Source organism: Vipera berus, assembly GCF_964194415.1.
Source record: "Vipera berus genome assembly, chromosome: 3".
Classification (NCBI taxonomy): domain Eukaryota; kingdom Metazoa; phylum Chordata; class Lepidosauria; order Squamata; family Viperidae; genus Vipera; species Vipera berus.
Genome location: NC_138204.1, coordinates 150247529 through 150777729, shown reverse-complemented (window position 1 = coordinate 150777729; position 530201 = coordinate 150247529). Strand labels below are relative to the sequence as shown.

General features: G+C 39.7%; 12 protein-coding genes and 2 long non-coding RNA genes across 24 annotated transcripts in view; 8 read left to right on the top strand and 6 right to left on the bottom strand.

Moving 5' to 3' along the window:
* Nucleotides 1-323, bottom strand: part of RNF144B (ring finger protein 144B) — a 58680-nt gene extending 58357 nt beyond the window's left edge. Inside the window, exon 1 of the mRNA XM_081322987.1 lies at nucleotides 28-323. The gene's annotated coding sequence lies outside the window, so the exon portion shown is untranslated. The remainder of the gene's footprint in view (nucleotides 1-27) is intronic.
* Nucleotides 324-17316: 16993 nt separating this feature from the next.
* DEK (DEK proto-oncogene) lies at nucleotides 17317-35030 on the top strand. 2 transcript variants are annotated; one of them, XM_081325798.1, is made up of 11 exons: nucleotides 17317-18340; nucleotides 21327-21469; nucleotides 25704-25805; nucleotides 26209-26318; nucleotides 28441-28535; nucleotides 29520-29640; nucleotides 30442-30627; nucleotides 31060-31195; nucleotides 31786-31934; nucleotides 33020-33088; nucleotides 33502-35030. In XM_081325798.1, the coding sequence occupies exons 1-11, from the start codon at nucleotides 18336-18338 to the stop codon at nucleotides 33511-33513; spliced, it is 1128 nt and encodes a 375-aa protein (XP_081181924.1). In that variant the 5' UTR covers nucleotides 17317-18335; the 3' UTR covers nucleotides 33514-35030. The 2 variants fall into 2 exon arrangements, with proteins under 2 accessions (XP_081181924.1, XP_081181925.1); XM_081325799.1 differs by having other exon boundaries at nucleotides 17318-17722.
* Nucleotides 35031-43454: 8424 nt separating this feature from the next.
* On the bottom strand, nucleotides 43455-73752 carry KDM1B (lysine demethylase 1B). 2 transcript variants are annotated; one of them, XM_081325952.1, is made up of 21 exons: nucleotides 73696-73752; nucleotides 70045-70138; nucleotides 68387-68511; nucleotides 67413-67502; nucleotides 65591-65702; nucleotides 64746-64862; nucleotides 63888-63926; nucleotides 61673-61877; nucleotides 61271-61449; nucleotides 60359-60535; nucleotides 58855-58929; nucleotides 57492-57629; nucleotides 56391-56562; nucleotides 55400-55527; nucleotides 54619-54750; nucleotides 54032-54106; nucleotides 52194-52310; nucleotides 50024-50149; nucleotides 49563-49685; nucleotides 48653-48805; nucleotides 43455-47112 (listed from the first exon to the last, which is right to left on the bottom strand). In XM_081325952.1, exons 2-21 carry the CDS (start codon nucleotides 70132-70134, stop codon nucleotides 47029-47031), a joined length of 2457 nt encoding a protein of 818 aa, XP_081182078.1. In that variant the 5' UTR covers nucleotides 70135-70138; nucleotides 73696-73752; the 3' UTR covers nucleotides 43455-47028. The 2 variants fall into 2 exon arrangements, with proteins under 2 accessions (XP_081182078.1, XP_081182079.1); XM_081325953.1 differs by having other exon boundaries at nucleotides 50024-50137.
* An 84-nt stretch (nucleotides 73753-73836) lies between these two features.
* TPMT (thiopurine S-methyltransferase) lies at nucleotides 73837-88708 on the top strand. 3 transcript variants are annotated; one of them, XM_081322568.1, is made up of 9 exons: nucleotides 73837-73979; nucleotides 76311-76462; nucleotides 78490-78582; nucleotides 80657-80789; nucleotides 81519-81571; nucleotides 82958-83032; nucleotides 84732-84817; nucleotides 85646-85690; nucleotides 88414-88708. In XM_081322568.1, exons 2-9 carry the CDS (start codon nucleotides 76323-76325, stop codon nucleotides 88533-88535), a joined length of 747 nt encoding a protein of 248 aa, XP_081178694.1. In that variant the 5' UTR covers nucleotides 73837-73979; nucleotides 76311-76322; the 3' UTR covers nucleotides 88536-88708. The 3 variants fall into 3 exon arrangements, with proteins under 3 accessions (XP_081178694.1, XP_081178696.1, XP_081178695.1); XM_081322570.1 differs by having other exon boundaries at nucleotides 73873-73979; nucleotides 76280-76462; XM_081322569.1 differs by lacking the exon at nucleotides 73837-73979 and having other exon boundaries at nucleotides 75378-76462.
* A 4883-nt stretch (nucleotides 88709-93591) lies between these two features.
* Nucleotides 93592-94794, top strand: NHLRC1 (NHL repeat containing E3 ubiquitin protein ligase 1; the record flags this gene model as incomplete). Its single annotated transcript, XM_081322567.1, has 1 exon — nucleotides 93592-94794. One exon carries the CDS (start codon nucleotides 93592-93594, stop codon nucleotides 94792-94794), a length of 1203 nt encoding a protein of 400 aa, XP_081178693.1.
* Nucleotides 94795-103497: 8703 nt separating this feature from the next.
* On the top strand, nucleotides 103498-183778 carry KIF13A (kinesin family member 13A). 5 transcript variants are annotated; one of them, XM_081326161.1, is made up of 40 exons: nucleotides 103498-104053; nucleotides 104661-104754; nucleotides 120848-120860; nucleotides 122512-122572; nucleotides 125085-125177; nucleotides 126092-126272; nucleotides 127103-127190; nucleotides 128246-128380; nucleotides 130564-130676; nucleotides 133199-133310; nucleotides 134034-134246; nucleotides 134636-134746; nucleotides 137852-137986; nucleotides 139201-139331; nucleotides 141961-142047; nucleotides 143252-143421; nucleotides 143907-144117; nucleotides 145523-145685; nucleotides 146710-146850; nucleotides 148091-148240; nucleotides 149635-149799; nucleotides 152584-152757; nucleotides 155136-155287; nucleotides 155382-155514; nucleotides 155613-155759; nucleotides 158574-158615; nucleotides 160439-160538; nucleotides 161346-161472; nucleotides 163800-163855; nucleotides 164606-164730; nucleotides 165819-165995; nucleotides 167478-167570; nucleotides 167717-167869; nucleotides 168619-168696; nucleotides 169633-169677; nucleotides 170333-170444; nucleotides 172111-172247; nucleotides 172706-172810; nucleotides 178840-179872; nucleotides 182314-183778. In XM_081326161.1, the coding sequence occupies exons 1-40, from the start codon at nucleotides 103999-104001 to the stop codon at nucleotides 182589-182591; spliced, it is 5889 nt and encodes a 1962-aa protein (XP_081182287.1). In that variant the 5' UTR covers nucleotides 103498-103998; the 3' UTR covers nucleotides 182592-183778. The 5 variants fall into 5 exon arrangements, with proteins under 5 accessions (XP_081182287.1, XP_081182286.1, XP_081182288.1 ...); XM_081326160.1 differs by having other exon boundaries at nucleotides 178837-179872; XM_081326162.1 differs by lacking the exon at nucleotides 158574-158615 and having other exon boundaries at nucleotides 178837-179872.
* Nucleotides 183779-187040: 3262 nt separating this feature from the next.
* Nucleotides 187041-199883, top strand: SIRT5 (sirtuin 5). Of its 2 annotated transcripts, none has more exons than XM_081324645.1 (9): nucleotides 187041-187413; nucleotides 189635-189763; nucleotides 191066-191199; nucleotides 193713-193938; nucleotides 194251-194338; nucleotides 195240-195293; nucleotides 196826-196943; nucleotides 198668-198783; nucleotides 199173-199883. In XM_081324645.1, the coding sequence occupies exons 2-9, from the start codon at nucleotides 189649-189651 to the stop codon at nucleotides 199234-199236; spliced, it is 915 nt and encodes a 304-aa protein (XP_081180771.1). In that variant the 5' UTR covers nucleotides 187041-187413; nucleotides 189635-189648; the 3' UTR covers nucleotides 199237-199883. The 2 variants fall into 2 exon arrangements, with proteins under 2 accessions (XP_081180771.1, XP_081180770.1); XM_081324644.1 differs by having other exon boundaries at nucleotides 189632-189763.
* Nucleotides 199884-202128: 2245 nt separating this feature from the next.
* Nucleotides 202129-208796, bottom strand: LOC308666113. The gene is made up of 3 exons (XR_014026030.1): nucleotides 208752-208796; nucleotides 206748-206791; nucleotides 202129-202506 (listed from the first exon to the last, which is right to left on the bottom strand). It is a non-coding gene; the product is annotated as an uncharacterized lncRNA (long non-coding RNA).
* Nucleotides 202955-210293, top strand: NOL7 (nucleolar protein 7). Its single transcript, XM_081324646.1, has 8 exons — nucleotides 202955-203840; nucleotides 205172-205232; nucleotides 206057-206112; nucleotides 206941-206966; nucleotides 207557-207632; nucleotides 208602-208723; nucleotides 208809-208886; nucleotides 210081-210293. The coding sequence occupies exons 1-8, from the start codon at nucleotides 203665-203667 to the stop codon at nucleotides 210146-210148; spliced, it is 663 nt and encodes a 220-aa protein (XP_081180772.1). The 5' UTR covers nucleotides 202955-203664; the 3' UTR covers nucleotides 210149-210293.
* A 2995-nt stretch (nucleotides 210294-213288) lies between these two features.
* Nucleotides 213289-257617, bottom strand: RANBP9 (RAN binding protein 9). 2 transcript variants are annotated; one of them, XM_081322327.1, is made up of 14 exons: nucleotides 256998-257617; nucleotides 250989-251100; nucleotides 235164-235216; nucleotides 232033-232200; nucleotides 226017-226039; nucleotides 224660-224844; nucleotides 222741-222853; nucleotides 221545-221653; nucleotides 220820-221010; nucleotides 219698-219845; nucleotides 218523-218644; nucleotides 216700-216851; nucleotides 214843-214954; nucleotides 213289-214112 (listed from the first exon to the last, which is right to left on the bottom strand). In XM_081322327.1, the coding sequence occupies exons 1-14, from the start codon at nucleotides 257431-257433 to the stop codon at nucleotides 213982-213984; spliced, it is 2055 nt and encodes a 684-aa protein (XP_081178453.1). In that variant the 5' UTR covers nucleotides 257434-257617; the 3' UTR covers nucleotides 213289-213981. The 2 variants fall into 2 exon arrangements, with proteins under 2 accessions (XP_081178453.1, XP_081178454.1); XM_081322328.1 differs by having other exon boundaries at nucleotides 218571-218644.
* Nucleotides 257569-280222, top strand: LOC308664812. Its single transcript, XR_014025751.1, has 4 exons — nucleotides 257569-257650; nucleotides 275732-275784; nucleotides 277406-277458; nucleotides 280186-280222. It is a non-coding gene; the product is annotated as an uncharacterized lncRNA (long non-coding RNA).
* On the bottom strand, nucleotides 274219-294763 carry MCUR1 (mitochondrial calcium uniporter regulator 1). The gene is made up of 9 exons (XM_081322329.1): nucleotides 294298-294763; nucleotides 288549-288647; nucleotides 286895-286998; nucleotides 285681-285782; nucleotides 285027-285068; nucleotides 281079-281150; nucleotides 280305-280358; nucleotides 277898-278012; nucleotides 274219-277046 (listed from the first exon to the last, which is right to left on the bottom strand). Exons 1-9 carry the CDS (start codon nucleotides 294644-294646, stop codon nucleotides 276991-276993), a joined length of 993 nt encoding a protein of 330 aa, XP_081178455.1. The 5' UTR covers nucleotides 294647-294763; the 3' UTR covers nucleotides 274219-276990.
* A 31103-nt stretch (nucleotides 294764-325866) lies between these two features.
* Nucleotides 325867-326607, bottom strand: RNF182 (ring finger protein 182; the record flags this gene model as incomplete). The annotated part of the gene is made up of 1 exon (XM_081322566.1): nucleotides 325867-326607. The coding sequence occupies one exon, from the start codon at nucleotides 326605-326607 to the stop codon at nucleotides 325867-325869; it is 741 nt and encodes a 246-aa protein (XP_081178692.1).
* A 39872-nt stretch (nucleotides 326608-366479) lies between these two features.
* Nucleotides 366480-382153, top strand: CD83 (CD83 molecule; the record flags this gene model as incomplete). The annotated part of the gene is made up of 5 exons (XM_081325386.1): nucleotides 366480-366522; nucleotides 366680-366810; nucleotides 378659-378872; nucleotides 378970-379076; nucleotides 382091-382153. The coding sequence occupies 5 exons, from the start codon at nucleotides 366480-366482 to the stop codon at nucleotides 382151-382153; spliced, it is 558 nt and encodes a 185-aa protein (XP_081181512.1).
* Nucleotides 382154-530201: the final 148048 nt, after the last annotated feature.

Below are 530201 nucleotides of genomic sequence, written 5' to 3'. Positions count from 1 at the left end.
AAAGAAATGCAGATCTTTCTGACATACCTGACAAACGGAGAGGAGAATTCCCTCTTCATTGCTGGACTTTTCAACAGCTTCACTCACATTTCAGTAGTTCCAAGACATGTCACAGCCAGCAAGAGCTCAGAGCCTGGAACATAAAAACAATTTCCCCCTTTCCGTCTTTCTTCCTTGCTGCATGGGAAAGCTTTACACGTTATAGGCTTGCAAGTGGACTCATCTCCCTCCCTCCCGTCACTACGAGAAATAATCTCCTCCCTGCTATTAGAAGCATGTTATCATTATCTCTTAAAGCACATGTCACCACACATATGCAAGAGCTGTGTGAAAGCTGTACTTATTTATACAGGAAGCGCGAGCCACAGCACTTCCTAGTTCCCAAGTCCCATTTCAACTGCAGGTGATTATTTTTAACCCTCCCAGAGGCTGGCTGATGCCTAACTTGCTTTTTTAAAAAAAAATTATTTAATTAAGAACAAACTCTTCCTGAATTCTAACTGGGTAGTCCAGGAAAGCTATAAAAACATTCTGTTCGGGCTGTAATTAAAGAGCTGGATCACAATTGATTTCAGAGCACACACATACACACACACAAAGACAAAAGCATCATAAGCTTTTGATTAGAGCTGCTGCTTTTTATTTCCTCCAGACTTCTTGGTCTTTAACTGTTGTGAGAGAAGCAGAAACACAACAAAGGGTACCATAAGGGCTGCATCCGCTGAATTTCTTTACGTTATACATATTTATTAATGGGACAGCCAATGTATGTGTGTGTTATGCTGTTCAGAATTCAGTCTTCTGTTGTCTCTCACAGCACCTCAAAGTTTAGGCACTGTAGAGAAACTTCACTGAATGTAATTGTTATGTACTGGGCTTGTGGTAATACACCATGTGCATTGCTGGAGCAGCCAACGGCTCTCCAGCAACCCAGACTGGCCGTCTCTGGTTCTGCAATTGGCTAGCCCCAGGCGGCAAGAGTGGGTTCAAACCCATTGGCTGCCGCCTAGGGGCTAGCTAGACTATATATTGTGGCTGGTTGCAGCCTAACTTTCAGTACAGTTCCAGCAAGAATAAAAGTATGAGTTATCCTGTACTCAGCCTCGTGTCATCATTCCTGCACCCAAGAGCCCACAACTTAACAGTAATACACAAAAGCAACATTAGATTGGTAAGGTGGTTAAGATGCTGAACTAGAAACTGGGAGACTCTGAGTTTGAGTTCTCCCTTAGGCATGAAATCTGGCTGGATGATTTTGGACAAGGCACCCTCTCTCAGGCCAACTCACCTCATAGAGCTGTTTTTGTGGGGAAAATAGGGCCCAGACATATTATATTATGTCTCCTTGAGTTCTACAAATTAAAGGATAGAAATATGATGACAGATATACAGACAGGCAGGCAGGCAGACAGACAGACATGCTATCTCTCCACTCCTCTTTGAATCAGCATGAAATTTGTCCTGCCTTGGAAGTCTGAAGAAGTGTCAAAAGCTACCTTAAACTTTTCCAGCAGTTTACCAGTGATTGTTGTTAAATTAGTTTCAGAGCAGGAAAAAAAAACAAAGCATATGCTAAAAGAGAAATTGGAGCATAGATGACTGCACTAAGATGGAGTGCGTGTTCTAAGTCACTTATAACTGGATTTCTGCAATAAGTCATTAAAAAATCTGAGATATTCTTTTTCTAGTTATGAGTCTGATGTTCCTTACTGGGAAAACTATCCATTTACCAACACTGAGTGTCTTTCAGATCTTCATTGCAGTGTAACACGACCACCTAGAATTACTACACATCAGACTTCAATAGATAGTATCATTTTTGGCATGCAAACTCCAACGCATCTATTTATATAAATACGGACCATGCAAATCTGCAAAATGTTATATAATATATTATTGGTATATATAAACAGCCCAACTTTTTAATTTTATGCAGCCGAATTCTATTATTGTTTCTTAATAATAGGCTACTGTGTTTATTGGACCTTCTTCCTGAATACACATGTAGTAGTATTGTAGAGTAATTGTTATTTAATCACAGGTTACAACAAAACAAAATGTTAAATGCTTCCCATACCATGTTCGCTAGATCTGAGCTACTTCTATAGAGTTATAACAGCACCTAGCAAAATGTGTAAGACCTTTTACACTGAACTTGTAGGTGAGTGTTTTTTCTCTTTTGTTTTACAACTAAGATTGGTGTAAAATTAGCAAAGAATGTATTTATATTTTTCTATCTGACAGGAAATCATGAAAAATCAGATTTTCCAAGTAGAGAGAGAACTTTAACTAGGTACAATGACAACTCTGTAGCTTCTTTGTAGAGTCAGTTGAATGCATGGGAAGAAGGAAGCAGGATTGCTTTTTCCTTTTCATGAGTTCAGGTTGACCACAGAAATGGTGTATCATTTTCTGATATATTCTCTGTTTATTATAGTCTTACAACTTTAACTGTAATAACATAAAAATATTAAAAACTGCATATTCTTTGCTTGGACAATTCAAATACAAAATCTTACTTTTCAGATAGTCCAGAGAGACAAAACGCTATTTCAGAAACGATCCAAGAATATCCAGATTCTAGTCCAGGGTTCAGTAGGGTAAGCTAAGAAATCCAAAACATATACTAACAGAGTTACAAGGAGTCAGGGAATTGAATGTTTATTGCCATAAAGAACCAATCAAGACAGTTTTCTTTATATAGCCCTTGTAACAAGCTGAATCACACTTCCGTCAGGTGGTGGATGGCTTCATTTCCTTGTTCTTTCTCCCTTTGTCCTCAAAGTGCTTTTTTCCAAAATGCAACTGGACTGTCTTGGCTTTTTCTTTGAAAATGTTTCACTTCTCATCCAAGAAGCTTCTTCAATTCAGTTCAGTTCCTCAGAACTGAAGAAGCTTCTTGGAAGAGAAGCAAAACATTTTCAAAGAAAAAAGCCAGGAAAGTCCGGTTTTTCCAGTTTGGAAAAAGCACCTTGGGACAACCATGAACTACAGTAAATGACTCCTTCTTCATTTGCAATTGGTGATGTGTTTGGGGTCTTGCATAGCTCAGGTTCTGGATCAGGTGACTCTGCTTGCCCCTGCATCTCCTCAGTTGTCCTCTCTTCAACTGATTTCTGTGATGTGTGCTAAAATTTGGAGTCTCTTTAACTTCTGAATCTGAGGACTCAAAATGATCCTAGATATAGCTTGCCTAGGTAGGATTTTTAGCCAATCAATCCTAGGCAAATGGATCACCCCACCCCACCCCCACCCCGCTCTGGGACTCTGAAAAGAGCCACTATTAGATTCAAGTTCCTTTTGGAAGATTAAGGCACATTGGAAGATGAAGAGTCATTGCGGACAAGCAATGTTGAATTCATCTTTAAGTGAGATGGTTCCAGCAGAGTTTGTCTCTTCCTCAACAAGCCACTGTTGGATCCAACAATGAGTTGAATAATTTCTAATCAAGCTTCCCTTTCTGGAAAAGGTTGTTGAGAAGGTAATCAGGCTGCAGGCTAAGAGGGCCCTAGAAGAAGATGATTCTTTGGATCCCGTCCAGCTGCGTTTGAGTCCTAATCACAGTACTGAACTGGCGTTAATCACACTTAGTGACATCCTACAGCAGGGTCAGCTGTGCATCCATTCTGGCCCTCCTTAATTTCTCAACAGCATGATATACCATCACTCATGGCATTCTTCTAGTTCTACATAAGGAGTTGGGAGTGGGAAGCACCATGTTAAGATTGCTCTCCTTTCTCCAGGACCTGTTCCAGTTGTTGGTAGGAGGGAGAGATCGAGCCTTATTTTGGTTTGGGATTTGCACTGCCCCAAATTCAATCCCGTCTCTTGTTCAAAGAGCAGGTGGCAGCCATGGCTAGGTGGGAGATGAGGGAATGATGTGGGAATGACCTTATGAGACAGAAGAGAGAGCTACAGATGGGACAACCAGAATGTAAAAGATGTCTCAGCCCACTGAAGAGTGTGTGTTTTTACTCTATTTCCACAGAGTATAAGCAAAAGTGGGAAGAAATTCAGTCTTGCAAGATTCGGTTAATGTAACATACAACAAAGATAGTATTCATGGTTGTGCTTCTTTTTTGGACTACTTTGTGGGACTAACAGAAATCTTGCCCCCCTTCCCAGGAGTCTTACTCATGGTGACTCATGCCTTGGTCACCTTGCACCTAGACTCCTACAAAGCAATTTACATGGACTACCCTTGAACACTATTTGGAAATCTCAGCTGGTCCTGAATGCAATGACTCAAATGGTTACAGATGCATCTTGTTATGACTATTTAACTCTATTACTATGCATTGAGCACCAATTGTCAGTGGTTTTCTGAGTTGCTGCTGGCCACAGTACCCATGTGGAAGTGCCTATATCTGATTAACTCTGTCTAAAACTACCGGACAGGATTGAGAAGGACTGGGTGCCATCTTTAAGATAGTATTACCTTATGGGAGCTGGGAGGTGTAGCTTCTTGATTACTCTTTAAATCCATGCTCTTTAGGTCCTTATGGCTTTGACTGCCTTTTGAATGGCTTTGAAGAACTGAGAGACATCATTTTGATTTGATTTGTTTCATTGCTTTCTGTTTTTGGTGGCAAAGTGGTAAGACGATATAAATCAAAAGAAGCTACAAGGCCAGTTTTATTCTGAAATGGTTAGAATTGACTTTGAGAATACTGGGCATGTTTTGAGAAGGATCCAGATAAACTGGAATAGGTTCAGAGAAAGCCAATAGGGTGATTAGGGAATTAAAAGGAAATTGAACAAATGGGGATGTTTAGCTTTGAGAAGAGAATAATGGAGTATATTTCTCATTATTCAAACAACTAAATGAGATCCCACAGAATGATCAACACTTGCTTTTTTTCAATAGGAATTCTCTCATTTCCAGAGTGCAGGACATGGAATAATGCATTTCAATTATAGGAAGGCAGATTCCTATAGGACACGGGTGTCAAACTCGCCACGTCACGTTACATGTCGCGACGTATCGCAACTCTTTTTACATTGCCGGCAAAGGGGTGGGAGCGGCTTCAGTATGATGAAACCAGCCCGCGGGCTGGCAGTTTGACACCCCTGCTATAGGGCAATTATCCAGAATGGGATAGGCTTCCTTACCCTGGATATGCTTAAGCAGAGGCTATATAATTATCTGTCATGGCAGTTTTTAATTTAGATTCTTGCCCCAAGCAATAGAATAGACTAGGGAACTCCAAACATGGCAACTTTAAGACTTGTGGACTTCCACTTCCAGAATTCCCCAGCCAGTGTGTTTATTACAGTCAAAGACCAGAGCAGCACAAATTTAAACTGTAAAGAAAATATGATGCAACAAAATTAGACTAATAATTGTGGAAGGTCCTCCACTGATTCATTCTATCTGACACCAACCCTTGATTTAAAAAGCCCTGATCTCTTTTACAGATAAAATGAAATTGTAGAAACAATTAGTAGAGAGATTCTAAGTGTAGTGTTTGGACTTGACTTAAATTTGTGCAAATATTACAGTGCTTTTTATTGTAATGACAGTGCAAGCATATTGCTTCTTCTAAAGCTCCAGGGCTACTCAGAATGAGATCCCTGTCATTGATCAGAGAAGCAGGTGAAGGTCCCTTTATCAGGTAGATTGCTATTGATGTGGAAAACGTGAAGCTTAGGATTCTGTGAATGAAGATTTATCGCCTGTTTTTCTAAGCAACGATTTCCACTTTTTTCAGTACAGTGCCATGGTTTTTTTTTCACTGTAATCTATCGGTGCTGTCTAGGCCAGATGATGACTGATATTTACTCCAATGATGTAATTGTTTCAAAAGTGAGCAGAGAATTGACAAAGAACGCAACTTGAATCAAAGTAAAGTGGTGGCATCACAAAACCAAAGGAAAGACCCGCATTATTTTAGTGCTAGTGAAAATAGAATTCTACCAACCACTCCAATTTTGTATCTACTATACAATTTAGGATAACAATTTAGGAATGAAGTAGTCAGAAAGCGGTTGTGAAATTCCATATTCCAAAGGCATTAATTTTATTAGCCTTTGTCCCTGCCCTGAATTAGAAAGAGCTGCATTTGGTGCTATAGTATCCAGTAGTAGAATAAAGGTCTTTAAAAAAACAACAACCCTGTATACTGAATGTTCAATATGTTTTAAAATGAGTATGTATATGTTGTGGGTTCATCAAATCATAGAGGTGGAAATGTCCATTGAGTCTATTCCAGGGGTCTCCAAACTAAGTATAACTTTTGGATGGAATGGGACAATTCGCCCCAGCCAATTCACCCCAGCTGACTTGCCATGGACAACTCACCACAGGACAACTCGCCGTGGTACAATTCAATGTGGGATAACTCAAGGCAGAGACAAGTAGAATTGCAGCTCACCCCAGCCTCAAGGACTTCTAACTTGAGAAGGTTCAAACCTAAATCAAGACAAGGTCACTGCAATTCAATTGTCCCTCTCTTCAGCTATCCTGCATTGAATTGTCCCGTGGCAAGTTGTCCCATGGTAAGTTGGCTGGGGCAAGTTGTCCTAGACTCACTTTTGGATGATTTGACTTTAATGTATTATGTGAATGTTTGTAAGTACTGTTTTATGGCTTAGAGTGATCCATCAAGTTATACCTTAGCCAACAAGCCAAGTTTAGTGGCTTATCATAATGAGGACAGAGGCAGCAACTTTAATAGCTCATCCCCTATGAGAACACAATCCTTCATCTGCAGAATGCATGTGGATTGCCATGTTTTGAAGGGTTAGTACCTGCATATCCCTACACGGAAGCAGGTTGTTCAATTGCAGAATGTACCCATTCCTAATGATGCAATGTTACAGTCCACAGTTCTACAACCTGAACATCATGGTCTATGTGAGAGAAAGACACTGAGAAAAACTTTTAATCCTTTCAACCCACACAGCTCTTATTTATTCATTTACTTGTTAAATTTATTCACCTCCCATCTCACTGTTGCACAACTCTGGGCAACTTACAATCTGATAAAACTATAATATAAAAATTAAAAAGGTAAATGTAAAGAGTTCCCCCTTCCAGTCGTGCTGAGTTTAGAGGATGGTGCTCATCTCCATTTCTTAGCTGAGGGAGCCAGCATTGTCCAAAGACATTTCTGTGGTCATGACTCTATGCTGAGGTGCAAGAAACACTGTTACCTTCCCACAGAAGTGGTACCTATTTATCTACTAGCATTTGCCTGCTTTCAGACTGGTAGGTGGGGAGGAGCTGGGGCAGATAACGGAAGCTCGCCCCATTGTGCAGCACTCAGGTCTCAAAATCAGGCCGTCAGCTTTTCAGCAGATAAGCTCAGGATCTTTAACTGCTGAGATATCGCACTCTCTTATAAAAATTAAAACAGTAAAGCGATAAACCAAAATATCAAAATGAACAAGAAATAGCCAAGATAGCTGGAAGGAGGGTTACATAATAGAGCAGAGGTGAGATTTTCTAGTTAATCCAGTAACCACTACCAGGATAACACTCCCATACCTGGGCCACAAGGGACGCGGTGGCTCAGTGGGTTAGGACGCTGAGCTTGTCGATCAGAAGGTCGGCAGTTTGGCGGGTCGAATCCCGAGTGCCGCGTTACAGAGTGAGCGCCTGTTACTCGTCCCAGCTTCTGCCAACCTAGCAGTTTGAAAGCACATAAAAATGCAAGTAAAAAAATAGGGACCACTACGGTGGGAAGGTAACAGCATTCCATGCGCCTTTGGCGTCTAGTCATGCCGGCCACATGACCACAGAGACATCCTTGGACAAACGCTGGCTCTTTGGCTTTGAAACGGAGTTGAGCACCAGCCCCTAGAGTTGGAAACGACTAGCACGCATGTGCGGGGGAACCTTTACCTTTACCTTTTTACCTGGGCCACAAGCCAACTGGCAGACTCAGGAAGGATGGGGGTATGATGTTCCAGAGGGCAGGTGCCATGGCAGGAAAGGCTTTTCTTGGACACTGTTGGCTGAAATTGCTTGGCCAATGGGGTCCACAGCATGCTCCTTCTGCCAGTGCAAGTGGGATGTCAAATCCCATTGGGATGAGACGGTTCTTCTGGTAATTTGGACCCATGCTATAAAGCACAGGTCGGCAACCCGCGGCTCCTGCAGCTCCCAGCCGCCCGGTGCGTGCGCACCTCATCGAACGGGCAGTGGTGCGCGCGCACCTCTCCAAATGGAGACTGGCACCGCCCGTTTGGAGAGGTGCGCGCGCACCTCTCCGAATGGGCGGAGGTGCGCGCGCACCTCCCCAAACCTTTGAAGAGGTGCGCGCGCAGCTCCGCACAAACAGGCAGCGGCACCGCTCTTTGGGAAAGCTGCCGCGGCACGTTTGCAGGCTGCCAAAAGCGGCAGCCCTGTAAACAGGCCGCGGCAGCTTTCCCAACAAGCGGCGCCGCTGCCCATTCCGAGAGGTGCGCGCGCACCTCTCCGAACAAGTGGAGGTGCGCGCGCACCTCCCCAAACCTTTGGAGAGGTGCGCGCGCACCTCCGCGCGAACGGGCAGCGGCGCCGCTCTTTGAGAAAGCTGCTGCGGCACGTTTGCAGGCTGCCGAAAGCGGCAGCTCTGCAAACGGGCCGCTGCAGCTTTCCCAACAAGCGGTGCCGCTGCCCATTCCGAGAGGTGTGCGCGCACCTCCCCAAACCTTTGGAGAGGTGCGCGCGCACCTCCACGTGAACGGGCAGCGGCACCGCTCTTTGGGAAAGCTGTCGCGGCACGTTTGCAGGCTGCCGAAGGCAGTAGCTCTGCAAACGGGCCGTCGGCGTCGCGCAACCGGGAACCGGTTCCATCACACATAAAAAAAATGGCAACCGCGCGCGTCCGCACATGTGCAAGAAAAACCCATTTTGCACATGCGCAAAATGTTTTTTGCGCATGCGCATGCATGGACGGACGCACGCGGCTCCCACTTTTTTTTATGTGTGATGGAACCGGTTCCCAGTGGCTCTTTTCCTTTTTCAGGTTGCCGACCCCTGCTATAAAGTAATAACTAACACCTTGAATTGGAGTCTATATTTATTTATAGAATTCTGTTTCTAGAATTTATACTTTTCTATTTGACCACATTGAAGCCAGAGCATATTTTCCTGTTTTTTTAATTTATTATTTTCATTGAATAAATACATCATAGGGCCAGTTTATACAAGTGTTTGGAATTAAACAGGCTACTTTGCTGTGCTAATAAAGCGAAGGGGATGCAGATATTATTCTCTTAGGAAAGTCTGAGTAAATATTGTTGAAACCAAAACACGAAGAAATTGAGTAATCAGTGGTGGTTTATTTATTTATTTATTATGGGACTTATATGCCGCCCTATCTCCCAGAGGACTCAGGTTACTGGATTGCTTCTACCAAGCACGAGTCAGAAGGAGCATAAAATGAGAAAGCTTGTGGTTACCTAGGAAATAACATACAAAAACCGGAGTCAACAATTAACAGTACATGCACCAAGCAATGGCTTTGTGCATTTTTGATACCAGTAACTCTTAGCAGTCACCAAAACACAGCCACAGGAATTAGTAAATCATGATTCATGGCTTAAGTGCAGGGACAGGCAATTTTGGATGGTGCAAGAGTCTTCTATCACTCTTCTACCACTCTTCTGTCAACAGAGTTTGCTGTGATTTTGCTTGTTATAATCATCAGTTCTTGAAAGTTACAGATAATGTTTATGTTTCTGGTGAAGAACAAGGAGATGCATAGCCCACCTTTCTTTCAAGAACTGAGGATATTTCTCAAAGCACTTCCTCCTTATTTTTCCCACTTCAACAGCCAGTATCAGCAGATTGAATGTGCCTAGCCCAAAGTTACCCTGTGAGCGTCATGACTTGAAACTGGATTTCCCCAGTGCAAACTGTAAACTGCTACTTGCTACCATGCCATTAGTAAAGCTGGATGTAATTGAATAATTTTAGCTGAAAGAAGGGAGTGGGGGGGAGGACTACTCAGACAGGTTTTACAAAGTAGCCTGCCAGAAAAGAACAAGATTAAACACATTCCTACCTATGCCAAAACAAATATTTGAAAATGAGCACAGGTGAAATTGCCTTTGAAGTAGCTCTTTTCTTTTTTCCTATCTCAAGAACAAATGTGATATTCCAGGAAAAAAGGGGGAGAAGGGATTTTTTTAAGCAGGCAAGTAGAAAAGACTGTCATCCAAATCGCACATTTTGACATAGGTAAAATTTTGATTTAAACTTGTTTTCATTCTCTCTGGACTACTTCACATAATGTTATGTTTTGTTTCGTTTTGATTCAGTTGAATGTTCCCACCCAATTATGTTTATTCAGTAAATAATTGTAGCCTAAACACAATAGATTAATCCAGCCAAACTTCCTCATACTAGAACTAGCAGGATCTCCAATTTATTAAAAAAAAGAATCGCAGAAATAAAAGAAAGTATCACAGAAATAGGGGAAAAAATCATTCTGATCCTGCTGATACCCTAAGTTAGGCGTCTCTGCAAAACTAGCCTGCTAATCAGATGAGTCTTTTTGATAATTTGATTAAAGATTATAATTACAACAGTAAAAACTAATGCAAATTGAAAAATATAGAATAAAAAGAAAGAGAAAAATAGTGAAAGAAAAGAAAATAAGAATATAGTAAAGAAAAAGAAAAGAAATATATGAAGGACTTGCCATCTTCACTACAAGTAGAAATAATTTTAGTAACTTATGGCCTTCTCTTTAAATCCAACAAATTGTTTCTTCCATATTTCATCTCTAATCTATAAACAAACCCATAAAACATAATTTCAGTTCTGATGTCAGCAAAAGTCCAACAAGTATTACCAGAAATAACAACATATCTATTTTAATCTTGATCAAATAAACCAACTTTGTATTCCTTTCTTTTACTACTAACAATCTTATTTTTTATTGCTTCTAAAATACTAACAGAAAAATGAATAAAAACAAAAATAATTATAATACAGATACATGCATTCTTAAAAAGAGAAAAACAATACATTAAAAACTGCTTTAAAAAGCGAAGAAAGAAAAAATGCAACAGAAAAAAATACACCGTTGTAACATTTACAATGTTATGCAAGTTTCTTGAAACCTTAGCAAGCCTCTTTTGTAAATCCAATATAGGAAAATTATCTAGGTGACTCTCTTGGTCTATTGTTTGCATGTCTCTTTTAATTTAATAATGAGGTATGTCAGTTTATTTTGTATGTCCAATGTAACATTTTTTCCCCATGTTATATTTGTAGCCTGTCATTTGTACATCTTTCAACTCAGTCTCAGGTAGAACATGATCCTCTTTCATAACATCTTTTAGACATAGTGTCTCCAGAGCACAAGTAACTGATCTCCTGTACTCTCCTTATCCAGAGAGGTTCCAAATGCTACTTATAAAAAAATGTTTCCAAATTATTGTTAATATTGTGGTGATTGTTAACTCCGTGTTTATTATATCTACTCAAAGAGTGCTAGTTACTGGAGGAATTTGGATAACACTGCGAAACATACAGTACCAAAACAATCAACCAAAACTATTCTTTGGGAAAGAAAGAGTTTTCAGGAATAATTATTCTAGGCTGAGTACAACTCACACATTTGGGAAGTACAAGTTTAGAGAAGTCTGTGTTAATCCTTGCATAGATGTAATGTTTCCAAAGCTTTCCTCACAACTTTACAGGTAGTCTTTGTTTAGTAATCACAACTGGGACTGGCAACTCGGTTGTTAAGCCAAGTAACTTGCTAAGTGAATACATGAATGTGCTTATGATCTTATATCAGCTTTCCTTAACAGATCTATGAAGGTAGTATATGTGAAGATTGATCATAAAGTTATCTTTTCACCACTGTTGTAACTGCAGGCAGCCACTAAAAGAGGACTACCTGTACTTTAGTGGATATCAATATTTATTGCTGTTGATCCAATAGTAAACATTCAGCTTGATGAAAAATATAAAGATATAAATGCTACTGTCTTTTACATTTTTACCAGACATTGGAGGACATCTTTTATAGATCATATTGCCAACCGGTAATAATAATTTCCTTTTCAGCATTGTTCTGCAATTAGGTCCACAATGCGGTTCATGTTCTTTGACTTCTCTATTAGATTACCAATGTGTCTGAAAAACAGGGCCTGTTGAAGACATTGGGATGCCTCCAGTGAAAATGAACTCTATAAGTGGACTGATGACTAACCCTTTTTTCACAGTTGGGATGGGATAACATCTGTCACTGAACTTGAAGAAAACAGAATAGCTGAGTGTGCAAGACAGATGCTGCACTCAGCTTTCTCTTTCCACAGTTGCTGCCATCTCCCAGCATCTGAGCCTGAGGCAATTGCCTCAAACTGCCAAATGACAGAGTCATCCCTCCTGAGGATGGAAAAGCATCAAACAAATTACTTGGGAATCAAGCTGTACACTCAAAATTACAGAGAAGCTACAAACAATATGTCTTAACTTCATTCTCTTTCTCACGTTTCTGCCTATGAGATTATAAGATTAATGAATGCATTCTATTTTTATGCATCCATCATCTAGGACATGAAAGACGGGGGTGGGGAGGGATCTCAGCTTGATATAAAAATAATAGATCACAATGCATTTGTAGGATTGGTTTACCTCTGCTTATTTTCTTATGAGCTCCCAAAGAGGGAGAAAATGACCACAAGGTATTCACAAAGGAAAACATAAAGTAACATATGATAAATTTGTTCACAGAAAATTCATTATTTAGCATGGAATCACAGCAGAATATAACTATCAGGTCCTCAGATCCTAAACACATACTAAGGATCATCATTGCCCTCCCATTAGGTACTTTAGATCTCTGTCTATAGCAGAGTCTCCACGTGGAAGACAAATCTGATCCAATAGGAATGCCATTTGTGTCGCTAACACAATATGATCCACTGACTATTCTCATCCCCGAAATCATCATTTGTAGATGGCTCAACAGGAAGAGAAAGAAAGCTGCCCTCAAGTTCCAGTGCTTCAGATGTCCTAGAAAGACGCCATGGTCAGGATTGTTCCTCAAGTGTCTTCCGATACCAAAAAAAAGAGATTGTTGCCTCTTCAGATTCAGGACCAATGGAAGACTGAGGAATCACGGGAACCGTTAAGGAAGAACTGCAGGAGAATGTTTCCTGAGAAGCAGAAACAACTGGCAGCCATTCTTTCTGGTCCTAAAAAATGGAATTTTCTCGGACTGCAAAAGCTGAGGTAGGCACTGTCCCAGCTGATTAATCAAGTAGCATCTGGGAAAAGATGGCTAGCCTGGTTGATTTAAGCAAGCTCATTGTACATTCTCACTGTTGCTTGGATATAAAATCCTTTCTTATCATGGCTGAACATATCCCACATCAAGGAGACATTGATGGCTTCCCTTAACCATGAGTCCAATAACCCCTTGGCCAATTTAATTAGCCTGCAGGAGCAAGCATATGAATGTTTTAAAAGAAAGGAGAAGGGGGAGGGGAGGAGAAGAAGAAGGAGAGGGAGGAGGAAAAGGAGAAGAAGAAAAAACAACAACTAACCTGTGAGCAAAGCTGCAGTATAAGAAACAAACAAATATAGCACAAAAATACTGGATTAACCAGTTCAGGAGAGTTGTATTTTCCCCATATGTTTATTTAACAACAGATTATAGATCATCAAGTTATGATGATTCATTCAGCAATTAAAGTTCTAATGGCACCAAATGAAAACATTTATATTCGGTCCTTGAAGTTCCAACTGTAGCAGTTTCCCCCTAGTCACGTGAACAATATTTGGGAGCTTGGCAACCAACTCACTTATGACCAGTTGCAGCATCCTGCACTCATGTGGCTATCATTTGCAGCCTTCCCTGCCAGCTTCCCACAAGCAAAGTCAATAGGAAGCTAGCAGGGGAGGTGGCTCAGGTAAGTCTCCTTCACCCCACCTTGGCCTTTCTTCTCCCTTCACTTGTGCATATGCACCACCCCGTCCTTTCCCCCTTTATTTGCACACGCACTCCCCCATGCCCACATATAACCCATGCTCTCTTTCCCAGGCCAACTTACATTCACACGCACTCTGCATCCCTTTCTAGGTTTCCCTATACTCGCATGCTCCCCCACATGCTTTTTCCTGGTTCTCTTTGAACATGCCATGTTCCCACCCCTTTCCAGGCCTTCCCACCGCACACACCCCCTCCTTCCCTGGCCTCCCTGCATTCCTATCGGCTGCACCACATTGCAGCAGCCCTCTCACTCAACTCACATGTGGCCTGGGATGGCCCTCTTAGGGTCTCCCCCACACCCTGAGACACTGCCACAACTCCTTACCTGTTGCACCCACGCTTCCCGCTTAATGACCCACATATCTCAGGTGACAAATGCCACCACTAACCAATGTGGTCCCATGACATTATGCTTTATGACCCCATTGTTTAGCAATGGTCCCATTGCCATCATAACTCAAGGACTACCTGTATTGTATTTTTGAGTTTTTTTAAACCTGATTATTGTAACAGAGAGAAAAGTAAGGAAATTGAAACAATGGGTTTTGTGTTGTATGAAGCTTTTATTATATAGCGATATTTTACAAGTTTAGCTCAAGTCTTATAAAAACTTTTCCTAACACTGCTTAAATATGCAGAGAAGTGGATCCTGAAAATTTGTTTTAATTAAACCTGAGGATAAGAAAAACCATTGTTGCACTTTGATGCAAAGCTCCCTCTAGCGTTCATATGATTCCATTTAGACTATTCATAAACACTAAACCAATGTCAAAAATTAATCCAATGCCTCTTTCTGTCATTATAGGTGGTCCTCGTTTAACAATCACTCATTTGGTGACCAATTAAACTTACAATAACACTGAACGAGTGGCAGTTTTGAATGGACCTTATACTTACGGATGGCACGGCATACCTTTGTCACGAGATCACAAACCAGATCTCATCACACAGATCATGATTATGATGTTATAGCACCCCACTGCAATTTGTGATTTTCCCTGCTAGCTTCCCACAAGCAAAGTCAGTGGGGAAAGTTGATAGGTTGAAAGTCATTGTCAGGTAAGATCCTTGCTAAGCAACCTGCATGGTCCTTGCTTAATGACAGCAACTAGGATTCGCTGGACTGCTGTGGCAGAGCAACAATCACATGGCTTTTCAACTTACGACTTCATACTTAACAACAAAGTTCCTAGTCCCAATTACTCCCAGTAAGTAAGGAAGATCTATACAATTAAGCACAATTCATGGCTTGGATATGTCCCTGCAGTTTTCATGGTCAGGTTTCTTGACCATTTCAGAAGTGGTTTGCCGTTGCTTATTTCCTAGGCTGAGAAAAAGTGATTGCCCAAAAATCATCCAGTTGGCTTCATGCTTAAAGCAGAACTAGAACTCAAATTGTGCAGCCTGGTGCCTTAACCACTACATCAAACTGGCTCTCATATGTATATTAGTTACTGCCATTTCCAACTGCAGTAATGGGTAATTTTAACAATATTGATAAACAGCAAACATTTTAACAATATTGATAAACAGCAATTAATCACCTCAGTCATAGGTTTGTGCAAAACCCATCACCTGTTCAATTTCCAGGCTGTGCCAATTTGATTATTCTGAATGTGATCCAGCAGTTTCTTGGAAATTAATTTCCATTTCTGATTCAGAAAATCAAATACCAAAATGTATTATAGTAGTAGGGGCTTTTTCGAGGAATATCCATTACAACTGCCAATAGATATTAAGAGACATCACAAGGTATACAGATGAAGGTATGTACTATACATTGCATCTTAACTGCAAATGACAGTTCAAATCTGGCTACAATCTTGTGTCCAGACCAGAATGTATATGTTTGAATGTAATAGGTAAAAAGGTAAAGGTTCCCCCGCACATACGTGCTAGTCGTTTCCGACTCTAGGGGCTCATCCCCGTTTCAAAGCCAAAGAGCCAGCGTTTGTCCGAGGACATCTCCATGGTCATGTGGCCGGCATGACTAGACGCCAAAGGCGCACAGAACACTGTTACCAACCCACCGTAGTGGTCCCTATTTTTCTACTTGCATTTTTACGTGCTTTCGAACTGCTAGGTTGGCAGAAGCTGGGACGAGTAACAGGCGCTCACTCTGTTACGCGGCACTCGGGATTCGACCCGCCAAACTGCCGACCTTCTGATCGACAAGTTCAGCGTCCTAACCCACTGAGCCACCGCGTCCCTTTTTGAATGTAATAATCTTGCCATAAATTAACAGCACCAGAAAATCCTGTCCACAAATTTCCTTGGTTTGAGATTGACCACCTTAATGAGATCCCAACATACTTTTGTTCTGAAATTCTCAACACTCCTTGAGTCTAACATTCTATTGGAATTAAGCAAATACAACATGCTTTTTTTTGACATGCAAGTTACTGAGCGTATAAAAGTAAATTGTCAGGAAATCCAAGAGCAAATTATGTTGTACTTTCATGAAGGTGGTCCGTTTTGATACGATATCTGAATACGCTACGCTCATATTTAGATCTGGATAAAAGAAATAGTAGACACCACTGCCTTTTGAAACAAGCTCCCCTTTAAGGTGCAGTTGGCCCCAACCTTGATAGGCTTTTGGCCAGGATGCTTACCTGTTCTAACGGGGAGTACTTGCTACATCCAGCCTTGGGGATAAGCTTTGTTGTGGCTTATTTTAGTTCAATATGGCACCCAAAATAATAAATTTTGAGCTGGGCAGCTTTCCACATCATTTAAACAGAATATCTCTAAGCCAAAACGTGTCTCATTTGCTTGGTGTCTAGTATAAATTCAGGCAATTAGACTTTATTCAATAAAGGTTCCCCGCACATGCGTACTAGTCGTTTCCAACTCTAGGGGCCGGTGCTCATCTCCGTTTCAAAGCCGAAGAGCCAGCGCTTGTCCGAAGACGTCTCCGTGGTCATGTGGCCAGCATGACTAGACGCCAAAGGCGCACAGAACGCTGTTACCTTCCCACCGTAGGGGTCCCAATTTTTCTACTTGCATTTTTACATGCTTTCGAGCTGCTAGGTTGGCAGAAGCTGGGACGAGTAACAGGCGCTCACTCTGTTACGCGGCACTCGGGAGACCCACCAAACTGCGACCTCCTGATCAACAAGCTCAGCTCTTAACCCACTGAGCCACCGCGTCCCTATTTATTCAATAAACTGTGATCCAAAAACCAGGGCATATATTGAATAAAGATTCTACTTTCGGGTAAACAATCACATACTCCCCCACTGAGTTTAAAGGGGGGGTGGGGAAGCTGAGCTCTCAGAAAGGAGCTCAGCCCTCCTTCATTCTCTGGATTTGGAAGGGAATGTAACTTCCACCTTGCAACTGAGAAACAAAAACAAAACACGCGGGCAATTGCAGGTGTTCTCGCACGGCTCCGCCTTCTCTGTCAGGCAGCGTTCCGATTCTGCGCATGCTCCGCCTGCTTTCCTCGAAATGAATGTCTTTTGACTTGTTCTCAACGCTCCTGCCCATCATTTCCTAACCCCGCCTCATTCGGGCTACCTCTTGAGCATCTATTGGCCGGCACTTTCCCGCTTCCTTCTTCCCCTTTGACAACCCGCCATTTTGAAAACGTTGTTGATTTTCTGCGAGGAAGCGAGCAACGCCAATATCAACCCCCCCACGCACACACACACACAAACCCCTCTTCCGTTAACCGCGGGTCGTGCCTCCCGAAAGCGTTTCGTTTTGTCGCCGTCCGGGGCCGCCTCCGTCCCTGCTGTGGGCCCATTTCCTCAGAGGTGTCAGTCGGCGACGAGGTGGGTGTTTCGGTGTTGTTTGGGATAACGGCCGAAAAGAAGATTCTTGCGACAGGCCCGACCGGAGGGACGGTGCTAGTGTCCGAAGCCCGGCCGGGACCCTACCGCGGTGCCCCATAGAACCGTCAGGAAAGGGGAAGAGTCCCTCAGCGCCTCTCTTCCCTACTCCCCTCAGAGTGGACTTCAATTCCGGCCGGCGCCAGGCCTGACTTTTTCCGCGGCTCGGAACTGTTTCCCGCCGGAATCCCGTTTCCTGTCAGGAGTGCTCGCCAGCTGCCCGGGGCTCTGTGCTCTGACCTCCGAGGCTACAGGAGCCTATGGTCTTTAAGCAAGCAGTAGTACTAAAATGGAATAGATCTCGGTAGAGGAAGGCACCTTCCTGATCCGTTCGCCTCTTGGGGACGCCGTGGAAACAGCCGTGTAATTCCTCGGCCGCAATATTGTATTATTATTATTATTCTCCTCCTCCTCCTTCGTGTAATTCCTTGGCTTCGATGCTCTTCCTCTTCTCCACGTCCGTGTAATTCCTTACCTGCAAAATCTCCTGCTTTAAAGCTCAGGCGAGCAGACTTAATACTCTCTTATCTCCTATTTTCCCCACGACAGCAACCCCATGAGGTAGGTTGGGGTGAGAAAAAGGATCTGGCCCAAAGTCACCCAACTGACTTTCACAACTTACTGGGGTTTGCAATTCTGAGGGGGGGGGAAGGTGGGTGGGTGTTGATTTCCCACTGGTAGCCCCTTGATTATTATTATTGTTGTCGTTATTAAATTTATTTGCAGCCTATCTCACCTTGGTACTACTCCCTCCAAGTATTATCCATCTCCCAACTATCAGTGAATTTGTTTCCAAATAGCTAGCTGCTAATGTTAAAGCATTGAAGCTGAAAAGGTACAATGCAGCTCAGAAACAGTTAAACTCCTTTTTGTGTTATTTAAAAAATATATTTTTTCTATGAGCTGACAATCTGCAAGTATCAATACTGCATCAAAAAACAACCAATTGTATTTTAGTCTGACATTCTGTGAAAAATGTACTGGTATGTTTACTTTATGGCATGGTATGGAGTATTACACAAGAGCAGATGATTGGTTATTTCCATTAAATAATCCAGTTGGTAAGCATGTTGTACAAATTCATCTGTTGCACGTTGCCCCATTAATTGCATGAAGTGGCCTTTTAAAATTGTTTATATCTGCAAATTTAGCAAGAATTGCCTACTTCAGTGAAGAAAACATATAAATGTGAAAATCAGACACAGAATGACATACTGAAGTTTATTAGCATTATAAGGAACACTCCCATGTCCTTATTTAACCAGCTTGGTTTCCAAACATTTTGCTTCTCAAAAGTTCTGAATATTGTAAACAAACTACATTATTTAATGCAAAGCTTTACTAACTTAGACAATTTTAAAAGGAGAAGTACAACATAAGGGTCTCATCATTGTAAAGCAGTATCCAACTTGATTCAATTTTTGGTAAATGCACTTGGAGGATTCTACTCGGATTCTACTCTAGCTTTCCTGCTTGGTGCCCATATGTATTCAGTTGATTATGGTCTAATTTGATCTTTATTATGTTCTTATGGACTTGGTCAAAACGAACAAGGATTTTAAGTCTTGGTTACTATCTATACATCTGAATTTTTTTGATACTGATTGTACACATATTAGGCAAGAATTGACTAAATTTAGTATAAGTGTTTATTTGGAATTCTGTCTGTCCCTGTATAAAACTTACCAAGCAGATATACCCCAAATACCTATTTAAAATATGTGTTGAATAATATATTGAGTGATCCATTGCCATTTTTTTATATAGATGAGACAAAGGTCTATCTGGTTCAGAATTATGTGCAAAACTGCACTACAAAACAGTTTTGACTTGCTTTAGAAAGCAAAAATTTCCTAATTTAATTTTCTGGAAGTAAATAACAGTTTTAGTGATAGTTTTCTAATTTTGATTAATTTCCTTTCATGTGTGGGAGTCATATTGTCCAATTCTACTTAAGTAACTGGAAATCTCTAGAATCAGGATATAATAATTTGAAATTGTATACTATAAAATTATGGAAAGCATTATTTTGAATGCATCTTTCTATTCTTTAGTGTATTTAATACAGAATATATTTTACATAATTTGCAAAACAGCTTACTTTAGAGCAAGATTTAAGTTTTTGGATTCCGTGGCAAATTTGGGTGCTTCCATCTTCCCATATGTGAGAATATATGCATGCAGTGCCCTAGCCATTTAAGATATTGCTCATATCTTGTTTGTTTGTCAACTGCATGACCCTTTTAGGCTTAGATGTTTAAAGTCCATACATGAAAGGACTTACCACTGAGACCTGAATCGCATATGGTCCTATTTCCTCTTAGGTTCTAACATATACATTGTTAACAAAACTGCTAAGTTTATAGACGAGGCAGTTCAGCTAAGAATTATATTGAATAAATCAGGGTATCATGTAGAGATCAATGTATTTCAATTAAACTCAATGTTCTTTATTAGCCGGGTGATTGGACACACAAGGAATTTGTCTCCAGTGCATAAGCTCTCAGTGTACATATAAACGACAAACAATAAAGTAATATAAGATACCAATAATAGAAGATAAAAATTGATTATTTTTAGCATACCTGTGAGATGGGGAACAAGTAAATTTAATATATAATAATAATGTATTATATTTTCTTTTACCCCTTTTATCCTGAAAATACATGTTGCATTTTACCTTTGATGTTATAAAACTATTCAATAGATTATCCATTTGTTTTATTTACCAGTAGTTTGTCTTTATCCGCATGTTTATCTTGTAGATAAATCATATAGCTAATAATGTTGAATTTATAGCAAAATACGCACATGAGATTTGGGGCTGTATTTAATAGTTTATATAACAAATCCCTATCTACTCTTAAGAACTGCTTCTTGTGCTGTAAGAAAATTTGAAAGACAGTAACAGCTTATATAATGGTAAAGCAGGACGTTTTAATCATTGTTTGTGGAACAAATATAAGTGGCCTAATAAGCATATAACATTAAATGTAATGAGTAGATTCACATATTAAAGTAAAGGTAAAGGTTCCCCCGCACATGTGTGCTGTCGTTTCCAACTCTAGGGGCCGGTGCTCATCTCCATTTCAAAGCCAAAGAGCCAGCGCTTGTCCGAGGACGTCTCCGTGGTCATGTGGCCGGCATGACTAGACGCCAAAGGCGCATGGAACGTCATTACCTTCCCACCGTAGTGGTCCCTATTTTTCTACTTGCATTTTTACGTGCTTTCGAACTGCTAGGTTGGCAGAAGCTGGGACGAGTAACAGGCGCTCACTCTGTTACGCGGCACTCGGGATTCGACCCGCTAAACTTCCGACCTTCTGTTCGACAAGCTCAGCGTCCTAACCCACTGAGCCACCGCGTCCCTTTGATTCACATATTATTCTAAGCCAAAAATAAATTAATTATGACTATGTACATTGTATGAATCTTTGTGTTAGAAGGTGCAACACTGCTGCTGTGTGTTAAACGTCTCAGTACTAGTAGTAGTAATAATAAAGTGCTTCATAATAAATTGATATTTTCCCCTATATCTTCTATGCAGAAAAAAAGCAGATATGTCTTCTGTTTCTGAAAAAGGTGATTTACTTTCTACTGAACAAACAGAAAAAAGAGAACCACGAACTGAAGACAAAGCTGAAAATAGTGAGGATGATGAAGAGGAGGAAGAAGAGGAAGAGGAAAAAGGTAAACTGAGATACAAACTACTGTATAGACAGCAAACTATTTTCAGATTCTGTCCTCTTCTGGCTCCTTGTCACTTTCAGGTAGAAACTCCCCAGAATGCAATTTATTGTAGATTGTGGAGAACAGTGAAAAAATCTTTTATATTTACTTTCTGTTCATTGTACATTAAGATGAGGAACTTCAAATTGTAAGATGTGACCCTCAATAATCACATTAAAAGGTGGGGATCATGTTCATTCTTCGAAGAAACTGTCACTTTGTCCCAGCTGAGTGGAAGCATGGTTTGGCATTGATAAAGCTACAGGTAGTCCTCAACATACGACCACAATTGAGCCCAGAATTTATGTTGCTAAATGAGAAATTTGCTAAGTGAACTTTGCCTCATTTTACTTGCCAAATTTGTTAATTACTGCAGTTGTTAAATTAGCTAACATGGTTGTTAGCTAATTTAACAACTGTTAGTGAATCTGGCTTTCCCGTTGACTTTGCTTGTCAGAAGGTCACAAAAGATGATCATATGACCCGTGGACCCTGCAATCTGCACAGACAATCTTTTCAGACAGGGAATAGAAAAGAGAAACAGTAACAGTAAGTCTCATGAACCTCACCAGATTTGTCTGAAGGGAATGCACTTCCCAATGTGAAAGATATCAGAATATCATTTCTGTTTACATAAGAAGAACAAAAATACACTTCTGGTACAAGCAGTGTCGTTTCACTGTTGGTGCCTGTAGATCTGCCATAGGACCAAGAAAAAAATGCTATTCTGTTTCCCACAGGCCTTTCCTGTTGCTAAGTTACTACCCTACTTCAACAGGTACTGGCATGCCTGGTGCTTATATTGCCCAGGAGTGAAGACAGGCTATCTTTGAAGAAATGTGCTGAGGAAAGTTCTGTACTATCGGTGCCAATGCACCTATGCAAGATTCACCAAGTCACTGATCTCAGGTCAGGCACAAGGCCTGGCTCTGATTGCTGCCTTAAGATTGCTTGCCTGTGTGGGACTGATGGCTAAGATAGTGGAGGAGGTTGTCTCGCTGACTTAGATTCCTCCAAAGGAGCTTCTGGGATTAAGTACCAAAAAGATTCCCTCTGAAATAGACAAAAGAAGCTGCCTGTATTGGCTGCACCATACTAGAGGTAAACCTTGACTTTCAATCACAATTAAGCCCAATTTTTTCCGTTGCTAAGCAAGGCAGTGGTTAAGTGAGTCATGCCCTATTTTATTACCTTTTTTGACTCAGTTATATGAATCACTGCAGTTGTTAAGTAAATCGTGGTCACAAGAAATCTGGCTTGGGAAGGTCACAGATGGTGATCACATGACCCCAGGACAATGCAACCATCAGAAATGCATGCCAGCTGCAAAGTGCCTAAATTTTATCACATAACCATGGAGATGTTGCAGTAGTCTTGTGAGAACTGGTCATAAGTCACTTTTTTAGTTTTGTTGTAACATCAGTCACCAAATGAATGATTCTAAGCTGACTACTTGTAAATAATAAATGAATGTATACAACTCCACTCCCTGAATAAAATTGTCAGACTACACTTTGACAGGGCTCCCATTGTCTGGGCTTATGCAGGCATAGCATGAACCATGTCACTTTGTTATGACAGTTCTATTTATGGAAAGGACTTGTCACACAAATGTATTTAATTTAGCAGGTCATGGCACCAAAAGGTTTAAGCTTTGCATTAAGTCTAATACGTTTAGTTCTTTTATTTGAACTATTTGTGTAAACGCTTAGTTGAATGTCAAGCAATATTTGATAACATGTTGGGAGGTAATATTTTCATTTCCAGTGATTTAATTTAAAATATTTCTATTAATTATATTCATTCATCATGCTTAAGAGAAATGAAGCATAACTATATATAATGTATTGAAAAAATATTTTGTTGCTATTTGCTTTATGTCTTCCGCTATCTAAAAAAAGCTTTTGAATGTATAGTATTTCATATTTGTGTATAGTGTTCCAAACTGTTCAATAAGAGGCAGTATTTTTAACCTATGCTTTACCACTTTCAAGCATCAGAACATATGGAAATCAGCATTTGATGTTAAACTACAATAATTATTTTCTATGTGTATAATGCCAATAGTGAGTCATGCAGAGAAATGTGTTAATTTTCATTTATTTATGGCATGGTTCACTGGTTGACATGAGATTCATTATACTCGATGGATTCATTCTATGGTGTAGAATGCAAACAGATAGCCAGAGGACCTGTTACTTGGTTAACATAACATCATAAATTATGCTGTATTTTCATGATCCTTAAATTTCAAAGTGTATTGAAAGTGCTTGATAGGAGATAACGCATAAAATTCCACTGAATCATCAACTTAATTTGTTCTACTGTAGGTTTGAAAGGAGATCACTGTCATCTACCACTACCTTCCCCACCTCATATACACTGACAGTAGTCAAATTTCCTACACCTATCTCCATCTATCTGGGTCCCCTACCTCTGGTGATCTTAGAAAAAGGTGTGTGAGGTCTATTTCATAGACAAAAGATCAGAAAAGCCCCAGGCCCCAACAAAGTAACTTGTTTCAAAGCTTATGCTGAATAACTCATCCTCATCTTCACCCTGATTTCTAATAAATCATTGGAGATGTGTTAGGTCCTTTCTTGCTTCAAACTCTCTACCATTATCCCATTTCCTAAGAAATCCTCCATCAGGGAGCTGAATGACTTTAGGCCGATTGTTCTGACATCTGTAGTTATGAAGATCTTTGAGAGGTTAGTGCTGGCCCACCTGAAAGTCATCAAGGATCCACTGTTAGACCCCTTGCAGTTTGCCTACTGAGCAAATAGGATGACAAATAATGCTGTCAATATGGCATTGCATTACCTTGCAACATATTGAATCCCCTAGGACCTGTGCAGAGGTCCCTTTTGTAGACTTCAGCTTGGCAGTCAATACCATCATTCCAAAAAAAATTTTTTTACTCTAAACTGATTCAGCTCACTGTGCTTGTCCATACTTGTAAATGGATTATTAGCTTTTTGACAAATAGGAAGCAACAGGTGAAGCTAGGGAAAATTACATCTAGTACTCGGGCAATTAGCACAGGAGCCCCTCGGGGCTGTGTGCTCTCTCTGTTGCTCTTCTCTCTACAGTATATACCAGTGACTGCATCTCTAGGAATCCCTCTGTTAAAGTACTGAAGTTTGCAGACGATACAATTGTTGTTCGAGACAGTGATAAATCTGTATATAGAAGGAGGTTGAACAACTGGCTGTATGGTGCAGCCAGAACAATCTGGAGATGCTTATAACTGTAGAAATGAAAATGGATTTTAGGAGGAGCCCTTCTATTATACCACCTCTTACTATATTCAATAGCACAGTATCAGAAATAGAGACACTCAAATTTTTGGGTTCTATAATCTCCCAGGACTTGAAATAATCCCTAACATTGGAACCATAATTAAAAATGCAGAACAAAGAATGTTCTTCCTGCATCAGCTCAGGAGGTTCAGATTGCCCCAGGAGCAGTTGATACACTTTGTACTGTACAGTTTGTACGTCTATAACTGGTTTGGTAGAGCAACCAAACAGGACAGGTACAGACTCCAAAGGATAGTTAGGACTGCAGAAAGAACAATTGCAACTGCACTATCTTCCATAGAAGACCTGTATATTGCACAGGTCAGGAGGGCTGAGAAGATATTTACAGACTTCTTATATTCTGAATATAAACTCTGTCAACTCCTCCCCTTAGGATGGCGCTATAGGGCATTGCCAAAACAACTAGACACAGGGACAGGTTTTTTCCCCTCATGCAGTCTGCTGAACACCTAATTCTCGCAGTGCTATCTAATGTCTATGTATATTTGCCCATGTAGTGTGGCTGTAGCATTATTTATCCTTATTATCTTCATTACTGCTCCCTCTTATTGGGATGATGATGATGATTTCTGTTGCTTTGCATGTACACTTAGTGTTCTGAACCAGAGACAAATTCCTTGTGTGTCTAATCACACTTTGTCAAACAAACCTATTTGTTCTGTTCTGTTCTATTCTATTCTATTCTGTGGATCAGTTGCTAAATTATTTGAGCTTCAGTACATCTGGCTCTTAATTTGCCAGTATTTTATATCAGAATGCTTTTTCAAGTGACACATACACTCTTAAGCCCACACATTACTTTATTTTTGTTTATTCTGTGCAGTAATTTCAACTACTTTCCTGACTGCATGAAAATATCAATTGTCTTTCAGAAAAGAGCCTCATTGTTGAAGGAAAGCGAGAGAAGAAGAAAGTAGAAAGATTGACAATGCAGGTGTCATCATTACAGAAGGAACCTTTTACAATTACACCAGGCAAGCTATTTATTTTGCCTATTATGCTTTTCTTTGTTTGAAGTCAAACAAGCATTAATTAAAGAGAAAACCTTTGTGTATATAGTACGGAAGATCACATTTGTAATTTTCTAAACTATACTATGTTTAGATATTTGGAACATTTTTAATGTTTGTTTTGAAGCTGTATTGCGATAAATCCTGATGAACTTTTAAGAGACTGTTCCCAAATATTATTACAAGGTTTTATTGCACGTCAGCATACAAGATTACTTCACTGATTGTTTTTAGTAAATGTAGGAACCTTAGTTGTTGAATTTTAACTATTCTTTATCCTTTATATGGTGTTGGGCTTTGGTTAAAGGAAATAACGTATTGGCTAAAAAGTGTAACTTTGATTATTATAACATGTTTGCCTTTTCAGGAAAAGGTCAAAAACTTTGTGAAATTGAAAGAATACAATACTTTTTAAGCAAGAAGAAAACTGATGAACTTCGAAATTTGCACAAACTTCTTTACAACAGGCCAGGCACAGTAAGAAATCTCATCACATGCTTTTCATTTAAACTGTTTTAAGTTTATATATGATGATTATATGAAATCACACCATTTCCTAGATTGAGCACATTTATATGCTGCATATTATCATCAGTGGAAGCCTATACCAGTTTGCAATATAATCCAGTAAATTCCAGTCACATCCAAAATTGAAAATACAATAAATAATGCAAACAAAATAACAAAACCATAAATAGTTAAAACTATTAGAAATTGGCTCATAAAAGCATGGCATCGGTCTTAAAAGCAGATTGAAAACAAGTCTTCTACAGGGGAGATGCTAAGCTATAAAAGTAAATTCCTCAGACACCACAGTAAAGGCAGATTAAGTGGAGGGAATTCCAAGAGTATTGGACGCATTACCATAAAGGCCCTAGTCCGGATAAATACCAGGTGAGCCTCTTTCTGGTGAGGCACATATTTTATTTATGCTTCTTAGAATTACATTGTTTATCTTTTGGTTACCAGTAATCCTTGTCTTACAATAGGTCATTCAACAACCATTCAGAGTTATGATGGACTTCAAAAAAGCTACTTATGACCCATTCTCAAAGTTACAACTAATGCACCTACACCCCCATGTTTATGTGATCACATTTTGGGTGCTTGGAAACTGGTTCACATACATGACTGGTTGCAGAGTTGTCCAGTTGTGTGACCGTGATTTTCAATATTTTCCAGCAGAAAATGGCACAAAAAAAATCCCATTGGATGTGCTGGATTCTCTTATTGACCACATGATTTGCTTAATGACTGCAGTTACCAGCTTTACAACCATTGTAAAAATGGTCATAAAATTAACTCCAATTACGTGTGCTTCAACCTATGACTGCAATAACTTAGACTGAAATTGTGGGCTTCATTGTGATAAGTCAAGGACCATCTGTATTTGATCCCAGTTTCCTTTCATTTCCAAAACAAATAGTAATTGCGAAAAAATTGCTATTCAAAAAAAGTAAGTGTTCATACCTATTGGCAATGTAAAATTGGCTACAGGTTTCCTTGAATCCTTATCTCTAGGCTTTCAAATAGATATTTTTCTATTTATAAAAATATTTTTCTGTTAAAGTGTCACGTTGATAAATATGTGATCTGCTAGTGCTGGTTCAAAGTTCAATTCAGTTTTTGTAACAAATCCCAAATGTTTATTATTACGGTTTGTCACACAGCCAGATGTTTTTGTCCACCTATCGACTCTTTCCCAAGGATAGGCAGATGTTGTTTGATATTAAAGGTTAGAGGTATTGTGACAAGATGTAAGCTGTTCTGCCTTTTGCAATTGGCTGATGGTGATTTTGTCAATGCTGATGCTGTTCTGTTCAAGTGATCCAGATTTTTGGTACTGCCTCCAAGGTGCCTATTCTGTTAATATATTTGCTTTCTTTTGCCACAGTCATGTTATTTCTATTTGCAGATGTTTGTATTCTGTTATTTTCTCCAGTTCTTTATTTCCTATTCTACATTATCCAGACATTTTTGTCTTTCTTATCAACAATGGTTATGTCTGCCAGAATACTTTAACTTTTTTATTTTCTATTACATTGTTTCTTTTATTGTTCTAACAATTCTTGTTTGCAGGCAAATGGTAATTCTTGGAGATCTTCCAATGCATCATTGTTGCTACTTTGTCATGTCCATTTGTGGTTCAGTCTGTGTGATCTTGCAACAACTAACTGGGTGGCTCACCATTTCTTCATCTTTACAGAGGCAGCATTTGCTATCTGTTGCTTTTTTCAGTTCTGTCTCTGTGTTCATTTCAGGCTACTGCTAAGCTTGTAAGCCGCCCTGAGTCTTCGGAGAAGGGCGGGATATAAATGGAATTAAAATTAAAAAAAAAATAAAAATAAATAAAAATTTGTTCTTAAGGTTTGGTCTTGTGCAGCCAGAATTAGCTCCTCTTAGTCGGCAGAATCCATTATGATTGTATATCAAGGACTATATAGTTTCATTGTTATATATTTAGAATTTAGTCAAAGCTGACATGACAGTTTTACTGTCTGATTTTAAGGCTATACATTTGTAGTTTGATATTTTGACAATTAGATAAAATAAAGAACATTACAATATTATTTTATACTGATCGACTATTCTTTTTTAGGTTGCTTCATTGAAAAAGAATGTAGGACAGTTCAGTGGCTTTCCATTTGAAAAAGGAAGTGATCAATACAAGAAAAAGGAAGAAATGCTGAAAAAGTGAGACTTTAACATGTTTAAACAATATAATCTATGTTCAAAATATTTGGAGCCAAATGTGCATTCCCAGGACAAAATTCAATTAGTAACATCCCTGTACTAATATTTCAAATCATATCTGTGAATATAATGTAATACAATTTGACATTATTCTCTAACATAGCTTATGTTTAAAAACTTAAAACTTAATCATTACCTTAAATTATACTAAAACATTACATTGTTGCTGATACTGTTTACAGCAGTGTAGCTTTGAGAATAGGTTTTTACATCTGTACATTTAGTTGCCTTTGTACTAGCTTTGGAAATTTTAGCTTAGGAATTTAGCAATATCAACATATTTTTATTTAAGGATTTGCTGAAAGACCTACTTTTATTTTGGAAGAAATATTAGAGATCCTCTACTGTCAAATTTTAATGTTTTCTCTAGTTATTTGTATTAACTGTAAGGTCTTCCATAGTTTTCAAGTTGTATTGGTATTTATGTTTAAGAAAACTTTTTGTGCAATTTTACTTCATGTATAGAGCATGTAACAGAACAATTAATATTTGAATTTTCACTAATTTTAAGAATACTTGATTAATGTGAGTGATTTGGATATGTTGTATGGGGGCTAAAAGAGAAGCATAAAATATATTAACCTAGTTGTCTATTTGTAAAATGATGGTTGGTAACACTGATAAGGAGTGTTGATTAAAGTTTGAAAGGGCCCGGAGGCCTCTGCATTTTAAATATATTGGACTACCAAGGATTGTGTGTGCCTAGTGCATAAGTGTACGTGTGCTTGCGTGCGCGCACACACACACACACACACATACATACATACATACATATATATATATATATATATATATATATATATATATATATATATATATATATATCACATTTTTATGTTATCTATATTTAATACATTGTCTATTTGTATTACGTATTTAGTAAATACTTATAAAACATGTTTAATAAAGTGTGTTTCTCTACAGATACAGAAATGCAATGCTAAAAAGCATATGTGAAGTTCTTGATTTGGAAAGATCAGGAGTTAACAGTGAACTGGTAGCAAGAATCTTAAATTTCCTAATGCATCCAAAACCTTCAGGCAAGGTGAGAGCTATTCATAAATCATTGTTTTAATCTAAACTAAAATGGGGCTTAAGACATAATTTGAACATATTAATATTGTTCCCTATAACAGAAAAGACAGGATTTGTGCTTGGTTTTTTACAGCTGTTCCTCCTGAGCCTTGCTGTTAGCACAAAATTACACTAATGCTTTACTTTACACAAGCTGGTCCCCTCACAGCCAACTCTTTCCCAGTGTTTATCACACAGCACCTCTGTAATTACCAGGCAATGCTGCAAGGTCTTGGCAGTCGGCCAGCAGCTCCAAAGCCCAGATGCAGGCAGACACGTTACAAATCCCAAAATGCCAACAAATTGTTCACCACACCTTTCCTGCGCAGCCACACCCCTTTTATACTCTGTAGGGTGTGGCCCTATGTCTCCCGGCCACGCCTCTTGGGGTGTTGCAATAGTTGCTACTGCTGTTGATGACGTATCCTACGTCTTTCTCTTGCATCCAATAGGGGCTCCTCGCTGCTGCCGGCCTCTGCTTGCTGTTCTGTTTCCTCCTCTATTTGGCTGAGGTCAACCACAGTTCTTGCTGACTCACCAGGGGAGTCGGCCCCTCCGGCACGTTGCTCGTGTCAGCTTCCTCCTCCTCCATATCATCCTCCAAGGCCGGGGTCACAACATAAACTTATAATCCTCTAAAACTACTTTCCCCATAAAAATTTTAAAATAGGAACAATCATCAAAGTTAAGTTGCAGTATTTCCTATAGTATGTATAGATTATAAAACTACTTTGGTTTTTTTAAAAAATACTTCATTTTCAATATTTAATAGCCATTGCCAAAATCCAAGAAAACATCCAAAAAAGGCGGTAAAAAAGAACGTAGTAGCTCTGGAACAGCACGGAAAGCCAAACTCACCAAATGTCCTGAAATCCTGACAGATGAATCTAGTAGTGAGGACGATGAAAAGAAAAGGAAAGATGAATCATCTGAGGAAGATAAAGAAAGTGAGGAAGAGGTAAAAACCTTGGTACAAATAATATGTGCTAAAGAAGAATTATACTCTCGTCTGTAAATTAAGTTAAATGGCAACAGCATGGGATCATTTAGTTACAGATAGTCCCAAAATGCCTTAAATTTATCACATTTAAGATATTTTAATGTTATAAATGATTCTTAAAAGAGTTGCTGAATAATGGTAGTTATAAATGGCAGTTTATAATGTTATAACATTGTTTTAAGGACTAAACTATCTGTATCAGATGTCTAGGTACAACTCTGCTTGTTCTATAATGTATTTTTTTGCATACTAAAAAAAAGAAACACCTGTTTTAATAAGCCACAGATATTGGACAGGTAAAGCATATAGAGAGAGTTTAAATGGGTTACATTTTTATTTTAAAAACTGATATTGAAATAAATTTTACTATGCTTTCTACCTACCTCACAGCGACCTAAAAAAACAACAAAGAAAGAAAAACCCAAACAAAAAGTAGCTTCAAAAAGCAAAAAGGGTTCAAGAAATGCTAATGTTAAGAAAGCAGATAGCAGTACAACCAAGAAGAGCCAAAATTCTTCCAAAAAAGGTCAGTCCACCATTCATAAAATCTAAGTAGTTATAAGCTGACAAAAAACTAATTTCAAATTAGGTATATTTTTCAAGGAGCAAGGCCACTTTAGTTTCTCAAAATATTTTGTACTATTTCATGGCTTTTAATCTTCACTTTGGCTGTTGGGACCAAAAGGAAACGTCCTGGTAGGCCAGTTGGAAACACTGAACTCAGTTTTTATTAAACATCTTCAGTCATATGGTTTAGAGCTATTGCATGGAAACTAGAGCAATTTTGAATTTGTTCCTATCAGGTTAAGAGGAATTGTTTTTCAGAGAAATCAACCGTATTAAAGATCAATCATGATCTTGATTATCCTTTCCCATCTGTAGTGGGTGAAAAGAACCCAGAGATGACTGATTGAGAAATAGTAAAGTTGGAGGGTATGAGAACAGGAGAAAAGAAATCTAAAGATATCTTTTACTCTTTGATTGTTTCTCATTGAAAAATTCCAGTACGTAAAGTTTTCCTTAGTAGTGAACTAATTTGCAATTTCATTCAAAGATAAATTTGACTGGTGGGAAGAAAAAAGTTATCTGCATTTTAACAAAATATTTTTCATTTAGAAAGTGAATCTGAGAATAGTTCAGATGACGAGCCTTTAATTAAAAAATTGAAAAAGCCACCCACAGATGAAGACTTGAAAGAAACTGTGAAGAAACTACTTGCTGATGCAAATTTGGAGGAAGTTACTATGAAACAAATTTGTAAAGAGGTATATATTTGACATTTATTTTGTATACTATTTACTGTATATATTTAGACTTCAGGACTAAGAATAAAGATCCATATACTGTATTTCTGTACTTTTGCCTTTGCAGCAGGGATATAGTCTCTCCATTGCCCTCCCTTTAATGCTTAAAATCATACAGTACACAGTACAAAAGAGAATGCAGCATACATAATAAAAAGGCCTGTATTTGTGTTTTGTCTACTTGGCCATCAACAACACATGAATTCTATAGAAAAAAGTAGGGTTCTGTGGTGAGAAATACTGGTAGGCCCATGGTCATTAATGACAAACAGAACAGAACAGAATTCTGAATATGAGCCTTCTAATTTGACACTTTCGGTATTGATTTGTATATTTTCTCTTTCATAGCTCTTCTGTAATATATGTTGAAGTTTTTTAAATATAGCATCCAAAATAAATATATTTTTAATGAGATCTCAAGCAGTATAGACAGAAGTCTTCCTTTATTCTGCCTCTGCTGAAATTAGCTTCTGTGGTAGATTGGACAGAGGAGTAATTGGTCCAATTTCTGGCAACAGTGTCATGTGTTAACACACACACCTGCTCCTTTTTGTCTTCCTCTGTTTGATGGGCTCCTTTGGTTTGTGCTGTCTCAGGATCAGCTATACTAGGACAGAAGCATAAGGAGTCTAGCAGCACAGCATTTAAAAGATAAATATCTAGGTCATATGAGCCCCGCCTTTACAAGTTATAGGGAACATTAATCCATTCTTAAATGTCTTTGTCAAACCAAACAAGAGTAAACCTTCAGGGTAAATATTTAGCTCAGTTTTCTCTTTTCCATATATGAAGATGAGCTAGAAAAGATTAACTCTGGAATGGAGTGCAGGTCAGTACTAGTTTCCCTGTTTTGTAGTAATGGTTGGGGATATGAATACCTTTTATTTTTCTTGTGTAATTTCCTTAGTGCAAATAGTTGACAGAATAATTTTAATAAGGAAAATACTGAAGGAAATAGTTCTTAAAAGAAAATCCTCCTCTTTTCCCATCATAAGTAGGTTCATTCCATTTTACTGATTACACTTATTCTAAATTGATCATTACAGGTATATAAAAACTATCCCAGTTACGACTTATCTGAGAGAAAAGAATTCATCAAAAAGACAGTGAAAGAGGTAAATACTTGATCAATGAGATATCATATATTAGATTTCAATTCTGATATATGCCTTACTTCACTGAGATAGGCTTGGTAAATAAATATATTTAAATTTTAGAAATCTTAAAAACTGAGTGGTAAACGTTTAACTGTGAAACTCAGTTACTGAAACCAGGCCCAAATTTTATTCATCTCTGTGCTTAATTGCATCTTGGTAATTTTGCTTTAATGTTTGTTTAATCACTTATTAATCTTATGCTATAGATATATAATAATAATAATATAGCAAAAATGTTAATATTTACTTGAAAATCCTGTTGATTTTCTGGGAACTTTCTCTAAAGTAAGATATTAAAATTTCAGCCTGAGCAAAGTGTTCATGGAAAGATGAATTTATATAGAAGATGAAATATTTTCTTTTCTTTTTAGCTCATTTCATGATCTAATGGGAAGAAAATGAAGGCTACAGTCTTGTTCTTCTGGATTTAAATATTTTACAAATACCAGCAAAATGTAAACTTTATTATTTTTGTTCTGATTTTTGTTTTGCTCTTTTGGTATTAGTCGGAGATGACTATTGGCTTAATGTTCTGAGTGTTGATGGGATTTACCAACTTTTTAAAAATTGAGTTTAATATAATTCCTAAATTTTGCATGATAATAGATGTCCCCTACTTTAACTTTGTACATTATGATATTTCTTTGTAAAAGTAGTCATAGCTATTGTAAGTCTTAGTATAAAATGTAGAGATTTTTTTTAAAGAACAAAGCTGTTGTATTAATGTATACACATGCAGAGACTGTTAAATACTGCAGTATTGGGCATTACATTTATTTTGAATAAACCCCCATTTCTATCAGGAGCTAGTCACATGCCCTGACTAGGAGTGCTGCTGTTTTACTCTCTTGCATGTGTATACAACTGAAGATTGTAAAGCATGATCAATCACAAATACATATTATTTTTGTACTTTTAAAAGCTTTTGTATATAAGCTTCAGATTTCTTTGTTTAAAACCCAGTTAAGAGGGAAAAATGTGTTTTAGATGATTTATGACCAGTATCAGTGTTTATGAATCAAGTTGTGATTAAGTAGGAAATATAATCACCATACAAAAGATAACTCATTTGTTTTTGGAAGCAATTTAATTGCACTCATTTTTCAGTCTTTAATTGAGTGCAGAGGATTATACTTCTAAAGCAGACATGTCAAACTCGCGACGTCACGTGACGTCGCGCAACATATCAGGACTGTTTTGCCATTGCCAGCAATGGGGTGGGCGTGGCTTCCAGATGACACGTCTGGCCCACGGGCCAGGAGTTTGACACCCCTGCTCTAAAGGCTTAATGCAATATCCTATATTGTTAATTCACCAAAAACAAGATTTTCATTTCTAAAATGTTTTTCCCAAGGTGGGTAGTAATAAAAATCTCAATATTTCAGAGTAGAATATTGACCATTTATCTGGTGTTAGTTGAACAGTTTAGTATTCTTGCAAAACTGCATCCTTGTTTTGAACTCTCAGAATCTGTAATTGGCAGCATGCATACTTAAATACATTAATCTTAAGTGGCTCCTGCTTAGTATGATACTCTAAATTAAAATCTCAACTCTACAAATAATTGTTCATGAAATTTTTATTTGATTCCGAAATGAAGCACCTGTTCACAAAAATCCTTAACGAGTCAGATGATCATGTGTTAAAAGTTCTAGCAAATGCCAAATAAATGTGTCATAAAGTGAAATCAAGTATAACTAATTTCTCCATGACTGTATTGATTAAAATGATTGCAGGTTTTAAATAATATATTAATATGTAGTTAGGGAATCATAGATCTATATTCCAAAATATTGTTAATTGATTGACCTCTATCATTTTTACCACTTTCTTTGCATGCAGTCATTTTTATTAAGCTGAGTGTAACAGTTTTTTATTCAATAAATGTCTTTAAGGAAAATGTACACTGATATTTTAATACATGTACAGTAAAACCTGATACAGAATCAAAGGTGCTTGTGTGTGTCTAGAGAAAATATTCCTTGTTTATGTTAAATGAAGCAAAATTTCAAGATAAGAAACCTTACTTTTGTATGAGTATACATTTCCCTAAGCAATAATTATTGTAAAGAATAAAAAATGTAATGATTAATTCTCCAAATATTTCTAAGGAACTGTGAGCTGCCACAGGAAATCATTAGACTCTTATTCTATTTCTCAGTTATGTCCTTTACTTGTTGGTAGCTTTTAACTACATTTATTTAAACTAGTTATGCAAATAAACCCCATCTATCATGTATAGGATTAATCAAAATTATGACTTCAAATAGATTTATAATCTTGGCTTTTAAGTATGTCATTCTAAGGAAAACAAAAATCCTACTTTCTTTGTTTGGTCAGTAAAGAATTATAAATGTTCAGTTTGGAGTTGCAAGTAAATTATACTTAAATAAAAAAAACAAATGAAAGCTACCCTACCCTTATGGTTATGCCAGTATGCCTAAGTACTACTATATCCAACTCTTTTCAAGCTCTCCCTAGTCTTTAGTCTTCTATTTTTATGAATTAATGCATGTTTTTAAAAAAATATCTAAGAAGCTGACTGCCTTATTATATTATTTCTTTTTTTAAAACAGTCTAAGCATAGAAGAGGTACAAAGTCATATATGTTATATACATAGACTGTACAGGTAAATCCTTAACTTGCAACCATTCATTTGGTGACCATTCAAAATTACAACAGGATTGAAAAAAGTGACTTATTACTTTTTTCACACTTATGAATGCTGCAGCACCCCCATGGTCATGTGGCCAAAATTCAGACGATTGGCAACTGGCATGTATTTATGACGATTGCAGTGTCCTAGGGGTCATGTGATCACTTTAGCAACCATCTAACAAGCAAGGTCAATGGGGGAACAAGATTCACTTAACAACCATTTCATTAATTTCAGTGAGTCACGAAAGTTCGTAAAATGGGAAAATTACTTGACAATTGTCTTGCTTTAGCAACAGAAATTTTGGATACAATTGTGGTTGTAAGCCAGGGGTCTTCAAACTTGGTCCTTTTATAACTTATGGAATTCTGGGATTTGAAGTCCATTGTCGAGCCCTTCGGGTTCGACAAACTCGCCGGGAGGGGGATTCGGCTCGCAGCCCTCGGCAACAGCAGCGGCCACGCCCACGCTTGTCAGCTGTCCGGCGGGCGAGCTGCCGGTTGCCGCCGAAAGCCCAGCCGCCCCCAAAGCCCCCAGCTGACCGGCGGGCGAGCAGCCGGTCGAAGGCCCAGCCGCTCCCATCACCAGCTGGCCGGGGGGGAGGCAGCCGCGCGCCGCCGAAGGCCCAGCCGCTCCCAAGCTCCTCAGCTGACCGGCGGGCGAGCAGCCGTGCGACGCCGAGAGTCCAGCCGCGCCCACACCCTCCAGCTGTCCGGCGGGCGAGCGCCGGACCCACGGGCGTGCCGCTATCTGAAAGGAGGCTGAGGGCGGTCGTGAGTGGCTGCAGGATGGCTACGCCGGGGCAGCCAGCAGGGAGACGGCCCGCGCCGGCACAGTCAGCTGCCAGACGGGCAGGCACTGAGGGGCGGCCAGGGATGCCCGCTGATACTCGTGCAGCTCGGTCAGCTGCGCGACGGTCCAGGATAGCCACGGACGGCCGCGGAAGCAGCGTAGCACTTTCTGGAGCTGACGACGGCCTGGCGGTTGTGACTATGGGCGATGGCCTTACGGACCCGGTGGCTGTTACTGCAGACACGCCGGCAGCGACGCAGGGTGCTGAACAGCTGCACCCGGACCTTGGGGGTTGCCAGGGGGTCATGGGGGTGGCGCGGGGAGATGCATTGGTGGAGGGGAGCACGCTCAGGTTGTTAGGAGGGGGGTGGGCTTGTACTTACCTTCACGCTGGGAAGCACGGTGCCGGTGGAGGGAGCTGGGCGTGGGTTGAAGGAGTAGGGGGGTGGAGTATTTACGCAGGCCAGGCGGATGCTGGTCTGCACGGGGGAGGGGTGGAGTCTAGGGGTGGGGCTGCTACCTAGTTACAGATTCAGAATAAAAGGTGCGTTGAGAGCGTGTGGCTCTCAACGCTGACTTTGTTAAGGTATAGAGGTCCTGCTATTAAAGGTACTCTTTCCAGTCATCCGTACTTCGTCGTGGTTTTTCCTGCGGGCTTGTCAATCCGGCGAAGACGAGGAGTTGACAGTAAGTCAGCGTTGAATTAGCACAGCGCTCCTCCTGTTGGGCTTTGATTTCTGCCTGCCTCCATGGCTGAAGGGACCCAGGGTGGGGTGCCTGTGGCAGGAGAGGAGGGGCCCGCTGGGGTTGCTGTGCCTCCTGAGGGGGGGGACTTGGCAGAGGTCCCACCTGTGGTTCGGCCTAAGGTCCGGGACCTTGGACCAGCGCCAAAGGAAGCTGAGGCCTCGGAACCAGCTGCTCAGGAGAAGCCTGGGGATTGGTGGCTCAGCCCTGTTTTGAGTCGGCCAGCGGCTGGACAGGAACAACCGTCCAGAGGGAAGGGGTCCCTCTGGGAGTGGAGAGAGCGTCGTGCCACCGACGAAGGAGGAGAGGAGTGGAGCTACACCACGGCCCCTGGCAGCTACACGATGGACATCCTGAGGGACCATTTTGGAGAACCTCGGCCGTGGACCCCCAGTGACAGCGACCTGGAGACCGGTAGATGGGCACAAACCAGGGCCGACCAGGAGCGCAGAAGCCAAACCCGGTTCCGCTTGGCGAGTCCCCGCTTCCGGGCCCCGCAGGCTCCTGGTACCCCGCAGGTCCCGGGCCTTCCGCCGCCGGGACCGGCGGCTGCTCCTGACTTGGGGCCCCCAGGACCTGGTAGAACAAGACCGGGGGGTGCTGTACCCGCAGGAATACTGGGTTGGCAACAACCAGGGGTTGCACAGGGGCTGGGAGGCCCGGCAGGTCCTTGGGGAGGGCCTGCGGGCTGGGGCCCACCACCGTTGCCTGTAACCTTTGATGGCAACCCCGATCGTTTGGCCCTGTTTCTTGGACAAGCCATCCACCATCTGGACCAGTATGGTCCTTTGTATACATCCCAGTGGGGGATGGTGATGGCCGTCACTACGGCATTGCAAGGGGAGGCGGCGGCTTGGGTGGCGAACCTCTACGGCGACCGTGCCCGTGAATTGGGGGACGTCGGCCTTTTCCTCGAAGCTCTGCGGATACGCTTCGAGGATGTGACACGCACGCATCGAGCGGAGGCTGAGATCGTTGGCCTGCGGCAGAACGGCCGTCCAGCAACAGTTTATGTGCAAGTCTTCCGTGAAGTGGCCGGCAGGCTCAGTTCCTGGCCAGAAAGGATGCTGGTTCACCAATTCCGGGCCGGTCTGGATGATCACCTCCTCCGGGCTTGTATCGTCCGTGGAATTCCTTCCAGGCTTCAAGACTGGCTGCGGGTCGCGGTTGAGCTGGATGTGGCCTTACGGAGTTGTCAACGTCGTGTACGGTCTGTAGGAGACTCCTGTCAGGTCCCGCCAAGGGCACAGGGCCAGGTGCAGAAGCCGTCGCCTTCGTCGCTGGGTCCTACTACCCAGCCCCCGCGATCCGTTTTGCGGTGCTTCAGGTGCGATCAACCAGGGCACCGCGTGGCCGCCTGCCCAATACCTGCGTCCCGGGTGGTCGCGGCAGCAACCCCGGCAAGGGGCACAACCCCCGGGCGCTTTGCAGAGCGTTCCCGGGCCTCTCGGCAGGCCGTGGAGTTAACACCAGGAGGAGACGGCCAAACGGAAGGGGACAGTGGCATCGATGTAGACGTGGAGTTGTACGGGCATGGGGAGAGACCAGAGGAGGACCCCATGGTAAGTGCCTCGGTTAGCCCATTTGCAGTCCCGGTTACGTTAACAAACCCCGCCACGGGGGAGGTGGTGGTGGTTAAGGCTTTGATTGATTCGGGCAGCACGAGGTGTCTAATCAGCCGGAAGGTGGTGGCTAAACTGGGTGTTAGGGTGGTACGGCTAAGGAATCCAATACGGTTCCAGCAGGTGGATGGGTCCCTTCTGGGGGGGGTACCTATCACCCATGTCACAGAACTTGTGCGGCTGGATATGGGGGAGCACTGGGAACGGTTACGGTTCATCGTGGTGCCCTCCATGACGGAGGAGGTGATTCTGGGGCTAACGTGGCTGGATAGGTGGGGCCCGACCATCTGGTGGGAGGGGGGTTGTCGACACCTCCGCCTAGGGGTTGGGCCACAGCCCCCTGATCATGAGCAGCCAAGGCCGTCTGGCCCGCCAGGGAAGCTGGAGGAGAAGTGCAGGGCTGGGGCAGAAGTACACGTACCACCAGAGTACGCCGAATTCCTCGAAGTGTTCAGCGAGCAGGAATGCGACCTCCTGCCTCCCCATCGACCGACGGACTGCGCGATCGAGCTGGAGCCGGGGGTCAAACTTCCCAAGCCCCGGATGTATGCCATGACCCCACGGGAGATGACAGAACTCCGGAACTACATTGACAAGAACCTCGCACGGGGGTTCATACAACCAGCTCGCTCGCGGATGGCAGCACCAGTTCTTTTCAGGGAAAAGAAGGATGGGGGCCTGCGTCTTTGTGTGGACTACCGGGGGGTCAACGCAGTGTGTGTTGAACATTTGTACCCGCTACCCCTAATGAAAGACATGTTGTCCCACTTGGCTAAGGGGAGGGTGTTTACCCGCTTGGACTTACGCGAAGCCTATTATCGGGTGCGAATCAAGAGAGGCGACGAGTGGAAAACAGCGTTCAACTGCCCGTTGGGCAGCTACCAATTTCGCGTAATGCCTTTCGGTCTCCAGGGGGCCCCCGCCGTTTTCATGCAACTAATAAATCAAGTGTTGCATGAGCATTTATACAGGGGGGTGTCGTGTATCTGGACGACATCCTTATTTATACGGAGACCATGGACCAACACGTTGCCCTTGTGCGCCAAGTTCTGCGGAAACTCCTAGAAGCACGATTGTACGTGAAATTGTCAAAATGTGAATTTCACGCGTCTCGACTGGACTACTTAGGCTATCGGGTCTCGGCAGCCGGGATTGCAATGGATCCAAAGAAAGTGGAGGCTATACTGCAGTGGCAAGCCCCGGGGACCAGACGGCAGCTGCAGAGCTTCCTGGGGTTTGCCAATTTCTACCGCCAATTTATACCATCATTTGCTGCAGTGGCTCTTCCATTAACAGACTTGCTAAAAACCAAGAAGTTGGCGGTGAAACCACGGCCTGGGATGCGGGTATCGTGGACCGTAGACTGTCAACAGGCCTTCGAGTCCTTAAAAGGTCTGTTCACCCGAGAGCCCATACTCCTGCACCCTGACCCAGCAGCGCCATACGTCGTGCAAGTAGATGCTAGCGACGTGGCAGTTGGAGCTGTCCTTTTGCAGCACAACAGTAAAGGTGCGTTGCAACCCTGTGCTTACGCGTCTAAAAAGCTATCAACCACCGAACGCGCCTGGGCTATCTGGGAGAAGGAGGCCTACGCCGTTCGGTGGGCGTTGGAGACGTGGCGGCATCTTCTAGAGGGGGCAGAAAAGCCCTTCGAAGCATGGACGGACCATAGGAATCTAGAAGCCCTGCAATCCCCACGTAAGTTGGCCCCTAAGCATGTACGGTGGGCCTTGTACTTCAGGCGGTTTAGGTTTACCCTGAAATACGTCCCAGGGGGGAAGAATTTCCTGGCGGATGCCCTCTCTCGGCTTCCGCAGTATGACAACCAGCGGGAGGAGGTGGTGCAAGCTCTTATCCCTCCTCTCGGCCCAGAGAAGGTACAGGCAGTACAGAACGGGGTTGCGGATGAACTGGTACCGCAGCTGAAAAAGGCCCTGGAGGGAGATGGCTGGTTACGGCAGCACTCGCGGCTCCTAACACGACGGGACGACCTGGCCTGGTATGGGAGTAAGATATACGTGCCAGAAACCCTGCGAAACACTGTGCTTTATAGGTGTCATGATGCCAAGCAGGCCGGCCACCTCGGGTTCCTGAAAACACTGCACCTCGCTAGGCGTCAGTTCTGGTGGCCCGGGATGAGGCGGCAGGTCAAAGAGTATGTCCAGCGCTGCCGCACCTGTGCCATGGCGAAAACCCAGCCCGGAAAGCCGGCAGGGCTGTTACAGACGGTGGCGGACCCCTACCGGCCATGGCAGGACATCGGGATGGATTTCATCGTAGACCTACCAGAGAGTCGGGGATACACCGTCATCTGGACCATAGTTGACCTGTTTTCCAAGCAGGTCCATTTTGTTCCGTTAAGGGGCTTACCCTCGGCCCGGCGTCTGGCCTGGCTTTTTATAACCCACGTGTACCGTTTACACGGGGCGCCTAGACGTATTATCTCGGACCGAGGGGTACAATTTACCGCCAGGTTCTGGCGTGAATTTCTCCAGTTCATCGGGTCATCCCAGGGACTAAGCTCGGGGTATCATCCCTGCACAAACGGCGCGGCAGAACGAGCCAACGCGGCGGTGGAGCAATACCTACGCAGCTATGTCTCGTACCAGCAGGCAGACTGGGCTGACCTATTGGCGTTTGCAGAAATCGCCCACAACAACGCTGTGCACAGCAGTACTGGTCTCCCACCGTATACAGTGGTGTCTGGCTACGATTTCCCTCCTGTTCCCGAGTGTGACCAGGGGTCGGCCTCCTCTTGTCAACCCCAGGAGTGGATGCTACAAGTCAGAAAAGCATGGGCGGCGACCAAACAGGCTCTAAACAAGCAAGCCAGTATTGTAAAAGCCCAAGCGGATAAGAAGCGCCAACCGTTCTACACCCCAGGGGTTGGGGACTGGGTGTACTTATCCACAAAATACCTGAGATTACAAATACCTAGTAAAAAGCTGGGCCCTAAGTACATAGGCCCCTTCCAGGTAACCCACATCGTCAATCCGGTCACGGTGCGCCTTCGGCTGCCTAAATTTCTAGGCAAAGTGCATCCCGTGTTCCACGGCAGCTTACTGAAACCAGCCCCTGTTCCTGTTCGGGGGGAGCCAGTCGGGCCGGGGCCTGTGGGTAATGGGCAATATGAGGTACAAGAAGTCTTAGACTCCAGGATGCGGAGAGGGCGACTGCAATACCTGGTGCTGTGGAAAGGATACCCAATAACTGAGGCATCCTGGGTGGCGGAGTCAAACGTTCAGGCCCCTAGATTGGTTAAGGCGTTCCACCAGAAGCACCCTGGTAAACCCTCGGGAGGGGGTCGGGGGGGATCTGCTGCTCTCCTTAGTGCTTGTCTGACTTCTCTACCTTGCCTTTCAGGAGGAGCCTTGGTAGGAGGGGCCGACTGTCGAGCCCTTCGGGTTCGACAAACTCGCCGGGAGGGGGATTCGGCTCGCAGCCCTCGGCAACAGCAGCGGCCACGCCCACGCTCGTCAGCTGTCCGGCGGGCGAGCTGCCGGTTGCCGCCGAAAGCCCAGCCGCCCCCAAAGCCCCCAGCTGACCGGCGGGCGAGCAGCCGGTCGAAGGCCCAGCCGCTCCCATCACCAGCTGGCCGGGGGGGAGGCAGCCGCGCGCCGCCGAAGGCCCAGCCGCTCCCAAGCTCCTCAGCTGACCGGCGGGCGAGCAGCCGTGCGACGCCGAGAGTCCAGCCGCGCCCACACCCTCCAGCTGTCCGGCGGGCGAGCGCCGGACCCACGGGCGTGCCGCTATCTGAAAGGAGGCTGAGGGCGGTCGTGAGTGGCTGCAGGATGGCTACGCCGGGGCAGCCAGCAGGGAGACGGCCCGCGCCGGCACAGTCAGCTGCCAGACGGGCAGGCACTGAGGGGCGGCCAGGGATGCCCGCTGATACTCGTGCAGCTCGGTCAGCTGCGCGACGGTCCAGGATAGCCACGGACGGCCGCGGAAGCAGCGTAGCACTTTCTGGAGCTGACGACGGCCTGGCGGTTGTGACTATGGGCGATGGCCTTACGGACCCGGTGGCTGTTACTGCAGACACGCCGGCAGCGACGCAGGGTGCTGAACAGCTGCACCCGGACCTTGGGGGTTGCCAGGGGGTCATGGGGGTGGCGCGGGGAGATGCATTGGTGGAGGGGAGCACGCTCAGGTTGTTAGGAGGGGGGTGGGCTTGTACTTACCTTCACGCTGGGAAGCACGGTGCCGGTGGAGGGAGCTGGGCGTGGGTTGAAGGAGTAGGGGGGTGGAGTATTTACGCAGGCCAGGCGGATGCTGGTCTGCACGGGGGAGGGGTGGAGTCTAGGGGTGGGGCTGCTACCTAGTTACAGATTCAGAATAAAAGGTGCGTTGAGAGCGTGTGGCTCTCAACGCTGACTTTGTTAAGGTATAGAGGTCCTGCTATTAAAGGTACTCTTTCCAGTCATCCGTACTTCGTCGTGGTTTTTCCTGCGGGCTTGTCAATCCGGCGAAGACGAGGAGTTGACATCCATGAGTCATAAAAGGGACGAGTTTGAAGACCCCTGTTGTAAGTCAAAGACTACCTGTATTATAAACAGATGAGATTTTTTTTCAGTTACTATATTGCTATTAAGTCACTTTACATATCATGATCAATAGTAAATACTTCAAAGTGTTTTACAAGACGTAAGTTGCTATATGTAAGTAAATGAGCAAGTTTCAAAATGAACATCACAATTAAAATCTGGGATTTTTTCCTGAACATTTTAGCTCATTTAAATAAATGTCAAAAAATAATGTTCATATCTAATCTTTATTGTAAAAACAATTTATAAAGTGATTCAATATTTAAAATAGGATTTCCACATTGAAAATGGTAAAATACCTACAGATGCCTATTCCTCATTATGTAAATACTCCACATTATATCATTTGGATTTAAGACATGTTTCCCTTATTGCCTAATACAATTTGTTGTTAAAAATTTCACATAAAAGGATTAAAAAGTACCAAAGACAATAAGTTTAGGTAAACAAAACAGTTAAACTGCTTTAGATAAACATTCACACAATCTGAGCATTTTAGATGACAGAAAATGTCCACAAATCATGTTTATTTTGTTTTTCTTTATATACATGTTTTCGTTATTATAGTCTGGCTATTTAATTTAGTAAAATATACAATATTAAAATTGTCGCTATTTTAAAACAGTAATTATTTTCCAGTCTGTATAAATCCAGTTACTCTTCAGATCTTCATAGAATCACAGTGTTAGAAAGGAGCCTGAAGGCCTAGTCCAGGGCTTTTCAACCTTTCCACCCATTCTACCACTTTTAGGATAAGGCAATATCCGAGTACCACCAGTCGCCTAGCAAGGTGTCAAAAACGTGACCAAAAAAAGGGAAAAAATGATAAAGTACAGGTAGTCCTCGACTTACAACAATTCGCTTAGTGACTGTCTGAAGTTACAACGGCAGTGAAAAAAGTGACTTATGACCATTTTTCACACTTATGACTGTTGCAGCATCCCCAGGGTCATGTGATTTACATTCTGATGCTTGGCAACTGATTCATACTTACAATGGTCAGTGTCCCAGGGTCATGTGATCACCTGTTGCAACTTTTGGACAAGCGAAGTCAGTGGCCGGGTGTGTCTGGCCAGCTCATTACTCAGGTTGTGGGGCGTCTGTGGGGGAGATCCATGGGTCTCTGGTGGAGGGGGTGGGACTGGGGTGGGCACCTTCCCCCCCTCATTGTCCCTTCCTTCCCCTTCAATTGTTCCTCTCTCCCTCTCATCTTCCTTCCTGCCTTCCTTCCCTCTTTGTCACTTCCTTTCCTCCCTCCCTCTGTGCCCAGGAAGGGACAAGGGGAAGGGGACAGGCCGCCAGCACCAATGGCTTGAAAGGCCACTGTAAATTGCTGGACAAGAGCCGCAGAGCATTAAGAGCAGACTGGTGGGAAGGTATTTGTAATGAGGGAGAAAAACAGGCATCCCCTGAAGATCAGCAAATGGCCCTCTTCACACACCCGTGGACTCCAGGGGAGGAGACACTGCGAGCAGCATGAGAGTCCATGTTATCTGTGTTACGCCGCCCAGACCCCAGCCTGGTTTCGGCAGGCAACCGGGCGGTCTCGCCGCATGGAGCAGCCTGGCAAGGCGAACTGGTGACATGCCGAACCTACCTGTGCATGCAGAGGCGAGCGCATGCGCCTGGCGTCCTGGGTGACTGTTTTGCCATGCAGGCTGACTGCATTCTCAGTGCTTCCTTTTCACCTGCACAGGCAGGTTTAGTATGTTGCCGGTTCACCTCGCCAGGCCGCTCCATGCAGTGAGAAGACCGTGCGGCTGCCTGCCAAATCCAGGCTGGGGTCTGGGCGGCGTAGCGCAGGTAACATGGATTCTCGCAGCATCCCCTCCCCAGGAGTCCATGTGTTTGTGAAGAGGGCGAGGGCCATTTGCTGATCTCCTTCAGGGGATGCCTGTTTTTCTCCCTCCCTCATTGCAAATAACTTCCCGCCACTCTGATCGTAACGCTGTGCAGCTCTTCTCCAGCAATTTACAGTGGCCTTTCAAGCCATTGGCACTGGCAGAACAGCCACCAGCCGCACTGGCAGCCTGTCCCCTTCCCCTTGTCCCTTCCTGGGCACGGAGGGAGGGAAGGGAGGGAGGAAGGCTGGCCCAGCCTCTCCAAATGAGGAGAGCACACCACTACCTGCCGAAATTGGGCAGGCTGGGGGGGGCGCCTGGAGGGCCTGGCGCAGGTAATGTGGACTCTCATGCCGCGACCCTTCCCCAGCTGTATTTCTTACCTGTTTTTTTGCTGCCACCTGTGTCTGCGCGCAGCCTGTTTTTTGTCTTCTCTCTCGCCCCTCCTCCTTTTCCCTTCGGTGCAGCTCTAGCTGACTCTTCCTCCACCTCCCAAGGGTGCATCTTTTTTTCCCCCTCCCTCTCCCACCCAACCTGCCACCTTTTATATCCTTTCCTTTCTCCACCCCCTCCTCCTTTCTCTTCCGGGTGTGCTGGAAGTGCCGATCCCGGGGCCTTTGCCTCGTCCCAAGCAGCCCTGCAGCTCCTGAAGGCTCAGTCGCGGCAAATCCTGCACTGCGCCGCTTTGGCTCTTTCCCTCCCCTGCTATCCTGGGCTGGACTGGGGAGGGCCGCATACCACCTGCCACGTGCCAAGGTACCACAGGTGGTACACGTACCATCGGTTGAAAAGTCCTGTTCTAGTCCAACCCCCTGCCCATGGCACGAGTCCTTATACCACCTTGGACGAATGATTGAGCAATCTTTTCTTGAAAATATCCAGCAATGGAGGAGTCACAATTCCAGGAGGCAATCCTTTCCATTATATATTTAGAAAATATTTTTAAATACGTTTACAGGATGTTTTTGAAAAATGAAGAGATATTTATGTTGACAATTTATGCTGAAATTGTCACTGTACAACATGTTATTACATCATCTTAAATTTGTTTTCTTCTGGAAGATGTCACATCATTTAACTTTCCAAAAACTCCAATTTTAAGCCAAAAAAAGTTTTCAGAGTTGTCTACTTCCATTATACTTCCTTAATTAGAGTTCTAATTACCTAAACTGTAACTGGACAGAAAGGAAATGTCCACATAGTATTTTTGCTAGTCCATTTACATGATCAGCAAATACCGAGCTTCACACATTTCTTTTTATGTCATTTTTTGCAGGTCAGTAATGAATGTTATGATTGTTTATGCATAATATGTAATTGAACGGTACCAAAGGCCTCCATGTTTATATTTATAACTATTTCTTAAAAGGGTTTTTTTTTCACCCTAGACATGATTGGAGAAACCTACTATCCTTTTGAAGAAACATTCAACTTATGAGCTATTTGACAGCCCATCTACCACTATTTAAGGTTCATTACAGTTCTACCTTTCCTAATACAGGTGAAAAAATAAGGGATGGATAAGCTTGTCTAGCTGCCAGCAGTGCTCACAAGCAATGATACTGTAACAAGCTTTTCTGATAAAAACTGAAGTGCATCTTCAAGGCATAAACAGTAAAGTAGCTTAAAACTGTCTTTTGTCTTCACAAATTTGAGCACCATGTGGAGTTAGAATTTGTTTTAAAATGTAAACTCTAGTATTCAAAATGCTGATATTTTGCTTGCTTCTCGAACACCGCTCAAGTAGGCTCCTGTAACTGTCTGCGGAAAGTGCCGATTTGTGGCCTGTTTAAAACAAAAAAAGTTTCAGAATATATATTTTGAGAGAAATATAATTAACGACAGAATTCTTAAAATACATGATATGCCATCCCCAAAGAAAAAGTTTTCCTCACAAAAGATCCACTTAATCTACAGTTGGAGATGTTTTATAGAAATTTATGCAACTTCTTTATCACCTTCTGAGCAACTTCTATAAAAGTAGATCTACAACATTTCAACTAAACAATTGGGGGGGAAACCTACCAATATGCTGTAGGTGTTACAAATCTTTAAAAAAAAAATCTCTAGGAGGAAAGTAATCAAAACAGCCTTCAACCTCCTGAAAATAATTAGGGAGGTAACAGGGAAGTTCATCCCTGAAGGAAATACATTAAAGAAGGACTTTATGGCAAACATAAATAAGTACCCATGGCTTAGACCAGGGGGAGGCAACCTCGGCTCTTTTATGACTCATGGACTCCAACTCCCAGAATTCCTGAGTCAGGAATTCTGGGAGTTGAAGTCCATGAGTCATAAAAGAGCCAAGGTTGCCTACCCCTGGCTTAGACTATTACAGGTAATTTTCAGCTTATGTCCATTTGTTCAATGATTATTCAAAGTTACTGCAACACTTTAAAAAAAGGACATATCACTGGTTCTGAAGTGCCAGCCATCTCAGCATCCCTGCAATCAGACAACTGTGGTCCCAAGCACTCGGGTGCCCAGCTCAAAGCATGACATTGCAGAAAGCCATGGTCACATGATCACCATTTGCAATCCTTCCACAAATGAACTCAATGGGGAAGGCGGGTTACAAGTCACTCCAGTTTCTTCTCCCACCCATAGCACTTGCACCCACACACTCGTAGCCTCTACTGGCCCTTCCAGGCTCTGCCATGGCCTCCCATGACTCACATATGGCCTCCCCCCAGGCTCCCCAATCCTGCAGCATCCACATGCTCCCAACCTCTTCTTCTATCTTAAGGTTACAACTGGGTCTGCCTGAGATTGCTGTCACTAAGCAATGCAGTCACGTATCATCTTATTTATTACATTTATAGGCTGCCCATCTCACCATCCAACCAACTCTGGTTGTCTTCGAGTATGACAAAAATATGAATATAAAAATGATTTAAAATAGGAGTTAAATACAGACTAAAAACCAGGGACTCGAGCAGTGCAGAGGTGATACCTTTGTCGCTGCAACAACAACCTGCAGCCTAGAGTGTACCTTTTGGGGGCCCAGTCAACCAGAGCTAGGTTTTAAGACTCTTCTGGAAGACCAGAAGGGTGGGGGCTGATCTCACCTCAGGGAGCAAGGTGTTGCAAAAGGTGGGGGCCACAGGAGAAAAGGCTCTTCTAGACATTGCAGTTTTATGACTGCATGGCTTAGCAACAATAATTCCAGTCTCAATTGTCCGATAATAATAAATTCAGAAAATCAGAAATCCTACTACTACCTGCAATGCCTATTCAAAGCATGAATATTTTTAGTCTTTTCAAACTTAGTTCTGATTTGAACAAGGCTGTATTTTTAAAAAAATGTACGTAATTGAGATTTCACCTCTCCAGCAAAGAAGAGTTTTCCCTGTATGTCTTCAGCAAGTATATCATATGCTTCACCACTGCCCCCTGTCTTTACAAAACTATATGCCATTTGGATCCAAGGATCTTTGCTCCATCTTGTAATGAAATATTTGACCGGATCTGGCACTTCCTGAATTACAAAGATAAGCTAAATTAATGGTAATAAAATGAAACCATTTATGTCCAAATCTGGACACTTGTTTAAAACATATATTGAATGTTTAAACATCTTGTTAAAACATAAAAATGCACAATTGTACTGTGAATAACTAAACAAAGCAGACTTCATTAATCATGTGCTCTAAGGTGATTCTTAATTATAACATAGTGAATTCAGTCAGTCACTCACTCACTCCTTCAGTCATTTCCTGCAAATTTCAGTTTCTTAAGCATCCATGATAGTGCTAGGCACAACATCTCAAATTAAGTTTCAGTTTCTCCAGACAGGCTAATACAGACTAATGTCTAAATACTATACTAGTTGGTGCAGAAGAATAATGAAATAAATAGATCGATAGCCTGATTTAGAGATGCATGACATGAGGAAGAAAGATTGGAAAGTTCAGAAGCAAAGCAAAAAGACCATTTGGATATGGTACACTTGCTGTCCTAAGACATCAGAAAAATATATTTTATTATGCTAAAATGACAAAATATGTGCATTAGGTGAAATGCTCTTTTCCCTAGCATGCTAAAAACATACACAACCTTTAAACCGTGAAGTTGTGTACAAGTGGGACAAAACAAATTTAACACCAAACATTTTTAGAAAATAACAGATCATATGATAAATCCATCTGTCCCTAATTTTAAAAAAAAAGTCCTGGGAAGTCTCTGCTTTCCATCTGTCTGAAATGGATGTCGTTGTGTCTGAGAAAGAAACCAACCTGTTCCTTAAACAATTCCCGAAGCACGGTCATGCACTGTTGCAGTACTTCCTTGTCATCTAAATTCCTTATTGTTCCCACAGCATCTCCAGTAATTACAGACATTAGAACACTGCATTTACGCTGAAAACAAGAAAGGAAGGATCATCTATTGTTTCCTCTACTGGTGCTCTCTTTAACAACTTATAAATGAATGCTGGCCAGCCCATAAAACTGAACTACTTAACACATGTGCCAGTGCAGAATAATTGTAGTACCATTTTAAAAATTCTTGCCTTGCAACAAGCACATTCATTTTAGATAATAAAAATCAAAACTGTCAAATGTTCTTGGCATTAAATGTACTGTAAAGTAGTGAGATTTTATATTTAAAAAATGTCGATTTACATTAAAACAGAGAGGAAAGGTATTCTGAAGGTAATCATTTTTCCAAATCTGAAGAATAGGAAGATACTAGGTACCTGTGGATCCACATCATAGAACACACTGAAGAGTCCACGTTTGTTTGAATTAGGTGGAATATGGCCAAAGTAATCGGCTCCTTGAATTTTGCTCTCCCAGAATCTGTAAGGAAACTGTAGTGCAATCTAAACAAAAAAGCAGTATTTACCTTTTTGCTCACTTGGCTGTCATCCTATATAAGTTTAATATATAGCAGGAGGGAGTAAAATCCCTCTCTTTCTGTAAACATAGTTCCCGTTATAGGGCATAGTATCAAGCCATTACATTTAAAGGTTTTTCTCTCAACCAAACTAACATCACTAAGTAAATATAGTTTGAACAGTACATATTTTATAACTGAGTATCTTATACGTTTTAGGAATGTATACACAAAAGTGAATTAATCTTAGCTTAGCTCCAACTTATACCAAACTAATGATGTCAAAAAATCTCAAGATAAGACTGATTTTGAAAAATAAAGGGGTATCCTCCTACTCTGGGTTTATTTTTATGAATACATATACAGTATGTGGGATCCATTTTTGCTGGAATAAGCTTGTCCAGCCAGATCACATAAAGAGCATAACTTCAAAGAAAGTTAAGATGGAGGCCATAGGAACTCAAGATTACCGTATATACTTGAGTATAAGCCGAATTTTTCAGCCCACTTTTTGGGGTGAAAAATTCCACTTCGGCTTATACTCCAGTCAACAAAAAAACTTACCGAGGACTTGTGCGCGGCCGAGGCTTTGGTGCTTCCGGGATCGCGCACACCTCTCCCAAGCCACCGCCGTCCGCAGACCTGCCGAAGTTTGGGGAGGTTTGGGGAGGTGCGCGCGCACCTCCCCAAACCTCCCCAAACGTCAGCAGGTCTCCGGACCTCCGTGCCCTGCCTGCCTGCTTCTTTCCGCTGCGGAAAGAAGCAGGCAGGCAGGGCGCGGAGGTCTGCTTCTTTCCGCTGCGGAAAGAAGCAGGCAAGCAGGGCGCGGAGGTCTGCTTCTTTCCGCAGCGGAAAGAAGCAGACCTCCGCGCCCTGCTTGCCTGCTTCTTTCCGCTGCGGAAAGCAGACCTCCGTGCCCTGCCTGCCTGCTTCTTTCCGCTGCGGAAAGAAGCAGACCTCCGCGCCCTGCTTGCCTGCTTCTTTCCGCTGCGGAAAGAAGCAGACCTCCGTGCCCTGCCTGCCTGCTTCTTTCCGCTGCGGAAAGAAGCAGACCTCCACGCCCTGCTTGCCTGCTTCTTTCCGCTGCGGAAAGAAGCAGACCTCCGTGCCCTGCCTGCCTGCTTCTTTCCACTGCGGAAAGAAGCAGACCTCCGCGCCCTGCCTGCCTGCTTCTTTCCGCTGCGGAAAGAAGCAGACCTCCGCGCCCTGCCTGCCTGCTTCTTTCCGCTGCGGAAAGAAGCAGACCTCCGTGCCCTGCCTGCCTGCTTCTTTCCGCTGCGGAAAGAAGCAGGCAGGCAGGGCACGGGGGTCCGGAGACCTGCCGACGTTTGGGGAGGTTTGGGGAGGTGCGCGCGCACCTCCCCAAACCTCCCCAAACTTCGGCAGGTCTCCGGACGGCGGCGGCTTGGGAGAGGTGCGCGCGATCCTGGAAGCACCGAAGCAAGTCCTCGGTAAGCTCCGGGCGGTCACTTGCTTCGCGTCTCCTGAGGGAAGGGGGGGCGACTGGAGCGGGCGTGTTTCCTCGCCTGCTGGGCACCGCGATTTGCCCGGGGAACGCGCGGGCCCCGAATGGCAGCGTGGAGCGAGGAAGCGGACAGCCAGGGCTTCCCCGAGAGCCGCGGTCACACAGGGTATTCCTGTGTATTCAGGCTTGCAAAATGGCGGATCGAGCCTCTGCTGGTGGCAGAGGCTTGCAGAGCGCGGATCCAGCCTCCGCCGGCGGCGGAGGCTTGCAGAACGGCGGATCGGCTTATACTCGAGTCAACAACTTTTTCCAGTTTTTGGGGGTGAAATTGGGGGTCTCGGCTTATACTCGAGTCAGCTTATACTCAAGTATATACGGTAGTTTTAGGACCCTTTGCCAGAAATATTAATACATGTATATGGACCTATATCAGTATTCAAATAATAATTTCTCTATAGCATAGACTTGGAAGGCCTTCACTGGCCTCTACATATTTCTATTGGAAAATGTTCCCTGCAAATATTTGCTCTTTGTATTATAATTTTATAAAAAAACAAACTCTTACCTTCTCAATGACTCCAGCTCCTAAACTGTTGATAGCTTTCATTTTCCTATCTGATAAAGCTGGTTTGAACTGAATTGCTGGTTTTTGAAGAATAGTTAAAGGTACAGCAACTAGAACCTTTTGAGAGAAAAATAGCCCTAATTATATTATAATAGAATGCTAAAGGTCTCATAGTTCCAAATTTTCTAATTTACACATCTGCTGGGCTAATGTTGAAATAATAATATAATAAATATTCAGAATTTCCTACCTTGAAATGTTTTTTCCCATGTTTTAAATTAATAGTGTAATTGGCTACTAATGAATCCTTCTCGTAGTTACACATTATTCTATCTCAAAATTTTCAGTATAGATAAAAATTAAAAAGTCTAGTTTAAGCAACATATTTGATTAAAAATCTAGAAAGATACAATTTTATAATTCAAGTAGGAGTTGAAATGCGTTAACAATATTCTTTAAAATAGCTGCTTTGGTTTTTGTTTTTAATTTGCAGGATTGGGGAAATGGCACAGAAGGATTTGTAAGGAAATACATGTGAAACTGAAACTGACTAGAAGTAAACCAATTAATCTATCCCTACATTACATTAAAATAATTTAACCCAGTATATTCAATAGATTTGTAAAACACAGGGAAAAATCATTTAGCCAACTTTAAAAAACTACTTTAAAGAAAAACTTTCAGTGACTTTTTTCCAGCAATAAATTTGATCAAAGGAACAATGCCATGATAATGCAGAAAAAGATGTTAAAGTAGGAAACCACCTATCTAAGACAATAAATACTGTCTTCCTCTTTTAAAACAATTCAGAGACACAATCCATCAAGTGAATGTTTGTTTTTCTCTCTTTCAACTCCTAGTAATTCAAGGACACAAGCAAGCATTTCAACTGCCTTTCCCTCTCCAAAACCAAATAACATTCAATCTTCCCTCTCCTGATAGAGCAGAACCCGAAAACAGATCCAAAAGAGGAAGTCAAATTGATATTATTTACTTCTGAATTATTCTCTGTGTAATTTTCATGCAATGTCTCCTATTGCCCTGTGATCTTCCCTAACCTTTGCATCCACAGATTTTGGTACTTGGATTGCAACAGTTTGCTCACTGGAAATTGAAGTCCACAGACATCACACTAGGGAAGCTATCCTATATTCTTAAAGCTGAACTCTTTTTTAATTTGGAAGTAAGTGAGCAGAACTGCTTTGAAAGAGACTCAGTGAATGGATGACCAAGGCAGAACATCTGAGAACTTCTCAGTGCCACTGAGGCCATGCATTTACCATATCTGAAACTGCACAATCTCAAATGCCCTAACACTACTTGACAATCCCAAGAGGTGTTTCTAAATGCCACACAAAGATTAGAAAGAGGATGCAGGATTCAGCTAACAAATTAGAGTCATGAAAATAAAAGGGAGTGCGCCATCGAATGGGTTGGCCTACCAATATGGGTTTTCCCACTTTACATTTGTGAGGGCAGATTGCAGGATTTTGAAAAACAATAGATATTAAGAATTGTAGTGCATATTTTGTTTCCTGACAAAACATTTCTCAAAAGCACAGATCACAAATAAGAGGCACACAATATTTGCTCTAAAAAAAAAGATTAAAGAACATTCATTAATTGCATATAATTCCCTTGCTCCTCCACCCAGGAGGGAATGAATCAAAACTGTCAGCTCCACCACCCAGTATGAAAATCTCATGACATCAAACATGCCATCTTCAGCTGTCAAAGGCAAAAGTACAATAATAACAAAATAAGAGTGTTCTCCAATGCTGAAAAACATAGGTCAGTCTCTCTGTTCTAGACTTCAACCCCAAAGAATGAGGGATCACCTTTTTTGCTGTCCACAGAGTTCTATCCGTTGTGGTCACTTTTACCTCTTCTCCTGAGTAATCAATACTACAGACCTTTTAAGAATGAAAGGGAGATTGTAAAATATTTATACAGCATCAAGACTCCTCGGCAACCTCTGAAAACCCCACAAAACATGCCCCATTCTTACACAATTTCCAGGCCCTCCCATGCAACTTCTGGAGTATCCAGAGGCTGCACGGACACTCATTCATTCTTACACAGCCTCCGCAAGCTCCATAATTCCAAGAATGGGGTGTGTTTTCGAGAACAGTTGTAGAGTGTTGATGAACACTGACTTCCCACCCAAAACATCATCGTGCATCACCTTTGATACACATTATAGGTTCGCCAATTACTGCAATAGACTATTAAAAGGTCTAGCATACATTTAAAATAGGCTCTATGAAGAGCTATTTATATTTCTTCCAAAATGTGTATTAAATTGAGCATCCATACAAGCAGTTTGGAAAGTTCAAGTAGCTTGTGTATATACAATTCAAACCAGTGAGATGAAATACTCTATGACAAAGCAAGAAAAATGATTCTTCCAAGTTTTGATACTTACTGGAACATTTAACCGAATATCCAGGCCTTCGGCTAATTTTTCCATTATAGCTGAGTATCCTGAACTCAACAAGGTATGATCACCAGCAAACTGAGCAAAAAATTCATTATGATCCCAAGACCGTGCAGAAACCTATGTAGCAAGACAATTCTTCATTCAGTTGCAACTCAACTCTTTGGAAGGTGATACAGACTAGCATATTTTCTTTTCCCACATACATAAAGAAATCTCCTCACTGTCCTATATGTGAAAGGCTAATAGTGTTAGGCTGCAGCTATATCATCCTTTCTTGCAAGCCTAGGACTTAGCACATTTAACACTGCAAGTCAGCTAACTTCTTCCAGCTTTATCTGAGCATGAGATTTTTTTAAAAAATACCTTCCAACAAACAATACTGTTCTCTAAAGCATTTTTAACCTTTTCACCCACAGTGGCTCCCAAGTAACTTATATGTCGCCAATGAAGGGCAGTTTTATCCCTTTTTTTGCAAGGGATGAAACTTTCACCTGCCAGAATTTTGTAGTCATGTAAAATGAATTCTATTGCCTACTAAGCTCTGAGTGGCTAGTTCATTAACTTGCCCCATCCAATCATTTCATAATTTTCTTTCAGACTGTTCAGTTAGAATCAGTCCCGTATTAATTAAAGCCAGGAGACATTTATAATTTGGAGCATGTCTGCTTAATAAGAAAATAGGGATCTGGATTCATTGTTATGACAATTGGCAATACATATTTTAACCATATTGTTCTGTCATTGTAAGAAAATTATTTCCACTCACTTCATGGAGGTTACTGCCACAGGCATATTCTAAATTGCTAACATGGAACTGTAGCACTTTTTCCTCTAGTTCATTGAACTGGATACCGGATTCCTGAATAAAAACTTTATAGATTTCCTGAATTTTATCTGCAAATGGTTTAACAGTTCAATAGTTAGTAAAAGTATTCTTTATCTCAGCTTCCCATTTTTTCAGCAACTATTTAGCACATGTACTTAAATAAAATCCTACACACATACATACTCACTCTCTACAGGCATAATGTAATAAATTTGAACACTTAATTACAGACATTTCAGTAAGAATTCAATTCACTAACCTGACATTTATACCAGAATTAAAAAATCTCTGGTCTTATCTAGTGACCACTTTATGGTAGCATTTTACTTGCAGATGGACAGGTCAATGACAGAGACAACTACCTCTACCAATATATACTCATGTATTAATCTGGTCAATGTAAGGCCATAGCAGACCTAATAAATACAAAACCTTGCTTATTTTCAAGTTCAAGATACTTGTTACCATTCTCCCAGATCGCGTATAAAGGTGCAATTCTGCACTTTCAAATGTTGTATATCTTCCTAGCAATGCAATAATTCAGTGAAACCTATTAACAACTGTATTGGTTGAGTTTCAGCTGTTCACACATGCAAATGATGAATAAAATAAGTTTGAAGAAGAGACCATTTTTACTTTTATTTTCTCCTCAGTGAGCAACACATGACCAAGCTTGTATTCTGGGCATTAAAAATGTTTTGTTTTTTCCCCCTCTTTTTCCCCCTTAGTAAAAACCTGGCGAACTGTCCTTATTCAATAAACCAATTCAATAAACCAGATACATCTAGCTAGGATTCAAATTGGCCCAATTCAGTGATTGTGTGAACATATAAATTAGACAAACTAACACACAAACAAATACATCTGTGGATGCAATATTCTGCTGCCAATGTTGCACTTTTTTTTTTACTCTTTCATGATTCTTTCTTACCTCCAAGAGGAATATCTTGATGTTGACTTTTATCTTTTCTCCAATCTGCCACAACATCAAGGATAGAATTGAAATGAAAATCCATGCGCTTATCTATTGCAGGATCTGTTATCCTTCCACCTTCTTGGATCAAGTCACACTTCTCTCCAATTTTGTGCATTTTAATGCCCAACTTTAGAAAAAGAAATTTTAAAAGTGTAAGCGTGTGAGTAATTCAAACTTCAGTGCTAATCAAACATCCATTGTTATAATTAATACACAACAATCCCAACCAACAGCTATTGCAACAAAATATTTATCAGTGTTTTAAAGACACGTTACCAGATTGGTATCAAAACAGGTAGCAAACAAAAACAAAGGAAACTTGAAATCTTGAGAGCTTTCTACTTTCTGAATCAATTATTTAATTTATCATAAAATATTTATAAGCCTAGTTCCAATGTGTCATGAAGGATAGGCATTCTAAATAGCAAGGATTATTAACTGAAAAAGGTCTGTCGTTTACTGCAAGAGTGACATAATCCATTATAAATTTAAATCCATGATGCAGGAAGAAACTTTGGATGCAGAAGAGCCATGGTGTCGCAGTGGTTAGAATGCCATATTGCAGGCTGATTCAGCTCACTGCCAGGAATTCGATCCTGACTGTCTCAAGGTTGACTCAACCTTCCAACTGTCAGTAAAATGAGGATCCAGATTATTGGGGGCAAAATGCTGACTCTGTAAACTGCTTAGAGAGGGCTGTAAAGCACTAGCAAGAGGTATATAAGTCTAAGTGCTATTGCTATCTGTAGCTTAATAGCACCAGCTAAAATGTTAAAATATGATTTATTTGCTCTTAAGAATTGTATTTAACTCCTCATATCCTATTCCTCCATACAAACCTTCAGACAAATCCTTGCTCTTTTCCATATGACAAAACTAAAGAAACATTTCCCAAACTTCCCAAAAAACCTACAATTAGAATGCCTTCAGGTCAAGCCCTTCAGTGGAACACAAAAGTCCTTGTAAAATGTATCCAAAATCACATGTACATTTACAGGGATCAATATATACTAAGCTTGTTATCTGCAATGTGTCATCTTCAAAAGTGCAACCCACTTGCTCACACATTAGTGCTATAGGATTGTTGATACAGCCATTCACAATCTGAGCTCCTTTTCCCACAATGATCCCCTTGAAAGTCTTATCGTCCCATACTCGTCCGCCAATTCTATCCTTTGCTTCAAGCACAAGGACCTGTAATATACAAACAAGGTAATGGAAGTGGTAAGAAATACTTCAATATCAATGGGTTTTTTTTCAGCAGTTAGTATAATATCCCAGAGTCATCAAGAGGGTAGAAGAGCATTATCTAATTATGTGGGTTGTTTAGCAAGCTTTTGATATAATTACAAAAGTGAGGTGAGACGTAAATAGTTGGACCATGGTGGCGAAGTGGTTAGAATGCAGTATTGGTTACCGGTTGCCCTCTGGGTGAGATTCAAGGTGCTGGTCCTTACCTATAAAGCCCTACATGGCTTAGGCCCGGGATATCTGCAGGACCGTCTGCTGCCAGGAACGATTTCCCATCGCCCTGTGCACTCGCACAGAGAGGGCCTCCTCAGGGTGCCGTCGGCCAGACAATGTCGGCTAGCAACCCCCAGGGGGAGGGCCTTCTCTGTTGGGGCACCTACTTTGTGGAATCAGCTCCCCTGGGAGCTCCGGATGGCCCCAGACCTTCGGTCCTTTCGTCGTGACCTTAAGACATATCTTTTCCAACAGGCCAACCTGAACTGATGATAATGGGGTTTTAATTATGATTTTAAATGTTTTTATTGGTTTTAGTGGGACTTCGACATAATTTAATTCTTTTTAAATATTTGTATTTATTGTATTTTATTGTTGTTAGCCGCCCTGAGTCCTTCGGGAGATAGGGCGGCATACAAGTCTCATTATAAATAAATTATAAATAAATTTCAGGCTAATTCTGCCAACTGCCAGGAGTTTGATTCTGACCGGCTCAAGGTTGACTCAATCCTCCATCTTTCCGAGGTCAGTAAAATGAGGACCCAGATTGTTGGAAGCAATATGCTGACTTTGTAAACCATTTAGAGAGGGCACTATGAAGCGGGATATAAAGTGCTATTGCTAAATATAGGCTCTTGAAGTGTTAAGCAGAGACATACTCATATGAAGTTCTTCTTAAAGAAGGAAACTGTAAGAAGACAGCTGAATCTATCATATCCAAATGCTAGGTAAACTCTACATTACATAATGAAACCACACCATAATAACTTCAAAGTCATCTTATTCTTTAGTCTATGCAACTAGATACTAACTCTAGTCCCCACTGTGCAATGGAGTAATTCACTAAAATACTTTCTGGATCATAAAGGTTTGTGTTCAAATGATTGGAATATAATAAAATTATACCAGAAGAAAACAGTATTACAATGTCTTGATTTATATGATCAGGTCTTACTTTAATTCCAAAATTTTGAAGTTGTCTTGCAGCTGCTAAACCTGCTGGACCAGCTCCAACCACTATTACAGATTTCTGCAAAGAAGAAAAAAAGGACTATTACAAATACGATTTATCTAAACCTAGTCAAATAGTCCTTACAAGATTTGCATAAACTATAGAGATAATATTCACACTGAAGAGATCTACTGTCAACTAGAGAATACAGGTAGTCCTCAACTTATAACAGTTCATTTAGTGACCTTTTGACCTTACAATGGCACTGGTAAAAGTGACTTATGACCATTTTTCCATGCTTATGACCGTTGCAGCATCCCCATGGTCACCTGATCAAAATTCAGACACTTGAAAACTGATTCATATTTATGACGGTTGCAAATTCCAGGGTCATGTGATCACCTTTTGCAACCTTCTGACAAGCAAAATCAATGGGGAAGCCAGATTCAATTAATAACCGTGTTACTAACTTAACAACTGCAGTGATTCGCTTAACAACTGTGGCAAAGAAAGGTCATAAAATGCGGCAAAACTCACTTACAAAAACTATCCATATGGTGTAGTAACAACAACTTGCACCTAAACATCGGCAAGACGAAAGAGATGGTGTTAGACTTCCGGAGAAAAAAGGAAGAACCTGCCCCACTTTACATCAGGGAGGACTGTGTAGAGAGTTTCCTCCTTTAAATTTCTGGGAGTCTACCTCTGTGAAGATCTGACCTGGAAAGTTAACACAACCCAGGTGGCTAGAAAGGCCCAACAGAGGCTTCACTTTCTTAGGATCTTGCGGAAGAACAGGGTAGAACAATGGCTAATGACCCTCTTTTACCGGTCTACTATAGAGAGCGTCCTCTCGTATGGTATTGTGGTTTGGTATGCTGGTCTGACAGCCGCGGACAGGAAAGTATTACAGAGGGTAGTGAGCACAGCACAAGACATTGTGGGCTGTCCCCTGACACCACTGGATGACATCGCCAGGGCTCGTTGCCTTGGAAGAGTGAGGAAGATTCTCAGGGATGACTCACACCCTGGACGGTATCTCTTTACTCTCCTATCATCCGGTAGGAGATATAGGAACATAGCCAGCCGTACCAACAGGCTGAAAAATAGCTTTTATCCGTGGGCTGTTAGGCTTTTAAATGGGACATAATCTTATGCAGAATTGACTTGGGAGACCGGTGTGTGGTGTAGTTGGTTCACATGGTGTGGTGGGATGGAGGGTTTGTTGTCACTGTGTGTTGGGGGGAGAGAGCACGGGGGGAGGCTCAGCTAATCTCAATGTACACATGTTGTACTTTGACAATAAAGGTTTATTATTATTATTATTATTAACTGTCTCACTTAGCAACAGAAATGTTGGGCTCAATTGTGGTTGTAAATCGAGGACTACCTGAACTAAGAACATCCCAGAAACATATTTTTTTACTTTGAAATTCTTTATTAGAATGTTTTTGTACAGAATATTCTGTAACCAACTTAATGATATACTAAATCTTAAAAGACCTACATTGTGGTAGTCTTTGGGAAGTAGTGCTTGGTCTTGGTTAACTGACAAAACTCCTGTATTAATCAGACCTTTCCTGGTCATAAAATGAAGAATTCTTTCTGTCTCCCGAACACAGCGAATGCGTACTAGTCCTCGAACAATTATGTGATGAGTACATTTCTGAGGCATTAGAGGTTCCTGTAGATTTAGGAAAGAAAATCAAAGCCCAAACAAGAAAAAAAGAGTCATGAAACAAATCCAACTCAAGCCATGCAGCAAACTGTCTTGCAACCAAAGAATATTGGCTTATAGTCATCTACACTTCTGAAAAATAATGACTAAGAATCTTATGACACATTCAGCAGTTTTGCTGCATAATAATGACATCACCAACTAGATGGGACCAAAGTTTCCTGACTCTTGGAGCAGAAAGGATGACCTATAAAGCAGGGGAAATTAGCCTGATTCTGGATGTTTTCAAGAAATGAAATCAATTCCTTAAGATTGTGCATGACTTAAAGCACCATTTTTTCTCTTCTTACAATCCCCATTTCTCTTCCCCACGAAACAAAATTTTGGCCCAACCTAAACTGGAGATACACTGAAAGCTTTCTTGCTGTTCATAAGCCATGGGTTGCGCATCTATGAGATAGACCAGGGGTAGGCAACCTTGGCTCTTTTATGACTTGTGGACTTCAACTCCCAGAATTCCTGGCTCAGGAATTCTGGGAGTTGAAGTCGAGTCATAAAAGAGCCAAGGTTGCCTGCCCCTGTTCTAGACATTAAGAGTTGAGTCCATGATGAGGTTGCCAGCCTTCTACCTCTTCTGATTTAATATGGTTTATTCCTAACTTCATTTCATATTTCATATTTCATGTAAGCGTTATTGAACTGTTATTACTTGATAATCTTTTGAGAATGCGTAAAACGTACTTTGCAGTTTGTGTACCACAAGGCCAGAATGAGATTCCGCAGTGCTAGGTACATGGTAGGGTCCCGGGAATATTCTGGAAACTCATAGAGTTCATCTAATTCCATGACATCTGGCCTTACACATAAGGCTTTACCGCATTCGTTGGGCTGATAGAAAGGCTGGAAGTATTTGTTCATCCCTGAAACACAAGAAAGAATCGATCATCCAGCAAAGCCAGTTCACAACGACAGCATCAAAAAAACCAGGATCAAGTGCAATGGAAAGCACACAATGGCAATGTTGACTGATCACTGGGAAAATAAATCTGCTTGAACTTACAGCTGACAATGCCTACTCTCAGTCATAATTCAATTCTAAACACAGAGTATTTAACGGAGGACAGAAAAGAAATTCTGGCTTACCGGCTATGGAAGGTGGAGTCTTTAAGTTCTCCATTTTTATCACACTGGATTCACTAACCGATCGGTGAGTACTGGTACAAGAGGGACTCATACCCACACAGTCTGGGTAGTATGCAGAGAGTAGTGGAGCAGCCACACTGTCCTTCAACAGGGGAGGAAGGATAAGCATGGAATACCACCACTGATCTGAAACTTCAGCAACTCTCTAGAAAGAAGCATTAGAGCAAAAGTCAAGAAGAAAAATCTTAGCAACAGCTCCAGTTTTTCCCCCATCCCCAGTATTATTTCTCAATCCTGACTGAACTTCACATTAGAAGATAAATTGCAGGTATGTATGTTTGTGTATATGATTGTATGTACGTATGTTACCATCAATGTGTGAAGTTAGGCATTTTATAGTATGCCTAGGAAATCTATAGAATGCCAAAAGTGGGATATCAAAGTATGATATGTTTACTATTTCACACATTTCCTGGGCATTCTATCCAATGTCAAAAGGCAAACTGGCAAAATATAAAATACTCCCACTACAATCCCTTTCCTTGTTGCAACAAGTATGTCAATACCAGTTTTTCTCTCTCATTTTTTCCCAGTAAGAAAGCCCTGTATTTTATTTTGCATTTCTTCTTTCATTCTCATATATATCTTTTCAATACAGGGTTAGGGTTAGAGTCAAAGTTAGAGTTTCATTATTCTCTTTTCACACTTTGCCTAAATAGTTCTTGTCATTCTACATAATACCCAGGTATTATAAAGAATGCCTAGGGAAAGTATATATATTAAAATTAAATTAAAATAATGCAGACATTTCATACTTTGCCTAAAAATGTCATACATTCTACAGATTTCCTAGAGATTCTATACAATGCCAGCTTTTCACACATAGCCATTAACATGCATGCATGTGTACATACGTAGATACATCTGCCAATTCTCTCAGTGCAAGGAAACTCTCTAAACATGTCTTAAGGTGTACAGATTATTCATTCAGGATGGTTAGAACTAGTTGAGCTAGTTAACATTGTTGTTGTTAGTTGCGAAGTCGTGTCCGACCCATCGCGACCCTATGGACAATGTTCCTCCAGGCCTTCCTGTCCTCTACCATCTTCTGGAGTCCATTTAAGCTCACGCCTACTGCTTCAGTGACTCCATCCAGCCACCTCATTCTCTGTCGTCCCCTTCTTCTATTGCCCTCAATCTTTCCCAGCATTAGGCTCTTCTCCAGTGAGTCCTTCCTTCTCATTAGGTGGCCAAAGTATTTGAGTTTTAGCTTCAGGATCTGGCCTTCTAAAGAGCAGTCAGGGTTGATCTCCTCTAGGACTGACTGGTTTGATCGCCTTGCAGTCCAAGGGACTCGCAGGAGTCTTCTCCAGCACCAGAGTTCAAAGGCCTCAATTCTTTGGCGCTCAGCCTTTCTTATGGTCCAACTTTCACTGCCATACATTGCAACTGTGAAGACCATAGCCTTGACTATACGCACTTTTGTTGACAGGGTGATGTCTCTGTTTTTTAGTGTGCTGTCTAGATTTGCCATGGCTTTCCTCCCGAGGAGCAAGCGTCTTTTAATTTCTTGACTACAGTCCCCATCTGCAGTGATCTTGGAGCCCAGGAAAATAAAATCTGTCACTACCTCCATTTCTTCCCCATCTATTTGCCAGGAATTGAGAGGGCCGGATGCCATGATCTTGGTTTTCTTAATGTTTAGTTTCAACCCAACTTTTGCACTCTCCTTCTTCACTCGCAACAAAAGACTCTTCAGTTCCTCTTCACTTTCTGCCATTAGAGTGGTATCATCTGCATATCTTAGGTTGTTGATATTTCTTCCAGCAATCATAATTCCAACTTTTGATTCATCTAGCCCTGCCTTTCTCATGATGTGCTCTGCATATAAGTTAAATAGGCAAGGCGACAGTATACAGCCTTGCCGGACTCCTTTCCCAATTTTGAACCAATCAGTGGTTCCGTCATCATCAATATGAAAAGTACTAAGAGCTAAGACTTTGTTGGGAAGGTAGAAGTGTTCCACTTTGATCTTTCTAAAACAAAAGTAACATGCAGACATGCAGACATAGAACAAAAATACTAACCGCATCACTTTATTCAATAGCATTCCCAAAAAGTGATCAGTTCTAAAAGTCTGACCACATCATGTATTCATGGCTAAGCCTGCAACTTCTATTAATCCATCAATTTTAATATCACAGGCATTGCTTACCAGATCCTCAGGCATGGTGCACTGGTCTGAACCTTCCACCTGGAATAAATATAAGTAGCCTGAGTTTTTCCAGCTGGAACAAAATGCCCCCTTTGACCAGTACTGTAAATGAAGCAGCTTCTAGACTTGGATAATGTCCTATGACTGAAGCAATGGTATATTGCAGGTGTCCAACATCACACAACATTGCACTTGACACTGAAAGCTAAGGATCTGTAGGGTTTTTTTTTTCCTAAGACACAGGAAGCATTTTCTTCTGAAGGACAGTAGTTTTAAAGAGAAAAAATTTGCCTTTCACAAGCAAGAAATAGATCAACAATTATGCTCAAAAACAACTGCTGTGCCACAGATGCTCCCTGGAACAAGTGCCAAAACAACTTCTTACAATGGCCTTAATAGTGAGTGTTGTTAAAAACTTACAAGACTTTGGCATCCCAAGATTTACAAGATTTCCAAAAGGAACAGTAAAATCGCTGTTTTTTCTTTTGTAAAATTAAATTAATTTCTGATTTAACCTGTGAACCCCCACTAAAAGATAAGTCATGTGCCTGTAAGTAACACATTGTTGATCCCCCAGAGACTCTCACAAGAAATCTGACCCTACAAAAAAGAATTGGGAATTACTGCTTCAGTGCAAACTACACGAGCTGCTCCTGCAAAGTAACTGGTATGAATGGTTAGCAAGCATGAAGAGATGCACCACTGCAACTGTTTATGGAGCCAATGAGCATCACTATCAACGTATAGTACAATGACATCTATATACAGGCAAGCTCACAGAAGCACAGTATAAGCTGGGGTAGAAGTAGAAATAACCAAGCCACCAGCCTATTCTGTGCAAATGGATGTTGAAGGTACCTTAGTAGAACTGTTCAGTTTCATGCCACAGCGATATGCTTTGGCTATTTGTGAGGTAAGTTGAATTTCCTTTGTCAATTGACGCCACTTCCCACACTCCACCTTTGTGCACTGAACCTACGGGGTTAATAAGTGACATTTTAAGAATTATGAATAAAGGCAATGAAATTGGTTCAAAATAACCTGAATTACATTTAGCCAATTTATTTCAGAAATATTGCTGGAAACTACTTGAAGCTTCAACAAGAGAACAATAAAAAGCAGGCACAATATATCCAGGAGCAGATCTCATGCTTTTTATGAAGAGGTCTTGGAGTCAGGCCCTAAGTAAGGGCTGAATAAATTCCCTGCTGGAAACTCTTATAGCTTGTATAAGCAATACTTAGTGGGATAAAGTTGACATAAATAATCTTATTATACATGTTGCTCACCTTTCTTCTGAGAGCTCAAGGCAATGTGGAGCACACATCTTTCTAAACATTTTTTTTTTGCAGAATGTTATGTTATACAATGGCTAAATTCTAAGATACTCTAGAATTATCTGCAGTGACACCAAATAAATGTAAGCAGACAGTTTATATCCAATCCCTAATATATGTTCTAATTAATTTAATGAGTTACCTATTTTGATTTTTCATTATAAACTCAAAATCTACAGCATAGCACTTGTATCAGAAAGGGTTACTGAGAATTTATTAGATGTCATCAAGTTTTTCTTTACACCTTGCAACCACATGGAATAAGAAAACTGAAAATGTGCCCGATTATTTTTCAGAAAGATTATAAACAAATCTTCCTGAACAAGATTCAGAACAAACAAACATCATTATAAACAAAAGTGTTACCCAGTAAGGAAGCTGTTGATCAGCCATAAAAGCTTTAGGACTGGGTTCACTTTTTCCATTACTGGTCCAGATCCTTTTCCACGCGGTGTATTTTTCATAACCATCTTTATGACTAACAAAAGTAGAAAAAGTAAATGATAAGGAATAAGCAGACTAAGGTTTTTGTAGGTTATCTAAATGGAAAATATTAAGGGGGAAAAGACAGTCATTGAAATAATAGGACTGTAGACAGTAGAGTTTTCCAATAAGCAGGCAGGAAAAAAAAAATCCAAATCAAGACAAATTTCTGGTGAGTTCACAGAAATATATATTTAATTTTCTTGGTAATAATACAAAAAACACTTCGCTATTGCTGCCTTCTGGAATTTTTTTTTATTGACTCTCCATTCTAGACAATAACTGGGGGGGGGGTCTCCCAGCCAAACATTAACCAGGCCTGCCTCCTGCTTAGCTTGTGAGCCCAAACAAGGCCACTCAGGTATTTCTACTTGCTGAGGCAATACTAAACAGACAAGTATACTAACAAATATTTCATGGTAATACTATGTTGGTTAATCCAGGGGTGGCTTTGAAATATATCCCCTGCAATCATGCATATCTAAATCTACACAATGATTCCACTATTTGATTTGTTTCTTGCAACTAAATCTTGGGTTGTATCCAATTTCAACCATCAGCCAGCAGAACTGGACTTCCTAATAGATCAGATTCTTCCCTCTGTAACTGGGGTCCATATGACCCTAACCTGCTTGGGAGGGAAAGGAAGGGAACAAAAGATTCCTGTGGTACAAACCGAAGCACCATGGAAAACATCTATTATGGAACTCTGCTTTTTTAAAATTCTTAAATTCTTTCACTTTAAAGCAGACGACTTATCTCCAAATTCTTCCAATTCAAGGAGAGACTTTACAGTCTCTCACAAGTGCTACGGTAGTTGCAAGTATTTGTTATATAGGGCAAGGTTGCAAATGAAACTGAGCTCTATTAAAGGGAGCTGGGAGCAGGAGCTGCTCCCACTTCCCATGTGTATTCAATACATACTTAGCAACAGAGAGGCAAAAAGGACCAAATTCTAAAATATGTTTTGCCTTTTACTATGACTGCTTTGGACATAGTTTTGAAAGAGAATATCTATTAATATTAATAGATAATAATAATAATAATATGCTAAGCTTGTAAGCCGCCCTGAGTCTTCGGAGAAGGGCGGGATATAAATGGAATTAAAAATAAAAAAATAAAAATCTTAGTATTGCATCTTCTAATACAAGATGCTCAGGTTGTCCAGGTCACACTGAAACAGTACCTGCTAAACAGCCAAAATTTCTGATAAGTGGCAGATTGCCCAATAATTTAACATTCCCACATGATGAAAGATACTAACATCCTTGCATTAAATTCCTAAACTTGTAGGATGGAGATTGGTATGTTCTCATAGTAGTTATGGCTCTCTTGAGATTTTAAGCATTTTCTTTTTTAATGGGGGTGGGCAAAATCTGGACCTGAATATATTATCAACCTGGTTCTAGAAAGAAACAAAACACCTGGTTCACAATCATTAACATGTTTTGATTGATATAACTATCTAAGAGTTGTACAAATGTAGCAGTTATCTCTTTATAAAAAATCAAAACCAAATGGGCAAAGCACAGAACTGTGCATAATAAATAATCCTAAAAATTGCTTACCTGGGAATAGATTCCACTAAGCTCAGTGTGGTACACAAGATTATGTTGTAAGTCTTATCAATTTTCTTGCTAATGACTACAGGATTTGTGCTACCAAATGAAGTCATTTCAGAGTATAAACTCTTAAATAAGATTACCTTCTGTAGTAATGATCAAAACATTCATTACAGAAATGTTCCCCGCAGGACAGATGATACCACCTTGATGTGTAGCCATTTTTAGCACATCTACAACAGAAAATATTTAAAAACTCTGTTTACCAAAATGATATGCTTTGCTCTACAGTTTCAGATTGCTTTTCACATTGACCATCAATGAAGCACTTCTACCTATTCATACTTGAAATAAAAGTCATGAACAGGAGTTGTATAACACACGTGTATGGCAGATTTGAAACTATTTCCTGTACAGGTAATCCTTGTCTTACAATCTGGAAGGATACCCATTTATCATCAATTACAAAACAATTTGAAGTACTCCTTTACATTTTGTCAGATATACAGACAGAGCTATGTTTGTCAAACTGTTGTGTAATGAATGACAAATGACAGATTGCTTTGAGATTTGGACTGCATGTTTATTTGCTTTATTTCCCCCTTTGATTTCTGGGCAATAGCAGTGTAATAACCTACACTTTACAGTCTAGTTTTAGTGTTACAGAGCAGGTAAGCTTCGTTTTTCCCCCCCTCTCTTTTCTCTCTTGCTTTCCTTGGCATATAATAATAAAATGAATAGAAAAATAAAATGAAAATTCCTGAATTAAAAATGAGGACATTTTATTATGTTTGTTGTTACTGTTGTTGTTATTTAAATTTATATCCAGCCTAACTTCCAGAGACTTTACAATTGTTAAACCATTTAGAACCAAAGAACAAGTCCTAAATAAGATCAATAAAATCTTATCAACAAAAGTTTCTTGGCTATCTTGGCAAAATACTACTCCCTCCCCATCTTTGCAGTTAAGACTCAGTAACTAGGAACTTTATAATATTTTATTTATATCACTTACATTTTATACATTTTTTTTAATAAAGTAAGCCACCCAGTTACCCCACAGTAAGATGGACGGCCAATAAATTTTACAAATAAAACTAAATAAATAAATCCAAACCTTTCAGCAGCGCTAGCAAAGCAGACTGGACATGTTGCAGTACACCCTGCTTTTTCACATTTCCGATATTTCTTCTCTGATATTTCTTCATCCTCCTCAGCTGCCTCTGCTGCCTTTTTCCTCACCTGATAGGTACACAGAGAACTTTGTGACTAAAGAAGCTTGTGCGGTTACCCAATCTGTTTTCCAGCACGTGCTTGACAAAGCCTGAATTTCTGCTGCACCTCTATTTGCAACCATCTGAATTCATATGGAAATGCTGCATGAGTAGCTGGGCACAGAAGAAATATTTTTCTTTAAAAAAACTGTGTAAGACTTGGTAATGTTGTGTATACAGCATGTCTTACTTTGAGTAAAGCAATAACAAAGAGCAGCCTAATAATCCAAAGATTGTAACTAGTTCTTAGAGGGATAAGGAGCCAAGCCCCCAAAAGCAGCATTCCAGATGTCCCTTCAGAGACTGATGACTGCAAAGCATATAAATCCTTCTATTCTCCACCGGTCAGAACTGAAGAGGTTTCTTGGATGGGAAGCAAAATATTTTCAAAGGGGGAAAAAAAAGTCCAGTTGCCTTTTGAAAAGCATCTTTGGGACAACCATGACACGGATGATTGAGAATCTCCATAGACAGTATTCCAGATAGGAAACAGCCCAGTCTGCAATTATAACGTTATTTATTTTAATGGTGGGGGGATGGAGGCTAGATATCTTTTTATGCTCTAAATTGCTTCAATATTCCAATTGAAAAGAAGCTTAATTTTAAAAAGCACCACACAACAGGGACACTAAGATTCAAATGCTTAGGTTCCAATGCACAGACACACTTTGAAGAGATAACTTTAATAGGACTCTCAGGTACTTAAAACTCTTTTCAAACATTCAAGCCATCACAGAATCCAATATTTCCTCTTTCCGCTATGTGTTCAAAATGGACAGTAATTAATTTATGTGTGTGTGTATGTATAAGTGTGTATATGTATGTGTGTGTGTAGATAGATAGATAGATAGATAGATAGATAGATAGATAGATAGATAGATAGATAGATAGATAGATAGATAGATAGATAGATAGATGTAGGTATAGGTATGTATGTAGGGGTATATAGGTATATGTGTGTGCATATATATATAGGTATAGGTATATAGGTATAGATATATATATAGGTATAAGTATGTGTGTGATATATATGTGTGTTATGTACGGGTATGGATAGATATATAATTTTGAGAGTAGGCAACAGAATTTCATTTTTAATGTGTGCCAGTGTGCTCACAGTAAAAAATGACAATAAAGGTTATCTTATCTATCTTATTATATCTAATGCAAGGGTGGAGATGAAATAGTTTCTCTTGCCTTCCCCCCATCCATAATTGTTGTCTGGCCTTCTGCCCTCTGTTTATTTGGGAGATACTGGTCAGCAGCGAAGGATTGCTTTCCATACACGTTGCTATCCATGCAATGTACAACCTTATGAACTCAGTGTTCTGAATCTACTACAAGCCTTCACTCTTCCAACAGCTGACTAGCAGGAGAGCCAGGCAACAGGTACATAGACAAACTGAGGGGGGGGGGGGAAAGATGCATCGGAAATGCAAATGTATGCTCAAGATTTAACTGATTATTATTTCATTTATATATTTAGAAAAACATACAGTACCTGTCTTCCTGAACTTCTCAACGGAAGGTTGTCAAGTGCTTGATCTAAAGCTGTGGCCTTTTTCTTCGTTCGGACTCTTCCACCTGACATGGTACTGAAGGGTTTAAAAAGAGAAAGAGACGGGATATTAAGCAGTTTCCTTAATGGAGAGTTTGAAGTGCCCTGCTGTGCTCCGTAGATAAAAGGCCATATTTGATCTTACTTAATGAGTACCATTCCAATAAATTGATCTGTCAACTGAACTAGGAAGTAGGAAACTAAATAATTTATATATAGGACCACAGCACACAAAATAAGGAGTAATCGTAACAAAGCTCCTCATTCCCCCCCTCAAAAGAATGTAACATCCATGGATTGCCTAGATTCTGAAGGAAATCTCTGTTGGTTTGTAAAGGTCTTGGCAAAAAAAGAGAAGAATGGTTTTTGAAGAAAATGAAAGCAGCTCCTTTATGGTCAAAGGTTGGATCCACAAAAACATATCTAAAATTGTTGGAAAAATATGTAAAAGGTTCCTCTGCTGAATTTGTTTTCATCTGCCCAACCTGCAATTCCCAGGAGATGATGATGATGATAACTTTATTGTCACTTTGAATGTACACCAATCGGCATACATCAAAATGAAATTTCGTTGCATACAGCTCTCAAAGGGTCACCACCTCCAATATACAGTATACTCCTTGTTCGTGGCCCACTCAAATTTCACATTGTTCATTTTAGTCTCTAGGGAGTGAACGATGGCAATCAGGACAGATGGAAATGGGGCTCCATGTGGATTAGCCCTCAAATTCGCTTGTATTCTGACAACCTCGCCTTCTTTCCTTTTTCTGATCCTGACTCTTCTTTTCCTTAAAGAGGCCTTGCTAGAGATCCTTCTAGTAGCTCCCTATCTTTGTAAACCAAAACAGAAGCCCAGAGATACTGCTTCTATGCTTCTGGGATGGTGTTTTGGATCCCCTTCTCAACTAAAATTCAACCAGTCCCTGCTTTATTAGTTTAGAATGTATTAAAGGCAGAATTATTTAAGAAGGCCTCAGAATTATGAATGTTGTCATCTGTTTATTTATCTGTTTATATTTTTATTGCTTTTTTGGGCTTTTTATTGCGTTGTGTTGTGATTTTAATGTTACTTTGTGGTTGTTTATTTTAGACCTAGGTAGGAAAATACTTCCACCCAAGCAATCGCAAGAAGAAATCCTGGTATGGCAACTTTTCATCCAGATCTTCCCATCAGGATAATCTGAGATACACCTAGGCTGATAAAATAACCCTCAGAAAGGGTGGGTAATTTTACAGAGACTCCAAGCACAGCGTGGGTTTGTTAAAAACACATCATGCCAGACAAACCTTACTGTCTTCTTTCATAAAGTGACTAAATTACTGGATCAGGGAAATGCTGTGGACAGAGCGTATTGGGGTTTCAACAAGGCATTTGACAAAGTAGATCACAGTCTACTTCTTTTTAAGATAGAACAATGTGAGATAGACAGCACCACCACCAAATAGATGTGTAGTTGACTGACTAACTGCACTCAGCATGTAGTCCTCAATGGAGCTACATTTATATGGAGAGAAGCAAGCAATTTGTTGTTAGCTGCGAAGTCGTGTCCGACCCATCGCGACCCTATGGACAATGTTCCTCCAGGCCTTCCTGTCCTCTACCATCTTCTGGAGTCCAGTTAAGCTCACGCCTACTGCTTCAGTGACTCCATCCAGCCACCTCATTCTCTGTCGTCCCCTTCTTCTCTTGCCCTCATTCTTTCCCAGCATTAGGCTCTTCTCCAGTGAGTCCTTCCTTCTCATTAGGTGGGGTTCCTCAAAGTTCTCTCTTGCTAGATAAGGGGATTAGAAGGAGACAGACAACACCAAGCTGGAGGGAATTCCCAATACTTTGGAAGATAGAGTCAAGATTCAGAAGAATCTCAACAGACTGGAGCACTGGGTTCTATCCAACAGTTCAGTTCAGTGATGCCCCATTTTATGACCTTTCTTGCCAAGTTAGTAACACGGTTGTTAACTGAATCTGGCTTTCCCATTGTCTTTGCTTGCCAGAAGGTCACAAAAAGGGTATCACACGACCCCAAGACACTGTCAGTTGCCAAGCATTTAAATTTTGATCACATGACCATGGAGATGCTGCAAGGGTCATAAGTGTGAAAAACGGTCATAAATCACTTTTTTCTACGCCACTGTTATTTCAAAAGATCACTAAATGAACTGTTATAAATAAGAAAATGTTGTAAATAATTGCACGAGAAAGAAGAAAATTATGGTTCTCGGAAGTTTCATAATACAAAGGGCAGCTTTCTGTTTACCCAGAAATCCAAGAACCCAATTTTCAGATGATGTGAGTCAAATCAATCTGTAATAATACAAAAGCGAAACAAAAAGCATTGTAAAACCGAACAAAAAGCGGCACAAGCAGCCCGGAATCCTCTTTCTTTGTGGAAGTCTCGATTCCTCCCAATTCCTCTTTTCTGCAAGGAGGAGAAATGTCACATCCATTTCAGATCATAACCAAAAAAAAAACAACAAAAAAAGCTTTAGTCAATCATCTGCCTTGATAAATTCTAAGGGAATCCCCTCTTAGAATCCCTTCAATTCAACACTTCAGTGTCTCCAAGGAGACAAAAACCCTGCCTGGAAATCTTACCCTCTGACGATCTTTGTAGAGGTTTTATATATATATATATATATATATATATATATATATATATATATATATATATATATATATATATATATATATATATATATATATATATATATATATATATATATATATATATATATATATATATATATATATATATATATATATATATATATATATATATATATATATATATATATATATATATATATATATATATATATATATATATATATATATATATATATATATATTTTTTTTTTTTTTGAGGAGATCAACCCTGACTGCTCTTTAGAAGGCCAGATCCTGAAGCTAAAACTCAAATACTTTGGCCACCTAATGAGAAGGAAGGACTCACTGGAGAAGAGCCTAATGCTGGGAAAGATTGAGGGCAATAGAAGAAGGGGACGACAGAGAATGAGGTGGCTGGATGGAGTCACTGAAGCAGTAGGCGTGAGCTTAGATGGACTCCAGAAGATGGTAGAGGATAGGAAGGCCTGGAGGAACATTGTCCATAGGGTCGCGATGGGTCGGACACGACTTCGCAACTAACAACAACAATACTTTTTTTTTAAAAAAAATTCCACCTTGCCCCTTTTGCTGAAAAGGCGCTCTGCCCATGGCTCGGAGACGAGATGCAGTGTGTGTGTGCGGGGGTGGGGCAGGGGGTGTTAACAAGAAAGACTGCTGCGCCCCGGCACTGAAATTCCTCTCCAGGGCCAAGTCCCCGGCTGGCTTGCCTTTCAAAATTCAGCCTCTAGAAAGCAAGAAGTAACCCCTTCTGGCGCAAATGTCCCCGATCCGCGGAGGCGCGCATTTTTGCAACAGAGGATTCCTCGGGGAAAGGCACGCAGCGTGGGAGGGGGGAGGAAGAGGAGGAGAAGAGACCGTGGGTCGAAGAAAGGCAAAAAAAAACCTCCGGCCCACCTTAACGTTTACCACCCCCACCACCCCCAAGAGGGAACGGGCGCAAGAAGACCCCCCCCCGGACCCACGCTTACCCTCGGCCAGTCCTCCCCCCCGCTGGTCGACCCAGCACCAGCTACACCGCAGCCGCTTCCGCTGGCCTGAGCGCGGGGCGTGTTGGGCGAGGGGAGGAGACAATGTTGCGAGCCTCTCGCTTCCTCTTTTCTCCGCACGCGCGCGCGCGCGCGCGCGCGGGGAGCCCGAGAATAACAGCCGCGCGCAGTCCAGCCGCCGCGACTCCGCAAGGAGCGAGGAGTCGAGAGCTTCGCCTGTTGTTGCCGCCGCCGCCGCCTCGTCCCCGCCGTTACTCTTCGCTCAGGTGGCTGGTTTGCCGTTTGTTTTTGTCGGTTTCAGGTCCGAGGGAGGGGGTTCTTGGCGCTCTCTGAGCTTGGTGGTTTCCCTGCGGACGTTTCGTGGCCAAACTGGGTAACATCATCAGAGTGACTAGGAGGGCAGGCTGTCAAATCCAAACCAAGCAGCAATAGCCATTTATTTCTGTTTAGCTTTAGAGCCCCGGTTTCTTTCCATTGTAGGAACACCAGGATAGTGTGCAGGATAGACCAGAGGTCCCCAACTTTTTGGGCACCGGGGACCAGCTCCATGGAGAGAGATTTTGTAGGAACACCAGGATAGTGTGCAGGATAGACCAGAGGTCCCCAACTTTTTGGGCACCGGGGACCGGTTCCATGGAGAGAGATTTTGTAGGAACACCAGGATAGTGTGCAGGATAGACCAGAGGTCCCCAACTTTTTGGGCACCGGGGACCGGTTCTATGGAGAGAGATTTTGTAGGAACACCAGGATAGTGTGCAGGATAGACCAGAGGTCCCCAACTTTTGGGGCACCGGGGACCTGTTCCATGGAGAGAGATTTTTTTTTCCCGTGGACCGGAGTGCGTGGTTTTGTGTGCTGGGGCTTTGCTTGTTTGTGCGGACCGGTTGCTGGCATGCCGCAGCCCAGTACTGGTCCTCGGACTGGGGGTTGGAGACCCCTGGGATAGACCGTGGAAATTCTCAATTGTCTGATGGTGCTTTTCAAAGAGGCAACCGGACTTTTCTTGGTTGTTGTTTTTTTTCCTTGAAAACATATCGCTTCTCATCCAAGTTCTGAACTGAAGAACCAAAGAAGCTTTTTGGATGAAAAATGAAATATTTTCAAGGAAAAAAAGACAGTCCAGTTGCCTTTTGGAAAGGTACGTTTGGGAGCCAGGATAGTTGATGTAAAATGTATGATGATAGTAAAATCAATGCAGTACACAATCAAAATTAAAAACTCATGTGTTTTCATCTTAATGTGTGGCTGCATCTGATTGATCTTGGCTGAAGTTCAACAGGGTCAGTATTTGAATGGGCAACCACCAAAAGATTTTAGTAAAGGAAAGCAATAGCAAACAGCTTCCCTAATTTGCCAAAAAAACTATATCGAAGTTTCAATGGAGTCTTCAGGAATTCAGATCCACTCAAGTAAGTTTATGCTGGCTTGAATTGATTTAAATCCAGAGACTGCAAGTTTACTCACTTTAAGCACTCGGTTTTACTTTTGAGTAGAAAGAGATACAACTGCAGTAACGTTACAACCTAAATGCGGCTTGCAGTTTTAAAACTTTTTAGAAATGGTTAATGGGCCAATAAAACATCTAACAGCAGAAAAACAACAATCTGAAGATCGGAGGGTACATCCAGCATATTTTAAATTTGCTGGGGGGGAAAAGCAGCATTTTAAAAGAAGTTTAACATCTCCAAAACTAAAGAAAAGAGATCTCTAGGAATGTTTTAAATAATGGGCAGAATCACACAGGCAGAGATGGTTTTTCAGATATTCTGCTCTGCAAAAACCATTGAAGGCCTGCCAAGGTTTTGAAACGAGCCCAGCGAACCTTCGCCACATTGTTCTATCTGAACTTTCTGAATATTCTAAAAGAGCAATCCTGCATCAGCTGGGACGTTAAATTAGAAAAACACCCAGGAAAGTAGTGGCTGACATCAATCTCCTTAATGTTGGTTGGGAAAATGCATCTTTAATATATTGGAAGTAAGAAACTACCCAAGAAAATAATTGAAAATTGGGCATTTAGGTATGGTGGAAATGTACTTTAAAAAAAATAATCAGGAAATTGTGACAGAGTTAGTGAATTACTTGAAGCTTTCACTATTAAAATGAGCAAGGAGAATCATTTTGAATCAGTTTAGATTTTTGGATACTGTGGAATTTGTTGTGGGTTTGGTAGCATTTTTTGTAACACATTTGGGATTAGGCACATTTGGGATACTGAGGTCTTTCTAACATGATTGCAACTCAAGAGAATATTATCCTGCCGTTTGTCCTTTCCCTGTTGCATAGACATTCATTAACATAACCGTAAAGCATGCTCTTTCTTCCCTTCCTCTCTCACACACATTACTTTCATTTATTCAGGAAGTCAGCAGTCCTGTACATTATTGGATCTATGCTGTGAAATGAACGAGGAGGAAAGCCATCTTTGAATAGCTATTTCTGCAAATAACAGCTCTCTACGTAGTCGCACTATGTTATTTTAAAAATGATTTTAGTCTGAGGATGCAGAACCCATTATCTTAAGAATGTAGACAAAGTTTTTTAAAGGAATGTTAATAATTCACAGATAGTTTTTGAATGTCTCACGGTGTACAAAGGTTGTCTAGACCATGGAAAATTCCTCCAGCTCCTCTAGAAATGAAGATTGTGATGATCCAAAGTTTCAATGGGATCGAGTGATGACTGGAAAAGAATGGCTAAACTGTTGGGAAACAAACAATATTGGATTTCATAAAAAAGAAGAACATCAGTAAGTATTCTGCTAGCCAAGGAATCCTCATGAGTTTCAAGCTGATGGTCACTTAAAAAAAACATTGCCACTTTGCAAAATGTCTTAAGAGCAGCCAGGGCCATTTGCAACATAGCTGCCAAGGGGCATATGACCTCTTTCGAAATGCCTGTTCATACTTTACCATCTTTGCTTTTGACTGAGCTGCAGTCAACAATTAGGTTTATTGAACCCTTTTGGGCTTAGAGATATTCTTGAAATAAAAGTGATACCGCAGCTTGTATTTTACTTTAGGATGTTCGCTTCTGTTTATTACATTTTTATACAGTGGTACCACAGTGTTCATCGTTCATTGGTTCTGGGAGGTGCAATGAGTACTAAAAACTATGAATACCAAACAATTTTCCCCATAAGGAATAATATAGTGAGTCACAAGGCAGCCAACACCAACAAGTTCTAGCTTGAGTACCCAACAAATGATGAGTACCAGGACAAGAATTTCACTTTAAAATGCATTGAGTATCAAATTCAATGAATTTCAAAGCAGTTGAATACCAAAGTACCACTGTATACAGTATAGAAGAGTCTAGAGACATTCCTGAACTACACCTTGGTATAAGGTACTAGTGCCATATAACGATGTGTTTTAGGGCAGATTTTTTTTTCCTTTTTCCATCTCTTCCCTCCGTATCACAAAAGACTTATTTACACTCATAGCCATGGAAATATATTTTGAGGACTATTAATTCAGGAGAATTAATTTTGCTTTGCAGAGTCATAGTTTACTTATAGAAAGAGGTATTATAATTATAATTATAATTAATAATAATAATCTATAGTTAGACTCACAACCTAAGATTTGTGGAAATAATTCAAATACTAACCAAGGACCTAAGAATTCTTAAGGTAGCATCTAAGAATGTAGACAGTTCCAAGCAGGTTAGTGTTTTTATGTGTTCAGGTCTGATAAATTCAATATTTCCAGATGTCAAGGAAATCCTTTAGGTATTGCTCCAAGGATTCCAATCATGATTGGTATAACAGTGGATTTCTTTTCCCCTAAGTCAGGGGTGTCAAACTGCCGGCCCATGGGCCAGATGCTTCATGCCAAAACAGTGTCCACCCAATTGCCGGCAATGGAAAAAAAGTCATGATATGTCGCGTCACGTGATGTTGTGAGTTTGACACCCCTGCCCTAAGCATTCAACTTTGATCTGCAAGTTCTGATATATTTTGGGTTTTTTTCCCGTTGTTTTTCCTCAATCCTAGCATCGTCCGGAATAGCAACATCAATGAACCAGACTATCTTCTTTTCAACAGCTGTTATATCAAGGCTGTTATGAACAAGATGCCTACTTGTTTGGATCTTAAAATCCCATAAGATCTTAACCTGCTCATTTTCCAAACCTTCTGAACTTGATGGTCCCAATAATTTTAACATATTCCAGTCCACACCTCTGGCAAAAGTTCCCAATGAATAATTCTGGCAATTCAAACACGATGCTGCTTATAGTCTGTGAAATTTGGCTTCAGCCCACTGATCAAATGGTCAATGCATTCATACTTTTTACTACAAAGCTGACATTTGCTATTGTTTGTTACATATTGAATTTACCCCTTCGTGCAATTAGTTGGCTAAGCTTGTTCTTGAGCTGGTAAAATAAAGCCTTCAGTTTCTTTAACACTCTCAATCTTAACTAACTTCATGTGGGTTTTTAATATGTTTTTTTCTTCTATATCCTTCAAATATTGACCATACATTTGCTTGTTCTTCTAATTAACCAATTGCATTTGGGTTGGTTGTTTTTTTTCCTATATTCAGCCTTTACTTTTGTTTTCAAGAGCTTTCCTCGGTTGACTGCCTTCAGTAAGAATCCTTAGCTTTTCTTAATGTAGTCTTTCAGGCCATGCTAAAGAAAACTCAGTATTTAAATTGGTATTTTCCAAATTATTAACTGATTATATAAGAACCTGAGTGTGAAGATCAGTTATTTTATGTTCTTTTTTTAAAAAAAATAACATTTTCTTTTCTTTCCCCCCCCCTCCAGACTCCTGAAGAAACACCTGGATATTTTTGTCAACGACAGGAAGGAATTAAGAATATTTTTTCCACTTTGTGGGAAAGCTGTTGAAATGAAATGGTAAATGAATCATCAGATCATTTCAGTTTTATCTAGATTTTGTTATACTACTTCAGGAGTATAAACAAATAACAACTAATAAAACATGGGGGAGGGAGATTGGGTACTTTTGCTGAGACCTTCATGTATTTTCAGTTGTGTGATATTTTCCTTCACTAGGCAAACTTAATCCCTGTACAACTCCACTGCTTTGAAACTCATCGAATTTGGCACTCAGTGCATTCTGACATGAACATTTTGTTCTAGTACCCATCGTTCGTTTAATACTCAATGCACAAACTAGGACATGTTGTTGTCAGCTGCCTTGTGACTCACTACATTATTTCTTATGGGAAAAATTTGTTTGGTGCTCCTCGTTTTTGGTATTCATCGTGCCTCCTGGAACCAATTAATGATGAGTACCAAGGTGCCATTATATTTTAAAATCTGCATCAGTCATTCTTCTCAAGCCAAGAAATAAGGCAGCTTTCTTCAACCTGCCATTGTCCAGAGCTTTGGGCTGTAGCATCCATCATCCACAAACTTAACAGGCCAGCTGGGACACATGGAGCTGGAATCCAAAACATCTGAAGGCTGTCTGGTTGTGAATATGGATTAGGATTGAAATAATTTAATCTTAAATCCAATTTAAAATGTCTTCCTTTATAACGTAATCAAGTTATTGAGATAGGCCATTGTCTGTTAAAACAAGCAAAAGCTGTGCGGAGACTCTAACAGTCAGTTAGAACCCTTACAGATAGCCAGAGATGTTAGCTGAGAGTAATAGAGCATCAATAGAGAATTGTGATTAGAAGAGTTTGAGGTTGAAAAACATGTGACTGTCCATATATTGATTAACCATACAAGAAGTCCTTGACTTACAGCCATTCATTTTAGTGATGACCTAAGTTACAACGGCACTGGAAAAAGTGACTTATGACCGTCTTTCACACTTAACGACCTTTGCAGCATCCCCCATGGTCACATGATCAAAATTCATCTGCTTGGCAACTAGCATGCCGTGTCCCAGGGGATCATGTGATCACCTTTTTGCAACCTTCTGAAAAGCAAAATCAATGAGGAAGCCAGATTCACTTAACAACCATATTACTAACTTCACAACCGCAGTGACTCACATAACTATGTCAGGAAAAGTTGTAAAAGGGATCAAAATTCACTTAGCAACTGTCCTACTTGGCAATGGAAATTTTAGACTCAGTTATAGTTGTGAGTCAAGGACTATCTGTAGCCCCTAAGCCTAATAGCTCAACAACATTTTGGAGGGGCAATAACTCCCTGCGCCTAGAATAATCAATAAAATATGAAAATTTTGTTTCAATAAAATCACCATCTGTTGGGACGCACATACATTTTAATGTATTATAGAAGTAAAGTCTATGTTATTCACAACACCGCCAGCATCAAAATGGATTTTTCTACATTTGTTTGTTCGATAGTCATGAAAGGAATTAATGTAATTTGGGCTGTGCCTCATTTTGTACAGAATGGGGAGAGAGGAATGTCATTCATTACATCAGTACACTGATAGTTTATGATGCTGTGTTTTGTCAAATGTTCCCAGTTTTATCAAGGATCCGCCATCTGAGCGAATTTAATCAATGTGGAAATAAACTTTTAAAATGTAAATTAACAATGTTGGCCAGTTTTATATTTAAGGCAAATGCTCTACTCCTCCACACATCTACAGCTTGATATTCCAATTTTATTACGTCACTATTGGGGGAAAAAGGGGAGGAAAGCATCTTATGCTTTTAACTTAATGGGGAAAAAATCCCCATGATATTTAGCAAGTTAAAAAGTCTTACAAAAAACTAGAGAAGCAAAGTAGAACAAACCATTCAGTGCTGCTTCTTACCATTCCATTGCATTGTGCTTCGGTTTCTTCAGTCCAAAGTTTTACGGTATTTGCTTTTTTTTTTAAATACAACTTTCTACAGATAATGTTCTGATTGTTACAGTATGCAGTTGCCCACTAAAACCAAGAGGACTTTGATCTATCTTCTTTTATTGTAAAAAAAAAAAACACCCTCAATAACATATGAGTAAACATGGCATATTTTATTGTTCTGTATAGGTTAGCTGAGATGGGACACCATGTATTTGGTGTGGAAATTAGTGAAATTGCATTGAAGGACTTTTTCACAGAACAAAATCTTTCATTTTCAGAAGAAATAGTTCCAGAAATCCCTGGAGCTAAATTACTGAAAGTATGTATTGAACCCTATATTTTCTTTGTAGAAATGTAGTTTATTGGTGTAGCTAAGCCTAAAAGTTTATCAGTGGCTGAAGAGAGATATATCCCTGGTTTATGGATTTAAAATATAGATCCTTGCAAACCATGAATTAAAATAATCACAATGAGGACTGGGCATCATTAAATTACATTTAATGAAATAATATTTATTATTCCAAAGGTAGTATAGTAAGTATTTCATAGCAGTAGGGTATTAATAATGAAAGTGAAATTAAAGTCTATAATCATTATTGAAAGTATAGAATTTCTTGATGATAGACAGGAACTCCTTGATGAAAACTGAAAAAAATCATCCCTGTTTCTTCTTTTGAAGTTCCTTTATTTGAGCTGAAATGTAAATAAACACCTGTCATGTTTAAGGCTAGATACTTCACTGATTTTAAGCATTATATAATTTAATTTAATTTTAATTTAATTTATATACAATATTTACATACACACATTTATATATATTAAGTTCATCTTAAGTAAAAATTAAAACATGTTATTGCTTTAATTACGTTAATGCTGAATTATTTTAATGCTTAACTTTGTTTTGTGCCTATAGAAGCAATATAGCATTACCAGTAAGAAAATACAACTAATAATAAAAAAGATAGAATGTTTAGATGATAGAAATGTTAATTACTTTTTTTGTTGCTTTATCTTTTTTTTTTAAAAGTTCATTTATTTTTCATTGTAGTGCACATCTCTGAATATTTCTCTGTATTGTTGCAATATATATGACCTGACCAGGTAAGAAGAAATTAATACTGAGTCTTTCCACACATTTAGCATATTTGATGGCTTTCAACTCCACCTGTAATGCAGCATAGATAACATCTATGGGAAATCTTACTCTGGCTCAGGTGCATGTATGATGGGTAATGAGCTTTTCATGCCTTGAAAATAGACATTGGCTGAGCTCACACATGCTAATATTTGATAAATGGGCTAGATCAGGGATAGGCAAGCTCTGCTCTTTTATGACTCATGGACTTCAACTCCCAGAATTCCTGAGTCAGCTATGCTGACTCAGGAATTCTGGGAGTTGAAGTCCATGAGTCATAAAATCTGAGGTTGCCTACCCTGGGCTAGATTATATATAATACAAAACCAGGGATCAATCATCTTCTTAGGGACTGAGCACTGTGGCATAATCCAGGTAGCCCTTGACTTGCGACTACAATTGAGCCCCAAATTTTTGTTCCTAAGTGAAACATTTGTTAAGTGAATATTGCACCATTTTACAATTTTTCTTGCTACAGCTGTTAAGTGAATCACTGCATAGTTGAGTGAATCACTGCATAGTTGAGTTATTAAGTTAGTAACACGGTTGTTAAGTGAGTCCGGCTTCCCCATTGACTTTGCTTGTAAAACAGTCTCAAAAGGTGATCACATGACCCCGGGACACTGCAACCGTCATAAACATGAGTCAGTTGCCAAACATCTGAATTTTGATGGGGATGCTGCAGTGGTTGTAAGTTTGAAAAACAATCATAAGTCACTTTTTTCAGTGCCATTGTAACTTTCAATGGCCACTAAATGAACTGCTGTAAGTTGAGGACTACGTGTATTGTGTAATTGCACAGGTCTCTGAAATGATTTTAAAATATTTTAAAATGGCCCCAAATTCACTAGTTCATCAAATCACCTGATATTTTGTTCCTTGTATCATAAGGTCTCATGCAAGAATATTGACATTTTATAAGATCTAGTGATCTTAGCAGAGTTTGGGAATTTGTAAGAAAACTTAGTGAGGACTTCCTGGATGACAATTGGGGTTCTCTAAGTGCTGTGGCATTTGTCATGATGCATTTTGGTTCACAAAGGATCCTAAGTCAGAATGAACACATCATATTATAGCCTAGCATTATGTGCAATTGAAGCAATTATTTCATTTTCTGATCCTTGGATCATATTAAGCATATTGCAATAAAATATATTCTCCCTAGTTCTGTAAAACATTCTGCATCTCTAACAAAGCTGTATCTTTAAGCTGTTTCTTGCTTGTGTGGATTTTAAAACCGTTGTCTTCTGCATGTTGGGGTTTTTTTGTATGCAACATTGCTTTTCTGGTATGACTAAAAATAGTACTTACTAAGCATGGTGTGATTTTTTCTCTCCTTTCTCTCCCTGTAGCTCTGTGACTGGTCATTTTGATGGGATTTGGGACAGAGGTTCTCTAGTAGCTGTTAACCCTTCTGAGAGAGAACGGTCAGTAACTGGGAACTGCATTTTATGTTCGTATCAGGAACTACGGTGTTGCTTGTTGAGGCTTTGGGTGCCAAGGAAATTGCTCTTCCTGAGTGATTAACTTGTTCTAGTCATTCTGTACTGGGGATACCTTCCCTGAATAACTTTTGCAAAATTAGATGAAATAATTATTGAGATACATGACATGACACAGTCATTACATTTAAATCACAAGTAAGGCATGGTTAGGCTTGAATGACAGCCCTTGACAGCAGTACTTTCTTTTCTCACAACTCCTGGTGTAACATTGCCCTTATAGGAGATGCAGTGCAGCAAGTTAGTGCAATGGATGAGAGACCCATCAAGACTTTGCTGATGTATATAACTGTTTGCTTCAGGGTTGATTTTACATCCGAACACCTTGGTATCCAAAATAGTTCTCTACAATTCCTTGACACTTTTCTCCATAATTGTTTCATTATCCTTTTAGCTCCTATATTGGGTATTGCTCACATCTGGAGTTTTGGAGTGTTTGGCTTTTTGAATTTAATTCTTAACCACCTTGGATGATGTTACTTACTTCTGGAGATTTTGATTGATTTATCCAAACTGTGATCTGTGCTTTCTCTGGACAGTGCTACTTGTCTTTCATTGCACATAGATCTACTATGACAGACATGTCAAACACAAGGCCCGGGGGCCGGATCCGGCCCGCGAAGTGGTTTCATGTGGCCCGTGAAGCCATCCTGGAAACAGTGAGGGAACGGCCCCCACTGCCTTGGCCCTGGCCCAGAGACCCTCCTTCTGCCAGAGACCCTCAGATCTGTCCCACTCCTGCCCAGGCCCCCATAGGCACCCTTGATACAAACTATGTAGAGCTGGCTACGCCCACCCAGTAGGCCATACGCACTCTAGCCACGCCCACCCAGTAGGCCACGCCCCACCTGGCCACACCCACCTGGCCCCTTGAGGGCAACCGCAATGCTGATGCGGCCCTCAATGAAATTGAGTTTGACACCCCTGTACTATGACATAAGGAGGGGTTTCAAAGCATATATTGTGTGTATGTAAAACCAAACAAAATATGCTGTGTTATAGCACACAAACCCAGCCAGTATAAAGCCTGAATCTGAAAATTTAAGTAACATCCTGCATCTTTTTCCCTCCCCGCGCGTATACACACACACACACACACACACACACACACACACATGGGATCCAGTGTGTTAATGTGCCTCAAGTGTGCCACAATATGTATTAATGTGCCACAACCTACCTTACAGGATTGTTTTGGAGATAAAATGAACACTCTGTATATGTCTCCTTCGGCTCTCAGGAAAAGGAAGCAGCGGCAGCTGCGTTATTTCACACTCCATGCTAAGCCTGGACATACAGTAGTTTTGGCTTAGCCTAATTATAGGAAACAAACCTTTGCAGAAAGTCAGCTATGCTTTAGCATATTGGTTTGTGCTTAAATTGTAAGCCGCCCTGAGTCTTCGGAGAAGAGCGGGATATAAATGGGATTAAAATAAATAAAAATAAAAATTATTAGCAAGACATCTGTCTGCATCAACCCCAATTGTGACTTTAAAAGGTTTAAGAATCATAGCTTATCATTGTTATGTGAATCCAACTTTTCTCATGTTCCACTTTTTCTATTCCTTCTTTGTAATAAAATATCAGTTTTCCCCAGTATGTGTTTCTTGTCCTTTCCTTTTAGCTATGCCCAGTTGATACTATCACTAATGAACAGAATGTGTCGCTGTCTTCTAGTTACTATGTTGTATGATGTAAGGAAACACAAAGGTAAGATATTGGGACTAAAAGCTGGATATTGGGAAAATCTTACAGTGATTTACATCCTTTGCAACTGGAAGTAAGCTCTTAAGATTAATATGGCATTGGTCTGGCATGATTAGAGGGCAGGCACAGCAAGTCTAAATTCCTTTCTAATACTTTCCAATGCTTTTATGGTATTTATTCAACGACATGCATCTTTTTCATGGCTTTAGCTTTTAAACTAGTCAACCATGATAATTTATTTTTAAGAAATCTATTAACAGATACAATTTACTGCAAAATATGATTACAACAGACCAGATCATTAATGCATAAGAATATAATATAATGAATAATCAAAATATTCATGACTCTCTAGGGCAGACATATCAAACATGCGGCCCATGGGCCAGATGCGGCCCGCACAGGCCACACCCACCCCGGCCCCACAAAGGCAAAACAAGTTCTGATATGTCACGATACGACCCACGATGCAATCAGATTTGACACCCCTGCTCTAGAGTATAGCAACAGCAAATCAGGTTTTTTAAATCATCTATTCAGTATTCTAGGAATCTGCCATAATTTTTGTAACATTCAGTTCAGAACTAAAACTGGAGTACAGTTTTAGATGTCAAGAGAAAGCCATTGCACAAGGTTTCTCGAGTGACTTGTCTTTTTCTCCCTCGCATTTCTATTGACATTCACCTACTTTTTGAAATATAAATGGACTGTTACAGACTGAATTGACATTAAACTAAGTAAATCCCTGAATTCTCATTTCTTAAAAGGGAACACTTAGGGCTTTGGCTGGGTTTTCTTTCTGAATTTCTAACTTCATCTTTTCTGTTGTAGGTCCACCGTTCTATGTTTCTGATTCAGACGTGAAAAGTTTATTTGGTGAGTCAGTGAAAAAGAAACTTTAACCTATGCCAAATGTACTTTACAGTGGCACTTGCCTCTTCAGGAAAGAAAATGCTTATTTTCATAGACTAAGACAGACATGTCAAACACAAGGCTGGGGGCCGGATGCGGCCCGCAAAGTGGTTTCATGTGGCCCACGAAGCCATCCTGGAAACAGTGAGGGAACGGCCCCCACTGCCTTGGCCCTGGCCCAGAGACCCTCCTCCTGCCAGAGACCCTCAGATCTGTCCCACTCCTGCCCAGGCCCCCATAGGCACCCTTGATGCGAACCATGTAGAGCTGGCCACGCCCACCCAGTAGGCCATACGCACTCTAGCCACGCCTACCCAGTAGGCCACGCCCACCCTGGCCACACCCACCTGGCCCCTTGAGGGCAACCTCAACACTGATGCGGCCCTCAATGAAATTGAGTTTGACACCCCTGGACTAAGAGGAAGCAGAGCCATGTCAACTGACCCCCAAACCAATAAAGTAATATGGTACTTGGGGAAGGGGGTGCTATTACATCCAAATGCAGAGGATAAATATCAATGACCTCAATCTATTTCTGCCAAATTTTTGTTTGAAAAACAAGAAACTTGAATCTGGACTTCTAGCAAATGGATACCATATCCTTCCAGTTCAAGGTTACTTTCCATGCTGAGTTCTAGTAATTCAATCTAGATTCTTGGATTTATTCTGACCCTTTTTAAATCACCGATGTCATACTATAAATTTAACATTCTTTGTGTTCACCTTTCCTAATTACTTTGGACAAAATCTACTTTGCAGATCTAAGACAGGGACATTTTCTTTTTGCCTCAATCTGTATCCTGTTATCGACTGTGCCAATGGAAATGACTCATTTCTCTGCACTGCTTCAAGCTAGTTTGGATCTAGAGTGACGCCAGTAGAAAGCACTCTTGTTGCCATGGCCTTGTGCTTCCAGAAGGCTGTACAAAGGACAGTAAAGAATGCCACGTATTTCTGCTAGCCTTGTGTTAATATGCCTCATGACATATTGAGCAAAGCTTTGTGAGAACAGCGCTTGGGAAGTTGGAAGTTGGCGTATGGCAGCAAACATGGTACATAAGAGATTAGAACAAAACAGAACAACAGAGTTGGAAGGGACCTTGGAGATCTCCTAGTCCAGGGGTGTCAAACTCAATTTCATTGAGGGCCGCATCAGCATTGCGGTTGCCCTCAGGGGGCCAGGTGGGCGTGGCCAGGGTAGGCGTGGCCTACTGGGTGGGCATGGCTAGAGCGTGGCCAGCTCTACATCGTTCACATCAAGGGTGCCTATGGGGGCCTGGGCAGAAGTGGGACAGATCTGAGGATCTCTGGCAGAAGGAAGGTCTCTGGGCCAGGGCCAAGGCAGCGGGGGCCGTTCCCTCACTGTTTCCAGGATAGCTTTGCGGGCCACATGAAACCACTTCACGGGCCGGATACGGCCCCCAGGCCTTGTGTTTGACATGTCTGTCCTAGTCCAACCCCCTGTTCAAGCAGGAGACCCTATACCAGGGGTAGGCAACCTTGGCTCTTTTATGACTCATGGTCTTCAACTCCCAGAATTCCTGAGCCAGCTGGAGCCAAGGTTGCCTACCCCTGCCCTATACCAATTCAGACAAATAGGTAGCTGTCCAGTCTCTTCTTAAAAACCTCCAGTGATGGAGCACTCACAACATCTGAAGGCAATTCCACTGGTTAATTGAGATGGCACAACTCCTTCTACTAGTGTGTATATTAAAATACTGGGTGAGTCCTTGTTGTGGCATGAATTTTGAGAGACTGGCCAAGGTTTTTTTTTTGCATGCATAGTGTTAAGAGAAGCACAGCATTGTTTTTAAATTCTCATTTCTCATGCAAGACTCTTGTTTTAATTGGAAAATGCATTCCACTTATGGAGGGGCTGTCCCTTGTTGGTAGGCTACCTCTGGGTCCAATTTTTAGCAAGAATAACATCTCAATATAAGTGCACATAATTGTATTCTTACTTTTGCCATTATTTGCTATGGCTGCCTGGCTGCACTCATTGTCTTGGTTGTTTTTTTTTAAGTTCAAAAGCATGCAGAGGAAATAGCTTGACAATCATACACCATATTACAAAACCTATCAACAGCCTCCCCATTAAAGCATCAGATAAGAGTATATTAAAGTGATTAAAACAGATTTTATCATAGCAGTGTATAAACTTAGGGATGCTATTGTTGATGTAAAGGTAAAGGTTCCCCCGCACATGCGTGCTAGTCGTTTCTGACTCTACGGGCAGGTGCTCATCTCCATTTCAAAGCCGAAGAGCCAGCGCTTGTCCGAGGACGTCTCCGTGGTCATGTGGCCGGCATGACTAGACGCCAAAAGCACACGGAATGCTGTTACGTTCCCACCGTAGTGGTCCCCATTTTTCTACTTGCATTTTTACGTGCTTTCGAACTGCTAGGTTGGCAGAAGCTGGGACTAATAACAGGCGCTCACTCTGCTACACGGCACTCAGGATTCGACCCGCCAAACTGCCGACCTTCTGATCAACAAGCTCAGCGTCCTAACCCACTGAGCCACCGCGTCCCTATTGTTGATGAGAGATGTTAAAAAATAAGCACTTTTTTCCTATATAAGGCATTTATAATGTATAACAGAGGAAGGGGAAATAACAATTTACATGAAACCCAAAGGGTAATGATTGTTGTCAAAACCATTGAAAGTTTTTTTCTCTTTCCTTCCAGGAAAAGACTGCGATATTCAATGTCTTGAAAAAGTCTATTGTTTGGAAGAGCGACATAAGAAGTGGGGTATAGATTATTTATGGGAGGTTTTATACTTGGTCACATTGAAAGAACCCAGATGACTCGTAGACCTTCCCTTCAGAGGATGAGGAGAACCACTTGGTTGCCAGACACTGTAATGTTTCTGGACCGAGGATTAATCATTCTTGAAATACTTTCTTATATTATCAATATCTCTGAGAATAATTTTCTTGAAATTTGCCTTTGCAAATAAACCTACGTTGTTAAAATGGAATACCAAGAGTTACATCAGGATTTGTGCTTTCTCCCCACTTTCCTATCTATTGTGTTCATCCTAATAATCAGCATTATGCTGTGCTAAATAAATATGCAATATTGACTTTGCTGGAAAAGGTTACTTGGCTGTAGGATGTCTACTGGAGGCCTTGCGTTGCATGTGTGTTTGCTGCCTTTTGTAGTATTTCTATTTGGTTCACCATCTGATGTAGGGCACACAGCTTCTCTCTTGTATAAGGTAAAGACTTCTGTATAAGGCTGTATAAAGTAAAGACTTCACTCAAGTCAAGCTTAAAATTGGATGACTCCATGGATGTGTATGTGTAGTTTTTATGACAAGGATATGGAAGAGATTCCGCACAGTGGCTTTTCGAGATTTTTCTTTTTTTCAAACACCATTGGGAGATCTTGGTGATCTCTTATGCAAGGATCAGCAAAGGTCAGCTTTGTGCTGGCATCTGCTTTGAGGAAGAAGTACAGCCAGGCAATCTGAGGCAGGAAGAGAATGTGCCAACATGAAATTCCAGAAGTCAGAATGATTGAATTATTAACCAGTTCGTACAGATTGGGGATTTTTTTTTCCTGCATGCAATACTATTGCTGATATATTTTCAAGCAGTGGTAGGCATGCCAAACGTTTGACCTTGTTTAGGAGAATGAGTCATTTCCCATGGTAAGAAATCACCAACTGGGTGAGGGAGAGATAATAATAAATTATTGGCAAGGCTTAGGAGACATTCAACTCCAGTAACTTATGCTGATACCATCCTGCTTGGCTGCTATCACCTGTCAGTTACACCAAGCTGTCTGGAAAAAGAAAGCATAATATATCAGAAGCTGACTCATACTTTATGGGCAATTCTCTTTGTGATGGATACAGTCCACAGCTAAATGTAGGCTTGGTTTTGTTTGCTTACCCGTTGTTTATTTGAAAAAAATATTAGTAATTTATGAAAGATTTCCAGCAAATGAGACCTGCTCACCTGTTTATAATCTGAAAAGCACGATATAAAAATATAAAAGAGATATAAAGAAGAAAACAAATGTGAGCATTGGGAGGTTTGTTAAATATTGTGTCAGAGTTTATTGTAATATAAAATACAAATGAAAATAAGGATTAAAGGGGAAAGAAATGTGAGATGAAAAGAAGAAGGAAAAAAAAGCAGTGACTTCTGACTCTTCACTGCAGTAGACTAGAAAATACAGTTATGACCTTCTCTTTTTACTTTATATTTCTGATAGATATAAGCCAGATTCACTTAACAACTGTGACAAGAAAAGTTGTAAAATGGGGCAGAACTCACTTAACTGTCTAAAGTAGAGGACTACCTATCCTCTATGGTAGTCTCAAATCAGAGTCTCACAGCACCTTTTAAAACATTTTTATTATAAGGCATAAGCTTTTGCCAACACTTGGCACATCTGATGAAGTCAGGTGGAGTTCACAAAACCTTTATGCCTTATAATAAAGTTAGGTTTTTTTTAAAAAAAGTATGCTACTAGACTGGATATGAATATGATCTTTACTCAGTGAAGTCTAAGTGTTAGGAAACATTTGCTCCTCCTGCTTTATTTCAGGAAACAATAATAGAGAAATGACAGAAAATAACATAAAAGTGATGTTCTGATCTTCAGTTAAAAACAAATGCAGTATAAGCCCAAGCCAGTTATAGGCACTTGTGCATGGGGAAGATGTTTCACAGCTGGGGTTCTTCCCTCTTTAGTCAATTTATGGGGCATCTACTGTAGGCAGCTCCTGTAGGCTATGGCCTTTGCCATCTTTTCCATCCACACCCCCCCCCCGCCACACACACATATGTGAAATTAGGAATGGAGACTCGGTTTTGTGTTAAAGTGTCATGAAGGAATTTCACCCAGAGAAGAAGGAAAGGTTTTGTTTATATACTGCCTTCTTATCATTATTGCATCTTTGATTATGGCATTGGGTCATTGGATACATATCGGGTAACTGGTTATAGCAGGGGTCCCCAACACCCATTCTGTGGACTAGTGCCGGGCCAGGCAAAAAGCAAAGTCCCGTTCATGGTATGCAGGCAGCATGCAAAACCACACCCTCTTCGGTCTGTGGGAAAAACTCCACGGAACTGGTCCCTGGTGCCCAAAAGGTTGGGGAGCCGCTGGGTTATAGTACTCTGTTCTGTCCCAATGTGGTCCCCATAAGAGATCCTGGAATGTCAGGTTCAGGGATCTATTGCAGCTTAGGGGTGAATATAGCCAAGTAACAGGAGACGACTACAATGGCAGCTTATGTTACAGGAGTAAGTCCACTACATCCACAACAATCTGCCATACTGAATGGATAGTAAATTGAGCTGCACGTTGCCAAATCTTTCTTGTCCTCTAGAATTAGCCACTGAAAATACCAGAATGGGAAAGCCAGTATTATGCCATCAAGAATAAAAAATAGTTGCCTGTTTTAATCTAAAAAGAGTGCAGTGAGGGATTATTGCTTCCTAACCTGTTTCTCTCTCCCTAAAAAGGCACGATGGGTGCATTCTAAACATGTCCTTACAAAAGAAGACTATTGGACCAATTATTCCGTATATCAGAATATTGATATCATTTGTTCACTGAATTGTCTTTCTACCTGATCTGTTACATAAAGGAATCCAGAGCAGCAGTTTCACTGATCTCCGTCTTTGAGATTTTTTTTTCCTAGAAGTCTTCACTACATGGGGACATGATGGCATTTAATCTTATGTCAGGATTACGATTCAGAATTGACTATGTAGCAGATACCCAGAAGACAGAAATGGCTAGAAGGGTAGAAGATTGGTTGAAAAATTGACATGCTGACCGATATAGGGAAATTTGAACCCACTTATTCTCAGGTGGTTCTGCAGATCCCAAACCATGGAACCAGACTGTCTTTCTAAGTAATGGTATGTGGGAAAGACCTTGGGAAATGGTACGAAGAGATGCTACCTAGGGTACAGTCAGGTAAGAGGGAGCATAGCCTCCAGCTGCATAGTGGGCAGAATAAGAGGGTCAGGAGGGACCCTCCCTACCTTATCAGGCTCTGAAGGTAACAGCAAGAGAATCTAGCCTTGGTGGAGCAGTGGGCTAATGCCTCCTTAAGTAACACCAGCTGCCTGCAATTAGTGCAGGTTCGAGTCCCACCAGGCTCAAGGTTGACTCAGCCTTCCATCCTTCCGAGGTAGGTAAAATGAGGACCCAGATTGTTGGGGGCAATTAAGCTGACTTTGTAATAATGCCGCTTGGGTGTGTGTGTGTGAAAGCCCTAATAAGCAGGCATATACATAGAATGAAGGCTATCGCTAAGCACATTTGATTTGTGCTTTAGATTGTAAGCCGCCCTGAGTCTTCAGAGAAGGGCGGGATATAAATGGGATTAAAATAAATAAGTAAGTAAAAAAATTGGGGTCTCAACCTTGGTAGATTCTATTAATGTAGCATTACAATAAAGTAGAATTGACTTATTTGGTCCCACCTGATCTACCTGCTAAGGTTGATAGCCTCTTCTTGCCCTATCTGCCAAATTAGCAAGACTTGAGAGATTGAAGGTGGCATACCTACTTTTACTCTTTAAGGTACACTGCTTCCTAGCATAAAATGAACACTAGGAAGAGCTAGCCGTCTTTAGGAATTCTAAAATACCTTCCGCATGCCCAACATTTCCTTTATGTTTGCTGTAATTCCTTTGGTAGCTAATTTGTCCCAGTGACTTCCTATAATTCTCTTTTTGATACTGATCTGATCGGTGGCCAGTCAAGTTGTTTTTAAAAACTACTTCCCTTTTTATAAGTTGTGTAACGTAAGGCATCTTGGTATGTGGAACTTTTGTTTTTCTCACTATAGGTACCATACAACTACAATGAACATTAAGCTACTGAAAGCACAGGGACTTACTTTACTATTGTTTTCTTCCAATATATCTCTTCTTCTTTTTATTTCCTAGTCCAGGCTACTGCTCTTGGATTTCCTGGTTGTCCTATGTTACTAATGTTTTTTTTTGGTTTGTTTGTTTTGGGGGGATCAGCCAAGATCAGTGCTTCCACCTAGTCATTCCTGGTTTTTTAGATTTTTATTTATTATTATTTTTTAAAAAAATAGCTACCAAAGTACTTTATAGATAATACATTTAAGGGAAGGATCTTTTTAGCAAAACTATCAATAGAGGTAGTCCTTGCTTAGTGACTGCCTTATTTAGTGACAAATTGCAGTTACAGTACAATGATGATGAAAAAGTAATTTTGCAACCAATGCCCACATTTACAACTTTTGCAGGTCTGTAAAGCAAAAATAAAATTGAAGTAAGATCGTAAGCACAGTCACAGTTTCATATACCCACAGCTTTTGCTTAACAACTGAATTGCAAGTCCCAATTGTCACTAAAAAAAATGACTTATATTGTTAATTCTAATACGCCGAGACTGCCAATCAACTTTCATCCTTCCCTGCTTTATATATTTTAGTGGACTTTAGTCTTACGTGAGTTGTGAATACAATCAGACTTGCTAGTTTTACAACCCCAAACCCACTGGAATGAATTGTGAAAGTTATGTTTATATGGAGTGTATTACAATTGTTGGGATTCATCCTTCAGTGATGCTGGTGCATAGTTCTGTCTGCTTTCTCTCACATTATAATTAATAATAAAAAACGGAATGCATCGATTATTTGCATCCAGATGTTCCTCCCAAAAGAACTTCTGTGAATTTCCTCAAGAGGGCACCAAACATCAATGCAAGATCGCATTATGGCCTTCAGCCATCCCAGCAATCTGCGCAAAGGCCTCTGAGGTAAGAGGGTCTTGTGACCACACCAATGTGACCAGATGGCACGGCACTCCCCCCCCTCCTCAGCAGCACAACAATCAATCCTCTTAGACTCGTACTAATGACTGCCAAAGCTGCTGATCAAACAGAAATCATGACAGAGCTGCTAGATCAGTCTGAGAACAATCTGCTCGAATGCAAAGTGTGCTTTGAAAAATATAGCCTGGAGAAAAAACATCGACCGAAGAACTTACCATGCGGGCATGTGATGTGCCTGGAGTGTGTCATGTCACTGGCCCACCCTCGGAATTTCAGGCTGGAGTGTCCTTTCTGTCGCAGGGCTTGCAAATCTTCAGAGACCAGCGACTGCTTGCCATTGTTGCACCTGATGGAAATCCTGAGTCCTTCAGCCAATCAAACTCCAGTGGCAGGAAGGACAGTGGGGAGAAGGGAGGCTGTGGCTGCCCCTGGATCTCAAGTCTTCACGTTTCATCTTTCTTTCGGAGGCTGGGGAACGCTGATCAACCCCACGGGGCTGGCCGTGTGTCAGAGCTCGAGCTGTTTAGCAGTGGCCCATGATGGCAAGAAAAGAATTAAGCTGTTTAGCTTCAGTGGCAACTGCCTACAGCAGTTTGGAGAAAAAGGGCAATCAGGAAATGACCTCAGGTACCCAACTGACGTCGCGGTCACTTTGGATGGTCACATTGTTGTCACCGATAGCGGGGATCGTTCGGTCAAAGTGTTCGATTGTGATGGCAGGAGCAAGATGGTCATTGCAGAGTCCTTTTCCTTGCCGTGGGGCCTGGACACGACGCCTCAAAATGACATCCTCATGACCGATTCAGAGGCAGGTGCTCTGTACCGCTTGTCGGCTGACTTTAAAAAGGGAGAATTGAAGAGGGTGAAAAAGTTATACTCTAACCTGTGTCACCCAAGGAAAGTGGCTGTTTCGCACATCTCCGGAGCCATCGCAGTCATCGAACATCTGATGGACAAAGGGCCCTGCTACGGCAATACCAGGCTGAAAATCTTCAACAGAGACTTGCAGCTAATCAGTCAGGTGGACAGTTTTGGCCTGAATCTTGTCTTCCCTTCCAAAGTCCATGCCAGTGCGGTGACCTTTAGCAGGGAAGGGCAAGTAATAGTAACTGATGCTTATAACCAAGCCGTTTTCTCTCTTGGAAAACCTGAAGAATTCCCTATGTGTAAACCTTTGATAACTCAGGGTCTTTCCTATCCTTTAGCATTAACTTTCATATCAGACCATTCTCTAGTTGTTTTGGATGGTGGTGATCATTCTTTAAAAATATATACTCTCAGCTAAACACTGTTCTGGGTGGGACTCAGCTCACAATTTCAAGGAAGATTATTCAAAATGCTTAATTCTCCAGCTGGTGGGTTTGAGTGGCTTAGCTGTAGTGGATTTCAGTTCAAACAAGTTGAAACAAACTTAGCTCTACAGCTTTATATCTCCCTCCCTGAATGGAAGTCATGTTAACTTATCTCTGAGTAGAAGCGCACTGCCAAATGACCATCCCTACTAGAGTTACTGTAGTAAAACATATAAAGCCAGATATGACTTACTTTGAAACTGTATATATTCGGTTCTGGATAGGATGAGTTTCTCTTGGGTTATAGATGATAGAAAGCCAGTCTATTTGATCTTTACACCAGAAACTTAGGGTTTCTTAAAACAAAATAAAGGATTCTTTTCCTTTCTGCATTACTAAATAATTCTGATTTGTGTTCGTTTTTCTAACCTGATGCCCTCCAGTTATGTTGAGCATGCCAATCACATTATTTCTAACCAATGTGACTGAGGATTCTGGAAGTTGATATTTCATTTAAATTTGTAAATTTAGAAAGGCTGGTTTATAACCAAGACGGACCCAGGAAACATCAGGGAAAATGATATTTGTCAGTTATTCTGGGAATAGTTGGCTTCAGTAAATACTTTGCAGTGTCACCATGTAAGTAATTTAGAGTGGAACAAAACAGGGCATTGGAGTGACATGTTCACAGCTAGTCAAGGCATGAGGATGACTCACATCTATATCATTATATTAATTTACTTTAAACACCTTGCAGCTAGTTAAACCAGTGCAAACCTGCATGTGGAGAACATTAAGCAGTAAGCAAATGTTAAGATAATTCTGTACTAGCTACAGAATATCTGTCAAGGAAAAGATATAGTTTAAATAAACCATTTCATCAATGTAAGGGGCAAACTACTGTACATATGCAGAGTTACGTTTTACATCATGTATTCTTTTCTTTAATGGGTGTGAATGAAATACATAACACATAATAAATAGTGATATTTTTGATGCATTTCTATGCAGGTAACCAGGGCTTTTTTCCTCATAGAACGCTCAGAACGGAGTTCCGGCACCTTTTTTGAATGGAACCTTGTAGGGTAGGCAAGGCGGGTTGTATGACATGTGTGAGTTCCAGCACCTTTTTCTTTTACAAAAAAAGCACTGCAGGTAACATATATCTAAATGTATTAACTACGTGTGTGTGTGTGTGTGTGTGTGTGTGTGTGTGTGTGTGAGAGAGAGAGAGAGAGAGAGAGAGAGAGAGAGAGAGAGAGAGAGAGAGAGAGTGAGTCTTCAGAACTATAAATTCCATTTAAATTGAAACCTTCCCTCCCAAAATAAACAAGGAAATTCTGGCAATTTTCCTTGAAGCTATTTTTCTGCTCAGTATTATCTACCATGATTGCTTTCATCCAATAAACATCCAGAAAATTAGCTTCAAAGAATAAAATATAGTTGGAAACCCATTATTACTTGGGGCAGGGAGGGGGAGGGGGAATTTAAGCATTTTTACCCCACCATCTTTTCCTTTAAAGGGTAAAGTCTCAAAAAGCATGCTATTTTTTTAAAAAACAAAAACAAGCCCAAAATACACATGGTTGCAGCTAACTTATATTTGACTTAGATTTAAACTTCCTTCAAAATCAGCTAGTTAACTTCATTAATGCACCCATGGAAAAATGGGTGAATAGTTTGCCATTGTTTTCTTTCAGATTTTTTTTTCCAGTTTTCCAGTCTAGTCTACAACTAGATTATTCTCTGTGATCTCCCATCCAATTATCAACTTGACCCAATCCTACTTAGATTTTAAAGTTACACATGGTTAAGCAGGTGCTGCTTCCTGCTTTTTCAGTCTTGGTGTTGTTAGGATTCTAGAATTTACAACAGGGGTCTTCAAACTTGGCCGTTTTATGACTTGTAGACTTCAACTCCCAGAATTCCTCAGTCAGGCATGCTGGCTGAGGAATTCTGGGAGTTGAAGTCCACAAGTCATAAAAGGGCCAAGTTTGAAGATCCCTGATTTACAACATAAGGAATGCAAATGTATTCCTCACAACACAAGACATACAGTTGTTGCTGTTTTCTAAACAAGAACAGGGATGAACGTAAAGAATCTGTGTTAGCAAATTATTTTCCACTCCTGGGGGTTTAGAAAAATGCAGTGCACTCTTCATTGGTTAATCTGGTGGAATTTTTACACTTTACGTAGCATCCTTATATAAATTAAAATTGTTGCATATGAAAAACTCATGAGAGGCTATAAAAACATCGTATTCTTGGAAACCCACATGGAAAAACAATTCTGAGTCAAATGACTGAATTGCATCCAGAGTTCTTCTGAGTGGAAGAATAAGGAAGGCAATATTTGTCATTTCTCCATCTTCTCCTTTATACTCTGGAAGCCTGGGGCATTCCCTTGAATAGAAAAGCACTAAATTAGAACTTATTGCAATTTGGGCCCCATCCTCTACTCTCAAAGCAAACTGCTGTTAAATCTTAGATCCTTTTGCCAATAGAAGAAAGCATTTTGATTCATCGGAAGCTAATTCTGGATCCTTGCCACGATTTGTACAAAATTTACCATCTGGTATGTTGTAGTTAGAACAGGAATGGAATTAGGATAAAAAATAATGTTTACTTTTTTTCCCCTTGGTTTTTGGAGAAAACGTATTTTGGAGAAAACGTATCCTACAGTTACTTCTGGCAAAAAATAAGTTTCATATCAGCACAGACATAATACCATCAGAAAAGTATCTCCATGTTCATTTACAGAAGTAAAGCTTTATAGTATCTTCCAAAACTGACAGGATTAAGAAGTATTTTCAATACTAGTTCCATGTACTGAAAAGTAAAATAAGGTCAACAAATTGACTTCAACAGGCAGAAGTGTGTGTGTGTGTGTGTGTGTATACATATATGTATATATGTATATATATATCCCACATCCACAAAACAAGTACGTATTAAGGTTATTTTTAAAATAACCTATAAATAATCACAGTAGCATTTGATTCATTTAATAGCTGTGGGCCAAAAGAGATGTAGTGACAGTAAATTGAGTTGGATCTCTTGAACGTTGTTTTCATTTCTGCCAGGAAGTCTTTCATTCCAAAAATCTATTCTATAAGCAGGAATAAGTGCAGCCCTGAATCACATTCAGCTTGCCAGCATTCCTATATTGGTGGCTTTCAGAATCCCCCAGAACAGAGGGGAACCAGAAACATTACCCCTTTTTAAAAAATTGTAGGCAGGTAAGAAAAAAATAATCTTAAACACAGAGAAAGCTTAAGATATCCATTGTATGCCACAATATCCCCCACCTACCTTCCCATATTGGGAAAAAAAGTTATACTTTTTGGAATGAGATTCCTAACACAAAAGTTACAGCAAAGCTTTCCTTTTTCATCCGCATGCTCTATAAGGGTCGAGAATCTTTTCCTGTCCAGTTCCTCTGGATTGTGAGTAAAAATGAAGACCAAAATGGGCAAAGCCACCCTTTACTTATTTTATTTCTCTTTCTCCTTCCTTCCTTCTTCCTTCCTTCCTTCCTCCCTTCCCTTCCCTTCCTTTCTGACACCAACACCAATACCCCCTTTAATTTTGGTTTGGTTTGGGTGTTTTGTTTTGTTTTTTGCTGCAAAAGGAGAACATAGAACAACTCTGGAAAGTTAATGTTATTTTCTCAAAGTAATTACAGGTAGTCCTCACTTAACAATCACAATTGGGACCACCAACTCTACTGCAAAGCAATATGATCATTAAGCAAGATGTAACTATGATGGATTTATAACCTTACTTCTACTCAATCATTAAATGAGTCACTTGTGGTTGTTAAGCGAGACATCATGAGTGCAACTTGCAATTTTATTGCCAGATTCTCCATTGACTCTGCTTGTCAGAAGCCAGCTGAGAAGTTCACAAATGGCAATCACGTGACTGTGGGATGCTACAACAGCCATCAACACCCACCTCAGTTGCAATGTGCTTGAAACTTCACCATGTGACTGTGGGGTTGCTGTCACAGTTGTAAGTGCAAGCACTGATCATAAAGTTACTTTTTTAACACCACCATAATTTCAAACAGTTGCTAAACCGGGTAGTCCTTAAGTGAGGACTACCCATATGTTCAATATTCAACTTGGTATAGTATGACATACGGTATACTGACTATATTAAGGTAGCATATATGAGAAAATTGCCTCCCTTTGTCATATTCTTTACAAGATTACATTTCATAATAAAAAATAACCTTCAACTTTGGTGCAGTTCAAATTATTTCAGGGCAACATAACCTAAATCCATCAGCAAACACTGCAGATCTATTTTGTGTTAGAGTGAAAGTATTTGCAGTTTTGTAAACGGAAGGAAAGATAGCCAGTGAAAAGAGAAGAACTTCCATTCTATCCTGTCTCCATCAGTACCCCAAGTTGGACTTGCTCACCTGATTAAGCTAACAGCTCAATGTTATTCTTCTTGTATTTGTAGATTTGATTCTGAACTGACTTGAAATGAGAGTGAAAATCAGACACGTATAGACAACAGGCCATGGAAATGACCCTTACAGAATTCAAACTCAAAAAAAGGGGGCAAGAATGGAGTTCCCTGCCCTCATTCCTCATCTCTCCATTATCCTTTACATTTTAAAGAAACACACTGAATGGTTTTTATGGAGTTGCAAACTGCATATGGGACAAATATTATCTATTGCTTACCTTCAAGGAAAATAATAAAACCCCATAAACATTCTAAAAAACAATAGTACAATATCCAAGCAGCACCATTTCCAGAATTTAGGAAACTGAGAAACGACATATTGGATGACTTCCTACAACATTTTACACTGTGCTAAATTGGAACGTGATAGTTTGTTGTTTTGAACACTGCAAGAACTTAATCTTCCTTTTATCATGTTCTTGTATGAGAAAGGGCAGCACATTAATCCATAATTTTGTTTAGCTGGATATGAATTATATGAGAGCCAGGTTTCGGTTTTAGTATGTTGCGTAAAATCCTCCGTTTAAAAACAGCTATTGCTCAGAAACTGCCATCCTTTAGGAATATTCTCTTTTTCCAGTTCAGGGGCATCACAATCACATGGAATACAATGTAGCGACGTTACACAGAGCAAAACTAAAGTCAGAAAAAATTGCGAACAAAATCCTGCTGAAGCATGATTGCGTACAATGTAATATTGCTATTATAATATGTTTTACCTTAATCTTTTCCCTCTCCGTGGGATCTAGTGAAATAACCATCCATGTTCAAGAAATGAAGATCGTTAGATTTGTGGAACTATCAGATTGTTCACTTAGATGAGGACGAGCAAGGGGAACGGATTCCGACAATTCTTACACAATAAAGAAATCAATCACTGGGCCATTCTACATGCAACATTTGTACTAATCTGGGACAAATGTTGTGCCCTGTGTTCTTTTAACATGGGAGCTTGTTGGCAGTTCTCCAGCTCTGTTGCGATGCAGGAAAACATAGTGAAGAGAGTTTTGCAGTGTTAATGTTGGAGACTTCCACTGGGGAACTCTATCTTATCTCCAAGGTTTTTCTCCCCTCCTTGCTGAAGTCAAAGAACCATAGTGCTCTACCACTCTTTCCCTATATTTTTTTTTTCTTCATTGGAAAATAACATTGAGACAGGATGCTAACGGGACACTTGATTTTATATATTTATAATGCCTTCATCAATGCATCAGATTTGCTCCATTTGGGTCATCAGAATTATGATAGTAATTATATCCCTGGCAATATATTGTAATGAAGAGGTGCTTCTATCTTAACTAAACTTTCCACCAGCCAGCTTCACAGAAAAACATGGTCCTATTATTTACCCCAAAAGATATTTTTAAATTCCCTTTTACTTTTTCCTAAAAGTTGGTCCACCAGTTTTGATTACACCAATTGCTTCTTTCTGCATTTTGTAACAACTTCCTTTGTAAGATATATTTTAGCTAGAACTGCACACGTTCTAACTAATACATTCCAACTGTGGCCAGTCTAGAGATTGTATAAAAGCATTGTTAATACAAGGACTTTTTTATGTTTTGCATAGTTCTATGGAATTGGGTGCCTATCTATTATGTTAGAATTTGTTATTTTTATATAGTACAAATCTACAATGACACACTAATGGGCTTCCCATTTATAGAAAGGCATTTTAGTTTTAAGCAAGACTTAAAACACGCCAATTATCTTGAAATACAAATGCTATGGTTTCTGTTGTGTATATGATTTCAGAAAGTATCTTTGAAAACTATACATTTAAGATATTTGTTCTAAAAACTTTTTCAGATATTGGCCTCTTTAGTCATGAACCCCTGGTGTCAGTTCAGAATCCATGTTCATAACTGAATGATGGGGATCTGTTTCTTGCATACCAGACATTCTTTTGTCATAATGAAGAGTGTATGATTTAGGGAGGGGCAAATAATGGAAGTCTTGTTTTCTCTATAGTTCATGCTAATTTGTGTTGAATATGTCTGAAACTGAAAACGGGTTGCTAAATGTTTTATTTATTTTCCAGTTCCAGAATAGAGAAACGAGAATGAAAAGTGAGGAGAGTAAGAACAATGACCATCCAATTAAACATTAATCATTATGCTTTGCAATAGAAGGAAGTACTGTAACATGATGTCAATCTCAGTATGCTAATTTCTCCCTCACACACTTCTTTTGACTGCCTATCATAAAGCATACCACCATAGGGACATGCATGGAATTGATATAGTATTGATTAAATAATATATAACTTTTTCTATTGTTTGAATCATGTAGTATGCATTTGTTTTAATAAATCACAAAGCCTAGAGTTCCTTCCACACCAAAACACATGGCTTCAAGGGACAAATAGCACTCATCTGTTTTAATGACTGTGTCATTTTTTTTAACTACAATGTACTGAAAAAGCTCTTGTGGTTTGTTTGTTTTTTCATTAAGAAGTAAGCTATAATTGGGAGAGCCAGTTTGGTATAATGGTTAAGGCACCTGGCTGAGTGATCTTGCACCAGTTACTCTCAGACCTAGGAAGGAGGCAATGACAAAACTATTTTTGAAACCTTCCTAAGAAACCTGCAGGACTCGTTCAGGCATTTGCCAGGAGTCAAAAACTGATTCAAAGATTCACACACACTCACAAGCTATAATCAGATAATACATAATCAGCAACAAGTCAAAACACAGCATACGTACATTGGGCAGAACTAGCCTTTGGCCTAGTTCACATCCTGTGCTACGACATGTCACATTGGTGGTGAGGATCAAAACAGAGAATTTGAGGCACTATAGATTTTTATTAGTCATAGATCAAAAAGAAAAAGATTTTTTCCTAAAACATTTAGGGCAAAAGACAGGATAATAATTACTGTAAGGGTTAGGGCTCAGAAAGGGTAGTGTTTATACTCTATAAGACAACTTAACAACCTTTCAGGTGCATGCATGCACTTAGGAAGGGGACAAATCCACATTCTTCTCTCAGTATGTAAGAGTTGAGGCCTAAATCAGAAGTATGCAGGTATTCCTTGACTTAGGACAATTGAGCCCAAAATTTCTGCTGCTAAGCAAGACAATTGAGTTTTGCCCCATTTTATGACCTTTCTTGCCATAATTGTTAAGTAAATCACTGCAGTTGTTAAATTAGTAAAACGGTTGTCAAAACTTTGCTTGTCAGGTCACAAATGGTGACTTTCATGATCACATGACCTCAGGACACTGCAGTCAGTTGCCAAGCTCTGAGTTTTGATCCATGTGACCACAAGGATGCTGCCATGGTCACAAGTGTGTAAAGGGGTCCTAAGTCGCTTTTTTTTTCAGTGCCATTGTTATCTTCGGACAGTCAGCAAACAACAGGAGTTCCTGTATGTCTGCATTCATTCATCCTGGTCAATAGAAAAACCATCTTGTGCCTCAGGACCCCATTCTGCCCTGCTCTAAGCTACTTTACCAGCAAGGAGAAAAGACTTGACAGAAGTTAAGGCACAAAACACTCCTTGTAGGACAAAATAAATAAATAAAAATAAAATAAATCCAGCCCTTCTAGCCGGACGGGGGAAGTTGTTCACAAGAAGCGGCGGACCCAGAGAAGGGAGGGAGACTGGCAAGTGAAGAAGGAGGCGAAAGAAGAAAGCAGAAAAGAGGACAATTTATTTTTGTAAGGTGCCCTTTGTTGCAAACAGGGCGAAAAGGTGGTTCCGTGATCTCAAAAACTCGGGACTAGCGCCGCACCCCGATTTCTTAAGTGATTTATTCAGTCCCGGCGAGTCGTAGCTGAAAAGAAAGAAGGAAAGAGCGCAGCCTGGATCCCGAGCAGACCGGACCCGCGTCCATTTCATTCTTCCACATTCCACGCTTTTCCTTCCCACGGGCAATCGCTCCCGCGCTATTTCACGCTCGTCCCCGTCTCCCAACCGTCCGCCAAGGACACGCCGTCTGCCTTTCACTCGCTGCTCCGTCGGGCGGCGAGAGCTCTCCGTCGCCGCCCATTCCCTCTTTGCAATCTTGACCCCGCCGGCAACCTCCAGGAAGGAGGAGAGGAGCGAGCAGAACCACCCGCCTTCTCCCCACTGACACGCGTCCGATTGCGCTTGCGCCAGCCGCCCTGCCGGCTGGCGGCCTGGGAAAGTTCGCGCATGACTTTTAGCCGCCCTTCGGCAGTTGGCTGGGCCGTCGAGTCCTTTCCCCCCCCCCCCGCCACCCCACACGTCGCTTCTCAGGGGCGAAGTCGCTCGGGTATTTCCGACATCGGCCCTCGCTGCCCCTCCCCCCCCCGGCCCTGGAATCTCCACAGGGGAGAGGGACTAAGGCAGGAGCCGCCGGGCGCCGCCGCCGCCGCGGAAGCTGGAAGATGGCGGTGGCGGGGGAGAGGAGGAGGAGGAGGCGGCGGCAGCAGCAGCAGCAGCAGAGGCGGCGGCGGAGCTTGTCGCGCAGGCGAGGCTGAAGCAAAAAGCGGCTGCCTCGGCGTCTCTGGGAAACTCTTCTTCGAGCGGCTGCTTCTCAAGCTTTGCGCGGCTTCCCCTGACTTCCCCCCCTCCTCCTCCTCCTCGCCCCCCCCCCCCAGGCCGGGATGACCCTCGTCGGCGCCGCGCTCCTCGCGCTGCCGGGGCGGCTGCGGCGGCGGCTCTGAGGCGAGGGGGTCCTGTGAAGGGAGGCTCCAGACCTGCGTTCGCTTCTGCGGGGAGGATTCACCTTCGCTGCCGGGAAAGATGTCGGATACCAAGGTGAAAGTGGCCGTCCGAGTCCGGCCCATGAACAGACGAGGTAATAAATCCGATGGAAGAATAACGAGGGTGGCTCATTTCTCCCTGAGTGACCCGCTTCCTTCGCCCCCTCTCTTCCTCCTCCTCCTCCTCCTCCTCCGCGGGCAGACTGTGTTTGCAGAATGCACTTGTTTGCCAAAGGGTTGGGGAAAGCAAAGGTTCAGAGTTGCAGCTTTTTCGGGGAAGCGGGTGTTGTTGTCCCGACTTCAGCAAAAGTCTTTTGGAACGGCGGGAGGTCGTGGGAAGCGGGGGTGGAGAGAGCGGACCTGCGAAACCGAGCTCGGGTGGCGCGGCTCGTGCGAGCGCGGAGAGCGCCGTATAGCAGAAATCTCGAGTGTCTTGGCTGGGCTTCTTCTCCCCGCGCTCCTTTCATTATTTTGGAGAAGAACAACGCCCATCTCGTTTCCTACGCTTCTTAGTCGTAAATGGGAATGGTGTGCTAGGCGTGAGAAAGAATCAGGGAAAAAAAAAGTTCTGCTGGCTGGCGATGAAGTACGTATCGATCAATCAGTCGGTCGGTCAATCGATCAAGCAAGCAGAATAGAGCTGGGAGGGAAGTATCCTTGGGGGGGAGACAGAGTTCTGAGGTCCCTTGTGTTACATTCTAGAGTTGGAGTTGAATACCAAGTGTATTGTGGAAATGGAAGGGAATCAGACTGTGTTGCATCCTCCGCCTTCAAACAACAAGCAAGGAGAAAGCAGGTAAAGAACAAATCCAAACCTGTGTTCTCAAGTCCAGCATCTTTTGTTATCTGCACATCAGCTGCTTCTGTAATCTGCCTCTGTTCCAAAAAAAGAAAGAAAGAAAGAAAGAAAGAGAAAGAAAGAAAGAGAGGAGAGAGAGAGAGAGAGAGAGAGAGAGAGAGAGAGAGAGAGAGAGAGAGAGAGATGGTTTTGGCCATGATCCTCCTCTGACTCATGCAGGTGCCAAATAGAATAAGGTTAATTAACTTGCACTTGAGTATTGAGCTGCATGAACAAAAAGTTATTAATGCTATCTTAATCTAAGGGATTTGCATTGCAGTAATGTGTTCGTGATGATCTAAAAGAAAGATATTTAGAATTTCAGATAACAATGGGTTCTGTTGGCGCTAAATGCAAAGGTTTAAAAATACATGCAGATAATCTACTGGTTTCTTTATTAATTGTGGTAAGAGTGTATCTGGCATTTATTTATAAATCCCTGAAAAGAGCAATTGGAAATCATCCAAAATAACTTTAAAAATAGATCAGTTTTTTTCCATTCATTTGAGATTCAAAAGGAGGACTTATGCAGCAAACATGCAGAAGGAAAATTTACATTTTCTACTTTTTGATAGTGATCTCCTGGCTATAATACTGGCATGAATCTGTGTCTCTGTGTGTTTTTATTCAGTGGATCTGAGTTACAGCTTTCTTATAAAAAAGGAAAGTTATATTATTTGAGTCTCTTTAAATGAAAGTTACGTGTCTTAATTATGGAGATGAGAGATAAGTGAACTATTTAATGTGTAAGAGATACTTCTGTATAATGTTACAGCTTCTTGTGTTACTTATATTCCAGTGTTTTATATTATATCAAGACAATTGTTTCAAGGAATTAAAGGAAATATTAGGGCTGTGTGAAATTTGGATTCAGAGATTAGATGGTAATTAATTTGACTCTCCTAGTTAAATTAGCTTTCCAAATCAAATCAGAATGCCAAAATTGATGCTTTTACATTTATGTAAATTATTTCAAAGTCTGCATATTCCCAGAAAGTTTTTTTTAAAATTCAAATGGAAATTCAAAACAAATTGACCCAGCTAAGCTCAAATAACTGATTTGGATTGATTTTCTGACTCTCTTTGATTCAACAAGTCAAATTTACTTTCTAAATCAGATTCATTTGAATCGGCTCAAGTTGATTATCTTTTTGAGCAATTGAGACTCTGTCCTCTATATCAGTGCAGTACCAATTGTATAGTTAGTATGGATTACTGTGCTTGACTTACAACATTATACTAGGAATGCAAGTCACTATAATGTAAAGTGTAACATTGACATCTGAATGCATTAAACAGTAGGCGCAGGGGTGTTCAAACTTGGCCGTTTTATGACTTGTGGACTTCAACTCCCAGAATTCCTCAGCCAGCGTGCCTGGCTGAGGAATTCTGGGAGTTGAAGTCCACAAGTCATAAAAGGGCCAAGTTTGAACACCCCTGCAGTAGGGCTTCATATGGATAGTTTGCTTCAATGAAAGATAAAAGAAAGCTCGCTCTGGAATCTTTTTCTTGAAGAAACATGGCTCCTTCACTTTTCAGAACAAATTGAAGTGGCCATATTGCTTTGCTCTCTTCCACAGCATCCTGCAGCTCCTCTGGCACTCATAATTAGCAGGAATCTTCCAAGTCAGCTAGTAAAAGAATTAGAAGAAGTTTCTACACCAGTACAGTACCTTACTGAAACTGTACTAACTTTTACAAGTGCTGGAGGAAATTGCAAAATGATGTGTAATACTTGTTCATACAAGTGTTAGTGGCTCCATGTTACTAATTATGTTTGTAAATAGCTCTCCAGGTAGCTTATACCGTGCTGAAAACGTATGCAGGTAGTCCTCGACTTATGACTGTTCATTTAACAATGGTTCAAAATTATGACAATCTTGGAAAAAGTGACTTATTGTCAGGTGCAAGAAACCAGAATCATTAGTGAATACACCCAGGTAGATATTTTATTGTTGATCACCTATAATTATAAGAATCTTGCCAGAATGACTGTATTCCCTTGGGAATGGTCAGAAAAAGCTTTAGGGATTCTGAGATAGGTCAAGTCTGGAGTTTTCCGCAGTGCAAGGATTCCCCCTCTTAACACATCCCTCCGGTATAGCTGGAGTTTCCACCACAGTAAGGTTTGGACCTCAGTCATTTCTTCCCCCAAACTGATTCCATGCTGGGAATGTCTCTTTATTCCCCCTAGACCTAGAGGGTCCCCCTCTCCTCCACCAGTAATTCCACCATACTTACAATCTGTACTCTATTTACAGCCATTGTATCACCTCTACAATCATGTGATCACAATTCAGGCACCTGACAGCTGGCTTGCATTTACAACCAGTTGCAGTGTCCTATGGTTATGTAATCATGCTTGGCAGCTTTTTTTGTCCATTTCTGGCAAAAAAAAGTTCTTTGGGGAAGCTGGATTGACTTAATAACTGTGTGATTTCCTTAACAACCACAAAAATTGGGCTTGACTCAATCTATGATTACAACAACTTACAATGAAAATTCTGGTGCCAATTCTGGTCATAAGGTGAGAACTATCTGTATAGTGTAGTCTAATAGTTGAAATAAAGATCCACAGTGAAAATATTATGAAACAACGCAATAGGTGAATTAAAAACTTGCTTTACAGCTTTTTCAGAAGAGAGAGCAAGATAGGACTCTTGCAAGAGGTACGGTAATTGTAGAGTCTGCTGTCCACTGATGTGAAATATCTATTCCCTCCTGTCCATTGATAGAGCTTCAAATGGAAGTAAGCTGTGAACCAGATTTTTCCAGAATATCACAACAATATTAGGTCTGGCTGCATTTTGTACCAGCCACAGGTTCCAATTATTTCTGAAAGCACTCCTGTATTTGGCAATAATATACCTGCTTTAGTAACAGCTCCAGGTGTAGTATCACCAAAATCTGATTGGCAATTTTTTGAGCCATAGTATCTTATCAGCCCATGAATAATGACGGTTCCAGAAGTGCTTTCACATCAGACCTGATATTACTAAAAGATTCCTATCTATCCACTGACTTAGTTGCAGTTCTTAATTTGTTATCAAAAACCTAATGAATCTATAGTCCAGTCCCATCTAAAATTAGATATATCCAAAGATAGTAAAAGTAATAAGCTTCAATATGTCCAGTTCTGCTATCCAGATACTATTACTTACTGTTAGTCTTGCTTAGTTGCATGGTTCTTTTGTATTTCACATGTTCTTCCAATAAAGCTTACAATGTGAAAAGACAGGTTGTTTATCAGCTGGCTGTCACTGATTAGGCTTCTATGTCTAGGACAGGGGTAGGCAACCTCGGCTCTTTTATGACTCATGGACTTCAACTCCCAGAATTCCTGTCAGCATATGCTGACTCAGGAATTCTGGGAGTTGAAGTCCATGAGTCATAAAAGAGCCGAGGTTGCGTACCCCTGGTCTAAGAGAAGACTAAACCTGGGTCTTTCCACTCTGAGTTCACCGTGCTGGTGCTTACATAGAATCAAGTTGATAACAACCAAATAAGTCCCATTGTAACATAATTTATATGTCTTTAAGATTTAATAATTTTTCTGTGCTTAAGTCATAATTGTTTTCTATATTCTCCAATGCAGATTGAAATGATTACTATATTTAATGTAGGAATGTACAAAATATTTTGAGTTGAAACACCCAGTATCTAGTTCAAAGTGAGTTATTCAGACCTATCTGAAAATGTTTCAAGCTCAGAAGAGTTATTTCCAAGTTCAAAATAATTGCTTTAAGCTGGAACAGGGCTTCTAAACATTTCTGAGGTGATTGATGCAATGTATTTTGGACATGAAATATTTTGATTTTAAAATATTTTGAATATCTTTAACAATTTGTATTTTTTCATAGATCATATGTTATGCAGATATTTTAAAAACTATATATTTAGATAACACTTTTATTGTACTTTTAATTAACTTTTTTAAAACCACTTTTTCATTAGAAGCATATACATACCATTTATAGTGACTGATGTGGTTATTTATCATACCTTCAAGCTTTAGACCTCAATAGGTAAAAGCTATAACTCTATTGAGTTAGTAGGTCATTGTAAAACCCTCAATTTCATCTTATCTAAGTGGGGTGTCTGGTGAAATGAGACAGATACCAACTGTTTCCTTATCCAACATATTATCAGCCAGATAGAAACTGCTATGCAGGCCCTCTTAATATCACCTGCCAAAGCAGTGGATGGTATAACAGCTGACTGCATCTTTTGCCTTTATTTATAGAAAACTAAAACAAAGTGATTCTGACTTCTCTTAAATAGGTCATCCTGTTCATTTTTTCAGTTTATAAAGTATTAAAATATTGTTAAATAGAAACATTTATCTGTTAACTATGTTGCATTTGTCTCAGATGTTGGCTGAAATACTAATCAGTAGAGTGTTATTCTAAAATTATGAATTATTAAAACCCAGGTCCTAAGATTTCACATCTGTGGCAATATTCTTAAGGTATTAAAATAAGGATCTGATTTTTAAAAAGCTTTCTTTTCTGGTCTTGGCCCCTATTTAGAAATATCCCAGTAGATTTTTTCCCCCAGAATTTGTAGGACTAAATCTCAGTTTAAATAAATTATATCTTCCGATATTATCTTTTGGGTTTAATAAAAAAAATTTCCTGAGGTCTTCAAGAGCTAAAAATTACATTTTTGGTTGTAGGGAGATTTTATCCAGTGAAAGAAAGTATACTTTACAAATGTTGGAAATATGGTTTAGTTATAAAAGAGCAAACATCTCATTTTTAATAGAGTGTTTCAATATTTATTTGCAGTTAAGGATGAGTTAGGTTAAGGTACAGTGAGATATAAAAGCAATAATGATACATCAATCAGGACAAAAATATATTACCGTATTTTCCGGCGTATAAGACGACTTTTTAACCCATGAAAATCATCTCAAAAGTTGGGGGGTCGTCTTATACGCCCAGTCGTCTTATACGCCGGAAAATAGTACATAAATCAATCGAGCGCCCCCCGTTCTTGCAAAGCAACTTCAAGCCTCCTTAGTCCAGTCCCCCCTCCAACGTGACCCTCCCTTCCCACCCCCAAGAGCCTCTCAGCCCCTTCCCCTCCCCCTTGCAAACGCCAGACCCTGGGAGCTCTTGCGTCTATTCCAAAGGGTGGGTGGAAGGAAAAGCCCCTTTCGGCTCCGGCTTGGCTGCAAGTCAGCGAGCCCGGGAAGGCACGCCCTCCCCTCTCACTGTGGAGGAAGCAGGGCAGGCTGGCGTCTGGCGGGAGCCAGCAGGGCAGTCCTGCGCACACGCGCTTCCTGGCTCCTAAGGAGTCCTCGGGGAGCCATGGCAGGCACCTCACGCTCTTCCCTCTTGAGGCGGCACCGGTGGAGCTGTCCGGCGTCGGGCGGGAGCCGGCAGGGCAGTCCTGCACACGCGCGCACTCCCCGGCTGCTAAGGAGTGCTCCTTAACAGCCGGGGAGCGCGTGCGTGCGCAGGACTGCCCTGCCGGCTCCCGCCCGACGCCGGATGGCTTCGCCGGTGCCGCCTCGAGAGGGAAGGGCGTGAGGCGCCTGCCATGGCTCCCCAAGGACTCCTTAGGAGCCGGGGAGCGCGCGCGTGCGCAGGACTGCCCTGCCGGCTCCCGCCAGACGCCAGCCTGCCCTGCTTCCTCCACAGTGAGAGGGGAGGGCATGCCTTCCCGGGCTCGCTGATTTTCCGGCGTATAAGATGAAAAATCTTGAAAATCATCTCAAAAGTTGGGGGGTCGTCTTATACGCCCAGTCGTCTTATACGCCGGAAAATACGGTAAATAGTATAAGGATGATTCCTTTAGGTATATCCAACATACAATGATGCAGGGTATTTGATAATAGCAAAACACAAAACTTTACAGATAGTCCTTGATTTACGATCACAATTGAGCCCAAAATTTCTGTTGCTAAGTAAGACAGTTATTAAGTCAATTTTGTCCCATTTTACAAACTTCTTGCTACCATTTCTAAGTGAATCACTACACTGGTTAAGTTAGTGACACGGTTTGTTAAGTGAATCTGGCTTCCCCAATGACTTTGCTTGTCAGAAGGTCGCAAAAGGGACCTGGGACACTGCAACCATCATGAATATGAAGTAAGCACTAAATTTTGATCATGTGATCATCTGGATTGAGCAACAGTCATAAATGTGAAAAATGGTCATAAGTCACTTTTTTCAGTGCTATTGTCACTTTGAACAGTCACTAAATGAATGGTTGTAAGTCAAGGGCTACCTGTAATTTGTTAACATCCAAAACAAAAAGATGACATGTTGCTGTTCCACTATGTCTTGACTCTTTGCCTTGAATCAAAAGCAAGCAAGTCCTAGATTTTTCTATTGAAAATACAATAGCATATGATCCACTGCATCTATTACATCAGGCTTAAATGTTCTAAATATAATGTTAGTCTCAGATAGAGATTTTGGGACCCTCCATGAGAGGTTTCAGAAAAGTATTCAATCAATCCAAACTAAAAAATTTGTACGACTCTTGGATATCTGGATATATAAACATCTTGCTATAGTACAACCCTCTTTTTGACCAGAAATTTTAAATTCAGGTTTCAAACTCATATTTCTTTTTTCTTTAAAGCTATTTTGGAACTCTTCATCCCTAAAGAAATTAAAAATTGGATTGAAAAAATGATAGAAATCCACCATAGAGAATGAAGTATATATTTTTGAAACACAGACATTAATTTACCAGTACATTTCCCTTGTGCCATGTTTTATGACAAAGTTAGTTATGTAAGGACTGGCATTTCAGGGACAATTTAATTGTTGGTATCAGTAATACTATCTGTGAGCATAAACAGAACAGATAAATCCTCACTTACCAAACTCAGTTTGGACTGGAAACTCCATTGCTAAGCTGTGTGGTCATAAAGTGAAAAATGTGACTACCGATTCTGCTGACTTACAATACTGGCTAAAGTCATTAAGAATGATGTCATGTGACTGTGACTTGATTTGCTGCTGGCTTCCCCATTGACTTTGCTTGTTAGAAGCCAGCTATATAAACTTGCAGATGAGATCATGTGTCCACACGAAACTCCAGCTGCCACAAGCTGGCTGCCTACTACCTGAATTGTGATCACACATGACTTCAGGGATTTTGCGATGGCTGCTTCTTCAAGTACTGGCCATAAATTTCCTTTTCCAGTGCTGTCGTAACTTTGAATGGTTGCTGAATGAGAGTCAGTAAGTGAGGACTGTCTTTATGTAGACTTATGAATTTGACATTGTGTTTTTAAAGGAAGCTTGACTGTTACAAAATAGATATAAATTGGCATAATCTCATCATAAGTATTTTTAACATAGGGGTTTTTTTTCTTCAAAATTCCATGATTTGTATCAGCAGGGCTGGAAGTTTTTCACTTAGAAAATTTTAACCTCTATAAATATTATTTCATTAATTCTTCAGAAAGGTGATGCCCATTATTGTTGTAAAATCAGATGTAACTCAGTTAACTATTACTTTGCAATTTCCAATCCAAATTGTGGTTGTAAGTAGAAGATTGCCTGTATTCCAAGTTTTCCTTGTACAGATCCAGTAAAGGAAAGTCTACTTCCCAGGGTAATTATGCTACACTAGAAATTCATTATCTTTTCTAAGTATCTTCTCCATCTCCTTATCCAAGTTATTTATGAAACATTAAAGGGTTCAGAATCTGTCTGAACTTTGTGGCACCCTATTGTATCATTCTTCCAGAAATCACTAATTACTATTCTTTGAATAATAAATTTAAGTCTGCTATGTATTAGCTGTCTGAAATTGCAGAATCTCATGCAAATTAGTATAAAATTGATCTAAAATTAGTGAAAATCTGATTGTTAGAAAAATTGTTGTCATTCAGCAGTAAATATGCCAGTAATATATAGTCTCCTTTTGGATAGTAGTTTTTACTCTCCCTATCATAATCCTTTACTTGCAGTTGAATATAAATATGTTAAGATATTTTAAATAAGTCATTACCTAAATTCTTAAAAGAATTTAACTTACTTAAAAGCATAACAATAACAGCAAATGGCTTGTTTAATAAAAAGAGACTTAGATGCATGCACAAAATGTTTTCCAGTATTATAACCTTGTTTCAGTATCCTCTTGATTCAAGTATACAGCAACTAAATGTAGTCCATAAATTTTGAACCTGCTGAAACCTGCAACTTCCAAAAAAGCATGAACATAAATACGATTGTGACCTAGATTAACACATGTAGTAAACAATCACTTCCATACTGACGTGATCAGTTAAAACCATGGGATTGTAATGTTCATTAAGCATTAAGCAAAACATAATGTCAATGGGACTAGAAATGAACAACAAAATAAGGGTTGAATGAAAATTGATGCTTCCAATGTTATAAATCACGAACAGATGGCAGTACTGGCACGCTAGAACAGGCATGTCAAACTGCCGGCCCACAGGCCGGATGTGTCACGCGGAAACTGCGCCCACCCTATTGCCAGCAATGGGGAAAAAGTCAAGATACATTGCGCAATGTCACGTGATGTTGCGAGTTTGACATGTCTGCACTAGAAGCTCTGGTGTGTTCTCTCACTTTAGTTGACAAGAAGTTACTGTGAGAAAAAGTTGCTATTGTGAAATTAAAAACTGTAATGAGTTCTTGTCAATTGCTTCAAAGATATGCCACCCTGGGCCAAAAAATATAAAGTTATGAACCAGGAAGAGCTGATTTGTGTGATTAAAAACCAAGTGGAAGAGTTAACAAGTTTCATATGAAAAAGATTGATATAATTCCAGGCAGTCAGCAAAACAGTCAAAGGAAATTTTTTGTCAATCTTGTTATTTCACACAAAAGTGATTCCATTGTTTATGTTCTTCAATATTAGAAAGTCTGTGCTAGATGGCCATGGCAAAAATTAAGCTTCGTAAGTTGAAATTTGCCCACAATTGTTGTCGCATTATCAGATAAATATGAGGAATTTCTTGACAGTATCACGACAGCTGCCCCCCCTCCCCCCGCAAATAGGCTTATTGTTATGGCTCAGAAAAAAACATCAGTCCATGAAGTATCATCACAAAGCTGATAGAGAAAGAGAAAGAGAGAGAAAATAGACCTCAGATCTAATTGCACATGAGGAGGTACATATGATGTTATTCACATTGATTTTCCTTCAATCTGCCACCACAGTCAACTCAGTGCTATATTGTAACATTCAAAATTTGAAACTACAATTTAGTAGCATTTAGAAGCACAAGAAGGAAATGTTGCTGCAACATGAAAACACTGCCTCACAAGTCACCCAAAAGGTAGTTGTGATGTTAATTCTCACTGCTAGACTATCCAGACCAAGTGCCTTGCAAATCCCATCTTTTTGCAAAATAATAATAAAAAAACCATTGTGGGTATCTGTTTGACTCAAATGAAAAGATTGGAAGGTTTGTCAGGATCTGCTTGAAGGGCAAACTGGAGTTCTTTCATGAGGGCTGTAAGAAGCTTGTCCCTTGTTGACAGAAGTGTGGAGCAAGTAATGGTAATTATGTGGAAAAGTAAATACAGGTAACAAAATAGCTTATTTCAAGAATTATTTTCCTGTTTCATTTATTAATGTACCCCAAATTAAAACTAAGGATATGGAGGTGAAGCATTACTTTTCATTCAACCATCATGTAGTAGTAACTTTTTTCTTTCTTTAAATCATGTCTGATTCCTCTTTACATTGCCCAGGCAAACCCCTGCATTTTTCAGAAGTGGTTTGCCATTGTTTCCTTCCTAGGGCTGAAAGAAGGTGACTGGCCCATGATAACCCTGCTGCTTTGTGCCCAAAGCAGCACTAGAACTCATGGTCTCCTGGTTTCTAGCCTGATGCCTTAACTAGGTAAAGGTAAAGGTTCCCCCGCACATGCGTGCTAGTTGTTTCCGACTCTAGGGGCCGGTGCTCATCTCCGTTTCAAAGCCGAAGAGCCAGCGTTTGTCCGAGGACGTCTCCGTGGTCATGTGGCCGGCATAACTAGATGCCAAAGGCGCACGGAACGCTGTTACCTTCCCACCGTAGTGGTCCCTATTTTTCTACTTGCATTTTTACGTGCTTTCAAACTGCTAGGTTGGCAGAAGCTGGGACGAGTAACAGGTGCTCACTCTGTTACGTGGCACTCAGGATTCGACCCGCCAAACTGCCAACCTTCTGATCGACAAGCTCAGTGTCCTAACCCACTGACTCACCGCGTCCCTAGATGCCTTAACTACACTACACCAAATTGGCTCTCAGTATAGTTACATGCAAAACTTTAAGCGCCTCTGGATTTCAGTGGGCACAATCATCATGGAAAGCAACAGTGTACAATCGGATTTACTGAATCACAGTTTGAATACAATTGTTAGTTTTATACACTTCACAATTCCAGTTAATAATTGAAGGTAGATAACATTGATCAACATGGTTTTTCCCAAGCAATGGGGTTCTGTAAATTAGCCACAGTAGCCAAAAGTTCTTGATGCTGTCTGATTTCAGAAAGCTATCCCAAAGTAGAAAAGATAGCAAGAAGAAAAAGCTGCCAAAAAAGCAGTAAGCCAAATAGTATGCTTCACACACACACACACACACACACACACACACACACACACACACAGAGAGAGAGAGAGAGAGAGAGAGAGAGAGAGAGAGAGAGAGAGAGAGAGAGCATACTCTACTAGTTCCTCTTTCCGCTTTATAACCAAAAAGTATTGGACTCTGACCAGTTGGTTTTTATCAGTCTTGTCTTAGAACAATGTTACAATTTAAAATGCAATTTCAGGAGGGGTCTGGCTGTTTTTAAGCAGTTCTGCATCTTGAAAGTTCATGTCCTGACACTTGGCACTATAATCCATTAGTCATACCTTGATCAACTTCTGGTTTGTGCGTATCATTGTTTCTGTCCACCCTACGGTTAAAAGATTATTTGCTGGACAAGGCTGCAAAGAGGTTTCATTCTTCTGAAACGTAATTTCTCTCTGGTTCAGCTATCAATGTCCAAAGTACCCTTCCAACTAGAAGAAGCTGATGCAACTTCTAAACCTTTCTGCAAACCTGAAGGCATATTTACTGTGTGTAAGTTGTTTACAGATCTAGAATAAGAAAATAATATGAAATTGCAAAGGTTTGGATGCACTTTCAGATAGTTTAAGACCTCTCTTGGCAGAAATAAATATTTCCACCTTGCTGAGTCTTTCAGGTCTTTCTGCTGGATTTCCCCCTCCCCCCTATTTTTTTTCCTTGCAGAAATACTCTTGTCTCCTTGGGTGTATGGCATGTTGCGATCGCTCACAGATTTTCAATAATAATAATAAAAATTCCAAAATCTTTACTTTTCTTTCCTGTAAATACTTTGTGGTAGATTTGGAGGCATTTTCAGCTAAACTGACTTCTGAAATATCCAATATCTTTTCAGCTTCAGTTTGTTCACTGACTGTGAGACATCAGCTTGTAGAATAGGTTGATATACATTTTTAAGACTCTTTATGTGTGAAAAAATTTGGCCAAGAGTTTTCTGCCAGTTTTCAGTTGAATTTACTATGTTTTTCAGTTTAATTAGTTAACCATAGCATTTTTCATAATACATTGCTTCCTTCCATGGAAAAGCTGTCTTATCACATTAAATGCGACATGACAAATCCTTCTCATGTTTCATGTGACTCATCTCTCCATACAAAGTACATACACTATGTACAACTCATCACTAATCTTTCTACAAAAGGAACAATGGGGGGGGGGAAATTGATCAAACATCTTCTCCATCTGTTAAGCAGTCATAATATAGAGTACAGCAGAAGTCATTTTATTGTTCAAAACCTGAGGCTGAGCCTTAATCAGAGATTCGAGATAGAATAGTGCAATAGTGCATTAGTGAGATCTCAAATGCATATAGGTAGTCCTTGACTTATGACCGGTCACTTAACTGTTCAAGATTACAATGGGCCTGTGTGGTTCCATGATTACATTTAGGTCCCAAACCAGGAATAACACATGGCAATTCATCCATACTGAGGTCCTTATTGCTTTACACCTATAGATGAAATCTTGCCAGAGTGAAAACTCTATTTTCTGTATCTACAATATATTGTGGATACTGTGAACTATTTAGGAGGGACTGTCTTCACCCTCTTTCTCTCGCACAATATCTGGGCTAAATTACTTTTCTGGAATGCTTCCTTCCCCCTCAGGGATTCACCATATTCCATCAAATCACCACAGTGTTTCCTTTTGATTACCACAGAGATTCACTTAGAAATTGGCACAAAAATGTTGTGAATTCATGTTCTGGTCATGTGGGTGCCACAACTTACATAACAATTGGGAAATAGGGTCTCAGTTGCGATCATAAGTTGAGGATTACCTGTATTGAAATATACTAAAGGAGTATACGGCTGTGTTGCGTATACATTTATTTGTTAAATTTATTTGCTGCTTATCTTGTATCTTGATTTTTTGATGTTATGTTTTTATAAATTATCTTATGATTGGAATGATTGCAAAACCGCTCCAAAAGGATCTTATGATCAGTAATATTGAAAGGAGCTAAGAGGTCGTAAGAATTAATAGAATCATATTCTTCCTTGAGTCTCTCTTAGGGAATGTCATCTCATAGTATGTTCAAACTAGTTTCTGTGCCAAAACCTAACCTTGACTGACTGAAATCATTTTAGAAAATAATGTTTCATTCAGATGTGATCTGATTAACCAGTTATTTAGAAATTCAGGCTCTATTTCTTTTTTCTAAGTGTGGCTTCATTTCTTTTAAGAAATAGTTTATAACCTCCTAGACTCAAGCCAAAAGGTATTTGGCCATATTGTATCCCACACTTTGTCTCGTTAAAGGAAAAGGTAAAGGTTGCCCCGCACATGCGTGCTAGTCGTTTCCAACTCTAGGGGCCGGTGCTCATCTCTGTTTCAAAGCCGAAGAGCCAGCGCTTGTCTGAGGACGTCTCCGTGGTCATGTGGCCGGCATGACTAGACACCAAAGGCGCACGGAACACTGTTACCTTCCCACCGGAGTGGTCCCTATTTTTCTACTTGCATTTTTATGTGCTTTCGAACTGCTAGGTTGGCAGAAGATGGGACGAGTAACAGGCGCTCACTCTGCTACACGGCACTTGGGATTCGACCCGCCAAACTGCCGATCTTCTGACCGACAAGCTCAGCGTCCTAACCCACTGAGCCACTGCGTCCCTTGTCTCGTTATCATACCTTTAATAGTTATAACAATACTTTTATAAATCTGATCAGGTAGTGCTTTGGACAGAAATTTAACTTCCAAAATTGTAGAGCATATGTCCTGACATATATGCATCCTAGACATTTAATGACAAAACCAAACAAGGCATTTGGTATCAAGAGTTCTATGGAATCTCCCATTAGGCCATAAAGCTTCCAAATGCTTAAAAAAAAAGTTAACTAGAATCTAGGCAACCAACTTGCCAGCCTAGTAAAGTAGTTCAGATAGGAAGTATGCCCAGATGAATTAATTCTACTTTATTATAGGGTTAGATTAATAGAATCTGTTAAGTCTGAAAGTACATTTCTCCCCTGTTGCCTTTACATCCCAAGAAACTAGAGAGAGTCCCTTTTGAGGCATTCGTCACACCCACATTCCTTTTGTAGATTAAGCTTCCTCTTATCTGACTGTTCCTCTGGCTGCAATTCTTTCCCAAGGTGATTCCCACATGCCACTATAGCAACAGAGGATACACTGAAAATACAGTTGCAAGAAAAAGTATGTGAACCCTTTGGGATTACGTGGAGTTTTGCATGAATTGGCCATAAAATGCGCTCTAAACGTCATGTAAGTCACAACAATAGAAAAACACAGTCTGCTTAAAATAATACTACACAAACATTAGCTGTTGTCATGTTTTAATTGAACATAACATGTAAACATTCATAGTGCAGAGTGGGAAAAGTATGTGAACCCCTAGCCTAATGACCTCTCCAAGAGCTAATTGGAGCCAGGAGTGAGCCAACCTTGACTCCAATCAGTGTGATGATATTGGATGTGTTGCTGACAGCTGTCCTGCCCTTTAAAAACACACACCTGTTTTGGGTTTACTGGTCTAAAGAAGCACTGTCTGATGTGAACCAGGACAATGACCCAAAGCATACAAGTAATTCAACCAAACAATGGCTTCAACAGAACAGAATACGCCTTCTGGAGTGGCCCAGTCAGAGTCCTGACCTCAACCCGATTGAAATGCTGTGGCATGACCTTAAGAGAGCGATTCACACCAGACATCCCAAGAATATTGCTACACTGAAACAGTTTTGTGAAGAGGAGTGGTCCAAAATTACTCCAGATCGTTGTGCAGGTCTGATCTGCAACTACAGGAAACGTTTGGTTGAGGTTATTGCTGCCAAAGGAGGGTCAACCAGTTATTAAGTCCAAAGGTTCACATACTTTTTCCACCCTGCACTGTGAATGTTTCCATCTTATGTTCAATTAAAACATGACAACAGCTAATGTTTGTGTAGTATTATTTTAAGCAGACTGTGTTTTTCTATTGTTGTGACTTACATGACGTTTAGAGCGCATTTTATGGCCAATTCATGCAAAACTCCACGTAATCCCAAAGGGTTCACATACTTTTTCTTGCAACTGTACACTGGTGTTCTTTTTAAATTGAGGTTCTTTCTTTATCACTGCAGTTTTGAGAATGAAATCTTATTCATGTTTTATCAGATTTCATTGAGTTTTTTTTTCTAGTCATCTAACTTTTTATGGTCTTACTAAATAGAAATATCTATTTTAATTGCAAATCAATACCTTTTCCCCCATTTTTACTGAAATTAGTTTTGCCTGTTTCCCATTTTAGAATGGAGTAAAAAAATTATTTAAATGATTGATGTCATTGGTTTAAGATAAATACACATTTTGAAGCCATCAGCATACAAGAAAATTATCAGATTAGTGTAATCTGTATTAGAGGACAGTTCAACCTTAGTTTATAGCTGAAGATGTCTTACAGGTGGTTTTGGGGTCAGTTTCCTCATACGTTTTCCAACATTTTGTTAAAATGTAAATTCTTTCAGAATTTACTATGAATCATGCATAATATTTGTCTTCAAAAATTAATTTTTTGATGATATTACTATGCCCTTCATAATTTATGTATATTTTTTCTTCATGGAATGATTGAAATTTAAGAACATAATTGTTCTTCAATATAGTCACACATTGTTTTAGTGGCTACCATATTTAGCGGCTATTTGCAAATACAACCATTAAAAAAACATTTTCAATGAAAGCATGCATTTATGACCTAATTTCGTGCATCTACATCATTGTTGTAGATGCATGAAATTTGGTCATGCATCTGCAAAGGGGGCACAGTGGCTCAGCTGTTAAAGTGAGTTCCCATTACTTTTCCCAGCTCCTGCCCACCTAGCATTTTGAAAGCATGCAAATGTGAGTAGATTGATAGGTACCACTTCGGTGGGAAGGTAGCAGTGTTCAACGCTCTTTTGGCATATAGCTATGCTGGCCACATGACCACAGAAAATATCTTCAGACAACGCTGACTTCCTCAGTCAAGAAATGGAGATGAGCACCGTGTCCTAGAGTTGGACATGACTGGACAGCGAAACCTTTACCTTTTACCTTTACGTTACCAGTGTACATTGTACATTGAAGTGAGAATAATGCTAGCATAGCTATACAAGAGAACTTCATTAAATGAAACGGTAGCAACCTGTGATCTTGACAGCATATCTCTCTCTCTGTCTCTGTCTCTCTCTGTCTGTCTCTCTCTCTCTCTCTCTCTCCTTATGCTTTATTAGTAACCATTTTGCTTCTGATTTAAGGAAGGGATTGCAGTCACCAAATGAGGAGAGGATGTAATGTTACTAGAGTGCTAAGCAGTTATTCTTATCTAAATCTTGTTAGTGTAACTTTTTTTGGGAGAAAATATATTTTTCCACTATCCATGGATATTAAATTCAACTATCTTTCACACTAGAAAAACAGTATATTAAAGTGATCTAATAGTTACCAACACTAATCAGATATCATTTTTTTAATGCCTACTCATCTTCCACTTGAATTTCCATACCACAGGAAACTACCAAAGGTAAGCAACTTATTTGTGTTCTCTTTGATTTTGTAATTTCAAATCAAGATCATTTGCTTATAGTGATACATAATACAGATCTTGGTTTTAAGCACTAAAGCCAGTTTGCTTTATGAAGATCTTATATTCTGCTCACTTACGAATTCATTGAAATACATAGTTTTCATTAGGGGCTGGATGCCTAAGCTTTCACATGCAGCTGTATTCATACTGATCTCTAGTAGGGCTGATGACAGCAGGAATCATGTTTTTTTTATATTCTATGTATATAACACATAGAAAATGTATAGTAAATTAAATTTGGTAACTAACACCCAAGAGAAAAGGAGCATCAACTTTTTTTTTATTATGTGCGGACTCTTTAAGGGGTGTGGATTTTTAAAAAGAATCCAGGAAGTCATCAAAATTCTTCCCTCAAGTTTGAGAAATGTTTGGCCTGATGCCTAATGGTTAGGTTTGTCCTGAAAGGATATTTCTGTGATTATCAACATTTGAATTTGCCATGGCCAGAAGTTTCCAACAATTTTTGACAACTACGGTACTTTAAATGCACTTAAGAATTTTAGCAAGACAAGAAATATATATGTGTGATAGAAATACGTTGGTAAAATAATACACACAATTGCCAACATTCTGATACCTACCTAGAGATGAATAATTGAATGTTTAATGCATTGTTGAAGATTGAATTGAAGATTAAATTTTAATTTAATGTGTTATATAATGGAGGGGAGTTGAACTCTTCAAACAGAATGCAAAATGGAGCTCAAATCCTGAAAATCCAAGCTCTGTTCCTGCAATCTGCCAGAGCAGTTCCCTTCCTTTCGTGGAAGGGAGCTGAACTCAGCAGGCAGCTCTTTAACTCCATCCTCTTAACAATGTGGGATGTCCCTTAATGACCACAACTAGGAGTGCCATAATTGCAGTCATTAAGCGAAACAGTCATGTGGGCATCTTGTTTAATCACCACTTTGTTCAACAATCAAGATTCTAGCTCCAATTTTGGTCATAAGTTGAGGACTACCTGCATTCGTATGTGTTCCTGTCAACTTGCTTATTTAGCCCCTCTTGCCAAATCTTTTTTTTACTATAAATTAAATTAGATTTGTAAAGGCATTTTTCTTTTAGTTAGTTGCCAACCAGAATCTAGCTATCTTGACTTCCAAATGTAGTTGTCCCTCAGCATGGATTAAGGTTCTCAACCTAGATGGGCATTGTCATGTAAAACATCAGGCTTCTCTGCAGGAAGCAAGGGGGAAGGCACACCTCCCCTCTTCTAATCCCATACAGGAAAAATTCTGTGGGGCTGAGTTGGTCTATGAGAAAATGACTGGCTCAAAGATACCCAGTGAGTTTTCATGGCTGATGATCCACTAGAAGTAGGGTCTTTCAATGCTGCTCCAGGGCCTTACCACTGCTGCCCTATAGACGGACCATAGCTATTTAGTATAATTTAATATGAAATCTTCACTAGGAATAAAGAACCAGCATATTAGACTGGATTTTAGTGTCTTATTTTTGGTAAGAAATCAGTTGAAATAAAGTAAAACTAAGAATTAAGAAACTAAATATGTAAGCTTAATTAACTTTTTAAAACGTGATTTGAGGTTCATATAGTGCAAGTAGTGATCTAAAGTATGTTTACCCACAGGTATTTGCCTTTGATTACTGTTTCTGGTCTATGGATGAATCAAACACTGCCAAATATGCAGGTATGATTTTTTCATTCCTACTATTTTTAGCTGATTCAAAATCTTCTTCTCCATTCCTGATTAACATAAAACATTCTTGTTATTTGTGCTAATATATTTTGGCTGTACAGGTAATCCTCATTCACTGACCACTTGTTTAGAGACTGTTCAAAATTATAGTGGTGCTGAATGAGCGCTACAACTGTTTCTTGAAGTTTCCTTCATTGCAATGCTGCCGTGGTCATATAATTGTGATTTGGGAGCTCGGCAACCAGCTCACACTTACGATGGTTGCAGCATCCTGTGGTTATGTGATCACCATTTGTGACCTTCCCTGCTAGCTTCACAAGCAAAGTCATTGGGGAAGCCCACAGGGAAGGTTGCAAGATGGTCTGTTAGGTCCTGTCGACCTTCCAATCATTGGTCACACATCCTCAGCCAAGAATCAATCCTAACAACTAAATTTTGGATTCCATTAAATGAACTGGTGCCAATTTACAGTTCACACTAAATTGTAACTGCAGTTGCGGCCCTATCTAGACCAGGATGCCTTGCGCACAGTCACTCATGCACTCGTGACCTCCTGTTTGGACTACTGCAATGCTCTCTACATGGGGCTGCCCTTGAGGACTACTCGGAGGCTCCAGCTGGTGCAGAATGCAGCCGCGCGAGTGGTGGTGGGGGGCTTCCCGATACTCCCATGTAACACCTCTACTCCGTGAGCTGCATTGGCTTCTGGTTGCCCTCCGGGTAAGATTCAAGGTGCTGGTTATGACCTATAAAGCCCTAAATGGCATGGGTCCGGGTTACTTACGGGAGCACCTGCTGCCGGCATCAACTTCCCTTCGTCCAGTGCGCTCCCACAGAGAGGGCCTCCTTAGGGTGCCGTCGGTCAAAGAGTGTCGACTGGCGGCCCCCAGGGGGAGGGCGTTCTCTGTGGGCGCGCCAGACCTTTGGAACCGTCTACCGGTTGATCTCCGGATGGCTCCCGACCTTCGCTCCTTCCGACGGGACCTAAAAACACATTTATTTGAACAAGCCGGCCTGGTCTGATGGGTTTAGGGGTATTTTATAGTTTTGTATTAATTTATTGAATAGGGCTGTAGTATTTAATATTTTTTTAATTTTTGTATATTGTATTTTATTGCATTGCCCTGTACACCGCCCTGAGTCCTTCGGGAGAAGGGCGGTATATAAATTAAATAAAATAAATAAATAAATAAATAATTTATACTTGCACTAATCATGACCTATCTGTATGTCCTTCTCCCATATTTCCCTCGGCTAGCCCAAGCTTTCTGCCAAATTTCCCTCCACCATCTTGAGCCTTCTTTATGAAGCAGTGGGTTCTGTCCTGTTCTTCCTTTCCACTAGGAAGTGGAAGCGAATCAACTTCACTCAGAAGACCAACAAGAGACTATTATGGCTTGTTCTCTGACATTATACGTCAGCAAAAAGTAAAAACTAGATTATGGCAGCAGAATCTAAGTCACTTAGGTGAGATAGGCAGTATACAGGTAGTCCTTGACTTAGGACCACCATTGAGCCCTAAATTTCTGTTGCTAAACAAGACAGTTGTTAAGTGAGTTTTGCCCCATTTTAAGACATTTCTTGCCACAGTTGTTAAGTGAATCACTGCAGTTGTTAAATTAGTTACCCAGTTGTTAAGTGAATCTGGCTTCCCCATTGACTTTGCTTGTCAGAAGGTTGCAAAAGGGGATCTCTGACCCTGAACCCTGCAACCGTCATAAATATGAATCGGTTCCCAAGCTTCCAAATTTTGATCATTTGACTATGGCGATGCTGTAAGTTTGAAAAACGGTCATAAGTCATTTTTTCCCCCAGTGCTGTTGTAACTTCGAACGGTCACCAAACGAATGGTTCTAAGTAGAGGACTACCTGTAAATAAATAAATAAACTGAATAAATAAATTAAACAATTATTGATTCATTTAATATTTATTTATTTAAATAAATGAATAAACTGCAATATAAAGCAGATATATAGACTTTATGCATAAATAAATTTAGATAAAAGGAAAAATTGAAAATGGCACAAAGATCCACTCCTTTCAAGCATCTTTTTATTTTAATCAGTAATTTAAAAATGGTAAGAATTTAATAAATCTCTTTATTACAAAGGAATATAAATCTTATTACAAACATAAGTTATGTTATTCCTTACGATCGAACATTTTCCCCTTATTATTGCTCTCTTTTTTTTGTCTTGAGGTTCTATTTTTAATTTCAGCTGAGTTTTTTCAAGCATGTCTAGCATCAACACCTTAACATAAAATTGATAACAAAAAATAGATAAAAAATACTTTTACATTTTTATTTTTATTTTTTAAAAAGTAAAATAATCTCCCATATATCCCCCTTCTAATTTTTGTCTCAACGTAGGTTAGAATTGCTGTCGGTGAAAAGCAACAGTGGTAGCCCCAGGAACGATCTGATTGATACAGAGCCGGCGAAGTGCATTGCAGTATAGATAATTCCATCTCAGTTGTGCCTTTTCTTCTTCTTTTTTGTAGATCAACAAGTTGTGTTTAAGTGCCTTGGAGAAGGAATTCTTGAGAAAGCCTTTCAGGGATATAATGCTTGCATTTTTGCATATGGACAAACAGGTAAGAGTTGTGTTTATAAGTTCCAAATGGAAACGAGATATTTTGCGGAGGTTGTCGCCATCTTCTGGGAAAGAAGAACCACTCACCAGTGTCTTCTTTGCTGTGTGAACCTCTTCTTAAGGTCAGGACTTGACCTAGGTCCAATAATCCCATCCCCCTCACCACTGCTCTGCATTAATATGGCTTTTTAATATATAAACAGAAAGGCCCTGCCCTCTCTTGAATTTTCCTTGATCCAGTTATTTTTTGTTCTGGATTTCTTGCCTGGTTTCCTATTGTCATGTTGCTTTAACCCTGGTGGTTCTCTAGAACAGGGTCCCCAACCCCCGGTTTGTGGACCAGTACCGGACCGTGGCATGCCAGCAACCGGCCACACAAACAAACAAAGCCCCATCCGCGAGATGCAGGGACCACAGGAGACCACACCCCCTCTGATCCGTGGAAAAACCTCTCTCCACAGAACCGGTCCCTGGTGCCCAAAAGGTTGGGGACCTCTGCTCTAGATCTCTTGGAGGCTGAGTGAGTGGTCAGGATTGAGCATTGGGAATATTGTTTTACAGTGGTTCTGATCTTTCCTGTTGGGTGTTAAGGAAAAACAGGGTTATGTGGAGATCTGGAATTGAAATGTCAAATGTGATTGTGAGTATATGTGGACATGCATGAAGCATCTTTTGGGAATACTGTAAAGCAGCCATTTCCCCCCCTGAGTTTATGAATCTTCCCTCTGCAGCTAACATGCATTCTTGGGAAATAATACTTTGTTGTATGCTACCTCCTTCACTTAAATACACATTTTCCTGAGATGGTGCAATTTATACTGTTTATTATTTGTTACTTATCATTTTCAAAAGAGACAGCAATTGATAACTTTTCCATTTTTAAATATAAAATGCATTTTTATATTCCTCTTTTAGGCTCAGGAAAATCCTTCTCAATGATGGGAAATGCAGAGCAGTTGGGTCTGATCCCGCGCCTCTGCTGTGCTTTATTTCAGAGAATCACTTTAGAACAAAATGATTCACACACTTTTAAAATAGAGGTGTCCTATATGGAAATCTATAATGAAAAGGTCAGAGATCTACTTGACCCTAAAGGGTAAGTGACCCTCCCAGCCCTTTTTTATTCTAGATGTATAGTATGTTTGCGGGAACTTTAGTCTCGCTTTATAGTTTGTATTTTTCATTGTTTTCCTAATAGTATATAAGAATAACAATGATTAATATTTGTTTACCCTGCTAGTTGCTGTGCCAGGTTCAAATAAGAATTTCTTTTTAATTTGACAGTCAATTACACATCATGGCTGTGTCACCCCATCTTTAAACTTAACTGTTCTTAATGAGGAAAATGTATACAGACAAGAATGGAAACTATTTTCTTAACTGATAGCATTTCTATTTGTTGCCCTTCTAATAGCCCTCTACCACCACTTTATCTAAATTGGAGAAACCAGTTTGAAGTCACATCTCTGCTGCTGGGATGTGTAATGTAAGCCTGACCCTGTTTATTACACAGAGTTATAGTTATTCAAGCAGAATTGTCAAGAGTCTCTAGTGAGTACTGTAGTGCTTATTAAGGCTACTAGTTGTAAGATTTTATCTTAAAAAGAATACACATATGCCAGTTTTAATGGAACAATGGGATTTTTTTAAACAATTATGGAGATGTTAGAAGGTTACTTAGTACAAATTTTGTAAAGGAACCAGATTTTTTCAAGGAGGGTGTTAATTTCATTGTCCCATTTTCTGTTTTTCCATTCATCTAGCATATTCATGTCTTTTTTTTAGTAAAAATAAATCTTTATATTTCTGATAAATGTATTTTCCGTTTGAGAACAAGTTTATATGTTCATTGGTCTATAATGAGTTAATTTTACTGATTCATTTTCCTAACAAAGTTTAAATTATGACAATATTTTTATTTCAAAGGAGTCGGCAATCCCTCAAAGTTCGTGAGCATAAAGTTTTGGGTCCATATGTAGATGGTTTGTCTCAGCTAGCTGTTACTTGCTTTGAAGTAAGTAAAGCATAAGAAATTGGCCAATATAATGGTATCCGTGGGTTGAAGAATAAATTTGCACAGCAACTGCATCATACTACACTATGCCATGTTAGATAAACAATTGGCTGAATATAGGTACTTCTGTGCTTGTGATGCAGGGTGAGAAAAGAAGCCTGGGGGCTAATTTATATATGGACAGTATCTGTGTAAGAAAGTAATTTGTGCTAAGACAGATTCACTTGCATAAAAACATGCATGTGTTACACACATTGTTAAAGGAAACAGAGAACGGAAATGTGCATTAGAGGAGAAAATGTAAGCTATATAAATGATTTACAGTAATGAGTATTTAAAACACAGCCACTAATACATTTTAGATGTACTGATCTAAATATGTTTTCTTTAAAAACATTAATTTAGATTTTCAGTTGACTCAGCTATTTTGGAGGAATGGTTTGAATTAGGTGTATCAAACTTTAGACAATTTTGCAAATCACATGTATGTATGTGTATGTGTGTGTGTGTGTGTGTGTATACACACACACACACACACACACACACACACACACACACACACACACACACACAATCTGAGTTTTTATTTTATGCTTGTGGAAACTTTTGAAATGGTTTGGCCTCTGATCTATTTTGGAATATGCACTTTGAGATGATTTATAGGTTCAGTTAAGGACAGGCAAAAGTGTTGTGAGTTTAAATTTATTTAGATATCACATTATAAAGGTTTAGGGCAAGAAACGCAACTCCTTCAGTCAGCAAAACAGCATAAAATTATATTTACAAACATGGAAATTCCTCCATCTTTCTAGGGTTATTTTGAACAGCAACCTCAGGGAATAGATCTTAACCTTGCTTTTGAAAGTAATGCAAATGGAACTTTAGTAGGTGTAGAATGGAAAGGAGTTCCATAAGAGTGAAAAAATATAACATGCATATAATGTTTTAAGTTGTATTTGTTTATTTACATCTAAAATAATAGGTTTATATAAATTGCAAATGCTGCGACTGGAAAAAGGAAATTGTTGTGTCCAATGTTTTATGTTATTCATCAGGATATAGAGTCACTAATGTCAGAGGGAAATAAGTCCCGGACAGTTGCAGCAACCAACATGAATGAAGAAAGCAGCCGCTCTCATGCTGTCTTTAACATTATCGTCACTCAAACACTTTATGATCTGCAGTCTGGCGTAAGTGAATTAATTGAAGACATTTGGGTAATATGTTAAAAAAATTAAATCTTGCCCAGTTGATTTCAGTTGTATAAATGACAATGCATTCCCACCGAAATGTCTACTGTTACAGGTGTAAATAATATTTTTTAATCTGGAATTTTGAGGATCAATTTGGTGTAGTGGTTAAGGAATAAAGGACTAAAGCGACATTGGGTGATAAAACAGTTTTAAAATTAAAATGCTTTCACAGTTAAATTCAGCCAAAGAAGGCACTGAGTTTCTAATATGAAAGTGAATACAGATTTCTGATGCCTACTACAGTTTATTTTTGCATTAAATATCTAAATAAATATTGAATTATAAAGGTCCAGTATGACACCTAACTACATTTATTTGATATAGTTTTTCAATGTGTGCCTATGCAAACAAACAAAAATAGGCGCATTCAGCAATCTGGAACTTTATGTAAGTAATTTATTGAAGAGTGTTGGTCAGTAGTCATACCTTAGCTCTGTGATGGCGAACCTGTTGGACTCCGCATGTAAAAAATTCAGAAAATGCTTACCTTGCCTGCTGGCATGTCATATCACCACCTGCATCCTGGCCAAAAGAGGCCTCTCAGGACCACTTCTCTGGACTCTCCTCTCCACTCTGTGGACCCTCAAAAGTCACACAAGAGAGCCCTGGTTTCGCAAGGCTTCTGGAACCTCAGAAAATTGTGTGAGAATCCTTGCATGATTTTCAGATGCCTCAGAGGCTGTGCAAGAGAAAGACCCTCTCAGATGAGTTTCAGGGGGTCTGGAGGCCTGGCATGTCACCAAACATGGTGTGGTATGTCACCTGTGACACCCATTTCATAAATTCACCATAGCTGCCTTAGGTGTTTGGTGGTAAGAGAGTGACAGACTGAGGTCAGTAAAGAAAAACTCATCTTTGTTGCATGCAACTTAATCTTGTCTCTTGTGATTAAAGTATCGTGCAAATTTTATGAACAGATAAAAGAAATTGGTCCATGTTTAGAATCCTGATGCTACAACAGTTGTAAATGTGAAAGACGGATCATAAGTCACTTTTTCAGTATCATTGTAACTTTGAATGATCAATAAACAAATGGATGTAAATTGAAGACAACCTGTATATGTCCTTTAACCTTGTCTTCAAATGTAGTATATGCATAATTAATTTGTAACTTGTAACTTTTATAGTATAGTAATGCTCTGTGCTAAAATGATATTTGAATATGAAGAAAATTAAAATATGTAAACTTTTGTGCTATAATGATAAGCTCAATAACAATATTTGGGTATTGTTTATAGTACATAGTACTATGTACATCACTATAATACATAGTACATTATTATGAAATGCTTTGAGAAGCTAATAAAAGACATTATTGTATCTAGCTGCCTGCCAGCATTTGACCCGCTTCAGTTTGCTTACTGACCAAATTGTCCAGTTTGCCTACTAGATGCAACAACAAACGCACATGAGTATTTCTTTCCTCTAAGTGCTTCAAGCTCAGATGGAGAACAGAAGAAATAGCATACCAATTTGGCCAGTAAGCAAACTGAAGCTGGTCAAAGAGCCTTGGTGGAGCAGTGGGCTAATGCCTCCTTAAGTAACACCAGCTGCCTGCAATTAGTGCAGGTTCGCATCCCACCAGGCTCAAGGTTGACTCAGCCTTCCATCCTTCCGAGGTAGGTAAAATGAGGACCCAGATTGTTGGGGGCAATTAAGCTGACTTTGTAATAATGCCGCTTGGGGGGGGGGAAGCCCTAATAAGCAGGCATATACATAGAATGAAGGCTATTGCTAAGCACATTGGTTTGTGCTTAAATTGTAAGCTGCCCTGAGTCTTCGGAGAAGGGCGGGATATAAATGGGATTAAAATAAAAAATAAAAATAAAAATGCTGGTGGGAGGCTAGATACAATAATATCCTTTATCAGCTTCAAATAACATAACAAAGGTGGCTTATCTCTAGAGGTTTTCCTGTCCTATACATAGCTTTATTTTCAAAAAAAAAAGTATTCAGCCATTTGGCCATCAAATTTCAGCAGCGAAATCTCTCAGTTTTGGATGTGATCAGTGAGGTGCTGTGGATGTACATGTGCGTTCTTAGTTTTTACTTCTTTTGTAAATTATAATGTCCATTAATAAAGCTTCAGCTTCCCCCCCCCCTCATTTTTCCCTACTTAGAACTCTGGAGAAAAAGTGAGCAAAGTTAGCCTGGTTGATCTGGCTGGTAGTGAGAGAGTATCTAAAACAGGAGCTGCCGGAGAACGTTTGAAGGAAGGCAGCAACATAAACAAGTAAGGCACTGATGAAATTATATTATCCAAATAAATTGATTCTAGCTGCACTTATAGGAAGGCCTTCAAATCACGTTTCTGGTCTTTTTGCTACCTGCAAATTGTATTTTTATGTTCTGGATGTCCTATTTTTTTTCCCCCTGCACTTATTTTCTGTTGATGAGTTTGAAATATAACTGAGACAGGATCTTCTGCTTTGAAGCAAATTCACTGAAATCAGCCCAAGCAGTTCCTGGTATGGCAACAAGGCGAGATTAGGTTCACGGTTACAGACGTTTTCGAAATATTCTTTCCACGGGGTTTTAAAATATAATGATAAAATATAAGAATAGTTAACAGGGTACAGGGACATGCTTTCAAAATGTATAACTGTTAAATAAAATGGGAACAATCATAACTGAAGGGTTCCTTCACACAATTAATGTACTTTTCAGAAACAAATAAATGATGCAGTTTTTTAACTATTTTTTTTTTGAAAAGAAAAGGTTCTGATCCAGAACTGCCTTGTTTGCCTTAAAATTGTCTTATTTGCTTCCACTAAAGCTATTTAGTGTAGTCTTTTTTTAATGAAACAAAGGATAGCTGATGAAATAATTATTTCTTAAATGCTTTTAAGCCCCGCCCCCACCCCACCCCCAGTCCTTACTTTCTGGAGTTGATTTGTGGAGCTCACTGCCCGGTCGGTGCACCTATTGGGCTTGTTTTGGGCTGTTTCTTTTGCAGAGTCTGGTCAGTTTTCCTTCTCCCATCTTTCTCCTCTGTACCTCAGCAGTCTTGGAGCATGAAGACTTGCAATTTTGCTTCCGTATCTGGGGACTGCCACTGAGTTTCTTGCCTCAGTGTTGGACGCTTTTTCTCTACTTGTCTGCTGTCTTCCTGGCTTGATTCCCTTTTTCCACACCCACACCCATGCCTGATTCATCTGATTCATTTTATGTAACTAAGTCTCCAATTACGGAGGGGTTGGGTCTGTTTCAACCCTCGCTCCTAGTCAGAACCAAAGTGCTGGATCCCAGGAGGAAAGGAGCAATGCCTGCTCACTCTGGGTAGCGAGTTCATTGTCCCTCCTTGGTCAATTTTATTAGTTGATTTTTGAACCTGATGTTTTGAGAAAGAGAGAAGAAGTTTTCCATGTCATCCATGGTTTTATACTCTTTGATCATTTATTTATGTATTTATTTTAAGACACATATGATCTCCCATCTCAGATATAATAATTTAACATCAACAGCAACAAAGATAAATAACTTTAATTGATGCCGTACAATGATACTGAGATCTGAATCAGTCCCTTCTCCCCAGATGTAAATCATAAAACCAGGTTTCCTTAACATCCTGGCCCAGGGCATGGGGATACATCCAGGTGTTAAGACTTTGCAGAAGACCCACAGGGGGAGGACCATCCAGATCACAAGGGGAAATAGTGTCTATAGGGCAGGCAAAATGAGGGAGAAGGCACACTTCCAGGATCCCACACTTTCGTCACTTTACTTGGGTCACTCTAAACAGGCCCTCTAGTTAGCTCTCGATGGACACAATAAGGGTGGGAAAATATTTACTTTTTGCCATCCATATGGCCACAAAATAATCCTTAAGAAAGATTCTTATCAATGCTTGGTCAGCTTCACTCTTCATCTATTCTGCATCTTCTCTCAATGGCATTCTAGAGCCATGTTTCTCAACCTTAGCAACTTTAAGATGTTTGGACTTGGAACATGCACTAATACCGTTCTAAGCATTTTTATATACTCTTAAGAACTTGGATAGATCACTGCTTTCCTCATTTCTTAATTCTCTCCATTAAAGAAGGCATTTCAGACCCGGGGATAATTTTTTGTGTGCAGTGTCTCATAATATACTAAGATATTTTGTTATTTTAATTCTCTGTAATTGTGCCAATTCTCTCCCTGGAAAAAGTCAGAACTAGTTCAAGTATTCACAAATACTAATGCTTTCCATATGTAACTGAAAGGATATGCATTCCAGTCGATGTGTACTTTCCTCTGTTCTATGACATGCTCATGTGTACAGGAGAGGATTAGTGTTGCTTAGCTTTACATTACATATAACAAAGTTTTACTTGGGCAAAAAAGGAGAACAAAATCTGAAGACTTAAAAAGGCTTTTTTTTAATGTGGCTGGTGTTATTATACTACAAAGGATTTTTTCTTACTGTATGCTATGCTATATGAAGCAGTTTTAAATTACAAATAAACAGTATTAGAAATCACACTGTACCAAAACTAATCATATTTATCAATTAGTCATAACATTACTACATTTAAAGACTTTAAATAATGGAACTAAAATAGGTTCATTTGAATACTTTTTTATTACAAAGACATCTTAAACTTGCATGTATGTATAGTGTCATCTTAGCATTCTACAGATTCCTGTTCCCCTTCAAAAAGTTTATCACATAGTGTAGAGCCTGCTTTTTAAAAATAAGGCGCTGTCAATTGTAAATGTATTTCCAAATTATGTGTCACATGCCCAAATTGATCACATTTACCATTTTAATAGGTCCCTTTCAACACTAGGCTTGGTTATCTCATCACTTGCAGACCAAGCAGCAGGAAAGGGGAAAAATAAATTTGTTCCTTACCGAGATTCTGTACTCACTTGGCTTCTCAAGGTAAACATAGTTATATTCTATTCCTATTTAAAAATGGAGACATCATTTATTACCCTCAAGTAACCATGCACATGGGTGTACAAGCTGCAGCATATTTAGTAAAAATGAGAAATACTGCAATAAGATCTCTTGTGGGGTTTGTATTTTTCCTTTATGATCATTGCAACAAAATTTATTCTAATTTTGCGCAGACAGGGAGGGTCTGCTCAGGGTTCCGCCGGTGAGAGATTGCCGGCGGGTGACACCCAGGGATAGGGCCTTCTCAGTGGGAGCGCCTGCCCTCTGGAACCAGCTGCCGGTGGAGCTGAGGACTGCTCCCGACCTCCGATCATTCCGCCGGGGCCTGAAGACCTGGCTCTTTGAGCTCTCGGGCCCAGGCTGAGGAGAAAATTTTAACTGGGGTTTTTAGTGTACAGGGTGAATTTAATGCTTTTTAATTGGTTTTAACTTTTGTATGTTTTTGATTTTTAATTCCCTGTAAACCGCCCTGAGTCCTCAGGGAAAGGGCGGTATACAAATGCAACTAAATAAATAAATAAATAAATAATTTTTATATACTGATTTCTAATGCTGAATGTTAGAAATGTCTAAGGGTGACCAGATCAGTTACAGCTGAAAGAGACTTTAAAATGATATCTGTTAAGAATAAAAAAATATATTTCAGGCATAAGAATACTTTAATTTTGTTTTACGCATTTTATCTATTCCTAATAAACCTTTTAGGACAACCTGGGAGGAAATAGCCAAACAGCCATGATAGCTACAATCAGTCCAGCAGCTGATAATTATGAAGAAACATTGTCTACATTGAGATACGCAGATAGAGCTAAAAGGATAGTAAATCATGCTATAGTGAATGAGGATCCCAATGCTAGGGTTATCCGAGAACTACGGGAAGAAGTAGAGAAGCTGAAAGAGCAACTTTCTCAGGCAGAGGTAAAGCAGGTGAAAATTTTGTTTTATCCAGCAATATTTAAAACATGAGTAAAATGGAAATAAGAGAAAGGGACAAATGCATTTACATTTAGACAAAACTTTGGAGTTTTCTATAAACTTTGTATCAGAAAAGGGCTTTGCTGAAGGTTGATATTTTGAGTTTCCAATTGAAAGGAAACAGAGAAATATAACTCAGTATTCATTCTATGATTCTATGAAGGAGAATGAAAAGTAATGTCTGCAGTTTACAAATATACCCCAAAAGAGTGATTTGGTCTGAGCTCTCTGTTTTCCAATTTTCTTAATTATAATTTTGAAATGAAAATATTTGATATAAACCACTCTGGAATTTTGAGAAAGTTGTAACAGGTGTATTTTGAATATTAAAGGCTATGAAAGCGCCAGAATTAAAGGAAAAATTGGAGGAATCTGAAAAACTAATACAAGAATTAACCATTACCTGGGAAGAGAAATTAAGAAAAACTGAAGAAATTGCACAGGTATTTATGCAATTATGCATTTAGGACTTAATTGAGATGGATTAAATTTATATTCCTATTTCTTAAACATGTTCCAGGTGCAACATATTTTTAATTTTTGCAATAATGTTACAGAGCAGACATGTCAAACTCGCGATGTCACGTGATGTTGCGCAACGTATCGGAGTTTTTCCCCCACTGCCGGCAATGAGGTAGACGCAGTTTCCTGGTGATGCGTCCGGCAGTTTGACACCCCTGTTATAGAATCAATACACACAATGCTGGAGTTAAAGAGGCTTTGAGTCTTATGTATGCTGTAGGTAGTCACAGCATTTCGAAGGCAAGGATTGCTCATTGTAACAGATAAATGCAACTCTTCATTCTACATTGTATTAAAATTATATCTGTGGCCTGAATTCTTCAAGGAAAGCTGAGCATTTTTAGAGTTTCTGCACATTTGTATGTTGCAGAGTTTGGCTTATTTCATTTGGTGTTTTGTGTATGATGCTTCCCTCCATATCAAATACAAGTTCTAAAATAATGGAAGCCAACAGTTGTTAGACTTCATCATTAGTTGACACCACTGTTTATTGGCACTACTATAACACTGATAAATTGTAGTTTTTTGTGAAGGAATATGATATGTCTGCTTTTTTATTTATTTTTGAAGCAATTTTATTAAAAATTACAACTATAATAAAAATTAATACAAACTAAAATATAAAAGAAAAAGAGGTAGGTACAGAAGAGAAAGGCAAAATAGAGAAATAGAAAAGAAAGAAAAAATAATAAAGAAAAATATATATAAAGAATTGACTTCCAATTTTATCATAACAAATATAATTTTAGTAACTTATAACCTTCTTTTAAAATAAAATACCTTCCTATATTCCTTTTATCTATAAACAAATCCATAAAGCCTCATCATTTCAGTCCTGATGTCAGCAAAAGTCCATTAAGATTTACCAGAAATAACAACATACAGGTGGTCCTCGACTTACGACCACAGTTGAGCTCAAAATTTCCATTGCTAAGTGAGACACTTGGTAAGGAGTTTTGCCCTATTTTACAAACTTTCATGCCACGGTTGTTATTCCACGGCTTTTCATTCTGCCGTAGTCATGAGCTTTGGTTTTTGCAGACTTGTCTTCAGTTCAGTTCACCATTTCTTCCCTGGAAACCATGCTTTTTCTCACATAAAACAAAACACATTGAGTTTTTATACAATTTATTTACTTTCAGGTTCATTCATCTTTGAACAGAGGGTTATGAATAAAATAATGATAGAAAAAAACTTGTACCTGTTTCTGTAATTTTTTGTTTTAAGTTCATCTCATTAGCTGGGTTCAAATTAATGTTGGCTTTTCTACTCTGTTACTGATTTTGAAGAACGGTGATTCTGCTCATAGCAATATTGTGTGTGTGTGTGTGTGTGTGTGTGTGTGTGTGTGTGTGAGAGAGAGAGAGAGAGAGAGAGAGAGAGAGAGAGAGAGAGAGAGAGAGAGAGAGAGAGAGAGAGAATATTGAACACTACACCAAAAATTGTTCTGCTGAATGGGAAAATGATACAATATCTTATTCAATACCCAACACTATTGCAAAAACTGTGGCATAAGTATTTATAGAGAAGTATTAGCAAGTATATTTCTTCCACTTGTGATTCTTTGGACACAGTTCATAATATTTAAGTTCATTGTCGTGAAAATAATTACCGTATATACTTGAGTATAAGCCGAATTTTTCAGCCCACTTTTTGGGCTGAAAAATTCCACTTCGGCTTATACTCCAGTCAACAAAAAAACTTACCGAGGACTTGTGCGCGGCCGAGGCTTTGGTGCTTCCGGGATCGCGCGCACCTCTCCCAAGCCACCGCCGTCCGAGACCTGCAGGTCTCCGTTCCTCCGCGCCCTGCCTGCCTGCTTCTTTCAGCTGTCTGCCCATCAGCTGTCCATAGGGATGCTGCAAAGCTCTCCTTCTCTAGGCCTTGGACTCCCTCCTGGCTGAAGAGTAGATGAACCAAGCCAGCAAGGAGACAAAATGTTTCTGCAGCTGTTTTTCCTCTGAAGGTTTTTTTTTTTTTTTTAAAGTAATCTCCGAAGGTTATGCCAGAAAATGGAGGACGCTGGGTCTTTGCAAGCTTTAGCTGTCCGCCTGGCTGCCTGAGGGCCGCCCTTTTCAGGCAGTCTGACAGACAGCTAAAACTTGCAAAGACCCAGCGTCCTCCATTTTCTGGCACAACTTTTAGGGATTTATTATTATTATTCCTACTACTACTATTACTACTACTACTACTTCAGGAGTAAAAAGTTGCAGAAAAAAATTCTCTCCTTACTAGCTTAGTTCCTCTACTCTTCCATCTGGAGCCAAGGTAAGATTTTAAAAAGGGATATTGGTTGGAAGGCAGAGGGAGAGTTTAGTTTTAGCATCTAAAAAAAGGGGGGGGGGAATCAGCGAGTACATCCCAACCAGCTTTTTATGTTTTTGTTATTGAAGAAATATGGGGGAGGGGGAGGGGTTCTGGGGTGGGTTGGGGAGGGGATAATATTGTAACTTCAATAAAAATTTTCAATAAAAAAAAAAGAAATATGGCTTTCTGGGGGAAGGTGGGGAGGGCGTTAAGGAAGGAAAGGGTTTTTGGAAGCTCGTCCTGAAGCTGCCTTTTGTGCAAGGGGCCTTTTCTCAAAGCCTAGAGAGGCAGCTTTGTTGCCTCCCCATAGACAGCTGATGGGCGAACACCAAAAGCTCCAAAAGGCTAGGGAACTAGTCCCAGAACACCTTGGTAGGAGGAAGGGCAGAGGCAGAATTGGGAAAGAGGTAAGACAGGGTTTTCCTTCCCAGATGTTTCTCTTTGGCAAGACAGCCAGCTGTGCTGAAGCCCAGTATCTGGGGGTGGGGGAGACCTGAGGCAGGCGGGCTGGTGCTTGCATTAGGCCTCCCAGGATCCCAGAGGCTTGCAGAGCGCGGATCCAGCCTCCGAGGCATGCAGAACGGCGGATCGGCTTATACTCGAGTCAACAACTTTTCCCAGTTTTTGGGGGTGAAATTGGGGGTCTCGGCTTATACTCGAGTCGGCTTATACTCAAGTATATACGGTACAGCTATTCAAACTTTCTATTAATTTTACAGGAAAGACAAAAGCAATTAGAGAGCATGGGTATTTCTCTTGAATCTTTGGGGATCAAGATGGGAGAAGACAAATGCTATCTGGTGAATTTAAATGCAGATCCTGCACTTAATGAATTGTTGGTTTATTATTTAAAGGTAAGAAACAATCACACTTTCAAATTCTTTACTTTTATTGAAGTTTGTCAAACAGGATTTGAAAAAAAAATAGGAAGCTTACTATGTCTACAGCACCCAGCAAATTTTTTACTCTAGTCCTTGACTTAAGACCACAATTGAGCCCAACATTTATGTTGCTAAGCAAGACATTTGTTAACTGAGTTTTACCCTAGTTTACTTGCCACAGTTGTTAAGTGAATCACCGCAGTTGTTAAGTCAGTAAATGGTTGTTAAGGGAATCTGACTTCCCCATTGACTTTGCTTGTCAGAAGATCACAAAAGGTGATCACATGACCCTGGGACACTGCAGCTATGATAAATATGAACCAGTTGCCAAGTGTACAAATTTTGATCACATGACCATGGGGATGCTGCAGTGGTTGTAAGTGTGAAAAACAGTCATAAGACACTTTTTCAGTGCTGTTGTTACTTGGAACAGTCACTAAACAAATAGTTGTAAATTGAGGACTACCAGTATTTTGAAAGTATGAGTCAGTGTTTAATGAAACCCTTGTAACAAGCTAGCACAGTGATGGCGAACCTTTTGGAGATTGAGTGCCCAAAACCCAAACCTGCCCCAGCCCGCTCCACCCCCTACCTGCCCACAGGGTCACCCACCGCCTCCACAACCTGCTGCAGATCGCCCAGGCAGCCCACCAGGCCATGGCAGCCACTCCCTCTGCCTGCGTCCTGCAGCATCAACTGTGTACGACTGGGTGCAAGGGTGGAGTCTTGTCCCCGCTGCCATGTCCTTGGCTGCGCTGCTCTGCATGGGCTGCACTCAGTGGTGACTCTCCAGGGGGTCTGCTGGTGAGGAGGGGGCTGTGGGGAGAGGCGGGGCTGGTGCATGTGCCCACAGAGAGGGCTCTGAGTGCCACCACTGGCACGCATGTCATAGGTTCACCACCACTGGGCTAGCATATGAAGATTTCTCATGTGATTGTCAAAGATTTCCAAATAGCTATTTCTGACATACTTCCTCTCAGTATACATGAGCCATGGAGGAACTAGAGAAAATTAAATGAGTTTGAGGCAGTGCTCTGTAGAAAGATGCAATATCACCCATTTCACATTTTACAGTAAATATAAACCTTTGAGTTTGGATTGGATTGCACATACATTGTAATTTATAATTCTTTACTTAGGATGATAGAAGCAGCAGATTTTGTTTTCACTCTATTTGTCTTAATCAGGACCACACTAGGGTTGGTGCGGATACCTCACAGGACATACAGCTATTTGGGATAGGAATTCAACCAGAACATTGTGAGATAGACATTGCACTAGATGGAGAAGTTTCTCTCTCACCAAAAGAAAATGCAAGGTAAGGGCATCTGTAAAATTGGGAGCCTTTGTAATTTAAACAAAAGGACCTTGCATTAACAAAGAGAGGAAGACTGTAAACTTGCCTAAACTTTGAAAGCTACAGTTTATTCTAGCTAGTACTAATTTCTGTTCCTGACTTCTTCCTTCAGAAAAACTCGACAGCGTTCATACATTTCACAAAGTTTGTGGCTAATGGTTCCAAGTAGTTTTGAGGTTAAGTGCCATCCTTATTTCACATCAGGCAGATATTAGTATCAGTAATTTTGGGATTGAGTGCTGATTTGTGTTTTATCATTTTATCATTAGTTACACTTTTGATACTTTTTAAAGCCAAAAACCAAGCAGGGAAATATTTTTCAGTAAGATTTTAGTTAAATTGTATTAGACAGATTTTACAGAAATATTCTTATTCTTTCATTGGGGAAGGCCAGCTGTTGGCAAACATGTAAATATATAGAAAATTAGTTTCACTGTGTTTTTTGTAAGACCTGAGTGTGTTACCATGAAAGTTCAAGGCTTAACAACAAAAATATTCCAAACAGATGGAATTCATGTTATGATAGAGTTGCATTGTGAAGAATTAGTTATTTTGACTGGCAACAATAAAGAGGCATGTCACTGGAAAAAATGTATAAATAAATAAACTTTGTTTAATTTGTATTTCATCCAAGATTTCTAAATAAACACAAACTACTTTATAGAATTACAACTGACAATTGAATCAGTTCATTGTTGATTCTTGTGGAAAAAGCAATTAACTTCTTTATGATTGGAAAATGAATTTAAAATGAGGACTTTTTTATTTACAGTTGAAGTACTAAGGATTATTTATATTGTCAGCCACAAAACAAAGAAATTGTGCTTTAAATATCACCTGCTTGAGAAAATTGAGATGGATAATTAATTATTTTCCTGGTTTATGTGCCTCTGTTTATGAGCAGAGTAGAACATTATACAAAAGCTACTTCTTTTAAATTATATTCCAAACTGAGAATAAAAGATATATTTTGCTTCTTTTGGCTTATACAGCGAATGAACTTTATTTTCATGGAATAACTGCATATTGGAGGAATTCATATTACTGTTGAAATGCTTTAAGTAAATGTCTCATTAAAGAGATTTAAACTAGGATTCTGCAGATGGCTTGCAGTAAACAGCCTGTGACCCAGTTACTTAAATACATGCACTGTATCAACTATTTCCCTCCCCACCTTTTTTTTTACAGTAGGGATGTACTGCAGCAAATATGTTTTTGTCAGTAAGAATGAAAGTCTTAATTAAATCCTTGATGATTTAACACTGAATACAAAGTTATTATTTTTATTTATTTCATGTTTGCATTAATCCTATATGTAATGTGTAACCTATTGATAATATATTCCCAAAACTGGAATACACAAGCTATAAAAATTCTGTCTTCTTAGTTTGCAAAATGTTGTAAAATACAGAAAAATATGAGTAGCAAAAATTAGTAAGGTATAAAATGGTAGCCTTTGATGGATGCTGCTCAATATCAAGCAATTCCAGTTGTAATTATAAGACCTCAGTATATCATCAACCATCAACCATCAGATTCAGATGGAGCATCTGCAGTGTGAGTTTCTCGTGTCATTATAGGTCTCATTTCAGTGTGGAGGTGGGTGAGAAGTCCCATATGATTCTACTATGGGGTGTGTAAGGCCATAGTTTATACCTTCTATCCGGTCATGTGTATGTGCAAGAGTCAATCATTATTCTCTTCAGGACTGCATGTTTTTATTTATATATCCACACACAAATTCTGTCCTACAAGCATGTGTACAAATCCCTATCTTCACTCCATTGCAACATTCACTTTGCAGTGGGTTAGAAAGAGCCTTCTATACACTTTCCAGAAGAGCAGCAATACTAAGGTTCAGGGTTGTCCTGGTTAAGATATTTTAAAGAAAGTCTATCTAAGTTCTCCTTGTCCACTCATTTCCACCCCATGTGTGGCTCAGATGAGCTAAGCAGTTTCCTGATTTTTAGCTTTTTATTTTCTCTTTGCTTCAACCATACACACTACAACAGCTTGCTGGGTTGAGTGTAGCTATTCACATGCCATTTAAACTGCTATATTTCTCTAGCCTAGCATCAAATCAAATCACTTGGATGAAGTCTTGGGGTGTGCAGCCTATAAAGAAACTAGAGTAGTGAGAGATTTGTCACTTCTATGTTCCACTACACTTAATGGCCACATAATTGTATTTAGCCTATCAAGCAGTGAGCTGCATCAATTTACTTTAATATAGTGACCTGGCGGTGATTTGAAATGGATGGTCAATCTAGCACTTACTAAATATAGCCTGTCTAAGGGGACATTTGGAACTCTTCCCAGATTGTTGGGGAATGAGGGCAAATTCACAGCCAAAAGGCAGTGATTATCCACTCTTTCACTAAAAGACAAAAGAGGGAAGAGACATTACCAGGCTTTCTGTTTCTCCCATAGAAAGAGGTAGCAAATATCAAGGCTTACTCATCCTCTAGTCATCTTACTGACTAGAATAATTCTCTGGTAGACTGGACTTTGCTGAAGTACTATCCACAGTGGTGTGGGAACTTGAATATGAAGAGTGATTTTAGTCTTATAAATGTGTTTTATTTTTCAGATCATGTGTAAATGGCACACTGGTGTGTTCTGTGACTCAGCTGTGGCATGGAGACAGAATCTTATGGGGAAACAACCACTTTTTTAGGTATTTGTTTTTAAACATGAATGTTTAATGTTCAGTTGTAATATTAGGTAGCAATACCTGGCCAGCCCTTTTCTGGTGTCATAAACTTAAGCATGAAGGGAACTGAATTGTACTTTGCACTGATGAGAGACCGCTAGGAATACCATGTCTGTTGGCTAGACTTTGAAGTCAAAAAAGCATCTCTGAAGAAGATAGCAGCAAACCACATATTTTTTTATGTAAAGAAAAATAACATGGATTTGTCCAGGAAATCACCAAGTGTCAAGGCCAACATTTTACTTAGTTTACCTTATTTATATAGATATATACAAGTGAATATTTTTGCTCACAAAGGATACTTCCAAAAAGCATTAATTAAAAAGTTACTATATTTCAAAGTTCAGAATTAGTTTTTCTCAGTTTGAGATAGTGATATACAGGCCCCAGCAACTATTTCTAGAGTTTTATTCAGCCCACTTGATATTTTTGTTATTTCATACTGTGACACCTATATTGAAGAGAATTTGAACTTAATTCAATCTAAATTCAATTATCACTTCTATCAGCTTTTAATATTCAGCCATATTCATCACAAACAATCTTGATAGTAAAATGTAACAAATATCATTTTCATAATATAAAATTGTTTTATTCTTTTAAAAAAAACAAAATCAAATTTTATCACATTTACCACTGGTAGTAGGAAGACTGACACTTCAACACAGTGGTTTTTAGAATCTTTGACCCAACTACCCGCTTTCCCAGATTAAATAATGACATTATCCCCACAAAAAACCTAGGCTTGTTACTTTATATAAGTATCTTGGTGGTAGCAACTCCAAACTGGATCCTTGACTCATAAACTATAAATTGTTCCATTCTCTCCAGGCTATTCCCAGAGTACTTCCTTGGGGAGTAATTATCGATGATCTAAGAATCCCTACTGTAATATATAGTGACTTCCTGCTAGTGCTGTCTTCCATAATGATCCTCCATAGCAGTAGTTTAGTGACGTTTCAAGGGCTTGATGGACAGCTAGCAGTATACTTTTGTATTCATATTTTGTAGGATGAGCAAGGACTATAATCACATTTTTTTCCTTCTTTGTTTTGGAACAAGTATGTCTTTTCCTGCTGTCCCCAGTTCCTTCATATAGATGAACTTTACACAAATTTATTTAAAAAAAACATGTTGGTAATTTTATACCTTTTTATTTTTCATGTAGAATTAATCTTCCTAAGAGAAAGCGTCGAGATTGCTGTAAAGACTCTGAAAAAGAAAAAGAACATGATGCAGAACACGATTTGGATGCAGCCAGTGAAGCTTCTTCAGAACCAGACTATAACTATGAATTTGCACAAATGGAAGTTATAATGAAAATGCTAAACAGCAATGGTGAGAAAATTGAGGTTCAGGGGTGCTGAAACCAAACAGGTCTCTGGTTTGTAGTATATTGATACATACTGTAATACAAAACATACAATTTTTCTATATCAATACATCAATAATAGTAGCAATTTTCTGTAAATAGATGTTCTAATAGAAAACTTGGGAGTACATTTTCCCAACGTTATTTTTATTCTGATAGATGGAACCTAAACCTGAAAGTTTTATGGGATTAAAAAAAAGAAGAAGACACGTGCAGTTTTTGAGTCATGTCCTTTATTCTACCTTAAATCATTTTAGCTATAAGAATGTATGAAAATGTTCCATGTTAAGAAATAAGCCAAACTATGCAAAAGGCATATTGGGACAGTATTTTAATCAGGTCAGTGCATAGGGTTGTGAAGCCTAGGAGGATTTTCATAAAGTGATAATGTTATATTAAGCATTCCTACTGGAAATAGTTTCTAAAATAGAGTGGGCCCTTTTCTGCCTAGATCCATTACAAAATGTGGTCCAGGTCTTGGAGAAACAGTATTTGGAAGAAAAACGGAATGCTTTGGAGGAGCAGCGGATATGGTATGAGCGGGAGCTGGAACAGCTCAGGCAACAGCTTTCTCCAGAAAGGCATTATCAGCAGTGTGGTGGCAGCCTTTCAGATGCTGCCCAGGCTGCTGAGCAGAAAATCAATTTCTGGTCAGAAGAGAGGTAAGAATATTGTTCTTTAAGTAACTTGAGAGATTGAGCTGTAGGGCAAAATTTCTTGAAATCATTTCGAATCAATAGTGATACGAAAGGGTTACCTACTTAATTTGTTGCTCAAATCTGAGTCATTTTAGTTTTTTTGCACTCTGTGTCTGTAAGGCCTTCAGTGCATTTAACTGGGTTTTTTGCATGGTCTCCTCGGTAAATATTGTGTAATCCAGTTTGCTAAGAGACTATACCTGCCTTGATTTATTCTAATGGTCCTTGCTTAATAACGGTATTTGGGATCAGCAACTCTGTCTCTAAGGGACATGGTCATAAAATGTGATGTCACGTGACCACATTTGATTTGCAACAGCAGTTGCAGCAGTTCCCTTTGCTGTCCTTAGGGAAATCCCATATGATTGCAGCATCCTGTGGTCATGTAGTCTCCATTTGCGACTTCCTTCCAGCTTCCCCATTGACTTTGCTTATCGAAAGCTGGCAGCGAAGGACACAGATGGCCATGATCACAAGGACGCTGTAATCATCATAATTGCAAACTGGCTGCCAAGTCCCTGAATCAGAATCATGTGACTGCAGGATGCTGTGATGGCTGCAACTGTGAGGAGCGTTTATAAGTCCTCTTGTTCAGAGTCGTCATACTTTTGAATGGTGGCTGAACAGGTGGTGCTGAACTAAACCTGTTGTACATCTACAGAGGTTCTCAGTCATTCAGGTCACAGTTGTCCCAAAAGTGCTTCAAAAAGGGCAACTGAACTTTCTTGATGTTTCTTGAAACTGAAGAAGCTCCTTGGAGGAGAAGTGAAACATCCTCAAGAAAAAGTCCAGTTGCCTTTTTAAAACACTTTTAGGATAGGCCTACTGTACCATTTGGGTATTACATACTAACATTCAAAATATTTTATCCCAATAATTTGGAGAGACTTGGAAATCATTGAATAAAAACAGATTAAATATTTGTTTGAAAATAGAAAATGCTGTTGAATTTGTCAGAAGGCTCTAGTTTGCTTCGAAGCTTTCTTCATGTGTTATTTGTAAAAAAATAAAACAGAGAGTCTGTAGGCAATAATACATAGTTTAAATTTGGTCCCATAAATCAATCTATATTCCAGCTTTCAGGTAAACATGGTTATAAATAATGTCTCTTAAAACACCTGTAAAGATGGATTAATTTATGAATTTGTTTGAATATTTAATTATAAATGTTACATATATTAATGTTAGTACTATGCTTTCCTGATGCATAATTATTCTAATTTTCATCAGAACTCTACATCTGGTGACCAAATTTATGCTTTTTCATTGAGAATTTACTAAAAATAATGTAGTCTTCTCAATACTAATATCAGAAACTGATTTTCTAAATTACATTTTTTGATATATTTAAGTCTTGTTTCCTTTATAGGGATGAATTATTTCGACAAAGCTTGGCAAAACTAAGAGAACAAATAGTTAAGGCTAATACATTAGTAAGGGAAGCTAACTTTTTAGCTGAAGAAATGAGTAAGCTAACAGATTATCAAGTCACACTTCAGATCCCTGCTGCCAATTTAAATGCAAACAGAAAGGTAAGAAAATGTATTAGCAGAAACTATTTTATGTAGAATGCCAAAAAGTCCACAATCATTTTGTGCTCAAGTTAAGATTTAGAGTCTGATTTTGTGCATGAAGTAGACAGAATGGGAATAGTTATACATCAAGAATAAGCAGCTTCTTTCATTTTTGTCTCTGTAACCTGTACATATCAGAATAAATAGGGATTCACACATGTACTGTACTGAAGTACTAAAATATCCAAATTAAGCTAAGAACTTGGTGATTATTAGTTCACATTAGTTCACATTTGATAAGACAAAGTCTTGTATAGAGAGTGAGAGCATAGATCACTTCCATTAATGAATATGTGTGGAATACTCAGATCATAGAATGTTAACATAGAATGAGGTAAAAGCTTTCATTTTGCATGCCAGCTTTTCCCATGCAGGCCGATTCTGATATGGTCATGCAAAAAAGACTGTTCAAAAACTGTGCTATATTTTGCCCACATGTTTGTCTCCCCTAACAAATAGCTGACTGTGATGTATTCAGTGAAGTGGATATAACCATGAAAGATTATGCCAAAATAAAGGATTCTTTGTTGATTGCAATACATTCAGTAAAGGAGATTTGTATTCATGCATGAAATCAAAATTACATTTAACTGGATTAATTCCATGTGATTAACATTGAAAACAGATTTTTCAAATATATTCCTTCAAACATAAAAAGAGAAAGAAATATATAGACAGCAACTGAGAAACATACAGATATATAGATTTTTAAAACACATTTTAAGCCCTGAACTTCCATGTTTTAATAAATTAATTTTAAATATTAATATTAATGTTACATTATCAAATATTGTAATGTAATGTTACATTGATTAAATATAAACAAATTAATATTAATTACAATAATAATGTATTATTTTCTTACTCAGGATGTTTTCATTGTTGATTCATGATTTTACATTACCAGAATACCTTGGCAGATTTTGCCAGTACACAAATTGAATAAATACTGTAAATAAAATGTTTGTGTTTTGTTATTCAGAGAGGAGCAATTGTCAGTGAACCAGCTATTCAGGTAAAAAGAAAAGGAAAAAGCACTCAAGTGTGGACCATTGAAAAGCTAGAAAACAAATTAATTGATATGAGAGAGTTATATCAAGAATGGAAAGAGAGATTTCAGGAGGTATTTAACCATTTTTCCAATACCAGATTTATAAAAGTATGCTTTCATAAAACCCCGTATAGACTCCATTGCCTCATTCCTTTTTCATGTTAGTTTATTCTAATCCAGTGATGGCAAACCTGTGACATGCGCATCAAAGGTGGCGTACACCACAATGCTTTCAGTGATGGGATACCTGCCAACAACTAGTTTTAAAAGCACACAATATTCTCATGATTTTTCGAGGGTATGGTGGCTACATGAGAATGAAATGTGGGCTTGTGTAACTCTGGAAGTTGCACAAGAATGGGGCCTCCTTTCAGATGGTTTTCAGAGGTTACCAAGGTTGCAGAAGAGCCTTCTCTGAAGCTTCTTCAAGAACAAAGGCCATGTGCAACCATCCTCAGATAAGCCCAGATGTCTGTCACCAGAAAAACAACATTTCCTGAAAGCAGCAGATCATGGAGACTACTGGGATGGCATGCAGCAGATCCTGGGGGGGCAATCATACCATTCCCCAAAACTCACATGCCTTGTGGAATTGCCACAGGTGCCTTTTTGTGTGGGAGTGGTAGCACTTGAGCTGAAGTCAAGGCCCGGGCCTTGACCTCAGGCCCAACCTCTGCTAAGTGCCGCTGTTCAGGGTGGCCTAGATAGTGCGTAGGGAGGAGAGAATTGTTTCTCTTTTGGGGGGGAGGGGTGACACACCAGCAGACTCTAATTAGACATTTTCCAAATTTTCGACACACCATGACCAAGAGGCTCACCAACACTTGTCTGGTTCATTATGCTACCCATATTACATGCCTAGTGCTTTGTAATATAGTTCCTTTCACTGATTTTGTTGAGCATTACAGGATATATTGCCTGCCTAGCAATAAAAAATAAGCATTATCATTATGTTTTATTATTACATTTACATTTCTATCCTGTCTTGATCCTAATTACTACCTTGTGTCTTGTATTTCAGAGATAATAGAGATTGTTTGAAGCCCTTATTTCTGTTTTAAAGATAAATAAACTGTTGGTCCTCAAAATGTTTTTTTTTTAACTGATGTAACTTTTTGGTGCAAATAATTGTATGTTTCTGCTGTGATACGTAATATAATTACTACAATAATAGTAAAAATGAAAATAATAGTGTAATTATTTATGATAAATGATATATATTCCAAAATATAGCTCATCATTTCCATGTTGTTGAATCATTTTGATAAACCTTTTGTGCCTTTGAAATTCGTATCTTCTTTTTAAAAAATAGATGAAGAGACTCACGGGAAAAAGAGGTGATCCTTTCTATGAAGCCCAAGAAAATCACAATTTAATTGGCGTAGCAAATGTCTTTTTGGAGTGCCTTTTCTGTGATGTTAAGCTTCAGTATGCAGTACCGATAATTAGCCAACAAGGGGAGGTAAGGCTTAATCCATAATAAATATTGCACTTTGTTTGTGAAATGAGTATCTTTGTTTTGCTGGTATAGTCCTCTCCTTTCGGCTTTCTGAGGGGCCTTGAAGACTTGGCTCTTACCCCTAGCATTGAGCTAGGATGGGGGTTGAGCTGGGAGGCTTGTTTGGTCTGGTCTTTAGGGAAGAGGGTACTTTGGTTTGTGTCTTTGCTTTATTGGTTGTTGTGAGCCACCCGGAATCATCATATGAGATAAAAGGTAAAGGTAAAGGTTCCCCCGCACATGCGTGCTAGTCGTTTCCGACTCTAGGGGCCGGTGCTCATCTCCGTTTCAAAGCCGAAGAGCCAGCGCTTGTCCGAGGACGTCTCCATGGTCATGTGGCCGGCATGACTAGACGCCAAAGGTGCACGGAACACTGTTACCTTCCCATCGTAGTGGTCCCTATTTTTCTACTTGCATTTTTACGTGCTTTCGAACTGCTAGGTTGGCAGAAGCTGGGACGAGTAACAGGCGCTCACTCTGCTACGCGGCACTCGGGATTTGACCCGCCAAACTGCCGACCTTCTGCTCGACAAGCTCAGCGTCCTAACCCACTGAGCCACCGCGTCCCTTCTTCATATGAGATAGGCAGCCATATACATCCAGTGAATGACTGCCTGAGGGACTGACTGAATTGCAAATAATGGCTGATGTTACGTATGGCACAGTTGGAATTGCCATCTGCTGTGTTTCTGTTTTTCTCTTTGTTTATTTGGTGCTGCTGCTGTTTGCAGTCTGCATTAGCAAAGTGTTAGAAAAGGCAAAGGATGTGGCTTAAAGGGGGGAAAAAAACCGCCAGACGTTACATTGTTGATCTGTGGAGTGAAAGCCTGAGGAAAAGAAAAATCATCCATTGATACCCCAAAATAAGAAGGACATCTGTGGAACATACGGAGAACAAATACATTTCATATGGCGACAAATAGTTTCTCCACACTGAGTTCTAGTGTGCTTAATTTAAAAGCCATATCAATGAAAGAATGGTATCTATGCAAAAGGATTTTCAAAATTATTTCTTTCAGAATATGTAAATTAATAATAGGTTTAAGTCCACTGAAGTTAGATGTAGAATTACATACTTGCGAGGGTATGTGGGTCTTCTTCCTGTTTTCCAAGGTCATTTCTACATACCATCACACACATAAATCTTTGAAGTATAAGTTTATTATCAATATTGTTTAAGAAGACTAGTATGTCAGACTTGAAAATATTCTATATGTATTTTTCTTTATTTAGTTACTGAAGATACAGTTGTATGATATAAATTACATATAGGAAATGTATATGTATACCACCTGCATTATTGATATTGGATGTTAGGGACTTCTTTAACATCTTAAGTTACTGTTTTTGTAATACAGGTGGTAGGACGTCTGCATGTTGAAGTGATGCGTGTCACGGGTGCTGTCCCAGAACGTGTTATGGATGGAGACGATTCTTCTGAAAACTCTAGTGAAAGTGGAAGCTTAGAAATCATGGATAATAATGGAGAAATTATTCACAGACCAAAAAAACTCACATGCAGGGTAAGGGCTGCATCATCGATGTCCCAGTGTTTTTTAGGGGTAGATATTTTTTTAAAACAAATACAATTGGGAAATTACACATTTTAGAATGCTGCAATAGGAAATTGTTTCTGTCAATATTTAGAGCTTCACTTGACTGCCAATATTAAAACATACATGTGATACATGAAGCCACTAGGAAAGGTTGTCAGGCAATTCAGAGCTGTATATCATTAATATGCTGATGTTACCAGGTATATATCTTCAGCTAGGCTTAGCAGGTGATAGTGTCAAAAGACTTGATGTAGTAGCTAGGGTTTGTGTGGAACTGGATAGGAAGAAACAAATAGGGTTTTAATTCCAAGAAGATCAAACGGCTGTTGATCCTGGTCTGATTCCAAAATAGGCCCATTTTGAAGGAGCATCTTCAATTTAAGATGGCTTGGTTCTAATTAGAGCTTAGATTGAGATTTCTAATTAGATTTTGCCTGCTTCCTACAGCAAGGACACAGACAGGATTCCAACCCTATAGGAAATAGGTGGAGCGGGACCTTGGAAACAAGCCTTGTGTGGTTTCCTTTCTCTTGGAATGCTTGCTTCCCAAAGACAGGGTGGCTCCTTCCGCATTTATGCTCTAGAAAGTACTGTTCTTCCACAGTTAGATTTTCTAGGGTTAAATCTATATTCTAGCTATGTTCAGCTAACTGCCAGTTAGATGGAAGTGGTTAATAAGAAGTTTTCAGATTGGGTTCCTTTAAGAATAGATCAGTTGTATTCTGTACTGAAGACCAGAGACAAAATGAAGCTTTGGGTGGGGGAGAGACTCGTGTCCAGGATGCATAATTCCTTAGGCCCTGCCCCTCACCAGAGCACTGAAATAGAAGAAAAAGCTTTCTCTGCTTTGTAATCAAATAATAATAATAATAATAATAATAATAATAATAATAATAATAATAATAATAATAATAATAATAATAATTATTATTATTATTTTATTTGTATACCGCCCTTCTCCCGAAGGACTCAGGGCGGTGAACAGGGCAAACAAATACAAAATAAAAATACAAAATACAAAAATTAAAAAGGAATTAAACAAGATGCCCAAGTTACAACAATAGATTAAAATACATTTAAAACAACAATAAAATCCAAACCCATCCCCCATCAGGCCAGGCCGGCTTGTTCGAACAAATAAGTCTTCAGATCGCATCGGAAGGAGCGAAGGTCGGGCGCCATCCGGAGCTCAACCGGCAAACGGTTCCACAATTCCGGCGTGCCCACAGAGAAGGACCTCCCCCTAGGGGCCACCAGGCGACATTCTCTGACCGGTGGCACCCTGAGGAGGCCCTCTCTGTGGGAACGCACAGGGCAGAGGGAAGTTGACGCCAGCAGCAGGTGATCCCTAAGGTACTCCGGACCCATGCCATGTAGGGCTTTGAAAACCATTACCAGAACCTTGAATCTCACCCGGAAGACAACTGGGAGCCAATGCAGCTCACGGAGCAGAGGTGTAACATGGAGTATCAGGAGACTCCCAACACAACTCTCGCGGCTGCATTCTGTACCAGTTGGAGCCTCCGAGTGGTCCTCAAGGGCAGCCCCATGTAGATAGTGTTGCAGTAGTCTAAACGAGAGGTCACGAGCGCATGAGTGACCGTACGTAGGGCATCCCGATCTACATAGGGCCGCAACTGGCGCACCAGACGAACCTGGGCGAAGGCCCCCCTAGTCACAGCTACTATGTGATCTTCTAAAGAGAGCTGTGAATCTAGGAGGACTCCCAAGTTGCGAGCCCTATCTACGGGGGGTAATAACTCACCCCCCATAGAAAGAGATGGAATATTCTGAATATCCCGAGATGCCGATACGCACAGCCACTCAGTCTTGTCAGGGTTGAGTCGAAGCCTGATTCGAAGTGGGTGGGATGGGAACAAAATTCTTTTCTCTCTGCCACCATTTAGAAAGGGTCAAAAATAAGTTGTCTTCTGTGGCCCTGAACAGTAAAAGGAAGTCCAGCTCAGAACTGGGCAGGGCAAAATTTCCCTCAGCTGCTTTGACTGAGCAAATAGAGAAATTAGGGCTGGAAAGATGCGTTTGTGAGTGAATATGCAAGTATTAACAGAAGGAATATTCATGGTTGCCTTACCTTCTGCTGGTCTGCAGCTTCCAATAACCTCCTCTCGGTTGAACTCATGTTCAGCTCCTTGCTTGGAAATAATTCCCAATCCTATTCTTACATGAGTTTATGATTTCTTTCTATTGGAGGTGTATTCATATTTCAACCGACACTTTCGCTGTCAGTTTTAGGAAAAGCTGCTGTTTTGTGAGTTAAAACAAAGCAAAACACCAATTTGAGAGATGTAAGGAATCCATTTGCTTTAGGGGGTCATTTTTTAACTGACATGTAGGCAGTTGACCCTTTCAAAATGTTATACATACCTCCCCTGCCTTCTCTGTCTTTCTCTCTAACTCAGGTTCATGCAACAAATTCGGATTCAGTTTCAAAAAGTGTTTTGGAGCACAAACATAGCACTTTTCTGCAGCTCTTTCAAAGATGGCAGCTGCATGGTTCCAGAAAAATAAGTGTTTTAATAATTTGCAGAGAAGGATCATGTCTGAATCCCAATGTACCATAAGTACCTTTGGAAGTACCAGAAGAACCTTTGGAATCAAAATTGTAGTGCTGTGCTAATTAAAAGATACATTTTTCCCATCTGAGGCATATTTCTGCATTTTTGTAACTAAATACTTGTTTAGAAACATAAATAATTTGGTTTATTGAATTTACATTTCATCATTCTCCAGGTAAAAATTAAAGAAGCAACAGGACTGCCATTGAATCTTTCAAACTTTGTCTTTTGTCAATATACCTTCTGGGATCAGTGTGAACCAACCGTTGCAGCACCAGTTGTAGATCCAAATGTGCCTTCAACTCTGGGCAAAGATGTCCAATTTACAGTGACTTTCTCTCATTGTAGGGTAATTATTTGTTTTTCTTTAAACTATCATGTTTATGTTTTTGACTTGTGTATTGCATGTACGCTGTGGGGTAAAGGGATTTGGGTTAATCCATTTTTGTAAATATTAAAAAACCTCAATATTTATTCATATGAAAAACATGTATGCAAATTATTTAGTATCTATTTGCAAGCCCAGTTCATTTGTCTACCTCAAACTAAGAGTAGTTCGTAGATACCTCAAAAACAAGTACACACAATGAGCATTGCTTTAGCAACATATTTACTTTTGTTTTTAAGATGGAGGGTTCTTTTTTTTTTTTTTAAATTCCATTTATATCCCGCCCTTCTCCGAAGACTCAGGGCGGCTTACAAGCTTAGCAGTAGCCTTCATTCTATGTATATGCCTGCTTATTAGGGCTTTCACACACCCCCTAAGCGGCATTATTACAAAGTCAGCTTATTGCCCCCAACAATCTGGGTCCTCATTTTACCTACCTCGGAAGGATGGAAGGCTGAGTCAACCTTGAGCCTGGTGGGATGCGAACCTGCACTAATTGTAGGCAGCTGGTGTTACTTAAGGAGGCATTAGCCCACTGCTCCACCAAGGCTCTTTGTGCTAGTTTTAAGAGAAGTCTATGCAAAAAGAAATTATTTCAGAGAATAATTCATTTATCTGCCTATTTGAAGTTAGTAATACACTTTTGGGGCTGCCTGTATTATAATTGATTCTATGTATTTTGCTAGGCAGGCGTCTCGTTATTTAATCATTTGTGGATTTTATTAAACCACCATATATTATAAGCTATTAGATATATCAAAGAGAGACATTATGTATCCCGCTTATGATAGAATTCTTACAGGTTATTCTTAGCTTGCAACAGCATTTTGGACTGGAATTTCCATCATTAAGCAATGAGGTTGTAAAGCATGATCACATTGCTTAGCAACAGCAATCTCTGCAGTCGTGGTTGCCATCATTATCTGAATCCCATGGTTGTTAGGTGAGGCAAAGGAGGTGCAGGTCAGGGAAGGTGCGCAGGGGTGAATGAGTGCAGCACAAACACAGAGAGGTGTTGGGGAGGATGCACAGGTGGGGAAGACTTATCCCTGAGATTTCTGACCTTTCCTGCCGGCTTTCCAATTGATTTTCTGGGGAACCAGCAGGGAAGATTGCAAGGGCGCTGTGACTGGTCGTCAGTGGAAACAGGTTGCCAGGTTGCAATATCATAACGGCAAGGGTGCTGGGATAGCTGTAACTCTTGAGTGCCAGCCTGGCTTCGAATGGTTGCTGAACGAATGGTCATAGGTTGAGGACTAACTGTAGGATAATTTAAACTTCAGAGAAAAGCAGTGGAAAAAGGAAGTTCTTAAAAGAGTCTGGTGAGAGAAAAAAAGCAAGCCATTTTCTTTTGAACGGTTGGTATCAGAGGATAAGCATGAATCCAATTTATTTATTGGATTTACATCTACAGTTCAAAACAGCTTTTCTCAATTTTCAGTTAGTTTTAAACATATGCAATTAATATAAAATAATTGGTGAAGGGAGCTAATTTGGTGTAGAGGTTAAAGGCAGCCTGCTATAAAACAGGAGGACATCCTATTCCTGCCTCAGTATGAAAACAATTGAGGGTTCCTGGACCGCACACTCCCTCTCAGCCCTAGGAAGAGAGCAGTGGCAAACCACTTCCAAATATTTTGACAAGATAAATGCAGGGATAGTTAGTACAGTCTGACCAGAATCAACACTGAGTCGAAGGCACAAACAAATGAATCAAACTTTTAGCTAAAGCCAACAGAACCAATGAAAAACATATAATCATTAAAAGCAGAAAAAATTGCACATTGTTATATAAATAACCTTATGATATTATGTTATATAATGATGTTATATAAATTCTATAAATTTTATATATATAAATTATATATAATGTTATATACATTATATATATATAATGATGATGTTATATAAATAACAACAACAAATATAAATAACCTTATGATAATATAATTGAAAAGATAATTAAGTAATCCTGTAACTTAAAAATTAAAGTTTATTGGGGGAGAGGTGATAGCAATCATTTCAAGTTCAGTTTTGCCGTGCTGAGATACAGGTTTGAATACAAAATATATTGTATCCACCACTATAAAAACTGGTTTTTGATCATTTCTGAAAACATTCTATTGTTATAAAATAGAAATCTGTTAACTATATCCTGGAATCTGCACGGTACAGCATGTCGGTGCAGATGAACTGATTCACGGAATGATCTGTCAGCTTTAGCTGTATTTTTCTCTATATTTGCAATCCATTTTGAGTCTGGGAATTTGATGTATTTCTTCTTTACCGTACAGGGCATACATTATGTTTTCTGTGGTAAATGTTCCCATTTTTTTTAGGATTATATGGTGAATGTAACAGAGGAATTTCTGGAGTTCATTGCGGATGGAGCTCTTGCTATTGAGGTCTGGGGTCACAGGTGTGCTGGAAATGGGACCTCCATATGGGAGGTAGATTCTCTTCGTGCAAAATCTAGGACCTTGAGAGACAGGTATTACATTATCCTTGAATCTTCAACAGGGATTAGTTATTCTGGGGCTTCCGAAAAGCATATTTATTGATATTTTTTAAAAAAATGTCTTCAGGTGGAATGAAGTAACACGTCGAATAGAAATGTGGGTTTCAATTCAAGAACTAAATGAAATTGGTGATTATGCAGCTGTGGAGCTTCACCAGGCAAAAGATGTAAACACAGGAGGAATTTTCCAACTTAGACAGGTATGGTGGATGGGCTTTTCTCCTCTTAAAAAATAATGCTAGTGTATTAGTATATTTTTATATTACTTCCACTCTCCCCTTTTTTTTTAATTGTGCAGGGTCATTCACGTAGAGTTCAGGTGGTAGTTAAACCAGTGCAACACTCGGGAACATTGCCACTTATGGTTGAAGCTATTCTGTCCGTTTCCATTGGGTGTGTGACTGCCAGATCCACCAAACTGCAACGGGGCTTAGACAGTTACCAGGTAGGCCTTTTAAATATTAAAATATTAAAGCATGATACAGATTTAGTCTTTCAGTTGTAGTGTGTAACATAGCTGTCAACATGTACATTTGAGTTGCTTTCTCCAAGTTCTACATCATAATTCATAAATGGACCATTGCATCAGTGTTAGGATGAGTTCCGTGTACGCCACTTCTTTCTGACTCTCTTGTGACCTTCAGATCACTATAAGATCATCAGTTCTTTATAGGTAGTCCTCGATTTAGGACCACAACTGAACCCCAAATCTCTGTTGCTAAGCAAGGTGTTTGTTAAATGAATTTTGCCCCATTTTATGACCTTTCTTGCCACAGTTGTTGAGTGAATCACTGCAGTTGTTAAGTTAATAACATGGTGGTTAAGAGAATCTGCTTTCTCTACTGACTTTGCTTGTCAGAAAGTCGCAAAAGGTGATCACATGATCTTGGGACACTGAAACTGTCATAAGTATGAGTCAGTTGCCAAGCATTTGAATTTTGATTGTATGATCATCGGGATGCTGCAATGGTCGTAAGTGTGAAAAATGGTCATAAGTCACTTTTTCATTGATGCAACTTTGAATGGTCACTAAATGAACTGTTGTAAGTTAAAGATTACCAGTACTGGGAGATACAGAATGATAAATAGACAGGTCCTGGGTAGTATGGAAGGAATATATGTGCCAGCAAAACTATGGAATCAACTGCCAACGGAACTCCGGACTGCCCCCGACCTTCGTTCATTTCGCCGGGACCTAAAAACCTGGCTCTTTGAGCTATCTGATCTGGACTGAGGGGGTTTAATATTTTTATATTGTGATTTAATTTTTGCGGCTAGACTTAATTTAATTTAATTTTAATTTTATATTGGATTGTTTTTAAATTTTGCCTTGTCAACCGCCCTGAGTCCAAACCGAATAAATAAATAAATAAATAAATAAATAAATAAATAAATAAATAAATAAATAAATAAAGTAAGTAAGTTATGGGTTCTTAATGTTCTTATTCTCTTCCTCCCTCCCTCTCTGTCATGTATCCCAAATCTCAGTGGTGCGGATGATTCCTGTTGCCCATTTAAATAATTGGTGACGTGTAGCTATTTTGAGCTAAAACTTTCATAATTTCTGGCCTTAGGACAGACTGGTTGGGACTTTTGAAAATGTATCTCCAAGCACTGAGAAAAATAGGTTACCTATTCGGATATAAACTATAATTTAGAATTTCTTTTTAAAAAAACCACATTAACGCTATGGGTACGTGTATCTCTACTTACAGAATACCATAGGCATTTATTTGCTTCTTTCTCAGATGTAAGTGGAAAAAAGTTAAAACATTTTCATTTTTAGTTATGATGAACTGTAGCTCTCTACGATGTGCAAATTCTGAAGCATAGTACGTGCTTCACTAAAAATGTAAAACTACCATTCGGTATCGGTCTGTTTCATAAAAAAAAAAAATCAAAAGTGGAACCATTTTCTCTTCACCTTTTATGTTTAGAAAAAGAGAGCACAAGCCCAAAGATCAATATAGATTGTTTACTATTTATTTATTTATTTATTTATTTTTGGGACTTATATGCCGCCCTATCTCCCGAAGGACTCAGGGCGGCTAACAACAATAAAAAATACAATAATACAAAAGTTAAAAAAGGATTAAACTAGCAGCCCCAATAATAAAATTAAAAACATTTTAAAAATCCCTGTTGTCAGTCCAGGTCAGCCTGATGGAAAAGGAATGTTTTAAGGCCGCGGCGAAAAGACTGGAGATCCAGTCTATTTGAACTTTGGGCTAGCCACTGATAGTTGTTTACATACATACAGAAATTTGTAATGTATTTCCAGAGAAAGAAAATGGCACTGTAGCTGGCAGCCATTTATCTTCCATTATTCTTCCCTTTATATGTAATGGGTGTAATAGGTGTATCAGGTTTTTAACCCTAATAAATGGGAGTAATTGATTCTATATTTGAGTTAAGAGAGAAAAAAATGCAAATTAAGTTTTGGATAGCATGAATAAAAGTCTTAACTAATCCTACAGAGTAGCTATCAGGATAAAAAGGATGAAGTCACATTTGTGCCACCGAAAGCTCCTTAGAAGAAAAATAAACTATACATGAAACAAATAAATCATTCTACTTTTCCAATAACTAAATGTAGCTTGCAGTCTTTTAACCCGTCTTTCTTTGATGAGTTTCTCAGTGCAGGAATACTCACTTCCCTTTGATTGCATATGCTATCCCATAGTACACCAAACTCAGCACAATTTTTTGGGTAATCAAAGAACAGATGTGCTCTTCTCCCTTCAAACATGACTTCCAAATTGTTGAACTGCGATTTTCAGTTTACGTAATCCAAGAAACTCTCCTTTGTAGTGTTTACTTCCCTTGAGAAAGTGTAACTGACAAATTGCATCTCAGCAGCATCGAAAAGGAAATCCCAGCCTTGGGGGAATTCCCGACTCTCTTACATACACAATAAAGGTATGGAAGCTCAGGCTTCTTTAAAATGTGTGTGTGGACTTCAACTCCCGGAATTCCCCAGCCAGCATAGCTAACTGGCTGGGAAATTCTGAGAGTTGAAGTCCATACCTCTTAAAGTTGCCAGGGTTGGGAGTCCCTGGCGTAGAAGCCTGAGCTGCCATAACTTTATTGTGTATGTAAGAGAGACATTTGATTGCTTCCTTAAGCATTGTTAGTCGACTGCTGAGGCTAATTTGATGGGGTTTTTCAAAATCTGTATTGCATGTATCTCTCATTTGTTGAGGTGTGTTACCAGTAATGCATGTTCTATATGTTTATAAAGCTTATTTTTTTCCATCAGAAAGGAGATGATGATGATGATGGTGATATGGATAGTTATCAGGTATTGCTGCTGTTGCTATTAAATCACACGGCATGGGGCACAGCTAATGCTAATTGTTACCAAAGCATTTCTAGAATATTAGCACAAACAGTGCTAGCTTTTGAAGTACTCTCTGGCTTTAAAGGTCTTTTCAATTATTTAGATTAAATTTGACCGTAAATTATATTGTTGCGCTTGACATCTATAACTATCAATACGCCATACGCAGTATTTGTTGATTGAAAATGCATTTAGCTAATCTTTGTGTTAAAAATTCTGTTAATGACTTGCAAAATAATTAGAACAATAAAACAGCATATAAAATAAATGCAGTAGATCGAAGAATAGGTGCTTCTTTTAATAGATAAAAAACATGAATGTTATAAGTAAAATGCTTGCCTTAGAAATTTTTGTACATATATAACCTAACCAACACAACTGAACAGCATTCTCAACAATCTCCAACACAACTCAGATTAAGTGACTTACTTGACAGAATAATTCTTGCACAAAGTTGAAATCTTTTTTAATGTATGAATGTCTGCCTTTTTAATTTCATACAAAATCCTGTTAGATTTTTAAATTCAGTAATCATCCAGAATTTAAGTTTTATTCTGATTTAATGTTGTGCAAATTCAATTTTTAGTCATATGTTAACTTTTTAAAATATCAATGAATGCTTCTTTCCAAATAATAGCCTGTAACAGATTTCAGAATTAAGTAATACATTTTAATTCAGAACTAGTAGAGGTTTTTAACTTTTTAACTTTTAAGAAGCAGCAAAATTAGCACAGGTATTAGTTTCAACATATTCTAAAATAGTTTAATAGATTGTACAGTGACTTATTATGGACACTTAGCTTGAACTACTTGTAAACCTTTATGCTGAGACTCAGATTTGACTCTTATCATGTACAAAGAAGATCATATGGATCTAATTTAAGGGTTTGTAGGTAATGAGAACTGAAACCCATTCCCTTTCTCCAGTCAATCCTCTATGATTAGATGCATTCCTGATTCTAAGCTGGATTGAAGGGAAGGTGGCTTCAGGTTCAGATTACGGGAAGGTAAATTAAAATAGGCAAAAATTATATACCCCCCCCTTACTCCTGTTTGAATTCCATAGATCCAAGTTTAAATGCACAACTAAGCTGCTCTCACAAGTAGTTTGAGCCCAAATTAGCTACTAATGTGCTTCTTGCTGCTTAAAGTGCTTCTTGATAATGTATGCTAAGGAACAGATGAAACATTCCTGTAATGTCAAAAAGCATGACTGCATGGTTTTTGGTTTTGCATGGGGATGGTTTAGTTCAGGCATGTTAAACTGCCGGCCCGTGGGCCGGATGCACCACGACAAAACTGTGCCCTCCCCATTGCCGGCAATGGGGAAAAAGTCCTGATACGTCGTGCCACGTCACATGACATTGCGAGTTTGACATGCCTGGTTTAGTTGCATTGGTAAGAGCGAATTATGAAAGAATTGATACAGTTTTAAGGGTTGTTATATTGATTTAATCGACACTTCCTTGTGCTGCAAATAATTTGTTGACTGCTGCATTACTTTCCTGCTTAGGTTTAAATCACAGATTTACAATAATGAATTTGAAATAAATATTTCTATCAATCTGATGCATTTTCCAGCTTTTCTTTCTCTCTGCTGTTTGCAATCTGGGCGAGCTTGCCTTCTGGGGCAATTTATTGTGACTCTGTTGTAATTGAAGTATTTATTCTTCCCTGTATCAATAATCAAAATGATTAAGTAATCTTCTCCAATCAAATCTGAAGCTGTAGAAAATTAAATATGTATATTATCATTTCAGCTATATGGTTTTTTTTTCCACTAGGAGGAAGATTTGAATTGTGTGAGGGAGAAGTGGTCAGAAGCGCTAATAAAACGCAAAGAATACTTAGATGAGCAAATTAAAAAAATCAGCAACAAACAAGGTTTGTGAGCCTTGTGACTTAGCTTCTTTTATAACCCCCTTTTCTATTGTTTGCAGATAGTGTATAGTGCTGTTATGGTCTCCTACAAATATTTATTTTAATATTTGAAAATTACATAGTTAAAAGAACTTTTAATACGGCTACCATGATGCTGTTTAGTTTATTATAAAATGAAACTGGATAGCTACTTCAGTGACAGAAATTATCATCATCATCAACAACATCTTCATCATCACAGTTGGAGGGGACCTTGGAGGTCTTCTAGTCCAATCCCCTAGACCCTATACCATTTCAGACAAATGGATGTCCAGTCTCTTCTTAAAAGCCTCCAGTGATGGGGCACCCACAACTTCTGAAGGCAAGCCATTCCACTGGTTGATTGTTCTCACTGTCAGGAAATTTCTCCTTAGTTCTAGGTTGCTTCTCTCCTTGGTTAGTTTCCATCCATTGTTTCTTGATTTGCCTCTGGTGCTTTGGAAAATAAGTTGACACCCTCTTCTTTGTGACACTCCCTAAAATATTGGAACATGGTGTCATGTCACCCCTAGTCCTTCTTTTCACTAGAGTAGACATACCAAATTCCTGCAACCCTTCTTCATGTGTTTTATCTTCCAGCCCCCTAATCATCTTAGTTGCTTTTCTTTGTACCCTCTCATGAGCTGTGTTAGAGCTGATTTTTGTCCATTGTTAATTTAAAAATAATCTGCCATGCTTCCTCACAATGTTGAACAAAATGTATTGTATCTTAAGGATTTTGCCTCCGATATGGTGTCTCTTGCCTTCTCCATGTATTACTTTGCCTTATAGAGAAAACAGATGATGACATAGAAAGAGAAGCCAGGCTTGTAGAACAATGGGTGGGACTCACAGAAGAGAGAAATGCTGTGCTGGTCCCAGCACCAAACAGTGGTATTCCAGGTGCTCCTGCAAACTGGTAGGTGGAGAGAATCACTGCATCACATTGCACATTCAGTGTAAAATAAGTTCATATGAGTATCAAAATGCGGGGATAGGAGGTTGCTGTGTTACAATGTGTGTGGGATTTTTTTAATGTTAAATTTTATATCACATCAAGCTGATGCTCTGAAAAAAGTTCACAACATAAAGTAATACAAACCCAAAGAGAAGGAACCCAATTATAATAGGGTAATATATCATCGTATAATAAAGAATAATTCACTTAATCTCTTTTTCTCCCCTCTGTTTTCTAATGGTGCAGTTAGGCATGGTAAAGCTTTTTAATACGTATCTTTGGAATAATTTTTCCAAGTCTGATTGCAATAGAAATTTGGGACAAATAAAATTTATATTTAATTAATTAATTTAATATATTTAATGAATTCCTCCTTCACCAGTTTAGTAGACAAGTTATAAATTTAGATTTATTTTACGCTGTAATTCAGGCCAGTGTGGTGTAAGGTGTTGGACTAGGAGTTGGGAATTTCAGTCCTGAATGGCTTTGGCTAATCGCACACTCTCAATCCAACCTATTATACAGCCTTGTTGTTACGTGATACAATAAAAAGGGGGGGGGTGTCTTTTGGGTGAGGCCTTGATTTCTTTCCAAACTGTAATAGACTTATCCAGACTATTTGATTTCTGCTCTGTCTTTCATCAAGGAATTCAAGATGATAGCAGTTTCTGCATGTAGCGTTGATGAATGCAAAAGTATATTCTTTGTTAACTGTTAAGTCTTACTGCATTGTCTAAATAGTCTTATAAGGATCTAAAGATCATGATTTCCAAAACTCTTAGAATTTAAGGCTGTTGTGATGAATTTAGAGGAAGAAGTGGGGAAAAAAGAAGTAGAAGTAGAATGTCAGGTCTGAGGCATTAATGGCTTATTACCTAAATGAGTGGTGGGGGTCACCTGGGTAATTCCTGAGAATGTTGCTGAAATCTGATGAACTTGTCAAATCTCATCTGAAGTTCCAGAATTATTGTGAAAACTTAGATCAGGCCACAAATTAGCCAACACTAGTCACCAAGGGACACGGTGGCTCAGTGGGTTAAGATGCTGAGCTTGTCGATCAGAAGGTCGACAGTTTGGCGGATCGAATCCTGAGTGCCACATAACAGTGAGCGCCTGTTACTCGTCCCAGCTTCTGCCAACCTAGCAGTTCGAAAGCACGTAAAAATGCAAGTAGAAAAATAGGGACCACTACGGTGGGAAGGTAACAGCGTTCCGTGCGCCTTTGGCGTCTAGTCATGCTGGCCACATGACCACGGAGACATCCTCGGATAAGCGCTGGCTCTTCGGCTTTGAAACGGAGATGAGCACCGGCTCCTAGAGTTGGAAACGACTAGCACGCATGTGCGGGGAAACCTTTACCTTTACCTTAGTCACCAGAAACATTAAATCAATGCTGCATGCCCTGAATTGGTGGCCCCAAAGTTTCTAATTGCCTTTCAGAGTGCTGGCTTTAACCTACAACTTTAAATAATTTGGCATCAAGATATTGTCAGGATTTAACCTATTCAGTGGATTTATTCCAAGAGAAAGTTCTATTGAGTACCTTAAGTTAGAGATGCTTTACTGTTCTAAGGTCAGGAGATAGCATGTTTTTATTATAGGTCCAGTCCCTCCTATCCCCCTCATCCCACAGAATCAGCTCAGAAAGATCCTGTGGTCAACAGTATCAAAAGCAGCCAAGAGATCAAGAAGCACCAGGATGGATACAGCATCACCATCCAGCCTCTGCCACAGATCATTAACAAGCGTGACTAAAACTGCTTCAGTACTATATCCTGGCCTGAAACCTGATCTGAAACAGGTCTAGATAACCTGTTTCCTCCAGGGTTTTCCACAGCTGATGCTAGCCTTACCAGGTAGACCAGACAGGAAACACGAGCAAATAAGTGAATTCTGCTTTATCATAAAGCTACATTAACAGAACTTCGCATGTCTGAAATTATATTTGCCCCACCATCACATTTACAGCACAAGAACCTAGGGAGGGTCCCTTCTGTGCTTCTTGTTCAGCCCACTATGCTATGCCTGCTCTTCTCTGCTGGTTTCCTAGGCAGTGTCTCTTCACCCATCTCCCAAGGTCATTCCCATATCTGCAGACTGACAGCCTTGTCCAAGAAGAGAAGATTGTAGACTGGATGATAGTTACCAAAAAGTATTGGGTCCAAGGACGCCCCCTGGAGGAGGGCATGCCTCATTGCCACTTCAAACCCAGGAGAGCTTTAATTTACCATTAAAATATCTGCAAATTATGATTCAATCTATTGATTGATATATTTCTTTGTTATTAGGGTCCCACCTCCTGGAATGGAAACACATGTCCCTGTACTTTTTCTTGATTTAAATGGTAAGTTCCAATTTGGTATTCATGATATAGAGCTGTGGATATTCATGATACAGTTTAGTACTGCATTGAAAAATAGTTTTCAATTGCACCTTGGACTTGAAGTGACTTTTGGGAAATACATCATTGGATTGTTGAATGTGTTGAGAACAATCCAGTCTTGGGCAATAAAATTCCTCTAAAATATGAGAAGATATGCTTAGGGACTTTAATAAAAATATAGGTCATCTAGATGTTGTTTCTGCTGAGGCAGTACCATACTACCAAAATAAACTATGGTAAGTCTTATAAATAAAAAAGTAGCTTATGGAACATAACAACAATTTAAAAAGCCAAAATCTATTCAAAAATTGTTTGTAGGTTTTCAGTTTGTTCATAATGATGGGTGATAAATTAAGCAAGAAGCTGGCTGTTGTTGAAGGCATATATTTTGCTGTATTTAATTGCAACTTAGAGATGAAACATGGAAGGATATTGCAGACATTTGAATAAAGTTTTATCAGGTATTGTGAATAAATTTAGATTGCACTTAAAGTAATTTGAATAACCCTCTGTCAGTAATTATCCTCATTTAAGAATCCAGTGGTTGATATTGATTGCCAATAAAGCAAAAATCTTTTTCTCAGCAGTGTAATTTGTATTTAGGATTTATTTTATATTTTTTGTTTGCTGTTACAGTTCTACTCACATGATCCTGGGTAGAATTTAAAGCTAGTCCTGCCTTAATTGTAGTTCCATTTTCTTTGTTGGTAGCTGATGATCTTAGTGCCAATGAACAGCTTATAGGCCCACATGCCTCTGGAGTGAACTCAATACTACCAAAGGAGCATGGAAGTCAGTTTTTTTATTTGCCAATAATAAAGCAGAGTAAGGATGAGGTAAGTAGATTTATGGTTATTCTGGTTCTATTACTAGTGATCTGTTACATGATTAATATTATTTCATTCAAATCTTCAATACTCATTTCTTGCATTTTCTTTGTTGAACAATTTGTTTTGCTTAGACTTATTCCTCAAGAATAAAATTTAACATATAGATGTTTATAGAGTATCCTCTAGTTTTTTTTAACTCCTATTACTGTAGCCCTTTTGTTGAATGAATAAATAAATATTAAATTATTAGTTGTTATAATTCCCCAACTAATCTGCATCAAAATACCAATGAACTCACTTTCAGTTCTTGAACATCTTATTGACTACTATGGAAAATAAGATGTAGACTAAACTTCATTAATATTCTGTTAGGTAGATAACGTTCAAACTATAACTCCTCAAATTTATAGATATTATGGTCAGTAGTTGGGAATTCTGGGAGTGGTAGTTCTAATAAGAGGACACCAAATTCAGGAAAGCTGCATTAGTTAGAGCTTCACTGTAATCCAAATGGGTTTGTATTACCTTAAATTAAATAAGAAATGTGATAGCATATTTTTCTTGTTCGTTTACATACATATTTTACGTATGTAAAAATACGAAAAAGAGATTTTTCCTTATAGTAGAGAAGGATATTCTAAAACTAAGTTGCTCCTCCCACTTGGCCCAGACTTTTCAATGAAGATATGGTAAACATGAAAGCATTTAGGTCAACAAAACAAGAGAATATTTGTAGTTTAGGGTTGAACTGCGAGTCCTTGGGGCTCTCTTGAGCTTTGTTAGACTAGATAACATCAGTTTTAGAAGGGAGTGGGATTAGCTCTCATTTTATATACAAGTAGTTTGCCTGTCAGTGTTGATAGGAGTGGACTTAGAATGGCAGTTGTTAGAAACATAATTATGAATTCTAGCACCAGCCACCTCAACTTTAAGAGGAAATGGGGTGTTGCTTTAGTCTTCTGTTACATGTCTCAATGTACACTTCATTATCTAGGATAAATAATTTTCTTCAAGAAAATATATCTTTACACTTTGGATCCTCATCGAGGTGAGGTGAGTTTTCTATTTCACCTTCAACCAAACTATCCATTTAGATTTCAGCCACTGCAGCCTGGGATTCTTCTGTACATGATTCAGTCCACCTAAATAGGGTAACACCTCAAAATGAGAGAATATATTTGATTCTCAAGATTACAGTCCAACTCAGCCATCCTGCTGCAATGGAACTGGTATTACGTAAACGGATTGCTGCTAATATTTATAATAAGCAGGTACGTGGTGTCTTATATTCCCTAGATCTTTCCATACATTCTGTTTTGCTCATATTTTTTACCATTTTATTATTTTAGCAGTTGAAAGAAAAATGAGATATAGTAAAGTTAGAAAAAGGGACGCAGTGACTCAGTGGGTTAGGATGCTGAGCTTGTCGATCAGATGGTCGGCAGTTTGGCGGGTCGAATCCCGAGTGCCGCGTAGCAGAGTGAGCGCCTGTTACTCGTCCCAGCTTCTGCCAGTCTAGCAGTTTGAAAGCACGTCAAAATGCAAGTAGAAAAATAGGGACCACTACGGTGGGAGGTAACAGCATTCCGTGCGCCTTTCGCGTCTAGTCATGCCGGCCACATGACCATGGAGATGTCCTCAGACAAGTGCTGGCTCTTCGGCTTTGAAACAGAGATGAGCACCGGCCCCTAGAGTTGGAAACGACTAGCACGCATGTGCAGGGGAACCTTTACCTTTAAAGTTAGAAAATTTGAAGCAGATCTATTCAGTATTCTTCCATTTCCATCTGTAGTTTAATTCAAAAGTAAATATTACCAAGTAAACCTCAGTATTATATTTCACTGCTTTAGTAATTTTATAATTGAACAAAGAACAGGTAGTCCTCAATTTATGACCACAACTGAGCCCCAAATATCTGTTGCTAAGCTAGACAGTTGTTAAATGAGTTTTGGCCCATTTTACAACTTTTATTGCCACAGTTTTTAAGGGAATCACTGCAGATGTTAAGTTAGCAACATGTTGTTAAGTAAATCTGGTTTCCCCATTGACTTTCCTTGTCAGAAGGTCACAAAATGTGATCATAAGATCCTGGGACATTGCAGCCATCATAAACCACTTGCCAAGTGTCCAAACTTTGACCTTGGGGAAGCTGCAAGAGTTGTAAGTCTGAAAAGCGTTCATAAGTCACTTTTTTCAGTGCCATTGTAACTTCAAACGGTCACTAAACATATGGTTGTAAGTCAAGAACTACCTGTATACAGTAGGTAGTCTCTATGAGAGTATTTTTGCACACAAGTTTTCCTTTTCATTTGCATTGGTAATTTGAACAGTTCCTATATCTATGATGCAATAATTTTAGAACTTGCAGCTATGTCAGAGAGATAAAAGGCCAAATACATCTGATACTGGAAACACACAAAATGATGATGGCCATTTCCCATCATGCATTTTTGACATTATAGTTAAATCTTCTCCATCCTTGAAAAGTTCAAAAGGGCTTTAGTATCACGCTTAACCGTTTTATGTTCTACCACTTACTAGATACATTCCCATTTAGTTTTGCAGTTTGAAAGAATTTCACGTGGACTTAAGTGATTGCTGTGTGTTGAACCATATGAAAAAAGACCCCATACCTTTTCTAAAAGTTCATATATGTGCTGTGCCTGAAGTAGATTTGAGAAGAGATATTCAATATATTTTTGATACACTAGTTTAGAGAATTGGCTCACTTATTGTTTACTTTTTTCCCCTAGAGTTTTACACAAAGTCTCAAACGAAGAATATCTCTAAAAAATATATGGTATGCTTGTGGTGTGACCTATGAAATAGTATCCAACATACCAAAGGTAAATACAACTGTGCTCCTATCAAGAAAGTAGAATACCATTTGGTTTTTCATACTAAGTCATTCCGACATGAATCTTGTCGCAGACAGACTTGCATTAAATCTAAAATTGCAATCCTGCATTGAATCAAAATTTTAATTTTTTAGGCCACAGAAGAAATTGAGGATCGAGAGACTCTAGCTCTGATGGCAGCCAGAAATGAAAATGAGGGTACCTCTGATGGTGAAACATACATTGAAAAATATATACGTGGGGTATTACAAGTGGAGAATATTTTGAGTCTTGAACGTCTGAGACAGGTGAATAGGAAAAAAGCTTTAGGCTTATTGCATTTGGTTTTTAGGTATGAGCCGTATTTGAATCTGAATCAGAAAAGGTCAACTAAAGAAGCACTTGTATTTGAGACAGGCCAAGGCATGCTTTGGTGCCTCCTTACTCAAGAATGCATTTTCATGGGAGTGAATGGCTACCATGTGAAGAGGTGTTGACAGGTGTGGCATGCCTACCCATGAGCCCTCCAAAGCATTGTTCCTGCATCTGATTTGAAGCACTTCACATCCCAAATGTTTCCTTAATGTTGTCATCATTCTGGAATTAGGTGGATGGCAGATCACCTTAAAAACTTACTTTTTGAAATACATTTGTAAAGTTATGACTGATCCTTGATGTATCTCGAGATAATAAAGATGGTTATCACTGGATTAAGCAAAAGCAAAGAAAGAGCATGCTTATAAATAAATGTAGCTCCTATTTATCCTGAAATGTGATTTAAGTTGCAATCTTTATATATGTACTGAGAATGGAGACTTATTTCTAAATAGATACATAAACATACAATATTGCTGGTTAATTGCCTAGCGTCTAGTCATGCCGGCCACATGACCACGGAGACGTCCTCGGATGAGCGCTGGCTCTTCGGCTTTGAAACGGAGATGAGCACTGGCCCCTAGAGTCGGAAACGACTAGCACGCATGTGCGGGGGAGCCTTTACCTTTACCTTTTTATTAAAGGAAGTGGAGTTCATCATGTTCCTTTTATTTTAACACAGGCGGTGACAGTTAAAGAAGCTCTTTCTGCTAAGACTCGACACCTACAAAGGAGTATTAGCACACCAAATGTTCATAATGTAAGATTATCTTCTAAGATGTTGCATTTCTGTATTACTGTAAATGCTAATGTTGTAATCAAATGTGTATAAATCCACACTGTGTAATAAATGGGCATTTCCGGAAATGTAAAATTAGTAGATTTCTGCTAGTTGTTTGGGGCAATCTACAATTTTATTTGGGGCATTTTTATTTATTTACTCAGTTTTTATGTCTGCCCGATCACAAAGCAACTCAAGGTGGCTTACAGAGGATTAAAAGTACATTGTAATAACGAATAAAAAAAGGATAAAGCATCTATGCACAAGAAAGACAGAAACTTCAGTTATATCTCATCCAGCTGGTCCACAAACTGCCCCCAACCAGTGTCTGCCAGCTTTTTTGAAGCCTTTCTGAATTACAACAGATTTGGGATACAGATCCTAGGGAAAGTGCTGATTCAGAGGACAAGCATACCTCCTGGGCCCATAACATGTTGTTTAGTTGAAGGTACCTGTATATACTAACTTTGCTCGTTCTTAGAGGATGGGCATTGGGTAGAAAGGTGGTCCTGCTAATATCCGGATTAAGTTATGGAATGGAAAAATGGTTTAAGATAAGTAGTAGGAAATTTCCCTCCCCCTAACTCTAAAATAAATTGCTTTCTAAGCCACCTACAATCTTTCTTTCAGTGGTTGTCCATGTCAGTTGACTAAATGTTTTAAAAAGACATTTGGAAATCTCAGTTGTATTTTTAATAAATTCAAGAACTATTTGGTAGATACACTGAAAAGTGCGTTTAGAAAAACCAATTATAAATATATGATAAATTGTAGATTTAAGATTTGTTTGCTATGGATGTTGGTATCATGTGTCAAATGTGTCAAAACATGGTGGTAGATAGCCTTGGAATGTACTGTAACTTAGCAGGTTGATAATATTCATTAGATTAAAATTTGTTATGATTGTTATTTTAGGTATCTTCTAGTCGATTAGATCTTTCTGGCTGTGATGAAGATAAGGTACTTGAATTATTGGCAATATATTTAGTACTTTTGAAAATATGAATATCCTTTTTTTCTTCATTTTTAATACAGGATTATATAGATGTCATTTAAAATCATGTATATCAACATTTAGAAAAATGTAGATTGTTTAGAATAAGTATTTGGTATCAGTGAGTAGAAAAGAAATCTGAATGTTAAGTTCAACAAAATTTGTTTTCTCTTGATTGATGGGAAAAATTATAAAGATAACTACAGTGTAAATTGTACCAAGTATGCTAGGTAGGCAGGTTTTGTCATTTGGTTGGGATAATGATAAATATTAATCACTATTAACTCAGTGGTCCCTAACCTTTTTGGCATCCGGGACAATTTTTCCAGGGGGCAGGGGAGGAGGAATGCACAACCTAGATCCCTCGCATATACAGTTTATCGTAGGTTTCGCGGCCTGGTTTCTAACAGGCCATGGACTGGTACTCAAACATGGCCTGGGGCTTGGGGACCCTGTATTAACTGCTCCAAATCCATACAATCATAAAACATGCCATAATGCCCCAAACCACCAGTGATGTAGAAAATATATAGGAAAGAGGAATTTCTGTTGAAAGCAACTGAAAATGTTGCTATTGTACATGAAAATTAATGTATTTTTTTTCTTTGTGTACATCACAAGGGTTGGCTGGAAGGCCAGCTAGATGTCATAGACTGTTCTTCTAGTTATCAAGATATATCATGTTATGGTACTTTGCCAAGAGATTCACCTCATAAAAAGAAAGATAACAGTGGTAAGGTTTTCTTTTGTTTCATTTACTGGGCTATTGATGAAATTATAAACTAATGAAAGAGAAATTAATAGTGTGGAATATAAATGCTCTTGCAGTTGTTTCACGTGCAACTTATAAAGGCCAGATAAGTTTTATACTGTTGTAATCTAAGCAAACAATATCTTTTGCACAGCTGCAGATTTAGGACACTCTGAATTCCCAGATTAATCTGTCTTTCTAGGATTTTCTCGATAACCTTAATAGAGAACCCTTTTCAAGAAATAATGTTGCTAAACATAGAAAGTCATTACTTGTCAATTGTTTTTTTTAACAAAGCCATATCATACAGGATTTTAGATTCGAAGTTGAAAAGGTCTTTTAAAACATGCAGATGTGTTGCCCTAGCCTAGCATAAGTCTGCAACTTTGAAAATCAGCTGTATTTTCTTGAGATTGTGTAGCTGCCTTCCAGCACAATGACAGGAAAATATACATTTGGGGTAAGGAGTTGCAAATAGATATTGCATGGATACTCCAAAGTGTCTTTTTTCTTTGAATCCTAAGTGGTATATAGCCCTATTTCTTACTTTACCTTGATATATTGCTATTCCTTCAGATTTCTCAAGTTCTGTATTTGATTTTTCCATATCCCATCTCTGGTTTAGATCCAGTTTTCTAGCTACTATATTCTGATCTTAAATCTGTTGTTTTTATGTGTACAGAAATCAATCAGTAGGACTCCAGAGGACTAATACTTAAACTATGCCTTTAACTAAGGGAAGTTTTACATTCATATGCTCATCCAGCCAAGAAACGCATCATCCAGGCATTATGTACTAACAGTTTTATCTCATAAAGTTAGTGAGATAATAAAAAGGATTCATCACTGTTATCCTAGTCTTTTGCTAAAGCACTTGAAATGGTAAAAGACAATCTATTGGTGACCATTTAAATAGATACAAAAGGTGATCATTTAAATTAATAAATACAAAAAATCCTTTTTATTATTTCATTAACTTTATCAGTATTTTACTGTTTTATAGTAGGCAATGTATTTTTGTTCTTAATATTCACCAATGATGTTATTTTAATATAAGAATTTACTTATTTTACAATTAATTATATATTATTATATTTGTTGCTTTTCCAATGTGTATGAATGCACCCCATTGGTTAGCACATTTTATATAAAGCAGTCTCCATATTCATTTGAGTTTGAGAACCTCAAACCTTTTTCATTGTTTAGTAAATTATTCTATGTTTTGCCATTAGTGCATAATGCATTTGGCATAATAACATTACTATAAAGAGAGTAATTTCTCTGAATTCTACAGCGGGAAATTCTGTAGAAGGGAAGCATAGGAAGAATGCATATTTATGCCGTATGAAAGTAAAGAGAGGTGTTTCTTTAAAATAGAATGATTGGATGAATAATAGGATTAGTGAATCTATTCCAAGGAATCCTATGAAATGTAAATAATCCTGCTTCATTCAATATCCTCTGTTAGTTTTCTGAATAAACAGTGCTGTGAGTTCAAGAACAAAACCATTAGAGACATTGTGATGAATAGTAAACTCAGGACTAAATACTTTGTGAAGCTTTATTTGCCTTTCACAGCATTTGCCTATTCATTTTTCAGTGGATGTTCAAATAATGAATGTTTGTGGTGTTTTTATTTTGCAATCAGAGAATCTACACACATCAGGTATCAGTCCGTTTAAAGCTTTCTCTCCACAACCACCCAAATTTTTCAAACCATTAATGCCAGTAAAAGAAGAGAACAAAAAGGCCTCTCTTGAGACGCAACCTCTGCTTACCAAAGAGGTAAGTAGTAGGAAGAAATTTCGACTTTAGCAACATTCTGTAGCAATATTAGACTTTATATGTGGATAGTAATTATTTTTAACTAGGAAGAAGCTAATGGCTTGTATCTATGATATGAAACATTTGCAATTGTGTCTTAAAACTTGGGTCTGTTTATTAAATGGGGTACTATTTCTGTGTCACCTGCCTTTGGCAAACATTCTTGCATGTCTTGTATTTTAGCTTAAACATGTTTGCATGTATAAATGTTTAACCTGAGCTGTCATATTGTATCATTGTATTTGAAATAATGTTTTTAAAGTCAAAGCTCGTTTTGCATGAATTTCTACAATTAATTTAACTGTCATGCCTGGATTATTTTAAGAAGAGAACAAGAACCCTTTTGTGTTGTACTAATATGCATGGTTCAGTGTCAGTGTTTTCTTTGTGTGATGTTTTGTGTATCTTAACCTTTGCAGAGCATGTCATCATCTCAGGTATATAATGCTGATTGTGTTGTGCTGTCAGGAAATAATGGCAATAGCATGCCGTTAGAACTCAATAGCATACAAGAGGCAAAGACTGTAAGTGTTGCATTCATTTCTGACTTAAAGCCTGGTGGTCATTCTAAATAAGCATTTATGCTGCAGCTATAAAGGGAAAATGCATGTATACAGTGTTTTTTATTGCATGGTGGTGCTTACGAAAGTGACAAAATCCATATATTGATGTTTTAGGTTGATCATTTATTTATAATATTTCCATTTTTAAAAAGGGATATAAAAGGGTAAGATTTAAAGATTTTTTTTCATTTCCCCCCCACTAGGACTGAAACCTGAAAAACTGGCACTGATTTCAACTTTTATCAGTGTTCTACAACTTTTCATTTTTAATTTTCAGAGTACTTAATGGACAGTGATAACTTACCTTAGACTGAGCACAGTTAGTATTAAAAGCATGTAACGAGCAGGTTTGCCACTCATTTGTGCATTTATGTATATGTGCATGCATTCGTGCGTGCATGGGCCAACTCAATAAAATATAGAAGGCGGAATCCAGATTTGACACACATAACAGGGTGACAAAATAGATTTTCCTGCTCTGTTCTCCACAACAGGCTTTTTAATTCCTTGACAATATTATATAGAAAGTCAAGGGACTCTACCAAATAAAGGATGATGTGGGGCATGGGGCAGACGGAAAAGTGAAAAGTCCTTCAAGAAGCAGGTCCTTTCTTTCGCCTCTTTACCTTTGCTCTAGAGGACCAGGAACTTTTTGTTTAGTGTTTTGGAATTTGAGAGGTTTCCCAATTCTGTTTTTTGGTGAAAACAAACAGAAAACTTGTGGCAAATCTGTTTTAAGGCTTATCAACTCTAAACTTCCTTCCAGAATGCTTAAAATGCTTACTCTTCCTTGTTTAGAAATCCTAGCCCTATGTTTTCAGTTGCATTCCATTATCTTAAAGTATTATACTAACAATCCCCAATCTTTGCAGCTCCGTGGACCGGCATGGTGGCAGGAGGGTGGAGGGATGGTTTTGCGCACACTGCTTGCAAATATGGAGCTTCGGGCACTTGCCTGCCACTTGCTCAGCCCAGTTCACGGACCGGGGTTTGAGGACTATAGCATACATATGATTATAGGTGGTCTGTGACTTACAACAATTCATTTAGTGACCATTTGAAGTTACAGTGGCACTGTAAAAAGTGACTTATGACCATTTTTTATACTTATAACTATTGCAGCATACCGTAGTTATGTGATCTACATTCAGATGTCTGACAAATGATTCATATTTATGATGATTGCAATATCCCCGGGTCATGTAATTAATTCCCTTTTGCAACCTTCTGATAAGCAAAATCAATGGGGAAGCCAGATTCACTTAACGACCATGTTACTAACTTAACAGTTGCAGTGGTTCACTTAACAAATGTGGCAAGAAAAGCCATTAAATGGAGCAAAACTCATTTAACAAATTTCTCACTTAGCCATAGAAATTTTGGGCTCAATTGTGGTCATAAGCTGAGGACTACCTATATTTCCCATTACATTTGTAAGCCAGTTTCTAGCTGAAGTGATCTAGCCATGCTTACTTTTTCTGCATCGTAATTCAGAATATAATGCTTAACGTGAAAGTAAAAGCTGAATATAAAATGCCCAATAGATGTTGCAGCAATACAGTAAAAAGTTATTTTTACAAGCGAGGTTATCCATTTGTTATATAGCCATGTTTTTGCAATTTAAGATTGAGATCTATGAGGTTTCCTTTTAATGTTCTCTGTTTTTAGTGTAAGCCATCCAGAATCCTATGGGAGTTGAATGGCTTCTAAATTTCATAAATAAATATGTTGAATATTCCATGTGAAGATTTCAATTCAGTGGTATGAATATTGATAAACCCTTTATTCTTAAACTAATATAAAAATCTGATGCGTGCACCAGCAAACTATTATGAGTACTATCCCTATGACATTCAAACAAAGGTAATAATGAACACATGTTAAAATCTAGATAAATTATGTAAACATCTAGTGTAACTTAAATTCATCTAGAGCCACTGTCCTAAATTGTCATACTAGGTTTATAGATAGCTAAGTATTATAGCCCATACCACAAATTGCCTAGTTCCCTTTTTATTTAAAAGCATTCATCAAATAACATCTTGGTCAAGATTCAGTACTTTTTTATCAAGTACAACCACTTTCTTCATGCACAAAACGTGTGGGTTTTTATTGTCTTGTTGATACAATGCTGCCAAAAACTAATTTTCCCCTGGCTTTTATTTCTTCTCTGGAAGGATTCTTCAGAGTAGAAGAGAGTTGCCAGGAATTTTCCCCTTGTTCCAGAACATTGATTGGATATATTGTATTTTGATAACTTAGCTAATGAAGGATAAGACAAGAAGATTCTGAAATGATTAGACCATTTTGGACTAGTTTTAAAAAGTCTATTGAATGGTGAGCCCATTTTATAGATTATTGGATCTAAGACATTGAAATAAATATTAATAACAGTATGACTGAAGTTTGGCCAGTATGTTTGTTTCAAACTACTTTTAGTACTGACACATTTTCCAAAATGGAGTCTAGTATTGTATTCAGATTACATGGTGTTGTTTTGACGTGCTCAGATAGTTAAAATCGATAGATATAATGTGTAACTTTGGAAATATAAGAAAATAGCAATGTCTGTTATACTAATCATGGTAAAGTGATCAGTATTGTCCAAAAATCACTTGGTAGCAAGACTGTTGACTAGAGAACGTTGCTTTAATTTTCTGAAGCTGCCTTAGAAAACAGCACAAGATCTATGATGCTTAAGCCTTAAGACAATCATAATGTATTTTTAAAAAATACAACAAAAATCCCCTCCCAGTGATAATAGAGAACTGAGATCTGGAGAGCAACAGAAGATTCAGTAGTGACTGAATGATATTAAAGTGTATAAAAGTAGTTTCAGATCTTGCAAAGGTTTTATTGTATTGTGATCTACTGAACAAATTAACTGAGCATTCTTGGATATGCAGCCAATTCTATTCATTTAGCTAAAGTTATTTGGCCATTAATTCAAATTATGTTTTTAATTAAAAACAGCAACTTACAATTAATTTACATTATTTGCATTGCTCTCTGCAGAAAAAAAAACTTATAAATTTAGGAAATTTTTAAAAAGGACATATTTTTAGACTTTTAAACATAACTTAATATGTGAACTAAATATTTTTTTAAAAAATGATCTCTCACTTCACTTTTATTAAGTCCCCCTGAAAATTGTTCCTGCAGTTTAAACGACCATCTGAGGAGAGCATGGCCACTACTATTTTAATTTCTGCCTCAGCCTGCAATTTATAGGACACTCAGGATAGCTAATAATCAAGAGAAAAACAAAATATAAAATAGTTAAAACCCAGTAAAGAAGAACTAACTAAGCTTTATTACTGATCCTGTTCAAAAGGCCAGATTGGAAGAGAAAGTCAACTTTTTTTCCTAAAGCTGACACAGCATATAAATGCAACTTCTAGCTTGGGATTGTATCTGCCATGCCCATCAAGTAGTAGATATCTGAACTACTGCAGTAAAGTCTCTTTAACAGTAGTGCCTTCATATTGAGGCAGGCAAATTTGTTTGGAGCTTTAGAGATTATAATTAACAGCATCAATACTATGAAAATTACCAGTTGATAGCTGCTGCTGATTTATCAAAAATACACAGTGATGTTGTAGAAACAAAGAATAACTCCGCAATGCAAATTCTGGGTCTAAACCATAGATTACTGGGTGTAATTTGCTTTGGTGGCCAAAGGTATAATTTATGTCTTCTGTCATTATAGAAGCTTTTGTGTAGATTTTTATTTCCTTGCAATAATGATGGGTTGTAAAGCCATATAAAAATTACACATTATTTTAAGACAGTTGTGAACATTCATTTTATCTTGATTGCCTGTGTTTGGTAATTGCCAGACACTGTTTCATATAATCTTAGTTTTTTTAGCAACTGATCTTTTGCATAGTGCCATAATAAGTAATATCTCAGTTTAGGGCAGCTTAGATGGTAGCACCTAGCCAAGCTAACCATGCTGGTTCTGGTTAGTAATAGCAATAGTACTTAGACTTATATACCACCCCAAGTTATATTCTGCTCTACAGTGCTTTATAGCACATTCTAGGCAGTTTACAATGTTTGCATATTGCCCCCCACAATCCAGGTTTTACTGACCTCAGAAGGCTGGAAGTCAAACTGAGACAACCTTGAGCCCATCAGGATCGAACTCCAGGCTGTGGGCAGAGTTAGCCAACAATACTGCGTTCTAACCACTGTACCACCAGGGTTCTCATAGTTAGTACTTAGATAGGACAGAACTAGGAGGCCCCAGGCCAGTGTTTTTCAGCCTTGGCAAATTTAATGCATGTCAGCATGCTGTGGAATTCAGAAAATTGAAGCCCATGCATCTTGAGCAACACTGTAAGCTAAATTAGGATGTTGAAAGAACTAACCTGGGAGAAGGTAATGGCAGACTATTTATATTGTTGTCCAGAAAACTGCTAGGTCTTATTTTTGTATTCACCAGGAACTGAGTATGTTTTAAATAAGACTTTTTTTCTTAAGCACTGCAAAATATTTTTTCGAGGGTGCATTGCTTTTGAAACTATAAACTGCAAAACAAAATTCCATTGGAAAAAAGGAAGCTTTTCTAGCATCTGAATACCCATTAAATATTATAGTTTTAGGAATGCCTGATTCGTTGCATTCCTTTTATAATTCAGATTTTAAAAACTGTGATCTTCTGTACAAAATACATTTGGGCATAAAGTGGTAAAATGGGTGTGTTGTAAAAAGGTGTAGGCATTTATATTAGATTTTTTTTCCTGGATTTTCCATATTTCATATAAATGGCATCCTGATACACTTGTGCTAATGGTTATATGTGATAGTTAATTGCTTGTTTTCATTTAATTCCAGCACCAATTCTTATTGTGTTGCTAGCTTAGTAAATAATGTATAGGTACAAATCTATGCAGTTAACAGATTTGTATTTTTAGAGAATGATATTAACACCCATATTATGATAGTAGCTTAATCAGAATGAAATAATAGACGTTAAATTAGAACTTGATATTATTCAAACTCTTAGATGCTAGAATCTGAACTTAGTTTTTCACCACATATCTTCATGTTCATTTTTCTTAAACCATACTGTATTCCATCTGATTCATCCTGGCAAACTGTTAAATCAGAATGGATATTTTTTAAAACAAGTATGATGCAGACTGAAAGAATAGCAATCATCTTGATGGATGCACGCCATTTTCTGAATAAGCTCTATACAGCATTTTAGATCCCAACTGTAAATAGCAATAATAATACAAAAAACACATGTGAGAATAATATGAATAGCAGATGCTCTTAAAAAAATAAGACTAATAAGTTCCACTAAAGTAAAATAAAATGAAATTCATGCCTGGAAGTTTTTAGTATTTGGAAAAATAGCATTATTTTCCTAGTTCATTGTAACAAGGCTAACGTATGATAAAAAGTTATTCTTTATTAGAAGTGAATTTAAGGGGAAGTACCCACTATTGTTATTGATAAAAAGAATTTCAAACATATATTAAACTTTTTTGAAAGTTCACAATGTAAATATTTTACAATGAGCTTCATTTTGTTCCATTTCATATAATAGGCATTTATAATTTTATGAAAATATAAGAAAATTGTGCTTTTCTCTTGATTCTACATGTTGGAAACGGCCATAATCCAAAGTTTTAAATGCATTTAATGATAATAAAATTAACAAAAGTAACCTTTTCATTAAATCAGTTGTAATACTTGCCTTTTATAGTTTGAGATAATTACAATCCAATATAATTATGAATGAAGTAAATAGTTATTATTCATGTTGTTTTATCTAATATAATAAATTACTAGTTTTGAAATGATAAGATTACTAGAATTGTTGAAGCATTACACTAAGTTCTCACTGCATGCTAACTAAACAATATCACAGTAACTTCTTTACTTAGGCATTAATCATATCCCTTGTTCATTGATGACTTACGTTTCCTTTGTTTAAAATGTAGGAGTATTGATGTCTTATTCTTATCCTTTAGCAGGACTCTGAGGAAGATGATGATTTGGAGATTAATAACAAGAAACCTTATGTGCCTGTGGAATTTGCTGACTTCAGTGTTTACAATGCTAGTCTGGAAAATAAGGAATGGTTATCCACTAAAGGAGATTGTACAAACTCTTGTGTTACTGAGAAAGAAGTATCTCGTAGCCCCACCACAAGCAGTATTACAAGTGGCTACTTTTCTCATAGTGCCTCTAATGCAACTTTATCGGATATGCTTATTCCATGTAGTGAAAGCACGGACCAATTAGCCAATCAAACGAGGGATTTGGATTCAAATGACTACTCTGTAGCACACCTAACACATGTTTTAAAATCATCAAACCAAGGAGTTCCAGAGTCAGAAAGGGACTTGGCTAAATGTAAAAAAATGGTATCGCCAATCACAGGAAATTGTGCCTTAGCAACAGAAGTTCAAGGGTCTGAAAGCACAAATGTAAATGCTCCAAGGTTACAGTGTTCTTCTTTGGATTCCTCTAACAAACATGACATTGAATTTCCATCTCGAGAAGCAACAGTTGAGCACATTTCAAATGTTTTTGAGGATCATGCATTTACAGAATTCATGGGTGTTGATGATGCAAAAGAATTTGAATGTTCCACAAGTATAACTTCTAACAGAAAAAAAAAGTCATTAGTAGCTGGAATGAACTCTGTCATACCTTTCTCAAAAAATGTTCATGACCAAGATAGCACTTTGAGCTATCTGGAATCCACAGTGGTGGGATACGACCTGTCAAGTAGTGGTGAAAATCCTTTGTTGAAAGCCAGAGAAAAAGAGTCTTCCAATTGCCAACAGTGTGCAGATTCTCTCCCAGCAGGAGATTTCGTTGGAAAAAGTCATTTAGATGCCCCAAGTTCTGAAGATACTATTTCTGAAGGACATCCTTACTGGTTGGCAGTAGGCGAGCAAGTATACGTTGATGATAATAAGACTGGCACAGTAAGATACATTGGTCCTGTGGATTTTTCAACTGGTACTTGGGTTGGCATTGAATTACACATTCAAATGGGTAAGATTTCATTATTTAGAATCTTGTACCAGCCAGTTATTTAGTAATATTAATTATTTCAACATCAGACAATCAAAAAATGCGATGTTAGCAACATACTATTTTCATTGATTTACATCACAACTTTCTTCACCATGAAGATCAAAATAACTGAGGACTAATGTGTGGAAAATAGACTTAAAGTGACTTAAAGTTGAAATTTAAGAGCCTGGTTATTCCATCCTTCTGTAATCATGGTCTCTTCTGCATGGTGTCATGTTTTAGGAAATGTATTTTTAATATTGAAGTTATCTTGAGCTTTTCTTATACACACAGATGTGTACATATAATAACAATAATACTTTCCCCCCCCCACCAAATCTTTCCTTTTGTCACTAGATGGTAACCAAACCTTAACTTAGTTTCAGCAACATTGTTATATTAGGTGCAACAATTCATTGCTACATAAAATGTATTTTATGGGTTATCTTAAATTATTTAACCATTAAGAAATAATTTGCTGCAAACTTTTTTTAAAAAAGTAACCTTCATTTATACCTTCTAATTTAGAATTTAAATTTAAGTTGAATTTGCAATTGATTTTCTTTGCCATTTTAATCAAAATTGATCATATGAATTTTAAAAGTTTACATCTGACATCAAATATTGCATTTTATTATTGACAATTAATATGTGAGATTATTCCTGATCGCTGATTAAATGAGTGCAAAAGGTATCAAATATTGTTACAGGCTGCCATAACAGTTGATTGCTACAAAAATGCCAATGCTTTCTTTTGTTTGGGCAGTAGAATATACAGTCCCTGACAGCATGTCAAAATAATGACTTGATATTGAATGCAAAATATTGTCAGAATAATTGTTTTATGTGAAGGATATTCTTTAGCAAAACAGAGTTAGAAGACTGGGAAATACCATTTTTCTTTTGTCTTGGACTTCTAGTAAGCCTAGAGCAGGGGTAGGCAACCTCGGCTCTTTTATGACTCATGGACTTCAACTCTCAGGAATTCTGAAAGTTGAAGTCCATGAGTCATAAAAGAGCCGAGGTTGCCTACCCCTGGCCTAGAGAAATGGAAATAGAATCAAAGGTCCTGGAAAAAGAATCAAAGGCCCAAAGGAGGCTCACCAGAACACTCACTGACAAAAAGGGAGCTAAAGCTTTTTTTTTTTATCCTCAGGACATTTCGACCCTCCTTTGGTAATAACGCAATATTGGCTTCTTTTCCAGGTTTGAGGCATCTTTGCTCCCTGTAATACTCCATTTTTTTTTAGTGGCTGAAGACGTTAGTCCTCAAAACATTCCTAATATTGGCTTGTAAGGCTGCTTCTGAATAGTAGGCACTCCTTTTCACCAGTTAGTCCATTAAACTGGATTTTTTTTTTAAATTCCATTTATATCCCGCCCTTCTCTGAAGACTCAGGGCGGCTTACAAGCTTAGCAGTAGCCTTCATTCTATGTATGCCTGCTTATTAGGGCTTTCACACACACCCCAAGCGGCATTATTACAAAGTCAGCTTAATTGCCCCCAACAATCTGGGTCCTCATTTTACCTACCTCGGAAGGATGGAAGGCTGAGTCAACCTTGAGCCTGGTGGGACTCGAACCTGCACTAATTGCAGGCAGCTGGTGTTACTGAAGGAGGCATTAGCCCACTGCTCCACCAAGGTTCCTTCCCTGAGTCAGTTAAATTCTTGAGGAATTAATTCTCTCAGATCAAATTCATGCACTGGAGCCAGAGGAAGGAAACTTGCTACTCGAGGACACCCTCATCTCTTTGTTATATTTATATATTTATATTTATATTTATAAAATTTTTATACCGCCCTTCTCCCGAAGGACTCGGGGCGGTGTACAGGGCAATAAATATCAAAATACAAAGTACAAAAGTTAAAAAAGATTAAATAATTATGCCCGATATAATACAATAGTTAAAAGCTATGTTAAAACCCAAACCCAAACCCATAGAAGTCAGTTTTGACTTCTGGTGATTACATGGTCATATACATGCAGTTCTCTTGGCAACATTTTCAGAACGGGCTTGCTGGTACTTTCTTCCTAGAATTGCGAGAATGAGTGATTGGCCAAAATCAACTAGCTGGATTCGTGCCAGAGAGAGGACTAGAAATCAGGTTTTCTTACTTAAGGTTGACACTTCTTATCTGCTATGGCAACCTGGCTCTTTCATGTTGGCTTAGTAGAGTGAATTATAAACTTGCACAGAGACATCCTCAGCGATAAATTCACTATCTACCAAAACAGTTATTCGCAAAAAAAGTTCCTTTAGCTGGGGAATCTCAGTCCAGAGAAGATAATATTTTAATGAATATTTGCATAGTTCTAGAAATAAATTCCTCTGACTATAAATTTTCAGATGTTCAATCTAATTCTTATTAAAATTGCAGCATTAACAAGGTGATAATTTAACTTGTATTTGTTTTAAGGAAAACATGATGGAACTGTAAAAGGCAGAGAGTACTTCCATTGCAAGCCACAACATGGGATATTTGTTCGTCCTGAATGCCTTGCTAAATCACCAGCTCAAGTAAAGTTACGCAGTAGAACTTCACAATCTCAGGTATTGTCCAATGTGGAGAAGTTGAAGAGTTCAACATTTCAAGGATCATCGTCTCTCAGAGCAGAAGCCTTCTGTCAATCAGGAGATGCAGCAGCTTCTGCTTTTTCTAGAAAACAGGAGATTAGGAAATCTTGGATGAACTGAAGTTGGTTTTGGTTTTGCACTTGCTGCACATGTCACTGGGGGGAAAAACAGTTTTCATTTTTAAAACAATTGTAGTTTTAATATGTAATTGAATGTTTGAATCACAGATATAATTCTGTGATTTTTTTTTAAAAAATAGACAACCTATGTCAACTGTATCATTTGCCTACCTGAAAGGCAAATGTGGTTCACACTAGAGTACAATCCCATATCATAAGCTGGATATGTACTCCATTGAGCTCAATTGGATTGAGAATGGATGTATATCAATGCACTGTTTGTAGATAAAACTGTGAGTTTTACTGAATGTTACTGAACAAATTGGGTTACATTTTATACAGAATATTTTATTGGGTGGAAAGGTCACGGGATGCAAATATGCATCTTGAGGGAAAACCTACAACATGTTAATTACCAAAGAATTTGTATTAAGAGTAATACACATGCTGTTTATATCATGGTTTAATGGGTATGTATATGTTTTAACTGACAGCTTGGTGCCATATTTGTAGAGATTAATATGAGGCATCATGCTACCATATGTCTTTTGTTTAATATGAACACTGAAGATACTGTTTTCACTTTGATTTTATGTTTTGTCTTCCTATGGGCCTGCCACTGTGTCAACTTGACATTTATTGGAAATATTTAAAATGCCTAAATGTGTATATGGCATTTTTGTGTATGTACATGCCAACTAGGCATTTTAGGTGCAAGAACAGTATTACTGCTTTTTAAAAACATGGGCACAAGAAAGAAAATAGCAGTACAGCATCACAAGTACAAAAAATGCACTGTTTGTTGCTGGCTATGTGACAAGATTTAGATAAAATGTTCTGAGGTGATTTTATCTGTAAATATATTTTTATATGAACTTGTATTATGCTTTGAGGGTTTTAGGGAATTATTCCATGTATAGATATTATGTTGGGTATATGTAAAGTAGCAAATGGTTCAAGAAAAAGGAAATATGAATGGCCTGCTGTAGTTTTCACTTTTTAGAAAGTAATTGAGATAATGGGATCTTATGGGCAAACTGCTGCTACTGCTGTTTGATTTATATGTATAGTAAGCTAACTCCTAGTATTTTGCAATTAATGTAAAGAATGTAATTTATATTCTATTTCTGCTATACTGTATTTAATTGGTACAGAACATTTGTGTTAGAATACAGAGTGTTTACTTCAGATTTTTATAAATGTTTTTGCTTATTTGATTTTATATTTTGTAACACAGCATTTTATTAACTAAACTGTTCAGTAATTCAAAGTTTAGCATATTCTATACACGTCTGGAAACATTTTTTGAAGAAGATAAAGTATTAAAGACGTAAAGTAAATTCATTGATAATTTCATCAATCCCCTCTGCAAAATAATCATTCTTCATGTTGATTATGATGCATATGGTCTTCTGTACCAGGTAGCTTTCAGCTTATACATGAAAGCTTCTTGATCATACATAATTATTGAATTGAGTCCAAAATTATGGATTTCTGCTGGTGGAAAGAGAAGGAAAGTAATTTTGCCAATTTTCCCTATTCCTTTTGCCACTTGAAAAGTGCAAGGAGGATCCTTATCAGCATCAAAGGAGTATGGGAGGAACTGGTGATAATCATTTGTTCTATTCTGAAAAAGCAAGTCTCAGTCCTATTCACTGTAGCAATATTAAAAAGATTAGAATTTGCAGTATGCATAAATATTAGGATTGTGAGCTGCTTTAGGTGTGATTCTACAGGGGTGCTTCAGAGCACAAACAATAGCACTTGTCTGCAACTTCCACATCTTTTCCCAGGATTACATGTAGCAATGGAAGATAAACATATTTTTTTAAAAAAAAGATACAGCTGCATTAAAGGGCACAGGCAGCTGCTCTTCCACATCAGAGCACTTCACATATCTAATAAATAGCCTATGAAAAAAGTTGTGTATAAGCATGACGTACAAGTGATGGTACATTTCTTTCCTGAAAAGCAAGGATAGCTTTGAGGGTTATAGCCAGTTGCTTGTCTAGTGAACAGAACCATTTTTATAACATTTAAAAACAGCTTGTCTTTCTATTCTTATTTATCTACCTTTCTTCTTGCCTCACTCATTTATGTACCATCTCCATTTTCACTGCAGCTATTCCCACTCCTGAATACTGTAAAGGAAGGAGGGAAAAGTGTGTGTGTTGAGAGAATGGTTGGTATATGCAGGTAGAAGGTCACTTAATTTTATAAATGGGATATATTATTGTATAGGCAATTTCAATTGGCACCAATGCAATTATTAAGGAGAGAAATCTTGTTTCAGCTAGAGGTTTATGTTACAACTATAAAAATGCCATTTAAAAACAGTATTTTTAGTATTCTTAATCTGATGCTGAAAAACATCGTGGGTGCCATATACTGTACATATTTGTGGAAAGGGCATAAAGTAAACTGGATACTGTTATTATAAAGACACTTCTTTGTGGTCACCCATCTAGCCTACTCCATATCCAGAGGACGACTCTGAATATTTTTGGCATGGCCATACACAATGAAATACAGTATCATTTAGTTTTTATTTAGTTACATGTTTTTAAATTTATATGGCTACTTGGTTAACATGTAGCTTTGTCCTTTGCTCTCCCACTATATATTTTGCCAGGAAAACCACTGGGAATCTGCATCTAGCAATGTACTGATAGCAAGAATCTTGTTGAGCAAAGGAGCTGTGCAAAGAGCTTTAGTCTGAGCAAACACAAGCTATGAAAAGGATAACACTACCATATATCAAAAACATCTTAGAAACAACCAGCAGACTATTACAACCACACATCACCCATCACTAGGACACAAACAAACTAAAGCTCTCCAAAGCCTCTCATATAAACCAAACACTCAACAGCCAAAGAAAAATCTACAACATATAATGTAAGAACTGTAGTGGCTGCTATGTAGGACAGGGAGAAGACAAGCAGAATGCATCCAGGTACATTAACTAGCAGTCAGGGTTGGATGAAAATCTTTAATCTCGGAGCACATGAACAGACTCAATCATAGTTTCAAGTGGGAAACTGAGCATCCTAAACCAAGCTAAATAAAATAATAAAAAAACCACTAGGGAATTCTTGGAAGCTTGGCATTCAGAGAAATCAGCCATCAATAGACACATAGAGAGAAACCACATTTACATACCTTTCAAAAAGGTAATTCTGAATCAGTGGCGTAGCGTGGGTTGTCAGCACCCGGGGCAAGGCAAGTAATTTGTGCCCCCTAACCCGTGGATTTTAGCACTCGAGTCTCTTCCACTAGATTAGTTAAAGAAACCCTTACCCCCTAAGCACATGCATTGTTTGTTATGAAAATACTGATGTAATTAAAGTAAAATGCATCTAATGCGCCCCCCCAGATGTTGCGCCCGGTGCGGCCGGCCCCCCCTGCACCCCCCACGCTACGCCACTGTTCTGAATGTTAAGAAGGAAACAGATCAGAATACATCTTCTCCAAAGTCAACACTCAGATAAGCAGATATTAACACCATGTCCCAACAATCAAGCAGAAAACAATACCTCAAGATCTCAAACTTAGTTACTATAATCATTTTTTTAAAGGAAAGTGAATTGTATGACTTCTAGGTGGAGGCCTGATGGCTCAGCAGTTAAAAGATGCTGAGCCCAAGTTGAAAACCCAACCACACCAGAGGGTGAGCTCCCTTACTTGCCCCAGCTCTTGCCTACCCAGCAGTTCCAAAGCATTGAAATGTAAGTAAATAAATAAGTAGCACTTTGGTAGGAACATAACAGTATTCCTTGTGCCTCAGTGTGGCCACATGACCACAGAAATGTCTGAACAATGCTGGTTCCCTTACACGACTGGACAGAGGAAAACTTTATCTTTAAGCCTTCTAGGATTGGAGCCTTTCTCCGGGTACTTCTGAGCAAATCCTAGCGATTGATTTCTGCATAAACCCTGTTCCAACCATTGTTCAGCTGCTCCCTTCCACCATCTAGCTCAGACATGTCAAACACAAGGCCCGGGGGGCCGGATCTGGCCCGCGAAGTGGTTTCATGTGGCCCGCGAAACCATCCTGGAAACAGTGAGGAAACGGTCCCCACTGCCTTGGCCCTGGCCCAGAGACCCTCCTTCTGCCAGAGACCCTCAGATCTGTCCCACTCCTGCCCGGGTCCCCATAGGCACCCTTGATGTGAACGATGTAGAGCTGGCCACGCCCACCCAGTAGGCCATACGCACTCTAGCCACGCCTACTCAGTATGCCACGCCCACCCAGCCCCCTGAGGGCAACCGAAATGCTGATGCGGCCCTCAATGAACTTGAGTTTGACACCCCTGATCTAGATTCTAGAAAGCCTCCAAACGTGGCCACTTTAAGACTTGCGGACTTCAACTCCCAGAATTCCCCCATGAAAGGAGTTGAAAGTCCCCAAGTCTTAAAATAGCAAAGCTTGGAGCACCCGACCTAGGTCCAGCGTTTCTCAAATTCGGCAACTTTAAGCGACGTGGACTTCAACTCCCAGAATTCGTAAGATCCCGTAAGATTCCCATAAAAGCCTGGCGCCAAACCCCGCCTCGCTGGGCGAGGCTGTCAATTTGAAGCTAGAAAGGGTAGAGACGTGGTCGGCCGCCCTCCGTCCCCCTCTTTCCCCCGGCTGCCATAGCAACCTCAGAACGGGCACTTTAGGGACGACCTAAAGCGCGCGGGGGGACGTGCCGCCCTTCACGCGGGGCCTCCTCGTGAGCGCGCGGCGCAGGGCCGCTCTGGCGGCTGGGCCCGCTTTGCCACTTCCTACGGTCGCGCTGGCTGGACGGGCCCGGGGAAACGTGCGGTGGGGGCTCGGGGTAAGTAACGCGGCCGCCTGGCTGGGCTCTGTTGAGACTCGCCGTCTTGGGAAGCGGGAGCTTTGGGCGGAGTCGAGGTCTCCTTTCCCGCGTTGCTCTCCGCTTTCGGAAGCTGGGAGGGGGGACCCGACAACCAGCGGCGGCCCGGGGTGGGGAGGGCAGTTTTGTTCCCGGCTTTTCGGCTGCCTTATTGCCGGAGGAGGAACCAATTTCAGACCCTCTTGGGCGAGTCCACAAACGCTGGGTGGGCCGGTGTCGGGGTGGGAATGGAGGCGGACCCCTGGTCTGTTTATGGCCTGCTTCTTGCCGTTTGTGGGCAGAGACAAAAATAACAAAATATTTCTAGCCCAGCTTTGTATGTACGTTACGTATTGTACGTCGCCTCAAGGTGGCGGCGAATATACAGTTGGTGCTAACTTAAAAGATCTGGTGCTTTTTCCTTCTTTCCCCTCCATTAATTATCTGCAGCAGGCAGAACTCCTGGAAAGGTTAGGAAACACCCCCCCCCCAAAAAAAAAATACAAGTTTGCTGTATTGAAATGGCCACTTAATCTAGTCGTGTTTTTTTTTGTTTTGAATGTAAAGCGTTTTTTTAGGCTTCGTGGGATGTCTGCTGCCGTCTGTAACTCCAGTCCTGCTTTATTGATTAGGAAGCTTTGGGTGGCTCGAATTGGTTCAATCAAAACCAGGGGTAGGCAACCTTGGCTCTTTTATGACTCATGGACTTCAACTCCCAGAATTCCATGCTGGCTCAGGAATTCTGGGAGTTGAAGTCCATGAGTCATAAAAGAGCCACGGTTGCCTACCCCTGATCAAAACACATCTTTCGGTATAGTATTTTTTTTTCTTTTAAAAATTTTGTTTTTCTATTATTATTATTATTTTGCCTTTAGAAAGTTAGTTCGAACTGAATGGGACTGCAGTACTGTGTTCCGCTGAGCCATTACCCTCCTTTCTCCCTCTCCCAAACCCCCATTTCTAAAAACAACTCTTCCCCTCCCTACTTATTTTGGCAATGGGGCTTCTATCTAATATCAGCATTCCTAGTGAATTTTGACGACTAAAAGTGAATGTGTGAATACTTTAATAACCAAATCCTTGGGTGACATCTGGTAAGTCTTCTTGTAAGGACATCTGTAATTGGAACAATTTGCTTTGAGTCACTTAGCATGACAGCGAAGTCCCTTTGAGTCATTTATCATCACAGCAAAATTGAGTCGAGCTTTTTGAGAGCAATTTGGCTAAATCAGCTAATGGTTTTTAAACCATTTCTATATCACGCTAAGAAAACTGCAAAGATGTGTTCGTGTATCGTTACATAAGTCAATCCTCACTCAGATGGAAGTATATACCAGGCATTGGTTTGAGAAAAGCAATCTAATGCAGTAGATTTCTAGGTTTTATAGTAAGGTTTTCTAGAACACAGTATTTAAGTGATTCTGGAGTAAAATCACAATAAGAATTGTATGCCAAAATAATAGAATATGAGAAATATGGCTGCAAAGCAAAAAAGTGGGCCAGTCTCTCTCAGCCCAATTCAATTCACAGAATTGTTGCCACCTTGAGTTATTTATAAAAACAAAGATATTCATTAAAAAAAACCCCACAGTTAGCACCAGTACACTGATAAGGCAGTGAATGTGAATAATGTTATCTGAGTTGGTAGACTGTATATTGAGGTAGATGTTAGCATCGGATTTAAAAATGGTTTTATAAAAAAAATAAACCTAGTTAGAAAAGAAGGGTAGAATTTAAAAATTAATGCTGTAGATTACATTGAACTGGTCCTTAGGTGAATAAAATTAGACTTTTTCACTAATGTGAGAAAAATATATTTTGATAAATACTTTCTCAAGCTTCCAGTTTCAGGTGTTCTCTTTATTTGTGTCAGTCTCGGAATAAGCATTAAAGAGCTCTTAACAACTTGTATTAGCAGGAGGGTCATGGGCAAAATAAAGAAAGAGGATGCAATCTTTGTGGAAAATTCTATCACACAAGAGCTAACATAAGCAATGTATTATAGTACATGTATGCGCTCTGGACATTAGCACTAGAATGGAATGTAACTCATGTTGGCCAATTTATTAAGGTGGTATTTACTGTGGTACTATGGTAATTACAGTGAAATACATCCAGGATAAATGCAGGCAAACACATTCAGCTTTTTTATTTCGTCAGATAGCCACTTTTCCACTTTATTCTTTTCAATCTCACTTAGCAGTATACTGGATCCTAATGAAGCTTTTCAACCTTACCGTGAGGAACATGGTTTCTCAAGTATATTGCGGGCTTAAACTTGCTCCAGCCAAGAAAGAAAGAGCATACTTTGAAATGGCACGACCCAGTTCAAGTAAGAAGGATTCTTTTATATGCTCAGAAGTTTAAAAATATCACTTCTTGTATAACAAATGAATTGTGTCCTCAGATATGCAGCATATGGGCATTGAGAACTGTTAATGATGGAGACTGTACAGATAATGGAATTTATTTTCTATTTATTAAAGGAATGTTTTGGGTACATTTAAGGTACGGTACTCTTTAAAAACAAAACTGGCAAATGCATTAGCTTGAATGAAGAGAACAAAGAAATTGTTTAGGACCATATTAAGTAAGAGGGGAGGTAATTGCTTCTCCTGGGTCACTATATCTTCCTCATAATTTCTCCGTCCATGTCCACTCTCCCCCAAAAATCCTTTGATTTAAAAACAGCAATCAGGAGATTCATGTTCCCAAATTTGCTGCTGCTTCTCTTCAGATCAAAAAGAGAGATTTATTTTATTTATAATATAAAATCTGAACTTGGGGGGAAACAGATTGCATATTGTATTAAATTATCCGTATAAAATCTCCTTGTTTCTTATTCCTTAGCCTATTTTTAAAGCTAGTAGAACATTTTTCTTGACTCAGGTTTGCAGTAAAGTTTAATATTTAGAAAGTTTCCAAAAACTGACTTTTCCCCTAGACCTTACATTAGTGTGGGTGGCAAGCCCTTATATCTTTTATATGTTAGAATATTTTTTTATTTTGGATGTACTTCATTCTTTCTCTTACTGTATTGGTTTTTGGGGTTTTTTTGAATATTGTATACGACCCAATGATTTTACAGAGTTGGGCCTCCTAAATTTTACAAACAAATAACAATTAAAATTAGCCCCAGAAAGGACATTTTTTTAAATAAATTGATTAGATATCCTAGATAATCATAGAACTAAGCTGTTATTTCTTTGACATATTTGGGTAAACATAAGGAAATATCAGTATAAATTGTTGAAAAGTCTGTTTCTAATTTTTACAACTTATATGCCAAGCTGTATAAGATTCCTTAGATTTCACCATGCAAAATAGATTTCATATGTAATTAATTTTGAGTATAAACTATTCTTTTTTTTTAGCTCCAGTTGAAACACTCAAAATACTAATATACAAGCATAATTTACCTTTGGGACATACTTGCTTCTCCTCCTCCTCCTCAAAATGTTAAGATCCATATCTAACATTCAAGGCAGAGCTTATTGGATTGAATTCATTTAGGACCACCCAGAACAGGAACCTATATAGTTGAAAAATAATTTCACTAAATTTTCCACACACTAATCAAAATTGAGAATGTGTTTCAAAAATGTACTAATTGTATTTTCCTTATTTTTTAAAGATATGACTGAATTTCGAGAAATATTTGCTAAAGCAAACCATATAGCTATTATCACTGGGGCTGGAATCAGTGCAGAGAGCGGTGTTCCAACTTTCCGAGGTGCAGGAAGCTTTTGGAGGAAATGGCCTGCACAAGTATGTACTGTTGGTATACTTTCAGGAGGCTAAATATTATTTAAGAGCTGTAGTACTTTTTAAGAACCCAACTACCTAGGTTCAAATGTGCTAAGCTTTGTGTTTGCTTTGAGCATGGTTTGTAAAACAGAAGATACTATGTTCTGGCTCATGCAGTATTTTAAGTCAAAACCAAGTCCTTTGCTTAGAATAAACATGTTACTCTATAGTAGACTTAAAATCTTGGTATGTAGGTTAATTAGATAATAAGTGTATTATTAGATGAAACATAATAGTGTCAAACTATTTTCAAAATCATCTCAGTGTAGTTCAGAATGCTTATGTGTAGTAAATATAAATGTAATTAAATTCTGCTAGAATTATTAACTTACTAATATACAATAAAATCTTTAATGGATTAATTGAGGGAAAGGGTGTTCATTATTTATGAAAGATACATGGGGTAATTTGCATAATATGCATAATAATTAAACTTGCATGCTGTGCAACGCAATGATGCAATTCAATCAGTATTCCTCATACAAATCATACAAATTACATAATGTATTAAGGAATGATAGCGACACAAATGGTGTTTTCATCAATATATTTGCAAACGATACTGATTGGTGCCATTGTAAGAATTAGTCCATTCTAAGTGAAGCTTGTGGCATTTTTGGTACCTAGAGATTTCACCGAATTGAAAGTATTATTTGATGAGTTATAGTGCTTTAATATATCCTTTTTTCTTTTCGAGTCACAAATTGACTCTCTTGCTTATTTTCCCAAGATTTGTAATATCTTTAAGATTTTCCATGTCATACAGGAAGGATAAACAATTTTAGTGTAACTGAGATCGCCTTATTTGTGTACCTGTCTCTGCAGATTAAATTTTTTTCAATGTATTTGTTTCCGATTTTAAGAATAGTTGATTAAGTTAATGGCTAAAAATTAATACTGTTTATGCTATTTCAAATTTCACCGTAAGTACAATTTCACTGTATTTATTGAACCAATCTTATTTTTACACAACTTGAACATCAGTTAGTGAAGTTAGTCCTATCTTTGAACTATATGCTATCAAGTCAGTATTGACTCTTAGGGACCACATGGATGGATCCTCTGCCTATGTATGATCTGTCCTCCAGAATCCCCTTAGGTTATGTTCTGAACCAGCCTGCTACCGGCCTTGCAATAAGGCAAACCCCTGTTCAAACAGTAGAGACTGGAGAGCGTCTGAGGCTGAAAAGCGTCTGCCAAGATTTATTACTCAAACAACAAGAAACAAAAACACTGGAACTTGAATCCTCAAACGGAAGGGTTGCTTTCAGCAACCAGCCCTTCCCCAAACACTCCTTTTATTTAGAGTTCAGGGCGTGGCCTCCCTGTGCCTCCTCCCGAGAAGTCCCACAGCCTTTCTCTGTTTGTTCCTGCTCGACTGCCTCCTGCGTCGGGCGTCCTTGAACAGGGCCAGCTGTGGGTCATCATCCTCCGCACTATCGGGCTCACGCAGCTGAGAAGAGGGCCCCGGCTGAGGGCTCTGCGAAGCCTCCAAGCCATCATCAGCCAGTTCGTCTTCCACACCCTCCTCCTCCCCCTCATCTGAGTCATCCGAGACATCTGAGCCGGCTGCCGGACCCACAGGCTGACCCTGAGTCACAACAGGTTACTCCAATGGTCCATCTATCACTGCTGTCATCTAGTCCATTCAGCTTAATGCTGATTGTCCTCTTTCCTACCGTTCTATCTTTCCCAGCATTATAAACTTCTGAAGAGAACTAGGTCTTCTTGCATTTAGTCTCGGTTTCCACTCTGCTTCTTGACTTCCTTCCTCGAGTTTCCAGTCATTTGCTTTTTCAGCTTTCAAAGTAGTATCAGTATAATGCAGGTTGATGTTTCTTCCTCGAGGTATAATACTAGCTCACCTTCCAATCCAGTCTTCTTCAGTATGTATTTTGCACGTAGGTTGAATGAGTGAGTGAGCGAGCAAATGAACAAATGAATGAATATCATGGGAAAAGGTTAGTATAACTTTGGCCTGTTTGGTTTTTTTTGGGGGGGGATCAACCTAGTGTCAATCCATTGATTATGACAGGAATTTACTGACCGGCTTGTCCCCTGAACCTGACATTGTCTTAATTTACTTTTCAAAATGTAATTAGTAAGATAAATGCCATAAAAATCTAGCACTTTGAGTAGACTGTGAGAAGCTGAAATGGAAGTTATTGCAATGGAGATTCTTCTATTTGAATTCTACATTTTGTGGCATCCATTATTAATAGGCTTTACAATTCTATATTTTAAATGATACTATAAATCTTATATAAAAACTTCCTTTGATATAACGTGTGGTTTTGAACAAACAGGCCAAAGTTATACTAACCTTTTCCCATGATATTCGTAAAGCATTTTGAACATAGAAATACACTATATAAATGCACCCTGGTTTGATATCATTGCAACTTCAGATAATCTTCAGAATCAGCTGTGGATTATTTCTTCTTTTAGCAAAATAACCAATTTTTCATTCACAGGAACTGGCTACTCCAGAAGCTTTTGCACGGAATCCCTCTCGGGTGTGGGAATTCTATCATTACCGTAGAGAATTAATGATGACCAAACAACCAAACCCCGCACACCTTGCCATAGCAGAGTGTGAGACTAAGATAAGCAAACAAGGCAGGAGTGTTGCAATCATCACACAAAACATTGATGAACTCCACAAAAGAGCAGGATCAAAGCATGTTTTAGAAATTCATGGTAAGAATTCCCAGAAATTGATCATTTAACCATATTTTATATTAATAATTTGGTATAATTATTTGCCAGTATAAATTCCATACTAATAAAGATCTTGTGCATGCTATGATAGAGTTCTTCCTTTGTCTTAATAACTTGTATTAACACATTCCATTTTTCAAAATATTACAATTAACTTTGATTTTGCTTTCTGTTGTTGAAAACTATATTGTTACTTCTTATTTTTATAGGATGCATCATGTTCCTAGTTTTCCAGGAAATAAAAATTTAAAAATTAATATTGTAATCTGATATTATTACTTAACTTTACAGGTAGCTTATTCAAAACCCGATGCACCAGTTGTAGAAATGTTGTGGAGAATTACAACAGTCCAATCTGTCCTGCTTTAGCTGGAAAAGGGTAATTATCTGTGATGTGATAGTCACAATTTTTATTAAAGAAGAATGATAGAAATATAGGATACCTTTAAGAAGCCAGGCAAGCTCTATGAACATAGAGTGGACGAGCTGCTATCTTGTGTATGCCCCTACATCATATTTATCATATTTGCAAATGGAAAGCTGTTCTGCTTACATGTAGGATAGTAACAGATACCTGAATAGAGTGGTCCCTCACATCAGTTTGGCTCTTAGCTATGGGGTTTAAGTGATGTTTTTAAAATTAATATGTACTTTTTCTGATTTCACTATTTTTTACTACTGTCTATTTAAAACATTTGGAGAGTTGTCCAGAAATTTGGAGAGTTGTCCAATTTTTTTCCATCAAAAATTTAAATTCCAAAACAAAACACAGAACAGCTAACACCTATATGTAGAATTTTACTGTTGCTGCTTTGTAGAGTTGTTAGCGGTTTTATTTGTGATTTTGGGGCACTGTTTCAAAAACAGTTGGGAGGGTATAAACTTCTATTTGAGCATTTACACAGGTGAGCAGTTGAGATGTTTGAGATACTTCCTAAATGTTTAAAATTTCAAGAAAATTATATTTCAGAAAATAAGATGTCTAAAGTAGGAAAAAGGAAAGAAAAAAAGAAAACCTTTATTACATGGAAATTTGCAAAATACTCTATTCATTTCCCAATAGAGTAAATCATTTCCTTGGTGTTGCCAATGAAACCTATTTCTTAAAATGATTATTGCTTTTTCCAAACTAGTTTTCAAGTGAAATAATGTGCATGTTGTTGGTTACCTCATTAAAATAAGACCAAAACTAGAGATTTTCTGGTACCAGGGAGAATATGATACTTCCGTTACTTTGCTTTGAGTAAAATATTTGTTCTTATTATTGCTAACAATTCTAGTGCTCCAGATCTTGAAACTGAAGAAGCTACTATTCCTGTGGAAGATCTCCCTCGGTAAGTTTTGATTTCATGCAAGTTTTTTTTTAAAAAAAAGTGTGTGTGTTTGTTCATGATATTATGAGGTACGACTGATTTGCCTTACAACAAGATCTGTGTTGCAGCTGAATGACCACAAGCTTGCAGCTTTCATATTCATTACAGGTAATCCTCAACACAGCTCATTTAGTGACGGTTCGAAGTTACACCGGTATTGAAAAAAGCAACTTACGACCTTTTTTTCACACTTATGACCATTGCAGCATCCCCATGGTCACATCATCTACAATTGGATGCTTGACAACTGGTTCATATTTATGACGGTTGCAGTGTCCCGTGGGTCATGTGATCCCCTTTTTGCGACCTTCTGACAAGGAAAGTCAGTGGGAAATCCAATTTCACTTAACAGTTGTGTTGCTAACTTGACAACTGCAGTGATTCACTTAACTGTGGCAAGAAAAGTTGTAAAATGGGGCAAAACTCACTTAACAAATTTCTCACTTAGCAACATAAATTCTGGGTTTGCTTGTGGTCGTAAGTCGAGGACTACCTGTAATGTTCAGAGAGGGAACAGAATTATACATGCTGCCTCTGTTCTGTAAGAGGTTTGTTGGACAGCATAAAAGAATGCACATGATGTACACTCTTGTTCAATCAGAAAACATTTGCATTGACATTAAAATGCTTTGTACTTGAAAGTATTGGCAGCATCTAGCTAGTGTCACACTCTTGATAAAAAATAATCCATCAGTGATAGGGATCTCTTTTCCAGGATTGTTCCCTTTATTCCCCCTCCTTACTTCTAAATTGGCTTGGGAATGGACTCCAACCTTAGCTTCCAGGCAGAAGGAGAATTGGCTCAAATCTCCCTCAAGTTTTGCTGAGGGATGACTTCTACCATTTGTGAATACCTACTGGGCTACTGACCCCTGTATCATAAACTGCACTTATGATATAAACTGTATTTATATTTAATTCAGTGACCCTTAATTTGAAATGCAGTTGATTTGAATTTAGCTATTCTTCTGCTGCTGCTTATTCTAAGAAGTTTTAGGATTAGAATCTTATCAAATAAGAAGGAATTAAAATCACAGTGTATTTATGCTATCATAGACCACAATGATGAGTTTCATATTAATATTATAAAAGTTCAGCCTTTTATTATATGACTCATCTAAGCTGAGTATTACTATTTTTTTTTGCCCAGTGATTTTTAGCAGCATTATGTGTATAATTTTCTCTTATTTTAAAATCCAAAAACTTAGATTTGGTTCATTGGCTGGAATATTTATTTGTGAAACAACAATATCAAGACTGGTGAAATAGTTTGAGTAATTTATTTGAATTAAATATACTGTGTAAAGTATGAAGATTTTCCTAATGGATTTTTCTAGAATTTAAACAATATAACAATAGTTTTGCACTGAAGTTGATACATGTGCAACTTTTTCTAAAGTATAGTAATCGCCTCTTTTAAACTGCTTTACTAACCTTTCTGCATTGCTTCAATTATGTAAATAATTTCTCCATATTTGTGGGGGACGGGGCAGATGCGAACTGTGCAATGGCCTCTTGCGACCTCATGTTGTATGGTTTGGAGAAACTTTGGATTCTAATATCCTTACAGAGGTTGAAAAAGAACTTGAGATATGTGATCTTTGTTTGGTGGTGAGTAATTTTTAAAACTTATTTGCTTTTCTTACTCGATTAAACTTTGTATTCCACTTTTAATTCAGGAGTTAAGTATCTGTACATAGTATTCCCTTCTTCTGTTTTCTCTTCCAGTACACTATGAGATAGGCTGGGCCAAAAAAAGTACTCAAGGCGTTTTCATAACTGAAAGACGACTAGGATCCAGGTCTCCTTGACTCTAGTCCAACATTTTAACTTCTGCACCAGTGTTTCTCAGTATGTCAGGACATTTAGTAAAGTAAATAAGTAAAACCATATATTTTTAGGACAAGTATCTCTCAACAAATATCAAATGTAGCATGCTTCATTGACAACAATATAGATGATACACTGCTCTCTTCTGGGTTGTTTTTTCATTTTTCCAACCAGCCCAGCTTAGTTATGTGCCATCAAGTCATTGTCAACTCTTAGCACCCAGACAATCAGATTTTCTCCACGATGATGTGTCCCTATCCTGGGATTTCATATCTTCCAACAGTGCACCCATCACCACCTGCCTGCTGGTTTACTTCTTCTCTTTCCTTTCACATTTCTCAGTGTTAGAATCTTCCCCAAACAGCTAGGTCATCTGTCCAAAGTAGAATATTTGGAGTCTGGTCATTTGTGCCTGGAATGAGAAGTCTGGGTTGATTTGTTTGATCATCCATTTGATTGTTTTCTTGGCTGTCCGCAATATTCTCAGAGGTCTTTCCCAACACCAGTGTTCAGAAGCGTCAATTGAGTGATTTTAATTAATAGTTAAATTAAAATTATAATTTCTTATTATAATCAGCGAGGGCCAGTTTGATGCAGTGGTTTAAAACACCTGGCAAGAACGTTGTGAGTTCTAGTCCCATCTTAAGCACAAAGCAAGGTGGGTAACCTTGGGCCAGTAACTCTTCGGAAAAGAAAGCAGTGGCAAACTGCTTCCGAAATCTCACCAAGAAAGCTGTGTGGACTTATCCAAGGAGTTGCTAAAGTCAAAAATGACCCAGATATACATGCACACACACACACACACAAATTGGTGGGCAAAAATAATTGTATAAATGGATTTGATATTTGTGCTAATTGCTAAAACTTACTGTAATGGGCTGCGAGAGTAACTTTGAGGAACAGAAGGAAAAGCTACAGCCAATGCAACGGTCAGATAAGAAACATTTGAGTCCACAGTGGGAATGGCATTTGAGAAAATATCTCAGACTTGACTGTGCCTAATTTTCTTTAGGATAAAGGCAGAGAGGGGGAAAGTACATTCAGAGTTACAAGATTCTGATACTGTAATCCTGTAATAAAAGTAGTTTTAATATTCATAACTTTGGTGTTCAGGTATGGTCTACCTCAAAGGGTTGCCATTTACTGTGAAAGGTCTTCATTGGATTATGTATACTCCTACTTTCACTGTGCAAATGCCTTCTCCCATGCCCTTTCCAATATTCCAATAATGGTGATACTGATATATGTCTGCGTCAGCACTAACTATCATAACTATTAAGGAGAACTTAAAGACAGCTTGTAGATCTGTGGCCAAAGGCTAGTATTACATCTCTTTAATCCTAATGCTGCATTCCTATGGCTGGGGTCAAGCTTTCTAGTTAAAAGAGATTGAGAAAGCAAATGTTTGCCTCAGGCAAAGTTAAGAGGGCAAGCCAGGTGAACGCTTTATTAGTTCAGTCAACTGTTGAAGACTTTGATACAGCTGTGTTTTGTTTCTCTCACAGATTGGAACTTCCTCTGTAGTGTATCCTGCTGCTATGTTTGCTCCTCAGGTATCTGCCAGGGGAGTGCCAGTTGCAGAATTCAACATGCAGAGCACTCCGGCAACGGATAAATTCAGGTAATACCTTTTGTTGTTATGGTGAGGTCCTGTTTTCGTAGTAATGTAAATAGAATTGGAAGGATTTATAAATGCTTGTTAGAAAGACACGGTCATCTTCTAGTTTACAGGACTGTAGAAGTCCATGGAAAAACAAATGAAGACCAAATGAATGAATAATTAAAAAAAAGGCTTGGCAGTCTCTTTATAGATTTCCTGTACTGGCATGAGGGGTGAGACACCTGTCTCCTAAGATTGCCTTGTTTTTGATTGAAGTTTTGGTGTAATAGCCAATAGCATTTGTAATAGGCACTGCTGTGGGAACTCCATAAACGGTTTAAATTAATAAAATGTGTACTGTATGTATAACTTACTGAAAAACAATTTTAATCACAAATCTTCTTTATCAGATTCCATTTCCCGGGTCCCTGTGGTACTACACTGCCCCCAGCCCTTGCCGGTAAAGAAACTTGAGATCACCTCTTGAATGTTTGAGAACTAAAAAAGAAAAAAGCTATAATTGCCTATTTCAGTAATGGTGCAAATGTAAAAGGAACCTGTCCTCCTTTGGAAAACACCTTGCCTAAAACTGAACAATGATGGTGAACAAAATAAATCATGATTCTCAGATGACAAGAACGAGCAGTGGAGAAGGATGATGGACAGTGACAGGAAAAGTGGTTATCGCTCTTGGGGGCTGGAAATCATGTATATACAGACTGCTCAAACGTATGAAAAATTTGTACTCTAGAGTTTCAGATTGTATCCTGGATAAATGTCAAGCAAAACAAGGATGTTACCATTATTCATGTTTCACAAAATTATCTTCTGAAAACAGGGGTAAAATTCTGAAAATTTTAAGAATAAGCTAGCTTTTAATAGAGCCTACACTCCAGTACTTTGCAGGAAATCAATAAACAAAAGTATTCTTTGTTATGAGATGATGCTCTCTATGGGTTCAAGATTATAAGCAATATAAAAATAGCAGATTAATAACTTCAATTTGCATATCGTTGCCTACTTTAATTTCACTTCGAGTTGAATGAATATATGTATGAACTTAAATACAGCTTTTAATTCTTTGCTGTCCTAAGGCACTAAAATAAATCAATGCCTTTTTAATTGATTAATATTGTTTTGTTGATCAAAAGGTGAGGCTATATTATCTCATGTTAGCAGGTGGTAGACAGGAGGCTGATTTTTTTTTACTTCTGCCCCTTATTAGAGTAACACTGATAAAACACATGGAAGGGGAATGAGCTTGATGTACAAACACTTTGAAGCAGATGTAGCAATCTTTTAACTGCATGACTTAATAGGTTCCATTTTATAATTTAATATTCAGACTAGGTTTGATTAAATGGAAAGCAGTGCTTATCAGAGGTCTGCCCATGGTTCCTCATGAAAAGTTTCTGTGGAATGTGGAAAACAATTAGCAAAGTGGTTTCCTGCCCCTTCCCCCACTTAGGATGCTCAGCTGGTTTCTTCCACGGTTAGCCGTTCTGAATGCCTGTAATGTCATGCATTTTTACAGAGATGCCATTAGCCAAGGTGGTGCCCCTCTCCTTTTTAGCAATCATTTTGGGTGGGTGAACTGGGAAGAAAATAAACTTCTCAGATCCTAAAGTTACAAGGGGCCAATCTTGCTCAGTTTAAGAATCCAGATTAAAGCATTCCACTGAAATTGGTACCAAGCCTGGGATCACTCTCTCTTTGGATTAGTGATCAGTCATGTGACAAAAAGATGCTTAGGAAAGCATAAATAAGATTTCATAATTGTAAAATCCTAAAAGCAATACAATCCTAAAAGTAAGACAGCATTTTCTTACAGTAGCTGTAATAATTGTGCTTGTCTGACAGTATAAAGCAAAATCATGCTCAGAACAAGTGGAACTTATGCTAGCAAGTGCCATTACAAGGGTGGGGTACAACTTGCTGTAGAAAGAACAAAGGAGTAGGTAGTGTTTCTAGTTTCTCCAAACGACAAGAGCAAAGTTCACTGCAAAAGAGGTATTGTTATACATATATTATGGAAAACCAGATATAAAGTGAGTCAAAGCAAGCACCACAGGAACAGGTAATATCAAGTGTGTAATCTGCTGGTTCAAAGACTCTGTTTTATCTGCTGCCACTCACTATTGGTTACCTAGATTGCCCTGGTCCACCTGGACAGACTTATTGAAGACCTGCTGCCAAATTAAAGTTCTAGCTTTTAATGGCTCTAAGGCTAGCAGGTTGGTATGAGAAAGAACACTGGCATAGCTCATTCTGGATTCTAGTTTTCTGGAAAGAGGAAAAAAATTGTCAAAGTCGTGGTAAAAGAATCATTGGAAAAATGAACACGCCAGCAGTATTTTGAATTTTATTGAATTTATATACCGCCTTTTCCCGTAGGACTCAGGGCGGTTTACAGGGTATATAAAACATCGATACAAAAATTAAGAACAATTAAAAAAGATTAAATTAAATCCCTGAAAAAATATAAAACCCCAATTAAAACTCAGCCTGGGCCGGAAAGCTCGAAGAGCCAGGTCTTCAGGTCTCGGCGAAATGATCGAAGGTCGGGGGCTGTCCTAAGCTCCGTGGGCAGCTGGTTCCAAAGGGCAGAGCCAACACATGTAGATTCTTGGCAACAGGATCACCTCAGTTTTAAGTGGATTGCTGCATTTGAAACAGCAAGGTACCTTGGGTATCTAGATTGGATGGTATTTTAAGGGCTTAAAAACAATAACTCATGTAATGAAAGCCAAGTAACATCTGGGAAATGGATCCGATTTTAAAAAGTCTCATGGCAGTGAGTACGGATTTACTTTCTCCAGTATAAAAGAAACACGTAGGGCTTTAGCTCCTTCCAGCTTTCTTCATTGGATTTTCCTTCTAGGCCTGCTTGCTTGCTTATTTATTAATCATGTTAGAGACTGCCCATCTCACTCTTTGAGCGACTCTGTGATCTGGTCTTTTCTAAGCCTCTTCCAATTTCTCTGAATCCTAGTACTCAGAACTGGAACAGTACTTGAGGTGGAGCCCTTGGCCAAAGCAAATTGGAATACGATTTGGAAATATTGCTTTCCCTGATGCACGTTTCATTTCTCTAGTAAATTGGTAGTTTTTTCACAACTACACTTAGCAAGATATCTCTGTCTTATGTTTGTGCATTTGATTAATTTCCTAAGGATTGTGTATGTTTGAAATGTCAGTTATTTTCAGCCCATTTCGCTAAGATCATTTTAAATTTTATGTCCACAAAACATTCTAATGTCTCACCCAGAAATTGCTGAATATTCTGTTCTTTTCATCTAAGTCTTAATAAAAACACTGAAGAGTAGTCAGGCAGTGGACTTAGCCTGCTGAAACAGGCAGGCCAGCCAAGCCAGGGAGACAGTGGTGAGATGGGAGCTGCAAGAGGCCAAACACAGTTTTATTTCTTTTCCTGACAGAACAATTAACCAGTGGAACAACTTGCTTGCAGAACTTGTGAGTGCTCCAACACTGGAGGTTTTTAAGAAGAGATTGGACAATCACTTGTCCAAAATTATATATCCTGCTTTAGAAGACCTCTAAGGTCCCTTCCAACTGTTACTCTGTTATTCTGTTACAGTGCCCCTGCTCTGTGGGGCTTGAGGATGGCCAATGGCGGTCCAGTGAACAGGAGGTGAAGAAGATAATGGTCAGCTGGGGAAAGAGGGAGGCAGCAGCAGGTAGATGGTGGTGGCTGAATACAGTGATGTCTTCATCTTTGCCATTCTGTGCAGGGATGCCAAAAGAGTAGAGATGGGGAGGAGATAAGCAGGTGGTGGAGTTGAAGGAGAAGCAGTTTGTTCAGCAGAGGAAAAGAGAAATCCCTGCCTGTATGACTGCTTAGCCTTTGTTTAACCACTGCCACACAACTGTTGTTAAGCAGCATGATCACTTGATATTTTAACAACTGCTTTGCTTAGAAAAAAAATTCTGATCCATTAAATAAGGATTATCTGTAATGGGATTTGCACCCTTTCATGCTTGTCTATGTCTCCTACAATAAAAGAAGTGGGGGTTTCAGAGCAGTTGTGATTGTCTACTGCTGTGTCTGTCAGGAAATATAAGGTGGCAACACAGACCAAAATAAATCAACTTTTATGTAGTCTGTTGGGGTGTTAAATTCGCCACGAGAATACTGAAACCAATTGCCTCCCTAACGTGGTAGTGAAAAGAGCTCAGAGCAAAGGCTTGGCCGTAGAAGATTGTGCAAGTTATTTTTTTCCTTCAACATTGAAGCCAGGATGCTGTGAACCCTAGTGAATTGTCCAGCTGTTCCAATCTGCTAATGGAAAAGCAGCCAACAATTTTCCACAGCGTTTGGGGAAGGTTGTTACATTTGGCCGGCCAAACTCTAGCAGTCGTCCGACTTTTCGGTCCAATTACAATAGCCCGGGTTTTGGACTACACTTCCTACCACTTCAACTATCACTACTTTAGTTTGCCGTTCAAGATGAAGACGGGCGATTTAGAAAAAAAAAGACGCTCATCCAAAGCACACAGACAGACGCACCGAAAGGGCCTGAGCCGGACCCGCCATTCATTTTGGAAAGAGCGGGAAAGCACAAAACGCTTCCATTGGTGTAAGAAAAATGTCCGAACCTGCATTTTGGGTTTTTCCCCCTTTCCCGTGGTCCTTATAAAAACACTTTAGTTTTAACGCACAGTTACAGGTATTTTACACTGTAAATTGTTTCTGTTGCCTCCACAAACCACCAACGAGATGGTTTTGTTTAAAAACGGTCTAATACGGAGAAAAGAGGTCGTCCTACGGGCGTTTTAAAATTTATTTTTTTTTAACAGCTCCCTTCCTCGGCACACGAAGGGAAGTAGGCCGATTGCTTCCGGCGATAGAGTTCGAGGTTAACCGGAAGTTAGGTTAGCAAGATGGAGGTGGGCGATGGAGGAAAGGCGACGGAGGAAAGAGAAGCGGCGGCTGTGGCGGCCGCCGCTGCCTCTTCCGACGGGGAAGAAAGCGACGAGGCCCCAGAGGAGGTGACTTTCGAGAGGGCGCGGGAGGCCGCTGCGGAGGAGCGCCGGCTGGCGGGGGAGCGCGCCCGCAGGTAACACCCAAGCCCTCCGGCACCCCTGGCGAGAACCGGCGCGGCAGGGGCAAGTTTGGGGAGGGCGGCTTCGGAGCGGCCTCACCGCCCTGCCCTGCCGATTGCGCGCCCTCCTGAGGGCGCTTCCCCGGCACACAGCAAGGCAGAGAAGCCAAAAGCAAACCGAGGCAGCGGGAGGTTGCATTTAAAGTCAACGCAGCGCGACTTTTCGGGAGTGGCCCTTTGTCGGATAATCTTTTGTTTAATCTTTTTTAATATTTGTATCCTTGTATTTTTATATGTTTGCCCTGTTCACCGCCCTGAGTCCTTCGGGAGAAGGGCGGTATACAAATAAAATAATAATAATAATAATAATAATAATAATTATTATTATTATTATTATTATTATTATTATTATTATTATTATTATTATTATTATTGTCAACGCTTTTTTTTCCTGGCCAGGCTTTCCGTAGGAATTTCCCTTCCTTAACTCCACTCACCATAGTCTTTGGCCTCGTTATTTATGTAAGCAATTGTAAAGCTGCCTCTCGTCCCAGAGCATCTGAGGGCGGGAGAGGAAGTAACGGATGGAAACATATAAAAAGAGAGACCCAACCTAGAACTCGGGGGACCCTGATGACACAGATAAACCTCAACCACTCTCTAAAAGAATGCAAATGGCCAGCTGTCTGCAAGGAGTATAAATCCTTCCATTCCCCACCATCTAGTCAGAGCTGAAGAAGCTTCTTGGATGAGAAGTGACACATCTTCAAAGAAAAATAAGACAGTCCAGTTGCATTTTTGGGACAACTATGACCTGGATGATTGAAAACAATTAATTGGAGGAACGTCTGGCCTCCAGAAGTTGTAGGTGCTTCATCACTGATTCTTTCTAAAAAAAAAGATTGGACAACCACTTGTCCGAAATGGTTTAGGGCAGACATGTCAAACTTGTGACGTCATGTGACGTCATGCAACGTACTGAGACGGTTTTGCCATTGCTGGCAATGGGGTGGGCATGGCTTCCGGATGACGCGTCTGGCCCGTGGGCCGGCAGTTTGACACCCCTGGTTTAGGGTCTCCTGCTTGAGCAGGGGGTTGGATTTGAAGACCTCCAAGATCCCTTCCAACTCTGTTATTCTGTTAGTGTTCTGGGTGATAATGTGTATTGCAAGAATAAAGATTGTAACCATTATGACACATCCCAGTAGCCATTTTTTTAAAAAGAAAAACCTCCCTTAATTACATCACCTTGTACTTAGGCAACACTTTGTGAAAGCGTTCAGCTTTGATTGTGGAGAAAATGCATATTTTAAAAAATTCATTCATGTCTTATTTTGCTTTCTTAGAGAAAAGGCCTTATTGAAAGAAAAGAGACGACACAGAGAAGAACTATTTAAGGAACAAAAGGTAATTTTTGCTTCTCATGTTCATAATTCTTTAGATTGTTTGAAATGCTAATTGTACTTATCACGCTTTGTTAAACATAAAAAGGTTCAGACGTATTTACACCCTACCTAGGAATAAATTTCATTACAGTTTGACTACATATACAGCCTCCTGATTTTGTGAGAATTGTAATAGCTTGTTGAAATTATTGAACAAGGATTTGTCTTAATGAAAAGCTGTGTAAGTGTTGCTGTTGTACCTCCCAAGTGTTCCAGTTAGTATTTTAAAGTGGCCTTTCTTAATGTGTCCTCCAAATGAGCTGGACTTGATTGAGGATGATATGAGTTTTGTTCAGAATGTCCAAAGAGAACCAGACTGGGCAAGACCCTTTTAAGCAATGAAAGTGACAAGAGAATATGCGCTGAATGCAGTAAATCATACAGAAATGAACTATTCTTAGGGATTTCTTTCTCACCACGAAAACACTTTATACTATCAGGATATCTGGCAGTTTGCAAAAGTAAACCCCTTGGTGCTATTATTACCATCTGAAAGTAGGTAATTATGGGACAATAACAAGCAACATTATGCAGAGATTTTGGCTTGCATCAGAAGTGATCAAGGATTTTGGGAGTTATAGGTGGGAAATATCTGGAGGGTACTGTGTTTCAGTACCATTTCAATATGTGCTTGATTTAATTATTACATTATTGTTATAATGTAGCTATATTTTCATAAGATTTTTTGCCTTAAATAACTAGATCTACAGTTTATAATTAACAAAAATTATAGGACTATGTTAATTTCTAGACATAGTATTAACTGGAAAAATTTTATTTTCTCAGAAAAGAAAGCTGCTTCCTGAAAACGTCTTGGAGGAATTGGCATCCACACCCAAAAGGTAGACAAATATGTTCTGGTCTACGTGTGACTATTCTAGGTTTTGAGCTACATTTTATCTTTGTCTGCAGTCCTGAGAAATAGTTAATTCCATCATTTCTCTCAGACTTGATTTTTCCATAAATGACAATACTATGTGTTTATCAAATTGTGTTACAGGTAGGCCTTGACTTACAATCATTCAATTTATTGATTGCTCAAAGTTATAACGGCACTGAAAAAAGTGAGCTATAACTATTTTTCACACAACTGTTACAGCATCCCTGTGGTCACATGATCAAAATTTGGATGGTGGCAACTATTTCCTATTTATGATAGTTGCATAAATTGGGTCATATGATCAGCTTTTGTGATCTTTTGACAAGCAAAGTGAATGGGGAAGCCAGATTCACATAACAACTATGTGTTACTAAACAACTGCAGAAATTCACTTAACAACTGTGGCAAGAAAAGTTGTAAAATGGGGCAAGACTCACTTTTTTGCTTAGCAACAGAAATTTTGGGCTCCATTGTGGTCGTAAGTCAAGGACCACCTATATAAGGCATTTGTGAAACTAAAAGTAACTTGTGATGTAAGAAACAGCTTGAAATCTTTTTCTGTTAATGAGTCAATTACTTGACTATTTTTATACCTACCTGAAAGAAATGATTTCCTCCAGTTCAAAAAATTCTGTCAATTTCTGGAAAGAAAATATGAGGAATTTACAGTCTGTCATATGAAATTAATATGTTTTAGTTAGCTCAGTATTGATAGTTTGCATGTAAATAACTTATTATAAATAGATTATGAAATCTCTTCCTAATAGTTATGCAACTTTTCTTCCATTAGCACAAATCAAACATCTGATGAGCAAGGTATGTATAAAAGTCTACTTTTTATGTTACCTCTACTGTATCATATTGTGAATGTAGTATAAAGTATGTCTTGAGTTCCATATTTCATCTAATACAACAGGCTAAGTGTCAAATAGAGAAAATGAGCAGAGTGATTTGAAAAAATATAAAGTAATATTTAATACATGAAATAGATGAACACATAAAATACCGTGTCTGATACCCATACAGATGCTTCTAAAAGGTTAGAATAATGATGTGAAAACCTTAGTCAATAAGACAGTACCCTACATAGAAAAATATTACCGTTCCTTAATATTGATCTATAACTACTTCTATGCACCTTTTTTAATTTGGCATTTTTGTAATCCCATTCTATTCAGATAAAAACCAAGTTGATTGTTAAGAACAATTTGCTATGGGACATCATGTAAATCTAGGTTAGCAGAGTTGTCTCCATGAGCAAGTACAAGTGAAGGACTCTGGCTTTTATCCTTGTAGAAGTCAGAGGACAAAGTTAAGCAAGAGTTTCTAGAATCCTGATTTAAAATGTGTTGAAATATATTAACTTTCATACGGCCTTTAAATTCAGTACATATATTGATTTATAGATCAGAATGTTGAAGATGAAGTTGAAAATCAAGAAGATTCAGAAAAAGACTCAAAAGAAGAAAGTTTGGCAGCAAGGTATGGCTTAGATTAGCCTTCCCAATTTTGGATACCCTCTAGATGTATAGACCAAGTCTCTGAATTTCTTGACCAGCATGTGGATAATTCTGGATATAGAATTCCGTACTTAAAAGGACCCCTGGTTTAGCAAGCCCTGGCTTGGTGGTTCTTATTTAGGATGATGAACTTAATTATTAAGTAATTTCAAGGAAAGCTCACATCTTTGCAAAATCTGATTTCTTTATTGTTCCCTCATGTGGTTAGAATATATGAAATTTATTCTCAAATAAAAGCAGCATTCTCATTAACCTTTAGAAATACTTTGTTTTAGCTTCAAAAGGTTGTTCCTATAGCTGTAGAATTGATGTGCATGGCAAAGAAGCCTATATTATGGATGGTGGGGCTTTGTAATGATCTAGAGTGATCCTTAAATGTTATAATAAGTATATTTGCCATTGCACATTCGTTTTGTATCAAGCGGTATTTTGCAATAGTGTAAACCTGAAAGTGTCAATATCCTGGAAATCATTGGCCTCAGATGCACCATTCCAACTGAGGTACCAGTTGCAGACAAAGGGCAAACTGTGTAAGTCGCACCACTGTATGTAAGCTAAATATCTGAAACAGCAAAACTCTTGATAAGCTTGAGTTTAGTCTTACTTCATGCTGCAACTAGCAATTCTTCAAATTAAACTGCTTAATCTGAACCTAAATGAGCCATATCTACCTACCGGTATCTACTATTCTTATTTTATTGTAAACCTGCCCAAAGTCTTGGGAGTTGGAACAGTCCTGCCCAGAGTCATGAGAGTGAGGGAGTATAACCATGTAAATACGTAATTGAAATATATTTAGATGCTACCTTGTTTGCATGTTATTGCTTTATTTGGTCAAATGTGGCAAAAAAATAGGGAACGTGTTTTTGATTCTGTAAAATGAAGTAGAAAACCAAGGCAGTAAATATGTTAACTGTTTCTTTATCATTAGATGCCCCCCAAATTACATGGCTGTACGGTTAAAAGACCAGGAGCTAACTAATCAACAGCAACAAGAAGCCAAAGACTTTATACAAAGACAGCTTTATGGAGCAAGCTGCAATCGAACTACTGGTAAAGGAGCTTTGCATAATGAACTTACAAAATATACTGATTGTGTGATAATTATAATTCAGTTAAATCCCTCTTGTTATTCCAGCAAATCAATATTTTTCTGTTGAAAGCAAGAAAAATACGGTTAAAAAAGCTGCGATCCAGTTTGTGAATAAATCTTGGGGTAAGATGATATTCCTTTATGTGTCTTATAGCAGCAATTTAAAAGAGCTTTTGTAGTGATTGTGCTTTTATTGACTTCAGTATTTTAACCTCAGGTTTTGCATTGTATGCCCGTTCTTCTTTTAACTGAGGAACATATACTAAAAGTGAAACTCTGGTCCAAAATAACTGCTCTAGTCATTTTGAAGGACTTCTATCAAAATGGTAATTTTCTATATACTCCCACATGTGAAGAACAAAAATATAGTAAGGTATAATACAAGCACAAGTAGCTAAAGATGTCTGTAACATGAGAGACATTTATATCCTTGGAGTATGATTAAGAAGCCTGAATGTGAAATTGGATGATAAAGCTGTCCATGTAATTTAAGAGCTGTTTACTTCTGAGCATATTCAAGATGTGTCTTACCATTCAAAGCACCTGTGGTCTTGAACAGGGACATGTGACAGCACATATAGTCAATTTTAGTTCATTTTAAAAAGCAAACAGGGTTTGACCTGATAACAGTTGGAGTCGAGACCATCAGGAGATTCCAGGATGTAGGTTTCCATGGAAAGTGAAAGGGGAAAAAATGCAGAAAGTAGCAGATATCAAATTGCTTCAGTGTTTTTTCCAGGAAGATTAAATAGATGTGTTAATTTGAGAATTGTAATTTATATATAAGGCCATGTGAGTTTGTGAAGGGTCGAAGACCTGAATGAAAAACCTTTTTAGTTTGCAAATCCTGTAAAGGCTTCCCAGGAACAATACACACTTTTGTATTTATTCCTATAAGAGTGTAGAGTGAGTTCTGATATTAGTAGATGCCTGATTCATCGCCTGGATACCAGGTGAGGAATAAAAGAGGCAAGGTACTTTTGTCTCTCTGGGCCACCAAATCCATGACATTACAGAAAGGTACAGAAAACAATCTCAAATTCCGGAGATGGAAGGAAGACTTTCCCCCCTTTCTGCTTGATTACCATAAAATGAGCATAATGGCAATCCCAACCAAATTGTTCACGAATGCTGTATATGCTGTAGACGTGTACTTTTAGTTGTTTTGTATCGATTCTGTCCAGAGTGAATGAAAAATGTTTTCTTAAATGGGATGCTCAAGCAGTGGCAAATCCAAGCTTTTATGGAACCTACAGTAACAATTTTACTATTATTGAATTCTGTTTTAAACTAATTGTTTGTTTTCTTGTTCCCTAGGTAAAGTAAAAAAAGAAAAAGCTACTCGGTTTACAAAACATTGGGTATCTTCAAAAATAATTCCCTGAAATATTTTGCTGTTGCTTATGTACAATATCACTGCAAAATGTCTTGTATTTGAATTATATAATGTCCTTGCTATTGTTTTATATATTGTTAACATTTTTATGATTTCTGTTTTCATTTAAAGAGAATTAAAAAGGATAACCTATATTAGGATCTTGCAATGATATGTTCCAACTAAAAGTAATTTTATCTGGGTCTTTTGAACTCAGTTATATTTTTGATTGAATGAGAGATCAGTTTCTTAAATATTTTTGATACTCTTTGCTAAAGCACTTTTTAACATTGCCTCTCCTACATCTGTAAATTGACTTACTAATGTACGCAGGACATCTTTTTGGAAGTACATTTCAGTTGTAAAAAAAAGATATATCTTGAATAATTTGTATATAGGTTTGCAAATACGGGAAATATTACATAAAATAATTCCCATGGAATTAGTAAATGTTCCAACAAGTAGGCTGTCTAGGTGCCTGTGGGAACCACAAGCAAGATGTGAGTCAGTAGGAATTCCTAATTCATTAACTGCTCACCCACTGGGATGAGAGGTATAGCCAAATGGCCCAATGCAAGAAGTCAGCAGAGAATACTTACAACAGGCAATGGTATAGGCCAGGGGTAGGCAACCTTGGCTCTTTTATGACTCGTGGACTTCAACTCCCAGAATTCCTGAGCCAGCATGGCTCAGCTTGGAAATCTCTCCCTTTTCCCTCAGCGTGGCTGGCTTAGGAATTCTGGTAATTGAAGTCCACAAGTCATAAAAGAGCCAAGGTTGCCTACCCCTGGTATAGTTATAATCCAATCCTGAATTTCTTTAAGAGTCAACACCAACAGCAAAGCAGGTCCAAAGGATTTATAGAATGCTATGCCAGAGCAAAAATCAGGTTGACAGGAAATTTATTTCCTGATGGGTTCTTTTCCAGTAAAAGTTTTTAAAACTTGGAACCTGATGTCCTTCACCTGAATGAATTTTATACTGATCAGAACTAACTGTAGAATTTGAGCTATTCAGGAGGAGGTTTCCAGTACGTTAAAGCAGACCACTATTCTTAAGATGTTAAATAATTGGGCAAGCCTTTTTTTCTTTGCCCTTTGTCTCTTGATGTGGTAATTCCATGGTTCTTGTAGCCCAGATCTACGAATCGATCTGAATACTGGTTAGAATTAGGTAATGGAAGGTGGGTCCACTAAGATCTCAGTATTATTGCGATATCACTGGATTATATAAATTTGGCTTTTTACTCAAATTTTGTTGTCCCTATTCCTCCAAGGGAATTGGGATAACAGCTGGCATTATATGTCAAGTCATTGCTGACTCTTAGCAACCATATAGATTTTATCTGTCCCTAACCTGACAGATAAAAGAAGAAGGGGACGACAGAATGAAATGGCTGGATGAAATCACTGAAGCAGTAGGCGTGAGCTTAAATGGACTCCAGAAGATGGTAGAGGACAGGAAGGCCTGGAAGAACATTGTCCATGGGGTCGCGATGGGTCAGACACGATTTCGCAACTAACAGCAACAAACCTGATGCTTCAGATCTCTCAGCAGTGGTATATTCATTGCACTGTGTCTGGATCCATCCTTTTTCATCTACCTTTCTAATATTAGATCCTTGCCCTATGCCCAAAGTAGGATCACTAGAGTCTGGTCATTGGCACCTCAAGTGAGAACTCTGGTTTGATCTGTTTATGTGATTTATTTTTTGGCTGTCCACAGTATTCTCAAGAGTCTTCAACAACCAAAATTCAAAAGCGTCAATACTCTTCCTATCCAACTTTTCAAAGTTCAAAGATACATAATTAGGAAGCTAACATGTATTAAATCTAGTGGTTATTGTATTCAGAGGTGATCGCATCACCCCTTCAAATTTGGAGACTCAACGGATTGACTTTGCAGAAACTGAAACTCTAGCTTTACATCTATAGCTATAACTAAGGGTTAGGCTGAGTAACAAAATGGGCTGTGATACTGATAATGATAGCTGCCCAAATCTTCACCTTGCAAATTCTGCCTATCACAGCCTTGGGAAAGTACTGCTCTGCTACTAATGTTGCACTTTTCATTAGATTTTTTTTAAAAATTTGCTTGGAGACATACAGGACTTACACTATTCTTTTCATTCTACGAATAGACTTGAGCTAGTATGCTGACAAATTGCTGCAAATTGTATACCTTCTTTACAAAACAGAGCATAATATAGGTAAAATAATCGTGTTCAAGTGGGGCATAATCCATAATTGTCAGGAGGAGCTAATGTTGCCTATGAGCCAAAAAATCTGTCAGGTCAGAAAAGCAAATGGTTAAGAGCGTGGTACAATGAGACCAAAAGGCTTACCAAACAAAAGCATCAACAGTTTTTTATGAAGTTGGACCATTTTTGCCCAATATAAGTTCTTTACTTGATAATTCAGGAACGCTTCCTTGCCACTGCATTAAGAGGAACAGGTAGATTATTTCAAGATCTATTAATATCTGAAGGAACTGCTATCCCTACTATTTTCATTCCCTTCAGACAAAAATAATGAAGCAAATGCATGCATTTTTATTCTTTCCTATTATAGGATAATGTCACATCTTGTATAACATCCTATGTTGCTACCATTAATGTGAAATATGAAACAAATATTAGCTCATATGTAGACCCCCCCTGCTGCATAGGATAAGTATAGGGTAGGACCTATGAGAATCATATTTTGGGTATCCATTGCCTTCACTTGTTGACACTTGGTATAGGTAAACATTCTGCTAACCACTTACACCACTTTTATATCAGCTATATATGCTTATAAAAAGCAAAAAAACTGCAATAATTCAGGGCAGTTAATTTTGTTTTATCAGCCTTAGGTCATAACATAATTTTGGTCCAGGATAGTCACTTGACATAGCAATAATATTTAAAAGGTGAAAGATTTATATGATCTGAAGAGAAACCAGAGTATTTAAATATTTAAATTTAAATATTAAATTTTATCTACTTGAATCCAAAATACAACGCAAGCAGAAAAATAAGGTAGCAATCCTACCATATGTAAGTATTTAATGGCTGATTAATTATGGTATCACTACATTTTATTGCAATAGAGTACTCATTTAAGCACTTTTTAAAATGCAGGGTGTACAAAGATTAAATTAAGACTGAAATTGACTAAATATTTGGTTTTATATAAATAGGCCATAACCACACTGTGTTGACATGTAATACTGTTATAATACAACAGTTAAACAGGTGAGTCTACAACATAAGTTGTTTGCAGTTAAACAGGAAACAGAGCTGAAACGACCATGTTAAAACAAAAACCACTAGGAAACAGGTTGAGATTGTAAGTAGCAACAAACATATTCACTCAGCTCCTGAGTATTTCAAGTTTTACAGTACACATTAAAAATATTTCTTCCCATCAATACTATACAGCCAAACTGTCAGGTACATATGCAGTTTGCAAATTACATTGATTGATCTATGTAATGAGGGTGAAAGTTGGCAAATTATCCTGCTTGAAGTTTACATCACCCACGTACTAACACATCCACAACATTATCTATTTTGCTCTGCCCTCCAGGAAGGCAGAACTTTTTGGTTTGTTTGTAACGATTCAAAGGTTTTTCAATCTGATGTTACTGATGGTATTTAACTCTGGTTAAAGATGGAAAATATCTCCTAACAGTAATTTAGAAAATCATTTGCATCATGCTGTAAACTAGGAAGCAATGTAAAGCAACAGACCTGTCCTTAGTACATAATTAAAAAAACCCAAACTCCAATTGGCAGAGTTGGCCTACTTTCATGTTGAATATATGCCACATTATACACCTTGGACATCTTCATATGCATAGCTAGTGTAGATAATCTTCCACTGTGGCAAATGCACAGGATCCAATTCCTGATCGGGCCATCAGACCTAGACACTGTGAAGCCTGTCCCATTGCGAGAGCAAGAGGAGGTTGCTTTGGTAGATTGTGTGTCTCTGAAAAAATTCAACAAGGCACTATTTTAACTTGTTTTACTTCTCAAAAAATTCTTACGCTAATATTTCTACCCAACTCAAATAACTTATTTTCAAAATTACTGAATAGAATGTTAATTCCAAACTAAATAGTAGTTTAATTCACTACGCAGACCATATCAAATCGTAAAATGTTAATGCCTCCAATATTTAGAGAATATTAATAAACTCTTGATAGAAAGTTCTGATGTTGGTGAAAGAGTATGCCCATTTGTATCCTCTCAACTAGTAATGCAAAGGTGCTCAGCCTGGGTGACACAGTACCTGAATTTCAAGACTGCTTATGGAATGATACCAATTATTTTGGGTGTAATACAGTAATCCTTAGTTTCTAAGTCAGTAGCTGAAATGCCATTATATTTCATATGTCCCTATGACCAGAAGAGTGAAAAAGAAGTTAAGGGTGGGGTAGAGTAGGGGAGAGAGTGAAATGGCTCTCCTATCTTGGCTGCTTACAAGCCTCTGAATAAAATTGCTTGTTTGTAGATGATATGTCATGAGTTTGATAATAAATGGCAGTCTCAATGGAGTACTAACATTTAGTGGCTTATGGTACATTTATTTTTTTTATAGTCATTCCTCTAAAAAAGTGTCAGAAATTCCAGAATTTCCTTCCATAATCAAGTAATCGTGTTTGCTCTGTGTTTGATGTACCTTAACAAGTTTGCATGAGGGAAACTAACAGACTTACCTAGTATTGCACTGTTGAGAACTGAACATACAGGCTCTCTCTGAATAGGATCCAACTGATTTCCAACTGGACTATTCCACGGATCAGAATATGCAAGTAAACTGAACGCATCCTGTTCAGAAAACAAATCTTAGAAATTAGTGGCTGGATAGCCATTTATTCTGGAAGCTTCAACTTAGATTATTGCATAAAGCAGGAGAACAGACTTCATGACTTAAATGAGCCCTTCTGTCTTATGAATGTACGTATTGTGTCATGACATTTATGTTGTTCTTCCTACTAAAACAAATTAAGACTATTTTCAGTATTACTTTCTACCTTACTCAGATCAAATTTAAATCCCTCACTGGATGCATCATAACATTTCCCAAAATGTACATTTGAAGTATTTGTACCCACTCCCTTTAATATGCTCAACAGATGTCACTTCTGTGTAATAATAATAGTTTATAGTATTAAACCTCAATGAAGACTGAGAATGTGCTAGTAAAGAATAAAGGACCACCTAAAAAGAAGGCAAATATTTAATTTGCTGCAACTGATCCTAATAGGACAACCGCAGTCCCTTCAATACAATTCAGTCTTCCAGTCACTTGTGCAAAAGGAAAAGCCAGCACAAAAGCCATGCTATCTACATTTTAAGTACCAAGAGAAGAGAATTAACTTAGCTCAGTGTTGAACTGTGGTGATTTTGTGCTCTCTGAGCTTGGTTGTTTAATTGTAGACATTTCATTACCCAAGAAGGTAGAATTATCAGTATGATAAGTGTGGGATTTGCTCTCTGTTTATATAGCTTGCCTTGCTAGTTTTAGCGTGTGTGTGTGTGTGTGTGTGTGTGTGTGTGTGTGTGTGTGTGTGTGTGGAGGGGTAGTTTTCTCCTTGGTAGTTCCTTGATTATTGTTTTCTGCTTGATATAAGGAACAGTTGCTGGAATTGTGTATGTCTAGTCCAGGGGTAGGCAACCTTGGCTCTTTTATGACTCATGGACTTCAACTCCCAAGCTGGCTCAGGAATTCTGGGAGTTGAAGTCCATGAGTCATAAAAGAGCCAAGGTTGCCTACCCCTGGTCTAGTCTAATGAAGAGAAGGACGAGGGGTGACATGATAGCAGTGTTCCAATATCTCAGGGGCTGCCACAAAGAAGAGGGAGTCAAGCTATTCTCCAAAGCACCTGAAGGCAGGACAAGAAGCAATGGATGGAAACTAATCAAGGAGAGAAGCAACCTAGAACTAAGGAGAAACTTCTTGACAGTTAGAACAATTAATCAGTGGAACAACCTGCCTCCAGAAGCGGTGAATGCTCCAACGTGGGAAGTTTTTAAGAAGAGACTGGACAGCCATTTGTCTGAAATGGTATAGGATTTCCTGCCTGAGCAGGGGGTTGGACTAGATGACCTCCAAGGTCCCTTCCAACTACTACTACTACAAATTATTATTATTATTATTATATTATTATTATTATTATTATTATTATTATTATTATTATTATTATTATTATTATTATTATTATTATTATTATTATTATTATTATTCCAGAGCACATCCTCTCTAGCAGCCAAACACCCAAACAGGGATAAACACCAGTCAAGCAATCAAGCAATATATGGTATCCTAATCTAGGAACTACTGAGAAGAAAGCCACATCCCCATCAAAACTGGAAGGAAAAGTTACTATATATAAGGAGGGAGCAAACCCCATACTTAACTCGTATTGATGTGTTACCTAGTTGGTTAATGAAATGTCTGCAAGCAAACAATAATTTCCCTCTATTATACCTCCCCTTACAGTGTGTAAATGGAGTAAAATCTAAACCTACCATATTATTAGCAATTTCTCTACAAAGGTGACATGACTTACTTTGAGCATTTTCTTGTTGGCTGAGTTTTTGCCACACTCCCTTCTTAGTTGTTCGCTCATAGCTTGTAATTCTCTGCCAAAGTGAATCATTCTTTCAATAGCTGCTTGGCTACCACCACAGAGTTGGCGTCTTAACTGACTGGAATCCACCTCTAAGAATAACAAGGTAGTAATTAGATAATGATGGAACAATGCAGGTATGTGACATGTTAAAATTTAAAACAGTATTTATATATGTAGCTTATAAAGTGTTCATATGATTGCTATAAATTATGATAACAATGATTACTTCTCTCTCTTCTCTCTCTCTCTCTCTCTCTCTCTCTCTCTCTCTCTCTCTCTCTCTCTCTCACTAGCCAGCCAGCCATCTCAGACAGTTAAAGAGTTATATGAGAACTCCCCACTAACTGTATCCCCACAATATAACTTAGTCTGGGTGACTGGTCTAAAAGCATTCAGAGAGTTTGAACTTCAGCTAGGGGTTTGTCTGTGTTTCCCAAGTCCAACACCTTCACCACTATGCTACACTACCTTCACAGGAAACTTGCATGATATACCAACTGCAAAAATTTCAAGGGCACAAATGCCCAGGGAAAAAAGTTTTTACTGCTTTTCTGAAATCACCAAGGAATACAAAAGTAACCAATACTTTGAAAAAAAAAAGTTCTGCGAAGCTGAGACCAAAGCCAAAAGCTGTGGCAATCTGGAGATCCTCCGCTTTTCTGGAATATACATACCTGAAATTATTTTTGTGGTTGGGGAGAGGGGAAGAGGTTAAGGAATAAAATAGCTTCCTTGAACCCAAACAAAAGCTTATGATATTAATTCTATCCCTTTATAAAATAAAGAAAATCAGGGCAATTTTGAAAATCCTTCAGACAAAGAAAACCACAATTTTAAGCCGTTTATTAGGCTCAATTCAGTCCTTGTATGAGAAGTGCACATGACCTTTTTGTAGGTTGCAAATGTTGCTCTACAATATAGTCTGAGTATCTAAATGTCTGTTTCTGCTCACAGCTTTGTACTATATCCCAACTGAGCTCTGAAAATTTAACTGATTAGTCACAGAATTATTTTCTGAAATTTCTACAGATTAGGCTGTTTTGTATATCAAATAGTATATCAAAAGCACACAAAGAATTTAGGCAGTCACCAAAACCACTAAAATCCTACCTGCACATTATCCTGTTCTGTGGACTGTAATAGTCCATTTGCTAAAACACTTGTAGAGGGTGTACTGTAGCATCGTTCAGTCTGTGTGTTTTTTTTATCTCACATCAGCCATTTGCCAAGAAAATTATGTGGCAGATGCCAAGGCATGCTATTCAACACGGAATAATCAAATGATGGCATGAATAAGCATACTGAGTAGCATCAAATTACTAAGCACATCTGAGTCTCCATTTTGAGCCCTTCCCTAATCAAATACAACACAAATGGAGCTTATCCCCATTGTAATAGTTTGATCCCATCAAAGTTCTGTAGCACTGCTGAGCCATGGAACTGACACAGGTAACAAAAATAATGCTAATTCAAAAATTGGAGATACTTAATATTTATGATGTATTCAGGGAAAGGTGGTTTGTACCCTCCAGGTATTTTAGACCTATTCTCATCAGTATGAACGTGGACAAAACACGTATCTGGGGGACACCATGTTGTATGTATGAGGTCTACTTTGCACAAAATATTTTCATGACAATGTTAAATATATAAACTGACACAAAAATTAAATGTCTTTATCGTTTGGAAATCTTTTCAAATAACAGTAATAAAAAACAATCTTTGCAAAGGTAGACATGTAAAAAATAATAATTGCAGACCCATTTCTGTGTCACATTCTTCCATTTCATGATCATGTTTAGAGCTACCATTTAAGAAACCATTAGATGATGTCTCTGCAACTCCATTAGAGTAGTGATCTGTTTCCATGTCTACATCATTGCTGTGAATAAAGTAATGGATAATTTTTAGAATTAGACCTCATTTATAAATAGTCACATTGTAATCTACAACCTAGATGTGGCAGCATACCACCATTATTTACTATATATCCACAATACAATTAAATTCTGTTTTAGGCAGAGTGTAGCCCATGGATGGGGAATCTGCTGCCTCCAGGTTTTGCTGAGCTGTAGCTTCCAGCATTCTTCAGTTCTTGACTCTTTCACCACCCTAACAGAGCCTTTGCTAGGGTAAGAGAGCCCTTTTCTTACCCTGTGCCAAGATAAGAGAGTCAATATGGAAAAGTCAGACTCCCATACAGCTCAACGTGGTATTAAATGCATTCTAAAAAAAGTCCCAAAAATGATAAATTCTTGATGACCAAAGCACCCGAAGGTGGGACAAGAAGCAATGGATGGAAGCTAATCAAAGAGAGAAGCAACCTAGAACTAAGGAGAAATTTCCTGACCGTTAGAACTATTAAATCAGTGGAACAACCTGCCTCCAGAAATTGTGAATGCTCCAACACTGGAAGTTTTTAAGAAGAGACTGGACAGCCATTTGTCTGAAATGGTATAGGGTTTCCTGGTTGAGCAGGGGGTTGGACTAGATGACCTCCAAGGTCCCTTCCAACTCTATTGTTGTTGTTGTTAAATATACAAAATAGGCCTAGTTCTAAATTTTAGGGAGATCAAATCAAGCCACGGGCTTTCTTGCTGCTCTCCTTTGCAATCTGGAAGCTGCCAGGCAGACAGCCTACTCATTGCATGATGGGGGTTGGAGTTCTTTTCATAATACTTAACTTATTAACATTGTCATATGTTGTCCTTGATATACACATGAGAATTTATACCAAGCTAGTACCAACCCATTTCTCAGTGGCAGCCCACTTCCCTCTCACCAGAGTGATACAGGAGTACTGGAGTGTGGGTCAGAATAAGGGAATAGTGGAATGGAGTACAATAAAGGGAGAGCTGGGGGAAAAAATACAACATACAAAATACAAAAAAATAAGTGGAAAAAAATAGAACTAGACAGAATTACATTTATGTACCTGGAATAGTTGTTGATCTGTTGTGATCTTGTTACGTTTATATTATTGAGTTCTGGTACATTTAAACTGGTAGACTGATGTTTACTGTGACAATATGACTGATGAACTTTGTTTGATATCACTCCATTACTGCAACTATTTTCAAAACCTAAAAAAAAGGTGAAGGAATCAAATGATTTGAATTAATAGAATGTGTTCTTACTTGATTATAGTATATGTAACTCATGTAGCTTGCACACATTAACTAATATAAGCAACATGGACATACCTATACTATAATCACATAAGTATACATCTTATGCATCAATATAGAAGTTAAGCTAATTAACTGAGGACCCAGATGTTTGGGGGCAATAAGCTGACTTTGTAATAATGCCGCTTGGGGGGGAGCGAAAGCCCTAATAAGCAGGCATATACATAGAATGAAGGCTATTGCTAAGCACATTGGTTTGTGCTTAAATTGTAAGCCGCCCTGAGTCTTCGGAGAAAGGGTGGGATATAAATGGGATTAAAATAAATAAATAAATAAATCCTGGTTCTTGCCTCAAAATACCTAGCAACCAATGCTGCACAAAGGATAGTTCTCTCCCAGAATGCAGTACCATAAACAGCCTGTGTGGGCAAATATGGCGGCAGAGTACAGAGGAAACTTCCCTTCTTTACTACTAGGTACACACGTCATAACAAGAGCTTCCGAGTGATCTTTATTCTCACAAAGGCGGCAATGGTAGCGGCTCTAGCAGTTTGTTGAGTATGTCTTCTTTCTCCTTTTCCTCCTGTCCCATTTCTGAATATATATTTTTTTCAAATTTGCAGAATATCAATTAATTTTTATTAAATATTGTTGAAAAGAAATGATGTCACACAAAGAAAGAACTCCTCTAGACTAGGTCATATTATGGAAATTGTTGATAAAAGTGCAATCTGCAGCGGGGACAAAGTATTATAAAACAGCTGGTAACCCAAGAAGTAGATACTGGCAAAAAAAGTGTCAGTTTCTCCTGTTCAACAATCCAGGCCAGGATGCACAACACAAACTATTCCCTATGCTAAATGGCAAATGAGTCTAAACTCTGAAGATAAGGAAGTGGCATGTCTTCTTCTTCCTCCCATCAAACTCACCAGAACAGTGCGTGCTACTTCCTTTGCCTGTTGATAGACTATGGATATTCATTCCATGGCTGGGGCTCATACTAGGACTACTAAATGATCGTGGACTAACAGGATAGCTATCTTGAGATTTTGGACTGTGACCTCCTAGACATCGTACTTCACTGTCTGTACCATTGACCATTTCTATAAACTGACGTACCCTGGAAAACACGAAGAGAAGTTATTTGTGAAAATTAAACAATAATTTTGAAAAACCAAGCTTATAGCATTAGCACTGAAGATTTGTACAATGGGGGCTTACCGCTATTTTATACAAATAATAGCCAATTATGCATCTAATTAGATATGTCTAAACTGATGTATTAAAATAATGAAATAATAAAGGAAGAAGTCTTCTTCCTCTCTCATAGAAGTCTGTACATTAGAGAATTAAGCGACAATAACATGCATATCCAAAATAGGTTCCACTTAATAGTAGGATGTCTTATCTTGTGTTCCCTTTATTTTTTTGAGATATACAGGCAGTTAAAACAACTGCTTAAGACGCAGTCAGCCCAGGTTCGAATCTCAGAAGGGTATGGCTGACTGATGAGAACAAATAAGTTTGAAATGATCATATCAGTCTCCCTTAATTCTTTGTTAGCAAGCCAAAAAAAAATTACATATATATATATATATTCCCCCAGACTAGGCAGCTATTTATTTACAAACATCTGCTTTACACAAAGACTCACTTCAAAGCAAATAAAAGATTAGGATTTCTTTCTAATAGACTTGGATACAACTGCTGTGTTGTTTCAATGGCCTCTCCCATTCTTCCTGCTAGCACGAGTTTCTGAATTCCTGTTAACAGAAACAAAAACACAAGTCTAAAAATGTACATTTCAGGACCAGTTAAAGCAACAATTGAACACTTTGGGATCTCTCCTCTTCAGTCTTGTTAAGAGTCTGTATTTCTTTCTTTGTTATGACACTACTGATATATATACATACCTTGGGTCCCACAAATCTCTTTCTAATCATGTTTGACTAAAATTGATGAATTACATATAACTTTGATCAAATGACTAGGACAGGGGTCAGCAACCTGAAACAGTGAAAGAGCCACTTGGAACTGGTTCCCTCACAAAAGGAAAAACTGGGAGCCACAAAAAATGTGTGCACATGCGCGTACATGCGCGCATGTACAGAACAGGGTTTGACTGAAGAGTGGAGCCAAGGCGAGATATGCACCTACCCTGCATATTTGAATTGATTGGTTGAACTTTTTTAGTCCCACTTTTTTTTTTTGGACTTCACATGGCAGAGGACTGGGAGCCGCAGGGGATGGCTGAAAGAGCCGCATGTGGCTCCAGAGCCGCGGGTTGCAAACCTGTGGACTAGGATCTAAAGTTAATAATTAAACTAAAAGGATTCAGACAATTGTTTATTTTTAATCTGCTTTAGTTCTAATACACTGTGTCAAAATATATAAAATATTTAAGGTAGCTTTGAGCACAATTATAAGCTATATTTTATTAGTATCTTAACTGTATATAGACTGTTTTAAACTGCAAATTGATATTTAACTAATAAGAAAGCATTTAAGCATTACTTCACTGGAAGTGTACTAAAGAAATATCTACATATTATTGGGTTTTTTATCAGTTTGTTTATTTAGCTGTTTTTATAAACACATAATATAAATGTGAAAAAATGAAATTAAGTAAATAACCATTATTTTTATTAGGAACAAGCTAATCAATTCTTTTGTGCATAATCAATTTCTGGCAAAACAAACATATCATGCTTCTATTGATTATTCAGATATATAAAACAGTGATCAATGAAATATAATATTTGAAATCCAAATGCCACTTAAGAAGAAAAATTTCTAAATCTGAATATTTAAATTCTTTAAGACTTAACAACACAGCACATTCAAGCTTACTTTGTCTATTTTTAATGGAAGCTAATTCTTCTAGTACAGTCTGGTCAGTAGATCTAGCAAACGCTTCTGCTGTTGCACAGTATCCATGATGTACCAAATAAGATGAAACCATTCTGTAAAAGAAAGTTAATACAAAATATAGCATGGAGGCAGCTTTACCATTAGGCAATTTATTTACAAGTATCTCTTTTCCTTGAAGTACAAACTTTTTATCAATAGGTTTGGTAAATTTACTTTGAATAAAAATGCTACATTTATTCTAATATACACTGTTAAAAATAAAATATATTATGAAATATAATGATATAAATAAGAATATAATGATATGTATTTACAAGTTATATATATTTAACTTTTCTCAATTTAAAATTGGATACGTATGTATATTTAAATACATATGTACATTCAGTTCATTATCAGTTGGAACCAGTGGTGGGATTCAGCTGGTTTGCACCAGTTCAGTAGAACCAGTAGAACTTCCTGAAGCGGCATGCACAGAGAAAACCGATTGCTTACATATTTGAATCCCACCACTGGTTGGAACCTAATACTTTAAACAGAACATTCAAGACTGCCAAAGATAACAAAGACTATCAGAATGGAATTACACACAATGGAGAAATCGTTTAGTATGGTGAGAGATGTGGTAGAAGCAGTAACATTGTGATGCGTAACACATGTAATAACGTGCATGCAAAGAGTATCTTTGTCCTGGACAAAGTAGTTTTGGATATTAAAGAGGAAAGCTTATCTGTATTCTCTATCCATCAAATTTATCCAAGTGTGTCCACATGACTGGTGACTCAAAAACATTAATTACAAATGGCTTTAAAATGAAAAGCAGCAACAGTAGATAAATGGCATGTGTTATCTTTCACTGAAAAAATATACATAATTTTCCATCCTCAATCAAGCAGAATCAAACCTGGAGTATACTGTTCATAAAATAATTAAGAGAAAATAATTCTACTCATCCTCCCATCAAATTACTAGAACAGTATCTTCTTAATCCACTTCAGTGCTGACAATTCACAATAACATGACATACCCTATCATGATTGTGAAGAATCTATAATGACAAGATTGCCAAACAGGGTTTTCTGCTTAATTTGCACGGTATGGTATGAATTAAGACATGTACAGCTGGAATTAGTGACTAATTCTAAATCAAGAATATGCTAATTATCCTCTTCGGGTACATGCTGCATATTCTATTGAAAATATCAATATGAAGCATGCAAAGCTTAAAAGAGCAGCACTTAAATTAAAATGATTTTGCCAACTACATTTGCATTTTACAGATCACTTTTAAACTTGAAATTAATGCACATACAATAATTCTAACATTTTCAAGCACAAAAATAATTTAAGATGTTCTCATAAAATAGATCTTTTAAATTAGATGCACTAAGTTTGGATCTGAAATCAATGCAGCCACCACCAAGTAATCAGAGGAGAGTTGTGCAATGCTTCAGATATGAAGATGGGAAAAGTGTTTTGCAAGGAGTATGTATGCATGTGTGTGTGCATACATGTGTGTATGTGAGATGTACCATCTGTCTAAAACTCTTTAAAACAACGTCTTTTTTCCAGGCTCACAGCATCCCTGGAAAAATATTTTTAAAACTCCATAGTACCCTTTTCCCTTCAAATCCAAAGTGCTGCACAGCCCTACCACATACAAAAAAAGGTTAACATTTATTCAAAGGAGTTAAATGCGTGGTTTTACATGGAGATAAACTACATCAGATAAAATTACCATCTCAGGAATAAAACTTATATTTGCATGTCTTATTTCACTGCACAAATGTACAAGAAATACAGAACAAGATTTGTAGGACTGAAACAGACCAGTTTTAAAATCCCCCAAATTTGAATAGGAATTTAAACAGACACTCATTATAATCTTCAAATCATACTTTTGGATCATCGTCTGCCATTCTCCTTCCCGATCTCCTATAGGGAATCTGTCAATCTGAGCCTGAGTTTTGGTTCTCCATTCGCGCATATAATCTTCAATGTCAAATACAAATGGATGTTGTCCAAAATTAGCATCCACTACTTCTCCAGGTGTTTGAAGTCCAACTGTGGGGTATAGATTTGGCTGCAAGAGATAATTACAACATAAAATTTAATCGTACAAAACACAAACAATTTGAAATTAGCATTAAAACCACATAATTAAGTTAATAATTTTCGCATGCTCCACCAACAGAAAAAATAATTAAGTAGTTAATGTTTGAGTTTCAAGGCTATTTAAGAAATCCTCAGGAGGAAAAATTTCACTCAGTGAAACTTGCAGAGTTCTTGCCAATCAGGACAGGCAATAGAGACTTGATAATCTTATGAACTGAAAGAAGCAGTGTCTAGGTTTTAAGAAGTCTGAAGCAGGCCTGTGTCTCCAAGAATAAAAAAATTATAAAAACAAAAAACATTTTTGTAATGAACATGTTGATAAAACACTCTTAAATAACGTTTTGCTTTTTGGGGGGGCGTCTGAGGGAGGGGGTTAATGTGGTGGACTATGTTTTTAAAATCTAGCAGAACAAAAAACTTAAAATCAATACATTCTCATAACACGATGTAGATGTTATAGCTCCATTTCTCAACCTGGCTGTCCTCTAAAACAGTGTTTCCCAACCTTGGCCACTTGAAGATGTGTGGACTTCAACTCCCAGAATTCCCCACTCAGCATAGCTGACTAGGGAATTCTGGGAGTTGAAGTCCACACATCTTCAAGTGACCAAGGTTGGGAAACACTGTCTAAAAGTGTGGTCGTTGCATAATGAATAGCAGTATTAGTGTTGAGAATTTGGGAAATAGAAGTCCATCCATCTTGAGGGAATTCAGATTGGGGAAGGCCAGAACTGGTATTAATCTAGTGCAGTACTTTTACCTCATTACTGTGCATAAAATCTAGCCATTCCTGTTGTCAGTGCTTCTTTTTATATGTATGAATATGCCAGAAACCTAATCAGAGACCTTCTATATGCAATGGATGTGCTCTGCTAAACTTAAAATTCTACATTTGCAAATCCTCCAGATAAAGCATCAAAGGTTAGGCATACATAACTCCAAACGATAATCATAATTCCTCAGAATCTTCTGCCATTATTATAAACAAATGCTTATTAAGTAATTTTGATATTTTTTAAATGCACTTTGCTCTTAGAAATTTTTTTAAAAAATAGAACTAACTGAAAAATGCATGTTATGTAAGCAAGGAAAATGCTCTTTGGGCACAGATATTTTATACTTTTAATACAATGATCTTACCGGCAAGTCTGTAAAAGCAATACCTGTAATCAAGAAATATTTAATTAAAATCTGAGCTGTCACAGTCAACACAAATCATGCTTTAATGCTCTTGTACTTAAAATATATATCCAGACGAGAGAAAATATAAACAGCTATTCACTTCTTTTTGCTAGAAAATAAATTTATACAGGCAAGACATCCAATAGCAACCACATTTACATTATTTATATAATTATATTTGAAGGCCAGAGAGCACAGGATTGTCCAAGTATTTATCAAGCACCAATTTACCAAGTAAATTTTTTATTTTTAGCTTCAAGAAAAGCTAAAGCTACTATTTCAGTTTACTCATATGAATCATACTTCCATCATTGTGTATCTAACTGCAAAGGATTACCATTCTTTACTTGCTTGTTTGTTTATCAAATTGGAATGACCACCACTTTGGTAAAGAAAATTACTCTGGGCAGCATACTATAGTCCAATAAAACAGATATAAAACAACTGTTACCTAAAACCATTAAAATAATTATTACAGAATATTAAAAACTATAATAGTTCTGTAAAAAAACAGAACTAAAGAAAGAAAAGTAATAGACAGAGGAATATGAATAATAGTAGAGCAACCTTTGAGTTCATCCATCTCCTGAGGTATCTGACCTGCTGGTATAACCAGGTCTTAACTATTCAACTTATTATACCACATATATTATTCAAATTTTCAAAGTAATTGCCATAAACCTAACCTAGTACATTTCTCCAATGCTTACTTTGTCCAGGTTTAAACAAATACAGTATTATTTAAATGTTACATGATGATTAACAAATGCTTTGTTGCCAAATTCAATAGCATTCCAGCTACTAAAGTTTTCTGCTACTGCAGAAATGTAATTCTCATGTGGCAAGTTATTTTGGTGTTATCAAGTCAGATATGAAGGACAAACACCTAAAGGCAACTCTCTTCTCTTTCTAATACAATGGTGCTTAAATGTTTTAGATTTTTAATATTTCTGTATAAATATGACATAAAATGTGACTGCTCCACACAATTCTTAGAACTGAATAAAATGAATCCAATTAAACATATGAGTCAAAAGTATTATTGTTCATTTTTATTAAGAAATGATCCAAATCTATATAATTGTTATGAGCCTTTAAGATAATCAGCTCATTTGAAGGGGAAAATAAAGTCAGGTTGTTCAATCAATGCGATGATAAAAAAGTTTTTTTTGTGTGTGGGGGGGAGTGTCCTGCCTTATTTAAAGAACAGTGTTTTGGGTATTCAAAATCTGATCTTCACAACACAGATATGTAGAAATGTATCATGGCTCAAACAAAGGAGATTTCTGAGGACCTCCAAAAATCAGTTGTTAATGCTTCACTAGGCTGGAAATATTATTAAACTATTTCCAGAGAAAGCAGTTTGTTCATATATGGAGGAAATTCTCCAGGAGGTCTCAAAGAACAGCAGGGTAATAACTTAACAAACTAAAGGCCTCTCTTGCATTGGCGAATGTTAATGTTTATGAGATCACCATCAGGGAAACACTGAACAATAGTATGCATGGCAGGATTGCAAGGAGAAAGCCACTACTTTTCATCAACATGGAAACAAAAATCTTAGCCGAATTGTGTAATCTCTTTCTCTTTTCTCTATTGATCCTAGTTCTAGACAGGGTGGATAATAATCAATGATTTTTTTAAAAAAAAATCAACAAAATTGGATTTTTTAAAATTTAAATCGGATTTTTTTATTTAAATCAGATTTTTTTTTATTTTTATCAAATTTATTTTAATAAAATGCTTTTGGAGTAAAAATCTATCTAAATATAATTTTCTATTTAAGATACATTAATAATTTAGTTTATTCAGCGTTAAATGGAGCTTATTTATGTAGCATGAGGCTGTATATTCTGCAATATTTACATTTTTGGTAAACTCATTCAATGAATCCAAGCTTTGCAAGCTGAGACAACGTGAACTGCACTGATGCATTTACACAATTTCACAGTAACCATGAGATAAATCATAAAACAATGTTCAGGAGTATTCTTTTATCCCATTGTTTTGCAAATCTATATACATTGTAAACTGTATGATTGTTTGCAGAGAAATGCATCTGTACCAGCCTCTAAGTATTTTAGTTAAATAAAAGAATTAGAGTAGTTTTCCAACTATGTGTGATTAACCTATTAACCTAAAAATGATATCGCTGTCTTACTAACCTGACAGCTTATTATTCTAAATAGGAAACCTTCGTTTTGTTTGCAAATAATATTAAAGATTCTAACTACCAGCAAGAATGAATCCTTACATTTAAAGAGCACCTGTCATTTCAGATCCATCATGGCAGCGCCTGTTAGTGGGCATCCACTCACCTGTTGCCGGCCACATCCCTCACCCTTGTGTCATTGCCACATCACCAGCCATCCCAGTAAAGTGAATGGGACTGTCGGTGAGTGAACAGCAGGTCAGAGGAGGATCTGCTGTGGGACAGAGATGACAGTTGCTCTTTAAAAATTATGATTTAAATTGAGTTGATTTAAATCAAGCCTTTTTACTAGTGATTTAAATCGACTTGATTTAAATCAAATCCACCCTGGTTCTAGAATTAAGACTGAACTCCTCAAATTCTTTTTGATATCATTCTCAGCAGTCAGATCTGAATGCCACAGCCAATTACCTGTGGTGGGTTTGTTAGTTGAAAAAACTTTATAACTACAAGCTACTTATTCTACTCTATTTGCCAGCATATTAATAATGCCTTTACTTTGGCTCCTTTCAATACTTTACTTTCAACAATATTAGATGGATATTACAACAAAATCCCATTCACCAACAGAAGCCAGAAGGAAACTGAGACCCTAATTGGTATATTTTTTGTTGTCTCTCCCACAGTGATATACATGCAAGAATATTTGCACTTTTTCTCAACAAAAAATCAAATGTGTTATGAGAGAGGTAATTTTTCCTGCTATAAGGTCACACAATTGTACCATCAACAGCAGAGTTGTCAAGTTTTTAATCTGCAATGTTTTCCATAAAGAGTAAAGTGTCTTAATTATGAGTAGCGACTTTTCTTTTGTTTTTAAGTAATTTCAAAGATTTTACATAACTGTTTATTGCTTCTGTTTAATTTGCTCACTATTTAAGTGATTCATACTGCTTGACCATAATTATACTTTATTAATACAAATCGAGCTCATCTTTGTTCTCTAGATTTCAAAACTCTTGAGTTATAATGGCAAGATATTATCTAAGATATCAACAATGCATATGAAAGTCTAATTGTTCTACTAAAATGCTATGTATTTTATCTGGCATTTTCAAATCAAATACAATATTTTACATTAAGAAACTGCCCTATAAAATTATGCCCATTGGTTTTTCACTTTTGCTGAAAATTTAAATTAAAACTGTAATACATTCATTGTACAATATTTACTACATACAATTATACATGAAATCAAGGGAACCAAAACTGGGCAACTATCACATATTATTATTATTATTATTAATTTTATTTGTATACCGCCCTTCTCCCAAAGGACTCAGGGCGGTGAACAGGGCAATACATATTAAAAAACAAGATACAAAAATTAAAAACGATTAAACAAATGCCCATGAATAAGTTAAAACACATTAAAAAATAGATAAAAACAGATTAATAAAACCCAACCCCATCCCATCAGGCCAGGCCAGCTTGTTCGAAAAGGTAGGTTTTGAGATCGCGTCGGAAGGAGCGGAGGTCAGGCGCCATCCGGAGCTCGACCGGAAGATGGTTCCATAAATCCGGCGCGCCCACAGAGAACGCCCTCCCCCTGGGGGCCACCAGTCGACATTCTTTGACCGGTGGCACCCTGAGGAGGCCCTCTCTGTGGGAGCGTACTGGGCGGAGGGAAGTTGACACCGGCCGCAGGTGCTCCCCAAGGTATTCCGGACCCATGCCATGTAGGGCTTTGTAGGTCATTACCAACACCTTGAATCTCACCCGGAAGACAACTGGAAGCCAATGCAGCTCGCGGAGCAGAGGTGTAACCTGGGAGTGTCAGGAAACTCCCAACACAACTCTCGCGGCTGCATTCTGTACCAGCTGGAGCCTCCGAGTGGTTTTCAAGGGTAGCCCCATGTAGAGAGCGTTGCAGTAGTCCAGACGAGAGGTCACGAGGGCGTGAGTGACCGTACGTAAGGCATCCCGGTCTAGATAGGGCCGCAACTGGCGCACCAGGCGAACCTGGGCGAAGGCCCCCCTAGTCACAGCTACTATATGGTCTTCTAGAGAAAGCTGTGAATCTAGGAGGACTCCCAAGTTGCGAGCCCTATCTACGGGGGGTAATAACTCACCCCCCATAGAGAGAGATGGGATATCCCGAATATCCCGAGATGCTGGTACGCACAGCCACTCGGTCTTGTCAGGGTTGAGTCGAAGCCTGTTCCTCCCCATCCAGACCCGAACCGCCTCCAGGCAGCGGGACATCACGTCGAGGGCATCACTGGGGTGGTTTGGGGTCGAAATGAAAAGCTGGGTATCATCAGCATACTGATGATACCCAACTCCAAAACCACGAATGATCTCACCCAGCGGTTTCATGTAGATGTTGAACAGGAGAGGCGAGAGGACCGACCCCTGAGGGACTCCACAAGCGAGAGGCCTCGAGGTCAACCTCTGCCCCCCTGCCAACACCGACTGCGAGCGTCCCAGGAGATAGGAGAACCACTGAAGGACCGTGCCTCCCACTCCCAATCCCCTGAGGCGCCGCAGCAGGATACCATGGTCGATGGTATCGAAAGCCGCTGAGAGGTCTAATAGGACTAGGACAGAGGAATATCCCCTGTCCCAAGCCCTCCAGAGATCATTCACCAGAGCGACCAATGCCGTCTCCGTGCTGTACCCGGGCCTGAAGCCCGATTGGTACGGGTCTAGATAATCCGCTTCATCCAGAACCAGAGGTAGCTGATGCGCCACCACACTCTCAACAACCTGTGTGTTCATTCCATGTTTTTTCACTGAATGTATAATTCCACATCCTTGTTTGTTTAATTAAGCTGTACTGAAAAATATTAAACTGACTCAAACATTAATTCTTGAGATAACCAGAGTAACTGGAAAGCAATCATATTAAAAGGCTATATTTATGGATTTATGGAACCGTCTTCCGGTTGAGCTCTGGATGGCGCCCGACCTTCGCTCCTTCCGGCACGATCTAAAGACGTATCTCTTTGAACAAGCTGGCCTGGCCTGATGGGATGGGGTTGGGTTTTTATTACTTTTAAATGTGTTTTAACCTATTGTAAGAGTTGTGGGCATTTTGTTTAATCTTTTTTAATTTTTGTATTTTGTCTTTTTAACATGTATTGCCCTGTTCACCGCCCTGAGTCCTTCGGGAGAAGGGCGGTATACAAATAAAATTAATAAAATAATAATAATAAATATTTACCATAAAATAAATAAACTATATAAATTTCAAAGTTATTATCAAATTGCCATGCACTGATACTGACAAATCATAGTATCTGTTGGCTGTTGCTTGTATTTTTTTATGTATTGTATTTTAATTGTTTTTATTTGCTCCCCGAGTCACTGGTTTGAATTGGGTAGCTATACAAATTGAATGAAATGAAATGAATGAATGATGAGGTTTTCTGAACTTTCATTGACAAAGATCAGAAACACTCTCAGAATTCATGTAATGTTTCAGGAATGCCATTTCCACAGAACAGTAGCATGTTTCAAGCATGCTACTAAACTGTGCTTTCATTTCAAACTAATAATGTTTTATTCTTTTAAAATGGACAACTGTGTATATTACATTTCTCCAAATCAGATCTTAGCCCTCCGAGATCAAATAAGGACCTTGCTTGAGAAACTAAGACCTGTTTGAGCCAAACATACTTTAACCATTACATTTTGGTGTGCTTATTTTTTAGTTAAGCTCTGATCAAAATTACATACATCTAAAATTTGGAAAGATTTGTCAAATTTGCTATCATACAGTATTTGATACTTTCACAAAATAGAATTATTTTTTCATACCCAAACTATGCCCATTCTTTGTGTAGAAGCAGGTATTGTTGATAAGGTTTACACAACAACCAATGACATCACCAGTTGTAAATGTTGGACCATAGGGCTGTCCTGTTCCCGAGGAACAAAATGAGTGTCCATCATCTCCATGGTAACCATATGAATGTTTATCCCAACCTAGAAACAAGACAAAAATAAGTATTTACTACATCATAAAATGCCCAGGAACAGATTAAGAGCTGCATCTAAATTTAATTAATCTTTCAATAGATTCAAATACATTAAATCCTACAAACGAAAGGTCTAGACTGTCTCAGCCTCAACATACAGGAACATACAATATAAAAAATGTTTTATAATGATATGAAGACAAACATTGTGCTTCTGAGCTCAAGAAACTGCAGGTACCATGGATATATAAGTTAGCCATGTGTGTTTGCAGCACTATGAATATTAGATAGGAAGAACATTTATTTATTTCTTTGCTGTAATCTAAATGCTGTTTTAATCTAAGCAAGGCTCTAATTAACTTACAGAATAAGGTAAATAAGAAAGAGTATTAAAACAACACGGTAGTAAAATCAGTATAAAAACAAAATAACAGCACTCCAAGGAATAGCTTATAGTTTCCTAACCTAGCAGGAAAGTCTCCATCACCACAAAGTTCTCTAGAATAGCCAGGGCTTAATGGATTTCCAAATGGAAAAAGATATTAGAGCCACACTGACCTCATAAAGAATGCTGTTCCAGAGAAGGGGGCTACAAGTAAAAGAGTTTATCTCTATGACTCCTGGATATGACATTTCCTAAGGTTCCAGAGACACCCTCCTTATTTAGTAAGTCGAAGCCACTAGAAGAAGGTGATCAATATCTAGGCCATTGCATTAGAGGTGGTAAACGGGAAAACGTAAAGGCTCCCATCACATTATAAGTGCTGCATTTTCAACCAGTTGAAGCTTTGGGTGATTTTCAGTGACAGCCCCATGAAAAGCACATTGCAATAGTCCAAATGAAAGGTGATTAGGCATGAGTGACTATGAGCAAGCTCTCCAGGAAAGGCCTTAATTGGTGTGCAAGATAGAATTACAAAAAAGTCCCCTTAAATATTGTTGCCACCCACCCCATCAAATATTTTTTACCCTGATTCAGCACAGGCCATAGGTTATAGAGTTTGGCATGTAAAAACTGAATGTGAAGTTCTTGTTCAATGCAAGAGTTGAAAGCAGCAGAAGAGGTACCAAAATGTTCTCTTTGTACCTAGGAAACAGTATTCTCCCCTTCTTCTCTTGTGTCAGTTCTATCAAGACTGTTATTGGCCTGTTCACCAAGCTGTTAGGTTGAAATTTTCTCACGCATTCCTGTATTATTTAGTTGTATCAGCCTTACACAAATAAATTAACACAGTCAAGAAATCCTCAGTAAAATGACTTTGAAAATGAACCTGGTTTTGGCATTACAACATGAAACTTGCGTGCTACATCAGAGGCTAGACATGCATAAAAAAGAGATGATGTATGGAAAGTTATGTATGGACTCCTGGCATTCTGCATTCACATCAATAATCTGCTGAGTTTTGTATGAGAACATATAGTTAAAACCTGGTTCAAAGTAATTAAATTAATTAATGAAATTAATTCTTCCCTTCTCATTTTCCTTCCCAATACAATTTTTGGAAATATAAACAAATGCATATAAATAAGTTTATAAATATAATAATTTATTCAAGAACAATTCCCCTTGTTCAAGTAGTCAAATCCCCAAATATGTGTATATGGTTGTTGTTAAACCTTTCAGACCAGGGATACTTTCTGCATTTCCTCTCCATTGCTTACGGGCAGTTAAAATACACGGTGCTGGGGACAAAATCACAACCAATCTTAGAATATATCATTGATTTAAATATTATTTAAAATGAATTTTAAGATAATTTTTCCTAGTTTAAAACTAAATCTAGGACTTACGCTACTGTTACAAAAATAACTGCTTGAGACTGATTAGCAGTGAAGAATGACTAGCTACAAAAACTCGTCTCGATTTGTAGACTGTGGTTTGAGAAATTTAAAAAAAATGTTATACGTTATCACCTTAATTCTCACTAAAAATCCAAATTAGACAAGATGTCTCTTTAATGTTTACATTAGCTATTTTCAGCCACCGAATGATATTATTCTATAGTTCCACCTTCTATTTCTCTCATTCTACACATATTCAGCTGGGGGAGAACATAAGCATATTTGCTTGAACTGGCATAGAGAATTTCATGTGGTTCAGTATCCTAATAAAACAGTTCCAAAATATATCTATCAGTAATAGTACTAAACAGATGAATAAATCTTGTCTTCAGTTTTCAGACAGAATGCATAGAAATCAGGAGGAGAAAAGAAGCTACAGCCAGTAAGTACATCCTGTGGTCTGCCCAGTTTGAAGCCCTTCACTCATTCAGCTATACATAAATTAACCTAACAACTAGCTATATTTCAATTAAGAAAAAAAGGATTTTTTAAAAAAAATCTGGAGAGGATGATAATTTAAACCACCATGCATACACAAAATGAAAGACACAGTGCAATTCGGGCAATTACCAACACAGAGGTCTTTAAGCATTTTATAATTAGCAATCAATTCCTCTAAAGTATTTACAATTTTCAAGCAGTTTCAAACAACTGTTAAGAAAAAAATCTATGTTACTGATAACTCTTTTGGGCCTAAATGATTAGGAAGTGTTCCTCAAATATATTATGCTTAAAGTGAAATCAGCATTATACCGAACTCCTTTTCTTGGTCAAAATGTTACATTTTGAGGTTTCCTAAGCAGAGCTAAGATATTTACATAATTGTGGCATGTTGAATATCTCTTTTTTTGGATAGAAACATCCATCTATATGTTATGCTAAATGGTATTTAACTGATGTTTGCATAGAAGGCCTGCATTATCTTTCTGCAAACACTCTTGAAATGTTGGAGTAATTTTGATAGGATATGACAAGCTATAGCTTGAATAAAAAACAACATTCTTTCTGAATCCTAGATTACATTATAAAATTATTAAAGACAGTTCTCATCTAGAAGAAAGAAAAACTGAATGGATTAATGTATCATAACAATAAAGGGTTTTTAAAAATAATTATTCTTCATCATACCTGGTAGTCTGTTCATGTTCACTCCTTGAGCTGAGAGCCCAATTCCCATATAACTGAAAAATGGAAATTAAACAGTCATCTTTCTCTGCTTCATATGTATTCATTTCAAAACAGTAATGAAACAAAAATCAATTTTTCAATTTAATTTATAATGCCAAAACATTTGACTTTTTACTCAAAATATTTTTATTTATTTGATTTTTATTATTTTCCTTTCCTGAGAATATTAAAGACTGATAAAACACTTTTACAATATTCAGATATTAAGGAATTATTGAGTATTTCTTTCTAGTGTAACTAACTGATCAGAAAAAAAAGTCTTGTGTTACATTTTCCATTTGGATTATATTTTGCTCTACTAATTAATCTAGAAAACATTTGCCAAGATTTAAGAACTTCAACAAGGAACGCACCTATGAATTTTGCCATTCCAAGAATCTTCCTAAGAGATAACATGCAAGCAATAGTGGATGGAGCCTGACTTTGACAGGTAGAAATACCCTAAAATGGTTCCAGAGAAAAATACATGTCCTTAGGGAGGGAATAAAGGGGAGAAAGAAAACTGATAGAAAACAAATCAAATGTCTTCTAGGATGAAATTCCTTCAGGTTGTTGGAAAGCAATACTGATTTCTAGAATCTTTTTCTAGAAAAATGAAATACAATCTGCATTTCATGAAAATGACCAAAAAAGAAAAAGAAGAAAGTTGATTTATAATGTATTAATTTCTACCTAGCAAGTAAGATTTTGGAAAAGAAAAATAATTTAATGTGGATTTTTCCCACATTGGTATGTTTGATTTTTAATGCAATTCTGGAAAATATCTATTCGAAGGAAAGTCTCCCCCCCCCACCATGTATCTGTTATATGGAGGTGCTCATCCTTTAAAAATATTAATGAAGAAAAAGAAAAAACATATTTTTGCAGACATATCTAACATTTACAATAGCTTTTCTTTTCCTTTGCTTAGCAGCCGAGACAACAAGTGTCATGCCAATATCCAGGACCCTGACAGGAAAATTCAAATTCAGAATTTAAATTGAATCTTTAAAGATTTCTATACGACGAATATGCAAACTGAAGGTTAATACTCAACATCGCAAAACTTACACTTATTATCCCTTGAAGCTAATCATAATCTCCTATCACACAACAATTTAATAATGTATTTTTTGTAAGAGAACAATAAGAAGTTATCAAGTTATAAATTATAAAATAAAGTATGCATTTTATAATTAATGCTGTAGGCTTTACTAGAATTTAAGAAACTGTAAGTGCTAAAATCCAGATGGATTACCTCTCAGGGATTATCCACCATGCCCTACTTTATGCTCAATAATGGATTCAATTCTAAAATTAGTATTGATGACTGCCAACAGAACTGTATAGCCATTCCCTATCAGTTTAATTGGAATTTCAAGTGGGGCCCTGATCTTTTGCACCTGACAGTTTCACTTTGTTCAGTTTCAAGCAAACTGTCCTAAAGGAGCTTCCAGAGAAAAACAAAGCTACACACAGTCTTTTCTTTAATCAAAGTAGTCAATTTAGCCACCTTAGCCAATTCCATCGGCTTCCCCATTTGTTCTTCCATTGTAGGAATGTGTTGGTCTTTCCCCTTCTGTGCATACAAAAGTCTCGCTTACTGACATGAATAACAAACAGGACCTTCTATATTCTCCCAGTCAATATTTTCCTGATGACAAACATTTTTGGATTTTAAATGAAAAAAGAAACTAAATATTACTGAGCTCCTCTAATAGTGATAATCACAGAAAATATAAGAATGTATCAAGCAATTAATCTGGAATATTTATTTGCAGATTTTTTTTTAGTAACTGCTTTCTTTTCTCACGCTCTAAATTTAATGCATCAAATAAACTGCAACGCAGCCAAATTACGGCAATAGCTTAGGTATTACACCTGGATAGGACCTAGATTCAGCAGCTCATGTTTGGGTGCCATTTTACTGATGTAGTCCCAGGTGTTCTGGGTTTCCTCCAGGACAATGGTTTTGATATTGTTTCCAACTGGTGTACAGTATCTGGGTGTTGGACATGGGGTGGAATCCTTTGTAGATTGTGAGGAGCTTCTGGATCTTCACATCACTATCTCCCATGTCCTCCTTTGGCCACTATATTGGCAGGGTATCTAACGGCTAGCAGGGCATACATGTTGATGGCATGGAACTAGTTCTTTATGAGTTACTGTTCTGAACCAGCCCTCTTCTCCCAACCCCTAATTAAGAGACGAGTCTGGAAAGCGTCCAAGGCTAAAAGGCTTCTGCCAAGGTTTAATTACACAGATAACAAAACACAAGAGCTTGTCTTCTCAAACGAAAAAGTTGCTTTCAGCAACTAGCCCCTCCCCAAACACTTCTTTTATAGAGAGCTCAGGGCGTGGTCTCCCTGTGCCTCCTCCCGAGGAGTCCCATAGTCTTTCTTTGTTTGTCCCTGCTCGTCTGCCTCCTACGTCGGGCGTCCTTGAACAGGGCCAGCTGTGGGTCATCATCCTCCGCACTCTCGGGCTCACACAGCTGAGAAGAGGTCCCCGGCTGAGGACTCTGCAAAGCCTCCAAATCATCATCAGCCGGTTCGTTTCCCTCCTCCCCCACATCTGAGTCCTCCGATACATCGGACCCGGCTGTCGGACCCACCGGCTGGCCCTGAGTCACAACACTATCCCGCACCGCAGGGCCCTTCCCTCGGGTCTGCCGATCCGGATGCGGTCGGGATGGGAACTGTTCGTGAAAAGCAGTCACCAACGCAGGGGCATGAACGGCGGTCGCGTCTTCCCATGTGAAGTCCTCCGGCCCGTACCCTTTCCACTCGATCAGGTACTGGAAGCGACCTTTCAGCCAGCGGGAATCCCTGATGCTGGCGACCTCGTACTCGGGGGTGCTGCCTCCATCACGAGTTTCTGATGCGGGAGGTTCCGCTTGGCGAAGTGGACAGGCCGGTTGTTCGGGGACCAACAAGGACCGATGGAAGACGGGGTGCACGCGCAGGGAACGTGGCAGAGTTAAACGATAGGCGACCGGGTTGATGACGGCCTCGACTGGGAACGGTCCAAGGTAACGGTGGTCCAGCTTCCTCGCCGGCCGAGTGGATGGTAGGTTCCTGGTGGACAGCCAGACCCGATCCCCCACCGATAGTGGAGGCGTATCCCTTCTCGACCGATCGGCGAACCTCTTGTAGTCGGCCTTGGCCTTCTCCAGCTGCCGTCGCACCAACCGATGGATCGCCTGTAACTCCGCCATGAATTCGTTCGCTGCCGGCTCCGGTGAGTCCACGGGAGAAAGAGGGAAGAACCTGGGGTGATAACCCACGTTGGCCAAGAACGGTGTCATCTGCGTGGAGGTGTGTTGCGAGTTATTAAAGGCAAACTCGGCTATGGCCAAATAGTCCACCCAGTTGTCCTGCTGCAGGTTAACATAGCAGCGCAGATACTGCTCTAAGATGCCGATGACCTTCTCGGTACCCCCGTCGGTCTGAGGATGATGCGCGGACGAGAGGCAAACCTTAATGTCCAACGCCCGCATCAACTCCTGCCAGAAGCGGGCTGTAAACTGGGCCCCCCTATCGGAGACGACCCTATCGGGAAGGCCGTGCAGCCGGAACACCTGTTGGATGAACATGCGACTAGTGGCGCGAGCTGACGGTAAGCCGCGACAGGGGATGAAGTGCGCCATCTTGGTCAACATGTCCACCACCACAAACACTGTTGTGAAGCCGGAGGATGGGGGTAGATCCGTCAGAAAGTCCATGGACACAGCCCCCCAGGGTCTCTTGGGCGTTGGCAAAGGCTGCAGTAAACCAGGCGGGGCCCCTGTCGCTGACTTGGCCTGCCTGCATGGGACGCAAGAGGTGACATAAGACTGGACATCGTGTCGGACTCGGGGCCACCAGAAAGTACGGGAGACCAGGTTCAGAGTCTTGAACAGGCCAAAATGCCCCGCAGCCGGGTTATCATGACATTGGCTGAGGACGAGTCCCCTGAGTGGCCCTCCTGGAACATAGAGCCGGTCACGATAATACAGGAGTCCATCCGTGACCGACCAAGGCGAATCTGGCCCCACCTCTTCCTTCCGCTGAGCCACCCACGCCTCCTGCTGCTGCGCCTCCCGGATCCGAGCCCGTATATCCACCGGCTCCCGTACCGCAGCAAAAGACTCGACGGGGATCACTGTCCTGGGCGGAAGCTTGTCTTCCACTCGGGTGTACTCGGGCTTCCTGGACAGAGCATCCGCTCTCTGGTTGTGCCCGCTTGGTATGTACCGCACCCGAAAGTCAAACCTCGCAAAGAAGAGGGACCACCGGATCTGGCGTTGGTTCAAATTCCGAGCGGTCTGCAGGCTTTCCAGATTCTTGTGGTCCGTCCGGACCTCGATTTGATGCCGCGCCCCCTCCAGATGATGCCTCCAAGCCTCGAACGCCGCCTTGATGGCCAGCAGCTCCTTCTCCCAGATGGTATAGTTGCGCTCCGAGGGATTCAATTTCCGAGAGTGATACGCGCAAGGGAAAAGGGTACTGTTGGGCGTCGCTGCCTGGAGTAACACGGCCCCAATGGCAATGTCGGAGGCGTCCGCCTCCACGACAAACGGCCGTTGCGGGTCAGGATGCTTCAAGATGGGCTCCTTCATGAAGGCGTCCTTCAAAGCTTGGAACGCCTGTTGTTCGGGGGCGTTCCACTGGAACCGAGTCTTCTTCTGCAGGAGCCGGGTGAGGGGGGCTGTCAAGGCAGCAAAGCCAGGGATGAATGTCCGATAGTAGTTGGCAAATCCAAGAAGTCGCTGAACATCCTTCACGCGACGCGGGGGTTGCCAACTCTGCAACGACTCAACTTTACTTGGATCCATGGCGATGCCCTCGGGAGAAATGCGGTGGCCCAAGAAATCAATGGTCACCTGGTAGAACTGGCACTTCTCCAACTTGGCAAACAGCCGGTTTCCGGAGGCGCTGCAGGACCTGACGGAGATGCTGATGATGCGCTTCACGCGACGGGGAGTAAATCAGGATGTCGTCCAGGTAAATCACAACAAACTGGTCCAACAGATCCCGAAAGATGTCATTCATAAAATGCTGAAACACAGCGGGGGCGTTGGTCAGGCCAAACGGCATCACCGTGTACTCGAAATGTCCATAGCGAGTACCAAACGCCGTCTTCCACTCATCACCCGGCCGAACCCTGACGAGGTTGTAAGCTCCACGCAGGTCCAGTTTCGTGAAGATCTTAGCCTCCCGGAGTCGGTCCAAGAGCTCGGGGATGAGGGGCAGCGGGTAGCGGTTACGCACCGTGATAGCGTTGAGTTTCCGGTAGTCACAGCAAAGCCGTAACTCGCCCGACTTCTTTTTGACGAAGAGCACGGGCGCAGACACTGGCGAGGACGAGGGCCGGATGAATCCACGAGCCAAGTTCTTTGTCAGGAAGTCCCGCAATGCGGCCAACTCGGGCTCCGACATGGAGTACAAACGCCCCACTGGGAGAGGCGCATCAGGGACTAGGTCAATGGAGCAGTCGTAGGGCCTGTGCGGGGGTAATTGGTCCGCCTCTGACTCGCTGAACACGTCAGCAAAGTCGGACAGTACGGGAGGCAAGGAAACCCCTGAGGAACCCTCCACCTGGCCGGCACAGATATGGCGGGTGTGGTCCACGCACTGCAAACTTGGGAAGGTGACCAAGTTCTGAGACCAATAGATCTGTGGATCATGCGCCCGGAGCCACGCCAGTCCCAAGACCACGGGGAAGTGCAGATCCGAAGTGACGTAAAACTGAATGGCCTCCACATGGGTACTGATGGCCATACACACGGGTTGCGTGGCGGCCGTGATAGGCCCGGACAGGAGCACTCGACCATCGATGGTCTCCACAAGCATGGGCGGATCCACCGGACACTGGGGAACAGCCCATTTGGCCACAAAGGCCGAATCCATAAAGTTAGTGGTAGCCCCAGAGTCAATTAAGGCATGGACCGGAATCCCCTCTGGCTTGCCAGGAAGGATCAGTCGTGCCTCCAAAATCAAATGCCGTGGAGGTTCACAGGCACCGTCGGAACGGCATCGCTCGGCGTGATCGTTGTGGGTCGCCCGATCTTTCACACCGTCTAGATCGGGCTCGGACCGTTTCCCGATAGCAAAGCAGGGGACTTTCTCGGAGCTGGCTTGGTCACTGACGCCCGCTGACGCTTCTTTGGGCAAGAAGCAGCCAAATGTCCAGGGTCCCCACAGTAAAAACACAACCCCTCCGATCGTCGTCTGTCCATTTCCGTCACCGATAGACGGGACCTGGCGGCACCCAGCTCCATTGGCTCCTCCCTCTGGACTGGGGGCTCACGCACAACAGGGGCGGCAGGGGTCTGTGGGGTGGCACGGCGACTCTTACGCTGCTGCAGCCGGGCATCGATCCGCAGACAAAGATGGATCAGCCCATTCAGATCTGAGGGAATGTCCACGCGGGCCAGCTCATCCAACATCTCCTCTGACAAGCCATCCTGAAAGGCATCCACGAGCGCAGCCTCATTCCAGGCGGAATCCTGGCTAAGCAGCCGGAAATCGCTGATATAGGCCTGTAGGGGGCGCTGACCCTGCCTCAAAGCTTTCAGACGTCGGGTGGCGGTCTGCGCCTTAATCGGGTCCTCGTACATGAGGCGCATATGGTCACAAAACCCCCCAAAGTTATCCAACAAAGGGCTAGGCTGTGCCAACAGAGGCGTGCCCCAACGAGCTGCATCTCCCGACAGAAGGCTCAACACGAATCCCACCTTATCACGGTCAGTGGGGAAATCAGCTGCTCTCACGCTGATATAAAGCTGGCATTGTCCCAGGAAGGCAGGAAACAGTTCTGGTTTACCAGCAAACTTATCCGGCATAGCTAACTGACATTTCCTCCTGGGTGGGGGGGCAGCATGTACCTGAGCCTGCAGTTGTGCCACCTGAGTGGCCAGCAAGGTGAGTTGCTGGTTGAGCTGGGCATTCTCGGCAAGAAGCTGCTCCATCGTAGTATTAAGGGGTGGGTGGCTGAAAGCAAACTGTTCTGAACCAGCCCTCTTCTCCCAACCCCTAATTAAGAGACGAGTCTGGAAAGCGTCCAAGGCTAAAAGGCTTCTGCCAAGGTTTAATTACACAGATAACAAAACACAAGAGCTTGTCTTCTCAAACGAAAAAGTTGCTTTCAGCAACTAGCCCCTCCCCAAACACTTCTTTTATAGAGAGCTCAGGGCGTGGTCTCCCTGTGCCTCCTCCCGAGGAGTCCCATAGTCTTTCTTTGTTTGTCCCTGCTCGTCTGCCTCCTACGTCGGGCGTCCTTGAACAGGGCCAGCTGTGGGTCATCATCCTCCGCACTCTCGGGCTCACACAGCTGAGAAGAGGTCCCCGGCTGAGGACTCTGCAAAGCCTCCAAATCATCATCAGCCGGTTCGTTTCCCTCCTCCCCCACATCTGAGTCCTCCGATACATCGGACCCGGCTGTCGGACCCACCGGCTGGCCCTGAGTCACAACAGTTGGCTCTTCAGGACCTGTCTTATTTTTGGTATTGATGTCTTCCTTGCCTCCTCCTCATGGTTCCCTTGTTACTCTTGAATACTGAGGTATTTGTGGCTGATCAGTATGGCCGTTATGTGGCTTGCTGGTAGTTCCATCATCTTCCCTCTCTTTATTACCATTGGCCACACTTCTCAAGTCCAAATGATATCCCAATGTCCTCACTGCAGATGGATGGATGGATGGATGGATGGATGAGTGACTCAAAGTCTCATTCACTCTTAGTACAGTTTGATGTCCTCCATTTAGAGGAGGTAGCTGATGGTAGTTCCACTCTTGAATACATATCCGTATTTCTTTGGGATTATCTTCCTATGCAGAACAGAGCAGCTACAGCGCATTACCTTAGTATATGCTGCACTTTATGGCAACTCAGATAAGTCCGCCTAGACATTGCATTTTGGGTGAGGTTCTATCTATGAACAATTGTTGTTGTTCCCAATGTCCTTCTGAGCTATGCTCATATACTGCCCTATTAGCAATTAATAGACACTAATCAAAAACATAGGTGTCCTATGTTTAGAAACATGAATCAGGCCTGAGCTTCTTATGAAATATAACATAAATTTGAGTTGTATGCCAAGTAGGCTGGCTACATAAATCAATTAAACAAACAAACAAACAAACCATAATTTTAAGTAGTGCTCAACTTAAGCCACATGCTGTGGAAACAGTTTGAGGGGTTAACATATGTACTTATTTATTCTGTGTTCATAAAAATACAATAATAATTTAAACAAATATTTAGGCCATTGACTTTTGTATATGTATCTAAATTAAAACCTCACCAGATGGTTCTGCGTGGAACCAGCAAAAACAATCCAATATAACAGGTTTCATTTTCTTATTATTAGGGTTTTCTTAATAATCAGAAAATCCTTCCCTCTAATGTATGACTATTATTCCATATCTTGCATCCTCAGGTATAATAACCAAATACATTTAATTATTTATTAATAATGAACAGTTTTAATTTCAAATTCTGACATTTAAAAGAAGTCACTATGTAACTGTAATCTAACTGTTCCTATTTGGTTCTCATCAAAGGTGTCTCTAATAAGGCTTTATTTAGTTTCATATTCATAATGAAATCCCTGTTTCTTGCCTAACAAAAAAGGTGTTTCAGATTCCAATTTGAAAAATAACAAACCAAGAAAAAAGCATAGGTAAAAATAATCTTGTTTATTTCCTTAGTTAAGCAACTTGGTGACGCCTCACAAATTCAGAACTACAACTTCCATAATAACAGGTTTAGCTTCTTCTGTTGGCAGGAGTCAAATGGTGAAAGACTGGGCAGCATAAACCAACTAGTTATTTAACAATGAGCTAGGTTTCTTAAAGATTCTGACTGATCATTATATGCAAAGTGATTTATGGTTAATAAACTGAGTATTATACACATAAGTATCAACCAGTTTCTCAGGCTAAAACTGTTTTGTACAACCAAAGATTAACTTGAGCATTACACAGTATAAAACAGGGGACTCCAACCTTTTTGGATTGGCAGCCTGGTGGGAGAGGGAGGAGCAGGCACCTTACACACACATGCACAAACGTGAATGTGGCCACACATGCATGTGTGTGTACAAACAGGCTATGAGCATGCGCACCATGCAAACGGGGCTGCGAGCATGCGTACGAGGCTCTCAGCAACGGTGGCACCTGTGAGAGGCTTGTGGCACCGCTGCTAAGCTCATGGCAATGCTACTACCAGCACGAGGCCCAGTGATGCTACTCCCCACATGAGGATCGTGCCGTAGCCCACCTGCTGCTTGCAGCGTTGCCACCGCTCGCACATCATTTGCGGCAGTGCTGCCACGTTTGTGTGGTGCACCACCACCCACCTGCTGCTCATGATGCTGCCGCCCCCCCTTCCAGAAGGTTTGTGGCAACACCACTGCCCGCATGATACTAGCGGGGCTACCACAGCCCGCACAACACTTGTGGCAACGGTGGCACGAGGGGGGTTGAGCACGCACACAAAGGCGTGCACTGCCCAGCTACTCACGCGGCCCAATAGCCACGGCTCAATAATGGTACACGGCCCATAGGCTGGGGACCTCTGGTATAAAAGTGTTCAAAATTAAATGTATTTATAGCATTCAAAGGAAAGATTTTAGTGTTATGTGAGGAAAGCTGAATATACAACAAACCAGAAACTAGTTCTCCTATCTTCATAATTCCCAAACTTTGAGATTACAATTCCAACCCAGGCATTAAGATTAACAACAATTCTCATTTATTTTCTTTTATTTTTATTTTAATAATATTTTTATTGGTTTGTCAAAATATAAAATACAAAGAAATTCAAAAAATAGAAAACTAGAAGATGGGGGAGGAAAAAGAAAAGATAATGTTAAGAGAGTAAAGAAAAGAAGGATACTAACTTCCAACAGTAGAAGATAATATTACAATCACTGTTTTTTGTTTTTAAACAATATGTACAAACCATTTCTATAACAATAATCTAATTAACAAAAAACAAAATCAAGATTTCATTTTTCATTGCAAGCCCAACATCTGGAAGCAATTTCAAATTAGAAGTAAAGTTAGATATATTCTATTCTTTGGATAAAAGGATCAGTTTGACCATCTCTCCTTCTCATTGCCGGGGGGGGGGAATAATATATACCTCTATTGACTTAGTAATCTTTATCATAATTCATATGATATATATTTTCAGGGTTTTTTTTAACTCTAAAGGGAGAAACACTTTCCCTGGTTTGGGTATTTTACTAATTTTAAGCAATACTCAAATGTTATAGATAAAAGGGGAAAAACAAAACAAACAAAATAAAAAACAGCAGTCCTCTCTGTCCACTCTTTTGAAGACAGCAAAGTCCACAGACTTTGGACAGAGAGGATCGCTGGTTTAAAAGAAGAGTAACAGAGGCCATCTATGTCAAAATTGAACTGCCCTCTCTCAACCAAGGGGGAGGGATACGACATTGTCTATCTTCAGTCCACAACACAGTCCTTTCAACAGTTCCAAGAAGGCTCCACACCCATTTGCACTAGTCAGGTGACCCTCAGTTGGCATCAACGACTCTCTAAAAGAATGCCAATGACCAGCTGCCTGTATAAATCCTTCCATTCCCCACCATTCAGGCAGAGCTAAAGAAGCTAAAAGAAGCTTCTAGGATGAGAAGCTAAACTTCTTCAAAGAAAAACAAGAAAATCTAATTGTCTCTTGAAAAAGCACCTTTGGGATCAGTGGTGCTGAAGATGGAATTCACCAATAAAAGATAAAACTATTAATTCTTGTGATTTGGAAACCACCAACTATTTTCTTGATATAGACTAACACTGTATTTGTTGGTTTTTTTTAATCTACAAGGTATTATTAAACCAATATCTAATTTTCATCTGCAACTAAGTTTCAAGAGGTATATAATTTAGAATCAACTCACATTATTTTCCCCAAAACCTTATTAACAATATTATGGATATCAAACAAAACCAGGACAATAGTGAGAGAGCCGTATAGGTAACTGCTTTTACATAATTTTCCATTTTTAAACAATAAAATTTCAACCAGCCTTTTAAGAACATTCCCTGATGTTCAATAAATAGTAAAATTAATCTTTTGCTGAATTATCTTAAGATTAGAAGAAACATACTTTTAAGACTCTTTACCATGATTTATTCAAACTGATTACTGCAACTCTTTGTTCCAAAGTAATATGTAATATTATCCATCTTCATATTACTCTTCCATTTTAGCTAAATGGTAGGTATTCCACAGGTTTTCCTAGCTCAAATTGCATTTACAATAACTCAAATGATTTTAAGACCTGATGCAAGCTTTATATTTTACTATAACTGAATCCATAATAATGGCTGCTCAGATACACCTTATCACATATTACTATCGACATTAGTGATGGTTTAATACAGGCATGTCAAACTGCCGGCCCATGGGCCAGATGCGTCATGCCAAAACCGTGCCCATCCCATTGCTGGCAATGGGGGGAAAAAATCACGCAACGTCATGTGATGTCACAAGTTTGACATGCCTGGTTTAATATAACAAAAGACAAGAATTATAAAATGCATTTGCTGGTTTTGCTAAACAATGTTGTGCCTGAGTTTAGCATGGTTGCACAAAGAACTCTCTGATAAACTGAAAGACAAAAAGGATAAGTATGAAAAATGGAAAGAGGGACACATAATTAAGGCTGAATACCAGCATATAGCCTAAATTTGTAAAGATGAAATCAGAAAATCTAAGGCTCAGAATGATCTAAGACTTGCAACAAATGTCAAAAATAATGAAAAGTTTCTTTCAACATATTAAAAACAAGAAACAAGTAAAAAAAACCAACTGGCCCACTAATGGGAGAAGATGGCAAGGAAATGATGGTCAGCAGGGAGAAAGCAGAGCTGCTTAATTCTTTCTTTGCATCTGTCTTCACACAAAAAGAAAAAATAGCCCAACCTACCAAAAACAGAATCGTAAAAGACAAGGGATTTAAACTGAAATAGGCAAGAAAATGGTAAGAGAACACCTAGATGAGTTCAAATCACCAGCACCTGATGGATTAGATCCTAGAGTTCTGAAGGAGCTGGCAGACGTGTTCTCAGAACCACTGAATCATATCTTTCAAAGATTCTGGAGCACCAGGGAATTACCAGAAGACGTGATTCCCATCTTTAAAAAAGGGGGAAAAATAGATCCAGGAAACTCAGACCCATCAGTATGACATCAATACTTTGGAAGTTCCCGGAAAAGATAATCAAGGAACTGATCTGAGAACACCTAGAGGCATGCGGTTATAACCAGAAGCCTACATGGCTTTGTCCAAAACAGATCATGCCAAACAAATCTTATTTCATTCTTTGACAAAGTGACTAAATTAGTGGACCAATGAAATGCTGTGGTCATAGTATACTTGGATTTCAGTAAGGCATTTCATAAAGTAGACCGCAACCTACTTCTTGGTAAGCTAGAAAAATGTGGGATAGATAGCATCACCACCAGATGGATTTGTAACCTACTGACAAACCACACTCAATGTGTAGCCCTTAATGGAATTACATCTATATGGAAGGAAGGAAGCAGAAGGGTAATGCAAGGTTCTCTTTTAGGTCCAGTGCTCTTCAATATCTCCATCACTGGGGGCTTTTAAAAATAGACTGGACAGACCTTTGTCTGAAATGGTGTAGGGTCTCCTGCCCTCCAAGGTCCCTTCCAACTCTGTTTTTCTGTTCAGCATGATCTCTAACCAGGGACAATAACAGAAATAGGTTAAAACACAGACCTTTGGTTACACTCTGAGACCATGAATCATTTGAAATTAACTTCTGCAAAATGTGACTCTGTCTGTTATTAAAATCCAAACTGGAGGATGGCCAATGGTTAACTTTCTTCTTTAGATGTTACTGACAGCCAGTTTGGTGTAGTGCAGGGATAGGCAACCTCGGCTCTTTTATGACTCATGGACTTCAACTCCCAGAATTCCTGCTGACTCAGGAATTCTGGGAGTTGAAGTCCATGAGTCATAAAAGAGCCGAGGTTGCCTACCCCTGGTGTAGTGGTTAAGATACCTGGCTACAAACTGGGGATTTTGAGTTTTAATCCTACCTTAGGCACAAAGATGGCTGTGATCTTGAGCTACTCATTCTCTCTCAGACCTAGAAAGAAGGCAATGGCAAGCCACTTCTAAATTCTTGCCCAAAAAAAATTCAGGACTCAACATTCACTCCAAGATGCACACATTTGCATTGAATATAGAGCTGGATATTTCTACTGCTAACATTATTTGAGATATATTTGTATAAACTTCTATGTTTATACAGATATCTAGAAAATTGTAGTAAGGTTTGCATTTTTTAAAGGTTTTGATAGCCAAGTTATAACCAAGTTCAAAGAATTCTCCACAAGAAATGTTATTGTAGAGGGAGACAGGTGGTTTGAAAATGTGATAAATAACTAAAAATTATCTCACCTATATGTATAAAGCATCTTTAGAGAAATAGTAAATAATATAAAGCTTCCTGTGTACTTTAATTGCACCTGCTCCCATTTTACTATTAAAAAAACACATTAGTACATACTACCCAGTGCATACATTGTTTAGAATTGCATTAAAAATTCAACTGTTAAAAGTATTTTATAACCTGACTATATTTACTCTATCAATATCACAAATATAAACTCTCATATTATCACACTCCTCAAAAGGAATGAAAGTCCAGTTGCCTTTTGGACAAGCATCTTTGGGATAACAATGACCTGGATGATTGAGGATCTTGATAGACACTCAAAAGTAGGAGGAATTATTTATTATTTCTTTATATTTCATATTTCTATCACCCTTCTCACTCAAAAAGACTGGGCAATGTACAATATAATCAATACATAAAGCATGTAAATAGTAACATTAAAATTAAAAAATAAATTAGGGTAAAAAAAATTTAAAATTATAGAATGACAAACATCAAAAGGGAAAACAAAAATTTAAGATGGCCTTTTAACATTGGATTATTACAGGTGGAGGGGCTCTCAAGGGACTAACCAGCCCCTTGGTTGCCTGGTTCTCTGTGACCTATATGCAAGGATGCAGAGCCAAATTTTGCCCCCTTTGCAGAAAGCCAAGGGATTGAGGACTTTCTTCACCTCTGATAGCAGGATGTTCCACAAAGTGAGGGCATTGGCAGAGGAGGCTCTTTTCCTAGACCCCACCAGTCAAAATTCTTTATTACAGACAGGCAACATACCTTCCCTACCTGATCGAGTGAGATAGGCTGATGAGATTGGATGAAGCCTATTGTATGCATGGTTTTATAGGTGATGACCAATACCTTGAATTGGACCCAGAAGCAAACTGGTATCCAGTGCAGATTGTGGAGTAAGGGTGTTGTATGAACCCTTCCTTTGGGTACACAGTATGGCTCACGTAGCTGCACTCTGCACCACTTGAAGCTTCTGGATGCTTTTCAGAGGTAGCCCCATGTAGAGTGTATTGCAATAATCCAATAGGGAGATGACCAGGGCAGGAGTGATTGAGGGTAAAGGCTCCCTGTCCAGAAAAGGGCGTAATTGGTGTACAATGTGGAACTGGGCAAAGGCCCTCCTGGCTATAGCAGCCACCAGCTTTTTGAGCAAGAGCCATGAGTTCAAGAGAACCCCCAAGTTATGCACCAGGTCTGTCTGGGGCAGTGCAACCCCATCCAAAGATGATAAACTCCTGAGTACAGAGGTGCCTACCTTAGTCACTGGGATTACTGGGATTCAGTTGAAGTCTGTTGTTAATTAAATGAAGTCCTGATTGTCAACCATGGAATAAGGAAGTACTTATTTCCTCCAACATGCTAACACAATTTACAAAATTTTATCATATTATTAATTACTTATATGGCACATTAGTCTTTATTCATCATTACAATCACATTAAGATAGAGCTAATTTTATTCCCACAATTAATCTATTAACCATAGTTTACTGAACTAATCCAATTGCATAGGTTTGCACAACATACTTAGCTACAAATGAGTCAACATTTAACTGTAGTATATACCGTCCAAACCTGGACTGTATATTCATATATGAATAGAAAATTAGACTTGCAACCTCAGAAATTGTAGAGAAATATGCTGCAGATATTTATCATAAAGGTGCTTTTTCCAAAAGGCATGATAACCATGACCTAGATGATTGAGAATCTCCATAGACATTTGCAGATGTTTAGGAAAACTGATTTGACTCCTTAAAACTCCTATTCTATGAAAAAAGGCCGTAGACTTATTGACTTTTGGAGCATAATTATTAGCATGTTGTGCAAAATGTGTTGTGGCTTTTCAGGTAGTGGGAACTGTATACTCTTCTACAGACCAAGATTAACTGAATCAAAGAAATCAGAATTTTGACACTGTAGGTTGCATTAGATTTAGCATGAGCAACAAATTTACTAAATTTGAATTTACTAGAATAATATCAAAAAGCAGAAATGAAAAATAAAAAATTCTATTTTAATCTAGGAAGTGATCTGGTAGTATGCATACTATTAATTTAACAGTGTTACTATATTAAATTACCAAAAGGAATTTGTTTGTAATGCAAGTAAGGCCAAGTATTTGATTTCTCTGGACTATATAGAAATTGATGATTGAAAAAAAATGAACAGTGTGGGTCTATAACAATTCTTCAACTGAATAAACTGAATTACATCTTTAAATATATGGAGAAAATTAGAAACAGCAATTGCATGCACTACTAATTTTTTTATTAAAATGTCAGCCTGTATAAATCAAACTATATTTGCAACAATATATATATGAAAATCTTACCCATCTCTTCCTTTACTGACAATTTTTACTTCAAAATAATATATTCCACAAGCAGCAGGTATGGGGTGAGTGGCACGAACAGAAGCAGCATCTTTTGGAGTTTTCCCATGGCCTGTGAAAATATATTAAAATATATTCTAGAAATTGAAGACAAAATAAAGTATTTGTGAGAGGCTAAACATTTAACTTTCCTAATCATATCCTTCAATCTGGGTATTATTTAAACCCTAAAACGTACATTCGGTTTAGCAGTAGCCAATTCTGGAATGAGGTTCCCCCGAGATTGGGATGGTCCCCCATTCTAATGATGTTCTGAAGAGTCGTGTAGACACGTCTCTGTCCAGGCCTTTGGCAAGATCCCCCTTAGGATTCTATAGGGCTTTTGTTCTCTTTTGTTTTGGATCAATGTCTGCCACCCTTGCCATCTTTTTTTTTTTTGCCTGCTACATATTTTTTTGTTTTTAATGTTTTTTTCTTGTGAATTGCCCTGATTAGTTGGAACTTGGCTGCTATACAATTTTAATAAATCATCATCTTCATTATTTTGATCAGAAAACAAGGAAAGAACTATTTGTAAAACAACTGTTTGAAAAAATGGTTAATTTACAACCCATTCCTTATACCTGAAGCAATTTTCAAAGAGTTTAGGATTAGTTTCTTTAAAGCCAAGACTCAGTAGTTTACTACTTCTATGTAATTAAGTAATATTTTTTGGTTTTATTCTCCAGAAAAACATCTGCTCTTAGTACTTACTAAAAAAACAATTAATCTATCAAACCAGTAAATAAGATTAATCATGGTTAAATAATTTTACAGATATAAGATTACTTAGATACCTGCATGAGATTTGAAATCAGTGATTACATTTGAAATGATTCTACATATGTGTTAAAAATACAATGGTACCTTGGTACTCACTGTTAATTGGTTATGGGAGAGACAATGAGTACCAAAACAATGAGTACCAAACAATTTTTAGTGAGTCAAAAGGCAGCCGACACTGACAAGTTCTAGCTTGTGCATTGAGTACAAAATTTTCATGTCAAAATGTGCTGAATACCAAATTCGATGAGTTTCAAAGCAGTTTTGAGTACCAAGGTACCACTGTACATATATTTCCATGCGTATCTCTTCTTGAATTACCTAATTGGTGCTTTTTGAAGTGTTTATCAGGCCTTACATAAGGTCCTTATAAAGAGATTGCTGGTCTTTTAATTGCTCAGAAGGTTGAGTTAAAAGGCTGGGAAAAAAGAGCTGATTACTACCCACTAATTGTATGTTGCTGGCTCTGTCACCACTGTATGCATCGCAGATTTTCCATTGCTTCTGCCAATAAAAGGTTCATGAAGCTATACTTTTATGATGCTGATGGTGGGGGAATACAGCACTATATTGCAAAAGCATTCTGGCTCCATGGCTACTTCTGGATATCTGCATGCCAGCACTGATATTCCCTTGCAGCACTCAGGATGAAAATTTTGCTTGTTATTAATTGTCCCTCCTGCTTCATCCTATGCTCCTCTTCTATTAGTGTAACTTGTCAGGATTAATTTTAGATAACAGGTTTGGGTCCCCCCCCCCACAAAAGTGCTAGATCTGTATTGAGAAGTAATCTGGCTGGCAGGGTCCAATGTCACTGCACCTGTTAGTTGCATAATGTGACAAACAGCTAAACTACTCATGCACTTGCCTAAACTTGCTCAATCTCATTTTAAGAATTTTCTCCACATCAGGGAAAGTGAATGGTATTTTTCCCCATTGGCAGGTAACATTTAGTGGAAGGAGAAATTAATCTATGGGAATCCACCAATCACTTTTCTTAATTTGTCCTGCATTTAAACAATAGGTATAGAACCAGCTATCTGAATAAGACTTAGCAACTGGGATATAAATTTTCTACTACATTGTTTTATGTGGCACAGGTTGCACAAGCCTTATGGTAAATTATAAATGTACATTCTTTTCTCAAAGTAGAATAACAAAATAAATGTTAACACAGAGTTAAACTCTTATACAGTGATGTTTGCTACTAGAAAATCAAAATATAGCGAAGAGCCCACTAAAATATAGGGTTGAAAGAGCAATATTCAGTTCACAGTTTAAGTGGTATTTATGCAAGAGAAGGAGCAGAGAAAAAAATGACACTGCTATCCATTCATACCCATATGCAGTGTGGGTTAAGCGATAGTATTTTTTTCATTTGTAATTAAGCTATAAAATGATAATAAGCCACACGGCCATAATATTTGTTCAATATAAGCTAATCTTCAGCTGGGATGGTTTTAATCAGGACACTTGCATTTCAGCTATCTGAAAATTAGTGCAGATATTTATAGAAAATAGTTTGTGTGGTTCCCACATAATCTTATTACTGTAGAATCACTGTTTGAAGAATTTATACTAAGTAATTCATTCAAATAACTATTAGAGAAGAAAAAAAACTACCTATACAATTTTCCCTTTCATAACAAAAAAATTTACTATGGCTCATCTATTTATTAGTATCAAACTTTCATTTGAACATATTTATAATTTAGTGGGACATCTATTATAGTTTTAAATGTTAAGTTTATATAACTAAAAATAAAATGGCTACATTTATTATTGAACTTATTCAGAATGTTATTATATATAAAAATACAATGCCTTCCTCTTCTAAATAAGTTAATCCTTCATTTTCTGTTTTTTAGTTATTACACAGGTTTTCTAAATATCTTTTTCCACTATTTTTTTATTATATGGTGTTTGACACTACTAGATGATATAAGCTAGCGCAGACATGTCAAATACAAAGCCCGGGGGCCACATCCGGCCCGTGGTTTCATGCGGCCTGCGAAGCCATCCTGGAAACAGAGAGGGAACGGCTCCGACTGCCATGGCCCTGGCCCAGAGACCCTCCTTCTGCCAGAGACCCTCAGATCTGGCCATGCCCACCCAGTAGTCCATACACACTTTAGCCACGCCCACCCAATAGGCCACGCCCACCCAGGCCACACCCACCCGGCCCCGAGGGCAACCGCAATGCTGATGCGGCCCTCAGTGAAATTGAGTTTGACACCCCTGAGCTAGCGTATTCAGCAAAACTATTGTCTGCATGAACAATTATTCTTTATATTTGAGAATTTTACCTAAGACTGGAAAAATGCACTCTCCAATTGCATCTTTAGGACTTAATATCTATTTGAACTGATTTATCAATTTATCACTCCAAATATACTTTTTCTAAGAAAAAAAATCAAATGGTATCTATATAATCAAATCTTCAATATTCTTTATATAGATCCTCAAGTAACTAAATCTATGTTTGAATTACAGTAATTATTAATGAATCATAATTATGAATAATGAATTGTGCAGTTTTATTTCTATTTCTCTGTGGGTGAAATGAGTTCAATCCAAGTTTTCTGAAATGAAACTATTTTTGAGCATTGCAGACAAAGAAAGAAACTACTATTATACTTTTATATTACGCCAAACTACATACTGTAATACTTGTTAATAAAATATTACACAAAAAGTACAATACAAAATAAAATAAATATGGAATAGCTGCAAATTATTCTCAAAGTATATTTCCTGATTAACAATGCAAATCATAATGAACATATTAACTTAAAGCTCAAATCCATAGGACGTTAATCACTTTTCAGATTTAACAGTGCATAAATCATGGTTAGTCCAAGAAGTTTAGCCTCTACCTTCCCCTTGCTATCAACTCATACTTCAGCATGGCTACAAGGAGCTCAAAACATCCATTTCTATTTTAGTTTATCTGCAGTTTAGTATCTCTCCCAAATCCTATACTATGATTATGGCTAGTGAGCACAGATTTGTAACACTCTCAAATTCTGAATATATCTAATATAATTAAGATAAATAAAAGTTGATCTGCCTTGTGATGATATGAAAAGTTGCAATTAATAAAAACAGAAGCAATGACTTATAGTCTTTGTCACAGTGATAAGAAAGCCCAAGGACACATCATTCTCATTTAGGTTAGTGATAATTTAGTACTTTAGCTTTATCTCTGAATCATTAAATTGTTACATATTTCAAATAATACACTATAGTACTGCCATACAACATACAAAAGATAGCCATTCAAAGAAAAACTTGGAAATTTGGTATCAAAACAAGGAAACTTCTTCCAGTGCTTAAAGGGACTGTCAGCATATTAGGGCACTGTACAATTTTTTTGTGAAAGATGCATGCTGATATCTAAATATTGAAAATTTTATATTTGCTATGTACTAAGCTGGAAATCAGAAGCTATACATAATAGATTCTTATTTGTTTTCGTTTTCCTCCATTCTAGGCAAAGTGCTCTTGTTTCTTTGTATACACACTCACACACACACACAAACATAAATTTTTCCAAAGCCTGTCTTCGTAAGTTCAAAAGTTTAGAACAATAGATGAGTCTTTTTCTACAATATGCACTTAATAACCAGTTGTCTCCTTTTTTCTCTTGCTTCATTTAAGTATATCTTGGTTTCCTATTCCATTTTAGATGAATGAGTGTAAGTGTGGATTGTGTGTTTATGTGTGTATAAATCTAAAATGCAGAAGGAAACATGAACTGTCCCAAATGATTTCAGCACAACAGAAAATGTAGCTTCTTGTACATCAGCTTTTGACTTTACTTCCTGATATTAACATCAGAAGAAGGAAGATAAATTCACCATATAATAGAAACCAAATTTGAAGGAATTAATTTTTCATTAGCCAATGTTGCAGCTAATGTTCATCATCATGCCGGATGAATTTACAAAACAATGGCTTTCTTTCTTCATTTTTACTCCTTTTAAAAGTTTTACATTTATTCTTCCAACTTCTGCTGACCTTTACTCTCTTGCTAAACAAACACATTTCTTGCCCTAACCGGTTATTTTTAATTGGACACGTCACACTGACTGACTTGCTTTCTCCTCCCCTGACCCCAAGTTGTTATTCAACAGGAGAAATAATCTCTTTTGAAGAAAACGACACTTTATATACTCATTCTCCCCACATCATCCACAACCAGAAAATAAAGGATCATCCAAGCCTCCCAATATTTGGAAGATGGAAAAAAAAAATGAAGCTGAGAGGGAGTCTACTTGGCTTCCTAACTTTTCTCGGAGGACCCAATGAGATTTGTTTCCTGTTGTTCTATTTTTTAACATTTCTCCTCCCCCCTATTGATTTCTTCTAAAACGTTTCCTCCCCGATTAAGAAAAGAAATCCGGGGGGGGGGGGGAGAAGAGAGGTTTTAAGAGATGGGAGCATCAAGTTTAAAAACAGTTAATCCCAGGCCTAGTTCCTAAAAGACCAGGCCCGACTGCTCTTAATCCGAAGTTAAGGAAGGTGAAGGTAGATGGGGGCAGAAAGGAAATCAAAAGAGACACCAGGAAAAAAAAAAGAAAAGAAAAAGAAAAAGAAGAACAGGGTTGATTGTCAGAGAAGAGAAAGAATATGCCATTTGTTTTTTGGGAAGTGGGCAGTTGAGAGTGGTGGCGTCAAGTATTGTCTGCCGAAGGTGGAAACAACAACAAAAAAAATGATGCACGAAAAAGCGGGGTGTCGTTCATCGACGGCAGCCGATGCAAGGGGGGGGGTCGGGTGGGAGGGCTTTGCTAGCCGAACTGGGGTGGGTGGTTTTTTTTTAGGTGCAGGGGTCGACCTGGAGATACTCGGGTTGGGGTTTGGCTCTCTAGATCAGGGGTCTTCAAACTTGGCCCTTTTATGACTTGTGGACTTCAAGTCCCAGAATTCCTCAGCCAGCTTTGCTGGCTGAGGAATTCTGGGAGTTGAAGTCCACAAGTCATAAAAGGGCCAAGTTTGAAGACCCCTGATCTAGATAGTGGAAGAGGTAGACGACCCCTGCCTCCGGGACTCTTGCGGGAGCTGTCGACCATCCTGTCACCACCTGCTCGGCTGCCTGGGCGTCTCTGCCGGAGGAAGGCCTGAGAGAAAAGCGTGCTGGCCTCGGGCCTTGCTACCGTCGCCCCCTTTCCCCCTTCCCCTCACCTTTGTAGTGGACGCGCAGGTTGTTCTGCGAGAGGCCGATGTAACTGAATTTGTCTTTCGGGCTCCAAGACCGAGGGAGCGGCGTTTCCTGCTCGTCCACGGCCGGGTAGAGCCGCTTAAGGCGCCGCTTGAGCTCCTTCTCTTGCTCGTTGAGGGCTGGATCGCCGCAGTGAGGGAAAGGGGCCGGGGCGCTACTGCCGCTCCCGGCAGACATGGGCCCAGCTGAAGAGACAGCCGAGACTGTTGTTGCCGTTGTTGCCGCCGCCGCCGCTACGGCGGGCGGAGGAGGAGGAGGCGGCGGGGCCGAAGTGGCCGGCGGTGGCGGCGGCGGCGGCGGCGGGTGAAGGAGAAGCGCGGCCGAGGTCGGCGAGGGAGTCGGGTTGCTCGGCGCCAGAGGAGCCGTCGCCGGCAGTTGCTGCGGCTGCTGCCCGGACATGCCGGCCTTCGTCTCTCTCTCTCTCTCTCTCGAAGGAAGCGAAAGCTTAGAACGGGGGTTTACGCGAACACCTCTCACACCGGAGTGACAGTCCGAGATGCGGAGAGCACGGGAGCGACACAACCGGAGGGGAGGGGAGGGGGGAGGCGGCGGCGGCGGAGGCGACTCGGCTGTGGAAGCTCGCGCGACTACGAGAAAGGGATTGGAAACGACGAAGGTGATGACGAGCGGGGGGGGGGGGGTTGCGCGCGCGCGCTCGCTCGCTCGCGGAGGTGTGCGTGTGTGGTATGTGTATATGTTGCGTGTGCAGGCGCGCGCGCGCGGGGAGGCGGGCGAGTAGCCCGGCCTCGAGTTCGGGAGCCTGTGCGCGCGTGCGTGCGTGCGTGCGTCGTGAAAGGGAGAGGGAGACCGGAGCTCTGGCTTTGTCGCTTACTGTGCCGCGAGCCTTCTGGCGGCGGCTGCTGCTGCTGCTGCCGCTGCTGCCGCCGCTGCCCCGCCGAGGGTGTTACTGTTTTCCTAACTCAGCAGTGGCAGCCGCCGCCGCCGCCGAACGTGCTCCTCAGTCAGCTGAGCGGCGTGGCAACGCCAAGAGCCGAGGGGAGGCGCTTGCCTTCCAGAGATACGGAGTGCGTGAGAGGACGACAGCGAGGGTCTTGCCGGTTGCCCCGCTTGCGAGAGACAGGGCGGGCGAAAGGAACGAGGGAGGAAGTGGGCTGGCGGGCCTGGAGCTGTAGATGGTCCAGGCGGCAACCAACGGAGCTGACCGGCTTCCCCTTGGTGTCGCAAAACAGGAAAGGAGTGGGAGGCTGCGACCTAACCAGGAATATATATACTGCTCAAAAAAATAAAGGGAACACAAAATAAGACATCCTACTATTAAATACAGTACATTGTGTTAAGTGTTCCCTTTATTTTTTTTTGAGCTCTGTGTGTGTGTGTGTGTGTGTGTGTGTATACTCTCTCTTTGTTTCTCACTCTGTCTCCCTTCACAACCATAATGATGATAACTTTATTGTCACTTTGAATGTACACCAATCGGCATACATCAAAATGAAATTTCGTTGCATACAGCTCTCGAAGGGTCACCACCTCCGATATATACTCCTTGTTCGTGGCCCGCTCAAGTTTCACATTGTCCATTTTAGTCTCTGGCAAACAGGACAGATGGAAATGGGGCTCCATGTGGATTAGCCCTCAAGGAATGAAAGGAATTTCTGTCTCTCCTTGCTGCCGTTTAGTGGTCGTCTGGATTTTTCCAGGCCAAATCCCTCAGCCCTATAGGTATAAGCAAAACATTTTTAATTTAATGCCTGTTTGAATTACTCAGTTACAGTTGGCACTGGGTCCAGCAATAGGAACAAGACGCCAAGGGATAGTGGCAATCAATTGTTGGATTTTTGTGGAAATGCAATTGGGAAAAATAGGCGCTGTTTTGAATAAGATTAAATGTGCTGATCAATGTCACTGCCAAATAGAAATCAATTCATCTTAGTCGCCTGCTGAGTTCAGTAGGGGTACTCCCAATTGGCTAGGATGATCGCATGCATAGAATTAAAACCAAAAGGGAAAAAAATGCTGGTTCGGACCGCAGGCCTTTCTTGTATACTTTTACAGTAGCTGACTAGATGGCTTTGGGAAAGCCCAGGAAAAAAAAACCAAAAACAGAATTGGAGCTGGCACTTGGCCACTATAGCCACCCCCCTGTTCTGTGAAGGAATCCAAACTGAAACATTCCCAAGAGATGGCTTTCCAATTTCTGCCAGAAAACATTTAATGAAGAAAAGCCCATTCCTTTCTCAATAATTACCTTATTGTTAAGTAAAATTAAGTATAACATAAATACATGTCCATCTACGTTGATATATTGTGTAAAGTATTTTTATGAGAAAAAGTACATGTACCTTAAAGCTTAAAATTTTAATTTTAACTGGGGTTTTACTTATTCAGGGACGAATATAATTTTTTAAATTTGTTTTTAACTTTTGTATTTTTGTTTTTAATCACCCTGTAAACTGCCCTGAGTCCTTTGGGAAAGGGCGGTATATAAATGTAATAAATAAAATAAAGCTGCCTTAAAATAATTACAATATAATAACATAAAGGGTCATCTATCACATATATTTATTTAATGAAAGACGGTACTTGGATAATAATTCAAGAAAGTCAGATAACTAGTATTTTTTAACACAAAGGGTTATAAACAAAATGTAAAGGCACACGATACTGGGTAATCAGGATTTAAATCTGACTGGGTATGTGAAAGTCCTTTATATCATTAGTTTGAATTTGGCAGAATTAAAACCTAATACATGTAAGAAATACAGTCTTAAAATGATAGAATAAATAGTGATATCATCAAGCATTTGCATGTAAACCTTCATAAAGCAGAGAAAAGAAAATGGGGTCATACCAGCATTTGGTTTCGTCAGCCAGTATTTTACCATATTTTCCTAATAAAGCATATTGCCTATAGTTCAGGGATGCATCATATGTAAATATACCTGAGCCACAGAAGGCTGACTTTCATGTGAATAATTTCTGATAGTTTTTCAGCAAATCAGTATTCTTGACTATTTGTATCTTAGGTCTCAGCCTGTTTTAAAACAATGACCTTTCCCTGCAAGAGCAGTTTCTGTTCTAGCTATTGCTTAGTCCACATTAAATTAGGTGTTTTTTTTTAAAATTCCATTTATATCCCGCCCTTCTCAGACTCAGGGCGGCTTACAAGCTTAGCAGTAGCCTTCATTCTATGTATATGCCTGCTTATTAGGGCTTTCACACACACCCCAAGCGGCATTATTACAAAGTCAGCTTAATTGCCCCCAACAATCTGGGTCCTCATTTTACCTACCTCGGAAGGATGGAAGGCTGAGTCAACCTTGAGCCTGGTGGGATGCGAACCTGCACTAATTGCAGGCAGCTGGTGTTACATAAGGAGGCATTAGCCCACTGCTCCACCAAGTTGATTTAATCTCATTAGCAAAAGATTCTCAGGACTATTGTTGAGACAATTTATTTAAAATTTGGGAGGAATATGATTTAGTCAACTACAGTTTAGTAGAAAGCACTAATCTTTTTGGTCGCTTTGTTTATAAATGCAGTAGATGTGTGGGTTAATTCTATAATTCTAAAAAGAAATGCAATCCTTTATTTACATGTAATAGAGAAGCATGTTTATCTCCAGAAAGCAGAAAGCAGTTATAAAACATAATCACAATTGCTGTATATTATACTAGAATTATTACTTCACAGATTTATGCCCTATATTAGTAAATTCTTGCATAGCCATCTGCCTTTCTGAAAAGCACAGAATACTTTTCAGATATGAATATTTTTCTATAGACTATCAGAATTACAATATTTCCAATGTTGATTTGCCAGTTGCATGGCAAATATAGATGACTTCTACCTTCTGTTATTTTATACTGATTTGAAAACTTACAGATCAAAGCTATGAAAAATCTAGAATCGTGGAATGTCTAAGTCTAAGACATCTACGTTTAAATACTTTTTTGAACCAAGAACTGTATGTGCCCTTGAGTGATGTTCAAACAGTAAAATAAAATGCATTTTATTTTAAATTGAGTAAATATAACTATTTCTGACATATTTAATAACTTCCCTCTTTTATTGTATAAGATTAAACATTTACAATATGGTAGCAAGCTTTGAAGACTGTGTGTTGTACATCCCTGTTTAAGAATTTAAAGGCAGATTATAAACATCATTTCCCCTTATCAGTACCTGACTGCTGCCAGGAGCTATAAACTCTGTGGGACTGTGTGGATGAGGAATTCTAAATAGATTTTTTTTGGCACTGAGAATGTTTCTTAACAATACATTTTGTATAATGCTTGGTTTTAATTTTAATTTAACATGCCTGGATTTGTGTTCAGGACCTAAAAAGTTATAAATACTGTCTGCTTGTAGAAATGGGTTTTTTACGTTTCAAAAAAATCCATGGAAGAGAATAAGCAAGTCATATAAATAATAGCGTAGAACACTACACTTTAAAAGTAAAAATCTCATTCTATATTTTTATCTCTGAAGTTTATAATTTAAATAGTTTTCTAGTTTTCGTAATCTTGATGGCTACCCAGTTATATAGAACTCCAATTCCCCTTCTGCTGAACATTTTGGATAGCATCACATAATGGAGAATCTGCTTTAGAAGAGTAATGAAATTTAACATGCAGTATCCACTATTATCCTTTCATTGCACAAATACAATGCCAACTTTATAGCACATAGGGCAACAACGTTATTTTCATTATTTTATTTTGCCATTCCATTCATATTTTCAATAAATTGGGAGCTTGACTATCATGTCAATAGACTGGGACCGCACAGTTACAAGTTGTAGCTTGTAATTATTTGTGCTACATCACTATGCTCTGATTTGATGACAGGCTATTTGAAAGCTTGGCTTTCACAATTTAGTCCTGGACAAGTAGGAATTACATGGGAAAACTAGAAAACAACTATCTTCAGTTTAGAATTCTTTCTCAGATCATAATGGACTGTCTTGCTTATCATATTAAGCCATGGATTATTTAACCACAACATACAAAATAAACCAAGGTCCAGTGCTACTGTAAACTATGAATTACAACCCAAAAGGCTGGGTTCAAACATGTTTAAATAAAACCATGTTATGACTTGGGGAATGCATGAACTCAGTATTGCAGCATTTCCCACTTACTACTATAAACAGGAAAACTTATCTTTAACAGTAGTCTAATATGGAGACGTGTTTACTGAATTAATGAAGCTTATATGTTACCCCAATCCGAGACAGTGAACATCTTATATTTCACTGTTACAAAAAGGTTAAGTCAGAGTTGCACTTGCAATTACAAAAAGTTTGGCACACAAGGAGCAAACAGATTAGAAACTCAGGATGGGAGTTTATTGTTCCTAACAGTTCCACCCAAAGGACTGTCTTGAAAAGTCAGGATATAGTGGCCTTCATAAAACATAACAGGGTAGGGATTAATCTGATTTTGGGTAGGGAGCTTATCTGATAATATTGATTAGACAGAAATCACTGAAAAAATGTTACTTTGTAGATATACAAGTCTTGAGCCATGTAGATCTTTAAAGGTGACAACTGGTGTTTTCTTACTGCACCTGAAGGCAAATTAATAATCAGTGTAAACTAATAACTATGCAGTGAAGCAGAGTGTTACTGTACATGGGGTAGCTTTCATACTCCATCACTATTGGAGTAGGTGCATTCAGGACCACTTGGAACTTTAAAGTTTTCTCCAAGGGTAAATCCCCCTTAGTGAATTGTACTAATCCAAACAGAGATGTCTAAAACATGAGTGATTGTTACAAGGAATGGTTGTAACTGGCACAAGATAATTGCAAATACCTCCTTATCAGCAGCTGCCACTTGTTCTGTGAATCAAGAGGACTCCTAGAATAGATTACAAGCCATTTCTGCAAGATAGAGAACTATAGGTTGAATATCCATGGAATCAGAACATTTCTGTATCCACAGCTTTTTTGTCTTGGCTCAGAATAAGGCTGAGTTTGTTCTTCCCCATCTATATCTGTTCCAACAGTCAGTAGACACCGGAATACGAGCTCTATCACATCTCCTGTTCAGCCTGGGTCAAGATATCTGCAAACCAATAATGTCTGACCCCATGTTAACAGATGTTTTATCCCTTGCGAAGTACTTATGCCAAATAATACAAAGGAACAAAGGAAAGAGCTAAGAATGCCATCTTGAATTCCAGAGGGACAAAAGCAGAATATTAGAACATCAGATAAATAATGAAACTGTTAACATTCCAGATTAAAGCAAAGCATTGTTTTTGTCTCATTTAAATAAACCTTAAAAGTCCTTGCACTTGACTAAAGAATAACAAATCTCCGGAAAGACTATTTAAGAAAACAAGTATTGCAAACAAGTATTGCGAGGAGAGTTGTTTTCAGCATTCCATATAATCAGCAGCTCTTAGTCTTTCATTGCCCTAATTTGTTCAAGCAGTCTCTTATATTAGACTGGCAGCAATTACAACTTGGGATCAAAGAAAGAAACAATTTCAAAATTGTTTTCCTACGGGCCTACTTCTGTAGATGCCAGTGAAACTAATTTCTCTATCTTTACACGTGGGTCTATATATGCCAGGTAACAATATGAAAAGGAGCCAAGCGGCTGTCAACAGGATAAAGCAAATGCCATTAAAAACTACATTAATGCATCTATAGACAAGATTCAAACCATTTTTCTAGATACAGTTTGTTACAGGTCAGTGCTGTTCTAAAATTGTATGGGCAATGGTTCCCTTCGGCTTGAATGGAAAAGATGTCAGGCCAGAGTATTAAGGAGAATATTCCTGTAATGCAGAATAAAAAAAACACCCACTTATTTGTAGATATACTTGGATCCCCTTTAAGAACATTGCAAACATTTTTATTCATAGACTTTAATGAAGAGAGAGAATTTTTTTTCTTCACCCTATAAATTTGATGGACAGCAATGAAAGGATTACTTAATGCAGTGCTATTCTCTAAGGAAATTGTTTATGTTCTTGAGAGACAGCAATAAAAGGATATGTGCAATAGAGATCAGACTCATAACTAAAAAAGGAAAACTTTAATTCTGCAGATGCTATTTTGAGATGAAATGTTGTTTTGAAATGTTTTGCACCAGTAATACTTTCCTCTTTTATTTTTGCATTTTTAAATACTTAGGCTTCCCGCCACGCAATTTTTGACAGTTGTCTAGAGCAGTTTATTGAAATAAGTAACTTGTCCAATTCCTAATTATCTCAATAAGCCTAGTTTAAATCTGAGTCTGGATCCTATCCAGAACTCAGGGATTATGTAATAAAACTGGAGTATTTTTTCTTCCCCATTGTGTAATGTTCAACTAGCACTGTTGTTAAAGATTTAGGGGAACACGAGGGGACACGAGGCTGGCTCCAGGCAGTGATAACTGCTTCTCTGAATGAGGGTAGTTTTCCCGCCGCCTTGAAGGAGGCGGTGGTGAGACCCCTCCTCAAGAAGCCTGCCCTGGACCCAGCTGTTTTAAACAACTTTTGACCAGTCTCCAACCTTCGCTTTCTTGCGAAGGTTGTTGAGAGTGTGGTGGCGCAGCAGCTCCCTCTGTTCCTGGAGGAAGCTGATTATCTAGACCCGTACCAATCGGGCTTCAGGCCCGGGTACAGCACGGAGACGGCATTGGTCGCGCTGGTGAATGATCTCTGGCGGGCTCGGGACAGGGGTTGCTCCTCTGTCCTAGTCCTATTAGACCTCTCAGCGGCTTTTGATACCATCGACCATGGTATCTTACTGCGGCGTCTTCGGGGGTTGGGAGTGGGAGGCACTGTTTTACGGTGGTTCTCCTCCTACCTCCTGGGACGTTCGCAGTCGGTGTTGGCAGGAGGGCAGAGGTCGGCCTCGAGGCCTCTTGTTTGTGGAGTGCCTCAGGGGTCGGTCCTCTCGCCTCTCCTGTTCAACATCTATATGAAGCCGCTGGGTGAGATCATTCGTGGTTTTGGGGTTGGGTATCATCAATATGCTGATGATACCCAGCTTTTTATCTCCACCCCAAACCACCCCAGTGATGCCCTCTCTGTGATGTCCCGTTGCCTGGAGGCGGTCCGGGTCTGGATGGGGAGGAACAGGCTTCGGCTCAACCCTGACAAGACTGAGTGGCTGTGTGTGCCGGCGTCTCGGGAAATTCAGAATATTCCACCGTTAATTATGGGGGGTGAGATATTGCCCCCCGTAGATAGGGCTCGTAACCTGGGTGTCCTCCTAGATTCACAGCTCTCCTTGGATGATCATATAGGAGCTGTGACTAGGGGGGCCTTCACTCAGGTTCGCCTGGTGCGTCAGTTGCGGCCCTATCTAGAACGGGATGCCTTGCGCACAGTCACTCATGCACTCGTGACCTCCCATTTGGACTACTGCAATGCTCTCTACATGGGGCTGCCCTTGAGGACTACTCGGAGGCTCCAGCTGGTGCAGAATGCAGCCGCGTGAGTGGTGGTGGGAGTTTCCCGATACTCCCATGTAACACCTCTACTCCGTGAGCTGCATTGGCTTCCAGTTGTGCTCCGGGTAAGATTCAAGGTGCTGGTTATGACCTATAAAGCCCTAAATGGCATGGGTCCGGGTTACTTACGGGAACATCTGCTGCCGGCATCAACTTCCCTTCGTCCAGTGCGCTCCCACAGAGAGGGCCTCCTTAGGGTGCCGTCAGTGAAAGAGTGTCGACTGGTGGCCCCCAGGGGGAGGGCATTCTCTGTGGGCGCGCCAGACCTGTGGAACCGTTTACCAGTGGAGCTCCGGATGGCTCCCGACCTTCGCTCCTTCCGACGTGACCTAAAAACATATTTATTCGAACAAGCTGGCCTGGTCTGATGGGTTTAGGGGTATTTTAACGTTTAGTAATTTATTATAATGGGCTACTGTATTTAATATTTTTTTAATTTTTATATATTGTATTTTATTGTATTGCCCTGTACACCGCCCTGAGTCCTTCGGGAGAAGGGCGGTATAAAAATTAAATTAAATAAATAAAATTAAATAAATTTACATTTCTGTAAATACTGCATCCCTGTAACTAGTGTGCAGGTAGTTTGTTTCTGTATCTCCTTTGCCATCACTACTGGACCATTCCCACTTAAACAAAAACAGAATAGCATCAGCGCTTTCTAGCTGCCGTGCACTTTTAAAACAAAACAGAAGATGGAAGGGGCTGACTATGACCACATGATGGGCTGCTGACATCTGAAGATAATCTTATAATTTTTAGATTTCACAACACAGTGAAAATAATATGTTCCCATTGCCATGTACAGGTATTCCTCGACTTAAACCCATTCATTTAGTGAGTAATTTGAAATTACAAGGGCACTGAAAAAAGTGACTTACGACTGGTTTTCACACTTACGACTGTTGTAGCATTCCAGCGGTCACATGATCAAAATTTGAATGCTTGGCAACTGGCATGTATTTGTAACAGTTGCATTGTCCCAGGGTCATGTGAACAGCATTTGTAACCTTCCCAGCTATAAGGAAAGACTATGGGGGAAGCCGTATTTGCTTAACGACTGCATGATTCACTTAACAACTGTGGCAGAAAAGATTGTAAAATGGGTCAAAACTCACTCTTGCTTTGCATAGAAATTTTGGGCCGAGTTGTGGTTGTAAGCTGATTTCCTGTAGTACAATGAGTTATGTAAAGCAATAAATAATTTGCATATAAAGAATGGTTGCTTTGCTACAGATCAAGCTGACTGTATAGCAGAACTTACCGTAATAAGCCCATATACACGCTTAATATTTACCACTCTTGGATCTGACTTTGAAAACTGTTTTTGCTTTCCCAGCCAATTGGATAATAAATGTGCATTTAAAAATCAGCTAACAATTTTGCCTTGAACAATAAATGTGTTCTTGAGCCAAGTGACCTTAATTTTTCCATGTCATCCCAAAGATTTCAGAGTTGGAAAATAAACTAGTGAGGCTACGGAAGAAGAAAAACAATGCCAATTAACAATAAAAACATATTGTTCTTTTATGTTATTTGCATTATTTGTTCCTTCTTTCTTTGCTTCTTTTTTAAAAAAACAGTCGACCCCTACTCAGTTTAACAGGGATTTTTTTTTTATTTCCAAAATTATTTTTGGGAGAAGAGCCTACAATGCACAATTTAAAAAAATATAGTGATTTTAAATTATGTTAAGTATGTTCTGTTCTCATATATTGTTATATTTATTCAGCATTTTATCTCATACCATCTACCTATCTAATTGTAGCCCAAGTGGGTTAGGACGCTGAGCTTGTCGATCAGAAGGTCGGCAGTTTGGCGGGTCGAATCCCGAGTGCCGCGTAGCAGAGTGAGCGCCTGTTACTCGTCCCAGCTTCTGCCAACCTAGCAGTTCGAAAGCACGTAAAAATGCAAGTAGAAAAATAGGGACCACTACGGTGGGAAGGTAACAGTGTTCCGTGCGCCTTTGGCATCTAGTCATGCCTGCCACATGACCACGGAGACGTCCTCGGACAAACACTGGCTCTTCGGCTTTGAAACGGAGATGAGCACCGGCCCCTAGAGTCGGAAATGACTAGCACACATGTGCGGGGGAACCTTTACCTTTACGTTTAGGCAATCATTCATTAAAACATATGCTGTAGGCAAGCTATTTTGAACATAAAATTTTATTTTTATTTAGATCTCAGGCAATATGACAACAAATATGTTCAAAAACAGATGCTTCTCCTTTAGCCTATAAATAATATGTGGCATGATGTGAATATGATGTAAAATAATTTGATAATTTAGCTTCTGCAGTGTTACTACCCTATTAGTATAAGACCGGCCGCTATATAAGAATAAGAATGCAGTCTTGTGTACACTTACCACAGAATAAGTCTTATGAATGAGAACCAGTTTGGTGTAATGGTGAAAGCATCAGGCATGAAACTGGGTGACTGTGAGTTCTAGTTCTGCCTTGTTCACAAAGCCAGCCAAGTGACCTTGGGCTAGTCCAAGGGTAGGCAACCTTGGCTCTTTTATGACTCGTGGACTTCAACTCCCAGAATTCTTGAGTCAGCATGGCTGGCTCAGGAATTCTGGGAGTTGAAGTCCACGAGTCATAAAAGAGCCAAGTTTGCCTACCCCTGGGCTAGTCAGTTTCTTGCAGCCCTAGGAAGGAGACAGTGACAAACCACTTCTGCCAACAAAACTGCAGTCTCTCGAGAATCAGATACAATTTAACAGAAGAAAATAAAAGTCTTGTGAAAAGCACAAGTATGCTTACATGTATCGTGCAAAAAATAGTACTAATGAACTTCAGACATATATGCTTGGTTTGCATCTAAAACTACTGATACTGGCATTTTTCTGCTTTTGGCTTTACAGTAATTTGCAAGCCTATATTTACCTGTGAACCTGATCATGATTTATTCAACAAACTATTATTTGGAGTTTAACTTGTCAAGGGAGAAATGCCTCAAGGTATTTAGATTTCAGCTATGGTGTTCAAGTTGGTCTCAAGCTTTTTCCATCCAACACAATTTGTAAGATAAAAAGTAAAATATAATCCAACAGAAAATTTAAGAAGTTAATTGGAAAGAGACATTTCAATAATGTTATGGAGGTGATTTAAACTTTACGTGGCTAATAAGGCAAATGTAGTAGTACTGATTTTGCAAAGCCTGAGACTATCACCTGTATATATTGAATTTAGATTTACTAGAATCTAAGTGGAAACTAGGATTGAACTTTGTGGAACTTCTTGCTATTTCCTACAAGAGGCTAGGTGTCATGTTTCAAATTAAGCTATGGGCTTGAGCGATAGTAGACCACAGATCTCAGACTTGGCATTTCCTGATAGAAATGTAAAGGTCATCCCATTGACATGATAAAATGCAGCAGTCTGAGGAATATTTATACTATTGTGTTGACGGTATACAAATGTAAGCAGGAAATCTTCTACAATGAAGCAGAGGCACCAGTGTTCACTAGGTTGAATTCCATCTCCCTATTTTATCTGAAGATGCCCCTTCATCTGTCATGTTATAATTTATTCATATCTGCATAATCTGTATAATTTCACCTATATAATTCTTTGTTCTTAGAATACTTGGGACTCCTGGTATTTTTTGGCTGTGAACCTACATACTGCTCTTTGCATGCCAGTAAAGAAAAATTCTTGGGCTTGATGACAAAGAGAACCCTTTCCCCTGCCCAATGCTGAGTCTTTGTATTCTACTGATTATGCCAGGCTGTTGTGATTAAAAATAGAGCACTTTTTAAGTAAGCAAAGCAGTCTAGAGATGTATGACAAAGTTTCTTTACTGGCATGCAGAGGGCAATCCCTTCCATATACTGTAGATCTTAATTGTTTCTCTCATTAATGATTTTTCCCCCACAGAGGTATATTATTATCCAGGTCAGGCTCCAATGTCTTTAAGATCTCCTATTATTACCACTGTTATCATAAGTGCATTCATTCAAGTATTGAAAACATTGGCAGAACATAATAGGAGAATTTAAATTAGGCCCATAAATATTAAGCATAGCTATTACAGTTCCTGCTTTCTCAATAAGAATTTGTTGCACATGAATTGGCAATTCTTTTTGAAACAGAATAGCCACATATTTAGCTATCATTGAAGTATTTGTAAGTAAATTTCTACCACACAATATTTCTAGACTGTTATATTCATTCTATACTTCATTAATAGAGGTTTATCCTACTCCACTAAATGAGCCTCCTGTAAATAAGAAATATCTCTCCTTAAAACATTTTAAATATGCTAAAATTAATTTGGTTTTTAGGTTCTCAAGCTCTTTTTACATTAACTTCATCCATTAATTTTATTTTGGCCCCCTTATCAATATTTTCCCAATAGCAATTTATTATATAACCTGTATCATTTCACAAATATCTAGTAATGAACTTCACTGTATTTAACTATCATGTTTTCTAATACTGTTTACAGATGTAGAACCTTCATAGGAACTCAATATTCAAATAGCGTATTACATATGCAGAGAATCTATACTTAACAGAAAAAAATGTGATTATAAGAAATTAAAATAACAAAGAATGACATCTATAAACTACCAAAACTCTTATTCCTAGAACTTTTAAATGGACAAAACAGTGCAATTTTTGAACCAAAATACCTTAAATGGGCTAACTTACAAAATATGTCCAAAATCCAGGACTCGTGACTCCTGAGGGAATGAAATGTGAGAAAGTCGTGGCTGCTTCAGTAACTGCTGCTGCTTCAGCTTTGCTGCGCTTCTGTTGCAATCATTTGATGCTCATTTTTTCATGACAGTTTCCCAGCCATTCTCGCAATGCCTCATTCCCTTCCTCACCCAGCAGCAGCCACTTAACTTACCTGTATGCTGGGAAGCGAAGGAACAGGAAGGAAGTAATCCCCACACTCCCAGCCCTGTGTTCTTCCCTGACCTGTGGTACTTCTTGCGCATCTTCTTACCTGCCTGCTAGCGTTGGACGTGCAACTTCCAAGACTTCCCCACTGACTCACTCACTGCAAGCTACCCAGAAGGAAAGTGAAGGTCAGGAAAGGGAGAAAAGGAGGGGGGGTAGGAGGGACATAAGAACAGTGAGGAAGGGGACTTCCGGTGGCGACGCGACGTCGAAAGACAGCCATTTTCGGGCTGCCCGCTCCGCAGCTGTGTTTTTCCATCGTAAACAGTGCCGATCAGCTGTTTAGATGGATTTGAAGCCCCCTCCTCGGGAGAAGAGGAGGGGGTGAGGCCCCAGGTAGGGGTTGAGCTCTCCGGGGCCGCCTGAGCTGAGAGCTTGGGCGGCTGAAGGATGAGCCCCCCCGAAGCCTGGGTTGCTCCGAGCTGCGCAGCGCCTCTGCTCTGGGATTCTTGGAGCAGAGCCAGGCGTTAGCAACCACCCCTGCCAAAAGAAAATACTTTTGATTATCAAGATGCAGGCAGAGCGGTACAGGAGGTCAAGGTGAAGTGGACTCTTTATTTTTACTCTCTAGCTCAATGGATTTTATAGCTTTAAAGTGAAAGTGCGTAATAAGTGAAAGTGGGGGAAGATGGCGGCTAAAACTTCTAAAGCTCTTCGGAATGCGGGGTTTTCCCTGGTGCAAGAGACCTCACTGCAAGCTTTGCTTCCTCCTGCATCTCCCTCGGTATTGACGCTTAAGGATTTACAAGACGCTCTTGGAAAGCATGCACAACTGATGTCTGATATGATGGATGAAAAGTTGAAAAAGCTGGAGGAGAAAATGGAGAAATTGGAGAAGAAGATGGAAGAGAAGCTGAGAGCAATGAGGGTGGACATCTTGTCTAAGGTTGAATCCGTAGCTGACTGTGTGCTACAGCTGGATATAAAAGTGGAGGATCTCAGTCAAAAGAACTCTATATTAGAAGCAAAGGTATTAGAAAATGAAAATATAAGGGATAAAATGGACGAAGAATTGAGCCTTGTTCAGTATAATCAGATGCAGTATGCTATTAGAATTAGGGGTTTAAAGGAGAATGGTAAAGAAGATTTAAAGCAGCTGATTTCTGAGGCTCTGGAAGGGGTACTGGGCCAGTCAGCATCTGAAATTGAGGGAAATATGGACAAAGTTTTTCGTGTAAATTCATGGATTGCAAGACAGAGGAAGTTACCCAGAGATGTGGTGGTCTATTTTACAAAGAGAGTAATTAGAGATGAAGTCATTCAAGCTGCTTATGATACTAATTTGGTAGTGGCTGAGCAAGAAGTTTTGGTTTTAAAAGAGATCCCTCCGAAGATCCTAAGGAGAAGGAAAGATTTTGCATTTCTAGTACAGGAACTTAAGAAACGTGATATTAAGTTCAGATGGGAGATTCCAGTTGGGTTGGTGGCGACGCACGAAGGTAAAAGACATCGTTTGGTTACTGTGGCTCAGGCACGTGATTTTTATAGTAATGTGTTAAAAGCAACCCCCCTATCATTTTTGGAAGCTGCAAAAGGATACGGTGTGGGAAAGTTTCAAGATGTTGCAGATAGACAGACAGAGGACAATGGTGTTGGAGGGGATCAAGCCACAGTCTCATCGGTTGCTGCAGGAGGCCAGAAGATGACGCGTGCCGCCCTAAGAAGAGCGAGACGAGAGCAAGAGCAAGACCAGCAGAAAGTTATGGAATCTTCAAAGTGTGCTTACAGTGAAGATGTAGGAGGAGAGCGGTCTAAAGAAGTTTTGGGGGTCATGACAGAGGTGCTCCAAAAGTTTTGGGGCGTTAAGATTGCTGATTAAATTTTTAGATTAGAATGTCAATGGAGTAAAATTATTATAGAGGAGAAAGAAAGTTTATTTTTCCTCTTTTTTAATATTTTACACAATTTAAGATTGATGTTATTTGCTTGCTAGAAAAGTATATTAGGGTTATGGACTTAAACTATGTGTTGAACTAAGAGTGGGTATGTAAGCTCCTAATTAACAACAAGTTGTCTTAGAGATTGCCTAAATTTTTTTTTATATACTCTTTTTATTTGAACTTTTATTTGAACTTAAGGATGATTTGGAACTGTGAGACATTTGGCGTGATACATGCAAGAACTATTTTTGATTATAGTTTAGTTTGGTCGGAGATTATTAAGATTAACAAAGATAAGCGCTTTTGGTGCGTAACTGAGAATTTGTTTGGAAATTAGAGAAAGGTGGGAGAATGCAAATAGCAGGTGAAAGTTTTTTCTTTTCCTTTTTTTTTTTGAAATTAATATGAATAAGGACTGGGATTAAGAAAATTTATTTTGAGTAAAGATCTTTTTCTGTTTTCCTCTTTTTCTTTTCTACTTTATTTGTAATATTAATATTGTTTGTACTCATTTTATATGAGCTAGAGAGAGATAGAATTTATAGTTTATTGTTGATAACATAGGGGTGTTTATGTTTGTTTTTTGATTTTATGCCCTGTATTTAGCTCTGGGAAGCCGGGGGGGGGGAGGAGGGAGTGGGGGAGAGGGATAGGGGTGGGGGAGGGGGGGATTAAAGTCAAAATGTATTGTAAAACTTTTTAAATAAAAAAAAGAACAGTGAGGAAGGGAGAGCAGGAGGGAGAGATGTTGCTTCCATCTCTGTTCCCTGCCAGCTTCCCACAAGAAAATTCAATGGGAATGCCAGCAGGAAATCAAGTCATTCCCACTCTCAATGCTTTTTTGCCTAGCTGTAGTCATTCTATGTCTATGTTTAGATAAGAAAATATCTCTGAAACAATAACCCAAGGGCACACGGATTGTTTAGTTCTTATAAAACTGAAAAGAACCTTACCTCTCTCCCCCCAAGAAATAAAGAATTGCATGACTTCTCAGTAAGATAGCATTGTAGTTCATCTCTCTTATTACAAGTAAATATGCAGAACAATTTCAAACCAAGTATTTAAACTCAAAGTTACAAGATTTAAAATGGCAATATGCCCAGACTCATTATTGTGAAGTTGCTAAGAGTAGAGGCAAGAAAAAAATCATGTACCTTTACAGTGAGGCTTTTCTTTCCCTCACCCTGGGCAGATTCACACTTCTCCCTTAACAATTGCTATGAAATGAAACACAAACCTATCCATCAACTGATTTCAACAATAAAGGTCTCTGCATCCATGGGGTTATCAAATCTGTGAATCTGATCTTGATGATTGTTGGAGGTAATTGCTGGAAAGCACATAAAAGATTGTAGTTGTATTGATCCAATGAGTTCAGGCTCTTAATCTTATTTTATCTGAGACTTCTTTGGTGAAACTAGGATAGATTGATACTTTAGTTTGGCTAGAACTCCACTTCAATAGAAATTTTTATCAATTCCTGGCAAAATATACATACTGTAGTGTCATGGTTGACTAGCTACGCAGCCCTGCTCGCAACCAGTCAACAGTAATGGAGGTTGGGGGGAAGGCATTGGAATGTAAAGGGAGGTTTGGGAGGGAACTCTGGAATGCAAGTGTGCAGCTTGGAAGCACGAGACAGACCTAAACCCCAAAGTCATCAATTGGGAATGTCCAAGGCAGACAGGCTGTTTCCAAAATAAAGCAAGTGCAACTAATTGATGGACATTGGAAATGGGAGGGTCAGGGGAGAAAAGGAAAAGTTTCCCTATACTGTTTGCGCACGAAAATGTCCAAACTGCTATGCTACTTCTGTACCCATATGGCTTTTTTTCTATTGGAGAAAAAAATGTCTCAGGAGTTTCTTTTGCTGTTTAATGCAGTGGGATGGTTTATACATAGAATCTCATCTCTCGTGGTAATATGAAAGAAATGTACAATAATGATATTGGTACTAGCTTCAGCATTTTGCCTCATTAGAGAAATTTTAAACACATGTTCAAACCTGGAAAGTCTGTTCCTAAAAAGGGGAGCTTTCTGAAAAATATCTTCCATAAATATGGCCAAGTTTATAGAATAGGAATCAAATATATATTTATTTCATTCTTATCTCCTGAAGTTGCCTGAGAGAAATTTCAGTTAGGCCAAGAGCCACTGGTACAATTAATGAAAGAACCCCACCTTCACCTGCTATCTGTCTAACTGTAAGTTAAATCATTTTAGATTAAATATGTATTTTCCCACCTGATGCTCTCTAGAAATGAGAGCTTTCAGAATTTTTTATATAAATAGCTTTGTCCTGAATTTAATCTATATACTGGACTGGACTGAAAACAGAATAAATAGAATGCATTTCTGCATAAAACATTGCTAGTTTCCAATTTCATGTATATTGATCCTAGAATGAAAACAATACTATCAATAATACCCATTTTAAAATGTATTTGCTACACTGAGACTACATTTTGTGCTCAAAGAAAGGAGGAGATAACAGCAGCAATATAATTTTCTCATGGTAGTACATAATTTGAGGGACAATAAAGTTGTCCTGAATAATTTGTTATTTAAAGCACTTACTCCACATAGAAGTTTTCTGACACTTTATATCCCAATAAATTTTGTGCCATGATAGAAAACCAGATAACTTTAATTCCCTTTTTTTCCCCTTGGGTCTTTACTGATTAGGATTACATTTAGTTTCCATTAAAATTATTCAAATAGGAAATTTCAAGAAGACAACCCTAGAAATGGTATATAAATATTTCAAATCTCTCTCTCTCTCTATCTATGTACATTTATTTAGAAAGACACTGTCACATTTATTTAGAAAGAAAAACCACTAATAAGGTACAATTTAGCAAAAAACAAAATTTAGAAGTATCGATGGCATTTAAAAAATACAATTATGATGTTTTATAGTTAAAACTTAATCACAAAATATAACTGCCTGGTCTAAAAAGCAATAATAAACACATACCCACACAAACACAAAACGGGCTCACCAAATAGACCAACCTCAGGACTGGCAATGTTAACTATTTCAGATTATTTTATTATTTTATTTAGTGTAATCTAAGGTATCTATTTGTAAATGAATTTCTTTATAAAACATTATTTGCCACTAATTTGTGACAGTTTACATGTAAAGACTTTGGAACTGCTATTACAGAGAAGTAATTATACACGTAGCATAATAAAAAAAGGTCAAATGTATGTGGTAACCTATCTTGAAATGATATTTCATAATCCGTATTATTCAGTAAATCTTATTCATCAATATATTTCTTCTGAGTATTTTATATTTATAAAATTGATAAAAATAGTGTAACCACTCATCATCTTTATTTTAGGAAAATATTATTCAAGTCTCATCTTTATTCAAGTTAATTAAATGGATCATAATCAATGGCTATTTTGCTTGTCTAACAAAAGTCACAAAAGAAGGAAATAATTAAGTACGAACTAAAATTATTTTTGTTGCAGGATTATTTTGGTATCTGAGCTGAAAACAAGTATGCATTTTTTCCTCTTCTTTGGTAATAATAAAGTTACTATCAATTTACTGTTTTGTTATAAAAGTGATAACTTCCTTTAGGTTGCCAAAATTAACAATTAACCAATTGCTTATGTAAAACAAGCATTCTCCTCCACATTTCCTTAGAAGAAATGTGCCTATGGATATATATACTTGGTTTAAATTTTGGGGTAGCTTGTTCACATAATTTTCCAGTCTGCAAATGACTATTCTTTTGATTACATGAGAATTTATTTTCAGGTAATTTGTGGTATTTGGTATCTTCTAGCTGCAACTGCCAATACTATTTTCTACTTAGGAGTTTTCTCTTTAAAGAACTTCTTATAAGTGCTCAACTGCAGATAAATTTGGTCACTGATTTATATTTACTGTTATTCTAGAAATATTGAAAAATCTCAAATTTAGGCTACAACCTTGTAATCATTGGCTGAGAGTAAACCCGATTAACCTTTTTTTAAAATTAGGTTTATGACTGTGTTGGTAGCCTTTTATTATTTTATTAAGAAAAAAAATGCCTTGTTTCTCAGTTGTTTCCCTAATATAAAAATACTGGAAGTAAAACTTTAAAAATTAAACTTTTGCAAAGTTTTTGCTTCCATTATTTTCATATTAAGGAACGAGCTAAGATTTTGTCTACTATTCTTTTGACATTTTGTTATCAGCACAATCTTTTCACAACAGTTGCTTATAAAACATTTTTAGTTGGACAGAGATTTATTAACAATAGATGACAATGGAAACATCCATTACATACATCAACAAGAAATCTTTAGAATCCTGGTTATCAATACAAAGGAAGTAAACCATGACATAATTCAAGAATTTCTAGTTCTGAAGGAACATGATAAATAAAGGCAATTGGATTATTTTATCCCCTCTCACTTAGTATTAATGCTTGTTGTTATACCACTAATCTTCTTCTAACTTAAAACTTGCATTTGATACATGAAGTAGGTATTCTAAATGCTACCTTTTTAGGATCATAATATCCTGGAGACATATAAACATTCAGTTCTCAGTGGAGATATTCTGTGCAAAATATGGCTGCCCATAACACAGGCAAGGTTTTGATACCCATATAGTTTTCAGGAGCCCATATGTAATTCTTTGATTACATTCTTCAGTGCAACAAATAAATTATTTCAGATGGAAATAACATGTTATTTTTTTACGTCAAACTAATACAATCCTTGAAAATAATGTTTCATTATATCCATAAACGGTAAAATCCGAGTGCTACTGTAAGGCACGTAAATACTGAACCTAGATGAAGAAAGGGAGAAAAAAATATATACATAAGGATTTCTAGGTATAAAAATAAGTTTACATATGATTAGGTTTTAGTCCTTTCAAAAATACAATTCTATCAACATTAAAATGTTCTAATATGTTACTAGAATTTTTAGCGTAGCGCAGCAATGTCCACCCGAATGGAGACGAAACGTTTGCAGCCAAATTGCCAAGTTTGGAGATCAAACCAAGAGCCCAACTACCAACCTGAGCTATTAATATTCAAACACATCTCTACTAGAATCTTACATGCAACTGTGTATTATTAGACAACGTGGAAACTAATGTTTTGCTAGGCTGTACATCATAGCCTATTATGTTTTGCCTTTCAGAGAATGAAGAAAATTGAAAAGACTAATAATCAAATAAAGGGAAGAAATACAAAGTAAGCAGGACTAGAGTAAAGATATTGTTTAAATTATTCTTTCAAGTTATTTATCACAATATTAAAAGTTTATGCTATTCAAATTTTATACACTGTTACATATATTAAATTAACTTTATGCTAATAATATGTGTTTTATAGATACTATCTGTTTTAGTAATTAAGCATCAAAAATGAAAGCTGTACTATGTAACTAGTAGGGAAAAGTTATTTGCGGCATCAAACACATAACCAATGTAGAGAAGAGATTATGCCACCAAAATATACTAATACAGATAAGAATCAGGGGCTGTATGTTCTAAACTAATATGTTAAACTAAACAGTTTCGGGTACCAACCAGAAACTATCATTTTTGACATAAATATTAAACATAAACATAAACTAATCAGGCAAATCAGGAAATTGACCAAGTATATATGTAGACAAAGGATAACTTACCAGCTAAATATTTGATGTTGTCAAGTTTGTGTGATTCAAGCATTGTTTTCAGACCTGCAACTTCAGTATCTATTTTCCTGTAAGTCTGTGTTAAAGCTCGATCTTGCTGGGCATGCTTAAAATAGAGAAAACATTTTTAAACAAATCTGTCAACATTAATACAGTTTTAAGCATTTTATTAAAATATTAGGCAAACATATCCCCAAAATAACACTGTAATTCTTTTATGTAACATGTTCTCTTATTTTATATACCATTTTAAAGGGAAGGAAAAATCTATTTTTGTTCTTAAATAATATGACATATGTGTGTATTACTACACAATGCTAATTGCTTATGTACAGTATTATAATCAGATTAAAATACTGTATTCTTCTTTCCCTGTCTGGCAATTAAAAATTCATTTTTAATAAAACTTATTCAAATATGTGTATATAGAGCAATACTATTTAAATAATTTCAGATTTAATATAAAAGTTGAATCAAATATCTTAATGTATATAGTATTAGGGTTATTTTAAATCTGTGAATGATATTTCATTTCAAACAGATTTAAACCTTCACCAACCTGAACCAATTCTCCATAATCTATCAAGTCTTCATACTGTTTTTGGAGATACACATCAGTTGGAGAAATTAAGCTTTGTAATATATAACAGGATTTACTAAGAACAAAAGGTTAAATTAGGGAAATATCTAAGGACTTTTCTTACTTCTAGATCAGGCATGTCAAACTCGCGATGTCATGTGACATCGTGCGACGTATCGCAACTTTTCCCCCATTGCCGGCAATAGGGTGGGCGTGGTTTTGGCATGACTCATCTGGCCCATAGGCCGGCAGTTTGACATGCCTGTTCTAGATGATATTAAAATTCTGAAATAGATACCAGTTTAAAGCTGATCTTTGCCATATATTATCATCCATCATTTTTGCGTAATTCATTTAATTTCCTAAAGCTTTAAAACCAAAAGCATTTCACTTTTATATTGCACTATAATTTTTCTAGTAATTCATGAAAGAATAAGAACCAGCTGTAATGGTCATAGTCGGGCAGTTTAGATAGCAACTTCATTATACCACAGCTTCGTCATCTGTTCAGTTGTGCTCCTTCCTGGGTCATTAAGCCCTACTCACAGTCAACCATTCTTTGGACACTTCCAGATTGGACTAGTGCACAGGTCGGCAACCCGCGGCTCCGGAGCCACATGCGGCTCTTTGAGCCATCTCCTGCGGCTCCCAGTCGCCCGGTGCGCGCGCACCTCTTCGAACGGGCAGTGGTGCGCGTGCACCTCTCCAAATGGAGAGTGGCAACGCCCGTTCCGAGAGGTACACCTTTCCGAAGGGCGGAGGTGCGCACGCACCTCTCCCAAACCTCCGCCGTCCCTTTCGGAGACCTGCCACGTTCGTCAAACATGGACGAACGCGGCAGCTGTGCAAACGGGACGGCGGCGGCTTGGGAAAGGTCCCAAGCCGCCGCCGTCCCGTTTGCACAGCTGCCGCGTTGGTCCATGTTTGACGAACGCGGCAGGTCTCCGAACGGGACGGCATGCACCTCTCCAAAGGGGAGACCCGTCGCCACACAGGTGCCTCCCATTTTGCGCATACGCAAAATGTTTTTTGCGCATGCGCGTGAGTGGATGCACGGGCGCACACTTTTTGTGGCTCCCACTTTTTTGTTTGTGTGATGGAACCGGTTCCGAGTGGCTCTTTTCCTTTTTCCGGTTGCCGACCCCTGCGTTCTACATGGGGCTGCCCTTGAAGATTTTCTGGAAACTACAGCTCATACAAATGCAGCAGCGCAGGCAGTTATGTGCACTTTTAGAGCAGCACATATTACACTTCTGTTCCGTGAGCTTTATTGGCTGCCAATTTGCTTGCAAGTCCAATTCAAGATCTGGTTTTAATGTTAATGCCCTTCGTGGCATGGATTATCTGAGGGACTGCCTCTCCCAGTTCTATCTGCCATCCATCTAGATCGGGTAGAGCAGGCATGTTGTGGGTCCCATTGGCTAGGGAGCTTCAAATCATAGGATAGGTGTCTTCTCTGCAACAGTACCTACCATATGGAGCATTCTTTCCCCCAACGAAAGCTCCATCCCTTTTGATATTATGAAAAGCCCTCAAGTCTTACTTATGTTGTGCAACTGCTCAGACGGCTCCATTGTTGAGGTGGCCATTTTTATTTTTTCCCCTCCTGTGGTTTGCATCTTTTGCTTTATGATATTATTAAAAATACATTTATAGTGTATATTGTTTGTTTTTATTTATTGTTCTTATCTGATTACAGGTTTGCTGCCCAGAGTTGCCTTTGACAAGAGGGGTGGCTATATTCATTTGACTAATTAAATAAGGATGTGTAAGAAAAGGACTTTTACTGTGATTAATAATTATATTTGTAATTCTTACCAATTCCACTATTTCTGTTCTCATTTTCAATATTTTTCTATCATTAAGTGAATACTGAAAAAGAAGAGTAGTTAATTATCTTCTGCTTCTAAAAAAAAGGGTCATCTTCCATTTGTGATTAATCGTCTTAAAATATCACTGCAGCTACAGTTTCTGGCTCTTCCACATTCTATTTTATCTTCTTTACTAACAATCATATGAATGAAATGCTATCTAAATACCATCAGTAAAGTTCCAAATGAAATACTTCTAAATTACATTGGCCTAGGGCAGGAGTAGGCAACCTCGGCTCTTTTATGACTCATGGACTTCAACTCCCAGAATTCCTGAGTCAGCATAGCTGACTCAAGAATTCTGAGAGTTGAAGTCCATGAGTCATAAAAGAGCCGAGGTTGCCTACCCCTGGCCTAGGGAAACCATAAATATCTTCCAAAATTTATTTTTAGCTATGTTTCTTGAACTCATTAAGCAGAATCTAAACTTAATTCTCATTAAGGAGAATCTAAACTCTGGAGCCAGTGAGGTTAAAATAATTTATTTCAAGTTCTATAAAAAAAAGGTTATCTAAAACTAATGTTTAAATTCATTTATTTAATTCATTTTAATCCATTTAATCTAATGGATTAAAACATTAGACAGGTGTCATCCTCACAATACTATTTGATCAAACAGTAACATAATTAAGAGAAGCTGCTTCACAGTTAACACAGAAGTACGTGTTACAGTATGACAGTATTTCTGAACAATCTTTATATAAAAGGAAAGCATACATACCAATTCTTTTACTCTGCTTTTTTCTAGATTGAAATCTAGCTTGCTATCTGTTCGCACTTTGGAAGTTTCATCCTAGAAAAAAATTGCATAGAACTAAACTGAATGCCTGTGTTCAGATTCTTTAATCAAGAAAGTAATACTATATTTAATCAACAGCCCTAAATGATTCCAGAAATATGTCATTTCTTTTATTACTCTACCAAACTCTCCTCCTGCTAGAGAAAACTAAATAAAAGCTTGAAAATGTTACTCAAAAAATGTTTACTCAAATGAATACTGCTCTTTATGTTACAACAAACCTCAACATAATTTATAAAAGGTGCCTTAAATTAGCTAAGTTCTGAAGGTCTGCAATACAGTCTTTCTGTTGCTATGATACAACATCTATTGAACACTATCACAGAAACATCTGTTAATGATTTACTTTTTCAACAGCAATGTTTCAGCACATAACCCAGTGCGAGAAACGCTTCTAATTTAGAATGTAAGGAAAGACTTTATTAGGCGTTTCCAAAAGCAGTACATAATAACGTCCTCAACTTACAACCACAATTGAGCCCAAAGTTTTTGTTGCTAAGCACAGAAATTATTGTTAGACAGTTAAGTGAGTCTGGCTCCATTTCACCTTTCTTGCCATAGTTGTTAAGTGAATCATTGCAATTGTCAAGTGATCACTTTGGTTATTGAGTGAATCTGGCTTTCCACTGACTTTGCTTGTCGGAGGGGCACAAAAGGTGATCACATGACCCCAGGACACTGCAACAGTCATGAATCAGCTGCCAAACTTCTGAATTTTGATCACATGACCATAGTGAAGTAGCAACATGATGTGTGAAAAATGGTCTGAAATCACTTCTTTCAGTATTGTAACTTCAAATGGTCACTAAGCAAACTGTTACAAGTTGAGGACTACTTTGAGAGTATGCAAGCAATCCTGTATCAACCTATTTAAAAATGTCTATTTTTTGCTGAAGATATTTTAATTACGGTAATTTTACTAGAATATTATTAAATATGATGCCTTGGTGGAGGCTTGGGAGAGGGCTGCCACCGAGGCACTTGACCGGGTTGTACCCTTGCAACCCCTGATCCGGCATAGATCCCGATGGGCTCCATGGTTTTCTGTGGAGCTACGGGAGATGAAACGTCGGAGACGGAGTCTGGAGAGCTGTTAGAGATCCAGCCGGTCTGAATCTGACCGATTGCGAATAAGATCTTTTACTAGGTCTTATCTCGCAGCGATGAGGATGGCGAAGTCTAATTACTTTGCCGCTCTCATCGCGTCCGCAGATAATTGCCCGGCCGCCCTGTTTAGGGTAACTCGTTCCCTCCTTTCTCAGGAGGTGAGGGAGGAGCCCTTGCAGGGGCGGGCCGAGGAGTTTAGCCAGCATCTGGCGGACAAAATCACTCAGATTCAGACCGGTTTGGACTCTGACTGGGCAGAGTCTGACGGGGAAGAATCGAGCGGTCTTGAGAGTATTATCTGGACTGAGTTTGATCCTGTGCCTCCCGAGGAGGTGGACAGGATTATGGGGAGGCTGAGCTCTACCACCTGTTTATTGGACCCGTGCCCTTCTTGGCTCATTTATTCAGCTCGGGAGCAGACACGAGGCTGGTTCCAGGCAGTGATATCTGCTTCTTTGAGCGAGGGTGTCTTTCCCGCCGCCTTGAAGGAAGCGGTGGTGAGACCTCTTCTCAAGAAGCCTGCCCTGGATCCAGCTATTTTGAATAACTATCGTCCAGTCTCCAATCTTCGCTTTTTAGTGAAGGTTGTTGAGAGTGTGGTGGCGCATCAGCTTCCTCTGTTCCTGGAGGAAACTGATTATCTTGACCCGTACCAATCGGGTTTCAGGCCCGGGTACAGCACGGAGACGGCATTGGTCACGCTGAGAATGATCTCTGGCGGGCTCGGGACAGGGGTTGTTCCTCTGTCCTAGTCCTATTAGATCTCTCAGCGGCTTTTGATACCATCGACCATGGTATCCTACTGCGACGTCTCAGGGGGTTGGGAGTGGGGGGCACTGTTTTGCAGTGGTTCTCCTCCTACCTCTTGGGCCGTTCGCAGTCGGTGTTGACGGGAGGGCAGAGGTCCGCCCCGAGGTCTCTCGTTTGTGGAGTTCCTCAGGGGTCGGTCCTCTCTCCCCTCCTGTTCAATATCTATATGAAGCCGCTGGGTGAGATCATTCGTGGTTTTGGGGTGGGGTATCATCAGTATGCTGATGACACCCAACTTTTTCTTTCCACCCCAAACCAACTCAGTGATGCCCTCGACGTGATGTCCCGTTGCCTGGAGGCGGTTCGGGTTTGGATGAGGAGAAACAGGCTCAGACTCAATCCTGCCAACACTGAGTGGCTGTGCGTACAGGCATCTTGAGTGAACCATTCTATTCCATCTTTAATGATGGGGGGGTGAGCTGTTACCCCCCGTCGATAGGGCTCGCAACTTGGGTGTCCTCCTGGATTCGCGGCTCAGCCTTGAAGATCATATAGGAGCTGTGACCAGGGGGGCTTTTGCCCAGGTTCGCCTGGTGCGCCAGTTGCGGCCCTATCTGGACTGAGATGCCTTGCGCACGGTCACTCATGCGCTTGTGACCTCCCAGTTAGACTACTGCAATGCTCTCTACATGGGGCTGCCCTTGATGACCACTCGGAGGCTTCAACTGGTGCAGAATGCAGCCGCGCGAGTTGTGATGGGGGCCTCCCGATACTCCCATATAACACCTCTGCTCCGTGAGCTGCATTGGCTTCCGGTTGCCCTCCGGGTGAGATTCAAGGTGCTGGTGATGACCTATAAAGCCCTAAATGGCTTGGGTCCGGGATATCTGAGGGAACACCTGCTGCCGGCATCAAGTTCCCTTCGTCCTGTGCGCTCCCACAGGGAGGGCCTTCTCAGGGTGCCGCCGGGCAACACCCAGGGGGAGGGCCTTCTCTGTGGGCGCGCCTGCCTTCTGGAACCAGTTACCCGTAGAGCTTAGGACTGCCCCTGATTTTCGTTCGTTCCGCTGGGACCTGAAGACCTGGCTCTTTGAGCTTTCCGGCCAGGACTGAGGATTTTTTAATTTTTTAACTTATTGTAATTGGGTTTTTAATCAGAGATATACGGGTTTTAGATTTTAATCAAGGAAAATTTAATCTATTTTAATTGCTATTAATTTTTGTATTGTAATGTTGTTTTAATTGCCTTGTGAACCGCCCTGGGTCCTACGGGAGAAGGGCGGTATATAAGTTTAATAAATATAAATATAATATAAATATATTCTTATTACTGAGATTCTTTTGGCACTGTTTCCTATGGATTAGTTTATTACAGATGAAAAGCAAATGAAGCGGTTCCACTTTATGTAGACAACTTATTTTGATAACAAAGTCCCAGCCCTCTTCTTAAATTTGGGGCTTGGTAAATTTTCCCAGCAATTTATTGGTGCTGCCAGGGCACAGCCCAAAAGATGCAAGATAGAACAAAGCCTTACATCAGTATTTCTAAGGTTCCATGTACAGATTGTTAGTATAAGTGCATGAGATATGTATATCATATGTATTTTAAGTTATGTATCATAAAGTTTATATATTTTAAGTCAACATGTAATTTCATTATCATTCTGATTTGTAAGATCAAAAGCAATAAATCCTTTCTAGACTAATGCAGGATTTTTGTATTTAACGGTGTTTAAACTATCTGTGTTTATAGAAACTTATTCCTTGTTGATGGGTTAAGCAGATATGCTGGATTTTGACAATGCAGCTAATGTGTTGGTTCTTACCAAGTGCTTGCAATTTTAGAATATAATCCTATACCTATTCATTCAGAAGTAAGAGCAGTAGAGCCCAATGGCATTTGCTCCTATATAAGTGGACCCAGAGTGAAATTATAAAGTAACTTCTTACAGAAAGTACGGTAGATAATTATTTTATATTCTGAAGTTGCATTTTGAAAACAGTGTAACTTACCATTACTTGCTTTTTTAGCTGCTGAAGTTCAAGTTTTATTTTCTTTGCATAAAAAAAAGAATATGCTTACTTAAAACACCAGACAAAAAAGTAGTGAAGCATGTAGCAAATACATATTTTAAGCTACAGTCAACTCAGTTTGATAATGAGGTAGAAGAGGGGAACTCATTTAAGTACATTAAGTACTATATATGCCTGTATATGGATATATTCAATAAGCATCTACTGGATATTCCTGTACAGTGCTGAACTGAATGTAGCAAGCATATTGATCTTATTAAAGCTTTCACAAATACAAACATAAAGGTGAAAAGGGGAAGTTAAAAACCAAGATTTCCAGTTTTACAGAAACTGTATTTCTTTATATTTTTGTTAGATGTGACTTCAAAATTACAATGAAATAGGCACGAACACAGCACATTTCTTTTATCTTCTACTCTCAGTGTGATTAAATACAAAACCCCTATCAATTGTTTGGTGTCAGTGATTTTATTTAGTACAAGGTTTCTACCTTAAAACTGAAAACAGAAGTCTTTCCTTAACTTCTAGATGGTAGCTAATATTAAACTGATTCAACATATTTTGGGCTACCACTAAAATTTCATCCATATACATTCAAAAAAATAGGCAATACATTTTTTTTAAAAAAAATACCTCATTTTCTGCTCGGAGTGCTGAAAATTCACTCTTTTCCAAAATAATCATATCCTTTTTTACAACACCAATATGAGACATTATCTGCTGAACAGCAATTTCCTTTGGAGCAAAACAAAAAGAGTTTCTTAAGGCCATCGGTACAACCAGTGCTGAGATATCATCCTCAATGTTCATTCTCAGGACTGCCCCCGACCTTCGCTCATTTCGGCGGGACTTGAAAACCTGGTTCTTCGAGCCGTTTGGCCCAGACTGAGGGGTTTTAATTTAATTTAATTTAATTGGTTTTTAGTTTTATTTCAGGGACTGTAATTTAATTAATAGTTTTAATTGATTTTAATTTTGTATGCTATGTATTTTAATTTTCCCTGTAAACCGCCCTGAGTCCTACGGGAATAGGGCGGTATATAAATTTAAATAATAATAATAATAATAATAATTCTAGCTAAAATGTCTATGCAATATTATGTAGATTATATAATATATAATTTAATACAATATATGATTAAGCAAATATAAGCATGGTACCTGCTATATGCAGAGAAGTCCCACTAGACTTAATTTTTTTAAAAAAAATCTTTACTTATCCTGCCCAGTTTCCATGGTACAAAAAAGGAATGCTAGATGAGATCATATATAGTAAGGTAGTTTAGAGATTTTATGATGCAGGACTATTTAAGCTATGAATAGACAACTAGGTTCCTGTAGTGTACATGTTTGTACAACTCTTTGCCTATTATAATTGCTTGAGATTCAAAGGCAAAAATATGTTTTGGCACCTGCTGACGTGCTTACATGATCTGTCTGTTACTACTTAAAATAGTTCTGTCTTTTCTTGGGAATGGCAGGTGCATTCTGCAGTTTTAGTGTGATCCCCAAAAATGTTCATTTGATTTGAAGAGTTGTAAGACAGATGCCATATGCATGTCCCCACACTCACCTTGGACTCATGAAGAAGCATTAACTTTGAAGGTAAATATAAGAACCCATGCAAAATAAGCCCATATCAGCAAATATTGAATGCTTTTGCATGGTTTATGAATAGACAGAGATCATACTGTTTAGCACAGACGTATTTTATATATTTACTTTCCCACACATTTTATGTTAATAGCACTATCAAAACCAGTTATTATAACTAAATTTCTATAACTTTAGACGGATTTAATCTGAGTCCACCCTGGTAAATATTATATATTAAATACATTCTCAACCTGTTGCATTTTGGTGACCATGTCTTTGTGTATCATATCCATATTGTTTTTCATAATGTTCATTAAAGCAGACACAATGATCTCAGATTGCTGAGTGGTGAATCCTAAAACAATATAAAACATTATTATTTGCTACATACATATTGATTCAACAAGCATAATCATAAAAACAAGAGTTTCAATAATAATTTGGTGAGCAGAAAAAATCCATCTCTTCCCATATATTATCATTAAAGATCATGTAACCCTAAATAATGAGGCGGAATTCTTAAATTTTTTAGGGACTATGAAGATTTAATGTGCTTCACAAATCTACACCCCTTGCAGTGCACTCTTACACATTTTATACAGAACCCGGTTTGTACGTTAAATGAAAAATGTCTTTTGCTTCAAATACAAACTATAGCAATTTGGACGTTTTGTTGGAAGCTTTGTTTTGTTGAACTTACTACTTACAGAAACAAACCTAGCTGGATTGATTTTAAGAAGGATGTAGGGCAAATCTGATTGGTGTTGTACCCTTTCCTCCCTCCTTTTCTGCATGGCTAGTGTGTCTGCTCCATATTGCAATGGCCTTAACGATGCCCTGCAAGACCTTTTCCACCAGCCAGCCAGCCAGCCAGCCCACCCATCTTCTTAATACCTTCCTTTCTTTGCCTCCCCTCAGCTGCTACCAATGTACTGGCTTCTGCTTTTAGTCCTTAAGCCAATGATCTTAACATCTCCCAGCACTAAGTACGTATCTCCCTGGCACCCAAACTTCTCAACATCTTACCTTCCCTCTATGCCCTGCCTTCACTTAAAAAGGTAAAGGTTCCCCTGCACATGCATGCTAGTCATTTCCGACTCTAGGGGCCGGTGCTCATCTCCGTTTCAAAGCCGAAGAGCCAGTGTTTGTCCAAGGACATCTCCGTGGTCATGTGGCCGGCATGACTAGACGCCAAAGGCGCACGGAACGCTGTTACCTTCCCACCGTAGTGGTCCCTATTTTTCTACTTTCATTTTTACGTGCTTTCGAACTGCTAGGTTGGCAGAAGCTGGGACGAGTAACAGGTGCTCACTCTGTTACGCGGCACTCGGGATTCGACCCGCCAAACTGCCGACCTTCTGATCGACAAGCTCAGCGTCCTAACCCCGTCCCTCTTGCCTTCACTTAGCCACTGCCAAATTATGGCCTTTGCACTGGTTTTTAATGTTTTCAAATGTTCCCAGTGGCACACTGCACTTTGCGTATGGAACATCTAAAACTGATATGTATGTATAATGTTTGAAAAAAAAGCCCTATATATAAGTCTTGCATTATTATAAGAGGTAACTAGTGAGAAGATAGTATCTTAGCAATGAAATACTTGTATGACTTATGTATATGAATGTTTAACAGCATTACTTTCAAAATACAGAAATGGACAGAAAATGAAATCTAGTTCTAATATGTAACTAATATGCAGCTGTGTAATATCATTAAAACTACCTCCCCCAAAAACTCATACTTACTGTTACAGTGACATAAATACACTACAACTAAATACAAATGGCAGCTAACTTACTTCAAAAATGCATACAAAATAGTATTTATGTAAGAGGTTATTTCTGAAGAGATACAGAATAACAAAACTGTTATTGTTATTCACATTGTAGAATATATATTCATTACCATTTTCTTCCAAGAGGCATACAAAGGCGTGGGTATCAAAATAAAGTGTTCTACTTCCCAGTGGTGAACCTCTACGTTTGCTGTTTTCAAACTGCAGAGCTGATGTAAAAAAAAAAGCTTTAATATAAAACAAGTTACTGTTTTCTCTTTTACAGTAAAGAAATAGTGTATTTCAGCTTTAAATAGATGGGATATGTTTTCTGTAACTACGGCTTCCACCAATTAAAACATTTATGTCTATTTTTAACCAAAAATGGAGTGGAATTTTTATAATTCTCATTCCTTCTTCCTTAAACAGTTAACTGCAAACATGAAAATAATAATAATAATAATAATAATAATAATAATAATAATAATAATAATAATAATAATAATAATAATAATAATAATAAGAAGAAGAAGAAGAAGAAGAAGAAGAAGAAGAAGAAGAAGAAGAAGAAGAAGAAGAAGAAGAAGAAGAAGTTGTTGTTGGAAGGGACCTTGGAGGTCATCTAGTCCAACCCCCTGCTCAGGCAGGAAACCCTATTCACCACTTCTGGAGGCAGGTTGTTCCACTGGTTAGTTGTTCTAACTGTCAGGAAGTTTCTCCTTAGTTCTAGGTTACTTCTCTCCTTGACTAGTTTCCATCCATTGCTTCTTGTCCTGCCTTTAGGTGCTTTGGAGAATAGCTTGACTCCCTCTTCTTTGTGGCAGCCCCTGAGATATTGGAACACTGCTATCATGTCACCCCTCACCCTTCTCTTCATTAAACTACACATACCCAATTCCAGCAACCATTCCCTATATAATGATAAATATAATGATGTTTGTTTGTTTGTTTGTTTGTTTGTTTATTTATTTATTTATTTATTATTGGGACTTATATGCTGCCCTATCTCCCGAAGGACTCAGGACGGCTAACAACAATAACATACAATAAATACAGAAGTTAAGATAAAATTAAAATTAAAGGCCTCTGTACAATAAATTAAAATTAAAATAAATTAAAAATTAGAGTTAAAAAATTAAAAACATAATTAAAATCCCTGTCAGTCCAGGTCAGCCAGGTGGAAAAGGAGTGTTTTGAGGCCACGGCGAAAGGACTGGAGATCTGGAGCCATCCGAAGCTCAAGTGGGAGCTGGTTCCACAGGGCTGGCGCTCCCACAGAGAAGGCTCTTCCCCTGGGGGTCACCAGCCGACATTGTCTAGCCGACGGTACCCTGAGAAGGCCTTCTCTGTGTGAGCGTACTGGGCGATGGGAATTCGTTCCCGGCAGCAGATGGTCTTGCAAGTATCCCGGGCCTAAGCCATGTAGGGCTTTAAAGGTAAGTACCAGCACCTTAAATCTCACCCGGAGGGCAACCGGTAACTAATGCAGCTCACGCAGGAGGGGTGTAATATGGGAGTATCGGGGTGCTCCCATCACTACCCGTGCAGTCGCACTCTGCACCAGCTGAAGCCTCCGGGTGGTCTTTAAGGGCAGCCCCATGTAGAGAGCATTGCAGTAATCTATAGGAGAGGTAACGAGTGCGTGGGTGACTGTGAGTAGGGCATCTCGGTCCAGAAAGGGGCGCAACTGGCGTACCAGGCGAATCTGGGCAAATGCCCCCCTAGCCACAACTCCAATATGATCTTCAAAACTGAGTTGTGAATCCAGGAGGACGCCTAGATTGCGTGCTCTATCAACGGGAGGTAACATCTCTCCTCCTATAACCAAAGATGGAACCTCTTGGACTAAACGAGATGCCGGTACGTAAAGCCACTCAGTCTTGGCTGGGTTGAGCCGGAGCCTGTTCTTTCCCATCCAAATCTGTACCGCTTCCAGGCAACGGGACATCACATCGAGGGCATCACTGGGTTGGTTCGGGGTGGAGATGAAAAGCTGGGTATCATCAGCATATTGATGATACCTCACCCCGAAGCCACGGATGATCTCTCCCAGCGGCTTCATATAGATATTGAACAGGAGGGGCGAGAGTACCGTCCCCTGAGGCACCCCACAACTAAGGGGCCTAGGGGTTGACCTCTGCCCCCCTGCCAACACCATCTGCGAACGGCCGGAGAGGTAGGAGGAGAAGCACTGCAGAATGGTGCCTCCCACTCCCAACTCAAGTCGACGCAGCAAGATACTGTGGTCGATGGTATCAAAAGCCGCTGAGAGATCTAATAGGACCAGGACAGAGGAATAACCCCTATCTCGGGCCCGCCAGAGATCATTCACCAGCGCGACCAATGCTGTCTCCGTGCTATACCCGGGCCTGAAACCCGATTGGTACGGATCCAGATACTCAGTTTCCTCTAGAACCAAAGGGAGCTGCCGTGCCACCACGCACTCAACGACCTTCGCAAGAAAGCAAAGTTTGGAAACAGGACGGAAGTTATTTAAAATAGCTGGATCCAATGCAGGTTTCTTAAGGAGGGGCCTTACCACCGCCTTTTTCAAGGCGGCAGGGAAGTACCCTTCACTTAGTGAGGCATTGATAACTGCTAGGATCCAGCCTCGTGTAACCTCCCGAGAGGCATAGACCAGCCAGGAGGGACACTGGTCCAATAAACACGTGGCGGCACTTAATTTCCCCATGATCCTGTCCACTTCATCCGGAGTCACAGGATCAAACTCTTCCCAAGTGTTCTCGGCCAAACTCATCGTTTTCCTCTTGTCAGATACTGCCCAGTCAGAGTCCAGACCAGCCCGAATCTGAGCAATTTTGTCCACTAGATATTTACTAAATTCCTCGGCCCGTCCTTGTAAGGGGTCTTCTCCCGTCCCTTGATTTAAAAGGGAGCGGGCCACCCTAAACAGGGCGGCCGGGCGGTTATCTGCAGACGCAATAAGGGTGGTGAAGTAAGCGTGCTTTGCCACCTCCATTGCCACAAGATAAGATCTAGAAAAGGATCTTAACTGTGTTCGGTCAGACTCGGACCGACTGGTTCTCCACATGCTCTCTAGGCCCCTTCTCCGGCGTTTCATCTCCCGCAGGTCCTTGGAGAACCAAGGAGCGAGCCAGGACCTACGCCGGGTCAGAGGCCGCAAAGGCACAACGCGGTCGAGAGCCTCCGAGGCAGCCTGTTGCCAGGCATTAACTAAGGACTCGACCGGGCTGTGGGAGAGGGAGGTAGGAATCAATCCAAGCGCCATCTGGAACTTATCTGGGTCCATCAGGCGCCTGGGGCGGAACCATCTGGTCGGTTCTGCCTCCTGACAGCAGGGGGTGACGTGACGGAGGCCCAACCGCAGGAGATAATGGTCTGTCCATGAAAGGGGTTGAGATGTTGGAGTAACCCCCCCCCAGACCATTAAGCCACTGCCCAGAGATAAAAATAAGATCAGGTGTGTTTCCCCCCTCGTGAGTCGGGTCCTGAATAATTTGGGTCAGGTCCATGGCCATCATGGAAGCCATGAACTCTCGGGCCACCTCCGATGTACCGCCCAGGGAAGGCAGATTAAAATCTTCCAGAACCATAAGTCTGGGAAATTCAACCGCCAATCCCGAGAGGGCGTCAAGTAGCCTGGGCAGAGCCGTTGCTATGCAGCTTGGAGAGAGGTATGCAAGTAGCAGGCCCAACTGACCACCAGGACCCCACCTTAAGAGGAGGGACTCACATCCGTCTATCTGAGGGGCAGTGGCCTCCCATGGACGGAGGGTCTCTCTAATAATGACCGCCACGCCACCTCCCCTACCCTGAGCCCGAGGTTGATGTAGCACACGGAAACCTGGAGGGCATAGATCAATCAGAGGGACCCCTCCCTCTGGGCCCAACCAAGTTTCCGTGATGCATGCCAGGTCTGCGTCTTCCTCCTCGATCAAATCATGGATGAGGGGAGCTTTATTCACAACAGACCTTTTTTTTGTACAACAATCATTTAATTAAAAGTGTTTTAACATCAAATTCAGCCCATTACACTTTAAACATTTAACCAATTTCACATAGATTAAAATGAAGTACATTCCTAAATGTGCTTTGTTTTAATCCATGTGATCTGAAAGGACTTAGCTTTGTTAGATGCTGTTTTCCAAAGGCCACTTCTTAAGGATGGGGGAAAGGTGACTTTTCAACAGAGCTCACGGCAGTTGTCTTTCTTCAAAGTGCAAGTCATTATAATAATTATACAGTGTTTGTTGGTCTCTGGTCTCCTTTACTATCTACCAAGATGATATTGTATTGTGACTCTGGCTAGACTTGGTCTGGTGTGCCTGCCTTCTGTCTTCTCCTCCTTCCTTCTATGGCCCAAGGATTTCATCTAAATTCTCATGGACAATTTATCATTTCTAAGATAAACTGCCAATTCTTATGGAACTTGAAACAGTAACAGCTGATTACATTTCTTTTGCTATTGCTTTATTGTTCATTTGAATTTTTGAATTTTTAAATTGTATTTTTTAATTAATACACATTTTCATTAATTATTTTAAGCCACTTTAATTGCAATTTTAATTATTTTAAGCCACTGCTTTGTTTCTTTTAATAGGAAACAGAATACAAATATTTTAATCAAATTATAGTGTAAATTGTTGTGGGATGCAATCCATTTCATCAAATCCTTAAATAATTAGTGTGAAAATTAGACTAATAGTGTAATTTAGATAACTTCTAAATCTGGTCAGCTTGGCTCACCTAGTATGATATAGGATGGTAGATGTTCTGTGCAAACACCCAGAGCCAATAAGATACTTTTTCCTCTAAGTCCTTTCTACCTTCTAAAGATATTCAAAGGAAAATCCTGCTAGCTAAGGGAAGGTTGTTTCCTTTATAATTTGTGACCATGCGTGTATATGGGGGGGGAGGCACATATTATGGAGTTTGTGGAATTAAACCTTTGCTTTTTTAAAAAAATTATTTACTGCTTTTCATTTTTAACTCTATTTTTTTTTAAAAAAATCTTGTAATAATGATGGCTGGCTGAAGAGTCTCCCAACAATTTGTGGTATTTTTGTTTGTACTTGCTCGAGTTTATTTTTTTGTTCCATAATAGGTTCTCATATGCTAAATCAAACAAAAAATGTAGGGCTTCTAGATTTGTGTGGCTCAGACTATCATTATCTTTCCACTTTGTACTTTTGATTGTGTGACATTACTTACTGCTTAAAATTACTCTTGCTTCTTATAATCTGCTACCAGTTCTGCAGAGTTGGGATACTATCTTAAATGCTTATTTACTTATTTAGTTAATACAGCATACAATCATCAAATCACGATTGGTTATTTACACAGAAGTAGTCAAGTCTCTAAAATGATACAATACCTAAATATTAATATAGGAAACTATACAGCATACGGTTGATATATTAAATTTTATATATATATAATCCTTTGTTACTGTAACTCAGACCTTTATCATTTCTCACCTAAACGATGTGATCTATTCTATACCACTCAGAACCAAACCAAACTGACACCTTCCAAACGTTTCACGTTATAGTACAGACTCCATGAACTCTGATACTCACTAATGGGAGCGAGTGGGGGAAGTGAAAATCGAAAACATGGAAAGAGTATCGGCTTAACTCAGGGGTCTTCAAACCTGGCCCTTTTATGACTTGTGGACTTCAACTCCCAGAATTCCTCAGCCAGGCACGCTGGCTGAGGAATTCTGGGAGTTGAAGTTCACAAGTCATAAAAGGGCCAGGTTTGAAGACCCCTGGCTTAACTACTCCGGAGTAGAATAGTAGTGTAACTGTGGCCCGGAAAACAGCTGTGTTTTTTTTCATTCCCCAAGTAATCAGAGAAACGACGTAGATTCCACTCCCTCCAACCTGCCCGTCTCACCTCGTCCTTCCACCGCTCGGCAGCGACTCCCGTTCAGGCTGAGGAAGCGGATCCCGACCGCAGGCGAAGGGACGCCTTCGGCACGCGACAAGGAAGAGGCGCGCGCCTCAGAGCACGGCTGCCCGTCCGGGCTGACTCCCGCCGCCCGCCCGGGCGCTCCGAAAGCCCTCCTCGCGAGGCCGCTCATCCGCTTCTGATCTCCTAGGCAACGGCCAGGAAAAGGGGAGCGCGCGACGCCGAAAGGCGAAGCGCCTACTACGCGAAGAAGGACGGCGGGTTCTCCCTGAACGAGGAAGAAGCCTTTCTGCCCGTTCACCACGATGGCGGCAGCGGCCAGACTTCTGACCATCCCTGCTTTTGCTTTTCACGACGCGACGGAGTCGTTCGCTTTGCTTCTTCGCGCCCGGAGGTCGACCAGTTGCTCCTCGAAAGGCGCTCAGTTTCCGCGGTTTGCTAAATTCCGGCATGTACGGGTCCCGGTTCAGTGAGCACGACGCATGCGCCTCTGCAAGAGGCGGGTGGTTTCGAATGACGTTCGGAAGATCCACCCTCCCGGCTTGCATGTCTCTAGGGTTGTTTTTTCCCCCCCTCCCTTCTCCGGGTGACGGCCTACACACTTGGAAACAGAAAGAACACATGCAGATTATAGCATATGGGCAGAGCCCAAACACACGCAGAGAGGCGTTCCGTATGCACACAGCCTACAGTAATTAGACACGGGAGAATGCACACAAACACGCAGGTGTGCATGTGAGAGAATCCTGCAAAGGAAAGCTTCCAAAATGGACTGGTTCTGAGTTGCAGCTGTGGAAAAAAACAAATGCCATCAAAACTGCCCTTGGTGAGGCAGTTGGGCATAGCAGAGAAAGTTGCTGAATGTGCCATTTTAAGCCCCTTTTCTCCTGGCTGAGTGGTTAGTGTGAAGTGTCAGCAGTCTGTTCTGTGCTTCCCCAAACTCATAAACAGACCCAACATGAGAGATCAGGAAAACAGAAACCAATGAAAGAAGTGACCCAGAAGAAAATACAGATGCCTCCCATGGCTATTGCTCGTCAAAGGGTTGGAAAGTAATCCAGATGTCATTCTTTGATTTCCAACTTTTGTTTTATGTGACAACATTCACAGGTGTGGGCACACATGGCTACACACAACCATGTCTTTAACAGGGACCGAGGCAATTGCCAATGACAACTCTAAAGGCGGCCGCTTGTTTATGGAAGCTTGGTTTTCAAGCCACTCCTCTATCAACCGGCACATAGACCTCCCACCTGCATACCAGGCACTAAGGAATTGGGAAGAGGAACGACTTGCCCGATATGAAGGCAAACAGCGCAAGCATTCACAGAGCGCCTCGTATCAAAATCAAGATTGCACACACACACAACCACCCTGCATTGTAGAACATGGAAGAAGAGCAACAACTATTTAGAACCTCTGGTATAAGAACACGGGCAATGACTAGAGCTATGGCTACAACACATGTAACTATCAGCAATCCACTTTTGACAACAGACACTCAGAGAGAACTACATCCCCCAAAAACGGATGTGTGACAATTCAAAGAAATATGGCCGACCTCAACAAACAGACTGGTGACGCACTTCATGAGCAGAGTGCAGACACCAACAGTATAAACGTGATCTCCCCACCCCAGTGTTTCCATCCTGATGATGTTGGCAGTTAGCCAATGAAAGCTTGATCTTTTAGCAATAAAAACTGTTTCAGTTTTTCTTATTGCATCCCAGTGTTCGCTTAGTTTGTGTGTGTGTGTGTGTGTGTGTGTGTATATATATATATATATATATATATATATATATATATATATATATATATATATATATATATATATATATATATATATATATATATATATACACACACACACACACACACACCTAAATTTAATAAACCTCTGTTAAATTTAACCCCTCTTAAATTATATTATTTAAAAGTTTTATTGTAAGTTCTTTTTTCATCATACTTTGGAACAAAGGAATCTTATTTACCTATTACTCCTATTTTCCCATGCAAGAGAGACTTGTCATACTACAGAGATAAAAGGATATACCCAGCTGCAAATGCTAGAAAAACCATCTCATTGTCTCTTTAGTGTATTGAAATAATTAAAGCCTGTTTTATACCATCAAACCATGACAATAACTTTTGATATGTATGAGTTTCTAGACTACTTTTGTTTCAGCTTGAATCATTAACTAGATGTAATAAGAGTTATTTTGATGTTTAGTCTTCAAAGAACATTTTCATACTCTAGCCTGGGCTACTGCTAAAACATATACTTGCAAAGAAAAGTACCAGTCTTCTTGCCATTTGGATTCGCTAAGCAGCTCTTCAGTTTATCAAGAAAACGTATGATACAACATCAACCTAAAACTGACACTTTTGTCTTTTAACATGTATGGCAGGCAAATATTTTTCAAGGTTTGAAAAATAGCATTTCTGGTCAAGAAATTTGGTAAATGATTGATTTATAGATTTATAGTATAAATCTCCTTATGCATATGCATTGATGCAGTTTAAGAAATTGACTCGGTTTTAAGTTAGCTGCTAGGTTATTGCAAAGCACTGGAAATTCAAGTAAATTTTGTTGGATTAGTAATAAAAATATGCTTTGGTTTAAGAATTAAAAACAACAAAGAGCTCTGAAATAAAAGACAAGATCAGTCAAATGTAGTCCTCAGTTATTAGCTGTAATAATAAAAATATTCCCAATAGATAACCCATCAGGATATATTTTAATAGAAATATTTAATAGATTTTTTAAAAATGTTTGAATTGTTCCAAATCATGTAGGTATGCAGTAACATCCCAGTTGAGGAAGGGTTGTTTGTTTCTGATTTGCTGTTAATTAGCTTTTTTCAATTTTGTATGATTATTACCTCCACTACTGTAATTATTTGATTTTCATTTTGTTTTTATATTGCAAAAATATTAAAAGAGACAGCGGAGGCAAGAGATATGGAAAGCTTCCGTTTTTAATTTGCTCTATCTGCTAATAATGTAGACTGTAATAATTAAAAAAAGAAAAATAATTAGAAAAAGAAAAATCGAAGCTCTTGATTTGTGATATTGTCCTTAAAATGGAAACAAAGGAGCAAAAGCCATTGGGAGAGTGCTTAATTTGACTTGCAAAATGCAGACCAACCTGGTACTTTATATTCAGTCCTGAAACAATTCCCTCCCTGCTTTCTCCACTTCTCCCTCCTTCCCTTGTATATTTTACTTATGATTTTAAAGCATGAGAGCACAGTCTGATGATCTCATTCAAGCTGTTTTCAAGGGGAGAAATTCTTTTAAAAAGCTGGAGGAAAAAAGGTGATGAGGTTAGCACAAATAGGGGAACTGACTTTTAATTAAAGAGAATTTATCTAGTTTTGTTTCTTTTTGGAAACCACTTTTGTGCTTTTTGCTCAAAACTGGAAAAAAATGAAGCTTTGAATTTAGGTCTGATGATTAGAATAATTGGTTATTATAGAAATGGCTCGAAATGTTATGAAATGTAAAGCAAAAGGCTGAGGTATTTTTTTTAATTTTACTGCACTGAAAAAAATTGGAAGTCACCACTTCTCTCTCTCTCTCTCTCTCTCTCTCTCTCTCTCTCTCTCTCTCTCTCTCTCTCTCTCTCTCTCTCTCTCTCTCTCTCTCCTTTTTCTTTTTCTGCATAACCAAGTACTCCTTGAACTTCTGTGCAGCTATAAAGGCAGGATACGAACAAATAAACAAAAACTAACATGAAAGATCTGATTTCTGAGATCATAATCTGATTTTTCAGGGTAGTGACTGCTAATATGAATTGGATTGCACTTCTCAAAGTAAAAATGGCAAACTTTAAATGAAGGGCTTTAAACTGAAACCTATAAAGACTAGAAATGAAAACCCTGAAATAAGAACCTCACATAAAGACTTGTGTTGAAATGGGTGTATGCTGTAATGGTGCCTATTAAACTACTGAGTGGAAAAACAGGAAGAACCTTGGCTCATAAAAGTTCATGGTCTTTGTTCTGTATATACTATACAATATTTAAAGTATGGGAAATAAAGAAGAGAAGTTTGAATTCTTTGTACAAGAATACAAATTGGATTTTATAGCCCCCCTTGGAGCATTCTGCTCTGGCAGAATTAATTTTGACCAGTGGCGTAGCGTGGGTTGTCAGCACCCGGGGCAAGGCAAGTAATTTGCGCTGGGCGGCCGCTGCACTGTCCCTCCCCCAGATAGTCCCTCGCTCTCTCTCCACACCGCACCGCACGCCTGGCAACCCTCCCCTCCACAGTGGGCGGCGACCCGGCAGCTGGATCGGATTCGCACAGCCAGCACTGCAGTGAGAGAGAGTGAGTGAGCCAGGCAGGGGCAGAGAGCTGCGAGTGCGAGCGCACCCCCCCAGATGTCATGCCCGGTGCGGCTGGCCCCCCCTGCACCCCCCACGCTACGCCACTGATTTTGACCATTTTAGTCTCCTGCTAGTCGATGGGCACCTCCCTCCCATTAGTACTAAGTCATAAAGCAATGATAGATGGCACTGCCTAATAAATAAACAATGGAAAAGTTTTTATCACTAATCAAAGTGCATATACAATATGATGATGGTGATTTCTAGGACAGTATGGGGCCAAATGAAATGTCTCTGTCCTCCAAATTCCATTAATAATACTCCAATTTAGGGCATATTGTCTTCAGTAGAAAATCTCTCCAAGAATCTGGCTCAAACAATTATTGTCCTAGATTTATCTATCTTTAATTAGGTCACACCAGGAGGTTATTCTGTGAAATATAGACATTGGTTAGGCACCACTATGAATACTACACTATATAACTATCTCCTGTAACTCGTTGCAATATTTAGATGTTTTCAGGCTTGACGGTTGTTTAATAGTGATAATTTTACACTGGTTTTATAGCTGCATTCAGTGGAGCAAGGTCAACATCGAGTGAGACGAATTGCAAAGTGCCATTTTGCCAGAAAATGGCAAAAACTATTGCAAAGCACTGTCATGTGGCGATGGGACACTGGAACTGGTCATAAATGTGAGCTGGTTGCCAAGCACCTAGTATGCAACCATGTGACCGTGGAGTGGGTGGGGATGTAGCAGTCATAACATTGAGGGTGGGTCATACATAGCATGTTTGAAGTCCGTCATGTCTGCCAAATGGAAATTAAGTGACCAGCTGTTAAGCAAGAACTACCTGTAAAAAGTTTGACTTTTTTTTTTCATTTCTTGAAGTCTGAAAAAAGTACCGATTCTAACAAGTAGTTTTTCCACATTTCACTCACACGTGAATATTATGTGAATAGGTTGCAAAAACGTGCAGTAATTTGGTCCATAGATGGCAGCAGTTTCTAAGAAAGCTCTTTTCGAAGGCCATTTCAGATCAGGAAATGTGCTGGACACAAAGATCAAAATTGTGAGTCAGTCTCTAAACTGCAGTCAACTCCCCTTAAATAGCGCAATTCTACACAAACTACTTGAGAACCAGTTTGGTATAGTAGTTAAGGCATCAGATTAGAAATTGGGAGTCTATGAGTTCTAGTCCCGCCTTAGGCACAAAGCTAGTTGGGTGACCCTGAGCCAGTCACTTTTTCTTAGCCCTAGGAAAGAGGCAATGACAAAAAAGTTTGCCAAGTAAACTGCATGGACTTGTCCAGGCAATCTCTGAGAATTGGGCATGATTGAACAGACGAAGAAGAAGAAAAATGCAAACTATTTACCAACCTTTTCTTCCTAAACAAGTGTTATTTGTTCCAACTTTATCTACACTAGGTTAAATAATAAAGATAATTTTATTTCTTTAAAAATAGCAACATTTTACTACTTTATGTGCAAGCTCATAAACAACAATAGTTCTTCCTGTTAGGGGATAATTTTATGTTATTAATTTTATTGATTGTACTGAAATAAATGACTGAAATAAAGTTCTGTCTGTCTCTGTTTAGTTAAGAAAATATCTCTGAAATGATGACCCAACAGATCATAGGTTGTCTGGTAGGGTGTTATCTTTTTGCTGGTGTGGGCCATAATAATAATAGTAATGATGATGATGATGATGATGATGGAAGGGACCTTGGAGGTCATCTAGTCCAACTCCCTGCTCAGGCAGGAAACCCTGCCTTTTTGAAAATTCTTGCCAAGTTACCTTAAAAACTCACCTATAACTTCCAACCAGCTCACAAAAAGTTCCCAAGGTCTTGCTATATAGATAGTCCTCAACTTATGGCCACAATTGAGCCCAACATTTCTGTTGTTAAGTGAAACATTTATTAAGTGAGTTTTGCCCCATTTTACGACTTTTCTTGCCACAGCTCTTAAGTGAATCTGGCTTCCCCATTGACTTTGCTTGTCGGAAGGTCACAAAAGGAGATCACGTGACCGCGAGACACTACAACTGTAACAAATATGAATCAGTTCCCAAGCACACGAATTTTCATTAAATAGCCATGGGGATGCTACGACGTAAGTATGAAAAACGGTCATAAGTAACTTTTTCAAATCCGTTTTAACTTCAAACGGCCAGTAAATGAACTGTTGTAAATTGAAGATGACCTGTAATGCTTAGGAAAAGCTTGCTATCCCATCTTTCAGCTACCACTTCCTATTCTCTTCAAAGTCACTACTTTAGCTTCCCTGGCTATTCCCTGAAGCGGTATATTAATATATTCTTTTAAAACATCTCACCACTATCTTGACATGGTCTTTCTATATACTCTGCTAGATCTTTGTAGTCAAAAATAAGTACTGATCTATTAACAGTGATCTACTAGAAAGAGTTAGTGCCATAAACTCATGGCTATGATGGTGTGGGAAAACAGGGGACAGAACTAAATTCAGAACAATGCATTACATAATATTGGCAATATTATGTGGCGGATCAAATGAATATTTGCTACTATGTTACAAGATGCCTCATTTTAAATGAATGAAACACATATTCATGACTTTGAAAGTTTGTACGAGAACCTTTATTTCCATTAAAACATTATCGCTTATGAATGATTATTCTAAAAATATATTTCCTGTGTTCTGACCTGATCTTTTTCTTGATAAGACAAGAAAGAGCTAAATGGACCATGGTGTGTGTGTAAAATTTTTAAAAGTGAACAATATGGTATGGATTTTCAAATTATTTCCAGTTGTCTACTAATCACAGAATTTTTTAAAAAGAACTATTTCATAAGGTGTTTGAAGTCAAAATCTCTTTGGCAACTGTAAAACTCACAGCTGGATCAAATGAGCTAGAAAACATACAACTGACTTAATTGTCATGAGTACGGTTAGTAGAAATCTACTGATGTATTTATTATTCTACATATTTACTGTGTAGCAGCCAGCTTAAGAGTTATTCTGTTTCTATGGTGAGTTAGTGAATAGTAGGCCAGTATAAAGCATAGAGGGCTATCTGTTCAATATAAAATTGTCAGAGATACAGGGAGTCCTCGACTTAGGATGGCAACAGAGCCCAAAATTTCTGTTGCTAAACGAGACAGTTGTTAAGTGAGTTTTGCCCAATTTTACAACCTTTCTTGCCACAGTTGCTAAGTGAACCACTGCAGTTGTTAAATTAGTAATTAGTGCTAAGGGAATCTCACTTCCCCATTGACTTTGTTTGTCAAAAGGTCACAAAAGGTGATCACATGACACCCCCCCCCGATACTGCAATGGTCAGAAATATGGCCCAGTTGCCAAGCATCCAAATATTGATCATGTGACAATTGGGGATGCTGCAACAGTCTTAAATGTGAAAAACAGTCATCAGTCATTTTTTTCTGTTCCTTTGTAACTTTGAATGGTCACTAAATGAATGGTTGTAAGTTGAAGACTATCTATAATACAATGTACAATATGTGGGAAATCAGCCCCCCGAGAAAGAAATATTTCTGGGAATATTAAAAGGCAGAATATTATATTTTGCCAAAGGATCTTAAAGGCAGAAACCAACCCCCCCCCCCAGTCTCTCTTCCCCAAACAGAAACCAGGTCTGCAGAAATGCAGATGTGATAATCTTGTCAGAAAGACTGGAGCCAGGAAGCTGGGATTAGAAAGACAAAGATCAATAGAATCAACAATCCCTCACACCAAAAATCCAACACATGACATAGTCATCAGCCCCAGCCCCAGCGAAGCAGTATATGACCTTTGGGACATAATAGGATTAACCTACCACCATCAGAATACCAGAAATGCACACTCAGACTCAGGTCAAAGATCATGCCACAGGAATAACTCCAAACAAAAGCCCAAGAAGGTATAAAAACCTACCACTCCCTGCTACATGTGGTCAGCTTTCCCAGAGCCATCTTTCTGTCTGGCTCTCCTCTTCAATAAACTACAACCTTCTTTCTAAAGCAGTCTCCATTTTGTTTATTCCCAGCTTGGACTGGACCCTGATGAAGATTTTTCCTTCAACAAATACAAAAGCTTCCTCAGATCAACCCTCTCATCTGTTGAATGGAAATTAGATTACAGCCTTCAGATGTGGTTTCTCATTGCTAATAAAGCTGTTCATTCATGTGTTAGGTAAGTGTGAGAAAGATCTCTACTTACGTACCAATGCTCTTTCCATATGCACGAGGATTCTGGCAAAACAAGATTCCTCCACTTTGCCAGCCTTTGCTTTGCAGTTAAACATTTTCATAAACATGAAAGGGCAAAAAAATTGTTCAATGGAAAGGCAACAGATTGTACAAATTGCATGATCAAGTTAGTAAGACAAAGATAAAATCTTTTGATACACTCTTTTCAGAATGGACAGAATCACATGGCCTGCTCCATTAATTAAATCCTTCGATTAAGAGGTATAGTTTTAAAAGGCCTGCAAAAACAAGGAGGAACAATTAGAAATTTGAGTGAATCTGAAAAAGTTGTAAGGCAAAATTTGGAGCAACATTTGGCTGCCAGTCCCAATTAGGTTTGGGGTATGTGTGTGTGTCACCTGAGGGATTGCCAGTAGATAGATGGTTGATTATTCTGGTTGATCAATAGTCAGAAACAATTTAGCCTCAAACTAAGGTGCTGTTGAGAAATTTTAAAAATGCAACTAGCACTCTTTTGGCTTGGCAGATGTGTGCCATGGCCTTCAGGAAATGAAATCTGTCCACATTTGTGCAGGGCACTAGAAAGATCTGACCAGCATGTTATATCTACTCACAAATTGCAACTGCCAGTAACAACAGGGACCTGTCCAGAACTCTCTCACAATAGGTACAGATAGTCCTTGACTTACAACCATTTGTTTAGTGACCATGATGTTACAGCGGCACTGAAGAAGACTTACATCCAGTCCTCACATTTAAAACTATGGCAACATCCCCCTGGTCCCATAATCAAAATTCAGATGCTTGGTGGCTGGCATGTATTCATGATGGTTACAGTATTCTGGGGTCTTGTGATTGCCATTAGTGATCTTCACAGCCTGCTTCCAACAAGCAAAGTCAGTGAGGGAAGACCAGATTTGGTTAATGATTGCATAACTTACTTAACAACTGCAATGATTTGCTCAACAACTGTGGCAAAAATGATTGCACAATTGGGTGCAACTCACTTATCAACTGGCTTGCTTAGCAACAGATATCCCAATCCCAATTCTGCTCAGAAGTCAAAGGAATAGCTGTATGTTAAATTGTTTCAGTTTGACTGGCAAACCTCCAGGCATGTCCAAAGTCCGGCCCGCGGGCCATTTGCGGCCCGCGGGCCGGTTTAATACGGCCCTCAACAGCCCTCCCTGCTGTATGTAAATGCGGCCCTCCCACGGCCCTCCCTTCTGATTGAGGGCCGCCCCTTCGGGAGCTGCTCCCGCCTCCCCCGCCGAGGGGCCGCCCCAGGAAGTGCAGGCCGGCCCAGCTGCCGCCCCCACCCCGCCAGCCAGGCTCCGGGGCTCCACGCGGCTTCCTCCGCCTCCTCCTCCTCCGCCAGGCCTGCTCGGGACCCGGGGCGGCTCCAGTGCGCAGGGGAAGCGCGCGGAGAGCGGATCGCGCCCTCATCCCGGCCGGAGCGCAGCCCAGAGGAGGAGCCGCTGGGCCGGGCATGCCCTGAGCGGCCGGGGGTCTCCGGTCGGGCCATGTGGCGCTGTGGGCGAGGTGGGGGTGGCCGGCGGGGGTCTCAGCCTGCCCGCCCGTCCCACTGAGCACCTTCCCTGCGCGCCGCGGCTGCCCATGGCGGCGGCTCCGGCTCCGGCGGCGCTGGGGCTCCCGGGCACGGGGGCTCCGGCGGTGCCGGGCTGGCCGCTCTGGTACCACAAGGACCTGAGCCGGGCGGCGGCCGAGGAGCTGCTGGTGTGGGCCGGGCGGGCCGGCAGCTTCCTTGTACGCGACAGCGAGAGCGTGGCTGGCGCCTTCGCCCTGTGCGTGCTGTGAGTCCGGGGACCCGCGGGCGCCGCCTTGGGGACGGGCCGCGGGAGGGAGGGAGGGGAGGGGAGGAGGCCAGGGCGCGCCTGCAGAAGACTCCCCCCCGAGGCTGGGCATTCCGTGGCGGCGGCCCCGGAGTCTGGAGCGGGGTCTGTCCAAGCCTCCGATTTCTTTCTTTTCTCTTTCTTTCTTTCTTTCTTTCTTTCTTTCTTTCTTTCTTTCTTTCTTTCTTTCTTTCTTTCTTTCTTTCTTCTTTCTTTCTTTCTTTCTTTCTTTCTTTCTTTCTTTCTTTCTCTCTCTCTCTCTCTCTCTCTCTCTCTCTCTCTCTTTTCTCTTTCTTCTTCCTCTCTCCTGCCTCCATTCTCTCTTCTTCCTTCCTTCCTTCCTTCTTTCTCTCTTTCTCCTTCCCTCCCTCCCCCCATTCGTCCTTTCTCCTCCCTGTCTCCTTCCCTCCCTTTCTCCCCCCCTCCCCCTCTCAGCCCTGCCTGGCGCTGGAGTCCCGGGGGTGACCTTCCGCAATGGAATCCGAGACGACTTTTTCGGCTGCAGAAATGTCAGCCTCCCGGGACGGGCTGGGCGACCCCCCGGCGGGGAGAGGTGACTCCCCTCCCCCTTCTAGTGGCTTTCCCGACTCCGGCCGCGCCGATCTGCCGCTCCTCCGGTGGGTTGAAGGGCCGGCTGCCTGGCCAAACCGCCGCGCTCCTTCCCCTTGCCCCGGGCTTGGCGCGGCGTCTGTGCCGGTGCAGCGAGGCTGACGGTGCGCGCCTGGTCTGGCTGAGCGCGTGGCGGTTCGGCCAGGCAGGAAAAGGTGCAGGAAGCGGCCGCTGCCTGGTAACGGCGCCCGGGCTCACAACGTGGAGGCGGCGAGCAAGCGCGTGCTCAGGGCGAGGCGGCCGCGGTCCAGTGAGGGAAGAGCGCTGAGGGAGTGGCCGGCCGGGCTGCGCTGCTGCCGAGCAAAGCTCGGCTGGGGCGCCCGCTCTGCTCTGCCTGGTGCAAGCTCAGAGACTCTGCCCGCCAGGCCCTTCTCCCGCTCAGCCAGGCCAGGCGCACCGTCAGCCTCGCTACACCGCCTCCACGTTGTGAGCCCGGGCGCCGTTACCAGGCGGCGGTCGCTTCCCGCACCTTTTCCTGCCTGGCCGAACCGCCGCGCTCCTCCCCCCCCGCCCCGGGCTTGGCGCAGCGTCTGTGCCGGTGCAGCGAGGCTGACGGTGCGCGCCTGACCTGGCTGAGCGGGAGAAGGGCCTGCCGGGCGGAGTCTCTGAGCTGGCGCCAGGCAGAGCAGAGCGGGCACCCCGGCCGAGCTTCGCTCGGCAGCAGCGCAGCCCGGCCGGCCACTCCCTCAGCGCTCTTCCCTCACTGGACCGTGGCCGTCTCGCCCTGAGCACGCGCTTGCTCGCCGCCTCCACGTTGTGAGCCCGGGCGCCGTTACCAGGCGGCGGCCGCTTCCTGCACCTTTTCCTGTCTGGCCGAACCGCCACGCTCCTCCCCCCGCCGCGGGCTTGGCGCGGCGTCTGTGCCGGTGCAGCGAGGGTGCGCCTTCTTTGCTGCCGGAGCTGCCCCGGCTTCGAAGCCCTCTGGCTCCCCTGGGCGAAGGCGACGTCCAGGGAAGGGCGGGTGTGTCTGTGTGTGTGTGTGTGTGTGTGTGTGCACGTGCGCGCATTCTGTGTTTCACAGCCATTTTATGGGCTGGGATGTGGGGAGCTGGACAGGGGTAGGTAGGGCCCTGGCCTAGCAGAATTTGTGAAGTGGTGGAAGTGTGTGAGCTGTTACGAGAGTCTGACCTTGTCAAAGTAAGTTTGACAAGGTCAGACTCTCTGGTAACAGCTCACACAGTAAGTTTTTTTTAAATTTATTTAAAATACATTGTGAAAACTCAGCTGTCAGTTGATCTTATGTTATAAAATGAAAAGTATGCCATTTGCAATTAACTTGGCATAAAATAATTCATTTGCATTTAATTGTAATTGTTCAAAGAATGTTCGGAAAAATGTTCGGCCCTCCAGCATGTTCACTTCATCCAATCTGGCCCTCTTTGAAAAAAGTTTGGACACCCCTGCTCCAGAATCACTTACTGAACATATTTCCAAAGCCCAAAGAGGCTGCTGAGAAAGTATACTTCATTTGGTAATCAAGAAGGTTGTGACTCTTTAGACCAGACATGTCAAACACAAGGCCCGGGGGCCGGATCCGGCCCGCGAAGTGGTTTCATGCGGCCCACGAAGCCATCCTGGAAACAGTGAGGGAACGGCCCCCACTGCCTTGGCCCTGGCCCAGAGACCCTCCTTCTGCCAGAGACCCTCAGATCTGTCCCACTCCTGCCCGGGCCCCCATAGGCACCCTTGATGCGAATGATGTAGAGCTGGCCACGTCCACCCAGTAAGCCATACACACTCTAGCCACGCCCACCCAGTAGGCCACACCCACCCGGCCCCCTGATGGCAACTGCAATGCTGATGCGGCCCTCAATGAAATTGAGTTTGACACCCCTGCTTTAGACTGAGACAAAGCCAGAAAATAATTGGGACTGTTTCTTTAGGCAAGGATTTTCATTAGAACTTGGCTCCTGTTGTAATTATACAAACATCCCCTAAAGCGAAAAAAGCCAGCTTCCATAATGATTATTAGCAGGTTTGTGGCTGGAGCAGGAAAGTTCACAGGCTGCCTTTTGTTAATGAAGTGTCTTGTTTTACATCAAATGTGCTTTTCAGGGAGGAGAAAAGTTATGCAATAAAAGGACTCTGGTTCTGCAAAGGGAACCTATTTCAGTCATTGAAATGTGCTACGTGGAAATTCCAATATTTTGGCTGCAGGGAATAAGACATTTCCCCCCAGTTGCTGAAAAATGGCATGAGAAAAGGAAGGAAGGAAGGAAGGAAGGAAGGAAGGAAGGAAGGAAGGAAGGAAGGAAGGAAGGAAGGAAGGAAGGAAGGAAGGAAGGAAGGAAGGAAAGGAAGGAAGGAAGGAAGGAAGGCTAAATTTGTAGCAGTTCAACTAGTTTGGTCAATAATGAGAGGTGCTAGTTTCTGATCATTCTGACATTCTCCTCTCAGGTATAACTTAGGACAATCCAATTCTATCTGACCTGGTGTCCTGCTTCTATATAGGTAGTTCTTCTATTGGGACTTAAGTACAGCTAGTCCTTGTTTAGAGACCTCAGATGGGACAGCAACTCATTAAGCGAAATGGGTGCTAAGTGAAACTGTGACTGTGCTTACAATCATATTTTAGCTTTCTTCTGCTTTACAGACCTGCAAAAGTCATAAAGGCAAGGACTGGTCATGAAATTACTTTTTTCATCACCATCATACAGTAAATGCAAATGGTTGCTGAACAAGACAGTCACTAAATGAGAACAACCTGTATTGGTATTGTCCTGTATTTTCCAAAATACCGACTTTGCTACAGACTGTTAGATTAAGCTACATTGGCGTAACTTTTAAAATTAGTCATAACATGAAGTCTCTTTGAAGTGAAGGCAAGTCCTAAATGACTGAACTGATCCATCTGTGCAAAGCTCTGTGTCATGATCCAAAGAATAAAGTTTTCTGAATATGGTCATTAAGCTTCCTAGCCATGTGTTTTATCTCTACATTGCTGACTTTTTTTGGTCAAAATTACAGGTAGTCCTCAACTTACAACAGTTCACTTAGTGTTCGTTTCAAGTTAACAGCACTGAAAAAAGTGACTTATGACCATTTTTCACACTTATGACCATTGCAGCATCCCCTATGTGATTTACATTTGGATGCTTGGCAACTGACTCACATTTATGATGGTTGCAGTGTCCCAGGGTCATGCGTTCTCCTTTTGCGACCTTCTGACAAGCAATGTCAATGGGGAAACCAGATTTAATTAACAACCGTGTTACTAATTTAACAACTGCAGTGATTCACTTAACAAATGTGGCGAGAAAGGTTGTAAAATGGGGCAAAACTCACTTAACACATTTCTCCCTTAGTAACAGAAATTTTGGACCCAATTGTGGTCGTAAGTCGAGGACTACCTGTATAATCCAAAAATACATCAGGAGGTTATGAGGATAAAACAGGAGAGATATAATTTCTACTTGGCTGGAGAAAAGGATGTCCACATTTACAAAGGAAAAATTTACAATAATATTTTCAGAACCTTTGCTTTTAAACTGCACTGCTGACAGGTCTGTGATTTAAATATTTAAGTCTTAATTCTGGCCCTTTTTCCCCTCTACTCCGGCCAGCTGTGGCCTTATTTTGGCCATATAAATAGACAAAGTAAGGGACATGTGACAATTGCAATACAGTAGCAGGAGTGAAAAACTCAAATCAATCAAATCCACTGATTTGTTTTAACTGTTTGGGAAAATGTTACGGGAAGTGGACAGACTGCCATTCTATTGCATGCTACAGGGCTTTGGTTTAAACCTTTTAAGCGTTCAAAAGCAATTCACTTCTTTTTAAACAAAAGGCTCTTCTGACAGTTTAAAAATTAACATTTTTTCCTGGCAGAGGTTTTTGTGTTTAATCAAATGCTTCTACCACTGGAACATTTCCAGACTGGCTCTGTTTCTCTGATAGTATACTATTGTTTGGCAACTGAGCTGAATTACACTTCTGGCTTATCTGCAGGAAAGAGGGGAATCTATGAAGCCAGTTTTCAGTTGAAAATGCTGAAGCTGTGTGGATCTCAAGATGGAGATGTTTACCTATTTGAAGGAACTCTTGACTCTTGAACTCACTTTCCAATGCTCCAGCTTTTACCATCTCAGCAAGTCCAGCAAAAGGAACAGTGGCGTGAAAATTTCACAATTCATATTTGGAACTTCAGGTGACATGAAGTTGACAATGTCCATCTTCTTGCTTTTTCCTTCTTTATGGAGTAGAACGGGAGGACTTTTTTTTAATTGCTGCAAGTTCCTCAGCAGGTTAAGATAGAGCAGTGATATTACTCTTCAACAAAACAGAGAAGGTGGAAATGAAATGCAGAATTATATACTGCATTTCATTCAGTAATACAAGGCAATGTACATTCTGCTCCTTTCATCCATTTTCCCCACAACTGGGAAGTAGGTTGGACTAAGAAAGGGACTGGGACCTATAAAATGATGATGTGAAAGTTTCCCCATCCTGAGATAAAAGTATGACCATAACTTTAGTTGAATGTAGGTGGATTGTAAAAAGTGAGAGCAGAAGAGGATAAATACAGAGGGGACTCTTGGTGGTTCTATAACAGTGGTTTTTTCACTCCCTAATACTGAAAGATAATTTTGTGTGTCACTCCACAATATTTAATTCTCCTATAAATCAACAAAGGCTTGCTCCAAGTATGGTACACTAGCAACAATCTTCTAAACAAAAAACAATCCTCTACGAATCAGCTCACATCCAAGATCTTACAATATTTGGTTGGAGGTTAAAACATAAAGAACAGTTGCTAGAACTGGATATGTCTAGTTTAATGAAGAGAAGGATGAGGGGTGACATGACAGAGGTGTTCCAATATCTCAGGGGCTGCCACAAAGAAGAGGGAGTCAAGCTATTCTCCAAAGCACCTGAAGGCAGAGCAAGAAGCATTGGATGGAAACTAATCAAAGAAAGAAGCAACCTAGAACTAAGGAGAAATTTCCTGACAATTAGAACAATTAAGTAGTGGAACAAACTGCCTCCAGAAGTTGTGAATGCTCCAACACTGGAAGTTTTTAAGAAGAGATTGGACAACCATTTGTCTGAAATGGTATAGGGTTTCCTGCCTGAGCAGAGGGTTGGACTAGAAGACCTCAAAGGTCCCGATGATGATGATGTTGTTGTTGTTGTTGTTGTTGTTGTTGTATTTGGAGGGGTATATATCATCTAGCAAGGACATATTAAAATACACCAATACAATAGCTTTGGTTTTCTTATCAAAAGATAATTATATTATTCCCAGAACTTGATAAGAAATGATAATTCATTCCAACCAAGTGAATCATGGATCTTTTTTTAAGTTAAATGAGAACATGTGCTATCTGAGATTGAGAAACAACTATGTTCTTAGTTAGGTAAGTCTACCTAAAATAGTTTGCAAAACAGATGTGTAAAATGGCTGTCTTCTCTCTAATTGGACTAGAAAAATGTATTTAAATCACTGGACTATCTCCAATATTAATAACCACCAAAATGACATAATGATAATCAGTATTCAAAAGTTCTTGCTTAGCTATAACATTTGAATTGCTTGACAGTGAGGTGAGTGGCATATTAAACAAACAAACAAACAATTAAATTTGAAGCTTTCTTAATTAGTATTGCCACTCATCTGGCAATACTTTTTGAATTTTTGAATTTCTATATATATGAATCTGATCCATGCATTCCTAGCCAATAGATTTTTTTTCCCACTCTGGGAAGCTTGCACTAATTTCAGTTCACTAAAAAAAATCTTTTGGTTCTTGGATATATTGTAAAAGCTTCAATACTTCACGGGAATTTTTTTTTATTACATATAAAAACGATCTCATTATTTTAGGATCTTGAAAAAAATCTCCATATCTGGCTGGCAAAAATATAGGTGATCACTAAATATCAGCAAAGAGATACAAAAAGAAATATGCTACTATATAGGCTTCATTCATATTTTGGCTGCCCAGATCTGATAAATCTTGTATTTTGTCTCGCATCTTTCTCCCTAATCAGCAGATTTTTTTTCTCTTGCCTTATATTGAATAGTTTTAATATATCTTATTGTATTACGGCAGGGACGCATGGCTTGAAGCTTGTTTTTATAAAGGAGCAAGCTGTTTTCTCCTTTGTAAGGAGATGTGCCCCAACCTTTCCTAGTTTTCTAAATTTCTTTTATTGGTTATGAGTCTAAATCTCAGAAAACAATACAGTTACGTAAAGAGAGGTTCTTTGCAAGAATGCGATAAGCAAATCCCACAGAGAATTAGTCATCTGGCAGGAATCTTATTATTTTTTCATGAGCTGTAAACACTGATGTCTTGACAAGGTACTGATGTTGATATGTCAAGGACTTTGGAATGCACAGTTTAAAACACCTGCTGATTAACTAATATTTCTGCATAGATAAACCCAGCCCTGGGCTGTGGAAATCTACATCCATCTTTAGTATGGAACTGTGCAGCAAACTGCCCATGCAAACATCTGCAATTGTGCCTTATCTGTATGCCAGATTTTAATTGCTCTTTCATAGTTGTTGGGTAAACATCTTAGTGTACAAGGTGGAAGATGTATAAATGTTTAGTAATCCAGGCTTTGGCTGAATATTTATTTGAAATGTTCTGAGCCTGATCAAATAAAATTTGGTCATAAGTGATAATCAGTTTTCATTTATTTTCTCTTGCATATGCTACTTACTGTATATCATTTTTTCCTTTTCCTTTATTTAATTCTGCCCAGGTACCATCTTTTTCTTCTCCTAATTTCCCCAACTTCTGTTAAATTTTTGATTGCCTTCTTTATAAGAAATGCTCAGTTAACTTTCTGGTTGTGTATGATTAACTATCTGCTATTTTTCATCCCAAGGCATAACCACACAGAAGTCTCTGTGTCAATTTGGAATCAGTGCTGTGCTTTTATGATCATACTGGGTTGGTTGGTTATTGTTAGCCATCCCAGATAGATCAGACAGGGAACAGACCAGCTGAACTAGTTCTACCTTATTGGCTACCAGGGCTTTTTTTGTCATAGAACGCTCAGAACGGAGTTCCGGCACCTTTTTTGGATGGAACCTTGTAGAGTAGGCAAGGCGTGTTGTATGACATGTGTGAGTTCCGGCACCTTTTTCTTTTACAAAAAAAGCACTGTTGGCTACATTAACAGAATCTTGAAAGTCTGAAAATACAAATATCCCACTGTCTCTTTTTACAGCCTGATAAAAATGTCCAAGTTTCTTTCTCTGCTTTTATACAGCTGTGAGCTCTCCTGCTCTTATCTGATTGTTACTTAGGAAGCATCTCCTCTTCCCTCCCCCCCACTCTCACCCCCCCCAATCTCTCCAAGTCATTCTTACATACCAATATAGTTATTTATTATCTTCAGACTGTTTTGAGAGATTGAGGAGTTGAAATGGTGCTGCTGTCAAAGGAGGCTTTGTAACATGCAAGCACTAATGTAAGCATTGTTACTGCTGTACCAGAATGGCATTTAGCTAGATGCCTGTGCCTGAAGAAAACATCTTTATCTTACATCTGGTTGATAAGTGAATACTGTATTATCCAATAGGTAAGATGTGGTGTGCAGCTTCTAGAATATTTGTACTGCCATAATGGCCCAATCAGGATTGGGAGCAATTCAACACAGAGTATATTTGGAAAGAGCCTAATATTTTAGCCTCCAGCCAGTTTGTTAGCAAAATTGTGAAAATTGCAGTGCAATATTTCTGGATGGTATAGGTGAGGGCAAACTGGCAAAAGCAAAAATGTTTCTGAAACATTTTGAATAATGTTATATGTGTGCATAAATGCATCTCTATAAATGTCTTTGGAAGATTTGCAGCCCCAGGAGACAAAAATGGACTGGTCAAGGCTCCTTCTATACATAGAAAAATGAACATTTGATGGGAGATAATTATGCTAAAGAAATGCTGTGCACTGCAGGACCAGTATAACTTTGCATATTTAATGTAATCACCAACCAGCATTTCTTTTCAGAACAGGAAGAAAAAGTAGGTATCTACCTATAATTATTCTGGATTTAATTTCTTAGAAACATATATAATCTCTGGAAAGGTGTACAATCCAGTCTATTTCCGATGCAACAACTAAGTGAATAATTTTTTTAGAGACATTCTCCAATCTTGCAACTTTCAGTTGTTTTAAAACGGCAATTTCCAAAATGCCCCATCATATTTGCTGAAGTTTTAGAATCTGGTCAACTGTAGTTTCAACATATCTAGAACATGCGAAGTTGATGTGTTGAGATCCTCCAGATTTAGTTCTATGGTGAGCTTCCCTGATCCATTTATCTCCTGGGACTGAGATTATTGCTGCCTTCCTGACCTGCTTGGAGATGTCTTTGGTGCTGCCTTCAGGAGTCTTCTTTACCTGTCTTCCATTGTCATAGCCAGGCCACAAAACCTTGGAAAACTTGTAGATTGTGCCATGAAGCTGCTGGTTGTACGTTCTCCACAACAATGACCCATTGCCTTCCCAAAGGAAATCCAAGTATCAGCTTACACGGAGAAGCATCATCTGGATAGCACTGATAGTGGATTGTAGTGATTCCAAATTAGACTTAAACTTCATTAGAAAAAAACATTATATCCAGTAGTTATTATTTTTTCTTGGATAAGTCATCCAGTAAGTTCCACGGCTGTGTGCAGATTGTCCAGTGCCTTAGCCAATCCACCACACTGGCCATCAGACAATGTTGAGTTTCCCCCCATTTTTTTCAAATATAGAAAGGCCTTTCAGATGAGACTTTATTGTTGTTAGCCAAGAATAACAGAATAACAGAGTTGGAAGGACCCTATAACATTCCAGACAAATTTAGTCAACCTCCAGTGATGGAGCAACCACAACTTCTGAAGCCAAGTCATTCCACTGATTAATTGTTCTAACTGTCAGGAAACTTCTTCTTATTTCTAGGTTGGTTCTCTCCTTGGTTAGTTTCCATCCATTGCCTCTTGTTCTGCCTTCAGGCGCTTTGGAGAATAGCCTGATTCCCTCTTCTTTATGGCAGCCCTTCAAATATTGAAATGCTGCTATCATGTCAGAACAGTGCTCTGGAAAAAAAATGCAGCTACCATTTCTTCTCTCCCCTATGAATATGTAATAGTATGTGAGAAAAACCTTGAGAAATAGGACAAATAGATGTTGCCTAGGGAACTATCAGATAAGAGATGGTACAGCCCACAGCTGTATAAGGGGTGGAGAAAGAGGCTCAGAAGGGACCCTCCCTAACTTCTCAGACTGAAAAAGAGATGGCAGGAGATCTGCACTTTCACACTTGCAATATTCTTTTAAGATAGCGTTACAATAAGTAGAAGTAGTTCATCCGATCTGTTTCCTATCTGGTATACTGGGAAGGCTGACATCAATCTTGCAAGTCTAATACTTTCTTCCAAAGAGAGGACTTTCAGGAATGGTCTCTGATCTTCAAGGAAGGCTGCTATCTGCTGAGCATCTCGCAACACCGTTGTTAAAATGCCAGCAGCAAGTTGAGACACAAATAATCAATTTGTAGAATACTACGATATAACTAACCCAGTAGCAGGGGCAGAATTTGCTTCAGCCAGTGGCAGCACAACACACGGGACTCAGCCAATAGTCTTCGTACAGCTGGGGGCTATGCCCTCTTTTACCTGAAAGTTTCCTATGCAGCATCTCTTAGCCCTGTTTCTCAAGATCTTTCTCACTGACTACTGCAGAATGTTATTGTCCTAACAATGAGAGTAGTGCAGGAGGGCATTAGGAATGGCCTTGAAGGGCAGTGGGAGGTTCCCTTAGCAAGACAATGATCAGACAAATGGGGATTAGTTCAGTCCAAGGAACCAACTTGAGGAAATATCTCAGACACATCTTTTCCCCAATTCACATGAAGATCAAGTGAAGGAGGAGGGAAGCGCATTCAGACTTGCAAAATTCTGTTATGATAGCTGTTCCTAAATGTCATTTTAAATAGTAATAAAAGTTATGTATGGCATTGGTTTCTTAGCCTGATCTATCTTATTTATTTATTTATATTTAAATTTATATACCGCCCTATTCCTGGGCCGACATGCACAGACTGAACCAGAAGGCCTGAGGTTCTGCAGAGAGAAAGCAACAGCTCTCTTGAATTTGAAATTCAGAAACTGAATTACCTCCCAATCTCTGCTGCACTGGAGTGATGATTGAAATAATGTTTTCCCATTTCTTGCAGGTCAGAAATAGGGGGCAAAAGTGATCAGTAGGTTACTACTGTCTATAATGCCCTGAGCAATAGCTGCCTATTTGCTCAAGTAGGGATTTTCAAGCCTTGTTGTGCCATTTCGCCAACTCCCAATAAATTCATTTGCATGGCCCTGCAGGTATAAACAAATGTCTGTGATTTCCCCTGCTCCTTGAAGAGGCGCAGATACCACAAAAGAAGCCTCCCATTTGATAGATGCTAAAAGGAGGAAATTGTGCTTCTCAGATAATCCCTTAGCCACCAATGAGAAGCTCCCCCAACAACTTTCCGGATGTGACCCAAAAAAGATCTGCAGCCAAAGCAACCTGCCACCTCGCCATTGCAAGGTACCATCCTCCTGAAAAACAAGTTCTCAGTGAAGGCTACCTGTAACAGGATAGAGCAGGGGTGGGGTGGGGGTAATCATCTTCAATTCAACTTGCTGTGGCTGACTCACCATGGCCAACTTGCCATGGGACAACTCGCCGCATGACAACTTGCTGCGGGGATAGTTCGACAATTAAAGTTACTTATTTAAAGTCATTTAAAAATATTTTAATTTTTGTAATTCATGTTTCATTTTGTCCTTCCTTTGGCGTCCTTTCTTTAGCAATTCTGTTCTACCATTTCTTTGATATTTGTGTAGCTCTTGTCCCGTGGTGAGTTGTCCCATGGCAAGTTGGCCGTGGTGAGTTGGCCGCGGTGAGTCGGCTGTAGCTAGGTTGGCCATGGCGAATTGTCCTAGACCCCTTTCAATTGGCTTATGACTGCCAGATGGGTGAGACTCACTGTTTCAGAACCTCTGTGCTAAACAACTTTTTTCTCTCCCTATCCTCATCCCCCTGAAAGGAGAGATATAGAAGGACTATTCTCTCTCCCCACACCCCTTTAATGACTGCTTATAAAGTCTCTCTTCCTGTAGAAGTTGATTCAGGGAAGGTCCAAGGCCAGTCAGAGCAGGGAATGTGCCAGGACCTTGCTTAGGGTGTTGAGCTGAAGGGCGAACTAGGTAAAGTCAGACCAGAAGTGGAGTGTGCTATCTTTAATGACTTCCTCCTCCTCCTTCCATTATACTTCTTGTTCCCAAACATGGTAAGCTGATTGTTCCTAAAACAGGATTTAAAGGCAAGAATATCAAAGAAAGGGTGTGGATGTGGGAAGAGAATCAGATCTTCATTCTAGAAAGCCTTTCCTGCCATGAGTTGGCAAGAGAAGTTGGGAAAAACGTTCTTTTGGGAGAGTGGAAAAGCTATGATTTTACTACCAGAAAAAAGCCAGCGGGAGCAGAGCAGGTTATATTACTAAGTTGCACTTATTTTATGCTTTGAAATCTCCTGAGGGGCCTAATAGGTGTATGCAAATACCATAAATAAATAAGAGAATAAATCTCCTAAAATTGGTAACAAAGGCTCTACAATTAACCCATTTTATTGTTTATTGGTGATAGAAGCATTTAACCACTAGGTGGAGATGGCCTCATATTCAGTGAGGAATAAACGTGATTGATCTGGTGGCTGAAAACATTTTTTCATATCCTACTTTTTTTGCATTTATTTTTTGGTCAGTGGACTTTGCCTGTTTGAACAGAGGAATGAGTAGAAAGAAACATACATTTCTCAAGAACTGTAGTTTATATTGGGCTACATTTAACATCATTTGAATAGACTTCTCTACACAGCAGAGTTTGTCTTGCTTTCTTACATTCTGCCCCACTTGTGTTGTCCCCATAGCTGTTCAGGAAAGCTGAATGGACACCTAGAAGAAGAATCCAGGGCATCATTGGTCTGCTAGCAATTGGACATCACTGCCCAACTGTAAATACATTTTACAGCAGTGAGAAATCCTGGAAGGAAAAAAAGCTATTATATATACACTAGCAAATCAAATATTTTCTATACATTCAAAAGATAAATAATGCTCCCATGTCATTATACATCCACCTCATCAGAAAATCTTGTCAAGAAGTTAATGACAGCTCTTCCTTGTTCATTTCTGAATCAAGAAAACTGACTGACAAGCAAATAGTATTTTATTCCAGTCCATAAGTCATTATTTGGTTTTGACTATCACTGTTACTACTTTATCTGGAACTGATCTGGGATGTCGCTTGTATAATTATTAGAATGGAATAGAGCTGGAAGGGACCTTGGAGGTCTTCTAGTCCAGCCCCCTGTTCAAGCAGGAGACCCTATACCATTTCAGACAAGTGGCTGTCCAGTCTCTTCTTAAAAACCTGCAGTGATGAAGCACCCACAACTTCTGAAGGCAAGCTGTTTCAGATCCTGCTGTCAAACCAAAAGGCAAAATTGCTGTGTGTGTTCATTCATTCCATGGTAAATGAAAAATGGACTACAATCGATCACAACAAAACCATAGTCAAGTATCACTCAATGAAGTCATCTTTCACTATTAAGGTTTCTGGAATAACACTATTTTCTACATAACATCTGCTGGGAGCATATTGATTCCCACACCGTGTTCTTCTACATACCTACCGGTTTGTTGCTGAAACAGAGCTTAGATGACTTTCAACTAGAATTGGATAAGAGACTCCTTTTAAAACAATATTGAATGGCATGCAAATGCTGATGGTGGCATTATATTGGTGAGGACTCATCATGCCTGCAAAAGGGATTTCTTTCAGTTGCCACTGTAAGATAAGCAGGCTTGGATAAACAACACCGAAAGGCACAAAAGGCCATTGATAATAAAGACACTGAACAGATGGGAGGACAAGAAGACTTCAAAGATGCTTTCCACTACTAGCAGTAGTAATTTATAAATCCACAGAAATGCTTTATTCCCCTAGAGGATGAAGGTGGAGGTACAGTAGCTTTTGTTTCATCTAGATTGCTAGAGAAAATTATACTTGCCTACATGTAAGAAAATGTAGGGTACGGAGTTAGCTTTATTGTAAGTATTACTTAAACTGTTAGGTTGTGGTGAAGGTGGCAATGAATAGACTTTAGGAGGCATTTTAAGAATTATATCTTTGTAAGCTAATTGTTGTCTTTGTTATGACTGCCATTTAAAACAAATCAAAGAAAACTCCCTTAAGACTCATTAAGCAGTTTACCAACCCAACACATTAGTGTATTGTGCTAAATATATTTGTTGGAACTGATGTCAACAGTAGCTAACATTTATGAAAAGCTTATGCAATACAGTATTGGAAGACTTTTGAAATATTCATTTTTCTGTTTACAAAAAATCAGATGATCCTTATTTATTTGCATTTCTCCAAAATTCAATATCATCACACATCTGAACTATACCATATTAGCATAATATGAGCATAAAAGTCTTAAAACTGAAATTGCTGACTTTGACTTTTCCATTATGAAAAATGATGCTTAAATGGACAAATAGCTTGAACATTTCAACTCTTAGTGGGTTATTGATGACTCCTCTGTAGTCACTTGAAAGACCATAGAGGAAACTAAGACTAATAGGTAAAATAGTGGCTGGAGTATAGTACAAAGCTACTTATTTAACATGGATAGTACAAAGCTACTTATTTAACATGGATATATTTTACTGTGAAATATATACTGTATGAATAATCAGATTTGGTCTGAAGCTATTTTTTTATATGTGTTGCTATCAGTATACTGCAGTCAGTGATTAACAATAGAGAAATTTGCTGGGCACAAGCCCTTTGTATCCTTGGTAGAAGCCTTTGTGTATTTTTGCAGGGATCCACTATGCAAAACAGATCCCGGACTATTTTGTTTGTGTTACAGATAATCCTCAACTTATAACAGTTCATTTAGCGACCAAAGTTACAACGGCACTGCAAAAAGTGACTTAAACCATTTTTCACACTTCTGACTGTTGCAGCTTCCCATGGTCAAATTCAGACGCTTGGCAACTGACTCATATTTATGATGGTTGCAGTGTCCTGGGGTCTTTCTCACAAGCAAATGGGAAAGCCAGATTCACTTAACAACTGTGTTCCTAACTTAACAACTGCAGTGATTCACTTAAGAGCTTCGGCAAGAATGGTTGTAAAGTGGGGCAATGCTCACTTAACAACCATTCTTGCTTAGCAACAGAAATCTGGGATTCAGTTGCGGTTGTTGAGGACCAACTGTACTTCATCGCAGAATTCAGGAGCTGTGACCGCTGACTTTCCAGAACTCTGACTTCGAGTTCTTTTAAGATAGCACCCAGGTTTTTTTTTACATGCTCGCCTCCTCTGGCTTGCAGGTTTTGAAGTTTCAGAATGTATTTGTCATCTGAGCAGTAAAGAAATTAGGCCTTCCGGGCACCTCAGCCATCTAAATCCTCAGAAGGTGGTGATGATGGTGATGCAGTTAACTTCGGGACCATGAGAACAGGATTTTTTTTTCCATAAGGTACTTGGACTGGAGATTGAATATTTCACGACGGGCAGTGAGGTAGTGCACATGAAAGGAATGGACTTGATGAGGAGGGAGAACAGGTCTGCTGCACGCAGATTTCTTCTGGGAAATCAACATTTTAAACCAAGTAAGTTACAGGCAGTCCTCGGCTTACCGCAGGTCATTTAGTGACTGTTTAAAGTTATAATGGCCCTGAAAAAAGTGACTTGTGACCGTTTTTCACACTTACGGCCACAGGCAAGTGATCAAAATTCAAATGCTTGGCAACTTGGCTCATATTTATGACGGTTGTAGTATCCCAGGGTCATGTGATCCTCTTTTGTGTCCCTCCCACAAGCAAAGACAATGAGGAAGTCAGATTCAGTTAACAACCATGTTACTAACTTAACAACTTTGGCGAAATGGTCGTAAAATGGGGCAATCTCACTTAACAAATGTCTTGCTTAGCAATGGAAATTTCGGGCTCAATTGTGGCTGTAAGCCGAGGATTATCTGTATTTATTTATCTTTTTTCTCTTTTTTAAGCCAACCTTTCTAGGATTAAACATCTGAAAAACATACCGGTAAGAAATGTGGGCCATCAACTAAAAGGTTAAAGACTGGTTAACCAGGGTGGTCAGAATCACAGATTGTACCTTGAATGATGCTCTTTTTTTCTCTTGACCTATTGCACTAGTAGATGAAGTACCATCACACAGTTTGAACCTATATGTAACTTTCTTTGTTTCTTTCTTGATTGCCACAATGGTGTGGAGTATAACAGTAGATCTGATTCCAAAAATATTGGGAGGATGAATGAACGGCATACCAAAACTGCAATATATGTGAAGATTACTGTATATCCAATTATATCAATTTTTCTTTGCCAGGTGGGTTCTAAGGAATCTGCAACTTCTGGATAGTATCAGATCTAGGAAGGCTAAATTGGGATATGACATTGTTAAAAGCCAATTGATGTTTATACAGGCACAATGCAGCAAACACAATGTGGATTCAAACTCAACAGCTTTTAAAATCAATTGTATTGTTTTCAATAACACAAACAAGAGCACATAGTCACCAGAGTTGTGTAACTTGAAGGTGTGGGGTAGTTTTTCAAAATACAACTAATTAATAAGCACATGACTAATGGAAGAACACAGTATCTACCATGTTTAGAAGATGAACAAAGAGCAATAAATAAGTCAATAAGGATAGACACACACGCAACATACATTCTTGATAACAGCACTACTGCTGCATGCTTAAGTTGCTATAATAGTTGCTTTTAGACAAAGTTTAGTTTTCTCTCTGTAAAATGCACAGGTTCACACTTCCATTTCTACGCATTTGATATACACAATTTAAGGATAAATTTTCCCTACCACCCACCAGGCCTTTGGGGCTAGGAGAGATCAAAAGCCTCTCTTTCCTCCCATTGTCTCTTAATATATTATTTCTTCTTTGCTCAATTTACAATCCTATAAAAATATGATTTAGTTCATTTCCAAAGGAGCTGCTTCTCAACTGTATGCTGTGCTTTAATGATCCCCATTTGTTAAAGTTGAAAGGAAAGCTAATTAAATGAAGCCAGCAGAAAAAGAGGGGGGAATTCTATGATGATGTTGCTTTATCTTATACAAGCAGCTTGACACCTTTCCCTTTCCCCCACTTTCTTTTACCTTTAAAAGGCCCTGTGTGTACTTACAATAATGTAGGGCTTTACTTCCCTAGTTTTTTAAAAAGAAAATTACTTAGAAAATAGGGTTTTGCACATTAGTCAGTTTCACAAAAGTATTAGAAAACTGCTGTTTTTATTATCCCTAGTTACATCCTATTTTTTTTCTTCAAGCAAAATCCCACTAGGTAAAGGTAAAGGTTCCCCCGCACATGCGTGCTAGTCGTTTCTGACTCTAGGGGCCGGTGCTCATCTCCGTTTCAAAGCCGAAGAGCCAGCGCTTGTCCGAGGACGTCTCCGTGGTCATGTGGCCGGCATGACTAGACGCCAAAGGCGCACGGAACGCTGTTACCTTCCCACCGGAGTGGTCCCTATTTTTCTACTTGCATTTTGACGTGCTTTCGAACTGCTAGGTTGGCAGAAGCTGGGGCGAGTAACAGGCGCTCACTCTGTTACGCGGCACTCGGGATTCGACCCGCCAAACTGCCGACCTTCCGATCGACAAGCTCAGCGTCCTAACCCACTGAGCCACCGCGTCCCCTTAAATCCCACTACTAACTGTTAATAGCACAACTCTAGCATATCTTGTAGTCAGCAGCATGTGAAAGTTGTTATTGCAAAAAGGGGTGTGCAAAAGCAGTCAAAAGAGGAACAGATTTTAAGGAAAACTTCAGGAATACTGTACAGTACAGGTAGCCCTCGACTTACAATAGGTTGCTTAGTGACTGTTCAGTTATAGCAGCACTGAAAAAAGTGACTTATGACCACTTTTCAGACTTATGACTCTTGCAAGATCCCCATGGTCATGTGATCAAAATTCGGACGCTCGGCAACTGGCATGTATTCAGGACAATTGCCTTGACCTTAGATCATGTGATTGCCTTTTGTGAGCTTCTGTCAGGCAGTCAATGGGGAAACCAGATTCATTTAACAACCATGTTCCTAACTTAACAAACGCAGTGATTCACTTAACAACTGTGACAAGAAAGGCTGTAAAATAGGACAAAATTCACTTAACAAATGTCTCACTTAGCAACAGAAATTTTGGTCTCAATTGTGGTCGTGATTTGAGGACTACCTGTATATCACAATGCCAGGATAAAACACTCATATTATTACTCATATAATTTCTGACACTAGAGAAACACTAGCTGCTCCTCTGTCTCCTGATTTAAACCTCTAAATTCAATTTTAATTTTAAAACTATTTACTCATTTGATATGAATTTGAAAGTGAAAAAACAGTATGCACATCGGAAATTTTTTTAGGTTTCAAATAAACATACGGTAGTTTAAATCATATAGAAAATAATGCTAGTTAGTAGAATATAAAGAAAACAAACATTTTAGGAACTGTTGGGTAGATGAGAGAAGAACTTGTGATGCAGTTCAGCAATATTAGGCTTAAAGAGTTGTAAAATTTTGCAAAGTACTTTGATGACTTTAAATGAAGTACAATATGATTAACTTAATTACAGATAGACCTCAACTTATGAACACAACTGAGCCCAAAATTTGTGTTAAGTGAGAAATTTGTTGAGTTTTGCCCCGTTTTAGGACTTTTCTTGTCACATTTGTTAAGTCAGGGGTCTTCAAACTTGGCCCTTTTATGACTTGTGGACTTCAACTCCCAGAATTCCTCATTCTGGGAGTTGAAGTCCACAAGTCATAAAAGGGCCAAGTTTGAATACCCTTGTGTTAAGTGAATCATTAAAGTTATTAAATTAGTAACATAGTTGTTAAGTGAATCTGGTTTCCTCATTGTCTTTGATTGTCAGAAAGTTGCAAAAGTTGATCACATGACCCCGGGACACTGCAACCGTCATAAATATGAAGCATCCAAAGGTAAATCATGTCACCTTGGGGATGCTGCAACAGTCATAAGTGTGAAAAATGGTCATCAGTCACTTTTTTCAATGCCATTGTAACTTCAGACACTAAACGAATTGTTGTAAGTTGAGAACTACCTGTATTAGTGCATATTATTATTTCATTTTTAAAGGAAATAAAGAATTGCTTTTAAGGCACTATTCTGAAACATGTAGAATATGATACTGTGTCAACAAAAATTCTTAATGGATAGGCCAAAATCCTAGCATTAGTATCACTGCAGCCACAATTTATAAACATTTACAGAAATGTTACACATTTGTGTTTAATTTCATCTTGCATGAAGAATCAATTTATTATGAAATACTACAACTTGAACAATCTGAATATGAATTCCCTACAAATATCTAAATCCTCATGACATGTATGCACATAAACAAGTTATACAAATGTCACTGACAGTATAAAACATTTTCTCTTCAATGTTTTTTTTGTCTCATATTGGAGTCATGGATGATACTCTGTGGTTTACTGGTGCTAAGCCATGGCATTTCATCCGACTACACATGCATTGCTACAAACACATTAGTAGCACTAATATATCATGTTTTTAATGCTGTTAGCAATTGGCAAAATTAACATTTCTTTAGGTTTTTGGGGTGTGTGTGTTGCTTTGTAAAATATTATCAGTTGAGATAAAAGCACTTTAACAATCAGTGATTTCAACAGAACAGTTAAGATCAAGCTATATCCTGACGTTTTCCCACACTAATGTAATGCTGTGTCAACATTACCAATGTTTTATATTACTTTTAAGGGTTTCTGATAGAAAAATGGAATTGGTCTTCTTTCCTGTTACTCTATTATCCAAATTTTTCTTTGCATTCTTCTTTGCTTTTTCTCATTCTACTACATACTGCATATGATCCCTAATGCTCCTTTTGTATTTTAAAGTCCCTTAAAACCATCTAAATATTAGTAACATTTAGTTTATTTAAAGTAGAACAAAACAGCAAATTACCATTATACAGTTAAACTCACATTATTACAGTCCAATTACATTCTCCATCCTAAATGTTAAAATTTGATTCTACCTGCAAACTGAAACCATGTTTTTGCTAATGACACTTTGGTTTGATATGTGCTGAGTAAACCATGAATTCTGTTAAGATAGTCAATATCGAAATCCTCTCTTATGTTTTCTGAAAAAGCCTGGCTGAAATCTTCTAAGTGTGCTCCTCCTTCTTTGCCTCCATCTGTACTTTCTTCTTATTCTTATACCTCAACTTTATACCTTATATTACAACAAAAAGGCCTTTCTCCACTGATGGGTTGAAGTGCTATAAACCATCCTTGAGTCAGCAAAAACCTATTTTAACACCAAATCTGCTGAATTATTATCATTCCAACACTGTCCAAGGACAATCTCAAACTTTATAAAGTCCATTAGGCTTTTTCACCTTACTACCTTGGAGGAAATCAATTGCAATGCTTGAAAAAGAGGCAGTACTGCAAGGCAAAGTGTTGGAATGGGGGCAAATATTGCTATTTTTACACCGGTGCAATTTCAAAGATTCTGTGATTCATGTCATGTGGTCAGGGTAGGAAAAAAAAGTGCCATGTTTGTGCTACAGTTGAGTGCAAGTAGGGAAAGGCCAAAGGCTTTCATCCATATGGTCCCAACTGGAAAGAAAATACATAAGCTATGCATATAATGAAGAATGACAATACATTACCATTTATGAAATCAGTTGTGAAATCAATTCTGTTTTCCTGCAAACAGAAAATAATTTGAGGATAAGTACAAGCAGAGGATTATGTTATTATGGTTTATGCCTGAAGATGGTGGATTTTTGCCGCTTCCTACCTGTATGAGTTGCTTAAATAGCCAAGCGCCCATCTTTTTCTTACAGTTTTTTTTCTAACTTCTCTGAAGTTATCTGGTATTGGGATATCACCAGTTCTCTTTGTGGACTGTAGAAATCATGCTCAGAAACCTATTCATCCCCATGGAAACTTATGGATTTCCAATGAAATGTCCAAGGTTAGTAAACCTCTGTTATGATTTCAAGGGAGCTAATGCAGGAGAGGCCTTCAGTTCATAACATTCCAAAGACCTTTACTCAAACACCAGTGGAAATAACACACAGTTTAATGTAATAGGTATTTCATCTGACATGGCTTCAGAAAGGCCAGATGTCTTTCTAAATGAATAAATTATTTCAAAGAAAGCACTATTGTAATGCAGCATCAGGCACCTAGTTAAGAAGTTATTCTGGTCTTGTCTTCTTTCTATTGCTTAGTGTCTATTAAAAGTTATTATTCGTTGATAAACAGGACAGAGCAGAATCAAGCCATTCATTTACTCTTAAAAGTAATAAAAGGACCACAAAACTGGTCAGTATTCTTCTTCAATGGATAAATGTAACAAGAATATGAAAGAGAAGTATACACTAAGTTTACCTATGCTACATCTATGGCCGTTTCATATATGCTTTGTTGCTTATTTCATTGCAATTGCTGTTAAGAAGAAGCCATACATTCCAAAAACTCATGACATATACATTGGCAAAAGCCATAAACCATGAGAATAACAAGACTCGAGGGAACTAGGCTGACAAATACTACCCCAAGAGTGACTTTCTTTGATACCAGTAAGTAGATCCCTAAAGGCAAAGAACTAAAATACAGCAAGCCTAGCAACCAAACTAGGACTCGAATGGAAGTCTGGAAGAGCAAGGAAGTACAGTTCCACACTGTCCAATGGTGGGGTACCGATGCCACAGAATCAAAACTTGTAGGCCTGTAGAATTCCACAACCGGGGTGGAGTTCAGTGTCGGGGGGTTCTCTCTTTGTACTTCCATGATGGTAATAACCAGACAGTTGGAGGAGGTGTGGGAAGGACTCACAAGGGATGCCAACCTTTTGGGAGTCAACAAAAGTTCTGTAGGGTTGTCCGGTAGGCACTTCTTTACCTTTCCTCCATAAGCCAAATTGACAAGGATGTTGTTATCATCTGGAAGGCTACTCACCTCGTCATCAGGCAGGCATGTTTCAAACCTACAGAAAGGACAAACGATGACTCCCTGAGGAGATTCCCCAAAGTCTATGATCTTGCAAAGGCATTTGGCACATACTCTGTGGCAACACTCCAGGACTTTAGGTTTTCTCTGTCTCAAGTTATAGCGGTTGTAACAGATTTTGCATTCAAGCTCATCTGAGCCCTGAGATTCCACATTATCTTCTGCCAATAGACTTGTCATTTCTGTTTAATATGCTTTAGACTTCTGGAGAAGGATGTCAGCCAAGCCGTTATCTTCGTTTAAAAAAATAATATCTGAAATAATATGATTATCACATCACTTATATCCACCCAGGTAAAAGGAAGCAGTAATAGTGCTCATTCATATTTATCTGCTTTATTCTTCAATGTCTTTTGTGTTTTAAATATAAGACGAAATTTCTGCGGAGATAAAAAAAAGAGGCATAATTAATGTGAAATACATCTTTATTCAAAAACTTACAAACTGTCACTGAAATACTTTATTTTGCAATCTTATAATTCAATATTGATGATTTTGAGAGTTACAGTCTCAACACATAAGATAGGGAGAATTGGGAAAAGCTATTGTACACAGATAAAACAAATCTTATTCTGAAAAATATAATACAAAGGAATGTACTAATACTTATCTTGCATATGGACTACAGATATAACTTCTTAAAATTATAAAGTTATAAAGAACAGCTAGAAGGGAACCATTTCAGGGAGAAAAAGCATCAGATACAGCAGAATCAGGAATACCAACTTTTCTTTTCTTTTGTTACATTCCAAAGGAACAACAATTCCCCTTAAAAAATTAGAGTTTAAAAATCTTCTATCCTGTTTATTCAACATGATTATTCTGTAGCATAAATATCTATGCCACAGAACATTTATTTTATTTATTAGATTTATAAGCTACCTGATTCCATTCTGTAGACTTGTATGCTTCATGTTTTAGCAACACACTATCTATTTGTTTTATTTTATTTCTAGACTATTTAAAATCCTTCAGACATTTTCTGCAAGATGTACAGAGAGTCATCAGTTCTCGTGAAAAGGAAACCACAGAGATCTTATTTACAGAAATATGTTCTTTTGAAAGGCATGTGATAACACCATGTTCGGCACAGGAAAAGATTTTACACGATTTCACATTTATTTAAACTTGAAGGATTTTACCTTTATCAAAGGGAGCAAACCTGAAGGATTGAGGGGCCCCAGCAAATTGTCCCTTGGTGTATCCTCTGCTACACTAGTTCATCTGATAATGTTGTTGGTAATCTATGCCCAACCAATGTGAGCCTCTTGTTGCTTTATGCATGTTCACATAAAATTATCATAATATCAGCAGGTATGTTTTCAATTTATTTCCAAATAGAACCCAAAATAGATTTTACTTTTCCCTTAATATTTGCCTATTAGATACTGTATTTGTAATTGAAATATCCACTGTAATCTCAACGTTCCTTTTCTATTCTGCCAATGTGTCACAGCATGCATATCACCTAGTCACCTAAACATACATGGATTTATCTTTAGTGGATAGAAGTTGAGAGGAGAGATAACCTATATTTTCACAATTAGTAGTTTTCCCAAAACTGTTACTGGCAAGAGGGAAGAGACAGCTGGAAATTTAAAGACAAGCTTTTGGAAGGATGGCAGTGAGGAATAAAATGCCAAACCAAAACAGATTTTGGGTAGTGTTGGCTGTTCAAGTCTTATTGGTTCCAAAACCTGGGGAAAACATTCTCGAAGGAAATCTGAATAAAGATCCAAAAACTATTGAAGAAAGAAGAGGAAGCGAGACACAGATCTTCCCAGGGTAGATGGCTTCTGTGGAGGCAGAAGAAAGTCAGAATGCTGTATAAACCTGCCAGCAGCAAAATTAACTCCTTAACTCTAAGTAGGAAGTAGGAATACAGAAATAGCATTGTGCATATTGAGCGAACATGTGGGCTTTAATATGCATGGCCAGAGGCATACAAATCAAGCTGTTGCTGTATAGCCTCGCCAGCATTTTGCTATGGTTTGTCAGAAACGGAGAGATGTAGGAAAGTAGGAAAAAGTGAAATAGCTCTGAAATGCTTTGTATGCATAAAATCAAAACTAAGAACTTGCTTTGCTTTGCTACCGTAATACAAGGTCAGAGAAAAATTCGCAAGGTGTTTTGTGAAGTGGACCCAGATCCATGAGCCCACAGAGCTTTCATTACTGTCACCATCGGTTCTGATTTCACAATGATACTGTTTTATACAGTTGTTATTTACAGTGAAATATCTGTTTTTGCAATCAGTATGTACCCGTTTGAGCTAACTATACAAAATAATTTGACATCATCAATGTACTTGTCCACAGTCACTCCTAAGACCCATTTATTAACAAATTAAAAGACTAAATTGAGACAAATAATGATGGTAAGAAACAAACTAAAAACAAAACAGAACTATTTATTTAGCTCTTCTACAATCTCTTTATCCTCATTTATTGGCACATTTATTTCCCTTGATGTCAGCAGATCAGCGATCTTTGTAGTTGGCTACTTGAGTTTTCTTGAACTGGCACTTAAGCTTAAGTAACAAAACTCCCTAGCTTTCATTAACATTATAACATTAAGTCCATTAATTTAACATTGTTCTTACTGACATAACTGTAATCTGTAAAGAAAAAAAATGAGATAATGTTGTAAAGATTGCAAGAATCAAAGCATCAACAAACAGGGCAAATGGATATTGGGGTTTACGATTTAATGTACTATTGGAAAACAGAATCTGGAAAATCTTTTGAGAACATATGACAGGGATACCTGCGATGTGACAAAGCTAGGGTTAATGTAGATTTCAAAACTCCTTATGCTAGATGGGCTATTTTTAGAGTATGGAATAAATATAAACTTAGGTGACTTGTGACTTTTGTGACTTGCAGTGCAAGAAACATCTTATAGAAGAGAAATAAGTAAACACAAATGGCTAACTTACCACGATGAACTAGAATTTTCTCAAGAGGATTGTAAAATAAAATCAGAGAAGATTTAACAAACTAAGGATATATTTGTCAATTGTTTTCTTGTATACAACTATCAGACAGGATTAAAGTGGATAAAAGATTTTATGGTTTTGAACAATGTTACATGGAGCTTGAAACAGAAAGCTGTACTAATAATGGACATGTTATTTCTGAAATTATAAACTTTGTTGAAATTTGAGACAGAAGAAGTGAAAGAATGTATGATAAAATGAATGTATGATAAGTGAGATGCCTATGTGACTACTTCACTCAACGACCACAATTTTGATGCTCTAGATACGTGGTGGCGAACTTATGGCACGCGTGCCACAGGTGGCACGCAGAGCCCTCTCTGTGGGCACACGAGCCGTCGCCCCAGTCCTAGCGCTTCAGCTGGGTTTTATGAAACCTTTTTGCTTTAGGCCTCCGCTGCCGTGTGCAAAAAAAAAGCTTAATCAATCAATCAATTTCAACTTCTTGCTGGAAAAAAAAAGATCTCACAAAGTTGGAATTGATTGATTGAACTTTTTAGTCCCACCCAGTCTGCCGTTACCACCGCAGCCACACCCACCCAATTGGCCACACCTATCCAATTGGCCACGCCCACCAGCACCCGACGATACATAAGTGGGTTTTGGGTTGCAGTTTGGGCACTCGGTCTCTAAAAGGTTCGCCATTACTGCTCTAGATTGTGGTAGTTAGGTGATCTCCCAGGTTCAGCAGACAGAGTAAAAGAGCAGCCCAACCAGGAGGCAGCCCATTTGCTCTCAAATGTTCCCAGCCTACCAAAATTTTTTAGCTCCTTTCCATGCACGGAATGGAAACCCTTTGTGGAGCTAAAATTCTGAAGATTTCAGCTGCAGGAGCAGAGCTGAAATCTTCAGGATTTTAGCTTTGTTCCTGCAGCCCCACAAAGGATTTCTCCTCTCTGTGCTTGAAGAGGGAGAAAAATCCTTTGGCTGGCTGCAGGAATAGAGATGAAATTCTGAAGATTTCAGCTCTGTTCCTGCAGCCCCACAAAGGATTTCCTTCCTTCCCTCCACTTGCAAATTTCCCTGCTGTCTTCCTCACTGACTTTCTAGGAAAGCCAGTAGAGGAGGTTGCAAATGGCAACCACGTGATTGTAGACTGATTGTAGACGAGTATTTGTCTACCAGTCATAAAGGAAAGCCAGTTGTCAAGTATCTGACATGGAAGGAAGTGGCAGCCAGCACAATGTTTTACAATGCCAGAAGCACCCTTTCCCAGGCCATTGTCACTTTGAACAGTTGTTAAATGACTGCTTGTAAATTGAGGACTAGCTGTACCTACAAAGGAGGAATGGTTGGTGAAGATTATAGAACTTGCAGAGATGATTAAATTAACTTCTTTAATTAGATTAGCAATTAGGTTGCTACAGAAACTAGCAATGGTATAAATAATACTTATATTACTTATAGTAAGTACAAAGCAAAATGCATTTGAAGAGTTCTGAGAAGTACTACAGGCAATGTGATATATAATGGTAGAAGGAGCACTAATTTGATGTACTCCAAACCTGCCTCGTAGAAAACATAAATTTCCACCAGGTATTCTTTGACAAATAATGGTAAGGCAACTGAAATTCTGCATACACAATTCTGTGACCTGATTATGTGTGGCAAATTAAATAAATTTCAGCTGGTTTGAGGGCTTGGATGAAGTAATACATGGAGTATTGCAATATATAAGCAGAATGATGTTGTATATAAAACTAGTATACTTCTGTAGAAATAAAATATTTTATTTTAGCCTGTTTCTGAGAAACAAGCTTTCGATTACCCCCTTCTTAGATTTTATATTCTTAGAAATGTGTCAGGTTTACAATTGCAATCCAAATTATTATGCCCAGTGACTCTATATGCAGATCTGGATTAATTCAGAGTTCAATTAATATTAGATTATATGCTGTTTTCTACAGATGTATCAGCTTATCTGTTCAGGAAAATGGCTTTTTATCAGAAATCAGAGCAAAGATCAAACTCATATGCTACAGTTTTCATTCTTTGGAAGCTGATGACAATCCTTGCATTGATTTTGTTACACTATTCAGAAAACAGTAGAAATATATCTTACTTATGTTTATGACAAGATTTGGATATGGAATGACAACTAAGCTCTTTGTAATAGGCCATATGAAGGTTATAAGCATGTGTGGAAATATGATAAAGTCATAATACTTTGTTTGAAACTAAAAAGAGAAATCAATGGGAAACCAATATGTTTGTGCAGCTTTTACCTATCCTTATCTCAAATACCATATTGCGGCCAGCAGATCTTAATACAAAATGACCAAAATTGCATCAGATGAATATGTTATATGTTTATTTTTTTGGAGTTTCTACCTGAAGAAACCTATTATAAATTGAGGGAAGTCAGCTCCCCAGAGAAGGAAATATTAAAAGGGCAGAAAAATATATTTCCTAAAAAGAAATTGAAGAACCAGGAAAGCATGTCCAGTTTTCTTAATAGTCTCAGGTCTCCTTCCCTCCCAAGCAGCAAACCAGTTCTATAGATATGCAAATGTGAACCATCAAGAAGGTTGGAGCTAGCGGCTTAGGAAGACAAAGGCCTAACATCTACATACTCCAGCCCCAGGGAAGCAGGGGCTGGGATATACCCACAACCATCAAGAATCCTAGAAGGACACACCTGGACTCAGGTCAGGATACATGACACAGGAAATAGCCTCAAACAGGAACAGGAAATAACCAAACAATAGATTCCAGGGGGTATAAAAACCCAATACCCACATGTGCTCCTTCCTTTTCTGTTGGATCCATCTTTCTGTCTGGTTTTCCTCTGCAATAAACTGTAACCTTCTTCCTAAAGCAGTTGCCATGTTGTTTATCCCCGGCTTGGATGGAACCATGATGAAGACTTTTCTTCCTACGAAATGATCACTAAGGCTACTCAAAATAAACAAGAAAGTGTTGCATCACAAATCCTAGGACTGCTGGATTCTAGCTATGATCAAATCAATGTTGAGGTATGGTGTTTCAAAAAGATGTGTATTAAATGCTTAATCTTTGTATTTTCTTTAGTACAGCAATGTTTTGAAAGGATTTCCTTTTGACCCAATCAAAAACCTTTGTTATTAGACATAGTCTTAATAGTTCAAGTGAAAGCTTACTGTTTCTAGGGCCTTCTCAGATCTAGACAGTAGTTTTTGTTTATTTGTGTTAGAAGCATCACAATTAAAATAAGGCATAAAATTTAAAATACAAAATACAAGATTAAAATATGTACAAATCTAGATAGTATTAATAAATAAACTAAAACAGGAGGAACAACAATAAAACCTTATTTAGAGAGGAACAACAGGTACTGTACAATAAATTGCAGAAATGTGAAGTAATGACAAAAATGTCATCACTTGGTCCATACACAAGCGTCACATTTCTTTGCTGTTCAGTCACAGCTGCCTGATTTTATACATGAGCCTGGGGGGGGGGAGTACTACTTCTTCAAGGGTTCAATTCACAAGGAACGTCTTAAAGCAGTGGCATTTGTTCTTCAATCTGGAAAGAAGGAAGCTGATGCAGAAACCTCAAAAGATTAGGAACCAAGGACAGGAAGAAATTCTTGAATTGATGCACTTGTATTGCAAAATGTCCTGTCTTAAGTCACTACGCAGCTGTTTCTTGCCAAATGAGGAATCTTAATGAGGCCATGGGCACAAAAATGCTGGTTACAGGCAAACATCTAAAGGAGAAATTGTTTTGTCAAATATCAAAGTAAAATTTCATAATTTTGTGATGACATATGTTATGCGATGATTCCCTAAAATGAGTTAATGTATTTTGTATCCATCCATATAATGATTTTATTGGGTTAATGAAAAAAAATGGAACTTTTAATAAATGTCTGTACAACTTTATGAAATAAAACTGCCATTGGAAATCAATACATTTGCAATGGGAAGGACGGTCATGCTACTTTTTGCATAATTATAGAAATCTGGATTTCACTTCAAAGACAGTCACTCTCATTCACCAGAGTCCAGAAAAAAAGAAAAGGTGTTTCCTCTTAATCTGCTCTTAAATTGCTGCAGTTTGCAAAACACCAGCAGCCTGTAAATTGCTTGTGGCATTTTCTCTCCCAGGGTAATCAGATTGAGATAACAATCCCTGCCCTCTTCCCTTCCTCCGTCCATTTCATTGTGATTCTCTCTGCTGATTGAGCATCAGGTCAGATGGTCAGCAGTTTGCATAAAAGCAACATGCCCTCCAGGCATTATTACTCCTCCAATCAACCATGAAAGGGTTGAAAGGTAAATGCAGTGTGTTAAAAAGAAGAACAGTGTGATTTCATAGAAGCCTCTAGAACAGAGGTTCCCCAACCTTTTGGGCACCAGGGACCGGTTCTGTGGAGAGAGGTTTTTCCGGGGACTGGAGGGCACGTGGTTGTGTGTGCTGCCTTTCATCCCGCGGATGGGGCTTTGCTTGTTTGCGCGGACTGGTTGCTGGCATGCTGTGGCCCAGTACTGGTCCACGGTCTGGGGGTTGGGGACCACTGCTCTAGAACCTTAGCATTGATTTGGCATCCAGTTGGTGAGTCTCTTCAGAAAGGAGATGTTCTAAGCAACAATGTGTGTGATAGGTCATTATACTTATTTTGAATTTAACTCAATAACTAACTGGCAGCCAGAGTGGTGCCTTCAAAACCACAACCCTAATTCATATTATAATGTAATATGATAATAGGTATAATATGAATTAGGTTGTTCCATTCAGCCACCTAATTTTGCTACAGATAGTCTTCAGCTTACAACCATTCAGTGACCGTTCAAAGTTACAGCTGCACTGACCTATGACCATTTTTCACACTTACAACAGCTGGGGCATCCCCATAGTCACATGATCAGAATTCAGATGCTTGGCAACTGGTTCATATTTGTGATGTTGCAGTATCCCAGATTTTGCAATCTTCTGACGAACAGAGTCAATGGGGAATCCAGATTCACTTAACAACCATGTTACTAACTTAAGAACAGCAATGATTCACTTAACTGTGGCAAGAAAGATCATAAAATGGGGCAAAACTCAATAACTGTTTCGCTTAGCAACAGAAATGTTGGGCTCAATTGTTCTCGTAATTCAAGGACTACCTGTATTTGGCACTACTGCAATTTCTCAATCAAAGAAATTGCAAGTTTATCAAGGAAAACCCCTCATAGAAGATGCTGCACTAAGTTACCAGGTTATCCTTTGGCCAGGTTATCTTCTCCAGGAAGAGTTGTAGGAAGTGCATCAAATGGAGTTGAATTCATGCACCCCTTGTAATAGAAGCCATTTTGCTTTGAAATGATGGTTACAAGAGCATGCCTAGGTTACATCTGCTTCTTTGGGGAGTATGCAAATCCACTAATTCCCAGTTAACCACCTATGCACAGTGACTAAATCTGAACCTGGAATTCAGATTCACCCTATTAACTTCTCCTGACTCAGATAACATACCCAGAAATATATCACCAAGCTATTAATTACCTCTCTTTCTCCTGACTTACATAACACAGAGAAATATGTCACCAACGTATTAATGACACTTGATTTCCAAAGTTGTCCCAACAGTTTCATATAGATAGATTGTATCAGGGAGGGACGCAGGTGATTTGTTCCTTTAACCGCACTCATTGTACAATGAGCATACAGAAGGAAGTTAATAGGTGGGGAAACACTGGATTTTCAAACTGCTGCAGTGCTGATGAACAAATGAATGGAATGCTGCAGCTGTGGATAAACAGCATAAAAGCCTCAGTGTTCACAGGGTGGGGGAAGCCTACTTATGAGAACTAAGGCGCTGCACTGAATGAGCAATAAATAAAGAAGCCTCCTTTCAAAAGAACAGGTTGGTCATAGCACACTGGCTAAGGAAAGACTGCCAAAGCAGGCATCTCCCCCAGCATACTCAAACAAGATGCCAGTGGCAAAAATAATAATAATAATAAGCCTTGTCAACCTGAAGATAAGGGCTTTTCCTTCCTTATTTCATTTTCAGTTCATTTAATCTAGCATCTGATGTAAATAGAACACTGATGCTGGACTACTGAATTTCCCCGTTATTATTTTTCCTATTGGTAACTGTATTAACGCCTAGGCAGCATTGTGCTTAAGGTGTTGGACTAGCACCAGGGGCAGCCAATTCAAGTCCACCCTGGATGATCTTAAGCCAAACATTCTTTCTCAGCCCAACTAATCTCACTGGTTTATTGTTGTGGGAGAAAATGGAGGGATACTATACTCATCAACCTGAACTCCTGAAGGAAAGTTGGGATATAGATATAGTCAACATTTGTCCCTTTTGGGGACACGGTCTCCTAGCTCCTGGAACAAATAATTCCCGACTCACAAATAGCATGGGGAACAGAATGAAATCTGTTCAATCCAACGCTCACTACAATCCAACACTGTTGGGCTGAGGCCTTGTCAGCCAAAGATACATCTCATCTGTCTACGTCGTAGAGTGGAACTATTGTACAACTCTACTATCAACTCCCAAACCCTCCAGTATTGGCCCAGATTGATTCCATACTCAATGCTGTCAAAAGCCATTGAGCTATGAAAGAGATTCATCAAAATCACATTCCCCTTTTGACTCTCCCTGTAAACAGAATCTACTAGAACTGCATAAACTTATTGTCTTCTTATCTAATTCTGATTGGCCTTATGGAAAAAGCCAGTGTTAAGTAGGCCTTTAATCAGACGCAGAACAATTTTATATTGATCTGCTCTTACTGAAAAATTACATTTGAAAGGCGTTTTTTTAAAAAAACTTTCCATTTATCTATATTAAGAACAATGCATACATGAAATGTTGCATCATGGTTAAGGTGGGGAAATAGAGAAAAGGAGCTTGCTGTTAAAACAGGTAGAGAAAACACATATCACAAGCCTTGGTTTTCTTTTTTTCTTTATGAGATTAGTAAAGTTTATGCTAGAATTGCAGCCATTTATTTTGAATTAATTAGATACCGTCACTTACTCAAAAACAAACCATTATCCAGTTTAGATAACAAAACTATCTTTGTAACAAAATAATTTATGTGAATTAAGGAGAGTGTCTCAAACCACATATTTTAACAAAACAGTAGAGTTACATAATATTTTGGATTAGAGGTACAAATATGTCAGCAACATCTTAAAATGGCTGCACATTTTCTGAAAGAGAACTGAAACTCTGTACAGTACAGTGTTATCTATGCATGTTCAGTACCAGCCACGTCAAACAACAAACTTGAAACGATGTAATTGCTTTAATGCTTCAAAAAGAATTGTTTTGCTTACCTTAATGCATTTTGCAAAATGTTCCTGTCAAAGGTTTTACCCAGCCCAAAAACATAACAAAGCTAAGGATACACTAATAAATGCCTCAGTGTACATCTATACACAAAACACGAGTTTTGATCCAAATTCTGATTTGAGGGATTGGAAAACAGCTGATTTGGAGACCCTTACCATTTGAGTTGAGTCTTGATTCCTATCCTAACCTAGGATTTGCTAAATCCTAATTTAGCAAATAAATGTAACTATTTTATTTATTTAGCCAATTTATTGGCTGATTCCCTTGCTGAAGCAACTTTAAACTATGTAGAACACGGGTGTCAAACTTGCCACATCACGTGATGTGTCGTGACATATCGCGACTCTTTTTGCATTGCCCGCAATGGGGTGGGAGCGGCTTCGGTATGATGAAACCAGCCTGCAGGCCGGCAGTTTGACACCCCTCACGTAGCATGATAAAAGAGCAATATAAAGCTTGCTAAACATAGTCAACAACAGAATTGGATGGCATTTTCAGTAACAGTGCTTCCTTAGGAGACACCAGAATATCAAAATGATTAAGAAATAAATGCATTAAAAGTGTAGATTAAAAATGTTTTTAAATAAAAGCATTTCTAAATAAAATACACAAACTTTCTTCTCAGAATTGAATGAAATGTCCTGGCACCAATGATCCTTCTTTAATGTTCTTTCAATTTTTATTTCAATATGCTCAGATAATTTTGTGTAGAGGGACACGGTGGCTCAGTGGGTTAGGACGCTGAGCTTGTTGATCAGATGGTCGGCAGTTTGGTGGGTCGAATCCCAAGTGCTGTGTAACAGAGTGAGCGCCTGTTATTTGTCCCAGCTTCTGCCAACCTAGCAGTTCGAAAGCATGTAAAAATACAAGTAGAAAAATAGGGACCACTACGGTGGGAAGGTAACAGTGTTCCGTGCGCCTTTGGCATCTAGTCATGCCCGCCACATGACCACAGAGACGTCGTTGGACAAACTGTTTTTCCAGTTTGCAGATTTCCTGAAAAAGTAATGTAACCCTTCTTTTTTTCTGTGCTCAATTGTCATAAACCTAGCTAAGAAAATTATACAAATTGAGGCAGCATGATATCAGTGGTTACATTTTTGGACTGGCATCAAAGAACAACCTAATTCATAGCTTACTGCTCTGGGAAAAAGTGGATGAGATACAGTAGTGCTACATATGCTGTCTTAAGTTCCTGAAGGCAATCTAATAAAATAAATCAATATTTAAATGGATACATGCAATAGGCTGACTATGACCATGGACTCACTTTTTCCTTGTTATTGCAGGAATAGCATAAAGAAAATTCCAATCTAAGCTTGGCTTTTTTTTTAAAAATCCCATTTATATCCCGCCCTTCTCCGAAGACTCAGGGCGGCTTTACAATCTAAAGCACAAATCAATGTGCTTAGCAATAGCCTTCATTCTATGTATATGCCTGCTTATTAGGGCTTTCCCCCCCCAAGCGGCATTATTACAAAGTCAGCTTATTGCCCCCAACAATCTGGGTCCTCATTTTACCTACCTTGGAAGGATGGAAGGCTGAGTCAACCTTGAGCCTGGTGGGACTCAAACCTGCACTAATTGCAGGCAGCTGGGGTTACTTAAGGAGGCATTAGCCCACTGCTCCACCAAGGCTTGATGTCCTAAAGAAAAGTTGAGATATAAATTTAATTTTCATAAATGTTAAAGGTGCTATTTGTAAATTAGTATCTATGTTTTCAAAGAATTGCATTAAATTGCATTGTTCTGTGAATATTTACAGACTTTGTAAGAAGATAAAAAGTTTTTACACAAACTACACATGATGTGTAAAGATAAAGGTTAATATAGAATATACTTAAAAGATGGTAAAAAACTGAAGAGAGACTGAAATACTTAAAAGCTAACAGCTAATTATTAGACTGCTAACTATGTTGAATGAGAGCCAATTTTGTATAGTAATTAGGCATAAGGCTACAATCTGGAAACCATGAATTTTAGTCATGCCTTAAGAACAAAGCCAGCTGGGTGATCTTTGGGCCAGGTATTCTCTCTCAGTTCTAGGAATGGCAACGACAAGCCACTTGCAAAATCTTTGCCAAGAAACTACAGGGACTAATCTAAGCAGTTGCTACAAGTCAACAATAACCCGAAGGCTCAAAAAGAAAAAAAAAAGATTCTAAAATATTGGGTTTCTAAACTATTAAAATGCTAAAACAGCGTGCCTGGCTGAGGAATTCTGGGAGTTGAAGTCCACAAGTCATAAAAGTGCCAAGTTTGAAGAACCCTGTGCTAAAACTATGAAGGTTTTTTTGTTATAATACATAGATAATTCAAAACTTAACATTACATGAATTACACCATTATTAATCAACATTCATAAAATACTAAAAACCTCAAATACTGAACTAAGAATTCTACTTTAAAATAGGTCGTAGTTAAAACACTGCCAATTTGCATCTACCTCATAATTTGTACTTATTTTTGCATGCAAAAAGCTTAGAGAAAAAATAAATCACATGACCCCACCTATGAACATTTCATGTTCCCACTCTATATCATCACTTTCTCCATTGAGATCCTTGTCACAGGCTAAGGAAAGATCTTGCTACTAAAAAATGTATTGATTTAATTAATATATACTATGCTTTTTAAAGCAGCAGCCTCATGCATGTTAATGAGTGTAGAACAGAATGTATCTGTTGTGTACTGGGTTTGTTGCTTGAGAGAAGAGACGAGGCGAGTGAGTTCAGTCAGGAACATTCTTTATTGGCTTGCAGGAACTGAACTGGGGAACTGGGCTGCAAGTGCAGCTATTTTTACCCTGGCCTCTAGGTGGTGGCCAACAGGTTTAAAGCAACCTATTGCCGCCCTCGAGGCAGCCAATGGCGGTGCTGGATACGGGTTGTCTGAGGAGCTGGGAGCCGTTAGCCAGCTCCCTGCTTAAGCAACCTTCCAGCATTCAAACCCATGTGGTACACTCAGTAAAACAAAGCCCAATACATTATATCCCTCCCCCCTAGAATGTACACACATTATAGCAACAAAAGAAATAAGTACAGCAATTACAGAGTTTACAAAAATACAAGGTGGTAGTATGCACAAGTTCAGCATTGTTCCAATGTATTCACTGATACAGAGACTTTCCTGAATAAGCAGCAATTTCAGTGACAAACACAATATTACAGCACAATTATTTTAGGACAAAATCCTGTAAGTACCCTAAAGGTTTTCGAACCCGGCAACTCCCGGTCTACCAGCTTGCCCGCCGGCCTGGGTAGACCAGGACCCTTGAGTCCAAGAGAGTCTGGCTGACTTGAACTTCTCTGGCTGGCCATTCCAGGTCGGCCCATCCCAGAGTCCATTGTTTGAGCAGAGTTCGCACAGCGGCTGTATTGTTCGGGTTGACTTTCCCCATCAGAGTACCCATGTTGCACTCCCGGGCTTAGCCCCTCTGTGAGTTACAATAGTCTGTGCCGCGGCTGTGGCCTCGTCCACAGGAAGCTGTTGGTAGGACTGAGCCAAATCTAATTTTGCGAAAACTGTACCCCCTTGCAGTGATGCCAGGATGTGGCTCACTACTGGTACTAGGTACGCATGCTGTTTGAGTGCACGATTAATTGTGCACTTGTAATCAGTGCAAATTCTGACCTCACCGTTGTCTTTTAGTGGCATGATATTGGGGTTTCCCATTCCCCCCATCTACGGGCTGTAGTACCCCCTGTTCAACTAGCTTATCCAATTCAGCATCTATCTTGTGTTTAAGAGCAAATGGCACTCTATGAGGTTTAATCCTGACCGGCATTACAGTAGGATCTGGTTTAAATGTTATTGGCAGGCCCTTGTAAGTCCCTAGACCTGAGTCAAACACATCTGCAAACTCCTCGCATACTGTCGATAGACTTGTGACTTGCATCCGGTTGATACCGGTGACTTGGATGCCTAATGCATCAAACCAATCGAGCCCAATCAGGCTCATTCACTGACCCCCTACTACAACAACGTCCAGGTGCCCAGAAAACCCCTTAAATTTGACGGCCAATATGGCTTCACCCTTGACTGAGACTGGCATTCTGGAAGTCGGTCAGTATAATGTCAGATGGCCTGAGCTTGGCCCATCTCTTGCTGCAATTGCAGATGAACATGAATGTTTCAAGTGATATAATGGACACAGCTGAGCCCGTGTCCAGCTCCATCTTGCAAGGGATCTCTTGCAGCTCAACCTGAAGTCAAAATTTTGGCTTAATGGGGTGGCGAGCTCCCGTGCAGCAAATGCTTCTGCGGCTGGAGCAAAAACCTACGCTAAACTGCCCCGGGGCCCCGGTACCTCTCCTGATTGGAATGTCTGAGTGATGGTTCGATTGCCAGTCCTTCTGGCGACCTCTGCAGATGGATGCTATGTGGTCAGTCTTTCCGCAGGCCTGGCACGTAGCTGCCCGGAACCTACAGTCCATGTGTTGGTGGCAGCCGCCACACCCTGGGCAACTAAGGAAGGGACCTGCCTTGTAAGTCATCCCCTGTTGATTGTCACTGCAATGTTGCTGGTAGTTGTGCCTTTGGAGCTTGTCAACTTCTGTGTTGTCATTGGAGTCTTCAGCGTGTTTGGCGTCCTCGTGGTGGATGGTCTCCTCGTGCTGTGCTGTTTTGGCGGGCCACATGGCTTTTACAGCCCCGCTGGCGGCTTTGTCCACCATGATCTCCTTCAACGCATCTGGAAATGATAAAGTCTTTTTGGCAAAGAGTTTTTGTTGCAACTCTCAATTTTGGAGGCCACAGATGAGTCGGTCCCGGAGACTCTCCTCTACGTCAGAGAACTGGCACAGGCGTGCAGCCTGCCTCAACACCACGATGAGTTCAGACGCTGTTTCACCTGGCTTTTGAACCCTCTGTTTGAACATGTGGCGCCAAGCTATTACCGACAACTTTGGCTGGAAGTGGTCGCCGAGCCATTTCTTCAAGTCCGTGAACGTTACGGACTCCAATGGCATTGGCACAAACAAGTTCTTTATGATGTCTAACGTGGCTGGGCCGCAAACATGCAGGAGCGTAGCAGCCTTCAGGCCATCCTCGATAACTTGGTTGGCGCAGAGGTAGTTTTCGACCCTGGATAGGTACGAAGACCATCTTTCTGGGTGAGCTATGTCAAATTCTTCCAGCTTTCCGACCTTTGCCATTTCGGGTTGGTCTTCATGGCTGGGGCTCGTCTTCTTGTCCTGCTCCTCCGTATGCCCAGGGACTGATCCTCAGGGCTCGTGGTTGCTAGCGTGGCTGTGCTAGGCTGACCGTGGGGGGGAAATTGTTTTCCTGCCAGGCGCGTTCCGGCCTCACCCCTACTGACTCTCAGCTCTGTTGAAGGAGCAAGATCCCATCCTCGTCGCCAGTGTTGTGTACTGGGTTCGTTGCTTGAGAGAAGAAATGAGGCGAGTGAGTTCAGTCAGGAACATTCTTTATTGGCTTGCAGGAACTGAACTGGGGAACTGGGCTGCAAGTGCAGCTATTTCTACCCTGGCCTCTAGGTGGTGGCCAATAGGTTTAAAGCAAAAGGAAGGCCTGGAGGAATGTTGTCCATAGGGTCGGGATGGGTCGGACACGACTTCGCAGCTAACAACAACAACAATTGCCGCCCTAGATGCAGCCAATGGCAGTGCTGGAGATGGGTTGTCTGAGGAGCTAGAAGCCGTTAGCTGGCTCCCTGCTTAAGCAACCTTCCAGCATTCAAACCCACGTGGTACACTCAGTAAAACAAAGCCCAATACATTACAGTATCATTCTGACACAATTTTCTAATATCTCATCCAAGTAAGTTATAAACATGTTGAACAATACAGGGCTTAGAATAGAGTCCTGTAGGGTTCCACTTGACTGTTCCCTCCAATGTGACATGGAGGATACACTGATGTATCCTTGTTGAGTATAATTGTTCCACCAGTTCTGTATCCATTTCATAAACTACTTTCTGTCATCTTCTCTACTACAATCTTGGGGGAGACTTTGCCAAATGGTTTGCTGACATTCAGGATATAGTACATCCACTCCACTCCTGTTCAGTCTATCTATCAGGTTGGTTTGTCATGATTTATTCTTGATAAATCCATGCTAGCTTTTGCTAAGCAAAACATTTTTCCCCCTAGTTGTTCCCAGGCTAACTACTTAACAATATATTGTAAAGTTCTGCCTGCTATAGACAGTCTGAAAACTAACTAGAGTCTAGACCAGGGGTAGGCAACCTCGGCTCTTTTATGACTCATGGACTTCAACTCCCAGAATTCCTGAGTCAGCTGACTCAGGAATTCTGGGAGTTGAAGTCCATGAGTCATAAAAGAGCCGAGGTTGCCTACCCCTGGTCTAGACCATAGTTAGTTGGTCTTTTCCCCCCTATTTGAAGAAAAGAATAAATTTGCAATCTTTCCTTCCTCTATCACTAAGCCTGTCCACCATGATTTCTCAAATAAACTAATTCTATGATGGCAATTGCACACTCTTTCAAGAGCTTTGGATGTATAGGTAGTTCTTGTTTAGTGATTGCCTCAGACAATAATAGTTTGCAGTTACAACAATGTTGAAAATGTAATTTTGTGACAAATTCCCACACATACAACCTTCTCAGTGTCTCTCTCAGTCATGTGTTCAGCATTACAGTCAATTAGTATGTTTTGTCCTGTGTCTGACACATTTTCCCAACTCTTCTTTTCCCACTCACAAAATGGAGAGATTGCCCAAACCATCTCTTCCTGAGCTGTTTTTCTCTGAAGGATAGCAAGTCCCTAAAAATGTTAACCACAAGTTAACAAGCTCAGATCTGTCTCCTTAGCTGATTAGCAACCTGGACTTGTGTTGCATATCTAAAGTTCACAAGACCCTAATCAGTTTCACACTGAAGGCTTTGTTTTGCTTTCTCAATGGCTTCAATAGGAGGTACCTGCTTACTCTCTTGTAATCCCTTTCTCTCCCATGAATATACATTCAAATGTTAATTCTCTTCTTGCTAATTAATCCAGCACTGAGATGAGCAATGTAGGGAGGAAAAGAAGATAGTAAAAATACTATTCAACAGTTTTTCTACTTTTGATCTTTATTTTATGAAAATATATGTACTTTCTTCTGACTATATGTATATGCACATATATTATGATGTACCAGCATATCACATTATGTGAAATTGTATGACATTATAAAAGTAAAAATAACTGAATATTAAATACACTGATAGATATTTGTGCAAATTTTACTGTATTCTGAAACTGCATTTCTTCCAATGCATATATTTTGTATTAAACTGATTTATCTGTGAAATACTACACTCTTCCTTTTATTCCATTTCTTTTTCCTAAATACTTTTTATAATGATGCATATATAAAGTCTACATCAGAACCCATAATAGTTTATTTTCTGGGGGAAAAACGCATGAATAACAATTTTAAACACTAGAGGAAATATCTAGAAAATCTGCAGTCCTTTTCTAGTAGCTTTTTAATAATAGTACTTCAGTGATTCACATTCATCCAGGCACAATAACCTTTTTAATGTGATTGGTTTGTAAAGCAAGCCTAAATTTAGAGCCAAAATGCCTATATATAGTCTAAATGCTATTTGCGTATACTCATGAACTGCTTCATTCATGAGCATGCACAATACGCAAATAATATTTAGACTATATATAGGCAATTTGGCTTTAAATTTAGGCTTGCTTTACAAAACAATCATGCATACACTAAGAAAACATAGCATATTACAATTCAATAGGTCCTCAAGAATACCTTATAAATCTTTAGTTTTGGCAAGGGTCCTGTTTTAAACATTTGTTAAAACTTAAATTACATTTTCTTGACACGAAATTACAATGATGAGGAAAGCTTTGCCAATTTAAATTAATTTAAAAATTTTATACCATTATTAAATAGGTGTTGAAAAATGATGGTGGTGCTCTCAAAGGAAGATTTCAGTTTAGCTTACACCTACAAAAATAAATAAATAACACTGTATAGTTCATATAAACTTGCAGATAGGGTGAGTGGGATGATTGTACTATTGTACTGTAAAACCTTTCCCACAGAATTTTGCAAAATGGCTTTTTTGCTTGTATAATGTGCTGCTTGGACTTCTACTTGCCAATCTGTTGCTTTGAATGATACAGTAAAAAAGTGGGTTATCAAACCATTTTGTGAGAAATATCAGCTTTCTTAACTAACAACTGATTACTTAGGCATACCCCAAATATCTATCCCATACTTGAGGCCTCAAGCAAAAGAAGAGATTACAGGGCACCCTTGACTTACAACCAGTCACTTAGCAACTATTCAAAGTTACAATGCCCCCCCCCCTCCAAAAAAGGTACTTATGAACCAGTTCCAAAGTTTTGATGGCTGGATTCCCTCCCATGATTGTCTCAGGCACTTGGGAACTGGCCCAGATTAATGGCTGTTTGCAGAGTCCCATGATCATCTGATCGTGACTTACAATGTTTCTGCTGAAAACCAGCATTTACTTCTGGTTTCTGGCAAAGATGCATAACAAACAATGGATTCACTTAACGACCATGCTGCTTCTCTTAACAACCACTGCAAGAAAGGTTGTAAAATTGCGCGGGTCACATGATGACCCACTTTACAACTGTCACGACTTACCCTAACTGGGCATTGTAAGTGAAAGACTACCTTACGGCAGGTGTTTCAAATGACAAAAGGTAGCAAAAATCATTACAACCACTAGATGGGGGCAAAGAGCTAGAATTTCCATAACCTTTTGTTATCTAACCTTTGCTTACAATTTTGTAGCTCCCATGTGGTGTGCCTATCATAAATGTATTGCAAGGACATTTCACATACAGTAGTGCTGTAGTCATTCCATTCAAAGAGATCTTTGCAACTTGAAATGGATTTTCCCACAGAGCTTTATCCATCTTCACAGGATCTAAACTGCATTCTCTGGGCATTTATATGGTGCAATTTTCATTCCCCAGTCCCTGTAAAGTAGGTCGAAGCTGGCTGTATGATTATCTTTATTCGTGTCAACCTTAAATTTCTGAGACTCGGCAAGAAACAGTGCTTTCTCCAGCCAACCAATAGGGAAACACAAAAATCCAGTTGATGTCTCACCCCATAAGCTATGAAAATTCCTGCTAAGAAAAATCCCATCATTCGATCTACATAGAGAAGGGAGGCAAAGTTTTCACTACATACTATGTGTGTTTTCTCTGGCCATTCTGCAAACAAGTGATGCTCCGAGGGAGCTAATGTCTACTGTCAAGATGTCATTCTTCTAGATATAAACTCCATCTAAAACTGTAAGGATGGCGTGCAGCTCTAGAACTTCAAATTGCAAAATACAAGTTTTGTATTGAATTCTACCAAAGCCAAACCAAAAGAAGAAAATTGGTTTGGCTGCTCAAGTAGGAGGACATTATGGGAAAAAAGTTAAGATACCTTATTTGGGCTCCAGAAATCCAAGTTATTGCCGGATGGTGCTAAACAGTTAACAGTTTTTTTGCATCTCTTTCATCATCCAGTCATCTGGATTTTTGCTGCCCTGATCTGCAAAATCTCTAAAAAAAAACAAACCAGCAGCATAGCACCAATGTTTTCTCAGCTAAATACTATGTATGGAAAAATCTTCATTACTCTTTGTATAACATTTGTAGGAGAGCAATTAAATACATAGTCTTAGGGCTCAAACACCTGCCTGTCTGCTTTCATAATTTGTTTTATCCTGACGGGCATGCTCTAATCTCCCTTAGAAAAAGACCAACAAGTGGGGCTGCCCTTATAATATTCATGTGAGTTAAGAAAAACAATGGGTGAATTTTCTGCTGGTTGTAAACAAGATCAAGCAGTTGTTCTTTCTAACCACAGGTTTGGAATTTGGATGGAAGAGATGAGGCTTGATAGATTACTAGACCCATAGGCTTAGTCAATATCATCTGCAAAGAGGATAGGTGAATTTTTCACCTTTTCTGCTTTTCCAGGAAGACCCTCATTCACCTTTCAAACCTGAACCATATGGTAATTGAGACATCTATGTAATTGGGAAGATCATCTACTCTATAGATGATCCACCAATTATCCCTTTTTCTTATTATCCCATCTTGCACATTGTCTCTTTTTATTCTCCCTCGCTTGCTCTTCTTTGTTTTCCCACACTCATTCTTGCTCTTTGCTCTATTTTATTTTATATAGCAAAGGGACGGGTTACTGAGAGATATCAGTGTGTTGATTCCCTGTTACTCTTGCCAATTCCAATTCTGGCATTATACAGATAGTCTTTGACTTACGACCACAATTAAGCCCAAAATTTCTTTTGTTAAGTGAGACATTTGTTAAGTGAGTTTTCTCCCACTTTACGACCTTTTTGCCACAGTTGTTAAGTGAATCATTGCAGCTGATAAGTTAATAACCTGGTTGTTAAGTGACTCTAGCTTCCCCATTGACTTTGCTTGTCAGAAGGTTGCAAAAGGGGATCACATGACCTTGGGACACAGCAACAGTCATAAGTATGAACCAGTTGCCAAGCATCTGAAGTTTGGTTACATGGTCATGTGGATGCTTCAAAGGTCATAACTGTGAAACCGGCTGTCACGTTTTTCAGTGCCGTTGTAACTTTGAATTGTCACTAAATCAACTGTCGTAAGTCAAGGACTAGCTGTACTGGTCCCTCTTGTAACTCTCACTGCCAGAGTAGAAACAAAACACACTGATCACTTTGCAAAAGGGAATACACATAGAAGAGTCCACTTTACTCCATGTTCATATGCACAGGCTATAAATAGCACACTTTGATGACATTACTTAAAGAACGAGAAGGTATAATTTTCTGCAAACACCCCCCTCCCCCCCGCCTTTCTCTGTGGTGCTCTGAAATACGGGCCTGTTATCAAAATAGGACATGCCACTGGTGTTTTAAGCAAGGAACAAGTGATTAGCCATGAAATCCAAATAACTGAATGTTTTAAGATAGCAACACTTGAGCAAAGAACTTGACTTCTCGTCAAGTCAGGAAACACTTAATTGGGGAACGCACCTTAAGATGCAGGCGTAAACGCTGCATGATTAACTAAGTTTAAGTTTAAGTTTATTATATTTGTATACCACCCTTCTCCCGAAGGACTCAAACAGGCAGAAGCAGACACACTTCAGAACGTCTGTGAGGGCCACAGGAGATTTTTCTGCAAAGCTTACAACTAGGTCCCATTAGAGTTCCATAGCAACAGTAAAATCAGACTCCAGGGGTCATTGGCAAGTGCCTACATGTGCTTGAAGTTGCTCTTGGCAGGGACCCAAGCCTTCAAGAGTATGCATGTAAAATATATTTTATTTCTGCCAACTGTCTCAGGCTGTATTTTGCTTCCTGACTTCTGTGCTTCCTTTGCTTCATCCTCCTGGATGAATGAATGAATGAATTAATTAATATAATTCGATCAAGAGGATATAGACTGGCCTTTCAAAAGATACTAAATGTACTGACTCTTTTGCTTATGCCTCCCCCGGAAGAAAAGCACATTTTAAGTAATCGAGGTTCCCATATGGTAAAGATAGCAATTATGCACTGCTATATGAGTATGTACATGCTTGGATTGTTCACTTTTATTACACATAGTTTTACATGTGTGGCATTAAATTAAAATAAAATTATAACATAATTATCAATACACATCTGGGTATTATTAAAGCTCGATTATTATTAATGTTTTAGGAAAGGTGTAAATTTTCTTTTGGGTTTTAAAGTTAAATGTGTTCTAATTTTCCATGCTTTCCTTACGTGGGCCATACACACTGTAAGATCCATGGCTTCTTTGCACTGATATGTCACCTCTTGCTGCCAGATAATATATTTGTGATTTTTACTAGGGAAAAAAATCCTAATCATACACTTTTGTACTAGGCGACTAACATAGGTTTCTGTCAGTTTCGCAGACAAAAAGGTATCCCATTATTATTTAAGCAAACAGAAGGAAATACAGTAGCCCTTTCAACAAAGAGGAGTGAACGAAAAATATTGTTCGACATTGTGCATATGCCACTGCACAAATCCAGTCCTGTCAAGAGTGTTTTACTCTACTTTTTTTTCACTATTTCAACATTTATTCTAAGTATTTTGGAATTCAGTGTTCTCAATATTTCAGCATTCATTTACTATAAATTTAATGAAAATATATTGCAATATTAAATTTATTTTTGCATCTGGTATAAATTCTTTACAATAGAAATAGCCTATAGTCACATGCACCTACTTGAACTTGACAGTCATTGAAGCAAAAGGCCATTCCCATAGAACTATTCTTTTCAAACTCTTAACGGCGTCAACTTCCCTCCGCCCTGTGCGTTCCCACAGAGAGGGCCTCCTCAGGGTGCCTCCGGTCAGAGAATGTCGGCTGGTGGCCCCCAGGGGGAGGGCCTTCTCTGTGGGCGCTCCGGCTTTATGGAATCAGCTGCCGGTCGAGCTCCGGACGGCACCTGACCTTCGCTCCTTCCGACGCGGTCTGAAGACCCATCTATTTGAACAAGCCGGCCTGGCCTGATGGGGATATGTTGGGGTTTTAATGGGGGTTTTTATATTGTATATTGTTATCGACTGTTTTAGCTGGGCTACTATTTAATTCATTTTTAATTTTTGTATCTTGTATTTTTTATGTATGCCCTGTTCACCGCCCTGAGTCCTTCGGGAGAAGGGCGGTATACAAATACAATAAAAGATTAAAGATTAAAAGATTAAAATCAATTCATGAATGATTAATGTCATAATCACCATTGTCTTCTTAGAAATGCACGGAATTCTGAATGATCTAACAAGCGTTATCTTCGTCTGACAAGTTAATTAAAAAACTGGAATCAACCTGTTACTGCACCTTCACTCATTCACATTATGCCTTTCCCCCCAATTATAATAAAAAAAAGATTTACATGAACGTAAGATGCCATGACATTTCCCGCTTACGTTTTTTTAAACTTGTGCAAAAATAGTGTGATATTGTATGGCTTAGCCACAAAAAAAAGGGAAAGACAAGAACCAGGACTTGAAATATAGCATGATGGAAAACTGCCTGCTTCAAAGTTTCAGCACTTTTATTTGTGATACTGCATTGGTACATACAAATAGTCCCCAACTTACAACCACAATTGAGCCCAAAATTTATGTTGTTAAGTGAGAAATTTGTTAAGTGAGTTTTGCCTCATTTTATGACTTTTCTTGCCACATTTGTTAAGTGAATCACTGCAGTTGTTAAATTAGTAACACAGTTGTTAAGTGAAATCTGGTTTTCCCTTTGACTTTGCTTGTCAGAAGGTCACAAAAGGTGACCCCGGGACGCTGCAACTGTCATAAATGTGAGTCAGTTGTAAAGCATCCAAATGTAAATCATATGACCACAGGGATGCTGCAACAGTCATAAGTGTGAAAAATGGTCATAAGTCACTTTTTTCAGCGCCATTGTAACTTTGAACTTTACTAAGTGAACTGCTGTAAGTTGATGACTACCTGTATTCCTTTTGTATCAGGCAAAGCTGGAAGTTAATCAGTTCTTCCATCTAACAGAGACTGTGGCATGTGATCACAAGAGTAACATTGATCTAGAAATGATCTCTAAAAGTCCTCATAATGTCTTGGGCTGAAGCAATTCTACTGAACACAGCAGCCCTTACTTCTGATTTCTCTGTCTCTCTCCTATATCATCTATCTGCCTGCCTGTCTATCATCTATTTTTTTCATTCCTATACTACCTTGCTAAAGAATGCTGGATTTAGGAGTTGTAATAAACAGAAACATGGCAGATTAAATGTTTATCTGTAACAGCACCTTTGTACTGTACTAGAAATAATTGAATACCTAAAAAATTACCTATAACTATTATTAGATATAAATTCAGCTAGAAAACTGTTAGCATGCTTAAATCTGATTAAACTGCTTATTTTAAAAACTCTGATTCTTATATTGATCTTTGTAATTTGTAATCCTTTTGATTCATTACCCTCTCTTCTTTTTTACATCTGCTATTCTTGAAAATTTTCATAGTTATTTGGAGTCAGAACATTCTTTTCCTTTTATAAATAATAATGAAGTACCTCATAAATTAAAAAGATCTGATCCAGAGAAGGAATAATTCTTACAATATTTTCTTGGTTTCCATCAAGCACTAGTTTGTAGGAATAAACAGTAGCAAAACTAACACTTACGGTAACCTTAACAGTTTTGTTAAATGCAATTAAAAATATTTGTATTGCAAGCATGTACAAGCTTATAAATTACTTCTTTGTTATTGTCTCTGTCACTGAATTTTACTTTCAAGTAGCAAAGGGCTTCCATCTTAGTTTGTCAGCATATTAAATGATATTAAAGAAAAGTGTGCTCTTAGAATAATAATTAAATGTAAATATAACAGAATGTTTCACGTTAAAAATTCAAGATAATTTGAGGACCCATCAGAAGAATAATACCCAATATTGTTTGAACTGTTTTCCAATTATAATCCATTATTAAACACAATATACCATTCATATGATCAAACCATTAGGCAAATGTTCAAAAGAGGATCTACACTATTCCTTTACAGCAAAACACCTAACATTTACAGCACAAATTTTAAAATACAGACATTAAACATGTATTCAAGAGAACCAAGAAATCCTGTGCCTATTACCTGTATGATCCAGGGAGAGCAAATGGAACAAATACAAGCATCAGTTCCTTGTAAAGTTACCTTTATACTCGTTAAGTAAATGAGCCTGTTCCCCCATCAAGCTAGAAAATGACCCTCACCAACCAAGCAGTGAAGTACGAGAGCATTAGACTTATATACCGCTTCACAGCCCTTTCTAAGAGGTTTACAGAGTCAGCCTAATCCCCAACAATCTGGGTCCTCATTTTACCCACCTCGGAAGGCTGAGACAGCCTTGAGCCAGTGAGAAAGGAACTCCTGGAGTGAGCAGCGGGTTAGCTTACAATACTGCATCCTAACAGCAGCTCCATTGCAATGGGAAAGGGGGCTGACTTAGGGTAAAAGTGCCCCCCCCCCGAAATCCAAAGGGCTTCCATTCTCTGTGTATACATCCCATGGCAGTCTGGCAGATTTCAACGAGTCTGCTTTCAGACCAGGGCAATCAAATCAAAACTACCGCTGTGATTTCGACCCGCTTCCATCAATGAAAAGCGAGGGCAATCTCATCAGTGGGTCCATCGCATCCACACGTAACAGAGACAGACCCATACCCCGGACCCCTGCAGACCTGCGCACTTGTTTTGGCGGGCTGCTGAGCCGGAACAGGAGCAGCCAAACTTTCCTCACTTCTGAGGCTTGCGCCTTCTTTTAGCTGCTTTCGCCTCGCTTCACGCCACTTCGCTCCGTTGAATTGCGCCGCCGGTCCGCCGACCCGGAGACCCGCCTGGCGCGTCCTCCCTCCCTCCCTCCCTCCCTCCCCAACCCACCGTCAGCGGCCCGGAGGCTGCAGGAGCCCGCTGAGCTGGAGAGGAGAGCCTCCTCCTCCTCCTCCTCCTCCAAGCCCCGTTTCTCTCTCCCTGCAACCCGGCAGCGTAGCTGGAGAGGCAGGCGAGCGAGCGGGACGCGGGCAAAGGCGCAACCCGGCGCGCTTCGTGCCCTACCTTGCTTGCTTGCTTGGCTGGGCTGGGCTGGGCTTTCTGCCGGAGACGGCGCGTTCCTTTTGGCTCGCTCGCACGGCTCTGCCGCAGCAGCCACGGTGAATGTCGGGCAGAGCGGCGGGGCTCCCTGGTTTTGTTACTATCGGGAGGAGAGGAGCCCGGATCAGTGCCGTCGCTATAGAAACTGGCTGTTCCCGCCGTCAGCGACGTCGGGGCGGAGTGTGTGTGTGTGTGTGTGTGTGTGTGTGTGTGTGTGTGTAGCGACGTCGGGGCGGACTGTGTGTGTGTGTGTGTGTAAGGTGTAAGGCGCTTTCAGCCGGTCATTGAAGAGTATTCGGGCTTCTGCTTCCCGCCCCTCCACCTGAGACGAACCTGTCAGGCAGGCCGAGAAGGGAAAAGGCTGCTTGCCCCACTCGTTACAGCCTCCTCATCCCCCTCGCCGTTATTAAGAGATCCAGCCAGGAGAGAGGCAGACGCACACGCAAGGATGATCTGTTTCGATCTTGACTTCCACGGGGAATGGGCAGCCTCTGGGAAAAGATGGGAGGGGAACCTTCAGAAGCCTGCCAAGGGACGTCGTGAAAACCAGCTACCCATTTCTTTGATTCGAGTCTAGACGAAAGGAAGCATCCCTTTGGTTGCTCCCCTTTTGCTTCCCTGTTTTTATATAAATACAAAGTCTCCTCTGAGGAGCCAGATGGTGTGAATTCAATCTGTTTTACTGAAGTATTTATAAGCCACGTTGAAGAGCAGAAGCCTGTGGAAGATTTGACACACCGTACAATCAATATAATCATCACTGAAAAATTCAGTCAGCCGCTAAAATATTTAGCTCCAAGAACCCACTTGCGGCCTAACGCTTCTCTTCATTTATTCATTTTTTTAAAAAAAGAGTAAATCGTCTCTTCATTTATTTAAGGAAAAAATATTCTACATCTCTGGGGATGTAAACTGACCTTGTGAGTCATCCGTGCAAGAGTGAATAGTGTTTGGGTTGCTATCTGGTTTATTCCAAAAGAATTTATTGAGCATTATTACCATAAATTCTAAATTTATTAAGCCCCCTGAAGCATGAATGAAGAAGGAATGAGAACATTTACCAAGATTCAGTAAGATTGAGGTCATGAAGTTGCAAGCAAAGGAATGCAGAAATGGGGTCAGCTGGAAAATGGAAGGAAAACTCCAGGCAGCTATGTAGATAAGTGGAGAATGTCTTGTTTGTATTTAAAGATTGTGCTAAAAGTTACAAAACAATAGAGCAGCTGGATAAATCCCAAGAACTGCTGAAATGAGCAACACTGGGAAAATCTTTTGAGGCTACTCTGACCTCTGAGATAATCCAGCATATCCTTGCAGAGACCTTCCTCTGCTGTAGGAGTCAGTATTTGCAGTAAATCCTATTTTAAATATAAATGGAGTTCTCCCAAACTTAGGTGTTGGTCTCATACTATACCCATCAATATAAATTCTAGGTACAGCTTTTGGTAAGTAGGCATTTTTGTTTACCTAAGGAGATAACAGACCTATACAGTATTCCTATAGCCTCCTTTATTTTTGTTTTTAATATTCACAGACATACTTAATACTCATATGCAGCCATTATTATTTATGGAATCAAAGTATTCATTCAATGCCATATAAAAATGTAACTGCAATATGTATCTATTTTACAACAAATTTATAGATTGGACCTTTACACTTGTTGAAGTATTTCTACATAACTTTTCAGTAATGTTTGATAATAATTGCAATACTAATTACAGCTATTGGGATTGGAATTCCTTAGAAGGGAATTCTAATACATCAGATATCATCGTACCAGAATTAATATGACCAGATTTCCACCTTTTTAAAAAAATATATAGAGAGAGTCATAAAATCCATCACCGAGCAAAATGCAAGTGATCTTTGAAGTGATCTATAAAAGTACAGTCAAGACTGAAGTTTGAGATGTATTCAAAGTAATCTGCTTTTATCTGTGTATTCCAAACACCTTTGCCACTACAAGTTAGGCCAGAGAAGAATAATTCTGTTGCAATTATTATAAAAAATTGGGAATCAAGAATATTAAAAATCAACCATAGCCTGTTTATAGGTGTGTCTAATGCCAACCTAGCAGTTCGAAAGCATGTAAAAATGCAAGTAGAAAAATAGGGACCACTACGGTGGGAAGGTAACAGCATTCCGTGCGCCTTTGGCCTCTAGTCATGCCGGCCACATGACCACGGAGACGTCCTCGGACAAGCGCTGGCTCTTCGGCTTTGAAACGGAGATGAGCACCGGCCCCTAGAGTCGGAAACGACTAGCACGCATGTGCGGGGGAACCTTTACCTTTACCTTTTAATGATGATGAAGTTATCCATTCAGTCATGTCCGACTGTTGGTGATTCTATGGGCCAGGTCTCTCCACATCTTCTGATTTTGCACTACTTATATTTATCTAATAGTCAGAGTTAGTTCTTATCCAGTTAGAGGAACATAGCGTGTCAGAAATAGAGAAAAATTGGGTATACAGTAGCTTGGTAAGAGAAAGAAGCACCAAACTATGAATTTTCATTTCACAATAAATAGGGCTCACTTTTGGTGTATTGTGCAGTTCCTGGAGTTCCTATTAAACAGATTCTTAGTTTTTCTACAGTAAATTACTTACCAGAAGTTTCTGGACTCTTATGTGCCAATTAACTAGATTCAGCCTTGTCAGGCAAAAAGCCAATACTACCTACTTCTTCTTAAACAATTTGAAAAATTGAATAGAGAAAAGATGAAACAAAGATATTGAGAGCAAGTAATACAGAATATATTTTTATCCAAAGATAGAAAGAAGGAGAGGTGACCTAGCAACATATCAATTTTTGCAATATTTGTAGAATGCTACAATTCCTTGAGACTTAGGGCAGTGAACACCAAGGCAGATATAAAAACAACCAGTTTTTTTTAAAAACCAGACAAACACATACAACTGAAGATGGGTGCCCACAGCCAACTAAGGCTTAAAGTGCAATGGAGTAAAACAGACTGTACCATCTTGAGAAATGCAGAAGTGAAAGAGCTAAGCATATGTCTAGGAGTGGCCTTTTCTAGAAAGTCCCTGTATTATAGAGAATTCCTGCCATCAGATCCACATCCCATGTTTATTTAATGCAGAAGGGACTCTCTGTAGTCCCTTTCTAGATGTCCAATCAGAGGTGCCAGTTAATTCTGGTAAGATGATATCTGATGTATTCTGGTGCTATGTCATATAGGGCTTTATAGGCATTCACCAGCATTCTTGATTTGAATAAAAGTCTACTGATGCCTAATGCAGCGACTTTGATATTGGTAATATTCTAAAGTGGCAAGGTTGACCCGTCAACAGGCTAAGTATTACGTTCTGTACCACCTGGAGCTTCCAAGTCATTTCTAAAGGCAAACACATGTACAACATATTAATATAGTGGTGCAAATAAACTGCGATCAAAGCATGGCCTACTTTCAGATAAGAGTTTTTAAACCTCACAGGGATGGCTTAAGTCTCATAAGCAACAACAATTCCACTTTATAGGATTTAATCTCAGCTGCTTTGCCACATCTAGTCCCTGACTTCATCCAAGCACGTATGTCTAGGCTTTCTATGGCACCTCCAACTCAGATATTCTTTGTAGTTGAATTTTATCACCTTCTGAACAACCTTCTTGAAAAAGGAAGGCTGGAGAATAAGCAGAAGTTGTCAAAGACTGCAGATTTAAGAGAGAACCTCATATTGAACATCTCCTGGATCCAGCCACTCACATTCTATCTGAAGAAATAAGGTGGGGCCAGAGTTGTATCCAACTAGGCTGGATACAAGCAACTTGAAGAAAATTGCAAATTCATCTGGGAAGATTGCAGGAAATTTGTTCCATTTCTCCTTTGTTAAAAGGGTGTAGAACATTTTATATATAGGGTTACTAGGGAGAAATCTGCAAGGACAGTCAGTAGGGAGAAGAGCTGATACTTTGCCACAATTACCAAACACCAGTTCTTACCAATGTGCAGTTGCATGCATTTCTTGTGTTTCCCCCCATTACTATAAGTGCCTTTAGGTACTTCATGTCCCTCAGCTACGTATACAGGAAATCAAAAACTCTGCTTTGGGTGGGAAACTTGGAAAGAGGCTTTGCAGGAGCAAACTCATCCAGAGTTCTGGCCTCCATAGAGTTCTAAAGATCAGTCAGGCATGAGATGAAACAGCCTGCCAAATTGGGATCATTCTGGCTCAATTAATTGCCTGGGATGGACCCCTCTAAAGAACATGCTACGCATGCAGACAAGTCCAGGGATCTGTGATGTACACTTTGTGTGATCTGACTATGAAAGTGACTGATGGCAATGTTTCCCATTTTCATATCATGTCTCATCTTCTCCAAAATATAGGGAATAGAGAATAGAGCTAGAAGGGAACTTGGAGGACCTCTAGTCCAACTCTCTGCTCAAGTAGGAGACCTTATACCAGTGGTGGTGAACCTTTGGCACATGTGCCAGAGGTGGCACCCAGAGCCCTCTCTGTGGGCACGAGTGGTGCTGCTGCCAGCAGCTTGCGCAGGTCCATTGGGCTGCCACCCAGAGCAGCAGCCCCACCCAACACAAAGGAGAAGAAGCGGCTGGCTAGCAAGCCCGAGTAGAGGTGGTAGGGCACGCCCACACCCAGCAAGCCAAAGGCCACCCCAAGCAGGGAAGGTCAGATCCCCATCAGTGCCATGGCCCCCCAGTCCTGGCTAGGATTGTGTGCCTCTCCCCCATCTATGTGGGGCCTCCTGTCCACCGCCCCACCCACCTGGATCTCCCCCAACCCTGTCCGGCCCCCACAGGCGTCCCCCCCACGAGCAACATCAAGGTGGCCATGCCCACCCCAGCCACGCCCACCCAGTCTGCCATGACAACTGCAGCCACACCCACCCAGTGGGCCATGCCCCCATGCTCCTCCTGAGGGCATCACAATGCTTATGCGCCCCTGGCACTTTGCAATAAATAAGTGGGTTTTGGGTTGTGTTTTGGGCACTCGGTTTCTAAAAGGTTCGCCATCACTGCCTTGTACCATTTCAGACAAGTGTCTGTCCAGTCTCTTCTTAAAAACCTCCAGTGACGAAGCACCCATAACTTCTGAAGGCAAGCTGTTCCACCAATTAATTGTTCCTACTGTTAGGCAGTTTCTCCTTAATTCAAGTTGCTTCTCTCCTTGATTAGCTCATTGTTTCCCGCCCTGCCCTGTGGTGCTTTGGAAAATAAGTTGACCCTCTCTTCTTTTTGGCAGCTTCTCAAATACCAGAATACTGGAATAGACTAGGTTAGTATGGGTCCACCCATGTATGTTGGAGGCAAAGTCAAGTTATATGGGATTCCCGACCCAGAGCAAGGAGACCAAGCCACCCATGATCTGAACCCTTGGAAATTCTAACTATCTATCCAGGAGCTCATAAGGGACTGCTGATGGACAGCTAGTGGTTGCTACATGTGGGTGGCTATCATTATCATCATCATCATCGAATCATGTAGCTTTCAAAATATATACCTAGAGGTAGCATAGAATAGATGTATGAGGTTTATATCAAATTACTCAGGGCTCATTCTGATTTTGTACAAGACTGGGCCCTTTTAATAACTCATTGCATCTTACCACGATCAACTAAAAGAAAACAATCTGTTCATTTATTCTTTTTTTTAACCTTGTTTTATCTTACCCCCAGACCCCTTTGTATGTGTAGTAGAAATACGTTTCCTAAGTCTCCTTCACTTTTCTCTTGTGTTATTTAATTTAATGCTGTCAGCAATAATATCACAAGCTAGTCTGCTTCATTTTCTTCTTTCATGCCTTTTTATTCTTGAAACAAAGTTAATAATCTCTTAATCTTGTACAGATCAGGGTGGGAAGCAGACACAGCTAAAACACCACTCTCGTGCTGCATCATAAATTTTAGTTGCTGTCACTGTGCTCAGCTACTGGCAGAGACTATTAAATAGGAGCTTTTCAAGTCACCATAGACGGATTGCCAGAAGCTGCTTGTGGACTGCAGATTATCCATTCTTTAGACCATGTGGCTATTATAGGGAGGAATCTTCCATATGCCCTCCAAACAAAAGTAACAAGCTGGTTTCGAAAAAGATGTAAAACAACAGAAAGGGAAACGGTCTAAACGTGAGGGAGGTAATCAATATGTGACAAGAGTGTTCCTGTGCATGTTTCTTTATTTATTGGTCTAGTGCTGTGTTTCTCAACCTAGGCAAGGTATCTGGATTTTAGCTTCTAGAATTCACTGCAAGCACTGAATCAGGTCTGAATTTTTGGCTATTTTTTTCATTCCCCCCCCCAGACTAATTTAGACTAAAATTAAAAAATCATGTAAACATAAAACACATTAGATTCCATACATATTTGTATTGAAATCACTTCAATGCAATCTATACTCTTTAATTGATCATTTACTACTACATCTTCTGTTTCACCACCTCTATTCTCACTCTGACATTTTTTTAAATTTATCCAGCTTGTTTTAAAATCCCAAAGCTGCAAATGTTTTATTTAAAATCAATGCAATTTGTTAAGCAACAAGTAGATTTATGACAGAAACAGTTGCTAAAAAAATCCATTGTACCGTATATACTTGAGTATAAGCCGACTCGAGTATAAGCCGAGACCCCTAATTTTACCCCCCAAAACTGGGAAAAGTTCTTGACTCAAGTATAAGCCGAGGCTGGGATCCGCCGTTCTGCAAGCCTCCGCCGCCGGCGGAGGCTGGATCCGCGCTCTGCAAGCCTCTGCCGCCAGCAGAGGCTCGATCCGCCATTTTGCAAGCCTGAATACACAGGAATACCCTGTGTGGCCGCGGCTCTCGGGGAAGCCCTGGCTGTCCGCTTCCTCGCTCCACGCTGCCATTCGGGGCCCGCGCGTTCCCCGGGAAAATCACGGCGCCCAGCAGGCGAGGAAACACGCCCGCTCCAGTCGCCCCCCCTTCCCTCAGGAGATGCAAAGCAAGTGACCGCCCGGAGCTTACCGAGGACTTGCGCGCGGCCGAGGCTTCGGTGCTTCCAGGATCGCGCGCACCTCTCCCAAGCCGCCGCCGTCCGGAGACCTGCCGAAGTTTGGGGAGGTTTGGGGAGGTGCGCGCGCACCTCCCCAAACCTCCCCAAACGTCGGCAGGTCTCCGGACCTCCATGCCCTGCCTGCCTGCTTCTTTCCGCTGCCTGGCTGCCCTACGATGTAACCCGCTTCATGATCGAGTGCGACGCCTGCAAGGACTGGTTTCACGGCAGGAAGGGGATCTCTGCCCTAGAGCGGGAGGGGGGAGGGAAAGGGGGGGGGAGGAAAGGCCCGATCACTTTGTGTTACCTGCCGTGAAACCAGTCCTTGCAGGCGTCGCACTCGATCATGAAGCGGGTTACATCGTAGGGCAGCCAGGCAGCGGAAAGAAGCAGGCAGGCAGGGCGCGGAGGTCCGGAGACCTGCCGACGTTTGGGGAGGTTTGGGGAGGTGCGCGCGCACCTCCCCAAACCTCCCCAAACTTCGGCAGGTCTCCGGACGGCGGTGGCTTGGGAGAGGTGCGCGCGATCCCGGAAGCACCAAAGCCTCGGCCGCGCACAAGTCCTCGGTAAGTTTTTTTGTTCACTGGAGTATAAGCCGAAGTGGAATTTTTCAGCCCAAAAAGTGGGCTGAAAAATTCGGCTTATACTCAAGTATATACGGTATTTAAATTGATCTGTCTGGGCATGTTGACATAAAGCAGGCAGCATTTAACATATTTAAGTCCCATTGATTTATGTGGGAAAATTAAATATATTATTAACTCTCTACCGGTGAAATCAATGAGACAAGTGCTTAACTTTAGTTAAATTGTGCCCTTTGGGTAAATGTATGATTAGTTCTTTCAGCATAGTATATAGAAAGAATGCACAGGAGAGAGTAAACCTAACGTAAAATACAATTATTTCCTAATTGCATTAAAATGAAGTCAAATTAGAGTTAAGTTATCACCCTAATTCAAAATTTTGTGCTTGCTCAAATGTGTACATAGATCTTTTGAATTCACAAACAAAGGAATCTTTCTGTCTGCTATCTGTTTTTTGTAGCTGGAGTTAAGCATAAATGACTTTTCAAATTTCCACCAGATTTATGGACAGATAATTTTGTGTGCAGATAATTTCTCAGGGGAAAAATATTCTTCAACAATGGTCATAGACTTGATCCTCTTTAGAGATGAAAGAGACATATAATTCACAGAACTACAGAATCATGACAAGCAACAGAAGAAGAATCAGAATCAGATCTAACTAGCTAATGCAAATTAATCAGTTAATTTGGAGAATAACACTGTGCCCAACAGACTGGAATAGATCAAACTTCATTCCAATATCACAGAAGGAGACCTAACAGAGTCTGCAAACTATTGTGCAATAGCCTTAAATTCACATACTAGCAAAATAATGCTTAGGACCATCCAATTCAGATTAGAAGCCCGTATGGAAAAAGAGATGCCAGATTTTCAAGATGGCATTAGAAAAGACTTCAGAACACAAAACATTATTATTATTAATTTGATTTTTATGGCCAAGTAACTTTAGGTAGTTCACCGCAGGTAAAAACAATCTAATAAAAACATATTAAATCCCAATATGAAAATATATAAACACGGTTAATTTAAAAAACAGAAAATCAAGATCATCAGCAGAATGCATTCTATATCAGTTCAGCACAGACATTGTAAGAGCTCCCCACTTTTGCCAGATTCCCCCCCTCCCCGCATGCTGCCAGAGCTATGTCTCCAGGCCTAAAGGCCAGGAAGGTTGGGGCCAATGATTATTGATGTTGCATGCTGGATAACTGAGAAAAACAAAGAATAGTTTTTAAAAGTCAGTATGTGTATGTTGATGACAGAAAGACCTTGAATTGTGTTGATCACATCAAGCTCTGGCATATGTTTAGAAAAATGTGAATACCAGAAAATCTCATTGTCTTCACACAAAACCTACACGGTGTATAGGTTTTGCAGTTTGGATAGACAATGACAAAACAGACTTGCTTTTGGTTGGCAAGAAGAGACACAGCCTTATACTCCCTCTTTATTTATCCATGCTATATACTGAATATGTACAATATTAAGGGAACTAGATGGAAGAAGAATAATGTATTTTTAAAACTGGAGAAAGAAACACTGCACTACACTGACTGACATTACTCTGACAATGAAAATGCAAAGGATCTGCAAGACCTAGTAATAAAAGCCAAGGAGAACAGTGTAAAAAATGGATCAAAAATTAAATATATATATAAGACCAAACTAATGGCAATGGGTACAACAACCTGCCTTAGAACTGACAATGAAGATATGCAAGTTGTAGCTAACTTCTGCCTTTTAGGATCAACTATACGTAGTAAATGAACAAGCAGTCAGGAAATACACCATAGACTAGAACTTCCTTGGAAAAGATTTTCAGATGCCCTGACGTATCTATACCTACAAAATTCAGAATAATGCAAGTGGTGGTTTTATTCTCTGTGATATTCCATGAAAGCAAAAATTAGACTTTGAAATAGCAGGATAGAAAGTGTATTAATGCTTTTGAAATTTAGTGTGGGAAAAGACTTAAGAATACCATGAACAGCCAAGAAAACAAACGAACAGATTTTTGAACTAATCAACTAATCAAGTTTTCAATCAAGATAAAAACCACCAGGCTTAAATTATTCTGGGCATATTATGCAAAGGCCTATGATGGCTTTAATGATGGCAAAAACCGGACCAAAATTTACGACCACAATTGAGCTCAACATTTCTGTTGCTAAGTGAAACATTTGTTAAGTGAGTTTTGTCCCATTTTAAGAGCTTTCTTGCCACAGTTGTTAAGTGAATCACTACAGTTGTTAAGTTAGTGACCACGTTGTTAAGTGAATCTGGCTTCCCCATTGACTTTGCTTGTCAGAAGGTCACAAAAGGTGATCAGGTGCCCCATGGATGCTACAACCATCATCAGTATGAGCCAGTTGCCAAGCATCTGAATTTTGATCACATGACCATGGGGATGCTGCAACAGTTGTAAGTGTGAAAAATGGTTGTAAGTCACTTTTTTCAGTGCTGTTGTAACTTTGGACAGTCACTAAATGAACTGTTGCAAGTTGAGAATTATCTGTACACTGTTGGAAGACCAGAAGAGCTAAGTCGGGGACTAGTTGTCATGGAGAAAATCTATTTCTGTGGGTGCTGATGGCACATAATCAATCAATCAACAATTAAATAATCAGTCTATCAGTCAATCAATTGATGTAATAAAAATACTACCGGTATATTTTTTCTGTTATGTTTTCTGTCTTTGCTTATATTGATTGGGGTGAAATAAATAAATAAAAACCATCAAAAGAACCTACCAAGGACACAAGTCCCTCGACTAGGTAGACCTTGAAGCTTATGAGCATAGGTATACTTCACATTAAGAAAACCAAGATCATGGCATCCGGCCCTCTCAATTCCTGGCAAATAGATGGGGAAGAAATGGAGGTAGTGACAGATTTTATTTTCCTGGGCTCCAAAATCACCGCAGACGGGGACAGCAGCCAAGAAATTAAAAGACGCTTGCTCCTGGGGAGGAAAGCCATGGCAAATCTAGACAGCACACTAAAAAGCAGAGACATCGCCCTGCCAACAAAAGTGCGTATAGTCAAGGCTATGGTCTTCCCAGTTGCAATGTATGGCTGTGAAAGTTGGACCATAAGAAAGGCTGAGTGCCAAAGAATTGAAGCCTTTGAACTATGGTGTTGGAGAAGACTCCTGTGAGTCCCTTGGACTGCAAGGCGATCGAACCGGTCAGTCCTAGAGGAGATCAACCCTGACTGCTCTTTAGAAGGCCAGATCCTGAAGTTGAAACTCAAATACTTTGGCCACCTAATGAGAAGGAAGGACTCACTGGAGAAGAGCCTAATGCTGGGAAAGATTGAGGGCAAGAGAAGAAGGGGACGACAGAGAATGAGGTGGCTGGATGGAGTCACTGAAGCAGTAGGCATGAGCTTAAATGGACTCCAGAAGATGGTAGAGGACAGGAAGGCCTGGAGGAACGTTGTCCATGGGGTTGCGATGGGTCGGACATGACTTTGCAACTAACAACAACAACAACAATACTTCACAGATACCCACCCCCTTCTCTGAGAAATGCAGACTCTTAGAGGAGTGACTTAACCCTCTTATATGATAAACGTACAGGAATTGTACAGGGATGTAAAATATGAATCTCTTTTCACTATTTATCAAGCGACTCTACTGAAAACGAATAGAGGGCTTCTAGAATTTCAGTTGGTCCCAGTGCCCCGAATCACAAATATGTTTACATGAAATGTTCTTGACATTCCCAGCTTTTCAAAGGCAGTTAGATCATATTAGGGCAATCGGATATGATGTATTGTTGCCACCTAGGGCTGGTTTAAGGAAATAGAAAGAACATTTTATTAAAATAATGTTTGTGTTCAGCACATTTTAAAGGTTCCTGGCTAACTTTAAATGTTAACTGAAACAGAGAGACTTTTGCTTCTCTCATTTTGCTCTCAACGTTGTTGTCAATAGATTTATGACAGGTATGAGAGGTGCCATTAAAATTCCAAAGAAACCTGCTCTCCTATTTATAGTTTACATAAAAATTGTTAGTTCATTATGTCCAATTTTGAAAATACCAAAACTCCAGTTTTGATAACTGATGAAAGTTTATATTTTTCATTTCCTCTTTTTTAAAAAACAAAAAAAATGCCAATTTCTCACTTTGTACTCTTTTTTTTAAGCTACAGTCTCTCTGCTTCTTCTTTCACAATTTGTCATCTCAGTCACCTTAAATTAATGACTCCCCTACATTATGTCACTGTCTGGAAACTTATAATTTGATTTTTTTTTCCTTACAGGGGAAAAAATTACCAATAAGATGCAGTTCAGTGGCAAGGAAAATAAGGTCTTGCACTTAGGCAGAAAATGTCAGATGCACAGGTACACGGTGGGCAGTACTTGGATAAACAGTAATGACTGTGATAGGGATCTAGATGGGCCATTGCTTAAGTATGAGTCAGAACTGTGCTGTAGCTTCCCAAAGAGTCAAGGTAATCCTGGGCTGCATCAAGAGAGGGATAGTATCAAGATCAAGGGAAGTGATAGTATTGCTCTATTCCGCACTGGTGAGTCCACATTTGGAAGACTCCACCCAGTTCTGGTCACCACAATTACAAGAGTGTAGAGAAGAGCAACCAAGATGATGAGTGTCTGGAGGCTAAATCCTATGAAGAACAGTTAAAGGAACTAGGTATATTTAACTTAAAGAAGAGAAGACTCAGGGGAGACATGATACCAGTCTTCTAACACTTGAAGGGCTGCCATAGTAAAGAGGGTGACCATTATAACACTTGAGAGTAGGACAAGAAGCAATCGATGGAAGCTCCTCAGAGGGAGATCTAACCTGGAACTAAGGAGAAATGTTCCTAACAGTGAGAACTGTTAAGCAGTGGAACAGGTTGCCCTTCAAAGTTGTGAGGTGCTCATCGTTGGAGGTTTTCAAGAAAAGATTGGATAACCATTTTGTCCATGATGGTATAAGATCTAGAAGACCTCCAAGGTTCCTTCCAACCATATGATTCTATAATTCTATGAACCCATTTTCTTTTACATGCATTTCCTAACTTATAGCTAGGCCTTCAACAAGCTGTTTTACTCTGCAAACTCTAAGAAGTATTCTGAAAGGGAGCCCTGACTCCTGATTGCCATTTCTTCTGCTGACTTGAAATCCTGGGAACAAGGAGCAAAAATCACTGCTCCATCCTCAGTTGCTGCATGTCCTGAAGTAGCAAAACAAAACAAAACAAAACAAAACAAAACAAAACCCTCCAGTGTCTTCTACAACAGTGGTTCTTAACCTTTTCTTCACCATGGACCCCCTTTAAATACCTTTTATGGCCCAGGATCGTGGCCCCAGACTCCCAAGACATGACTCAAGATTGAAATCACAACATTTCTTCATGGACCCCCATGTGACAACATCGCAGCCCCCCCCCCCGAGGTCTGTGGACCACAGGTTGAGAACCACTCCTCTACACAAAAGGGAAAGAGGGGAACGAAAATAAAGAACAACATTAAAACTGAATAGCATGGCAACTGAGAGAGTATCATCAACTTTACAATGTCTTTTGGAGCAGAAAGATTGAATATGTAAAAAAAAGTTTTTTAAAATTTGGAAAACTATCAGCCAGACAAGGAGGAGTGATCAAGCAGGGAATTAGCCTTGAGTCATTACACAGTTGCAAGAGACTTAGGACTGGCATCCATCCCCTAAGTAAGTTCCATGGAACATTATCTGTTTGTTCCCAAGGAAAGGTGAGTAGTCTGGGAGATTCTTGTACTATAGCTAGGAAGCAATAAAGTAGTCAACTTGAACCTTTTACATATGGATCTCGTTGCTTGTGCCTGACATAAGCTTACAAACGAATGGATACATTTCATTCCACAGAATATATGGATGCTCATTTTGCATAGTCTCTGTTTCCTACTTTTAAATGGAGGCCTTTTCCTTACAATGTTTATTGCTAAATTTAAATATTTGAAGGGCAGCTGCATGCTATTTTCAATAGTTGCTGATAGGAGCTAAATAAGAGTCCACCATACCCCTCCTGTATTTTCTCCCTTTTGAATCTACAACTCTGCAAATTCAGGGGGAAAGGGAATTACCATAATAGAATGAGATATTCTTGGTTGTTGTTTTTTTTTTGCTACTTAATAATATTTCAACCATGAAAGTAATTTTGCATGGAACTGCGGGGAAAGAAACATGAGAGCTGGAAAAAAAAACCCTTCTCTAGAATAACCTCAAATAAAAATATTGTCAAACGTTCCAAATGAAGGGTTGGGTGAGTTACTGAGTTAATGGACTTTTCAAGGGGTTATTTGGGGAAAATGTGGAATATTTTTCCAAAATAGGCTTATGGGCCTTGTGATATATAATACTGCTGATGATTGGTTTTTTTTAATTATTAAAAAGAAGACGAAGGCTACCCTGTGGGACTTTCTGCCTGCAGCCTGTGGCCTTTAAAACTTCCCTAATTTGGGGTTGGGGAGGAGGGGAAATCCCCAATAATTTGTTTCCTGTGATCTTTACAGGCTGCTAGACAGCATCTCTTTCACTTCTCATGGCCTTCATCTGAAAAGAACCAAGATCGCCCCTTCTGTTGAGCATTCATGGCATCAATGCGCTGCTATCAGCTTGTCTTCCTAACTCAAAGTAAATAGTTTGCTTTTCAATGTTTTATTGCTCTCTGCCACTTCATACATCTTCAGGATCTTTCTTTATTTTTTTTAAAAAAATATCTTTCCTTTGGAAAATCATTCTAAAGCTGTTCATTTTTAGTGTCTTTTTTCTGGTATGTTTTGTTTTTCAGTCTGGTGTGGGCTTCATGCAGTAGCTGATGTCCCACAAGAAGTTGAGGCAACATGTAATGAAGATGCTTTTCTCCCTTGCAAGGTTTCCCAGGATCTGCAGCTCACAACCGGAACAATCTCCTGGTATAAGGTAAAAATCTTGCAAGTCACTTCCTTGTCATTTCCCACACCTGTCCAGATTCTGTTTTGTGCCTAAATGGATCTATGATGCCATACTGAAAAATATGTTGCCATAATCATATGGATGGCTGCAATTGCTTCTGTTCATGTATTGCATTATTAGCTACATGAGTGTTTATCTGAAAATGGTTAAATCAGGGGTGTCAAACTCAATTTCATTGAGGGCCGCATCAGCATTGCGGTTGCCCTCGGGGGGGTCCGGGTGGGTATGGCAAGGGTGGGCGTGGCCTACTGGCTGGGCATGGCTAGAGTGTGTATGGCCTACTGGGTGGGCGTGGCCAGCTCTACATCGTTCGCATCAAGGGTGCCTATGGGGGCCTGGGCAGGAGTGGGACCGATCTGAGGGTCTCTGGCAGAAGGAAGGTCTCTGGGCCAGGGCCAAGGCAGTGGGGGCTGTTCCCTCACTGTTTCCAGGATGGCTTCGCGGGCCACATGAAACCACTTTGCGGGCCAGATCTGGCCCCCGGGCCTTGTGTTTGACATGTCTGGGTTAAATAATACTCTGATGAGTGGGCATGCATGCATATTAGGAAGAACAACGTCTAATACAGATAGCCCTCTACTTACAGCAGTTCATTTAGTGATCAAAGTTACATTGAAAAATGTGACTTATGACCGTTGTTGCAGCATCCCCACAGTCACGGGATCAAAATTGAGATGCTTGGCCACTGACTCATATTTACGAGGGTTGCAGTGTCCTGGGGTCACGTGGTCCCCTTTTGTGACCTTCTGACGAGCAAAGTCCATGGGGAAGCCAGATTCACTTAACAACCGTGTTACTAACTTAACAACTGCAGTGATTCACTTAACAATTTTGTGGCAAGAAAGGTTGTAAAGTGGGACAAAATTCACTTAACAACTGTCTCACTTAGCAAGAGAAATTTTGGGCACAACTGTGGTCATAAGTTGAGGACTACCTGTATTCTACTAATACAGTTTGCAGGCCGTAATTCCCCACACCTGGGGGTCTGCGGGTTGATGACTAGAGCTTTTGGAGATGAAAACAAAATTATGCTGTGAGATCCTGACATGCAGGGCATGGAATGCATTTGCCTCTTTTTTCTCTATATCGGTTCATAACAGCTGGAATAATACTCCACATTACTCTTCTCTCTCTCTCTCTTGCATTTTTTTTTTAAAATCAGTGAAATTGTTTTAAGAGCAGGCAGCACTGAGCTGCAAAAATGATAGAATGCAGTCAGGCAAGGAAGCAAATAGTATAGAATTAATCACTTAAAAAAACTATTAAGAGTCTAATCAATAAGCAGTGTATTAAGCCCTCTAGGGGGACTATTAAATAATAATTCCAACAAATTGTATGACATTTTGCACTGTAAAGTTCAAACAGCTCTCAGGTTAAGTCACAAGTACGGGATAATTCTGAACCGTGTAGTAAATACAAACAATTAACCTTTGACTTTGCTGCTTAAGAATTACCAGAATAATGTGACTCTGCAGGGTGTACTTGCTCTTTGTGTCAAATTAATGATCACGCTGTAACAAAAACAAGATTTTCCAGCTTGTTGGGTGATACATTGTTAAAAAGTTCCTTTCCTATCTAAAACAACAATAACCCATTAACTAGAAATCATATGTTAAAGGCTCATCCTAAAACTGACTTAAAAAAAAAGTTGGAATTCATCTAAACAAATAACAAAGGATACAAAATCCAAACGAATGAAAATGCTGCAATTTTTCTTTCAGAAATAATAAGATGTATACTGTATATGAGGGACGCGGTGGCTCAGTGGGTTAGGATGCTGAGCTTGTCGATCAGAAGGTCGGCAGTTTGGCGGGTCGAATCCCGAGGGCCGCGTAACAGAGTGAGCGCCTGTTACTCGTCCCAGCTTCTGCCAACCTAGCAGTTCGAAAGCACGTAAAAATGCAAGTAGAAAAATAGGGACCACTACGGTGGGAAGGTAACAGCGTTCCGTGCACCTTTGGCGTCTAGTCATGCCGGCCACATGACCACGGAGACGTCCTCGGACAAGCGCTGGCTCTTTGGCTTTGAAACGGAGATGAGCACCGGCCCCTAGAGTCGGAAACGACTAGCACGCATGTGCGGGGGAACCTTTACCTTTACCTTTACCTATACTGTATATGTACAGGCAGTTATACCTATGAAAGACTTAGAATAGATGTTGTGTTAAATACACATCAACTTACCTAACATATAATAGAGTCACAGTGATCCAGGCTAATTTTCAAAAGGGTAACCATGTTATCAACTAACAACTAAAACAATGCATGTTACAGTATCTGATGCAGCCGGACTGTATCTGTTATCTTTTATGCTGTAATAAATGCAATTATCTTTTAAGTATTCCCCAGATATTCATTGTTTATAATTATTATTCGCCTGTTGTGTTTAAAAACACCAGTGTTTTGTTTTGTTTTGTTTTTTTAAAAAAACCTGTTAGGAAAATTCTTTGCAGTCAAACAAATTGAATTTGTTGTGGTTGTTGAAATCTCCTTTAGCAAACCAAATAATCCCAAAGCATAAACCTTGACAATTTTTCCATATGAAAAAGTTGGATTTAACTGCTCATTTTGCAGAACCATTGCATTAAATTAATCATATATTCAATCTGGCATCGTTTCATGGTATTTTAAAGTTCTCATCCCATTTCCCCAATTACAGCAAATTATAGTAGGTGTTCATCTGTTGACCATGACAGAGTGGAGACCAGTATGTAGACATCTCTTTTCTCTCTGTGTCCTGGTCTTCAGTGTTACAACTATCAGCTTTCCCCAGTCTGGTATTCATGCTAGCTTGATAATTATGGAAATTGGTCTAAGACATCTGAAATGCCCCAGTATGTTGGTCATATTTATTTTCACTGTTGTTACTTCAGCAGATGATTAGTTCATTGCACCTAAAATAATGTTTTCAAATTAAGTTGGGATATGATTCACAGTAGATGGGAAAGTGGCATCTTCTTGTCTCTTTTCAGACCCTAGATACACCCTCAGTCACTCACAAATTCTTTGAACCTGACCCACAATCACCCTTCCTAGAGACATTGAAATACTGCTGAAACACAACACTGCTACCTATATGGCTCAGTGTGTGCATTTCTTTGGGACTACCTTTCCTAAGTAGTCCTACTAACCAGTTGGGAAGCTTGGTGAGAGTCTTCACCTACCAGATTAAAAGGGAGAAGTGGTCCCTCAGGCTCACTTTTTGCAGCAGCCCTTGTTTTGGAATTGTTCCCCGTGAGGCAAGAACGACCTCATGACTTTCCAGAAACAGTTGAAAATATGGTTCTTCCAGAATGTCTTCGCGATTAATAAGAATTAGCAGCATCATACTCGATACATTTCAGCTTGACAGAGTTTGTGCAGAATATCTCCTGAGCCAACAAGGAGAATGCACAGAAGAAGTGGTACTGAGAGTAGTCAGGTTTTGCACAGCAACCACACTGATACACCGAGGTGTGTAAAAAAAGGAAAAAAACTTTACTTTTAGGAGTGTTGTTGTTGTTAGTTGCGAAGTCGTGTCCGACCCATAATGACCCTATGGACAACGTTCCTCCAGGCCTTCCTGTCCTCTACCATCTTCTGGAGTCCATTTAAGCTCACACCTACTGCTTCAGTGACTCCATCCAGCCACCTCATTCTCTATCGTCCCCTTCTTCTATTGCCCTCAATCTTTCCCAGCATTAGGCTCTTCTCCAGTGAGTCCTTCCTTCTCATTAGATGGCCAAAGTATTTGAGTTTTAGCTTCAGGATCTGGCCTTCTAAAGAGCAGTCAGGGTTGATCTCCTCTAGGACTGACCAGTTTGATCGCCTTGCAGTCCAAGGGACTCGCAGGAGTCTTCTCCAGCACCATAGTTCAAAGGCTTCAATTCTTTGGCGCTCAGCCTTTCTTATGGTCCAGCTTTCACTGCCATACATTGCAACTGGGAAAACCATAGCCTTGACTATACGCACTTTTGTTGACAGGGTGATGTCTCTGCTTTTTAGTGTGCTGTCTAGATTTGCCATGGCTTTCCTCCCCAGGAGCAAGCGTCTTTTAATTTCTTGGCTACAGTCCCCATCTGCAGTGATCTTGGAGCCCAGGAAAATAAAATCTGTCACTACCTCCATTTCTTCCTCATCTATTTGCCAGGAATTGAGAGGGCCAGATGCCATGATCTTGGTTTTCTTAATGTTTAGTTTCAACCCAAGTTTTGCACTCTCCTTCTTCACTCGCAACAAGAGGCTCTTTAGTTCCTCTTCACTTTCTGCCATTAGAGTGGTATCATCTGCATATCTTAGGTTGTTGATGTTTCTTCCGGCAATCTTAATTCCAACTTTTGATTCATCTAGCCCTGCCTTTCTCATGATGTGCTCTGCATATAAATTAAATAGGCAAGGCGACAGTATACAGCCTTGCCAGACTCCTTTCCCAATTTTGAACCAATCAGTGGTTCCGTGTCCAGTTCTCACTGTTGCTTCTTGGCCTGCATATAGGTTTCTCAAGAGACAAATAAGATGGTCTGGTATGCTCATCTCTTTAAGGACTTGCCACAGTTTGTTATGATCCACACAATCAAAGGCTTTAGCATAGTCAATGAAGCAGAAGTAGATGTTTTTCTGGAACTCTCTAGCTTTCTCCATGATCCAGCGTATGTTAGCAATTTGATCTCTAGTTCCTCTGCCTCTTCGAAATCCTGCCTGTACTTCTGGTAGTTCTCGATCCACATACTGCTGGAGTCTAGCTTGTAGAATTTTAAGCATAACTTTACTAGCATGAGAAATGAGTGCAATGGTGCGATAGTTTGAACATTCTTTGGCACTGCCTTTCTTTGGAATTGGAATGTAAACTGATCCTTTCCAATCCTGTGGCCACTGTTGAGTTTTCTAAATTTGCTGGCAAATTGAGTGTATAGCACTTTTACTGCATCGTCTTTTAAGATTTTGAATAGCTCAGCTGGAATACTGTCACCTCCACTAGCTTTGTTGTTGCTCAGCTTTTCTAAGGCCCACTTCACTTCACATTCTAGGATGTCTGGCTCGAGGTCAGTGACCACCTCATTGTGATTGTCAGGGATCTTAAGCTCATTCCTGTATAGTTCTTCTGTGTAATTTTGCCACCTCTTCTTAATCTCTTCTGCCTCTGTTAGGTCCCTGCCATTTTGGTCCTTTATCATGCCCATTTTTGCATGAAACGTTCCTTTCATCTCTCCAATTTTCTTGAAAAGATCTCTGGTCCTCCCTATTCTATTGTTTTCTTCTATTTCTTTGCATTGTTCATTTAAGAAGGCATTCTTATCTCTTCTAGCTATTCTTTGGAATTCTGCATTTAATCAGGCATATCTTTCTTTTTCTCCCTTGCCTTTCGCTTCCCTCCTTTCCTCAGCTGTTTGCAAAGCTTCCTCAGACAGCCATTTTGCTTTCTTGCATTTCTTTTTCTTTGGGATGGTTTTGGTTGTTACCTGTTGTACAATGTTGCGAACCTCTGTCCATAGTTCTTCAGGCACTCTGTCTATCAGATCTAATTCCTTAAATCTATTTGTCACCTCTACTGTATATTGAACAGGGATATGATTTAATTCATACCTGACTGGCCTAGCGCTTTTCCCTACTTTCTTTAATTTAAGCCTAAACTTTGCAACAAGAAGCTCATGGTCTGAGCCACAGTCAGCTCCTGGTCTTGTTTTTACTGACTGTGTAGAGCTTCTCCATCTTTGGCTGCAGAGCATATAGTCAATCTGATTTCTGTGTTGACCGTCTGGTGATGTCCATGTGTAAAGCCGTCTCTTGGGTTGTTGGAAAAGAGTGTTTGCTATGACCATCGTATTCTCTTGACAGAATTCTATCAGCCTGTGCCCTGCTTCATTTTGTACTCCAAGGCCAAACTTGCCTGTTATTCCAGTTATCTTTTGGCTTCCTACTTTAGCATTCCAATCCCCCATGACAATAAGGACATCATTTTTGGGTGTTAGTTCTATAAGGTGCTGTAGGGCTTCATAGAACCAGTCAATTTCATCCTCTTCAGCACCGGTGGTTGGGGCATAGACTTGGACTACTGTGATATTGAATGGTTTGCCTTGGATTCGAACTGAGATCATTCTGTCATTTTGAGGATTGTATCCCAGTATTGTTTTTCCTACTTTTTTATTGACTATGAAGGCTACTCCATTTCTTCTGAGGGATTCTTGCCCGCAGTAGTATAACTGATGGTCATCAGAATTAAATTCACCCATTCCTGTCCATTTTAGTTCGCTGATACCTAAGATGTCGATGTTTAGTCTTGTCATCTCTTGTTTGACCACGTCCAGCTTTCCTTGATTCATGGATCTTACATTCCAGGTTCCTATGGAGAAAAAATCTTTACAGCATCGGACTTTCCTTTCACCACCAGACATATCCACAGCTGAGCGTCCTTTCGGCTTTGGCCCAGTCGCTTCATTCTTTCTGGTGCTACTAGTACTAGCCCTCTGCTCTTCCCCAGTAGCATATTGGATGCCTTCCGACCTGAGGGGCTCATCTTCCAGCGTCATATCGTTTTGCCTTTTGGTACTGTCCATAGGGTTTTCATGGCAAAGATACTGGAGTGGTTTGCCATTTCCTTCTCCAGTGGATCACATTTTGTCAGAACTCTCTGCTATGACCTTTCCGTCTTGGGTGGCCCTGCACGGCATAGCTCATAGCTTCATTGAATTACGCAAGCCCATTCGCCACGACAAGGCAGTAATCCATGAAGGGGACTTTTAGGAGTAGCACAAGTCAAGAATAAACAGTCCAGGTCATACACGGGTACAGAGAAGATATCAACAGTTCAAGAGTTATCCAATACAAAGTCATCTTACCAGTTCCAATGTCAAAAACACAGTTCTTCGGGTTTAGCAAACAGTAGCAAAACCACAATCAACAATAATCAGCAAACAACGTAACAAAGTAACTAACACAGAGAGAGAGAAGCTATGTCTCTAGCTCCCTCTTATGGCCGTTGAAAGAACACAGCGTTGGCCAATCATTACACATTTAAAGGGATACAATACATTACAAATCATGGCTTATATATTGCCAACCCAACCAGTTAGGCTGTAATCATATGACTAACACAGCTTATTATACTTGTTATTTATTAGATGTACTGTAGAGCCCACCTTTATAATTCAAGGCAACACATATTTGCAACCACAATAATTAGATGTGGATTTACTATATTTAGTTTGCATTGTGGTTCATATGTAAATTCGAAAACCTGCCTAAAGTGGGTTTGGTGTTAGGTGGTACACAAATCCCATCCAATAAACAAACATGAACTCACCTAGTCAGTTTCCACCACTCAGTCTGCTTAAATCTGAGTCCATTTATTTATATGCATTTATCTGATGGTTTGCAAAGAAATGCTACAGTGTAGAAACGAAAGTTATGTGAGAGAAGCTCAGTTGTGAAAAATGTAAACAAAAGCATCACAATCTTCTAAAAGCTTTCCAATTACGTTAGCTCCTTGGTGGAACGCTAATACGGCAGCGGTTTAGTCCCTGGGTGCTTTTCCAATAGCTGTATCATGGTTCCATGTTTTTGTGGAGATTGGATCAATGGCAGGGTGAGTTAAGTTCTAAATATATAGGAAGAGACAAATTCCAGGAACCAAATATTGAATCCTTTGCAGGAATTGTGTGGGAGGGATGGAGAGGAGAAGGAGAAGAGAAAGTAATGACTGGGAGATGAGTAAGACAAGAGTCCCTACTAATGGAAAAAACATCTGCAGATCTGCAATTCAAAGAAACACGTGAACTTTCCTGTGATTCAAATAACCAGAAGAGAGTCAGAATAAATTAGTTAAGCTCTCCAAAACAGATAATATTGGGAGATGTATATTCTAAAAACTTGCTTAAATTTGATAATCTGGAATGTTTTCCCTCTCCTTCTCCTTCTCCCCTCCACCCCTCCCACCCAATCCTGCAAAGGTGTAAAAGGTGATGTATATTATCTCAGCCATGGAATGGAACTTACCCCAAAGTCAGTGAAATGGCTGTTTTCCCACCTCTGTAAACAGCAGCCAGTAGTGTAAAGTTCAGGTTAGTGAATTCATCTCATAATGACCTCATAAGCAGGTGGTTACAGCAAATCAGTAGGAGAGTGAGGGCATCTCCATGAACTTCATGGAGTGTACGACTATGGAGATTCTCAGTCATCCAGGTCATGGTTGTCCCAAAGATGCTTTTTCAAGAGGCAACTGGAGTTCCTTGTTTTTCTTTTGAAAACGTTTTGCTTCTCATCCAAAAGGCTTCTTCAGCTCTGACTGGATGGTGGGTTGTCTAAAATGTGGATTTTGGTGTCTTCGAAAGAGTGGCCTTTGTCTTTTAAATGCAGATGGACTGCTGAATCTTGTCCTGATGGGTTTGTTCTCCTATGTTGTGCCATGAGTTTATGAAGTGGTTGTTTTGTTTCCTCAATGTGCACATCTCCACATGGCTCACTGCATTGTGCTGCATATACCAGATTGCTTAGTTTATGTCAGGGTGTTTTATCCTTGGAGTGGACAAACTTCTGCCTTAGTGTATTCTTGGGTTTAAAGTATGCATGTGTGTTGTGTTGGCTGAAGATCCTGCTGAGTGTAGGAGGATATTCATGGAGCGTAGGATTGTCTTCCTAGACATTATGCCCAAATGGTTTCTTATTTCAGATTAAGTGACCGAAAAAATAAAGTATCAGGATGGGAATATTGAAATGAGGCACTCTGGATCAGCAGGAGAAATAATTTGTTTGCATTCTGTCTAGCTGGCTTCTGAAAAATTGATTGATGACATAGACAAGTGATGGTTCTGTGCAACTTATTGAACTGGATATTGAACAATATTAGGACTGATAATAAATATACATTTAATAGCGGCAATTTTTCATGGCAGAATGTTTGGCTGTCAATACTTTAGCTATAGTGGGATGTATTGTAAAATTTTGTAATTTGTTAAAACTAATTATTTTTCTTGATTATAATTATTAAATATTAATATGGTTTATATACAAACAGTTTAGGTTCTTTTTCTCCCTAGGGACCTCACAGAAATTTATCAGAGAAAAATTTTAACCATTTTATAAGACTCCTCATAAATCCTAAAGGATAACAAAAATACAAAAAACACTTTTTCTTTTAAAAAGCCATTTTATACTCTGTGAATTTTTAGTATACTATTCTTTTACATACACACACATATACACACACACATAGAACATATCTCAGAGAAGAAGAAGAAAAACCCCAGCACCTAAAAGTTATAATATAGAAAGAGTGGATATAATACAGTTTCTAATGAACAATTTCAGCATATAAAAAAAAACAAAAACAGCTTTTCCTTGTAAAAAATCTAGGCAAAAATGAATCATCCTGTCAAACCAAGATATGACCACTAGATGTCCCCACAGGCAAATGTTATTAAATAGCTTTGAAAGAATTTATCCTAAAAGGAAAAAAATAAGTGTATTGCATTTATATTTTTGAAGAATTTTTGCTGTAAGGGACACTTGCCTTATGTCACTTTTTTTTGGTCGGTCATTTTTTTACAATGGTACAGTAGTACCAGTTTGCATATGTTACCTGTATAACTTGTTTCCTGTATACAGTGGATTTAGCAGATTACCAAAGCAGATTATTTAATCATTACAATAGGCTTCCTATCTTAAAGTTTACTTGTCTAATTCTAATATGGCTTTTTTGCCCCTGCTTCATCTGAGCCACCCCATTCTTTCACCAGGACTATCCAAATGGATAGTATAAAATGTATTAAAAATTGATCAAATTGGAGCCAGACTTAGATGAAACAACACCACAGGCACAAAGCATTTCAGGCAGGTGCCCCTCATTCTTGCTCACTGCTCATTCTCATAATCAGCAATAACATCAATTTAAAGCTGCATTAGCAGCAATAAACAGCTCCACTCCAGGAGTCTGTGGTGACTTGAAAGCAGCTCTGGGGTCTGTCTGATTCTACAATGTCAGCAGAGTTGGAAGTTGAATCTTTTATTTCCAGCTGAAATTACAGCAAAACTATAGTTTGCTTTTGCAACACTTTGAACCTTTCCCCTCTTGCATTGATTGATCCATGGTAAAAAATTGTTTTGGCAATATTTTTTGCTTTTGACATGCTATTTTCCAACTGCTTGAGATAGCACAATATAGAAATATAAGTTGCTCTGTCTATGGAGCTGGTCTCTAATCAGTGCGTGATATCCTTCTGAAACTTTAATAATGGCAAGTGAAGGTCCAGTAATTGGTGAATTTCCTTCACTGCAGGAAAAGCTTTCACTCTACCCTGGGTGAACTTTAAGGTGGCAGATTTAGCCATTGACAGAACCCCTGATTTCTAAGAACTGCTGTAGCAATCTGTTGAATGCTGTATTTTGCTTTATAAAGGGCCTTTTTTAAACAATATAGCAGATAAACCTGGGAGGCCAGGATCTCTGTGCAGTGAGTTGCCTGTCACACCATGAAGAATTATACAGGAATCTGATTCTGAGGTTGCAGTATAGAGACCCATAGCTATCACTAAAGCAACAAGTGCTAGGGGAAGTGACACACCAGGATTTCTTTAAAGAAACCTGTCTGTCTAAAACAATCTTCCTATGATGGCTTCCTCTACAAATCTTGCTGTGCTGCTCCTGTCTTTGTATCATGACGTTTTAGTAGCACAAACCAAAATGGCCATGAGCCACATTCACTGGCTAAGGGACAAAGGCCATTCATAAAGAAGAACCCCACATCAGATCAAGAAAATCTGAAATAAAACAGCTCTGGCTATGGGCTGTAGATTGATTGACTGATATATTGAAATTTAGATGAGAGGAAAGCTGTGTTATATAGATCAGGGGTCTCCACCCTATGGCACCTCTCCATGGCCTGTTAGGAACTGGGCCTACAGCTGGAAGAGAGTGGCGAGCGAGCAAACGAAACCAAACCGACTTCCATGAAACTGGTCCCTGGTGCCAGAAAGGTTGGGGACCACTGATATAGATCCATCCTTGATTAACGAAATCAAAGTATAGGACATATGTGGTTGTATTCTCAGCTCCCTTTGTGACTTTTATCTGTTGTTTTTTTTTAAACTTTATTCTACTTGGGTTATGACAGAATAGGATATAGGAAGAGAGGTATAGGAAAGAGCATAAAGTTGCAGTCAGACCTATCCCATTTCTGCAGCATGGCTATGATAGGTAGGTGCAGGGCTTTTTTTCTCATAGAACGCTCAGAACGGAGTTCCGGCACCTTTTTTGGATGGAACCTTGTAGGGTAGGCAAGGCAGGTTGTATGACCTGTGTGAGTTCCGGCACCTTTTTCTTTTACAAAAAAAGCACTGGGTAGGTGTTTTCCCACAGGCTAATAACATTCAGAAGGAGGAAGACAGCAAAAGCATTGAAATCTACCCATTACTTTCTTTCATCTGGCCCTTGTACTTCAGATGCTCAGGCTGGTGGCACGGAAAAGTCAGCTTGGTACTCTTTCTGAGGATGTGAAGAAGTGGTATTGGTATAATTAGAGGTACAAACCAGAAATTTTTAATGTTAATTGAGAATTAATATAGGTGACCGATGCTGCTGAAGTTTAAGATAGATGAGATTTTAAAGGCAAATCTTCAAACTGTAGCACAACTAAACCCTGTAATATGATGTTTAAATTAATGTTTAAATTTAAATTAAAGTCTGGAGCCTTCTGGATGGTTGCTGGAATTCTGGGTGTTGCAGTCCAAACACCTAGGAAGGGCAGCAGAGTGGGAAGGCTGCTGTAATGGTTTAGCACTGGCGTAGAAATACTTTCACATAGTTGCAATCAAAACTCTCTATGTTAATTTGTCATTATTTTATAGATTGATGAAAACAACAAAGGACTGAAGGATGTGGAATATAATAAAGAACATGCATATTCAAGAGGATTTAACGACTCCTTAGAGATTTCTAACAGCACCTGGCATTTTCTGAAGATTAAACATGCTACACACTTCAGTAGTGGAACTTATAAATGTATCTTACTGGCACCAGTCAGAAAATACAACCAAAGTACAGTTACACTCAGAGTAATAGGTATGGTATACTTGTTTGCCAATCTCTCTCTTTTTCTTTTCTTGCAGTTGGAACTTTCAAAGTACTTTAATGCAAAGATTATTGTTTTGCCTTGCAGGCTGTCCTGAGGAATTGCGAAATCTGAAACTCAAAAAGTACACAACAGAACTTGTCTTGTTGAGCTGTATTGGGAGCTTCTATTTGTTACTTATCATCCTTACTTGTGTAAGTGTTTTCCACTTCATTCTACTATAGGATTCTATTTACTGGCATTCCTGCATAACAAGAAAATGCAGATATATTGGCACGTTCACTTTCTCCTGTTTATTACCTCGCTTCACTCCCAGTCCTCCAGGATTTAGAGGATTAATTTCTGAAGGAAGTTTCTAGCATGATTGTGGAGCCTGATTATGTTGTTCAGTGAAGAAATATTGGTTGTAAGGAAGACATACACAAACACAGGACATTGGAAGTTCATTGACCAAGATGTTAAGCTTCTGTGCAGGGCAAAGGGGGGGGGGGAGAGACATGATTGCAGATAACGATCTGTTTTATATGGAGCTGAAATGGTCAAGCTAATCACAGAAGGGTGAAAAATACCTTCAAGGAAATAGACTGCCTGCATAAGCAGTGAAGTGCAGCTGAGGTTCCTGATGTATTAACAGTGTCAATAACACTGAAAATTACAGTAGTGGCCAAAATTGTGGAAACTATTTGGGAAAGGTGTACAGTAGAAATGCCACCTTTGGTTAAGTTTCCACCAATTTTTCTTCTAATTTCTTTATAACTGTAGCCTTGTTCTTTAACAATACAAGTTTACATCGCTTTCTGGGCAACCAGTCAACTCTTTACACCATTACTTTAATTTTATTACATTTTACAAGCTCACTAAATGAAAGGGAAAAAAAAAACCCCAACCAACTTGATAGCAATCACATAACACACTGACAAATGTCCTCCTCTCAGCTTCAGTACATGACACCCATAACTGAATCCTACTGTGATCTGATTGGCTCATTGCCAGAACAAGATGACACCTGATTGGCTCTCTAAACACTCATGCTCATTGGCTACAATCAGATGAAGGAAAGCTACCTAATATCAACCTAAGCAAGTTGTGCTTCCTTTTCTGGTTATTTTGCTATAACCTTTCATAGAATACAGTACAGATAATTGAACAAATTATGTTGCATTACATTCTTGATTAAATTATCTTTCCATTGATATATAATTTTATGGTACTACTCCCCCCCAAAAACAGTGGTGTTATTAGCCATCAAACTTCAAAAATACACTTTCCCCAAAAGGTTTCCACAATTTTGGCCACTACTGTACACAGGGCACAATACTTTGGGCTATAAAATACATTGAGTTAGGGCAGGGGTAGGCAACCTTGGCTCTTTAATGACTTGTGGACTTCAACTCCCAGAAATCCTGAGACAGCCACGCTGGCTCAGGAATTCTGGGAGTTGAAGTCCACGAGTCATAAAAGAGCCAAGGTTGCCTACCCCTGAGTTAGGGGAACAGTTTCTGCCTAGTGAAAATTGCCAATAACAAAGCTATTCTGGTCATGGAGTAAACACACACACACACACACACACACACACACACACACACACACACACACACACACACACACGGAAAGCCTTTATGGGTTCCTAATCAATTTTCTTCAGCAAGGGGTTGCCATTTCTTTCTTGCTAGGCCTGAGACAAAGTGATTGGCCCAAAGTCACCTAGTTGACTCTCATTGCCTAAGGCAGAACTAGAGCTCCCAGTCTCCCAGTTTCTAGCCTGAGGCATTACTTCTATACCAAACTGGCTGTCGTGTGTAATTTTTGCCTTTGCTTCATTATCATGTTCGTTGGCATAAATCAAACATTATCTGCCGAGGAGATAATTTCAATATAAGATTTGGCTTGATAAATGGTGAAGGAAATTGCTTAATTGAAACACAGGAAAACAGAACAGAAAAATATTTTTTTTGCTTTCTTGCCTGAAAATAATTGAGATTATTTCTATGGGAATTATTTGTTTCTCCAGTTTTTTTTTAAAAAAACAACACCTAAACTTTATTCGAGCTAGAAATGTAATGGGATTTCTAAATTGAAGAAAGCTGAGACTTATGCTAGAAATGACTAGTTCAAGAAAAAAAATGGTAGGGTAGATTTCTTCTGTTAATAAACCCTTTCCTGCACAAAATTAACTTACATTAGGTAGATTTCCAACTGCTTACATTTCAAAAAAGGACATTTAAGACTTTTATTCATTTATTATTTACATTGCCTGCAGACCATTTGTTAAATTTAATAGACATGGTCTACAACAATGATTGGACCCAATAAGATATCAATATTGTTTCAGAAATGAGGATAGTGACATCTAATCCTGGACCAACATATTCACCCTTATGATAACTCCCCTTTATGAGATGCCTTTCAGATAAATAGACAGGATTGTATATAGGCTTATAAAACAAAAAAAACAACATGAGAGAAGAAGAGGAAACCCACGGAGGGGTGTTTTTTTGGGTTTTCAGATTACTCTTTAAGAATAACATGGTATAATCAGGCCATAGATGACACAACTCGAACTATTAACTTGTGACATACAGTAAGCCTACATGTAGTGAAGATTACTAGCTTAGAGAACTTCCAAATAATGAAGCCTGACTGTCAAGGGCTGGGAAAATCAGGAAATTCAGGCAGTTCAACTGAATATAAAGGTTTATTGAAAGCTTAAGATATCTACAGGAATCTGAACTACACATGGTCAAAGCAAATTAAATATGAAATTGATATCAATCAATGGAATTCAAGGTGGGCTGGACTTAGATTTCTTGTGAGTGCAAAGAGACTCCAGACTGATGACGTGCTTGACTCTTCCCTCAGGCTGAGGCTGGCCATCTCCTACACTACAAGTCAAAACCTCCTTCACCTTTCTTCCTTCTTTTCCCTTGTAATATATATTTTTTTCAATGAAATTAGGGAATGGGAAGCTTCTAAATTAGTCACTAACTGAGATATTTGAACTCAAGGTTAACATTTTTGCATCTTTGTTTTGGAATGGGCAAATATTTTTTAAACATACGATTTTACCTTTAGAGATTAAGGGTTTAATATAAGTTAAGGGATTAAGTTATAAATGCTAATAACTTATGACTTGCTTCTAAATTTATTTAAATTTATGTTTCACGAGCTTTGGACAGTTTGCTTCACATACGGTATTTTCTTTTTTCAGACATGCTTAAGAGAGAGAAGATCTGATCATCATAGATCTGAAAAGCAATCTCTACCTTTATAGTACCAGTTGAAAGAATGGTTTCTATTACCCAATATTGAACAACATTGGTAAAGACAATCTTATCAGTTAATTTGGTGGTGCTATCAGGGCTCTTTCCTGCTGATTTGGTGGTGCTACAAGAAGCTCATCAATAGTACTATCTCATCAAATAGCTATTGTCACAATACTGTAGATGAAGGATATGAAGTGCATAATTGCCTTAGTCTGGTACTCTTTAGGTTGGAACTACAAGGCCTCACATTTCATGACTGATGAGTATTTTGTGACTCATCAGGATTATCAGATGTAGTTTCAGATCTGTACAAAAATCCAAATGTCCCTCCCCACCAATCATTGACATTTTAAATTTGTGTACATGATTGGTGGCTTTTAATTGCGTCAGGTTCTGGATCCCTCCAATTATGATACTAAGGCAAACAAGAACTATCACAGCAAGAAAAAAACTCAAGCTCAGAAATTACCCAATGACTGAAATCTCAATTCCCTGTATGGATTTGAAATCATTTCTGGCAATGCCCTCTGTATTGTAACATCTACTTAGTAGAGGTAAGAAAAAAATTCAGATAACATTACAGGTATTCCTCATTCAATGACCACTTGTTCAGCAACTGTTCAAAGTTATGATGACATTGAGCAAGGAGACCTACCACAGGTCCTCGTACTTGTGGCCACTGGAGGATTTCCATGGTCAAATGATTGCACATGGCAATCAGCTTGCACTTACAATGGTTGCAGCATCCTGTGTTCACTTGATTGCTGGCTTTGAACAAGCAAAGCATTGGGAAAGCCAGCAGGAGTTCCAAATAGTGATGATGTGACATCTTGCCTAATGACCATGTGGGATTTACTTAATGATAGCAGCTGGAATTGCCACAACTGCTGTTGTAGCTTGCCATGTTCATGTGATAATGCACTTCCAACTGTGCTGAAATGGTTAATGAAGGAATGGCCAATCCCAATTACTGTTAAGTGAGGACTATTGTATTTTACTTCCTACAAGATGAATACACATAACTTTCATAGTGTTGCTAAGTGTGTCATCTTGTGTTCTGTTTTTCTTTTTAATTTACAAAAAAATATGCTATGTTATATGGTGCTTTAACTTAGCAAATAAATAATTGATTGAACCATCAGTTTCCATAACCAAATATAACAAGAACCTCAATATATAGATAGTCTGAAATGTTTCTTTCATGAGCTGGAGAACAGGAAAAACCTTTCCTGTGGTGTTTGATACATATGTATGCTATGGCACACTATTTATTTGGGGGGTCTGCCAAATCAACCTGTTACCTACTGAAATTGTGGTGTTCAGAAAAAAGATTTCTCATAAGGACCTTCTCTGAAGACAAGAGGATTAAATACCTGCAACAGAATTTATATTCATTGAAAAAAGTGACACGAATGCATGAACTTCTTGAGCATCATTTTTCTGTTGCTAATTTAAGTACCTTCTCCATGGCTGCAGCTTCGGTATCAAAATCAGAACAAATGGATTTCATATTTCAAACATGAATTTATTACCTGTGTGTGAAAGAGCCTTAAATAATCCTTTCCCCCTTCCAATTTTAAACATAGCCAATGAATAGACTGTTGCTTAATTTAACTCTAACTTTCCTATCCTTTCACATATTTTTTTTAAAAAAACAGAGTTGGAAGGGACTTTGGAGGTCTTCTAGTCCAACCCCCTGCTTAGGCAGGAAACCCTATACCATTTCAGACAAATGGTTGTCCAATCTCTTCTTAAAAACTTCCAGTGTTGGAGCATTCACCACTTCTGGAGGCAGGTTGTTCCACTGGTTAATTGTTCTAACCGTCAGGAAATTTCTTCTTATGGTAGTTTTAGTTTGCTTCTCTCCTTGGTTAGTTTCCATCCATTGCTTCTTGTCCTGCCTTCAGGCGCTTTGGAGAATAGCGTGACTCCCTCTTCTTTGTGGCAACCCCTGAGATATTGGAACACTGCTATCCTGTCACCCCTAGTCCTTCTTTTCATTAAACTAGACATACCCAGTACCAGCAACCATTCTTTATATGTTTTAGCCTCCAGTCCCCTGATCACCTTTGTTGCTCTTCTCTGCACTCTTTCTAGTGTCTCAACATCTTTTTTACATTGTGGTGGCCAAAACTGAATGCAGTATTCCAAGTGTGGTTTTACCAAGGCATTATAAAGTGGTATTAACACATCACATGATCTTGATCCTAAATCTCATTAGGGTCAAGGTTGCAGAGCAGAGCTGTAATCTAACCTCTCAGTGTAGGGCATCTGTTTGGGGAAGACTGACTCCATCTTACTTGACAATATTCTCTCACGGAAGCAGAAGGAAGTAGCTTTGAGTGGAAATGCAAAGAATTATGTGGCAAACCTTGCCATAGTGTAATAAAGCTTTCCCAGGGTGTTGATTTGATGAGGCATCATTCATCAACCAGGAGAGCCTTTAGCATGGCTTGTTGCCTGACAAAAGTGAAAAAGGCAAAATAAATAGCAGAAGGTGGAAAGTTTGGTTTTATTGTCAGATGCATAAACACGGAATTTCCAAATGAAAACAACATTGCAATTCTATGTATCATATTCAAAAATAAATCTCCCTATATTCATTGGAGCTTATTCTTGTGGAAGAATGCTGAAGACTGGGTGCTTATTTGTCATTTGTCCCTGGTGAAACTATTGTTTGAATATAAGCTATATCAGTTGTATTTCTCCTTGGTTCATTACTAAAAATTAATTTAATAAAATTGTGGTTTGTGCTGTTCTCTCTTATCCTTAAGAACATAATGTTAAAAACAGGCAAGTGTTCTTTTGCTCACTTTAAATAGAAAACATGATACAATAATCATCTTTCCCAAATGCTACTGATAGCTAGTAACCTTCTTAAAATTATTTTATTTTGCGGGGATTAAAATTGATTTTTTCTCATCAGTATGTAAGGAAAATAATGTTAGGGAATATTATAACTGAAAGAGTCTACATGTTTACACATATTTCTTCTTTCTCCAAATTACAGTATGTATACAATTCCAATTTTTACATCCAAATTCAGAGTTCTGAATAACACAGTAGCAAATATTAGACAATCAGCTTGTATATTACTCTATCTTACTGTGATTAGCAGTCACTTTTGCAATAATCTACAAGTAGCAATGAAAATACTGAAGATTATTATGCAAATCTCATTTTTAATGAATTCAAGTCAGCATGTGGCAAACAGTAGGATTTAAATCTGCTTTATAAGTAAACTGAACAGTGATTCTTCTGGTGTTAGACCATAGGTATGTGCCCAAGGTACACCTTAGCCCTCTGTTTAGTTTTTACTGTGATTCAAGAGTAATAGGCAATTTTCTGTCCTTTTGCATACCTGTGGGGAGAATTCAGGATATGAAGATTGCAATTTGAAAAACTCCTGAACTAATTGAGCAATGCATAAGTAGAAAGATGGGAAGACCAGGATGGTAGATTAAGAGAGGAGTAAATCAATTGAAAGGCAGAGATTTGACTACACTGGATATATATTGGGTGCTACTTGTAATTGGTTTGTTTTTTTTACAATGTTTGCTATTTTGTGTAATTTGAAAGGCTGTACAATAAAAAGAGTCAATATGAAAAAGCAATTTTATATTTCTGAGTCAAAATGTAGATGTCGGCATAGAGAGCTGCAAAGATAACTTTGGCGAAAGTATGCAGCAATTGTTACAAAAATATGTTTTAAGCCTGTGAAAAAAAGAAACATTAAAAAGAAACTTAGATGGTTCTCCTTAATTCCTTGGGATATAAGAAGAAGGTAGGAAAAGCACAATCAAGCTTTCAAGGTTTGGTTACTGTAGCCTATATCAGTATTTCTCAACCGTGGCAACTTGAACATCTGTGGATTTTAACTCCCAGAATTCTCTAGCCAGCATGGTTGGAAGGGGAATTCTGGGAGCTGAAGTCCAAACATGTTCAAGTTGTCAAGGTTGAGAACCCTGTCCTATATTAATAAAGCATACTTGCTCATTCTTGAGGAATACATTTCTTGACATGGCCTACCTTGAAGGGTTGACAAGTCATCCCAGGTGTTCACTGTGTATGTATGTGGCAACCTTGAGACTGCAACATCTTGAAGCAGATGTGAAGAATAATTGCCTCTGTCAATAAGGCCAAAACTTCACTGAGATTTATCTACTCTAGGAAGATTCAGAAAGTATCTCCTTATCTGACTACTGGCACAGTGTAGAATTAAACTGAAGTTATAGCATAGAATTTTGTACAGTTAACTAGTTAAGGCCAGTTCAGAGTACACTATTGAAACTGATTCCATTTATACCTTGAATCTACTTGCTGCACAATAACTGGACCCATTCTTCCATGAGTTTCAATTCAGTGGAGCTGAAGCACCAATGAAACCTGAACCACTGAAGCTTAAAAAGGTAAAGGTTCCCCCGCACATGCATGCTAGTCGTTTCCGACTCTAGGGGCCGGTGCTCATCTCCATTTCAAAGCCGAAGAGCCAGCGCTTGTCCGAGGACGTCTCCGTGGTCATGTGACCGGCATGACTAGACGCCAAAGGCGCACGGAACGCTGTTACCTTCCCACCATAGTGGTCCCTATTTTTCTACTTGCATTTTTACGTGCTTTCGAACTGCTAGGTGGACAGAAGCTGGGACGAGTAACAGGCGCTCATTCTGTTACGCGGCACTCGGGATTCGACCCGCCAAACTGCCGACCTTCTGATCGACAAGCTCAGCGTCCTAACCCACTGAGCTTAGGTTTATGGATATTTTAGCTACTTCATAAATCAAAGCTGTTAAATATTATGCCTACATGCAAAAGTGCCATATGGATTTAAATCATGCCGTGAAATTTTGATAAATGACAAAGTAACTAAAAATCCTTTAATTAGGAGGAGCTTGGTTAATATTAAAAAGGCATATCTTGGCTGCTTTTTTCTTCTTCTTTCTTTTGGCATTTTTTAAATTTAAAGGGTTTGTAGATCCTAAAAAACTAATGACCTGAACTATAATTCTATCACATTTGACTACAACTATCTCTGTGACTGGACATATCTAATAGTTGAAAATAAAAAAGTAATACATGCAATAATCCTTATGCTTTCTAAAATTTCCTCCTTTAAACAGTTATAAGAGGTTTCTCTTTGCCTTTCCCAATCTAGATTTAAACAGTATGTCTTAGTTTGCATGTCCTTATTTTGCCAGTAGCATTACTGAGGAGAGTCAGAGGCATAGCTTCCAAATCTGTATACAAGTAGTCCTTGACTTATAACAGTTCATTTAGTGACTGTTCAAAGTTACAATGGTACTGAAAAAAGTGACTTATTACTGTTTTTCACATTTACAACCACTGCAGCCTCACCATGGTCACATGATCAAAATTCAGACACTTGGCAACTGACTCATATTTGTGATGGTTGCAGTGTCCCAGGGTCATGTGATCCCCATTTGCAACCTTTTGACAAGCAGAGTCAATGAGGAAACCAGATTCACTTAATAACTGTGACAAGAAAAGTCATAAAATTGGGCAAAATTCAGTTAACAATTGTCTCGCTTAGCAACATAAATTTTTGGCTCTGTGCTGAATCCTTCAGATGTGTGGTCTTCAACTAAGAATTACCTAGCCACCTAGGTAGTTAAGAAATCCAACTGTTAAAATCTACACATCTGAAGTGTTTACCTGTAAGTGTTGTGATTCAGGGTCAGCCTGTGGGTTCGGCAGTTGGGTCGGACGACTCAGAGGAGGAGGAGGGGGGTGTTGAAGAGCTTGCTGAGGGGATTGGACAGCTTGATGAGAGCCCCCAGCCAGGCCCCTCTCATCTGGTCACGATGCAGACCCAGCTGTGTGAGCCTGACAGCGTGGATGAAGATGACCCACAGCTGGCCCTGTTCAAGGACGCCTGACGCAGGAGGCAGTCAATCAGGAGTAAACAGAGGAAGGCAATGGGGCACCTCAGAAGGAGGCAGAGAGAGGCCACGCCCTGAACTGTATTTAAGGGGAATGTGTGGGAGGGCTGGTTTGCTGAAGGCAACCGCTTGGATAGTTCCTGTTTCATAGTTCCTGTTTCATAGCTCCTGTTTCATGGTTGGTGTCTGTTTTATGTTAATAAATTTGGCAGGCTTTATTCCAGCCTCTTGCCATTTGTAAAGGGGTTGTCCCTGCCTTTTCTGCAGGGCCGGTATCAGGCTGGTACAGAACAGTAAGGGATAAACTAAAAACTAAACTAAACCCAGACTAAGGTAAATTATATCAATCCCCATTGGAATTACAGATATATAGTTAAAGGCTTGTGAATACTGGATTTTCATAGGAGTGTAGGATTAACCACTGAAGTCAAAATCAAAAATTCCAATATCTCCACATACACTATCCTTTTCCATGTTTCCCATTCTCACACAGCTATCAACCAATAATCCTTGGTGCTGAGAATGCTCTGTTCTTGGGGCCTCCCACACATAGTTCTCCCATTTAGAAGATAGTTTGCATTTCTGCAAACTTTGAGGTGTCCTTAGGTATGAAATTAGGTTGGATAAAGGACCTGCATCGAGAAATCTCATATTTTTCTTAGTACAAAATGCCCTGTTTAGACTGCATTGTTTCAGGATTCTGTTCTATTCTATTCTGTTACGTTCCATTCCATTCCATTCCATTCCATTCCATTCCATTCCATTCCATTCCATTCCATTCCATTCCATTCCATTCCATTCCTTGCTTAGCACAGTAGATATCCTGAACATGCTATTCTAAAGATCTTTCCATCCCTTTTATTGTGCTGATACTAGAGTTTTTGTTATTATATCGCACCCTGGGAAGCCTGCTAATGTTTTTTATCTTTTGTAACATTAGTCTTATTTTGGCTACAAAGAGATCAGCACCTGGAGAATTAATTTGCTGCTAATATACAGAACATAGTTTGTTTTTCATTCCAGCTGGTGACAATTGTACTTAATTAACTGTGTGAAGTTTTCAAATGGTTACACAATGTGTTTTATTACACAAAAGCAACGTACCTTTCCAATAAATTATATAATTTGGTATATTCTTAAAGTTACATGGGGAGAGCCAATGACTCAGCATCTGGATATTATTTATTTAGCTATTATCTTTATAGGGGTAAGCATGATGAAAATGAAAATGTTAACATCAACTGAGAAAATGGGTAGATTTTTTTAAAAAAACAAACAAGCACATAAACTGTCTTGGTGCTAGAACAATTTCAGCAGACACAGTGACAAAGAAGGTACTACTCTGTGTCTAGCAAGATTAGACGGCTTAATACATGGGAACCAAAACTTGTCCATCCTATCAGATGTATGGGGGGTGGGGCAGAGATAACTCAGAGAGGCAATCCCATCGCATTAATATGTAGGTCCTGTGCAATGTAGAGCTTTATAAATGACCTCTAGCACCTTCAATTGCACCCAGCTCACTGATAAGCAGTGTAACCCGTTTAGCTGAGATGTCACATGCGCACACTGAGACGTGTCCATAACTACTATGCCGCTGCATTCTGGGCCAGCTGTAGCTTCCAAGTAGCTTTTAAGGGCAACCCCTGGTGGACAGCACTGCAGCAAACCATTTGTGAAATGTTTAATGTGTGGATGACCATGAGAAAGGTATCCCAGTCCTGTAAAGGGCACAACTGGCATACATGTATTATTTCAAGATGCCTTGGGTCCTAGCTGATTGAGAGCTACCCTGATAGGAATTTTGATATATTGTTTTTGTTGTCATTTTATGAAATTATTTTTACTTTGTTGTTAGCTGGCCAGAGTGCATATAAATTGGTATATGTTGTAAATGTTGTCGAAACAGGTAAGTAATATAAGTGGTCCATTCAAATATGCTGCAGGAAACTACTGTAAATGGGATATTATAACGGGAAAAAAGTTACAGGATGTATTTAATATCTTTAATACCCTGATATCCCTTAAGTAAAATATGGAATATGCAATTTATTTTATTCCTTCCAGGATCTGTCCAAATGAAAATCAAGAACTCAATTTCACTGATCTGAAAGACCTTCTCTCAGAATGGAATACATGAAAGTGGCAATAATTTAGACACTATGAATTGTTGGGACGGTTGTATTATGTTCTCATGTAACCTTTGGAGACAGTTGTCCTTATTAGGTCAATTTTAAGATAAATGCCTGAAGGGACTCAGAAATGAATTGAGTTTTGTAGATTGAAAATGTTTGTGTAGGACCATTTTGGTTTTAATATATACCTGGAAGAACAGGGGGACTTTACAATAAGAATCATTCCTTGGCTGGAGATCTTTATCCCATTAGAATAATAATTTGTATGTGTGTGTGTGTGTGCGCACACTCAAGTGGGATAAAATAGGATTTCAATGAAAAGAACATGTTTAAGGCTGCTAGATTAATATCTTCATAGATCCATATAGAGAGATGGCCAGCCAGGATAAAGAGACTAGGCAAGTCGCCTGATTTAATATTGGATTGGCTTAGGAAACAATAAACAGGGGTCATTAAGATCAGAATTAGACTATATAAATTGATATTTAATTGGTGTGTTTAAATCACTACATGATTTAGGACATGGGAACTATAATGGTTTAGGGAATGGAAATCACAAACGCATTGTAATTCTAATTCTCCTTGGGGGGAAAAAACTGTAATAGGTTTCTTCAAAGAAAGCACCTTTCTTCCCCAGCTCCCTTGCTTCTCTCTCCTCTGTTAAATGTCTGCATGAATCTTCCTGGGTGGCTCAATTTGTTTGCCTCCTGCTCTGCCCCCCACTCCGCCACCCTCCTTGCAATTGCTAGCTCCCTGTTATAGCCCCACCCACCCACCCATCCTGTTGTGATTCAGCGTCAGCCTGTGGTTCCGGCAACTGGGTCGGATGATTCTGAAGAGGAGGAGGAGGAGGGGTTTGGAGAGCCTTTGGTGTCAGAGGGAGGTTGTGATGCACTGCAGGACTCTCAGCCTGGCCCCTCCCATCTTGTTCAGACTCAACCGTGTGAGCACGAGGGATTGGAAGAAGACGATCCACAGCTGGCTCTGTTCAGGGATGCTAGGAGCAGGAGGCAATCTAGCAGAGCAGAACAAAGGAAGACTATGAGGCAACTCGGGAGAAGGCAATGAGAAGCCACGCCTTGGGACTGCTGATAAAAGGGGAAGGTGTGGGAGGTGCTGGTTGCTGAAGGCAACCATTTGAAGATCTTCTGCTAGAGTTCTGGTCTGTTATTCTTGTTTAACTCTTGTTTAACCTTTTGGTTTAAGTCTTGTTTGAACTTTTCATTTCACTTTTGTTTGAACTCTTTGGAAATAAATTTGGTTGGGTTTTTTCCAGCCTGTTGATGATAAAAAGAGGTTGTCCCTGACATTCAAACAGGGCCGGTCGTAGGCTGGAACAGAACACATCCCTCCATCCATTCTTTGATGACTGCCTGCATCAAACTCTGTTGCCAGTCTCAGCAGCCTCTTCATCCAAGGGAAGGGAGATTGCCTTAGACGTATAGGCTTGCAAAAATTATACCATACACCCTGCATGCACCGTTCTTTTCTTGTTGGATCACAAACGAATTGTTGTAGATTTGAATTCAGCAGGAGCCCCTCTTAGAGGATGTGTTCCAGAACGTAAGCATTGTGCTGAAAGAATAGTTGAGCATCCCGTTTTGAAAAAGGAAAATGGTACAGTTGTCTTGGTTACAGGGATTTTTTTTTGCTAAAAAATTGTATTTACGGTATATTATTAATATATATATCAGAATACAGAGTAAGAAATACGTGAGGATAAAAAATTCTCACTTCTACCTAAAGTTCATCTTGGGGAGCAGAGGGCGGGAAAAGTTCCTTTGTTCCCTAAAACGTAGAAACTCATTTAGTGAACAATATGCCAAATAAGAAACAGAATCAGGTGCAATATATGAAGATCTTTTCCAGTATCTACCTCTCGCCATTTGTGTTAGTGATTAAAACAACTCATAGATGCAAAGATTAAGGTGATTATGTCATATGCAACAGAAATGGCCAGAACTGTGCAGCCGTTTCATTTTCTTTTTTTTCATTAGTTCCATCATAAAAAAATCAAGTGCCTGAAGCGCAGCTGTTGTATTATTCAACAATAAATACATCCGAAGTTCCACAATGATACCAGGTGAAATGTCAAGATTTTGCTACAAAAGGTTACTACAAAAGGTTTCCCCCCCCCATCTGGATGTTGATTAGATTTAGCATCCCTTATTATCATAAATTTACAACTTCCTCAAACATTCGAGAGACATCTTCCACTAGATTTCATAAAGGACAACTGCAGTTTATACATCAAATGTGGACCCAGATTGTTGGGGGCAATGAGCAAATGGTGGAGCCTTGGTGGAGCAGTGGGCTAATGCCTCCTTAAGTAACACCAGCTGCCTGCAATTAGTGCAGGTTCGCCTCCCACCAGGCTCAAGGTTGACTCAGCCTTCCATCCTTCCGAGGTAGGTAAAATGAGGACCCAGATTGTTGGGGGCAATTAAGCTGACTTTGTAATAATGCCGCTTGGGGTGTGTGTGAAAGCCCTAATAAGCAGGCATATACATAGAATGAAGGCTACTGCTAAGCTTGTAAGCCGCCCTGAGTCTTCGGAGAAGGGCGGGATATAAATGGAATAAAATAAATAAATAAATAAATAATGCTGACACTGTAAACCACCCAGAGAGGCGGTGCATAAGTCTAAATGCTATTGCTATCTCTTATCTTCATCCCTGGCCCTATTCCTATCTTCTTATAGGTTTTGAAATACTTCCCTGAGAATGAATTTTAATTCTTTCAAATGCAATTAGCTTTGACACCATTTTCTAAGAACAGCTAAAGTTCCTATTCAGTACATAGGTAGCTCTTCATTGTACAAATTAAATTAATCAAAAATGGTAAAAAGCTAATGATCCACTTGGGAGTAAAATTAGCTCCTTAATGAAGGACATGGAGTTAAGAAAATTATAGCAGAATGATAGCTGATGTGCCTTTGGAAATTATAGATTTGCGCACACAATATCCCCTCAGGTAGGTGAGTTGAATTGTCAGAAATTTGACCCTGGAGATTTGACATGAGTACATTCTTCAGAATCTGTTCATAGACATGACAATTTCCACTACCAATAATGCCAAATTTAGTGAATGATTGCAGTTCTAAATTAAATACTAAATAGATTTCTGTGGCAATGCACTTGTTTAATCAATTGCCGAGGACACCAAGGGCTAGAAGTGGCTTACAGAGGATTAAAAACAGATAAAATGCAAGTGAAAAAACAAAAGACAATGAAAAGCAACTACACCAAGGAGGCAAAACAGACTGCACTGCATTACAACTGATGTGGCAGATTATATGTCATTCCTAATTCAGAGCCTGTAAGAAGAGCCAGAGCTTTAATGCTCTCCTAAAAAGTCAGCAGAGGTAGGGCTACAATGACCTGGGGCTGGGCGGGGGGGAAGAGATGCTGTTCTAAGGACAAGCACAAAGTACATTGTTCTGGATCCCATAGGATGACATTGCTTTATTAATTGGGGCACAGCAACCTCTGTCCAGTCTTATATGATGGACAGAAACATTTTATCCTTTGGAAATTCATTACATTGATTATAATACATAGTTTTTCAGTGGGTTAGGACGCTGAGCTTGTCAATCGGAAGGTCGGCAGTTTGGTGGGTCGAATCCCGAGTGCCGCGTAACAGAGTGAGCGCCTGTTACTCGTCCCAGCTTCTGCCAACCTAGCAGTTTGAAAGCACGTAAAAATGCAAGTAGAAAAATAGGGACCACTACGGTGGGAAGGTAACAGCGTTCTGTGCGCCTTTGGCGTCTAGTCATGCCAGCTACATGACCACAGAGACATCCTTGGACAAGCGCTGGCTCTTCGGCTTTGAAACAGAGATGAGCACCGCCCCCTAGAGTCAGAAACGACTAGCACGCATGTGCAGGGGAACCTTTACCTTTACCTTTTATGAGGCAATAGTATTTAGTTTCATATTACATATGGACAAGGATCATGTGATAACTTCTTCAGCCATTGTATTTTTATTTATTTTTATTTTATTGAATTTATATACCTCCCTTTCCCGAAAGACTCAGGGCGGTTTACAGGGTACTTAAAACATTGATACAAAAATTAAAAAGAATTAAAAAGAATTAAATTTAATCCCTGAAAAAAATATAAAAAACCCCAATTAAAAACTCTCAGCCTGGGCCGGAAAGCTCGAAGAGCCAGGTCTTCAGGTCCCGGCGAAATGAACGAAGGTCAGGGGCGGTCCTAAGCTCCGTGGCAGCTGGTTCCAGAGGGCAGGTGCACCCACAGAGAAGGCCCTCCCCCTGGGTGTTACCCGCTGGCAATCTTTAACCGGCGGCACCCTGAGAATGCCCTCCCTGTGGGAGCGCACTGGACGAAGGGAACTTGATGCTGGCAGGGTATGATGAAAGCATACCTCTGGTATGATATGTATCATATCATCATATCAAATTCAGGCATTTTCTTGCCTGCATGGAGAGTTGGAATGCATCCTTCCTCTTTTTATGCTGGGAAACCAATTAGTTATTTTCACAGGGGTGATGGAACAACATCCTTCACCATCTGTCAGCCTTGTGAGGTAGACAGATAGGAAGCATGACCAGATGAGCTATTTCTACATTACTTTACTACATTACTAATAGTTGTGAAAATCCAAAATCTCCTTTATAGCCCCAGATACTAGGAAAGGTCCCTTTTGAACGGCTTGCCCCACCCACATGCCTGCTGTGGACTAAAATGCCTTTTACTCAATTGTTGCCTTGGTTGCCTCTCTTTGCCTGTTCCCCAAGGTCATTCCCACATACCATTACAATTTCTGTCGATGGTCAGCAAGGCTGTCTCCATAACAGTCGATGCAGTAGCTCTGTCTTCCAACATCTCATTGCTGCTTTGTCAGAGTCTGTTTTGAGACAGCCACCATTTGCTTGAAGGTAAGGACAGCCTTTACGCTTTCTTAATGGAAACAGAATCTACCTCTGACTTCTCTTTAACTTAACACTGTTTCATATCACTACTGATATAAACCACCAGATGGTGGGAAGTGCATGGAAATACACTCTAAAATGGGTACTATGTACTGTATATGTTTTAGGCTAGTGTCAGCTTCAATTTCTCTTCCCAATTCCTTCTTCTCTTGCACTATCTTTTGCTTCCAAGCTAAACAGAATAGTCTCTGCCTCCTTTCTTTCATTATATGTACTGACTGCTATACATGCAAATAGATTAGGAAATAGAATTAGTATTAGTGTGACCTTGACTGCTACCACACAAAACATGTACGATTCCCTAAAACAGGAAGAAATAGAACCATGTCTAGTATTATGTTAGTAGTACTCATAATAACAAATATTTAAATAACTCTGTACTCATTCAGGCAAATGTACAAGGTTTTAAAAAGCAACAATCTTGTTTCATGTTATAATGCAGACATGTCAAACACAAGGCCCGGGGGCCAGATCCGGCCCGCGAAGTGGTTTCATGCGGCCTGCAAAGCCATCCTGGAAACAGTGAGGGAACGGCTCCCACTGCCTTGGCCCTGGCCCAGAGACCCTCCTTCTGCCAGAGACCCTCAGATCTGTCCCACTCCTGCCCAGGCCCCCATAGGCACCCTTGAGGCCAACGATGTAGAGCTGGCCATGCCCACCCAGTAGGCCATATCAAACTAAATCACAGTTTGCTTATCTATGGTTTGTTGAATAGCCAAAACTAAACATTACCGCCAGCACAATGAATAAACTGCTCCAGTGAAATATACTCAAAGGAATTCAGGAAAAGTAAGAACTTGTCATGAAAAGAGGACCCACTTTTATTTGCTTTCCATTATTTCAAGTCTAACTAGACTATAACATTGACAAGCAACCTATTGCCTTCCAAATGTTTTGAATGTCAGTATTACTTTCTTCTGCTATTGGCCATGCTAGCTGAAACCGGTAAGACTGAATTCCAAAATATTTGGAGGAATAAAGTTTGTTGTTGAATAAAAGCATGAGATGTTGCATGTCTTGCCATGCACAGAAAACATTACAGCAGATACCATATGAACATATGATATTCACTATACTAGCTACAATACATTTAGGAGCATATCTGATGGGATCAATTCACAAATCATATAATACATTTAGGAGCAGATCTGATGGGATCAATTCACAAATCTTCTGAATCTAGACAGTGCTGCCTTATTTCATGTACTTGCATTAAAAGGGCAAATGTACGAGGCAAACACTTGTTATAGAAATAGAATCTCCCCGTTGCTTCCTCTCCATAAAAGATCAGTTTTATTTTATTTATTTTACTTCTTATCCCTGAGTTTTATTGTTTATTAGTTGTAAATCTGTTCAGAGTTAAATAGTTATAGAAACTAAGACTCAAATGTCTATTAAAATATTTAATATGGGTGTTATTAAAAAGGAGTGCAACATCAAGAACATAGTTTACATAAATTAACATGGTTTCCTAGAAACAAAGTGTGTCCCAAACATCCTAAACTTAATGGAAAACACTGCCTCCTCTTTATTGCCTAGCGATGATATTCAGATAGACTCAACTGAAGAAAGAGCCAAAATGGAAACAATGTGCTTTTAAAGCCAGGAGGAACAAAATTCCAAAAAGAAATTACATATTGTGATCATTCTCAGCTCTTCATGGAATGAAGCCTGGTTTTGGGGTGTCTGGGTGTAAAGATGGGACGGAGTAGAGTGGAACAAAGAATGTCCTGAAAGAGGGCACAACTGCAATATTTTGTTGCTGGTTCTGCTGTTAATTGACATTTGTTTAATTAATCATTTATTAATTTAATTATTTTTTGTTTAATTAGCTGTTAACAAGACACTGTTAATATAGACAAGGTGGCCATCAAAAATGGAAAGTACAAAATACAAACTGAAAAGTTAATAATAAATAAAACAAACACTTAAAAGCCTAAAATAAAATAACTTAGCTGGTATTATTCCTAGTACTAATAAATTTATTAAATTATTTTCATGTAATAAATGCTTGGGTTGAACAATCTGAAACTTAATGAAGGCATCAATCAGATGAAGAGTTTGGGAATCCCTGCCCCAAGAGGGTAGCAAGGTTAACACCAACACCTTAAATTGAGCCTGATAAGCAAATGCAACTGGGACAGATCTTTCACTCCAGGCCAGGCATCATATGGTCCTTTCATCCTTGGTGGAGCAGTGGGCTAATGCCTCCTTAAGTAACACCAGCTGCCTGCAATCAGTGCAGGTTCGAGTCCCACCAGGCTCAAGGTTGACTCAGCCTTCCATCCTTCCGAGGTAGGTAAAATGAGGACCCAGATTGTTGGGGGCAATTAAGCTGACTTTGTAATAATGCCGCTTGGGGGTGTGTGTGAAAGCCCTAATAAGCAGGCATATACATAGAATGAAGGCTACTGCTAAGCTTGTAAGCCGCCCTGAGTCTTCGGAGAAGGGCAGGATATAAATGGAATTAAAATAAAAATAAATAAATAAAATCATGTAACAGCCTAGTGCCTGCACAACCAGTTTCCATATAAAACACTTTGTAAGATAGAATGTAATGAAGATGTGGATAACTTGACAGATCCAATTAACTCAGGAATTGTTGCAGCTGATGCTCAATAATACAAATGAACTCCTTACTACACATATACCTAGGTTGCCAGTGATGCTCAAGGAGCAAGGAACATGTTACCATGGGCCTACTCTTTCAAGGAGAATACCAAATTGCCTGAACTTCAAACCCTGAATTTCCTATTGACCCAACAGTTCTTCTGCATTTTCTGAATTGACTTTCAATTTCAAGTTATTTTTGAATTTAGGCAATGTTCACGTCTCATTTAATGGTATTGATGGAGATGGATGGCAGGCAGCTGTATTACTGGTCGTTATCAACATACTAATGGTACTCCTTTCCAACGCTTTAATTTATTTCCATGGAGAGAGGATTCTTTGCAGACCAGAGGGGGCGTGGTTTTGCATGCTGCCTGCATCCCGTGGATGGAGCTTCACTTCTTTGTGCAGCCCAGTTTTTGGCATGTCCAGTGCCAGTCCATGGACCGGGGGTTGGGGGACCCCTGCCCTAAAGGAATGTTGAAGATGATCTACAGTTGCATGGATCTAGCAGGCCAAGGCAGGGTGTCTCCAATATACATTTTGTAATCATGTCCTGGGGGCGGGGTGAGGAGAGGGACATATGCACTTGCAGGGATACATTTATCATCTCCCTTAAGGATAGGGCCCAATAGCTAACCAGAAGAGAAAATGGGGAAATAAAAGATGGTTCTCCTACAGTATTTCTCCAAATACATTGCACATATCCAAGTACTGAGAAATGTAATATTTATACTATAGTGTTAAAAAAATCAGTGGCATCTTTCTCATCTCATTTATGCTGCTGCTGACCATAAAGGGAAGGCCCAAAGACTGTCTTTACCAAATTTGGTTTTTCCTTGTCCATTTTCTATATGCTGTGACATTTTTAGACTATAGGGGATGACTACTAAAGAGAAGGCCTTTTCTGTGGCGGCATTCAGGTTATCCATGTTTATTAGATTATCTGGCACTTTATCGTTACCTTTCACATGCAAGCAAAATCAATTCTATTCCAACTGACTTTGAGAAACTCTTTGTATTGATCTTTCTATTTCTTTTTATAGACGTGCTCAGCTGCTATTTAATTTTTTATAGTTTATATTGGAATGTTTATTTATTATGCTTTTATATAGACCTATTTTAGAAACCACCTTGAGGACTCTTGCTGAAAAAGGGACATTAATCCTGTTAGTAAGGGAATAAATCAATCAGATTTAGTAGAATGAAAAGTACTTTGAAAAGGCAGGTATCTATGTATAAAGGGTATTTCCTTGAATAAAAGATTATTATAAAGGCTCACAAATCTGCTAAATATCAAATAGGACTACGAGTGGAATATAAATACCTACTAGTTCTCCTTTACTAATATTTGCCAAGAATTATTGGACAAGTTGAGCTGATCCTCGATAAATAGGATCTATGACTTTCTTATGCCATCTATTATATAAGCAGAATGAATTATCCTTTTTTCCCAAAATACTGGAAGGTAAATATGGCTCTTCAATGAATATTAGGGTATTCTCTCAAGTGAAGAATACATGTGAATTCAGCTCACAATATTTTGGAATTGGAAAAAAGTGTTTAAAATAAATTTAAGGCATTACAATTGAAATTTTATACATGCTACTTAAGAAGTAAACTCAGTGGCACCATAGTAATTATTTATATAAATGGTATAGCACTGGACCACACAATTATTTATAGGGAGTTCATTAATTTGAAATTAATACCGTTATGTACCGTAATTAAATCAAAATTGATGTTTATAGCCAGGTTTGTTTGCTCTTTTTTTTTGTGTGTGTAAATTTTTCCTTTAAGTGCATTCCTGCCCTATAAATGCACTTGATATATGAATAGTTAACAAGAGAAAGTCAGATACAGGCTATCAAAGTAGCTAGAGCTACTAGAATTCAAGAAAATGAGAAATAGTCTGAGTGGTTTCAAACTGATGTCAGTCTTAACAAGAACGTGGGCTGATAAGATATCACAAATGTTAGATAATAAATCTAAATGCAATGTACCAAGGGAAAGAGCACATTTTAAATGGAACAGTAATTCATAGCAAGTAGAGCAGGAAAGAAACTTGCTCCAGGAGTTATTTTAGTAAAAACCTTGCAGTCATTAAGGCAATGCATGGTTCTTGTATAAAAGACAAGTCAGATACTGGAGTGATAAAGGAGTAGAATATAAATCACAATAAATGGTAAGATTGTTCCAGAAGGCACATCACATCTTCATTGTAATGCTATAGTCACCTTATCTTGAAAAAGAACATTGCATTTCTGCTGTCCAATCTCAGCTTTGAGAAAGGTTTCCTACTAATGCAACTTTTCTTACTGGAGAAAAGGGAAAATTTGCAGTAAATAAAACATTCAGAATTTTTTTTAAAAAAGTAAATCTGATTCTTGATTTCAGTTCTCAGGATTGGCAACACATACACCTACATACTTCTAAATAATACACATACAAATCACATTTGAGTAATTGTTTCACAGGATTCAGGGTACAAGGCCTAGTTAATGAGGGATCACCGATCTCCAATAGTTTCTGCCCATCCAGTAAGATCATCAGAGATGGTAAACTACAGGTCCCTTCAATTAAACAGTTTCATCTATCAGGAGCTTGGAAGTATGTTTCTGTTGTAGCACCTGCCGTCTGTGACATCTTCCAGAAGTCTACATGGTTCTGAATAATAATATTCTACCAGGTCTTGAAAAACTGGTTGTGCTCCCAGGAATTTGGGGTAGGATGGTTGTTGAGTGTCTGTTGGTTGCTTCTTTGGTATGTTTTTTCTCCTAGACCATGTTTCTCAACCTTGATTACTTTAAGATGTGTGGACTGAGATTTTTTTTCTTCTGATAAGTGTTGTAAAGTAAAATTATTGTTACTATGCTGAGAAAAATCATACTAATTTTTTTAAAAAAATGTTTTGAAAATAATAAATATTTGCAGGATACATTTTTTCTCCATGTGGACCAGTTGTGTATTAACAGAGAAACACATAAGAGCTGTAAAGGAAGCTGCCATTGGAATAATAAATGATTATACTTCTATACAAAGTTTTGCATCAGCATTGATGCTTGAGAGAAACTAGTAGGGAGGGAGTCCCGATTTAACAACTAGTTCAATGACCATTTGGAACTTACCACAATGCTGAACCAATGGTAGTTATGACTAATCCTCACAATTATGATGTTGCAATATCCTGCAGTCATGTGATCACCATTCACAAACTTTGGAGTTTTTTTTCTAAGCATGACAGGTGGAAAGCCAGCAGGAGGTTGCACATGGAAACCATAGGACAGGGTTTTTCAAACTTGGCTCTTTTATAACTTGTGGACTTCAGCTTCCAGAATTCCTCAGCCAGGCACGCTGGCTGAGGAATTCTGGGAGTTGAAGTCCACAAGTCATAAAAGGACCAAGCTTGAAGATCCCTGCCATAGGATGCTTTTGCTTAATGACCTGATTTGCTTAACAATGTCAACAGGAAGCTGATGGTAAGCAGCATGGTCAAATGACATTGCATTTTATTATTGTGTCACTTAACAATCAAAATCCCGATCCCAACTGCTGTTGTTAAATGAGAACTACCTATAATTCTAGGAATGAAAGTACCCTTGTATGCCAAGATCTGGAAAAGCCAAGGAAAAGCATGGGGACTAGCGAGGACTGGACTATTTCTAAAAGGAAAAAGATGCAGAAGCCAACCAGCAAAGGGTGGGAAGGGCAAAAAACAAGGCAACATAAAATCCAAATTTGTACGGCCCTAATTTGGACTGAGCTGCAGCCTAGTCCCATTGCTACCCATTGTAACTCAGGCTGCAATTTCTTAGGTTGCTTTTAAGAAACAGCTGGGAGCAGCATGGGTGAAAAACAGCTTAGTCTGCAGCGTGAAATTGCCCTTACCCTGAGGAAACAGTTGTTGAACAGAGACCTTCATTTGTTCCTTAAATTAAATCTGTCTCTCCCTCCCTATGTTATTACTGCAGCTATAGGATTAAAGACGCTCATCCGCTTTCTTCCCATCTAGTTTTGTTCTGCCAAACTATAAACAAGGCTCATATCTTTGTACGTGTGTCTGCACTTGGGTAGCTTATGAGGGATTGCCACATTCCCTCTTCTAGAGTACACGCAAAACATGCACGCTTTCCATCCATAGGCATTAACCAAGTGTGAAAAATGCAGTTTGCTGGCTCCAAACTGATGGGGGGGGAGACACCCCCTCCTTTGAATTTAACCAGTTTCATTCTGTGCTCTCTTATTCATTAAAGACACAGGCCCTTCCAAGAAAAGAACAGACGAGGCCGACCAGACTTTGAAAAATGACCATTTTAACAGAAGGCTGTTCACCAAGAGCAGGGGTCTTCAAACTTGGCAACCTTTAAGGCAGGGGTCTTCAAACTTGGCCCTTTTTATGACTTGTGAACTTCAACTCCCAGAATTCCTCAGCCAGGCACGCTGGCTGAGGAATTCTGGGAGCTGAAGTCCACAAGTCATAAAAGGGCCAAGTTTGAAGACCCCCTAATTTAAGGCTTATGGATTTCCAATTCCTAGAATTCCCCAGCATGGCTGGCCGAGGAATTCTGGGAGTTGCAGTCCACAAATCTTCCAAGTTGCCAAGTTTGGAGACCCCTAAGAGGGAGACCGAGAGCCTTTTACTAGCGCTCCATTTTGTTGTTGTTTTTTTTTTTTAATCTCAGGTCATTTCTCTCTCTCTCTCTCGATGCTTCTTGCCATTTTTTAAAACTCTCGCGGCAGCTGCTTCCTCCGTGAAATCGCCACAAGCCGCATCCTGCTGAACGGCTTGGCACCCAAAGCCGCACGTGCGCCTCCCGCCACTCGTCTCCTGGACACCCGCCGGGCAGATAACCGCACGCGCTGAGACAGCGTCCCGTCACCCCGCCCCCTCCCCTCCCCGCCGATACTGAAGTAGCGCAGGCGAGCCGACGCCCTCCGCCCGCCAAGAAACTCTCGCAAGCAGGCTCCGTGGGAGCGCCTGACGGAGAGAACCACCTGACGGCCTCTTTTCTCACTGGCTGCTGCCTGTTGCTAACCCACGTGACGGCTGGGCGGCTCTTGCGAACGGCGAGAAAAGGGAGACCGTAGATCGGCCGGGGATTTCCCGCCGGGTTCTGGGAACCTGAACTTGGGAAAGTTAGCTGTTGCTGTGGGTCCCCGTCGTCAGGTTTTGATTCAGCCGAGGCTTTTCGAAGCGCGCCACGGGGACCCTGCTGTGCTCCCAGATGTTCAGAAGGTGGCGCTGATGGTCCTTCTTGCTTCTACTCCCTCGTTTGCCTCCCCCCCCCCCCGGCGCCATGGTTCAGAGCTTCTTTTCTTTATTACGCTAAAATTGGTCGACTCGTTCCTAAACTTATAAGAGAGGGACGCCAACCAGCTGCTCAGCGCAATCCATCTTTGAAGGCTAGCTTGGGAGGGTTTTAATTTATATATATATAAATATATATATCTGTTAACTGTTTGTTAAGCATTCAGAATACACTTGCTTGGTCCCAGACACGAACAAATCTTATTTCCTGTTTCAGCCTAGCCCAAGGCCATCTACAGGCAGTAGCCACAGCAGTGGCAGCTCATATCTGTGTAAATTTTGTGGCTTATTCTTTGTTAGCAAGCCAAAAAATTTACACAAATATCTTTATTTCCTGTTTCGGCGTAACCGACAGGCAGTAGTCACAACAGTGACAGCTCATATTTGTGTAAAATCTAAAATTTACATTATATATATATATATATATATATATATATATATATATATATAGAGAGAGAGAGAGAGAGAGAGAGAGAGAGAGAGAGACGGTTGTAGTGTCACAGCGTGTATAACATGGTTCACTTAACAACCATGTTACATGCAATGATTCACTTATCTGTGGCAAGAAAACTCGTAGAAGGACACTGCCATAGATATTGGTGTTCATTGCTTGCTTTTATTACAGGTCAGGGCTATGATTTGAAAGCAAATGTTCCAGTTTCAAGACTGTTGTCTCAGTTCAACTAATAATATAGCATAGAGCTCAGCAAATGGCTAGTTTAATGTGTGTTGTCGCTGGGGTGGGGGGTTATATTATTTTATTTTTCCTCATTTCATTTTATTTTTATAGGGTGTTTTTCTATTGATGTAAGCCGCCTTGACTCGCCATGTGTGAGTAGGCAATACAAATTTTCTAAATAAATAAATAGTATAGATAAACTTCTGTTTATTACAGGGTATACTCGTCGTGTGACTGTACTGAGCAGTAGGGGGAAAAAAGACAAAGCGATAATGTTGCCTTCAAAACAACAGGCATATAGCTTGTCTGTCAATAAAGGCATGGGTGGCAAAGAGGGCCTTTGGATGATGTGCCAGCTATGGCTTTACCTGGATCAAGATAGCTTAGGCTCAGTTTTACACACCCAAATGACCTTTTGATTGGTTTACTTCAGTGCTCTTGATATGAAACAGCTCTTGAAGCTAGTTTAGAGGTTACAACTCCTGCAGTATGCAGTTGCCTAACTGATAAGGTATCTAAATAGGACTTGTTACAAACATACTCCTCAAGTTACGAGTGTAATAGAGCCTGTCCAACACAGTCAGAAGTTGAGAGGGCTGTTAAGCCCACCTCATCTAATGACCCCTGTTCCTGTTCTCCCCAATGCATTCATTAAACAAACATGCCGGATGTTAAGTGGAGCATGGGATTCTTCTGAGGTGCGGGAGAGACCCTGGGGATGGATTAGTACAGGGAGAAGCCCATCTGCTCGGGCCTCCCAGGGCCTCCCCCATCCCCTGAAATAACCCATGCTTCTCTTCCCGCCCCTTGGGGTCCTCACAGCTGCGTAGGCCTCTTCTCCACCCTATCAAAGTAATGCTTGCATAGCTAATACTGGCAGAGCTAGCTTTAGTGATTAAAATAATGCTGAGAGCTTCACCAACATTATTTTTTGCTCAGAAAAATGGCCGCTTGTGGGATTGTGCCACATAGCCCAGCAAAGGAACAGCCTGGCCTCTTTCCCTACCCAGACCTCCTGAGCAATGGGCATCTCTGAAAGATACATGAATGATCGGTAATCGGGGTGGGCTGGGAGGAGTGTGTGGAATCCAGGAGAATGGGAAAGTAGGCTTAGTTCCTGTGGGATCTGGTGGGGCAGGATGTGGGGGGGGGGGGAAATAGACCGGGACTGCAGTCAGTTGTAAGAATGAACGACCACTGCAACAGACGTAACTTCAGTACTGGGTTGTAAGTACCTTTTGGGAGTCTGGCGTAACTTTGAATGGTTGCTAAGTGGTTGTATGTTGAGGACTACTGTACAGTCCCTGAACATATTTATTTGTCTAATTTAGGTCCCACCCATCTCACTTTCAGAGTGAATGCTGAACTGGTTGTCTGTGATTTTCTGGACCTAATTTAAGGTGTCGATATTGGTCTGTAAAGCCCAAACCTTAGCATAAAAATACTTAAAAGATACTTACCTAATACTCTGATATCAGCCCATTCCTGCATCAGAATCAGTTGGAAACGTTCTATTTGTGATCCTATAAGTGTGCTTTGCTCATACCAGGATGCACCAATTCTGGAACTCTTCTAAGGGTAATTTGACTGGTACCCAAGATGTCATTTTCTGAATATAGAACTTAGGTAATGCTTCATTTTGATCCAACTTACCTCTGAAGTTTTCCCATAGCTGCTCAAGCCTGTTGTCCTTCATTGCTCACAACTGCTGTATATTCCATGGGGCACCACAACCACAAAGGTTGCTTAGGAATCATTATACTAAATACCTGTGGATTTTAAATATTCTGTGCCTTAGGTTGTCCAGCAAGATTTGAGAGAATATTCATCAGAGCTGGATGAAATCCAATGGGATCCATCAGCCTCTGGAAGTGGGTCATTCTAAAATCTCTGGTCCAGCAGAGGCAACTAAGTTACCTTAGTCTAATCCTGACCAATTGACCATGACAAAACAAACCACAAGTACAGCTTTCCTACCCACACTCTACACAAATTAGGTGAGGGTTTGTACAGACCAATTCAATCAATCTTATTTCCACATGTCCAGGAACATGTTTTTAGGTAAATTGTATTTCTGAGTTGAGTGTAGCAGGAGTAAGGGACCTGTTATTTTCTAAATGTTTTAGAATATATCTTCCTTAATACCTTGCCACTGGCTATGCTAATGTGCTTAACATTTGGAATTTAAGTCCAAAATATTTAGAGACACTAAATTTCTTGTTTTTTTTAAATACTGCACTATTGTTTGTTTATTTTGGAAAGAAAAGCGCTTTGCAGTCAGTCTATTATAAAAGAACAGGCCTGATTTTCCAATGCTTTTGTATTCATATTAATAAGCATTCCTTGGCCAGGGAAAGGTTATCAACAAATAAATACATCCCCTACATTCATAATGGTAGACAGTGTGCTAAAAGTTAACTCACTGCATAAATTAGGTGTTGCAAATCATTCAGTGCTTTAATTAACAGAAATGGTGTATTTTACTTCCTCTGAAGCATGTTAATGATCTGCCCGTGAGGGCAAGTTGCACCAAGAAATGCATCATTTTATTTTAATATGTGCTTATAGTAGAGGGCAGCAGAAAAAAAGGAAGGGGGAGGGAATAAAAGAAAATAACAATTATTCTTAAGTAATTTGTTATTAGTGTAAAATGTGACTTATCTGATAAGACCTATCTGATAAGTCTGAAAGTGTGATAAGACTTTCTTATCCTTAATTGATCTGTAATCTAGTCTGGAAATAAAAATAATAATATTTAGAACAAAGTATCAAATCCTGCTCCTCCCCAAAACACTTTCAAATAGATTCATGCATTTTGATCTTTCCCCATTCTTTTTTTTTATGTTGTGCATTTTCCTCATTCAGTTTAGATAATCCTAGGGTTGTATCATTTGGTTCTCCTGTCCCTTTTAAAAAAAGTTGTTTTTCCAGACACAAATGAAAGAAGAAGAGACAAAATGGCGAATTCCCAGAATGCACTAAACCAGTGGTGTTAAACTGCTGGCCCGCGGGCCGAATGCGTCATGCTAAAACCGCGCCCACCCCATTGCCGGCAATGGAAAAAAGTCGTGATATGTCACGACACGTCATGTGACGTTGCGAGTTTGACACCCCTGCATTAAACTATGGTTTGGCTGACAACTTTTTATTAAATAAAACATTAAAAATCTGTCCATACAACACACAAAATCATATGGTCTGGTTTACAAACCACAATATCTGTTGCATATGTTGAGCTCAAACAAAACAAATCATGTTTGTGTTTAACATCATATGGAAATTTGCCAGATTCCATTTAATTCAGGAATTTATTAGCATCATGATCGGAATAGTTAGTACATAGTTGATTATTAGGATGTACATATGTATTAAATTGAATTTCTGAAGCTTGGTGTATGTCTATGTAATCTTTTATGCCACTCCACAGTTCAGATGTTTGGCTTCTCAGTCTGCCTAATAATATATCCATATGTTTCTTGTTTCTTTAGCTGCTTTCAACAGGTTAGAATTTCCTTTCTTCTTTTTAACCAACGAGCTTTGAGAATGTCTAGCTGAGATTAATAAAAAGAATTCAAAGGGAAAATATGTCATTTTTCTTTTTTTGAAATTTTATTTGGGAAACCCAAAGTCACAGGATGTTAGAAAGATTTAGGAGAACAAATGAAAAACAGGGGTTAAAATAATCATAATTGTCATTTAAAAATCATAAAAGTGTTTGTTTAAGAAAATTCTATATTTTACTTTAGGATGTAAGCATTATATAATTTTGGAACATGTTTTGAATGGAAAAAATAGTTTTTATACAAAAAGTGATAACCATTTATTTGGGGAGATTTTATTGTTGACTCTCTTGATAGGTTTGGGATCATAAGGCAGAGAGACAGAGAGAGAGAGAGAGAGGAGGAAGGGGTGTTGGATATGTTTATAAATAATAAATAAAAATAGAAAGGTTTAGAATTATTTAGCAGAGAGGAGTAAGTATTTTGTGGGCAAAAAGCAATTTCAAAGTCTTTAAAAGTTTAGGACTTGGCTTTGCATGAAAATCAAGCAGATTAATAAGGGATATTGGCATTTTTTCTTTACCATTAATCTTTGGGGAAAGAATCAATTTGGTTGGAGAATCATAGGAATTCCATGTGGGTTGTGCAGTAATACTTTTATGTGAAATTGCATTGTAATAAATGAAGAATATAGACTTTAACAGTCTTCGGTTATTTGTAATAGCTGGAAATTCATTACCATAGTGGCATATTGCATTCTGAGCACTATTGATCTATTGTCTGCATTCCAAGAGTACAGCACATGAGAATCACTGTGGGTATGCTCCTTCATATGCTGGATTTGAAGTGGAAAGATTAACATTCACTAAGCCATAAAGCTTACCAGTTGATCTTCAGCAAGTCAATTGTAGTATTTGCATTACAGTACCCATGCTAAGTCATGCATAAACAAGCATGATTGTGTCCATAGATCTCCCCTGTGAGTCACTGTGGCCAATGAAGTATATATAGCTCCCTCCATGGCTGATTTATTATCTTGGGTAAATGGGGAATTCAAAGAGGAACAAATTATAGAAGAAGGAAAAAAATGGTTCTGGTTCTTCCTTGCCATTCTTCTTGGAGTTTCCAGTAACATAACACGCCAAAGATACTGCTGATAAAAGTGCCTGAACTTTATAAGCAGTGCTCATCATGTATGGGAGAATCTAGTAGGCAGAATCTGCCTTTGTTTGAGATTAAAGCATTGTCTATCTCAGCGTGATAGTTCCCCTCTCTGTGTACTAAATACTGCATAAAGTTTTTGACCTACAAAAATTATTACCTACTTTTTCCTGTTCCCAGTTGAACGAAAGATGCACTGCATCTCCTTTGATTGGCTGCAGACATACTTGAAAGAATATCCTTTCTTGTACAGTCCTTTAAATTGGCCATTCCACCACAGACATTTATTGTTTTGACAGTTGAGACTTGTTCAAAGACAGCAGTGAGGAGAGATGGTTCTCTGGTGATATAGTCATGAGATGGGCCCGAAGATTGTGTGGCATAAGGGAAGGGAATAGCAGAAGGTGCATACTACACTGATACATTACAAGATCCTAGATTCTTGGGAAGAACTTGATGCATATGAAAGCCAACATCAGCTGAAGAACTGGCAGCTGTGATGTCACATAATAACACAAAGACCTGCAAATAGAAGTAGAAAGACGAAGGCAAAAGAAACTAAAGATAGTCGCAAGAGTAATAAGCACCTTGGGTGCAAACTCAAAACATCTGGTGCACCACTTCAGCATTGATCATCAATCAACTGCAAAAGGCAGTTTTAATTGGAACAGCTTACCATCCTGCAAAGATACCTTTATTAAGATAGAAAGATACTATTAAACAATATTTGCCTTTCCCAGGCCAATGGGAAATACTCGATAGTGGACAAAAAATGCCAAATATACATTAAACATCTGACTGGTTGTGAGATTAATAATAATAATAATAATAATAATAATAATAATAATAATAATAATAATAATAATAATAATAATAATATATTTATATGCCACTCAAGTTGGAATATCTGGAATGTGTAAAAAATGTCAAAATATTACTCATGACGTACTCTGTTGAGTTGGAACAATGTAAAACTATATTGTTATAGATGGCAGAACTAGACACATGATTGCTGTGTTTAACACAGCTCCATTAAGATAATGTCTAATGTTGACAATCAGAAGTTGGGTAGCACATTTTCAGACTAACGGACAGCTACCAGACTCTTGATTTGTTGTCACCCTAAATTCAGCATGACTCTCCTCCTTTAATTATAACACACATAGATAGGGAGATGGGGGTGGAGGGAATCTCTGTGCAATGAATTATTCTGGAATAATGATGTAGTAATATTGCAACTTCTCTTTCATAATTCTTATTGCTTTTCAAAACTGTGAAAGAATGTCAGTGAAGTGCAAGTCTGCTTAATACCCTTGCAATCAGATTTAGCATGTCTTAGTTACTAAGCTCCTATCAGCAAGCTCCTAGATTCTTCCCTCAAAATTTTACATTTATTTTTGACATGTTGTATAAAAAGCTTTGAGCTACAAGATGGAGATAATTAGGGTAATTCCAAGTTTGAAATTGCAAGATCTGTAATAACATGCATTTTCTCACCTTGTATTATTGTAGCTTGTGGAGGATAGACAGGCAGACTGATGTACAGTATATGGTCTTCACAATGTTCAGTGTAAAGTCAAATGGAAAATAGAAACATTTTAACAATGGCCGCATTTTTATTTTTATTTTTTAAAAAACCCCATAGAATTTATAAAAAAATAGTTGCAAATAACCCTCGGACTGCAACTGCACTGCTTTCATATTAAGTTAATGAGCATTTTGACTAAATGAAAATTTACTTCCCTTTTAAAATAAGTTTTTAGAGAAGGACAAACCTGAGGAAGATGCTGGAATAAACTCTCCAAATCTCTGATCAGTGCCCATGTGGACGAGACTTGATAAAGAGTCTAAATCCAGCATCTGGTGGACCACAGTGTATACTGATGTATACCAGAAGCAGGCAATCTGGCATCCTTTGGATATTCTGAAGTATACCTAACACAATCCATTGCCATTGGCCCTGCTAAATAGAATTGATGGGAGATGGAATTCAGCAGCATCAGACGGGGTTGTTGGCGGGTAGGATTTCTACACCATTGGAGTACATGGTCAGAATATGTGTCATTTTTTAGATATCCTTAGCAGACATGGATGGCTCAGACACAATCTAGTCATTAAAGTGGAGGATTTGGGGACCACTATTTATTTATTTACATTCCATTTTTATGAATGACTCAAGGCAGAAAACATTCTTAATAATGTCTTCCTTCCCACAGGTGAAGTGGTTCAAAGAATAATGGATTATATATCATCAGAAGGAAAGAAAGACAGTTAATCGTGAAAGCTTCCCCCTCGTTTCTTTTTCTGTAAATCCATTTTTCAGGGTTAATGTATTGTCCTGTATAGACACAGTGCGGCTTAACAGAGATCCAGAAAAATCACATGAATGAAGAGGCATCTAATGATGTGTGCTCTCTTATCCCTGCTATCTCTATACTACTGATTACAATCCCATACATACTGTACAACTCTGTCCATGCCATTGCAAGTCTGTAATCTGACTAGGCTGTGAAGAGTTAATAAGAATTGTGGTCCAAAACATTAGGCAGTGGGTTTCCAAACCTTGGTTTAAATCAATTCATTGACCCTTTCTGAAACCTTGCTTCCATTAACAAGAAAATGAAAATACTTTTTTTATTTAAAACGAGCCACTTTATATTCAGATAAAAAAGAACAGCTATGTAGAGTTTCATGTTAAACAGGCCCTTAAAAAGGCAGTTCATATATTATAATATCTTTTATCTGGGAGGAGTTTGATTCTGTGACCCCTGATGAAGTGGACAGGATTATGGGGAGGCTGAGCTCCACCACATGTTTATTGGATCCATGCCCTTCTTGGCTGGTTTATGCAGCTAGGGAGAGGACACGAGGCTGGCTCCAGGCGGTTATATCAGCTTCCTTGAGTGAGGGTAATTTCCCCACCGTCTTGAAGGAGGCGGTGGTGAGACCTCTCCTCAAGAAGCCTGCCTTGGACCCAGCTGTATTGAACAACTTTCGTCCAGTCTCCAACCTTCGCTTTCTTGCGAAGGTTGTTGAGAGTGTGGTGGCGCATCAGCTCCCTCTGGTCCTGGATAAAGCGGATTATTTGGACCCGTATCAATCGGGTTTCAGGCCCGGGCACAGCACGGAGACGGCATTGGTCGCTCTGGTGAATGATCTCTGGAGGGCTCGGGATAGGGGATATTCCTCTGTCCTAGTCCTATTAGACCTCTCGGCGGCTTTCGATACCATCGACCATGGTATCTTGCTGCAGCGTCTCAGGGGATTGGGAGTGGGAGGCACAGTTCTTCAGTGGTTCTCCTCCTATCTCCTGGGACGCTCGCAGTCGGTGTTGGCAGGGGGGCAGAGATCAGCCCCTAGGTCTCTCGTTTGTGGAGTTCCTCGGGTCGGTTCTCTCGCCTCTCCTGTTCAACATCTATATGAAACCGCTGGGTGAGATCATTCGTGGTTTTGGAGTTGGGTAACATCAATACGCCGATGATACCCAACTTTTCATTTCGACCCCAAACCACCCCAGTGATGCCCTCGACGTGATGTCCCGTTGCCTGGAGGCGGTTCGGGTCTGGATGGGGAGGAACAGACTTCAACTCAACCCTGACAAGACTGAGTGGCTGTACATTCCGGCATCCCGGGACATTCAAAATGTTCCATCGCTGTCTATGGGGGGGTGAGTCCTTACCCCCCGTGGATAGGGCTCGCAACTTGGGAGTCCTCCTAGATTCACGGCTTACCTTGGAAGATCATATAGTGGCCGTGACTAGGGGGGCTTTCGCCCAGGTTCGCCTGGTGCGCCAGTTGCGGCCCTATCTGGACCAGGATGCCCTGTGTATGGTCACTCATGCGCTCGTGACCTCTCGCCTTGACTACTGTAATGCTCTCTACATGGGGCTTCCCTTGAAGACCACTCGGAGGCTCCAACTGGTACAGAATGCGGCCGCGAGAGTTGTCTTGGGAGTTTCCCGGTACTCCCATGTTACACCTTTGCTCCGCGAGCTGCATTGGCTACCAGTTGTCTTCCGGGTGAGGTTCAAGGTCCTGGTTATCTTTAAGTCCTTACATGGCATGGGTCCGGGTTACCTCGAGGACCACCTGCTGCCGGCGTCAACTTCCCTCCGCCCAGTGCGTGCCCACAGAGAGGGCCTCCTCAGGGTGCCTCCGGTCAGGGAATGTCGACTGGTGGCCCCCAGGGGGAGGGCCTTCTCTGTGGGTGCTCCGGCATTATGGAACCAACTGCCGGTTGAGCTCCGGATGGCATCAGACCTCCGATCCTTCCACCGCGGGTTGAAGACCCACTTGTTTGAATTGGCTGGTCTGGCCTGATGGGGGAATATGGGTTTTTAATTGGTTTTTTAGTATTTTATTATTGTTGTATTTTAATTGGGCACTGGTTTAATTTCCTTTTAACTTTTGTATCGTTATTTATATATGCCCTGTGAACCACCCTGAGTCCCTTGGGAGAAGGGCGGTATAGAAATCGAATAAAATATAAATATAAATATAAATATAATTTACATTCCAGAAGAAATGCAAGCTTTATCTTCTTTTGCTCCATATTTAGTAATAGAATTCCAGATAATTGATCCAATTAAAGGGATGTCAAACAGGGCTGTCACTTAAATCAGAAATAATATGAATCTAGGAGCCAGGCAGCATACAAATTTAATAATAACATTTATAAAATAAATAACAGTCTGGTACAACATATTTTTTCATTGACATCCAAATACTTTTTCATTTCAGGAAGTTCTTGCCCTATGAATTGCTCTTTATTGGCTGATAAATATAATGTTGATATTTATGAACCAACTGTTATAAAGTATTGTCTGTATTTTGAAAAAGATTATACTATTATTTTGATTGTGCTTTTTAAAAAAATTGTGAAATGGCTTTGGCACTAATATGAAAGGTTTCATGTTCTGGGAAACACAAAGTAGTGAGATTTTTTTTTGTTACATTGTGCTCAATTACAGGAGTCTCCTTAAATCTCGTGCTCCAAAATTCCAGCCAACATGTATGGGAAATAACAATGATTGAAGCTTTCAACTCAAAGGTTAAAGGATCTTACTAATTCCCACAGAACCTCCTAGCTAACAGCAATAAAGTAATGATACCAAAATGATGATACATGCATGTTGATGTTTTCACACAAATACTGCCATTATGCATTTGCAACTCCTGATATCTGAGCCAATACGATTAAAAGAATTCTGTTTTGGTTGGGAATGGAAGCCACAATTATTTTTTCAGTGCTATTCTGAAACTGTTCTGTTAGGAATTATCACAATGAAGTCTGGCTGAAATCTGTGCAATATTTTAGGATTATACCGATTATGTGCAGTTTTGCTATTGCTATTTTAATTCAGCTCAGAAAACCTATTCTTTTTAGATACTAAAAAGCAGATCACAGAAGTCTGCATCTGTTTGTTAACTTATATGGTGTACTATGGTAGACCATTTGAAAGTACCATCTGAAATTAAAGTATTTCACCATCTTTATTTGGTTAGCAAAATTAAAATCTGGGAGGAGTTTGATTCTGTAACCCCTGAGGAAGTGGACAGGATTATGGGGAGGCTGAGCTCCACCACATGTTTATTGGACCCGTGCCCTTCTTGGCTGGTTTATGCAGCTCGGGAGAGGACACGAGGCTGGTTCCAGGCAGTTATATCTGCTTCCTTGAGTGAGGGTAATTTCCCCGCCGTCTTGAAGGAGGCGGTGGTGAGACCTCTCCTCAAGAAGCCTGCTCTGGACCCAGCTGTTTTGAATAACTTTCGTCCGGTCTCCAACCTTCGCTTTCTTGCGAAGGTTGTTGAGAGTGTGGTGGCGCATCAGTTTCCCCTGGTCCTGGATGAAGCGGATTATCTAGACCCGTTCCAATCGGGTTTCAGGCCCGGGTACAGCACGGAGACGGCATTGGTCGCTCTGGTGAATGATCTCTGGAGGGCTCGGGACAGAGGACATTCCTCTGTCCTTGTCCTATTAGACCTCTCGGCGGCTTTCGATACCATCGACCATGGTATCCTGCTGCGGCGTCTCAGGGGATTGGGAGTGGGAGGCACAGTTCTTCAGTGGTTCTCCTCCTATCTCCTGGGATGCTCGCAGTCGGTGTTGGCAGGGGGGCAGAGGTTGACCCCTAGGACTCTCGTTTGTGGAGTTCCTCAGGGGTCGGTCCTCTCGCCTCTCCTGTTCAACATCTACATGAAACCGCTGGGTGAGATCATTCGTGGTTTTGGAGTTGCGTATCATCAGTATGCCGATGATACCCAACTTTTCATTTCGACCCCAAACCACCCCAGTGATGCCCTCGCTGTGATGTCCCGTTGCCTGGAGGCGGTTCGGGCCTGGATGGTGAGGAACAGACTTCAGCTCAACCCTGACAAGACTGAGTGGCTGTGCATTCCGGCATCCCGGGACATTCAAAATATTCCACCTCTTATGGGGGGTGAGTCCTTACCCCCCGTGGATAGGGCTCGCAACTTGGGAGTCCTCCTAGATTCACGGCTTATTCTGGAAGACCATATAGTAGCCGTGACTAGGGGGGCTTTCGCCCAGGTTCGCCTGGTGCGCCAGTTGCGGCCCTATCTGGACCGGGATGCCCTGTGTACGGTCACTCATGCGCTCGTGACCTCTCGCCTGGACTACTGCAATGCTCTTTACATGGGGCTTCCCTTGAAGACCACTCGGAGGCTCCAACTGGTACAGAATGCGGCCGCGAGAGTTGTCTTGGGAGTTTCCCGGTACTCCCATGTTACACCTTTGCTCCGCGAGCTACATTGGTTACCAGTTGTCTTCCGGGTGAGATTCAAGGTTTTGGTTATGATCTTCAAGTCCTTACATGGCATGGGTCCGGGGTACCTCGAGGACCACCTGCTGCCGGCGTCAACTCCCCTCCGCCCTGTGCGTTCCCACAGAGAGGGCCTCCTCAGGGTGCCTCCGGTCAGGGAATGTCGACTGGTGGCCCCCAGGGGGAGGGCCTTCTCTGTGGGCGCTCCGGCGCTATGGAACCAACTGCCGGTTGAGCTCCGGATGGCATCAGACCTTCGCTCCTTCTGGCGCGGTCTGAAGACCCACTTATTTGAACTAGCTGGTGGGGAATGTTAGGGTTTTTAATGGGTCTTTTATTGTTATTGTAATTTTTAATTGGGCACTTGTTTTAATTGGGCACTTGTTTAATTCCTTTTTAATTTTTGTATTGTTATTTATATATGCCCTGTTAACCGCCCTGAGTCCTTCGGGAGAAGGGCGGTATACAAATTTAATAAAAGTAAAAGTAAAGTAAAAAGTAAAAATCATATTACAGTAAAAATAACTTTAAATTAATTTTTTAAATTAAAGATAATTCATTTTTATGGTATCATTTTTTACAGAAAAATGTATATTATATTATTTTGTAATAAGCAGAAATTATCACTTAGTACTAGTGTGCAAATAGATGTAATGACAGAGATCTATGACAGGATCTCAAAAATATAAGTAAATGCCAGCTGTTGCCAAAGGCAGAAGTATATGCATTTATGTGTCTATTGCTTGGGAACTGTGGCATAAGGTTTTTGAAAATCCCATTCCTTTGAAAATCACCCCTCCCTGATGTATATTTTTCCTGCATGGAAAAGCCACTTAATGAGGATTATTTTAAAAAAGTAGCATTATAGGGCTGCAGCCTTGATCTGAATCCCCCTGCTTGCCTTGTCTGCTTTTACATTTTTTTTTCAAATATAAGATTCTGTTCATATGACAACATAACAATGAAGTGATTAAAATAAATCAACAATAAAGAATTTGCCAAAAGCCACCAGTTCAGAATCAAAAATCAAGCAACACTAACTTTTGAAAGCTCTGCTGAAAGCTGCATAGTTTTAGAAAATGATATCAAGATTTCTGCTTGAAATCAACTGTTCTACAAGCAGGAGGTTGTCCTGGAGAAACATTGTTTTAGGGCCTCACAGTTCTTACTTCGTGTATAGGTGAAGGTAAAGGTTCCCCCGCACATGCATGCTAGTCGATTCCGACTCTAGGGGCCGGTGCTCATCTGCGTTTCAAAGCCGAAGAGCCAGTGCTTGTCCAAGGACGTCTCCGTGGTCATGTGGCTGGCATGACTGGACACCAAAGGCGCACGGAACGCTGTTACCTTCCCACCGGAGTGGTCCCTATTTTTCTACTTGCCTTTTTACGTGCTTTTGAACTGCTAGGTTGGCAGAAGCTGGGATAAGTAACAGGTGCTCACTCTGTTACGCGGCACTTGGGATTCAACCCGTCAAACTGCCAATCTTCTGATCTACAAGCTCAGCGTCCTAACCCACTGAGCCACCGCATCCCTCACTGTGTATAAGGTACACTAATATCCTGTGGGCAGAGTATTAACTGTGGGTCTGAATTACTGAGGAAACTCCTTCAAGGATATCAGTATGTCTCAGTTCTTCCATCTGTAAAACTGTCGTAATGATTTCTTTCTAACTTAAAGGACTTGGACTCCCAAGTCATTGCAGCCAAACCCTCTGAGAAAGAGGATAAGGAAGCTGTAGCTTTCTGATGAAGACAAAGCTTCAAACCATATTTTATTTTTAAGCTTTGGCTGTATCAAAGAGTATTTTATTTTATTTATCCATTTAATGTTACATGCTTTGCATAGTATATTTTTTTAAAAAATACATATACACATCATATCCAACAATCATAATCATCACCAGACCCACCCAAGCTTCCATTGAAATAAATCCTTGTCACAGTTCTGGAGAAAGGAGGGTGCCCAGGAAACCTCTAGAGTAAGGCGTCCACAGGAAAGGGGCCACTACAGAGAAGAATTGGTTTTGGAACCATGCTCTCACATCAGTTCTGCATCTCCTCCATACATGCCTACATGAAGTAGACAGTTTCCACCTGGAAGTGATGGTCCCTAAGCTGCCATTGAGCAAAGCCTTATGGAACTTCATAGATCAAAACCAGCACTTTCACTTGAACTCAGAAATCTTCTGGCAACCCCTACTAGAAACCCGGGTTAAACTGGGGGCTTATATCCACCTTCCCTAAGGTGTCCCTCGAGTGCCTTTAACTAAAGCTCCTGCCATCCCCAGCCAGCATGGCTACATCTGGAATTAGGCTAACAAGGGACAATGGGAGTTGTCATCCAGTGTATTTGGAGAGCATAGGTTTATGTAGCCAACTGACTCCTCATTTGGCCAAAAGACTCTGGATTAACTTCTCTTAACATGACACACTAAATCATGGTAAGTAATGCACATTGAACAGAAAACAAAGAGTGAGAAAAATCACTTTCAGGATTATTTTTTTCTCCACCAGACAATCAGTTAGATGAAAATGACAGGACCAGGCTGCTCCTTGGGGACCTGCAAGAGAATTAATGACTTCATGGGGGTTACCTTGGTGTATCGGCTCCTCTCAGCTGGTCGTTAATCATACGCAAATGCCTCAAGTGCCGTTTATTCTGACTTGAACATTTGAAAGCAACCTTAGTTCAGGGAACATCTTTTTCACCTGTGTTACCCTGATGAAATATGAGTAGTTACATCAATATTATAGATAAAATGACTAGATGTGTTGGGGCAGAGCCTCCATGCCCATATGGGGAGGATCAAGTACACTAAAGGTTGAACAAATTAAAAGCATGTTTGATGGTGAAGAGTGGCTGGCTAAGACAAAGGAAATTTACCTACACTTCTGGTATATTTGGAATATTGTGCCCCCCCCCGCCATTTTTAAATGAATGCTACAATTCTTAGTTCAAGCTGTGGCTCAGTGCTTGGCCTGCTGTGCAAATTATTGATAGTGCAAAACTCATCACAAGTTCATGAGGGCCTATCTTTGTGTCACTCACAATTGGGTCTGTGACCTTTCCGTCTGGCTACTGCTTGCTTTCTAGTTTTATATTTTGAGAACAAAATGGCACCAAAGTGAAGAGAGAGTATCAAAGAAATAGCAAAATGAGAAGGCTGCAGTCCTTGAGCTGAGTATGCTGGCATAAATTGTGCTGCTCTCAGTGCCAAATCCTATCCTGTCACAGAAAGGAGGCTGGCATCTGATGATACTCTTAATGATTTAATGTAGAACATATTAATGGATTCCATATTAATGATTGATGGATTCCACTGGCTTCATTTCCTCACTCACTAAATATTGTTTGTCAGCAGAAAAACAACTACCAATAATTCTCTCCAATGTGAGTAAGGTGAGATAGGACAAGTGAAGGTGGGAATGGCAGGTTTAGATACAAGTCAGGTTGCCTGATAGATTGCTGGTGTGGGGGTGGTTCCATTCCTGTGATCGGTCCATTTCGGCTATTTCTGAATTCATCTAAAATGTTTCTAAAAGGATACTCAACCTTTTAGAAGAAGTAGCCTAGGTAGCAGCCATGACAGAGAGAGCAGGGTGAAGAAAGAGAGGGTGATCCATCATGAGTGAGCTGTATCCTTGATTGGCACTACAAATAGTGGCAGCAAATTTGCCTGGTTTTGTCCTCATGACCAGTAGGATCTGAATTGCTAATGGACTGCTATGAAAAACATGCAGTTGTGGTTGGCCTGTGCCTAATAACATTCATCGCATAGAACAGGAAGCTGGAAAGAAATAGACAAAAGGATCTAGATTTCTAGTAATAAAAGCATTGAAAGTAGAGCCATACAAAAACGTTTATGGGCAGATGCAGTGGAAAACTGGTAATGTAACAAATGGAAATGGAGTCAACAATGAAGAACAGGTAGAAGCTAGTTGTCTTTCCCTTTTTCAGTTGACCTGTGTACCACCACAAGGCTATCACTTTCTAAAGAGTGTCTTGGGCTGGAGTTCTCCAGATGTTAGCATTCATAACTGGCTAGCATGACCAAGGATGTCAGGGTGGGAAAATTTTAGTTTGATAAGATTACAGTGCTTCCTTTGAGATATTACTTTTTTTATTCCTTAGGTCCACAGCTCTAGCCCTTTAAAATACTTAATAATGTACTATTGATAAATATTGTAAAAGTAGTAGACTTGTACTCAGCAGAATAAGACATTACACATTGACCTTTGATGTTGTTTAATGCCATAGAGATGGTGAGGTGGCAGAGTAATGCAATCATTTAAAACAGGAATGATCAGTTGATAGTCCATTAGTGATACTCTCCCCTTGCTATTTTTTATCTGTACCTTTCACCTTTCTTTATGCTACAACATTACAAGTCCCGTTGATTGAAAAACTTTCCAAATGATGCAGAAACTGGAACTGGCTTTTAGATCTTTACGATACTTTAAAATAATAAAACCTTAATGCGAACTAGCAGTGCATATCTCCTCTTCCTGCTAGAAGAGGAAGGAGAAGTTGTTACATAAAGATGGGAGGGTATTGTTGGAAAATGACAGCATATTTTTAAAGCTGTCACCATGCAAGGGAAGGAATGTAATTCAGTGATGGATACCTGCCCTGTGCAGATGTTCTCCATCTTTTGTTGATTGCTTCAGCTAGGATTAAGAAAGCTCCATTTTGAAGAATCAGGGAGATATTTCTAGTCAGTCTAGACATGACTGGTGATTTCATCCATTATTAAAAGTGTTTTCTCTTGTCTTATTAAAATTTGTGAAGGGTACAAGGGTAGTGACCAGAGACGTCACACTGACAACTTATTTCTGTTCCTCTTATTTGAAGCAGTCTATGCATGGAAACAGAGTGAGCGCCTGTTACTTGTCCCAGCTTCTGCCAACCTAGCAGTTCGAAAGCACATAAAAATGCAAGTAGAAAAATAGGGACCACTGCGGTGGGAAGGTAACAGTGTTCCATGCGCCTTTGGCGTCTAGTCATGCCGGCCACATGACCACGGAGACGTCCTCGGACAAGCGCTGGCTCTTCGGCTTTGAAACGGAGATGAGCGCCGGCCCCTAGAGTTGGAAATGACTAGCACACATGTGTGGGGGAACCTTTACCTTTACCTTTATGCATGGAAAGTTCACCTCATCCAATGTGGAGATTCCTCTGTTCAGGGAGGCTTCTGGTTATTATACAGTAATTTAGTGCTTGTTTAATCAGTGATTTAAATCCTTCAAAGAAGTCTCCTAATTTCTGAAATTTAACTCCTTGGGAGTTAATGAGATGGCTTTTTCTGTATTGGGAGAATGGGAATGTGTGGAGTAAGTTAATGTGTTTCTGAGAAAATGGTTAAGGGAGTGTGCTTAGTCTAGACCAGACATGTCAAACTTGCGTTGTCACATGACGTCGCGTGGTGTATCGGAGCTTTTCCCTCATTGCTGGCGATAGGGTGGGTGGACGCGGTTTCCTCCTGACACGTCTGACACCCGTGGTCTAGACTTAAGGAAATTATATATATAAGCAAGTCCACCCATTCACTGAGAACTGAATTGGGATATAATTTGAAGGCAAAAAAATTATGTGAAGAGTTGTGCCACCATTGCTTTTGAGGCAAAAAGTACAGGTAGTCCTTGACTTATAACCATTCATTTAGTGATGTTTCAAAGTTACAACGGCACTGAAAAAATGCCTCATGGCCATTTTTCACATGCTTGCAATATCCCCCTGGCCATATAATCAACATTCAGATGCAACTGGCATGTGTTTAGGATGATTGCAGTGTCCTGAGGTCACATGATCAGCTTTTGCGACCTTCTGACAAGCACAGTCAATGGGGAAGTCACATTCATGAGAAACATGGTGTCTGTGATTTCAACACAGTACAACTGTTGGGTGTTTCTGGTGGATGAACAATATGATATGACTGTCAGTGGCGTAGCGTGGGGGGTGCAGGGGGGGGCGGCCGCACCGGGCGCAACATTTGGGGGGGGCGCGCTCGCACTGAGCTGCTCAGGGAGCCCCAAGGGCTGCACAGAGTTGGGTTGGCTCCGCTCTCGAGCTGCTCTTTCTTGCAAAGCGAAATGAGTCCGGCAGGTGAGATGGGCGGCCACATAAACTGAATAAAATAAATAGAAGCGGCCAACTCTCCGCCCAGGCTCAGGCCAACCGCAAGCACCCCGCAGGCGCCCTGGCAGGTTTGGCCGAGCGAAGACAGACCCGCTGGCCAGCCGGCCTAGCTTCGTGCGCATGCGTGGCTTTATTTAGCGGGGCTCACGTGCGAGCTTGAATGCAGTGGCTCTTGCAGGTTGGAGCCCCGCCCAGCCGCCCTCGAGAGGGACCCGGAAGCATCCCGCATGCGCGTGACTCTTCTTGGAAAATCTACGCCGCTGTGGGGCGCGGCTTTTCAGCAGTGCCGTGACATCACCGCCCACCCGCCCCTCTATTTCCGCTTCCGGTTGCCTTGCCCCGGGTGCTGACAACCCACGCTACGCCACTGATGACTGTTGCTCTTTAGCCCCTCCCCTTCTCCACCCCTGTTTTTGGCTCTTCTGAGAGCACAATGTGGCCAGCAGGGCAGCTCTCCTAACAGATCTCTCTGTCAGCAATTCCCTATGGCACTTAACAAAAGAGGATTTCTGCTGATGGATGTAATTTATGCCTCATCCAATCGCCCTCAGCTTATGCATCTTTAAATTAGCATGGTGCTGTTAATTGGATTGTGGAATTGTAAGAACAAGTAAAATATGATGAAGCTGCTTGGAGACCCTGCTTGCCCTGTAAAGTCAGATTACAACAAAAAGAGGGGCGAAAATAGCTTGACAACGTAATAAAAACAATGGTTAGTTCCCCATGGAATTTAGAAATGAATTCACAGTGTCAAACACTGTCAGGACAACAATCTCTCTCTCTCTCCCCCTCCCTCTGTGTGTGTTTGTGTGTTTGTGTGTGTGTGTGTGTGTGTGTGTAATAAATCAACCAATGGGCTATTGTGGGAACATAAATTGAATTACTGGCCATTTATTCATTTAGGGTGTACACATTATTTTTCCTCAGCTGTGTTATTATTACTGCATCCAAGAAAAGGAAATCTGAACTGGCAATGAAGGATTCAGGGAATGGTTATATCTGTACCTAATGTAGACCTCAAATAATGTAAACAGAATTTCATAGCAGATCATTGTAAATGGTTGCAAAAACTGGCACAGATGAAGTCAATTTGCAACATTTAACCAATGGCCTTAAATGGGGGTTGGTTATTAATTTAAAAACTTGATCCACAACCTAAATAAACGGCAGTAGCTGGATTAAGTTCAATTTAGATTGGGAGGAAATTGGTGTGTGTGTGTGTGTGTGTGTTTACAAACGTATCAAATAGTGGTTTAATTATAGAACACTGTCCTTGGAGGTTAAGACTGATTACCAGTCTTGGTTTCTTTTTAGTGCTAAGTAAAGACCTAGTTATTTGCTATAATTTTTGTGTCTTGTTAACCATCATTGTGTGGTTATCATTTTAGCATTCCTTGACATGTTTTAATTGATTGTAGCCCTCCATAACTTCTATTAATAATAGACAGTTCTACTGATATCAGATAAAAGTATTTTAATAAATAAAATACTTTCATTTGATAGCTGAAATGATTCAGTTAATACTAGTTCTCACTGAAAGGCTAGCAGTGGCTAAAAGTTATAATTTATTATTTACTTATATCATTAATTTATATTCCATTTGCACTCAAAAGAATTTGGATAATTCATAAAAACACTAGGATAAAACAATACCAGGATTATCGTAAAGTTTCAAATTCAAAGGAATTACCAATTAACATGAAATTAACAGCGATCCTACTTCCAGTCTTCAAAAATTTCATGACACTTTATTCATATATTACATTATACAATATTAATACTATTTTATGTGATTTTATAATTTTGTTTTTTGTGCCTTTGAGTCATTGTTAATTCCTGACAATTTCCTATACTAGTCTCTGCAGTTTTCTTGGCAGCATTTTGAGAAGTAACTTTCCATTGTCTTTTTCCTAGGGGTGAAAAAGAATGATGAGTCCACAGTCACCCAGCTGGCTTTGTGTCTAAAGCAGGACTAGGACTCATTCTTCTGGTTTCTGGTCTGGGATCTTAACCGTTACAATAAATTGGCCCTGACAGAATATTAAAATACAGTATTACATTAATATAATACAGGTGCCCTTGACTTGAGACTAGTTACTTATCAACCATTCACAATTATGACAGTCCCTCCAAAGTACTTATGAGCTGGTTCTGAAGTTCAGATGGCCACTCCCCCAAGGTCATGTGACTGCATGTTCTGCCCTTGGCAATCGACCCGTGTTGATAGCTGTTTTCAGCATTCTGTGGTTATGTGACTGTGTTTTATATTTTTTGCTGAAAATTGTCATTTAACTTCTGGTTTTCGGCAACAGTAGCCCATAGCAAACAATGGGTTTGCTTAACAACCAGGACAAAAATGGTTCTAAAAATGAGCCTGGTCATTTGGTGCCCTGCTTTATGACTGTCGCTACTTATGACTGTAATGGGCAGGATCCATTACAGTCATAAGTTGAGGAGTACCTGTATTAAGTAATACAATATTGCAATCTAATACTGTATTTCTGTGGGAAACGTCAGTATTTGTCCAACCTTAATGCATTATCTGATAGTCATTTAGCAGCCGTGTTCAGGGTCACCTAGTCCCTATTCAGGAAGAAAGGCCCCTTGAAACACCTTTTGAACACTGTGGAGATTATGTAGGTTACCTGTTGAATAAAGTTGCTCAGATCCATTTCAGAGTGGACTCTGACTTGATAAGGCAGGTTGTGGTGCCTGGGGCATGTTATGCTGGTGTGATGTGGGGGAATTTGAACTGGTGACTCCTGAGGAAGTGGAGAAGAACCTCTGTACTATTAACTTGGGCATCTGTTTACTGAATCTTGGTTGCTCCTGAGTCATAAAAGCAGCCAAGAAGGTGATGTGCATTTGGGCTTATGCTGTGATATTAGTCTCTTTGATGAAGGGTATAGTATCTTATACCTGAAACTTACTTGTTACAAGCATAATCTGTCATAATCTGTTTCACCTAACAATGTTTGGTGAAAATTTTAGATCAGACTTCCTTAACTTGATATCCTTAGGATACATTGGAGAGTGTATGGTTTTGGGGGGGATTATAACACTAGAAATCTAAATGAACTCGAATGCATTAAATTGGTAACGGCTGTTGTAGAATTTACATGAATTGGAATAGTTCATAACAATTGGAAATTCACATTGAATAAACCTTACCCACACATTATTGTTTAGAATTCCTAAACAGGCGGCATTTTGTAATAGATAATGGTGAGTATGCATGAAAACAAGCCAATGCTCAATATTCATTAAATTGATAATCCAAGAAAGAGAAAGAGAGGTAGCTTTTAGCTACTTCGTTTCAACTTTTCAAATGAAATGTAAGCAGACTTCAAACAGTGTTTAAAGTGGACAATATTATTTTCTCAGCAAGGAAGAGGAAGGGTGAACAAATATTAATACACATCATCCTTAAAATAATTGCAGACTTGACATATCTAAATTAGTTTCCCAAAGAAAATGTAGCAGACTAGAGCTTATTAATTAGAGAAATACCAAGATTATAACATCCAGTTCTAGTCTAAGACTACCTGGAGTCACAACTAAAAAAACTGAAATTCAGCTTCCATAATCTTTTATAGGTAACAGATTCCCCCCCCCCCATTCCTGTATTTTCTGCATTTATGGATAAAAAAAAAGAAAACCCTCTTGTTCTTTTTGTGTTACTTTTATGTATTATAGCAGGCAGTCCATCTGCCCTAATTTACATCCCGCAAGGCATCCCAGTTTGAAGACCTATCTATATTAACTCCATATTAAAGATGGGTCAAATATAAGTGTCAAATAATATGTGGCAAGCACATGGACTCCCATTTCAGACTGAGAGTATTATATGTAGTTTGGAAAGACTTAATCTTCCTTCTTTCACAAAATTAGGTTTCAAAGCCTTCCAACACAGCTTTAAAAAAAAGTCATCTTTTTTACTTTTCATTTGTGCATACCCAGGGAAGGCAGATGGGAGATTAAAAAATGAAGTAGGTTGGAGAGGTTTAATCTCCACCAAACTATACACAGTGGAACTGATCTGAGTCAAAAACTGACATGCTATACCAAAAGGTTTTTTTTAATTAAAAGGTTAAAGATCTTATGTACATTGTATGTAATGCAAATATACCATGTAATAAGAGGGGGAAGCAGCAAGATATTGGTCCATTGGTAATCTGGATAATAGACTTCCTTCCTTCCTTCCTTCCTTCCTTCCTTCCTTCCTTCCTTCCTTCCTTCCTTCCTTCCTTCCTTCCTTCCTTCCTTCCTTCCTTCCTTCCTTCCTTCCTTCTTCCCTCTCTAAATTAAATATGTACATTTATAAGAAAATTGGTGGCCTCTTGTATATTTTTTCTCAGTAATGTATTTCCTTGATTTCAACAATGCAGAAGTGACTTCGTAAGCTATGTAAGTTGCTGTGAGGCAGTGTAGTGGGTCACATAAAATCCAATAGATAAGCTATCTGGTAGTGTTGAGGAAAGATGCTTCATGGTAGCAAAGGGAGAAATATTAGTTCTTTGTACAGAATTTATGAAAGTTCTCTGCTTTTGTTTGTATAGTTAGTGCCCATACATTTCTATCTCATTTGAATTATGTTCACATATTGCAAATATTATTTATTTACCTCCTTTCAGGCTTAACTTTAAATTAGAGCACAAAATTGGTTGAACGTTTCCATTTTTAATATATCGGCAATTTAACTTGTCTTCTAGAGCCCTTTCTAGGCCTTCTTTCTTACCAACACATAAACCTTAATTATTGAATATTAACTCCTTTCTGACCATCTTGATACAGCTCTTCCCTAAATTCCCTTCTGAAGGGAATTCAAAATTAGCAATGATTGAGAAGAATTAATTGCTAAGCAGGGATACATTCTCATTTAGTATAGACTTTGTATAACTGAACAAAAAAAAGATAGAATATCTTCAAGAAAGGTTCTTCTTTGCAACAGTTTCTTTTTTGTTGTGTTTTATTCTTGAAAAATTAAGTTTAGTATAAAAGGGAATGTCAAAGGTTATTTTTTTTTAAAAAAGGTGACTTTCAATATTATGTTATTCCCAGTTGGTCAGAGGTGATGAAACTTGGAACCGATCATATAGGAATTGTAAGTTGGAAAATACTGTGTTAATGTAAGTATATTTAGTAAGTATACTTGAGCTGTGTTATTTGTAAGACACTGAAAAACAAAATTGATTTTGATGGTTGACTTCCAGAACAAATTTATCAGACTCCAAAAGACTTGCAACCCACCAATAGCAAGAAGGAGAGGGAAATAATTGCCAAATGCAGCTTTAAATATATCCTGCTTCTATGCCAATGTACAGTTTTTGCATGTCAATAAATCCTAGATCTCACATGAAAGACAATCACAGACTAATGAAAGACAGTACATAAAAGGATGCTAGACAGAGAAGCCAGTATTTTTAAACTTAAATTGAATGACGTAGACTGAGATCTTGTCTAGCCTAGCCTGTAGGCAAGGTATTTAATTCAATACCCCCCACACCCTTTAAAATTAAAAACTTACAAAGAATTTAGGATTAGGCCTCTTTTCCCTAATGTTTTTCATATGTCGGGAACGTACATTTATATATCCCAATTTGCTGTATTGTCTTAATCAGAGTAGCCCAGCCACAAGTTTATTCTTTTGCTGAGAGATAGACTGCATTAATCCCTCTGAATCAGAACAAAAACAGGGGTCAGGCATATAAGCAACCCACCATAGGTGGTGCAAATCTTCTAGGGAAATAAAGTCTGTGGATTCCCCATATGAGTAACTACATTCTATTGTTCCAAGTAACCAAGGAAGTCAGGTGGTGCAAGCAAGAAGGATGCTTAACAGCAAAGTCTGTTCATTTGTGACTTCTTCTCAGACACATCTTGTTAGCTCACAAGTGAATCAGGTCTGTCATGCAACTCATATTCTGTCACAGTTGAAGTGATTGATGTTAATGCTATTCTGAAGCTATTCACATAAAAGGTCAACAGTGAAATCAGATCAGCCAGCATTAACATATTCTTTATGCATTTCCTTCTCCAGAGTGAAGAGGCTTGTAAGTCTGCATTTCCTCTGCTTTCTCATGTTCTGATGTGGTTGATTGTATTAGAAGCTGCTTCTGCTTCTTCTTCTTTTAAATGAGGAATGTGCATTTTCTTAAAAGGACCAACAAGCTCTTAGGTGCCAAATATGTCCAGTTAGGATCTCATAAGACAGCTGTCTTCTTAGCAAGCAAGACAGTTACCATGACAACTTCCAGACTTCACCCATCAATTGACAATTTGAAGACTATGAAGGAATTTCAATTAGAGCTAATACTAATATATTTAAAGAATACCGAACTTTTTTTTAAAGTAAAAGAATATCAATATCACATCAGGTATTTTTTTTTCAAAGAAAGTGCTAGTGGTAGAAGATATACTGTATTTGAAAAAAACCCAAGTGATAACTGCCAAAACTGGTTAAATATAGGGGATTTTTAAGGATCATTTTGTGTGGAACACGGTGGGACCAATCTCTTGTCCCAAAAGGAAAATAAAGGGCTAGAATTTTAACAATATACCGAAAGAGTAACATCTCATTTTATTATAACATGTACATGTCATCCATTAACGTGTTTCCTGGGCATTAATCAAATGAAAAATAAAATCTAAAAGCAACCAATAAACAATTATAAAATATAGACTATGTCACTACAGATACACAATATCTCTAAAAGTATAAGGGAGATCTAAAATGTAGATTGAAGAAGTCTAGTAAAACAAAAATGACATTCATTTTGAATCAAAAGTAATAAGACTTTAATAAGCTGTCACTACTCAGAAAAGGTCTTCTAAAGAGTAATTCATTAAGTAATTCTTTGCAACTAGGTTACAAAGGAATGTAGTCTAAAGACATTTCAAGACATACTTGTGAAGGTTCAAGGACCTCCTTTACAAAAGTTCAGCAGGGGTGTGTGTGCCTCAGATATAATTAGGAGAAGTATTTTGAGTTTTTGCAGGAATGTGAAAACCGTTTTATTATTCATTAAAACAGCCACTTTTTTCAAGCTTCTCTTGCAAACCTGAAGATGATGGGGATGCTTCAGTAATTTTTCTGGAAATGAGTTGACTTTTTAAACAATGACTTCTGGCTGCTTTAGTTAGCAGCAGAGAAGTGATGTTTTCACTTCATTTTTAAAACATGCACAATCTTACTGAGCAGGGCCATCACTTGCTGATACTTGATAAAAATTCTCAGTTGAATCCTGGTTTGGTCCAGTCAAAAAATTCTTTGCAAAAAGTCCCCCCCCCCCAGCCCTGGAATGATTTACCAAAGTGAATTTATCTTTCTGAGCTAAATTAACCCTTAATGGATCTCCTTATAAAGCAGCTTCATTGGTTTTTTCCCCCCAAGGACAAATGACAGCTCAGGAAAATATCTGGAAACTAAAAGTAGATCTGGACTTTACTTCTTAGCCATTATCAAAACTGGTTGACATAAAGATTTGGAGGGCCGCACCAGATGATGTCACTCCCCATAGAGCTTGCACTACTCTGAAAGCAACCACTACACTCAATTTTCTGGTCCACTTCAGAATACACTTCTCCTCCCTATGGTGGCTCAAGTGGTCTAGTCCTTGGTAGAATATGGTACATCGCCTTTATGGAAGATGTTTTCATCTTGTAGTGAATTGATTTGGGCTGACATATGTATTATATATATATATTATTTATTTTATTTTATTGGATTTATCATATATGATATGATATTAATAATAAATATGGTTCGTTGTGCTTTCAGCCAGATGTTCAGACTAGATTTGACATTTTTGTCTACCTATCGAGTCCTTACCAATGATCTGAGATTGGCAGATGTGGATGTTTTATGGTGTTAGAGGTATCATCGCAGGATAAGCTGTTTTGCGTAAGACTGTTTTGTTTTTTTTTGCAATTGACTGATGGTGAGTTTGTCAATGCCAGTAGTGTTCAGGTGCTCCAGTTATTTTGGGATTGCACCTGAGGGGCCTACGGTTCTGTCTTTGATTATAGTAAACATTATTATTAAACATATATAATCATGCATATTATACACACATAGAAGTATATAAATCCAGGAAGACCCTTCCAAAGGAAAGAAAATGCTAGACCATTATTCTGGAAATAGAAAGTTGGAAGAGCATAGCAGTAGAACAGTTGTCAAATTAAAAGGATGAGTAGCCTGAAATCCAGATTGAATCCTTTAAAGATATTCCCTAATCATTTTAATCTGGACTGACTTTTCTTAAGGCAGTCGAGAGGCAAGCTGGCATGTGCACGGGACAGGAGGAGTTTCAAGAGTAAGTGGGTATTGCTCTGGAAGACAGAATACTGTCTGACCATAGCTAATGGAGACCTGGAAGCTATTCACCCTCCCTTTTAATTATAGTAGGAATGTGCTGGAGCCAGGGAAACGGGAAAAAACATATTTTCAAAAACAAAAAGAGGCAACAATAAAGGCAGAGAACTGTTGCTCCTGATGCCAGCCAAGGCAGGTTTGTTTTGTTTTTCTTGTTATTTGGCATACAGACCAGTAAGGGTGTGCTCACAGAAGAATGGTGATTTTTTTACCCTCTTAGGCATGCTAAATTCTTACAAGCAGTTCTTTCCTCACAATCTTGGAAGATATGGAAACTGGGTTTTTCCTTGCCCTTTTAAATACAGCAATGGGTACACAGTACTCTGTAACTTGATTGTTTTACTGTTTATTTTTAAAATGTGTATATTGTGCCCTGCGAAACAGGGTTTTATTCCTAACAATTATAACTTTTTGTTGTCTAAAATCCAATTTTAAATCAATATCGCTTTGAAAGATAAAAATGGTTGAGATAAAGAGCCAATAGGACGTTTTAAACAGAAAAAAATATGTTTAATTACAACTTTTTGACTATGATGCCAAAATAAAAACCTACAATACACACTCTCTATGTAAAAGATCATACCTCACGCAGAGATAATGTTTTGGGGGCTTTGAGTGAAGTTACATATTAATCTATTTCTAAAAGGATTTCTGTGTAATTTAAATTACAAATACAACTGCTGGATGCCTTCAGCATTTCTAACCTAATAATTTTTAGTATAATACCGTAGGGAACCTCATGCTGTGGAACTAAGAGCTCTTAGATTGTTCTGTTGTAGCTCCTGAATTTCTTCATTTTAAAGTCATGTTATGGTGAAAAGAAGTCTTTATTTTAATGAAATAAATATTTTCTGCTTCTGCATTGTGTTTCTTCTGAGCTATTTTGTAGTTCAGTTATCTAAATATAAAAGGGACGCGGTGGCTCAGTGGGTTAGGACGCTGAGCTTGTCGATCAGAAGGTCGGCAGTTTGGCGGGTCGAATCCCGAGTGCCGCGTAACAGAGTGTGAGCGCCTGTTACTCGTCCCAGCTTCTGCCCACCTAGCAGTTCGAAAGCACGTAAAAATGCAAGTAGAAAAATAGGGACCACTCCGGTGGGAAGGCAGGTCATTAATGCCTGTTCCTTTTTCTAGTTGAAATATTGGCTGATTCTAAATAAGAAATGAAACAATCAGTTCAGTCTGAGGGAAACACACAGTAGATGCATTAATAGCTGTTTTTGATATTTGTGTCCTTTTTTAATGCAGTGGCTTTGTCTTGCTGTAATTTCAGATTTTTACTTTTTAGGCATGCTTTCTCCACTGAGTATCATTTTCTCTGAAAATATCTTATTTGCTATTTGTAAGTTTATTTATTCAGAAGATGGAATACCAATGATATTCACTCCCTATTAACAAATTTAATTCAAAATCTGAACCATACACACAAATTAATATCTATATCTATATTCTAAAAAATGGAAAATATGCTCTAAAGAATATAGCGGTACTAAGAAGCTCCACATTACAATCACTGAGTAACCTCTACTCATGTCCCTGCACATAAGAAAACAGCATAAAAAATAAACTCTATGTTTACAGCTGCTAATCCTTTAGTAGAGCATGGGGAATATGTGACCTCTGAGATGTGTTAGACTCCTACTACCTTTACCCCTATCTAGCATAGCCAAAGATCTTAGAGATGATTGGAGTCATATTATATTACCACCTGTTTATAAGGTACACCAGAGGTCTTCAAACTTCAAACCTTTTATGAGTTGTGGACTTCAATTCCCAGAATTCCTTAGCCAGGCACACGGGCTGAAGAATTCTGGGAGCTGAAGTCCACAAGTCATAAAAGGGCCAAGTTTGAAGACCCCTGAGATACACAGATAATTGGGATATTTTGCATATTCCCTCCCAGGCAGCCAGGAAATAATGTAAACAGGAAAGAGCTTAACTACTCACTGTTAGGTTATTTTCCTCAATTTATTTGGCTTGTTGAGTATGGGTACATGTATATCTGCTTTAAATATAAGCAGGACTAGGCAAAATGTGAAAAGTATCTTTTACCTCTCTCAAATGTAGAAAAAAGAGAGAAACTGCAGGATTAAGAAAGAGGTCAGTGACTTCACTGACCAGATCTAAATTTGGAAGGAATAACAAATTTCAGCCTTATGTCTAAGGTTTTGTGCAATGTATTCAGAAATCAATCCACAGAAGTCTTATGTATTATAATAGGCTGTTATTATAAACTATATCTATAGGATGTGCAGTATTTCAAGTTTGATTTTAAAAAATGCTTTGATGTGGGAGCATGAATGCAACACCTATCTGCAACTGTTTAAAGCTCCAACCTCTTTTCCCAGTATGATGTAGCAACTGCACAGGGTATTTACAAGTACTGTATGTCAGTAAAGTGATTCAGTTTGATATGCCAAATTTCTCTCTCAAAATTCTATAAAGCAAAATTGTATTTTCCTGCAAAAATTGGCATGGAAACACTTAGAAGTTATGGTATTTGAAAAGTCACTTTGAATTTCAGCTCAAGGACTGTTATAAATTTCAAAAAGTCAATTAAAAACTTATTTAGCCAATATTAGTAATGGATAGTAGAAGCATTTATTTGATTGCTAGTGGCTGGATTGTGCCCCAGGGGATATGATACAAAGTTTGGAAGCCTATAAGTAGTACATTAAAAAGTCTATATTATAATCAGCAGTTGTTGGATGAAGAAATATTGATTAAAGAAAAATATCATTGACACAATGTACTTCAAAGAATCTAAGCAATCTCTACAAGAAGGGTTTAAAAATTATCTTGTTTTTTTTCCACTTTCCAAAATAAAGCTGTTAAGTAGTGGGCTCTTTGGTGCAGGAAGGAAGACACGAGGCTGAGTACAGGATAACTCATATTTTATTCTTGCTGGAACTGTACTGAAACTTAGGCTGCAACCAGCCGCAATATATAATCAACTCACATACAATTGTAGTGATAATAATAAAAATAATAAATTCAACAACGTCTAATGAACAGGCTTCCATTGCAGTAATGGGCAGTTTTCACAAAACACTGGTTTCTGTAGTTAGTGGCAACACGTTTTACAACAATATACATCAATATGCATCACTTTATTTTACAATGTAATCTGTGAGGTACACAGGAGGCTTGTGTGGCCTAGAGGAATGCCTTGGAGTTCCCATCACTTTGTGGTCTACCAGCTTACCCAGTGGGCTGGGTAGATTCGTGTCCCTTTGTGCCCCAGAGTCAAGGGGATTTGAAATGCTCTGGCTGGCCTCACCAGGTTGGCCCACCCCAGAGTCAGTCTGTTCGGCAGAGTAGGCACAGCAGTTGCTGAAGTTCAGTTGGCTCGCTTCGTCAGGGGGTCCATGTTGCACTCTTGTGCTACCTGGTTCTTCCTCTGATTCCATCTCCGCTGCGAAGGAAAAACCCTGGTGGTCCAAGTGAGGGCTGCAAGTTTGAGGACCTTGGGAGGTACTTATGATACAGTCCTCACTTAGTGGCCATTCTGGAAACCTTTTCCTGAGCTGATCAATGTGTCTTCTCACAACTCGCCCTCCCTCCAACCCCACTTCATAAGATAGGGGTCCGGATGCCTTCGTTATTTGACCAGGAACCCACAAATTCCCTTGACCATAGTTCCTGGCCCATACCCAATCACCCATGTGCAGCCCCCTCGGGGGTTTTGGTCGAGAGGCTTCTGCTGCCACTCTGTCTGGATGCAACCTGTCCAGTTTAGTAATCAAACGCCTCCTCCAACGTAGTTCTGCAGGACTTTTACCTGTGACCGTGCAGGGCTTAGAATGCTGGCAGAGTAAAAAATCTGCCAATCTGTGATGCCAGTCACCTGTGACAATGCGCTTGAGTGCCTCCTTCATTGTCCTCACCATGCGTTCAGCTTGTCCATTAGAAGATGGATGAAAGGGTGCAGACGTTGCATGTCTGATGAGATTAGCTCTAAGGAAAGCCTGAAATTCAGCAGCAGTGAATTGGGCCCCATTGTCAGAAACTAAGACATCAGGCAACCCATGTGTTGCAAAGAGTTTTCTCAGCACCTGGATGGTCCTAGCAGTAGTCATGTTAAGAACTGGAATTACTTCCAGCCATTTTGAGTGGCTATCCACTACTATCAGGAAAAGCTGCCCCTGAAAAGGCCCAGCGTAGTCTATGTGAATTCTAGACCAGGGAGTGTGCATACGCTTCTATGGCTTCTGAAGAATCCCACACTAATTGGACCCTGGGCCCCAGTACCTCTCCTAGTCAGTTCCTCCGACTGGTGTTTGGGTGGCCGGTCTCTCTGGTGGGCTCTGCAAACCACCGCGATGTGGCCTGTTCTTCCACAAGCTCTACACGTTGCCGAACAAAATCTGCAATTGGCGTGAAGATGGTTGTCTCTTCACCCCTTACATCTCAGTAAGAGGACTGCCTTATAACCGTCCTCTCGCTGGTGGCTGTTGCGGGGTTGTGCGTTGGGTTGCCTTCGGAGTCTGTTGATTTTGGGTTCCTCTGACGATTCTCCGGTGCATTTGGTGACATCAAGATGGACCAATTCTTTGTCTTTTGAAGGTTTGGTGGGCTGAACTGTCTGCACTGCACCCCTGGCAGCTTTGTTGGTCATCACCTCATCCTGTGCCTCGGAAAACATTAAGTTGGGTCTAGCAAACACTCCCTGCTGAAATGTTCTGTCTCAAAGGCCACAGACGAGCCGGTCTCTTAGTCATTCTTCTAAGTTTGAGAACTTGCAAAGGCGTGTGGCTTGTCTTAGGCCAGGGGTGTCAAACTCAAGTTCATTGAGGGCTGCATCAGCATTGCGGTTGCCCTCAGGGGGCCAGGTAGGTATGGCCAGGGTGGGCGTGGCCTACTGGGTGGGCGTGGCTAGAGTGTGTATGGCCTACTGGGTGGGCGTAGCCAGCTCTACATCGTTTGCATCAAGGGTGCCTATGGAGGCCTGGGTAGGAGTGGGACAGATCTGAGGGTCTCTGGCAGAAAGAGGGTCTCTGGGCCAGGGCCAAGGCAGTGGGGGCCGTTCCCTCACTGTTTCCAGGATGGCTTCGCGGGCCACATGAAACCACTTCGTGGGCCGGATCTGGCCCCTGGGCCTTGTGTTTGACATGTCTGTCTTAGGCCCACAATGAACTCCAAAGCTGTTTCCCCGGGTAGCTGCACTCTTTGGTTGAATTTGAATCTCCAAGCCATCTCAGACATCTTGGGCTGGAAGTGCCCGGTTAGCTTCTTTTTAAGATCTGCAAAGAAGACTGCTTCTATGGGTGTTGGCACGAAGAGATTCTTGGCCAAATTGAAGGTTGCTGGGCCGCATACGCAAAGCAGCGTTGCGGCCTTCAGACCTTCCTCTGCGATCTGATTTGCTCTCAAATAGTTTTCTACTTGCGAGAGGTAAGATGGCCATTCCTCAGGATGTTTAACGTCAAATTCTCTTAATTTGCCGACCTTTGGCATTCTTCACTCTGCTTCCTGCGATCTTCGGATCCTGCTTCAAGGCTCAGGTAATGCGTCCTCTGACCGTGAGGCCGCTAGCGTGGCTTGCTAGCTGGCCTAGAGAGGGGGGTGGGGAAATGCCTCTTCCCTCCAGTGTGTGCTGCCAACCCCTTGTTGACTTCAGCTCTTAATCGACGAAGCAGGATCCCACCCTCGTCGCCACAGTTAAGTAGTGGGCTCTTTGGTGCAGAAAGGAAGACACGAGGCTGAGTACAGGATAACTCATACTTTATTCTTGCTGGAACTGTACTGAAACTTAGGCTGCAACCAGCTGCAATATATATGGCCTGGCCTGGCATGATAACGTTAATTGGGGTCCCAGTTTGTGTTCATTAGTGTTTCTTATTATTTTATTGTTCGGTCTGTATACCTTCCTTCCTCTGTACACCGCCCCGAGTCCCTCGGGAGAAGGGCGGTTTATAAAAACTAATAAATAAATAAATAAATAAATAAATAGTCTAGCCCCTAGATGGCAGCCAATAGGTTTGAACCCACTCTTGCCGCCTGGGGCTAGCCAATTGCAGGACAGGAGACAGTTAGTCTGGGTTGCTGGAGAGCCATTAGGTGCTCCAGCAACCCATGTGCTGTAACACCACAAGCCCAGTACATAACAAAAGCTATGATAATCTCATATAGAGTTTGAAGGGACAATGTTTAAAGTAGTCAATGAACAGGTATGGGAGAGGAGCTGTGCTGTCTCTCTCCCCCCTATTTCACCGTTCAGCTCCACCCAGAACTTGTCAACTATTAGTCATGTTCCTTTTGGACCCACCTGTGCAAAACATTTGTGCCTAGCCTGGAGCAAGCTTTGATAGATGGCTAACCCTGCTGGTATAGCTATCCATCAAAATTTGCCGCCTCCTCTGCAATGGCTGCATCACATCTCACATGAAAGAAAGGAGTGGGTATTTCCCCACTAGCTAATGTATTTTATGTGAAGGGAGGGAAACATGTCTGGAGTATTCTATTAATTTCTTTTCTTAACCTATCTTGCTCACATTGAACAAGGAATCAGTATTTTGTGGCATGCCTGTGCAGGGTAGAGATTGCCAGCAGGGGCAGCAAATGTTATGCCATTATCTATTGGCACCATGATGACATCTTAAATATGTTCTCAATATTCATTCTGGTAGACAGTTTTTCCCCCTTGGTACTAGCTTCATAAATGACTTAAACCCTAAATTACACTTAAAACACATATTGTAATCCATAACTCCTGTGATTACTGTGTAAAGAAAGAACTATAACAATTTTCTGATTTCCTATAATTGTTCCTTATATTGTTTTGCTCCATTATAAGCCAAATGAAGTCTGCAAGGCTAGAGCAATATACTTTGTTTATAGCATTTGATGCCCATAACTTTCATACTAGATTTGGTATGATGCTTGATATGAACCAGCCAGTAATTCATATACTCATCACACATACTGTAGATCTTGTGCTAACTGTCATTTTGGCTTAATGTCATAGTTCCGGCAGATGAAACTCTTCAAAGAACTTCGAGGCATTGTTTACCTTAAAGAATCTTTATTCGAGTAGCATGGCATCGGCATGTACATGGTCAAAGCCAAAATCTGAATTCCCCTCCCCTGAACACATAGTATCAAAGCACAATTCCCTCTTCTAATTAACAGTCATAAATCACATTCTCCAATTAATTTGAAATGCAGACTTTCCCTCCAATTCTCCAACCTGCCATTTCCTATCATCTCTTATTTCAAACAGCCTTGAATCATGCACTACTACGATATTGTTATGTCTAATTCCCATACACATTCTACTCCCACCCCCAGTATCATCTAATTCTAACTCTAAGAGTAAGACACAAGTTAAAGAAAAAGGCTGCCTCTCCATATGTTGTCAAAGCAAGAACATTTGATGTTAGCAGCGTTGACACTAACATTTCTTTAACATGTATCTAGCTGGGAACCAGGTAGTAAAAAGCAATGTTTGTCCACTTTTTCACAGACATTTGGAAATTTATTGACAAGGTAAGGTGGCCATTTAAGTATCTTTGAGCAAGAAGGGATGCATCAGCAATGGAACAGAAGAGGACATATCTTTGAGGAACAATTATAGGAAGAAAGGAAGGAATTTGGGGAAAAATTAACATGATCAGTTAACTGGGATTTCTGCTTAGCTGGTCTCCAAGAGCACATTTTTGATTGACAATATCAACTCTTCTGTTCTTCCTCTTTATGAATGTTTGTTTTTCAGCCAACCCTTCAAAGAGAAGATTTATTTCATTACATTGATTAAGAGTGTTGGGGAACAGGCAAAATATGAGGCACTATTGAGGTCTCCTGGTACAAACCTGTGCTGCATTATCTTACTGAGTAGAAAATATTAGGTTTCTGAAATATTAAGTTCTGACTTCAATTAACTGAAAAATGCTCTGTCTTTTTAGTGAACTGATGCAATTTTTAGGGCATCCAGGTGTACTATCTTTTGAGAACCACAGCATGCAATTATACAGAATTCATTTTTATGCTTCAGACATACAAAACAGTAGAAAGATTGATTTATGTACAGTCTTTTCTCCCTAAAACACTATATAAAATGATGAATGGTGGAGAGATTTTTCCTAGCCAAGAATGCAATGCCAAGTTACTAGTGAATATGTTTAAAGGAAGTATTCAGTGGAAATTCAGTGGAATTTTCTTCTTTATCAACTTCATGTTGAATCTTTGAATCTTCACTTTTATTTCATGTTTTGTTAACAGACTTTAAATATTAATGCATGGGAATCATTAGGAGCAAAGATATGTCAGGGGATGTACTACATTCTCCAGAAGATAGTTGATTGTGTTCAGATACAGTCATATCAATTATCAACCCTTCAAATTCATGGGACATAATCATATTCATTACTGACCCCACTGATTTTAGTAGAATAACTTTATGTATAATGAAATCTGCATTCTCATTCTGGTTCTAAATATTCATTTTAAATGAAAGAACTATTATGAAACATATTGTTATGTATATTATGTCTATTATGTATATATTTTATTGCATTATTGGTTTGTTTTCATTTGGGATTCTGGTTATTTTTTGAAAGCAAATAAAAAATTATAAATCATGAAGTAAATATTTCATTAGTGGTGTAGTATTTACAAATAGAATAAAGCTCCTTTAGAGGGAGGCATCAATACCCTCACACAAATCTAAACAGGTGAACCTAAAAGCTGATTACTTTAAATTGATTTGAAATGGATGTCACATATAATACAAGATTTGGTTTGCAGACTTTTTGGAATTCAACTGGAAACTCAAGGAGCCAAGCAACAGGTCACCTCTTCTAGCAGAGATAAATACAGTAGTCAAAATGATCATATGCCCCGTCATCTCTTAATTTATTACCAATTCCTGTAAAATAAATTAAGCGTAATATATCAGTCTCCTCCACAATGCTCATTTCCATCACATTTGGAATTACAGGTTGGAGAAATCTATCTTAAACATAACTCAAGACCAATATCTTTAGTTATGACAAGTGAGCCATATTGTTACTTGTTTTGAAACTGTCCTCCAATAGTGTGTTGTTTTTCCATTATCTTATTCCCATATACTTTGCTTCTGAGTTGAAGTGAACAGTTAGTCTGCCAAATGAGAAGACACCATTGATGGAGATAGGATGTTTAATTTTAGGAGAGGTGGAAGGATTGAAGAATGGCTAGAAGTTCTCCTTAGATGTGTACTGTAAGCATTGTTTCAATGGGCTTAGAGGGGGAGGAAAAGATTTGGGGCTATTTTGCCTTTGTCACTGCTTCATCGCTATAAGGCACTGGCAAGACATTGATCCAGAATACCAAATCTCTGTACATATTTAGCTTGAGTGTAAATGAGTAGAAAAAAGAAAGAGAAAATTTAAACTATTTATAGATTAATACATACTTCTGGTTATGGGCATATAATATGTGATGACAAGATAGAAAGCTCATCTAGCTACAATAGAATTTGCAAATATGTTTCTGAAGTTGATAATCCAGACTACTACATCTTGACCTGCAAATCTCCAAAAGCTGTTAAGGTGCCCAACCCACGGTTTTCAAGATATCAGGTGGGAAAGGGCACAATTCTGTAGTAATGTAATGTCAACTGTGTCACCTGATAAATCTGGTGCACTGCATTCAACCAGCCTTGTGCCATTGTTTTTGCTAGATGGAATGAAAAGCAGCAACTGATTCAGAAAGCAATTTATGCACACACACACACACACACACACAACCAAAAAAAAAAAAACCTAAACAAAAGGGAAAAAGAGAGGGCCTACTTAGCTCTTTAGGAAGTGTGAGAACTCCAAAGACAGCCAAGTCCAAATAGCACAGGCTTTTAAAACTGGCCAAGCTAAACAAGTCACAATTAAAGCTAGAGTTTCCTCATAAACTCTTCTTTACTATTTTGTGAATTTTAAGGGGCTGTGTTAAGCCACAATTGTCTCTTGTTTCTTTTGGCCAATAATTAGAAACACTGGCTCACACTTTCTCTCCCCCTGGTTTTATTTTATTTTATTTTATTGCTGATTTTATACATTTTAATCTACTGAATGCATTATCCACAGTTTACAAATAAGCCTATCATTTATTTTTATTATATGAACCACTGTGGAGGTTTCTTTTTTAAAAAAAAATCCAACCAACTGATATTTATCAAGGTATGAGCAATGTTTAGATATTTGCCTTTTTCTGAAAAGCACTAAGATTTTGACATTTATTTATGATAACTAGCAAAAACAGCCTCATGCCTCTGTTCTGATGCTAACCTGGTAAAGACTGTTCAGTCCCTTTTCTAAAAAAAAAAATCTAGATCAGCTAGCTTGACTTGGGTTGAATAGATTTTAAAGGCACTGATATATAAAACTCAAGAAAATCAGAGCATTTTGTTGTAATTGTGTTTTAATCAATAAAGTTTTAAAGAATGATCAACTACAATAGTTTTATAGATATATACTTATCATAATCATATCATGACCTGTATACAAGAAGAATATTAAAAATGCAATTGAAGTTCTTGGCATATTATAAAGGACCACAAAACAGATGAATTAAATACAACAATACTGAAATTTATCTGGCAAGGAAAAAAAGCTAGAATCAGATTGAAAATGTTACAAGAAGCGAAAGAAAGTGGAAGATTTGGACTGCTAGGCTGGACGTTATACTACCAAGCAACTATATTAACATGGCTTAAAGAATGGATAATGCTCAGAGATAAAAGACTATTATATCTAGAGGGGCATGACCTACAACTTGGTTGGCATGCCTTTCTGTGGTATGGGAAGAATAAAATTCATATATACTTTCAAAAGCACTTTATAAGAAATGCACTTCTTTTAGAATGGCAAAAAATAAAAGCAAAAATATATATCAAGATATCTGGATGGCTTTCAACAATGGTGGCATTTGCTTACCCAAATTTAGTTAATTAGGACAAAATTGTGACCTATAAAGATATTTTGGACAATGAAGGGAAATTGAAAGACAGACAAGATTTACAAGAACAAAGTATTGATCTATCATGGTGGTCATATTTGTAAATCCAAAGAAGATATGAAAAAGATGCTAAAATAATGGGATTTTATAAAGAACAGACAGAACCTGACCAGATACTGCTAAAAACAGATGAAAAACTGATTAAGAAACTCTATAAATATCTGTTAAGCTTAAAGATGGAGGAGGAACAACTAAAAGAAACAATGATAATGTGGGCAAAGAACTTTGGACATAATATAGAATTAGAAAAATGGCAAAGATTATGGGAAAGAAATGCTAAATTGATGAAAGCAGTGGCATGTAAAAAAAACTTATATAAAATGTTTTACAGATGGCATTTAACACCAGTGAGATTAGCAAAAATGTTTAAAAAAAACTTCAAACAAGTGTTGGAAATGCAAACAAAAGCCAGGTACCTATTACTATATCTGGTGGACATGCCCTAAAGCTAAACGAGTTTGGTCAAAAATACACTTATGGTTGGAGAAAATGACTAAAAAACAAATAGATTATAAGCCAGAATTGTTTTTGTTAGGAATAATAGGAGCAAATTATGAGAAAGACTGTATATATTTAATTTTACATGTACTAACCGCGGCAAGAATTGTATTTGTCCAATATCGGAAAAATGAAAATTTACTAACAGAAGAAGAACTAATTAAGAAAATTTTAGAATGTGCAGAAATGGATAGATTGACTTTAAAGATAAAAGAGAAAGAAGATTCAGTGTATTTTAGAACATGGGATAATTTTTATCAATGGCTAGAAACACGAGTTAGAGAGAAAGGAACTGATATGTAACACTGAATATATACTAGAAAGAAGAAGACTACTGAGTGATTAATTAATATATTGTTTGTGATAATTAATTATTCATTGTTTTTTTTAAATTCATGAACCCAGACAACATGCTGTTTGCTAAATATTAAGAATGTTATTTTAAAAAATCCTAACCCTAACCCCAACCCTAGCCTCACCCTATTACTAACCTTATAAAAAATAATAAAATATATACAATAAAGGACCACAAAACCAAAAGTCAATCAAACCTTGAATTTTGCCAGTGAGCATTATATCCATGTTACAATAAACCAGAATTTATATGGGATTAAGCCACAATAAATAATATGGAAAGAACCTTGAGCAGCCAAACACTATTAATAAGTTTATGAACTTTAGTATCAGAGTTTTGTATTCACCACTGACTTTTAGTACATCAGAGAGATGCAAAAAGTTTATTTCCTTTAAAAGTTAAGTTTGGAGAAATAATCTTTTTGAGAGAAAATTTTAAAAAAATGTATTATGCCTCTTGGTTTTATTTACTCAATCACATACTTTGTTTTGCTTTTATTGGACAATATTCCCAAATGCCAAGTATGTAAAAATGTGTGAAATTCCTTTGTGAAGTAACTAGCAAAGCTATGTTTTCAAACTGAGAATTTTCAGTGATGGGAGAACTTCTTGAAAAAAAAACTTGTTAATGCAGCTCATATTTTAATCTCTTTTGTTATTACAGATATATATCTATTTAAATGACAGGTTGTAATTAATGTTTTGCAGGATAGATTTTTTTTTGGGGGGGGAACAGTTTTACAAAAGTTTTCAGTTAAATAACAATTAGTCCTCATTAGGAAACTCTTTCCACTTGCTGGTAATTGTTTTAATCTTACTTCTAAAGGCCATGATTTACTGCAGCCAAGATGAAAGCCAATTCCCTGAATATGTGCAAATTAGATGTGTGTGTTGTGAGTGTACCTGTGTGCATATATAACAAGGGAAGACAGGAATAATGAGCAGCAGTTAAATGTTCTGCAGTATGCAGATATAAGCTTAACACTTCTCCCTCTGTTGTGTTTCAGCTGATCTTGATAATAAGATTCAATCCTTTCGCTGTTATTTATCTTTGGGGAACATGACCTGAGACATTTTAGAAATAAACTACAGTAATACTATTAGCTCACATACACTGGGAATTCTTCTCCAACCTCCTGAAATTATACTCTGTGATGGGGAAATTCATATTTCCATGCTTGCTACACACAAAAGTTCACTTAGGGATGCAAACTATCACTAGGATGGTTTCTTTTTCAACCTTCTGTAACCTGCATCATAAACAATACAGAGTGAATTTATTTGCAGGAAGGATGATATTTGCATGTTATGTATCCTTCAGATTTGAAAGATGAAGGGCAATTCAGTAGTACCTATATTCTGGTCCTTAAACTAAGGGTAGAGAGCACAAATGTGATCCCTAACAAAGACACAGCTACTTTAAGGAGTTGCATACAGGTTTTATGTAAGCATCCTTGGCATGCTCTAAAGCAGGGGTGTCAAACTCGCAACATCTCATGATGTGTTGCAATTTTTTTCCCATTGATTGCAATGGGGTGGGTGCGGTTTGGGCATGATGCATCTGGCCCGCAGGCTGGCAGTTTTGAACCCTTGCTCTAAAGCATCTTCTGGCCTTTGAATCTGAATTACTGCACACTAATCCTTTTCTATGTATAATAAGCATGACTAGTGTCCTGTAGTTATAGCTTCCTGATCTGTAGGTATGTATGTGTATGGACATACATAACAGGTATATATGGCAACATAGAGGAAGTCCTTGTTTAATTATTACAATTGGGCCTGACAAGTTTGTTGTTAAGCGAAGTGGTCACTGCGTGCAACTGTCACTGTACTTACGATATTAGTTCAGCTTTTGCTTTACAAACTTGCAAGGGTTGTAAATGCAAATATGGTCATAAATTTATTTTTTCATCACTGTTGTAGCTGCAAATGGTCACCGATGATCAGGGGACTGGAGGCTAAAACATATGAAGAATGGCTGGCTGAGGAATTCTGGGAGTTGAAGTCCACAAGTCTTAATGTTGCCAAGTTTGAAGACGCCTGCCTTAGTGGCTACTATCAGGGAAGCCCCTGTGCCCCACAGCTCCAAAGCAAATGCTGTGCCACTATTGTTATGTTTGCTCTGGAGTAGCAGTAGAGCTGGTTTATGTTAAGAAATTAATTAGCTTGGCTTTCCAAAATTGAACTTTGGGGTATATAGTCTCAGATCAATTTATTCCTTGAATGTGGAAGAATTCTACAACTCCCAACCCTCAGTTCATTTATGGTAAAAAAAACAACAAATCCTTTATAGCACATGCACATGCTGCACGCTTACTAGTTACTTTCTTACAGTTTTGAATGGAGGAATACCTTCAAGAAATCAGAGACACTGGATAGGAATTGGCCCTCATCTTTAGAGCAGTCTGTATAGTGTAATATTCTCTCTCAAGCTGTGTAAATGACTACAGAGCATTCCTTTGGATGAAATGGCGGCCAAAGTAAGCTGCGTTAGAAGTGCTTCCTAAAAGTTGGGATCAGTTCCCGGACAGGCATTAAGGTACAAATTACACATTGGTCCCTACATGGAACCTAATAAAGGATCTCTCATGTTTAAATTTCAGAAGGAAATATATTTTCTGCCAAGGTATCCTCACTCACCCTTGTCAATGTTTTAACAGTAGATGAAGAATAGGTTGTATGAACAATTATGCTAAGGCATCAAAAGGCTTGTACACTTTGGAAACAAGAAGGTCAGTCTTCCTTCAAAATTGCAGTTCTGTTCTTTCCTCAAAATTAATCCATTCCTACAACAAAATAAACCAACAACCAAATAAATACTTTATAACATCTGTACATTTTATGAAACCTGTGCATTTTCCTTCTTCCTATTAAAGCTGAAGTGGAGTGTTTAAGACCTCCTCACTGAAGACTGGAAAATAATGTTTAAATAATAAACCAAATTGTGCACCTAACAGAATTTGCTTCGTATATCTCAGTGTTGGTAGGATTCACTTGTGATTACAAATTAACTTGGGCATTAAAACTTTCCTTTTCTCCTTACCATTGCACATTTCATCATTTCCTATTCTAACACTGTTTCTATCAGTCGCTGTTCACTATACCCTCACATCCTCTTCTCATATTGAAAACTTAACATTTTCTGTTCAGTATGCTGAATTTTTCATATTTAATTACTTTTTCCATTTTGTAACCAATTTGTATTTTGTGTGCACTCTGTATGTACACAGAGAGACATATGCACTGTCACTTCGTATTTCTCTTGAGTATTTTGTTTTCTTGACTTTGGGATTTATTTTCCTACTCTGTTTATGTAAATGATTTATGCATCTGTGCCTTCCAGATTGATTTTATTATCATCTTTGAGTCAGCATTGCTTGTTTGCTTCATGACAGAAAGAATATGATATTAAAGATGTATGTTGAAAGCAACTGGTATGTTATATTTCTGGAGCTGATAAACCAATTATCAGAGCAGTCACATGGGGCAGAATTTCTGCTAGGCTAAAGTGTTTTGACTATAGGTAGAATGGCATGCTTGATTACTTCCTCAGGCTTAAACAATCTGGCTGTTTGTTCTGGGGAAAAGGTATTATTTCAGGCTTCTAGGTGATATCCTGTTCCTGACAGGTGTGGTCTCACTATTCATTTTATTGTTTTATTATAGATCACTGGACAGCTTTGGCTCCTGGGTAGTTTAAACATTTTAATAAATGAACAAATGGATGAAATGTTAGTTGAGGGAGGCAATCTTCTCAGGTGGCCAACTTGGCAGCTGATGTATTAACCCACTTGTTTCCTTAATGTCCTTACTTCCCATAAGTGCAGTGGAAAATGCTGTACCATCATCGATGTTAAGGGATAGTCTAGGCAGCTTCTATCTATGGTATGGGGAAGGAGAATCTTGCCTTGAATTCTTCCATACATACTGTAGTATATATAGGCTGAAATCTGCTACTAATAATTCACTGTATTTGTGGCTGGACTGGCATCAAGTCAAGGCAGAAGGTGTTTCAACATTATCAGCATTTTGTTTACTTCTCCCGCCCTTCCTAGCTTTTCCCCCCACAGGTGCAGGGTTCGCTTTTTCAGATCAACTGAATGTTGTCTGTTGGTTGTGACAGGAATTAACTGATTGGCTTGTCCCTGAGGCTGATATTATGGGCTGAGAGTGACTGGCCCAAAGTCACTCAGCCAGTTTTTATGGTTAAGACAAGACTAGAATTCAGAATCTCCTGGTTTCTAACTTGCAGCTTTAACTACTAGATCAGTGATGGTGAACCTTTTAGAGACTGAGTGCCCAAACTGCAACCCAAAACCCACTTATGTATCATCAGGTGCCTGGGGGCGTGGCCCATTGGTGGGTGTGGCCCACTGGGTAGGCGTGGCTGTGGTGGTAACAGCAGACTGGGTGGGACTAAAAAGTTCAATCAATCAATTCCAACTTTGCGAGATCTTTTTTTTCCCCACGAGAAGTTGAAATTGATTGATTGAACCTTTTTTTTTTGCACAAGGCGGCGGAGGCCTAAAGCGAAAAGGTTTTATAAAACCCAGCTGAAGGCCTAGGACTGGGGCGACGGCACGCATGCCCACAGAGAGGGCTCTGTGTGCCACCTGTGGCAGGTGTGCCATAGGTTCGCCACTAATGTACTAGACCAAACTGGCTCTCAGATACGTAAAAGTTTAAATATACTCTTTAAATTTCCTAATTTGAACGCTTACTCTTTTTGTCAGTCTTTTCTCTCACAGATTTAAACGATTATGTAAATGGCTAATTCCTTCTCTCTTCATCCTAGTTCCTTTTCTCTGAACAAATTACAGGAGTCTTTGGTACCAAACAGTTTGCTCTTAGTAAAAATAAAGAAAATCTTGCTGATAGAAAGCTAGGAATTTCACAGTTATATCTAACTCTTCGGATTGCAATAATTGATTTTAATTTACACCTTTTTCCTTCTGCTTGATGGCATAGCAATTGTGGTTAAGGTTAGCGTGTCAAGCTGGTTTAAGCAAATGCTGCTTGTGCATTTCTATGGGGGCCACCAAGATTAGGCTAGAATGCAAGATGATATTTATTCTTTGAGAATGGCAATAAACTTTGAAAAATCTGTGACATATTATACTGCATGTATGTTACAGTAGTTCTGGAATTGTGGCCCATAATAAGCAAATGATTACAAAAATGATATATTCTTCATCTGGGGAGGGATTATGAACATATTGGTATTATGCATGATTATACTACATGCTGATGATGCTGGTTTCAATCCCTGCCACCTGCAGAAAGCAATCCTGGGTAGAAGATGATGTGAAAAAATTCTGACTGAGTCCCTCAGGTACAGTTGCCAATTAAGTGTTGATCAGAGTTTGGAGTTTAGAGAACATGACATGAGAAATCTCACACCATATTAGCTGGCTGGCCCTTTCATAAAATAATGGCAGAAAGTCACAAAATACCCATAGATCAGTACGCAGGGCTTTTTTTTTCTCATAGAACGCTCAGAACAGAGTTCCGGCACCTTTTTTGGATGGAACCTTGTAGGGTAGGCAAGACAGGTTGTATGACATGTGTGAGTTCCGGCACCTTTTTCTTTTACAAAAAAAGCACTGTCAGTACATATGACAATGCTCTATCGTATCCAGCTCTCCTGACTAGCCCCACCACACTTTGAAGTGTAGTTACATAGCCATTCACTATTTCTTATTTTGTTAGATTGTCTATTGTAAGTCCCACGGGCACTCTTAAAAATGCAGTATATTCCAGAGGCTGAAGCTTTACTTTGCAGCCTGCTAGCTTCCCAATTAATTATATTTTTATTAACATATCTAATTTTAATAGAACAGAGACTACTGAGTTAATCAGGTTAATTGACTTCAAATAAGACTGCTTTCTATTATATTTAAATCTGAATAATCCTCCAAGGATTTTGCTTTGGTATACCTGAATCAGCTGTACACACAACAAGTCTGTGAAATAGACCCAACTATGAGCTCTATTTATATGAGCTAATATATCCTGGAAAGCTTAAAGACTGAGCCCAACATTACATTCAACACATCTCTTCAGCACACACCCTGTGCCTTTGAGTCCACTTCTGAAGGCCACTGTCTTGACAGTGATTTATTACTCTATCCTAGATTAATTCCAATTAAACATTTCCAGAAACTGTTGTTTCTGCATCAGGTTGTATGTGGTTATGTGATTATTCAGTTGCTCCAAATGCAAATATGTATCCATCTATTTGTCTGTATAATGGCACTTAGAAATGACTTTGGGGGAAAGGCTGATGGATGAGGATACTGGGATTCTGTATGTTTTGCCAAATGACTTTGGGGGAAAGGCTGATGGATACTGGGATTCCCTATGTTTTGCCCTATTCCTATTCCTCTTCCTCTACTGACCTGCTCAGGAGACTTGAATACCAGGCTACACAGTAGAGTAGCCTAGCATTTGTGTAAAGACACCTCACCATGTATATATGAACGTTTGTGAGAATGTCTACAGAGATTCTCAGTCATCCAGGTCATAACTGTCTCAAAGGCAACTGGATTGCTTTTTCTTTGAGGAAGAAGAAGAAGAAGATATTTCACGTCTCATCCAAGAAGCTTCATCTGTTATGATGGTGGTGGTGGGGGGAATGGAAGGATAGGTACAACTGATGAAGCTTCTTGGATGAGAAGCAAAATGTCTTCTTCTTTTTCCTCAAAAAACAGTCCAGCTGCCTTTCGAAAAAGCACCTTTGAGTAAATTTATGTACTCCCAGGTATCGCTAACTGCTAGGTCTCTACAGTTAAGGCATAAGCTTAGCTAGCAGGAGACTTAACCCATTTAAGAACCAGTTCCTGTAAGCAGCTTTGGCATCCAGTTTCATTTTATAGTCTTGAGCTAGAAGATCTTCAATTTGCTTTAGAGAATGACTTCAGCCCAAACCTCATTATAAACAACGTCACTTCCTGTGTTTTACTGACTTGAATTTACATGTATTCACTTTATGTCAATTCCTGTTTTCCATTGATCTCAGACTACATGTCTTCCCCACATACTGCACATACTCCCCTATCTCTACGTGCAGTGCTGCCCCGTCCATTGTTTTTTGTGCTGATAACTTGGCATGCAAGTGAAAACACAATGCCCATCTGACTTCTACCTGCTCTTCATGCTTGTACCTTGACCCATGAGCATATATGTATAAGTATACACACAATCTTGTATATACTTAGATAGTGCGTATAGTGTGCTTCTAGCAGCCAGACTATAAAAAGCACAAGAGTTGGCCTCTTTGAGGACAAATGGTCTGCAGCCATATAAATACCATTCTGTTTTCAAATCAATTTAGGGAAAAATGCATCAATTTCAGTGGCAAAGAATGTTACCTCATGCTGAGTCAGTTTATTGCTCTATCTGGCCTTACATTGTCAACATGGCTGGCAGCAGCTGTCCAGGATTTAACAGACATTTTTATAGCCTGAAGCATTTCTAGTCTGAAATAATGATGGGAACTGAATCTTGGATTTTCTACATTCAAAATCTTCCTCCTTCCTGGTGCAGGTAGTCCTCAACCTATGACCACAACTGAGCCCAAAGTTTCTATTGCTAAGTGAGACATTTTTAAGTGAGTTTTGCCCCATTTTGCAATCTTTCTTGCCACCGTTGTTAAGTGAATCACTGCAGTTGTTAAGTTAGTAACGTGGTTGTTAAATGAATCTAGCTTCCCCATTGACTTTGCTTGTCAGAAGGTCGCAAAACGTGAATCACATGACTCTGGGACACTGCAATCGTCATAAATATGAGCCAGTTGCCAAGCATCTAAACTGGGGATGACGCAACGGTCATAAGTGTGAAAAGCAGTCATCAATCCATTTTTTCAGTGCTGTTATAACTTTGAAGGCTCACTAAAAAAACTGTTGTAAGTCAAGGACTACTTGTATATCATATTGGTGGGTGTTGTTCAGATAACTTTTTACGAATCTCCACAACATAATCCTCCTTGTTGTTCCATACTGCCTTTCTTTTTCATCAAGAATAAATGAAGTTTGCACTATTTATCACTGCAGTTCAGTTTGATCCATGTTATTCCAGGTCAAAATTACCAGTATGTGATCTGCTGTTAAGGCACACATTCTGAAATAACTCCAGGCCATTTTTTTCCCCACTGAACCAAAGCCAACTCATTTTATTTTTTTATTGATTTGCACCCCGATTCCTAAGTCCTTGTACAAAGGACAGTTTGTAAATGCAAATGTGATGGATGGACAGATACATTTATATTCACAAGAGCAAAGCAGGTTACAGTTATTGTGCACTCCTGTGTTGTCAGTAATAATCAGAAAATAGGGGGGGAGGGATTAATCAGAAGATGTGTAAATAAACAAAGCCTTTAATCTGATCACATCACTGCAGTTGAGCTAAGCTGGCAATAAGGGTAAAATTTTTTCCCCATAGATAGAGTTTTTATCCAAATACTTATTTTTCAGTTTCTTATACCTATAATAACAGAGCAACAGGACAGATAATTTGTTTGCTTATTTGCTGTATTTATTATTTCTCTTCTCAGTTTTCATGAACCTACAATACAAAAAAAATTCAGTGAACAAATGGACACAACTGGAGTTGATTTGGGTCACTGATTTGTCATCAATTTGGGGTGGGAGGTTCTTATTTTTTTTTAAAAAAAATAATTTTATTGAACTTTTTAGTAGACATACAAATTAAACTAGAAGAAAAGAAAACTGTTCAGAAAGAGCAGGAAAAACGTAGACGAGGAAAGAAAAATAATAATAAAGAAGTGGCTTCCAACCTCCATCACACTGAGCATAAACTAATACAATAACTTTTCATCCTCTTTTAGAGTTGCAAATGAAAAGAACCTCTTCTCAGAGCCCAACATTTATCTGAATACAATCCATCTGTATACGAAATTGTTACCTTTTCAGTCCTGATTCAGCAAAAAGTCCATTACTAGTTACCAGAAATATCAAACAAATAGTTTATCCCTGATCACATAGTCCAGTTTTTATATTGCTCTTCACAGTGTTGACCTTTAAATCATTCCAGTGGCGATACAGGATTTGATCTTTCATCAATCTTTGGCATTCTAGTGGAATCTTCAAAGCTGTCACCAGCCTACTTTGTTAATCCCATAAAGATGCATTATCCAGGATTTTTGTCACGGCTGTTTCATGTCCACGTCCTTTTCTTCATTTGTCTTTTGTATTCCCACTTTGGTAATCTCAATTTTGTTGTCTTCCATGCCTTCAGACTCTACAATGTCTATGTCAGATAAAAGTTTTTGAAGTTTTTATCATCACCTAAACGTTTACCATCAAAATCTATATCCTGAGATATGAAAAAAAAAACCTCTTTAAGATCAGAAAACGTTATAGCTGGTTTAGCCGTTTTAACTCTTCTGCCTGGTTCTCTCTCATGTCCTTTTGCAACCTCCACTGCATCACAGTTCCTAATATGGGTTTAGCTTCATTTTATTTGTTTCACATCAGCACAATTGTTTAATTTTATACTTGTTCTTCAAATCTTATAGCAAAAATAACCGATAATTTTTTTAAAATCTCTCTGTTCTCCCAGTCCATTTAAAACTTTCTTAATTCAAAACCCTTTCTTTTGCTTTCTGCCAATAGTGTATTATTTTAAATTCTTAAATCTCTATTTAAAATTTCTTAATCCCAAAGAAGAAGGTAAAATTTACTACGGTAGGTGTCAAATTAAGCTTGCTGTTTTGAAGGTCCTTAATATCCATAAAGTGATTAAAGAAAACATTTCTGGTATGATTAGAAACTGAATTTAGCTGGCTTAGTGTCCTGATTAAAGGCTCTTCTGCTGATGAAAGCAAAAATGTTGTCTTACTTGGTTCCTGACATGCAAATGCACCAGAGACTGCTGTATTACGGTCCCCTTGTGAGAAACTACCACTCAGGCCACTTGTGGGCAATCTCCTGTTCTCTCCTTCCTTAGAGAGATGCAGAGTATCAGTCTACTCACCAATTTATTATTGAACAAATGAATGAACCTTTATTGTCAAAGTACAACCATGTATACATTGAGATTGGTTGAGCCTCCCTTCGTGCCCCCACCCCCAACTTACAGTGACACAAACCCTCCATCTTATTACACCAAGTAAGCTAATTGCACAACACACCGGCCTCACAAGTCAATCATGCATAAAGTTTATAAAATTATTTCCCATTCAAAAGCCCATGGATAAAAGCTGTTCTTCAGCCTGTTGGTACGGCTGGCTATACTCCTATATCTCCTACCTGATGGTAGGGGAGTAAAGAGATACCGTCCAGGGTGTGAGTCATCCCTGAGAATTTTCCTCAGTCTTCCAAGGCAGCAAGCCCTGGCGATGTCATCCAGTGGTGTCAGGGGACAGCCCACAATGTCTTGTGCTGTGTTCAGCACCCTCTGTAATGCTTTCCTATCTGCGGCTGTCAGACCAGCATACCAATCCACAATACAGTACGAGAGGATGCTCACTATAGTAGGTCGGTAAAAGAGGGTCATTAGCCGTTGTTCTACCCTGTTCTTCCACAAGACCCTGAGAAAGTGAAGTCTCTGTTGGGCCTTCACAACAGTCATAATTTACACCGATTCTCAGAGATGTCAGCCATGACTTGCTTTGGAAGCTGATGGTATTTATTTTTTCAGGTGGTTTCATAGCGTCAGCTCTCTGGACATGTTGTATAGCCAGTTCTTTGCAGACAATAAGTGAGACGGAGGGTTGCAAACAGGAACATGCTTTATTGAAGTAAACAGGAACAGAACTGAAACAGTGGCTGCTGCACAGCTACTTATACGGTTGGCCATTAGGTGGTGGCCAATAGGTTTAAAGGAAACCATACCCGCCCCAAATCTACCAATGATCTTCTTGGAGACAACAAGTCTGGCTTAGTCAGTAACCGTTACACAGACACACTATTGAGCAGCCTTTAAGCAGCATTTAAACAGACACATGAATCAGTACAAGTAAAACCCCAATACATTACAGGACATGTATCTTATGTTCCTAAGATACTTCAATTACTATATCATTAAAGGAGATATTTAATAATGAAAATAAATTCAATTGAAAACATTTTATAGTTACTAGGCAACTATATTTTGGGTGGCAATTGATTATTTAATGGCATTATTATTATTATTGTTGTTGAATTATAAGTGAGTGGTATATTAATTTCTATAAACAAATAATCTTTGCTCTCTTTCTGTACAATGTACTGTATTGGTGCAATGATAAGGAAGATGAATTCTGCCCATAATTAGATTGTCTCTTATTTGAGATGTTCTAGAGCAGAAATATGAAACCTGAAATCTGGGAGGGGGTGGGGGTGTATGCATAGCTTCCCTGCCTCTCATTTGCACCATAAGATCTGACTACCAAATTTTGGCAGTACGGTTGCTTCATTTTTGTCAACCCTCCACCCAAATACTGAATTGCTAGTTTGTGGGTAGATTTTGACGTGTTTTGAGGATAGGAATGGCAGCCAAGAAATCTGTGGATACCAAAACTTGCCCATAGTCATTCTTAATGCTCCCACACTTGAAATTGCCCTCAGTAGAAATTTGGTTTGTTTGGGAAGGGATGTGAAAGTGAAGATAGGATTCATTTGCTTCCCAGAAGCTCCTGCTCCCATTCCCACCCCTAAGGCCTCCAAAACTGCACACACCTCAATCAACCCTGTCCATTCCGCTGACTTTATTATCTCACAAGGTGGCCTGAATCTCCTGTAACTTTCCACATGATCAAGAAGTAAAGTTGTTGCTTTCAATCTCTCAAAAGTTCCTTTCCCACAGAATCTAAAGGATGCTGCCTGAGGGATTTTGGAGGGTGACATCCATATGTCTTAAAGCTGCCAAAGTTGAGAAAAACACAATTCTGGAGGAAGAGATAGAGTCCATTTCTATTGCAATTTTAGCTGTCAATGTCCCTCTAACAATCAGTGGTTGGAGGATATTGCTTTTAGGTCGATAGATAGCTAGATAACCTTTATTGTCATTTTTTTTACTGTGGGCACAATGGCCCACATTAAAAATGAAATTTAGTTGCTTGCTCTCATAACACATTTAAACATACTATATACTACATATGTATAGACCTACACATTACATATAAGTAACATATAAATATTAATCACTGTCCATCTTGAATACATAATTGTTTTTATATTGGGTTTTTATCTTTGGAGCCACTGAGAGTGAGTTGGGCAGTCATATAAATTTTCTTAAAATAAATAAACACCAGTTCTCAGAAAAACAAATGATAAAAAATGGCCTATGGAATATATGTGTTGACTCTAACCCATTTTGTTGCCCTGGCACCTCTAACACCGTAATCTCCTACCCAAACCTGGAAGGACATCACCAATATTTAGCATGATTTTAAAAATTTAATAGCTTAAAAATCACCAATATTTAGCATGATTTTTTTAACTTAATAGTTCAACCTGATAGGTAGGTTAAGTTTTATAACATTTTTCTATTATATTATATGGACTATGTTCTTTCTGTTTACCCCTTAAAGTTGTATCTGCACTGACTGGTGATATACTTTAGGCAAGGAAAAATATTTCCCACTGTATACTAATAACCCATTGTTTTTTGCTCGAAATGACATGAACTGAATCTGGGACATTTTGCAAAGCATCTTACTCTACCATGGAGCTTTCTTAGATGTTCTCTTATTCCTAAGGGAAGGCATGTCTTCATAAAATATCAGTGTGTAAAATTCCCTAAACTGAAAAATATGCCTCCAAAAATAAATTAAACATGATTAGGGATTGGGTGGCCTTTTCCAGTTCATTCTGTCCAAGTTTATTCTGGAAGTGATCGTCCCCCCCTTCCCCCCAGACCTCAGTTTGTTTTTTGAACTGACAAGGTAAGTCAGATATAGTAAATGGCATGGGGTGTTGTTCACTTTAACTTGCTGTGTCTACAGGTGACAGCATTTCCTTTTTCAAGTTGGTGTCAAAAAGGATGGTCAGTGAACTTGAGGGTTAGGAATAGTTAGGTCGAAGAATAAGTTTTTGGATTGAATTTTGGTGTATGCATAGAAAAGGACTTGGTCTGGAAGACTACCACAAATATTCAGAACTGGCTGTGCTTTAGGTGGTCAAGAGAACTGGGAGAAGGATTATATTGGAACTGAGTAGCACTAGTGGTGTTGGTGACACTACTGCATTTGGGATACTAATGTATAGTGCACTATTATTGGATTGAAGCTGGCTGGAGCTGTAGTAAGTAGTAAGCGCTGGCACAATTAAATATGCTGGCCACCTTTGGAAGCATCATAAGAGTGTTGGTGGAGTAGCTACATGGAACTACTCCACTATCATTACAGATGACAGAGCAACGGAAATGAGATACTAAATGTTAAGACTTTTCTATTGCCAACAGCCTACCTGTTTTATCTAAAGCATATATTTTATTTATTTTTATTTATAAATCGCCTTTATTATTTCTATAAATAAGTCAAGGCAGCAAGCATACCTAATGCTCCATCCTCTTCTTATTTCTCCCAAAACAACAACTCTGTGAGGTGAGTTGGGCTGAGAGATAGTGACTGCCCCAAAGTTACACAGCTGGCTTTCATCCCTAAGGCGGGACTAAAACTCAAGTCTTCTGCTTTCTAAGCCAGCACCTTAACCACTACATCAAACTGGCTCTCTTCTTTCTGCTGGGTCTGGAAACAGCATTCTAGGGAAATCCAGAGAAAAGATATGGAGAGATTATCACAACAGTTTGTCCTCTGGTATCTGCCACTTGAGGCAGTTTTCTCATTCTACTTAATGGCAAGGGCCAGATGTGTCAATCACAGTGTTCTGCTCAAAGAACTGCTTCTATCAGCAAACTTTGGAGGCAAGTAATTCCCCATCCAATTGCCTGTTCCCATAATGCCACATTTCCAAAAATATTATCCGGAGATAGCCATCCCTGAACAAATAATTTGTTGCTAAACGTTGCAGGTGTCACATTTCATTTGAGAGAATCTAGGGCAAGAAAGCAATATTTGGTTCCTCTGTCTGACAATATGAGGGAAAGCTATAACCCAGATCTGTCTCTCAGCTTAGCTGACTGTTTCAGTTTAATGGTTAAGCAGAGAGGAGGACTGAAGAGAAACCAGGCAGTCTTTATATATGCAAAGTTGGAGGTTCATTTTGGTGGTATACGAGATAAAAAAAATAAATCAAATCCAAATTGTGTAGTATTATCTACTGATTGGAAGAAAGGGAAACCTGTAAAGTACAAAGTAATCCCATTAAAACTGAGATGGATAAACATTTGGCTGCCAATTGATCTCAAAATTATGGCTTCTTATGTATAAGCAAATAGAGGGATTATATTATTAAACAGTATACAAAATGGCATTGGAATATGCCTGAAATTTTTTTTGTACATTTTATGTTAAAAGTCACGTCTTTTACAATATACCGTAGCCAGAAAATCCACGAGGCAAGGGGGCTGATTAAAAAAAACAAAACCATAAAGCAACAGCCATGAGTATGAGATCAAAACCCTGACTCTTTGTTATATGTATTGCTCATGCAAAAATGTCACTGGGCACAATGTCACTGGGCACAATCTCACAGTCACAATGGCCATCTTGACTTTTTTCATGATCCCCCCCCCATGCCTCTAAATGCAGATCCACCTTGAGAAGCTGAGACTAAGTGACCCTTTGTCCCAGCTGTTTGGGATTGGCAGCTACGGGGTCCCTGCTTAAAGTTTGATTAGAAATTCGTTTAGATCAGTGGTCTTCAAACTTGGCCCTTCCTTTTATGACTTGTGGACTTCAACTCCCAGAATTCCTCAGCTAGCGTGCCTGGCTGAGGAATTCTGGGAGTTGAAGTCCACAAGGCATAAAAGGGCCAAGTTTGAAGACTCCTGCTTTAGATAGAGGATTGTACTAGAAAAAAATAGTAGTCCTGTTAGTAGTTAGTAGTTTGGTTTCTTGTCTGGATTATCTCAAGGGGCTGACATGACTACCCTAAAATACTGAAGCTGATCTATGCTCTGCCTTTAAGTGGCTCAACTAAATAATCCGGCAGTTCCACTGAACTGTTTTTAACACACCAGCCCTTAAAGTCCTGCTTGCTAGTGAATGAACTGTTCTGAAGCACAATCTAGCAAAAGCTTTCCGTGACTTTTCTACCTGAATCTTCATAATAAAACTGCTTTCTGAAGTTGCAGTTGTTTTGTACTGCTTCCTGCAGTCAAGAATAGGGATGAATTTCTAGCTCTGCCTCTGATGAATAACTTGCTTCATATGGTGATCAGGTCCCATTCCCAGATGCCCCTCCCCACCCCCCCCCTGCCCAGAGCTCAAGAGGAACATGGAGGTAAAGTGAAGAAGAAAACAGAAGCTTGGGGAATGGATGCTCTTAGGTTTTACTGAACACGAGGGGTGCTCTCTGAGCTTGGTTGTTTTCGTGCAGGTGTTCAATTACTCAAACTAAGTAACATCATCAGTGCTCAAAGCACAATGATGTTAGCTAGTTTGGATAATGAAATGTCTGCAAAAAAACAGCCAAGCTCAGAGAGCACCAAGGAACCCCCCCCCCATGTCAGCCCTGAGCTACAAATATTCTTTATTTAACTGAACATTCCAGTTCAGATCAGGTTAATTGTTTGCTAGATGAGCCCTCTTAATTATCATTGTTTAAAATTTGCTAACAAATTTGTGAATGTTTTAACTGGGAAAGATTTCTAATTTGAAGGACACGTGCTGCAAAGTACAGAGAAGCTTTCACTGACTAAATGTAGGTCAGGGGCTGTCAAACTCAATTTCATTGAGGGCCGCATCAGCATTGCGGTTGCCCTCAAGGGGCCGGGTGGGTATGGCCAGGGTGGGCGTGGCCTACTGGGTGGGCGTGGCTAGAGTGCATATGGCCTACTGGGTGGGCATGGCCAGCTCTACATCGTTCACATCAAGGGTGCCTATGGGGGCCTGGGCAGGAGTGGGACAGATCTGAGGGTCTCTGGCAGAAGGAGGGTCTCTGGGCCAGGGCCAAGGCAACGGGGGCCGTTCCCTCACTGTTTCCGAGATGGCTTCGCGGGCTGCATGAAACCACTTTGCAGGCCGGATCCGGCCCTCGGGCCTTGTGTTTGACATGTCTGATGTAGGTAGATGTGTGGTACAAGCTGAACAGCGCCCTTCAGAATTCTTCTTTTTCCCCCATGCTAACGTGAACTGTTTCTTGGATGACATCAAAATACGGGTAATCCTGGAGTTACTAAGCACGTGACTGCATTACTTAGCAATGGAATTGCTTTTCCCAGTTGTAACCCCAGGATCGCATAGGTTGGAAGAAGAAGTTGGAAGAGGCGGGAGTCCCAGGAAAGGAGCACGGGAGGGTGCATGGGTGATTCAGGCAGGTGGGTGCCAGAGGCAGGCAGTGTGGAGTGTGGTCAGGTCGGCCAGGTTCTGCGGGCAGGGCAGGTTGGGATGCTATGCAGGCAGTGGGCGTCACAGAGTACGAGATCCCTGTCATGAGACCACTTGGAGGAAAAAGTAGCAGGAGCGTTTTGTGACCTTCTCTGTCAGCTTCACTGCTGACATTCTTGTGGGAAGCTGGCAGGGAAGGTAGCAAATAGTTAGCATGTGACTGCAGGATGCTGCAACCGTCATAAACGCAAGTTGGTTGCCAATTGCCCAGATTGCAGTCTTGGTACAGTGGAGTGCTGTGTCGGCTGAAATTTCAAGGATTGCTTGTAAGTATCATTTCTTCAGCGCTGTCTTAACTGGTATTTTCTTTCTTTTCTTTTGGAGGTTATATTTCCTTTTAATTTTTTTTCACAGCAATAGCCCTGTAAAGTATATTTGGGCTGGGACATTGTGTCACTGATCTAAAGTCACCCAATAAACTTTCAGACTTGATGGGGAATTATGGGCATTCCCAATTCTAAACCTGTTTGTTTACAATAATAATAGTAATAGGTGCCTTGGGTGCAATCCCAAAACACCACTTGAACACCATTGGCATTGACAAACTCACCATCAGTCAATTTACAGAAGGCAGCTTTACTTGAGCAGCTTACATCCTGCAATGGTACCTCTAACATCATCAAGCAACAATATTTGTCTATCCCAATTCCATAGGAAGGACTCGATAAGTGGATAAAAATGCCAAATCCAATCTGGTTGACTGTGCAACAAATGATAACAACCACCACCACCACCACAACAATTATTTATTAAAGTTGTATGTTGCCCAGCTCTCAATGACTCCAGGAGGCTCACTACAAAAAATATCACAATAAAACATAAAAAAATAAAGAAAAAAGATGACAAGGATGATGAAATGAGGGATCTTCCTTTCCCTCGCTGAAGGCTTGGGTGAAAAGCCACATCTTCACGACTATTCTGAGCAACAGCAGAATGGAGACCATCCAGAGCTTAGGGGAAAATTCATTCTATAGGTCTGGAGTCCTGAGAGATGACACTGTTTAATCAAAGGAATCCAGATTGCGCCAACCCTTCAGGATTGAGCTGGCCAGATAAAAGTATTCCCTCAAGTAAGCAGGCACTGTGCCATATTGGGTTTTATAGATAGCAACTAGGTTATTTATAAAAAGTAATTATAGGTTTTATAGGTAACAACCAGCACCACATCCAGAAGCAAATTGGCAACCAGTACAATTCACAAAACAGATGTGTTCATGTGGATATATGTATCTTATTGTTCACGCTGCTGCATTCTGGACCATAAAGTGTAATATATGTGAGTTTAAACTGTTAAACGTAAAGAAACGCAAGTGACAGCTCTTTGACAACTGACAGCTCTACATGCGGCTACCACTGACAGCTCCACACGCGGTTACCGATGACAGCTCCACACGCGGCTACCGATGACAGCTGAATCTTACATCTATGCACGCGGTCCATGCGGATTGGATGAAACTGGAACAGCGGGAGAATCCAAGGACTGGGATTGGCTGGAGGCTCGCCGGTGCCTCTATATAAGGGGGGTTCAAACTTGCTTATTTGTTCCTGTGAGGCAATAAACAGCTGATCGAGTTCAAGCCTGCTGTCCTCTTATTTTACCGGGAACCTGCTGCAGACAATACATCTGGCGACGAAGGTGGTACTGCTTCACAGAGCTATATAAGAGCGAAGTCACAAGCTGACAAGTCACTGAGCAAAGTCACTGGGGAAACTAATCCCCGAAATAACCATGAAGCAGTAATTACCGAGACAGCATGGCAGCAGTTGGGCAGATCAAGGAGTTCGACCTCAAATACCCAGAGCGATGGGAATCACACCTGGGACAAGTCGAAGGCTACCTCCTGTTCAACAGAATAACTGAAGATCGCATGAAGGCAGCGGCTCTACTTTGCCTCAGCGGCTCAGCCGTATACAATGTCGCCGCTGGCCTCTGCAATCCGGACCCTGTCAGCGCCATTCCATATGCGGAGCTGACGGATATGCTAACAAAGCACTTCGTACCTGCCCAATCGGAGCTCTACTGGCGACTCCGATTCGCCCAGCGAACCCAGCGGTCCGTGGAAGCTGGAACCAACTTCGTTGCGGCCGTACGACACACCACATGCTGGTGCCATTTCCCGGACCTAGAAGATAGGATCTGGGACCAGAGTGTCCTCGGACTCCTGGACAAGCGGCTCCAAAGGAAAATAGTCGCCAAACCGACTATGAGCCTCACTGAGGTAGTGAGCAAAATCCAGGCATACGAAGCCACGCACGATGAACATCAAGACCCCCCCCACCAACAGGGCCAATGGGTCAGTCCATCAATGCCTTCAAGCTGACAGTGAGGAGGAAACCACGGAGCCAGACAATGAAATCAACGCACTCCAACAATAATATACGAAGTCTCAAACATAACGAAATGACAGAAGAAGCCCTAACAGACCACAGATTCCCCACACAACAAACTGAGGGCAAAGATGTGCAAGCTGCGGAGCACCTCACCCACAGGCATCCTGTAAATTCAGGAATGCCAGATGCCATGAGTGTGGAAAGACCGGCCACATCCGTACCGTCTGCCGCAGCAAGAACCGCGGAACCGTTAATGACCTGGATTCTTCCCTGCCAGATTTTCATCAAGGCCAACTTAATTAAACATGTCACCTCGGCTCCCTTCCAGCCTTCCACTAACGGCCTGGCAGAAGTTATGGTGAGGGCTACCAAAGACTCATTGCGCCGTATCATCTACGGCAACTGGCACCAATGTCTGGCACAGTTCCTGTTAGCACAACACTCAACCCCCTGCACAGCTACTGGCAAAAGCCCTGCAGAATTACTCTGGGGCTGTCACCTAACCACCAGACTGGACAGACTGCACCCGGACAGGGTAACTACTGGACCTGAACTACCACCCCCACCGCGTCAATTTAACATTGGGGATCTTGTATGGGCCAGGAACTTTGGACTGGGAGACAAATGGCTGCTCGGGGCAATTATTCTATGCACAGGGTCAGTTTCATATCTGGTTGAGGGGGAAGGGGGCCGGCAGTTAAGATGTCACATTGACCAGTTAAGAAAGAGAGGACCTAGTAACCACCCCTCGGGCCCAGAGGCACTCCCAGTTGCAAGGGAACCTGTTCACATTATCCCTAACACAGTAGAATCGCCCCAACACAAGGAAAACAGGAACCTCCCAGATCCAGAGGAAATCCCTATCCCACAGACCAGCCCCACCGCCGCTTCTGGGCAACCAGACAACCCAGAGTCCGCAATGACCAATCCCCAACCCCCACCCGGGGAAAGGACAAGGGACCAACCCCTACGTCGCTCCAGCAGAACCAGAAGACCACCTGCATACCTACAGGACTACGTTTGGCTGAAACCCAAGGGTCAGGCCAAATGAACGTCCGAATGCAACACCATGTAAATAAGTTAACTGTTTAATTGTTGGGGGGGGAAGGGATGTAATATATGTGAGTTTAAACTGTTAAACGTAAAGAAACGCAAGTGACAGCTGTTTGACAGCTGACAGCTCTACACGTGGCTACCGCTGACAGCTCCACACGCGGTTACTGATGACAGCTCCACGCACGGTTACCGACGACAGCTCTACACGCGGTTACCGATGACAGCTGAATCTGACAGCTATGCACGCGGTCCACGCGGATTGGATGAAACTGGAACGGCGGGAGAATCCAAGGACTGGGATTGGCTGGAGGCTCGCCGGCGCCTCTATATAAGGGGGGTTCAAACTTGCTTACTTGTTCCTGTGAGGCAATAAACAGCTGATCGAGTTCAAGCCTGCTGTCCTCTTATTTTACCGGAAACCCGCCACAGACAATACACAAAGTGTCACTATAATGTACTGCAGATGTATCAGCTCTCTAGTAAACCATAAAGTTAATCCAGAGCTTTGGCTGAAAAAGAAATAGCCCAATCTGAAGCAACCAAAAGGTCCCTGAGATTTCTTTTCGCTCCTCGAGTTGTATCTACTGTTATTTTCACCCATTTGAAGAATAGTTCGAAAGTCAATATCTTCACTCTGCTCTCATGCAACCCACAATTTAGGGCCAAAGGCCTTCTGCACACATTTGTTGCCTCAGTAATCTAGGGAGACCCATTTGCTTTAAGAATGCTTGGTAAAGTACTTTATCATGAAAGCATAAAATCAATTAAATTGGGCAATAAAAAGTGTGTGCTATGAATTCCTATGGTAGATATTTTGTACCCTCTTTTAAGCGAAGATTGTGCATCCATTATTAATGCACTGATGGGGATGATGATGTATATGATGATGAATATGATGATGAATATTTTATTGTATTCTGGTGACAAAATGCAAGTATTTTTATGACAAATACAATTACACATGCAAATATTATAACTGTACATAAATGAAAGCAAACTAAAGGCTTGACATCACAGACCTCTGGAGTTTGGGATTTAGCAACAAAGTGAAATGTGACATTCAGGAATCTAGAGATCTGCTAATGGTTTCCTAGAAGGCAACCAAGGCAGCAACACGCACAAAGAAGTGGGTCATTTTATTCATGTGAAATAAGTTGCTGACACAAACAACTGAAATAAGAAGCATCATAAAGCCAGAAGGGGTCCTCTTCGCGCCTGGTGTCCCTACTGGGCAGGAAGATAAGATGGTCATTCTCAGGCTATCTGCAGCTGCGGCACTGTATGCAGCAATGCAGCATGGCAGATCAGCAGCTTCTGTTACTAGAAAGCTGTCAAAAGACACAGGAAATGGACCCAGCCTGGCTGGACATGTGATGAATCAATCATTCTCTGATGAACCAGATCCAGAACTGGAAGAGGCTGCTTAGAAAATTTGGCTGAGATTTGGACTGCTAAGCAGAAAACTTCTAGCTTTGACTAGAGAAGATTTTCTGCCTAAAGAGAAGATTATAGAAACAGAAAGAGGAGAAAGAGCTTATAAAATACCGCCCCCCCACACAAAAAAAGCAGAGATCACGAATCTGTAACAATGAAAGAGCAACCCAACACTTTAATCTTATTTTCTTTTATCTGTTTTACTGTCCTTTTCATTTCCTTTTGCTGGTTCCAACTACCAGCATTCCAAGTTCATGTTACCTTATAATCATGGTTTATGCTATTTGTGTTTCTTTGACATTTTGAACTAACTTGGCAATTGAGTTGTGATTAGTTTCACACTTATTTCATTTTTCATTCTAGAATGATTCTTGAAACAAAATAGAACTTTGATCTTATTTTATCTCTTGGAGGAAATCTGCTAGAGATCTGTAGCTTTGGGCGGACAATCCTGTTGATACTGTTTTTGTGTCCTCGGAGCGACATAAGAGCAGCTTAAGGCTTTGCAGCCCATGTGGCTGAAAGTATGTCCAAGGAACCTCTCACTTAGAAAAAATAAGAACATCTGTTGCAATTACAGATAAGCTACCTATTGTGTATCGGGTTCTGAAGTGTAGAGAAGATGCCAGGCAGATGAGTACAAGTGAACTATTGCTTTATTGGCAATCATGTCTGTACTGGGGAGTTAGGGCGTACATGCAAGCTTATATACTTTCATACAACCAATCAGATTGAGCCTAACAATCCCGCCACTAAGACTCCCGCCAGAACTGTTAGAGTTCAAACATGTGAATAGTTGCTTTCCCAAAACCTAATACACAACATTACCCAAACTTTTTCCATGCATAAAACATACACAGTCAAAGAGGATATAAAACAGCAGTGGTAGCGTCTCTGTCTCTGATAATCTATTTTTTGTCCTGTTTCCTATTGATCCTGTGTGTTGATTACAGCTAAACAGGATAGTTTTATGAACTTCTGCATTTCATCATCTTTGGAATAATAATATTCAATATTATATTTGTTCATATCATACATTTTTCTTGTGATTTTATATATAATTATTTTTGCAGAGATAAAAAAGAGTAAGCAGGTGAATAAAAGACAAAAGAAGCAATCAAGAATTTGATTAAAAAATAGGTAATAATGGCTTTTGATAATAGGAATGCATTTTGGTAGATTAAATGATCTGTTTTTTCCAATGTTTCAGACAATTTGGAAGCTTGCCTAATGGTTATTCTCTACTACAGTCTCAAAGTGCCACTCTAGCTCTTTCTACTTGTTTGCCTTATGATAGTTGTAAACCACAATCTCTGGCCTGTCCCAACATTTCCTCCTTGACTCTTTTCCCTTTTCCCTTCATTTGTTCACGCTGAGATCCCTTTTCACCAAGTAGCTTCAGTAATGATAATTTCAGTCATTTCATCTTCTATCGCAGTTCTAAATCTCATCAAGCATATAAAGTTCCCTGAGCTACATTAAGACTGTCAAGACAAATTCTTTGCTCGGCTTCTGATGTTACCATTTTTGCTCATGGGAATAAGCTCATAAATGATTCCCATGGAGAAAAATTTATATTGAACAGACTCATTCTCTCACAGCTACTGCCAAGACAGAAAATACGACAATTGAGCCATGTCCTCTTCCTGTGTTGGGTGTGTTGAATGGACATTTTCACATACAGAATTAAATATTTTTTATATTATCACATATGCCATTTGGGTACAAATGTTTATATGTTATCACATATGCCATTTGCGTAGAAATGTTTATGGGGTAAGTTAGAAAATTGAAAAATGCTATTTGGAATTTGAAGTGCATTCTAGCTATTGATTTTTCCACTCAAATGATAGGTGGAAACAAGGTTTCTCTATATAAGATTCATATATGAAAATGGCCTGCTATTATTTAGTCATTCTACACATGACTTTGTAGATTTTCATATTTAAAAAGAATTGCCAAGTCTGTTTTCCTTGAAGCAAAATGAGTTGATTATAAATTAAACTTATATCCTTCCATCTTAATATTCTTTCTCAGAATATTAATGACACATAATTGTGCTCCATAGCATTCAAATATTAGAACTCTATAAATGGAGATATGCAGATGATACCACTCTAATGGCAGAAAGTGAAGAGGAACTGAAGAGTCTCTTGTTGCGAGTGAAGAAGGAGAGTGCAAACGTTGGGTTGAAACTAAACATTAAGAAAACCAAGATCATGGCATCCGTCCCTCTCAGTTCCTGGCAAATAGATGGGGAAGAAATGGAGGTAGTGACAGATTTTATTTTCCTGGGCTCCAAGATCACTGCAGATGGGGACTGTAGTCAAGAAATTAAAAGACGCTTGCTCCTGGGGAGGAAAGCCATGGCAAATCTAGACAGCACACTAAAAAGCAGAGACATCACCCTGTCAACAAAAGTGCGTATAGTCAAGGCTATGGTCTTCCCAGTTGCAATGTATGGCAGTGAAAGTTGGACCATAAGAAAGGCTGAGCGCCAAAGAATTGAAGCCTTTGAACTATGGTGCTGGAGAAGACTCCTGCGAGTCCCTTGGACTGCAAGGCGATCAAACCGGTCAGTCCTAGAGGAGATCGACCCTGACTGCTCTTTAGAAGGCCAGATCCTGAAGCTAAAACTCAAATACTTTGGCCACCTAATGAGAAGGAAGGACTCACTGGAGAAGAGCCTAATGCTGGGAAAGATTGAGGGCAATAGAAGAAGGAGACGACAGAGAATGAGGTGGCTGGATGGAGTTACTGAAGCAGTAGGCGTGAGCTTAAATGGACTCCAGAAGATAGTAGAGGACAGGAGGGCCTGGAGAACATTGTCCATAGGGTTGCGATGGGTCGGACACGACTTCACAACTAACAACAACAAAAATGGAGATTCTTTTGCAAATGAAAGGAAATATACGTGTCCCAGGATAATGTTGCAGGAGCCAATCTGAGTCGGTCCCTGGCATACATTCTGGGGAGTGAGACGTTCCTTGAGGATGGGCTCCAGCATGAGTCTAAAAGCTTAGAAGAATAAACTTCTAGTCCCGGTGACTGACTCAGATTGGATCTTGCACCATTATTCTTTGTCTAAGAATAACGGTGGGGCAAGTTGGCTCATTTCATTAAAAAATCAGGCAGAATACTGTGTGCGTATTTTATTTCGTATATCTGAATCCATAGGATCAGATCATTCATTCTAGGCTAGCTAATTTAAATGCATGAGCTTATATTTACTTTTTTAAAATGTGATAATGCAGAATCAGAGAAAATTCCTTCTAGCCATAGTTGCGAAGGTGATATTGCTGTATGCTGTGTGTGGGGCTCTAAAAGTGTATACTCCCTTGACTATATACTAAACATGCATCTGAAGGTTCAGCTCTTATTTTGAAGTTAGTGGTCTTTATACATGTGATGATTTAAAGTAAATCTTGAAAGTAGGCATGTATGTATATGTGGTTTAAAATCACCATATGTCCATGCTTTCCTTATATCACCACAACGTATATGATTTAATATCCCTTAGAAAGTCAGCTTCTCCATTTATATTTCAGTGGCTTCAAAATAAAGATTCATTCCCTTTAAGCTTCATTTCCACAACATTTATGGTTATAATATCTTGCTTTAGATGAAGGAGATATTATTCCTTTACTGCCTGAATTGACATTTGAATCTCCATACTGGTGATTGGAGAATCTCTATCACTGACAAGCCAAACACTTTTAAGGGCTCCAAGATAACTTATGTAACATATACAGGTAGTCCTTGACTTATGATGACAATTTTGCCCCAAATTTCCAATGCTAAGTGAGTTTTGCCCCATTTTACAAGCTTTCTTGGGAGTTGTTAAGTGAATCATTGCAGTTGTTAAACTAGTTACACAGTTGTAAAGTGCATCTGGCTTCCCATTGATTTTCCTTGCCAAAAAATGCCTCAAAGTGATCAGTGACCCCAGGATACTGCAACCGTCATGAATACGAGCCGGTTGCCAACCGTCCGAACTTTGGTCATGATTGTAACTGTGAAAAAGCAGTCATAAGTCACTTTTTTCAGTGCCATTGTAACTTTGAATGGTCATTAAGCAAATGGTTGTAAGTGAAGAACTACCTGTACAGTATACTATTTTCTTTTTTTTCTCAATAAGGCAACCATTGGAAAATACGAGAAACAGCTTTTATAGTTGAGGTGTTTTTTCTATTCTGATTGGGCCTGGTCTTTTTTCTTTACCACAGCCCTGATGGTAGTTTAAAAGACCAAATTTCACCAGGGATGGAATATAATAACTTTCCTCTCATAGGAACATTTTTTCAAAATGTTATTACTGTGTTTAATCTGGATCATTTATATGGCATTGCTAAATCTATAACCTGATACAATGAGAAGCCAACTATGTATTTATATATTCTTCCTCTCACTGAAATCAAATAAAGTTTTGGAATTTTGGTTAAGGCAGTAGGGATTTATAGGCCCCTTCGTCCAGTGCGTTCCCACAGGGAGGGTCTCCTCAGGGTGCCGCCGGTTAAAGACTGCCGGCGGGTAACACCCAGGGGTAGGGCCTTCTCAGTGGGTGCGCCTGCCCTGTGGAACCAGCTGCCTGCGGAGCTTAGGACTGCCCCCAACCTCCGTTCATTCCGCTGGGACCTGAAGACCTGGCTCTTCGAGCTCTCTGGCCCAGGCTGAGAATATTTTTAATTTTAATTTTAACTGGGTTTTAATTTTCTCAGGTTTCTATTTAATCTCTTTTAATTTTGTTTTAACGTTTGTATTGACTGTTTTTTAAATGCCCTGTAAACCGCCCTGAGTCCTTCGGGAAAGGGCGGTATATAAATCTAAATAATAATAATAATAATAATAATAATAATAATAATAATAATAATAATAATAATAATAATAATAATAATAATAATAATAATTTGCTCATTATTTAAATGGCATTGTAGATTAATTACTATGGTGTATGAATTATGTCCTCTTTGACATATTTGATATTTACATTTTTACAGTCTAAGACAGTACCAGAAATCTAAAACCAATGAATCTTTAGATCCCTGGCTGAAGCACATATTGCATAGACTTGTGATAGCTCTGTAACTCCATTTCTCTGAGGTTATCTATTTCCATCTTTCTGATATGGTTTTTCAGATTTGCAAACTGTCAATCACAGCAAGAGAATGAATTTTCTCCTTGCAAAAGAGAACAAAGATGTGCATTAATATGCACAAACCACATATATGCAAATTTAAAAAGTTATTACCAAAATGTAAATAGAAATGTAAGGTAGACCTCTGACCAGGTGGCTTGTTTTCCTTCTCAGTCTGCTGTCCCAAGTTTTCCCTTCTTCTATTTATGGGCCAGGATTGATTACGATGATTCTGGATATCAATTTCAGCTCTGCTGCTCTTGACACTAAGCTTCATGTGAATAGAGCTATCAGTAAGGGTGCCCTGAGGCAACATCTCTGAAGACCTGATCACAGACATTTGAAGCCACTCTAGGGTTATGTTTCAGTGGGAGCTCAGATGGCCCAAGATGTTATGGGCACTTTAATAAAATGGCTGCTATGGTTTGATTAATTACAAAAAGAATCCATTTGCCAGAAGGCAAACTGGTGAAGTTATTCCCTGCCAATCTAGGTAGCCTTCCAAGATGCTGCCTTTCACTTGAGTCTGTTTATTTGTTTTTAGCCTGGCAGGCATACTTTCAAGGAAACCTCTGGACTACAGCCTTCCACTATTTTTATTTTCAGTGAATACTTCTGCAGTCTCTATGGAGCTCCCTCCCCCAAAAGCAAGGAACTGACTCATCATGTGATTTTTAAAGAAAAAACAAGGTGTATGAAGAACGGCCTGGATATGTGGCCCTTTTCTGGCACACAAATATGCACATGTTTCTATATCCCATTTTTGTTCAGGAACTCAAGGTAGATACATAGTACTCCATCCTCTTATATTTCTTAACAAGAACCCTATGAGGTAGGTTTGCCTGAAAGTCAGCAAATGAAATGCTGCAGCTGCAACTGGAGTAGAAACTGGACTTCTATGGTGTTAGTCAAATACATTAGTCATTATATTTCAGTGCTTGCCCATCCTGTTTGATTTTTCAACTGCTCTGTACTCTGAAATTGGGTGTAGACTCCTTCGGTGTCCAGAGATCAAGTTGACCGGTCCTGCCAAATTCTCAGGTAGTCTCTTGATCTGGTTTTTAAACTGGTTTTTAAACTTCCTACAACTCAATGGAGAAGCTGGCAAGGATTCTCAACTGTTCTCAGGTAAGAATGGCAATGTGCAACTCAACTCAGCTCAATTCAACTCAACTCAACTCACAACCTAGAACTAAGGAGAAATTTTCTGACAGAACAATTAATCAGTGGAACAACCTGCTTCCAGAAGCTGTGAATGCTCTAACACTGGAAGTTTTTAAGAAGAGACTGGACAGCCATTTGTCTGAAATGGTATAGGGTTTCCTGCCTGAGCAGGGGGTTGGACTAGATGACCTCCAAGGTTCCTTCCAACATCATCATGATGATGATGATCATCATCATCATTATGCCAAGTGGAAAGCAAGGACGAACATAATGGTCAAGAGGTGACACCAAACAACCTAGGGTAAAGAGGAAAGATGAAAAAAAAATGGAGGATGAAAGGACTGCATATCTCCAGAATCACAAGGAAAGGTACAGAAGAGGAGAAAGAAAAGATGGAGGAGGAAAGGGAAGATCATTGTGAGAACATATGGCAAACAATTATGTGAAAGCTCCTCAACACAATACCTGCCTTCAGCAATAAGACGTAACAGAGAAAAAGTGTGGGAAGATACACATTTTGCATGTTGTAATATTTCTGTTAATGTCTGTCCTTACTGTCATGTATTCCTATTCCCTGCAGAAGCTGCCAATTTCTGCTGTATGAAGGGAAAGGTCAGGACAGGTAATTTGCAATTTCTACCTAATGAATTCCTCAATGTATATAGCAATGATCAACATATTGTAAAAGAGTTCAGGAAGAATATCGGACAATACAACTACCTTTTCCAAATGACATCCTTTGATGCCAAGAAGTGCTTCCAATAAGGAACGGATGGAATCCTGTGATTATTCAAGGGTATATTAATCATTATATTGGACACAATGCTTTGTTTTTCATTACAATGACACGCAATCCAAATAACATCAAGACATCATGATTCCAAGAATTATGGTCAGTTTATCAGAATATGAAGATTTTGTCTTCAGTAGATACCATTCCTAATATGATCATGTTTTGCTCCTACTATACATAAAGCACCAATTCAAATCAGAGAGAACGTGCTGATTTACTTGGAGAAACTCATATTCCAGCATAAGTCAGCTGCATGTTGGTTTTAAACTGAGGGGGGAAAAGTGAAAAATTAAGAGTATTCTTAAAAAGTTGACAGCAACCACAAATATTGTTATCAAAAGGACCCTTAAATGGAAAGTATCTGTATTGATTTTGCTAGGCATCTATCTTTTTTAAAAAAAATAAAATTATGTTTTCTTCTTTAATTTTAAAATCAAAACAATAACAATCTTCCCCTGGTGATTCTGTTTCTCTGTTTAGGTGAGGAAATATCTCTGGAAGGATGACCCAAAGAGTCACGGGCTGTCTAGTAAATAATTATTTTTTTTTGAGATTTGATAGACCTTCCAGTAACAGATGCCATTAAGGTGAAGACTTTGACAGCCATTCATATAGGGGAGTGCCTTCGGTAGAGTAGGACACATGGTGAACCACATTTTTTTTAATGCAGAACACAAGAAGAGAATATGTAATAAAAAAGGAGAATGGGGCATTGCTTTAAAGAAGGACATTAATTTGCTCCAGAAGCTGGTGACCTATAAAGCCCTAAATGGCTTGGGTCCGGGATATTTAAGGGAACACCTGCTGCCGGCATCAAGTTCCCTTCGTCCCGTGCGCTCCCACAGGGAGGGCCTTCTCAGGGTGCCGCCGGTAAAAGACTGCCGGCAGATAACACCCAGGGGGAGGGCCTTCTCAGTGGGTGCGCCTGCCCTGTGGAACCAGCTGCCCGTAGAGCTTAGGACTGCCCCTGACCTTCGGTCATTCTGCCGGGACCTGAAGACCTGGCTCTTTGAGCTTTCCGGCCCAGGCTGAGAGTTTTTAAATGGGGTTTTATACTTTTTCAGGGATTAAATTTAATTATTTTAACTGTTTTTAACTTTTGTATTGTATTAACGTTTTAAAATACTTTGTAAACTGCCCTGAGTCCTACGGGAAAAGGGCGGTATATAAATTCAATAAACTTAAACTTAACTCATTTCCCCCCCCAATTGATCATTAGAGATAGCAAGCAAGGAAACACCCTCCTGTTCCTTCTCTTCCTCCTCTCTGCTTTTCTGTGTTGGAAGGCTCTTGGGTTCTTCCCCTTTAGCCTGAAGAGTGAATACTTCACTCTTTCTTATTCTCCTATTATGAGGAGTAGAGGAATACAGGCTATGTCTTGTATTATGTAACTTCTTCAATGAACCATACTGACTTTTTGAACCTAAGGATATGTCTCTAGATACTCTTTATGGGCTTGGTTCTATGCACACAGTATGCCTTGCTAAATATTAACTACACAGGTTATATTGGATGCTTCCAAATGAATTATCTTAATCTTTCCCCTGAAGAACATTGGGATGACATCATACTATAGGTAGATTAAAGAGCTGTAGTAGTTAGAGGGTTGACACACCATTGGTCAGACTATGTCACAAGTAGGATTTTCTATATTGGTCTGGTGTTGGGAAAATTTGTACTTTTTTAAAAAAACATATACATTTATTTTAGGACTTGGACATCCATTTTTCTTTCCCTTTTCAAAACAGTGGGAAACCATGGAATCAGCTTTCAATAATAATATTGCTGAAATTTTGAGACATGGGCAGGGAGGGTTCCTGTGGCTATAAAAATGGTGTTTAGGGAGCCATGAATGGTCCTGGTCAAATGATGTTATCCTGATTACACTTGTAGAGCATATGATGGACAAAGCAACTGATTAAATCCACTGGATTTGCTGTCCTCCCTGAGCATGTCACTAGTCAGTAAGAAGAACATCTGTCAATCACAGTACAGTAAAAATGGAGTAGGTGAGACACAGGCTTAACTGTTTTTCCTGCTAAACCTAATTCTTTCAGAATTCAAATCTAATAACATGAACTGTGAAATAAAAAAGGGGAAAAATGATTCATGAACAGAACTGACGTGAGTGCGTTAAGGGACAGTAATGTATTTAGGATTCTTCTCCCACACTTTTCCTTTTTCTGTAAGGTCACCAATTGCAGACCTGCAAATTCTTCTGTATTATTTTCTGGATATTAAACGGGAAGTTGTGGAGGACTGTTCAGTTCTAACACAGATGGCCTCTTTTATCCTCTTTTTAACTTTTTTTACCCTCAAACCATTGGTCCTCTGATGGGTTTGTTCTCCTGTGTTGTGCCATGTGTTTGTGAAGTGGTTTTGCTGATGTGTACATTGGAGAAACAAAACAGCCACTTCACAAGCGCATGGCACAACATAAGAGAACAAACTCATTAGGACAAGATGCAGTGGACCATTTGCATTTGAAAGACAAAGGCCACTCTTTTGAAGACAGCAAAGTCCACATTCTGGATAGAGAGGACCATTGGTGTGAAAGAGGGATAAAAAGGGCCATCTATGTTAAAACTGAACAGCTCTTCCTCAACAGAGGGGGAGTAATATGATGCCACCTATCTCCTGTCTACATCACAGTCCTTTCAGCAGTTCCAAGAAAATTCCACACCCATTTGCACTCTTATTCAGGTGAACCTGAGGGCACAGATAACCCACCCAAGTGGCCTCAACAGCTCTCAGAGAGAGTGCTAAAAACCAAATGGCTGCAAAGAAATATAGTCCTTCCACCACCACCCCGCAACTTCCTGCCAGAACTAAGCCTTTCATACCTCCTCCCCTACCACCAGCCAGCCAGAACTGATGAAGCTTCTCTGATGAGAAGTGAAACGTCTTCTTCCTCCTCAAGGGTCCAGTTGCCTTTTGAAAAAGCACCTTTGAGATAAATATAATCTGGATGACTGAGAATCTCCGTAGACATTTACCTACTTTGGGTAATGAAACATCTGCAAGAAAACAACCAAGCTCAGAGAGTACCAAGGACCCCTCATTTAAACCCTGAGCTACAAATATTCTCCTTTATTGGTAATGTCAATGCATTTAATTTTTTTTTACTTTGTGCCAAATCTCTTGTGCAAAAGATGATTCCAGATTAAGTACTTTTATAATGTGCTGTTAATACAATTTAAGTTACTTGGATAATCAGAATCAAAAAGAAGGGGAACTCACATTTCTACTGTTGTTGTTAGTTGCGAAGTTGTGTCCGACCCATCGCAACCCCATGGACAATGTTCCTCCAGGCCTTCCTGTCCTCTACCATCTTCTGGAGTCCATTTAAGCTCACGCCTACTGCTTCAGTGACTCCATCCAGCCACCTCATTCTCTGTTGTCCCCTTCTTCTCTTGCCCTCAATCTTTCCCAGCATTAGGCTCTTCTCCAGTGAGTCCTTCCTTCTCATTAGGTGGCCAAAGTATTTGAGTTTTAGCTTCAGGATCTGGCCTTCTAAAGAGCAGTCAGGGTTGATCTGTTCTAGGACTGACCGGTTTGATCGCCTTGCAGTCCAAGGGACTCGCAGGAGTCTTCTCCAGCACCAGAGTTCAAAGGCCTCAATTCTTTGGCGCTCAGCCTTTTTTATGGTCCAACTTTCACTGCCATACATTGCAACTGGGAAGACCAAAGCCTTGACTATACGCACTTTTGTTGACAGGGTGATGTCTCTGCTTTTTAGTGTATTGTCTAGATTTGCCATGGCTTTCCTCCAGAGGAACAAGCATCTTTTAATTTCTTGGCTGCAGTCCCCATCTACAGTGATCTTGGAGCCCAGGAAAATAAAATCTGTCACTACCTCCATTTCTTCCCCATCTATTTACCAGGAATTGAGAGGGCCAGATGCCATGATCTTGGTTTTCTTAATGTTTAGTTTCAACCCAACTTTTGCACTCTCCTTCTTCACTTGAAACAAGAGGCTCTTTAGTTCCTCTTCACTTTCTGCCATTAGAGTGGTATCATCTGCATATCTTAGGTTGTTGATATTTTTTCCGGCAATCTTAATTCCAACTTTTGATTCATCTAGCCCTGCCTTTCTCATGATGTGCTCTGCATATAAGTTAAATAGGCAGGGCGACAGTATACAGCCTTGCCGGACTCCTTTCCCAATTTTGAACCAATCAGTTGTTCTGTGTCCAGTTCTCACTGTTGCTTCTTGGCCCACATATAGGCTTCTCAAGAGACAAATAAGATGGTCTGGTACACCCATCTCTTTAAGGACTTGCCACAGTTTGTTATGATCCACACAATCAAAGGCTTTAGCATAGTCAATGAAGCAGAAGTAGATGTTTTTCTGGAACTCTCTAGCTTTCTCCATGATCCAGCGTATGTTGGCAATTTGATCTCTAGTTCCTCTGTCTCTTTGAAATCCTGCCTGTGACCACTGTTGAGTTTTCCAAATTTGCTGGCAAATTGAGTGTAGCACTTTTACTGCATCGTCTTTTAAGATTTTGAATAGCTCAGCTGGAATACTGTCACCTCCACTAGCTTTGTTGTTGCTCAGCTTTTCTAAGGCCCACTTCACTTCACATTCTAGGATGTCTGGCTCGAGGTCAGTGGCCACCTCATTGTGATTATCAGGGATGTTAAGCTCATTCTTGTATAGTTCTTCTGTGTAATTTTGCTACCTCTTCTTAATCTCTTCTGCCTCTGTTAGGTCCCTGCCATTTTGGTCCTTTAACATGCCCATTTTTGCATGAAACTTTCCCTTCATCTCTCCAATTTTCTTGAAAAGATCTCTGGTCCTCCCTATTCTATTGTTTTCTTCTATTTCTTTGCACTGTTCATTTAAGAAGGCATTCTTATCTCTTCTAGCTATGCTCTGGAATTCTGCATTCAATTGGGCGTATCTTTCTTTTTCTCCCTTGCCTTTTGCTTCCCTCCTTTCCTCAGCTATTTGCAAAGCTTCTTCAAACAGCCATTTTGCTTTCTTGTATTTCTTTTTCTTTGGGATGGTTTTGGTTGCTACCTGTTGTACAATGTTGCGAACCTCTGTCCATAGTTCTTCAGGCACTCTGTCTATCAGATCTAATTCCTTAAATCTATTTGTCACCTCTACTGTATATTCAACAGGGATATGATTTAATTCATACCTGACTGGCCTAGTGCTTTTTCCTACTTTCTTCAGTTTAAGCCTAAACTTTGCAACGAGAAGCTCATGGTCTGAGCCACAGTCAGCTCCTGGTCTTGTTTTTACTGACTGTATAGAGCTTCTCCATCTTTGGCTGCAGAGCATATAGTCAATCTGATTTCTGTGTTGACCGTCTCGTGATGTCCATGTGTAGAGCCGTGTCTTGGGTTGTTGGAAAAGAGTGTTTGCTATGACCATCCTATTCTCTTGACAAAATTCTATCAGCCTGTGCCCTGCTTCATTTTGTACTCCAAGGCCAAACTTGCCTGTTATTCCGGTTATCTCTTGGCTTCCTACTTTAGCATTCCAATCCCCCATGATGATAAGGACATCATTTTTTGGTGTTAGTTCTATAAGGTGCTGTAGGGCTTCATAGAACCGGTCAATTTCATCCTCTTCAGTACTGGTGGTTGGGGCATAGACTTGGACTACTGTGATATTGAATGGTTTGCCTTGGATTCGAACTGAGATCATTCTGTCATTTTGAGGATTGTATCCCAGTATTGCTTTTCCTACTCTTTTATTGACTATGAAGGCTACTCCATTTCTTCTGAGGGATTCTTGCCCGCAGTAGTATACCTGATGGTCATCTGAATTAAATTCACCCATTCCTGTCCATTTTAGTTCGCTGATACCTAAGATGTCGATGTTCAGTCTTGTCATCTCTTGTTTGACCACGTCCAGCTTTCCTTGATTCATGGATCTTACATTCCAGGTTCCTATGGAGAAAAAATCTTTACAGCATCGGACTTTCCTTTCACCACCAGACACATCCACAGCTGAGCGTCCTTTCGGCTTTGGCCCAGTTGCTTCATTCTTTCTGGCGCTACTAGTACTAGCCCTCTGCTCTTCCCCAGTAGCATATTTTTTTATTTTTTTTATCCCCTTTATACCCCGCCCTTCTCCGAAGACTCAGGGTGGCTTACAATTTAAAGCACAAATCAATGTGCTTGGACACCTTCCGACCTGAGAGGCTCATCTTCCAGCGTCATATCATTTTGCCTTTTGGTACTGTCCATAGGGTTTTCATGGCAGAGATACTGGAGTGGGTTGCCATTTCCTTCTCCAGTGGATCACATTTTGTCAGAACTCTCTGCTATGACCTTTCCGTCTTGGGTGGCCCTGCACGGCATAGCTCATAGCTGCATTGAATTATGCAAGCTTTTTCGCCACGACAAGGCAGTAATCCATGAAGGGGACATTTCTACTATGTTCCTACAAAGAAGAGCCTTGGTGGAGCAGTGGGCTAATGCCTCCTTAAGTAACACCAGCTGCCTGCAATTAGTGCAGGTTCGCATCCCACCAGGCTCAAGGTTGACTCAGCCTTCCATCCTTCCGAGGTAGGTAAAATGAGGACCCAGATTGTTGGGGACAATAAGCTGACTTTGTAATAATGCTGCTTGGGGGGGGGGGCGAAAGCCCTAATAAGCAGGCATATACATAGAATGAAGGCTATTGCTAAGCACATTGGTTTGTGCTTAAATTGTAAGCCGCCCTGAGTCTTCGGAGAAGGGCGGGATATAAATGGGATAAAAAAATTTAAAAAAAATTAGGCTGACAGTTTGTGGCTTCTTTGAAGGAAAAATTCCACAATGGTTTTCACTATTTCTGAAGAAATTCAAAACTTTACCAATCTCAGAACATCATTTGTCTTGTGGAACTGAGTCTATTTAATTCAGTTATTATTTTATATAAAAACAGGACAAAGATTTTTTTAAAGAAATATTTTCCTTTGCAATGTTTCATTTCTGCAGTTCGTAATGCGCTATTTTTCCAGTGAAAGATTACTTGCTTCACTCCATTATTTGATTCTTGAATTCAACCCAGAGTGTCAGTATCCTGTCCGTGACTGTATTTCCTCCTCTCCTGTCTTGTCATTGGAACAATGTACAAATGTGACTACAACTGTTGAGAACAGCACCTGGATACACTGCATGCCGTACATAGCATACAAGCGCTTTTTAAATGTAAGAGAAGTATGGTGCCTTTGCAACTGGGAAGCTTCTAAGCAGTTATTTAGATCCAGGCTTTTCAACCACTGGTATGGGTACCACCTGTGGTACACTGGCACCTGGCAGGTGGTACGCGACCATCCTAGAAAAGTGGTAAAGGGGGAGGGGAATGAGCTGAACTGTTGGCAGCACCACACAAGCGAGAGATGGCTGGAGCTGCAGGGCTGTCAGGGCTCAGAGGAAGTGCCAGGATCAGCGCCAGGCTCCAGCTGGAGTTCGGCACTGATCCTGGTGCTTCTGAGCCCAGAAGAAGCACCGATCAGCTGGAATGTTGCAGCATCTCCAGGGTCTTGTGATTTACATTCAGATGCTTGGCAACTGATTCATATTTATGATGGTCACAGTGTCCCAGGGTCATGTGAAGTGACCAAAACCTGCTGCAACCACCAAGCAGAGGGGGGGAAATAAAAACCAAACACCCCCACCCCACCCCCACTACCAATCCTCAACAAAAATGCTCACAACAATGAAAACCTCAGACAGGAGGAAGAGCGCCACCGGGCGGGCAGGCAGATGTCTTGCTCGGCTGTGGCTTGGGGGGCACTTTTTCAGTGCCATTGTAACTTCAAAGTCACTAACCAAACTGTTGTAAGTTGAGGACCTCCTGTACTTTATCACTTTTTTCCTTTTTTTTTGACACCTTGCTAGGCGACTGGTGGCACTCGGATGTTGCCATATCCTAAAAGTGGTACAATGGGTGAAAAGGTTGAAAAGCCCTGATTTAGAGGGGCGTGCTAGCAAATGCTAGAAGTGTAATTTCTGGTGTTTGGGGTAAGGGGTAAGTAGCTCATTTTGAGGAATTCTGATTGTTGACTTTATTGGCACTCTCCTTTTAATCAACTGGAGGTGACCATTGACTTTGCAATTTGTGCTGTGAGATTTTAATTTTGCAACAATGAATACATTATTATATTTTAGTAGATTTTTTTTTGCATCATACTGGTCAGAGGATCTCAAGATTCAAATGACAAATATAAGCTGTTTAAGTGGGGAATGGCCAAAAGCCCACAATGTGACTATAGTGCACTGGAAGAAATGATAACACACATAGTTCACATAGTGTCTCCTTAGGAAATTTCAAGGCACTTCGGATGATCTCATCACAGCCACACCAGAAGCAGTTAGATGGTTAGCTGCCTTAGATATCAAACTGTAACATCTATACCACTGCAACTTTATGGCACCCTATTATGGTGATTTTATTATGGTTTTCTCTTACTTTAATATTTGATCTCACATATTATCCACATACTGTGTTTGTGTATGTGTGTGCGTATTTGCTGAGCCTTTATTTAAACATATATTTGTATATCAGTGATTGCATGACCTCTGTAGGTGTCACATGCTAAATAAATAAAAATAGCAAACATAATACATTCTACATATATAGATATGTAGAATTTATCTATATTTAAATATAGATATATTTAAAAAAATATCTAGGCTTTCTCCCAAACCCTGCCACAAGAGTGTTCCCCTGTTATCTTCTACAGCCAATAGAGAGATCATGATTGCTGGAGTCCAACATGTTCAAAGAGTGCAGCTTAGGAAGTCCTCTAAATACTTTCAAGGGAGAGTATGTTTGGAAGGCATCTCTTTAACAGTTTCAGAAACAACAGCTGTTTTAAAGTTTAATTACTGTTAAGCTGAAGCCCAGGTCATCCTGACCTTCTTTACTGCAGTGCATGTCAAAACATTCCAAAACATTAATCCAAATACTTCATTCCTGAAGAAGCTGAAAGTCCATGAAAGCCAAGAGCCAGTTTTTATGGGATGACCAACTTTCACACCAACAAACCTTTCAAAAGTGTAGCAAAGAGAATTTGTCTTAGTAAATGTCAAGTATCAGATGTATGAAGTTTCCTAATTTCTCCCTTCTCCACCCCCAACCCAAATATTTTCAGATCAAGCAAAGAAGTTTATCAAGAGGCAGTAATTTGCAGGCAGAATTTTGGAGAAAACCAAGGAGGCATTAGTTCAGAAGAAATACACTGGGAAGTGGTGGGGGGGAGGAGAACAGAAAAAATATATAAATGTTTGGCTTTATTTTTCATGCCAGAAAGGCCTAGTTATAATTTCTGTTTTTGATAGGCATCCCAGAGCCACTTTAAAGCAACCGATGGCCTCATCAGAGAGACAGTAAACACAAAGTCATAATTACCTCGTAAAAGCAAGAAGCTTTGCTTCCACATGCTCCAATTTTGGTTTTGTTTCACTAAAATAATGTTTTTAAAAAGGATCATAAATCTGTTATGCTCTGCTCTTGGCTTCTTTCAATCCAATTAGTGCTTATATTTAAGGAAATTAAGACTAGAGTCTTGAGTAGCAAAGCTTCTCTTTTCTAGCATGAAAAGTATAAAGGCTGGTTCTCTGCTCTCATTAAAATAGCTGTTTGTTCCGGAGAGAATGTCCTGTGCCTGTGAAGGCTTACATTCACACTGAACTATGGAAAAATCTCTCCCCTTTGGCAGCCCGAGGTAACATTTTTCCAGCAAAGGGACTTCTCTTTAACGCACTGCTTTATGAATTACCGTGCAATAAAAGAAAATATTTTTGACACAATCTCGCCTCAGTTTTAATATATCCTACCAGGTGACATCTGACACCGTGCTGGGGAAAATAACGCCTCTCTAGGTAGTCTTTCCAGCACAGCCAGAAAATGGAACAGTCGATGCCGTGAATATGGCTAACGTAATTAGCAGAAACAGTGCAAACCATGTTTAAAAATAAAGATGTTGCCAATGTTTCCTACACTTTCCCAGTACCCAATGTTTTATCTCTCCAGTCTTTGCAGCTTGTCTTATTACTGGGCCTGCCTAGAAACTAAATATCAGGTGGTTGCTGATTATGCTGCAAAGGCATAATTGAAAGAATTCATTCCATCCAAAAAAAGGGGGGGTAAAGAATCTATTTTTAGGACAACAGTCTCTGGTTCTGAAAACAAGCTTCTAACTTTAATAAATGTGGAGCCAAGCTCTGCAAAAAGATCTTATGCTCCAAAAGCTCCTTGTCTTGGTTGATATTCATGCTGTAGTATACGTTCTTCTATTGCCAGGTTGGCCCATGCCAAGTATTTGTCATTTCTACACTTTTAACAGAAAAGTTGGTCCAGATGGAATGTTTGTAATTTTGCATCCTGCCTCATCTACAAGAGCAAGCAAGCATCTATGTTTAAATGCTGCAGCAGGATTTCACTGTGCTATAATCCCACCATTCAATGAATCTAACAGATCATAAGCCTTTCACTCTTTTTTCCTCTCCTTGTGGCTGACATCATGAAGCCAGTTTTTATTACCCATTTCCTGAGAGGTATTGGTCCCTTCTCCCATCACTTAACTTGCTTGTAATTAAAGGGGTGTTTCGGCAGTTTGGCGGGTCAAATCCCGAGTGCCGCGTAACAGAGTGAGCGCCTGTTACTCGTCCCAGCTTCTGCCAACCTAGCAGTTCGAAAGCACGTAAAAATGCAAGTAGAAAAATAGGGACCACTCCAGTGGGAAGGTAACAGCGTTCCGTGCGCCTTTGGCGTGTAGTCATGCCGGCCACATGACCACGGAGACGTCCTCGGACAAGCGCTAGCTCTTCGTCTTTGAAACGGAGATGAGCACCGGCCCCTAGAGTCGGAAACGACTAGCACGCATGTGCGGGGGAACCTTTACCTTTACCTTTTAACCATTGGATGCCTTCTTTCTCCTGCATGTAGCACTTTAAATGACACATAGTCCTCATTTACATGTCTTGTAATATAGAATTATAAACATTTTAAAAATTGCTATCCAAAGCAGACATATGTATTAAAGAAGGAAGCTACTATGAATTATTTTATTTTATATACAAATGGAATTGGAGTCATTTTTGTTGAAAGATTTGATATTCCTGTTAACCATTGAAACATCTCCATGTAGGAACTCGACAGACTGGATAGCCAACACCCCTACTTATAGCTAGGAATTGGCTTCTAGAATTGTATAATATCTTGCGCATCAATACATTTCTGTAGTTAATTGTCACCTATAATTTCCATGTGGAGTAGCAAGGTATTTTTCTAAGCTTGGTTTTTATCTGCAAATATTATATTAGAAACACTGTTTCTGAACAAAAATAAGGGAAATTGCCCTCCATTTATCACTGAACTGCAATTTTCCAAAGTAGGGTTGGAGAACTATGGCCCTTTTATGACTTGTGGACTTCAACTCCCAGAATTCCATAGGTGGCCATAGTTCCCCACCTCTGTTCCAAAGCTTCAAGGCTAAGGATGAGGAATACTGAGAGTTATAATTCAGCCGCATCTGGAGGGCCATAATTTCCCACCCTTGTTTTTAAATGTGGGCAGACAGTTTCTGGAATGTTTCCATTTTAATATTTTTGGTCTCTCAAGGTGAATGGAAGATGAAATGGGAGCAGACGTAAGAAAGGAGGACTGACATTTTCATCTGGTTTGTAAACTTTATTGGGGGTAAAATAGGACAGGGGCTCCAGAGTTTTGCTCCTTATTTTTCCAAAAACATTGCAAAAAATGACGTTAGAGCCCATGTAGTCCACAGCCTGCAGGTTACCCATCCCTACTTTAAAACCTTTGAAAGATTCACTCCCTTACTCCAAGCTTAGTTAATCTGCCTTCATCTTAAACTATGAATAAAAAGCCTTCAAGAAGCATAAAACCAAACATGTCACAAAATAATACAATAACACATTGTCAAAATAAATATAAAGGAGACAAACGGGAGTGAAAAAGAAAACCAGCATAATACCTAAAAAATACTCACTCAAATATGTAAGCTTTAATCTGACATTGAAATAATGGCAGTGGTGTGCTATCAAACTTCAATGGAAAGTATTCTAAAAATAAGATGTCAACATAGAGAAAATGTTCTGTGGAAAGGAAAAAAAAAAGGTCTAGAAAACAACTTCCTCTAAGAATGCTTGACAAAGGCAGACTGGAACATAATAGACACCCCCCCTGGTGTTTGCCTCTTAAATGGTTTAGGGGATTGAATATAGGAATTGCTACCTTGAATTAATTTTAAATTTATTAAATTTATTGAATGAATCAATTTCAAAATTAAAAAAGGCATTCAGTAGGCTTCACAAGGTGGACAGGACTTCATCATCATCATCATCATAAGTTGGAAGGGACCTTGGAGGTCATCTAGTCCAACCCCCTGCTCAGGCAGGAAACCCTATACCATTTCAGGCAAATGGCTGTCCAGTCTCTTCTTAAAAACTTCCAGTGTTGGAGCATTCACCACTTCTGGAGGCATGTTGTTCCACAAAATTTATGAATAGAACATGTTCTGTTGGTAATAAGAGACCTCGTAACTCATCTTGGGATGCATTGAGTCATTCTTAGACTTGAAGGTATTCAGAAGCTATGTGAGGTCTTTGGATGCTATGCCAGCAACAAACATTCATTTTTCTGTTTCAGTCAAAGTCCATTTAGCTATATCGACTCCACCTCTCTTCTTTAATCAAGAAGCTTGTATATCTTTATGTCTTTAGGCTTCTAGTAACATTTAAAGATAAGTTCTGGTTAGTGAACTATATGTACAAACATAGCTTGTTTTTCTTTATTTCTCTCTCTCTCTCTCCTCCCCCCCTTTCACCCCCTTTGAGGAGTTTGTTTTGTCTTGAAAAGGAGGGCCAAGGCCAGTTCTGAGAGGCAGATCTGTTTTAACTGCTGAAGTCTGTGCTTGATACCATCAATGTGCAAATGAAACCAATTCCATACTGATTTTATTTTACATGATGTAACTTATACAATGTTATTTTGAGGTCATTGTGACTGCTACCAGGTGCCTATGGTCCCATCTAACTATGCCAGCTAAAATTCTCCTTTTTCTTATCTTCAAGGGCAGCCTATACAATCCAACTGAAGCATGGATTGTTGTGGTTAGATTTGTATTCAGTTTGTGCTCAGGATACAAAGCATACAAATGGATACAAAACATTTTTTTCAATGATTATTCTCAGTTTTCTTGCTAAGAATATGTGGTACCATGTTTTTGTTCTCACAATTGTGGTTTCATACTAAGTAGAGGAAATCTTTCAAAGAGTGAAAGATTTTTTTCTAATACAAAATCCCAATTGTTCCATCAGCTAGAAGAATAGGCTGCTATGAAGATCCTTTACTTTATAAAAGAGTACGTCCAATATAGCCTGTTGCTTTCCAAACCCATATTTCACTTAACTTATAATTGAGAGCTGGCTTGTTAGAATTAATCCTATCTAAGATTTGTCATTTTTCAACTAGCCCAGCATGCTATGGTTAATCAAAAACAGAAGTTCTGCACGGGAAGAGTATAACATACTATACATGCATGTCTCTTCTTGCACAAACCTACATATGCACCAACTAGGTAGAACTCCAAGAACTGCCCCATCTGATTATTTGGACTCAGCACCAGCATGGATCAAAAGCTTAGAAATAAGCTTCAAGCAGCTTGATGAGATGACACCAGAGGATTCCGGGCCTGGCAGATTTATGGAAACTTTTGTTCAACCTGGATAAGTTTGGTCTGCCTCCAGGGCTCCCGCAGTGGCACTTGGTCAAAAGAATGTCCATATTGGCAAAATTCTATTTATTTAGAAAATGCTTTATGCTGCAACTAATAAAATATATGAAGAGGACTCAAGTGGTTTTCATGCTTCTTGTCACTACAAGATTCGGAGGCGCCATCCCACTAATGGAAAAAAAATCAAAAGAATACTCTGATCTACTGTGTTATAGATATCCTCACAATCTCTGCATAAAAGGGAAGAGAAATGAAAGGAACATACATTTGGCAGGGGAGAAATGTGTAGGCCGGTGGGGGTGGGTGGGAAAGCATCATTAAACGTATAACTCTTTGGTGAAATTTGTCTCTCACAGAATGTTACCGGGGGTGGGAAGTAGGGCTGCCATCCTGTCCCAAACCTATGCAACAGCTTGTAACAATATTTCAGTAGCAAACATCTGGTAGAAATGAGAGACATTGTTGGCCCTTTGATGGTCACTTGTTTTCTAGAATTCACAGATCCGTTATAAAGCTATGTGTGATTGTTGCATGAATTTTCTAAATAAAAAATATGGAAAGGGAAGGTTCTGAAATATGATTAGGCTAATCAGGCTATAGCATTCCCCCCCCCTGCAGTTCCCCTCCTCGTTCTTGATCATTCTGTGGCTTTTCTCCATTCCTCCCCTCATTAATTTGTAACAGAATTCCCCGCCTGTGCCTCAAGCTCAGCAGTCTCCAGCAATTTAGGTTCTCAAGCAGAACCCCTTCTTCAGCCCCACAGTTTGAAATTCTGCATCTAAGATACGATCCTTTTCAAGATATATTTTCCAGGGATGGGGGAGAAATTAATTTGATATTCAATTCCTTCCCCAAACTCATCAATAGTTCCTCCTCCTCCTCCTCCTCCTCCTCCTCCTCCTCCTCCGATTGTGAATCCAGTGCTATGGCAAGGTCCACTTAAACCCATCAATTATATGAACCTTAGCTTTTTTTTGGTCACTTGCTTAGTGCCCGGCCTACGATTCTTATTGAACAGGATACTTCTCAGGGCAATGCTCCATGTTTCCTTGAGGCCACATCTGTCTCTCTCAAGAACTGATTGGAAGAGTCATAAGAAACATCTTTGTTTCTGAAGCAATCAGAACTGCTAGATGAGGGCTTTGGGGTGACAAAAATACACTTTTAGGAACAAGATGGATGCATGGGTTCACAAAACAGTTTCCAAGGACTCCTTTGGGAAAATGGGAATGCAAGGGCTCTAGGAGATGAAGTGTTCCCACTGCTACCCTAAAAACCAACCAAAAGTACTCCAAATGTTGAAAAACTGCTTAAAATGCTTTACGTTTATCCCTCCCAGTGACATCCCAGTGTTGTCATGTAGTATTCTTCAGCTTATAGGCATTCAAGAGCAAAGGCATTGGAGATGGGGCATGTCAAGATGCTGAGTACAGCTAAGTGATTAAAGTACACAAAACACAAGACAATAACAAAACAACTTATGAATGCCCCAGCACATAAGCTAATAACAACATCACTTCAACGTCCTAGCCAAAGGAGGCTTTTAAAAACCAGTTCTTACTTGTTTTACACCTAAATCTTAGACGTTCATTTAAAAAAACCCAAAGGGCACTTAAATGGTAAGCATTTCATGTATAATGCATAGTCACATTATCAGCAGAACCAAGAATGTGAAGAATACTATACAGGGGACTCTACCATCACAAGATCAGCTATGAGTCCTGATCTACTATAACATGACTTTTTAATCAGTTTTCAGGATGGGGTGAGCATGGAGTTTAATATTTTGAAACCGACCACAAAGATATTTTATATTTAAGTGATGCATTCCCTATGTGTGCATGATGCAATTATGTAAGATCAACCAATTTTATAGGGTTTTTCCCCCCCAATTGATCATCAGCAATCTAACCTGGAAGATGCTGACTGAGAGGGAAAGATGGTTGGCCCCAACCATACAATGGATTCATTGCTGCGAAATGAAGTAAAATGTGCACAATAACTCCTAGCTAGCAGTGGATACACACAAAGGACACCTGATGCATCCTAGCTTTCACAGTTGTCTGTTCACAATGTCAGACAGAATTTGCTGAGTTGGTCCTCCGAATCCCTAAAGATTATGATCAGTGTTCTGAATTCTCAATCTCTTACAATGTATCACGTCACTGCAGGCCTTTATGATCAATGAGGTTCAATTAGCAGTGTAAGTAATAGATCAGAAGTCCAGCAGAAGTTGTCAAATGAATTTTTGGCAGGAAACGTTATTACCATGCCTGTTTCTGTGAATGGCCCCTTACCTATCTTGTTATAATTCATCCTGGATCGTTATGGGCATCCCAATTTTCTGAACACAGCCATGCACAAATAAAGCTGATGAGAAGGGAGAGGCTGATGGCCATTACAGTTCAGAAAAGAGAAAATTCTTCATTCTTGTTCCCTGGAGGCACAATGATACGGAGAAAGCAAATGTGGTGCATCCAAAATCACTAACATGTAATATTGTGGGCAGTTAGAAACAGACAGAAAAGCTGAGAGACATTCCAGCAGATAGATGACTGCATGAAACAGGAAGTGACTGAACAACATAAAAGCCAATTTGTATTTTTGACAATCCTCACCATCCTGAATATGTTTATGTTTGCATGATAGCTTTGCCTCCATCTAAATCAAATATTTGCAAATGGGGTAAGGGCCTTTAGGGCTCCGAGCTAACCCATGTGTAACAAAAATGTATGAGTTGACATGCAAATGTTTGATAAGTAGCATGTGTTTTACATAATAGTGAAAGCATGCATTGCCTAACTTAAACCCCTCTTATTTTGAGCTCTTTCAGCTTTTGAAATTGCTGACAACCTGCTGCCACATCTTTTTCAGAGACTTGTAGGTTCTGTTATTTGGGCCTGTTTGGCTCTCTAGGTAGATGTTTTCCAAATATTGTTTTAAAAAAATCCAAACCTTGCATTTGTTTCCAAATCACTGAGACTGTAAACTAAAAACGCTACTATTTCAGTTCTGCCTGGAATTTTGATCTAAAACACATTCATCCTCTGATCCAGAGGAACATGCACAGAGAAGGAATAGCTCCATTAGCTAATCCCCCCACCCCCACCCCCTTTTTAAAACAAATGCTAAAATGCAAAAAGCCATTAAGTAGGGAAGGTCAACTGTAGGATATAGGTAGAGATCTTCTTCTTTTGTTTTTCCTGCCAACTTGGAGGTTTTTTTTTCTGCACAAGATGGCGGTTGCGTTCGGCTGAGCTCCGTGAGGGGCTTCAGCGTTTTTGGGCAGCTCGGGGAGCCCAATGGTGGCAATCGCTTTTACAGCCTCCGAATGGGCCAAAGCAGAGAACAGCTGGTGCACGCTGCTTTTTCCGGCACGGAAACCCCCCCCCGGAACGGCAGGAGCGGCTGGGAAAGCACAGCGGCCTGAAGATCGGCCGCGGCTGTGGCCTCAGAGCCGCAACTTATGGCGCCTCGGATCTGCGGCTTCAGGCAGCCTGGCGATCGGCCACGTGACGGTGAGAGAGCCCAGGAGAACAGCGGCCTACAGAACGGCCACGGCTGCAGTTTTAGAGATGCTTTTCACAGCGTCCTGATGCCGCGGCTTGGAGCGGCCTGGACAGCGGCTGTTACCGTGGCCTTCGGGAACCCGATTCTGGGATGGCCTGGAGTCCCGTGGTCTGGACCATGACGGTGGGCGAACCCGCTGGCTGCCAGGTGGTGTTTATTCTCTGTGCCGCCTGAGTCCTTGACGATACCTGGCCTTCATTTTGGCCATTGGAGGAAGAATCTGTGGGTGGTTTTGATCTTTGAGCCCGCCTCGTCATCGGGCAGTTGCTGGAAGGAGGTCAGCGATGAGGAAACCAGGATGGTGTACCTGTGCTGACTGGGACCATCTCCCCTGCCCTGAGCTGGACTCATTGGTCTGCGCAATCCCATCAGGTGTGTGTTCTCCCACGCCCCAGGGTGGCAACTGGTGGTGTGGGATGAAACCATTTTATTTCCATCTTGGACTAGTCTGGTGTTGGCTCGGCTTTCCATCTACCTGGCAGCACTCCACCTGTTTTGTAATGGATTGAGGAGTCCTGGTTTTGGACTGTCGGTGTGGCCTTGGCCTTTTGTCAGGTCCTTCTGCTTATTCTCAACCCCTGTGCCTGAATGGGGAGGATTATGCATGCCCCTGTAACATCCCCGCCAACAGTACCATCATGTGACCCATCCGGGTCAGCTTGGCTGGACATTTGGGCATGGTTACATGCCCCTGTTCCTGTGATTTTCCCCTGAACTGTCCAGGAGAACCCGGGGACTGACCGCTGTGAGAGGGCGGCCATGGATCTGCCATCAACCACCCCACTGATGTGAGAGATCAGTTGGGGCAGGCCTTTCCCTTCAGTTTCTGAACACTGTCTGCCCCAGGTTGGATGCCTCAGCTGCGGTGAGAGGGCGGTCGTTGGACTTCACCTGGTTACCAGCTTGGGTGAGAGCGGAGCTGGATTGGTGGACTTGAGTTCTAGATTTTCTTCCCAGACTTAATACCATCTATTGACCATCGAACTGCCTATCGCTGCCCCATGCGGACATTATCACATGGCTCACCTGCGGTATTCTAATACGGACTTGTACGCCCTCAGGAGGGCCCCCCCTCCTGGGTGCGACCCGCCGCCCTTTCCAATGTTTCCCTTAAGGACGGGCCCAATTGCTGGGACCCCGAGAGGTGGTTGGGCATAGACAGGGGCCTCTGGTGGAAATATATTAAGAGGCCCCTGGTATGTTTTTTAGCTGGTTGTTTTAAGGGGTTAGGGAGGGGGGTGGATGGTAGGGTTGGGTTGGAATTGGGGGGTGTTCCACCAACCGTTTCTGAGTCCGGGCCTGAGATGGGTCCCGGCGAGATGGGGATGGGGTTGGGGGCCTCTGATTTTCCTAGCAGCAGGGTGGGGTTTCAAATCCCCACGACGATTAGGAATGGCAGCAGGCGGTTACATGGAGGGCCACATCAACATCTGGGAGTATTCCCCCGCTGTCTCCAAGCGGTGGTGCGCTCCGACCCTCCGGTCAGAACCCGTTTATCTGGGAGTGAGGGGGATCAGGCCCCTGAGCTCAGGCTAGTGTACTTTAATGCCAGGTCTGTTGTGAATAAGGCTCTCCTCATTCGGGATCTGATCGAGAAGGAATGCGCGGTCCTGGCATGCATTATGGAAACCTGGTTGGGCCCAGAGGGAGGTGTCCCTCTGACTGAACTTTGCCCTCCAGGTTTCCGTGTGCTTCACCGGCCTCGGGCTCAAGGCAGGGGCAGGGGGATGGCGGTGGTTATACAGGCGACCTTATGTTCGTGGGAGGCCACTGTCGTACAGATAGTCGGGTGTGAGTCAGTCCTCCTGAGGTGCGGCCCTGGAGCTCAGTTGGGCCTGTTGCTAATGTACCAGGCACCCAGCTGCATGGCAACGGCCGTGTCCAAGCTTCTCAATGCCCTCTCAGGGTTGGTGGTTGAGTTTCCTAGACTTATAGTTCTGGGGGACTTTAACCTGCTTTCCCTGGGGGGGGGGTCGTCAGAGTTGGCTCGGGAGTTCATGGCCTCCATGACGGCCATGGACCTGACCCAAGTAATTCAGGGTCTGACTCATGGAAGGGGTCACACACTCAACCTTATCTGGGAGGTGGTTCGCCAGCTATTGTCCCCCTGTCATGGACCAATCATTATCTCCTGCGGTTGGTCTTCCACTTTGCCACCCCTCGCCGCTGGGCTGTGGAGCTGACCAGGTGGTTCCGCCCCAGGCGCCTAATGGATCCGGAACTGTTCCAGACAGTGCTTGGGTCTATACCTATCTCCCTCACTCACAGCCCGGCCGATGCCTTGGTGGATGCCTAGGAAAGGGCGGCCAACGAGGCACTTGACCATGTTGTACCCTTGCGACCCCTGACCCGGCACAGATCCCGTTGGACTCCATGGTTTTCTGTGGAGCTCTGGGAGATGAAGCGCCGGAGACGGGGTCTGGAGAGCTGTTGGAGATCCAGCCGGTCTGAATCTGATCGATTGCGGTTAAGAACCTCAACGAGGTCTTATCTCGCCGTGATGGAGGTGGCGAAGTCTAACTACGTCACTGCCCTCATCACTTCCGTAGATAATCACCCGGCCGTCCTGTTTAGGGTCACTCGCTCCCTCCTTAATAAGGAGGTGAGGGAGGAGCCCTTGCAAGGGCGGGCCGAGGAGTTTAGTCAGCATCTGATGGATAAAATCGCTCAGATCCGGGCTGGTCTGGACTCCGACTGGGCAGAGTTGGACAGGGGGAGACGAGCAGTCTTGGAAATATTATCTGGGATGAATTCGATCCTGTGACTCCAGAAGAGGTGGACAGGATCATGGGGAGGCTGAGTTCCACCACGTGTTTGTTGGACCCGTGCCCCTCCTGGCTGGTGTATGCAGCTCGGGAGGGAACACGAGGCTGGATCCATGCAGTAATAACTGCTTCCTTGAGGGAGGGTAGCTTCCCTGCCGCCTTGAAGGAGGCGGTGGTGAGGCCCCTCCTCAAGAAGCCTGTCCTGGATCCAGCTGTTTTGAACAACTATCATCCTGTCTCCAACCTTCGTTTTGTAGCGAAGGTTGTTGAGAGCGTGGTGGCACATCAGCTCCCTCTGTTCCTGGAGGAAACTGACTATCTGGACCTGTATCAATCGAGCTTCAGGCCCGGGTACAGCACAGAGACGGCATTGGTTGCACTAGTGAATGATCTCTGGCGGGCTCGGGACAGGGGTTGTTCCTCTGTCCTAGTCCTTTTAGACCTCTCAGTGGCTTTCGATACCATCGACCATGGTATCTTGCTGCAGCATCTCAGGGGGTTGGGAGTGGGGGGCACTGTTCTACAGTGGTTCTCCTCCTACCTCCTGGGCTGCTCGCAGTCGGTGTTTGTGGCTGCATTTTAGAAGCAATATTTGAACAATTATTCTGCATCTGTTGATCTTATTGTTCTGTTAGGGAATTGCAGTGCAAAGTATTTTTTTCCTGTTACCTCAAAACTTCAATTTTCTATATTATGGTCAGCAACACTAGCATGTTGCTGCATTTAATGACATCAGTAGAGCCCCACAGCTGAAGAAAAATGTTTCTTCATATAATTTATTTTATTTGTAGGCCACCCAGTCCCCCCAAAAAGCTCCAGCCTGCTTACAATTAAAATAAAAGCCATGTAAAAGAAGCAACAGAGCAAAAAATAAAATAAAAACAAAACAAAACTAGTTTAAAAAACAAGTGAAACCAAATCACGCAAAAGGTACTTGACAGTCACTCTGTCCCCAAGGCCCAGGAGAACAATCAGGTCTTCAACAAAATGAGGGTAAAAATCATTCAGATCTCTGGGGATAGGGAGATCATTCCAGAGGGCAGGAATTGCAACATGTGGAATTCCTGCTTCTTCAAGATAATATTCTTCAATTAATGGGACCAAGAGTACTTCTACTCTGCTGGACTAAACAAGACAGGCAGAGAAAACTGGAGATTCCTGAAACAGCCACGTCCCATACCATGAAGGACCTTATACAGATGAGCACCAGCACCTTGAGTTGCACCTGGAAGCCAAGATATGAATAGTATCATGGTGCCCCCCCCCGCCATCACTGCCTATTTAAAGACATTTTGGATCAGCTGGACCAGAAGCTCTTCAAGGTCAGTTCCATTGTGTTCCAGTAATCCCACTGTGAGGCAACTATGGGATGAGTCACTGAAGGGCTTACCAGATCAAAACGGGATGCAATTGAGGTAGTCCAGACAGGAAACCAAAACCACGAGTACTGTGCTAACAGTACTTTTATTGTAATGTTACAAGAACAGAATCTTGCAAGTCTGAAAGTACCTCTCCCCTCCTTACTTTTACTTTCCCCAAAACTAGGGCAGGTCCCTTCTGAGACACTTTCTCTACCCCTGTCCCTCAACTGGAATATTTTATTTATTTATCTGACTGCAGTTTCTCTTCCTGTTTCCCAAGGTCATTCTCATATACCAGTACATATCTGTGCATGTGCACCATCTTGGCCATAGCTTCTACTTGCTCTGGGATACAAAAATTTTTAAAAAATGGTCAAGGGTAAAAACACCTGAAATATCATAAGATTTGGCCATTTTTTGAGATTTCAGATGACTTATCGTTTAAACAAATCTTCTATAGACTTGCACCTGTTATTAAGGCAGCACAAGGTGAAACTCTAGGATTTCTGCTCTTGCTGTAGGGCAGGAGTGGGCAACATGGCCACTTTACTTGTGGACTTCAACTCCCAGAATTCCTGAGCCAGCCAGGAATTCTGGGAGTTGAAGTCCACAGGTCGTAAGGGACCATGTAGCCCATCCCTGATTTAGGGCATAGCTGGCTGTTGGCAATACTTGAATCAGTATAAAAGTATTCTAGTATAAACTGTGCTGTCTCTACTGCCAAGCTCATTCTGCCTCAAGAAACAGGCCATCAGGTGGTGCTGTCCTTATTCTTTTAGTACAAGCCAAACTGAGGGAAATGATTGGTTGATGTACATACAGCTTTCCGCCTTACAAGAAGGGAGCCATTTTTTTTTTCTGAGATAACCAAAACCCTGCAGAATTCTATAGCATAGGGATGAATAAATATAGATATGCCACTTGCATTTCTTTTCAAGGCTCAAGATTCTTCTTCTTTTTCCCCCTGACAGGATAATTCTAATCTTGGCCTGATCTTGGGAGTTCAGCCTTTTGTGAGTAAAGGACTTCTGTTTACAATCAGTTTTTTCTTACACTAGACAACTTCTTAAGCTCCATGAACTCTTTCCAGAGAGTCTAAAAAACCAGCATGGTACAGTTACAATTTCTTTTCTATTTCTTTCCCTGGTCATGACTTGGCTCTTTCCTCTTAAGTACATGGAACTAGGTAAGCAGGGAGTTCCTCTTTCTGCTCTTATTTATTATACAATACGAGTTCAGTGGGCCATAAAGTCTCCACTATTCAGGCTTTAATAAAGGATGATTCTCTACTCTTCCCCCCCACCCTCAGCTTTGCATGTATAACCAAGCTCTGGTCAAAAATGCAGCTGGTCCTTTGTTTGACACATTTGGTGAAGAATGACCTTAGGGAAGGGGTGGAACATGATGGAAAGCTTTGTTATTTTCCTCTACATTTCAGATATTCAAGGATTAGAATGCCAGCTGAACTGATTTTGACAAGATCTTCCTATCCCAAAGAGAACCCATTAAGTCCTGAGTTAAAATTTGCTCCTTTCAAGATAGGGATGCCTCATAAGTTGAATATAAAACTATGATTGAATATTGATAATATTAAAACCGCCCCCACAGATGTTTCTGTTTGTTCGCAACTCATGACGATTCCCCAAGAATTGTAAAGAACCTTATGCTAAAAAACCACAGATCTGGTCTCTGATATCTTCAGTAAAAAGCAGGAAAAAACTTCTGTCCAAGATTCCAGATGTCCAATATTGGTTGGAATAAGTAATACTGGGCTACAGGGATAAATAGTTTGACTTGGTAGAAGGCAGCTTTTGATAATCTAAGGAAGAGGTGTCAAACTGCTGGCCCGTGGGCCAGTTGCATCATACAGAGACCACGTCCACCCCAGCTCCAGCAATGTAAAAAAAGTTGCGATACATCGCGACACATCATGTGACGCGGTGAGTTTGACGCCCATGATCTAAGGCCTTTACCAGCAGCCATTTTGAATTTCTGCAGCAGGCAGCTCATCATGGGACCTGCAACAAAAGCAGAAGCTGAAGAAAACTTTGACCTATGCATTGAGTGACCATTAAAAAAAGCATGCACACACACACCCTCCAGAAGGAAAATTTCAAGTTTGTTAAGCTGATTATGCTCATCTTCTTTCATCTTCTAAGTCAGTGTTCTTAAAATTTATGGTGCTTGACCTCCCACCCCCCAAAAAAAATCATATGTGAATTTGCATGAGCTCTTATAAATTATGATAATGATGGTTGCAGGAAAAATAAATAATTTTTCTCCAGTTTCTCATTGGGCAATTCTGTGTGCAACTGATCAGGTTTGCATATACCAAGTTGGAGCTCTGTCACAATTTGCTCCACACCTTCCCTGGGCAATCATTAAATCAAAGAATTAGAAGAGATTTCAACAATTATCTAGTCCAACACCATGGTTGGTGCAGGATCTATTAAATTATTCTGGACAGATAGTTATCAAGCCTGTTTGAACATGCCCCTTCAGGTGCGACCTCACTGGAGTTTCCTAGCTGTATCTTACTTAAATTAAAGACCATATTCAGTAACAAGTAACAACTTTCTTTTTTGGGCTATCCCATATATAAGCAAAGACTAAAAGGATGTTGAGAATATGGAGCCTTTAGGTCTTATGTTGTCATGGGAATTCAGTAGAGTGTAGAGGCTTCTTGGAACTTTCTGCTTCCATGTCAGGTCTGTATAAAAGTCATCATATCATCAGAAACCTTTAAAAAGCAGTTCCTTTACTAAAGAGCTGTGAAATTTTGGCATTTGAAAAGAAGGTATTTATTTCACTTCAGTTGCACAACTGGTTCCAAACTGTCCAGCCTGCAATGGAAAGAAACAAGAAAAGACAGACAAGCACTTGTTCCAAATATAGTTGCTCCCAGTAGATCTGTGTTAGAATTTGAAAGCTGTTGCTCACAACAATTCTTTCTGAAGTGTGCAAATGGCATGCCTGAAAAGGCAAACAAGCTATGAATTATGCAAGGGGGGGGGCAGGCTTGAGGAGAAGAGGAGGAAGGGAAGGGAAGGGAAGAAGGAGCTGAAGAAGTGAGGAATATGGAGTCTTGTATGACCAATTTTGAGGCCTGGTGAAAGAAACTTCCTTGTGAGAGACATTTAGCAACAGAAAAATTACAGCAAATAATGCAAGCTATGGCATTTAGAAGATAGTACATTTAACAAGACAACACACCTTCTGTAAATCTAAAATCTATTCTGTGTTTTTTAACTTACAGACCTATTATTCAAGACTTCTCCCTAAAATGAAGGTTCATGGCTTGGTGGCAGACTGCATGCATTCTCTTCAGAGAAAACTGGGTTCAGTCATTAGTATCCATGATTTAATCAGCTGAGGGAGCAGTCTGGAATAGACTTAATCCCCCAAACCTAGGAAGGCCATCCCATCAGCAGGAATAATAGTGAGTTTACTGGGCAAAAAATAAGTTTATAATTTCAAAAGCCACAATCTTGGGCAAATTTCTCTCAATGTTCTCTGCACTATGCAGAGACTGGTGGTGAGGCTCCAAAAGCTTTATTGGTGTTGCAATTGAGCTATTGCCATCATAAGTCCTATAAGAAACTGTGGCATACAATTAAAATGAATGAATTGAATGAATGAATATGTGATTCTGTGGCAAGTCTCAATATAGTTTAGTAGAGAGGTCAATACAGGAAGAGTTCTCTGGAATTTATTCCTTAATTCAGAGGCATGGTCTCTCATTTCTTACCCTCTCTGTTGTCATCATTACATAGATCATTGATTAAATTATTAATGTCAAAATGCAGAATAAAGCAAACAAAGGTACTTTCTCTCATTTCCTGTTAGACCAAGTTCCTTGAACTTTCATGACTGCATTACCAACAATCACCATTGTGATGTCCAGTGTTGCTTGTCCGCAACTAGGGTTAGATAATGTCAGGTAAGAACTTCAAGTGTGAGAAAGAAATAGGTTATAGTTCTTCCTACTTTATTTCCTTCTTAAACTTAAAGCACTAGATACAGTATGACAAGCCACTTGTTTAAACTGTCAACTTTTATTTTTCTAAAAAAAAAGAAAAAAAGAAAAGCAATCATGGACTCCTGGTGCAAAATAACATCCTAATTTAAATTAGCATTTGGCAGGAATGTTCTTATGAACGTCATCTCCTTGCTCACTGTTATTTGTTCCAAAGTTGCTCACTGCACTCAGAATAACTTATAAAAGTATGTTGCATGGGATTCTACAATAAACTCAGTTGTGAGCAGAACTGACAGCCATTGTTGTTTTTCCAGAAAACAAAAAAGCCTTTTTAATAAACCATTGATTTAACCATATTAAAACAAGTGAATAACATGACATGTGAATTGAAACATTCCATGCATTTGGACTCAAGTATCCCCCCCCCATCCCATCTTGCATAGAACGTTTAATTGCAGTGTTGCTATGCTACAATTGGACCAAAACTCATTCCTGTTCCCCCTAGTTGAATCACATATGGAAATAGAATTCTTTTTCCATGATCCCCTCCTTAGTTCCTTCCCTTGACAATCCCCTCAAAGCACATTTGTTAACTTGAATGGCATTTATGAAATTGCAACCCCGTTAACACAGCAAGTAATCTAACACATGAACGGCTCATCAATCATTTAATTGGGACATCTTGCTCCCCTCCCAGATGTTCCCTTTCAGCAGATATTATTGTGCTTCTCACAAAATTTGGATAATTACTGGGCCTATAAATGTAGTGTACAAGATTAGTTGGCTTCAGCCATTTCTTCCTTTCTTCTGTAATGACTTCACTGTATCATAAATCACTGGCCCCAAGTCGAACAATAAACTTCTACAGTCACCTCCTGTTATTCCTGTCTAAGAATGGAAGTCTATCAGCATTATATGTTTTATAGTACTACTCCAATATACCTACCCTGAACTATATGTTTTTGCACCTTAAGTAGTAAATTGTCTTTGATACATCTTAGTAGAATAGAGCAATCTTTTATAAGATGCACTGTAAACAACACAATTGCTGAGTTCTCCATTGACCATACTGGCTATATAGAAAATCCAGGAATTGTAGGCTGGAAATACTAGAATAGAAATTGTATAATTTTATTTATTTGGTTCACCTTTATTCTGCCTTTCCTCCAGGGGTTCAAACTGCTGTTTATATGTTCTCCCTATGTCACTCTGCTTTTTAATATATATTTTTAAATATTGGTAACAAAATGCTTTCTGGGAGGGAAAAAAGTAGTCCCCTAATCTTCATAATTGCTCCCAAAGATAAATAGAACCAACAATAGATTTTGGAACATACTAAAGAGGGTGAAGCCAGTCTGCTGTACATTGCAACCAGAGACCGAGGAGAGTCGTTTTCGGTGCTTAATTTTGAAGTCCTATTTGTTGCTTCTTTTTACATTTGTGAGGTTTTGATTATAACCAGTGCTTTTTTTGTAAAAGAAAAAGGTGCCAGAACTCACACACATCATACAACCTGCCTTGCCTACCCTACAAGGTTCCATCCAAAAAAGGTGCCGGAACTCCCTTCTGAGCGTTCTATGACAAAAAAAGCCCTGATTTTAACTATGTTATGCATTTTTAAAGTGTCAAACTGTCACATAAAATTGATTGATACAGTAGGACAGGGGTGTCAAACTCAATTTCATTGAGGGCCGCATCAGCATTGCGATTGCCCTCAGGGGGCCGGGTGGGTATGGCCAGGGTGGGCGTGGCCTACTGGGTGGGCATGGCTAGAGTGCGTAAGGCCTACTGGGTGGGCGTGGCCAGCTCTACATTGTTCGCATCAAGGGTGCCTATGGGGGCCTGGGCAGGAGTGGGACAGATCTGAGGGTCTCTGGAAGAAGGAGGGTCTCTGGGCCAGGGCCAAGCCAGTGGGGGCCGTTCCCTCACTGTTTCCAGGATGGCTTCGCGGGCCGCATGAAAGCACTTCGCGGGCCGGATCTGGCCCCCGGGCCTTGTGTTTGACATGTCTGCAGTAGGAGATGCATCAGAGGGAGCTAAACAAATCATGCAGGAACCTGAGAACAATGTATTATAGCAGGAGTCCCCAACCCTGGCAACTTTAAGACTAGTAGACTTCAACTCCCAGAATTCCTTAGCCAGCCAGGAGTTGAAGTCCACAAATCTTAAAGTTGCCAAGTTTGGGGATCCCTGTATTGTAGCAGCCTTTTTAAATCTGAAGGTGAAGATGTCTCCAATATATATTTTTTAATCCCAGTTGATTTGAGGTAGCCCTCCAAAGTTGTAGTGTTTTCAATCACTTCAGTTGTGGAGCCAACAGAAAGTATTAACTCCTTCTGAGAAGGCAGGGTGAGGAAAAAAACCTTGCTTCCTGTACCGGGGTGGGGGGCGGGGGGAAACAGACCCTCAGATTTCAACTTTCCCTTCTTGAGGAGAGTAATTTCCAGTTAGCTTTAGCCTTTGGAACCAGAAATCTAAAGAGAACAAGATACAGAGGGAGAAGAAAAAGAAAGAGAAGAAGAGTCCTGAGAAGGAAGACTATGCTCCTTATAGTAGATTCTTTCACCTGGCAAGCCTAGTGGAAGAATCCATCGTAAAGGTGATTGGTGAGACTAAATGGCAGCCTTTCTTCAGCAAACCAAACCAGAAATATTAACTAGCAAAATGCTTTTTATGGTTGTTGGCTGAGAAGCAGAACAAGGAGCTGAAAGCACCTCAGAAATGGCCCTGGTGGTCCCATAACACAGGAGATCAAATTTCACTCAGGCTTAAATGAGATGTTTTAATACAAGAAGTAGAGGAATAGGAAACAAGGATACAGAATCTTAAAATGTGTGTCAGGAACTTCTACCCCACTTTCATTAGAGAGTTCATTAAGATGGAAAGTCATTGAATCTTTTCTTCCCAGGATCTTTGCAGCCCGAACTGAGCTGTCATTTATGTGATAAGCTACTAATGAATTCCTCTTCCATCTGTTGATTGTTTTCATCTAGCTTCCTGCCATTACTTTCTCAGTTTCCTCATAGTCCCTCTCCTAATCTTTTCATTGCTCCCAGTTCACATCTTTCAAGGAATTCCACTCAAATAACCAACCCGGGTAAAGATTACCATAAATGCCAGCCTGAGTGATGGGTGGGCCACCTCAATAGACAGGTCGTGCAGGTGACACGGTGATACTGTGAGGCAGTTTTTCCTATTGACCAATTAGGAATCAGAGATATTTCTTTGGCAAGTTGAAGACAAAGAGCATTTCAATAATACAAATCATCAAGGAGATCTAAAGTCTGGAAATTACACTGTGTTAGTAAAATATATAAAGGGGTCAGTAAATGTTGCTGTAAGTTTCAGAGAGAATAGAGTGTATACCCTATTCAAGCAGACAACAGCAAAGTTTGTCTGAAATGGTATAGGACAGGGCTTTTCAACCAGTGGTACGGGTACCACCTGTGGTACATTGGCACCTGGCAGGTGGTACGCAACCATCCTAGAAAAGTGGTAGCGTGGGAGGGGAATGAGATGAACTGGTGGCAGCACCACACAAGCCTAAGTGAGAGATGGCTGGAGCTAGGCAACTGGTGGTACTCAGATGTTGCCATATCCTAAAAGTGGTACAATGGGTGAAAAGGTTGAAAAGCCCTGGTATAGGGTATCCTGCTTGAGCAAGAGGTTGGACCAGAAAAAACAGAACAGAATAGAATAACAGAGTTGGGATGGACCTTGGAGGTCTTCTAGTCCAACCCCTTCTCAAATAAATGGTTGTCCAGTTTCTTCTTAAAAATGTCCAGTGTTGGAGCATTCACTACTTCTGGAGGCAAGCCGTTCCACTGATTAATTGTTCTCACTGTCAGGAACTTTCTCCTTAGTTCTAGGTTGCTTGTCTCCTTGATTAGTTTCCATCCATTTCTTCTTGTCCTGCTTTCATTTGCTTTGGAGAATAGGTTGAAGACTTCCAAGGCCCGTTCCAACTCTGTAGGACCCTCCAATAGATATCTTATTTGCATACCCAAAGAGTAGACATGTTCATCACTTTCCTCAATTCGAGGAGAAACCAACAGAAGCAGCACATATGTTGTTTCCTCATGGCCAAATGGGACTATTAAATGATATCAGCCTGTTTTCAAGCAAAAGATGCCTGTAGCACATGATTTAAAATAAAAGCAATTTTCTTTATAAAATTTCAGCTTGAAGAGCACACTTCTGATTATTTCCTATCTTCTGCAAAAATTAAACGTCACCTCTCCTTTCTTCAGTTTTTCTTTCCCACTTTCTGGGTTTTGATGATCCAGAGTTTGCCATAATATTCCAATAAATTTCCAGAGCAATATCAATCTATGGTTTGGTCTGAATTTGACACCATGCATTTAATAGTTCTGCTAAACATAGCTTATGAGTTGGATCATTATGCAAACTATTATTGGCAAAAAAGAAAAAAAACCCCACAAAACAGATGGTTAAGACAGAAAGAGAGAAGAGAAGACCATGAACCAGGAAGGTATAGCTGATTGTAAACTCAAAGTTTGGTGTAACATATGCATTTAAGGTAAGGGTAAGGGTTCCCCCGCACATGCGTGCTAGTCGTTTCTGACTCTAGGGTCCAGTGCTCATCTCCGTTTCAAAGCCGAAGAGCCAGCGCTTGTCTGAGGACGTCTCCATGGTCATGTGGCCAGCATGACTACACGCCAAAGGCGCACGGAACACTGTTACCTTCCCACCATAGTGGTCCTTATTTTTCTACTTGCATTTTTACATGCTTTCAAACTGCTAGGTTGGCAGAAGCTGGGACGAGTAACAGGCGCTCACTCTGCTACACGGCAGTCGGGATTCAACCCGCCAAACTGCCAACCTTCTGATTGACAAGCTCAGCGTCCTAACCCACTGAGCCACTGCGTCCCTACTAACATATGCATTTAGCTGTAATTTATTTGAGATTCTTGCCCTTTTTCTCTGGCTTCAAGGAGCAAATGTTCTAGCTCTTTAATAGGGAGTTGTGGCTGATTTTATCACATTTACATTCTCTCCCCTTCTGCTGAACTCAAGAAGCATAAATACTTTAAGTTTGGTTATACTCTTGATCACCCCATGTGACTCATTTCTGAGTTGGAATGTGAAACCCCATCTCCAGAGTCAAAATCCAGCATTGTATTCATTATACCACATGAGTTCTTGTGTTATAGGAAAATTTATTGTAGAATGTGAGTAGCAGAACAGATTCTCTTTTACCATTTCAAATTATTCCTTTATTATTATTATTTTTAATATACAGTGTTTTATATTGACTTTTGAGGAAATGCCTCTGCAAAATCAAACACTTTCATTAAAATAAAACAATACAAAATCTAATGCAATTCTATAAAAGACCATAGAATATACACAGTAACTACAGCAAGGGCAATATAGAATAAAACTGGACATCCATTCATTTGAAGCAGATGACTCAAATCTTTGCAGCTTATTTAAAAAAACTTAGGGAAAGGATTTATATGCACACTCTTTTGGTGGTAAGACTTTCTGTAACAATGGAACCATCACCTGAAGATGCCCATAGTTTTGTGCCTAGCAGCACAATAGATACTAGCTGTATTTGAAATCTTCATGGAGGAAATGGATTTATCAGTGGGCTCTTCCTCATTTACCCCAAGCAAGGCACAAACATGTCTTTATACCTGGTTTTGGGTGTGGTTTTTTTTTGCCATGTTCTTATGACATTGACTTCTCATTCCCTACTCACATTTGAGTCAGCTTAAAATCACTCTATTTCAGTGTTGAAACAGTGTTTTCTGTCTTCGGTTATTTCTCCCTTGACTGGAGGGTAAATTTTATCTCCTCCATTTTGGATTTGGTGGTATTAAGTGCCATGGTAATGAGTGTGGTTTTACAGAAGCCAATCATGATGGACATGTTCTCCATAGCTGCCCACCAGCTAGCTCAAATTCCTTGGATACTTTCTGTCAGCATTGCCATTTCCTTGCAGCATTAGTTGGAGATGGAGCTGATTCATTAGGATAATTCCCTTCTATTTCATTCTATGTCCTCTTTTATGCCTTTTAATTATCATCCAGGATATTTTTTTTCACATACACTTAGTGTTCATTTGGAGGAGTGCTAAGTTGTGTTCATAAATAGCCCAAGTGAGAGGAGCAGAGAATGGATTAGGAGGAACATCAACTATAACACCTTCCACTACATTCCACTCACTCCTTTACACTTGTTACCTGTTAGGCAACCCGACAGAATTTACTTTAGGGACAGTAATTGGTGTTTGTTTTTCCCCAGCTGGTGACATTTCGTTCAGATGTTGTGGCAAAATACAACAACATCAACCAGGCTTACTCTATTTCTATGTTGTATTCTGTGTTGAACGTTGTACATGTAAATTTGCAAAAACATCCTTCCTGGGTCAAGGAAACAAGGCTAGCCCAGCCTACAAGTCTGTTTACTTTGGGCCACAGCCAGTTTGCCACTGATGTATAATTAAAATATCATTGGGGCTGACTGGAATACTTTTACTCAAGCTTTTTCTGAATTGTGGTTTTTGCCTGTTTCCTTCAGATAACATGTAGATGGTTTGTACCTGCAAAGAACCACACGCCTTCGCAGTTTGGAAACTGTTCAGCTAATCTCCTATGAAAGTGTAAGCTTTAGGCTGGGACTGGTTAGTCCCCATGAACCTCAAGACCAAAGACGCAGGCTGCTTCACAAATATCTTGACTGCTGCTTTTCTTTAGATTTATATGCTTGATGAGGAGATACCATCAAGGAAAAAGTGCTGTCAAATTATTTTTAGCTGTTGTGGTTTTTGTAATTGTACATGGTAACTGAATTAAGTGAAAGCTAGATAACAAATATTCTCAACTGAAGAATATGTGGCAAATTGTTTTTTCCTGAGAGGTGGTCAAGTAAAGGACCCTTATTTTCACATATCTTGTCTGCTTGCTGAAGGACAAGGGTCTCCAAACTTGGCAATTTTAAGACTTCTGGACTCCCAGAATTCTTCAGCAAGCCAAGTTTGGAGACCCCTGTCATAGGAGGTAACAAAGACCAGGATGAGGGAAGAAGGAGAAAAATTGACAGAGGAACATTGATGGAAAAAAAAGCTCACCAACAGCATCTTGTACAAAATGTGTTCTCAAGCATGCCTGAAAGGATCCTGGAAGAGCTATGAATCTAAAGTGGAACTTAGCATCCAAAATATCCATTCAGCTTCAAACGTTTTGGAAAGTTTTTACAACATCACATCCTTTGCTTGTATTATACTGTATGTCTAGCTTGTATGTGACATTAAATATTCCAATAAAATGCTCAGAACTCAAGTAGATTTGCTGTTTGAAGTAACTTTGCCTTGTTGGAAGCAATACATATGTAAATGCATTAAAAGTACAGGAATATGCTGTTTTTCATACTGAGGTACGCATAAAGATTCAGACAAACTAATAGCTTTAACTATAACTGATGTATAAGTTAAACCAACTTGGTGGTTTTGCATCCAAGCATTTACATCGGTTTAGATTGATTTAAATAGAGTGTCTTCAGTTTGCCGATGATATGATAGCATTTTACAACATAGTAAATCAAGTAATGATTGGAAAGGTAAAAATATTTATTACAGTTTTCTTGCATAGTTCATGTACTGTATGTTAAATCTGAAGGTTATTAAAGATGATTTAGCATTATGGCGAAGAGCATAAGCTATAAATTGGATATACATCTTAAATTCAGATATGAATACATTAATAGAAAAATATTTGACTTCTGTTAAAGGAGTTGTCTATTTGAATAATTTTCTATATGCCTGTTTTAAAGATAAGCACTTTTAAGAAAAGAAATAGGTGCCTTGAAAGGTTAGTGTCTGGGTTATAGGCTAAGCAGACACATTATTATATACAGTAGCAATAGCAGTTAGACTTATACTTCACAGTGCTTTACAGCCCTCTCTAGGAACCAAATAGTAATATTTGGTTCTATAGGAACCAATAGGCAAAATCCCAAAAGTTGATATTATTTGTATGTCAGTAATCTCATTTTTTGATTAGACAATATAAAAACTTCATAGATTAATGCAGGGGAAAAAACTTTACAGTCCTGATCTCAAAGGTATAAAATGCTAATGTAAGTGTATAATGTGATTTCTGCACTGAAAATTCTTAACCAGGGCTGATCACTTTTTGGGAAAAGAACTGATTCCAGCTTCATGTGTTATTGTTGTTTTTCACTCAGTTTTCGGCTCCTGGCAACTGCCTGCAGTTTTCTTGGCATGATTTCAGGAGTGATTTGCCATTGCTTCCTTCCTAGGATGCAAGAGAAGGACTGGCCCAAGGTTGCCCAGCAGGCTTTATGTCTTCTAAGGTGAGACTAGAATTCAGTTTCCTGGTTTCTATCCTGATACTTTATCTTCTACACCAAGCTTCTCTACATGTCCTTCCCTCACTCCAAATACATCCATATAACTACCATCTCAATTTCCAGATTATGGATGGACAGTTTGGAGTCCACCAGCCATAGGCAGCCCATGGTGGCTAAGCCTGCAACTTCTAGAGCTATGGAGAGCCCTTCCACTTTTTATTATTTATTTATTACATTTTTATGCTGCCAATCTCACTATCAAGTGACTCTGGTTGGCTTTTCCTGTTGGATGGCTGATCAGCTAGTTCAATTGGCCTGTGGGGTTGAGAAGCTGTTCTTCCCCTGTTTTGATCCCCATTAACTAGTTGATATTTTGAAAGCCAATGAGAGAGAGAGAGAGAGAGAGAGAGAGAGAGAGAGAGAGAGAGAGAGAGAGAGAGAGAGAGAGAGAGAGAGAGAGAGAGAGAGAGAGAGAAGAAAATTCCAGGATATATGTTCAGGCCTGGGGAGAAACTTTGGTTCTTTTTCCAACCCGATCTCCACTAAACCCACATGAAGAAGAAACCCAAAATCTAAGGGAGGTAAATCTATTAGATGTATTCTCAAGAGACTGATCAGGCATAGTGAGTGATAATACCCTGAATTCTTACATTTTTTTTTAGATATGGAAAGTTACTGTAAACAGATATTGCTATCAAATGTAAGCTTATTTTAAGTCCCCTTGATTTTAGAGGAAGCACTAAGCATTGGCTTAAATAGCTGCTGTTGAAAGCCGTGCGGTTTAAAAGGGGTTAACCTGGCTAGATTGTGTCAATTAACTATGATATTGGTATTTGATGAGATCTTATAAGGAATTCAGTAATTTGTATTACAGGGTATTTCAGTCCAGCTTCACGATAATCACAGAGGAAAATGTGCCTCAGTCAAATGAAAGCTGCATATTTTTCCAGATCTTTCATCCTTCATCAGCCATGTGGAATATTTCCTACTATATCTGTTGAAAGTGAGAAGACATATAATTTAACAAATCTTCTCTACATCAACTTATGTGAACTGAATTCCCCCCCCCCCGGCTATTCTGAGTGAAAAATGTATCTATTTTGCTAATTGGCAGCACCCTCACCCCCATCCCAGACCTTAGGGGTTATGAAGATAAAAGCACTTCTCATACATTAAATGACCTTCCATTCACACCCAGCTTGCCTTCAGTGGTCACTCAGAATTGCAAAAGAAAAGAGGAAAAGAAAATTTCTCCCCTGTTGTTATCTGTTGGCTTGATTCATTTGGCTTTCTAGTTTGTTCTAGTAGGACAAATTAAAGGGGGTAGGGGTAGGAAACCTTGCAATACATCCTCATGTGAGTAAGCACTTTTTACTATGACTATTAGTAAGTCTGGTTCAGATACTATGCAAACTCCCTGGCATTTCCATTTTGCCCAGGGCGCATTCATTTGCAGCAGCAGCAACAGCTAAAGAGCAGGACGCTTCCCAAGAGAAGCCACTTCATGTTCAGCCACTTAAGTACTCAGTGCAAGAATTTAGTTTTTTCTTCCACAGATTGCCTATGGAAAGAATAAAAAAGTGAAACGAATAGTGGTAAAATGTAGAACATTCTGATGTCTGAACCCATAGTGTACATTTATTTGAAAGGCAGAATAATTGCACAATTAAAATAGAGTAGCCCTATCTTGCCTAGAATAGCCCCACGGCGAGATGGGCAGCACATAAATTTAGCAAATAAATAAATAAAGTCTTGTTTGGAAGTATTTATTTCTTAAATTTATATCTAGCCTTTTATAAAGGAGCTAAAGTTGTGTACATCATGTTCCAGTCTATTTTGTCCCACAACAACCCCGTGAGGTAGATTGGCCCAAATTCATCTGTGAGCTTCTATGGCTGACTAGCAATTATATGGACTATACCACTATATCACATGATGCTACACTACAAATACTACAAATCTATCTCTGTGCTTTAGACAAGGGGACAGCCATTCCTATCCACAAACACTCTGAGCTGAATTAGATATTTAATTTTGTTAACAAAGATTCACTGCCCCATTCAGCTACATTTAAAAGAGTATGTGGGATAAGAGAATGAATTATCATCTCCCTGGTCTCTCTCATGAGCTGTTTTCTTTCGCTGGCTTGTTCAGCCTGCCCTATTTCCAATATTGAACTGGGCTGAGGAAAAATCTCTGAAATGATAGTGTAAAGCCAAGTTCAATGAAAGTGGAGCCGGTGAGATTGGAAAAACCAGTTACTACAGTATTTTTCCTCCTATCCCAAAGGTGCTTTTTCTCAAGGCAACTGGACTTCCTTGTTTTTCTTTGAAGAGGTTTTGCTTCTCATCCAAGGAGCTTCTTCAGCTCTGACTGAATGGTGGGGAATGAAAGGATTTATAGTCCTTTCAGACAGCTGGTCATTTGCATTCTTTTAGAGCAGACATGTCAAACACAAGGCCCGGGGGCCGGATCCGGCCCACAAAGTGGTTTCATGTGGCCCGCGAAGCCATCCTGGAAACAGTGAGGGAACGGCCCTCACTGCCTTGGCCCTGGCCCAGAGACCCTCCTTCTGCCAGAGACCCTCAGATCTGTCCCACACCTGCCCAGGCCCCCATAGGCGAACGATGTAGAGCTGGCCATGCCCACCCAGTAGGCCATACACACTCTACCCACGCCCACCCAGTAGGCCACGCCCACCCTGGCCATACCCACCCGGCCCCTTGAGGGCAACCGCAATGTTGATGCGGCCCTCAATGAAATTGAGTTTGACACCCCTGTTTTAGAGAGTCATTGTGGCCACTAGGAGGCTTATCTGTGCCTTCAGGGTCACCTGAGTAGTGCAAATGCGTGTTGAGCCTTCTTGGAACTGTTGAAAGGACTGTGTTGTAGCCTGAAGATAGATGATGTCATATCCCTCACCCTCTATTGAGAGAGGGCTGTTCAATTTCGACATAGATGGCCTCTTTGACTCCTCTTTCAAACCAGGGGTCCTCTCTGTCCAAAATGTGGACTTTGCTGTCTTTGAAAGAGTGGCTTTTGTCTTTTAAATGGAGATGGACTGCTGAATCTTGTCCTGATGGGTTTGTTCTCCTATGTTGTGCCATGAGTTTATGAAGTGGTTGTTTTGTTTCCTCAATGTGCACATCTCCACATGGCTCACTGCATTGTGCTGCATATACCATGTTGCTCAGTTTGTATCTGGGTGTTTCATCCTTGGGGTGGACAAGCTTCTGCCTTGAGAAGTGAAAGAAAAAGAAAAAAGAAAACAAGAAAAACAAGAAAATCCAGTTGCCTTGTGAAAAAGCACCTTTGGGATAACTATGACCTGGAAGACTGAGAATCTCCATAGATATTTTTCTCACCTACCAAACAGCCTGCATCTCTCCCTGCTCTCTTTCCTCACAATTATAACACAATGCTTCTGACATATGTTCTTGCTGGAAAGACCATTAGGTATCATCCAGAAGAAGGGCAGAACCTGTTCTCCAACACCCCAGAGTACATGAAGTTTTGTTGTTAATTGCAAAGTCGTGTCCGACCCATCGCGACCCCATGGACAACGTTCCTCCAGGCCTTCCTGTCCTCTACCATCTTCTGGAGTCCATTTAGGCTGACACCTACTGCTTCAGTGACTCCATCCAGCCACTTCATTCTCTGTCGTCCCCTTCTTCTCTTGCCCTCAATCATTCCCAGCATTAGGCTCTTCTCCAGTGAGTCCTTCCTTCTCATTAGGTGGCCAAAGTATTTGAGTTTCAGCTTCAGGATCTGGCCTTCTAAAGAGCAGTCAAGGTTGATCTCTTCTAGGACTGACCGGTTTGAACACCTTGCAGTCCAAGGGACTCGCAGGAGTCTTCTCCAGCACCATAGTTCAAAGGCCTCAATTCTTTGGCGCTCAGCCTTTCTTATGGTCCAACTTTCACTGCCATACATTGCAACTGGGAAAACCATGGCCTGTTAAAGGAAGGCAAATTCCAGCTTGACCTTCAGAAAATCTTCCCCATAAAAGCAATTGGTCAATCACCAAAGATAGTACCGAGTATTCTTTGCTGGATATGTTTTAAACAGAACTTGGACTTCTAATGGAAATGCTTTAATCTGAATTCTTGAATAGGTGGTTGTACTCAGAAGCTTAAAAGCCCCCTTGCAACTCTCTGAGGCAGTGAAATCTTCCGCAGTGCTTAGCAATTGCCACCTTCCCTATTAGAAACAAAACAAAACAAAAACAAAAACCCATCCATCCCCTGATTTGACAGGCTGACAGGGAATGCTGTGGTGCTCAGAGAACAGCTTACCAAGCAACAGAGTGGCAGGATACCATGGGCTGCCAGATCTCTGTACAACTGTGCTCTTTAATAGAATGGCAGGAAAGCAGCAATGTCTAGCCTTATAAGGCACCTCATCAGCTTTTGCAGGATGCTGGGAGGAAAGTCAAGGTATGAGTGAGAGGGTGCATTTAGGCCCATTTACATGACTCCTGGCCAGATGCAGGCCTTTGGAGTTAGAAGACACAGGATACCCACCTTGATACTCTTTTGAAAAGCCCTGAAGACAGGGTTTTGCCAGGTGGCCTGGAGACCCCATGTTGATATGGAATCTATCAGGTGGTTTGTCTGATTGTTGTTACCAGAGGGATGAGGGTTTGTTGGGTTTTGTATTGGGGTTTTTGCATCTATAGGTTGGCGGAGTCACCACGAGTGATTTGGGTGACCATATAAATTTTCTTAATAAGTAAACTGAATCATATTAGCTGATGGAAGATCCAATATACTTGTCTGTCCTTGAATCCAAATCCTGTAGACCTCTCATTTTATTGGAGACATTTAAAAAAATCACCGAGGCATAAAGACTCCTTTTATTTGGATAACCCCTCCAAAGATATAGCTGAAGTACATTAAGACCGATATCAGTTTCAAGGATTTCTGCAGGAGGAAACCTAAGTTGATAAATGTTGGTGACATATGTTCTTGAAATTGCAACCCAAAGGTCCTAAAGTTTCCTTTTATTGCTGACTTATCAATCAGGCCACATTTGTTAACATTCCAGGTCTGTCTTTCTAAACATTGTCTCCTCCTCCTCATTTCTCTTTTCTCTCCCCTCTCAACATATGACAAATTATAGAGCCACTCCTTAATCTGTTCAGAAGGAAAACAGTCATCATAACCCAGAAAGTTCAGTTCTATTGCCTTTATGCCAAGTCAAGATGACATGCATCAAATTTTATCTGCTTATTTACTATTACTGTCAACCCAGGCCGGCAGTAAACTTTTTACCAGTTCCTGTCACAGGCTCTGTGGTAGCAATTGAACACAATAAAACTAGCAAGGCTTTTGCTAACTTAGGTGTCCCAAAGAGGAGGCCAGTTCTGCAATAGACTGGGAGATTCAGGGAGATTTTGTTAACCCTGTAAGTGTAACACAGTCCGGTTAAGAGGTAGAAGGGAAAAAAGACCAGATTTTCTGTTTATCTTGGAATGATTCCCTTTATCCCTTCATCCTTGCCCTGTGCTATCTTTACTGAGGCAACGATAAGGATGGATGGGTTTTTCCCTTCCACCTCTGGAAAATGCTGGTTTTGGAGGGTTGGTTTATTTAGCCTAGAGGTGGGTTTTGTTTTTGTTTTTTGTTTTGCTTTCTTTCAAGTAAAATAAAATATTGAGGGGGGAAAACTTACAAGTTACAGCACATTAATCACTTTATGCTTGTTTGCAAAGCCGTTATAAGATTAGATGAAGGCAAAATCCTTTGACAGATTGCTGGTAGGAATGGAAAGGTAGAAGAGGAGAGGAAAAAGACTGGAAAACCTGAAGACACACGTTGGGCACATTTGTGCACGCACACAGATGCTGCCGTGAGTGGCTTTCTTCAGATGATGTCATAGTAGAGTAGAAGAACACCCCAAAATAACCCTAAACCTAATATACGCAGAGTCTGATTATTGATACACATACCAAGTGCCTAATGCAGTCTATGTAATAATAACTGTCCTAGTCAGAAAAGAGAATTGCGTCAGTTTGGGATCGCAGCCAAAAAATCTCTCTAGCAGCCAGCAGATGAACTCAGACTCTAAAATATTTACAGGATAGATGGCCAAGCCCAGGAGGAAGGCCCCCTTATTACAGAATTTATAGTCTTCCCACAGCAAGCTGCATTTTCTGCTCCTCAGTCCTCATGTGGGCATCTTTGTGTAGATAGATGATGATACCACTTTGCAGATCTAACATAATTGATGACAGAGCTCAAGGTAGAATGTATGGATTGGATAGGGATGAGCTGCTTTCAGAGTTTTTATGAAATCAGAACAACTTTTAAAATTTTGAGGAGAATTAAGCTTGACAAACAGGGGATGCACACCTGGCAAAGTGGTTTTCATAAAAATTGCACACACAGATCTTGTGCGTGTGTACACTCCCAGAACCTAAAGGAAAATATCATTCCATAAACAATAATAATAAACCTTTATTGTCAAAGTACAACATGTGTACATTGAGATTAGCTGAGCCTCCCCCCATGCTCTCTCCCCCCAACACACAGTGACAACAAACCCTCCATCCCACCACACCATGTGAACCAACTACACCACACACCGGCCTCCCAAGTCAATTCTGCATAAGATTATGTCCCATTTAAAAGCCTAACAGCCCACGGATAAAAGCTATTTTTCAGCCTGTTGGTACGGCTGGCTATATTCCCATATCTCCTACCGGATGATAGGAGAGTAAAGAGATACCGTCCAGGGTGTGAGTCATCCCTGAGAATCTTCCTCACTCTTCCAAGGCAACGAGCCCTGGCGATGTCATCCAGTGGTGTCAAGGAACAGCCCACAATAGTATAAATTCATGCAGTTATACATAATGGCATACAGGACTAGGATGAACAAAACCTAAATTCCATCAGTACATTTTAGTCTCAGATACTTTTTATAGTTGATGCATGAGCCACAGAGAATCAGCATTTCCTTCTTCTCCAGTCTCCTGACAGCCTGATTCACTGGCCAGTATGTTTTATAAAGACCTGTCAGTTGCATACCACTTTCAGAAAAAGAAACAAACCAACACTTTCATTCACATCTTGTCAAATACATGTTGAGTGCTTTAAGAAGAAAACTGATGGATGATTCTGATTTACGTTGCCGGTGCTATTATTTGCCTGGATAGTGGAGAATGAATTGAGCAGAATGCTAGAAAGAAAAGAAGATAAATGAGAGCACAAAGGGCCGTGTGTTAGCTAATTGTTCCCTTATTGCTTATCTATAAAAGTACGTTTGTGCCTTTTAAAAAGACATGATAGATCCAGGGCTTTGAGTTTAGAACCATCTCTGTTTGAATCCAACATGAAAGGAAAGCTTCTAACTATTAATATTAGGTTAATGTAATTTTACTGGTGACCATAATCGCTACAATATGCAAGCTTTTGTAGAACAAGCCATTGCAATGAAAAATTAAGAAGAGACTGGGATGGAGGTTTTCCGATTAGATTTTTTTAAAAAAATGGTTTTGTGCTATGTTATAAGTGGTCTGTTGCCCAAAAAGTGATCTAAAGATATCTGAAATAAGTACTTTTTGGGGTTTCTGGATAACCACTGATGATACTAGATTAGATGTCCCTATGCGTGGTCTCAAAAGGAGACAACACAGCAGTAGTCATCTAGGGCAGGGGTCTGCAACCTTGACAACTTTAAGACTTGTGGACTTCAGCTCCCAGAATTCCTCAGCCAGCATAGCTGATCTAGGGGCCAGCTGACAGATTCTGGCTGACAAAAATCAGAAGAGATTAGGGGAAATCACCCATTTGTGCTCTGGAGAGCTGCTCCTTGCAAGGAGACCACAGAAATCGAGTTTCTTGCAGTTAATTGTGAGTTGAATCAAGGGATTAACAATGTGCCCTTAACTTTTATACACCCTGACATTTAATAGGCAAAAGCCTCACATTCTCAGACACATTAGATTTAATTAATTTACAACCTAAGAGAGATATTCTGAATGGCATGGAAGATCAAAGACTCTTGGTAAGGTGTCCTTTTTAAAAAAATTAAATTAGAAGCAAATGCTTAACAAGATTGTGATTTAAGAATATTTTATAGGTAGTTCTCACTTAACAACTGGTTGCTAACAGCAGTGGTGGCACAGTGGTTAGAATGCAGTACTGCAGGGTAATTCTGCTGACTGCTGGCTGCCAGCAGTTCAGCAGTTCAATTCTCACCAGGTCAAGGTTGACAGAAATCCCCAAAGATACTTATGACATGATTTTGAAACTCCAACAATTTTGGGCGCATGTGCATGTGCATCCATACACACATGCACACACTGTCATATGATCCCATTTTGTGTTCTTCCTAACCGGTTCACAATTTCTCCTGTTTGCAGCATCCCACAGTCATGTGACCACAAATTTTGGCATTCCCCCCTCCCCTTTCTGACATTTGTTTCCTGTTTCTGGCAAAAAAACATGCTCATTGGGTATAATGCATTTGTTTAACAACCACCATATTCGCTTAATAACCACAGCATTCGTTTAACAGCTGTGTCATTTGCTTAATGACCTCTGCAAAAAGGTCATAAAATTGGGCTTGATTACATGTTGATGTAATGTCTAATGAGCACCAGGATTTATACGGTAATAATAATTATTATAATAATAATTCTGGGAACAATTATGGCCGTAGGTTGAGGATTATCTATAAATGAATTAAGGAATAGTAATTGTAGAAGATGGAATACTTTTTTTATGAAAGTGCCTTTGAAAATAGCAAAATTAATTTGATAACAGACTGCACCTTTGTAGGAATGCTCTTTTTTTAAAAAAAAAATATTTCTCAAATTTCTACACTGCTCCTCTCATCTGAATGATTATTATTAAAGAGAGTAGACAATTAATGGATTTCACAAAATAAGAAGATAAAGGTAATACAATAGGAGTTAAACTGTGTGACTGTAACTAGGGAGAACTAATTGGGACTAAAGTGTTCTCTATCTTTTCTTTAAATATAGAGAAAAACAAAACAAAACAAATCAAGCAAAACAAAAAACAGGAGAAGCCTGCCTTTTATTTTTACCCTGGTAATTAACATACTTTCGCTTTCTCATAACGATAATCACCAGAAATTGTGCCAAGTTAGGAGGACAGAGAGGATTATTACAGCAACTTATATATAAGGGCATTTTACCAGATTTATTGCATAAAATATTTGAAGAATCTGACCAAAAAAATGACTGCAATGGTTGCCAATAGTTTGGATGCTTTAAAAAGGAAATGGAAGAACGATTTTCAAGAATAAAAAAATAAAAATACGGAAAAATAAGAAGATGGAGGAATCTGTAGAGCAACTGGCTGGAGACCTAAAACAAATTATTGACAAAGTGGAAGTTTTGGAAAGTAAGGCAGAAATCATAAATAGAGAGAGGGAGAAAAATTTGGATAACTTGGCACTATTAACATGGGACATAAATGAAGCAAATGCTTCATTTTCTCAAAAGAGAAAAAACATCTTTATTTGAAAAAGTTGAAAAGCAGAAAAAGCCCCCTTAATTCACACAAAGATAAAAGAGGAAAGAGGGGAAGTGAATTCAGAGTTGCAAGATTCTGTTACTATAACCATTGCAATAAATGTAATTCAAGGCTTATGCATGTCTATTTCCTGATCTGATCTACTTTGCAGGGCTGATGCTAGTCTTAGTTTTATAGAGCTTTCTTCTTGTCAGTTCTTTAAGGTAGTTCAGACTAATGCCGTATAGATCTAACAGTACTTTTATTGGAATGGAGAAGAACCTTGCAAATCTGTATGTGGCTTCCCCTCCACTCTTGATCTTCATCTGAATTAAGGAGGGGCATATCTCAGACATCTGCTCAAGTCAGTTTCTTGAAATGGGCTCAGGTTGTGCTTATTTGATCATTGCCTGGGAAACAGTCTTTCTCCAGTCCCTCAAGACCATCTTCTATGCCCTCTAGACCTCTATATCCCTGATAAATCTAATCCCCAATTGACAGAAATCTATACTAACAGGAAAAAAAAGGGTTGTTAGGACCATAAAACAGGGGTCTTGAAACTTGACCCTTTTATGACTTGTGGACTTCAACTCCCAGAATTCCTCAGCAAGGCACGCTGGCTGAGGAATTCTGGGAGTTGAAGTCCACAAGTCATAAAAGGGCCAAGTTTCAAGACCCCTGCCATAGAAAGTAAGCTTGGCACCAGCCTCTTTGGGGAGGTTAACTATTGCCTTGCCAAATCAAGGAAAATATTCTCTTTGATGTCATGGGTTTAATCAGAGTATCCATTGCTATTATCTTGTCTTTGCTGCTATTGCATTTCCTTGACGACTTGTGATAATATTTGGTTTCCTATGTGCTGCACTGGAATTCTGTGGGTGGATTGCTTCACATTTGCTGCCCTATTGGCTATGGGAGTTGACCTGTTGATGAGGAGAATTCGCCAATCTTGAACATCTTGCAGAGATAGGGTGGCATTTGATGTCTTAGAACTGATACCTATCATTGTCCCCATACTAGGGCCGAAGGTAGTGCTTCTGGGTTTTACAGCAGAGCTACCAGATCCAGGTGGCAGAAAAGAGGTACAGAAAACTCCAACTTGGTCAGATTTTTGCAATCCAGATAGCCCTAATTTACAGCAGAAGTATTTATAGCTCATCTGGCACTGACCAGGGTTCTCCCTCTCCAGGTTTAATGGTTCAGCCATAGCAATGAGGTTGACTCAGCCTTCCATCCTTCCGAGGTAGGTAAAATGAGGACCCAGATTGTTGGGGGCAATAAGCTGACTTTGTAATAATGCCGCTGGGGGGGGGCCGAAAGCCCTAATAAGCAGGCATATACATAGAATGAAGGCTATTGCTAAGCACATTTGATTTGTGCTTTAAATTGTAAGCCGCCCTGAGTCTTCGGAGAAGGGCGGGATATATTTATTTATTTATTTATTTAGTTATATTTATATACCGCCCTATTCCCTGAGGACTCAGGGCGGTTTACAGGGAATTAAAAATCCAAAATACAAAAATTAAGAACCAAATTAAAAAATATTAAATTAACCCTGTAGTCAGTTAAAAAGAACCCCAAATTAAAAATTCCTCCTCAGTCTGGGCCTGAGAGCTCAAAGAGCCAGGTCTTCAGGCCCCGGCGGAATGATCGAAGGTCGGGGGCAGTTCTCAGCTCCACCGGCAGCTGGTTCCAGAGGGCAGGCGCTCCCACCGAGAAGGCCCTATCCCTGGGTGTCACCCGCCGGCAGTCTCTTACCGGCGGGACCCTGAGCAGACCCTCCCTGTGGGAGCGCACTGGGCGAAGGGTATATAAATGGGATTTAAAAAAAAATGAGCCCTGGATGAGGAGGTGGCAGCCAGGGACAAACGTTATTAGATAGCTTGCCAAGGTGACTGGTTCTGAGAGACTTCCCTTTCCTGTTCTGCTTTCACAGAAGATATCAGAAAGAGAGAAAAATAAGGAATGTAGCAATGATAATGGACCTGTTCAGAGGGGAGGGGAAGGGATGTTCCTGTACCAGCTTGAAGTGGCCAACTGACACCGCGCTTACCCTATCCCCTACTGGTTCCAAATGATTCTGTTGCTAGCAAGTTCAGGAAAATGCAATCTGAAATCTCCTTGAGGTTGTTTGACCCATAGAAGGTAAACTTGACACATGCCTCTTTGGGAAACTAAATATTGCTTTGCCAAATCAAGGAAAATATATTCTTTGTCCTGGGCCTAATCTGTGTATCCAAAAACCATTCAGGTACCTAAAGCCATTATTCTACTGGCCCTGGTAAAATGATAAAGGTTCAATCTAGTTTTCACCAGTTGTGCCACTGTATAGAAAAGAAGATATGGGAGAGGTTTTTGGAGAAACGAAAACTGAATTCTACCTATTTAGCACTCTTGGCATGAGGTCAATTTATCAGGTGCTTTAGCGGGTGCTATAGCAAAACTATGTCACAATGAGCAATTACTACTCATACTTAACTGTTTTAATGTAGGTTTATTTAGAAAGCTCCCAAATTATGTACATGTCTTGTTTGCTTTCTTCAGTGTGATGGACAATCCAGCCATTTTGGAATAAGCTGAGCTTAATTTAGATGTTGATTTCTTCTGAGTAGCTGTAGTTAAAACCACATACTGCTCCAGTTGTGACAGCCTGTTTGCTTCAGAGTACTTTCAATGTGTCCTAACTGACTTCAGATACAACTCAGAACAGAGGAAAATATTACTTTCAAGTCATCTGGTCTATTTATTTTCTCTGCTTGTTGAACCCAAGGTTTAGATAGTATCTGGTTTAACATAGCCCCTTATACCAGCACACATTCTCCTATTCAGTGATTATATTAATTCTTTCTGCTGCCATACTATTTTCTTTTTAATCACTTAAAGGACAGGTATACCTTTTTTCTTAAGATCTTTTCAAGTCTTCTTTCCGCTTGTATAATTAAATAATTCTTTGAAGCATCAAACTTAATATACTTATTTTGGGAAAAAAACTTGCCTAAAGAAGTGTAGAAGATCACTTCATGATTGTTACAGGACCAACCTATAATTGCTATAAACAGCCTGTTCACCTGTCAAAGTGAAGAATGTGTTTAACAGAGAAGACTGCATTTGTCTTTCATGTGGGAATGTATTCCTATTATGGACTTAATTAAGTCAAGTCAAATCTTTTTTTAATGGATAGTTCACCCTATTGACATAACTCATTCTCAGATTTGAATATCTTTATTTGTAGCTTGGTATAAATGGTACAGATTGTTTATTTCACTTGAAATAAACAATGGTAGAGAAAAGAGACTGGACAACCATTTGTCTGAAATGGTATATGCCAGACATGTCAAACACAAGGCCCGGGGGCCGGATCCGGCCCGCGAAGGGGTTTCATGTGGCCCGCAAAGCCATCCTGGAAACTGAGGGAACGGCCCCCACTGTCTTGGCCCTGGCCCAGAGACCCTCCTTCTGCCAGAGACCCTCAGATCTGTCCCACTCCTGCCCAGGCCCCCATAGGCACCCTTGATGCGAACGATGTAGAGCTGGCCACGCCCACCCAGTAGGCCATACGCACTCTAGCCACGCCCACCCAGTAGGCCATGCCCACCCTGGCCATACCCACCTGGCCCCCTGAGGGCAACCGCAATGCTGATGTGGCCCTCAATGAAATTGAGTTTGACACCCCTGGTATATGCCATCTCCTGCTCAAGCAGAGGGTTGGACTAGAAGACCTCCGAGGTCACTTCCAACTCTATTATTCTATGTTCTACATACTATGGTACCAGCTGCAGGACTGGACATGGACATAAATGGTTTAGAAAAGACAGCCGATGGGCTTTTATCCTCAATTTATTAGAAGAATTATATACCAGAAATTGCAGTTGAATAGCATGCTATGTTTTTGCTTCCTGATTAGGGTATGTTAGTTTAGTTACTTGAAAACAGTTAAGGAAAGTGCTTTGACAGTGGAAATTAATACGCTGCTTCTGTCAACAAGCTGGACTTCTCTGCTATTTTGACTTGTAGTTTGCAGTCATCACCACTACAATGGCTCCAATAGAATTAGAAATGGGTAGGATGAAGTTTAACCAGGTGAAATTGATGTGCAGATCACATTTGGGTTTTAGTATTTATTCATTCCAATTTATTTCAGTGTAGGGACTCTGGGCAATTCATAATATAATAGATGAGGACCAGCTGCTCAGCACAAAAACATAGCTAAAACTTCACCCTAACAAGGAACTCCATTCACCTTAACCCAGGGGTAGGCAACCTTGGCTCTTTTATGACTCATGGACTTCAACTCCCAGAATTCCTGAACCAGCATGGCTGGCTCAGGAATTCTGGGAGTTGAAGTCCATGAGTCATAAAAGAGCCAAGGTTGCCTACCCATGCCCTAACCCAAGGCCTGGGAAAACAACCAGCTCTTCAAGGCTTTATAGAATGCCAACAGGGTAGGAGTGACATGGATTTCAGGTGGGATTTTGTTCTAGAGGACAGATTCTGTGAAAGTAGGCTGCTTTGTTGAAAGATGGTGCCTTCAACTTAGTCATCCCAAAGGTGCTTTTTCAAAAGGCAACTGGACTTTCTTTGTTTTTCCTTGAAGACACTTCACTTCGTATCCAAGAAGCTTCTTGGATGAGAACAGAACTGAAAAAGCTTCTTGGATGTGAAGTGAAGTGTCTCTTTAAGGAAAAACAAAGAAAGTCCAGTTGCCTTTTGAAAAGCATGACCTGGATGACTGAGAATCTCCAAAGACCCTCAACTCAGTCTTGGAAACTACATGGACAGGTCTATGTGGTGTTCTTGGCAACATTTCCTGAAGAATTTGTTCTTGCTTTCTTCCTAGGGCTGTGAGAGAGAACGACTGGCTTAAAGTCACCCAGATGGGCTGTGTGACTAAAATGAAGGTTTCACCACTTCTTGGCTAGCACCACAACCACTCCCCTTGATCAGTTTCAATCCCCAAACTCTCCCTAGATCAGGGGTAGGCAACCTTGGCTCTTTTATGACTCATGGACTTCAACTCCCAGAATTCCTGAGCCAGCATGCTGGCTAAGGAATTCTGGGGGTTGAAGTCCATGAGTCATAAAAGAGCCAAGGTTGCCTACTCCTGCCCTATATCAATTTCAACCTTCAAATATGCAAATATTTCAGACACTTTACCAACTAAATGTATTTAGGGTCCACATTTTTTTTATTAATTTGTGTACCTCAACAGTCATTTAGACTACTTAATATAATTTACACTGGAATATTGTTTGAACGTGTTGGATATCCTTTTTATAATTTATAAGACAATGGTTCTATAATCCATATAATTTCTCTCTCGTATTTATCTTTTCAGAATACAAAAGGAAAAAAAACTGCTTCCAAATATTTTGATCAGTTTTCTTTTTCTTCTTTAAGAAAAAAAATCTTACTCTCATTATATCTGGGAATAGAAAATGGGCAAAGCAAGGGAACTCAATGAAAGCTGATAAAAGAGTATTAAAACATAACTAGCATTAAAAGCAGTGGTGGGATTCAGCCGGTTCGCACCACTTCGGTAGAACTGGTAACTGACATTTTGTTGCCCAGGCCCAGAACGGATTTCCGTAAGCGCCATCCACACAGAAAATCGGTTGTTCACATATTCGAATCCTACCGCTGATTAAAAGTGTATCGAAGAGCAGAAAACCCACCCTCCCCATTGGCCCCTTTAATAAAATTGTTTTGTTGCTGATGGAAAACAAGCACAATAACTCTCACACTCCTGCTCTCATGCTGTTTCTGACACACAACACTAATAAGAGATTTTACAACTGCCAAATCAAAAATGACGGTGGAATTCTTTGCCAGAGAAGCTAACAGTGGGATTAAGCGGATTAGTCTACTGTACAGGAATCCGAGGAACGTACCCACATGCGCCTTTGTTGTGGATTACTGAGAAGCAATGTTATGGTTTTACATCTCCCAGAAACATATGGGTGTGAGAGAGTTGGTTTTATTTTGATTTGTTTGCTTTGGTCGTAACTAAGAACAGTTCCCCCTCATGCTATATTGCTATTTAGAGGCTGCTGATGTCAGCAAATACAAAGCTTTGTTGAAAGCAAATGTCTCAGTATTCTAACTCATTAACCATCAAAGGTTTTTCTGATGCACAGATGTAAATACAAAATAAACCCTGCCAGTTTCTGAAAACAATGAAATAACCCGGCTTCTTAAGGGAGGCCTGATCTCCCCAACATCACTACCACTATCTTAGCACAAGTAGTCTAACATGAAGCTGTTTTACATAAACTTTGCTTAATACCTTTCTTCTTTTAAAACTGCTCTTAGAATAATTGTATATTTAAACATTAGCCTTATATAGCACCCTGTAAATAAGATATAAATTAAAAATGATGAGTGCAAAATGTCAAATTATAAGTGAGAATCGGGGTAGAAAATGCTGACTAGGTGATATTTCGAGTCATATACTTTCTCTTTTCTTCACTTATATCCTAAAGTTGAATGTTTGGTGGGAATATTTAAAAGGGTAGAAAATTCTGGATTCAAATACATACATTGTTTTGGAGGATTTTAATGAATAATATACAATTGATATTTTTTTTCTTTTGGGTTTTATGAACAAACATTCATAAGTCATGGAACATTGCTTTTGTACATGAGAACAGCAGCAAAATTATTGCATGCACAAAGATGGGGGAAAATCATATTATTCATAATGGAGGAATGGATGAAGATGATGGAACTTGCTGATAGGATTAAATTGACTTATCTGATCAGAAAAAAGACAATATCTACATTTACTGCTGACTGGAAACCCTCTATAAATTTTTTTTGCATGAAAAAAGAAAAAAAAACAAACGTATGATTTACTGTATGATTTTGATGAGGTAGAATAGATTATAGAAAGAAAGCTATGTTGTAACCATCTGTAATTGTGCTTATAACTTCTACAAAGATTAAAACTCCTATCTTTTTTGTTTCCTTTTAGTTTCCTCTTTGATTTTTTTTCTTTTTCTTTCATTTTTCTCACTTTATATTGGTTTGTATTAGTTTTTGCTTCCTTTTTTTAAAAAAAAACTTTAACAAGAAAAGTAAGCAAAAATTGTTGCTTTTGCTAAACTGACAAATATGCCTACCATTACTGTGAAAAGGAGAGTACAAGACAAAAAAAAGCAGTTTTCCTGTTTCACTTCAGCATTAACAGTTTGTATTAGCATCCAATCATAAATTAATACAGCCTTAGAAAACGTAACGCCACTGACACGGCATCTCTCATTTGGTTCTAAATGAAAGCTGAGATAACCTACTTTGAGCAGTAATGTGTTCTCAGCATGTGGGAATTAACTGCTCAATATAATAAGGACCACTGAATCTTCCATCTTGGTACAGATAAAGAGGAATTATCACTAATAAAAAAACCAGAAAAGCAAAAAAAGAAAGAAAGGAAGAGAAAACCAAAAAATATATATCTCACACCAGATTTTTTTTTGAAGAAAAATATACAAATCAGCTTTTCTTTATGCCCTTTAAATGGTATAGGTTAAAATCATCTTATAGGATTTAAAAACAGCAATTAAATGTTTCCATGCTTGCTTTCCAACTCCGTCGGTAGGAAAACGAAAGTAAGCCTAAGTCCTATACCTAAGTGCCTTACTAATAAGTCTCTGTGAAAAATCTCATTAATTCGGCCCAGCTCCCCAGATCAGTCACTAAACCCTTGTATTGTCAGTCTTCTTCTGGCCTTTTCAGCATTTCCATAGCCTAACGAGTAGGGTCTCCATGGAAACCAAGCAGTGATGGTTTGCACATCCCTGGAACTTTTTGTTCTTGACAAAGCTTGAAAAATCACATGCAGCAAGAGAGTTAAACATGGTGAACTGAATCCTGACCCACACTTATAAAATAATGAACCCTGGCATACCAACTTTATTAGAAATGATTTCCTTACAACATACAGTATCTGGTTAAGCTGGCAAACACTGTAACAAGTTAACATCATGAACAACACAGGTTTTGCCTAGAGAAAAAAGCAAACAAATAAGGGAAGCAAAGATATTAGGAGGCTTCCTAGAGGCCAACTAGTTCTGGCTTTAGAGTATAATATGGAAGTGCCCAGAACATGAAGTGGAAAAGTCATATTTTCCTGTAAATATATTACTGGTATCTTGTGGAACCATTATGCATTTCCCAAAGAGTATTTGATGCAATTTCATGTACCTAGAACACAAACTGCCATCTATTTGTCATGGCTGGCCAGCCGCAAAAGTCAATGGTTTCGTGCCATGTGTGATCCATGTCCAAGACCCAATGGAATGGCAACTTTGCCCTATGCAAGGATCATCTATGGTTTCCATGTTTTTCCTTTTCTATAAAATGAACAACCATCTTTAAGAAATCAAAAAAGCAAATAAAAATGCCTAAAGGGAAGAAAATAGCAAAATAGGGGAGGAAAACCCCAATCAGGACTCAGCATCTGCACTCATGAAACATAACTAATCTGAGATCTTCAACTTGATTTCCAAAGCCCTTTATAAGAGACCAGTTCTAACAAGAGAAACTTTCCCTCCTCTGGTAACCTATTGTATGGAGAAAAATGAAGATGTCAGGGGAAAAAAGGTTAGAAAAGAAGCTTGAGTCGGTGAGGAGATGTCTCATACCATTACTGGTGTACAGTTTCGAGAAAATTCCTTGTATGGGAAAGTTGTTATGGGAAAAAGACATCTCCTGTCCTTGAACAATACAATAGAGCAGAGGTCTCCAAACTTGGCAACATTAAGACTTACGGACTTCAACTCCTAGAATTCCTCAGCCAGTCGTGCTGGCTGGGGAATTCTGAGAGTTGAAGTAATAGGGGATTCTGGAACACAGAAAAATGGTCTGTCTATCTGTCTCTCTGTGTGTGTTTGTGTCTATATGTCTCTGTGTTTACTTAGGCTAAACTCTTTGTCCACTAAGCCCACTATTCCTTACCCTGATGAACAACATCTTTCAAGTCACTATAGTCATCTGGGATTTAAACAATTTAACTGAAAATAATTCAGATTGAATCTGGGGAACAGCTAACATAGAAAGCAGGGTCTCCATCTCTGAGCTATGGACTTTGGCAAGAGAGCCCACAAATCAAACTTTGAATTTCATTTTTTCCCTCTCAGATTAAAAGGTTGTTCTTCCTCGTAGATTTTGAACAATAGGGAATATCTTGCAATCAATGTTTAGAGGCAGGATTAAAGTATGCTATAAAAGGATGCCTCCGAGTGTAATTTCAACTGAAATATTTCCAGTGCCTGTATATTTTACTTATCCCCTATCTCATCTAGAAGAGATAAAAACTTCAAACCAAGATCACCCAGTATTCTATAATCTTACTAATGAGCCAAAGGATATTGCTATCTTTACCCTAGAGCTTTCTTTTTTTAAAATCAAAGCGCAAATATGTCTTTTTTTTTAGAGGCAGGATATAAGGATATACATTTCTGGATTATATTGCTCTAGATTGTAGATGATAAGACTTATACAATGGATTTTTTTCCAGATTAAAAAAAAGAAATCTTGGAGAAAATAGCATCTATTGATAAGGTTAACCTAAATCTGTTCTCTCCTAAATTTAGTTTTCTGTGTGCTAGAGATTTTGTTTTTGTTTTTGGAATGAAAAGCAGTCAAGTGAAATTTTATCTGAATTAGTATTACCTGACGCACTCTATGTTTAGGTTCAACAGGCCACTTCAGTAACCTAACCCAGAACCTCTATTCCCTTTTATACTTTGTGCGTGAAGGCTTTCCCAGATCCTGGAATCCTTTATGTCTAGGTTCCAGGACCAGATAAAGTTAACTATGTATGACTGGGATAGTCTCACATTCTTTTTAGACACACCTTCAAATTTAAGGGCTACAACAATTGAAACTAAAATGAAAATCGGTACCATTTTGTTGGATTCCTCAGAAATTAATCCATTCTTTTTACTGGCAATTTCTGTATGCCCCACCTTGCAAATTCCAAGAAATGACTACTCCCTGCCAATCAACTACCAACCTATTAGTACCTGGACTTTTCGTATAATCCAAAATAAATTATCAATAAAAAAGTAAGTCATAGGATCATACATATTTTAAAACTAACAGCATCCATTGTATCAAAATAGCAATATGCATTTACTGTATGTTTTAAAAAATATAAAATGTTTAAATTCAATCATTTTTAGATGCAATATCTATCCTCTAACACATTATCTGGACATTTCCTCTTTAGGCATCATTTGCTGTTGCTACCGTTCCAGTGATATTCCTTAACAAATTGAATAGTTCAAAGCCTGGGATGAAAATAGTCTAGCTGAAAAAGTTGAAGCTGGACATAATTAATCCATGTCTGACAATAAAAATATGAACTCTCTAGCAAGAACCTATGTGGACTGCCAAATTGTGATATAGCTTTAATGTAAAAAAAACACCCCTACTTCATTACAAATTGACTGTCATCTCTATCACAAGTTCTTCTACTATGGATATAAAACCAAATATCTATATGCAAAGTGCCTACCAAACTAAAGCCAACTTTGTATGCAATTGCACCCAAAAACGATTATGTTACATTCTTTACTATGTCCTAAAATTTCATTGATTGTTATCAAATAATGTGAATAAAAATATCTTGCACTTTAGATGCATATACAAAAGCTAATTTGCTGAGATTCTTGTTGATTATCATGAAACCACGTGAATTACAAAACCAGTTGCTTTATAGAGTGTGGAAAAAAATGTTAGTTTTAAGTTCTTTTACTGAAACTCATTAATTGTTGTGAACTACAAGATCAGACCACCTGCTTAGGTAGCCTTTTGTTTGGTAAGTATCTTCTGCCTTGAGCTCTTTTTATTGCTTCTTGCAAGACTTTAATGCAATTGTCCCTCTTCCAAGTCCAAAAGTTTTCCCTTGTTCCCAAGTTGATTTGTTTAGGAGAAGAGTAACAGCTTCCAAACAGCTCTCCATGGGTGGTGAGAGGAGGGAAACTACTGTGTGTAAGGGGGCATATGATGAAAAATGTGTGGGTGGTATTGTGAATGTATAGATGCATCAATGTATGAGCTCATTTTAAATGGGAAAAAGACACATGTTAGAAAAATTGTTTATATTACTCATTACTGTTGACCCAAATTGGACAAGTAGGATTTTGCCTATCATTTGATATTAGAAGTAAATCAGAACAGATGGCATGAAGCCAAAGACACACAGGATATGATTCTGTTCCCATCTGCCCACCACAAAAACACAAGCATGGCCTGACAACATCTTTTTTCTGCTTTGTCCCTGTCATATTGTCTTCATCTCAGTTCCAGCTGATGCATGTAACCAGATTAAGCCATCCATAGCTATAACTATATTAAAGTAGTATTTTCCCCACAGGGCAGCTTCAAGTTGTGCAAAGTTTGTTAGGCTTGGCCACCAATTACCTTGGAGGAAAGTTAGGTCAAGGGTGGGGTTTGAAATAAAGGCAGTAGAAGCACACCAGGGATCAGCAGTGAGGACAGCAAATTTCTTTCCAGTATGGTTTTCTGTTGACTCAAGAATGCTTGGAGATCACAATCAGTTAATAGTGGGGAAAGGCCATTTCTAAGGAAATATGGTGGGCTGAAGACAGTTCCTCCAATAAGCAGGACAAATATTTGCAGAACTTACAAGGGAGTTTCTACAATCTTTTCTGGATAAAAGAGAGAGACACAAGATTTCCCAAACTGTTTCTGATTAACCTTCGGGAAGGGAATGCAAGATGGTGGTTTCTGGAGGGGGAGGGGGAAATTGGGAGATGGAGAAATTTGCCATATTTGCTCCCGCTGCAAACAGAGCCTTTCAAAGGACATTAAATTCATCTATTTCCCTTGCTAATTATTTTTGGAAATTGCCCATTAACTTCTTCAAAGCAGTTAAGACCCTTGCAGAATGGCAAGGCTGGAAATATTGGGCCAGTGCCTTCAATCCTCCGTATAAGAATATGAAAAAAAAATTCTAATTTAATTTTTTTTAAAATAAACCACAAAAAGCAAGACAAGATTTTGGTTACAGATAGTTTTAAGGGCTTAGAGAATGCTGGAGTTTCGTTGAATATTAAGACTTTGAAATTATTTTTTTAAAAAATAAATGTATGCTTGTAGGAAGCATATTTTGAGATTGGAGATATAAGACAAATATCTTTAATGGCATTTAGAGACACCTTTGAGGAATTGTACAGGGACCTATGTCATAAATTTGATTCAATCATGTCAGCTATGGTGTATCTTCTTGAAAACAGTTTGTTCCCAGATGAAGATATTACAGAACAAGACATGCAGCAAAATTTACTTGAGCAAAATATGAATGAGACTCTGAATAAAAAACTGACATCACATCTAAAGAAAAAAACTGGATGGATGTTTAAAAATTTAGAAGGAAATAAAAATGATAATCCCAGAGAACAACTGAAATATTTCCCTTTTGTTGGCTTTGCAAAAGAGACTGTAAGGAACGTTGTAACAAGGATCAGCTTGAGAAAGAGGAGTCTGAATAAGAGGAAAAATTGTCCTGTATGGGGGGAAAAAGGATTACAAAGTTGGTTTTATTTGACCAGGGATAAAATGGGATATATAATTATTTGGGGTGGCTCTTTCTGGATTTATTGATAATTTAACTGGCATAATGTAGTATACTAGATTTACTTAAGATTTAATATGGTGTAAAAGTCATTTCCTCTATAATTATTTTATGCAATCCTAACTTCATCATATATAAATTGGCTTTGTATTTAACTGTTTCTTTTTATTCAAAGTAACAGAGTTTGGAAAATTGCCTTTTTAAAGGAGAAATTATTTCTCTTTGTTATGTTAAATTTTAGTCTTTAGTTCATATTAGGATATTGAGATTATATTTGTGAAATGTGGATGTGTTTAAAGTTTTGGATGGAGATATGGAATGTATAAGTTGCTATTTGGGGTGAGGGTTTTTGAGAATTATTGATAGTTGAAATGGGAAAAATGTTATATATTGGACCTTGTAAAGGAGAAATAATCTCTCTTTCTGATGTTAAACTTGTATTTTCTCTTTTATTTTCTTAGATTAGGATACTGGGACCATTTTGGGCCTTTTAAATGGGATTTTATTATAGTTAAAATTGAGATGTGGAATGTTGAGTTTTATATGTGTTAATTAATGTTAATATCTTAAGAGCTTTGTTTGGATCCTTTGCTAATACCTGGATGGTAAAAGATGTTAATTATTTGATTTGCCTTTTGTTAATAGATGGGTTAGAACCAAGCTTTACAGAATTACAAATTAACCCATTTGGTGTAGTGTAATATAGCGTTTGGCATAGTGTTTAAGGCAGGGGTCTTCAAACTTGACCCTTTTATGACTTGTGGTCTTCAACTCCCAGAATTCCTCAGCCAGGCATGCTGGCTGAGGAATTCTGGGAGTTGAAGTCCACAAGTCATAAAAAGGGCCAGAGTTTGAAGACCCCTGGTTTAAGGTATCAGGATAGAAACAGGAGTCCATAAATTCTAATAACACCTTAGACCCAAAGACAACTGGATGATATTGGGCCAATCACTGTCTCTCTGATGTTTTTAGCATTTTTTAAAAATATTTCTTTTGCATTTATTTTTTCTCTTACAGCTTTTATTATTTTTATTGTTCTGTTCAAAATTATAATAAATTTAAAAAAAAAATAGTGAGGGAAGACTCTCCAAATAGTTCACTGAATATTCAGACTGAAGGAAGCATACTTACTGTAGAGAGGAAAATAATGGGAGGCCTCAGAACCTCAAGTCTTGAAGACGCTCTCTGGAATGGCTCTAAAGATTCTGCTCAAATTTGCCCATATTCCAGAAAGGAAAATAATGATTACATGCATGGATAATAATATTGGTAACTATATTAAAATTAATTTTAATTATATTTTAATGTACATCAAATTTGGTTTCTCTTGGTTGCATTCATTGTTTTGTTCTGGTCCCACATATTTTTTATGTGCCATGCACAGTCAAGTGTAATTGGTAGCCTGAAAACAAAGTTGACATTAAAGGCTGATAGATGCTATTCCTTTCTTCTCTCAGCAGTTCCCTGATGGGTGGGAACAACTGATGGGTGAGCCACAATATCAAACTTCAGACACTTGTAGGTATAATGCTGTTGCATAATCATAATGATTCCAGAACTAGTTAGCTGTCATGGCCATACAAAGAGCAAGATATCCAACCTTCTTTCTCAACTTGATGCCCTCCAAAAATGCTGGACTTTAACTTCTTAGACCAGGGGTCTTCAAACGTGGCCCTTTTATGACTTGTGAACTTCAACTCCCAGAATTCCTTAGCCACTGTAGCAAGTATAGCATGGAAGGCAGTGGGTTGTTGAACAATGTTTAGTACAGCATTCAGAGAAGGCAATGTTGTTTAAATATTATGACTCCAGCTTACATATGAATGAAAGAATTGCTAATAATTGTGGTGACAACAGCAGTGAATTTGGGGAAAGGGAGAACTCATTACTAGAGATTCAGCTGAAATATAGCTTTTAAAACTATGCATTCTATTTGCATTTCACATATAACACATTTTTTTTTAGTAATTTCAGCACAAGATTGAATGCATGCTTATGCCTGAAAAACCAAGACACAGCTGGCACATCTAATTTTAGGCCTACCAGCTTTGGCAATTTCCATTTAGCAACTGAATTGTGTATAGTAGTTTTTGCTATGCTAGTGAAGGATGATGGAAATATAGGTCTGCCCATTGGAAGGAACCATTTTGGAGAAGGGTTGCATATAATTCTTGACAGTTTAAACCCATAATGTAGAATCAAATATATATAACCTTGCTAGATTTTGCACGGTTGTGAGTAAAAAGCTCCTACACATAAAAAATTAGTCCAAACTTCACTTTGAGAATACAATCAGATGCCAAAAAAATAATCTTTTTTTCATTTTTAAATTTTTTTATCAGTTAAAAAATTGAAAAAAGGTTTACTTATTTTCATTTTTAACGAACCAAGAGAAAAAAAAAATAAACCACAGAAGAAGAGACAAACACTTCAAAACAGGGACATTTTCAAGACAGAGAGGGGGAAAAAGCCAAGAACTCTTGTAAACTACTGTAAACTAACACTTTGCAAAATATTTAATTTTTTAGAAATTTATAATTTTTAAACAAACAAAAAAAGTCATGGAAATAGAGACTGACACTATAGTGACCTGCAAAGTGTGTCATAGGTTTCAGCTTATGCCTACAGAAGACCCAAACTATGTATGTATCACAACCTACTTCTTGGTAAACTAGAAAAAAGTGGGATAGACAGCGTCACCACCAGATGGATTTGTAACTGGCTGACAAACAGTACTCACACAAATGGCCCTTAATGGTACTATATCTGCATGGAGGGGAGTAAGCAGTGGGCAACCACATGGTTCCAACTTTGGCCCAGTACTTTGAATATCTTCATAAATGACTTAGATGAGGGAATAGAAGGGGAACTCATCAAATTTGCAGATGACACTAAGCTGGCAAGAATAGCTAACACCCCAGAAGACAAGCTCAGGATCCAAAAAGATCTTGACAGACTTGAACAATGGGCCCTATCCAACAACATGAAATTTAATGTGGAGAAAAGCAAGGCAAGAAAAACCAAAGGTACAAATACAGATCAGGCGAAACCTGGCTCAAAAACAGTAACCGTGAGAGGGATGTTGGAGTCCTAGTGGGTGATCACATAAACATGAGCCAGCAGTGCACGGCAGCAGCCCCAAAAGCTAATACAATCCTTGGTTGTATAAACAGAGGCATAGAATCAAAGTCACGTGAAGTATTAGTGCCACTTTATAAATCCATAGCAAGACCACGCCTAGAATACTTCATCCAGTTTTGGTCATCATATTACAAAATGGAAAAAGTGCAAAGAGCAACCTAAGATGATTAAGGGCCTGGAGACAAAAATATATGAAGAATGCTTGCAGGAATTGGGTATAGCCAGTCTAGAGAAAAGAAGGATTAGGGTGACATGATAGCAGTATTCCAGTATTTGAGGGGCTGCCACAAAGAAGAAGGGATCAATTTATTTTCCAAAGCGCCTGAAGGCAAGACAAGAAACAATGGATGGAAACTAATCAAGGGGAGAAGCAACTTGCAATTAAGGAGAAACTTCCTAACAGTGAGGACAATTAACCAGTGGAACAGCTTGCCTTTAGAAGTTGTGGGTGCTTCACCATTGGAGATTTTTAAGAAAAGACTGGACATCCACCCATCTGAAATGGTTAAAGTCTCCTGCTTGAGCAGAGGGTTGGACTAGATCTCCAATGTCCCTTCCAGCTCTAATCTGATTGAAGAGTTGATATAATAAAATGCACACAAAATTCTAAATAAGATTAGTTTAATCAGATTGCTTCTTGAATAGGATCTCAGGGTTCATTGTAGTTGAGAAAATGAGTCAGAGGAAGCTATAAATACATAATCACTTCATTTCCTGACCGGATCTGTTCTTGACATTTTATTCACAAGATGTTATAAAACCTGCCTGAGATGTCTTTGGGAAAATGTCCGCCGAAAAGCTTGCAGACTTTTCTCCTTAAATACTCACATATTTTTTATTAGGATTATACAAGCTGGGTTCCAGAACATAGGTGTGGGTTATACAAGTAGTCCTCAATTTACGACCACAATTGAGCCCAACATTTCTGTTGATTAGTGAGACAGTTGTTAAGTGAATTTTGTCCCATCTTACGACCTTTCTTGCCACAGTTAAGTAAATCATTGTACTTGTTGAGTTAAGTGAATCTGGCTTCCCCATTGACTTTGCTTGTCAGTAGGTCACAAAAGATAGTCACATGACCCCAGGACACTGCAACCATCATAAATATGAACCAGTTGCCAAGCTTCCAAATTTTGATCACATGACCAGGGGGATGCTGCAACTATTATGTGAAAAAAGTCACTTTTTTCAATGCCATTGTAACTTTGAATGGTCACTAAATGAATGGCTGTAAGTCAAGGACTACCTGTAACCCAGAACATCATCTTCTTTTGCTTCGCAACTCCAAGCTTGGATTGAGAGGGGCGGGGGAGTGGAGGACTTGCAAATATTGCAATGCTCCAATCAATACTTTCTTTTAGGATCAC

Coding starts and splice junctions, on each gene's coding strand:
- RANBP9 (XM_081322327.1), bottom strand. CDS start 257,433: ATGTCCGGGCAGCAGCCGCAGCAACTGCCGGCGACGGCTCCTCTGGCG. Junction 226,040..232,032: donor AAAGAATGGGCATAGTTTGG/GTATGAAAAAAT, acceptor TCTTGATTACAG/GTATTGCTTTTACAGACTTG. Junction 221,011..221,544: donor AATCTTTTATTTGCTTTGAA/GTGAGTCTTTGT, acceptor CGTGTTTTCCAG/GGTACGTCAGTTTATAGAAA.
- TPMT (XM_081322568.1), top strand. CDS start 76,323: ATGGAAAATTCCTCCAGCTCCTCTAGAAATGAAGATTGTGATGATCCA. Junction 76,463..78,489: donor CATAAAAAAGAAGAACATCA/GTAAGTATTCTG, acceptor CCCCCCCTCCAG/ACTCCTGAAGAAACACCTGG. Junction 80,790..81,518: donor CTGGAGCTAAATTACTGAAA/GTATGTATTGAA, acceptor TTTTCATTGTAG/TGCACATCTCTGAATATTTC.
- DEK (XM_081325798.1), top strand. Junction 28,536..29,519: donor AAGGAAGAAATGCTGAAAAA/GTGAGACTTTAA, acceptor GTTTCTCTACAG/ATACAGAAATGCAATGCTAA. Junction 30,628..31,059: donor ATAAAGAAAGTGAGGAAGAG/GTAAAAACCTTG, acceptor CCTACCTCACAG/CGACCTAAAAAAACAACAAA.
- SIRT5 (XM_081324645.1), top strand. CDS start 189,649: ATGAAGCTTTTCAACCTTACCGTGAGGAACATGGTTTCTCAAGTATAT. Junction 191,200..193,712: donor GGAGGAAATGGCCTGCACAA/GTATGTACTGTT, acceptor TTTCATTCACAG/GAACTGGCTACTCCAGAAGC. Junction 195,294..196,825: donor CCTGTGGAAGATCTCCCTCG/GTAAGTTTTGAT, acceptor GGGACGGGGCAG/ATGCGAACTGTGCAATGGCC.
- KIF13A (XM_081326160.1), top strand. CDS start 103,999: ATGTCGGATACCAAGGTGAAAGTGGCCGTCCGAGTCCGGCCCATGAAC. Junction 134,247..134,635: donor AGCAACTTTCTCAGGCAGAG/GTAAAGCAGGTG, acceptor TGAATATTAAAG/GCTATGAAAGCGCCAGAATT. Junction 139,332..141,960: donor TCACCAAAAGAAAATGCAAG/GTAAGGGCATCT, acceptor TTTATTTTTCAG/ATCATGTGTAAATGGCACAC.
- MCUR1 (XM_081322329.1), bottom strand. CDS start 294,646: ATGGTCAGAAGTCTGGCCGCTGCCGCCATCGTGGTGAACGGGCAGAAA. Junction 285,069..285,680: donor CACTCCGAGCAGAAAATGAG/GTATTTTTTTTA, acceptor TTTTATGCAAAG/AAAATAAAACTTGAACTTCA. Junction 280,359..281,078: donor AAAGCAGAGTAAAAGAATTG/GTATGTATGCTT, acceptor CTTCTTTTTCAG/TATTCACTTAATGATAGAAA.
- NOL7 (XM_081324646.1), top strand. CDS start 203,665: ATGGAGGTGGGCGATGGAGGAAAGGCGACGGAGGAAAGAGAAGCGGCG. Junction 205,233..206,056: donor AACTATTTAAGGAACAAAAG/GTAATTTTTGCT, acceptor TTATTTTCTCAG/AAAAGAAAGCTGCTTCCTGA. Junction 206,967..207,556: donor TCAAACATCTGATGAGCAAG/GTATGTATAAAA, acceptor ATTGATTTATAG/ATCAGAATGTTGAAGATGAA.
- KDM1B (XM_081325952.1), bottom strand. CDS start 70,134: ATGTCAGGTGGAAGAGTCCGAACGAAGAAAAAGGCCACAGCTTTAGAT. Junction 55,528..56,390: donor TCAAGATATTCCTCTTGGAG/GTAAGAAAGAAT, acceptor AACCATTTGCAG/ATAAAATTCAGGAAATCTAT. Junction 50,150..52,193: donor GAGCTGGAGTCATTGAGAAG/GTAAGAGTTTGT, acceptor TTTTTTGTTTAG/ATTGCACTACAGTTTCCTTA.